The 541,396-nt window shown below is 45.4% G+C and overlaps 1 protein-coding gene across 2 annotated transcripts; it reads left to right on the forward strand.

Moving 5' to 3' along the window:
- The first annotated feature begins 227,818 nt into the window (after window positions 1-227,818).
- Window positions 227,819-485,683, forward strand: LOC138288185 (protein NEDD1-like). Of its 2 annotated transcripts, XM_069229526.1 has the most exons (16): window positions 227,819-227,946; window positions 279,395-279,535; window positions 281,500-281,594; window positions 286,670-286,786; window positions 311,012-311,152; window positions 324,065-324,294; window positions 336,008-336,209; window positions 352,422-352,632; window positions 368,419-368,550; window positions 377,928-377,975; window positions 403,583-403,642; window positions 404,457-404,656; window positions 421,439-421,595; window positions 448,977-449,133; window positions 455,651-455,717; window positions 481,368-485,683. In XM_069229526.1, the coding sequence occupies exons 2-16, from the start codon at window positions 279,403-279,405 to the stop codon at window positions 481,470-481,472; spliced, it is 2,055 nt and encodes a 684-aa protein (XP_069085627.1). In that variant the 5' UTR covers window positions 227,819-227,946; window positions 279,395-279,402; the 3' UTR covers window positions 481,473-485,683. The 2 variants fall into 2 exon arrangements, with proteins under 2 accessions (XP_069085627.1, XP_069085626.1); XM_069229525.1 differs by lacking the exon at window positions 403,583-403,642 and having other exon boundaries at window positions 227,844-227,946.
- The last annotated feature ends 55,713 nt before the right edge of the window (window positions 485,684-541,396 follow it).

Raw genomic sequence — 541,396 nt, forward strand, 5'->3', positions numbered from 1 at the left:
ATCTTCATTTCAGTGAAAACTAAGCTCGGAAAGCTCTTTCCCACCTCCCTAGGCTGTTTTTAGAAAAACCAAATCCCTCTGCTGTTACGTACTCAGCACACAACCACCGGTGCTCATGATGGAACCGTTGGGTCATAAACGCCGAAGGTGTTAATACTCTCATGTCACCCCTAAGTTAGGGCTGAAAGGCTCAGATGGAAAGGATGCATGCTATTGAAAAATTAGGACATGTGTACTTATGTTTTACATGTGCTGGTAGTGGAAAAACTCCCAAAGTAGTTTCACTTAAGCAAAGCTGCCCTTCCTACAGACTAACAATGGATTATCTTATTACACTTAATACATGATAACTTCAGTTTGGGAGCAGACAGAGACACACTTCTTTCACACATATGAATTGTAATTTAAAGCCCTCTTCAATGGTAAAGTTGAATTTTAAAGAATTATTCTGAACATGACACTTTTAGAAAGTTGGCCTAAACCACATATGCCTTTCTGCCAGTGTCCTGGGTCACATGACTTTTAATGGCTCTCCTGTGGTGTGATGTGGATTCCTTCCAGACAGGGGACAAAACAGACTTGAGTATGGGGAAAGGTGTTTCTCTCATGTGCGTGATGGCCTGAGGAGGCGCACCCAGCCCTTCTTGAGTTTCAAAGGATAGCCTGAGGGCTGTGCTCACCCCTTCCTGACTACTGAAGGTACCTGCCCTGTCACTGGCAGACGCAGCTCACACCTGGGCTACCCTGTCCTTTGTTGCCCTAGACAGGTTGGAGCCAAACCCAGGGCAAAGGGAAGAACTGACCAGAACCAGTTTAGGGACAGACAAAGGGAGGCGAGTCCTCACACAGGCTGGCATTGGGTATGAAAGTGGCAGCCTCAGAAATTCTTAGGAGAACCCTTGTGGACCTGAGAAGATTCAGAAAAAGGATTGCCCTGCTGTCTGAAGAAGGAAGTCTGCACCTGCTTGTCTTGAACCTAGGATCCCAGAAGGGACCCCCAGGGTAATTTGGCTGACCTCCTGTTTGAGCTACACAAGCTTCCAGGGACCTCTCCAGCAACTACCCAGCTAAGCTGTGCCAACTGGACCTGCCTGGACTATGCTGCTGGCCTCTGCTGGAGTGGGTTGTGACCCCCCAAGGGGTGTCTCTCTAGGTCCAGGCCCCTTTGATTGCATCAGAGTGTACCCTTCCTACTTCATGACTGCAAGAACTGGAATCCAGGTGATAATCCAGAGGTTCTGGGCTCTTTGCTTCAAAAAGAACCATCCTCAGTCTACTTGCATCTGCAAGCAGGTTTCAAAGATGCCTAAAGAGAACTTGCATTGGACTGCTGATCATGGCTACAGACTCTGGACATCACCGGCATGGTGCACTTTGCATCAGCCACAACAACCCGGTGTTTCCTGCCTTTGTGAAACTCCGACCAGCTCTTCGTGCCAACAACCATCTCCTTGCGGTCAAACCATGCCCCGCAACCAACTCTTCACACCAGCAATGACCTCTTAGCATCCTATGACAATGTGAAGTTGTGACTGAGGCTCCCCGTTTGGAACTGACTAAGTAGAAGGTAAACTCCTCATTGGGATGAACCTAGTTGCTGCATCTAAACCACGCTCCATCACACTTGTGCTAATTTTCTGACTTTGACCTGGTCCATCATGACCCAATAACCGCTACTGGTGCTTCCTGCTTCTTTGTGCCATTTTTACCTCAAACTTAAACAATTTCTAACCCTGTTGCTACTTATTAGATATTTGTTATTTTGGGGTCATTTTAATTATTAACTTTTACTCTATTATTCCAAATTGGTTTGGAATTTTTCTTGTGTTGAGTTTTCACTTTATTACTTTACACATTGCATTCCTCTCAACTAATAATCCAATTTCTTACACTTACCATAACATGTGTTTATTGCGATGAAGACAGTGGCGGTAAGCAAGTCTGGACCCCCACGTAGTCTGGCATATCATGGCCCCAGTCACCTGCAGTGGTGTTCTTTGATAAGTGTGAAGCATCACATGGGAAGGACAGCAATGGGACTGCAGAAGTCTGCGTTGGGGAAAAGATATCAAACTTTGGCTTCTTTGTATGTTATACAAACACTATAACCTATAGGAAAGAGGAGTGGACATGTCTTATGGACTATCCTTACTTAATGTTTGATCTGTCAGGGAAGTCTTTTGCTACGTTCTCAGCTCTGTGTGAATTCTGCACAAGGAGACATTTAAGAATGATAGGTGTATCCTGATGCTTTCATTTCTCTATTTTTCATCACGTTCATCACCCACTTGTTTCTATTTTTGTCTCAGGTGTTGCTACTTAGAATTGTAACTTCCTTTGGATTACCAGCAAGATGCCTTTGCTTGGATCTTTCCTACTAACTGATGTCTGGGTGAATGGGCCTTTCTGTTCACTTCTGCATTAATCTTTAAGCAAGAACTACAAGGTCACTAAGGAAGCTTTCCGCCTTTCACTTTTTTTCCTAACTGGGGCCATCTTAAGAAGATACTTGACACCTTTCATAAGAAGGATTCTGTCCCGAGTATCACTGTGGCTACAGGAGGGAGTTGTGCGTTCCTAAGGCAGCCAAGAATAAAACTTTCCAGAATCCACACCTCAACAGGCCTGGAACCTTGTCATAATATGGCAGCATATAGCACCATGACACAAATGTTCTTAAAGGGACCCTTTTTGATACCATTTCAAAGGCTAACCAGGGAACTTACCAAATTCTCATATCCATTGTGAAAAAACGTAATTGCTGTGAGACTGGTCTAGGGGCTATGGCCGGATTATGATCTTGGCGGATGGGATAATCACAAATTCCATTTTATCCTATGGAACTTGTAATATGGCGGGATATCCATCACGTTTGTGAGGGACTACCTCATCTGCCAAGATCGTAATCAGGCTGTGTGTTTTTCTCTTAAAATATAAAATAACAGAAGGGATGCAAGAAGAAAGGCAGCTTTGACATTGTTGTGATGAAAGATTTCCTAAATTTGTATGAAAGCTGGTGAGCAGAATTTTTAATCAAATGCAAAAAAATCTACAAAGAGGTTATATCTAATGCGTCTGCGGTTGGAAAGCAATTGTGGATTTAACACTCTATATTCATTTTATATTGCAAGGTTCCTCCGTGCAAGATATTCCACAAAACACAACTGCACTTTGCACTACGTCCTAGAACATTCTATGCACTAACGTGGATCATAGGCCATATCCATTACTATAGTCACTTACAAATCACTAGCAGGTTTTAGATCCCCACAGATTTTAATACACATGCCCTTTTAAATACACTAAAACAAGAAACTGAGAAAACGTGATCATGAGAAATCACAGCGGACATGCACTAAAATGACACATTTTCACCTCAAATTAATATAAATTGCTTTCCACTTGAAAGGGCAGCTCAATCAATCACCCGGTCCAACATAAATTGACAATGATGTAAAGTAGGTTGAAATTGGATATCAAATAAAACCAGGTTAATTGACGAGATAAATGTATACATTGAAATTGCCCAGGAGTCCATTTCACAGGACTGGCGAAATGTTAGGCAAGAAAACGCTATAAGCGACTATTAGGGTAAAGTCGTCAACAAAATGTAAACTTTGAATTTGCTTGAGATTAAGAAATGAGTTAGTGTGCCTAGGCCAGCTATTTCCTTTGTGGCTTCCAACGAGATATTTTGTTTAGAAGCTTGAAGGGCTTTTCAAAAATCAATTCTTTATAGCTGGCAATTACAATTATCCACAAAGGCTAGTGGAGGTGGAAAGATTGCGTTCCAGAGGCATTGCACATTCAGTGAGAGGAGACCGATACTATTGGAGTGTGCCCTCTGCTGAGACGTATGTGTACCACATGTAGCAATATATACTTGTCTCAATCAATGCAGCAAATCCAACAAACATTCGCACTCAAGATGAGAGGCCAGAAACCAGACCCCTCCGACTTTTAGTGCATCACTCCCCCTATGTTCCAAGTACATACAACAATAAACAAAACCAAATGATTCCTAGACATGATTTTAGAACTAAGATGGTACCGCAGATGGGCCTTTGTAAGCATTTGAATGGTTGACTTGTAGTGAAGAAAGATGAGGGCACTATCTTTGCATATCTTAGGATTTTAAGTTGTAGCTTTTCTTTTGTTCTCTTAATGAAACACGGCACCTTCAAACATTTATGGAGGTTGAAGCAAGTTCGACAGTATACAACAAAGGCACGTTTTAAAATATGTGGATGGGCTCGGGTGATTTTTTGAATCGTCCAGTACTAACTGAAACAACTCAATAGACAAATCAGACATCAATTCAACTTACACTTTAGAACAGTAACCATGGCATTCAGTAGCAAGGTATACCATACTGATTATATACTGTCTTCTTGTATCATTATGCAATCGATTAGTTAGTCTGTGTAGTAGCAGCTGGTCAACTTTTCCTTGCAAACATGTCACATACACAATGTAGGCTAGTGTTCCAAACTTTCAGAAAGGTAACTGTACAGTGAGTAAGAGATAGTCTACTACCATTATTTTTCTATCTACCCATAATGTATGTTCCTTTGCTTAATATCTACATATACCCAGGTGGGATAAGAGAAGAGCAATGCAAATTGTCCACCTTTTTCACACCAAGTGAATCATTTGCAGGCATGGGTCCCCTTAGGAAAGATCGTTGCTTTGTGAGTGTTATGGAAATTGAGCTTTGAAGCTGGGGAGTAAGTCTGGAAGCCATGCACTATGCATGCTTAGGTAGCTTCTCTGACTGTACCTTTTAAGCTATAGATCCATTTAAAGCATATTAACAGAGCTAGTGGCTTTGTTAATATGCACCCTCTTTAAGCGCCCTCTTTAAAATCCACGTTAGCTGGACTTTATCTGGACTTCTTGTATCTCTCCCTCCAGGGCCTTCAAAAGCTTTCAGGGACACTCTGATCACAACTGCGTCTTCGTTAGCTCCTAAATCAGCCAAATTTAATATTTTAGGCAATCTCAATCTTCATTTTGATGACGCTGGTAAGAGGGACGTGGCAGATCTGTTAAATGATCTGGCTGCCCTTGAACTCAGGCAGTTAGTTTCTGGCACTACACACTCTGGGGTCCACCTCTTAGACCCAGTATTCTCTAATCTACCCACTCCTCAAATGATGACCCCGATCTATTTGGCCTGGACTGATCACTATTTGATCCAACTGCACATCCCTTTTTCTAATCACACCAAAAAAGCACTGTAAAACTCTGGAGCTTTCTGGGAGGAAGACCTATGACCCCTCCCTGAAAGCTCAGTATAGGTCAGCTAAGGACTATCATAAGCTGATTTCAAAAGCTAAAGTCAATTATTTTTCTGAAACTATTAACAATAGTTCCAATCCTTCTAAGGAAATCTTTAAGGTGTTAAATGGCTTATTAAAACCCTCTCCTTCTGCTGACCCAATCGTTTCCTCTGACATCCATTGTGAAAAATTAGCAGAATACTTTGTTAATAAAATACATGACATCTATGCTAAATATCCCTCTAACTCGGCCAACAGTACAGCTCTAGCACCACTGAATTCTAAGCCAGCACTTAATTCCTTTCCTCTTATGGACCTAGAAAGGTTGTTGGCTATATGTCACGAGATTAAATCAGGCTCTCCAGCAGATCCACTAAAACCTGATATGTTCTATAAGTTGGTTGACTCCTTCTGCCTCTTTTGCCTGCAAGTAATAGACTCATCTCTGTCCTTCGCTGAGGTACCCAGCATGTGGAAACACGCTAAGGTCATTCCTCTGCTGAAGAAATTGTCCTTGGATCCTTTTAAGCCTGTAAATTGTCGCCCTATCTCCCTATTACCTTTTTTAGCTAATGTTACGGAGAAGCATGTAAACGATGCTTTGGTAAAAATTTTAGATGACAATCACATACTTGACATTTCCCAAAATGGTTTTAGATCAAGGCACGTACTGAAGCAGCATTACTTGCAGTCCTGAGCAGCTTCGCTGGGCCTTGTACGAAGGAAGTAGTTCAATGTTAATTCTGCTAGACCTGTGCGCCGCTTTTGATAATGTGTCTCATGAGATCCTACTGGCTGCAGGGCATTGACATCAGAGGGTCAACTTTGAGCTGGCTCGCATCCTTTTTATTGGAACGTTCCTTTCACCCAGAACTCGATACGAAGTATAAGAGTGATTTGCATAACTACAAGTTACTTTTCATTGTTTCTTTTGTGTTTTTAGTTGCGCTCATGGCGCTTTTACTTTTTATACAGTGGGAACCCATCTGCAGTATTGAAAAGCTTTATGCAAATCGCTCCAATACTGTGGATTAAGTTCCCGCTGTATAAAAATTGAAAGCGCCATGAGCGCAACTCAAAAACAAAAGAAACAATAACAGTTAACTATGCACATTGCTCCAATACTGCTGATCAAGTTCCCGCCAAAGGAACTCGATTGGCAGTGTTGGAGCGATTTGCATAACTACAAGTTACTTGTCATTGTTTCTTTTGTTTTGCAGCCGTGCTCATAGCAGCTATGGCTGATTTAAGTTTTACACAGTGCAATGTGCAGTATTGGAGTGCTTTGCATGACTACAAGTTACTTCACATTGCTTTCATTCTCGCTCATGGCGTACATGGCGCTTTCATGTTTTATACAGCGCAATGGGCATTATTGGAGCTGTTTGCACGACTACCAGCTAGTTATCATTGTTTATTTTGTTTTTCCTACATGCTCATGGCGGCCACAGCATATTCAAGTTTGACACAGCGCAATGGGCAGTATTGGAGTGCTTTGCATGACTGCCAGTGATTTCTCATTGTTTATTTTGTTTCTCATTTGTACTCCTGGTGCCCATGACACTTTCAGGTTTTACACCGTGCAATGGCCACTATTGGAACACTTTGTATGACTACCAGTTACTTGTTATTGTTTGTTTTGTTTTTCCTTTGCACTCATGGTTCCTAAGGGGCTTTCAAGTTTCACAGAGCGCAATAGGCAATATTAGAGCAATTTGCATAATTACCAGTTGCTTGTCATTGTTTGTTTTGTTTTCCCTTTGCACTCATGGTGCGTACAATTTTTACAAAGTGCAATGGGTATTTTTGGAGCATCTTGCATGACTACCAGTTACTTCACATTGTTTCTTAGTTACCTCACATCACATTTACAGAGAGGACAGTGCATCCCGTTTGCGCATAGCTTAAAAGATGTCAGCGCAAAGCTTCTTTAACTATAGTTAAGCACTTACATTTTGTTCATCATTGTATAGTGCTGTGATACCCTATCCTTCACGATTCTTGTTTCACTGTTTCTCATTAAAAGTTCACTTTTGTCACGCATGATCTTCTAGAGCTGCTTGTTCAGTGGTATTATGTGGCAGCAAAGGACCAAAGTATGAGGCAGGGTTGACCAATATATGTGGTAAAAAAGTCCACTTATCTATTTACAATGTCAATAGCTCTAACTCTCGCAATGTGAGACCTGTTGCATTGCAAATGCTTGTTTTCATTCTATGTCCCAGAGCTATTTTTGTTCTCTATTACTAAAAAAACTGATTAACAGTACTACACCAAGCAAAGCCTTAGCCCTCAATAGGTTCTTTTAGAGGTGTGGTTTGAACCTGACAACAGTGTAGCAGAGATTTGTGTCACAAAAAGGTGGCAATAAGGGATATAAATAGCTTGCTTGTTAATCTACGGACAGTACACAGACTCAGGACAGTGGTGTGTGCACGGCCCTACAGCCAGCCCCTGCTGCACACAGCCAAAGATGGTGCACAGGAGTACTTTCTCCCATGGTGTTTTGGCCACATGGCCTTAGGTCAACCTCCATTGACCATAGCAGAGAATATAAATTAATGGAATTCAAAAGCACGAAAGTTGGAAGTGATATATCAAAAAATCCAATTTTCACAGAAACAATTTAAGTGTGTGTTATGGTTTCTTTTGCTAATAAGGAATTAGAGTATATTATTTAAAAAAAATTGAAATAGCCTGAAAAACCAACAACATCTATAATACGAATACAATGTTCAGTGGAAATAGAATTTTTTTTTATAACTTGCCCCCAGTGGAGCGCCAATGACCTAATAAGTAAAATCAATGAGGGCAATTTGTGTCAATGACTACGACACTTGTGGGATCACATATCAGTTCACCACTGACATCACAGACGAAATCACAAATGAATGTACAATTGTTTCTTTCTGTTGTTACTTACTGATATATATTGGTCGGTGTGAGAAATTGGGTTACTGGTTGATGGGGGTGAAACCCTACTCAAGCAGCAACCGTAATCGTTTTAAGGGGTATGGCAAAAGCAAACCCCAAATTAACTGGTGCTCAACACTCTGGTAGTTTGGCACAGAGCAGCCAGGCTGATTTAGAGGTAATGTGCAAATTATTTATGCAGCATATCAAATAGCAATAAAAGTGACAACACAACACAAGGAAAATCCCACATCAATTTTGCAAGCTAGAGTACATGCTAATAAATAAAACAAGACCAAAATGACAAACATCCAATCAGTAGAACTGGAGCTAAGCAATATTTGACATTAGTAAAAATAGCGCCAAAAACCACAAAATGTCAACAGTGGAATCTGGCCACACCAAACTAGGACAAAGTCACAATTTATGGCAGACTACAATACACTGCAAGATGGCTGCAGGGACCCAGTTAGACTCCCTGAACAAGAGTACCATGAAAAGAGTTGCAAAGTCCTGTGCCAATGATTTGCAGGTTCTGAGGAGCTGCAGAGCTGTGAGGAGTGGTCCTGCACCATTGTCGAGGATCCCATTGACGATGGCTTGCAATGCATAGTCCGGCATTGAGGATGTGTCTGCATTGAGGTTGCTGTCGACAAGGGATTTGTGATGCGAGTGCCTGCGTTGGCGGAACTTCACACAGTGGTGGTTCTGATGCAGAGTGCAAGGTCAATTCGAAGTCCTTGCATTGGGAAAACTGTTGCAACAGAGGCAATGCATCAGTTCTTCTGGTTCCATAGATGGGCTGGCAGAGCTCCTTCATGTCCAATTCCAACGGTCTAGGACTGGGGTGGCACTATTTGGGAGAGTATGACTCACAGATGGCAGAGTTCAGGTGCTGAGGTCAAGGTTGTTGGAGCCATGCAGATTCACTCCTTCTCACCCTGGCAGAAGGGCAGCAGGTTAGCACAGCAGAGCAGCAGTCCTTCAGAGCAGCAGTTCAGCAGAGTCTCAGTCCTTTTCAGCAGCCTGGCAGTCCTTATTCCTGGCAGAGCATTGACATTCTAGAGATGTACTGCAGAGTTGGTGTTTGAGGTCCAATAATTTTACCTTGGCCTTCCTTTGAAGTGTGAGAAGCTTCTAAGGGTGTCCCTTTGAAGACCCCGGGTAGCATGTCATCTCTGTCATGGCTTCAGACTAAATTGAGGGTGTATTCAGCCCTTTGTGTGGAGGCAGGACACAGCCTATTCAAGTGTAAATAGGGCTGTGCCCAGCTCCACCCTCCCATCCTTCCAGTGGTGGCCAATCCAGGCATACCTAAGTTCTCTATTGTGTGTGGCTATCTATCAGGAATATACAAAGCCCAACTGTCAGCTTCACCCAGTCATGTGACCCAGAGACAGGATTCAGGCCCTCAATGGCTAAGGTAGGGAAATGCCAACTTTCTAAAAGTGACATTTTCAAAACTGTAATTTGAATCTGATTTTACCATGAGAGGATTTCCCATTACAATTCAAATGACACCAAATATGACCTGGTTACCTTCTCTGATTTGGAAATGATCACTTCTTAGATATAAACTTCTCCATTGTTAACCTATCGGAGAGGTAGGCTTGGCAGTAGTGAAAAATGAATTTAATAGTTTTTCACTACCAGGACATGTAAACCTAAAAGGTACATGTGCAACTTTTTAAATACATTGCACTTAGCCCTGTGGGTTGTCCAGTGCTTACTCTAGGGGTGACTTACATGTATTAAAAAGTAAGGTTTGGGCCAGGCAAAAGGTTTATTTTGCCATGTTGAAATTACAGCTTTAAACTGCACACACAGGCTGCAATGGTAGACCTACAACATGTTTACAGTGCTACGGAAGGGGTTGGCACAATTGATGCTGCAGACCCATTAGCAACACAAAACCTTTAGTGGCATTTAACTTACCAAGTAAATTAAATATGCCAATTGGGTATAAGACAATTCTACCATGTTTAACATTGTAAGAGTCCTAAAGCCACCAAAAACGAAGTTAGCAAATAGCAGGGTTGAAGGCAAAAGGTTAGAAGGAAAACAACACCAAGGATGCCAGGTATAACAGTCACACATATCACTTAATTAAAGTATGTTTAAAAAAATCTGAAATTGCCTGAAAAAAGAGCAACAGTTAAAATATAAATACACTATTCAATGGATAAAACACTGAAATGTAGTACATAACCTGCCCCCAGTGGAGTGGTCATGACCTAACACATGAAATCAATAATGGCAATTAATGTAATTGATTACAACACTTGTGAGTTCACATATCAGTTCACAACTGACATCATTGATGGCATCACAATTAAGGTGCAACTGTTTATTTCTGTTGTTACTTACTAACTTGCATTGGGGCACATATCACCATATTTGCCTATCATTTCACTATGAACTTCTCTTAACATTGATAATCATCCAAGTTAAAAGAACTAGTCTGGTAACTCCAAAATTAAGAATATGATGATTTGTTAATGTAAAAAAATGCAATGATCCTATTATATAATCAAAGATCAAGTATTAAATAGAATCAAAACTTCTCGCAAATTGTAAAACAGTACGAATTGTAAAACAAATTGAATCGGAAGAGGATTCGTGGCTACCATAAAAGAAAACAAGGTGTGATAGTTTGTTTTCTGTAACTATTAGGACTGGAAAGAAGGATCCACAAAGGGCTGCTGGGGGAAACAGAAAATAAGGATGGGTAAGGTAACTGGGTAATAGAAAGGGAGGCAAGAATGGGTAAAGGCTAGCGAGGTGTGGTACACAAGTAAAGAAAACAAGAGAGAATGTACTGGGTAGGGTACAGAAGTATGCTATAAAAGGAATGGAAGATTAATAGTATGTCAAGGATTCTCCTCACTCATGAATATTTCAAAAGAGTGGGCAAGAAAAGGAGAGGTGAGGGCAAAATATGATAGAAAGGGATATTATACAGAAAGAGAGACAAGTGGGACACAAGATAGGAGAGAAAGCAAGCCTCTGATGAGAAAAAAACAGAGGTTTTGAGGCATTTGTCCCTCAAACAAATCAACACTAAAGTAGTAATTGAAAATTGATCCATGTGATGTACCAGACAAGAAAACAGACAGCAGAATTTTTTCCAAAATGAAGACATTCAACAGGATGACTACACTAACATGATGAATGTCATTCATATTGGAGTTTGTTGGACATGGGTAATATGGCACACTTTCACCAAATTTGGATTCCATAAGAAAGTTTTCTATCAAGATCTTGGTCATGCCTTTTTAATACTAAACACTTTGCACAAACATTTACATTAATCTGCAGCATGTAAAAGTATATAGTGTGTGGTTTTCACGTTAAGCTCAACTATAGTTAATGGAGGCCTAGATTTAAAGTGGCTCATGTTAAGTTGCAATGCTCTTCTGACTGCTGTGTGTTGTATTCCTTTCTTTCATTTTAGGAGCCAAGCTGCACCAGGCCACCTAAATTAAAATGTGTAATATTCTTTTGGCTCCTGTTCTAAAGTTTATCTTTTTATGTTCCTTGGAGAGCTGAATAATGAACCCCACATCTGTACTGCCCAAAGGAACGTTTTGACCGAAGTGTATCATCCCACTACAAGATGTCCTCTGGAGGTCATGCAGCAGAGACTCAATTGTGTGGTACCTGGAAAGAAGACCAAAATAGTGCCCTCACAAAATGTTTGATCCTGAATGGTTCTCTTCCTGGGAATCGAAGGGAGTTGTCTTGTACCATAGAAGACATAATTTAAGCTATGCATTGCTGACTTACAGATCAGATGCCCTTTCCATTTTTCATGAAGGAGACATTTGCTGATGCCTTTGCTTCTGCCTGAAAGAGTTAGGGGGTCATTACGAACTTGGTGGGCGGCATCAGCCGCCCGCCAAGATCTGACTGCCATGTGGCCGCCAATGCGGTCGCACCCCCGCCACGGCCATTTGGAGATCCCCGATGGGCCGGCGGGCGGAAACCTGGTTTCTCCCCGCCAGCCCAGCGGGGATCATGGCCGCAACATAGGAGCCGGCTCCAAATGGAGCCAGCGGTGTTGTGGCCGTGCGACGGGTGCTATGCAGACAGTGAAAAGCTGCATGGGGCCCTGTTAGGGGGCCCCACGACTCCCCGTCCTGCCAGCCTTTTCCTGGCGGTGCAAACCGCCAGAAAAAGGCTGGCGGTCGTGGACCCGTAATACCCTGGGCAGCGCTGCAAGCAGCGCTGCCCAGGCGGATTATCACTGACGGGGCAAAAGTGGCGGTATACCGCCGGTCCCGGCGGTGCGACCGCGGCGCTTCCGCTGCGGTCGTAATACGCCTGGAAGCACCGCCAGGCTGTTGGCGGTGCTTCCGTCGTTTTAGCCCTGGCGGTCCCGTACCGCCAGGGTCAAAATGACCCCTTTAGACTCCTGGCCAAATACATTCTCACTGATCTGACTGAATCTTTCTTCGATTCTGCATCTAGAGGCTTTATTTGCTAACATCTTCTGCCCAACTTACCCGACTTTCCAGCTTTGATTTGACTTATGAGAACTTTAAACAGTTTGTCTTTGTATTTGCTTTTTTGAATTCATTTGAATCATAGTGACTAATGCATCCATGTATTGGTTACTTTTATGCCTAATGTGAATGCTTTGAGTTTATAACTTTACTAATCTGTTAAAAATCTTCATAATTTGCAAAACTATCACTCTCCATCATTCTTGTGGGGCCAAAATGTGCTTCATTGTAATGACAGTGTTTGATCTGTTGAGTCAAGTCTCAGTCCTTCCACTTGAATGCAGTTTATGTCTGAGTTTGCACAAGAGACATGCATGGTGAAAATCCGCTACACCAATCTCAAAGAACCCATCCTTCTGGAAAACCTCCAGAACACACTGCCCTGAATTGCCTGTCTCATTTCAACAAATTCCACATGGTCACAGAATATATTTTGAATGGAGTGCATGCTACAAAAATGTGAATAATGTATACCCCTTTTACTGATCAGGCACTTGAAACAAACTGCTATTTCATCAGTATTCTGAATAAAAATCACTACAAATTGATAACCGGTCCTTATCATATATAATGACTGTCACATTAGCTTACACAGATAGAAGAAGCACACTTCATTAAAGATCATCCACCCTCCTCATCCAGGTCCTAACAATATTGATGAGTCTCACTTCCCATCCAGAAGTTAACAAATAAAGACAGCTAAAATTTGCTTTTAGACCCCTTTTTATTACTATGATCTTATAATAGGACACCTCCCACATCCCCTCCCAACCTCCTCTGTGTTTCCTGTCTCCCAGTGGAGTAATGAAGAAAAAAGATATGTGATTTATTTATTTTTCACTATTGTGTTTGCTTATTGTTACGTATGCCGCTTTGCTAGGCAGGTAATGCAATTTAAATCACAGTTTTTCTTCATGCTCCACTCTCATATACAGGGCTAGGGTGGGAGGAGCATATTGTGCTGAGAGTGGGCTGGTGGAGGTTTCTCACTGTCGGATCTTCCATCTTGTTTCAGGTGCCATAGTTAATGATGTGCACAACAGGGAAAGCCAGCTCAATTTGTTGGGAATTAAGGATTGCACATGACAAGTAACGCTATTAAATCAGGAAGTACCACTGTTTGAACACAGTGTTGTTTTCCTGAACTATTGAGTTTCCCAAAGCAGCAGACGGGCAACACAATGTGGATCCTTCTGAGGAGGATGAGGTTCTCCAAGCTTCCAAAGGTGACCTGGCATCCCATATAAAACAGACAGTGGGGTCTGCCATGAACGAGCCTCTGGTCAAAAGGTTCAGAGCTCACTCCAATGATGAGCAAGACTTGGGGCCAAAAGGGAGCTCTTTTTAGAATCTCATCTTCTGGACTTTTGTCACATATTAGAGACATTCCTGGTTTTCAACATCCCACGGGAGAAGAGGATGAACCTTAGGTGCAATACAATGCTGCACCTGCAGATAACCAGCCATTATATGGCATCAGAAAGAATATGATTATCAAACAGTGGAAGAAATCAATAGGGCTGCAATCCCTCACTTTCTAAGCAAGAGATACTTTTTTTATAATTCTTTTTATTAGGAAAAATGTCAGTACAGCAATCAGAAAAAGGCTGAACAAAGCAAATCACCATACAGTGCCATAGACATTATTGTTCGCACACAAATTCGAACATCTGAAAGCTTCTTGTCCATCAATGATATCAACTGTGCCAGGTCATCCAACCCCTCATCCCTCCAGCTATGACCTCTTTGAACGTTGAATCAGGGTCCCACTGTGTGTTGCTGTCTAGAGGAAATACACAAAGTCCAACCCCATTGAACATAGCTTCCCCCTATAGTTCTTCCAGGTGCCTCAAAACTTCATCCATTTACAGGGGCATCCCTGCCCCTCATACACCACCTTCTCCACTAGCATGCACCAATCTAAATCATTTTTACAGCCTTCAAGATTGGGTGGTGACTCCACTCCCCAGAGCCTGATGATATTGCGCTTGGTCACCATCAGACCAGAGCCACCCACATATGATCCATGAGACCCAACTCAGATTCCCCTTAGATACTGAGGAGGCAACATTTCGGGTCAGGTGTCTCAGCAAGAGATGCTTGATTGATACATTTAACAAGCAGTTCCCTAAGATTCCTAACACAAACACAATTCTCTCTTAATTGTGTGTTTTTTGGCCTCAGAGGATGCTACTCTGAAGGATGTCGTGGACGGGAAAATCTAGGGGTTGCTTAAGAGAGAATGTTTCCTTGAGGGCTAGTCTCTATGCAGTTTACACAAAACAGGTTCTTCTGAAGGACTTTCAGGCACTATTTAACTCTTTGCAGAAAGGTTTGGATCATGTTTTGGACCATGCAAACATGAAACATCTTTGCCAGTTTCTTTTGGATGTGACATTTGATACCTTTTGGTCTGTGACTCCTGTAGGTGCATCTATCTAGGGAAGAGGGCTATTAAAGAATCATTGGAAGCTAGATGTAGGACAGAGACCAATGGTCCAGATGTGACCCTTTTCAGGCTCAAAATTACTTGGTGATTGTTAGCAACTGGATTTCTGTTTGGCAGAGTATGCATCCTGATCAAGCAGGAACCCCAATCATAGGATGAGTCACAACACACCCTAAATTAACCTTCACTCACCCACTGGTAGCTTGGCACAGAGCAGTCAGGCTTAACTCATAAAGTATTTGTGCAACACTTCAAGCAGTAAAACAGTGAAAACACCATACAAAAACCGACCACACCTGGTTAGAAAAATAAAAATTTATTTAATAAATAAAACGACCAAAATGACAAAAATCCAATAATTATAACGTGAGTTATGAATTTTTAAAGAATAAGCGGTGAAATAGTGCTTAGAAGCAAGAAGAGCCAACTGGGGATATCTGGTCATGCCACACCAGAACAAAGTCACAAGTTCCGTCCGTCCACAATGGAGCATTGGCCAGCTACAGGGACCCCGTTGGGCCCACTGAACTGAAGTATCTAAGAATCCTAGTGCAGGAGCTTTGCGTTGGTTGTGATCCAGGCCTTCAAGGAGATGCATTGATTTTCCCCATGCAGTTCAGGAGATTCATCATATTTCTCCAAGCTGTGATGGAAATGTGTCAGCGACAAGGTGTGATGGAGTCTGAGCACAGGTGCCGGCTGCGAGCTGCGTTGGCATCGAGTCGATGTGCTGATTCTGATGAGCGCAGTAGCTGTGATGGCAAGTTCAGCGTCATCATCAAGGCTGTCATCGACAGGGATGGAGGGACCTTGCGCTGAAGAAAACACCACAGTGCTGGTTCTGATTGCAATGCACCTATTCTGCACACACAGTAGTTCTGCTGGAGCTACACCTTAGATCCATTTCCAAGGGCCAAGGACTGGGGTGGCACCACTTGGTAGGTCAGGCTAACAGCTGGCAAAGTCCAGTTGCAGGGTTGTGTTGGTTGGAAGTCTTTTATGTCCCTAATACTTCAGATCAGAGAAACCAGTCAGCTGGCCCTTGGAGTCACTCTGTGTTCTGGGTTAGAAAGATGGAGATCCAAACATTCTCACCCAGGTAAGTAGGACAGAAGGCAGCAGGTCAGCACAGCCAGGCAGCAGCTCTTCAAGAGCACCAGTCCAGCAGAGTGTCTGTCCTTCTAGCAGCACCACAGTCCTTCCTGGCAGGGTATCCACAGGTCCATAAGTGTACTGAAGTGGTAAGGTCTGAGGTCCAGTTCTTACGCCCAATGGTGCCTTTGAAGTGGGGGATACGTCAAAGAAGTCTCTGAAGTGCAAAGAGGTCCTTCTTTCCTGCCCTGACTCCAGATTCACTACAGGGGGATATGCAGCCCTTTGTGTTGGCAGACAGGATACAGCCTATTCAGGTGTAAGTGTGAGGCTGAGGTCAGCGCCTCCCTAACATCCTGTTAGGGTGGCCCACCAGAGTCCATCTCGTCACACCTAAGCTCCCACTGTGTGTTGCTGTCTAGAGGAAATACACAAAATCCAGCTGTCACCCACCCCAGACAAGTGATCAGAGACAGGCAGCAGGTACCAAATGCCTAAAGTAAGAAAATGCCAACTTTCTAAAAGTGGCGTTTTCAGAATCACGGTTTAAAATCTGACTTCACCATAAGTTATGATATTAATTAGTGATTCCAGAGACACCAAACTCGGAAAATGTATCTCTTCCAGATTGTGAATTACAATTATAAAATGTAATAAGGTAATCCCAATGTTAACCTATGGAACAGATAGGCGTTGCAGTAATGAAAAACAAATTTAAGAGTTTTTCACTACCACAATAACTGTTTTTCACTACCACGGCACGTAAAACTTAAAAATACATATCCAACTTCTTAAATACACTACTCCCTGCCCTTGGGTTTGTCTAGGGCCTACCTTAGGGGTCAACTGTATGTTTTAAAAAGGAAGGCTTCGGCCTAGTGTGAGGATTTTTGGGGGGTACTATATGGTATGGCTGGCTAGCCCTAAAATGCAGTACACTCACAAACATTGTCTTGGGTCCAGTCGGGTACATTTACTCAACCTTAAGCTCAACCCTGGATAGCTGTTACTGTGAGAAGTAAAGTTCAGCAAAGGAACAATGTGTAAAGCATTTAAAAACACCAAACAACAGAATAAGAAAGTCACACAACATGAAAGAAACAAGATACTAGGTTAGAAAAATAGATTTGTTTCCTATGGCTCATTAGAGGCCTTGATCATCAAAATCCACTGGAGGGTTTCTGGGATATCGATTTTTAAAGGAATCAATAACTTTAGCCTCAACTGCAAACAATCATTAGACAACAAAAACTTTGGAAACCTTCGAAAAGTTTTTTATAGTTAGTTGAGCAACTCTGGCCCGGGTTGTGTGACCAAGTCCAGCTGGACAGAGGTCCAGAGGGCCAGAGAGGATACTTTGGAAAGTTACCTGGCAACCAGAGTGTTTTTAAAACAAGAGCCAAACTTTACAAGATGACCACCATTGACGATAATGGAGTGGTCCTGATGCTGGCCGACGCAGGCTCAAAAATGAACAAGGATGCTCCAAATGCGGTGCAGTCCCTGTAGGTAAAGTCCAGTCAACTTCTCAGTCCACACGCGAGTGAGGGCAACTCTGGCTATGGAGTTTGGGGTCCCATAAAGTCTTCTTTGCAGGGTTCAAAGGGCTGCCGATGTAGACTTTGGGCTTTTGCAACACAGCGGTGACGGGGCTGGTCTCCCTCTTGGGTGATGCATCCAGTTGCAAACAATACCCATGAGTCCAGCAGACATGGGTGCACCTTTTGGCTGTCTCCAAATTGTCCTGGGGGTGCCGGCATCCAGTAAAGGCAAGACTTCTGCGGTTGCCATCATAGAGGCGACTTGGGCTCCTGCAACTTTATTGTCCCCAGTGTTGTTATGAGGGGGGGAAGCCAACTGACCCTTGGAGTCTCTGCTTCAGTCTGGGGCCGGGAACAGCTTTTCACCGAGCTAGGCACACAGAACAGGGTCCAAACTCCACTTGCCCAAAGTGCAGCCGGTGAAGTTTCTCTGGCATCAAAGTCTCCCTTTGTGCCCTTCCAACGGGTGCAGAGCATTCTTCTTCTCATCCTCTTTCCAAATCCAGCAGGTACTGAGGGTCAACATGCAAGGGGTGCCATATTTATCACAGGAAGGTGTCCTGAGGGGACCACGGGGACACTAGCCAATGGGCTACTACTGGGTCCCCTCATACCTAGTGATGAAGTTCCTGTGATGTGTGGCATCTGGCTATCATAGGATGCTGCATTCTTGCCCCCTTCAAGATGGCATGACCCTTCCTCAGTCGCGAGGAGCAAGGAAGCCCACCTTAGAAGTGTGGCTACCTTTGGACAACATACCCACATTAGAAACGATTTTGGGATGAGTTTCCCACCTCTGGCCCTCTCTCGATACTGTCTGCAAGTTCAAAAGGCATCCTGCTCACGGCTGTTGGGCCAGGCGGCCCATCAAAGGCAGCTTCCCCATTGAAGCAAGGCTCTGGGCTAATCCTGAGTGGTCATCCTGGCAGAGGAGGTGATACCTCTCTGCTGCTGCACTGCCTTTGTCTTTGAGCCTGGCAGTTGTTCACACATCTCCACAGATGGTCAGAAAGTTGTCTGTATGTATGTGCCTTTGTGAGGCCACTGGAGAAGCAGCGCACAGAGTGGTCACTTTTCTAAAAGTGGCCAACGATTACTAGTGACATTAATTTTGACCTAAGCATCATGTCGCATCGAATGTCATGATTAATTTGATGCCTCATATGACCCAGTTTGGTAGTCCCAGTCATAAGATAGTCGGTGGGGTGGTCACCAGATAACCCTGTGTTAGCCAATGGGGCTACCAACTTTACTCACAACAAAATGGAAATTTGGAAGTGTGGCTTGAAATATATATGTGTCTCCTAAAAAAAGACAGCCCCCTGTCATAGGGGAAACTTACTGGTAGAAATGGGTTTTTTCGTGGGCAGTGGTTCACACCCTATCCAAGTATGGACCCTCACTCTAGTCAGGGTAAGCGAGTCACACAGCTAAGATAAGCCCTGCTCATGCCCTTGGTAGCTTGGCACGAGCAGTCAGGCTTATCTCAGAGGCAATGTGTAAAGTATTTGTACACACACACAATAACACAGTGAAAACACCATAAAAGTACTCCACACCAATTTAGAAAAATAGCCAATATTGACCTGAGTAAAACAAGACTAAAATGACAAAAATCCAACATACACAAGTAAAGATACAAATTTTCAAAGATTAAGGTGGTCATTTTGACCCTAGCGGTCTTCTGACCGCCAGGGTAAATGTGGCGGTCCTACCACCAATAGGCTGGCGGTGCAGACCGCCACATGAAGCCACATCTCCACTCATGCCACACAAGCGGTCTGAACCGCCGGGCTGGAGACGATCATCTCCGACCCGGCGAGCCACAGAAGACCGCCAGCAGTATTAGGAGCGGTCCTTCCGACATGGTTTCCGCAGCCGTAGCACTGCCACCAAAACCATGGCGGAAGGGCTACTGGTGATAGGGAATTCCTTCCCTGTCACTGGTTAGACAGCTCCCCCCCAACCAGCAAGCAATAGACCCCTCTCCCCCTCCAGCGACAGCGCCTCACCCCCCCCTACTGACATAGCGCCCCCGCCCACCCACTGACATAGCACCCCACCTTGCCTACTGACATAGCACCCCCCACCCCGCATCCCCGAATACATGAACACAGACAGCCACATGCACCACGCATACACCCATTCACCTACACTTACATGCACGCATTCACAAGAACATCCATACACGCATTCACAACTCCAAACATACGCACATTCACAACTTCATTCATGTACGCATTCATGCATGCATACTCACACCCATCGAAACACACATACTCACACACATACACACTGACATACAGACGCATACACACTGTCTTACAAACACGCATACAACCACGCACACACATTCATGCACACACGCAGACACCACAACACTCACATTCGCATACACACACGCATACACTCCCCCCTCCCCTGTTGGACGATCACCTTACTTGGTCCAGGGAGATGGTCTTCCGTCAGGGAACGGGATGGGGCACTTCCACCACCGGCAGTGCCCCGCAGCAGGACACCACCAGGCCCATGGCCTTAGACCGTCAAGTCATAATGAGGGCCTAAATCTTAGTAAAGCACTAAGAAACACAATTGTTCCAAGTGGGGCTATCACAGCATCTCAGTCATTCCCAAGAGTCCGATGTGACTCGCGAGGGAGTGCGGGCCAGTTACAGAGTCGCACTGACCACAAGAACAGTCCCGTCGAGGAGGTGAGGCGCCGCTGGAGCCTGAGCAATGTCGGTACCTTACTTCTATGTGGGAGGTATTGGTTCCTTACTGCAATGAAGGGGTGGTGAGGCATCGGTTCGTTATGACCCAGCGAGTTCGATGAATTCAGCAGGTCAAAATGCAAAGTGTCAACTTTGTGGTGTTGCGATCACACCACCAGGCCACAGGTGCAGTAATAGATTTGGAGTGCGGTGTCACGTATGTCGGTGACACGGCACTCGTGACTCACAGAACTCGTTATTTTCTAATGAAGGGTGGTCTCTTTTTGTTGGTGTTTTCACTGTTTTAGTTTAAAGTGTTGCACAAATACTCTTCGCATTAAGCCTGACCGCTCTGTGCCAAGCTACCAGAGGGTGAGCAGAGTTTACTTTAGGGTGTGTTGTTGCTTACTGTGACTAGGATTGTGGTTCCTGCTTGATCAGGGTATATGCCTCTGTCAACCAGAAACCCAGTTTCTAACAAACACCAAGTAAGTTTGAGCCAGAAAAGGGTCACATCTGGACCACTGGTCTTTGGCCCATATCTAACTAGCAAGGATTCTTCAACAGCCGTCTCCCCTAGATAGCTGCACCTACAGGAGTGACAGACCAAAAGGTATCAAATGTCACATTCAAAAGAAACTGGCAAAGATGTTTCATGTTTGCAAGGTCTAAAACATAATCCAAACATTTCTGCAAAGAGTTATAGAGTATCTGAAAGTCCTTCAGAATACTTCAGAATAACCTGTGTTGTGTAAACTGCAAGAGAGCCCAGGCACTGCCAGGTGAAGTCTTTGTTAATCCTGAGACTTCTTAACAGGAGGCAAGCTCAGTTCAAGCCCTTGGAGAACATTGGAAAGCAGGATGTAGAAAGCAAAGCACAGTGCTTTCACTCCCAAGACAGAAGCAACAATCATCAGGCCAGCAAAACAAAGCAACAGGCAGAGTGGCAGTCCCTCCTAGAGCATCTATCTCTTCTTCCTGGCAGAACGTCCTCAACTCAGAAGTGTTCTAACTCTGTGGTGTCAGAGGTCCAGTACTTACATCTATTCCTGTCTTTGAAGCAGGGAAACTTCAAAGAGAAGTCTTTGTAGCACACAAGAACCTGCCCTTCCAAGGGGTTGGAGACTGCTTTGTGTGAGGACAGGCACAGCCGTATTCAGGCGGAAGTGTCAGCTCCTCCTACCATTTTAGCTCAGGAAGACCCATCAGTCTGGTGATGGCCCATTAGGACATGCAGAACACACCTCAGCTCTTTTTGTGTGACTTTCAACCCAACAGTCATCCTCATCCAGAGGTGTATTCTACAGACAGGAAGAGGTACAGAGTGGTTAAGCAAGAAAATACCCATTTTCTAAAAAAGATGTATTTTTAAATTGTGAGTCCAGAGACCCCATACACCATATCTTTATCTCAAGGCAGTCCCCATGCTACTCTATGGGAGAAATAAGCCTTGCAATAATGAAAAATAAATTTAGCAGTATTTCACTATGAGTTGGTGTAAAACACACCAATGCATGCCTTATCTTTTAAATATACCACACACTGACCATGGGGCTGCCTTGAGCCTACCTTAGGGATGACTTACATATAGTAGAAGGGGAGGTTTAGACCTCGCAAGTGAGTGCACTCGCCAGGTTGAAATGGCAGTTTGAAACTGCACACACAGACACAGCAGTGGCAGGGCTACTCGTGTGGGTGGCAAAATCAGTGCTGTAGACCCACTGGTAGCATTTGATTTACAGGTTCCAGGCATACCAGGTGCACTGTACTAGGGACTAACTAGTAAATCAAATAAGCCAATCATGGAGAAACCAATTGCAAATACATTTTAGAGAGACAGCATATGCACTTTAGCACTGGTTAGCAGTGGTAAAGTGCCCAGAGTCCTAAAGCCAACAAAAGCAGTTGAGAAGAAATAGAAGGAAGAAGGCAAAAAGATTGGGCATAATGCTGCAAAAATGGCCAGGTCGAACACTTACATATAAAGTTAAGGGGCAAGGTGGCTTTGCCATTGGCTTAAATGGCAAAATCAAACTGACAGTGAGAAGACTGTCCTTCCAGTCTGCAGTGACAGTCTGGGAGCCATTTTGTGTGTCCTTACACAAAGGGTGGCACAAAAAGTGCTGCAGACCGGAGTGGTTATTCTGCCGTACATGCCCTGGGTACCCTGGCTACAATATGCTGGGGACTTATAAGTAAGCCAGTCCTTGTCAATTAGGTGTATCCAATTCGATATACACTGTGCATGGGGCCAGAACACTGGCACTGAGGTTTGATTAGCAGGCATCAGAGTTGAAAAACCAGCAGCATCTGTCCAAAAATGTGGGGGTGAACATGCAAAAAGAGGCATTTCTTTACATGCCCCCTTCCCTCCAGATGAAAGGAGATGAACAACCTTCCCTGGTGGTTCAGCCTTCCTTGGTGGTTCTCATTATCTCACTGGAAGATCCTGTCACGACTTACGTGCTGCTTAAACCTGGAGTCCGCAGAACGAGTGGTGTGGGTCTTGTTCTTGAATGTTCAGCCATTGGCCCAGGTAGGGGCGACTCTTTCTGGTAGCCACGGTGCTGCAGGCAATGGAAACGCCAAGAGCAGACCGTGTCCCTCAGAAGTAGCGCCAGAGGGAAAAAAAACCTGAAGAGGGGAAAAAACCTCCAAATTAGGTTCCTGAAACAGGGACAAAAAGAACAGGAATCAACAGAGGCAAAATACAGGAAAATATACTGGAACCGATGAGAACCAGCACAGGAAGGCAAAGAAATAGGAGTGAAGACACCATTCAACAGAAAGTGTTGCAGCGCAAGGAGAGAAAGAATCAGAGCCCTTAAATACCAACAAACAGGAAGCGGCCAACAGGAAGTACAAGGACACCATCTTAGATAGGGAAAAAACACATAGAATAGAATGGACTAGGAGCCATAGAGAGTAGGGAACAAGGAATGCTGGAAAGAGAAGGGAAATATGGGAAGGGAGAAAAAACATAAAGGAAGGCACAACCAGATAGCCAGAAAAAGCAGAAAAGAAATGAAAAGAAAAGAAAAGAACAGGTGAGTGGGGGGTCAGACCTGCCTGTGAGCGTGGTGCATGAAGGTAGAACAAGGCCCCATGCCAAATTTGGGGCCTCGGAGAATGCAGAACAGCCTAGGGGCGCAGCGCGTCTTGTGCTCGCGTGCCGAATGTTCAGATCCAGGTTTGTGTGGAAACAAGCGGTGAAAATGGTGAATCAGAAGAGGTGCGTGAACATTAGATGCATCTTCCCAAGAGCATTCACTGAGAGGACAACCCTTCCAATGAATCAGATACTGAAGGCGTTTCTGAAAGATACGAGAGTCGCAAATCTCTTGTACCTCATATTCAGGGACATCATCCACTAACACAGGAGGAGGACAAGGAAACTGATGAGAGTAAGGATCAGGTACATAGGGTTTGAGCTGGGAAACATGAAAGACCGTATGAATCCTCCAGTTACGAGGCAAGTGAAGACAGACAGTGACAGGATTAATCAGCTGAAGGATACGGAAGGGACCGTAGTAACGAGGTGTGAACTTATTCTGAGAAAGGCGTGAAGGCAGAAATTTTGACGAAAGCCAGACTTTATCCTGAAGGTGATATTCTGGAGAATCCCTACGCTTCTTGTCTGTTATTCTCTTCATGTATCTCTTGGTGTTCAACAGGTCAGATCGAATCAATCTATGGATCTGTATAAGTCGTCTGGAAAAGGAAGTAACAGCAGGCAGAGAAGAGGTAGACTGAGGAGTAGTAGGAAAAGAGGTAGGATGATAGCCATAAGAACAGAAAAAAGGAGTGACCTTGGAGGCACTATGGACAGTGTTATTGTAAGAGAATTCAGCGATAGGAAGGTAAGTGTTCCAGTTGCTCTGGGTAGAATTACAAAAGCAGCAAAGGTACTGCTCCAATCCTTGTTTGAGACGCTCAGTCTGTCCATTGGTTTGAGGATGGAAACCCGATGATAGGGCTATATTGATATTCAGAGTCCCACAAATATGTTTCCAAAACCGGGCGATGTACCAAGGTCCTCTGTCAGATACAATGCTATGTGGAAGTCCATGGAGACGTAAAATATGCTGGATAAATATCTGACTTAGTTCTTGGGACGTAGGTAACTTTTTCAGGGCAGTGAAGTGAGCCATCTTAGTAAATGAATCTATGGTATCCATGATAACCCGGTTTCCTGCTGATGGAGGGAGTGAACACATGAAATCAGTAGAAATAGTGTGCCAGGGAGCTGATGGAACAGGTAATGGTTGTAGTAATCCTGCAGGTCCGGTACGGGGAATCTTTACCTGAGCACATATGGGACAAGCCTGAACGTATCTTTCGACATCCGACTTCCAGGTAGGCCACCAGAAAGATGGCGAGGGTAGTTCTTGTGTGGCCTTGATGCCTCTATGACCAGCAACCGGCGAATCATGGCACATTTGAAGTGCCTTTTCTCTTACTCCATTAGTAGGGAGAAACAACAGGTTCTGATAATAATAATACCCTTGCCGTTTACATATAAGGGGGTTTAGTTTCTTTAATTCTTGGTCAGACAGGTTGGAATATTCCAGTTGTACCTCATCCAGGAAAGACTGAGCTACTCCGATGATTTTACTAGGCTCAAGTAGATACTGTGATGGGGCAGGAGCATAATCTGGATAACGGCGAGACAGAGCATCAGCCAGAATGTTTTGGGAACCAGGAATATAGGTGATATAAAAGTCATACTGACTGAAGAAAAAGGCCTAACGAGCCTGACGACTGTTCTGGCATAAAAAATTACGTAAACATTGTAGATTACGATGGTCTGTTCTCACCTCAAAAGGCTCCTTGGAACCCATAAGAAACTGTCTCCACTCTAGGCAGGCTGTTTTCAGAGCTAATAACTCCCTTTCTAGTACTGAGTAATGTTGTTCCGACGCAGTGAGTACATGGGACAAATAAAAAACAGGATGTTCAAGACCGTCATCTTCTTGTTGTTGGAGTAAGGCAGCTCCGATGGCTCTTTCGGAAGCATCTGTAACAACAATAAATTGTTTGTTGGTATCTGGGTGTCTCAATATTGGAGCTTGAGTGAAGGCCTACTTTAGACATTGAAAAGCTATTTCAGCCGCCCTTGTCCAAACAAAGCCTTTCTTTAAATTCTCCTTCTTTAATGTTTGCGTTATGCGGCTGGATTGTTCTGCAAAGTCTAGGATAAACTGCCGATAAAAGTTAGCCAATCCTAGAAAACATTGTGTTTCCTTAATAGAGGAAGGAGAAGGCCAATCTAGGATGGCTTGTACCTTTTCTTGGTCCATAGCTATGCCAGTGGGACTAAGGTGATAGCCCAAATATTTGACTTCGGTCTTGTCAAACTCACACTTTTTGGGTTTACAGGACAGTTGATGTTCCCGGAGTCTTTGGAGGACTTGTTTCACGTGAGAGGAATGCAGTTCAGGACGTCTAGAATAAATAAGGATATCGTCCATGTAGATGACAACCATATGGTTCAAGAGATCAGAGAATACAGAGTCCATAAATCTTTGGAAAATGGAGGGGGCATTAGTGAGACCAAAAGGCATAACTCTGTACTCATAATGACCAAATGGGGTCCTGAAAGCAGTCTTCCACTCATCACCTTCTTTAATACGCAAAAAGGTGGTAGGCTCCCTGTAAATCCAGTTTGGTAAATCGTTGAGCCCCTCTGACTGCCTCTAATATATCCTTGATGAACGGCAAAGGATAACGGTCTTTTATAGTTATCTTATTTAGGCCTCGAAAATTCAGGCAGTGACGAAGATCCTTCGTCTTCTTGGGTACAAAAAAGAGGGGAGCCCCTGCCGGAGAGGACGATGGTACAATAAGACCGCTATGTACGTTTTCTTCCAGATACTCCTTTAGAACTTTCCTTTCGGGTTCAGTGAGTGAATACATCCTCCCAAAGGGAACGATAGTTCCACGTTCCAAGGGAATAGCACAATCGTAATCTCGATGTGGGGGTAACACAGGTCTGGATAGTTTTTGGAATACATCTTGAAATTCTAGATAGTGGTCAGGGACTCCTTAGACTGTATTGATAGAACATTTCAGTAGGCATCAATCTCTTAGGTGACCAATATGTGTCTGAAGCAAAGCAGTTCTCATGACAAAACTGTGAGGACAAGGAAATAGTCCGGGTTTCACAATTTACATAAGGATTATGGGGATCATTACGACCCTGGCGGACGGCGGCGAAGCGGCGGTAAGACCGCCACCAGGCTGGCGGTCTTTTTTTTTCAATTATGACCATGGCGGTTACCGCCATGGTCATCCGCCGCTTCTCCATTTCGCCCGCCAAGGCGGAGACGACCGCTGGGCTGGAGACCAGGGTCTCCAGCCTGGCGGTCGTCACTATACCGCTGGCGGTATTTGGACCCGGTTACCCCCATGGATGTCCTGTGGTTTGAACCGCCATGAAATCCATGGCGGTAAGCAATATCAGTGCCAGGGAATTCCTTACCTGGCACTGATAGGTGTCTCCCCCACCCCGACTCCCTCCCCTACACCCCCGCCACCCTGCCACCCCCCAAAGGTGGCAAGACCCCCCTCCCCACCCCGACCCCCAACATCACTTCACTCATGCACACACGACACGCACGCAGGCACCACCAACACACATACACGCACACACACCGACATACATGCAAACATCCACACACACAGTCAGACACGCACACCCACATTCAAACATACACGCACACAACCATGCAGACATATCTACAGACATACACGCACTCATTCCCATACTCACGACACCCACGCAAGCATACAGGCACTCAGACATCCCCACTACATACACACACGCACACCCCCATGCACACACACAACATACAATACCCCCCACCCCCTCCCCTCACGGACGATCAACTTACCTGGTCTGATGATCCTGCGGGAGGGGACGGGAGCCATGGGGGCTGCTCTGCCGACACCACACCGTCAACAGAACACCGCCACGCCGAATCACAGGACATAATTCGGTGGGCGGTGTTCTGTTGACGTGGCGGTGGAGGTGGAGCAACCTCCACTTCCCCACCACCCGCCAGTATGGCTGCTGGTGGCTCTCCGTCCGAAAAAGGACGGAGAGCTTCCAACAGTCATAATATGCCAGGCGGCAAACCTCCACCACTGGCGGTCTTCCACACGGCGGTCCCTCGCCGGTCTTGAGAAAAGACCGCTGAGGTCAAAATGACCCCCTATGTCTTGTGAACCACGGAATTCCTAAAATGATAGTATGATTGGGGGATGATATGAGATCAAATGAGATATGTTCTTGGTGGTTACCAAATTGTAAACTTAGGGCCATATTTATACTTTTTGACGTAAAACTGCGCCGGCGCAGTTTTGCATCAAAAATATTACCGCCGGCTAACGCCATTTTGGTGCGCCATGCGGGCGTCAAATTTATACTTTGACGCACGGCGGCGCAAACCACAGGTGGGAGTCAGTTTTTTTTACGCACACCGCAGCGTCAAGTCGTAAAGCAAAACGATGTTAACGCGGCAGAAATGACTGTGGGTCGATTAACGACCCCGCAAACCGGATATGCGCCGTTTTTTGACGCAATAGCATCAAAAAACCCAGCGAACACTGCCATTTCACCAGAGGAGAGCCAAAATGGATCCCAGATGCCACTACAGACCCCAGGAAGATGACAACAGACCAGGAACAAGCCAGGAGGGCCCACACAAGAACCAGGACACTTATAAGAAGAAAATAAAGTGTCGCTTCAGTGCAGAGGAGCAGGAAATGCTGGTTAAAGAGGTGACGGAACACCAGCACCAACTGTTTGTCACCTCAAAGTTGCCAATCAGTAGGAGAGAGGCTATATGGCAACAAATTGTTGACAAGATTAACAGTGTGGCAGAAGTACGCAGAACAGTCATCGAGTGCACGAAACGCTGGCATGACTGCAAGCGCAGGACCAAGGAAAAGATGGCCAGGAACAGGAAGGCAGCACTGCAGACTGGAGGTGGGAGTCCAGCACACCAGGAGGCCCTGGACCACATGGAGGAGATGGTCGCAGCCGTCATCCCTGAGGAGATCGTCACAGGGATTCAAGGACAGGACAGTGCAGTCTACCAGGAGACAAAGCACATGCAGAGTAAGTCGCATGGGGAATTGAAATGCACTAATGTCAACTGCAACCGGGGGGGGAATACCTACTACACATTGCATGTAAGTCATCATATACATGGAGTGGCATGGGTAAAGGGGCACGGCATGGGGGCATGGCCTGCACAGACAGAAGCTGGGGCACACCATTACATTATACCAACAACAGTCCCATGGGGGCATGCTGTCATGCCAACGATGGAGCAAAGGGAAATGCACACCAGGAGGGAAGGCCACAACGTCAAACTGACATCCCGGCACATGTCAGCCACCATACCCCCCACATTAACTAGGGCCCTCTTAACAACCTCTAGCCATACTGACAACTGGAATGTAACTGCGACAACAGTTGCCACTACCACTTCCGCTCTGTGTGCAGCTCAAGTTGCCAATGACAGTAACCTCCCCATGGATCATACACACCTAAATTAGGGGGTTGAGGATGACGACTTCAACAATCCCCTGAAAAAAGACAACGGCCCCAGTACTGTCAAATGTCAATGCCCAAAGCTGTTGCAAACATCAGCCAATTTCAACAACAATAGAAGCTACACAGCACTAAGGACATACCCATGTTGCACATGTCAGGGTCCATCCTGTGCCTGGGTCACAATGTAACATCCCAAATGTCATACTGCTCATACAACAGCATTGAGGGGTGGCACATGTAACTGGTCTCTGAAATACACCTGCACAGTCAGAGGAGGAAATAGGACACTGCTACGACAATCAGGGCAATCCAATGTACCACACATTCCCTGACATCAGCAGTACACATTACCAATGCCAACATCCATATCATGTCATAACATTGCTGTGCATAGGATATGCTACATGTCAAATACATTTAAGTGGATGTGAAAGATCAGAGATAGGGGCAGGTCCAGATTGTTAAGTGTGCTGCCAGTGCCATCAGAACACCCACAGCCAGTGAAAGGTCTCACCATGAGAATGGATGTAGACGGAGGGTTGAGTAGGACAAGAAGGTGGCAATTCACCATTTGGCCAAAACCAACACCTAGAAGAGATGATGCCGACAAGTCTAATAACTTAATAACATAAATGTGACATGCAGGTGGGCCATAGGCCTGGGAGAATGCCCATCTGAAGGACTGGAGCAATGAACACGAAACAAGATCACAATGTGAATTCATCACAAGGCAGGCATGCCACAACACAGACACACTAATTGTACCCTGTTTCATTGCAGAGGAAGATGGATCTCCTTCGGATATGCCTGTCCAGGAATACCCTGATGACATGGATGACGAGCTGATAAACATTCCCCAGGAGACTATCCAAAAGGATCTTGAAACCCTCCAGACCCCACCTTCAGTCACAAGGAGGAGCACAGAAGAAGCAGCCATTGGAGAGGATCCACCCACCACCCCAGTTGTAAGACCTGCCAGCTCCAATACAGCTGAGGACTCAGACGACACAGGCACCAGCTTTGAGAGAACTGTAGTTGGGGTACAGCGGGAGCTGGCCAAGGAGGTGCGGGTGGGAGTGCAAACTATGACAGCCAGCCTAGAGGGGGTGCGTTTGTGCATGATGTCATCTGCAGATCAGGCAGCAGCTATGCAAGCCCTAACATCTATCTTGCTGGAACAGCAAAAACCCCAGAAGGAAATCAGCACAGCTGTAATACAGTTGACCCAACACTTACAACAGCAATCCTGTCAACGCGTGCACGAATGCAACATTGAACCCCTCAGGGCCGACCTGGCTGCCTAACATCGTGATGTGGCTGCTATTCTCAAGAACCAGCAGATCCTCCTTGCTGCAGTACTGCCCTTAAGACCTTCACAGGGAGCAGCGACCCGGATGTCTGACTCCACGTCTTCTAACACTGAGGTGTGCGTTGCCCCTTCACAACCACCACCACCAAGAAGAGTGAGAGGCAACACACACATCAGAAGAAGAAGACATGGAACAGATCACCTTAACACGGAACAGTACCCAGAAGCACTAGTCCCTGCCACATGGCCAACTATTACCAAGGTCCTGCGCTTTGTAACATGCCATTCTTGCAACAACTCTACTTAATGACTGTTCTGCTTACCACTGTATATCTTGTCAGCCTGCCCAGTGATTGTCTCTCTCCTACTCATTGGCAAATCCTGTCCCTCTGCACTGTCTGAAACATCACCCCAGCATGTCAAAAGCATTTCCATAACCCCTTGTGTAGGATCACAATGTAAGATGTCACTCTAATGGACTCACAATCATGGACAATGTACAGATAGCACTACAGCTCTTTTCAATAAATAGCACTTACACAACAAATCTGTCTCTGGGTAATGTGACATATCAACTGTGCAGTAGATAACTGAAATGTGCCTACTGTCAAATTACGTAGCTTGTCAATACAACTGTCCTGATATTATGTAGTCAGAGAAATCTGCACAGTGCCCATGATTGCATCATACTCTGCCCATCCTGAGGGACATATCTGATGAAGTGAGAAACCATACACCATCATGCTGTGTTGGACAGAATAATGCTTCCTCAAGGGATATCTAAGTAATCAAATAGTGGCCGCAAAATGTTGTCACGTTGCAATACTAACACATATAACAGTGCACACTAATCTAAGCAAACACTACAAAAACTGCATGAATGAAGGTGTCTGAGTTTACATACAAATAGGTAATCATGCTGAACTGTGTCACACATGATGTATATGAGTCATAAAGACAAGAATACTAGAGTGCCTACGAGAACTCATCTTATAAGGGTTTCCTTGATCATCACACTGCAGTCAGACCTAAAACTATTCCCCCAATACCAAGTCTGGAAGCACTGTTTGTGATGTAGAAAACACACTTATCAACTGAAACACATTATCATCCATATTAACTGTGATTGGTGGTTGCAACGAAGGGTGGAAACTTTGCAAGGTAGCTCTGGGGTAGCTGCCAATCTTACAGATCAGTTGGGATTTGTTTGTAGCATAGGACACAAATGTAATAGTACAAAATTCATGTACACTGATTCCAAGCCCAGGATCAAGTACCATTTAACACATACTGTTAAGGGTTAATCAAATATTTATTAAATGCTAATCATAGAAGAGGAAACTGAGGGAAAAATCTTAGCAACCCTAATCTACCCTGACTACTCATTACCCACAACTGTCCTTAACTAACCTAAGCTACACTTACTTATCACATGTAACGAAACGTTCTAAACATCCGCCCCCCACCCCTCTTATGAGACGGGACACATGGAGGACAACACATACTAACCTAAACACATACTATAATATCCTAAACAAATTATTATTATTTTTTTTGTATTTTTTTGTTTGTATTTTTTTTTTATTAAATACACAAGAACCCCAACATAGCCGAACACATGTAATAAGAAAACATAGAAACAATCAGGATCCCCCACCCACTAACACTAACTAAACTAACAGCCTATACTAACCTAACACTAAGCCCCCTAAGCCCACTAAGTATAAGAACAAGGAAAGAGGAGGGAGGGAATCATGTCCATATCAAAAACAGTCTAGAGGTTGGCCCTGCAGAGGGTCCTCTTGATCGACTTCACACGCCGGTTAATGTGGCGCACATCCCGGCTCAGGTGGCTTAACTTGGCAGCACACGGTCCATCTTCCGTTCCATGTTGTGGAAGGCTGCAGGGCCAACAGATGGAGCAGTCTGGGTACCGGTGGAGGAGGTCTGTGTGTGTGTGGAGCCAAAGCCAGTGGGCTGTCCTGCACCTGCAGCAATGCTGGGGCCTGGAAGTCTGGCAGATGTAGGCACAACAGTCCCAGCTGTGGGTGGGGCCACCTGGCTTGAAGTGGTGGTTGCGCTGGTGGTGGCTGTGGTGGGCAAAGTAGGGCCACGCTGTGGAAAGGCCCTCCATGCCCCGGAGGCCCGTTCAGGGCAATATCGACAGGCCATCCTCCTGAACCCCGACTCGACCAGCAGGATGTGCTGGTATCTCATGTCCCACTGATGGAATTCACGGACCTGGTCTGGAGTCATGTTTGCAGCTGTGAATACAAATGCAAATATTCTACATTAGTAACTGCATTGTGTGAAATGGCACAAGAAGTTAATCAGACAATACATCTACTGTACTTGTAACAGCTCATATCACAATACAGATCATTGAATGCCCCTGAGGAAGTACATGGCAGGCCAGCCTACAAAGGTCACATCACACATAGCACATCCATAACCTACAAGATGGGTAACAACTGGCTTTGACTTGCCATCTGTGTTCTGCCAGTTATCAGCTAACAATCATGCTGCATATTCTCCGCCAAGACCTGGGCTACAAATGTCAGTGTACGGAATGCAAAACTAAAGCCACGTGGTCTGCAAGTTGTAACAGGACTTGCCTGTATAGTACCAAGTGCCAAACCTGAGTGTGTATACTAGGTTCCAACCAGTCACTTATTCACATGTATGTGTAACTGTTAGACCTGACAGCCTTAGGGTGGTCACCCCTAACTTTATGCCTGCCTGCCTCCCTCCACTTTTTGGACACTGTTTTTGCTGACTTTTAGCCTCTGCGTACTTTATCACTGCTAACCGGTGCTAAAGTGCATATGCTCTCCCCTTTAAACATGGTAACCTTGGATCATACCTGATTGGACTATTTAATTTACTTATAAGTCCCTAGTAATGTGCACTATATGTGCCTAGGGCCTGTAGATTAAATGCTACTAGTGGGCCTGCAGCACTGGTTGTGCCACCCACTTAAGTAGCCCCTTTACCTTGTCTCAGGCCTGCCATTGCAAGGCCTGTGGGTGCAGTTTCAATGTCACCGCAACTTGGCATTTAAAAGTACTTGCCAAGCCTAAACCTCCCCTTTCTCCACATATAAGTCACTTCTAATGTGTGCCCTAGGTAACCCCTAGAGCAGGGTGCTGTGTGGGTGAAAGGCAGGACATCTACCTGTGTAGTTTACATGTCCTGGTAATGTTTTTGCACTACTGTGAGGCCTGCTCCCTTCATAGGCTAACATTGGGGCTACCCTCATACAGTATTGGAGTGGTAGCTGCTGGTCTGAAAGGAGTAGGAAGTTCATATTTAGTATGGCCCGAATGGTAATATCAAATCCTGCTGACTGGTGAAGTTGGATTTAATATTACTATTCTAGAAATGCCACTTTTAGAAAGAGAGCATTTCTTTGCACTCAAATCTTTCTGTGCCTTACAATCCACGTCTGGCTGGGCTTAGTTGACAGCTCCTTGTGCATTTACTCAGACACACCCCAAACACAGGGTACTCAGCCTCACTTGCATACATCTGCATTTTGAATGGGTCTTCCTGGGCTGGGAGGGTGGAGGGCCTGCTCTCACACAAAGGACTGCCACACCCCCTACTGGGACCCTGGCAGACAGGATTGAACTGAAAAGGGACCTGGTGCACTTCTTAGCCACTCTTTGAAGTCTCCCCCACTTCAAAGGGACATTTGGGTATAAAACAGAGCCTCTGCCCTACCTCATCAGACACTTGCTGGAGAAGAAACCTGAACCAGAAACTACATCCTGCCAAGAAGAACTGCCTGGCTGCTCAAAGGACTCACCTGTCTGCTTTCTACAAAGGACTGCTGCCTTGCTGTTGGCCTGCTGCCTTGCTGAACTCTTGTCTGGCTGTGAAAGTGCTCTCCAAGGGCTTGGATACAGCTTGCCTCCTGTTCCCTGAAGTCTCAGGACCAAAAAGACTTCTCTTTTTCACTTGGACGCTCCGTGTGCCGAAATTTTCAACGCACAGCTAGTTCCGCGGCGAGAAAAATGCCACACACCGACGCTGATCGACGCGACGCCTTCGGGATGACCGGAACTTTGACGCACAGCCTTGCAAGGACAACGCCGCCCGACCTGCAGAGTAGAAATCGACACGACGTCTGCTGTGAGAGCGAAACTTCGACGTGCAGCCCCGCAGATAGAGGCGCAGCCGGAAAACAAGCAGGAAAATCCACGCACAGACCCGGGACATCTGGTAATCCCCGCGATCCATAGAAAGAGACTGTCCGCGCTCCGGAAAACGACGCATGACTTCTCTGCGTGAAAAATAACAACGCAAGTCTGTGTGTGCTGGGGAGAAATCGACGCACACACCATTTTTCCACGTATCTCTTCTTCTGTGGCCCTCCGAGGAGATTTTCCACTCCAAACCAGGTACTTTGTGCTTGAAAGAGACTTTGTTTGCTTTTTAAAGTCTTAAGACACTTTATATCACTTTTCAGTGATATCTCTACAAATTCACATTGCAACTTTATTCGTTTTGACCTACAATTATCCTGATAAATATTATATATTTTTCTAATCACTGTGTGGTGTATTTTTGTGGTGCTATATGGTGGTATTGTATGATTTATTGCACAAATACTTTACACATTGCCTTCTAAGTTAATCCTGACTGCTCGTGCCAAGATACTAGAGGGTGGGCACAGGCTAATTTTGGATTGTGTGTGACTTACCCTGACTAGAGTGAGGGTTCTTGTTTGGACAGAGGGTAACCTGACTGCCAACCAAAAACCCAATTTCTAACATTGGTGATCAGCGGTGAGGATAGGACTTGTATTTGTGCAGTGACATACAGTAGCTAAGTATTTCACTACCTACCCACAGCTGAAGGTCAACTTGATTTTTATCTCTTTTTGCAAAATTCATTTTTTTTTCCTGACAATTTTCAAAAACGAAATCCTCACTCAACATGTCTCTGACTGGGTCTCAAATGGGAGACTTTGACCTAGTCCTGTTGGATACATATACGATCAAACAGCTAAGAGGGTTCTGCAGGGCAATGAGGGTACCCACCCAAGGGGCCTCCAAAAAGGAGGACTTTCAAGTGGCGCTGAGGGCCTGGGCAGAAGCCCATTTAGAAGAGGATGATGAGGAAGAGGAGCCAGAAAATGGCCCCTCAGAGGATTTGTTGCTATCTGCGGATGATGTTACCACTGCAATTGTGCCCCCTTCCAGACCAGGGAGCAGTGTCTCTGTGCAAAGCCTGACCGCAGAGGAAAGGAGAGAGGAAAGGGAGTTTCAATTGCAAATGGCAAAACTGAAAATTGAGGCTCTACAGGAGGAAAGAAGGGCTGAGAGACAAGCCAAGCAAGCTGAGGCTGAAAGAGCAGCCAAATAGATTTAAGCTGAAAGAGCAGCCAAACAAATTGAAGCTGAAAGAGAAGCCAAAAAAGCTGAAGCTGAAAGGGCAGCCAAACAAGCTGAAGCTGAAAGAGCAGCCAAACAGGTGGAAGCTGAGATAGCTTTGGCTGAAAATAAACTATTGTTGGCTCATGAACTGAGACTCAAGGAGCTGGAGATCAAGGCGAGACAGTCTGAATCCAGCAATAATGGTGCCAGCATACAGACAGGACCTGCTGGAGAAAAGAAGGTTCGTATACCCAAAAATGTGGTGCCCAGTTTTGTGGTGGGAGATGACATAGATAAATGGTTAGCTGCTTATGAAGTTGCACTAAGGGCTCATGAGGTTCCTGAAGGGCAATGGGGGGTAGCCATGTGGGGTTATGTGCCGCCATTGGGGAGGGACACACTTCTCATATTGGATCAACCTGATCAAAACACATACCCACTTCAGAAAGCCACTTTACTTGCCAAGTTTGGGCTGACCCCTGAGGGATACCGTCAGAGGTTCAGGGACAGCATCAAACAAGCCACACAAACATGGGTAGATTTCTTTGACTTTTCCAGTAAGGCACTGAATGGATGGGTGCCGGGCAACAAAGTAGATAATTATAAAGGGCTATATGACTTGATTCTGAGAGAGCATATACTCAATGTTACCGATACAGAGTTGCGCCAGCACTTGGTAGATAGTAAGCTGACTGATCCCAGGAAGCTTGCTGAGGAGGCGGACCTCTGGGTTAGCACCAGAGTGTCCAAAAAGGTATCTGGGGGGGACATCCACAAAGGTGGTCAGGGTTCCCAACAGAAGAAAGAGGGGGGAGATAAACTTACAGATAAGGAACTTTCAAAAGGCCCCCAAAAGAATTCCCAGGGAGGGGGTGGCAACCATTCCTTTTCCAGATTTGGGAAAAAGCCAGGGACCTATGACAAATCAGGGAGATCCAACCCCAAATGTTTAGAGTGCTACCAATATGGTCAGTATAAAGGCGACCCTCAGTGCTCCAAGAGGGCACCGTCCACTACTGGACAGACACCTGGGTTGACTAGTGTAGCGCTCAGGGGGGGGAGATGGACCCAGATAGCTTTGGGGAACAGGGAGAGATTTCCCTAGTGTCCCTGGGAGAAGGAGAAATGGTGCCCAAAGCCCACATGCCCCAAAATACTTCCAAGTACAGGCAGTGGGTCACCATCGATGGGCAGAAGGTGGAGGATCTGCGTGACACAGGAGCCAGTATGACTACTATCAAGAGTCAGCTGGTGTCAACAGAGCAGATAGTCCCTAATACATTCCACCAGGTCATAGTCGCTGACAATCGTGAGAGTCACCTACCGGTGGCTCTGGTTCCCTTTGAGTGGGGGGGGGGTCTCTGGTACTCTGAAAGTAGCTGTGAGTCCTGCCATGCCTGTAGATTGTCTTTTAGGCAATGATCTTGAGCATACTGCCTGGAAAGAAGTAGAGCTCAGATCTCACCTGGAGATGTTAGGGTTACCTGAGTGGGTCTGCATGACCACACGGTCCATGGCTGACCGAGAGGGAAGTCAAGGGCGTCTGGAGCCTGGAACAATGGCCCAGAGAACTGCCAAGAGGAGGGGCACGGGCGCGGGAAACCGGTCCCAGAAGTTCCCACAGTAGTTGACGGGGCTCCTGAGGAGGAGGCTCCTGAGCCAACTGGGGAAGACATTGCCACCCTAGGTGACCTACCTGAGCTTGCTGGCTGGCAAGTTGAGGGTGGACCCACCAGGGAGGAATTCTGCAAGGCGCAGAAAAAATGTCCCACTCTAGAGGGTCTGAGGAAGCAAGCCTCAGAACTGGCAGCAGGTAAAGCCTCTGGCGATCACCACCTATATTGGGAGAATGATCTCCTCTACAGTGAGGCCATGGGGTCAGCGCGTGCGCTGGTGGTCCCCCAGTGTTACCGAACCTTCCTACTAGGTCTGGCTCACGACATTCCCTTGGCAGGACATTTGGGGCAGGGCAAGACCTTTGACAAGCTTGTCACCCACTTTTATTGGCCCAGAATGAGGACATACTCAGATAAGTTCTGTAGATCTTGTCCTACCTGCCAAGCAGTGGTAAAGCAGGGAAAAGGGTTAAAACCCCCCTGATTCCACTTCCTGTCGTTGGCACCCCCTTTGAAAGGGTGGGAATCGACATTGTTGGTCCCTTGGACCCCAAAACTGCCCTAGGCAACAGGTTCATCCTGGTTTTAGTGAACCATGCCACCCGTTACCCAGAGGCAATCCCTCTGAGGACCGTAACTGCACAGGTGGTGGCCAGAACTCTGATGGGGATATTTACCCGTGTGGGATTCCCAAGGGAGATAGTGTCTGACAGAGGCACTAACTTCATGTCTGCATACATGAAGTCTCTGTGGGATGCGTGTGGTGTAACCTACAAGTTCACGACACCCTATCACCCCCAATCTAATGGTCTTGTGGAGAGATTCAACAAGACCTTGAAAGGCATGATTGGTGGCCTCCCTGAGGCCATGAGGCGTAAGTGGGACGTCCTCTTACCATGCCTTCTCTTTGCTTACAGAGAGGTCCCCCAGAGGGGGGTGGGGTTCAGTCCCTTTGAGCTTCTCTATGGGTACCCTGTCAGGGGACCCTTAAGCATTGTCAAGGAGGGGTTGGAGAAAGCTCCAAAGGCGCCCCCTCAGGATGTGGTCAGCTACATGTTGGCCCTCCGCAACCAGATGACCCGCTTCTGGAAAGAGGCCCAAAGTAACCTTGAGGCCAGTCAAGAGGTAATGAAATGCTGGTATGACCAGAAGGCCACCCTGGTAGAGCTTCAACCTGGAGACAAAATGTGGGTAATGGAGCCAGTAGAGCCTAGAGCTCTCCAGGACCGCTGGTCTGGCCCATTTGAAGTAAAGGAGCAGAAAGGGGAGGCCACTTACCTAGTGGACCTCCAATCCCCTAGGAAACCCCTAAGGGTGCTCCATGTCAACCGACTAAAGGCTCATTTTGAGAGGTCTAAGGTCAACATGCTTCTGGTCACAGATGAAGGAATGGAAGAGGAGAGTGAACCTCTCCCCCACCTCCCCTCGGCCCAAGAAGGTGATGGGTCAGTGAAAGGGGTCATTCTCTCTGACTCTAAACCAGAAAGGAGACTGCTATGAGCTGTTGGAGCAGTTCTCCCCCCTGTTCTCCCTTACTCCTGGACTGACCCACCTCTGTGTTCATGACATTGACACCGGTGACAGTCTCCCTGTGAAGAACAAAATTTCCAGGTTATCGGATAAGGTGAAAGCCAGCATCAAGGAGGAGGTCTCCAAGATGTTAGCTTTAAGGGTTATCGAGAAATCCAGTAGTCCCTGGCCCAGCCCAGTGGTGTTGGTCCCTAAGGCTACTACCCCAGGTGCGAAGCCAGAACTTCGGTTCTGTGTGGACTACCGGGGTCTCAACTCAGTCACACGGACTGATGCTGACCCCATCCCCCGAGCTGATGAGCTTGTTGACAGGCTGGGCGCTGCCAAGTTCCTGAGTACGTTTGATCTTACTTCTGGGTACTGGCAGATCTCCCTGACTGAGGAGGCTAAAGAGAGATCTGCATTTCCAACCCCTGATGGCCATTACCAGTTCCAGGTGATGCCATTTGGATTGAAAAATGCCCCCACTACCTTCCAACGGTTGGTTAACGGGGTCCTAGCTGGCAAGGATGCCTTCTGTGCAGCCTACCTGGATGACATAGCTGTCTACAGTTCCAGCTAGGGGGAACACCTGCTCCACCTCAAGGAGGTGCTTCAGGCCCTGCAACAGGCAGGCCTGACCATCAAGGCTAGTAAGTGTCAGATTGGGAAGGGTTCCGTGGTGTACTTGGGACACCTAGTGGGTGGTGGCAAGGTGCAGCCACTCCAGGCCAAGATTGAAACTATCAAGGCCTGGCAACCACCTAGAACTCAGACTGAGGTGAGAGCCTTTTTAGTCCTCACAGGATACTACTGCAGAGTTGTCAAGGGCTATGGTACCATTGTGTCACCCTTGACAGAACTCACTTCCAAGAAACAACCTAGGTTGGTGAATTGGTCAGAGGCTTGTCAGAAAGCCTTTGACTCCCTGAAGGAAGCCATGTACACGGCCCCCGTGCTCAAGGCCCCTGACTACTCCCAGGAATTTATCGTGCAGACAGACGCTTCAGAGCATGGCATAGGGGCGGTCCTAGCACAGCTAAATGAGGAGGGCCTAGACCAACCAGTAGTCTTTATTAGCAGAAGGCTATTACCACGGGAACAGAGGTGGAGTGCTATTGAGAGAGAAGCTTTTGCTGTGGTCTGGGCACTGAAGAAGCTAAGACCCTACCTGTTTGGGACTCACTTCCAGGTTCAGACAGACCACAGGCCCCTCAGATGGCTCATGCAGATGAGGGGTGAGAATCCAAAACTCTTGAGGTGGTCCATTTCCCTACAGGGGATGGACTTTACGGTGGAGCATCGCCCAGGGGTTGACCACGTTAATGCTGATGGTCTCTCCAGATACTTCCGCCTTAACGATGAGAGCTCCCAGGAGGTCGGGTAGCTCTCCCCACTTTCAGCTGGGGGGGACACATTTTAGACCTGACAGCCTTAGGGTGGTCACCCCTAACTTTCTGCCTGCCTCCCTCCACTTTTTGGACACTGTTTTTGCTGGCCTTTAGACTCTGCGCACTTTATCACTGCTAACCGGTGCTAAAGTGCATATGCTCTCCCCTTTAAACATGGTAACCTTGGATCATACCTGATTGGACTATTTAATTTACTTATAAGTCCCTAGTAATGTGCACTATATGTGCCTAGGGCCTGTAGATTAAATGCTACTAGTGGGCCTGCAGCACTGGTTGTGCCACCCACTTAAGTAGCCCCTTTACCTTGTCTCAGGCCTGCTATTGCAAGGCCTGTGGGTGCAGTTTCACTGTCACCTCGACTTGGCATTTAAAAGTACTTGCCAAGCCTAAACCTCCCCTTTCTCCACATATAAGTCACTTCTAATGTGTGCCCTAGGTAACCCCTAGAGCAGGGTGCTGTGTGGGTGAAAGGCAGGACATCTACCTGTGTAGTTTACATGTCCTGGTAATGTAAAACTCCTAAATTTGTTTTTGCACTACTGTGAGGCCTGCTCCCTTCATAAGCTAACATTGGGGCTGCCCTCATACAGTATTGGAGTGGTAGCTGCTGATCTGAAAGGAGCAGGAAGGTCAAATTTAGTATGGCCAGAATGGTAATATCAAATCCTGCTGACTGGTGAAGTTGGATTTAATATTACAATTCTAGAAATGCCACTTTTAGAAAGAGAGCATTTCTATGCACTTAAATCTTTCTGTGCCTTACAATCCACGTCTGGCTGGGCTTAGTTGACGGCTCCTTGAGCATTCACTCAGACACACCCCAAACACAGGGTACTCAGCCTCACTTGCATACATCTGCATTTTGATTGGGTCTTCCTGGGCTGGGAGGGTGGAGGGCCTGCTCTCACACAAAGGACTGCCACACCCCCTACTGGGACCCTGGCAGACAGGATTGAACTGAAAGGGGACCTGGTGCACTTCTTAGCCACTCTTTGAAGTCTCCCCCACTTCAAAGGCACTTTTGGGTATAAAACAGGGCCTCTGCCCTAACTCATCAGACACTTGCTGGAGAAGAAACCTGAACCAGAAACTACATCTTGCCAAGAAGAACTGCCTGGCTGCACAAAGGACTCACCTGTCTGCTTTCTACAAAGGACTGCTGCCTTGCTGTTGGCCTGCTGCCTTGCTGAACTCTTGTCTGGCTGTGAAAGTGCTCTCCAAGGGCTTGGATAGAGCTTGCCTCCTGTTCCCTGAAGTCTCAGGACCAAAGAGACTTCTCTTTTTCACTTAGACGCTCCGTGCGGCGAAATTTTCGACGCACAGCTTGTTCCGCGGTGAGAAAAACACTGCACACCAATGCTGATCGACGCGACGCCTTTGGGACAACCGGAACTTTGACGCACGGCCTCGCAAGGACAACGCCGCCTGACCTCCAGAGGAGAAATCGACGCAACGCCTGCCGTGAGAGCAAAACTTCGACGCGCAGCCCCGCAGAACGACGCGCAGCCGGAAAACAAGCAGGAAAATCCACGCACAGACCCGGGACATCTGGTAATCCCCGCGATCCACAGAAAGAGACTGTCCGCGCGCCGGAAAACAACGTATGACTTCTCCGCGTGAAAAATAACAAAACAAGTCCGTGTGTGCTGGGGAGAAATCGACGCACACACCATTTTTCCACGTATCTCTTCTTCTGTGGCCCTCTGAGGAGATTTTCCACTCCAAACCAGGTGCTTTGTGCTTGAAAGAGACTTTGTTTGCTTTTTAAAGACTTAAGACTCTTTATATCACTTTTCAGTGATATCTCTACAAATTCACATTGCAACTTTATTCGTTTTGACCTACAATTATCCTGATAAATATTATATATTTTTCTAATCACTGTGTGGTGTATTTTTGTGGTGCTATATGGTGGTATTGTATGATTTATTGCACAAATACTTTACACATTGCCTTCTAAGTTAATCCTGACTGCTCGTGCCAAGCTACCAGAGGGTGGGCACAGGCTAATTTTGGATTGTGTGTGACTTACCCTGACTAGAGTGAGGGTTCTTGCTTGGACAGAGGGTAACCTGACTGCCAACCAAAAACCCAATTTCTAACATTGGTGATCAGCGGTGAGGATAGGACTTGTATTTGTGCAGTGACATACAGTAGCTAAGTATTTCACTACCTACCCACAGCTGAAGGTCAACTTGATTTTTATCTCTTTTTGCAAAATTCATTTTTTTTTCCTGACAATTTTCAAAAACAAAATCCTCACTCAACATGTCTCTGACTGGGTCTCAAATGGGAGACTTTGACCTAGTCCTGTTGGATACATATACGGTCAAACAGCTAAGAGGGTTCTGCAGGGCAATGAGGGTACCCACCCAAGGGGCCTCCAAAAAGGAGGTCTTTCAAGTGGCGCTGAGGGCCTGGGCAGAAGCCCATTTAGAAGAGGATGATGAGGAAGAGGAGCCAGAAAATGGCCCCTTAGAGGATTTGTTGCTATCTGTGGATGATTTTTGTGGTACTATATGGTGGTATTGTATGATTTATTGCACAAATACTTTACACATTGCCTTTTAAGTTAAGCCTGACTGCTCGTGCCAAGCTACCAGAGGGTGGGCACAGGCTAATTTTGGATTGTGTGTGACTTACCCTGACTAGAGTGAGGGTTCTTGCTTGGACAGAGGGTAACCTGACTGCCAACCAAAAACCCCATTTCTAACAGTAACATACTGGTAGCATCAGTACTAGGTACCCCATTCACAAACCCATGCCTGTGTTTGAGGGTGGGGGGTGGATAAAAACTATAAATTTTCAAAAACATGTACACCGAGGAGTGTATAGAAAACTCCACACGTGTTTGGCTCTACACACACACCACAGGTAAGGTCTATCAACAATTAGGAGTCAACAAACCCTAGACCAATGATAGGGCCACACATGTCAGGAAATGCAGATCTTGGTACACAACATATACTTCCAGTAAGGCCTGACTTACATCAGGCACAGAGTTGCAAGAACACCCATGATAATGATTAGCATGAACATCTAGGCCATTGCACTCAAGTTCCACATACTTGTAGCACTACATGTGGAAGTACATGCTGCTAGGAGGTTCTACCTACAGTTTCATAAGTACCTTGGTAAATAGGGAAGCAGAAGTCTATTGGGAAGCAATTTGCTGTACCAATCTTTGAGAATGTGGGTCTGACAGGCTGACTAAATCTGAGCTGACTTCCAGTGCGACTCTTGTTGATACAAGTGTCATTCACATGTCTCACCCCAGTACTCACTGTGGTGCCTACAGGAATGGCCTACAATCCCTAGATAATACCAGAGGATACGCATTGGCCAACTCAAAACATTTGAGAAACTGAAATTCCACTCATGGAACAAGACAAATGATTGCCCAACGCATCACACCTTGCTATGCGTTCAACACACAGGAGTCCATAACCAGCAAACACAACACATAACAGACATATCAACACTTACTGGAATGGTCGGGGTCCTCAAATGTAGCCACCTCTCCTACAGTGTTGGGTGCCGGTCCACCTGTAAGGCATGGAAGGAAGAAATGTGCTCAAAATCTGTGCACAGACCAACAATTTCATTAACATATACAATGTGTAGGCTGAATAAGGAAATGGCAGCCATTCAGACATGATGATACTGCATCTGATATATCACGGCCAACTTGTACATAGCATGGGTCTCCTATGACAGTTACACACATATCTGCACACATGCATTGGCCCTAACTATCATGTGGTGGCATACATGCCCGTCATTGGTGACCTGAAAAAAATATGGAGTGTAATCATCTCATCATGTGCATCCAGGAGAGACATCCAAAGCCTGGTTACTTGAGGGCTGCATTACCAGTCAAACATGCTATGTGGCCATGACACATTTATGACACATAGGTACAATGTACAGAGGGACAGGGACTTTTGTAAGCCCTTATGGTGTTACAGTTTATTCATTTGATGTGGCCCAGCTATGGTGATTTGCACCAACCATGGAGATGTGAACCCATGTGCATACCTTTGGACTGCCATCCCTAATTGGAATGTGGCACAACTAACTCCAACAAACATTCTAAGATGTTAACTGAGGGCACCTTACACCTTTTCACGATGTTTCCAAATCCAGATCTGACATGTATCCAAAAAGATAAAGGACCATAATAATTCCTAACATTCATAGTACTTGAACGCTTTCCTTCCACACTCACCAGACTCACATGAGACATATGCCTGAGCCACTTTGCTATAATCAATTGACGTGAAGCCAGCACTCATTTTCTGCATCATGTAGTGATTCTAAAGTCAGTCTAGCTATTGCGTCAACAAAGTTAGCCAATATGTTGGTAAATCTTTACTTCTCTAGCAAAAGTGCCCTATGTAGACATGATTGGGTCCTATTTTGTTTGGTTGTCTGACACAAAGGCCGCACCAATTTACTTCACAGAAAAGTATCCTGTAAGTTTGCTGAGCACGTGTTACCTGACAGATAGCAATTGTGATCCTTCCCATAGTGCATCAATTATCCCTGTATGTTTCCCCAGCATTACACACAGTCAGCAAGTTAGCTGGCAGACATAGTACAAATCATCTGATGTCACTACAGAGCATTTAATCGTGCACATTTACATGATTAGTACTCACCAACAGGGCCACCAATCACGATTCCCAGGTCGTCCAAGAGATCCTGCTCCCTGGTGATGAGGTCAGCCCACCGGTGCTTCAGCTGGTGGTCACTCCTCTGGCTGGCATACACACGCTGCAGGTGATGCAGCACCTTTCCCCATCGGATTCTGCGCGCCTCTGTGTGATACCCCTGTATCACCCTGCCCCCTTGCCTTCAGTGGCAAGAAATGGCACACAAGCCATATGAAGCCCCCCAACTCCTCTTCACCCATCCTGCCAAGATGTGGCCTACCAGACATTGTGGAAATGTGAAAGGGAATAGGGGGTTAAAGAAATTGAAAGGGAAAAAGAGGGAAAGTAGGGGTACAAATACACAAGAAAAGTAAACTTAACCACTAAAAGAGCCCAACTATCCCCAAACTACCACTACCCATAACAGACTCTCACAAACAACAAAAACACTAGATAAATGGACAAATGTACACAAAACACAGTAGGACAGTATACACCAACAATATTTATTTCACAAATTGACAATAGAGACAGCACACAGGACAAAAAAACACAAAATCTAAGGACACCACTCTCTACACAGCCACACAGTCTAGAAGAATCATAGACTGCAAAGTGAAAGTGAAAGTACACCCACTGTACATGATCTGTAAACAGGATATCCTATTACATCACTTCCTATATAAAATGTCCACCCTTTTTCACGTTATGTGTACTTTTTTGTCCACCAATACTGTATTTGCGTCATTTTTTTGGACGCACAGGAGTGAAAATTAGCCCGCATCCAAATAATGGTACATGGCCTGTACAATTATCTGGATGCGGCCTAATGTTCACTCCTGTGAGTCAAAAAAAATGATGCAAATACAGTATTGGTGGACAAAAAATGACGCATAACGCTAGGAACGTCAAAATTTCAGTGCATGAACTGGTTTTGAGCATTTTTTCTGTTTTTATGTTATGTTACATTTGGGACACATCCGAGATAGGCTGATGGCACCCACTATGGTGTTGATGGTGTATGTTCACATGTATGACATCATACTGCAGCGGACCATGATCCGTTACTTCCTTCACAGTATTTTTACGGTTGGCTGACACACTAAATGGCCATATGTGTGGCATACATATATGTATTGCACAAATTGGGCATGTTTGGCATAAGGAGAGGATAGCAATGTGACACACGTAGGTACAATACCTAAATGCCTTTGGCTCAATGTGTGTGCTGTGGCAACTCATGTATTTGTTGAACAAGTGTGTGTGTATCACATGATGCATTATTGCACATATGCTTGTATGAATATGACACCCATGTGTCCAATCCTTAGATGCAAGTCATTGTGGAAATGAGAGAGGACATGTGTTAGTGATACATGTAGCAACATCCGTAATGTGGACTTCCAAGATTTAGGGTAACGTAGACACCACATGTGACAAAGCATGCACCAGATAGATGGCAGATGCTCGTTCATGTCAATGGTCCACATTTTCAACATCCTATGTCCTAGAGTTTTGGTGACAGCTTCCTAGGCACTAGTTGATGAATCCCACAGTGAGTCATACACATGCATTGAGGAAGTGGGTACCATGTTGTTTGCCCAGACAAACAAAGGTGTATCACAAATGTAGGATGACACCACAGTTGAGGTCATAGAAGTGAGCCAAAGCTCTCAAGTGGCTGTGGTGGACCAGCAGAGGAGGCAGCACGTGTCCACATATTTCCAGTGATCAATTGCACATAGGTGTCTTGTTGATGTGTGTGGTCCAATGATGATCCTGTATATTTTTGGGGGTGTCATTTGTCACAGTTCGGTCCAGGACTCATCATGAGTCAGTGGCAGCTATTCCTGTATCTCCTGAGTATCCTTTGTTGATCAATGTGAGTAAAGTGGATGTGGACATTAGAACCTGGGGATGGTCCCACCCTGTCACTAAAGACGTGTAATGAGACAGTCAACAGGGCAACCTTGGTGTGCTGAGTGAGATAATGTCTCAGGTGTCATGTTCCGGCAGGTGTCATTACAACATTTGTACACAGTTTAGCCTCTGCAATTCCCACTGCATCTGGGAACATCATAGCCTCTGTGCTGATTATTCTCGAAGGTATTCACCACACACGGCCCATCAATATGTTGTGAGCACTGTGATTCTGTGTGTGAACTGTCAGGGTCCTGACATGTGTGGATTTTTCATGGACATTATCAGAGGTCGCTGGTTATGCTGAAGGCCCTGTACCCAATCCCTGCATACGGCCCTGGGACACTGTCACACTTTGTCATTCATGCATAAATGAGACCCAGATAAGGGATGGGCCATGAATTTTGCTTTTCACAGAGGATTTAACTAATATGGTACAGTTAAAAGGCAGATGATGCTATACAATGTATTTGGGTATGCATTTAAGAAGCCCATGCCCAAATACCCCCTGATGAATGAGAGGTTTGCTAACGCAAGTGTGGTAAATACAGTATGTAGACATAGGGATACTTTAATGTGACGCACAGACAGATGCCAGTCAGGCTGACAGAATGCACGGTGAATCAGGATCCAGCAATTTGACAAGTTACATAATCAGTGGTCTGACTAAGACTGTTTGGAGGACGAACTAGAGAGTTGACATGTCAAACTGTGTATGTCCTGTGTTTTTGAAGGTGACAAATGAACCCAAGGGCTGTGTTACACTGCTTAATTAGTATCAATGCTGAACGGTGTATTTGACAAAATGGCAACTCCTGTGCTGTTCCAGGCATCAGCAGGGGCAGTGCTTGTTGAAATGGGTGGTGTGCATGGAGGTGATAACAGGTGTGGGCTGCATCTGTTTCTCACAAGTCCTGTAGGTGAGATTTGCATTCTAATGGCAACAGACATTTTCACACGGGAAGCAATCTACAGGTGCTAACAGGGCTTAGAAACTAGAAGCCAGTGTATTAATTGACCTGACGTCAATGCAGTCAGATGTTCTATGACAATGGCATACCATAGGAAAGGGTGTAGCACACTGGATTGCTATTGACAGGCTGTGTGTGTAGAGGAGGGAATATCAGGGTACACATCTTAGTATTCCAGGGACCTCTTCAGACAGGTGGGTTGTGACCAGGTGCATGGGTGTGTCAGGAGTTAGGGAATGGGCTGGCATGTACATGGAATGTCATGTGCGCAATGCTGCTCATATGTGTGGCACTTGTGCTGTCTATGTACAGCTTCTATGGAACTCTGGTCACAGATAGTCCTTGCAAATATTGGATGCAGTTGGACTTACTGCTGTCAAGGGTCTGGTCAGACATTCCTGTTACTGATGCAAAAGCACATCGTCTGCCTCATGTATGAGGCTTGTTTTCCCCTTATTGAGTGATGGTGTCTTAGTGTGTGCCATATGCTACGTTGGACCTTGATTTCAACATGTATGTGTGAAATAGGTGTGGTCCTCTGCTATTGGCCTTCAAAGGAGAAATGTACATGATATATGTCATTTACAGTGTGTGTGTATGTGACCATTGTATGTTACACATCACATTAGCTCTGGTATTTTCAGTGTCCTAATCAGTATATCAGCAACGCTCCATGAGGCAACACTCTTATTCTGATAGTTAAAGATGAAGGTGTGCAAAAATGATTAGCCAGACCATGATATGGTGAATATTATAGGTGTTTATTTAAATTAGTTCATAAAGTGGTGATGGTGATTGTAACCGGGCGTCTATTGCCACGGTTACGAACCACAACCCCGAGCCGATAAACCCATGCCCCCGGGGTACGGCAGAGCAAACAACTAAACAGGAAGTGACGTCAGAGGAGGAGTTCCGAGTCACAAAGACGGAAATAGGGAGAACCGTGGTACGAAAAGTGTGTGGGTCCTACAAGCTGGAGGAAGACTTGTGGACGGAGACAGGAGAGAGAGGAACGCCCGGAACCAAAGGAGGACAGCGACCCAGGGAAACTGAAGGAAGGGAGACCGCGAACGAAGACCGGCGGAGACCTGAGACGGGGAACAGCTGCGGGAGGATCCGAAGATCCCCAGAGAGATGCAGAGGAGAAACAAAGGAAGCCGCCATGTCCCAGGAGGGGCGTGGCATACTCAGGTACGATCGTACCTCACATTAAAACTCCTACCCGAATGGCTGAAGGGTGGGAGAAGCCTTGAGGGAGTGGAGGGAGGATTGGGGAAGTGGTGTTTAAGGGAAGGCGATGCAATCTAACTCACGGATGAGGTGGTGAAAATAACCATCCTCCTATACAAAAATACTACAAAGAGAGAGAGAGAGAGAAAATCTATACACAGGAAGGTGAAAACACTATAAATCTAGTCCCCACGCACAACCCTGCACCCCTACCCTCCCACAACCGTACTAACCCTATAAAACCCCTAAACCAACATCTACACTTACCTTTTTCCAGTTCTTTCTATTGTTTTGGGGAAACCGGTCCACCTCTTCTGGGATGAGCTCCTGACCCTACTCGACCATCAGACAGACGGGTGTCGGGCATCCACTGGAACGACCTGAAGGAAAGCAAATACATCACATCACAGTTATGAACTAAAAGGAAAGAAGAAAAGAAGAAGAAACGTTCTCCCAAGAAAGAGATAAGAAGGACCCTGAAATAGAATACAAATAAAGGAAATAACAACCAAGCCCTGTGCCTATAGAGTCATTTCAATACCCATCACGTATAGACCCAGAACCCATTACAGTGATTATATTTTAAAGAAATTGTTCACAATATGCTGCCGCCTGCGTATACCAGCGGCCGTGTTCTGTAGTTCCCCCTCATGTTGCAGGCCAGCATCCTCCTCTTCCTCCTCTTCAGGCATGTGTGGCTCTGGTTCCAGGAGGGGAATGTTCCTTTTGATGCAAATGTTGTGCAATATTGCACATGTTAGGATGATCTTACAGATCATCTCCGGGGAATATAGGAGGCTACCACCAGTGATGTCGAGGCACCGGAACCTTGACTTGAGGATGCCGAAGGTCCTCTCGACTATGGTGTGTGTCCTTCTATATGCGTCGTTGTAGGCACGCTCTGCTGCAGAACTCAGGTTGCCAATAGGTGTCATTATCCATGGCTGGATGCCATACTCCTGATCAGCTGCAAGAGAAAATGAATGGGATCATGTTGATGTAGCTAGCCCTATTGAAATGACCTTTCATGGCAGTAGTTGTCTTGTGTTGTCTGTGACTCTTTTGTGTTATTATGTCGCATCCTAGGCTTGTAGGATGTACCATCTGCATTGTGTTGTTTCCTTGACTAAATGAGTGTTTGGCTGCTGACCGTTTGTCAGCAGTATCTTTTGGGATTTGCAGTACAGGTGCCCTCCCTAGCATTGTGACTTGTGATACAGGTGTCCGTGTGTCTTCACTGGGGCTGAGAATCATTTTGACAGTGTTGTTAACACATTCATATCAATGTACCCAGGACATCCCATACCTTTAGACTTATGCAATGGATTAATGTAAACGTCATTGGGACACTTACAATTTGCAAGGTGACATTTAGGCAACCCACTCCACACGTTGTGATCTTTGACGTCTTAACATTAGGCTGTACAGTAATTTCAGATGTGTGAGAGGTTCAATGGTGACCTAAGAAACATTACTAGCGATGTCACGACCTCAGTGTGTTCCTGTTCACATGTTGCTGTTGTGGTGTATGTGTTGTGTGTCCTAGAGGGTTACTGTGCAGTGTGTAGATAAGTAGGTTTTTGTACTTACCAACAAGTAGTCCATTGCCATACCGTCCATCCTGGAAGTGTTCATTGATGGAGCAGTGACGGAAGATGAAGGAGTCATGGACACTCCCAGGATATTTAGCCACGATGTTGGTGATCAATTCTTGGTGATCGACTATGGCCTGCACATTGATGGAATGTGTGTGCTTCCTGTTGCGGTATAGATGTTCAGTTGCATCAGGTGGCACAAGGCGTTCATGTGTGCAGTCAATTGCACCAAGGACGTGTGGGAAGCCACTAATGAGGTAGACTCCCTGTTTTGTTTCCTGCTGCTTCTGCAGTGTGTTAGGGAAGCAGATGTGGCGGGGTGTAAGTCCAATAATGGCATCCAGTACTTTGGGCAAAAAGGCAGAGAATGATGGTTGTGATATTCCGGCAACCAGGGCACCAGTTGTTTGAAAAGAGCCACTTGCCAGCATGTGAAGTACGGCAAGCAGCTTGGTATCTGTTGGGATGGTGCGGGGTGTCAGCAAAGTGGGTGCCAACTGCGGTTCAATGTTTCGCAGCAGCTGCTGAATGGCCTGCCAGTTCAACCTCTACCTCTGGATGATGTTGTGTTCCCTGAGGCCATGAAGGGCTGTTCTGGCGTGGAATATCCTGTCCTGCCTTCTGCGCTGCCTTTGGGGTCCCTGCTGGTGTTGTAGTAGCTGCTGTTGTAGCTGCTGGGCTCTGCGTCTGCGTGCACGCTGGATAAGAATCACCCCCATGTCTCGCTTTTGCTGCTCTGCTGCTCTGCTGTTGCTTCTGTGTGTTCTGATTAAATACAGATGTGTTTGCCCCATTTAAACACGTGCCCTGACCCAGGCGTTAAATTTTGACGCAAATCGGGCTATGTGTCATTTCCGGGTCCGCCTCCCGGCCATGCATCATTTTTGCCCGAAAGCATAAATACGGCGCACGGGCGTTTAAGTAATTTTTTGGGACGGGAACGCCTACCTTGCATATCATTAACGCAAGGCGGGTTGCCGCATCCCAAAAATGACGCGCACGGTGGAATTTTGTCGTCCGCGGGCTCGGGTGTCAAAGTTTAAAACGGGGCAACGTTTGCGCTGAATGTGCGTCAAAATGTTTGACGCACATTCGGCGCAGACAGAGTATAAATATGCCCCTTAGTGTCAGGGTGGTAGTATCAACTGGACCAGAGGATATTAAGGACCCATCCACTGTGTGCACTTGTTCTGGAATTTCTTTGGGTCGTGTTGGTATTTGTTGAGTAGTGGCCCAAATCTTATCCATGTAAATGCCACCAGCACCACAATCTAGTAAAGCCATTGTTCTTTCTTGACGGCCGTCCGGTAACTGTAACATCACAGGTAACATAAACAAAGTCGTGGCATTGTCCTTGAATGAACTGATGGAAGGTATAGCGGATGATCCCGTCCCCTCCCTTCTTACAGAGGACGGGAAGTGGCGTTTCCCGATGGCCTTGGAGGACGAACGGGGCAGGTACGAAGCATGTGGCCGGCAGCACCACAATACAGGCACAATCCTTTGTTACGTCCATCTTCCTGCTCACTAACGGAAAGTGGGCCTCGAGTGGTATCCACCTGCATAGGTTCGCCTTCTGTGTCTCTGGCGGGAGGACGAGGTTCCTCAAGACGATGCATAAAGAGCCGTGAAGTTCTTGGCTGGGAAGATCCTCTACTCTTTCTCTTCTCCAAACGTCGTTCTTGGAGACGGTATTCGATGGAAAGAGCTTGATCCATCAGACCACGAAGATCTTCAACTCGGGTGAAGTGTACTAACTCGTCTTTGATTTCTTCTTTAAGTCCTCTACGGAATAAATTCACCAGAGTTTGTTCCACCCAGGTGGTCTCCGCCGCTAGCTGTCGAAAGCGAGTAATATATTGAAGGACATCTTGTGAGCCTTGTTGGGTGTCACATAAGGCTTCTTCCGCAGAGGCCTCCAATCCTGAACGACTAAACATCTGTTTAAACCGATTCACGAAGGCGGAATAGTCCGACAATACTGGGTCATTGGATGATACCATCGGGGTTGCCCAGGCCAAGGCAGGACCAGATAACGCACTGATAAGATATCCCACCTTTGTCTTGTTGTGGGAGAAATTGGTAGGTCGGAAGGCGAAATACACAGTTAATGCATTGAGGAATTCTCGCAGTTTAGTTGGTTCACCGGAGAAACGAGGGGTAGAGGTGGAGACAGCCAGAACATCGGCACTGCGGAAAACCAAAGCCTGTCGTAAAGCAGCATTCTCATTGCGTAATTGTTGCAGTTCCTGAGCCTGTTGCTGAATAGTTACCAGAAGAGATTGATCAGGATCTGCAGCAGCCGCCACTGTATCATTCATGGTGTTAGACGACATCAGGAGAATTTGGCGTTGCAATCTGTCACAACTTACGTGCTGCTTAAACCTGGAGTCCGCAGAACAAGTGGCGTTGGTCTTGTTCTTGAATGTTCGGTCTGGGCCCAGGTAGGGGCGACTCTTTCTGGTAGCATCGGTGCTGCAGGCAATGGAAACGCCAAGAGCAGTTCGTGTCCCTCAGAAGTAGCGCCAGAGGGGAAAAAACCCTGAAGAGGGGGAAAAAAAAACAAATTAGGTTCCTGAAACAGGGACAAAAAGAACAGGAATCAACAGAGGCAAAATACAGGAAAATATACTGGAACCGACAAGAACCAGCACAGGAAGGCAAAGAAATAGGAGCGAAGACACCATCCAACAGAAAGTGTTTCAGCGCAAGGAGAGAAAGAATCAATGCCTTAAATACCAACAAACAGGAAGAGACCAACAGGAAGTAAAAGGACACCATCATAGATAGGGAAAAAACACATAGAATAGAATGGACTAGGAGCCATAGAGAGTAGGGAACAAGGAATGCTGGGAAGAGAAGGGAAATATGGGAAGGGAGAAAAAACATAAAGGAAGGCACAACCAGATAGCCAGAAAAAGCAGAAAAGAAAAGAAAAGAACAGGTGAGTGGGGGGTCAGACCTGCCTGTGAGCGCAGTGCATGAAGGTAGAACTAAGCCCCATGCCCAATTTGGGGCCTCTGAGAATGCAGAGCAGCCTAGGGGTGCGGCGCGTCATGTGCCTGTGTGCAGCGGCCCAAGCCGAATGTTCGGCTCGTGCCGCGCGCAGCGGCGCGACAGATCCTTGAAAGGCCATGTGCATTGGCATGGTCAGCCCCAGGTCTGTGTTCCACTGTAAAGTCTATACCCAGTAGGGAGATGGACCACCTCAACAGTTTGGGATTCTCTCCTTTCATCTGCATAAGCCATCTGAGAGGTCAGTGGTCAGTTTGAACTTCTAAGTGAACCCCAAACAAGTAGGATCTTAGCTTCTTCAGAGACCAGCCTACAGCAACGGCTTCCCTCTCAATGGCACTCCAATGCTGTTCTCTGGCGGGGGAGTTGCCTAATATAGGCAACAGGTTGATTGTGTCCCTGGTCATTTAACTGTGACAGAACTGCCCCAATTGTATCTTCTGAAGCATCAGTGTGGACAATAAACTCTTTAGTGAAGTCAGGTGCCTTTAAGACGGGTGCCGAGCTTCCTTCAGGGTATCAAAGGCCTTTTAACAGGAGTCACGTCATATGACCTTCCTTGGCTGTTTCTTTGAGGTTAGTTCTGTTAAGTTTGCCACTATGGTACCATAGTCTTCCACAGATATCCTGTAACATCCAGTCAGGCCCAAGAAGGCTCTGACTTGGGTTTGTGTCTTTGGAGCTTCCCAGGAGAGAATTGTCTGGATTTTGGGTTAGAGGGGTTATGCCTGGCCTCCACCAACTTAGTAGCCCAGGAAAACTACAGAACCCTGCCCTATATGGCACTTGCTTGCCTTGATAATCGGCCCTGCCTGTTGAATGGCTCGATGTACTTCCTTAAGGTGAACTAGGTGATCCTCCCAGGTAGAACTGAATATAGCAATGCCATCAAGATATGCTGCACTGAAACTCTCCAGGCCTGAAAGAACTCTGTTCACCAACCTCAGGGGGTGGCAGGTGAGTTTCTCAAACCAAGGGGCATCACTCTTAAATGGAAATGGCTTTCTGAAGACACCTCTCCTTAGGTCCTGAGGTGAGGGTTATCTGCCAGTAACCTGAAGTCAGGCCTTCAGATATTTTGCAGCCCCCAACTGTTCTATGAGCTCATCAGCTATTGGTATGGAAAAAGCGTCAGTTTTAGTTACTGCATTCAGTCCTCTATAGTCCAAACAAAACCTTAGTTCGAGTTCACCCCCTTTGGGATTAGGGTTAGGCACCAGAAACCACTGGGCTGGCCGGAACGATTAGAGGGCTTAATCACCCCTAATTTTAGAAACTTCTATGTTTATGCTAGCCTTGACTTGGTCTGACAGTCTATAAATCTTACTTTTTACAGGCAAACTGTCACCTGTGTCCACATCATGGGTATACCATTTTTTCAGACCTGGAGTCAACGAAAACAATCCAGAGAATTAAGTAAGTTAAGACAATCCTGCTGTTGCTGAGCTGTCAAACTGGGAGAGAGTCCTACTCCTTCCACTGATTCATCATGGACATTGGTGGACAGAAGGTCTGGAAATAGATAATTTTCCTCTTCCTCTCAACCATCCATCACCAGAAGTATTGTCATATCTGCTTTGTCATGATGTACCTTGAGTCTGTTCAAACGAATCACCCTAAGAGGGTTTCATAGGGGTACCAAAATCCACCAAGTGTGTGACATCTCCCTTCTTTTCCAAGATACGGTAAGGTCCAAGTCCATCTGTCTTCGAGGCCTCTGGGTGCTACAGACCCAAACATTGAAATCAATGGCCCAGGTTGGTACTCACCAATGGCAGTCTTTTGGTCTAGCCAAAGCTTGACAAGTTCCCAGATGGCCTCCAAATTCTTCATTGCCTTTTTCATTTACTTCCATATCCTGGAATGAAGGCCTAGTACATAATCTAGGATGTTCTATTTTGGCTCCTTGAGAAGTCTCCTCTAACATTCTCATACCAAACTTAAATGACCCTGACAAGGTGTTCCAAGAGCAGTTTAACTGGGTTGAAACCTACTCCTTTCTGGGGGACCTCCCTGTAGGCAAACAGTAGGCATGGGAGAAGAACAGCTCATCTTCTCCTGATTTTCTCTGATAAACCCTTGATCATGCCTTTCAAGGTATTGTTAAACCTCTACACAAGACCATTGTCTTGTTGGAGATGGGGGGTGAACTTGTAAGTCATCCCACATTCATACCACATTGCCTTCAGAAGGTAGACATAAAATGATAATCCCTGTCTGAGATGACCTCCTTAGGGAACCCTATCCTTGTAAAGATACTGAGTAAGGTCCTAGCTGGGGGTGTACTAAGGGGAATGGCTTCTGGATATCTAGTGGCACAGTCCACTGGAATTAGAATAAACCTATGCTCTGAGGCAGCAGATGGGTCTAGGGGACCAACAATGTCAATCCCCACCCTCTCAAATGGGTCCTCCAGCGCAGGTAGTGGTACCGGGGAATCTCTGCCACTAGCCTGGAAGGTCACAGGGAAGTGACAGAACTCCTTTACTTTTTCTGACATCTGCAGCAAGTAGAAAGGGTTGACTAGCCTGAAGCCCTCCAATAAAGCGGCTTCCCTTGTCCGCACTCACCATATCTGTGGACCTGGCTAGGGTGGGACTCAGTCCCCCAACCCCCTTGCGTCCAGGAGGGGCAAGACTTAATCAAATGCATTGAAAAGCACCAACAGCCTCCTGTAGTGTGGGCCTCCAGTAAAGTGGCTTCCCTTGCCTAAACTCACCCCCTTGATCTCTGTGCTCATGGCTGGAGTGGGACCTTGTCCCCCAGGCTCCGTGTGCCCGGTGGAGACAGGACTGAATCAAACGCGATGCAAGAATCGGAAATGGAACTTTCCACCACACTACGAAGCACATTTGTTAATAGTGGGCCCACATTTGTATATTGAAGTTGAAAAGATCGACTGGGACCCCATCGGGGACAGGCACTTTCCCAGCAGTAAATTGGTTGATAGCCAGTACTACTTAATTTAGATCAATAGGAGTTGTTAGGGCCTCTGGGGCTGGTTCTAAAATAAACAGTTGAGAGTGATCAGGATTTAAGCACCTTTCACTTGACTGAAAGATTCCAGTGAAGTGGTTTACCCACTTGTCTTCTGGAATATAAGATTCCATCTTTGGAGTATCTGTGTCAGAGAAAAAAGGATGGTTTATTACCTCCCATAATTTGGAGCTGTCTCTCAGAAGAGCTGTGGCTAATAGATCCTCCCAGGCTTTATTTCTTACTGTGCAGTATCTTTCCTCTAACATGGCCATATAGTTTTGCCTAGCATGTCAAACATGTACCCAGGAACAGGGAACTGAATTAAGGGTCGTTTTTAGATGTTTATGGGTGGCTGTGCAAGCAGCATTGAACCACAAATGCAGAGTAGCCTCAGGAGTTTGCTTGTAATAAGTTAAACTATCAGAAATGATCTAAATAAATGCTCAAAGACTATTTTTAGGGATGGATAACTTAAGTTCTCTGATAAACTGTCCAAAATGGACTCCATGTTGTTAGCTATAATCTTTTGGGTACACTTCACTGGATCAATTTTCTCTCATTTTACACTCATTCCTTTATTTTAGGAAAAAGACTGAGGCCCTCATTATGACCCTTGCAGTCTGCGGGAATATGGAAGAAAGTACTGCCAACAGGCTGGCGGTACTTTCCACCATATTATGACATTGGCGGTTTGGCTGAAGCCAAACCACCAATATACCACACCGACCGCCACGGCGGTAACAGCCACCGGGCTGGAGATATCAATCTCCATGCCCGGCGGCCATCACTGTACCGCCTACGGGATCATAACCCCGCCTACCGCCATGGTTTCTATGGCTTCCTTACCGCCACGAAAACCAATGAGGTAGGCACTATCAGTGACAGGGAATCCCCCATCACCCGCCTCTCCAGATACCCCCACCCCTTCCTCTCCAAACCCCCCTACATTCACGCCCCCTTCACACACACACACACCTGCATACACACACCCACATGCATCCACGCATGCATACATCCATTCACACACACATCCGCACACACTTTCATACATTCACGCATTCATACATTCATAGACCACAACATACACACACTCACACCTCCATACATGCACATACATTCAACACATAACACACACCTGCATACACGCACGCACAAACATTCACACACCCCCACACACACACACCACACCCCTCACCCCACTCCCCTGTCGGAGCACCCACTTACCAGTGTTCAGGGGGTCCTCCGGCAAGAGACGGGATGGGGCGCTGCTGCGAGCAGCAGCATCCACCAGCAGAACACCGCCAGGCCGTATTATGGGTCATAATACGGCCGGCGGCGGTCTACTGGTGTGGCGCTGCTGCTGGCAGCAGCGCCACCTCACCACCATCTGCAGGCATGGCCACAGCCGGATTTCTACCATCCTTCTGGCGGAAATCCGGCTGTGGTCATAATACAGCGGACGGCTGGTAGCCGCAGCGACGGTCTTTTGGCGGCCATCGCCGAAGCGGTAGACGGTTTTTACCGCTAATATCATAATGAGGACCTGAATGCTGCTATTGTCCTTGGGGGTTACTTTTAGGTTGAATTTCAGGGCAAGGCTCACGGAGTTAAGATCACTAATATAGTTTTGGGTAATTTAAAAGTCCTGAATCAAATGGGATGCTTCTGAGGAAATTGAAATAAAATCAGTAATACTTCACTTAGAACTACCTGTAAAAGTGGGAATGCTTTGTCTGCCTTTAGATATGATCCCAGCTGGAAATAATAAATCATACCTTATTACAAAAGCATTTAAGGCATCCACTAATGGTGTATGTTTATGGGGCGGCCTTCTGGCCCTGTAGTCTAGGGAGACATTACATACATCCCGAAGGGAACAGAGGAATATTGATATTCCCTACCCATAGCAAGACCACATCCTTACACAGTTGTGAAAGGTAATTCACCCAAAAATCGGCCAAATCATCAATTATTTTACAAGCCTGTTGATTGAACGCATTATTATAAAAACATATCAGCAAAATGACATGACCTCTCAGTTCTTATGAAAGAGACCAAAAAGTGTGGTGAGGACCATTTAAGTGAAACTTCAACATGGGGTATTTGGGTAGGAACAAAAGTGGCTAGGCCTCCCCTCGTCCTCCCTGCTACATAAGGGGCAGCCAGCTGGAACAGTGCCTGATATCCATGAATATGTTTGGGCAGCCATGTTTCTTGAACATAGATGATGTCAAAGGAGGAAACAAAGTTTAACCACTGTGTGTTTGTTAGTTTTGTACGGGCACCCGCAAAGTTCCAGGTAACCATGGATAAAACTTTGCACTGTTTTTTTTGTTCTGAGGTAGAAGTAGTGGAAAAATACGCCTCTCCTGATTGGCATGACATTCCCAGTATTTCTATGTTCTTAATACAGTCGGCCTCCAGAGCACCAGCCTTTGTTTTTAGATCACTGATAGGTGACAGTCAGTCTATCATAGACAAATAACTTAATGGCTCAAAGCAATTTGTAACAGGATCATTTGATTGTTAATTAACATTTGGTCATGCTCTTGGAAGTTTTGTATTGGGGGCAAATCATGCTGTATCAGCTTCAACGGTTTATAAAAGATGTCCAGTGGTAATGTATGAATCCCCCCATGGTTACCTGACCAGTAGTTCAGATGATGTAATAAGAACTGTGCAAAGCCTTGGTCTTTAAAATTTATCACTACGTAATCTTCATTGGAAGTTTTCTTTTTCCTTGGACCACTTTTTAGAGTTCATGCAGGATTTGAATCCAAAAGTGAACTATAGCAAGTCCTATGTAATGTTGTGTGGACCTTTGAATAGAAAAACTAGCTCTTTTATAATAGGGTGGTACCTCTCTTGCCAAAATAAATGATTTTAGTTACTTAGGGATCATTTTTAGTGCTTCCTTTTCGTAGAAATCACACCTTTTAATGAAAACTTAGCATATGCGCTTCACCCGGAAACTGAAACATAAACCACATGCTGAGCTGATAACTCTTTACAAATTGAAAAGTATTGCAGACGCCACATACGGGGCAGTGTTATAGGTCTATCAAAATGTGGATGCTCTCACCCTTTGGGCATACAAAATGTTACCATACAAATCTCTGTGGAAAAATGACTTTGTTCACAGCCAATGTGGATGCTCTCCAATGTTTGGAAAATGGTTTTCAAAGTAGGTTGCTCGGTGTACCCAAAACCACTGCAAATCTTGTTTGTCATAAGGAATTAGGCCTTCAATTTATTGAGGAGCAAATAGAGATGCCCCCCCTCCTCCTATAATTTAAATGTTGGTTGAATCCAGAAGCTAACCTAGTAAAAATACACTTGTCTCATTGTCTAGCCTTAGATAGTGCAAAAAACATACATTGGCTTGCATACGTGAAGCACACCTTTTAGAAATTAGCTCTAATAGAAGTGTCCCTTAATACACAAAACATTGCTGTAAAAGCCAAAGAGATAGTAAATTGTTGTTACAAAAATAGATTACAGAAAGCTCAGAAGATGAAGTCAGTCAAATCCTATTTACAAATTTTAACCGTTACAAACATAGAACCTTGTTTGTTATGGGTTTAGCACCCAGTTTATCCAGCGTATCTTACTTCCTTTAGACTACATTTCATTCATTTTAGGGTTATGTTCCCATATCAATGTGCCTGACAGGTGGAATTACTATCCTGCCCTTGTAATCATATTTCTAAACAAAGCACAAGCCATTTTTTGCTACTTTGCGTATTATACTCAGACCCAAGATATAATTATATAATGTCGGTTCTACGCAAAGCAAATGTTAGACATTTCTTGAAAGCACTGGAGTACCTTAAAACATTATTGTCATTAGATATATGTTATGCAGTTTTACATTTTTTTAGTAAGACACTAAGGTGGTCATTATGAATTTGACGGTCTTTTGGTAAGACTGCCGCGGTGGCGGCCGCCAAAAGACCACCAGTGTTGGTGATATCCCTCCCGCTGTACTGCGTCCACAAAGTATACTGCCTAAAAACAGCCACAAATCTGACACCGGCAGGACAAAGGAGGGCAGGAAAGAGGTGGTTGCACCATCTGCACGGCCGACAACTTTCCACCCTCCAGATTACGACCAACAAATCAGCGCAGTGGTCCTTCCATAGCAGAAAGCCATTGACGGTCTGAACTGCCGCGCTCAGAACTCACTTCTGTTAGAACATAACACCACATTGGACAGTTAGAATACCCCACACCTGAGACACATACACACACCAGACACACCTACTCACTGCACTATATACACACCCCCACACACATCTACAATTCTTTTGCGAACAGAAAAAACACACTGACAGCGAGGAGCGCACAAACAGAGGACACAGCACTGTTGTACCAGATCCACCATCACACTTCACACGCATCACACACCACACCACCGCACCAGCAACATAAAACACACATTGCCACTGCACACAAACACCACATATAACCAGCGCACACAACAAAACACCCCCTCACCAACAAACCCCACACTACACCCTTGCACACAACACACACCACCACCCACAACACAACCACATCACATCAAAAGCACCCACTCTTCACAGACGATGAGTTGACGGTCATGGTTGATGAAATCACCAGGGTAGAGCCATTACTGTTTGGTGCACAGGTCCAGCAAACATCCATTGCCAGGAAAATTGAGTTATGGCAGAGAATTGTCAATAGGGTCAACTCAGCGGACAACCATCCATGCACAAAGGAGGATATCAGGAAGAGGTGGCATGACCTACAGGGGAAGGTGCATTCCAAAGCATCACAACACCAGATAGCCATTCACAAGACTGGAGGTGGGCCCCCACTACCTCCCCCAGAGTTTGCATCATGTGAGGAGAAGGTCTGTCAATCCTGCATCCTGAGGGCCTGCCTGGAATATCCGGAGCACTGAATTCTGGTAAGTAATCATCCCTCCCCTGGCACTAAGTACACCTGTCCAGCATACCCCTCACCACCCTATCACTCCCCAAGTTACCCCATCTACCACTCCACCTCACACACAAACACCTAATACCCCTCCCCTGCATGGCACACCATCACCCTCCCACAATTCCCACACTCCAACCCAAGTGCACTGATAGCACTTCTAAGAACAATCACTACAACTCCCACAAAGCACCTGTTCATCCACATCAATACCTGCTAACAGCACTGCACAATACAACTCTTCATGTATAACCATTACACCCCCCACACCAACTGAATGTTTAGAATGTGGACTAACTCACAGCAATGACAGCAATGCAATCTCCATGCCCAAACAGTTAAAGTAATGTGTCATCTCGCTCACAATCCGCTATCCACAAAAAAATGCCTGCAGTGCTGCATCTGACATTGCCATAAGTGAGAATCAAGTTAAGCCACTGTATGCATCAGACAAACAGACAACCAATCACAACTTCACCGGATAACAATCTTCCATTTCTTTCACAGGTACCCGAGCCACTGGCACCATGGAGATGATGCCAGAGACCGCCAGCCCTCCCCAGGATGAAGGCCCCATTGACGAGTATGCCTCAGGATGCCTTGACAGTGATGACTTACCTGGCACATCTGGTCAGTCCACCACTTCCAGCCTCACCCTACCCACATCCAACCCCCCCTACCTTGTGTCAGTTACAGCACAGCAAACTCCTCATCCCCAAACCTGTGTCACAAGGACTGGTCAATCAGTTGAGTGCCCCACAGTACACACCAGACCAGAGTCTAACCCACAAACACAAGACATTGAAGGTCCTGGTGATGCTGGGAGTGGGCACACCGTGCCTGTTGCACAGGCACATGGGGGCAAGGGGTGTGGGAGGGCACCTGTGGGCCAGAGGACAGGCAGCCAAGGGACCCGACTGATCAGGAGGCCATCTCCCAAGACCTGGGAGCATACCAACATTCCCAGGACAAGATGGGCCAAATTCTCACCATTATGGAGGAAACTCAAAGGCTGCAGAGGGAATACCATCCAGAGGCTATGCAGTAAGGGCAGGCACTCAATGCTTCCATGGCTACCATTGCAGGGGTGCTCAGGGTCCTCCCCAACATCCTGCGTCCCACCTCTAACCACCAGCAGGCCCCTTCCACTGGCACCCCCTTATCCGAGCCATCTACGTCAGCAGCAGCCAATGGATTGGAGGCCCTGCCAGGGGACCTATAGGCTACTGAACCCATCCCTCTGTAGCTGAGGAACCCCCTCGCAACTGTGGCCATCCGGCTGGAGCAGATGCCAAGACCAATACCACTGCCATGAAGTGAACCTCTCCTGGATATTCTCCCTTGTGTACCACTGGCACACCCTGTTGACTTTTCAATGTCATCTCTCACCTTTTCCAATGACCCCTGGACACTGGACCTGTACTACCTACAGCTAGGCAATCTATTCTGATGAAAACATCCACATGACCCCACTCATCAATTGTAGGACAATATGTGCACAATAAACACTGAAGAGCACAGCATAAGCATTTGAGTCTTTATTGTATGATGTGGAAATGTGAGCAAACTGAAATAACATGTGTCGTAACACCCATCAACCTACAGCCAGTGCAAATCACAGTAGAAGGAGGCATCCACCTCAGAAAACATAGGACACCAGAGATGTCACATTAGACTTCTCAAGGAGAGTTAGCAGTCCAGCCACACACCAGAGTAGATCCAGTTATCCAATCTGTAAAAAGGACAACACAGGGACACAAATCAGGATGTGAGCCATGGTGCCATCCTAAGCACATATGCAGTAATTTGTAGCAGTGGCCTTGTGCTTTGGCAAGGAAACAGGGCACAACACATTACACCTCAACATCAAGAAACACAAGAATGACAACCAAAAACCTGTAGCTGACCTCTGGAATGGACTCAACACAACACATCCAACTGTTAGCAAACCCAACTTGCCATTAAAGGCTAAGGCAACAGTTAGGATATTAAAGGAAAAGCTGTACAGAACCCATAGCTTGACTCACTTGTGGACAGGAGATGACATGACACATAGCACACCACAGAACTGTCCTCAGTAGCTGTCAGACAAACATATGCATATGGTACAAATTGCAGTGTTTGGACCACTGACAAAGCTCCTGACATAAACTAAGTTGTCTATCACCACCCATATACAGTAAGTCTCAAAGTGACATCCCACTGATATACCTGGCCAGGAGGCACTGTTTATTGAATCCAACATACCTGTATGTCATTGGAAGTACTGATTGAGCAGCTCCATCCTAGACTCTGCTGCACCATCATCATCTGCCTCCTCATCACTTTCCATGTGTCCATCACCACCCACTGATCTAGCGGGCATCTCCTCATCTGCCAATAATGGGATTTGACGTCTGAGGGCCAGATTGTGGAGCATACAGCAGGCAACAATGATCTGGCAAACCTTTTGGGGACTGTAGAGGAGAGCACCTCCCAAGACGCCTCGTCAGGCCTGTAACATGTCTCGGCATCTGTAGTAGGGTGCCTCACTGCTGTCAACAGCCAGGGAAGGTTAAGATATCCTGAGTCTCCTGTATGAATAAAGGCAGGACCAGTTGGAAGCCAAGGACAGGCACAGAGAAGGTAGTGTTGACAGGTGCAACTTCAGAGACACATGTCCACTCTGATACCAACCAATGAGCCAAGCCCTCTCTCTTTCTAGATGTGCCATCATGTGTGGGACATTGCTGTTCCTCAATATGTAGGTGTCATGGACAGATCCCGGAAACTTGGAAGTCACTTGGGAGATGTACTGGTCCACCAAACACACCACCTACACGTTCATGGAGTGAAGGCTTTTCCGGTTACGATAGACCTGTTTGTTGACCCTTGAGGGACCCAAAGAAATATGGGTTCCATCAATTGCACCAATCATGTGAGGGAGCTGTCCCTGCTCATAGAAGTCAGCCTTCACAGTAGGGAAATCCGCGTGTTGGGGGAACCTGATGTAACTGTCCAGTTGTTTTAGGAAAGCTGACAGTACATCCCACAACACGATGCTGGTGACACTATTCAGACTATATCGGCTGCACGATGTGTCTCTCTTCCAAGGTGGCGAGGTACACAGGTGCATTTCTCCTTATCCTCATTACATGGTATCTAGGCTGTAGAGGAGAACATGTAGCATGTGATGAGCACTCCCAACATGTTAGCAGATCAATATCTTGTGCCACACACTAAACAATGCAGACATGCCTGAATGGGTGACAGTTACTTTATTGTGTATGTAGGAGTGCCATTAATTCCATGCGTGCTGTCCATTGATGGCCCTGTACATTGTTTGTGCAATACATGTGTTATGTTCCATGTTGTGTGCACATGTGTGTCCCGCACGGACCATGCATGTAGATATGACAGTGATCTAGGGTGCAACACTGCATACAGGCAGCATGTAGGGGCAAATGCACTTCACGTGGCATCCGTGTTTAATGTCACATGTATTTGCTCATACATAATGTTAATACATGGGCCTGTGCTGGATTATGGACATTTCACTCTCATGACACACTTACATTTTATGGGAAATCCCATTACCTGTAAGTAAAATGGCAGCCACCTGTCCTGCAGCACAGGACAGTTGGAAGTGATGCAAGTCTGCCCGCTTATGCCGTCATGGCGGTCACAACCGCAGTGCAACTTCTCATTGCTTAACATTGCTATGGGGGACGGGGGACAATGAGAATCACCGCCGGTGGTGACGGTCCTGTATGCGGCGGCCATGACCACCATTTTCTGCCACCTATCTCACTTGACTCCTGACAGTCCTGCAAGCAACACCTCAACGATGTGAGCTGCTGTGTACTGTCTCTGGGAACCATCATGCCACGTCCTGCAGGTGATAGGGCCCCGGCCTTCACCAAAGAAGTGGAGAAACTGGTGGAAGGGGTCCTACCCCTGTAGGAACAGCTGTATTGGGCCCCAGAGGAGCAGGTGAGCCCCATGCCATTGTAGTGTGTGTTAGGTGTGTGAGTCATAGTGAGTGGTGTAGGCATACCGGCCATACAGTGCATGCATGCTGGGGGCATGGATATGTGGAGTGTGACCCATTTGGATGGATGTGGATGGCGATGTGGTGTGTCTGGTGTTTGTAGTCCACTGCTGTCGATGTTGTGCCACCCCTAATCACGTTCCCCTCCTGTCTGTGTGAACCATCCAGGTCAGTGCCCATCAGAACAAGGGGATTTGGCGTGCCATCGCCAAGCAAGTGCGGACCCTGAGGGTCCATAGCCGGCAGAGCACCCATTGCAGAAATTGGTTGGAGGACCCTGACCTCCCTAATGGCCCACATTTTGGCAGTAGCCTACCGTGAGGTGGGTGGGCAGTTGAGGGCAGCACACCAGCCACAAGGCAGGTGAGTACTGACTGTTATCTCGTACTTGACAGGGTTTTAGTGGGATTGGGTGGCTTGATTCTGCCATACTGTAAATGTGGACAATGGTAGACACATAACTACGATGGGTATCAGTGACCCTGCTAGGGTACCCATGTTTATGTGGGACAAGACAATTCTGTCAGTGGAGTGCACTACCAAACGTACCTTGTTTGGGGCTGTTTTGACTACCTATGCATTGTGTCTGAGTAGCTCCAACCATCGCCATCAGTGTATCAGAGCCGTAAATGCAAAACCATCTGTGTTGGTCTCCTACTGGAAAAGTGTATCTATTGGTTTGGTATAGTTGCAGCCATTAACTGTAAGTGGGTCTGTCTTCACATTTCCACCACAAGAAGGGCCACAATGGAACAGGAGTATTGGGCTGATAGCTGACTATTCAATTATATGTCACCTTCAGTGTTTAGGGATGTGTAGGGACACACCAAAGGGGCACTGCTAAATGATCGTACATGAGGGCAGATGGTACTGCAAGTGCAGCTCTTGTCCAGGAAGGTCACTGAAGTGATAATCCATGTGACTTACATATTTCCCAGCCAACACCCTGGTGTGATGCAGTGTCACTGCCTCTTCATGTCCATATTCCTACTTGTGTGCAGATCTGATGTTAAAGTTAAATGTCCATTACAGCTTTGCAGGATGAAATAGGTTTTGGCAGACTTGGAGTGCAATTGCAATGGCATCCCCTGACATGTGATGTGACTTGTGATATGTACATGTACATATGTGTTAATGTGAGGTAGGTTCTGACCGTTTCCCATCCTATCTTCTCTCCCCCCCGTCTTTCTCTCCCTTTGTGTATGTCAGCATCACCTGGCGAATGAGAAGGAGAACTGGCAATGGGGTGGAAGCGGCAGCCCATGGGATACATGAGGCTGAATCCAGCAAGGCTGAGGGACCTAGTGGGACAGAGGGGGAGGGGATTGGCAGGGGGGAGACAAGATCAGCATCATCATCCTCTGAATCCTACTCCAATAGACACTCCCTGGGGGTGGCGGATCCATCTGGGACCACCCCAGCACCATCTTTGTCCTCCACCCCCTTTACTAGCACCGCCCTCCCTGTAGCTCCCCACCCAGTTGCCTGTGCCCGCTCACCCAAGAGGGTGGGTGTCTCCTTCACCACAGGCACCTCTGCCCCTGTCCCAGTCAGCCTTGCTGCCCTCAGTGAGGAGGCTATTGACCTCCTGAGATCCATTTCTGTTGGCAGACCACCATTGTGAAAGCCATCCAGGGACTGACAGCTGAAGTGCAACAGAGCAATGCGTTCCTGGAAGGTGTCCCTTTGTCTACCGTCCCCCCTTCACCTACCTCTTCCCAAGCCCCTTCTCCATATATCCATCCAGAGCACACCTTCACACACATAGGAATCCACTCCAACAGACATGGTTGCACATGACAAACACAGGCACATCAATATCCACCACCGGCATGCACACAGACAACACACACCTGCAGACACAACAACATCCACTCCCTGCATGGACTCCCCACCACCCTATCCATCACAGCCACTACACTACTCACACCTACTGGCACTACATCAACACTCCCTGATCCAGCCACTACTCCCATCTTACCCACAGTCACCACAGTAGCTGACCCACAGACATTCACCCCAGTCACCATATCTGCACTCACCACAACCACTGACACCCTCACATGCAGCACATCCACCATATCTGCAGCCATCACCCCAACACACAGTCACCCATCCTTCATGGCCATTCCCAGCACCTCCTCCCTGCCTCCTCCCAGGACACCTAAATGCCCGCATTCACCCACCCAACAGACACCCAGCACACGCATGCATTCTATTCACGCACCTGTACTCACGACACACACAAGGACACATCTGACAACCACTCCCACTCCCTCCACTCCCAAACGCTTTTTCCCTGACCACCCTTGTGTACCTAAAAAATGTTTCCTTTTTTAGTTTACCCAGTCCCCTGCCCCTCTCCCAATCAGTGAGTCCCCGAAGCGCCTTGTGTCCCTACCAAAGTACAGTCCTTCTACCTCCGCCTCCTCCCATGCCCCCCTGGTGTATCCCATGCTTCTCCCCCTGCAAAGAAATCCCCCCACCAAATCCAGAGTTCCCCTTCCCATAGCTAAAGACCCACCGCCCAAACCCAAGCCCCCCAAACCCAAGGACCCCCCTCCCAAGCCCAAACCTCCCCTCTCCCCCACACCCTCGCCCCAGAGGTGCCTGACTGCCCCCTTGATGCCCTTACCATGTGGAGTTATATTTTGCAGTCAGGAGTCAAGTTGGGGCAAATGTACACTGCCATATGTGCCATGAGCACATACAGACATGGACTGGCCACTGGCCTTTTACTTGTACATAGTTAGTTATTTAATTTATATGCAAATTTAATACAGCAAGCCCAACCTACAGTTGGTGTCGATGATGATATGCTTGTCCTGCCTTTCCTTCTACATGTCTGTTTGCTTATTGTGGACTTTGGTTTGTGTTTGCGCGACTTGTGTGTTTTGGTTGAGCTAGCTGTGCTGCCTGGTATGCATGTGTATGTGGGTGAGGCCCTGCTATTGGTCCTGATGTTAGTGATGTGTTTTGGGTGAGTGTGTGGTTCCATGCATGTGTGTTGCTTAGTTGTGCATTTTGAGTGGTGTGATGTTTTGTGGTGCTGTTGTTTGCAATTGTGTGGTTGTTGTGTATGCATCCATGTATGTAGGTATGGCTTTGTCATCTGCGTTGTGTGCTGTGTGGGCGTGGTGTGTTATTTGGTACGTTGTGTGGGTGTTTTGCCATGTTGACTGGGTGTGAGTTGTCTATGAGTATTGTTGTGGGTATGTGTTGTCATGTGTAGGTGTGCTGTGCTACGTCGTGGCAATATGTTTATGTAGCTGTGGTTGTGTTGGAGTGTGACTCCCTGGTGTTGTGTATATGTGTGTTGGCATGTGGCGGTGATGTGTGTGCGGAGAGATGTGTGTCTGATACGTGTGTATTGTGCTTGATGTGTGTATGGCATGTGTGTGTGTTTTGTGTATGTGTATGTAACAATTTGTCAAAATGTACTCTTTGACCACTAAATTGTATAAACACTCATAGGTATCTGCATTGTTAGTGACTTCACAGATGCATCTACAAAGTCAACCGATGATTGTGTTGCACTCTTTTGTGTGCTCCTAAACTTGTGTCTATTTAGGGGTGAAAGCAAAGAGCTCAATGTGTGCATCTTTCCTGTGAGAATTAGATTCTGCCACCTCATCCTCTAGTGTGAGCAATCTATCTCTCTCTACAGTTGGAATGAGCTCCCACAGTAAGGACCCCTAGTGTTGTACACCCACCAATCCCATCATAAGAGCTCTCTCATAGGATGCCAGACATTTGCCTATGTAATCCCCTCAGTATACCTGGACACAATCCCTTTTGGCAATCTTGGATCATAGGCACCTTCAGCAGTTACCTCTGTCACTTTGTTGATGCCACCTATCTCCTGGGGTCTCAACCCCAGCCTGGCCCTTCCCTCTTCCAGGGCCAACCTTTCCTCCTCCAAGGCCAGCTTCCTCTCCTGTAGCTCCAAAGGATAAGCTGGGCCTCTATGTCCTTAGGTCGCCTCACGGATTTGAAGCTCCTCTCACTCCCAGACAGGGAGTTATTCCTTGAACGTATTGTGGGAAGCCCACTCTCCTGGTCCCCTCTGTAAATGAGTCGTTGTTATCCTCCTTATCCCCACTGTCAGGGGTCATCTCCTCCCCCAGTAGTCTTTGATTTCCTTGCCTCTTCAGAGGCTTTGGAGGCTTTCTCCAGGTCCTCCTTGTTAGCTGAAACCCTTGGCAGGATTCCCCTATCTTTGCATAAGGCCATCAGCTCATTGATTTTCAAAGTAGGCAAGGTGGCCAAGTTGATTCCTTTGCCCTCCACTGGTAGCAGCATTACAATTAAATGGGATAGCCATTTTCCCTGTCTAGACGATTGGCTCTGATATTCTTTCTCCTTTTCTAAGACCTAGCAAGATGCAGATACAGTTTGCAGCCTTCTTCACAGCTGGATCTCATAGGCAATCAAAAGAAATCCAGATTGCTGCCACGCAAGAATTGATGTTCATAAAGGTGCCTTCTTTGACATGCAAGTTGATTGAGTCTAACCCCACAGAAAATGACTTCCTCTCTTCATGTAAATCTTGCCCAATGGCCCTCACACCACCATTTTGTGGCGAAGACTTACTTAAAAGTTGAGGGGTTTGTGGCAGCAATAAATGCAGTTGGTCCCTGGGTTTACTTCCACTGAAAGCCCCTACTTGATCACCTCCTGGGTCAGTGGAATAAGGCATCTCAAAATTTCAGATGCTTGGTGGCAGTAGCTCTCAATTTTTTCTAGACCTTCAATGGTGTTAGGGTAGGAAAATGTGTTAACTTTGCTAAACTGTTGAACCACTTCATTGTTACTACCAACTGACGCAAGTCTTTGGGGTTGGAGAGCATTGCTTCAACATGAGGAGGTGAAGAGCTGTGAGAGCTACCTGCAGTGTCAGAAGAGATGCAAGCATTCCAGCTTCCGTTGAAGGGGAGGCCTTGTTATAGGAAGAGCTAGCCAAGTTTCAAGATGTTACCTCAATAATCAACGGGGGACAAAGAGCTGGAATTTTTCTTGGGCAGAGGATCACCTCATTGCATTTAGGGTGGTGTGTATTCAGGGAATACTGAATTATCAAGCGGACTCTTTGAGTCACAATCTCCAATCATCAGTAGCATTTCACATTTTTCTGCTTCAATTCAACCAGGTATGTGTCCACTTAGGAGTGCCTATGACAGACCTGATTGCATCTCTGCAGAATGTCATGCTTTCTTTAATTCTGCACAGAAATGTTTTGTCGCCAAGCTTATGCAATAGATGCTTTATCAGTCCTGTAGCCCAATTACACTCTGTATGCCTTTCCTCCAATTTCCTTCTCCCGAACGTACTGCAGAAGATTCAGGAGGAGATGCTGACAGACATTTTAGTGGCTCAGTTTTAGTCAAGACAACCCTGATTTTCTCAGATCCTGCAGATCCGTATCACTTTCCTCTGGGTCCCACTTCTCTTAAATTTTCCAGCTTGACATTGGGGAAATGTCACCAGTTAAACTAAACCTGATGGCTTGGAACTTAAGGGGGATACGCTTGTGTTGTTTAGCTGTTCAAAACAGGTAACTCTACTGATCTAGGTTCAAGAATACCATCTTCCTTGATGTCTCACAACAAGCCGTCAACGTCATTCTAGTCTTGATGTGCAGAAATTATTTAAAAAACCACGGGCCAGATGTATCAAGCTCCCGGTTCGCATTTCTTAAATAGTGAATTTTAAGAAATCGCTATTTTAGAAATGCAAAATGGGATGTATCAAAATTGAAAGTCGGTAATAGCGATTTCTTAAAATTCACAAATGCAATTTGCGATTAGCTAATACCGAATTGCAAATAAATATCGAGTTGGTATTTGAAAATAGCAAATTGCAAAAACAGCAAAACGGAACAGCCTCATGACATCACAACCAGGAAGTGAGTCAGCCCATGCTGTTTCCAGGAGCTACACCCACCGGAGCAGGCAGAGAGACACAACCCAGCACCAGGGAGCCAGCTTTGTGAGCCAGCCAGGACCAAACTGCAACACAGCCAATGATGGGAATGTGAAGGAGAAAGGAGACAGGAAGCGCAAGCTCAAATTCAGTGAGCAGGAATTGGAGGTGCTCCCTGAGGAGGTGGTCAGGAATCATGACAAACAGTTTGGGAAGAACTCACTCTGGGTACCTAAAAGTGAGAAGAGGAAACTGTGGTCAGAAATCCAGACCAAAATATGTGCAGTGGGTGTTGCGCAATGCTCCGTTGAGGAGATATGCAAGCGATGGTACGACTTGCGTTCCCGTACCAAAGAGAGGGTAGCCAGCAGGCTAAAGGAGGCAAGGAGCACCGGAGGAGGACCACCCACCCAGACACGGTGGAGTCCACACTGCTTCCAAAAGCTGTCAGTGGTATCACTGACATTGACACTTCAGGGACACCCAGCACCAGCAAAGGTAAGGCCAACAATGATGTGTATCCCCATATGTGCATGTAAAAATGCTCCTTAGAAGATAGCTATTAGTTAGATGCACTGTGATAAGTAGTCCATGCCACATCTTACATACAACGCAACTATGCCTTATGGGAGTGGTAGTCCACAACCCTAAAGTCCAAATACCACATAAATAGCAAGTTAGTGTTCAGCCACATAGAGAAACTACACACACAACCCACAGTGATACGATGTCAGTGTACAGTTATTACTATTGTGCAACCTCTTGTGATATATTCATAAATGATATGCTGCACATTGTCATTGCAGATGTACCGGGCCCTGCTGCAGCAGAATGAGGAAATGTGGGGGATGTCGAAACACAGCCTCAAACATCAGTGAGTCTTTCAGTATTGCACCAACTGAACGCAGGGCAAGGGTGTTACTTCTCCCAGAGTATAACCTGGACTCAGATGAAATGCCGGATGAAGTCCTCACACCACCCCCAGAGGCTAGATCCACAGAAAGACAGCAGTCCCTGCCCCAGCGTCAGTCAATACCCCTCAGGCGGCATCACAAACCAGGCAGACAGTGCAAAAATGAAGGAGAGGGCCCATCAATCTTTGGCGGCATTGAAGCTACCATGCTGAAAGTGTTGCACCTGCAATGCAAACACATTAGGTCAATGCACACGCAGTTGGTGTCAATCGATCATAACATGGCCACAATGCACAGGCAGTCTGAGTGTTACAATGACAATATGGGAGTACTGCACAAGCAGATGGATGCACTCAATAAAAACATTGGATCAATGCAGAAGCAATTGGAGTCTCTGAATGAGGGTCAGCAAACAGCAGCAGAAAACACAAAGGAGTTGACAACCGCCATTAGGGACCGCTGCACTGAGATTCAGCAGGAGCGTGTCAACCACTGTAGGTGCCATCACCATCACCAATTTATGGGAAGGTTGGATGGGTTCTGCAGATCGGTCAATCGGCTTGCTAGCTCAACTGCCTTGATTTCACGACGTACTGTGGGCATACAGGTGGAGATGGCACATTGCAGTCGGGATGTTGCACAGGGATTGGTGCAAATAACCAATGTCCTGGATGCAATGCAGACAGCACGCAGTGCTACAAATAGCGAACTTTGTGGTGGGGATAGTGAGGAGTTCGCTAGCCTCAGCATTCTTACAGCCCCTGTGATGGATCCTAGAAGTCGCAGTACCAGACACAGTACTGCCTTTGAACCTGCTACAAGAGGTGCCAGTGAGGCCACTGAGCACTTAAGTGGAGTGCGTGGACATAGGAAGTAATGTTGAGGGCTACAGGGGACTACCGTAATATGTAGCTACACAGTTATACTATGATGCTAATAGTGTGACACTGTTAATTGCACATGTTTGCCTATAGTGCATGGCTAAGTCCTATTGACACATCAATCAATCAGGAATTTGTAAAGCGCACTACTCACCCGTGAGGGTCTCAACGCGCTGAGGAAGGGAGGGAGGAGAAAAGGGAGAGGGAAGTGCTGCTACTGCTCGAACAGCCAGGTCTTGAGAAGTTTCCTGAAGATAAGGAGGTCTTTGGTCTAGCGCAGGTGGGTGGGAAGAGTGTTCCATGTTTAGGTGGCGAGGTGCCATAATGATCTACCGCCAGTTGTAGTTCTGCGGATGTGTGGGACGGTTGCGAGGGCGAGGTTGGTGGAGCGCTGATGCCGGGTCGGGTGTAGAAGGAGAGTAGTCTGTTGAGGTATTCTGGTCCGGTGTTGTGCAGTGCTTTGTGAGTGTGGGTGAGGAGTTTGAAGGTGATTTTCTTGTTGAATGTGAGCCAGTGCAGGTTTTTCAGTTGGTCTGTGATGTGGCAGTGGAGGGGGATGTCCAGAATGAGGCGTGCAGAGGCATTCTGGATGCAAGTCAGGGTAATAAAGTTGCTAACTAAAGAAATACATAATATTGAAGTGGTGTTGCCATTACTTACATCATAAATGGTTGTGCGTGATGTCAGCACATCTTTGCCTGCCCTCTGCTGCACTGGTCCTGTCTACTGGGTGATGTGGTGGTAAGGGATCACCATCTTCATCTGAGTCCGGCTCCATTGGTTCAACTGGTATGCTCCTTCTCTTAACAATGTTGTGCAACATTGTACATGTAGCCACAATTTTGCAGGTCGTCTCTGGGCTGTGCTGTAGTGCACCTCCACTCTTATGGATGCACCTGAAGTGGCTCTTCAGCAGTCCGAAGGTCTGCTCCACCACACTGCGGGTTGCCCTGTGTGCAGCATTGTACCTCCTCTCTGCTGGAGTTGCAGGGCTCAGGTAGTGCGTCAGTATATAGGTCCGCACTGCATAGGCACTGTCCCCTGGAATGAACAGAGAGTAAAATGAGTACTGGCGATATCTGAGGTCACAAGAACATCTATGCAACATTGTCAACTATTACTTTACCCTGTAGATATCCTTTGCCAAACTCCCCCAGCTAACAGTCTTGTGTGAATCCCACAGTGGCGAAAGATGCAGGAGTCATATGTGCTATCTGGGTATCTGGCCACGAGATCAGTTATGATGTTGGAGGCATTGCTAATCACCTGTATGTTCATGGAATGATGGTTCCTACGGTTACGATACGCATACTTGGTGGCCAATGGTGGACAGATTGGTTCAAGTGTCCCATCGATGGCACCTACGACATGTGGGAATTGTGCAATCTGATAGAAATTTATTTTCGTCTGTTGTAATTCCTGTGGGGTGTTCTGGAATCTTATGTGCTCTTGTATTTTGCTCAGCATGGCATTGAGAAATGCATTGAAGAAGCGTGAAAGAGCACTCTGTGAGACTCCTCCTGCTGCTGCTATAACCCCTTGATAGCTCCCTGAGGCTAATAGGTGCAGGGAGCATAATACCTGCACATGGGTGGGTATACTATTGGTCCTGTGTGTGGTGCGTTACAGTATGGATTGTAGATCAGCTATCAGGTCAAGTATACTGGCTGATCTTAACCTGTACTTCTCATACATTTCCTCCTCTGTCTGGTCAAATAGGGTTATGCACACTCTGAAAATGTGCTCCTGTCTCCTCCTCCCTCTCCTCAAACCTGCCAAGATCCTCATTCTCCTTGCCATCACATAGAGTGCAGCCATTGTGGAAAAGAGGCTGAGTCATTCTGGGCCCCTTTATAAATGTTGCACCTGGGTACCACCTGATTTCAATTCCTGGTAAATTGCATGTGCAAAAGGCCATTCTGCGAATTTTCGCAATTTGTGATTTTTGTATGCATCGCAATGCGACGTGGTTTTGCGCGTTGCAATCAGCGTATCGGAAATTGCGTCAGGATTTTGCAGCTCGCTATCTGAAATTCCCAAATCTTTGTCACAGTTTGCGTCACGCAAATAGTGATTCTGTCATTCATGACGCTATTTGCGTAACGCTGTTTGCAAAACGCAAACCCATGTCACAGTCACAAAAATTCGCTATTTTAGCGATTCCCTATTTTCACACTGCAAATGCCTTTCATACATCGTGGAAGGCATTTTTGCATTCGTAAACAGGCAAATTTTGCAATTCGCACAGTTTGCGAATGCAAAAAAGTTTGATACATCTAGCCACAAATTTATAGAACATTTTCGAATCCTTTTTTAAGGATGGTTTCCTTAAGGATTTAGCACCAGACACTTTAGTGCGACAGTGGGCGGCAATCAAAGACTTCAGTGGCTCACCTGGTGACCTCTCAAAATTATTCCCTTCATTATTGGTCTCTTAAGAAGTTTTAGGCTTACAAAACCAGTAATTGAACTCTGACTTGTGACCTTTTTATTGTGTTGAAGGGCTTCTATGACTCTTCATTTGATCCTTTGCAGTTGGCTATGTTTCCTTGCTCATCATCAAAAGTAGTGTACTATATAGCCAGGAATTTAGGGGAGTTAGGCTTTTTGGTTCCTGACAGGGTGGTCTTAAAACCAGACCGAAATTTTGCACCTAAGATAAATTCCAAATTCCATCTATTTCATGAAATAATTCTCACGGTTTTACAACCTTTTTCAGATTCTGATAACCCATCATTCTTAGAAGGAAGAAGGGGGTTGTTGATTTATTCAGAATCCACTACTTCCTTTAGGGTCTCAGATTCTTTTTTTGGGGGGGAGTGATCAACAAAGGCAAAAAGGTATTTACCCCTTTGCTGAGTAGATGGATTTAGCAAGCAATAATTCAAGAATACAGGAATACAGGAATACAGGTCACCAAAAATATACCCCCCCCCCCAGAAAAAACTGAAGGGCATTCTCCAAGATTGGCTTCAGCTTGATGGGCTGAAGCTGAGGGGGCTTCCTTTACAGAGATCTGTAGAGCAGCAACCTGCTCCACAAACGTTTGTTAATCATTATAGATTTGATTTGACTCATTAATCAAAGGAAAACATTGATTTTTCCTCATTGATTCAGCATGACGTAACTCTAGTATTCGTAAATAAATCTTATTTAGGTATCACTGTCAATTTCTTGTTGGCGCAAGTGGTTACGCTTGGTATTTCCTCCTAATTGTTTTGGACTGGGACAAGGAGTATGGATGACGAGTATATTGGTAATCTTCATTACCCTGAATAACATTCCCCTTCACCCCAGTGTAAATTCCCTCCCTCCTTTTCCTAGGTTTCCACCTCATAGAATATGTTTTTTACTTCTCATTCATAGGAGGCTGGGTTTGAAAGTGGGAGGTCTCATACTACATGGGTGAAGCAATAAAAAGAGGAATAAACGCTTATTTTAGCTTTATTTAATAGTTTATTTCTGTATTAGTAGGAGACTCATCAAAGTTGTTAGGACTGGAACGAGGATGACTATGATTGGGAGTAATGAAGATTAGCAGTACGTAATTTATTTCATTAACTACAAGTAACACAATTCAAGGAGCACACACAAAAGTACAATCATAACAACAAATGCACTAACTTCTCACCATCATGAACTGTGGGTGTGTGGTATCATTTGTTATGTCATCTTTGATGTCTGTATAGTCATGAGCACTTCCTTAACATCTCTTCAAACTTCAAAATTAAACTTTTTTGTGTTACTTTAAACATTTGTACGATGCTACGTGAACATGGTCAAAACATATACACAAGAAGTTCACTAATGTTGAATGTGTCCATCCACTGCACATTGATCATTCTTTCTTTAAAATTAAAAAAAAAAAATTGTTTAGCAGTAAATATGCGAGCTGGCAAGTATCCTGCTGCAAATCCAAAGCAACACAGTAGCAGTAGTAGTATAATGACAAGAAGGGAGTAGACGGAAAATTAAAATTACCCCCACTTTGACTCATATATAGCAACCAATGTGCAAGTAGAGTGATCCCAACACTTCCTATGAAGTGCCATAACAATTGAACCCCTAGGAGAATTTGAAGCAATTGTTACAAAATTACGAATATTACAGAAAGATTTTAAAGCAATCTGGCCAACTGCTACACATTTACCAGTACTGTGGTATGTCTCTTATCCATCATTTCCACCTTTCTTTCCTTTTATGCTTGCTTCCTTCTTTTCATCACCTTTTCTTTGTTTTTATGCCTATTTCATTCATTTTTTCATCTCTTTCCTTCTGTCTATTTTTCTCTCATTCCAGCTGACCTTTGTCTAGCTTTCCATCCTTCTTCATTTCCCTTTATTCTAATCATGCCCGTGTTGTTACTCCACTTCTTCTTTCCATCTATTCTTTTTGTATTTGTTCCATTAATTATGTTTTCTCTTCTTTCCTTCAGTCACCCATCCTTTCATCTCAAAGTTCTTCTTTATTGCTATATAGTTTTCTATTCTCCTTCTTTCTCTCCGTTCATTTTTTTGTTGTTCCTTTCATTTACTCTTTGCACCCTTCATTCTTTCTTTTCTGTCCGTTTCCTTTCTGTTTCTTCTTATACAGCTTTTTCCTTATTTCCCGTGTCCTTCTTTTATGCTTCTTTTTCCTTTCTTCATTCATTATTAGCCTTTTATTTTCTTGACCTTTTGCTGCCTCATTTAATCTGCCTATACCTTACTTTTTATTTGACATTATAATTGTTTTGCTTTATCTCTGTCGCCATTTCTCGAGATAAAAGCTAAGAATGGTCATAAAACAATTTAATCTGCTGGTGTCACCCCCCCCCCCCGGTGAAGCTGGTAAAGTGGGTGGTTAACTACGCCCTTGAATGGCAATGAAAACAAACGTTGCACACCTACCTATTGAAAAATGTGGCCGAAGTGAAATGATAAGTGCAAAGGTTCTCTCAGGCGTTTCGGTGAACATTTGGGAACCGTGCTCCCATGATGTGGTAACCTACCCGCTGGGTCTCTGGAAGTAGAGACATCACTACGACATCTCCTCAAGGAGACCCTAGACAGGAAGTCACCCTAGAACCTTCATCCCAGAGGCTGGGCAGAATGCCCCTCCCCGCGTGTTTGAATCAAAACGTGCACAGGGGCAAAGACGTAGCTTCCGTTGGTGCAGCATGTGCTGTTGCACCGGGGCCCAGAGTCCTGAGGGGGCCACTGAACCCTGATTATTGCTGTACTTTATACTTCAAACAACAGCCAGGGAGTTGATTTCCTTCCTCGCGCGAGGCACTATGGCACTGGCCACGCTCCTGCAGGTGGAAAGGGCGAGAGCTCTTATGAAGACGTTAATTGCTGTTTTGTCTTTTTCTCTAGAAGCTTATGAAGTCACGAGAGGTATCATCAGTGCGGATGAACAATCAGCAGCGTTATTGGAAAAGAGAGTTAATGCCAACTGTTAGCGCTATTAAATCCACACAGCTGAAAACTCATAACGTAAATTGTTCTTCAGGATTATTATGCATATTAAAAATGCCTATGCAGAGAACTTGGGCAGGTCGCGGAATGCACTACTAATTTACCAGATTTGCATGCTTTCTCGATTTATGCTGTGCTAAAATGCCCTCACTTTTCAGATACATTTCTCTCTTCCCCCGATGTGGGAGAGTGAGGTCTCAGCTAGACAACTACGGATGCCCAGATCCCAACTGTAAATAACAGAATGGATCATTTAACGGAACAATCCGATAGCAGAGAGTCTCTCTTCAAACAAACAAAAGTAGGGCGCTGGCAGAAAAGGTCAAATAGATACCTTATATAGAACACTTATCCCGAACAAAGGGCACCCTAAGAATAAAAGAAATAATTACGACATGAGAAATGAAGCGAAGGAAATAGCGAGAACAAGAAAAAACAGAAAGAAAGACAAAAAATAATGAAAAAGAGTGAAAAAACGGGAGTGGGGCGACAAGACAGAAAAGTGTGATAGGAAATATAATGGATGAATGCAGAAAATAAGAGAATGGAGGGAGGGGGGAGGGAGGGAAGGGAGAAGGAATGAAGACTGTTCTAAAGAAAAGCGAATGGAAGAGTGACAGACAAAAGAAAAGATGAACGAAAGAGTGGAAATGGACAGCGACTGAGAGAAGAAAAAAGACTGATAAAAATAAAGAGTGGGTGAGGAATAGAAAAAAAGACAGAGGGAACGCTAAATGGAAGAGATAAACAAATAATTAAATGAACAAAACAGTAAGGAAGCAAGAGAGAAAGAACGAATGAAGAAATTAAACAATATGAATTTACAGATTAAAAATATATGGATTGGGTAATTAAGTAATAACTATGGATTAATGAAAGAAATACAATGGCAAAAGGAGAAAAACTAATATTTACCCCACCTTCCACGTTTTTGGCCAAATGAGCGACTGGAGGGAAGCATTAAAAGTTCAGTTGGACTCATGGATGTTGAGAAACCATACGCTCACACAGCACTTTGCCCATTCATCGTTCGCTGAAATAGCTGAGTGCCCCACTCGCATTCCTCTCCCTACCTGCAAGAGATGAGGGTGCATCTAGTTTGGAGCGTGTCCCACCTGCAAGGGTTAATGCCCACAGGTGTTTGCAGTCAGTAAGCTATGCCCACCATGCGGCGCTCGTCTGTTGCTGCATCTGTCCCAATCGGACAGGACAGTGGAGTTTTCCACATTCGGAGTGATTTCGAGTGGAGCAAACGGAAGACTGGGGCTGGACCCCACTTACTTCAGACTTTTACTCACTTGGAAGAGGGCGATGCTCATAGTTAAAAAAGGGGCGTCATTATCTAAATGTATACAACGAAGCGGATTTAACACAAAAAACTGACTCTGGAAAAGACGTGGCGCTTCAGACCATACTCAGATTGTATTAGCGTACACGTCTCGTGTAGAAGGCGGCAACTTGATTTACTACCGGGCGCGCAGGCGGTTTAAAAACATTTCTAACAACCTGCTGGAAGTAACTATGGAGATGAGAAGAACATGGAATGAGGGCAGGCATCAGCGAAAAAAATAACAAATGTATTCACTAGAAGGGTGATACTTCAAGGGTGACATATAAATATATATATAAAACTCATAGGCGCTGGAAGTAGGCGTGCTGCACCTCAATAATAAACATGTTGAAGTTCAGAAGGTGAATGAGCAATAAACCTGCCTTTAGATTATGTGTTTATCTTGTTATACTTTCTGTGCCTCAGAGACAAAGGTCAAATATCAGGCTATGCCTTCTGACAAACTACTGCTTTTTCGGAAACTGGTGTTTACTTTTATTTCTCTGACTGCAAAGTGAGAGGAGTTTGTAAAAGTGACCTAGGTGACAATCTTGCTGGGTACAGGAAGTGAAAGAAAAGGCTGCAGGATGTCATGTTTTTTTTCTAACACATACCGAATCCTTAATTAGGGTCACATTACCTCCATCTCTGTAATTCAGCGTGAAGATACTTCTGGAGCATAGGGACTCATGTATGAAGCTATACATCTCCGTTGCGGCCCTCGCTATTGGTCGAGGTGAGGGTAATAAACTCTTCTGTCATCAACAGCCCTGTAAGGCTGCCACGCTCTGGCCCTGTAAGGCTGCCGTGCCCAGGCCGCGCAATGCACTAGGGCGTTTTTAGGCCTACCACGCCGTAGTGTTGCAAGGTCCCATATGTGTTATGTCCTATGGCCCCGCTATTGGTCAACAAGTGGGAACACAGTCCCTTCTGTCAACTTCCAGCCCTGCGAGGCTGCCAGCATGAGCTGCGCAATGCAAAGGGCATGTTCAGGCCTGCCACACCTGCCACACCCTAGTAAGGCAGAGCCAAATATGCACTATGTCCCGTGGCATGTTTTGCTGTAATTCAAAGTGGGATGGGCAAGGAAACCTCTGTTTGTTTTGGCTCAGCAGGAACCTTTTAGAACCTCCCACCAAGCAGGAGCAAACACCACGTACGCTCCCTGGGGGCAGGAGCTTCAAAAATGCCTTTCCTACAGGGAGTGGGCTTTAGATCTGTTTCCCTGCCTGCACTGAAGCGGCTAGGGAAATAGATTTAAATATTGCTCCCACCCAGAGGGAGCAGTATTAGGAGCTGACCCCTGCAAGCAGGAGCAATGCCAGCTCCCACTGTAAACAGGAAGCCAGCTAAGATCATGGGGGCCTTGGCGCTCCCTCTATGTCCCCCAACAAGACTATGGTGGTTGCCCTCGTTAGGCACTAGGGCACCCACTTTAACCAGTGCAGGCCCCAGAGGTCCCAGGGGATATGGTCCCTGTGGCAAAAATTGGTTTCAGGGGACTGCATGTCCCCCTCCCCCTTATATTAACAGTAGGTCTTGGGCAATGGGAACCCCAGGACCAAAATCGGCCCGGGGATTGGGGGCCACATGCCCCCCTTGAAAATGTCTCTGGGGCCTGGGGATGGGGACTCCAGGGCCCATTGCAGAAGGCCTAACTGAGTCCTTGGAGCTGGACAGCGCTCCATCAGAGTTGGCCTGAACTTTTGAATCTGTCCCGGTCCAGCATGACCAGATTTCCTAAATAGCGCTTCCTGGTGCTATTTTGACTTAAACATTTGAAATTCAATATCCCAGTTCTACTTATTGGATTTTTATAGTTTGGGTCTTGTTTTATGTATTAAATTCAGACCTTTTTTAACCTGGCATGGAATCTTTTTGTGCGGTGTTATCACTGTTTTACTGTTTGAAGTGTTGCACAAATACTTTACACATTGCCTCTAAGTTGAGCCTGACTGCTGTGTGCCAAACTACCAGAGAGTGAGCACAGGTTAATTTAGGGTTTGCTTGTGCCTTACCCTGACAAGGATTGTGGTTGCTTCTTGACCAAGGCCCATACCCAAGTCAACCAACAACCCAATTTCTAACATTGATGACATCTCAAATGACATCATTGATAACATCACTGATTACATCATCCAACGAAAGTAATAGTCTGTTTTACAGTTTAAGTAGTGGTGGCTATGTACCATATTACATGTCCATCTAATTTTGTACAGCCTGGGTCCAGCTAATGGGCGTAAGTATTTACAAAACACATCTGCTTTTAATGCACCATAGATGTGCAGAGGTATGTTATAAATCTTTTTATTCAAGAGTAACTCTATGTGCAGGTGTCAGTTGACTTGAATCCAATATGTTCCACACACGTTTTTTGGTTCTGCAGATAAAGTTTTCAACAGGAGTAAGATTCTGTGTATTAGATACTAACTTTTGTAAGCAGCCTTGAGTTCTTAGACAAAATCGTATCAGCATGACAATTTCTACATAATTTAGACTGTGTGCACGATGTACTAACCCATATACATGTGAATATACATGTGATTACTTTGCTTGGGAAGTTGGGCTATCTGTAAAGTTTTCCAACAGTATAAAGGGTGCAGGTATTAGGATGTTGAGTACCTTCAGATCTTGGTTATTTGTTAGCAAGGAGTGTCTTTTTACAACTGTTGCATAGAGTGCACACTGTTTTCAGTAGATACTTTTTAATACGCTGTGGTATGTTTCTTATGAAAGCTTCACTGTTTGCAAACAGTGTGTACAAAGTAACCACTCTCTATAGAGTAACCACTGTTTACAGTACCCAGTTCTCTAATGATATCAACTTCATTTCTCAATGTAGGTTTGGTGAGTTTCAGTATTTGATATAGCTAAAAGCTGTCCTTAGTAGGTCATTTGTTCTGGAACTGACATTCACTATTTTTAGGAGCTTGGCTTTCTCCAAACAGTTGTATACATATTCAATACTGTACTCAATGAGGGTCTCCTATATATGTGGTGGTTGTTAATGTGAACTATGCTAGCTGTAAAGTGTATGATATAGGGTCAATGTTGCACATAATGCAAATGTTCTAGAACTAAGAGAGTTGCATCTGTGATGGCAGTAATGATAGCTGATATTATCCTTAGCTATTTTGTACTTAGTGTCAGGCCTCTAATGCCATAATGATTTATAAGAAAGAAACGCACAAAAGATGACGGGAGGCTGCTTGCAATAGGTCTAACAACAGGCAATAGCTCAGGGTAGTACTCCAATCCATTGTTCTTTTGCTCACCATGCCACCTCATTTTGGACCCAGCCGTTTGCAAATAAGTTTTGACTCTGTTCCTCATGGGAACGATACGGCCCAAAGTGCCAAGCCAGGTCCTCCTTGAATTGGAACACAAGCAACCCAGGACTGGTTTCGCCCTGGTTATCGGTGCATCGGCTCACCACGCCCCCTCAGTTTGGACCCAGCCACATACAAATCAATTTTGACTCTGTTCCTCATCGGAACAGTTCAACCCGAACTGCCAAGCCAGATCCTCCCCGAACCAGAACACAAGCAACCAAGAACCAGTTTTTCCCTAATTATGGGCTCATCAGCAGGGTACAGCTTGGTTTCAGTGACCAACGTCTGGGCATTAACCATGACACTTAGGACAGTACATGAAACACACAAAAGGTGATGGGAGACTGCTTGCAATAAGCTTAACCACTGGCAATAGAGCAGGGCAGGACTCCAACCCATCATTATTTTGCTTACCATGACACCTCAGATTAGACCCAGCCATATGCAAATCAGTTTTGACCCTGTTCCTCATTGGAAAAGTTCAGCCCGAACTGCCATTCTGAACTGGAAGATAAGTAACCCAGGACCGGTTTCACCCTAGTTATTGGTTCGTCAGCCAGGTACAGCTTGGTTCCGTGAGCATGGGACCCACATTAGAACATACCCATCCCACTTAGGGTAGTACATGAAACACACAAAAGATGGTGGGGTGTGCTTGCAATAAGTCTAACCACTGGCAATAGCTTGGGGTAGCATACCAACCAACTTTTCTTTTGTTCACCTTGGCCCTCAGTTTTGGCTCTGTTCCTCATTGGAACAGCCTAGCCCAGTGGTTCCCAATCTGTGCGCCGCGGCTCGCTGGTGCGCCATCATAACTAGCCAGGGGCGCCGCACACAGTTTGGGAACCACTGAGCTATTTATAGCCCTTGGGCCAGTTCGTACAAAATAAAACTACTCAGTTGTAGCAGCTCTTTTTTAATTTTGTCCTTGAGCGCCCTCTGGTGGTTAAACACAACTAAAGGGATTCTACATTTCACAATATTTAAACAGTTATGTTATAACTACATAAAAATGAGACCTGCCCATTTTACTAGGGTTACCGTCAACCAATATTTTCCCCTTACTAAAAAACCCTATGCATGCTGTAATTAAACTACTGTTACATTTTTATTTTTTACAGTTATATATAGAATTACAATACCTTCATTGGCGTCATCCCAATTCTTTTCAGGGAGAAAAATGGATGTACTCCCTAGGCCAGGCTTACATCCCCCACCCGCCAACAAAAAGTAACATAATGGGGAGCCGCAGCCAGTGGCCAATAGATCAAGGTAGCCGTGGGTCGAAAATGTTTGGGAACCACTGGCCTAGCCCAATCTGGCAATCCAGGTCCTCCCTGAACAGAAACACAAACAAATGAGGACCAGTTTTGCCCTAGTTATAGGCTCATCAGCAGGGTACAGCCTGGTTTCAGTGACCAACGTTTTGGCATTAACCATGCCACTTAGGGTGGTACATGAAACATACAAAAGGTGATGGGACACTGCTTGCAATATGTCTAACCACTGGCAATAGCTCAGGGTAGTACTCCAAAATCATTATTTTGCTTACCATGACACCTCAGTTTAGCTCCAGTCAAGTGCAAATCAGTTTTGACCCTGTTCCTCATTGGAAAAGTTCAGCCCGAACTGTCAAGCCCGGTCCTCCCTGAACTGGAACACAAGCAACCGAAGACCAGTTTCACCCTAGTTATGGGCTCATCAGCTGGGTACAGTTTGGTTCCAGTGACACAGTGAGCATGGGACTCACATAAGGGCATATCCATGCCGCTTAGGGCAGTGCATGAAAGACAGGAAAGGTGATGGGAGGCTGCTTGTAATAAGTAAACTACTGGCAATGCTTGTGTTCCCTACTGTCCAGGCCAATTTCGACCATGGGGAACCCCATCCCAGGGGCCCAGGGCCTTTCACAGGTGGAGGGGTAACCATGCCTCCCCTTCCCAAGTCGATTTTAACACCAGGGCCCAGCTTTATTATCCTCCTCAGTATGATTTCTGCCCCGGGGACCCTATTCCCTGCAGCCTGCTGTAGTTTATATGGGAGGGGCACAGCTGCCTTCCCAGGCCAAATTCAGCCCCGGCGACCCCATCCCCAGGGACCTTCTGTGATTTTTGTGGGGAGAGGGCATGCCTCCCCAGCCGATTTCAGCCCTGGGGACCCCATCCCCCAGGATCTGGCATGATTTGTAAGGGGAGGGGACATGCAGCCCCTCTTCCCATGACAATTTCGGCTTGGGGAATCCTATCTCCTGGGACTTGGCAATTTATTTAGGGGGAGGGGAGCATGTAGCCCCATTCCCCAGACCAATTTCGTCCCCGGGGACCACATCTCCAGGGCCCTGCAACATTTTGTAGATGGAAGGGGGCAAACAGCACCCTTCCCAAGCCAATTTTGGCACCTGGGACCCCATCTTCTGAGGCCCAGTGAACTTTTTCAGGGGAATGCAGCCATCCCCGGGACAACTTCAACCCTGGGTACCTCATCCCCTGGTTCCCAGCACCATTAAGGGTGGGTGCCTGAGTGCCCACCAAGGGCACACACCATACTGTAATTGGGGGCCATGGGGTTTACCTCAAGGCCCCTGCTGCCCCAGTTGGCTCTCCACATCCAGTGGGAGCTGGCATAGCTCTCTCCTGGAGGGAGCAGCTAATAATGCTGCTTCCTCCAGGCAGGAGCAATGCTTAGATCTGTTTTCCTGTGTGCATCCCTACCAGCAGGGAAACAGATCTAAAGTCTGCTCCCAGCAGGTGGGAGCATTTTTTAAGCTCCCACCCGCTGGGAGTGGAATTGGTGTTTGCTCCTGCTTGGCAGGAGATTTAAAAATGCTCCAAACAAGCACGTCGCTGAGGGCAGGGAGCCCCCCCTATGCCCCGGAGGTCAACTCCTCTGGACATAGCATCTGAGCCGGCCCGGGGATAGGGTCCCGCAGCCTTTTCAGGCTCAAGGAGGGGGGCCGATCTTTGGCCCTGGGAGTGGGCTTCTTAGAGCCTTTAGAGGCTCAAGTGGGGGGGCCACACTAGCGCCTCCCCATTTTACAATATTTAAGCCTGGGGGTGCCTCCCAGAGGCTCTCTAGGCTTGAGGAGGGGGGCTGTGTGCCCTCCCCCCTTCCTTAGTCATTTCAACCCCGTGGGTGGGCGCCCTGGGGCCTCTTGAGGCACGGGGAGGGGGCCACACAGCCCCCTCCCCTTGTTCAAACATTCCAACCTCAGGGCTGGGCTCCCCAGGGCCTCAAGGCAATGAGAGGGGGGCCGTGTGGCCCCCTCCCCATGCAAGTAATGTCATCCCTAGGAATGTGTTACCTAGAACCCCTAGAGACTTGGGGCGGGAGGGCCATGTGTCTTCCCTCCCCATATAAGCAGTTTCAGCCCTGGCGGTGGCCCCCCCAGAGCTTTGGAGGCTTGGGATGTGGGCCACACAGCCTCCCTCCCATGTATGAAATCAGCCATGGGGTAGGCTCCCCAGGGCATTAAGTATTTAAATGTGGCCCAGCCACCATTGTGGTTGTTTTTTTGATCCTGCAAAAGTCTTGCTAATATGTGGCATCTTTTGCAGTTTTGTTGTTGTATTTTTGGCCTGAGGGGTCACTTTGGTTCCCCCCAAGAGGACTAGAGTGTCAGGATATGCCTTCCCCCATATAACTTTATTTATTTTTTTAACTTCAGGACAGGGGACTAATTCCTCGAGTTCTAAAACAGCTCTCAGCAAGTTTTTTCTCAGTTTGCTGGCAGACAATCAAAGCACTTGCTCCCACAGGAGGAAAATGGCCCAAGGGAAATAAAGTTCCCTGGGTCAATCACAACACTCTATTTTTAACTTGCTGCTCCTGTAAGAGTCTCTCAAGACTCTTGCAGACCCAACCGGTCAGATATACAACTATATTTGTCCCATAATTTCTCAAAAGTTACTGAACGGATTTACACTTAGGGCCAGATGTAGCAAAGGGTTTTACCCATTTTGTGTCTATGGGAAAATGTGTTTGTACATATGGTATTTAATCACAAAAAGCACACTCTGCAGACCAAGATCCTGCTTCCTGCCCAGTTTAGTGTAATTCTGTTCAGTAGTTTTTGTTGTAACCTTGTCTAAAGAAGTCTATGGAAAATACATAGTGATTTTGTGTTTTAGGTTCCCCCTTGATTCTCGGCTCGGAGCTGAAGTGGGTGAACTTTTTAAAAAAAAGTTTTATGAAAATTCTTCAAACAGGGCCAAAGTTATAGGCAAACCAAAAAACGTACATCTGCCTCTAGGTAGATATATGCATATTCAGATTTGCAAGCCCTGGATTCCTAGCTGTATCTCTGAGACAAATTGGAATCCTTACTGCATTAGAGAGGAGGGGTTGGGTGAAAGTTGTCTCTCTGCTGCCTGTCAGACGCTGAGACAGTGATTTATCGTGTCCCAGGACAGCAATAGTGATAAAACAAACATGTTTTATCGTGGCAGATGAGTGAAAAATAGAAGTGATCGAGTGCCTCTTCAAATTTCACAGCAAAAGTGTGATTTGCGAAATCACAAAAAGCTGGGGGCCTGCATTGTATTGGAATGTGATGCTCATGGATAACAGATTGGTTCAACTGCCATCCAAAGTATTTTCCTTGCATCTTGAAAGTCTATAAATTAAATGTACCAATCATAAGTGCTTGAATGCACAAGGTTATTGTTCAACCCCAATGCTTCTCAAACTTTTTAGAACCACAGCCCAATTTTTTTACAAAAAATTTTTGTGACCTACCTAACGTTAATGGACATAAGGCCGGCATTTTTTAAATGTAACTAAAGAATCGTGGGGTAGCACACTAACATTTACAGACAGCATATTTTCCATTGAAATGGCCACTAACTTTGCATAGATATCAGCCGCGGCATCTCCTTTAGGGCAGAGGGGCCACACCCCCCCACCTTTTGTTCCTCATGAAGAGTGCCTGTCAGGCTGAGCAAAGGTCAGCATGACAGACCCTCTTCATGTTCAGCTCAGGCAGCCAGGAGGGAGACATGAACGATTTGCGCAGAATCCTGGTTGCCTCAGCTGAACTTTGCTGGGCTGAAGAGGTCACAGCTCCTATGGGCGTAACCTCCTCAGCTCAGCAATGGTGCCTCGAGGCCCTCCCCCCTTAATGAAGAGGGGAAGCGTCACCATTGACTCTGACCTGGGCGCTTCAGGAATAAGCTCTGAAGCGCCCAGGGCGAGTGTCAATCAGTGATACCTCATCACAGAATGGGGAGGGGTCAGAAGTCTCACTGACCCCATCCTACTCTGTGACGAAGTTGGGACTGCTAACTTCCCTCAGAAGACAGCAGTGCCAACCCTCCTGGGACCTCCGATCTGAACGTAAGTGTGTCTTTTAAATGAATGTTTGGTGTGTGTGTGTTATGTTTGAATGTTGATGAGTGTTGTGAATGGATGTGTGTGCGTGCGTGCGTGTGTGAATGAATGAGTGTGCTGCCCGCCAAGCCCCCTCTCTCCTAAAATTACAAACCGCTACTGGCAGATATACAATTTTACTAATAAAACTATATTGCACACAAATGATAACGTGTCGGGTTTCAGTTAAGTTTTGTCATTGGTGCATTGCCAGGTGTCTTAATTTGTTTTGATCCTATTAAAATCTTTGTTTCTATAACAGTTCAGAATTAGAAAAAAATATGCTTCACTTTTGCAATCCTTACAGCTCACTGTGTACAGTTCATTTAAAGGTGGTTACATTGTGGTGTATGTTATAAAAATATGACATCCTACAGCCTTTAACTCTCCCTGTACCCCATCAAGACTATCACATAATTCACTTTACTTGTCTTTCTCTGACAGCAAAGTGTGAGGAGTTTGTAAATACCAATCCCTCTTAAAAATATAAGAAATAGTTTGGTTAAAAGATGTGGCCTGACATTTTACCTATGTCTTTAAAGCGCAGAAAACGCGACAAGATAAACACAGAATATAAAGGTAACATTTATATTGCTTGGACTTTCAGGACCCAACAAAAATCGGCTCGCGACTCACCAGTGGCTTGCACCACAGTTTGGGAAACACTTTTATACCCAACATGTCATTTTGCGTTCTGTTCTGCATTTCGCAAAGAGGACAACTCTGTTGACGAGGGCGCCTAGCAGCAAGTTCAAAAACACGGTCTGTGGCGCCACCTAAAGTCTCCATATGGAAAACAGTTACTATAAACGTATCAATGTGATTTTGTTGGAAGTTAACTGAAAGGAAAACACACTTAAATTAATTAGTTTCTATGTGTGGTTTGATCTGTATTTTCTACTGATTTTGTAATAGATAATAACATAGCACCTTTCACCTTCGCCTTGTAACAGTGAGCAGGTAGCGGCGCTCATTCTTTGTCTGTCTTTTCTTAAGCCTGTGGACTCTAGTCTTCTGACTAATTCGAGCCAATATTAGAGACCTTAAAACAACAAACCGAAAACACTTACAGTCAAGTGGACTAATATGCGTACGGGTTTTACGCCTTTGTGGGTTGTTCATCTTGGTACATTTTATAGTCGCTTCAGCTGGCATTATTCGATAACACGTGCTATTTATTTACTGTTCAGAAATATAGTGTGGGTTTGAGAAGATGAAATATGGAGCTGGATCACAATTCCAAAACAAGCATTTGCAATGCAATAGGTCACGGATTTGTTCGAGTTAGATCTATTGGCGCTGTAAACTCCAAACTGGACTTTTCTTGCCACATAAATTGAAAATAAAAATGTAAAACAGTTCACATAAGCGAGCCGATTCAAAGTACCGTGTCCGCCATGAGTGGGAAAGAAAAAGAAGTTTGCTCACAGTCAAATATATTGCCAATCGTGCAATTATCCATGTAACAGGATCAGTCTGCAAGGCGGTAACAAAACCTCCCCAAGGCAGGACAAACGTAGAGCATTTACCAATGGTTACAAAGGATTTTTCAAAGGCAAGCCCACGAACGAATGAAAGTGATGGGCATGAGGTGGGTGTAGTTAAAAGCCCACAATTCTTACAACAGGTCAAAGCGCTTGGGCGTTCAACCTAAAAAAGCCCACAATACTTACAACAGGTCAAAGTGCTTGCATGTTCGGCCTAATAAAAGCCCACAACACTTACAACAGGTCAAAGCACTTGTGTGCTTGACCTAATAAAAGCCCACAATACTTACAACAGGTCAAAGCTCGTCCTAAAAATGGTAAACAGCTGCATTCCTGCTGCTGCATGCTGTGCACTAAATTGAGAGGAAATGAATCAACATAACACTTGTGCAAACTACACACTGAAATGAGTCAAGAATGTTGTGATGGTGGCATTTATATTTACAATCCTTCCTTTAAAGCTCTGTGTTTTTGATAACCAGTTCCCAAATCATGAGTACTAACATGAAATTGACTAAATATGTACCCATAGACATGCATGTTACCTTCTGTTACTAAGCTTATATGCTTGTTTCCCAAGATTGATGAAATAGTGGGTCGGTGACACAGGGGCACAGATCAATTACTTCATGTGGTGCTTGCACAACACAAATCGTCCTTTCTGGCACCATTAGCAACACTGATCACCTTTACAATGCGGAAGTTTTTAGTGCCAGAATTGTCTCTCGCACAGTGCCGACACCGCTTTGTGCTGTGAAATGCCAATCCCCATTTAATTAATGCAAAAGAGATGTGTGGGGGATGGAAAAGAGAAATCACGGGTTTGGTGCAAGGCAAGCTGAAAATAAAAGTAGCACAGCTTGCCTTTCCACCACAATGCAAGACAGAGCACAGAGCAAAACAGCCATTCTTATTGCAGGCATTGCCAATATTCCAAGCATTGCCTTTACGTCAGAAATGGTCAACTCTATAAATCTTACCCTACACATGTTTCTATCACTCATGCAATGCAGCGCTGCAGTTTTTTTCAAACAGTATTCTGTTGCCTGAAAAAACATTTGGGCCACAATATTCTCATAGAATAGGTTACATACTGTCTCATTAACCTTCAGGTTGCACAGATTAGAAAAAGTAGAACGTTGCCCTCTTTAGCACGCTGATTCATAGGTGTGTCCACGTTTTTAATAAAAACGAATTACACCTGCCGTCAAAGTAAGAGTTTTAATTCACATCCCTTGAAGACGATCAGTCCACATTAGCCTCTCAAGTAGTCATACTTGTTGACCTAAATCACAGCTGTGGAAACTACACCAAAATGCTTTTTCTTTTGTTTAAGGCACTGCATTCCTAGCGTGGTATTGCATGTGCGTGTCTCTGACCACATAACTATACAATGTTACATTTCGAGTGTATTGCTGTGTGTGCAGGCAATGGCATTTGACTGGGCAAGTAACTCATGTTTCATTTACGAGGTCAACAAACGAGACTAAATGAGTTTATTCACAGTAGGAAGTGTGGTATTGAGTGCAAAGGAGAAACACAAAAGGAAAGCAAGCATTTTTGCCTTGCATTTCAACAAAGCTCTAATAAGGTTAGCAGAGCAAGCTAACCCTGTGTGCGATATCATGAGTGCTGGCAGGGAGGGGCCATGGAGAGAGAGACACTTGGCGATGCAATGCGAAGGCATATTGTGTTTGTTTAGTAAAATAAGCATATTTTAGGAGCCTTTTGTTTAGTAAAATAAGCCTGTTTTAGGAGCCGGTATGAGGACAACACTTGAATGAAGCCAAAACAAATGTCAGCGACAAGGGAGGAGGTGGGAGGAACGAAATGATGCTCAAAAATGCAGGCATCCTACCAGCCTAAAACACTCACAGTGAAAGGGAAGCACCAAAGAAATGCCAAAGTAGTCTGTCGCAGCAACAGATAAGGAAACCAAAGTAGAACAATTCAGAAGTAGGTCGCTGCTCTGAAACAGAAAAAAGGAGGGAGAGAAAGGCAGAACTGACCACTAGTGAGCAATAATTTTTAAAGGACACTGAAACCAACAAATGAGATCATTTATTCCCACAGTATAAGTATACTTAATATACACCAGGTCGAATGCCTACACTCGACCTAAAAAAGAAGGGGGACTACGTAGCACAAATAATTTGCTGTTGTTATGGGGTCATGTCATAGAAAGTGACGCCACGGAATCGGATGTCACAACTCTGTATCTTCTCTCAGTAAAGAAAACCAACCTATTAGCCAAAGCTGAACTGAGTTCCTGAATTCACTTCTAATGATATATGAATGTAAACAGGTGTATCCAATGTATGCATTAATACCTAGATGAAACACACAGGTGCATCTACTTGTTGCATGTGAATGGAATGCAGTGAATGTTTTACACAGTAAGCAACTCGAACTTTGTAGCAAAATCCACGCACTTCCAAACATTTATTTGCACAGTATGGCATAACGGGCAAATGTATTGATCTCATGTGCAAAAAATACATTAAAGAATGAAGCTACTGATTACCAAGCTATTCTTCTTAAGTTTTTAACCTATATTTGGAACTCCTTAAGCTAGTATCAGAGACGACAAAAGGAACTAGAAGCGTTTACTTTTGCTGTGGTTGACGCATAGACGGATCCCATTGTAATGGTTCTCTCGAGGAGCCTTAGCTGAGCAAAGACCCACCTGCCCTCTTCATCCATCCAGGTCTTAAGGGTCTTGCAAGTGAGACCCTTTCAAATAAGTATAGTTACCTCACATTTCTTGGAACAGTTATTTGAGGGGGAAGGGTCACGCTGCACACCAAGGGCCTGATTCCAACTTTGGAGGAGGTGTTAATCCGTCCCAAATGTGACGGATATACCACCAGCCGTATTACGAGTTCCATAGGATATAATGGACTCGTAATATGGCTGGTGGTATATCCGTCACTTTACCGTCACTTTTGGGACGGATTAACACATCCTCCAAAGTTGTAATCAGGCCCTAAGTGTCCGGCTACTACTGATGATCTCACCACTGACTCATGTTCAAGTTTTAGCAATTCTTCTGGGGAGATATGTTTCTTGAAGGAGTGTTAGGTCCGCATGTTTCCTATGTTGATAGCAGATTTTTTTTATTTTTATATAAAGCGATAATCCAGTCACTTTCATCAAGAGTAACATGAGTAGCTTAGTCATGTTTGGGTAGTGTCAGGTGGTAGCAAGGGATATGCAGTGGCTGGTTTTTGCAGATAAGGAACATGTGGTTCCCTATAAGGAAGAGGAAAGTTCTGAGAACGTTCTGTGTTGAGGACCAAAAGGGGAGGAGAATAGGATCCAGAACTTTGGACTTAGGTATGCCAGGGGCTCTGAGGCTACCTCTAAATTCAAAATTGTGGAAGCATCTAATTGGTGAGAATAACAAACCTTTACTGAGAGCCCACATTTCATCATCTGTTAAATGCCTGGAAGATCTGGAAGCTAGAGTAACTATTAGGGAGGGTTCAAAACTTTCAGCCCTTCCTTGGTCATAAATCTTGCTTGAATAACCCATGTTTGGATTCCTTCCTCTTTTTCCACTTCTGTCCCTCCATTTGTCCTCTTTAAAAGGTGTCTCTTTATATTGTTTACATTCTCTGTTACAAGCATTCTCCAATAGTCTCATTTTTCTCGGTATGTCTAAAAAAGTGTAGGTTCTATTCTCAGAGGTAGAGTTAGTGTCTAGAGTGGAGTTTCTGGAATCTACACTGGAAGAATCTGAAAGAGAAATACTATGTTGTGATGGTGCTTTTTGCGGTGCCTCTCTTTTGAAACCTGAGTCAAATTTTTAGTCATAAAAGTATATAATTCCTGACCTATAGTCCCTCTCATCCTGAAGCAACTTAGATTTTTTTCTTGGCCCTTTTTTTCCTCATACTTGTCAAGAACTCCTAATATTGCATAGTTTTTTTCTGGTAACATCTTCTAGTTTAAGATCTGCATAAGCTTTTTTGGTTTCTTCAATCTCTTTACTCAATGAGTCTATTTTTATTTTGGCGTGCTCAATGAGCATAAGCATAAGATCATTAGAGATAGCCATGAGTTTTTTCTAACATTTTCTGCTTGGATTGCATCTTTGTATGAAAAAACATCAATTTGGATGTATTGTTGATTTGTGCAGCATAGAACAGGACCTGGCAGGTGGAGGACTTGTAAAATGACATGCGTGGCAGGGTCACCTATACTGTTTCCACCAATTGCTGGAAAGTAAGCTGTGTCCCTCCTCAATTCACACTACATGCACTGTACTGCCAAGTGCATGATGGCTTTTGGGGCCCAATTGTGTACAAGCAGCCCCTACATGGTGCAAAGTCAGTCAGTGTGGGTAGGAGGAATCATCAGAGGTTTGATGATGGAACAGTGGGGGTTGTGAATTTGTGGATAGGAGGGATGCACAAAACCCACTGCTCATGGTCTCAGTCACCTAGCACGTAGTCTTGCGCCTTCACCACCTGGAATCCTCAAATGTGTAGTAAAAGTCTAATTCCTGTCAGTGTGCTCCCTATGATTTGAGTCTAGAATTATCTGGTTAGAGGCAGGAGAAGCCCAGGAGAAGCCCAGAGGGTGTCCCACTCATACACTGAGAGCCACCAAACTCTGTATGTGAATGTCCAGCTAGCCGGGCACCTCAGTGCAGCAGGTGATAAGCAGTCTCTGCAATGGAGCTCCTGAACCTGATGGTGGTGTGTAGGGTGGACCCCACCTTATAGGGCCACTTGCCAATAACTGCTTCCGCTGTAGCCTATAGCTAATAAGACGAATCACGCCATTTGCACCAGCGATGGAGCTTCATGGCACACCGCGGGGACACTACTATGCCACCACAGTGGAATTAACTTCCCGGACCGAAGCAGGTATCCAATTGGTGGGAGACTTATACAATGATGGTAAGCCTCTCACTTATGAATCTCTCATGGATGAAATTGGCCTCCCCTCTGGACAGTTCCTCCTTTATTCATCCCTCACTGAAACACTGAGACACTGGTGGAATGATCTGGCACATGAAACCCCCATGCATCTCACCATACAATACTTGCATGTATTAGGCAGGGGTAGACACTTGGTGAGATGGCTGGCTGGATCCCTAAGAATACACACAGCACCAGCGCTCGCCACCCTTCGCTATAACAAAAACCTATATTGCCCTTGGACAGACAAGGAGTGGACTGCCATATTGGAAGGTCCTGGTCACGTACCTCACAATGCCCGCTTTTGCTTGATTCCACTATACATCGTCCACAGGACCTATCTCACCCCTACCAAGATACACAAATATTTCCGCCAAGAGGATGCATCCTGTCCTGGTGTGGACAGCTAAATGCTGATATCATACACATGCTCTGGCAATGCCCTGGCTTGCAGAACTACTGGCAAGGAGTAGTAGGCTGATTAATACAGTGCACAGGCAGGGTCATTGCTACTACCTAGGAGGAATGTATACTGGGACTTTACAGTAGAAGCAAAAAACACAAAGTCACACCCAGATTTATAGACTTAGGTTTGCTATCGGCTAAAAGGTTAATCACACATAGATGGAAAGCAACAGAGCTTCTGCACCACATGTCCTGGGTGAAGTCACTGACCACTTGGGTACAGATGGGGAGCGTTACTCTTCACAGGGAAGACATATTAGGACTCCAAAAAAAAACAACAGCTAGTAACTGGGATGTGATTATGGCTGACCTCCTTACTGATATGCTGGACACCTCCCACGCACCTGGGGATGGTGACACGTGCATCTCTGCGCATGTAATACAACCCACAGCCATGTCCCAGACTGCGCACACGCTAGAACTTTTCACCCCCACAGACTCCTGCGTGCAACACTGCAGGATGACCTTGATGTTGTCAGCCCCACTCAACTCGCCCGTGGGCCGGGTGCCCAGCATCACAAGTGGTGGGGGGGAGATGATAATGGGAATAGCGGGCAGGTTATCCTCATTGTTCTGTTTTTTTAGTTCTTTAGTTGCAATGTTGCTGGGCAACTCCATAGTTCATGTCTGGAATTTTGCATTTTGTTTTGTACCCTAGCTGTGCACCCCTGTTTTTCCACAGTGGTGATCATGATTGCTTATAGCTCTATTGCATAGCATTCCTTAACTGACTTCGTTATTGGTTGATATTACACTCGATGATTATCCTGTATCCTTAGAAATGTGTCCTACTGAGCATATACAGAGAATTGGGGTTTGCATTTAACTGCTATCATACATAATGTTGTTATTATGCCTGTACCTGGATCAACTATAATGTGATAACAGCAATAAACAGGTTTAGAAAAAAAAAAGATAGTGCCACTCGCAGATGAGTCCAGTGCTACAGAACAGGTCCCTGAGGCTTATCATTGGGCCCTCAAGTACTCCATTCAGATCCACTCTACATGATGGGGGCCTTAAGAAATACTGTGGCTGCAGGTAGAGGAGACTGACCTCACCCCAGAAGTGTGCCACTAATCTGATTTTTTGCAACTTCTCTCTCAGGGGTCTGCGTCAGCAATGTGGGCTCCATCCCACGTGTTGTCAATTATGTTCCCAGGAAAATCAACACACCGCTTTTACGGCCAAAGAGCAGCCATGATTCAGACTCCCAGTCACTACTGGGCACCTATTCTCAACAGGTGTATGAGTGAGTTGCTGGGGTCCAGGATCTGAATGGCAGATGCAGCCACAAACATGTAGGCATCTGTCCCGATTGCTATGTTATACACACTTATTAAGAGGAAACCACTCATTCCTTATGGAATATCCCAACACAATGGCCAAAAGAGCCAATAAGGCCCCAAGAAGGTGGACGAGGTAGCTGCCACTAAAGTAAAATAGCCAGGTTTTGAGAAGCTTTTTGAAGGTGATGAAACTTTGTCAGGAACAGATGTTTCCAGGTAGCTTGTTCCAGTGATAGGGTGCAAGGCAAGAAAAGGAATGTTCAGTGCACTGCACAGTACAAATACATCGGGGAGTTGCCAATGCCACAAAAGGGAGGTAAGTTTACTTGCGGGCTGATAAAACCTGATCCTAGTATGTAAATAAATAGGTACCCCACCATACAGAGCTAAATATGTATGGCAATGGAGCTTAAATGTGAGAAGCTTTCCAATGAATAACCAAATGAAGGGATTTTAAAACTGGGCCCACAGTAGTCATGAAAGGGGAGATGGCAGACCAGTCTGGCTGCCACATTCTGAGCTACCCGCAAACCCGACAGGAGAAACTCATTAATTACAACCAATAACACATTGCCATCACAATTCTTTAGGTCCCCAATCATCAGTATCAGTTTGGGTGGTGGCTGTGCCAAAAAGACAATCTGTCTTCCCTCCATCGAGTTGAAGTCAGTTCTACTTCAACTAAACCACCACAGTACCCATGCAGTCATAGAATCTAATTCTGATCATTTTCTCTTTCAGTTCAATAGATACCACCAATTGGAATCTAAAAGCCATAGTCCCTAAAGACCTGTGACAAAGGGGTCACATAGATGTTAAAAAGAGTGGGGCTCAAGGAGGACCCCACTGGCACCTCACATGGGTTAGTAATGGCTCTGGATTTAAAGGGAGGGATAAAACAGCTTGTGATCTGTCCGCTAGGAAGTCCTTAAGCGAAGCTACAGCATGAGAGCGAAAACTGATGTCATATAACCTCCCAATCAGGATCGCATGGGAGGCCATATCAAAGGAGGCTATTTGAGAACCTCAGAATTACACTAATCTAAGCTGGTCCTGATTCCATCTGTGACTGCCAGGAGAGTGGCTTCTGTGCTGTGTGCTGCTCTGCAGCATGTTATTAACCTGCACCTATTGGGAAACTTGCTTGTTAATATTTTCTTCCGGTATTTTAGTTGGAAAGGGAAGCAGCAAGACTGGATGACAGGGCATTCTCTAGAATCGGAAGACTGTTTCCGTCTCCTCTGCACCTTAGCTGTGCCTAGCGAGGTGATAAAAAGATCCGTACAGCATAGATGCAAAAGAAAAAGAAAGGAGGCGAACAGACGAGCCGGATATGGGTCGCCCAGAGCCCCTGAATTGATAGAGGAACTAAGAACTCTGACTTCCTCGCGTGCAACTCTATCAAACCTTACTAAAGTACACGAGACTTCACAGTGGTTGTTGAAGGCATCCTACCCCCAGTGAAGATGAATCTATCTGACTATCAAAGTCGTCATACATTTTGACAATTTTCCCATGAAAACATGATGACAAAATTTCACAAAGTCCTGGTTAGGCCGTATTGATGACCTCCGCGAATCCGGCTGTGTGAATTTCTTCAGGGTTTTGAAAACTTCAGCCATTTTTAAAGAAGCTCTTGTTTGCCGCCTTTAGTTGTTTCTGATAACTGTTTTATTCATTCTCATTGCATTCATTCTTTTACTGGCTATATTTTGTTTCAGCTTCGCTGCAACCACTTTGCCTACGATTTTCCTCTATTCATAATTCTAACATACCATGGCCCATATTTATACTCTGTTTGCGCCAGATTTGCGTTTTTTTTTTTCACGCAAATCCGGCACAAACTTAAGTCCATATTCATATTTTGCGGCTAGACATGTCTAGCACCAAAATATTGTAGTTAACAAAATTTTTGTGCCTGCAGGAAACTACCTTGCATCAATGAGATACAAGGTAGGCATTCCCGGGCAAAAAATGCCTCAAAGGCACTACCGCCTCATTTAACCTCCCGTGCAAAAATCACGCACAGGAGGAAGAGAGCCTTAAATAAGGGTGCTAAGCGCAATTATTTAACGTTTGGGTCTGGGCAGGTATAAGGGGAACCTATTAGCAGATTTCCATGGTCAGAGACCATAGAAATTGCCCACAGGTGCCCTTCTCTGTCCCCAGGGACACCCCCACCCTCCCATACCCACACCAGGAGGTCACTCACGGATGGGGGACCCATCCAAAGGTAAGTCTGGGTGAGTATTTATTTTTGTGGTCCAACACCACTCAGAGGCCCTGACTTGGGGCCCCCACCACAGTGCTGGCCCTAATGGCCTTGCCCAGGGGACATTTGCATGGCCATTAGGGTGGTGGGCATGGCTCCTGTCTGTAAGACAGGAGCCATGACCATGGGGCTTGTGCACCAGAAAATGGCACTACACTGCTTAGAGGCAATTTGTTTGCCTCTAAACAGTGTAGTGCCATAATTTGGCGCACAAGCCCCGGTTCCCCCTACATCTCCCAGGCCCTGATTGCATCCTTTCAAAGGACGCTAATAGGGCCTTAGCATCAGCCAGCGACATTCCTTAAGTATGGCAACTGGCCGGCGTCTAGGAATGGCGATAGTCAGCGCTATACTTTTTGCCGCAAACCTGCGTTAACGCAGGTTTGCGGCAAAAAGTATAAATCAGCCCCCATGTATTTTCTTGTGAGCTGACTGAAATAGAAATTGTAAATATTTGATTGTAGCACTACAATATACCACTGCAAATCCTGCTCAAGAAGGTCAGAGTTCCTATTTGCTGGCATGCACCTGACTTAAAGATCTGCCAGTTTCATAGATACATATGAATCTAGTCTAAAGTCAACTTCTGCTTCCTGATTGTCCAGCCCCTTGTCACTCAGCGGATCCTGGCTTGAATTGTATCCAACACTATGCCTGGCCAACAGTGAAAGCTAAGGACTCTGTGGTCCAAGGTTCCATATATTTGATACTCTCCGGGTCTCATTATAAAGCTTTCTCAAAAGTCCACTTTAGATCTAGTTTCCTATATATTCTATCTGAAATTCCAATAGACATTATTTTTTGATATTTCTGTATGTATGCATTATGTAGTAAAAGTGGGTTGTCAAAAAATAGTACATTTTTTAATATTTTTTGTGGACATGTGAAAAAATGTAAATCCAGGATCGAGTTGGTTTATTCTAACCCATGAATCCACTAACTCATGTGTCTGCATTAGTCTATAGGTGGCAAAGCTGACTTTTGGTTCTCTCACTACACTTGTCTGTGGTGCATTTATGCTATCTAGATTGCAGTTCAAGTCGCTGAATGTTATTAGTGGACTGGGCTATTGAACTAAGTCAGTAGCTAAAATTTAATAAAGCTAGTTTCATTCAAAATTGGGATATAGACTAAGCCTAGTGTAAAATACAGTGAATCAATTAGGCATTTCACTGTTAACGATCTTCCCAACCAATCGGTCGTGTTTCTCTGAATACTGCATTGATTATATTTTGTTAGGGTTGCCACTCCATGCCCCGAGTAGAGGATAGTTGTGTTGTACATATTTGAAGCTGACACTCTAGGCTGTCTAGCCACTTCTTGTTTGTTTATGAGATACCTGTTTCCTGAATAAATACCAGCTCAGTCTTACACAATTTAAGCTAAATCCCCCCAACAACATTCTTTTTGACCTTGCATTACGCACACAAATATTTAATGACGGTATTCTGAGCCTATGCATGTTTCGTAAATGTGTACTTCCATACATTCCATGCTCTCTACAGTAAATCATAGCCATGTCTTCTTTTCCATTGTGACGTATCATACACCCACCAATACCGGTCACCCCTTCACCCCAACATGCATTACACCTAACAACCCGTGACCCTATGTCCCCCTAAATGAGGATCCCATCCATGAAGGTAAAAAAACTCTCCTAGCACCGTTTAAGCTGGAAAGTAGGGCTGTGTGCTCTTTAGCAGCCTGAAGCTGTCCCTCCAGCTCCAGGACATTAATAAGTAATCAACTTTTCATTTCAGACACCAGCCTTGTTAGACATGGCATCCTTGGCGTAGTCTCCCCTCTTTCTTTTGCCTCTGCTTCCCATGTTTTGACTGTGTGCTGACTTTGTTTTTGCTGGTTTTGGTACTCTGGGCACTTTACCACTGCTGACCAGTACTAAAGTGTAAGTGCTCCCTGTATAAAATGTATGTGTAATTGGCTTTTCCATGATTGGCATATTTGATTTACTGGTAAGTCCCTATTAAAGTGAACTAGAGGTGCCCAGGGCCTGTAAATCAAATGCTACTAGTGGGCCTGCAGCTCTGGTCGTGCCACCCACCTCAGTAGCCCTGTAAACATGGCTCAGACTTGCCACTGCAGTGTCTGTGTGTGCAGTTTTAAACTGCCAATTCAACCTGGCAAGTGTACCTACATGGCAGGCCCAAACCTACCCTTTTTATACATGTAAGGCACACCTAAGGTGGGCCCTAGGTAGCCCCATGGGCATGGTGCAGTGTATGTTAAAAATGGGACATGTACTGGTGTGTTTTACATGTCCTAACAGAGAAATACTGGCAAATTCAGTTTTCAGTGTTGCAAGGCCTATCTCTCTCATAGGTTAACATCAGGGCTGCCTTTATATATCTTTTAAGTGTAATTTCCCTTTGGGAGCAGATAGAGATCTGGAGTTTGGGGTCTCTGAACTCACAATTTAAAAATACATCTTTTGGTAAAGTTGGTTTTTAGATTGTCAGTTTGAAAATGCCACTTATAGAAAGTGGGCATTTTCTTGCTTAAACTCTTCTGTGACTCTGCCTGTTTGTATTTTCCTTGTCTGGGTCAGACTGACAGTTGAGCTGTTTTTGAATCTCGAATAGGCACTGACACAAAGGGAGCTGGGGTGTCACCTGCATATCCTGATGGGTCATCTTGGCTAAGAGTGGAGGGAGGAGTTGACCCCCTGGTGTGAGCCTGGAGCCAGGCCTGGTCAAGGCAGGATCTTGTGAACAACAGAGACTTTCCTTTGAAGTCTGCCTTCTTCAAAGGCAGAACTAGGTATAAGTAGTGGACCCAAAACCCTAGATTTTCAGATTACTTCTGGAACCAAGACAAACCTCTGTCGAGGAGAAGAGCTGGAGGAGGAGTACACCCCCTTTGCCTGTGACTGTGCTTTGCTGGGTTGGTCTGGAGTTGCTGCTTCTGCCTGAAAGAGGCCAAAGACTGGACTTTGTGGTATATTCCTATTGTGAAGGGTCTCCAAGGCTTGGACTGAGCTTGCCTCTTGTTTTGAAGTCTTAGGGCCATTAAAGGCTTCCTCTGTCAGCACCTGGACTCTCTGCTCCAACTCCTGCCCTGCCGAGTGGTGCCCTATCCAGTTTCTGGGCCCTTGAAAGGTGAAGCTGGTAGAACAAGGACTGAAATCCATGCACAGGAAGCTGTGCGGGGAAAATTTAGATGCTCTACCTGCAACGCGGCTGTAAAAACAATGAGCCACCCGCATCGCAGCTGAAATCAAAGCACACACTGCATGCAGGCTGTGAAATCAACGCATTACCTTCATTGTGGCTAGAGAAATGACGCAACACTCGCTTGCGGCTGCTGAAAATGACGAAACACTATGCAGCGTGATTTTCAATCACCGTGCGGCCGGATTTCGCACGCACCATTGCAGGGCATCATAATCAACGTGAACCTGCGCGGATCCGAGGTGCCCCATCCAGAAATCCATGCATTGCTTCCCTGCGGGAAAGAAAAACAACGCATCTCTGACTTTTTCGATGCATGCTCGCTTGTGCGGCTTTACTTTTTATGCAAACCAGGGATTTTGTGTAATAACAATGTTTCCATTGTTTTCTATGGAGTAAGATTCTATTATTTTGGAAATTCATAACTTTATTTGTGTATGTTGGATTTTTGTGGTTTGGGTCTTGTTTGATTTAGAAATATATTGCCTATTCTTCTAAACTGGTGTGATGTCCATTTTGTAGTGTTTTCACTGTACTACTGTGTGTGTTGGTACAAATACTTTACACATTGCCTTTGAGATAAGCCTGACTACTTGTGCTAAGCTACTGAGGGGGTGAGTAGGGGTTGTCTTAGTTTGTCTTAGGAGTGTAACTCCCCTACCCTGACTAGAGTGAGGGTCCCTGCTTGGACAGAGTGCAAATTGACTGCCAACCAGAGACCCCATTTCTAACAAGCCTCAATTCAAACATATCTATGAATTCTTGTGTGTTTACCTCTGAAGTGAAAATGTATCATTTGTAGTATGTTAGCACCTTTAGGTGTGCCAAATTCAGTCAAAAGGCTTGGCTATACTTATCCTGAAATAGTTTTAAGACCTGCCAAAGTCTACATCTTCTCTCCACCGTAACGTGATTGTAATCTGGTCTGACACACAGTGTGTCCATCAGCTTCTTTCCTTGACTCCGGGAGAAAATTTTCAAAAGTATCTTTTGGCTTAGTCAACAAAATCCTCAAAAAAACAAGACTGTTCTAGGTCTCTGCTTAGTTTCAGAAGTTGCATGAGGTGATTTTCAGACTCAATTTGTAACAGCATTTTACGGGGCTTTAAATGAACTAGAAGGGCCTTGAAACATCTTAGATTGCCACTGTCAAATGTGGTTGGGCTCACCAAATATTATTACTTTGCCATGATCCAACATATGAAGCTTTTGATTAGTGGTAATAATGACCAAAGTTTAGACGGCAAAGGTCTTCCGTCTATCTATGAATTGTTTAGTGAAAGATGCATACAGCTTTTTAGTCAAGTTCACAGGACAGATTTATTATTAAAAAAGTGTGATTCGAAGTAGTACAGTATGTAATTAGGATCTGGAAAACCTAGGTTAAACAGATTGGAATTTCAATGTTGGTTTGTAATTGCATTGTTATTGCAGCACAGTTATGCTGAATCTCCACCTTGAAATGCGGTTCTTTGATGAAACTGCCTGTAATGCTTACGTCCTTTATGTCATCATGTGTTGCACTGTAGCCTTGAATTTAAAATGAAAACAATAAAAATATTACAAAATAAATAAATAAACAGATTGCAATTTCAAGGTATAATTATTGTACGCCCTTAAGGCAGTAACAGTTATTCCCAGATATATTCCATGACGGATATTGCAAGTTATGGGAGGAAAGATTTAAAATGTTTGGAGAGATATGCAACAACAATACAATGTACCCCTTTTCCCACTTACAGGAGACATTTGATCTCACTAAAGAAATTGTTTCCAATACTTACAAATTAGATATTTCATTAACAAATTGTGAACAACTCAGCTTTCCATTGTGCCAAATGAACTATTGCACATGCTCTGAAACAAAATGTACCAAAGGAGTTTTGTCTGAATTGGATAAATGTGATATAGAACTGCCGGAACAGCCCTGGGATAAGAGGCTGAGCTCAATTGAGCAGAAAATAGAGTTGCATGTATCTATCAGGCAATTTCAAGAATCTCATTCAATGTTAAGATCCAGCATTACATAATGTATATTATATCCTTGCCAAATTATGTGTTGCGAGTTAAAGGGCTAACACCCACTGTCCCTGGTGTAGTGGGGCATATATGGATTTATTAAATATGTTTGCTACCTGTGCACAACACACTGGGGGGGAAATATTTGGTTTTATGGAAAAATGCTGCTTATACAGTTTACACCTACTCTACAACTTATCATGCTTGTAGGGAAGAAGCCTCTTTCTAGCTTGGTTACCCCCACTTTGGCCTGTTTGTCAGTGTGTTTGACTGTGTTCACTGGGATCTTGCTAACCAGGACCCCAGTGATTATGCTCTCTTCTTTAAACTTGGTTACTGGAACCTTTTTCATCCCACAATCGGTATACTAGTGCCCCCATGTAAGCCCCTAGTATATGGTACCTAGGTACCAAGGGCATTGGGGTTTGAGGGTATCCCTAGGGGCTGCAGCAGGTATTCTGCCACCCATAGAGAGCCAATGCAAAGGCTTCTGCAGGCCTGCCATTGCAGTCTGCCTGAACCGGGTGCATGCACCCGTTTTTACTACAGGTCACAGCACCAGGTCATTATAAGTCACCCCTATGGTAGGCCCTCTTAGCCCAGAGGGCAGGGTGCGTGCACCTGTGTGCGAGGGGACCCCTGCACTAGCAAAAGTTCCCCCACAAACTTCAGACCCATTCTCCTGGACTTTGTGAGTGCAGGGACGACATTTTACACATGTACTGGACATTGGTCACTACCTATGTCCAGCTACATAATGGTAACTCCGAGCCTAGGCATGTTTGGTATCAAACATGTTGGAATCATACCCCAAAACTCTTGCAAGTATTGGTTAAACATTTGGTGCCCTCCATTCATAAACCAGTCTACATCCTTTAAGGGACCTCCAGTCCCTGCTCTGGCATGAAACTGGACAATGAAAAGGGGAGTGACCACTCCCCTGTCCATCACCACCCCAGGGGTGGTGCCCAGAGCTCCTCCAGAAGGTCCCTGGGTTCTGCAATCTTAAATCCAATTGGCAGGGAACTTCAGTAGCATGTGAGTGGCCAGGCCAGGCAGGTGATGTCAGAGCCCCCTCCTGATAGGTGGTCACCCAGCTAAGTGACCAATCCCTCATTCAGGGCTATTTAGGGTCTCTCCTTTGGATGGTTCCTCAGATTCGGTTTGCAAGGTTCCAGCAGGATTCCTAGCATCCCTTACATCTATTTCTGACCAAAGAAACGGCATCTGGACTCTCCAGGACCAGACAATCTGCAACAAAGAAGAAGACTTTGCCTGCAATGTTGTTTCTCCAGCTTCTTTCAGCTTCTGCAACATTTCCCTGGTCTGGCATCCTCTGAGGACAGCCCTTCTTCAGTCTGCACAGGAAAAAAGAAGGAATCTCCCTTGGAGTGAAGACGTCATTGCCCTGCATCCTCAAGCACCAACAGCAATGATGACTGCCTGCGTGGATCCCCTAGCCTGCTGAGATGTGCGGATCTTGCAACATGGGTGGTGGTCCGATGTGATCCAAACGGTCTTGTCTACCAGCTGTCCAACTTTGGTGGAGGTATACCTTTGCCTTACCACACAGGGCAGTACCCCTATGCACCATGTCCTTTGCAGCTGCCAAGGCTTGTTGGCACTTCTTCTAAGGAGTCTTCAGTCTTTGTGTAGCTCCAGCCCCCAGCACTCTTTCCTGTGACACACAACTCCCTGAGTGACTCTCCTATGGCGTAGGACTCCTTTTCGTAATGCTGCATGAGCTCCTTTTGCACCTTCTGTGTCCCCGTCCCATGGGACTCCTGTGTTTCTGTGGGCTTTCTACAATGCTGAGGGTCCCACTGACTCCCTCTCCTGTGTTAAATTCTCCTGGGCCTTGCTGGTCCCCGGCACCACCACTTTCCACCAACAGCAAGTTTTGCCTGTGCCAAAGCTTGTTTGTGGAATCTGGACACACAAACCCAACTGCAATCTTCCTTCCAGCATGGGACATCACCTGCATCCAGGAACTCGACTCCAAATCCAGGGCTGCAGTGCTGACTTTCCTTCTTCACCATCGACCAACTCCTGCAATCCTCAGCTTGGTGGGTAGGGGCTCCTGTCCCCACTGGACTCTGCTGTGTCTTCTGGACTTGGTCCCCTCTTTCCACAGGTCTTCCTCTTCAGGAATCCACCATTGGTTTCTTGCAGTGTTCTCTGGGTTTTGCAATTCTCTTCTTTTATTCTAAGTGGGTGTCCTGGGAAAATTCTAGTAATTTACGGGGTGGGGGGAGGAAATCCAGGCAGCTCCTGCCGGCTCCGGACTCTTCAAATGCCCAAAGAGACTTAATCCAGCATCCACCCATATTCGCACAGGGACGGCTGCTATCTACCTGTCAGTCGGGCACATCATCCAGCTCTTCTGCTCAACCTGTGGGGAGATCCTCGATCCTGCCCAATCAACAGGCGAAGGGACCTCCTCCCCAGCCCAGCACACTATCCAGCAACCGTGGCAGACACACCTCAGTTGTGTGGTCGAACTTCTGGGGAGCCGATCCCGCCTGTGCCCCAGGGGTACGTTCTCACACGTTCCGGTGCCCCGGGGGCACTAGCCTGAGAGTGTGCTCCGTGCGTGCTGAATTGACTTGATCCACCAAGGTCGCGTCGGTGAGTTTCCAGCGAGGATCACTGGAGTGCTATCAAGGCGCTCCGAGCTAGGTTCTTTTTAGGAAAGAGCGCAGAAGGCCCTACTGACTGAGGTACGAGCGCTTCCACAGCGCTTAGGAGGGAAAATTAGATGTTCTCCAGGCGCCTCTGCTCCCAAACAGGAGCTCTGAAGCACAGCGCTATCCTCTCGCTAAAGAGCAAGAGGAGGGGGAAGGGGCGACAATACCCAGCCCCTGGGGGACACAAAGGAGCACAGGGTAGCAGGGCCCCACAACAGGCTAGCACAAGGGAATGCAGTCAGTGGCAGTTCCTCCTAGGGACCCTCAGGTCACAGGTTAGCACAGCAGCAGGAATCCATGGCGGTTCCTGGGGAGTCCTTCCAGCAGCCTTTCTGTGTCCAGTTCCAAGAGTCTCCAAATTGTGGGGAAAACTCCCCTGTACTTATACTCAGTCCTTACAGTGTTATACAATGGTGGGGAGAGGGGTTTCCAACCAGTTACAACTGGTTCTGGGAGTGCCCTCTCTCTCCTTCAGCACAGGCTCCAAACATTAGTGGGGGGTTAACAACCCCATTGTGTGAGGCCAGGGCACAGCCTTTACAAATGTAGGTGTGCCCCGCCTCTCCGTTCTCTCAGCCCAGGAAGACTATTCAGTATGCAGATGCACCTCTGTGACACCTCCACCCTCCCTGTGTACAGGCTGTCTGAAAAGTATGCACAAAGCCCCAACTGTCACTCTGCCCAGACGCGGATTGGAGTCAAGCTGCAAAACACCAGAGTCATAAGCACAGAGAAATGCGCACTTTCAAGAAGTGCCATTTCTGTAATAGTAATAAAAAAAAATACACCTACACCAGTAAGCAGCATTTATTATCACCATCACAACCATACCAAACATGCCTACGCTCCCCTTCATAAATCAGACAATACCCCTTACACATAAGGCAGGGCATTTCTAATGGTATTTGTCACTACCAGGACAGGCCACGCAACCTGGCACATGTCCTGCTTTCTACATACATGGCACCCTGCCCATAGGGCTAGCTAGGGTGTCCCTTAGGGGTGACTTACATGTAGTAAAAGGGGAGTTCTGGGCCTGACAAGTAAATTTAGATGTCAGGTCCCTGTGGCAGAAAACTGCGCACACAGGTCCTGTGCTAGCAGGCCTGAGGCAGGTTTGAAAGTCTACTTCAGTGGGTGGCACAAGCAGCGCTGCAGGCCCACTAGAAGCATTTAATTTACAGGCCCTGGGTGTAGAGATACCACTGTACAAGGGACTTACAGGTAAATTAAACATGCCAATTAGGTATAAGCCAATCATACCAACTTTAGATGGGAGAGCATCTGCACTTTAGCACTGGTCAGCAGTGATAAAGTGCTCAGAGTCCTAGAGCCAACAGCGAGAGGTCATACAAAATAGGATGAACTAGGCAAAAAGTCAGGGGGTGAACCTGCCACAAGGGCCAGGTCCAACAGACATTAAAGCCATTTGTGTTGATTTTAGGACTGTATCTGTCTCATTAAAGTGGCCTTTTGAATACTAATTGGGAGTCACTGGTAATTGGATGTGCCGTCCCGCCCAAAGATAGCTACTGTGAATCAAATCAAAATGAGAGAAACACTGTCAATATAATTTTCTTTACTTTTTTTATACTCTTGAAGTGATGGCTGTATTAAATTGAATTCAGGCATAAATGAGGTATTGTCTTCCAATCAAACTTTTCCTTATTATTCCCCACAAAAATAAGACTTTGGGGGAGAAGAAGAGCTTTTTTTTTCCAGAAGGGCACCAATAGAGTCCATGGTGACATTTCATTAAAAGGCAACAGAGATAATGTAAATGGATGTCATAACTCCTTCATCAAAGGTTGAAGATCATGAAGTTCCATAGGAAGATACACTTAAAATATATATTAAAAAAAGAAACAGACTATGGGAATATTGGTTGGGGATTTAGACCATGCAGTCTCTACTTTTAAAAGAGCCATTAATGAAGGAGTAAATAAGGTGAAAATGTACTGTACCTCAGGGGAAAAAATGTGAGATATAAAAGAAACAAGCCTTACTGGCCCTTGGTAACAATGATGCAATTGTTATTAAGCCAGCAAGTAAGGCTGGGTCAAACTGCAATTCCTTAACAACAAGGCACATTAAAAATTGATTCACTATAATCCAACAGGTGAGAGCCAAACCTTTATAGATCCCTTGGTTCACGCAATCCAAATGAAATAATTTGTAAGAGCCAATATTGATTTCATTAAGAAAATAGAAGGCATCCTCTCTAATCCAGAGGCTGGTCATTATGAGTGCGGAGGTAAAGCCTTAATCTAAACAAAATGAAAACAATGAGTTTACTAAAAGAGACCATCCAGACAAGCGTATAATATAATACCAAATACAGAGAAGATCATGACAGAGGGGGTTAAATAATCATTGATAACTTGTTTTCTCAACAGCAACACAGGTTGAAATTTTATTCCAAAACAGTGCCATATCATAGTTATCCAAATTCCATTGGAAAAAAAACCTTTGTATTCAAGCATAACAAAATTGTTCATTAATAGCAGGCAAAGGCCCATCAATAGAAACTGGGCATCCGATGCACGGTCATCAAAGCCAGGGACAGACACGCATATGAGGACATTACCAATGTGCCAACTGTTTGCTTTTACCCTTACCAATTCATGATAAAACTACACTATACATATTCAGAATTGATATTGATAGTCATAACCAGAAGGATCTGGTCACCATGAAATTGAGCCTTGGATCAAGTCCCAAAAAAGAACCAAATTATATCCTCCATTTAGTTGTGGTAGTAAATGGATGAAACCAGGGAATTGACTGAAACTCTAATTACGTAGAGTAAGATGGGTAAGCTTAAAACTCAATAGCCTACTATCTTCTCTATTTAAATGTATCTTTGGTATATTCTATTGTGATAAGATTGATAGGCTTAAAAACTCAATAACCTACTATCGTCCTTATTTAAATGTATATTTGGAACTTTCTATTGTGGTCAAAGGGTAAAAATTGAATGAATGTAAAATATCTCTTTTTTGACAGCGGTAACAAAGCGCAATTAGAATTCACTTGTTGTTCACTAAGAGACCACTCGAGCAAAGACTTTAACTCACAAGTGAAATCTGCTAAAAGCGCCCACTATTCAAAAAGTGCATAGTGCCATACAATCTAAACAGCACTACCTCAATTCTGACGACATGCACAGTGAATACTTTTGGACTGAAGTGATTTCTGCCCCAGACACTGCTCAAAGTAAAATCTCTGCTGACTGCAAATTCATCTTTTTGTTATGGGTATTTTTCAGTTGCTGCCTTTAAGACATATATCTCTCTTTTATGGGGGTGGACCATTGTGTTCTGCTGGTTTATTATGGAAGCTAATTTGTAAGATCCCTATTTGTCTGACCCCCTAGTAAGAAATCTTGAGTCCCTTCCTCTCCAATGCATGAAATTAGATTACATTGACTCATACGTGAGCAATCTCTATATGAGAGGTCTAGCTCTCATTCGTTAATTATATACTGAGAATTAAAAAGGATTCTTCTTAGCTCAGAGTTACTGTTCAGAACTTAAGCACTGTCAGCTATATGAAGCTTATCGATTAATTCTCTCATATGTTTTGAAGAAAATACAATTCAATCTGATTTTGTATTTGGGACCTTTGAGCCAAGTATCAGAAGTATAGCCCCTAGGCTTAGTAATTTATCACACTAAATACAATTTACGAGAGAGTCAGTTTCATGCAGGACCCAATAACTGTCTCCTGTGGCCTAACAAGGCACAAGAAACCTTTACCTCACATCACATATCCCATGTATAAATGTGGCCAGATGGAGATTGTCCTGTTGAATACAGACAAAAATGTACTTGCCATTAATCTTAGATACCTCACATTTGCTGCCTGGTAACCTGACAGTGTTTTGGAAGACATTTTTTAAAAGTGTTTCACTAGGCGTGCAGGTAAACAGTATGATTAAAAAGCATATAAAGACTGAGAACTGGATTGCATGCCTCAAACCGTACTGAGTTCAAAATTGTCAGAGGGGCGTAGCCAAGATGGCAGCCGCAATGGATGCTTTCTGAACAAGCTCCGTGCTGTGCCCAATCCTAATCCTGTTAAATCTGCGGCATTCCATCTGCAAATGAGCCCACTTGCAGAGGGATGATCTGCACTTCTGAGACCTCAATGCTGGAGACTACGCAGCACTGACTAAAGGCAACAATGGGAGAAGAAGCCCAGAGTGTCCCTGAACTGTGTAGGCCTTGGATCGGAGCCTGCCCTCGGCTTTGGGGAATGGCGCGTGCACTGTGACCACATCATTGTAAGGCAACGTAAAGCCTCAACCCTGTTTCACCGCATGCACCAACGGACCCACCCACCTCCAGGAAGCCCCATCGTGTGACTGCCGGCAGCAACCACAAATAAGCACCTCCCACCCAGGCAAGCACTCCCATGGGCTACTGAGACCCACGGTCGCACCTGAGAGGGCTGTGACCTTCTCCTGTCGGCACTGTGTGAGAACTATGCATTGCGGTCAGTGCGGCGCACCTGAGCCTCACATACAGCAGTCCTGAATGACTGCTTTTTATAGGCGAGGGATGAGGTGCGAGGTTGACGAGGAGCCTTGTGGCTGTGAACTTCTGCACTAGGGACCTTAAGTTTCTGTGGCCCCAAAACCCAGCTGCACAGCACCTGACTAGTACTATCTCCCGCAGTGGGGTGGACTCCCACTGGTAATCGCCATACACCCTCAGCCCATGCACGCAATGGTTTAGCACTGGCAGCAATCCATAACTGGGACCTGGGGGCCATGCAGCCTAATTTGTGGTGTTGTTCATGTCATCCACCTGAGCCCAAGAGAGCTGGGACACCATCTGGACACTGTACTGAGTGCTTGCACATCTGAGAAAGCACGCTTTCCCCATTCCATTGGGTTCCTGTGGCCACCGACTTGACGACACTAGAGGGCTGATAGACACCTTGTAACTCTATATTGCTGTGGGCTTTTGAGACCTGTTCTCCAGCACAACCCCTAGAGGTGATGGCATGCACAGTTTGGTGAACTATGTAGCACAATAAATTTTCACTCTCAGCTGGCTTGCCAGACATTGGGCTCCCTTCTTGGACTCAGGAGGACCTTAGGGACTGCATTATCGGACTCACTGTGTGCCTCCGCCAGCCTGGGCGCTGTGCCCCCGCCAGCCTGGGCGCTGTGCCCTTATGTGCTATGCTGCTTGCCTGATTTGTTTTGAGGGCCCCCAAGCGGGAACTCCTTCCTATTCCTGCCAGTGTCAGAGTACTTGAACAGCCCGCTCGTAAGGGAGTACTTACATTGTTAAGTGTGCTACCACTTCCCCCCAGGATTACTTTGATGAAAAATTGCAGTGTCAACTTTAAAAATTGAAAAGTGTCACTTACTTGTAAACTGCTTTATCTGCAAAACCCAAACAAAGTACATTTGATACATATGTCTGATACCTAATTACAACTTTACTTACCTGCAACAAAGACCTTCTGATTCTAGTAATAAAGTAACAAAATATATTTTCGCTAAATAAAAAACATTGGCCTGGAGTTAGTCATTGAGTGTGCATCTACTTTCTTGACTGTGTGTGTACAACAAATGCTTTACATTACCCTCTGATAAGCCTAACTGCTTGACCACACTACCACAAAAGAGGGCATTAATGTTATCTACTTTAGCCTCTGTTAAGCCTCTGGGGAACCACTGGACACTGTGCACACTATTCCTCATTTTGGTATAATATATACTTAGCCAGCTTCCTACATTCCAGTCTTGTACTTTACACAGAGAAACTTCCTGAAGAGCTTGTTTTTGTTGTTAGTTCACTCTCCTTAGATCTCTCATACCTAACCTTTCTTCCTGTTTGTTCTGTTGCAGGTGTTGCGGGGACTTGGGGAAACAAGGCAGCGCCGCTATGGAGGACTCCATTGTAGGAATTCAGGAGAGCCGCTGGAGGATCACAGAGGTGGAAGGTGTTCTGAAGCTGGAAGCTGGAACTCGGGATAGCTGCTCGAGGATTGCAGCAATGGCAGGTGTTCTGAAGCTGGGCTGCAGGACTCTGGGAGTCCGCACAGGAGAGACAAGTTGTCTCCAGAATGTCGGAGGCCAAGTGGTGCCTCGTGGTTTGGGTGTGGTATTCATACCGCCCCTGAAACCAACAACGGCCTCCTAACATGTGAGTGCTGAAATCCAGCAAGATTTTGCATTGTACGAGGCAGAACAGGTATTGAAGACTGGGCCCCTGGGGAGATACAAGTGTCATGGGAGCTGGCCCTGGGAGCAATATCAGTTCGTACACACATTTTTTAAATACACAGAGGCCCTCATTACAACCCTGGCGGACGGTGGTAAAGCAGAGGTAATACCGTCAACAGGCCGGCGGAAAATGGAATCACGACCATGGTGGAAACCGCCAACATAGACAGCAACTTTAACACGCCGACCTCCACGGCGGTAGAAACAAACACCGCAGTGGTAACCACCAACAGACAGGCGGAACACAAGGTTCCGTCCACTGTATTACAAGAGGCCTATCCGCCAACTTTTCCAGGGTGGAACCAACGCTATCAAAAGCACGGTGGAAACAGTACACAAAAGGGAATACACTCACCTCTCGACACCCAATGAGGAACCAGGACGCCATGGAGCCCGAGTTACACGTACTGCCCATGCTGGTCTTCCTCCTGCTCTATCAGGAGCAGGACAGATGCCGTCGACGACCACGGTGAGTACTGCACCTACAACACAGGGGAGGGGGGAGCGAAATGAAAGTGACACACACACACGCAACACGCAATACCCCCACCCCCACCCACAACACCATACACACAAATACATGCAGCAAAATGACATATGCACCCCCTGGAAGAACGCAAGGACAAAATTAAATGATTGAAACGATTGTAATCATGAAAAATCAGATAGTGAAAGTAAAAAAATCAGTATATACAAATATGTACACCAACTACACAAGTCCGGATAGTGTACAGATCATTGTCCGTGGACCAGTGGTCCCAAAATGCATGGGCGAAGCCCACACAAGATACCTGACTTGAAACGGAGAGAACACTGCAGGGGCATCAGATTGAAAATAAACAGGCACCTCAGGGGGAAGGGGAGGGGGGGCACCTCAGCCGGATAAACGCACAACGCCACTGCTCCTCGAGGGGGGTCCATGCCCTTGGCTGTATCCTGGGGAGTGCAAAGCCACAGTGTAAGGAAATGCCTCCTTGGCATGGTTGCCCCCTGACTTTTTGCCTTTGCTGATGCTATGTTTACAATTGAAAGTGTGCTGAGGCCTGCTAACCAGGCCCCAGCACCAGTGTTCTTTCCCTAACCTGTACTTTTGTATCCACAATTGGCAGACCCTGGCATCCAGATAAGTCCCTTGTAACTGGTACTTCTAGTACCAAGGGCCCTGATGCCAAGGAAGGTCTCTAAGGGCTGCAGCATGTCTTATGCCACCCTGGAGACCTCTCACTCAGCACAGACACACTGCTTACCAGCTTGTGTGTGCTAGTGAGGACAAAACGAGTAAGTCGACATGGCACTCCCCTCAGGGTGCCATGCCAGCCTCTCACTGCCTATGCAGTATAGGTAAGACACCCCTCTAGCAGGCCTTACAGCCCTAAGGCAGGGTGCACTATACCATAGGTGAGGGTACCAGTGCATGAGCATGGTACCCCTACAGTGTCTAAACAAAACCTTAGACATTGTAAGTGCAGGGTAGCCATAAGAGTATATGGTCTGGGAGTCTGTCAAACACGAACTCCACAGCACCATAATGGCTACACTGAAAACTGGGAAGTTTGGTATCAAACTTCTCAGCACAATAAATGCACACTGATGCCAGTGTACATTTTATTGTAAAATACACCACAGAGGGCACCTTAGAGGTGCCCCCTGAAACTTAACCGACTATCTGTGTAGGCTGACTAGTTTTAGCAGCCTGCCACAAACCGAGACATGTTGCTGGCCCCATGGGGAGAGTGCCTTTGTCACTCTGAGGCCAGTAACAAAGCCTGCACTGGGTGGAGATGCTAACACCTCCCCCAGGCAGGAATTGTCACACCTGGCGGTGAGCCTCAAAGGCTCACCTCCTTTGTGCCAACCCAGCAGGACACTCCAGCTAGTGGAGTTGCCCGCCCCCTCCGGCCAGGCCCCACTTTTGGCGGCAAGGCCGGAGAAAATAATCAGAAAAACAAGGAGGAGTCACTGGCCAGTCAGGACAGCCCCTAAGGTGTCCTGAGCTGAAGTGACTCTAACTTTTAGAAATCCTCCATCTTGCAGATGGAGGATTCCCCCAATAGGGTTAGGATTGTGACCCCCTCCCCTTGGGAGGAGGCACAAAGAGGGTGTACCCACCCTCAGGGCTAGTAGCCATTGGCTACTAACCCCCCAGACCTAAACACGCCCTTAAATTTAGTATTTAAGGGCTACCCTGAACCCTAGAAAATCAGATTCCTGCAACTACAAGAAGAAGGACTGCCCAGCTGAAAACCCCTGCAGCGGAAGACCAGAAGACGACAACTGCCTTGGCTCCAGAAACTCACCGGCCTGTCTCCTGCCTTCCAAAGATCCTGCTCCAGCGACGCCTTCCAAAGGAACCAGCGACCTCGACATCCTCTGAGGACTGCCCCTGCTTCGAAAAGACAAGAAACTCCCGAGGACAGCGGACCTGCTCCAAGAAAAGCTGCAACTTTGTTTCCAGCAGCTCTAAAGAACCCTGCAAGCTCCCCGCAAGAAGCGTGAGACTTGCAACACTGCACCCGGCGACCCCGACTCGGCTGGTGGCGATCCAACACCTCAGGAGGGACCCCAGGACTACTCTAAGACTGTGAGTACAAAAACCTGTCCCCCCTGAGCCCCCACAGCGCCGCCTGCAGAGGGAATCCCGAGGCTTCCCCTGACCGCGACTCTTTGAATCCTAAGTCCCGACACCTGGGAGAGACCCTGCACCCGCAGCCCCCAGGACCTGAAGGACCGGACTTTCACTGGAGGAGTGACCCCCAGGAGTCCCTCTCCCTTGACCAAGTGGAGGTTTCCCCGAGGAACCCCCCCCTTGCCTGCCTGCAGCGCTGAAGAGATCCCTAGATCTCCCATTGACTTCCATTACAAACCCGACGCTTGTTTCTACACTGCACCCGGCCGCCCCCGCGCCGCTGAGGGTGAAATTTCTGTGTGGACTTGTGTCCCCCCCGGTGCCCTACAAAACCCCTCTGGTCTGCCCTCCGAAGACGCGGGTACTTACCTGCAAGCAGACCGGAATCGGGGCACCCCCCTCTCTCCATTCTAGCCTATGTGTTTTGGGCACCACTTTGAACTCTGCACCTGACCGGCCCTGAGCTGCTGGTGTGGTGACTTTGGGGTTGCTCTGAACCCCCAACGGTGGGCTACCTTGGACCAAGAACTGAACCCTGTAAGTGTCTTACTTACCTGGTAAAACTAACAAAAACTTACCTCCCCTAGGAACTGTGAAAATTGCACTGTGTCCACTTTTAAAACAGCTATTTGCCAATAACTTGTAAAGTATACATGCAATTTTTATGATTTAAAGTTCCTAAAGTACTTACCTGCAATACCTTTCAAATGAGATATTACATGTAGAAATTGAACCTGTGGTTCTTAAAATAAACTAAGAAAAGATATTTTTCTATACAAAAACCTATTGGCTGGATTTGTCTCTGAGTGTGTGTACCTCATTTATTGTCTGTGTGTATGTACAACAAATGCTTAACACTACTCCTTGGATAAGCCTACTGCTCGACCACACTACCACAAAATAGAGCATTAGTATTATCTATTTTTACCACTATTTTACCTCTAAGGGGAACCCTTGGACTCTGTGCATGCTATTCCTTACTTTGAAATAGCACATACAGAGCCAACTTCCTACATTGGTGGATCAGCGGTGGGGTACAAGACTTTGCATTTGCTGGACTACTCAGCCAATACCTGATCACACGACAAATTCCAAAATTGTCATTAGAAATTGATTTTTGCAATTTGAAAAGTTTTCTAAATTCTTAAAAGACCTGCTAGGGCCTTGTGTTAGATCCTGTTTAGCATTTCTTTTAGAGTTTAAAAGTTTGTAAAAGTTTGAATTAGATTCTAGAACCAGTTGTAGATTCTTAAAAAGTATTCCAACTTTTAGAAGCAAAATGTCTAGCACAGATGTGACTGTGGTGGAACTCGACACCACACCTTACCTCCATCTTAAGATGAGGGAGCTAAGGTCACTCTGTAAAATAAAGAAAATAACAATGGGCCCCAAACCTACCAAAATACAGCTCCAGGAGCTTTTGGCAGAGTTTGAAAAGGCCAACCCCTCTGAGGGTGGCAACTCAGAGGAAGAGGATAGTGACTTGGAGGACAATTACCCCCTACCAGTCCTATCTAAGGAGAACAGGGTCCCTCAAACCCTGACTCCAAAAATAATAGTCAGAGATGCTGGTTCCCTCACAGGAGAGACCAACACCTCTGAAATCACTGAGGATAGCCCCAGTGAAGAGGACATCCAGTTAGCCAGGATGGCCAAAAGATTGGCTTTGGAAAGACAGATCCTAGCCATAGAGAGGGAAAGACAAGAGATGGGCCTAGGACCCATCAATGGTGGCAGCAACATAAATAGGGTCAGAGATTCTCCTGACATGTTGAAAATCCCTAAAGGGATTGTAACTAAATATGAAGATGGTGATGACATCACCAAATGGTTCACAGCTTTTGAGAGGGCTTGTGTAACCAGAAAAGTGAACAGATCTCACTGGGGTGCTCTCCTTTGGGAAATGTTCACAGGAAAGTGTAGGGATAGACTCCTCACACTCTCTGGACAAGATGCAGAATCTTATGACCTCATGAAGGGTACCCTGATTGAGGGCTTTGGATTCTCCACTGAGGAGTATAGGATTAGATTCAGGGGGGCTCAAAAATCCTCGAGCCAGACCTGGGTTGACTTTGTAGACTACTCAGTGAAAACACTAGATGGTTGGATTCAAGGCAGTGGTGTAAGTAATTATGATGGGCTGTACAATTTATTTGTGAAAGAACACCTGTTAAGTAATTGTTTCAATGATAAACTGCATCAGCATCTGGTAGACCTAGGACCAATTTCTCCCCAAGAATTGGGAAAGAAGGCGGACCATTGGGTCAAGACAAGGGTGTCCAAGACTTCAACAGGGGGTGACCAAAAGAAAGGGGTCACAAAGACTCCCCAGGGGAAGGGTGATGAGACAACCAAAACTAAAAATAGTAAAGAGTCTTCTACAGGCCCCCAAAAACCTGCACAGGAGGGTGGGCCCAGAGCCTCTTCACAAAACAATGGGTACAAGGGTAAAAACTTTGATCCCAAAAAGGCCTGGTGTCATAGCTGTAAACAGCATGGACACCAAACTGGAGACAAGGCCTGTCCCAAGAAAGGTTCCACTCCAAACTCCCATCCAGGTAACACTGGTATGGCTAGTCTCCAAGTGGGATCAACAGTGTGCCCAGAGCAAATCAGGGTCCACACTGAAGCTACTCTAGTTTCTGAGGGTGGGGTGGATTTAGCCACACTAGCTGTCTGGCCGCCTAACATGCAAAAATACAGACAGCAACTCTTAATTAATGGGACTAGAATAGAGGGCCTGAGGGATACAGGTGCCAGTGTCACCATGGTGACAGAGAAACTGGTTTCCCCTGGCCAATACCTGACTGGAAAAACTTACACAGTCACCAACGCTGACAATCAGAGAAAAGTACATCCCATGGCAATGGTTACTTTAGAATGGGGAGGGGTCAATGGCCTGAAACAGGTGGTGGTCTCCTCAAATATCCCAGTGGACTGTCTGATTGGAAATGACCTGGAGTCCTCAGCATGGGCTGAGGTAGAACTAAAAACCCATGCAGCAATGCTGGGTATCCCTGAACTGGTGTGTGTGAAAACAAGAGCACACTGCAAGGCACAGGGTGAACAAGTAGAGCTGGAGTCTGGAAGAATGGCCCAGCCTACCAAGAGGAAAGGAAAGTCAGTTGGGAAACCAACTGCAACACAGCAAAAGAAAGGGAACCTCTCTTCTCAGGAAGAAGTTCTGCCCTCTGAGGGAACTGAGCCTTTGGAGCTTGAACCTTATCAGGTTGAGCTCTTGGGCCCAGGGGGACCCTCAAGGGAGGAGCTGTGTAAGGGACAAGAAACCTGTCCCTCTCTTGAAGGCCTTAGGCAGCAAGCTGCTGAAGAGTCCAAAGGCAAGAAAAATGGAACGCATAGGGTCTATTGGGAAGATGGACTCCTGTACACTGAGGCCAGAGACCCCAAACCTGGTGCCACTAGGAGAGTGGTAGTGCCTCAGCTGTTCAGGAAGTTCATCCTAACATTGGCCCATGACATTCCCCTTGCTGGACATTTGGGACAAACCAAGACGTGGGAGAGGTTAGTCAACCACTTCTACTGGCCCAATCTGTCCAACATGGTTAAGGAGTTTTGCCTCTCCTGCCCCACCTGTCAAGCCAGTGGTAAGACAAGTGGGCATCCAAAGGCCCCCCTCATTCCACTTCCAGTGGTGGGGGTTCCCTTTGAAAGAGTGGGTGTGGACATAGTTGGTCCACTAGAACCTCCCACAGCCTCAGGAAATATGTATATCCTGGTAGTAGTGGATCATGCTACCAGGTATCCTGAAGCTATTCCCCTTAGGTCGACTACTGCCCCTGCAGTAGCCAAGGCCCTCATTGGTATCTTTACCAGAGTGGGTTTCCCTAAGGAGGTGGTGTCTGACAGAGGTACCAACTTCATGTCAGCATACCTAAAGCACATGTGGAATGAGTGTGGAGTGACTTATAAATTCACTACACCATACCATCCACAAACTAATGGCTTGGTTGAGAGATTCAACAAGACATTAAAAGGCATGATCATGGGGCTCCCAGAAAAACTCAAAAGGAGATGGGATGTCCTCTTGCCATGTCTGCTTTTCGCTTACAGAGAGGTGCCACAGAAGGGAGTAGGATTCTCACCCTTTGAACTTCTGTTTGGACATCCTGTAAGGGGACCACTTGCCCTTGTTAAAGAAGGCTGGGAGAGACCTCTCCATGAGCCTAAACAGGACATAGTGGACTATGTACTTGGCCTTCGCTCTAGAATGGCAGAGTACATGGAAAAGGCAACCAAAAACCTTGAGGCCAGCCAACAGCTCCAGAAGTTTTGGTATGACCAAAAGGCTGCACTGGTTGAGTTCCAACCAGGGCAGAAAGTCTGGGTTCTGGAGCCTGTGGCTCCCAGGGCACTCCAGGACAAATGGAGTGGCCCTTACCCAGTGCTAGAGAGGAAGAGTCAGGTCACCTACCTGGTGGACCTGGGCACAAGCAGGAGCCCCAAGAGGGTGATCCATGTGAACCGCCTTAAGCTCTTCCACGACAGGGCTGATGTGAATCTGTTAATGGTAACAGATGAGGATCAGGAGGCAGAGAGTGAACCTCTCCCTGATCTTCTGTCATCAGACCCAAAAGATGGCACAGTAGATGGAGTGATCTACTCAGACACCCTCTCTGGCCAACAGCAAGCTGATTGTAGGAGAGTCCTACAACAGTTTCCTGAACTCTTCTCCTTAACCCCTGGTCAGACACACCTGTGTACCCATGATGTGGACACAGGAGACAGCATGCCTGTCAAAAACAAAATCTTTAGACAGTCTGACCATGTTAAGGAAAGCATCAAGGTGGAAGTCCACAAGATGCTGGAATTGGGAGTTATTGAGCGCTCTGACAGTCCCTGGGCTAGCCCAGTGGTCTTAGTCCCCAAACCTCACACCAAAGATGGAAAGAAAGAGATGAGGTTTTGTGTGGACTACAGAGGGCTCAACTCTGTCACCAAGACAGATGCCCATCCAATTCCAAGAGCTGATGAGCTCATTGATAAATTAGGTGCTGCCAAATTCCTAAGTACCTTTGACTTGACAGCAGGGTACTGGCAAATAAAAATGGCACCTGGAGCAAAAGAAAAGACAGCATTCTCCACACCTGATGGGCATTATCAGTTTACTGTTATGCCCTTTGGTTTAAAGAATGCCCCTGCCACCTTCCAAAGGTTGGTGAATCAAGTCCTTGCTGGCTTGGAGTCCTTTAGCACAGCTTATCTTGATGATATTGCTGTCTTCAGCTCCACCTGGCAGGATCACCTGGTCCACCTGAAGAAGGTTTTGAAGGCTCTGCAATCTGCAGGCCTCTCTATCAAGGCATCCAAATGCCAGATAGGGCAGGGAACTGTGGTTTACTTGGGACACCTTGTAGGTGGAGGCCAAGTTCAGCCACTCCAACCCAAGATCCAGACTATTCTGGACTGGGTAGCTCCAAAAACCCAGACTCAAGTCAGGGCATTCCTTGGCTTGACTGGGTATTACAGGAGGTTTGTGAAGGGATATGGATCCATTGTGACAGCCCTCACTGAACTCACCTCCAAGAAAATGCCCAAGAAAGTGAACTGGACGGTAGAATGCCAGCAGGCCTTTGACACCCTGAAACAAGCAATGTGCTCAGCACCAGTTCTAAAAGCTCCAGATTATTCTAAGCAGTTCATTGTGCAGACTGATGCCTCTGAACATGGGATAGGGGCAGTTTTGTCCCAAACAAATGATGATGGCCTTGACCAGCCTGTTGCTTTCATTAGCAGGAGGTTACTCCCCAGGGAGCAGCGTTGGAGTGCCATTGAGAGGGAGGCCTTTGCTGTGGTTTGGTCCCTGAAGAAGCTGAGACCATACCTCTTTGGGACTCACTTCCTAGTTCAAACTGACCACAGACCTCTCAAATGGCTGATGCAAATGAAAGGTGAAAATCCTAAACTGTTGAGGTGGTCCATCTCCCTACAGGGAATGGACTTTATAGTGGAACACAGACCTGGGACTGCCCATGCCAATGCAGATGGCCTTTCCAGGTTCTTCCACTTAGAAAATGAAGACTCTCTTGGGAAAGGTTAGTCTCATCCTCTTTCGTTTGGGGGGGGGTTGTGTAAGGAAATGCCTCCTTGGCATGGTTGCCCCCTGACTTTTTGCCTTTGCTGATGCTATGTTTACAATTGAAAGTGTGCTGAGGCCTGCTAACCAGGCCCCAGCACCAGTGTTCTTTCCCTAACCTGTACTTTTGTATCCACAATTGGCAGACCCTGGCATCCAGATAAGTCCCTTGTAACTGGTACTTCTAGTACCAAGGGCCCTGATGCCAAGGAAGGTCTCTAAGGGCTGCAGCATGTCTTATGCCACCCTGGAGACCTCTCACTCAGCACAGACACACTGCTTACCAGCTTGTGTGTGCTAGTGAGGACAAAACGAGTAAGTCGACATGGCACTCCCCTCAGGGTGCCATGCCAGCCTCTCACTGCCTATGCAGTATAGGTAAGACACCCCTCTAGCAGGCCTTACAGCCCTAAGGCAGGGTGCACTATACCATAGGTGAGGGTACCAGTGCATGAGCATGGTACCCCTACAGTGTCTAAACAAAACCTTAGACATTGTAAGTGCAGGGTAGCCATAAGAGTATATGGTCTGGGAGTCTGTCAAACACGAACTCCACAGCACCATAATGGCTACACTGAAAACTGGGAAGTTTGGTATCAAACTTCTCAGCACAATAAATGCACACTGATGCCAGTGTACATTTTATTGTAAAATACACCACAGAGGGCACCTTAGAGGTGCCCCCTGAAACTTAACCGACTATCTGTGTAGGCTGACTAGTTTTAGCAGCCTGCCACAAACCGAGACATGTTGCTGGCCCCATGGGGAGAGTGCCTTTGTCACTCTGAGGCCAGTAACAAAGCCTGCACTGGGTGGAGATGCTAACACCTCCCCCAGGCAGGAATTGTCACACCTGGCGGTGAGCCTCAAAGGCTCACCTCCTTTGTGCCAACCCAGCAGGACACTCCAGCTAGTGGAGTTGCCCGCCCCCTCCGGCCAGGCCCCACTTTTGGCGGCAAGGCCGGAGAAAATAATCAGAAAAACAAGGAGGAGTCACTGGCCAGTCAGGACAGCCCCTAAGGTGTCCTGAGCTGAAGTGACTCTAACTTTTAGAAATCCTCCATCTTGCAGATGGAGGATTCCCCCAATAGGGTTAGGATTGTGACCCCCTCCCCTTGGGAGGAGGCACAAAGAGGGTGTACCCACCCTCAGGGCTAGTAGCCATTGGCTACTAACCCCCCAGACCTAAACACGCCCTTAAATTTAGTATTTAAGGGCTACCCTGAACCCTAGAAAATCAGATTCCTGCAACTACAAGAAGAAGGACTGCCCAGCTGAAAACCCCTGCAGCGGAAGACCAGAAGACGACAACTGCCTTGGCTCCAGAAACTCACCGGCCTGTCTCCTGCCTTCCAAAGATCCTGCTCCAGCGACGCCTTCCAAAGGGACCAGCGACCTCGACATCCTCTGAGGACTGCCCCTGCTTCGAAAAGACAAGAAACTCCCGAGGACAGCGGACCTGCTCCAAGAAAAGCTGCAACTTTGTTTCCAGCAGCTCTAAAGAACCCTGCAAGCTCCCCGCAAGAAGCGTGAGACTTGCAACACTGCACCCGGCGACCCCGACTCGGCTGGTGGCGATCCAACACCTCAGGAGGGACCCCAGGACTACTCTAAGACTGTGAGTACAAAAACCTGTCCCCCCTGAGCCCCCACAGCGCCGCCTGCAGAGGGAATCCCGAGGCTTCCCCTGACCGCGACTCTTTGAATCCTAAGTCCCGACACCTGGGAGAGACCCTGCACCCGCAGCCCCCAGGACCTGAAGGACCGGACTTTCACTGGAGGAGTGACCCCCAGGAGTCCCTCTCCCTTGACCAAGTGGAGGTTTCCCCGAGGAACCCCCCCCTTGCCTGCCTGCAGCGCTGAAGAGATCCCTAGATCTCCCATTGACTTCCATTACAAACCCGACGCTTGTTTCTACACTGCACCCGGCCGCCCCCGCGCCGCTGAGGGTGAAATTTCTGTGTGGACCTGTGTCCCCCCCGTTGCCCTACAAAACCCCTCTGGTCTGCCCTCCGAAGACGCGGGTACTTACCTGCAAGCAGACCGGAATCGGGGCACCCCCCTCTCTCCATTCTAGCCTATGTGTTTTGGGCACCACTTTGAACTCTGCACCTGACCGGCCCTGAGCTGCTGGTGTGGTGACTTTGGGGTTGCTCTGAACCCCCAACGGTGGGCTACCTTGGACCAAGAACTGAACCCTGTAAGTGTCTTACTTACCTGGTAAAACTAACAAAAACTTACCTCCCCTAGGAACTGTGAAAATTGCACTGTGTCCACTTTTAAAACAGCTATTTGCCAATAACTTGTAAAGTATACATGCAATTGTTATGATTTAAAGTTCCTAAAGTACTTACCTGCAATACCTTTCAAATGAGATATTACATGTAGAAATTGAACCTGTGGTTCTTAAAATAAACTAAGAAAAGATATTTTTCTATACAAAAACCTATTGGCTGGATTTGTCTCTGAGTGTGTGTACCTCATTTATTGTCTGTGTGTATGTACAACAAATGCTTAACACTACTCCTTGGATAAGCCTACTGCTCGACCACACTACCACAAAATAGAGCATTAGTATTATCTATTTTTACCACTATTTTACCTCTAAGGGGAACCCTTGGACTCTGTGCATGCTATTCCTTACTTTGAAATAGCACATACAGAGCCAACTTCCTACACACAGTCTCTCAAGTCTTTACAGTGGGTGGTTTGCCCACTGCTTTATCCTGGGGAGTGCAAAGCCAGAATCTCTCAAGTCTTTCCAGTGGGTGGTTTGCCCACTGCTTTATCTGGGGAGTGCAAGGCCAGAGTCTCTCAAGTCTTTCCAGTGGGTGGTTTGCCCACTGCTTTATCCTGGGGAGTGCAAAGCCACAGTCTCTCAAGTGAATAACAGTCTCCACTAGTTCTGGAGGGGGCCTTGTGCCCAGAGTGCTTCATCCTGCCAAGGACTGTGTTAGTGGGTGCATTTCTCCACTGGTTCTGGAGGGGACTTGGCGCCCAGAGTGCTTCATCCTGCCAAGGACTGAGGTAGTGGATGTGATTCTCCACTGGTTCTGGAGGGGGCCTTGTGCCCATAGTGCTTCATCCTGCCAAAGACTGTCTTAGTGGATGCATTTCTCCACTGGTTCTGGAGGAGGCTTGGTGCCAAGAGTGCTTCATCCTGCCAAGGACTGAGGTAGTGTATGTGATTCTCCACTGGTTCTGGAGGGGGCCTTGTGCCCAGAGGGCTTCATCCTGCCAAGGACTGTGTTAATGGATGCTTTTCTCCACTGGTTCTGGAGGGCGCTTGGTGCCCAGAGTGCTTCATCCTGCCAAGCACTGAGGTAGTGGATGTGATTCTCCACTGGTTCTGGAGGGGGCCTTGTGTACACTTTTCTCCACTGGTTCTGGAGGGGTCTTGGTGCCCAGAGAGCTTCATCCTGCCAAGGACTGAGGTAGTGGATGTCTTTCTCCACTGGTTCTGGAGGGGGCCTTGTGCCCAGAGTGCTTCATCCTGCCAAGGACTGAGGTAGTGGATGTGATTCTCCACTGGTTCTGGAGGGGGACTTGTGCCCAGAGTGCTTGATCCTGCCAAGGACTGTGTTAGTGAATGCTTTTCTCCACTTGTTCTGGAGGAGGCTTGGTGCCCAGAGTGCTTCATCCTGCCAAGGGATGAGGTAGTGGAAGTGATTCTCCACTGGTTCTGGAGGGGGCCTTGTGCCCAGAGTGCTTCATCCTGCCAAGGACTGTGTTTGTGGATGTTTTTCTCCACTGGTTCTGGAGGAGGCTTGGTGCCCAGAGTGCTTCATCCTGCCAAGGACTGAGGTAGTGGATGTGATTCTCCACTGGTTCTGGAGGGGGCCTTGTGTCCAGAGTACTTCATCCTGCCAAGGACTGTTAGTGGATGCTTTTCTCCACTGGTTCTGGAGGGGGCTTGGTGCCCAGAGTGCTTCATCCTGCCAAGGTCTGAGATAGTGGATGTGATTCTCCACTGGTTCTAGAGGGCGACTTGTGCCCAGAGTGCTTCATCCTGCCAAGGACTGTGTTAGTGGATGCTTTTCTCCACTGGTTCTGGATGAGGCTTGGTGCCCAGAGTGCTTCATCCTGCCAAGGACTGAGGTAGTGGATGTGATTCCCCACTGGTTCTGGAGGGGGCCTTGTGCCCAGAGTGCTTCATCCTGCCAAGGACTGTGTTAGTGGACGCTTTTCTCCACTGGTTCTGGAGGGGGCTTGGTGCCCAGAGTGCTTCATCCTGCCAAGGACTGAGGTAGTGGATGTCTTTCTCCACTGGTTCTGGAGGGGGCCTGGTGTCCAGAGTGCTTCATCCTGCCAAGGACTGAGGTAGTGAATGTGATTCTCCAATTGTTCTGGAGGGGGCCTTGTGCCAAGAGTGCTTGATCCTGCCAAGGACTGTGTTACTGGATGCTTTTCTCCACTGGTTCTGGAGGAGGCTTGGTGCCCAGAGTGCTTCATCCTGCCAAGCACTGAGGTAGTGGATGTGATTCTCCACTGGTTCTCGAGGGGGCCTTGTGCCCAGAGTGCTTCAACCTGCCAAGGACTGTCTTAGTGGATGCTTTTCTCCACTGGTTCTGGAGGAGGCTTGGTGCCCACAGTGCTTCATCCTGCCAAGGACTGAGGTAGTGGATGTGATTCTCCACTGGTTCTGGAGGGGGCCTTGTGCCAAGAGTGCTTGATCCTGCCAAGGACTGTGTTAGTGGTTCTTTTCTCCACTGGTTCTAGTGGAGGCTTGGTGCCCAGAGTGCTTCATCCTGCCAAGGACTGAGGTAGTGGATGTGATTCTCCACTGGTTCTGGAGGGGGCCTTGTGCCCAGAGTGCTTCATCCTGCCAAGGACTGTGTTAGTGGATGCTTTTCTCCACTGGTTCTGGAGGAGGCTTGGTGCCCAGAGTGCTTCATCCTACCAAGGACTGAGGTAGTGGATGTGATTCTCCACTGGTTCTGGAGGGGGCCTTGTGCCCAGAGTACTTCATCCTGCCAGGGACTGTTAGTGGATGCTTTTCTCCACTGGTCTGGAGGGGGCTTGGTGCCCAGAGTACTTCATCCTGCCAACGACTGAGATAGTGGATGTGATTCTCCACTGGTTCTGGAGGGGGACTTGTGCCCAGAGTGCTTCATCCTGCTAAGGACTGTGTTAGGGGATGCTTTTCTCCACTGGTTCTGGAGGAGGCTTGGTGCCCAGAGTGCTTCATCCTGCCAAGGACTGAGGTAGTGGATGTGATTCTCCACTGGTTCTGGAGGGGGACTTGTGCCAAGAGTGCTTCATCCTGCCAAGGACTTTGTTAGTGTATGCTTTTCCCCACTGGTTCTGGAGGAGGCTTGGTGCCCAGAGTGCTTCATCCTGCCAAGGACTGAGGTAGTGGATGTGATTCTCCACTGGTTCTGGAGGGGGCCTTGTGCCCAGAGTGCTTCATCCTGCCAAGGACTGTGTTAGTGGATGCTTTTCTCCACTGGTTCTGGAGGGGCCTTGGTGCCCAGAGTGCTTCATCCTGCCAAGGACTGAGGTAGTGGATGGGATTCTCCACTGGTTTTGGAGGGGGCCTTGTGCCCAGAGTGCTTCATCCTGCCAAGGACTGTGTTAGTGGATGCTTTTCTCCACTGGTTCTGGAGGGGGCTTGGGGCCCAGAGTGCTTCATCCTGGCAAGGACTGAGCTAGTGGATGTGATTCTCCACTGGTTCTGGAGAGGGCCTTGTGCCCAGAGTGCTTCAACCTGCCAAGGACTGTGTTAGTGGACGCTTTTCTCCACTGGTTCTGGAGGGGGCTTGGTGCCCAGAGTGCTTCATCCTGCCAAGGGGTGAGGTAGTGGATGTCTTTCTCCACTGGTTCTGGAGGGGGCCTTGTGCCCAGAGTGCTTCATCCTGCCAAGGACTGAGGTAGTGGATGTGATTCTCCACTGGTTCTGGAGGGGGCCTTGTGCCAAGAGTGCTTGATCCTGCCAAGGACTGTGTTAGTGGTTCTTTTCTCCACTGGTTCTAGTGGAGGCTTGGTGCCCAGAGTGCTTCATCCTGCCAAGGACTGAGGTAGTGGATGTGATTCTCCACTGGTTCTGGAGGGGGCCTTGTGCCCAGAGTGCTTCATCCTGCCAAGGACTGTGTTAGTGGATGCTTTTCTCCACTGGTTCTGGAGGAGGCTTGGTGCCCAGAGTGCTTCATCCTACCAAGGACTGAGGTAGTGGATGTGATTCTCCACTGGTTCTGGAGGGGGCCTTGTGCCCAGAGTACTTCATCCTGCCAGGGACTGTTAGTGGATGCTTTTCTCCACTGGTCTGGAGGGGGCTTGGTGCCCAGAGTACTTCATCCTGCCAACGACTGAGATAGTGGATGTGATTCTCCACTGGTTCTGGAGGGGGACTTGTGCCCAGAGTGCTTCATCCTGCTAAGGACTGTGTTAGGGGATGCTTTTCTCCACTGGTTCTGGAGGAGGCTTGGTGCCCAGAGTGCTTCATCCTGCCAAGGACTGAGGTAGTGGATGTGATTCTCCACTGGTTCTGGAGGGGGACTTGTGCCCAGAGTGCTTCATCCTGCCAAGGACTTTGTTAGTGGATGCTTTTCCCCACTGGTTCTGGAGGAGGCTTGGTGCCCAGAGTGCTTCATCCTGCCAAGGACTGAGGTAGTGGATGTGATTCTCCACTGGTTCTGGAGGGGGCCTTGTGTCCAGAGTGCTTCATCCTGCCAAGGACTGTGTTAGTGGATGCTTTTCTCCACTGGTTCTGGAGGGGCCTTGGTGCCCAGAGTGCTTCATCCTGCCAAGGACTGAGGTAGTGGATGGGATTCTCCACTGGTTTTGGAGGGGGCCTTGTGCCCAGAGTGCTTCATCCTGCCAAGGACTGTGTTAGTGGATGCTTTTCTCCACTGGTTCTGGAGGGGGCTTGGGGCCCAGAGTGCTTCATCCTGGCAAGGACTGAGCTAGTGGATGTGATTCTCCACTGGTTCTGGAGAGGGCCTTGTGCCCAGAGTGCTCCACATGCAGTGTGGCCGGTCCCATTCCCTCACCTGGGTGTGTGTGCCACGAGATTGCCTAGGAACAGGTAGCATGATACGCCATGGAGGCAGAGACATAGCCCACCCTGCTGTGGCTTCGCCTGCCACCTGCAGGTGCAAACAGTGATGAAAGTCATGCCTCATGGAAGCTGGGCAAGGTCCAGGAAGTCTCCTCCAGACTAGAACGGCTGCCCACTGGTGATGGTAGCCATGTCAGCTGAGGTGCCACTGTCCGAGCACGTCGCAGGGCTAGTGGCAGTGCTTGCAGCGGTGTCTGTGGCAGCGGTGCTGGCAGTGGTGCATGTGTCAGCACCTGTTGAGGGACACAGCAGGACATCTCCTGCAGCCTCGGACGGCTGCCCACTGGGGAAGATGCTGGGGACTGTTGCTGAGGCTGCAGATGCGCAGGTGGCAGTACAGCTGGCGGTGCAGGTGGCTGTGCAGGTGGTGGTGCTGGTGGCGGTGCAGGTGGCGGTACTGGTGGCGGTGCATGTGGCGGTGCTGGTGGCTGGGCAGGTTGCGGTGTTCGCCACTGTACAAGTTGGTGTAGTCGTTGACAGAAGGGGTGACACTAGTCCCTCAGTCAGTGCCACCGTGCCCTGTCCTGACCTGGTCTTCTGCTTTTGTCCCTTCCCCACCTTTGATGGTGCCGCAGATGTCTTGCCACTGTCCCCTGTTGTTTTGGCGGAGTCCTCAGTGGCTGGTAGGTGCGGCTTCTCCCTCTGGGATGTGGGAACCTTCTTCACCTTGGCAGGTGGCGGAATGTCCTTGGCCTCGCAAGATGGCATACTGGCAACCCTGATGGGTGGCGCGCTCAATGACCCCGCAATTGCTGGTCCCACTGTGCCTGGGGATTTGGTGGCTGAGGTGCTGGGCTGGGACCTGGAAAGCCTGGCCCTAGGGGAAGAACGGGGGAGGTGTAGGAGAGAGGTCAATGTTAGCCAGGAAAAGCTTCATAGACACACTGGGACGGGAAGATGGAGGGGGTTTGGGAGTGGAGGAAGAGGTAGTGGTTGTAGGAGGTGTACGTTTTCTTAATTTGGGTGAAGGTGCATGGGCCGGAGGCTGTTGTGAGGTGGATGGCTGTTGGGTGGGTGTGTTCCTGCATTTTTGTACTTTGGGAGGAGGGCTCATAGACACACTGGGAGAAGACATAGGGGATGTGTGCATGGTAGTGGGGGTGGTGACTGCACGTGAGCGGTGTGTGGTGATGGGCGTGCTGGAGATGGAGGTAGTGGCTGAGGATGTAGTGCATGCAGGTGTGAGTGGAGATGAGACAGGGAGGGAGGAGGAGGACGTGGAAGAGGGGGACACAGTGGAGGCAGTGAATGTTGCTGTGTCTGCATGGGGATGGTGCTTGTGTGAGTGCCTGTGGGATGTGTGGTGCTTCTGTTTGCCATGTCCACCTTGTGTGTTGATGAGTGTGCATGCTGCTCTGATGGTGTGCTTGGGATAGGCTGAGGTACAGGGGATTGGGACTGGGTGGAGGAAGTTGGAGGGGGGAGGCTGGACACAGGGACAGTGGCTGCCATCAGTGCTGAGGCCAGAGCCTGAAATGCTCTCTGTTGGGCCGCCTGCCCAGAATGAATGCCCTCCAGGTATGCATTTGTTTGTTGCAAATGCCTCTCAACACCCTGGATGGCATTCAGAATGGTAGATTGCCGAACAATGAGGGATCTCAGGAGGTCAATAGCCTCCTCACTGAGGGCAGCAGGGCTGACTGGGGCAGTGGCTGAGGTGCCCGGGGCGAAGGAGATGCCCACCCTCCTGGGTGAGCAGGCACGGGAAACAAGCTGAGGGCCTGCTGAGAGGGCGGTGCTGGTAGGGGGGGTGGCGGCTGTACCTGTTGATGCGGGGGGAACAGAGGTGCCCGCCACCGCAAGGGAGCTTCCATCAGAGGAGGAGTCGCTGTCGCTGGTGTATGCTCCTGTCCCCGTCGTGGAGCTTCCCTTGTCCTCCGTCCCACTGGTGGCTTCAGACTCTGTTGCTTCACCCACCAGGGCCAAGTGGGTTGCAGCTCCCTCCTGCTCAGGTGCCACTGCTCCTCCGCCAGATGATGCGAATGCACGCAAGAACAGGGAGACAAAACAAAAAGGGGGGGAGACAGAAGAAACACATGTTCAGTGCATGCAACACCACTACCGTTGGTGGACACAACACACAGGTAGCAGCCCTCTGCACTAAGCCGTGCACTAACAGTTCCTAGCAAATTCACATGCCCATGGGGGACGAGGCCTAAGCCCAATTGCTGCACACCTGGAAGTCACAGGAGCCTGACTAGGTGTAGATGGCTATTACCAGTAGTGGGGTTGGGGTGCCACAGAGCCTGCCTAACAAGGGACCTAGACTACCAAGCTCACCCTGGCCCAGGGGAACCCACAGCTCACTTCGATCACCCAGACACCTCGTAAAGCGTGCAGAGTCAGCTGAATTAGAGTGTACTCATCCCCTTGTGGCTGCTGTGATGCCCTCAAGCGCCCATCCAACTCCAGATAGGCGACCGCCAGGATCCGGTACATCATTGGGGTCATGGTGCGATGGGCACCCCTTCCACGTTGGGAGGCTATCCCCAGCTGGGCCTCCGCCGTCTTCTTGCCCCGGCGGTGCAGGTCCTCCCATCTTTTACGGCAGTGGGTGCTCCGTCTATGGTAGACCCCCAGGGTCCGGACATCCTTGGCGATGGCACACCAAATACCCTTCTGGTGGGCGCTGACCTAGAGGAAAAGTGAAGTAAAAATGGATGTTTCAGCCCGTAAATTTCATCTCACACATTGCCAAACACCTGCCACCCTGGCCCAGCCATACATACACACACAATCCTGACATGCTGGCCTGTCTCCCTCCCCACCCTCTTCCATCTCTGACACTACATACACTCAGGTGCCATCCACCATGCTCACAGTGTACTCACATGTTTGGCTGGAGGACCGTACAGTTGCTCCAGAAGTGAAGGCAGGGACCCTTTCCCCAGACACTGTAGCCATCGTCGCTTCCAGACACAGGTCACAGCAGCAGTTGCAGTGTAGGTCCTCTCCTGTTGAATGTCAGGTATCAAGTGAGTGAACAGTAAGAAAATAGCGGCCACGTCCCGGGTGGTGGGTACCATCACCGCAGGCGTACATCGTCATTGGCTCCTGGGACCCAGAGGTCCCAATGTTAACCAATGCTGAATTGCGCAGCGGTCTTCGACCGCCCACCTCAACGGTGTACAATGCCAGCGCAGTTACCTCATTTCCCCTTGTCCCACCTTACAGGTCAGGCAGCCGCCATTTCAGAGGGCCACATGGGATGGAAAAAAACTGCGTCACACTTATCTAGGCCTGGAATACAGTCAAATACGGGCACATTGCGATTTTCTAACGTTTTAGCAAATAACACATTGCGATACCTAAGTGTTGGATGACCCCCTGCTTGCTGTTCTCCTCCATAGGGCACGTCTGCTGGGGCAGGTGATGAGATTGCGGCATCCTCCGGTGTACAGACCCCTGGAGGACCTGTCGACAATGGAAGAGAGACACATCATTATCACATTCAGACGTGATCGTGCAACAATCCTTGTGTTGTCCAGAGTGTTATCTGCCCTGCTGAAACACATGCGCAGCTACATCGTTTTCCCTCAGGTGGAGGATTTGCCCACAGTGAAAGGTGACTTCTATGCCCTGGGACACCCCCCCAACATCATTGGTGCCATTGATGGTACACATGTGGCATTTGTCCCCGCCCCCCGCAGGAATGAACAGGTGTACTGAAACCGGAAAAACTACCATTCCATGAATTTGCAGATGGTGTGTTTGGCCGACCAGTACATCTCCCATGTGAATGCCAAGTATCCTGGCTCTGTGCATGACGCTTACATTTTGAGGAATAGCAGCATCCCTTATGTGATGGGGCAACTCCTGAGGCACCGTGTGTGGCTAATAGGTGAGGCCAAGGTCCCAACACAGTTGACATAGGTGTCTGGGTATGAGGTCCCTAAGGGTTAGTGTCTGTCTAACACTTGTCCCTCGACATTTGCAGGTGACTCTGGTTACCCCAACCTGTCATGGCTACTGACCCCAGTGAGGAATCCCAGGACAAAGGCAGAGGAACGCTACAATGAGGCAAATGGGTGAACTAGGAGGATTATAGAACGCACCTTCGGCCTCCTGAAGGCCAGATTCCGGTGCCTCCATCTTACAGGTGGCTCCCTATACTACTCACCAAAGAAGGTGTGCCAGATAATCGTGGCCTGCTGTATGCTGCACAACCTGGCTTTCCGACGCCAGGTGCCTTTTCTGCAGGAGGATGGGCCAGATGGTGGTCTGGTGGCAGCAGTGGAGCCTGTGGACAGTGAAGAAGAGGAGGCAGAAGAAGAAGATGTCGACAACTGAAACAACATCATCATGCAATACTTCCAGTGAGACACAGGTAAGAAGATGGAACTGCTTCCCACATCTCATACTATTGTTGGAGCTAGCATAAGTCTGTCATTTTCACTCAGTGTATGGACCCTGACTTGTTACTTTGCCTTTCCATTTCACAGATCTGGGTCCCACTTTGTGCCCTCTGCTATGTTTACTGCTGGCCTACAGCTGTGTTACATTGGTATGTTAACACGTACATTGACATTGCTATATTCCAGAGGTTTTGCAATTACACATTAGTGAAAGCACAGACAGACTCCAGATTGTTTTGTGATTCAAGTGTGTTTATTTCTGTGCAACTAAGTGGAGGGGGGTCCAGCCTATTTGTTTCACAGGTGCATTATCCAATGGGGCATAGTAAGTGGAGCAATGGCAGGGTGACAAATTGGGACAGAAGGGTGACATTCAGGGGGGTCTTATTTCCTGGCGGGGTCTTGGCAATGTTCTCTGTCTTGTTCCTGGATCTCAGGGACCGTTTGCGGGGTGGGTCTCGGCAATGTTCTCTGTCTTGTTCCTGGATCTCAGGGACCGTTTGCAGGGTGGGTCTCCTTCTGCAGGGGGTGGGGTGCTGGTGCCTGTTGTTCCTGTGGCAGTGCCTCCTGTCCACTAGCGCCGGCGGAGGTGGAGGGCTGTTCAATCGTCCAGGCTAGTGTCAGGGGCCCGTTGGTGTGTCACTGTGTCCCTCCTGGTGTTGACAAGGTCTACCAGCACCCCTGCAATGGTGATCAGGGTGGTGTTGATGGACTTCAAGTCCTCCCTGATCCCCAGGTAGTGTTCCTCCTGCAGCCGCTGTGTCTCCTGAAACTTGACCAGTACTGTGCCCATGGTCTCCTGGGAATGGTGGTAAGCTTCCATGATGTTGGAGAGTGCCTCGTGGAGCGTGGGTTCCCTGGGCCTGTCCTCCCCCTGTCACACAGCAGTCCTCCCAGCTTCCCTGTTATCCTGTGCCTCTGTCCCCTGAACCATGTGCCCACTGCCACTGCCCCCAGGTCCCTGATCGTCCTGTGTTAGTAGGGTTGCCTGGGTTCCCTGTAGTGGTGGACACACTGCTGATTGACGTGTCCTGGGGACAGAGGGATGGGCCTGCTGGGTGGGTGCTGTGGTGGTGTTTCCTGAGGGGGGAGGTTCAGTGGTGGTTTGTGACTGTGTCAGGGGAACCGACTTTCCCGAGGTCCCTGATGGGCCGGGCTGGTCATCTTGATCCAGGCGTGCAGAGGTGCTGTCATCACTGTGGGCCTCTTCTGTGGGGGGACTGGATATGTCTGGCACCTCCTGTCCGGTGATGTTGAGTATGGGTCCTGTTGGGGTGTAAATGCATAGTTATTGTATCTGTGTTTGCCATCTTGTGCAATGGTAGAGTTACCCTCTACTCATGTGCTTGCAGTTTTGCCGTGGCCCTTGTGTGATTGGTGATTTTGGGGCATGAGTGAGTCTCTCTACTGGACATGCTTTGGTGATGGGTGTCCATGCATTGATGTTACATGCAGGGCTTGATTTTGGGATGTGTGGGTTGTGTTAGTGGGGTATCTGTGGGTTTTTGGGGTGATGGGTGTGAGGGTGAGGGTGGGAGTATGTGATGGCATGCAGGTGGGGTGGGGGGATAAAGTAGTGAAGATTTGCCTTACCAGAGTCCAGTCCTCCTGCTACTCCTGCAAGGCCCTCAGGATGCATTATTGCCAAGACTTGCTCCTCCCATGTTGTTAGTTGTGAGGGAGGAGGGGGGTCCACCGCAAATCCTCTGTACAGCAATCTGGTGTCTGGATACCACAGAACGTACCTTTCCCCGTAGGTCGTTCCACCTCTTCCTGATGTCATCCCGTGTTCTTGGATGCTGTCCCACTGCGTTGACCCTGTCGACAATTCTCCGCCATAGCTCCATCTTCCTTGCAATGGACGTCTGCTGCACCTGTGATCCGAATAGCTGTGGCTTTACCCGGACGATTTCCTTCTTCTTGACCCTGAGCTCCTCCTCAGAGAACCTGGGATGTCTTTGAGGTGCCATGATGTGGTGTGGGTGATGTGTGAGGTGCTGTCTGTTGTGATGTGTGAGGGGATGTGTTGGTGTGTGTTGTTTGAGGTGTGTGGATGTTGTTTAAGTGATGGTGTTGTGTGTCTGTTAATGCTGGTGTTGTGTTAGGTAGTCTCTCTCTCTGGCCTTCTTTCAGAATTTTGGTTGTAAGGGTTTGTGGGTGATGTGGGTGTGTGCTTTATATTGGATTGGGTGTGTGGGTGTGGTGTGTGTATGTGTGTCAGGTGTGTGTATTTAGAATTGTCCAATGTGGTTGTGTTTTGTAAAGTGTGTGTATTTTGAACGCGGTGTACCGCCAATGGATTACCGTGGTTGAAAGACCGCTGCGTTGATTCGTGGGTCGTGATACTGTGGGCGTATTCCTGTTGGTGTGACAGTGTAGGTTTTGGGATCACCAGTTTATCACTGACCTTTGGTGTGGCGGACTTGTGTGGGTGTCTGTATTGTGGCAGATTCCGAGCTGTGAGTCGTAATACCTGTAGGGGAATTCTGCTGCCGCAACTGTATGTTTTCAGTCTTGTGCACGGCGGAAAGCGGGATTTACCACCAGGGTTGTAATGAGGGCCATAATGTCTTTAGACCAAAGTACCTATGGGCCCCGGGGGTTATCAATAGTACAACAAGGTCTGAAGGCCACATGGCTGGCGCACCCTGGGGATACCAATAATAAATAACATATACAGTTTCCATAAGCATTACATATGGCCACGCCAATGTGGGCAAAGAAGGTATGACAACATGAGCTCTTGATATATAACCCAAAAACAAATCATACAGGGAGGATTATGGGAACCAAGTGTCATGACACCAGGATTTCACGACTGAGGTCTAACAACTTTGGGGCTACTATATGAAGGTGAAACAACATCTAGGGGAGCTTCAACTTCGCTACACACCACTGTTGTCTGCTGAGCTTCAAGTAATAGATGGTGAATCCTCCCACATCTTCTTAACTCCTGAGGAAGTCTGGACTTGGCTCCAAATGAAAGACCTCGCAGTCAGACCCAAGAATGACCATTTGGAGGAGGACTGGTTGACTCCAAGATCCAAAAGCAGGAGGCGCAAAGCGGTGCCAACGTGCCCCTCCCAAGATCAGGTGGCCATGAAGCAGGCCCCAGCAGTAGAGAGGGCCTCCATGCACAGCACAAACCCTTTCACAGCCCTGCACCCTGAGCAGGCCCTGGACTCAGACACTGGTTTTTCTGGCACTTGCACTATGTGCAGCACTCCTGACCCTAAAATCACAACAAGATCAGCCTACTTCCTAACTTGATCCTCATTTCAAACTTGGGTCCGGTACCCTCTAGCGTAGTTAGTGTCTCCCAGATTCCCCGCAGTGACAGGACTTCTGTTGACTTCGATGGGTCAGATGCTGGGACCTGTGTGACAGGCCTGGAAGACAATTCAAGTTGCCACACCACGTCCCACATGTGCATTAATGAGGACTTATCTGGTTGTTTTTATTTGTTATCTTATTTTTGTTTCACAGTTAGGGACTATTGGACAGTGAAGCATGGGCCCACTGTCCAGTGGGGATGCAGCTGTTATGACTTGTTGCTGTTCAAGTACACACAGCTGTTTTTTCAGAGTTTGCTGAATGGTTTGCTATCTTCATGGGGATTTTCAGGGGATACTCACTCTGGTTCTGTATGGCTTCTTTGATAGCGAGTTGCTGACAGCATCGGTCACGGAGGGGCACCACATTGATCACCGCGTATCCCACTACCAGCTCACACAATGGGATCCACAGCTGACACACACCCCAAAATACCACATCCTAACATGGAATGTGTGCAGCATGGCTACTCCCACTATAAGACACCATACTCATACCTCAAACGATGGCACACACACATCACCATGTTTCAAAAAACTCATGTTACATCAGTGGAGCTTCAAAAGGTCCATGTGAAGTGGAAGGCTCAGGTGTATGGCACATTCATGTGAACCTTTGCCTAAGGGGTGCTGATAGAGATTGCTCTAGGTGTCCCATTTGTGTTAGATGCTCACAAGGTGGACACAGAGGGGCAGGGTCACCTTGATGGCCCCCCCCCCTCACTCTGGTAGTGATCCATACCCCCATAAGTTATCAGTCAGGATTCCTGGATACATTGACCCCAACATTCTTTCAGAATCCCCTGTACCCGGGGTTGTGGAGGGTGATTTTAACTATGTACCAGATGTTAGACTTGACTGCTTCTCTCCTCCATTAATGGCTGATGCGTGTGTTTGCGCCACACAACACTTTCACACCTGGACCCCACACCGACGCTTAGATGACATTTGGCAGCTTGAACACTTGACACACCGGGAATATTCCGTCTACTCTCCGGTACATGATGTGCACAGTAGGATTGACCTTTTCCTCTACATGGAACACCTGGGTCCCCTGATAATTCGGTCAGAGCACTTGGCGCACACTCTCTCTGACCATTGCACGCTATTGGTCACCTTGCACTGTGGTAGAAAAGACACCACCATACCCACATGGTAGTTGCAAACGGAGACTCTGTCTGACCCCCCATTTCGTGAGGAGCTAGCACAGTACATCAAACAATACTTCAAACTTAACAAAGGCTCTGCCTCATCCTGGTCCTTAGAGTGGGATGTGCACACAGTTTTCACGTGTGGCCAGTGTTTGGTGGCCCCCTGGGGGATACGACGTCGCATGTTGAGAGAACTAGTAGCCATTGAGCAAGAACTGTGGCCTCTGGAGGTAGAGGGGGCTATTCGCACCATGAGGTCCGAGCAACTCCAGCAGCTACGTAAGCAGCAGGCTGAGGCCAAAGCACTCCTGAATAAATTACTATAAACGATACATGACATAGCTGCATGCTCAGCTAGATCAGTTGGGGAAGCTACTGGCGTGGCTCGTGAAGGAGCATCAGCAGCATGGGCCCCGATCGGTGCATTCCGTCTACACAATGGCATGATAAATACTTCACAGCCAGCCATCAATGCTGCTTTTTGTGAGTACTATCAGGGCTTATACGCTGTGACGACCCCCCCCAGCACCAGAGTGCACATACTGCTTCTTCTGTAATTTACCAGTGACCAAATTGAACCCGCTGCATCGGGCTGTACTAGACGAGCCCCTGCAGCTGTAAGAAATACGGGCAGCCATTTCACAAATTGCCCGGAACAAGACTCCCGGCACTGATGGGCTGCCAATTGAGTACTACGCCACTTTTCCCACTCAAATCACTCAACACCTGATGGAAATGTTACTGTAGCCAAAATGCTGGGACACCTCCCTGCCTTGCTCTGAGAGGCCCTGCTTGTGGTCCTTTCTTAACCAGGCACAGATCCACTGGATGTTTGCTCTTATCTTCCTATCACATTATTGAACCTCAATTGCAAAATCTTGTGCAGAGTACTAGCAAACTGCCTGCTCCCTATAATTAATACTCTTGTACATGCTGACCAATCAGGATTCAGACTAGGGTGAAGCACTTTCACGAACATTCGCTGATTGCTATGTCTAATACATGGCACTCCCTCCACCACCTTTGATCAGGTGACTGTGTCATTAGACATTGATAAGGCATTTGACACCTTGAGCTGGGACTTCCTCCTTCTCACCTTTGAATACATGGGGTTCGGCCCTGGTTCCTTGGGATGGATCCAAACTCTGTATGATAGCCTGTTGGCATGGGTCAGACTGGCCAGCTGATATCTAGTGGCTTTGTTATACAGAGGCACCAGAACGGGATATCCGCTCTCCTCACATATCTTTGCCCTTGCCATTGAGCTGCTGGCCCACCAACTTCACCAGTGGGCACACAACTAGGGTATCCCAGTGGTGGGAGTACATTACATAATTTCTCTGTAAGAGGATGATGCCCTGGTTAACCTGCTTGATGCAGGAGCTGCACTCCCAGGCCTCATGAGCTTGCTGGACAACTTCAGAGACATCTCGGGGTTATGTGTGAATTTCCCTAAATCCTGTTTGTTCTCTTTCGTGTTGTGTCATGCTCTGCATTGAACTGACCTCAGAGGACTCATCTTGAGAAAAAGACATTAAGGAGGGCAACTTAGATAAGGCAATGGGCTCTATCCGTCAGTCCTTGCCTTTCTAGTGATCGCTACCCCTATCCCTTAGGGCCAAGTGGGGATCTGCAAAATGCTGGTGCTCCCCGGCTTACTTCTCTTTCTTGCTGAGCTCCCAATAGTGCTTCCCAAGAACTTTTTTCTGAGAGCTGCACAGTTTACTGCTTGAATTGATATGGAGTGAGGGGTGCTGACGAGTTGCGCTTACCACCCTCCAGCGGCCACTGACTGTTGGCAGTCTTGTTGCAGCCAACTTTGAACTATAATATGCGTGACACAGCTGCAGTGGCTGATGGTTTGGCTAAGCACACCTATATGCCCTGAAGTGGCACCTGTTCCTGCGATATAAGGCAAATTGAACATTACATGTGGCTTCCTGACCCAAATATCTGTTCTCTTCCAGAAACACAGCAGATGACTGTGGCCCGCACCTTTTGGTGCAGATTCGTACATGGTAAAGGGCCTCACCTCCTATACTCACAGGCCATAGTGATCTGGGGCGTGCTACATCTTCATGATGCTACACAACGGTATGACTCGGCTCCCTGATGGAAAGAAGGAGTCGACTAACTGGGATAACTTTACTACCAGGGCACCATCATTTCCTTTCAGGACATCATGGACACTTACGCAATAGGAGCCAGGCAGCTTTTATCGTTTCACACCATACAACGTACACTGTGACCAAGATGGAACTCTGGCAATGGGGAGCCTCCCACATCTGCTTTGTTGCATGTGCTTCTAACTCATGATGGCACACATAATGCAATTATTACCCTATACACAGTCCTCAACTCCAGCGGGACATGCAGCAGGTGCACATGTCAGGTGGAACAAGGTTTTACCACAGCCCTGACAGACATATCATGGTCCAAGGCACTCTAATTGGTGAAGGACATATCTTGCAACCCTAGATTTCATTTTACACAATTTAACTACGCAGATCACTCTAATCTTTCCCCCACCGAATCATGTGCATGTACCCGGCCCTGACTCCAGAAGGTCCTTGGTGTAAATTGATAGATGCTGGATTTTGCCAGAAGGTATGGGATTGCCAAGCATTTTACCCGGTCTGGCAAGCAGTCACCACTACGGTGGCTAATGTTGCAGAACATTCTCTTGAATCCACACCCGAATCCTGCCTACTGGAACTACACATCTGGGGAAAAGGCGGCAGACAACTCAAAAAATTTATCGACTTTACCTTTATTCTAACTAAAAGCTGATAGCGATGGCATGGACTGTGCTTGCGCTTCTCCGACCTTCACCGCTGGTGGCCATGCTAAGCTAGCGGAAGTCAACACCCTCAGGGTACTACGCATGTGGGGAGACTCACGAACAGGTGAGGAGTGTTTTTTTTTTTTTTACTTTGTGAAGAAGCTAAAATTAATGCGCGTCTGCTCTGAGCCGCACTATTATGATCAGTTATCAGACTCAAGCGGCTGCTGGTGGACCCCTTGTGATGGCATGACACAAACCTTGCAGGAAACACACCGGCCACCACACACACATAATCAGGGTCATCACAGAGACCGGGCTACTCTCCCCCAAGAAACCTACACAAGTGACCACATGAGGGCACCCTTCCTCGCACCTTCGGAGCACGCACCCCATCCCTTCAACACCTCCGCCGAGCGGCCCCCAACACCGACTGATCTTCCCCACCCAACGCACAATAGACACACCACAACATATTATTACCCTAAGCAGTCTCCATGGTTTCAAAGGTTTGGTTTACTTGTTTATGTGTTTGTCCAAACTGATTCAAGCAGTGTTGGACATCAGCGACTATACTGCCATACTCAGTTGATATCCTGCACATGACCTATTGAGATACATTGCCATGTGTTGGACCTGGCCCTTTTTGCAGGGCCATCCCCAAATGTTTTGCCTTCCTCCTCCTGTTGGCTCTGGAACTCTGGACACTTTATCACTGTTGATCAGTGCTAAAGTGCACGTGTTGTCCCTTCTAACCTTAGTATGATTGGCTTACACCTGATTGGCACATTTATTGTACCTGTAAGTCCCTTGTACAGTGGTATCCGTTATATCCAGGGCCTTCAAATTAAATGCTGCTAGTGGGCCTACAGCAGAGCTTGAGACACCCACAGAAGTAGCCTTTAAAACCTGCCTCAGGCCTGCCAGTGTGTACAGTGTACTGACACTTTGGCTTGGCATCCAAATTTACATACTAGGCTTAGAACTCCCTTGTTACTAAATGTAGGTCACCCCTAAGGTAGGTCCTAAGCAGCCATATGGGCCGGGTGCGTGTTGGTAAGCGGAAGGACATGTGCCTTATTGTGTGTGACCTGTCCTAGTAGTGACAAACAGCCTATTTGGTTTCTCACTGCTCTGAGTCCTGCCTCTCTCATAGGCTTGCATTAAAAATGCCCTTTCAAATGTCTAAGTGGGATTTTCTGATCTATGAGGGGTTGCATGGGCATGTTTGGTATGTTTGGAATGGTAGTAAAAAAATCTGCTCACTGGTGTAGGTGGATTTTTCACTACCATTGTAGAAATGCCACATCTAAAAAGTGGGCATTTCTCTGTGCCTATGGCTCTTGTGCTTTGCAGCTTGACTCCAATCCACGTCTGGGGTAGAGTGGCAGCTGGGCTTGGTGCATACTTCCCAGAAGCCATCACACAGGGAGGGTGGAGTGTAATAGGAGTACATCTGCATACTGAGTGGTCTTCCTGGGCTGGGGGAGGGAGAGGTAGAGGCGGGGCCAACTTACATTTGTATAGGCTGTGTCCTGCCCTGACACAAAGGGCTTCTTTACCTCCTACTGATGTCTGGAGCCAGTGTGCAGGAGAAGGGCCAGTCCTAGAGCTGGTTAGAGCTAGTAGAAACCTTCTCCCATCTCCTAGAAGCTGGGCAAAATGAGTGTACGGACAGGGATTGTGCCCCATGTTTTCTGGACACTGGAACACTGTATGGACACCAGATGCTGCTGCAAGGTCTTGCAAGGAATCGCCATTGGGACTGCCCTGCTGATGTGTTGATGGTGGCCTGCCAGGTCACCTGAAGGACTGCCCCTTTTGTTTACCAGGACCCCCTTTGTGCTGGCCTGCCTGCACCCTGCTTTAGTGCCCCTAGTGTTCTCCTGGGTTGGGTGGTGTGCACCCTTCCCCTCTGTCTTTGTTGTGGAAGCGCGATGGAAAAGCTCCCCACCCTTGCAACAACACGTGAAGTGCGCTGCTTTACATTGTTTTTTCCCAGCGTGTGAGGGTGCCTACTTTCTTCATTGATCATGGTGGCAGTGCGAGTGGAGTGCGCCCTGATCTTCTTTGCATGGATACGGCCCCCACTCCCCCACCCCCTTTGTGCAGAAGACCTGAAGAGGAGCCCGCCAGCAGACTCTTATGAAGCTCAAACGAAGCGTGCACAGATTGGTGCACCCGGAGCACAGGCAGGCACTTACGAATGAGGATTCACTGCTGTGACCTAGGCTGAATCGATTGAGGCAAAAGTACCAGGAGGTTTCCCCTGAGTCGGGCTGAAACCCTGAGGAGAGGGTAATGGTCCGGGAGGCCATGGATGCGCTCCCCAGCTATGCGCTGCTGGAGAAGGAGCCGCAGTGTTGATGGCCACTCCCACATGGAGTGAGCGGCTGCCTGGAGTTTTTCCCTACACAGGGGAGACCCAGAGCGGTCTCTCAGCTGACGAGGGCTGTGTGTGTGCCTCCCCCCAAACCGCACCCCCCCCCAGTGGTGGTGTATCTTCAGGAGCATTTTTGGTGGCATTAATTATCCATGGGACGGGACGGAAACATTGACGGAGGCCCCGTTCCAGCAGTTGGTAAATAATACTCCACCTTGTGTAATAGGAGCACAGGAGCGCCTTTGCTGGATAGGGTGTGCCTCAGTTACCATATTGCTTGTAAAAGAAGGGTGGAAAATATTGTTGGTGATGCTTATAAAAGTTACATTCCACCATGGGGGTACGGTAGCCCTCATTGTAGAACTGCATTGCTTTCTCTGACCTGATTTGTGATACATGTCGTGCTTACTGTGTTGGGTGAGGACATGCCCGTTCTGAGTGCCTAGTTAACATGCAGTGGGAAGGTAAGGTTGGTTTCTGACATATGTATATTGCAATGTTTCTTTTGGGAATTCATGGTGATGTTCTGGCATTCATGATAATGTTTTGTGTGACATGTGCACTACAAGAGAGGTTCTTCTAGGTATGCACTGTGATGATCCGACAACTGCTTATTCATGTAATTCTGGTCTATGATGTTTTGTGTTTATCCAATACAGTTTATTTTTAAATTACTTGTGGTGTTTTCTTTGTGGTGTATTTATTGTGTCACTGGGTTGTGTGGGTTGTGCAAACGCTTCTCACATTGCCTCTGGGATAAGCCTGACTGCTCGTGTAAAGCTACCAAGTGGGTGACAGGGGTCATCTTAAGTGTGTAGTTCCGTCGCCCAGACTAGAGTGGCAGTTCCTGCCTGGCTTAGGTACCTACCCTAGCCAACCAGGAGCCCCATGCTTATATTTACATTTGAGGATGCTATCATATCATGACCAAAAAATTAATAAAACACATTTTTTTAAAAGCGTTCAAAATGGTCAAAATACTGAACATATAAAAAAAAATTAGGTGGCATTGTGGGCAGATAAAATGTCTTCTGGGGGCTTTAAGTCCACTCCTGCGCAAGCGACTTAACTAATTAGTCCCTGGCTGAAGGGTAGCTGAAGCATTTACAACTACTGGTACTGTCTATTCTATTTTTATGGTTTCTCATGCCCGTAAGGGTCCCTAGGCCAAACGTATAGGACCAGTAAGAGACTGTTTTCTAATAGTACTGGCTATAGAAACAAGGTAAAACTCATCTTATAAGTCAGGATATATGGGTGGCCTCACACTGACAGAACAGAAGAGGGGAAGCTCTCTTGATGTGAACATTACACCTACTAGATTGCAGGTTTCTTCTTCAGAGAGCAGCTGTGCATACCTGACCAGTACTCTGTGGAGAAGAGGCAATATTAGGAGAAGTCAGACCTGGGACCAGTCAATGCTGGTAAGGTTTTCGGAAGGCATCAGCTGGGATTCTCCTCAATGTATTGGGTTCCCCTCAAGATGACAGCACACTTTTAAAGTGACATATGCTTTTTTGCTTTAAGTGTGAAAACCGCCCCTACGCATTTTTTCTTTTGGGGGACCATTGACACAACTGTTTCTCAATCTAGCCTACATATCCAGTACCTGCTGATCTAGAGATCAACAGTATTCATTTAGCTTTAGCTCTGATCACCTGTAAGCTTGCTCAACTCTATTCTACTCTAGTTGGGAAAGCCTCGAGTGCAGTATTCTTCATAAAGAGTCTGGCCAACTATCTTTGGACATGCTAAACATTCTTGATTAATGTTAGGTTGTTTGGATGTTCAGAAATTATTCACATTGTGCTTCTAAAATGATTTTTTTTTGTTTATCAACGTTATGCTTTGTCAGAAAAGAAGGGCCTGTTTCGCAAGTTTGGAGCATGTGTGGAGCTGTAGTATAATAAAGGTGCTGATCAAAGAGGTAGCAGCCATTACATTTTTGAAGGGAACTATAACAGCTTTGAAGAGAGCCAAACCATGGATCTCTATTTATATAGCCCATGCTGTTATTAACCGCTTGACTGATAAACCCACCCTACCCCCTTCCAGCCCCCAGGTCTCCCCCATTGCTAAGTCCTTTTTTGGGGTGTTTAGGGAAGTTTTCTCTTAAAATTTAATAGCTTTTTTTCCACAAAGCCGTGACAAATCTGTATAATTGTTCCCAACATCGTGGGGATTATAAAGGCACCCAGTGTTTGTAGATTACCCTGGAAAATATCCAAAATACAGTCAAACTCAGCTCTTTTGAGGGGGGATAGGGAAAAGCTGTTCTGTACTGTATGCTTTTTTTGTTTAAAAACAAAATGGCATCAACAAAAGGTTTACTGTGCTAGGGGCACCATTGTCCCAGCTTTCAGGAACAAGCAGAGTTGTTTTTTTCCTAAAAGGTAGTCAATTTTACCTAATTTTTGTGTCTTCAAACTACTTGTAGTTGGCAGTGGAAACAGGTGTAAAAGCTACAGGTAATCCCAGAAAACTATATATTTCTGACAAGTAGACACAATTCTGAATTCAGCAAGGGGTCATTTGTGTAGATCGCTCAAGATTTTGCTTGAGAAACTAATCTTTGAATGAAAAAAAATAGTGAAAATGTAGAGGAAAAAATAGCCATTGGTATCAATGTTGTCATCTGTTATTTTTTGTTATAATCTCTGACATACAAAAACAATGCTTTGTTATGTCTCATAAATCCTTCTGTTTACTGGGATATACAGTGTTTGAAGGTTCTCTAAAAACATTTGATACCCAGAGCCCACAACTCAGCGGCAGCTTACAACAATATTTGTAATTTTATTTTGTACTCACCATACAGCAATTGATATGATAAAATATAATGAATGAAAAATAGGTGTTAAGGAAATCTATGTATTTCTGAAATGAAAATAACATGCCAAGTTCAGGAACAGTGGTTATCTGTACACCTATAAAATTGGGGTTACTCTCACGATCATGTGATTCAGAGGGCTTTTTACAAAATGTCTTCTTGCTTGCATACTGGCATACATTTGGAAGCCAAAAATGCAGAGAAAGCCCATTGGTAATAACAAAGGTTTTACTGTTCTGTGTTTCCATACGTCTCCCGATAAAAACGGCACATCGTTCATATGGCTTGGCCTATTGCCCATGGCACAAAACACCCCAAAACATGACCTGGAGACACCACATTTAACTCACCAAATATCAACACTTTCTATTTAACAATGTGGGTAGCTGCAGAATTTGGGCCCTAAATCCGCCACCATCCAGGGAAAACACCAAACTCAGACATTTCTGAAAACTAGATTCTCAGGGAAGTCCAGGGTGGTGTGACTCATGTGGATCCCACAAGGTATTTTACCCAGAAAGCCTTGCAAACCTCAAACTTTGAGGCACAAAACACCAATTTACCTCACATTCTTGTGAGAAAACGTTCCAGAAGCTGCAGTGTTCCACAAAATTCCTTCCACGCTGAGCTCCCACCCTTCTCCCAATAAAAATGGTCTCATACTTGTGTGGCTGGGTGTACCGCCCATGACACAAAATGCTCAAGAACACAATATATGCCATTCACACAAAATGATCAAGAACGGGATATAGAGACAACAAAAATTCTGATTACAAAAATGACCCTGTTTGGCAATGTGGGTTATTAGGGATTTTGAGCCCTGGCTCGCCTGCTATCCCAGGAAACCTACCACACCTGGACATTTTTTAAAACAAGACATGCAGGAGGCTCTAGGGTGGTATACCTTGCATGGATCTTAGTAAGTTTTCTTACCCACAATACACTTCAAATCTCAAACCTTGGCAAAAAACAGGCATTTTCCTCACACTTCTCTGTGGAAAGATGCTGAATCTTTGGGGATCTACACATTTCTCACCACTCAAAGATCCCACACTTGTCCTGATAAAAACAGTGCTCCACTTGCGTGGGGGGGGGCCTGATGCCCGCAACAGGACAGATCACATTTTTCCAATCAAAAACAACCCTTTTTTGCTATGTTGGTAGCTGTGGATCTTGGGCCTGGGCTCAGCCAACATCCAGTGACACCTACCAATCCCAGACATTTATGAAAGCTGGACACCCACAGGAGTCCAGATTGTGGGCCCTATGTGGATCCCGTGACATTTTCTTACTTACACTGCACTGCAAAACTCAAACTTTGCAAACACAAATATTTTCCTCCTATTTCACCAAGAAAAAGTTTCAGAATCCATGTATTTCCTACCACTCAGCACTTCCACACTTATCCTGATGAAAACAATACCCTATTTTTCTGGGTGGGCCTAGCACCAGGGACAGGAAAGACCCCAAAACACAACACGGACATATCAAAATGTTCTAGTTAAAACATACATTTTTGGGTAGCTTTGGGCTCAGTGCCACACAGGGAACTCTACCAAACGCAGACATTTCTGAAAATGAGTGCAGGATGGTGTGCCATATATGGATCCCGTGAGGTTTTCTTACCCCCAGTGTTCCTCAAACCTCAAAGTTTGTCAAAAAGCAAGTTTCTCACATTTCTTTGGGCAAAAGCGTTGGAAACTGTAGGAAACAGCGATCTCCCAACCACCCAGTGCTTCCACTCATGTTGCGATGCACACTTGTTGTGAAACAATATCCCACTTGTGTGTGGGTGGGCCTAGTGATACAAATGAATTCCCCCAAAGCAACAGATCAAATGTTTGCACTCAAAATTGACCTTTTTGTTTTGCAATTTGGGTCATTGTCGATCTTGGGCCTGGGCTCGGCTGTCACCCAGATTAACCTACCAAAAAGCTAGACGCCCAGAGGAGTCCAGGGTGGTATGCATGCTCTGGGGTCGCCACTGTGTAGTTATAGTTGGGTCAGACTGTCCATCTGAAGAGCTGATTCTGTATTGCTATAACTTTGGTGCCATTTGACAAATCTTCATAAATCTTCATAAAACCTTCTAAGCAAACATTCACCCCCCCCTCAACTACTTCCTGGAAAGGTTCGGAGTGATCTGTTAATCGTGAGGAAATGGGGGGTTCCCACAATGCTTTTTCCCCCATGCAACTTTCTTAAGGAAAATTAGACAACTATACTGAAAAAAACGTTGAACAAAATTATTCCAAATTTCACAGAGAGCTTGATTTTTACCCAGAAAGCATGTTATTTTGTGATTTGGTGTAAATATGTTCAGCCATTTTAGAAAAAAATGAATGTTCAAACTTTGTAGATATCTGTTATCACAGGATTTTTTTTTTTTAAAGTACTTTTGGTCTTGGGGTGTTCCGCAGGACTGATGGACCTGATTGGCACCCGGGACATGTAGAAACATTTTGCTGCAATTACTGGATTCGGGGACTTCTGGTCTGCCTAGTGACCTAGTGTAGGAGGCTGGCCTTGCTTGTAGTGGGTACCAGAGGTACTTACACCTTGTGCCAGGTCCAGTTATCCCTTATTAGTGCAGAAGAGGTGTTTCTAGCAGCTTAGGCTGTTAGACGGTAGCTATGGCAAAGCAGCTTAGGCTGAACTAGGAGACATGTAAAGCTCCTACTATATCACTGGTGTCATATGCACAATATCATAAGAAAACACAATACACAGAAGTACTAAAAATAAAGGTACTTTATTTTTATGACAATATGCCAAAAGTATCTCAGTGAGTACCCTCAGTATGAGGATAAGATATATACACAAGATATATGTACACAAACCAAAATTATGCAGGTAATAGCAAGAAAAGTAATGCAAGCAGTGTAAAGTTACAATAGATTGCAATAGGAGCACATAGGTATAGGGTCAATACAAACCATATACTCCAAAAGTGGAATGCGAACCACGAATGGACCCCAAACCTATGTGAGCTTGTAGAGGGTCGCTGGGACTGTAAGAAAACAGTGAGGGTTAGAAAAATAGCCCACCCCAAGACCCTGAAAGGTAGGTGTAAAGTGCACCTACTACCCCCAGAGAGCACAGAAGTCGTGATAGGGGGTTTCTGCAGGAAGAACAAACACCAGCAATGCAACAACAGTGGATTTCCGGACCTGAGTACCTGTAAGACAAGGGGACCAAGTCCAATAGTCGCGACAGTGTCGAGAGTGGGCAGGAGCCCAGGAAATGCCAGCTGAGGGTGCAAGGAAGCTGCCACCTGTTGGAAGAAGCTTGGAGTTCTGCAAGAAAGAAGAGGACTAGGAACTTCCCCTTTGGAGGATGGATGTCCCACATCGCGATGAAGCTTGCAGAGGTGTTCCCACACAGAAAACCCGCAAACAAGCCTTGCTAGCTGCAACGGCCGTGGTAGAGGTTTTTGGGTGCTGCTGTGGCCCAGGAGGGACCAGGATGTCTCCACTTCAAGGAGGAGACAGAGGGGGCGGCCAGCAAGTCAGGGAGCCCTCACAGAAGCAGGCAGCACCCGCAGAAGTACCTGATCAGGCACTTGGAAGAAGAGTGAACTGGAGTCCACGCGAAGTCACAAAAGTGAGTCCCACGATGCCGGAGGACAACTAGGGAGGTTGTGCACTGCAGGTTAGAGTGTCGGAACCCAGGCTTGGCTGTGCATGAAGGAAATCCTGGAAGAGTGCACAGGAGCCGGAGCAGCTGCAAATCACGCAGTACCCAGCAATGCAGTCTAGCGTGGGGAGGCAAGGACTTACCTCCACCAAACTTGGACTGTAGAGTCACTGGACTGTGGGAGTCACTTGGACAGAGTTGCTGAGTTCCAGGGACCACGCTCGTCATGCTGAGAAGGGACCCAGAGGACCAGTGATGCAGTCTTTTGGTGCCTGCGGTTGCAGGGGGAAGAATCCGTCACCCCACGGGAGATTTCTTCAGAGTTCCTGTTGCAGAGAGGAGGCAGGCTACCCCCAGAGCATGCACCACCTGGAAACAGTCGAGAAAGCCGGCAGGATGAAGCGATACAAGGTTGCTAGTAGTCGTCTTGCTACTTTGTTGCAGTTTTGCAGGCGTCCTGAGCAGTCAGCGGTCGATCCTTTGGCAGAAGGTGAAGAGGGAGATGCAGAGGACCTCTGGTGAGCTCTTGCATTCGTTATCTGGTGAGATCCCCAAAGCAGAGACCCTTAATAGCCAGAAAAGGAGGTTTGGCTACCTAGGAAAGAGGAGTGGCTACCAGGAGAGGTAAGAGCCTATCAGAAGGAGCCTCTGACGTCACCTGCTGGCACTGGCCACTCAGAGCAGTCCAGTGTGCCACAAACACCTCTGTTTCCAAGATGGCAGAGGTCTGGGACATACTGGAGGAGCTCTGGGCACCTCCCCTGGGAGGTGCAGGTCAGGGGAGTGGTCACTCCCCTTTCCTTTGTCCAGTTTTGCTCCAGAGCAGGGCTGGGGGATCCCTGAACCGGTGTAGACTGGCTTATGCAGAGATGGGCACCATCTGTGCCCATCAAAGCATTTCCAGAGGCTGGGGGAGGCTACTCCTCCCCAACCCTCACACCTATTTCCAAAGGGAGAGGGTGTTACACCCTCTCTCAGAGGAAGTCCTTTGTTCTGCCTTCCTGGGCCAGGGCTGCCTGGACCCCAGGAGGGCAGAAACCTGTCTGAGGGTTTGGCAGCAGCAGCAGCTGCAGTGGAGACCCCGGAAAGGCAGTTTGGCAGTAACCGGGTTCTGTGCTAGAGACCCAGGGGATCATGGAATTGCCCCCCAATGCCAGAATGGCATTGGGGTGACAAATCTATGATCTTAGACATGTTACATGGCCATGTTCGGAGTTACCATTGTGACGCTGTACATAGGTAGTGACCTATGTACAGTGCACGCGTGTAATGGTGTCCCCGCACTCACAAAGTCCGGGGAATTTGCCCTGAACGATGTGGGGGCAACTTGGCTAGTGCCAGGGTGCCCACACACTAAGTAACTTTGCACCCAAACTTCAGCAGGTGAAGGTTAGACATATAGGTGACTTATAAGTTACTTAAGTGCAATGGTAAATGGCTGTGAAAAAACGTGGACGTTATTTCATGCAGGCTGCAATGGCAGGCCTGTGCAAGAATTGTCAGAGCTCCCTATGGGTGACAAAAGAAATGCTGCAGCCCATGGAGATCTCCTGGAACCCCAATACCTTGGGTACCTCAGTACCATATACTAGGGAATTATATGTGTGTACCAGTATGCCAATGTGAATTGGTAACTTTAGTCATTAGCCTGTTAGTGACAAATTTGGAAAGCAGAGAGAGCATAACCACTGAGGTTCTGGTTAGCAGAGCCTCAGTGAGACAGTTAGGCATCACACCATCACACAGAGAACACATACATATAGGTCACAAACTTATGAGCACTGGGGTCCTGGCTAGCAGGATTCCAGTGACACATAACAACCACACTTACAACATAGGGTTTTCACTATGAGCACTGAGCCCTGGCTAGCAGTATTCCAGTGAGACAGTGAAAACACCCTGACATATACTCACAAACAGGCCAAAAGTGGGGGTAACAAGGCTAGAAAGCCAGTCTCTGATTTTTGTTTTGTGTCTAGCTCTTAACCCTGTTATTTACAATTTAAATAAAAATTCTCAAAATCCCTTGTTTAATCCGCATCAGTGGTATAGGTGTAGCTTCCATTGGTGTAGAAGATACAGCATTCCTGAGGCTTTAGAGTATGGGGGACCTGATGTCTCCAATTATGTTACCTGACCTGCGTCTGAGGGGCGCATGCCCTTGCTTCTTTTAGGGCACATATCACTTTCATTGCATAATGACTCCAATGTGGACATTGATTGCAAGTTCACATTTGAAAAAAAATGTCAGAGTATTTCTTTCCCTGATTGTCCTTACTTTTGGGCTGATGAAAACCATGCAAAACATTGAGGATGGATAACACATGAATGAAGTCTTTGCTACATTTTACAGCAGGTTACTGAGAAGAGACAATGCAGGTGAGTGATTCCGTGAACTCTTGCTGGTACAATACTGCATTCTGATGAGGTAAGGAACTGACATGAAGTCACTCTGGCACTTGAGCTACCTTATCAGAATACCTGTTAGCAGAGCCGGAACCTCTGCCTGGTTCGAATGCACCAAAAGATGTTTCATGAAGGTCGTTAGAGTCACCCTGGGGCTATGTTTCGATGACTGGTATGTAATAGACCTGTTATACCTCATAAAATTGTATTTCGGCCAACGTATTTTTGTGATTGTGGTGGTTGAGGATCGTCGTGGAACATGCATGTAGTTTGCATGTGCAGTGGAGTAGAATAAGAGTACACATAGGATGAATATAATTGTACCTTTAGAGGAATGGTAACTATTGAGTTTCCAGTGAGCTCCAGCTGTCTCTTTGATATAACATAGTTAGATATATCAACATATTATGACTGAGGTTTATGTTATTATTAAACAATTTTTGCAGGGGATTATTTCATAGTTAGATATCAACGTATAAAGACGGAGGTTTATGTTATTATACACATTCTTCTGGTTTAATGACAAGCATTTGACCACCAAACCTGAATACTCAACTGATTGACCAGCCCAGCTTCGAGGGTGGAGGATATAGGGATCTATTTCATATATATAATTTGCTAAGGCTGGTTACCATCTGGTAAGGGAATAAGGAGGCCATATGTATACGTACACCTTACCTTGTAATGTTCACAGTTCCTGGACATACAAAACCCACCCACTAATTCCACATTGAAAAAGATTAAACATATGTAGTTACGGCACAGGTCCTTTCAAAGAAGTGGGGGAACTAACCAAGTTAGGTTGTATGCAAGTGACATCATGGTGCATGAAATCACAGCATGTGACATTGCACTCGGTAAAACGGGAATTAGCATTACAACCCATGACCTATCAGGAATTGACATTACAAGAAGTGACATCAGATGTTAAGACCTCAGACATATGTTTAGCAGTTCTATCATGAGTACATTTGTGCACATTACAATATTTAACAAACTAGGCTTTGCAGCAGAGTTGTGCCAAAAAAGTGATGCAACCCTGATGCCAAATCTGGGCCTCAGTGTTTACATTTATGTTTTTGAACTCTGCCAAAAAGAAAATTGGCAACAAGGAGAAAAGTCGCAGTAAATCTGTTCTGCTTAATTGGTTGCAAAGTTTGCATCTTAAAATATCTTATGGGGTTAAGGTACCTGCTGCAGAAATCTTTGTGTGCCAACTAAATCTCAAGGGATAACAATAATGGTAAGATAACTCTTGAGGTTAATGTATTTGCAGGAGAGATCTGTTTTGTCTAGTCCCAGTTTTAAATCAAGGTAGCATAGAGGGTTAATATGTCTCAAGCAAAGCACATTAATTAACACACAGATAACAGATTTTTATTTTATGTAAATGGGTAAGTGGGTTATTGTTTTTAACACAAAGATCATTTTGTTAAGTGCAGTCCATAATTTGTAATCCCTCTATTATAGCACAGTGAGCTATGAAGAACATGTAACTTCTACACCTTGTAACCCTCACTGTCTTATGTAACACATCTTGTGCACTGATTGACACACATATAGTTTACTATCAATGTATAATATGTATGCATGATGAGAAGCACTCTGACACCCTGCATTGGGATAAGTAAAGCTTTAGAATTCTAAAAGGAATAAACAAAATATTGTTATTTAAATTATTTGTGTACATATTGGTACTCACCAACACATCTGACACTCTACATTCTTATAGTGTATGCATATCTCATATTGTTATGCCATTAATTGTGTTTGACCACTGACTTTGTGTTTCACCACTGCGCATATTAGTTGTTCAATGTTCACCAGTAGCACATTACATGTTGTATTCAGTTTAGCTGCCTACTGGCTTTAACGTGGCATTAGACATTACATTCTGTATTCAGTTTAGCTGTCTATTGGCTTTATTGTGGAGTTAGACATTGCAGTTGAGACATTGCAGATGAGCTGTGTTTTTCCACATGGTAGACCAAGCGGTGTTTTTCGTATTTTGATTTCTTACCGAGCCCTAGTGTGATAAGGGAGTGTATATTTTGTGCTTTTCCTCTCTATTCAGTCTTGGGAAGGAATGGGCTTTAGGAGATCTGGCCAACTTCCAACGGCTTGTTTTTTCCCCAACTCTGATCTACAGTAGTCAGCATGTTTTGACTATTAGAGGAAAGGGACTGTTAGCAGGCTTTTTCATTATAAAGGGGTGTCCCTGGGCAGCAGCGAGGGGAATTTTCCAGTCAGGAGCGGGCGTCAGCTGCCTGACCTCCTGCATGGGTGGAAAATCTCTTTCTCGCAGTTGAACAGGAGTCATCAACTTGCAGGCATAAGAAAGATGAAGAGGAGTGATAGGCCCTACGGTGATGAATTTTGACTTTTATTCTTTGCTTTGAAGTTATGCTATAATATAATCACTTATATTTGCTGTGTACCTTGTAATTGAGAATCACTTTGATATATTTTCCTTTCATTGCTGTGACTACTTTTGAACGTGTGCCTCCAACCTACTAATCTCGTCTCTCAGGAACCTCATGGTGAAGTAATAATAAATGTCTTCTTTAAACTAAGAAGGCCATTCCAGAGACGTTTTGTCAGATCGGTCATAAGATAAGTGAAAGCAAAACACATATGCAGGGGCTGAACAAAGTAAAAAGCATGCCTTTCTTGAGTACTTGTGAAGAGGTAAGCTGTGTGCCTTTGTTTCCCTCTCCATTCTATTTTGGTGTGAGGTTCCCAATAGCACCTAGTCAGGTTCCTCCAACAAAAGGAGGCCTGATGGCCCCTTACTTTCGGCTTTTGTTATAGGCCCAACTGGAATCTGATGTGCCCTGTCCCTGCCTGCACATGCTGCTGGAACCAAAGCAGACAATGTGCAGACGTGTCCTAGTTCTGAAAATTACACCAGGACAAGTTTAGCATATTTGTGTGGGGCCCAAACTCTGGGCATGGTAAATGGTATCCAGCTTGTGAAAACAGTGGGTAGACGCTGTCTACCCGTGTGTACACGCGACTCATGCCCTGTCTCTAGTCATGTTGATCCGCTAGGTGTTGGTGAAATTGGACAACATACCTGCCAATAGATCCAATTCAGGCGTGAGACTTCTGATTATTAAGCCAAAAATGGCTTAATTTTGGCTGCCTCTTGCCAGAAATTGTCCCCCCTTCAGTAGAAGTCAATGGGAGAAATCCATTCTCCCGATTACTTTTATTTTTAAATCTTTCATTTTTCTCTTCTAAGATATTGGACTGTAAGGGACAGTACTCACAATCATTAGCTGAAGACGTAACACAGATGATTTTGAAGAATGACATGACAATATACAATTCTCTACACCATTCAGGCCCAGCCCTGCCAAGTACCATGAAACAAGGGGTTAGAATAATGTATTTTAGTGTGCTGGTCTGCATCACCACACTAAAATGCTGTAGCCATGCATTTATAGCGTCTCCTGACACTATTGGCACCACAAGGCACCGGACGCAATGTAGGAGCAGCTGCATTAGCAGCGCACGTCATGTACTCCTGTCAGAGTGCACATGGTGGTGCCACCACACTAAGCCTGCACATGAAGCCTTACTCACAAGAAACTTAGCAATAGTGAGAACTGAACACAAGTGGCACCACACATCGCACTGCCGCTGCTTAAGTCATGCTGGCTAGTGGCCACACTGGTGACCAGCTAAGACTCACTCAGCCCAGCGGCCTGTACCATGTGACATGCCATGGCTGTTACACTGATCAACTCCAGACAGTTCAGAAGTTCAACTTGACAGCTCTGTCCAGCTCAAACTGAGCATTTATATATTTGAGAGCCGCACTGGCAGTCTATGTTTTTTGCTCTACAGTGAAATGTACATGCGGGCCTGGGCTTCAAAGCAATCAAGCTGAGCCCTGCATGACCTGTCCCTGAATCTCTCAAGCAAGCCATCTGTCCACATGGCCACATGAGTCTGCTACAGCACCACATATGAATATTCTCTGGCAGCACCTTCCAGCAAAGGCACTACTACCCACTGGTGACAGGCAGGCCGCAGCTTTGTTTTTTTATTGTTGCGCCCATGTCCGGCACTAGGCAGGGGCAGTGTGGGCAGCTGCCCAGGGCCTCACACTCAGCTGAAAAACAGGGGCCCCACTTCACTGTGAAAAGGTATGCTTTCACAGTTAGCCAATCTGCTCCTCCAGGGCCCTAGCCAATCTGCTCCTCCAGGGCTCTCCCACCCCACCCAATCATATTACAAATGCAGCATGTCTTGAGCTTGCTGGTCAGGGCGTGGCGGCATTCTTGGGGATGCAGGGATGGGGGAAGGGAGAAACACTATGGGAGATGACACAACAGCTGAACCTGAAATTATGTTGGCTCAAAATGTTGCCATTCTTGTGTGCCCTTTCAGTATCTGAGGCAACGGAGCCCCCCTTTGTTTGCAGGACTAGTTGGACACAGGTAAGGAGAAGTGGGTGAGGGGAGGAGGGAGCAGCTAGATCAGCAGGCTTTTGGTAACCTTTGCATCACCCACGTTAAAGGTTTTTTTTCTGTAAATAGGAATTTTGCATTTGAAATGTATGCAGAACTGCCATGGCAGGGCAGGGTTTGGCGAAGTGCCTCCTTACTGCTTCGATGCTCAACGGAGCGGGCCCCATCCGATGGGCCTCAAAGCACTGGATCAGGTTACAAAGTCCAGGTGTGGCGTCTCCCTTCCCCGGCCTTTGAGCTGTATCTTGAACAAGACGTCTTTGAGGCCTTCAAAATGAATGCAGTATTGAAGCATGCAAAGCACAGTTTTGGAACGCACTCAACTTGCGCGACATCTGCATTGGCTGCCAAGCAGTGATTTATCCAACCCTGCGCAGGGGCAGGTATATAATTTCGGGGCACTTGCAATCAAGGGACTTTCTGTCCCTGAAATTTGTCGGCGAGTCAGAGACCTGTAACTAGCCCTCTTTTCCAATAGATTAACCCCTTCCCACGCACATCAAACGAAGATAATTACACATTCATCCCATGAAATAAATGTAAAGAAAATGAGGGGGTGGGACGACTAAGGAGAAGGAAGGCACATTCCTCCATCAAGCAAAGAGTGAAGCTGATAAGACAATCACATTGGGGGCATTTGGAAATGTTGATTTACCAAAGACCAATGATTACGTGACATGGTTTGATGTGCCCTTTACCAGCACTCGACTCTTGTGCTGCACAACAGTTGTAGTTAGTTGCATGGTGCGGCTGAATCTTGGGGCTATTGAATATGCAATATAAATGGTGGCAATGTTTTGGAGTGTGGGCACCACATAAAAAGGGTCACTGGAATTATGCAATTGTCCAGCTGCGACGATTTTCGCATAAATATAGATTTGCTGCATTTTCTACAGAATCCATCATCTGCTGCATAGTTTGCAGATTTTACTAACAAAAATTTGTTTCTAGCTCAAATGGTTCAAAAGTGACGAAAAATGTGGCGGCACATCTTGCCACACCATGTAGGACCCTTTGCATAGCTGGACTGGTCACCTTTGTGTTGATTATTGTAAAATTCCATCGACCCTGCACAAATATGCACCTTCTCGCTGTCTGCATTGCATTGCCAGTGACGCATGCTTATGCATGACGGCTACTTCATCAAGAAGGAGGTGAGAGACGTGCCGAAATTATGCCCGCAGCACTTCCTCTCAGCGGGATGGCTTCAGCAGCTAGATAAACGTAATCAAAGAGACAAACCATGCCTTCCTGGAAAGGATGTCCCGGGACTCCATAAGGATTTTGGGGGCTCGGAGCAAAATATATTTAGGGGGCCCTGTTCGGAACAGATTTAAATTTATGATCCAATATCAGCTTTTTAATGCCCTCTTTGGCCAAGTCACTGACAGTGCACATGTGAGCCGTCCGAATTCTAAATATGTTTACATGTAATATTCAGGGATAATAATGTGTGTTTTCAATATTGTAAAACAGCATCCACTCACTAATATTTCTGACCCCTTGCCATTTCTTATATGTGAGGTCTTGATTTGATCTAAAATAATTTTTGTGGATGTTGCGTGAAATAAACACAACAATTCTCTGCAAAATGTCTGTAGTAGACTCTGACACATCACCACATTAAAAATAAATTAAAGGAAAGCAGTATTTAAAACAATCTGTTTAAGAATTATTGAAGATCATTAGGTCAAGACTCTGCAAAACAGAGCTAGCTGGATCAGGGGGGGCCTGAAAGGCCGGGGCCCCTGGCCCTGGGCCAGAGCCCACTTTGACCATGCCTTAAAGCGTGTGTCTGTGTCTGTTTGCCTTGGGACATTATCTGGACATGGGTAGACCGTTGGCTCAAAACAAGGTAAGAAGATGGGATGGGGAACATTCAACATTCCAAACTACGCAGAGATTCACTTTCACATATAGTTATGTACAAGGAATGCACCATGATAGAGGATGTGCCTTTCTAGCTTTTACAACATCACTGCAAGAGCAAAGCCAACACTGTGTATAGAAGGTTTCACTTGCCAACCAAAGACTAAAGTAAACAAATACAGAAATGTCATGTTACAAATAAATGTATACAATTTTGTTTGAAGTACTATTTAGTAGCACTTCCAACCTTTGCAGCCAACAGGAAATGGTCAGCACCTTTCTCTTTCAAATGTGGCAAGCCTCCCTGCAGCGCTCCATCGGGCTGCAAGATCCAGGTAAGGGGCCCCTTCCCTGGTCCTTGTAGCCATTATGTAGTGCTGCCAAACCTAAGGCATGTGGCCCCCCTTCCCTGAGCATCGCAATTTGGGTTGCCACCTGGCTGGTTTTCTGCCAGCACTGCCGGCATTTTGATCTCTCTCTCACTGGTACAAAAATAAACAAAACTACTTGAAGCCAGTATTTTTTAGCCCTTATCCATACATAATTTAAACAGCAAATATAAAAAGAAAGCACTTTTAAATTGTTCTCAAGTCGCTATAATGATCCATGTGCATTCATCAAATATATAAAAGTCATGTCACAAATGAATGTATGCAATTTAGTCTGAAGTCCTACTTTTATAGCAAGTACCAGCCTTTTAAAACAACATCAAATGGCTGGTGTTTTTCTCTTTGAAAGGTGGCAGCCCTCCTCATAGTGCTCCATCACGCTGTAAGGTCTGGGGGCCAGATGTAGGAAGCGTTTTGCATGTCGCAAACTGCGAAAAATCACAGTTTGCGCCATGCAAAACGCACATCGCGATGCACATTCCCACGACTCGCAAAATGGGAATGTGGCTCGCAAATAGGAAGGGGTGTTCCTTTCCTATTTGCGACTCGCACCGCGATGCAGAATTGCTTTGTGACCGCGAACATGGTCGCAAAGCAATTCGCAGTTACCACCAGTGTCACACTGGTGGTAACCCATTCGCAAAAGGGAAGGGGTCCCCATGAGACCCCTTCCCCTTTGTGAATGTCGCCATTAATGTTTTTTCAGAGCAGGCAGTGGTCCAATGAACCACTGCCAGATGTAGTAAAATGCCTACTCTGAAAAACCGAAACCAAATGGTTTCGTTATTTGTTTGTATTGCAACTCGTTTTCCTTTAAGGAAAACGGACTCCAATACAAAAAAAAAGACTGGTTTATTTAAAAAGCAGTCACAGACACGGAGGTCTGCTGTCTCCAGCAGGCCACCATCCCTGTGAGTGCAGGGAATCTCAATGGGGTCGCAAAATGCGACCCACCTCATTAATATTAATGAGGTGGGTCTTTGCGACCCCATTGAGATTCGCAGACGGTGTCTGAGACACCGTTCTGCATCTGATTCGCAAAATCAGATTTTACTACATCTGGCCCCTGGTGTGTAGCCTTCTTTCCTGGGTGTGTATCCATTGTGTAGTCCTCTGAGACCCAAGGAAAGAGGCCCCTCTCCTTTGCCTCGCATCACTACAGTATACTTTGGAACTGGGAACTAGGTTCAAGTCCTGCCATTGGCTCAAACATCCTGTGATTCTTGGCAAAGCACATAAATCCCCAAATCTGAAAAAAATCGTCTGACCTTATGTAATGTAACTGGTGCCCGTGTAAAGAGTTCAAAGAACTTGGGCTCAGTTAAAACCTGAAATGCCATGTAACGATCAACTCATGCACTGGCACTGTTGCTTTCACAATCCATACCGAGTGGTGGCTGGGAAACTTAGTGGAGGATTTAATTTCTGTGTACATGTATGGTGTAGGCAGTGCAGATTAATTTCCATACCATAGGTGTGGGAGATGCTGCAGCACTCCCAAACCAACCACACTAATAACCCTGCTGCAGTTCCAAAGTGAATGGCCATATAAATTCCTTTAAAGTTTTCTTTTATCGTGTCACATTTGCTGTGTGACAAGCAAAGCTCAAATGTCAGCCTATGGTCCTCATTATGAGGCGCCAGAAGACCGCCATATTATGGGTAGTGCTGGATTTCTGATGCATTTTGGGCAGAAATGCAGCACTAGTCATGCAGGCGGGCGGAGAACCTTGGGGTTTCCACCACCGGCCTCACCCTGCCAGAAGGACTCCGCTTGCCGTATTATGAGCAATAATACAGCCTGGCGGTGTCCTGCTGGCGGGGTGCTGCCAGAGATGGAAGCGCCCGTTCCCTGCTGGATGACCTCCTCCCCGAACCAGGTAAGTTGATTGTTCAACAGGGAAAGGGGGTTGTTGTGTGTGCGTGGATGTATGTCTGCGTGTGTGTATGCATGTTGGTATGTTTGTGTGAATATGCGTGTTAGTGAATGAGTGTATATATGCATGTTGGTGAATGAGTGTATATATGCGTGTTGGTGAATGAGTGTATGTATGTGTGTTGGTGAATGCATGTATGCGCGGTGCATGTGGGTATGTGTGCGTGTGAGTGGATGTTGTCTGCATGTGTGCATGAATGTGTGTATGCATGGTTGTATGCATGTATGAATGTGTAAGTGAGTGCATGCATAAATGTAAGTGTGTATGCGTGTGTGAATGCGTGTATGGATGCATGTGAGAGAATACGTGTATGTCAGTGTTGGTTAATGTGTATGCAGGGTGTGTGTGGGTGTCTGTGTGCATGAGCATGTATGCGGGGAGGGGGCCAATCTACCTGGAAAGGGGTGGGGAAGGGGAAGGAGGTTTGGGGGGGATTGATCTTGCGAGGGTGGGTGAGACATCTGCCGGTGACAGGGAAGAGATTCCCTGTCACCGGTAGCCTTTCAGCCAGGGTTTTCGTGGCGGTGCTACCGTCGCGGAAACCCTGGTGGAAAAGCGGCTCCTGATACCGCCGGTGGCCTGATGTGGACTGCCAGGTCGGAGATGCTCATCTCTGGCCCAGCAGGTCCGACTGCCCTGGCAGTATGATCCAACCCGCCACACTCATAATGTGGTGGTCTTCACTACCAGCCTGTTGGCGGTGAAAGCGCCACCGTAGCCCTGGCAGTCAATAGACTGCCAGGGTCATAATGAGGGCCTATGTCTTCGACAAATTACTGCTAATTTTTTTTCCCCAAGGAGATTGGTGTTTACTTTTCTTTCTCTTGAGCGTAAAGTGGGAGTATTTGTAAATTTAACTATTGGACAATCTTGATGGTGAGAAAGGCAAGGCCATGGGATGATTTTTTTTCAACCACACACACACAATTTGTAGAAATAAAAATTGACTCGGGGAGTTAGAACAGGGCAGCATGGAGGTTGGTTGATGGTCACTAAGAGACCAGCAACGCCAGGTTTCCTGTCTCCGTGCATGATATGCTGCTCCAGTCCAGGTTTTTTCTGTAAATTCTGGCACTTGTAGTCATGTTTATTCAATGATAAAACAGGACCACAAATTCAATAATTCAAAGAAAATAATCTGGATTCGAGTAGCACATCACAAATGGGCCTGGGAAAGTTGTTAGCTGTGAGGACCTTGAAAATATTTATGGGTGTTAGTAGAGAGCATCTTAAAAACTGATGGCTGCACAAGGGAGTTGAGGACTGACTCCCAGAGAGTACACTGGTTTGTAGCCACAGACATTTTAACCATTTTAACTCAGTCTGGGAAAAGCTGGGTGTGTTTGCTGCACTATATGTTTTGGGGCAGGATCACTGTTGGTCTAGGACTGCTTCATGTTTCACATGTCTTGCTTACTTTACTTCCTTAGGAGTGTTAATTTGTTCTGGATTTTTTTTTTTTCATGCAACATACCAATATTTTATTGTGCATATTTTAAACCAACTTGCCTATAGGTATCTGTGTGAGTGTAGATTGTTAGTGGATGATTATAACAGGCTATGACTGACAGCTCTGGGGTTGATACTGTAGGTAGTGTGAGGTTCTCACAGAGGCTGCCAGTGGGTCATAAAGGTGTTTAGAATACCACCAATGGGGTTGTTTAGGTTGAAGCATTCTTGTAGTAAATACATTGGCTTCTTTCTTTTGCTGTAGAACTCACTTTGTATATAGGTCTAACTCCACCAGTTGAGAATGAGCAATCACACTAACAGTTGATCCGGTTAATTGCAGATTACGCTTATATTGCTGATACTGGAGTAAGTGCCTGAAGGTCAAGTATAGATCTGTGTAGATTGTCCCTACATACGTTAAGGGACCTTCCTCAAACTGTAGCCTCTTTATTTTCATTTTTTTCTTTCTTTTTTCTATTGTGCAGGCCATGACGGAAAGAACCATATTTTGGATAAAATGTACAGTATTAATAAATTGGATGATAGCAACATGTATTGTCCACAGTCTTAAAAAATTATGGAGGTACTATATGAGTCAGTATATTAAAGGTAATCTCAAGTTTGTTTAGATTGAGCTAGGTAAATAATATTTATTGGTAAGCAGAAAAGGATTGGATATCAGATAAGTGATTAACCTTTCATGCCTTGACTGGGTATTGAAATATAATCGTATCATTTTTTATGAAAGGTATTCTGTATATTTGAAAAACCTACATATACTGTATGTTCCCATTTCTAGCTATAAAATGGTATTTCATTTTACATGTATGCTGCAGGGTCAAGCTTTTTAACATAAGGAAAAATGGCTAACCATGACCGCAACACTGGACGGAAGAGGAAAAGGTAGCAGAAACAGATGGAAGAAAATAAAAGTCAGCTGGAAGCCTTACTTGAGTTAATGAGAAGAGGGATGCAGAATGAGAAGGAAAGTAACCTCAACACAGCAGTCTTCCAGTTCCAAAATCAGGAGCCAGAGAACTCTCAAGACCAGTACCAAGCATCAACTGCAAATAGTGTACTCATTGAATACGACAATAAAGAGGTGAAGAGCATCCAGGGTCAAGATCATAAACACATTACTACTACCACAGCAAGTATAGTCTCCAATATTGAGAAACGTTATCAGGAATGTGAGTAGCAACTTACAAAAGTACTAGTGTCACAGTTGACAGAACAGGAACCAGCGGACCAGCAGCAAGAAACAGCCAGTGACACTTCCACCCTCCAAGGACAAGTAGAAAGGAACCCAGAGGGGCAAATAGCAAGTTAAGGTGACAATTAATATGCCATGTGAATATTGTGATCATGGAGTAAAGAATCAGTTTGGCCAGCAACTGGACATTGTAAAAGTGGCAAAGACTGCTAGCGATAGAACTACTAGCAAAACTGCCAAAAAGTTTTTCCACCACTTTGATGATGACCCGGGGAAATGTAGGTTTCCTATTCAAGATGATAAAATACATTCCTACCTGGTAGAAAAAGGACCTACCCAGGCTGGCCGTAATGCATGTGATTACTTCCTACGTGATTCTCAAAATCTATCTTACAATCCTTCTTATTTCAAAAGGGAAATGAGTAACTGTCAGCAAGTTAACCAGCAGTGGCTAGTTTATTCGATGTACAAACATTCAGGGGGTCATTCTAACCCTGGCGGTCCAAGACCGCCAGGGCTAAAATGACTGGGGCACCGCCAACAGGCTGGCGGTGCCCCGCTGGGCATTCTGACCGCGGCGGTTCGGCCGCGGTCAGAAGTGGAAAACCGGCGGTCTCCCGCCGGTTTTCCGCTGCCCAAATGAATCCTCCATGGCGGCGCAGCAAGCTGCGCCGCCATGGAGGATTCTGACACCCCATACCGCCATCCTGTTCCTGGCGGTTCTCCCGCCAGGAACAGGATGGCGATATGGGGTGTCGCAGGGCCCCTGGGGCCAATGGCATGGGCACTGCAGGGGCCCCCGTAAGAGGGCCCCAAAAAGAATTTCAGTGTCTGCTTTGCAGACACTGAAATTCGCGACGGGTGCAACTGCACCCGTCGCACCTTCCCACTCCGCCGGCTCAATTCTGAGCCAGCGTCCTCGTGGGAAGGTAGTTTTACACTGGGCTGGCGGGCGGCCTTTTGGCGGTCGCCCGCCAGCCCAGTGTAAAACACAGAATAGCCGCAGCGGTCTTCCGACCGCGGTGCGGTATTCTGGAGGGGGGAAGTCTGGCGGGCGGCCTCCGCCGCCTGCCAGACTTAGAATCACCCCCTCAGTATTTTTGTTTCTGCTGCAAATTATTTACCATTTCTTCCACTAACACTCAGTTTGTGAGCAGCGGTTTGTCTGACTGGCACCACCTTGGACAGTGTTTATATGAACATGACAATTCTCAGGAGCACCTAAAAAATGTTAGGAAGTGGAAGACCTCTAACTTGGACTACAGAAGAAGTGCACTATTGATAAGCAAAACCTTGCTCAAATCCAGCAGGAGAAGATGCATTGGCGATATGTCTTGGAGAGGCTCCTAGCAATTACACAGTACCTAGCAGAACATAACTTAGCATTCTACTGCAATGTGGGCCAGCTGAATCAACGCCACAATAGCAACTTTTTAGGACTTGTACAACGTTTAGGCAAATTTGAGTCAGTTATGGTGGAGTATGTTTGCAGATTTACCACAAATGAGATTCATACACATTATCTTGGTAAAACACATTCAGAATGAATTGACTGAGCTGATGTCTGAGATGGTTCTCAAAGAAATCCTATGGCATGCTCGAAAAGCCAAATATTACACATTGCTCCTTGACTGTACTCCTGATTTGAGTCATACAGAACAAATGACATTTATTGTGATATTTGTCAACTCTACAAATGGATATGTGACTATTAAGGAACATTTCATCGGATTCATTCCCCTGGAACAGAAAGCTGGACAGGCTCTTACTGATGTGTTGTTGCACAAGCTGGAGGCACAGAAACTTCCCCTTGCTGATTGTCAGGGGCAAGGTTATGACAATGGTGCAAATATGAGTGGAGAGCAAGCTTGAATCTCAAAAGAGAACAGAATGGCATATTTTTTTACACTGCACCTGTCACAATTGGAACCTGGTCTGGGAGATGTTGCAGCTTCATCTACATATGCTGCCAGCTTCTTTGGTAATGTTCAACAACTTTACTCATTGTTCTCTGCATCAACAAAAAGGTGTGATTTATTAACTGAAGCTAGGGTGTCTCTTTCCCTCAAAAGCCTCTCTGCTACTCTGTGGGAATGCGTTTGAAAAGCGTCAAAGCTGTCCGCTTGAAGCACTTCTGCAAGTGTCTGAAATGAATAAAGATTTGAAAAACAGAAGTGACGCAACTTCACTAGCATCAGAGCTTGCATCATATGAATTGATGCTATGTTTGGTCATATGGTATGATATTTTAATGAAAATCAACAAAGTCAGTAAACTGATGCAGAGTGAGAACATGTAGCTTGATGTAGCTGTGAAACATGTTCAGGAACTATGTGCATTCTTGACACAGTAGCACCATGAGGGATTTACAGCTGCAACGATTTCAGCAAATGAACTTGCAGATAAATTGAAAATTCCAAAAAAATTAAAATGAGATCGAAGGATTTTCAAGAAAAAGAAAATGTTGGGATATGAGGGAGCTGACACGCCAATAACAGACCCAAAAGAGCTATTTCGCACCCAGTGTTTCAATGCTCTTCTTGATACAGCAATTATGGGCTTTGACAGACGATTTGAGCAGCTGAAAAATCAATCACCAAAAGCAATTTGGCTTTCTTTATAATATTTCCATCTTAAAAAAACATGAAAAGTGGAGAGCTACAAAAGCACTACAATGACCTACATCATCGTTTGTCAGAATTCTTGTGACAGTAGCAACTGCAGAACACAGTATCTCACGCCTCAAATTGATAGACTTACTTATGGTCAACAATGACCCAGGAATGACTTTCAGGACTAGGCTTTCTTTCAATTGAAGAGATATTGCAGCAACTCTGAACTACAGTGAAATAAATGATGCCTTTATCAGAAGAAAGGCTAGGAAGATCAATTTTAGCATGTACTGCAATACATGAGATATTGATCTGTCACAGCGAATTTCCTTATTCAGTATTGTCCTTTCAGAAATAACTCATTACGCTCTTTACTGTGTTGTTTTTCAGAGTTCAACTCCTGTTTCATGTTTTGTTCCTTCTTCAGATTGGGTTGTGAAATTTATGCTGATGTTTTGTTGGCACCTCTGGTTCCTTTGAAATTTTAGGGGCATATCCTGATGTGCTCTGAGGATCGTTACTGAATAATCATAGAAGGAGCTGGTAAGTGTTGCACTAATTTTGTTGCCTTGTATTATTTCCCTGTTTGTTATGAGTGAACTTTCTGATAATCTGTTTGTGACGGGCTGTTGCAAACAACAGACCCGCCTGTGGTTGCGGCACGGACTGACTCTGCCGCCTCCGACGTGGAAGGGGAAGGTCCGTCGACCAACCCCCTTCGACTTTCAGGATCCAGCAGAGGCAGCAACTTCCCACCCTTTCTGGGATAAAAACAAGAACTGCCACAGAGAAGAGGTTGAACGTCGGGGAGCCGGAGGAGCCGGAGGAGCCTAGGACTGCCGCGAGGACGTCGACTGGGAACGCAGCACAGGAGAGCCTCAGAACGACGCTAGCGGCGTGGGAGGCGCCCAGCGCGACTTCCAGACACGCTTCAGGAGAAGTGTGGCCTCTCCAGGTGCATGTCACTCTTGGGAAGGGCAAAAGAAAGGGGGGTTGGAAGGAAATACCCAGCCTTAACAATAGTGGGAAGTGTATTTTGGCTTTGGGACTTCGTTTTTGCACACAAAGGAAGGGGTGTGGTGGAGGGGACAGCACAACAAGGGGAAGGGTGAAGAAAGAAGAACGATATTTACACAAGAAAGACAGCAAGGGAAAAGATGGGTTGGAAAGGACACAGAAACAGAGACAGACAGAGAAAGGTTCAATAAAGACAGCCAGAAATAGTAAGAAAAACGAAGGAAGGAATCCCTAACACCCACAAGAAAAAACAGAAAGACCAAAAGAGAGAGAAAACTCAAAGAACCAAACAGGATACAAGCGGCAGGGAAAATGGAACAAGAGAGAGAGGGGAAAACTCCCACCATGTAATAAAGACCAAAGGATAAAGAAGGACACAGAAAAGATAGACAGGAGAAAGGGAAAAGGAAAGACAGGAAAGACAGGAAAGACAGAAGGGAAAAGATGAAACCAGTATTTAGGATATCCTACCTACCAGTGCTTTCTCTTGTTTTTTCTCACATGTGCCTCCTGGGAGCCCTGGAAGAAGAGAAACAAGAAAAGGAGAACCTGAACCGCAGCTGTCACAAGAATAGGACAAAAAAACGTACCAAATACGTATTTTGTGCACAACAAAAATAAACCTCACCTGAACTGTTAAACGCTTACTTCGTGTCCTCTTTGCATCACCCGGCCACACTTTTATATATATTTGTATTAGGATGTAGGCGAAACGGAACAGATTCTACCAATGACCTCCCGATGCCTACAGAACATGATACGAAAGATGGCAATTTCTTTTTTTTCCCCATTCCTACCCGTATCCTCATTTTCCCCAAGTTGGACAACCCCATAAAGCTGGAAATGTATACAACAACGGCATTGTCTTTTTGGGGGAACTGATGGATTTTCATTAGAATCCTGCCATTCTGCCACTTCTACTTCCTATGGTTCTGACACCAAATCAAAAATCTAAGTTTGAAAATCCCTTGAATCTACAGTATAGCTTCACTTTAAACACCCAGATACTAGACCTACTTGACCTTCTCTAATGAATCAATACCAGGGAACCACTCAACGAGAATAATCTAGAAAGTTGGAGATACCCTATTTAGGTTTTACTGGAATTGTATTTTTATACATGTATGTATGTTATCAATTTACTTCTCTCCTCATTGTTCGATTGCAATCTTTTCCTTTTCTCTGCTTTTTATGAGAAATGTAGATTTGCTCACCTGTTTTCCATCCCTCTTCGCCTTGTAAAGAAAATATATTCTAAATCCAAAATCTATGGTTCTTGTTTTTCTGCTGGCCCTTTTTCGCCCCGGTCAGTGATTTACATAGCTTTCAAATAAAAATAAAAAGTACATGTATCTGACCTCAACTGCTATTTCTTGTTGCATAATTTTTACCAGTGATGCAGTTCAATTTAATTTCCAAAATGTTCTGGAATTTTTTATCATGCACTAATCTGGAAATTATCAGTTATCATGGAGTAAAAATATCCATCTTTGTGAAGCCTGCACCTAGCTTTTCCCTCCAATGTGACTAATGTAATCCACTTAATAGAGTTTTAAAAATATGGACTTATTTCATTTGGATTTTTATCTTTTTGTCCATGTTACTGATATGTCTCTTCAAATATTCCAAATAAGATTAACAGTCCTGTGATGTCACTTTCTGGGATGTCACTTCTTGTGATGTCACATGCAAATCAGAGGGGCCGCACATCTTCCCTTTTGCCCGGGCCCTGGAAGATCTAGGACCGGCCCTGGCCATGCCCACCATCACACAGGACTGCAGGCAAAATTCTCTGGTGCCTGATTCCATGCTACCCTCCACAGTGATCTCTACTTTGGAGAGGTTTGGGCTGGCAGGACATTTTCTTTGCAGTGCCAGGCCAGCGCAAGTCCTGCAGATAAGCCAGAAAGGAGTGAAGAATGGAATCATAATCTGCTCACAAATCTGGCTGCAACTGACCCATGGTTCTAGAGGCTCTGGCGGTATAAAAAGCCAACCTCTGTGCACTTGTAGTGACTACTACTAGAGAGTTAGTACAGCAGGGAGAAAACCAGAGTTGAGGGCAGTGACTGGTGCTCCAATAGTGCATCCTCACCCAGTTCACAGGAGGTCCCAAGACTATCAGCCCCTGGTTGTTGAAGAAGAGCTGAGCCAAAGATAGCAGCACACAGACGCTGTCTCGGGCTTGAAAAAAGTACAGGTCAGTCCATCTCTAAGTGGGTGGGTGGAGAATTTTTCTTTTGCTCATTCCGCTACAGGATTTTTTCCTGGAAACAACACATACCGAATGCAAGGGTGACTGTCAGGCATTCGCATTTATGTTGGAGACTGGTATCTGAATCATTAAAAAATTATCCTTTAACATTCATTTTTTTTATTTTACCACCCTGCTTTGAAAGAAAGATGTTTTTGTATTACGCTGGAAAGTAAGGCCTCTTTAACAGGCACTCTTATCTCTCCCTTTGTGAGTGTCCTTGCTTGTTAGTGGTTTTGCAGCTGTCACAACCTGTTTAGATTTTACATTGCTCAAAATGAAAGGAGTCCTATCCAGTGCTTTAAATGGGCCGGTACTGTCCGGTACGGAGTACCAGCACTTTATTATTTTGAGAGGGAGAGTACCTGCACTTCTCAAGAAATACGTAAGACTTTTAATTGGAGAGTACCAGCACTTCTCAGAAATAAGCAGGTGCTCTGGTACAGAGTACCTGCACTTCTATTTTTCCATTTCAAGCACTGGTCATATCTGATATTAATCACTTTACAGTGACTTCAGTTACTCGTAAGAAAGTCACCCGAAGTGTCACAGATTTGGCAGTAGAATGTCACTCATAAATACACTGAAACCATTGAAATATCCCACATGAGCAATTTGAAACTTGGCAGCTATGAACCCAAGTCAAAAAGGAAGATCTTCCTGGAGTCATTCTGAAGTCATCCGATGACTTCAGCTGGGCTATTTCTGTAATTATCTGCTGAAGTTATCCCAAGCCAACCTGAAGTATGTGTATAGGGCGAAATATTTAAATGAGATGACTCCAGGGTCATCACAACAACTACTCCAGGATGATGCTGTGATTTCTCCCTTGGAAAACGTGTGATTATCTCTACTACAGGATGACTGCATGACAACTAGGGGATGACAGCAGATTACTTGACGATGACTCCTTGCCATCTCAGGGATGAAAGCAGATTACTTCACAATGACTCCATGACAACTAGGGGATGAGAGCAAATTACTTAATGATGACTCCATGATAACTAGGGGATGACAGTAGATTACTTCACGATGACTCCTTGACATCTCAGGGATGAAAGCAGATTACTTCACAATGACTCCAGGACAACTAGAGGATGAGAGCAAATTACTTAATGATGACTCCATGATAACTAGGGGATGACAGCAGATTACTTCACAATGACTCCATGACAACTAGGGGATGGGAGCAGATTACTTAATGATGATCCCATGACAACTAGGGGACGGGAACAGATTGCTTCATGATGACTTCATGACTACTTCAGGATGTATTTGTATTACTACAGAATAAATTAATGAGTACTTCAGGGTGTGGTTTCATTGCTTCAAGGTGACTCCGTGAGGACTTCTGGATATGTTTTTTTCTACTCCTAACAGAATCCAAGATGATTGCTTTAAGTAATTCTCAGGGATAGGTTTCTCTCCAACTGAAGTGTACTGTTATGCATAAACATACAAGGCCTCAATTAGTTCATGTCAGAAACCAACCTGACATACTGTTGTTGTAAAAGTTGTACAAGTGTATGCAGATTTCAATGGGGAATAATATGCTTTTAAGTGTGGTTTGAAATGTCAGCCCCATTTCAAGTTGCATAGATAGCAGCAGCTTTCAGTGAAGTAAAATAGTATCACTGCAATTCTAAATGAAGTCACATCACTTTAGACTAAACTGAAATAATCATGTTAAATGTATGGAATTTCACGTACTGCATAAACAACATTGTTTTTTGCACTTACAACATTTTTTTACAGGGGCCAGAGAGAACTAAATATCTTTAGCATACTTATCTCAATCTTAATAACCATCCCCTCTTTTAGTTCTTGTTGGCTGACTGTGACCAGTGATGGGTAAATGGTAATTACAGTGGGAGAACATTGAGGAGCCATGAGTGAAAGGGTGTGGATAAGCATTGTTAGTGGATATAAAATTACTTCAGAATTCTGCCAGTAGTTAATACTCTTAGTCTGAGTGGGGTAACAGATGATAGTTTTGCTGTGAGTAGCTATGGATGAGGGGCTGGCCAACTGACTTACAGGTTTCTGGGGTTAAGTGAGTTTATGGGGTGTAGTAAGATATGTGAAAAGCATTGTGTGTGTCTTTAAGTGGATAGCGTGAGTAGGGAAAAGAGAATGGTGGGGAAAGTGAGGGATTTGAGTGGTCAGATTAGAAGAATGTGAATCACTGAAGAGTGGTCAGTGGGTATTTCATCAGTGGGTGCTAGAGACTGGTGTGAATTAGTGGTGTTCAGAAGTTAAGAGAGATACTCAGTAACTGTGTGATGCGAGCATTGATGCACTGTTATGTTTACAGACTGAGCGACTGAGGAAAATGGAGGTGTAGCGAGTGGTTGTGGGTGTTTAGTGTGAATGGTGTGTTGTAGTAAATGGATGGAATGAATAAGTAGAATTGGTGGCTGTCTGTTGGTTTAGAGTGTCAGGGAGTGGTACTGTAAGTACCTCTTCGCAAGTGGTGATAAGAGTAGCCTATCAGGTGGTGCCGTGAGCGGCACTTCATTAGAATGAGTGAGTGGCAAGCATATCACAGAAGTGGCTGTAGGTGAATATGTATTGCATGTGAGTAAGGGTTAAGTACTGTGGGTGATGAGTAAGCAGTGAGAGTGCTGTGCAAGTACCTGACAGTGAGCTATGCTGTGAAGCGTTTTAAATGGCAGCATTTAAATGCTATAATTATTTATGTGATCTTTACTTAAGACTTGGTTTTAATTGCAAGTGGATGGGGTAAAGTGTGAATGATGATGTAGACAGGGTTTAAGATAAGAAGATGTGCTCAGAGATGCTTAATAAGTATGAATAGAGATTATGAATGTTTATAAATTGGATTATTTGGGGTGGGTGACTACCCACCTCAAAGAATGATTACAGCCCTTGTCAGGCTGAACCCTTAAAGTCACTAAATTAACCAAAGTGTCATCTCCTTGCAGGTATGACAGAGCCGACAAGCTTAACTATGCCCAATGTGTAAATTGTTTATGCAATCCCAAAACAGTAATAAAGCGGAAATAGAAAACAATAAAAAACACAAACTGAAATATGAAAATAGAGTAAAATTTAATAAACAAAATGAAAAAATCCAATAAGGGAACCAGAGACATACATTTTAAAAAAATGTATAAGTAGGAATAGCACAAGAAGAAGCACAATGCGCACATGATAGTCAATGTCACAGTAGATCCCGACTTAAGTGCAATTTGAGGCTGGCCACTATGAAGCATTGGTTAGAATACCAACCAGGTTCGTCCTGGACATCCTTTAATCTGAATCCACCACAGGGGTATGTCTAAAGATCCCCAGGACCTCATGGGAGGCACTTGGAGACTCACAGGGTACCAGGCAAAAGGCAACAGCAGGGTCCAGACCAGGTCCAGTTGCCACTGGTCAGCTTGGCAGTTGCAGGAAAAAGGCTCTTGTAGCTTGTTGTGTCCCTGTAGCTTGAACATGTCAGCCTTCCAATCCTTGGTGTCAATTTCTTTGTCCTGGGTACAAGAGAGAGCAGGTCCACTCCTTCATTGCTTTTCACAGGGCACGGAAAGCAGTTTTAGTCCACTTCTTATCTTCCTCAGGTCTGGGAGTGTTATGAAGAGGATGCATAGAGATGCCACATTTATACATGGCATTAATTTGTTGGTGGGAATGACTCCTGGGCATGCCGTAGCCAATGGGATAAAAGTTTCCTGGGCCAGTCCTACCCACTTTTGGCATTTTCAAGATGTTGAAAGTCATAGGTGATGTAGTTGGTAGCATGCAGGCGAATAGGGTTATCTACAGAAGTTATGCAGAGAGTGATATAAAAAATGGAGATCCTATGGAAAGCCTGGAGAGACAATGAAGAGGGCTAAAAGTCAACTGTTAGGAAGCAGATGTAAATGATTTACAAGGAATGCAGCATGGATCTACTGCACAGAAAGCAGAAGTGGTATGTGTAAAATCAATAAAGCAGATTGGAACTGTAAATGTACAGGGTGAAGTGAGGACGTGGAACTTGGGCAGTTGAGTCAAAGAGCTCTGATTGGAAGGGGAGGCACAGATGTAGAAAAATGATATAGAGGAAGGACAAATGGATGGTACAGGTGCAGGGTGGAAAGCATATATAGCTGGTGGAGTTCCAAAATGAAGGATGAAGAGCTGGTGTGGAGATAAGAGCAAAGTACAGATGTTTTGTGGTGCCTAGTGTCAAAGTAGCTGGTATCAAGTAGATAGTCGGGGGTGATTCAGCAAATATACAATATTGTGGGGGAAATGGAAAGCAGATGTGAAGAGAAGAGTTGAAACATGATAAGGGCGGATGCGGGCTGTGAAGTGAGGATGCACATGGTGGAAAGAGGATGCAGAATCTGCACACAAAGAATGCTGAGGTGTGTGAAACACTTACAGAAGGAAGGGTTTGGACTCTGGATTACAAAGTGGAGTGTGCATGTGCAGAGTGGAAAGATGATGTACAGGATGAAGAAGGAAGTATTAGGTGGACACTTGGAGAGCATGTTAGGGCTGGGGTGGAAAATGCACCTAGCAAGAGGTGATTATATTTGGAGGATGGAAAGAATAGCTGGAGGGTATGAGCGCAAGTACAGAGTAGCAAAGACAAGTGGAGGTTTGTAGCCATGGAGAGTGATATGCAGAGTGAGGAGCTCATGAAGTATGGATGTATAGTTTGGGGGGCAGATGTGAAGAATGGTTGAGTGTAGAGAGCATATCTAAAGGATGGAGGCAGCATGTCAAGGGTTCACAGAAGATGTATAGGCGGGAGAGAAAATGTACAGGGTGAAAAATGTGTGTACAACCCATGCGGAGTGTTTACAAAAGATGTACTTAGTGAAATGAAAAAGTGTACTTAGTGGAGAATAGATGCGTATGGTGGAGAGTAAACAGAGAATGGAAAGCACATATATAGTATCAGTAGCACGTGTGGAGAGCAGATGTTCAGTTGCAGAGCAGATTTGAGGGAGGAGACAAGTCATGGAGAGTAAATGTTCTGGGCAGAGGGCATATGTTGGAGGGTGAAGGGTGGATGCAGCAGGCAGATGAGTATGTGGAGAGCCAATGTAGACGAATATATTAAAAGTGACCAGAGGTGTACAAGACAACTGAAAATGAAAGCACTGAGAAAGGATGCATATTGCTAGAGAATAGAGCGTTGCAGGAAGTGGACATGGAAAGCAAATGTAGACAGTGAAAAGTGGAGTTGAGGCTTGGAGAGTGGAGAGCAGGTGTACAGTCCGGATAAAGAGAGAAGGGAAGGTGTAGCTGATGCACAATGGTTGCAATGCTTGGACGGAGGATGTGTTATGCAGGGACAAGAAAGAGTGGATGTAGAGAGGGCGGAGTCAAGATACCAGCCAGAGCAGATGCTTGAATCGGAGCTCCGCCAGAGCCCTGAAAGAATATCCTGAAACAGACCCGGGCACGACCCGAGCCTCTGTGGAATCAAGCAGGAAGCTTGTCGGAGGGACACCACACACCTGTGGAAAGCGAAGGAGACGATAAAAGCGACCCGATGGAGGATCGGCAGCCACGAGCATGTAGGCCCCGAAGTCGGGCCTCACCTGCGATGCTCTGTGTTGCCTGCGATGCACTGTGCTGCCGCTGAACGCAACAGAGCAGCGTTCCGAAGGAGCCGCGGAGGCTAAAACCAGCCCGAGTGCCAAGACAGAGGTGAGCGCCGCCTGTGTGAGTGACGGAGTGTCCCTGCGGAGGAGCAGCAACCACTGACCTGTGAATCCCATCTGGGATGCTCGGTGCTGCCGCCGAGCGCGGCGGAGGCCGGGTCCGGCCCGATCATTAAGACAAGGGTGAGTGCACGGCAAAAGCGTCGGAGGGGATCGGAGGGCAGGAAGAGGGAACCGGAGCCGTAAATACACCGGCCGATTAAGGGAGAAGAGCGGCCTGACTGCCGGCTGCGACACACCACCCAGCCTCAAGAATAGCCCTCAGAAAGCGCAAAATAAGAGACGGCACAGACAGCAGCGCTGGTGGAGTTGGAGGCGGAAGGGCTACAGGGACCCAGGTTACTTTTATGGCATTCTTGAAGCGGCGGCAGCAACACTAGATGGTCACCGAGCCCGCAGCAGTGCAGGGGGAACTCGCCCGACGACCCACACACCAGAGGAGGACCCGGGCCTGGGATTGGCACCCTCCGAAGACCCAATGCGAATGGGGTAAATGTTAGCCAAATAGAGATCGCCGCCTCAAATCAAATAAAATAACTGACTGAGACCATTCCCAGAACCTGGGCCCACGGGGCTGCTCATGATACAGGGGAGCCTTACGACGCTGCTTCCCCAGAGGTCTGAGATACTGTGTGCGACTGCTGTGCATTGGAAGGGATGTGTACATGAGCGGTGTGCTGTGGCTCCACTGGAGAAGACTGAGAAGGAATCAGGGCCATAAGGCTATGCGCCTAATCTCCCACAGCACTTTTGGATGCCTCCTGATTACTCCTTGAACTGCTTTCTTATTGGTACCGGGGTCCTCTGAAGCACTGCAATGATGGGTAAAACTAAGAACTCCAAAAGCACAGGGTCCAATTTGGATTACACCCTAAAGGAAGGAGGAGCGTTGGAAACGTTGTTGCACCTAGATGCCACGCTTAAGTCACACTCCACTCAGTTTGTTAAAGTTCTGCAGGCCATGCTTCATACAAAAACGTCACTAGAATCGAGGATTGATGCAATAGCCACGGAGGTAAATTTACTTAGCGTAGATCATCGAAACCTGACGGGCCGGGTAGAGGGAACTGAATCCTCATTGGCAGCCATCCGTCCCACTGTGCAGGACTTGCAAACTCATACGGCGCAAGTAAAACTGGAGTTGACGGCTTTGCATAAACGAGTGGAGGACGCCGAGGGGAGGTCACGCCGCAATAACATTAGACTGGTGGGATTCCCCGAACAAGTGGAATTACCCAACATGGAACTATTCATAGAACAATGGCTGATCAACACTGTACTGGGCGGAAACTCTTCTTTTCTGTTGAAAGAGCCCACAGGGTCCCAGGCAAACCTCCGCTCCTCCACGACCTATAATAGCTCGACTTTTAAACTTCCGAGACAGGGACCTGATTTTACAGCTATAATTGCCCGTGGTGACATGAGTATGCAGAAATCTCAGCCTACCCAGATTTTACTGTAGAAGTACAGTCACAACGTAAGTCCTTTCTCAAGGTGAAACAACCACTGCGAGAACTGAACTATAAATACGCACTGTTATTTCCTGTGAAACTTTGAGTGATTGATGGCGAGGCAACGCAACTTTTCCACTCGCGGGGGGACACATGGACCAGGCTACACCCGATAGGCCTAATGCATACGACCCCGGACCACCAAGAAGATTCCATTTGGCTGACTCCACGCACGAAGCAACGCAAGCGAAAACATAGCAAAGTGAGACCTTCACGAGCCCAAGAAGTCAAGGAGCGGGAGGAGGCCATAAAGGAAGCAGCTCAACTATCTACCAACTCCTTCTATGCTTTAACAGAGAACCCTTAGTTTCCCTCCGATTCAGATATGGGGACCCCGCCGCCCTCGCGGGGATCATTGGATGATGAGGGCCCGACACTGACCCCACGTGACCTATGAACTCAGGGATCTTGTGAGTACAGGAGATTGTTAGATCCAGCCAATCCCCACGACATGGAGTCATGTGACGCCTGTTGGGGCGAGCTCCCAGGGCTTGGGTCGTGGAGTCATTGAAAAGATATGGGGCACGCGGTGTGGACTCCCACCTGCAACATGGTACTTCCCGCCTCCTACGAAGGCGGTAAAGCCGCGGTCAGAAAAGGGAAACCGGCGGTTTCCCGCCGGTTTTCCCCTGGCCCAGGGAATCCGCAATGGCGGGAACGGGTGTTGTGGGGCCCCTGGGGGCCCCTGCACTGCCCATGCCACTGGCATGGGCAGTGCAGGGGCCCCCTAACAGGACCCCATAATGATTTTCAGTGTCTGCTTTGCAGACACTGAAAATCGCGACGGGTGCCACTGCACCCGTCGCACCACAGCCGGCTTCATCGTTGCTGGGTCTTTCCTGCTGGGGCGGCGGGCGGCCTTTTGGCGGGAAAGTCAGAATGACCGCCGCGGTCATTTGACCGTGGTGCGGTCTTCTGGCGGTCTCCGCCCGGCAGGCGGCGCCCGCCGCACGCCGGGGTCGGAATGACCCCCTCAGAGTGGAAGCCCTACAAGATGTGCCTTATAGAATACAATTAGGTACAGCTATTACGGAATACTTTCAACACAACGAGGGCTCGGTGGGTGACACTAGAGTGGAATAGGATGCAATGAAGGTGGTTGTACGAGGTCATTGTATGACCTCCTTTTGGGGAGAGAAAACCGCCCTTACACGCACTGTATTGAACCTGGAGCAGGACATATGTCGGCTAGAGAAAACAGCCATAACTGATCCATCAGCATGACGGCTACTGTCACTACAGCGTAAGCAATATCGTGAGGAATTAGATAGGCTTGGGAAATTAGACTACAAAGAATATTTGACCCAACAACATAGGGAAGGGGACAAACCTGGTCGCATGTTAGCTTGGCTGTTGCACTCTGAGGTGCCTCAAACGGTACTAGGTGCGATTAGAAACAAAAGGGGGGAAGTGGTTAATACTCAAGAGGCGATAAATTAGGCCTTTGTTCAATACTACAAAACTCTATACACCGCACAAACAACCGCCCCCCTCATATGACAATCACCCACTACTCTCCCCACCCTTAAACAACAGCAAAAGCAAGACTTAGAGCAGCCCATACAACTTGTTGAAGTGCAATTGGCAATAAAACAAATGGCTAGAGGGAAGAACCCAGGCTTAGATGGGTTGCCTATTGAATTTTACGCTACATATGAAACCCGCCTCGCACCTCGGCTGATGGCCCTATATGAGACATCATACCAGCGAGGGGGACTCTCCACTTCGATGAAAGAGGCCCTCATTGTGGTACTCCCTAAATTGGGCAAGGACCCTCTGGAAGTGAGCTCCTATCGCCGCCTCTCTATGCTCAATCTTGATTACAAAATCCTAAGTAAGAGTCTGGCAAAAAGGCTGCTTCCTCTGCTTTCATCCCTAATACATCCCGATCAAAATGGATTTATACCGAATAGGGCCACATACCACAATACTCGGAGACTGTGCCATATCATTGATGTGGTTTCCAAGGGTATTGACGTCCCAGTGGCGGTATCATTGGATTTTGAAAAGGCGTTTGTCACGATAGGCTGGCCTTATCTAATGTGGACGCTGAGACGCATAGGACTAGGTCCCCAATTTTTACAGTGGATACAGCTGCTTTATACCACTCCCCAGGCTAGAGTCCGGACGGGCCACTATGTATTGGACCCCTTCCCTATTCAAAGAGGGACAAGCCAGGGTTGCTCGCTGTCCCCAGTACTTTTCACCATGGAACCCCTTGCAGCGCGCCTGTGGACGAAGGACAGTGAATGGGGTGTGTGGGTTGATGGCAGTTGGCATATCACGTCACTATATGCTGATGACGTATTAATCTATCTGCGGGAACCCACTGACTCCTTAACCGGCCTATATAAGATATTAGATCAATTCAGTGAATTATCGGGCCTTCGAGTAAAATGGAGCAAATCCTGTGTGTTCCCCCTAAGAAAAACGAATGGCATGCTGAACCAAATGCCCGCACAAGGAAGACTAATATGGGCGACTGGGAGTTTTCGCTACTTGGGCATAGATGTATACCTGGCTGAATCGGATTTAGTGGAGGGCAACTATAACAAAGTGCTGTCCTCTATCCGCAGGTCATTACCCTACTGGACGCGGATACCATTTTCCCCTATGGGCAGAGCAGCGATAGCGAAAATGCTGGTACTCCCTAGATTTCTCTATTTATTCCTAGCGCTGCCAGTGTCGCCTGGATGGGTCTTCTTCAACACTATAGGCAGCCTATTGAGAGCGCTTATTTGGGGCCCAGGACGTAAATGAGTATCCCTAGATGTATTGCAATACCCAATGCTTGAAGGAGGTATGGCGATCCCCGATATGGAATGATATTATGCAGCAGCACAACTGCAGTGGGTAATGGCTTGGCTGGCAGGTGGACAATCAATAGAGGGGAATATGGTACGACCTAAGTTGACGACAACCGGAGTACTGCAATGGTTTCTGGGGCGGAATGAATCTATAACCGACACAGGGCTGTTGATGCGCACGGCGCAAACAACTTGGACCCGCTATATTCAGCGAAGACGATATCCAGTCCCCTATTCACCTAAACTCCCAATATGGGACATACCCCAGATATATGCTCTTAAGCAAGTATACGATTTTCACACATGGCAGAAAGGGGGGCTGCTGCACATGGGTGATCTCTATGTTGAAGGACACTTGCGCTCCTTGATAGACTCTAGTACAACATTCCACCTAGACCCCGGACAGTTTCTCGCACACGCGCCCCTTTGCGCTGTGGTGAAACAAATATGGCAATCTGGCCTCCTGGAGTATCTAATCTATATATCCTATTAAGGGAAACCCCAGCTGTACCACATCCCCGCAGCAAAGCACGATGAGACGGGGGACTGGGCATCAGGTTGACAGACCAACAATGGAAAATGGCATTAGCCCAGGTGCGGCATGTCTCGCGAAATGCTAGACTAAAATGTATACATTTTAACTATGTCCACCAAACATACCTATCCCCACATAGACTCCACTGCATGTTCCCAGAAGCCACCTCGAGGTGCCCCCCGATGTGGACACGATGACGCCACCTTCCTACATATGACTTGGGAATGTCCTGAGATATACGGTGCCTGGGGATGCATTATGCAACACATCTGACATTATAGATAAATCCCTCACAACAGACCCACTCCTTTGTCTACTGGGGGTGACCAAGCGTAATAAACGATCCAAATATTATATGAAGTTTGTTGATCTTGCCCTAACACTGTTTAAGCGCATGATCGCATTGGCTTGGAAGGCCACACGCCCCCCAGATGCACAAGCCTGGCTCCGGGTGGTGTTGCGTTGGACCACGGCAGAGGTACATGCATTAGAACGAGATAGGCAAGCACGAGGTGGAGAGGGAGGAGTAACACTTAGGGATACTTACCTAGCGAAACTAGAGGATAAAGTAAGCACACAAAAGACTGGCAGGGAGATGACATCAGAACACCCCCATTGATTTGTTATCACGTGACCCACCCACACAAGCTCTTCCTCATAGACACTTTTTCCCTTAACCCCGACTCATCTTCTGAATATTCACAACACCTGTCTGACCCCATAGCAAGAGCAGGGATTGCTACGAATTCTCAGTATCAGATTGCCCTACAAACGTATAACAAACTTGCTCCACCTTTGGAAATGACCGCCCACCCCTGCCTCTCCCTCTTCCCCTCCGCCCATGGTAACTAGGGGTCGGGCCGAGGTCAGAGAGCCATAAATAGACATAGACGAAGATCCTGACGTCCCCGCCTCATACATACCAAGCAGGTTCTTTCTTTCTTTTTTCTTCTTTCTTGTTAAAGTCATAGGGGGTTATTACAACTTTGGAGGAGGTGTTAATCTGTCCCAAAAGTTACGGTAAAGTGACGGATATACCACCATCCGTATTACAAGTTCCATAGGATATAATGGACTCGTAATACGGCTGGTGGTATATCCGTCACTTTACCGTCACTTCTGGGACGGATTAACACCTCCTCCAAAGTTGTAATAACCCCCATAATGTTTTTTCAAGTCTATTCCCGCACAGCCCTACGCAGGGATTACTATCTGTTAGGTGTTATTAGATATCCAACAATAAACCGCCATCGATCAGAAGCGCTAGTACATGAGGAGACTGGCTCAACTAGTGGCGATCATTGCTTTAAAGGCATTGTATAGTCACAATATGGGGATCATTACAACCCTGGCGGACGGTGTTAAAGTGGTAAGGCTGGAGGTAAAAATTTGCAATTACGACCGTGGCGGAAACCGCCAACAAACACAGCCACTTTAACACTCAGACCGCCACGGCGTTACAGACCAACAGCTTGGCGGTCACCGCCAACAGACAGGCGGGAGACAATGTACCGCCCACACTATTATGACAGGCCAATCCGCCACCTTTTCCGGGGCGGATACAATGTGGATAAAAACACGGCGGAAACAGGCATTTCTAATGAAAAACGCTCACCTCTACACACTCCACGAGGAAGGAGGACTGCATGGAGCCGGAACTTCAAATTCTTCCAGTGCTAGTCTTCCTGCTCTTCTACGAGGATCACCAACGCCGGTGGCAAAGAGCACGGTGAGTACTGCACCTATGACATAGGGGAGTGGGGAGGCAAAAAACAGGGACACACACACTAAACACCCCAAACCCCACCCCAACCCTCAACCACTATAACACACACACCAATGATTATCTATACATTACAGTAACACCCCCCAACCCTCCTGGAAGAATGCAAAGACAAAAGGAAATTAGTGTAACTATTGTAATATATCAAAAATCAGTAAGCAAAAATATCCATATATATATATATATATATATATATATATATATACACTATAAACAAAATATACACCACGATTATTAGTGCAGGTTTTGCATCATTCATAGTCCGTGGACCACTGGGCCCAAAATGCATGGGCGAGGCCCACACAAGATACCTGAACATGACGGAGAGAACACTGCTGGGGCATCAGATAGAAATACAAAAGGCACCTCAGGGGGAAGGGAAGGGGGGGCACCTCAGCCGGATGAGTGCACGACGCCAGATCCACGAGGGGCCTCCATGCCCATTGATCAATCCTGGGGAGTGCAAAGCCACAGTCTCTCAAGTCTCTACAGTGGGTGGGTTGCCCACTGCTTTATCCTGGGGAGTGCAAAGCCACAGTCTCTCAAGTCTCTACAGTGGGTGGGTTGCCCACTGTACCATCCTGGGGAGTGCAAAGCCACAGTCTCTCAAGTCTCTACAGTGGGTGGTTTGCCCACTGTACCATCCTGGCGAGTGCAAAGCCACAGTCTCTCAAGTCTGTACAGTGGGTGGGTTGACCACTGTACCATCCTGGGGAGTGCAAAGCCACAGTCTCTCAAGTCTCTACAGTGGGTGGGTTGCCCACTGCACCATCCTGGGGAGTGCAAAGCCACAGTCTCTCAAGTCTCTACAGTGGGTGGGTTGCCCACTGCTTTATCCTGGGGAGTGCAAAGCCACAGTCTCTCAAGTCTCTACAGTGGTTGGTTTGCCCACTGTACCATCCTGGGGAGTGCTAAGCCACAGTCTCTCAAGTGGATGCATGTCTCCACTGGTTCTGGAGGGGGACTGGTGCCCAGAGTGCTTCATCCTGTGCTGGACAGATGGAGTGGATGCAAGTCTCCACTGGTTCTGGAGGGGGACTGGTGCCCAGAGTGCTTCATCCTGTGCAGGACAGACGGAGTGGATGCAAGTCTCCACTGGTTCTGGAGGGGGACTGGTGCCCAGAGTGCTTCATCCTGTGCAGGACAGAAGGAGTGGATGCAAGTCTCCACTGGTTCTGGAGGGGGACTGGTGCCCAGAGTGCAGCACTCACCCCATGACGGTCCCAGTTGCGTCACTGCCCCTGCCGCTAATGGGCTAGCGGTGTTTTCCATGGCTGTCTTTGCCCTGTTCAGCAGTGCTTGCCCTGTTCAGCGGTGCTTTCCCTGTTCAGCGGTCTTTGCCCTGTTCAGCGGTGCTTGCCATGGCGGTCTTTGCCCTGTTCAGCGGTCCTTGCCCTGTTCTGCGGTGCTTGCCCTGTTCAGCGGTGCTTGCCATGGCGGTCTTGGCCCTGTTCAGCGGTGTTTGCCATGGCGGTGTTTGCCCTGTTCAGCGGTCCTTGCCCTATTCAGTGGTCCTTGCCCTGTTCAGCGGTGCTTGCCATGGCGGTCTTTGCCCTGTTCAGCGGTGCTTACCCTGTTTAGCGGTGCTTGCCATGGCGGTCTTTGCCCTGTTCAGCGGTCCTTGCCCTGTTCAGCGGTGCTTGCCATGGCGGTCTTTGCACTGTTCAGCGGTCCTTGCCCCGTTCAGAAGTGCTTGCCATGGCGGTCCGTCATTGCCCAGCTGGCCTGTGGCTGGCGGTCCTTCATGGGTCAGCTGGGCTGTGGCTTGCGGGGCCCTCCTGGGCAGTGACGATGGGGCTGGCGGTGGCCTACTCCTGGGCAGTGACGATGGGGATGGCGGTGGCCTCCTCCTGGGCAGTGACGATGGGGCTGGCGGTGGCCTCCTCCTGGGCAGTGACGATGGGGCTGGCGGTGGCCTCCTGGCCGGCGGGGGTGATGGCGGTCTTCTCCGCCGTGCTCCTCCCAGACTTTGCAGGTTTCCTCTGACCCTTCCCCACCTTGGGAGGAGTCACAGCTGAGTCCACACTCCCACCGGGACCCATGTGAGCGGCTTGGCTGGCTGGAGTCTTCCCCCTCTCCCACCGGGCACTGTCCATCTTCTGGTGCTTCACGGGGGGGACTGGCTGTGCTGTGGCTCTGTGCCTCACTGGCTGCCCTGGTGGCTGGTGCACTCCACATACCTGTAACAACAGGCACCACTGGTCCCGGAGATTTTTTGGCTGAGGTGCTAGTACAGGACCTATGAGTTGGAGGGGGGGTGTTGGGAAATAGGTTAAGGGGGGACAGGAAACGTTTTTGGGACACACTGGGACGGGTAGCTGGAGGGGGTTTGGGAGTGGAGGAAGAGGTTGTGGTTGTAGGAGGTGTAAGTTTTGTGGATTTGGGTGCAGGTGCATGCGCTGGAGGCTGTCGTGAGGTGGATGGCTGTTGGGTGGGTGTGTGCCTGCGTTTGTGTATCTTTGGAGGGGGCATCACAGACACACTAGGAGAGGACACAGGGGACGTGTAAATGGTAGTGGGGGTGGTGAGTGCACGTGAGCGGGGTGTGGTGGTGGGTGTGCTGGTGCGGGACGTAGTGGCTGTAGTGGTAGTGCATGCAGGTGTGTGTGTAGACGAGACTGGGAGGGAGGAGGGAGACCACGAGGAGGGGGCACAGTGGAGGCAGTGAATGTTGGTGTGTCTGTATGTGTGTGATGCTTGCGTGAGTGCCTGTGGGATTTGTGGTGCTTATGTTTGCCTGAGCTTCCCTTGTGTGGTGAGGTGTGTGCAGGCTGGTCTGATGGTGTGCTTGGGATAGGCAGAGGTACAGGGGATTGGGTCTGGGTGGAGGAAGTTGGAAGGGGGAGGCTAGACACAGGGACAATGGCTGCCATCAGTGCTGAGGCCAGACTTTGAAGGGTTTGATGAAGGGCAGCCTGACCAGAATGAATGCCCACCAGGAATGCATTTGTGTGTTGCAACTCCCTTTCTACACCCTGGATGGCATTCAAAATGGTAGACTGCCCAACAGTGAGGGACCTGAGGAGCTTAATGGCCTCCTCACTGAGGGCAGCAGAGGTGACAGGGGCAGGGGCTGAGGTGCCTGGGGCGAAGGTGATGCCCACCCTCCTGGGTGAGCGGGCACGGTTCGAAGGCTGTGGGGCTGCTGGGAGGGCGATGCTGGTATGGGGGGTGGAGGCTGCACCTGTAGTAGTGGGGGGCACAGATGTTGCCACCACCACAAGGGAGCTCCCATCAGAGGACGAGTCTGTGTCGCTGGTTGCAGATCCTGTGACCGCCGTGGTGCTCCCCTCGCCCTCCGTCCGACTGGTGTATTCTGAGTCTGTAGTGTGGGCCTCCGTGCCCATGTGGGATGCAGCTCCCTCGTGCTCTGGTGCCACTCTACCTCCGCCTGATGATACTAATGCACACAAGAACAGGGAGACCGCAAAAAAAGGGGGGGGGGGAACAGTAGAAAGACAGGTTGAGTGTATGGCTTACCGCTACCGTTGGCGGACAATACAGACACAGCAGCCCCCTGCACTATGTCGTGCTGTTGGCCTCTACAGTGCAATTCCTGGGAAATGGCCTACAAGGCTATGGACGACATCTGCACACATAGATGACCCTGGGGCACGAATAGCAGTACTTGGCACTCTACAGAGGTGGGGTGGGGGGCCACAGGGCCATTCCTTATGAATGGGCCTAGCCTACGGAACTCGCCCTGGCCTAGGGGAACCCACAGCCCTCCTCCCCCACCCAGACACCTTCACTGTGCGCAAGTCAGCTGAATTAGAGTGTACTCACCCCTTTGTGTCTGCTATGTTGCCCTCAAACGTCCATCCAACTCAGGGCAGGCCACCGCCAGGATCCGGAACATCAGGGGGGTCATGGCTCGACAGGCACCCCTCCCACGTTGGGAGGCCATCCCCAGCTGAGCCTCCGCCATCTTCTTGCTCCAGCGGCGAATGTCCTCCCATCTCTTCCGGCAGTGGGTGCTCCGTCTGTGGTGGACCCCCAGGGTCCGGACGTCCTTGCCGATGGCACGCCAAATATCCTTCTTCTGGTGGGTGCTGACCTACATGAAATGTACAGAGGAAGGAGAGAAGTCATTAACAACTGCACCGTCAAAGTGAGTGGCCCCCATCCCTACCCTTGCCATGTGGCACATGCATTCACCGTCTTTCATGCACTCAGAACTCTGCCCCCTTCCTTCTTACAACCAGTCCTCTACACACAGGCATAGCCCATACAACATACTCCCTGTGTACTTACCTATTGGTCTGGAGGATCGTAGAGTAGCGTGTACTGGGGGAGGACCCCCTCGACGAGGTTCTCCAACTCCTCTGCAGTGAAGACAGGGGCCCTTTCCCCAGACGCACGAGCCATTGTCTCTTCCAGACCGAGGTCACAGCAGCACTTGCAGTGTAGGTCCTCTCCTGTCGAAGATCAGGTATCGAGTGATTAAACAGTTAGAAAATGGCAGCCACGTCCGCAGCGGTGCGTACCATCACCGCCGGCGTACATCATCATTGGCTCCTGGGACCCATAGGGTCCAATGTTAACCAATGCAGCATTGCGCTGCGGTCTTCACCTGCCTACCGCGACGGTGTACAACACCAGCGCAGTTGCCTCACATCCCATTGTCCCGCTTTAGAGGTCAGGCAGCCGCCATTTCAGGGGCCCACATGGCCTAATTACCAATTGCGTCACATACCTAGGCCTAGTCTCAACACACATACAGGCCACATTTTGTGTATTATTGATGTTCTGTGTAGACTGTGGGTACATAGCTCTGAGTTGTTTGACTCTGTGGTCGCTGTTGCCCTTCATAGGCACCATCCGCTGGGACATGTGAGGAGATGGCGGAATCCTCCGGTGTACCGACCGCTGGTGGACCTGTTGACAATGGAGGAAAGACATTTGATCATCACCTACAGGTTTCACAGTGCCACAATCCAGGAACTGTGTACCCAGTTGGAGCCAGACCTAATGTCAGCAATCCGCCATCCCACAGGAATCCCCCCTCAAGTGCAGGTGCCGTCAGTGCTCCATTTCCTTGCAAGTGGGTCTTTTCAAACAACAGTGGCCATAGCATCAGGGATGTCCCAGCCTATGTTTTTCAACGTGTTGTCCAGGGTGTTGTCTGCCCTTCTGAAACACATGCGGAGCTACATCGTTTTCCCTCAGGTGGAGGATTTGCTTACAGTGAAAGGTGACTTTTATGCCCTGGGACATATCCCCAACATCATATGTGCCATTGATGGGACCCATGTGGCTTTGGTCCCCCCCACAGGAGTGAACAGGTGTACAGAAACCGGAAGCGTTATCATTCCATGAATGTACAGATGGTATGTTTGGCAGACCAGTACATCTCCCATGTGAATGCCATGTTCCCTGACTCAGTGCATGATGCCTACATCCTGCGGAATAGCAGCATCCCTTATGTGATGGGTCTACTACAGAGGCACCGGGTGCGGTAAGTAGGGGACTCTGGTTACCCCAACCTGTCATGGCTACTGACCCCAGTGAGGAATCCCAGGACCAGGGCAGAGTAACGCTACAATGAGGCCCATGGGCGAACTAGGAGGGTGATCGAACGCACCTTCGGCCTCCTGAAGGCGAGGTTCAGGTGCCTCCATATGACAGGTGGATCCCCATTCTACTCACCAAAGAAGGTGTGTCAGATCATCGTGGCCTGCTGTATGCTTCATAATTTGGCATTGCGACGACAGGTGCCTTTTCTGCAGGAGGATGGTCCAGATGGCGGTGTTGTGGCAGCTGTGGAGCCTGTGGACAGTGATGAGGAGGAAGCAGAGGAAGAAGACATTGACAACAGGGACTCAGTCATCCAGCAATATTTCCAGTGAAACACAGGTGAGAATACATTCCTGCCTACTACATGTACTTTTACCTTCTACCTCTATCCTGTCTGTCGATTTCACCCAGTGTATGGTCACTGAGTTGTCACTTTCCCTTACTGTTTCACAGGTGTAGGTCCCAACGTGTGTCATCTGCTTAGATTCCTCATGGACTAGAGCTGTGTGACATAGGTATGTTGACATTACTAATTCCTGGAAATTTTGTCACTGTAATTGCAAACACTATTTCAAAATCACAGACAGACTCCAGATCTTGGTGCTTTAGGTGTGTTTATTTAAAAGCAAAAAATTGGAGGGGAAGTTAAATGGTGAGGGGTGATGGCGGAGGAGTGTCCATGGCAGAGTCCAGTCTATTTGTCTCATAGGTGCATTGCCCATATCGGCATAGGAAGTGGAGCTGGGGCAGTTTAAGTATGGACAGGTTGCCAAAGTGGGACAGTGGGTTGACAATCAGGGTGGTCTCATTTCTTGGCGGGGGTCTTGGCATCGTGCTCTGTCTTGTTCCTGGATCTCAGGGACCGCTTGCGGGGTGGTTCTCCATCTGCAGGAGGTGGGGTGCTGGTGTGGTGATCCTGTGGCGGTGCCTCCTGTCCACTAGCGCCGGCGGAGGTGGTGGGCAGTTATTCGTCCATGCTAGTGTCAGGGGCCCCTTGGAGTGCCACAGTGTCCCTCCTGGTGTGTAGTATTTCCTTCAGCACCCCTACGATGGTGCCCAGGGCGGAGCTGATGGTTCTGAGTTCCTCCCTGAACCCCAGATACTGTTCCTCCTGCATGCGCTGGGTCTCCTGAAACTTGGCCAGGACCGTTGCCATCGTTTCCTGGGAGTGGTGGTATGCTCCCATGATGGAGGAGAGGGCCTCGTGGAGAGTGGGTTCCCTTGGCCTGTCCGCCCCCTGTCGCACAGCAGCCCTCCCAGTTCCCCTGTGTTCCTGGGCCTCCGTCCCCTGGACCGTGTGCCCACTGCCACTACCCCCAGGTCCCTGTTGTTGTTGGGGTGGTGGGTTATCTTGGGTTCCCTGTAGTGGTGGACACACTGCTTATTGACGTGTCCTGGGTACGGAGGTATGGGCCCGCTGGGTGGGTGCTGTGCTGGTGTTACCAGAGGGTGGAAGGTCTGTGGTGGCCTGTGCCTGTGTGAGGGGAACCAACTGTCCCGAGGCCCACGATGGTCCGGGCTGGTCATTTGGATCCAGTTGGACAGAGCTGCTGTCATCACTGTGGGCCTCTTCTGTGGGTGGGGTGGAGATGTCTGGACCCTCCTGTCTGGTGACGTTGGGTAGTGGTCCTGCAGTGGTGTAAAAGCTTAATTATTGCATCTGTGTGTGTCATGGTGGGCAATGGGTGGGTGACTGGTGTACCCCAGTGCTTGCATTCCTATGTGGGGACTTGTGTGATGATGGTTTAAGGGGTTTTATGGGTATGTGCAGTGGGCATGCTTTAGTGATGGGTGTCCATGCGTTGGGGTTGCATGCAGGGCTTGGTATTGGGATGGGTGGTTTGTGATGGTGGGGTATATGTGAGTTGGTGGAGGGCTGAGGGTGAGGGTACGGGTAGGAGTGTGTGATGGCATGCAGGAAGGGTGGGGGATATATTAGTAAAGCTTTGACTTACCAGAGTCCATTCCTCCACCGACTCCTGCGAGGCCCTCAGGATGCAGAATCGCCAAGACCTGCTCCTCCCATGTTGTTAGTTGTGGGGGAGGAGGTGGTGGTCCGCCGCCAGTCCGCAGAACCGCCAGGTGGTGTCTTGAGACCACGGAACGCACCTTCCCCCGTAGGTCGTTCCACCTCTTCCTGATGTCCTCCCGATTTCTTGGGTGTTGATCCACTGCGTTTACCCTGTCGACTATTCTTCTCCATTGCTCCAACTTCCTTGCAATTGAGGTGTGCTGCACCTGTGCTCTAAATAGCTGTGGCTCTACCCGGACGATTTCCTCCACCATGACCCTGAGCTCCTCCTCCGAGAACCTGGGGTGTCTTTGCCGTGCCATGGGGTGGTGTAGGTGATGTGTGGGGTGGTGTGTGTGGTGATAAGTGTGGTGATATGTAGTGTTGTGTGGTGTTTTATGCGTGGAAGTTGTGTGGGTGATGGTGTTGAGTGCCTGTGGCTGCTAGTTTGTGGATGGTGGTGTCTCTCTCTGGCCTTCTCTCTGTAATAGTGGTCGTAGGGGTTTGTGGGTGATGTGGGTGTGTGTTTTATATTGTATTGGATGTGTGGGAGTGGTGTGTGTATGTGTATCAGGTGTGTGTATTTCGAATTGTCCAATGTAGTTGTGTTTTGTATGTGTGTGTGTATTTTGAGCACGGCGGTGTGTACCGCCAATGGAATACCGCGGTTGAAAGACCGCCGCGTGGATTCGTGGGTCGTGATAGCGTGGACGTATTTCTGTTGGCGTGACGGTGGAGGTTTTGTTTTCGCCAGTTTATCACTGACCTCTGGTGTGGCGGACTTGTGTGGGTGTCTGAATTTTGTCGGATTTAGAGATGTGGGTCATAATAGCTATAGCGGAATCCCGCAGCCGCGGCGGTATGTTGGCGGTCTTCTGCACGGCGGTAAGCGGCTTTTACCGCCAATGTTGTAATGAGGGCCTATATGTCCACTTACCCAATGACGGTTACACATGGGGATACCATTGCTACGATTCTTGTGATATTGCTGTTTTTGTCACAAATTGATGTATGTAACCAAGAAAACCAACCTGATGTATGTTGATATCCTGGATATGCGCTTGAATAACCTGCATTATATGAAAACAAAAGAAAAAGATAAAAATAAAAAAAGAAAGAGTAGATGTAGATTAAGACAAGTGAAGGAGAAACTTAGTGTGGGTGCAGAGGGTTCTGAATGGATTTATATAGAGGAGTAAAGATGTGGAAGGTCAATGCAAAGGGAGGACAAAGGAATTCTACAGTGGATATTGCAAATAGACTGCGGCATAGCCAAAGTGCCATGGGTCCTAAAGTAGAAACAGAAAATGGGCATCCTAGCCCGTTAAGGTAGTGAAAAACATCCATAATTAGGGTGCATTGGACCCTTGATATCCCTCCCTGGAATGCAGTGACACTGTGTCTGCTGCACTACTGATAGCTACTCCCCTGCACAAGGATAGGCACATGGAGGATGAGAGAATCTGGAGAATGGAGAGTACACATAGGGACCACAAATGGAGGGGGGAGAGGAGATGTACAGGGTGGAGAGCTTGGGTGGGCAGTGCATGTAGATGGTGGAGAGGAGACACGGAAAAGACGATGAACAGGGCAGAGAATACATGTACAGTGTGGTGAGGGGTTTGAGTGCAGCTATGGAAAAAGGATGCAGAGCACAGATGTTGGATGTGGCATGTAACATTTACAACAAGGTGTTTATCAGGATGGACATGACAATGCAATTCTTTACAAGGAAGGTAAGTACAACAAGGAACCTTTTTAGGCATATTACAACTCAGGTAACTATTTTTATTTGTGACATAATTTTTATGTAACTTAAAAACAAGCATTATCAACTCCAATAGGTCTTGCCTACACAAGGTATTGGCTTTTTATATGTTTTATTCATGCAATACAACAGCGTGGCTGAAAGTTAAGAACATGGGATATGACATGGCCAGGACTGGTAGAGTGAAAAAATTAGAGCCTACAAAAATGAGCAGTGCAATGACAATTCATGTGTCAATGCTGCAGGGGAGGGATGAACACACAAAGATGAAGGAAGCATTCAGCAGCTGAACAACAAGAAGTGAGCAAATGACAGTGAAGCCAACTAAAGGTAAGGGCCAATATCTAAGCCCACTGATAGAAAACAAAAGGTCTCAAAGAGACCACCCCAAAAGGGAGCGCTTAAGGGTTAAGGGATGGGGTAATAAAGGATCAGAGGAAGGTAAAGGAGGCAAAGAGTTTTTTAAGGTTGAGGGGAGACAGGTTAAGGTCGGATAGAGCTAAAGAAATATAAGGGGATACAATGGTTCATGGATTTGTTGGGGTAAAGGGAGTAAGGGATTTTAGGGTTGAGTAGTGGGTAGAGGTAAAGAGAGGTAAGAGGTTTTTAGGGTTCAGGGGTGGGCAAAGGTAAAGAAATGTAAGGGTGTGTCAGGGTTCATGGGTGGGTAGAGGGGGTAAGGGATTTTTAGGTTTTAGGGGCCAGGAGAGGTAAAGGGATGTAAGGGATTTTTAGGGCTCAGAGGTGGGTACTAGTAGAGGTAAAGGAAGGTAAGGGATGTTTTGGGTTCAGGGGTAGGCAGAGATAAAACAAGGTAAGAGGTTTTCATGGCTCAGGGACAAATAGAGGTAAAAGGCTAAAAAGAATGCAAAGGGTGGGCAGACTTAATGGGGAGTAAGGAGATTTTAGAGTTCAGGGGAGATTAGAGGTTAGGAGTTTTTATGGTTAAAGGGTGGATAGAGGAACAGAAAATAAGGGTTTCTCAAGGTTCAAGGTTGAGTATAGGTTACGCGGTTTGTCGTTGGGTGGAGGTAAAGTAAGTAAGGGTTTTTTTTTAGGATTCAATTGCTGGTAGAGGTAAAGCAATGGCCTTCAAAGATTTTAATGCCAGACCCTCAACGCTGCCGCCACGTGCCCTAGATACCTCCCCCGTGGAAAAACATTAATGGGGCCCCTTTCTGAATTTTTCACAATTATTCTATTAAATTGGGTTAAGATCTGTTACTGTTTTAAAAATGCAATCAAATACATGATGCCAAACATACTATTCTGGTCAGACACATCCAACATCTGTGTTCTGCATCCTTTTTCCATAGCTGCACTCAAAATCCTCACCACACTGTACATGTATTCTCTGCCCTGTTCATCGTCTTTTCCGTGTCTCCTCTCCACCATCTACATGCACTGTCCACCCAAGCTCTCCACCCTGTACATCTCCTCTCCCCCCTCCATTTGTGATCCCTACGTGTACTCTCCATTCTCCAGATTCTCTCATCCTCCATGTGACTATCCTTGTGCAGGGGAGTAGCTATCAGTAGTGCAGCAGACACAGTGTCACTGCATTCCAGGGAGGGATATCAAGGGTCCAATGCACCCTAATTATGGATGTTTTTCACTACCTTAACGGGCTAGGATGCCCATTTTCTGTTTCTACTTTAGGACCCATGGCACTTTGGCTATGCCGCAGTCTATTTGCAATATCCACTGTAGAATTCCTTTGTCCTCCCTTTGCATTCACCTTCCACATCTTTACTCCACTATATAAATCCATTCAGAACCCTCTGTACCCACACTAAGGGGGTCATTACGACCCTGGCGGTCATGGACCGCCAGGGCCGGGGACCGCGGATGCACCGCCAACAGGCTGGCGGTGCATCCAGGCCTATTCTGACCGCGGCGGTAAAGCCGCGGTCAGAAAAGGGAAACTGGCGGTTTCCCGCCGGTTTTCCCCTGGCCTGAGGAATCCTCCTTGGCGGCGCTGCAGGCAGCGCCGCCATGGGGATTCCGACCCCCTTACCGCCAGCCTGGTTCTGGCGGTTTTGACCGCCAGAACCTGGTTGGCGGTAACGGGTGTCGTGGGGCCCCCTAACAGGGCCCCACCAAGATTTTCAGTGTCTGCATAGCAGACACTGAAAATCGCGACGGGTGCAACTGCACCCGTCGCACCCTTTCCACTCCGCCGGCTCCATTCGGAGCCGGCATCCTCATGGAAGGGGGTTTCCCGCTGGGCTGGCGGGCGGCCTTCTGGCGGTCGCCCAGCGGGAAACTCAGAATTACCGCGGCGGTCTTTTGACCGTGCAGCGGTATTCTGACGCCGGTACTTTGGCGGGCGGCGGCAAAGTCAGAATGAGGCCCTAAGTTTCTCCTTCACTTTCCTTAATCTACATCTACTCTTTCTTTTTTTTTTTTTTATCTTTTTCTTTTGTTTTCATACAATGCAGGTTATTCAAGCGCATGTCCAGGATACACACATACATAAATCAGGTTTTCTTGGTTACATACATCAATTTGTGACAAAAACAGCAATTTCACAAGAATCGTAGCAATGGTATCCCCATGTGTAACCGTCATTGAGTAAGTGGACATATAGGCCCTCATTCCAACATTGGCGGTAAAAGCTGCTTACCGCCACGCAGAAGACCGGCAACACACCGCCGCGGCTCCGGAATTCCGCCACGGTCATTATGACCCACAGCCGGAATCCGCCAAAATCCAGACACCCACACAAGTCTGCCACACCAAAGGTCAGTGATAAACTGGCGATAATAAAACCTCCACCGTCACACCAACAGGAATACGCCCACACTATCACGACCCACGAATCCACGCAGCGGTCTTTCTACCGCATTATTCTGTTGGCGGTACACACCGCCGTGCTCAAAATACACACACATTTACAAAACACATCCACATTGGACAATTCCAAATACACACACCTGATACACATACACACACCACTCCCACACATCCAATACAATATAAAACACACACCCACATCACCCACAAACCCTTACGACCAGAATTGCAACTGAAGGCCAGAGAGACACACCACCATCTACAAACTAGCATCCACAGGCACTCAACACCATCACGCACACAACATCCAAGCGCCTCACACAACACACCTCTAAATATCACCCCACACATCACAACACACCCCACCCCACACATCACCCACACCACCCCATGGCACCGCAAAGACACCCCAGGTTCTCTGAGGAGGAGCTCGGGGTCATGGTGGAGGAAATCATCCGGGTAGAGCCACAGCTATTCGGATCACAGGTGCAGCACACCACCATAGCTAGGAAGATGGAGCTATGGCAAAGAATCGTGGACAGGGTCAATGCAGTGGGACAGCACCCAAGAACTAGGGATGACATCAGGAAGAGGTGGAATGACCTACGGGGGAAGTTGCGTTTCGTGGTCTCAAGACACCACACCGCAGTTCAGAGGACTGGCGGCAGACCTCCACCCCCACCCCCTCCCCCACAACTAACAACATGGGAGGAGCAGGTCTTGGCTATACTGCATCCTGAGGGCCTTGCAGGAGTAGCTGGAGGAATGGACTCTGGTAAGTCACTCTTCACTACTTTCACCCCCCCTACCTGCATGCCATCACATACCCCCAACCTCACCCTCACCCCCATCACTCCAACTCCTCACAGATGTCCCAATATCACAAACCACACATCCCAAACACAAGACCTGCATGCAACAACAAAGCATGGACACCCATCACCAAAGCATGGCCACTGCACATACCCATACACCCCCCTAACCATCATCACACAAGGTCCTACACAGGAATGTAAGCACTGGGGTACACGGTCACCCACCCATTGCACACCATGGCACACACAGATGCAATAATCATGCCTTTACACCCCTGCAGGACCCCTACCCAAAGTCACCGGACAGGAGGGTCCAGATATGTCCACTCCACCCACAGAAGAGGCCCACAGTGATGACAGCAGCTCTGTCCAACTAGATCAAGATGACCAGCCCGGCTCATCTGGGATCTCGGGACAGCCGGTTCCCCTCACACTGGCACAGGCCACTACAGAGCTTCCCCCCTCCAGAAATACCGGCACAGCACCCACCCAGCGGGCCCATACCTCTGTCCCCAGGACACGTCAATCAGCAGTGTGTCCACCACTACAGGGAACCCAGGCTAACCCACCACCCCAAAAACACCAGGGACCTGGGGGCAGTGGTAGTGGGCACACGGTTCAAGGGACAGAGGCACAGGAACACAGGGGAACTGGGAGGGCTGCTGTGCGGCAGGGGGAGGACAGGCCCAGGGAACCCACTCTCCACGAGGCCCTCTCCAACATCATGAGAGCCTACCACAATTCCCAGGAGACGATGGCAACGGTACTGGTCAAGTTTCAGGAGACCCAGCGGCTGCAGGAGGAACAGTATTTGGGGTTCAGGGAGGAACTCAAATCCATCAATTCCACCCTGGGCACCATTGTAGGGGTGCTGAAGGAACTCGTGAACACCAGGAGGGACACTGTGACACAACAAGGGGCCCCTGACACTAGCCTGGACGATGAACTGCCCACCACCTCCGCCGGTGCTTGTGGACAGGAGGCACCGCCATAGGACCACCACACCAGCATCCCACCCCCTGCTGATGGAGAAGCACCCCGCAAGCGGTCCCTGAGATCCAGGACAAAGACAGAGAACAATGCCAAGACCCCCGCCAAGAAATGAGACAACCCTGAATGTCATCCTTCTGTCCCACTTTGTCACCCTGCCCATCCTTAAACTGCCCCAGCTCCACTTCCTATGCCCCTTTGGACAATGCACCTGTGAGACTGATAGACTGGACTCTGCCACGGACATTCCTCCACCATCACCCCTGACCATTTTACAACACCCTCCAATATTGAGCACTTAAATAAACACCCTTAAATCACAACACAATCAGGAGTCTGTCTGTGATTTTAAAATTGTGTATTAGCAATTACAGTGGCAAAATGCTATATCAAATGTCATGTCAAAATACCTATGTCACACAGCTCTAGTCCATGCGGAAACAAAGCAGATGTCACACAGTGGGACCCACATCTGTGAAATCGTAAGGGAAAGTGACAACTCAGTGACCATACACTGGGTGAAAATGACAGACAGATGAGAGGTAGTAGAATTAAATTAGATGTAGCAGGCAGTGTTGTCTTCTTACCTGTGTCTCACTGGAAGTATTGCAGGATCACTGTGTTCATATTGTCTATGTCCTCTTCTTCTGCTTCCTCGTCTTCACTGTCCCCAGGCTCCACAGCTGCCACAACACCTCCATCTGGACCATCCTCCTGCAGAAAAGGCACCTGTCGTCGCAAAGCCAAGTTGTGAAGCATACAGCAGGCCACGATGATCTGGCATACCTTCTTTGGTGAGAAGAATAGGGAACCACCTGTCATATGGAGGCACCGGAACCTGGCATTCAGGAGGCCGAAGGTCCGCACTATAATCCTCCTAGTCCGCCCATGGGCCTCATTGTAGCATTCCTCTGCCCTTGTCCTGGGATTCCTCACTGGGGTCAGTAGCCATGACAGATTGGGGTAACCAGAGTCACTGCAAATGTTGAGGGACAACTGTTAGACACACACTAACTCATAGGGACATCCCCAGACCCAGACAACTATTCACACTGTAATTGGGTCCATGTCCTCACCTAATAGCCACACACGCTGCCTCTGGAGTTGCCCCATCACATAAGAGATGCTGCTACTCCTCAGAATGTAAGCGTCATGCACTGAGCCAGGGAATTTGGTATTCACATGGGAGATGTACTGGTCGGCCAAACACACCATCTGCAAATTCATGGAATGGTAGCTTTTCCGGTTTCTGTACACCTGTTCACTCCTGCGGGGGGGACCAACGCCACATATGTCCCATCAATGGCACCTATGATGTTGGGGATATGTCCCAGGGCATAGAAATCACCTTTCACTGTAGGCGAATCCTCCACCTGAGGGAAAACGATGTAGCTCCGCATGTGTTTCAGCAGGGCAGACAACACTCTGGACAACACATTGGAAGACATAGGCTTGGACATCCCTGATGCTATGGCCACTGTAGTTTGAAATGACCCATTTGCTAGGAAATGGAGTACAGATAGCACCTGCACTTGAGGGGGGATTCCTGTGGGATGGCAGATAGCTGACATCAGGTCTGGCTCCAACTGGTTCCTGGATTGTGGCACGATCAAGTCTGTAGGTGATGACCACATGTCGCTCCTCCATTGTCGACAGGTCCACCAGCAGTCTGTACACCGGAGGATGCCGCCATCTTCTCACATGCCCCAGCGGATGTTGCCTATGGAGGAGAACAGCGAGCAGAGAGTCAACCAACTCTGAGGTACGTAAACACAGCTTACTCTGAAAATATTAGCAAATCGACATATGCATGTATGAGTGTTCAGGCAGGGCCTAGATATGTGTGATGCAGTCCAAAATAATGCCATGTGGGCCCATGAAATGGCGGCTGCCTGACCTGTAAAGTGGGACAAGGGGATATGAGGTAACTGCGCTGGCGTTGTACACCATCGCGGTAGGCAGTCGAAGACCGTGGCGCAATCCTGCATTGGTTAACATTGGACCCTATGGGTCCCAGGAGTCAATGACGATGTACGCCGGCAGTGACGGTACGCACCGACGCGGACGTGACCGCCATTTTCTCTCTGTTCCATCACTTGATACCTGATCTTCGACAGGAGAGGACCTACACTGCAAGTGCTGCTGTGACCTCAGTCTGGAAGATACAATGGCTCGTGTGTCTGGGGAAAGGGCGCCTGCCTTCAGCATGGAGGAGTTGTAGAAACTCGTGGATGGGGTCCTCCCCCCAGTACATGCTACTCTACGGTCCTCCAGACAAACAGGTAAGTACACTGGGAGCATGCTGTATGGGCAATGCCTGTGTGGAGTGGTGTGGATGAAAGATAGGGCGGGGTGAGAATGAGGCGTGCATGAAACGACGGTGAGTGCATGTGCGTCATGGCAAGGGTAGGGAGGCAGGCCAATGACTGTGATGGTGCGGACAGTAATAACTTCTATTTTTCCCCTGTACTATTCATGTAGGTCAGCGCCCACCAGAAGAAGAACATTTGGCGTGCCATCGCAAAGGAAGTCCGGACCCAGACGGAGCACCCACTGCCGGAAAAGATGGGAGGACATTCGCCGCTGGAGCAAGAAGACGGCGGAGGCCCAGCTGAGGATGGCCTCCCAACATTGGAGGGGTGCCCGTCGCACCATGACCCCCCTGATGTTCAGGATCCTGTCGGTGGCATACCCAGAGTTGGATGGGCGCTTGAGGGCATCACAGCAGCCACAAGGGATTGAGTACACTCTCATTCTGCTGATTCAGCGCGCATTGTAGGTGTCTGGGTGGGGGAGGTGGGCTGAGGGTTCCCCTAGGCCAGGGCGAGTTTAGTAGGCAAGGACCCTTCTTAAGGCAGGCCCTGTGGCACCCCACCCCACCTGTGTACAGTGCCAACTACACCTAGTCAGGCTCCTGTGACATCCATGTGTGCAGCAATCGGGCATAGCCTTGTAACCCATGTCCCTGGGATTGAATAGGGAACTCCAAGTGCGCGGCGTAGTGCAGGGGGCCTCTGTGTCTGTAGTGTCCACCAACGATAGCGGTATTGAATGCACTCAACATGTCTTTCTTCTGTCTCCCCCCCCCCCTTTTTGTGGTCTCCCTGTTCTTCTGTGCATTAGCATCATCAGGCAGAGGAGCAGTGGCACCGGAGCAGGAAGGAGCTGCATCCCACATGGCCCTGGAGGGCAACACTATGGAGTCTGAATTCACCAGTAGGACGGAGGGCGAAGGGAGCTCCACGGCGGGGACAGGAGCTGACACCAGCGATACGGACTCCTCCTCTGATGGGAGCTTCCTTGTGGTGGCAGGCACATCTGTGCCTCCCACATCTACAGGTATAGCCGCCACCCCCCTACCAGCACCGCCCTCCCAGAAGCCCCTCAGCATGTGTCCCGTGCCCGCTAACCAAGGAGGGTGGGCATCTCCTTTGCCCCAGGCACTTCAGCCCCTCCCCCTGTCACCCCTGCTGCCCTCAGTGAGGAGGCCATTGACCTCCTCAGGTCCCTCACTGTTGGGCAGTCTACCATTTTGAATGCCATCCAGGGTGTAGAGAGGCAGTTGCAACAAACCAATGCATACCTGGAGGGCATTCACTCTGGTCAGGCAGCCCATCAGTGAGCTTTTCAGACTCTGGCCTCAGCACTGATGGCAGCCATTGTCCCTGTCTCTAGCCTCCCCCTCCAACTTCCTCCACCCAGACCCAAACCCCTGTACCTCAGCCTATCCCAAGCACACCATCAGACCAGCATGCACACACCTCAACACACAAGGGAAGCTCTGGCAAACATAAGCACCACACATCCCACAGGCACTCACGCAAGCATCAGACACATGCAGACATACCAACATCCACTACCTCCACTGTGTCCCCCTCCTCCTCGTCTTCCTCCTCCCTCCCTGTCTCGTCTCCACTCACACCTGCATGCACTACATCCTCAGCCACTACGTCCATCACCAGCACACCCACCACCACACCCCGCTCACGTGCAGTCACCACCCCCACTACCATTCACACATCCCATTTGTCCTCTCAAAGTGTGTCTGTGAGGCCACGACCCAAGGTACACAAACGCAGCCACACACCCACCCAACAGCCATCCACCTCACGACAGCCTCCAGCCCATGCACCTTCATCCAAAGTCACCAAACGTACACCTCCTACAACCACTACCTCTTCCTCCACTCCCAAACCCCCTCCAGCTACCCATCCCAGTGTTCCTAAGAAACTTTTCCTGTCCAATCTTGACCTCTTTCCCTCACCTCCCCCACCCCTTTAATCTCCTAGGGCCCGACTCTCCAGGTCCCAACCCAGCACCTCAGCCACAACATCGGCGGGACCAGTGGTGCCAGTAGTAACCAGCTTCTGGAGTGCACCAGGCAGCAGGGCAGCCAGTGTGGCAAGGAGCCAGAGAACAGACATTCCCCCACCTGTAAAGCATAAAAAGTTGCCCAGTGCCCGGCGGGAGGGGGAACAAATCAGCCACCAAAGCCGCTCCCAGGGGTACAGTTGGAAGTGTGGAGCCAGCTGCGCCACCATCCAAGGTGGGGAAGGGGCACAGTAAAACCGGCAAGTCTGGGAAGATCTGCACGGCGGACAAGACTGCCATCAGCCACGCTACCCAGGACACTGACGCCACCAGCCCCGCTGCCCAGGACTCCGCCGCCAGCACAACCGCTGCCCAGGACACCGCCGCCAGCAGAACCGCTGCCCAGGACACCGCCGCCAGCAGAACCGCTGCCCAGGACACGGACGCCAGCAGCACCTCTGCCCAGGACACTGCCGCCAGCAGAACCGGTGCCCAGGACACTGCCTCCAGCAGCACCGCTGCCCAGGACACCGCTGCCAGCAGCACCGCAGGCCAGTGAGCACCATTGATTCCGACGCTACTGAGGCCACCACGGGCAGGATGAAGCACTCTGGGCACAGAGCCCCCCCAGAACCAGTGGAGATTGACATGTACTACCTCAGTCCTTGGCAGGATGAAGCACTCTGGGCACAAAGCCCCCTCCAGAACCAGTGAAGTATCACATCCACTACCTCAGTCCTTGGCAGGATGAAGCACTCTGGGCACAAAGCCCCCTCCAGAACAAGTGGAGAAAGACATCCACTATCTCAGTCCTTGGCAGGATGAAGCACTCTGGGCACAAAACCCCCTCCAGAACCAGTGGAGAAAGACATCCACTACCTCAGTCCTTGGCAGGATGAAGCACTCTCGGTACAAAGCCCCCTCCAGAAACCAGTGGAGAAAGGCATCCACTACCTCAGTCCTTGGCAGGATGAAGCACTCTGGGCACAAATCCCCCTCGAGAAACCAGTGGAGAATGTTATCCACTTGAGAGACTGTGGCATTGCGCTCCCGAGGAGGCAGCAGATGTATCGAAGGGAATGTTGGAGAGATGTGTAAAGGTAGTTTGAAACACATTAATACAGAAAGCAGAGAAGTGGATCTACAAAGAGAAAATGCACGAGGAACAAAAGGTGGAGAAAACAAACAGAAACCTGATGGAGAGGGATATGGTGGGAAACCACAGAACAGAATGTATTGATAGGAGAAAAAGAAGTTATGCTAAAATGATTAGGAGTAAGAGGGGTTCCCATCCATTCCTATTTCAAAAAACAAAACTGGTCAAGCTCTCGCTTAAGGAGAGGATCCCTGCCTCACTCACCTTGTTCATTTCCCTGCTATCTATACACCTTTCCCTCCTGCCACAACGCTGCACTTGGTTTAACACCCTGCACCTTCCTTCGGCTTTATTTCAAAAGAGGTAAATAGAACTCCTGATGCGATACCATCGGTTTTAGCTCCATGTACATTTTGTGCATGTACTTAGAAAAGAAAGTACATAGCTTAGGGTCCAATGTAGGCGTAGCCGCCACCTTGTCCCCAAGCGCAGGCCTGGGGCATTCCGCCCGCAAACGGGCCCGAACCTCCTGCTCCAAAGGATGGTGGATAGCCTTAGCCACAGAGACCGCTACTTTGGGATTGGGGACCGATTCGGAGGACCGAGGATGGTAGATGTCCTCTGGGTCGAACATATCCGAGTCCCAACTTTCTTCCTCAACACTAGAGGTGTTCGCAGAAGGGCGCCAAGGTCTGCCCATAATGCGACCCTTTTCCGATGAGCCCTCGTCATCGGAGTCACCCCCCCGAATGGGGTGATCCCACGAAGGGATCCAGTGCCAGGGCAACAGTGCTCCCATGATCTCCGGGCAAAACGTCCTCCCGGCAGGGTACAGGGTCCAGCGTTGCGCGCACTCTTGCAGAAGGCTTCCCTTAACCGGACGAAACCTTCCAGGTGCCCCGCGTCACGCTTCCTGGAGGAAGAAGGATTCCTAGAGCTACTAGCCCGAGGGTCCATATCCCCCAAAACACCAGACGAGTTGGACACCTTATCCATAAGCTTGTCAACTCTATCTTGCAGGGGTGTCAAGGCTTTCGCCACCACCTGCAAAACCAACTTGTCCATGCCCTCAGGAAGATGGCTCTGAGGAGGCCAGACTTCCTCCGTCCCCAAAGATGGGGCGTAGGCATGATCCAGGAAAGAGTCCATGGAAGGGGTAGATGAAGACATCTCACCAGGAAAAATATAAAAAAAAAAAAACACTAAAATACCACAGGAGAAGGACCCAGGGCCAGACCAGATCAAATACGTCACTTATCCCACCAAGGGGCGTCAATGAAAAGGGGTGAGAGCACCAATGAACAAACCCCCAACCTAATTCAACTGGGCAGCCCCCTTGCCGTGCTCACAATGCTGGAAAAGTCAGAAATATATGAATATATGTAAACCCTAAAAGGGTTCCCCCAAGGGAAATTTGAATTGCAGGAAAAGCCTGCTCTAACTGCCACGCGGTGTAGGCAAGGGTTGGGAGCCGTAAGAAAAATCAGGAAACCCCGAGGGGGGGCTCCTGACAGGCTCAGAACGATTAGAGAACGCAGGGCGCGAAGCGCTGAATTCTCCGATCATCAAGAGCGATACGCGCCCCCAGTGGTGACAGGGCGTCACCGCGCCACACGCTATGGCAAAACGCCTACCGCGCGGAGAATAAATATGACTGGAATGCAAGGAACATTCCTCACGCAAGCTAAGCAAATAGAAAATGTCATGGCCAACAGCACAATAACACAAGGCAATCCCCGATCCCCCAAAAGCACGAGAAGGAGCGAGGACTTAACTGACGGGCAGCAGTGAAGAAAGAGGAAGGACTGTGCCCGTCAGTTATATATATACTCCTCGTTATGGACATTGGATTGGCTATGCATTGTAATGGTTACTTGGGCATCATGGGGCTTGAAGTTTATTTGGTTCTGATCTTGTTTGAACTTTGAACCTGCTGTTGTAAATAAAGTGAAGGAAGGACTGCATAATCCTCGCCTCCGTGTCCTTAATAGAATTGAAAGTTTCCTTCAAGATAGCTAGGAAATTTTTCATTCTGGGCAAATCACTTAATCTCCCCCAAGTGCCTACCGAAAATGAATGTCAGTGCATAAAGTGACTGGTGCTCATGTAGATAGCTCCTATACCTTCGGTACAGTTTGCACTATATAAAAATTAAAACTTCATCAAATGGTTTCACAAGAACTCCCATCACACCCATTTTTTGGCTGTGATTTGACTGAGTACCCAGGATAGGAGGGGCTACCTGTTGATTCTCAGAAATTAGGAAATTTGCATACTGCACTCAGTGCTCAATTTGTAAATAATATAGTGCTGGTGCCCAAAGCTCTCCTCTGAAACAAGCGGCCATTGCAATTAAAGGTGCGAGCACAGAATACTGAGCCAGCGGAATCCTGAAGCCATCCAGGGCTTCTTTAATCCATTCACTGCCACTCCCTGCTCCTTCAGCTCACTCTTGCTGCTTTCTCCTTTCTTCCTTTGTGATGCTTTTTCGTTTTTCTCTTCCTGCGTCTTTCCATATGAGTCTTTATGCTTGAGGTAGAAAAATAAGTGCCGGCCTTCAAAAATAAATGCCGGTGCTCCGGACCGGAATCAACAAGCACAAATTAAGCACTGACTGCACTGTACAGCGAGGCAGTATTTCTAAGTGACCCAAATTCCAAATACGGTTTGTCTACTTGTCCGCAAGTGGTCTTGGACAAATTGCTTTTTTTTAACAGTAGAAATTCCATATTAGTTAGTTATAAATGGTTTCCACTGCGTCATATTTTGACTTTTTTTATATCTACTTAAGAGATATAAGGTAGCAATATAGAGGCAAACACTATAGCATCAATATGTGATGTTTAAAAATCAGGAGGCTGCTTGGACATATTGGCTGAGGAAAAATACAAAGTCCTTGGTGTCAGTACCTTATTTTATTGGACCATCGTAAGCAGCAAGTTGAGACATTCTAGTCACTGTGCGTTCACCCGCTAAAGGTTTTCATGCCACCACCATCTGTGTTCATCGCTTTATGAACAATACACGCATACAGACACCTTTAATGGACATTGGTGTATGGTTCTATAAAAGTGAGAAAACATTGGACAACCCTCTCGGTGACGGCACCACTGCCCTACCGGGCAAATTGAAGCGATTCCGATCTCAGAGGGGAGTTATTCATATTCACTCGCTTACCAACCAATCATTCATTTACACACCTTATTACCATCTCATCACCCCAGCCGTCCACTTACTGATCAGACTCTCCACCCATCAGTGCATCTACCCTCCACCCATCCAACTACATTTCCGTTCTTCCTTACTTCTGCACACACATTCATCCCTCTCTGCAGGGCTTCATGTGCAGCTTGCCTATCGTTTTGGCTCTTAGCTTGAAAACTACTATGTCCTCATTGTCGAATATTATAATACAGTTTCCTGGTGGAGCTGTCGGTATAGTTGCAAAAATACAGAGCTCATCCTAACACTAATGCCAGAGCTACCGTTTTTATAACTAGGGAAGCAGGTTCGAGACTCGTTGTCAGCTACACACCCTGTGATTCTTTGCAAATCACTTTAACTCCTTGACCCTAAAAACATGAATGTGCCCTTGTATAATATAACTGGCGTTAGAAATACTTCCAGGTCAAGTTAGTGCTGCCTGTATAAAGCAGCAAAAAATACATTAAGAGAGATGTAATTATATGTTAAAAGACTATGGTGGTCATTACAACCCTGGCAGTCGGTGTTAAAGCGGCGGTAAGACCGCCAACAGGCCGGCGGAAATTTTTTGTAATCACGACCGTGGCGGAAACCGCCAACAAAGACAGCCACTTTAACACTCCGACCGCCACGGCGGTACAAACAAACAGCTTGGCGGTCACCGCCAACAGACAGACGGAAGACAATGTACCGCCCACAGTATCACATCCTACCAATCCGCCACCTTTTCCAGGGCAGATTCACTGCGGACAAAAACATGGCGGAAACAGGACTTCGAAGGGAAAACGCTCACCTCTACACACCCCACGAGGAATCCGGACGCCATGGAACCCGAATTCCACATCCTGCCAGCCCATATCTTCTTGTTCCTCTACCAGGAGCACGAACGCCGGCGGCGAAGACCACGGTGAGTACTGCACCTACGACACAGGGGAGGGGGGAGGGAAAAAACAGGGACACACACACGCAACACCCCCACCCTCACCCTCACCCACGACAACACACACACTAATACAGCATAATATATAATAGTTACACCCCCAACCCCCCCAGGAAGAATGCAAGGACAAAAGGAAATGAGTGGAACCATTGTAATATATTAAAATCCAGTACGCAAAAATATATATATGTACACTATAAACAAAATATACACCAAGAATAGTAGTCCAGGTAGTGCTCCATTGAAGTCCGTGGAACACTGGGCCCACACGGTATGGGCGAGGCCCACACTCAATCCCCGAAATGACGGAGAAAACACTGCAGGGGCATCAGATAGCAATAAAACAGGCACCTCAGGGAGAAGGGAAAGGGGGGGCACCTCAGCCGGTTGAGTGCACAATGCCAAATCCACAAGGGGGCCACATGCCCACTGTTCCATCCTGGGGAGTGCAAATCCACAGTCTCTCAAGTCTCTAAAGTGGGTGGTTTGCCCACTGTTCCATCCTGGGGAGTGCAAAGCCACAGTCTCAAGTGGATAACAGTCTCCACTGGTTCTGGAGGGGGTATTGTGCCCAGAGTGCGCCATCCTGCCAAGGACAGAGGTAGTGGATGTGATACTCCACTGGTTCTGGAGGAGGCTTTGTGCCCAGAGTGCTTCATCCTGCCAAGGACAGAGGTAGTGGATGTTTGTCTCCACTGGTTCTGGAGGGGGCATTGTGCCCAGAGTGCTTCATCCTGCTCATGACGGACTCAGTAACGGTGCTTGTTGCGGCGGAGCCCTGTTCAGCGGTTCTTGTGGCGGAGGGGTCCTTTGCAGTGACTCAGCTGCTGGCGGTCATGTCTGACCCATGAAATGGCGGCTGCCTGACCTGTAAAGTGGGACAAGGGGATATGAGGTAACTGCGCTGGCGTTGTACACCATCGCGGTAGGCAGTCAAAGACCATGGCGCAATCCTGCATTGGTTAACATTGGACCCTATGGGTCCCAGGAGTCAATGACAATGTACGCCGACGGTGACGGTACGCACCGCCGCGGACGTGACCGCCATTTTCTCTCTGTTCCATCACTTGATACCTGATCTTCGACAGGAGAGGACCTACACTGCAAGTGCTGCTGTGACCTCAGTCTGGAAGATACAATGGCTCGTGTTTCTGGGGAAAGGGCCCCTGCCTTCAGCACGGAGGAGTTGTAGAAACTCGTGGATGGGGTCCTCCCCCAGTACACGGTACTCTACGGTCCTCCAGACAAACAGGTAAGTACACTGGGAGCATGCTGTATGGGCAATACCTGTGTGGAGAGGTGTGGATGAAAGATAGGGCGGGGTGAGAATGAGGCGTGCATGAAACAACGGTGAGTGCATGTGCGTCATGGCAAGGATAGGGATGCAGGCCAATGACTGTGACGGTGCGGACAGTAATAACTTCTATTTTTACCCTGTAGTATTCATGTAGGTCAGCGCCCACCAGAAGAAGAACATTTGGCGTGCCATCGCAAAGGAAGTCCGGACCCGGGGGGTCTACCACAGACGGTGCACTCACTGCTGGAAAAGATGGGAGGACATTTGCAGCTGGAGCAAGAAGACGGCAGAGGCCCAGCTGAGGATGGCCTCCCAACATTGGAGGGGTGCCCGTCGCACCATGACCCCCCTGATGTTCAGGATCCTGGCGGTGGCATACCCAGAGTTGGATGGGCGCTTGAGGGCATCACAGCAGCCACAAGGGATTGAGTACGCTCTCATTCTGCTGATTCAGCGCGCATTGTAGGTGTCTGGGTGGGGAGGTGGGCTGAGGGTTCCCCTAGGCCAGGGTGAGTTTAGTAGGCAAGGACCCTTCTTAAGGCAGGCCCTGTGGAACCCCACCCCACCTGTGAACAGTGCCAACTACACCTAGTCAGGCTCCTGTGACATCCATGTGTGCAGCAATCGGGCATAGCCTTGTAACCCATGTCCCTGGGATTGAATAGGGAACTTCAAGTGCGCGGCGTAGTGCAGGGGGCTTCTGTGTCTGTAGTGTCCACCAACGATAGCGGTATTGAATGCACTCAACATGTCTTTCTTCTGTCTTCCCCCCCCTTTTTGTGGTCTCCCTGTTCTTCTGTGCATTAGCATCATCAGGCAGAGGAGCAGTGGCACCGGAGCAGGAAGGAGCTGCATCCCACATGGCCCTGGAGGGCAACACTACGGAGTCTGAATTCACCACTAGGACGGAGGGCGAGGGGAGCTCCACGGCGGGGACAGGAGCTGACACCAGCGATACGGACTCCCCCTCTGATGGGAGCTTCCTTGTGGTGGCGGGCACATCTGTGCCTCCCACATCTACAGGTACAGCCACCACCCCCCTACCAGCACCGCCTTCCCAGCAGCCCCTCAGCATGTGTCCCGTGCCCGCTCACCCAGGAGGGTGGGCATCTCCTTTGCCCCAGGCACCTCAGCCCCTCCCCCTGTCACCCCTGCTGCCCTCAGTGAGGAGGCCATTGACCTCCTCAGGTCCCTCACTGTTGGGCAGTCTACCATTTTGAATGCCATCCAGGGTGTAGAGAGGCAGTTGCAACAAACCAATGCATACCTGGAGGGCATTCACTCTGGTCAGGCAGCCCATCAGTGAGCTTTTCAGACTCTGGCCTCAGCACTGATGGCAGCCATTGTCCCTGTCTCTAGCCTCCCCCTCCAACTTCCTCCACCCAGACCCAAACCCCTGTACCTCAGCCTATCCCAAGCACACCATCAGACCAGCATGCACACACCTCAACACACAAGGGAAGCTCTGGCAAACATAAGCATCACACATCCCACAGGCACTCACGCAAGCATCAGACACATGCAGACATACCAACATACACTGCCTCCACTGTGTCCCCCTCCTCCTCGTCTTCCTCCTCCCTCCCTGTCTCGTCTCCACTCACACCTGCATGCACTACATCCTCAGCTACTACGTCCATCACCAGCACACCCACCACCACACCCCGCTCACGTGCAGTCACCACCCCCACTACCATTCACACATCCCGTGTCCTCTCAAAGTGTGTCTGTGAGGCCACCACCCAAGGTACACAAACGCAGCCACATACCCACCCAACAGCCATCCACCTCACGACAGCCTCCAGCCCATGCACCTTCACCCAAAGTCACCAAACGTACACCTCCTACAACCACTACCTCTTCCTCCACTCCCAAACCCCCTCCAGCTACCCATCCCAGTGTTCCTAAGATACTTTTCCTGTCCAATCTTGACCTCTTTCCCTCACCTCCCCCACCCTTTTAGTCTCCTAGGGCCCGACTCTCCAGGTCCCAACCCAGCACCTCAGCCACAACATCGGCAGGACCAGTGGTGCCAGTAGTAACCAGCTTCTGGAGTGCACCAGGCAGCAGGGCAGCCAGTGTGGCAAGGAGCCAGAGAACAGACATTCCCCCACCTGTAAAGCATATAATGTTGGCCAGTGCCCGGCAGGAGGGGGAACAAATCAGCCACCAAAGCCGCTCCCAGGGGTACAGTTGGGAGTGTGGAGACAGCTGCGCCACCATCCAAGGTGGGGAAGGGACACAGTAAAACCGGCAAGTCTGGGAAGATCTGCACGGCGGACAAGACTGCCACCAGCCACGCTGCCCAGGACACCGCCGCCACCAGCTCCGCTGCCCAGGACACCGCCGCCAGCAGAACCGCTGCCCAGGACACCGCTGCCAGCAGAACCGCTGCCCAGGACACCGCCGCCAGCAGAACCGCTGCCCAGGACACGGCCGCCAGCAGCACCGCTGCCCAGGACACCGCCGCCAGCAGAACCGCTGCCCAGGACACCGCTGCCAGCAGCACCGCAGGCCAGTGAGCGCCATTGATTCCGACGCTACTGAGGCCACCACGGGCAGGATGAAGCACTCTGGGCACAGAGCCCCCCCCCAGAACCAGTGGAGATTGACATGTACTACCTCAGTCCTTGGCAGGATGAAGCACTCTGGGCACAAAGCCCCCTCAAGAACCAGTGGAGTATCACATCCACTACCTCAGTCCTTGGCAGGATGAAGCACTCTGGGCACAAAGCCCCCTCCAGAGCAAGTGGAGAAAGACATCCACTATCTCAGTCCTTGGCAGGATGAAGCACTCTGGGCACAAAGCCCCCTCCAGAACCAGTGAGGAAAGACATCCACTACCTCAGTCCTTGGCAGGATGAAGCACTCTGGGTACAAAGCCCCCTCCAGAAACCAGTGAAGAAAGGCATCCACTACCTCAGTCCTTGGCAGGATGAAGCACTCTGGGCACAAAGCCCCCTCCAGAACCAGTGGAGAAAGACATCCACTACCTCAGTCCTTGGCAGGATGAAGCACTCTGGGCACAAATCCCCCTCGAGAAACCAGTGGAGAATGTTATCCACTTGAGAGACTGTGGCTTTGCGCTCCCGAGGATGCAGCAGTGGGCAACCCACGCACTGTAGAGACTTGAGAGACTGTGGCTTTGCACTCCCCAGGATTGAACAGTGGGCAAACCACCCAATGTATAGACTTGAGAGACTGTGGCTTTGCACTCCCCAGGATTGAACAGCGGGCAAACCACCCACTGTAGAGACTTGAGAGACTGTGGCTTTGCACTCCCCAGGATTGAACAGTGGGCAACCCACCCACTGTAGAGACCTGAGAGACTGTGGCTTTGCTCTCCCCTTGGATTGAACAGTGGGCAAACCACCCACTGTAGAGACCTGGGAGACTGTGGCTTTGCACTCCCCAGGATTGAACAGTGGGCATTGAGCCCCCTCATGGATCTGGCATTGTGCACTCATCTGGCTGAGGTGTCCCCCCTTCCCTTCCCCCTGAGGTGCCTGTTGTATTTCTATCTGATGCCCCAGCAGTGTTCTCTCTGTCTTGTTCGGGTATTGAGTGTGGGCCTCGCCCATGCCTTTTGGGCCCAGTGGTCCACGGACTATGATAGTGGAATACCTTGGACTTGTATTCTTGGTGTATATATTTGTTTATAGTGTGAATATCTTTATATATATATGTATATATTTTTGATTACTGTCTTTGGATATATTACAATCATTCAACTCATTTCCTTTTGTCCTTGCATTTTTCCAGGAGGGGTTGGGGGGTGTAACTGTAATGTATCATGATGAATTAGTGTGTGTGTTGTCGTGGGTGAGGGTGGGAGTGGGAGTGTTGCGTGTTGGGTGTGTGTGTCACTGTTTTTTCCCTCCCCCCTCCCCTGTGTCGTAGGTGCAGTACTCACCGTGGTCTTCGCCGCCGGCGTTCATGCTCCTGGTAGAGGAGCAGGAAGATAAAGGCTGGGAGAATCTGACGTTCCGGTTCCATGGCGTCCTGGTTCCTCGTGGGGTGTGTAGAGGTGAGCGTTTCCCCTTCCAAGTCCTGTTTCCGCTGTGTTTTTGTTTGCGGTGAATCCGCCCCAGAAAAGGTGACGGATTGGCCTGCTGTAATTCTGTGGGCGGTACATTGTCCTCCGCATGTCTATTGGCAGTTACCACCGAATTGTTTGTTTGTACCGCCTTGGCGGTCGGAGTGTTAAAGTGGCTGTCTATGTTGGCGGTTTCCGCCACGGTCGTAATTCCATTTTTTTTTCTGCCGGCCTATTGCCGGTTTTACCGCCGCTTTAACACCGACCGCCAGGGTTGTAATGACCACCAATGTGTTGTAAAGGCCAATGAGTTGTATTACATGTGTCATACAGGTACGCCTTATAAACACATGTGCTGTAAAGTCTGATATCTAGTGTTTGTGGACCACTGAATGCCTATGTACATGGTGAAGAATGGATGTAGTCGGGCAGCAGATGTAAGGAAGTGGTGTTGAGAACAGCTATAGAGTAGGTGTGGATCATATAGAGTGTGGAGAGTTGGCATACAGAGTAGAGAGCATGTGGCGAATGGATAGCGTATTTGAAGCCGGTTGGCCACACACGGAGGGGGAGGGTGCATATGAAGCGTTGGAAGAAATACACAGGGTGGACAGCAGAGGTGGAGGGAAAATGCTGAGAATGGAAAGTGCCCATGCAGGGGTGAGAGAAAATGTATTAAGAAAGAGAGGAAAGGGTGAAGAATATAAATAGAGGATAAAGAGGACAAGGAGAATGCAGATCACATGTCTGAGGTAGTGACAGACTGGGAGAAGATATAGAAAGAGAATGTGGATTTTGGCGAGCAGGACATGTCGAGTAAACAAGGATTGGGTGGAGGGGTTTCATATGGAGCAGATAGAGTATACAGGTTATAAATATACAGTGGCAAATGGCTGTGGAGGGTTGAGAGTGCATGTGGAGAGTGGATTGTCTCCATGGAGGTTGGAGACCAGCATACACGGAGGAAAAGCGTGTGTATATCAATATATCCTTGTGTAACGTAAGTGGTGCTCATGAAAAGTGCTCCAATTCCTTGGGGTTGAGTTCTTGCTATACAAAAACTGAAAAAATTAAAAAAAAGACAGCAGATGTATCGAAGGGAATGTTGGAGAGATGTGTAAAGGTAGTTTGAAACACATTAATACAGAAAGCAGAGAAGTGGATCTACAAAGAGAAAATGCACGAGGAACAAAAGGTGGAGAAAACAAACAGAAACCTGATGGAGAGGGATATGGTGGGAAACCACAGAACAGAATGTATTGATAGGAGAAAAATAAGTTATGCTGAAATGATTAGGAGTAAGAGGGGTTCCCATCCATTCCTATTTCAAAAAACGAAACTGGTCAAGCTCTCGCTTAAGGAGAGGATCCCTGCCTCACTCACCTTGTTCATTTCCATGCTATCTATACACCTTTCCCTCCTGCCACAACGCTGCACTTGGTTTAACACCCTGCACCTTCCTTCGGCTTTATTTCAAAAGAGGTAAATAGAACTCCTGATGCGATACCATCGGTTTTAGCTCCATGTACTTTTTGTGCATGTACTTAGAAAAGAAAGTACATAGCTTAGGGTCCAATGTAGGCGTAGCCGCCACCTTGTCCCCAAGCGCAGGCCTGGGGCATTCCACCCGCAAACGGGCCCGAACCTCCTGCTCCAAAGGATGGCGGATAGCCTTAGCCACAGAGGCCGCTACTTTGGGATTGGGGACTGATTCGGAGGACCGAGGATGGTAGATGTCCTCTGGGTCGAACATATCCGAGTCCTAACTTTCTTCCTCAACACTAGAGGTGTTCGCAGAAGGGCGCCAAGGTCTGCCCATAATGCGACCCTTTTCCCATGAGCCCTCGTCATCGGAGTCACCCCCCCACCGAATGGGGTGATCCCACGAAGGGATCCAGTGCCAGGGCAGCAGTGCTGCCATGCTCTCTGGGCAAAACGTCCTCCCGGCAGGGTACAGGGTCCAGCGTTCGCGCACTCTTGCAGAAGGCTTCCCTTAACCGGGCGAAACCTTCCAGGTGCCCCGCGTCACGCTTCCTGGAGGAAGAAAGATTCCTAGAGCTACTAGCCCGACGGTCCATATCCCCCAAAACACCAGACGAGTTGGACACCTTATCCATAAGCTTGTCAACTCTATCTTGCAGGGGTGTCAAGGCTTTCGCCACCACCTGTGAAACCAACTTGTCCATGCCCTCAGGAAGATGGCTCTGAGGAGGCCAGACTTCCTCCGTCCCCAAAGATGGGGCGTAGGCATGATCCAGGAAAGAGTCCATGGAAGGGGTAGATGAAGACATCTCACCAGGAAAAATATAAAAAAAAAAAAAAACACTAAAATACCACAGGAGAAGGACCCAGGGCCAGACCAGATCAAATACGTCACTTATCCCACCAAGGGGCGTCAATGAAAAGGGGTGAGAGCACCAATGAACAAACCCCCAACCTAATTCAACTGGGCAGCCCCCTTGCCGTGCTCACAATGCTGGAAAAGTCAGAAATATATGAATATATGTAAACCCTAAAAGGGTTCCCCCAAGGGAAATTTGAATTGCAGGAAAAGCCTGCTCTAACTGCCACGCGGTGTAGGCAAGGGTTTGGAGCCGTAAGAAAAATCAGGAAACCCCGAGGGGGGGCTCCTGAAAGGCTCAGAACGATTAGAGAACGCAAGGCGCGAAGCGCTGAATTCTCCGATCATCAAGAGCGATACGCGCCCCCAGTGGTGACAGGGCGTCACCGCGCCACACGCTCTGGCAAAACGCCTACCGCGCGGAGAACAAATATGACTGGAATGCAAGGAACGTTCCTCACGCAAGCTAAGCAAATAGAAAATGTCATGGCCAACAGCACAATAACACAAGGCATTCCCCGATCCCCCAAAAGCACGAGAAGGAGCGAGGACTTAACTGACGGGCAGCAGTGAAGAAAGAGGAAGGACTGTGCCCGTCAGTTATATATATACTCCTCGTTATGGACATTGGATTGGCTATGCATTGTAATGGTTACTTGGGCATCATGGGGCTTGAAGTTTATTTTGTTCTGATCTTGTTTGAACTTTGAACCTGCTGTAGTAAATAACGTGAAGGAAGGACTGCATAATCCTCGCCTCCGTGTCCTTAATAGAATTGAAAGTTTCCTTCAAGATAGCTAGGAAATTTTTCATTCTGGGCAGATCACTTAATCTCCCCCAAGTGCCTACCGAAAATGAATGTCAGTGCATAAAGTGACTGGTGCTCATGTAGATAGCTCCCATACCTTCGGTAGAGTTTGCACTATATAAAAATTAAAACTTCATCAAATGGTTTCACAAGAACTCCCATCACACCCGTTTTTTGGCTGTGATTTGACTGAGTACCCAGGATAGGAGGGGCTACCTGTTGATTCTCAGAAATTAGGAAATTTGCATACTGCACTAAGTGCTCAATTTGTAAATAATATAGTGCTGGTGCCCAAAGCTCTCCTCTGAAACAAGCGGCCATTGCAATTAAAGGTGCGAGCACAGAATACTGAGCCAGCGGAATCCTGAAGCCATCCAGGGCTTCTTTAATCCATTCACTGCCACTCCCTGCTCCTTCAGCTCACTCTTGCTGCTTTCTCCTTTCTTCCTTTGTGATGCTTTTTCGTTTTTCTCTTCCTGCGTCTTTCCATATGAGTCTTTATGCTTGAGGTAGAAAAATAAGTGCCGGCCTTCAAAAATAAATGCCGGTGCTCCGGACCGGAATCAACAAGCACAAATTAAGCACTGACTGCACTGTACAGCGAGGCAGTATTTCTAAGTGACCCAAATTCCAAATACGGTTTGTCTACTTGTCCGCAAGTGGTCTTGGACAAATTGCTTTTTTTTAACAGTAGAAATTCCATATTAGTTAGTTATAAATGGTTTCCACTGCTTAATATTGTGACTTTTTTTATATCTACTTAAGAGATATAAGGTAGCAATATAGAGGCAAACACTATAGCATCAATATGTGATGTTTAAAAATCAGGAGGCTGCTTGGACATATTGGCTGAGGAAAAATACAAAGTCCTTGGTGACAGTACCTTATTTTATTGGACCATGGTAAGCAGCAAGTTGAGACATTCTAGTCACTGTGCGTTCACCCGCTAAAGGTTTTCATGCCACCACCATCTGTGTTCATCGCTTTATGAACAATACACGCATACAGACACCTTTAATGGACATTGGTGTATGGTTCTATAAAAGTGAGAAAACAACGGACAACCCTCTGGGTGACGGCACCACTGCCCTACCAGGCAAATTGAAGCGATTCCGATCTCAGAGGGGAGTTATTCATATTCACTCGCTTACCACCCAATCATTCATTTACACACCTTATTACCATTTCATCACCCCAGCCGTCCACTTACTGATCAGACTCTCCACCCATCAGTGCATCTACCCTCCACCCATCCAACTACATTTCCGTTCTTCCTTACTTCTGCACACACATTCATCCCTCTCTGCAGGGCTTCATGTGCAGCTTGCCTATCGTTTTGGCTCTTAGCTTGAAAACTACTATGTCCTCATTGTCGAATATTATAATACAGTTTCCTGGTGGAGCTGTCGGTATAGTTGCAAAAATACAGAGCTCATCCTAACACTAATGCCAGAGCTACCGTTTTTATAACTAGGGAAGCAGGTTCGAGACTCGTTGTCAGCTACACACCCTGTGATTCTTTGCAAATCACTTTAACTCCTTGACCCTAAAAAACATGAATGTGCCCTTGTATAATATAACTGGCGTTAGAAATACAACCAGGTCAAGTTAGTGCTGCCTGTATAAAGCAGCAAAAAATACATTAAGAGAGATGTAATTATATGTTAAAAGACTATGGTGGTCATTACAACCCTGGTGGTCGGTGTTAAAGCGGCGGTAAGACCGCCAACAGGCCGGCGGGAATTTTTTGTAATCACGACTGTGGCGGAAACCGCCAACAAAGACAGCCACTTTAACACTCCGACCGCCACGGCGGTACAAACAAACAGCTTGGCGGTCACCGCCAACAGACAGGCGGAAGACAATGTACCGCCCACAGTATCACAACCTACCAATCCGCCACCTTTTCCAGGGCAGATTCACCACGGACAAAAACATGGCGGAAACAGGACTTCGAAGGGAAAACGCTCACCTCTACACACCCCACGAGGAATCCGGACGCCATGGAACTCGAACTCCACATCCTGCCAGCCCTTATCTTCTTGTTCCTCTACCAGGAGCACGAACGCCGGCGGCGAAGACCACGGTGAGTACTGCACCTACGACACAGGGGAGGGGGAGGGAAAAAACAGGGACACACACACGCAACACCCCCACCCCCACCCTCACCCACGACAACACACACACTAATACAGCATGATATATAATAGTTACACCCCCAACCCACCAGGAAGAATGCAAGGACAAAAGGAAATGAGTGGAACGATTGTAATATATTAAAATCCAGTACGCAAAAATATATATATATACACTATAAACAAAATATACACCAAGATAGTAGTCCAGGTAGTGCTCCATTGAAGTCCGTGGAACACTGGGCCCACACGGTATGGGCGAGGCCCACACTCAATCCCCAAAATGACGGAGAAAACACTGCAGGGGCATCAGATAGCAATAAAACAGGCACCTCAGGGAGAAGGGAAAGGGGGGGCACCTTAGCCGGTTGAGTGCACAACGCCAAATCCACGAGGGGGCCACATGCCCACTGTTCCATCCTGGGGAGTGCAAAGCCACAGTCTCTCAAGTCTCTACAGTGGGTGGTTTGCCCACTGTTCCATCCTGGGGAGTGCAAAGCCACAGTCTCTCAAGTCTCTACAGTGAGTGGTTTGCCCACTGTTCCATCCTGGGGAGTGCAAAGCCACAGTCTCTCAAGTCTCTACAGTAGGTGGTTTGCCCACTGTTCCATCCTGGGGAGTGCAAAGCCACAGTCGCTCAAGTGGATAACAGTCTCCACTGGTTCTGGAGGAGGCATTGTGCCCAAAGTGCTTCATCCTGCCAAGGACAGAGGTAGTGGATGTGATACTCCACTGGTTCTGGAGGAGGCTTTGTGCCCAGAGTGCTTCATCCTGCCAAGGACAGAGGTAGTGGATGTTTGTCTCCACTGGTTCTGGAGGGGGCATTGTGCCCAGAGTGCTTCATCCTGCTCATGACGGACTCAGTAGCGTCAGTGCCCTTGGCGCTCATGTGCCAGCGGTGCTTGTTGCGGCGGTGTCATTGGCAGCGGTGCTTGTTGCGGCGGTGCCCTGTTCAGCGGTGCGCCGTGCCCTGTTCAGCGGTGCTTGTTGCGGCGGAGCCCTGTTCAGCGGTGCTTGTGGCGGAGGGGTCCTTTGCAGTGACTCAGCTGCTGGCGGTCATGTCTGACCCAGCGGGGCTGGTGCTGGCGGTCCTGTATGGCCCAGCGGGGCTGGTGCTGGCGGTCCTTCATGGCCCAGCGGGGCTGGTGCTGGCGGTCCTGTCCTGGGCAGCAGGGCTGGTGCTGGCGGTCCTGTCTGGCCCAGCGGGGCTGGTGATGGCGGTCCTTCATGGCCCAGCAGGGCTGGTGCTGGCGGTCCTGTCCTGGGCAGCAGGGCTGGTGCTGGCGGTCCTGTCCTGGGCAGCAGGGCTGGTGCTGGCGGTCCTGTCCTGGGGAGCAGGGCTGGAGCTGGCGGTGGCCTCCTGGGTAGCAGGGCTGGTGCTGGCGGTGGCCTCCTGGGCAGCGGGGATGATGGCGGTGGCCTCCTGGGCAGCTGGGCGGGTGGTGGTGGCCTCCTGGGCAGCGGGGAAGATGGCGGTCTTCTCCGCCATGCTGCTCCTTCCAGACTTGCTGACTTTCTTGTGGGCCTTCCCCACCTTGGAAGGTGTCGCAGCTAACGCCACACTGCCACCGGTACCCCTGGGAGCGGCTTGGTGGCTGGAGTCTTCCCCCTCTCCCGCCAGGCACTGGCCAACTTTTGATGCTTGACAGGTGGGGGACTGTCCGTGCTGTGGCTCCGTGCCACACTGGCTGCCCTGGTGGCCGGTGCACTCCAGATTCCGGTGACTACAGGAACCACTGGTCCCGGAGATGTTGTGGCTGAGGTGCTAGGTTGGGACCTGGAGAGTCGGGCCCTAGGAGACGGACGGGGTGGGGGAGGTGATGGAAAGAGGTCAAGGTTGGCCAGGAAAGGTTTCTTGGGAACACTGGGCGGGTAGCAAGAGGGGGTTTGGGAGTGGAAGAAGAGGTTGTGGTTGTAGGAGGTGTTCGTTTGGTGACTTTGGGTGAAGGTGCATGCGCTGGAGGCTGTCATGAGGTAGATGGCTGTTGGGGGTGTGTGTGCCTGCGTTTGTGTATCTTGGGAGGAGGCGTCACAGACACACTGGGAGAGGACACAGGGGACGTGTGAATGGTAGTGGGGGTGGTGACTGCACGTGAGTGGGGTGTAGTGGTGTGTGTGCTGGTGATGGAAGTAGTGGCTGTAGATGTAGTGCATGCAGGTGTGAGTGGAGACGAGACTGGAAAGGAGGACGGAGACGAGGAGGAGGGAGACACAGTGGAGGCAGTGGATGTTGGTGTGTTTGCATTTGTGTGTGATGCTTGCGTGAGTGCCTGTGGGATGTGTGGTGCTTATGTTTGCCTGAGCTTCCCTTGTGTGTTGAGGTGTGTGCATGGTGGTCTGAAGGTGTTCTTGGGATAGGCTGAGGTAGAGGGGATTGGGTCTAGGTGGAGGAAGTTGGAGGGGGAAGGCTATACACAGGGACAATGGCTGCCATCAGTGCTGAGGCCAGAGTCTGAAAAGCTCACTGAAGGGCCGCCTGACCAGAATGAATGCCCTCCAGGAATGCATTTGTTTGTTGCAACTGCCTTTCTACACCCTGGATGGCATTCAGAATGATAGACTGCCCAACAGTGAGGGACCTGAGGAGGTCAATGGCATCCTCACTGAGGGCAGCAGGGGTGACTGGGGCACGGCCTGAGGTGCCTGGGGCGAAGGTGATGCCCACCCTCCTGGGTGAGCGGTCACGGGGCAAAGGCTGAGGGGCTGCTGGGAGGGCGGTGCTGGTAGGGGGGTGGCGGCTGTACCTGTAGATGCGGGGGGCACAGATGTTGCCGTCACCACAAGGGAGCTCCCATCAGTGGATGAGTCCGTGTCACTGGTGTCAGCTCCTGTCCACGCTGTGGAGCTCCCCTCGCCCTCTGTCCCACTGGTGAACTCTGAGTCCGTAGTCTCGCCCTCCAGGGCCATGTGGGATGCAGCTCCCTCCACTTCGGTGCCACTGCTCCTCCGCCTGATCATGCTAATGCACACAAAAACAGGGAGACCACAAAAAGGGGGTGGGGACGACAGAAGAAAGACATGTTGAGTGCATGCATTACCGCTAATGTTGGCGGACACGACAGACACAGAAGCCCCCTGCACTACGCCGCACACTTGGGCTCCACTGTTCAATCCTTGGGACATGGCCTACAAGGCTATGGCCGACCTCTGCACACATGGATGACACAGGAGCCTGACTAGGTGAACTTGGCACTGTACACAGGTGGGGTGGGGTGCCACAGGGTCTGCCAGAACAAGGGGACCTAACTAGCAATCAATCAATCAATCAATAATTTATAAAGCGCGCTATGTACCCGTTAGGGTTTCGAGGCGCTGGGGGTGGGGGGGGTGCTGCTATCGTTCGAAGAGCCATGTCTTGAGGAGTCTCCTGAAGGTGAGGAGGTCCTGGGTCTGGCACAGTGAGGTCGGGAGTGAGTTCCAGGTTTTGGCGGCGAGGTAGGAGAAGGATCTGCCGCCAGAGGTCTTGCGCTGGATTCGGGGGACGATGGCGAGGGCAAGGTTGGCAGAGCGTAGTTGTCGTGAGGGAATGTAGAAGTTGAGTTTGGTGTTCAGGTAGGCGGGTCCGGTGTCGTGTAGAGCCTTGTGTGCGTGGGTGAGGAGTTTAAAGGTGATCCTCTTGTCCACGGGGAGCCAGTGGAGGTCCTTCAGGTGAGGGGAGATGTGACATCGGCGGGGTATGTCGAGGATCAGGCGGGCGGATGCGTTCTGGATGCGTTGGAGTCGTTTGATGTCTTTTGTTGGGATGCCTGTGTAGAGTGCGTTGCCGTAGTCGAGTCTGCTACTGACGAGGGCTTGGGTTACTGTCTTTCTGGTTCCTGTTGGAATCCACTTGAAGATTCTGCGGAGTAATCGGAGGGTGTTGAAACAGGAGGATGAGACTGCGTTGACCTGTTTGGACATGGTGAGGGTGGAGTCGAGGATGAAGCCAAGATTTTGTGCGTGGCTGGCTGGGGTGGGTGGGGGGCCCAGGGCGGTCGGCCACCACGAGTCGTTCCAGGCCGAGGGGGTGCGCCCGAGGATGAGGACTTCCGTCTTGTCAGAGTTGAGTTTCAGGCGGCTGTTGTTCATCCACTCTGCGATGGATTTCAGTCCCTCGTGGAGGTTGGCTTTGGCGGTGAGAGGATCTTTAGCACACTTGCCCTGGCCTAGGGAAACCCACAGCCCACCTCCCCCACCCAGGCACCTCCACTGCGCGCAAAATCAGCAGAATGAAAGTGTACTCACCCCCTTGTGGCTGCTGTGATGCCCTCAAGCGCCCATCCAACTCCGGGTACGCCACCGCCAGGATTCTGAAAATCAGGGGGGTCATGGTGCGACGGTCACCTCTCCCATGTTGGGAGGCCATCCCCAGCTGGGCCTCTGCCGTCTTCTTGCTCCAGCGGCGAATGTCCTCCCATCTCTTACGGCAGTGGGTGCTCCGTCTGTGGTGGACCCCCAGGGTCTGGACTTCCTTGGCGATGGCATGCCAAATATCCTTTTTCTGGTGGGTGCTGACCTACATGAAATGTACAGGGGGAAAATAAAAGTTATTACCAACTGCACCGTCACAGCCATTGGCCCCCATCCCTACCCTTGCCATGTGGCACATGCACTCACCGTCGTTTCATGCACGCCTCAATCTCTCCCCTCCCATCTTTCATCCACCTCACTCCACACAGGCATAGCCCATACAGCATGCTTCCAGTGTACTTACCTGTTTGTCTGGAGGACCTTAGAGTAGCGTGTACTGGGGGAGGACCCAATCCACAAGTTTCTCCAACTCCTATGATGTGAAGGCAGGGGCCCTTTCCCCAGACGCACAAGCCAGTGTCTCTTTCAGACTGAGGTCACAGCAGCACTTGCAGTGTAGGTCCTCCCCTGTCGAAGAGCAGGTATCGAGTGATTGAACAGATAGAAAATGGAGGTCACGTCCGTGGCTGTGCGTACCGTCACCGCCGGCGTACATTGTCATTGGCTCCTGGGACCCATAGGGTCCAATGTTAACCAATGCAGATGGTGTGTTTGGCAGAACAGTACATCTCCCATGTGAATGCCAAATTCCCTGGCTCAGTGCATGACGCTTACATCCTGCGGAATAGCAGCATCCCTTATGTGATGGGGCTACTCCAGAGGCACCGTGTGTGGCTGTTAGGTGAGCACCTGGAAGCAAGTCAATGGGAATGGTTGTCTGGGTCTGGGGATATCCCTACAGGTTAGTGTGTGTCTAACAGTTGTCCCCCACCATTTGCAGGTGACTCTGGTTACCCCAACCTGTCATGGCTACTGACCCCAGTGAGGAATCCCAGGATAAGGGCAGAGGAACGCTACAATGAGGCCCATGGGCGAACTCGGTGGATAATAGAGCGGACCTTCGGCCTCCTGAAGGCCAGGTTCAGGTGCCTCCATATGACAGGTGGATCCCTATTCTACTCACCAAAGAAGGTGTGCCAGATCATCGTGGCCTGCTGTATGCTTCACAACTTAGCTTTGCAACGACAGGTGCCTTTTTTGCAGGAGGATGGTCCAGATGGCGGTGTTGTTACAGCTGTGGAGCCTGTGGACAGTGAAGACGAGGAAGCAGAAGAAGAGGACATCGACAACAGGACCTCTGTGATCCTGCAATACTTCCAGTGAGACACAGGTAGGAATACAAACCTGCCTCCTACATGTACTTTAACACTACTACCTCTCTACTGTCTGTCGTTTTCACCCAGTGTATGGTCACTGAGTGGTCACTTTCCCTTACGATTTCACAGATGTGGGTCCCACTGTGTGACATCTGCTGTGTTTCGTCATGGACTAGAGCTGTGTGACATAGGTATGTTGACATTACATTTGAAAGAGTATTTTGACACTGTAATTGCTAATACACTATTTCGAAATCACAGACTGACCCCAGATTGTTTTGTGCTTCAAGGTTGTTTATTTAAGTGCTCAATATTGGAGGGGGTTGTAAAATGGTGAGGGGTGATGGTGGAGGAATGTCCATGGCAGAGTCCAGTCTATTAGTCTCACGGGTGCATTGCCCAAATGAGCATAGGAAGTGGCGCTGGGGCAGTTTGAGGATGGACAGGGTGACAAAGTGGGACAGAAGGATGACATTCAGGGCGGTCTCATTTCTTAGCGGGGTTCTTGGCATCGTTCTCTGTCTTTGTCCTGGATCTCAGGGAACGTTTGCGGGGTGGTTCTCCCTCTGCAGGGGGTGGGGTGCTGGTGTGGTGGTCCTGTGGCCGGGTGTCCTGTCTACTAGCGCCGGCAGGGGTGGTGGGCAGTTCATCGTCCAGGCTAGTGTCAGGGGCCCCTTGTTGTGCCACAGTGTCCCTCCTGGTGTTGAGTACTTCCTTCAGCACCCCTACGATGGTGCCCAGGGTGGAATTGATGGATCTGAGTTCCTCCCTGAAGCCCTGCAGGCGCTGGGTCTCCTGAAACTTGGCCAGTACTGTTGCCATCGTCTCCTGGGAGTGGTGGTAGGCTCCCAGGATGTTGGAGAGGTCCTCGTGGAGAGTGGGTTCCCTTGGCCTGTCCTCGGCCTGTCGCACAGCAGCCCTCCCAGTTCCCGTTTCCCTGGGCCTCTGTCCCCTGAATGGTGTGCCCACTACCACTGCCCCCAGTTTCCTGTTGTTGTTGGGGTGGTGGGTTATCCTGGGTTTTATGTAGTGGTGGACACACTGCTGATTGACGTGTCCTGGGGACAGAGGTATGGGCCCGCTGGGTGGGTGCTGTGCTGGAGTTTCCAGAGGGGGAAGCTCTGTGGTGGCCTGTGACTGTGTGAGGGGAACCGACTATCCCGAGGTCCCCGATGGGCCGGGCTGGTCATCTGGATCCAGTTGGACAGAGCTGCTGTCATCACTGTGGGCCTATTCTGTTGGTGGTGTGGACATGTGTTGATCCTCCTGTCCGGTGACGTTGGGTAGGAGTCCTGCAGGGGTATAAAAGGATGTTTATTACATCTGTGTGTGGCATGGTGTGCAATGGGTGGGTGACCGTGTACCCCAGTGCTTGCATTCTTGTGTAGGACCTTGTGTGATAATTTTTTAAGGGTGTGTGTGGGTATGTGCAGTGGCCATGCATTGGTGATGGGTGTCCATGCTTTGTAGTTGCATACAGGGTTTGGTGTTGGGATGGGTGGGTTGTGATAGTGGGACATTTGTGAGGAGTTGGAGTGATGGGGTGGGGGTAAGGGTGGGGGTATGTGATAGCCTGCAGGTAGGGTGGGGGATGTAACAGTTAAGATTTGACTTACCAGAGTCCATTCCTCCAGCTACTCCTGCGAGGCCCTCAGGATGCAGAATCACCAAGACCTGCTCATCCCATGTTGTTAGTTGTGGGGGAGGAGGTGAGGGTCCGCCGCCAGTCCGCTGAACCGCAAGGTGGTGTCTTGAGACAACGGAACGCACCTTCCCCCGTAGGTCGTTCCACCTCTTCCTGATGTTATCCCTGTTTCTTGGGTGCTGTCCCACTGTGTTGACCCTGTCCACTATTCTTCGCCATAGCTCCATCTTCCTAGCTATGGAGGTGTGCTGCACCTGTGCCCCGAAAAGCTGTGGCTCTACCTGGACGATTTCCTCCACCATGACCCTGAACTCCTCCTCAGAGAACCTGGGGTGTCTTTGCCGTGCCATGGGGTGGTGTGGGTGATGTGTGGAGTGGTGTCTGAAGTGATAAGTGGGGTGATATGTAGTGGTTTGTTGTGTGAGGTGCGTGGAAGTTCTGTGGGTGATGGTATTGTGTGCCTGTGAATGCTTGGTAGTTGTTTGTGGTGTCTCTCTCTGGCCTTCTCTCTGTGATTCTGGTCGTAGGGGTTTGTGGGTGATGTGGGTGTGTGTTTTATATTGTATTGGGTGTGTGTATTTCGATTTGTCCAATATGGTTGTGTTTTGTAAAAGTATGTGTATTTTGAGAGTGGCGGTGTGTACCGCAAATGGAATACCGCGGTTGAAAGACCGCTGCGTGGATTCGTGGGTCATGATAGTGTGGGCGTATTTCTGTTGGCGTGACAGTGGAGGCTTTGTTTTCGCCAGTTTATCACTGACCTTTGGTGTGGCGGACTTGTGTGGGTGTCTGAATTTTGGCGGATTCCGAGCTGTGGGTCATAATAGCTGTGGCGGATTTCTGCAGTGGTGTGTTGGCGGTCTTCTGCGCGGCGGTAAGCGGCTTTTACCGCCAATGTCGTAATGAGGGCCTATGTGATATAACTCCATATGTTTTTATTAAATTTATTTTTATATGTGCCATCACTAAATTTTAGAGCGGGGATTTGCTGTCCAAGTCAACCCGTTTAGTACCAGGAAGTTTGTGCTGCAGTCACGGCTTCCCCAATTGTCCAAACAGTGTGCTTCTGGGCAAAGCACGATATATCTTTCTATCGTAACAGTGATTGGAGCCCCAAACAAAACCAAGAAGGAAAGGGAGGGACCTTTCCAAACATTTAGGGAGACTTGTTTGGAGGTGGGGTCGGCATGTAGGAGAGTTGGAGAAGAACGAGCAATGGTGTTTACTAATTGCTGCCTGTCTTAAGAAAAGTCACAAGTCCAAGCAACAAGGCTGATGCTTAAGGTATAGCTGGCCATTTAGAAAATGCACAAACAGTTAGGAGCACACCTGCCTAACATCCCAGCAAATAATCTGCCCCATTGCATCATGATAAATGTAGTTTCCTCAAAAAACGAACTCAATTACTTTTAAATATTTCACCTCTAAATAGGTGCAGCCTTTGCTGTGCATCTCTGGACACATGTGTTTCTGGGTTAATCCCTTCTTCAGCAGAGAACAAGTTTGCGGGGTGCTGGAAATGCTGCCATTAATCATCCGGTTTCAATACCTCTTCACTGGCATGCTCCAGAGCTCGTCAGCCCAGTGGCTCAAGGGAGCCTTTTTAAAGTCACAAACAGTTAGGAGCACACCTGCCTAACATCCCAGCAAATAATCTGCCCCATTGCATCATGATAAATGTAGTTTCCTCAAAAAACGAACTCAGTTACTTTTAAATATTTCACCTCTAAATAGGTGCAGCCTTTGCTGTGCATCTCTGGACACATGTGTTTCTGGGTTAATCCCTTCTTCAGCAGAGAACAAGTTTGTGGGGTGCTGGAAATGCTGCCATTAATCATCCGGTTTCAATACCTCTTCACTGGCATGCTCCAGAGCTCGTCAGCCCAGTGGCTCAAGGGAGCCTTTTTAAAGTCACAAACAGTTAGGAGCACACCTGCCTAACATCCCAGCAAATAATCTGCCCCATTGCATCATGATAAATGTAGTTTCCTCAAAAAACGAACTCAGTTACTTTTAAATATTTCACCTCTAAATAGGTGCAGCCTTTGCTGTGCATCTCTGGACACATGTGTTTCTGGGTTAATCCCTTCTTCAGCAGAGAACAAGTTTGCGGGGTGCTGGAAATGCTGCCATTAATCATCCGGTTTCAATACCTCTTCACTGGCATGCTCCAGAGCTCGTCAGCCCAGTGGCTCAAGGGAGCCTTTTTAAAGTCACAAACAGTTAGGAGCACACCTGCCTAACATCCCAGCAAATAATCTGCCCCATTGCATCATGATAAATGTAGTTTCCTCAAAAAACGAACTCAGTTACTTTTAAATATTTCACCTCTAAATAGGTGCAGCCTTTGCTGTGCATCTCTGGACACATGTGTTTCTGGGTTAATCCCTTCTTCAGCAGAGAACAAGTTTGCGGGGTGCTGGAAATGCTGCCATTAATCATCCGGTTTCAATACCTCTTCACTGGCATGCTCCAGAGCTCGTCAGCCCAGTGGCTCAAGGGAGCCTTTTTAAAGTCCCAAACAGTTAGGAGCACACCTGCCTAACATCCCAGCAAATAATCTGCCCCATTGCATCATGATAAATGTAGTTTCCTCAAAAAACGAACTCAGTTACTTTTAAATATTTCACCTCTAATTTAGAAAATGCACCTTCACCGCCTTCGGGCAGCATCCTTTCACACCTCCCATTGAACGCTTATTAGCTGCACAGCAGTGACAAAACCTTAAAACAAAGCACATTGACCACCTGGTCCCCACCAATTGTTTCTGTCTCTTTAATGTCACAATGTTTTAAATAAAAAAACAGCTGCCTTCCCAACTTCAATGCACAGTCTACATGCACTGAAATGGGCATTTCCAAGAGAAAAGAGTGTTGAGTCCTTTTTGTGATTAGAAGGCACCTAATGTGAAACAGCGCAGCAGTGGCCTGGCCTAGAATAAAAGCAGAGACAGGCGAGCTAACAAATTGATGTGACAGCAAAGACAGTGGTGTGGCATGGCTCTCAGAGTCCATTAACAAGCAGAGCCATGCATGTGCCATTGTAGAAATGATCCAAAAGTCTTGCCACTCTTTTATTCCCTGGCAAAACAGACCTAAATATACTCTGCTTCTCTGGGAGTCAAGCGTTAGTGATACAGATGCCTCTGTGTCAGACAGCAGACAACCTGAGTAGGTTGGAAATCACTGCATCCAACCCTGTCACTGGCCTTTTTAATGAGACTGAGTGATACTAGCATCTCATTACCTCTCTTTAGGTTGTGCATTGATGAACTGAACAATTGTATTAGGACTACAACACTAGATGGAGTTTACACAGCAATTTCTGTACTAGTGTACATGTATCATTTTAGTAAAAGAAAGACACCTGCAGATTATCAACTGTTTTCTGCAGCAGGTCCAACTATGTTACTCCTATATAAATATGTAGTCCACAGATTAAAAACAGATATCTGTATCACATAATGAACTCATGGACATATTGTAACTAGACAGAGATGCACCTGTAACGTACAAATCGATCTCTGCAGTAGGTAATGTTTCTGTGGTTGGAACCAAAGAATGAAGGATACATAGAAGTGGATGCAGCAGACAATAAGCACACTGAGCTGCCTTGCTTGGAGGAATTTGTAGTTTATATGTTACACAAGGACCCCTGAAGAAACTTAATTTCCTTCTCCCCAGAATGCTATTTCATAGGATTGGACATGTGACCTGCAAGTTTACAGAGATTTTAACAGTACTTTTTTCTTTTTGCATACAATACAAAACAACTCCAATAGTAAATTACTTTGTGAGCATTTCTTAAAACATCAGCACACGTTCTACTGTAAGATAAGCTTAACCTAAACGGTTGATATGCCTATAAAGTCATCAACATTTTTTTCTTTACTTGTTTGAAAAAGGTTTGAATGAATACAAAATGTTAGCTCTCTTGAAGTAATCAACAAATAATTTTCAAATCATCTTCAGGTCATCAAGAACATTCTCCTCTTCTGTCGTAATCAGATACTCATCCTCAAATCATCAGGAACAATCCCATTTTGTGAAGTCATCAAATACTCATTTTCAAGTACTCTTCAAATCATCAGTCTCCGGTTTCTAAGCTTTGCTGATGACTTCAAGAGCTTGATGATGTCTGATGATGAGGAAATTACTTTTAAGGTAGTTCATTGATCATCGGATGACTCTGGGATGGCTTCTAAAGTAATCCTCTTTGACCTGGGAAGGACTGCAGCACAAAAGATCTTCTTTCGAATTGAGTAAAGAAGTGGTAGTGTCTGTAGGAGATGCATGGTGCGATTTCCCAGATGTAGATGAACATGTTATGCCATGCTTTGTTAACTAAACGTATGATGTGTTGAGTACTTCCATCATTCTAAGCTATCAGCCTTAGCTACCTAAATGACGAGGCACGGTGTATGGCAAGACGGACTGTATAACAGTTAGACTATAAAGATTTAGAGTAGTCTTTTCACACTCATGTCACCAATGCATTGCTAACCAAATCCTCTCAAGACCCACAAGTAACGGTCTATTCTCTGTCTTTGGGCTGAAGGCTTGCTCAAAACTTAGCGAATTCTACAAAAATAGCTATACGTCAATACCACAAAATATGCATTAGCTTAACAAAAGCAAACGTACGTTAAGCATAGGGAATCTTTGATGAAACCTCATCAAAACAAGTTCAATATTGTATGCTCCCAGTCATCTCTACTCCTCGCGATACCCCTTTAAAATGGCCGCATAACTTGAACTGAAATAGAGCTTCGAGCCAGCGATGCACCGTCCTCTTTCTCTTTCGTTCGCACAGACCATTCAACGGCACGCTTACCTAATCAGTTCTTCGACGCAGGAAAGCTCGAAGATTGATTAGTAAGGCCTTATACTTCAAAGTTTGCACTTCAGTTTATTAGAAACAGACAGAAAGGGGAAAGCATCGGAATACGCCACTGTCATAATTGTTCCGCCTACTGGACGGGAACGCACAGGGCGAAGAGCCTGCGCTGTGTCGGTAAGTAATGTCCCGTGCAAGGGATTTTGCAAAGAAGGATCTCCACAGTTTTCCGCCCCACCCCACATTTGTTCACCCCACAATCTAACTTTTCCTCAAGCAATCCCCTGCTCCTTCCTTAGGAGTCCTGCACCCTCGCACCATGGTAACTAATGGACACTTGAAAGATCAGTTTCCTGTGCACCAGCTCACTTTTCGTGCAGCGGTGGGAGAGACAATTGCAAAGTTTTATGTTTTTTGAGCGAACTCCTGTCAGTGAATGCAAGTGCTCGCGTTTCAATGGCACACCTTTGTGAGTTTGTACAAAAGTGCATGATGATTATAAGTACCGCCAAGTCAGGCAGTCCTTGCGTTTTTACCGTTAGTACATAGCATTTTGGGACTTGTGGTGTCATTATATATATATATATATATTCGCACGCAATGAGCCCAGAGTATGCGAAGTGGTGTTTAATACAATTTTGGATTAGGCATTACGTTTAAGCTATTTAGATGCTGGTTAACACTTGTAGTTTGTGTATCCGAGAAAGTGCTTGTTTGTTTGCCTTCTTGCTCCGTGTTTTACGTTTTTATTAGTGAGCCTCCATGTATGTGTACGTACGATAAAATGTGAAAAAGTCAGACCTGAAGGCTTTGTTTTTGGTTGCTAATCAGTGCAGGTAGCGTTCTGGATAAATTGCCTGTTTTTTAAGCAACAAAAAATATTAATTATAGTTCATTTTGTCCTGTGAATCTGCTACAAAGGTATTCCGTTTCTGTCAGCTCTTCCATATCAGTGACAGGAGGCCCCATTAAGGATCATGACGTCGCGCAACATGTCTTACTCTCTGCACGACTTATAGACTGGGAGTGGTGTAATTACTACAAAGATTTTGATGCTCTCTGCTGAACATGTCTCTGTAATTGGAGCATTAAAATGGCAGCTTCAACTCAGCAGGTAGAACATATTTGTTCCTACAAAAATTGCAAGAAAGTCTTACACCTTAAAGGTTTTATTTTCAAAATTAAGTCATACAGAAATTAATAAGATTAGTCAAGATCAGTGTTCAAACCTCAGTTAAAGTACAGAAATCAAATAAAGAACTTGGGGCCTGATTTAGATATTGGCGGATGAGTTATTCTGTCACAACAGTGATGGATAGCACGTCTGCAGAAATCTAAATCCCATAGAATATAATAGGATTAAAATTTCGGCGGATGGGATATTAGTCACCCTTGTGACGGAGAAACTGGCCCGCCAATATCTAAATCAGGCTCTTAGTAAAGTTCAGTTTAGCCAGTGTTCGAGTTTTCATCTGTGCAAAGCATTAAATTGCATTGTCAACCATATGTCCCATTTGGAAACGTGACTGTTGTATTTATCTTTGAAACCACGCGCAGCACACTTTAATACCAGTGTCAGTGCATGGTATTAAAGATAAACACAACACATCTTCCCTTTCATATTCAATAATAATATACGTTCACTGATACGCACACTATCCAGCCTGACTATTCTACGCTGGAATGGTGATACGCACACCTGAGGTGATTTGGTTATGTGTGTTCACATCAGTGATACCCACACCAGTAAGTACTTACTGTGTTAATTTTACAGCAGTGACAGGCACATTGGGTTATTACTGTGACTGAAAAAAAAGCTATAGGAGTATTTTTAACTGATTTGTCAATTGGTCAAAATATAAGTAAAGGAAATATTTAGCTAGGAATAGGAGTATAGGTACAGTAATTGTTGCCTTTCAGCTTACGCAAGAGAGGGTGCACAAATTGAAGTAATGTTATTTTTTTTTAAAACCTGGTGTTGCCAAATACACCTTTTAAGTGCATATATAGAACAAATTGTAACTGTGTTAGAGTTAAGGATTAATTGTTGAGTGGTGTGCTCCTCATACGTTTTCATTGACACCACCACAACCATTCTTGACCTCCTCAGGTGAACCATTCATTAAGTGGCATGAGTGGAAAGACTATTTTCTTAATTCTGCTGACACCATTGAGGATGAAAAACTATCACAGATGAAGATAAAGAAAATACTCTTTCCCTCATAAGGTAACCAAGGTCTCATTGTATCCAATGCCATGGGAAAAAACCTTGGAGTCCAGTTGACTAATGTATTTTAACATGCGTTAGAGGGTTTGGATAAATATTATTCAACTTCTGTATGTTTTGCAATGGATAGGCATATTTCTTCAAGAGTAAACAGAACAAATTAGTCTATTGAAGATTATGTCTCAGCCCTAAAGAGACTTTCCCTTACATGTAGATTTGAGTCTTTACATGACAAGCTCATTCGCAACCAGATCATCATGTATGTGAGTAATGAGCGTATACCAGAGAGGCTATGGATTTATGGGAAGGCATCATTAGGAGACGTGGTTGCAGTAGTCAAAACAATTTAAATAAGTGTGCAAAAGCAGCTGGTACAGCTTCAAAGTAAGAGTGCCAGGAAGTATTGTGTAAAGGCAAACCAAGTTAAAAAGATAAAGCCAAAGTTCAGGATGACACAAAAAAAAATTGTGGGTAAAAATAAGGAGCAGTGACACTATAGATGTTGAAGTAAAGACCACTTGGCATATAGCAAAAAATTTCCAGCGAGGGACCAAAAATGTAAAGTGTTTGGTATCCAGGGCCATTTTTCCAAAGTATGTAGGAAAGGGAAGGCAGGAAAAACAGTAGCCAGAGTAAAGGAAGGATCAGTGTCAATCCACAAAGACAATGATTGTGTGCTTGGCATCAAATACATGTTGAGGGTAATGATGTTAATGTACTTCCTAAACATTCTAGGTCAAAGCGAGTGTGTGACATGAACAATGGTGGAGTGGAGATTTCGACCATGGTGGACTCTGGTTCTCCTTACACTATTGTGGACAAGTGCTCATGGAAGGAGAAATTTGCAGAAGTTTAAAGTAACACGCTATAGGAACCAGATGTATCCCCTGAAAGTTTTACCGGAGACCCTATACCCATAATTGGGTTTAGAAAGTTGTCATTTGATTTCAAAGGGAAGAAAAACAATGTTCAAGCTTTATGTGGCGGAAGAGGGACCTTCAGTTCTTGGATGGTTGGACCAGAGGACTTTAAACATTATTTTGGATCCCAACATTGAAGGACAGGTGTTAGTCATAGGTGATGATGAAATAAAGGGTTAAGTTATATAGAGGAATACCAGGATGTGTTCACAGGGAAGTTTGGCACACTTAAGGGGTTTACACACACAATTTTGTACAAAAGGTCAGGGAAATTCTGTGGAATTTGAGGGAAGAAGTTAACAATGAGATTGATAAACTGCTCCTTGCAGGGGTCATTGAACCAGTAGGTGCCTCTGAGTGGATCGCTCCATTGGCAGTAGCTAGGCGTACCGATGGAAAGATCCGCTTATGTGTGGATCTTGGGTATCTCAATAGTAACATTGTGGTTGAGAGATTTCCGTTACCTAATATTAAGGAGTTGTTGACAGTGACTAAGGGCATGGAATGGTTTTCGTTGATGGATTTGTTGTCCGCTTACCATCAGGTAAAACAACATGAGAAAAGTAAGCTGTTAACCACATTGATGACTCCCTCCCCCTCAAGGATGCTGCCAATTTGTACACATGCCGTTTGGACTTAATTCTGCAGCATTAGGTTTTCAGAAACTGATGCATAAAGTGTTGAAGAACAAAATGGGTATTGTATTCTTACAGGATGATATTTTATTTATAGGAGAAAGTAAGGACCAGTATGACTGCAGATTGTGTGAAATGTTAGAAATAATTCTGAAGAATAGGCTTACAGCTGAACTTAATAAATGCAAGTTTGAGAGGAAAGCATTAGACTACTTAAAACATGATAATTCGTCAGAAGGAATCAAACCGAAAAAGAGGCTTTTTAGTGCAGTGATGGAGGCTCCAAAACCGAGAAATGAAGATGAACTCCGGTCTGGAATTTTATACCAAGTTTGTGAAAAACATTTTAGACACGACGTATAATTTACGCCAGCTTCTTCAAAACAAGGTCAGATTTACCCAGTCTAATAATTTACAGTGTGATTTCCTGCAATTCAAGGATAGCATTTGTATGGCCGGAAGTTTTTAAGTTTTGATCCAAAGTTGGATTGCATCTTAATTACTCATGCTAGCAACTAGGGGATAGGAGCAGTACTGTCTCGCAAGGGTTCCAAAGGGAGTGAACCCACTGTGAGGTTTGCATCAAGGGCCTTATCGCCAGCAGAGGAATGATATTTGGTGATTAAAAAAAAAAAAAAAGAAGCCGCGCTGGGCATTGTGTGGGTCTGGAACGTTTCAGGAATGCTGGGTGGAGGTATGAAGTAGAAGCAAGGTGTGGCCATAAACCTCTACTTTAAAGTGTTGTCCTCGGAAAGTTTATTTAATGCCACACCTAGAATTGCAAGAATGTCAGTGGGTTTATTAGACTATAGATACAGCTTGAATTATCTTCCAGGAGTTAAGAACAAAGTAGCAGACTGCCTTAGTCGATTACCTTTACCATTGGAGCAGAGATTTACTGATGACAAGGATGATGTGTGTGTGTGTGTGTGTGTGGCATAGAGGAGGTATGAAAGGATGGCTGCAGTGTCTAATGAGGAATGGTGCATGGCGAGAGAACAGTATGCCACCTTGAAGAAGGTGAAGCAGTTAATTGTTGAAGGCTGGCCTGAGAACACATTGTTGGATGATAGTTGTAAACATGTTTGGGAGGTTCGTAGTGAACTCCCCGTTATGAAGGATAATATCATGAAAGGAGTAAGGATAATTCCACAAAAGAGATGAGGGACTCCTCCATAAAAGTGTGTCATGAGGGCCATTTAGAGATTGTCAAGAGGAGGGTTAATGAAAATTATTGGTGGCCTGTTATTGATGCTGAAAATGAGGATGGTTGGAAATTTTGATTTGTGCATGGATGTGCATAAATCACAGATGCAGTTGAAACCCCAATTGTCACCTGTTCCTTGTCCTAAAGTGGCTTGTGATTAGACATTTGGGGACTGTTAGAAATTGGCTCTCTAGTTGGCAGCGGTATGCACTCTCTCAAAGTAGGGACCACAATCCTAGACAGGGTAAGTTAAAAAAAAAAATATAGAAAAATATCAATACACTGTTCCAATAAAAAGAAAGGAAAACACAAAAGGGAGTCCTAAATTATAGGAGCAAATAACCTCGCACATCCAAAAGGATGTCATGCTTCATCATCGGTACAGCTCCTCGTCAGACCGGTGCTGCAATGTCTGACGGGCTCCACCCTGAATGGGGGGGCTCTTTGCCGGAGATCTTTTACAATGATGGTGCCATGACCCCAGAGTTGAGTGGGGGGAGGAAAATATGTAGGAGATCAAAGAGAGAAAAATGGATAAAATTGGTTCTCGCAACCTCCAATGGGTAAATAATTTATTGAACCAGTTGGAAGGAAGGGACCAAGATTAAAAGAAAAACGTGTAGTCAAGCGAGTGAAGTAGAAATAATGATCAGTCACTCTATTGGAAACTATGAGTAGAAGGGAGGTTTGGACAATTTTCGAACCAACCCTTTTCGTGGGTCAACATGTTTCGCATCCTAGTGGCCCATATGGGTCCGTCGATGCTTCGTCAGGACCAAGATTGACTAACTATATCTCCTAGTCAAGAGGGGTTAATGTGTCTTCTTAATCGGAGTACCAGTATTACAGGTAGCTACAAAAATAAGAAACAGGTATCAAATTACTTACATAGTCAGGTACATATGTTTCCTAACTAGAGCCCACCCGCATTAGGGAAATATGCTCCATAGGACTACGTGAACCAAAGGTCGAGCACAGTTGCAAGTGATGCCGGGACCGGTGTGGAAACCTACCCGGGTCCGCGCGTCCTGAATTCATTCATTCATTAGGATGCGAAACATGTTGACCCACGAAAAGGGTTGGTTCGAAAATTGTCCAAACCTCCCTTCTACTCATAGTTTCCAATAGAGTGACTGATCATTATTTCTACTTCACTCGCTTGACTACACGTTTTTCTTTTAATCTTGGTCCCTTCCTTCCAACTGGTTCAATAAATTATTTACCCATTGGAGGTTGCGAGAACCAATTTTATCAATTTTTCTCTCTTTGATCTCCTACATATTTTCCTCCCCCCACTCAACTCTGGGGTCATGGCACCATCATTGTAAAAGATCTCCGGCAAAGAGCCCCCCCCATTCGGGGTGGAGCCCGTCAGACATTGCAGCGCCGGTCTGACGAGGAGCTGTACCGATGATGAAGCATGACATCCTTTTGGATGTGTGAGGTTATTTGCTCCTATAATTTAGGACTCCCTTTTGTGTTTTCCTTTCTTTTTATTGGAACAGTGTATTGATATTTTTCTATAGCTTCATTTGGGGATATACACTGGACCATAATACCCCACTATCCCTCTTTTTTTTTAACAGGGTAAGTTAAAATACACAAACTTAATTAACCCGTGCTCAGCTTCTTGTAGCTTGGCGAAGAGCAGGCAGGATTAACTTAGGTGGCAGTGTGTAATGTATTTGTGCAACACACGCACAATAATCACAGGAGGTTCACTACAAAAAGACTTCACACGGATGTAGAAACATAAATCCTGTTCATTTGGATAAAATAACATCAGAACAATAGAGATCCAATTTATCAGTTTCTAAATATTCACTTTGCAGGATTAAGTAAAGCAGGGTTGATAACCGATGATAGGATAGAACAGGTGATTCCTGGGACTTCTCGGCACAAGAGCACATTGAATCAACATATTGCGCTAATGTCTGGGTTGTGCTTCTCTCGGGGAGCGGCTGAGTGATTCCTGGGGGTGATCACTATTAAAGCAGATGGGAACTGTGAGGTGGCAGAGTTCAGCAAGGCCACCCAGGGTACTTGAAGAAAGCAGGCAGTGAAGGTTGGCAGAGCCTCTCTGGGCGTTTGAAGAAAGTGAGCAGCAATGTCCAGCAAGGCTGCCCAGTATGTCTGAAGGAAGCATGCAGCAGAAGTTAGCAGAGCCACTCCGAATGGTTGAAGAAAGCAAGCAGCAAAGTCTGGCAAAGCCGCTGGGGCTGATTGACAAAAGCAGGCTGCGAAGACTGGCAGAGCCGCTCTGGGTGATTGAAGAAAGCAAGCAACAAAGTCTAGCAAATCGGCTCGTGGTGATCGCTGAAAGCGGGTGGCGAAGGTTAGCAGGGCCACTCATGGCGATTGAAGAAAGCAATCAGCAAGGTCCATCAAAGCCGCTCAGTGTGATTGATGAAAGCGGGTAGCGAGGGTTAACAGAGGTTCTCTGAGTGATTGAAGCTAGCGTGCAGGAACGTCCAGCAAAGCCGTTCAGGGTGTTTGGAGAAAGCGAGTGGCAAAGTAAAGCAAAAGCTGCTCGGGGTCACTGGATTTGCTGCATGAATCTTGAGCTGCAGGGCAAAGATCAGCAGACTTCAGGGTGGCAAGGCAGGGCAGCAGTTCCTGGGAGCAGTCAATCCTGGCAGAGTGGCAATCCTGGGACACAGTAGACTTTACTCCAGCATTTCCTTGGGTCGAGAAATGTACTGATTTGAATGGGTCAAGAACCCAGTACTTATACAAGAAAGTGCCTTTGATGTGGAGGATGACTGACTAGAAAGAGTTTTTGTGAAGTGCACAGGTTCCCCTTTGACGTCAGCCTTGGCTTCAGACTATCAGTGGGAGGTAATCAGCCCCTTTGTGTGGACTGTAATCACTACCATTTGAGGTGCAAGTGTGAGCCCTTCCCATACTCCCCAGGAAGACCCATCAGTATGCAGATGAAGTTGAGTATCCTTTGTTGTGGGTGTCTGGAGGGAATGCACAAGTGTAGCTGCCACCCAGCCAGGACAAACGTGTATTGGATATAGGCTGTGGGCACAGTGAGTGCAGAGAAAAGATCAGTTGCTAAAAGTGGCATTTCTGAAATAGTAATGATAAATCAGACTTTACCAGCAAAAAGGATTTATTGCCACCATTCCAATGGTACTAAACATGATGCAGCTACTCCTCTCGGATCAGGAATTAAAGCTTAAATGTATTAATGCTGGCCTATAACAGGGGCAGGCCTCGCAGTAATGAAAAACAACTTTAGGAGTTTTTCATTACTAGGACATGCTTACATAGTACCCTGTCCTATGGGCTACCTAGGGCCTAGCTTATGGGTGTCTTATATGTGAGAAAAGGGAAGTTCTGGGCTTCGCAAGAGGTTTTAGCTGCCAAGTTGGGTTGGCAGTGAGACTGCATACACAGGCTTTGCAGTGGCAAGCCTGAGCCATGTTTACAGAGCTACCTAAGTAGGTGGCACTAGCAGTGCTGCAGGCCCGCTAGTAGCATTTAATTTACAGGCCTTGGCTATTTGATATACCACCTTCCAAGGGACCTACTTGTAAATTAAATATGCCAATTGTGGATACATCATTGTTAACATGTTTAGGGGAGAAGTGCATACACTTTAGCACTGATTAGCAGTGGTAAAGTGCTCAGAGTCCTAAGGCCACACATTAGACTACTTAGGACATGAAGTTACTTCAGAAGGAATCAAACCAAAAAAAGAGTCTTCTTAGTGCAGTGATTGAGGCTCCAACACCGACTTATAAAGATGAACTACAGTCTTTTCTTGGGTTGGTGGAATTCTATGCCAAGCTTGTGAAGAACCTTTTAGAGAAGACATATATTTTATGCCAGCTCCTTAAAAAAAAAAAGTTAAATTTATGTAGTCTTATAATTTACAATGATATTTCCTACAAATCAACAATAGCATTTGTATGACTGAACATTTTCAAGGTTTTGATCCAAAGTTGGATTGCATCTTAACTACTGCAGGCAACAAGGGGATAGGAGGAGTACTGTCTCAAAAGGGTTTCAGAGGAAGTGAACACACTGTGGGGTTTGCATCAAGGGCCTTTTTGCCAGCTGAAGAACGATATTCAGTAATAAAAAAAGAAGCACTGGCTATTGTGTGGGGTCTAGAACATTTAAAAAAATGTTGTGTGGGGATGCAAAGTAGAAGTAAGGTACTACTTAAGGTGATGTCCTTGGTCGGTTTATTTAATGCCACGCCTATAACTGCAGGAATGTTGGTATGCTTATTGGATTGTAGATACAACTTGAAGTATCTTCCAGGATTAAGAACAAAGAAGCAGACTGCCTTAGGATATTCCCTTTTCTGTTGGAGGAGAGAGTTACTGATGACAAGAATGATGTGTGTGTGGTATGGGTGGGGGACGAAAGGATGGCTGCAATATCTGATGAGGAATGGTGCAAGGCGAGAGAACAGGATGTCACCTTGAAGAAGGTGAAGCGGTTTATTTTTGAACTGTGGCCTGAGAAGAAATTGTTCGATGATAGTTGGAAAAATGTTTGGAAGGTTCGTAGTGAACTCAGTTATGAAGGAGAATGTCATGAGAGTGATGAGAGGATTTCACCAAAGGAGACGAGGGACTCCATATTAAAACTGTGTCTTGTGGGGCATTTAGGGATAGTCAAGAGAAGGATTAAAGATAATTATTGGTGGCCTGGTTTAGATGCTGAAATTGAGAGGATGGTCAGAAATTGTGATATGTGCATGGACGTGGATAATTCACAGGTGCAGTTAACTAACACCCCATGTGATTCCTGTTCCTTTTCCTTAAATGGCTTGAGAGGTATTGAGAGTAGACCTTATGGGACCAATTGAGGGTGATGGTGGAGAACCTCTTTATGACTTGGTAGCTATGGATTATTTTTCCAAGTGGCCAGAGGTAGCATTTGTCAACAGTAGTACTAGAGAAAATGTGGTTAAGTTTCTAGATGAACATTTTCATCCGGTGTTCAATTCAGGAGTGAAATGATGGGATTCCTGTGTCGGAATGGGATTGAACACAAATTCACATTGGTTTATCATCCTAGTGGGAGTGGTGAAGCTGAGAGATTCAATCAAGCGGTAAAGGGAACTTTGCAGCTGGCGAAGAGCAAAGGTTTGAACTGGATGGCCTGCATTAAATGAACTATGTGGATGTATAGGACTACAACCTCAGTCACAGGGTATAGCCCGTTCACCTTTATGAGAGGGAGAGTACATTTCATGAAGGACAATCAGGGGTGATTGGCTCAGTCTCACTTACAACAATGGTCTCCAGAAGTTGTAAGGCCGAGCATCACAAAGGCACAGTGTAACTATAAAGTTTATACTGATAGCAAAAGAAGCAGTAATGAAGTTGTGGCAAAGGAGAGCGATGTGGTATGTGTTAAGTTGCCATGAAAAGTGGAAAAAAAGGTGAAAGTAGGTTTACTGATCTATTAAAGGCTGAGGAAGTATACAGAAATCCTGCAAGGCTGAGTGATGGACATGTGGAATTTTACTAGAATGTTAAAGTATTATGGTAGCATTAACTTGGAAGGTGTAAGAAGAGGAGATGCAGGTGGTCATAGCTGGATTGACAAGTGTGGGGAGGTTTGAATATGCAAATCTTAGGTTGTGTTCTAAGTTGGTGTTTTGCTTTACTTTCGACTCAGCCAAGATAGACACACTGAAAGGAGTCGAAAAGATTCTGTGGAATGCACTTCTTAATCTGAAGAAGACTTTTATTATAGCTTTTTGCAAGGTTTGTGAAGGAAGGTCTGATTAGTAAAAAGTGTACTTCCAAAATGTGCAACAGTGAGACTATGTATAAAAAGTCTTCAATCTATAAACAGCAAATATATACACGCAAGGATACAAACACTTATATATTGATATTTAGATATATATTCATATGCAATGCAAAGCAAATAATTAATAAAAATTAATCACCATGGTAGGGCCTGCTAGACGCGTCATCTTTCTCATGCCAGTAAGAAGACGACCCGTGTTCAGCTGCGAGAAAGAGATCCTCACCCTCATGGGAAAATGTCAGGCATTTGACGTCCAATCCTGACCGAGGTCTCGGAATTCATCGCTACTGAGCAAAGTCATCTTATTATATCTTGAACAATCATGAGAGATCTTTCTAGAAAGCCCTCCCTCTCAGCGGGGAATTATTAAAAAATGCTGGCTTGTTTAGGTAACCCTTGACAGGAATGTGTCGGAAGCAGGCCATCGTTCTGAGACACGCCTTTCAAGGTCAAACTGTTCTCTTCCTATGATAAACACTAGCTTGTTACGGCCTTATCGTACTAACTAAGCACCTCCTACATATCGTGTACCAGCCCTGGCTCTTCGATGAGAAGAAAAACACGTAGAAGTAGAAAAACACATTGCATAACATGTTTGCACAGAAAAATACTTTAGCGTGGAGGCAAAGCTAAGCTGAATGCAAAATGGAGTCTGTAACCAGTGACCACTAAAGCGACAATAGGCAGCTAAGCTAGGTGCAAAGCAGTGTGACACGACATCAGTGGTCAATACTCAAATAACATTACATTCCACCCTTTGACCAATGTGTTGTGTAGACTACAGGTTTAAAATCAACTTTTTTCGATCTAAACATTGCAAGCAAATTAGGAATACATTGTAGACAGCAGCATAATGATATAATAAGAACTAAGGCTATAAAAATTCCAACAAAACGTTTGCATAATTGTCTAAAATTAGGTAACCATTGAAGTAACCAGTCCCACAATCCCTGATCTGTATCCTGCTTTACCCCTTTTACTAATGTATGTAGTGTATCAATGTGGGCTTGGATTGATTTAGAGTGGTCAGAAAGATTGAAACAACACATGCCTTCAAATTCACTGCAACCATGATTGTGTTTTAGCAAAAGATAGTCAATAGCAGCTCTGTTTTGTAATGCAGCTTTCCTAGTACCACGCACATCTATTAAAAATTCAGATAAAGCAATAGAAGTATGATGAATATTTTTAACTATTAAACACGCTAATTTATTGATCAACCTGGTGTTGTATACAGTTAAACCAGGCACGCCTACTATGGAAATAATTAATCTTAGATACTCTGATTGGGATAATAGTTGGATATCTGAGTCACACTGTGTATCTAATTGCATAACATCTCTGGGATAGCGAGTATGTATTGAGTTAGGTGGAAACATCATGAGTCCCAGGCGTTGTCGTAGTTTGGACTCTTGCTCTAGGCAAGACTGCTGGTTTAAGGATGACAGTACTTTTGTTTGTAGGTGACTATGCCTATCCTACAAGTCGCAACTGTCGTCCCAACCTTACCGGCTCACTAGCAGCACCTCACCAAAAACACAATAGTAAAAGGTGATATGTGGCAGCCTTTACGCATGGACTCGAGAGTAAGACATCTCAGGGAGTGTCGTGGTTAAACGGAAATTATCCCTTTCTCACGGATACATTATGTCTCATTCAAACACAGGCAATAACAAAGATGCAATAAAGTTTCAATAGTTTTTATTTAACATAACTGCAATTTGCGATATGTTGCATGGGCTGCAATGATTAGGATAATGAACAGTGCAAGAAACAGAATTGTGAAGACGAGAGTCATTATTTCAAAGACCCCCATCATCTTGCAATAGCATGTAAAGACATAAGAGGTGTAATATGCCCTAATACCCTAATATGATAGGCCTAACCTCCTACCTAAAGGAGTGCCATGTCCATGAGAGGAGCCCCCAACCCTCGTTACCTTGGAATGAGGTCTCTATCTCAGACTCCGCAGGGACATGAAGACTGGGTCAGCGTCAAGACGACGTGCAGCATCAATATCCGCGATGGTAGAGATGCCCTCTGGTCGGAATCCCTCTGATTATCTGTCTAAAGTGCGATGTATTTATACAGATCTACCAGGACCCCAGACGTAGGTGTGTTCCCAAACAATAGATAACAGACATGCTTGGGACTGCAATTATTATAAACAATTCCCTTGAAAGTATAGAGAGGGAAAATCCCTAAGTGTGAACACCTACTGTTTGTTTGTCTTTGTCGCTTGATCTTGACGCCTTAGCGTGGTGGCACTGATAATGCAAAGCATAACAAGTGGCCTAACTATAAACAAGGCAGCCATCTTAGATAAATCAAATTATTTTAAATGGGCTAAGACAGAGCAAGCTAAGTAGGTTAAAAGTCACTAGGTGAAGGGCGGCACTAGTCTGCAAGCCAAAGGCTAAGCTAACTCCTGTTATCCCATTAAAACAAACTAGGATTCACTACAGCGTGTAAAAGTACACGGCCCGCCCGTTATGTCAGCTGGAATGTAAGTGAAAGTTACGTTTCCACACGAAAACAGACAGCCAACTGGCAACTTGACATGTTTAATGTGACTGGCGGCAGTCACTAGATGACGACAAACCATATGATTCAACATATTTTTGCAATGTATGTCCATTTGGTAAATGCACAAAACTCTGTGTTCCCACAGTAAATTTCTTTTCTAAGCGCAATTGAATGCATTTTCCGATGTCACGAGAATTACAAGACATGTAGTAACACACGTCACCGGGAGTAATGTTGTAGGTGATTATATGAGTGAGATTATCCCACTTTTCATTGGTTGTTTCCTGACAGACCCTGCAATACTCATAGGGACTGAAGTGGGTTTCAACATCATGTTCTTGCTCGTCTTTGTCACAATTAGTAGCATTGAACATTTCTAACAAGATGTTTGTTGGTGTTGGTATGGCGATCAAACATGTTGACAAAACATCCACAGTGCTTTGCATGGCGCCCATGCATAATTTGCATCTGTTGAGCACGGTCTGGGCCAAATGAATCCCCATGTTGTCATTCAGATGCAGTAAAGGTGTTGCACGATGTGGTCGATCAATCAAGTTGAGATTGGGGGTGTTGGGTCCCCCCCGACCCCACAAGCACACATCCAAAAGGAGAAGGAGACCACACGGAACACTCGTGGCACAAACAAGCTGTAGTATGACCTGTAAAAGAAACAAGTATGATCATTCTCACAAATAACATTTTTCCTGTCCTGGTTTCATGATCAACAGAACATTGATGGGGCCCTTTGCTATAATTTCTGCAGGTTCTGGAGGGCCATTTGGGGATTCAATCCACTCTTAAGCACCAGAGTTTTTATCAGTGGAGCCGATTCCCCTCTCCCCACGTACAGTAAGAAGGGCTTCGGGTGTGGCTCTCTAAGGGGCTAACGCTCCGGGTTTTATTTCCCAGTATGTGATGATATTGGTGGCCACATGTGGTTGTATTTGCATAGCTGGAGTTAACATTCGCATCAAAGGTGTTTCGGCATTTGTTAATGGTAAATTGTGCTGAGAACAATAATCTTGTACCAATTTGCCTTTGAAGTGTGACCCATTATCACTCTGGATCTGGAGTGGTACTCCATAGTATAACATTAACAAGTCCATAGTTCTGATAGTATTGTGCTGAGTAGCACGTTTGCAAGGGACAGCAATCAAGTATCCAGAATAAGTGTCCACTACGGTGCAGGCGTATTGACACCCGCGACTAATTGGTAGTGGTCCAATGTAATCAATTTGCCATATCTGTCCTGGTAACTTTCCTCTCCCCAACTGACCTTTAACTGTTTGCGGGACAGACCTCTGTTGAGTTTGCTGACAAATAGGACATAGCAAAATTACAGTTTTTATCAAGTCTAGGGGAATTTGCATCCCTCTAATCTCTGCCCACCAGTAAGTGGCTTTTTCTCCCAGGTGTCCACATTTTTGGTGCGCCCATTTAGCCATCCCTACCAAGTCAGAATCTGGTATTGCCACTTCTGTCTCTGAAAGTGTGGCTTTATCGTCTGCAAGGGAATTGAACCATCGTTCTAATGAGTCAGTGGAACAATGAGCATCCACATGATAAACAGTGACTTTACTTTGTTCTAACATCTCCCAAATTTCCAGCCACAACTCTTTGCCCCACACCTCCTTTGAGTGAATGAACCAGTTATGTGCATGCCATGTGGGAAGCCAGGTGGCTAACCCATTGGCAGTAAACCAAGAATCAGTGTAAATGTGGCAAGTCCCAGGCAACTCTTGCTTTAAAGCCTGATACACAGCATACAATTCTGCATATTGGCTACTTTTTCCTTCTCCTGTGGTGGTCAGCAACTTTTTGGTAACTGGATTGTATGACACTGCTTTCCAATGCCTTTTGGTACCCACATATTTGGATGAACCATCCGTGAACCACACATTTTTCTTATCCTCCGGGGACAAGGAATCAAATGGCACACCCCATCTTACTGGTGACTCTTTTACCCGTGGTACCTCCTGCACCCTCTCCTCTTCCTGTAAAGAGGCTTGTGACACCTGTTCATGTAGGGCTGCAGTGCCTGCCGGTCCTACTCGAGCCCTGTCTTGTATGTACCATTTCCAGCATACGATGCTAGCCTCTTGTGCATGTCCTATATGTTGAGATTTAGGTGAACTCATCACCCACTGCAAAATTGGGATCTCGGGTCTCAGAATCACATTATGACCCAGCGTTATTTGCTCAGTATCCACTAGAGCCCAATAACAGGCAAAAAGCTGTTTTTCAAAAGGAGTATAGCGCTCCCCAGAGTCGGGTAGCTTTCTGGTCCAAAACCCCAGGGGCACCCTCATCCTTCCCTTTTTTTGCCACATACTCCAATTTGCATATTGTCCTTGAACAGTTACATGTAACTCAATGTCTCCATCCTGCACTGGCCAGAAGTCTAAGGCCTGTTGAATTGCTTCCTTTGCTAAATCAAAATCACACTGCTGCTCTTCACCCCATTCAAACTCATGTTTCTCTCTTCTCACTTTGTACAGAGGGGCCAAAATCTGACTCAAATGAGGAATGTGCTGTCTCTAAAAACCAAACAATCCAAAGAATTTCTGTGTCTCCTGCTTAGTGCGGGGTGTGGCAAACTCAAGAATCTTTTGCCTTGCTTGTGGTAACGCCTCTCTGTGTCTCTGATTCCACTGAATGCCTAGAAACTTCACATTTTGAGATGGTCCTTGTGTCTTATCTGCGTTAATCATCCACCCTTTACTCTGCAAGAGTTCCACTACTCTCTCCAACTGAATCTGCACCTGTTCTTCTGTCTCTCCCTGAATCATCACATCTTCAATGTAATGGGTCAGTTGCACACCCGAAATGACAGACACTTCATCCAGGTGCTCTGCCACCAGCCGGTGACAGATAGTAGGGCTATGTAAATATCCTTGGGGTAAAGATTGCATCTTAAATTGTCTACCGGCATGGGAGAACTAAAATTGCTCTTGACATTCTGAAACCAATGATATTGAAAAGAACGCATTGGCGATATAGATTGTAGCCTACCATGTCCCTGCATGTTTCTGTATCTGTTCAATCAAAGTGATGGTGTCTGGGACGGCGGCTGTCAAAGGAGGTGTATATTTATTCAGCTTGCGGTAATCAACTGTCATTCTGTACCGCCCGTCAGGTTTGCGCACAGGCCATAGAGGATTGTTCCATTCAGTGGTAGTTGGAGCTATGACACCAGCCTCAAGCATTTATTTTATGGTTTCACTTATTTCATCATGTCCTCCAGGGATGCGGTACTGTTTCAAATGAATTACCTTAGTTGCTAAGGGCACCTTCACTGGGGGAATTTTTAAACAACCCACTTTCATGGCAGCCCCTGAAATATATCTTTTTATTCCAAACTGATAGCAACCATCATCCAAATGCAGGGTCATTTTTTTTCAAAATGTCAATTCCAAGAATGTATTCTAAAAGAGGCACAATCAGCACAGTATATTCTCTGTTTGCTGTTCACCCTGTTTTCATTTTTACTGCGGTTTGTACACTGGGGGTCTGCCTTCCACCCCAAGCCTGTGATGGTGTAATGCTTACATGACATGACATGTTAATGTCCGTGTCAACCAAGGCTCAAACGTTTTGCACATTTTTGTTCTTCTAGTGTATTTCTAAATCAACATGTGGTCTGTTATCTCGACGAGCCCAATGTTGTACCGGAGCTTGGCCAGTTTCCTAGTCGGATTTAAACCTGTCAACTTTTGCCCAAGTGAGATCTGGATATATGCTTTCATATTTGCGAGCAGGCTCGCCCCATCTCTGCTGTCAGGAAGTTAACCAGTCACTGTCCAGGTTCTTTTCATTCTCTCGTGAGGAAATATTTTTCCCCCTTTTCTTTTCCTTCCCTTGATATCTGTGACTGACTGTGTTTCATGCTTGTTATCTTGCTTGCTTATCTTTCTACAGCCTTCTTTTCAATCTAAGCCCCATTTACGGTACATTTCCCACAAGCTTTTAGTATCTATCCTATTAATCTGTTCTTTTTTGACACCATCTTTAAGTAGTGCCGTAAACATGTCTTTTCTGGACACTCGGTTGTTATCTGTGCGACCCTCAGACCTTGAAGATCTCTCAGGTTTATCCCAGATTCTTAACTCACCTAAGTCTCTGACGGCTTCTAGCACCTCTTTCAAAGCCTGCCCTATCTGGTTGATTAATAAAGTCATAATTACTTGCTTATAGGCAGGTGGAGCAAGGCGAAAATATTTTATTTCTTATTGCCACAGTAAGCTGTCCATCTAACAATTGGTGCGCAGTGCCCAGGAAAATATCAGGTTTCATTGCCCCTTCCTTTATTCCCTACATTGCATCACGTAATGTATACCATGGTTTTTCATTAGGAGGCCACTCTGAATCAGTGAGGTATTTTGAATTAGGTCCCTCAACCACTAGTTGTAACAAATGAGTCTGGTGGTTTCCTTGAAAACCCCTGAACTGTTCCTGTATTACTGGATCACAACTTAAAGTACAGAACTTGCGAGAGTCCCCAAAATCTAACATAACACCAGTAGCACCAGTTGCAAACGGGGACTCCCCTTTTCTCTGTTTAAAACGATCCATTATGTCATTTAATTCTTGCTGAGTGTAATCTTCTAAAGAATGTAATGCAACTCCTGCTGGATCTTGTGGTGAGTGTTGCAGTTTTCATCTAAAAATAGGTTGCGCACGCACCACATTCTGGTCATGTAGATTCCCCTGTCCCCCACCTTTTTTCACTCTCCTCTCCACTAGTTTGACGACTCACTGCCTGTCCAAATACCATCCGTCCAAGACGAATCTGGGCACCAATCCAAACTAGCATTAGCAATGACTAAATTAACTTTCTTCTGCTTTATCCTTCCTCTACGTTTACGGTATCTGTGTTGTGCTATTTTGATCGCAGCTCATTCTGCAATTGATACGTATCTGCCTTATCTTGTAATAATTTATTTTGGCAAGACAACATAGTGAAACTATTCTTTGAATCCATGAGTTGCTTTTCCAGCTGCTCATTTACTTTTTCTAGCTGCTTATATTTATCATGCATTTTTCTGTAGGCAGACAAAAATATCCACCCTTGTCTGCCAAGAACTGAAAGATCATTCCCTTCAATCGGTACTTTCCTTAAGCAGGTCAAAACATCAACTGGTTCTGCTTCATTCAAAAATTCATCCCAGCTTTCTGACAAACCAGCTGAATGTGAAAATCCACTAGCTAACTCATCATACGGTGCACGGCACCATCCAGGAATTTGAGAAACATTTTTTTCACACACGTTTTTAGAAGCAAATGCTTTAGTTTTCTGGCAAGCATATTTTCACTTTTAAATGTACACTTTTGACCTACAAACCCTTCCCTTGCCGACTCACGCCAAAGTGTTCTGCTTTACTTTCGACTGAGCCAAGATATACACACTGAAAGGAGTCGAAAAGATTCTCTAGAATGCACTTCTTAATTTGAAGGAGACATTTATTATAGCTTTTTGCAAGGTTTGTGAATGAAGGTCTGATTAGTAAAAAGTGTTTTTCCAAAATGTGCAACAACAACGTGACACTATGTATAAAAAGTCTTCAATCTATAAACAGCAAATATATATATACAAGGATACAAACACTTATATATTGATATGTAGATATATATTCAAATGTAAAGCAAATAATTAATAAAAAATCATCACTGTAGTAGAGCCTGCTAGAGGGGTCATCTTTCTCATGCCAGCAAGAAGACGACCCCTGTTCAACTGCGAGAAAGAGATCCTCACCCTTGCGGGAAAATATCAGGCATTTGATGTCCAATCCTGACCGAGGTCTCAGAATTCATCGCTGCTGAGCAGAGTCATCTTTTTATATCATGAACAAATATAAGCAAACTTTCTAGAAAGCCCTCCCTCCCAGAGGTGAATTATTAAAAAAATGCTGGTTTGTTTAGGTAAACCTTGACAGGAATGTGTCAGAAGCTGGCCATCGTTCCGAGACACGCCTTTCAAGGTCAAACTGTTCTCTTGCCTATGATAAACACTAGCTTGTTACGGCCTTATCGTACAAACTGCTCACCTCCTACATATCGTGTATCAGCCCTGGCTCTTCGGTGAGAAGAAAAACACGTAGATGTAGAAAAACACATTGCATAACATGTTTGCACAGAAAAATACTTTAACGTGGAGGCAAACCTAAGCTGAACGCAAAATAGAGTCTAGACTGAATACAAAATGGAGTCTGTAACCAGTGACCACTAAAGCGACAATAGGCAGCTAAGCTAGGTGCAAAGCAGTGTGACACGACATCAGTGGTCAATACTCAAATAACATTACAGTTGCTGTTGGATTTTGTAAGGGGCAGACGTGTTGGTCTCTCTCTCCTCACAATTCTTAATGAGTAAGTCAACCCACAATATTTCTTCTGTGCCGTGATTACCCAACAAAGATGCAAACATTGATGTTCCACTTGAGGTTCCTGGGTTCCACACACCAGATGGTCCTACATCAGTGTTATATGAATGAGTGAATACTTCTTTATTTTTGGTTGAATAAAACCTTTGCAGTTTACACTTTTAAACAGTACATTGGTAATGCCTGATATGTACAGAATCTAAAAGAAAAGATGAAGCTACCAAAGTACATTGCAAGATAATCAAAAAGAAGCATCTAGATTATCTTAGTTAATATACACTTTGTTAGGCATAATCATTTTTTTAGGGTTATCCATTAGTAGAAACTTGAGTAATCCTGAACAATTCAATAACTAAATCAAATTGTTTTAAGACTTTTTTTATAATTAATTGAGGATAGGGGTTATTCAAACAATTGTCTGAATGGATTTTATATAATGTGGGTGAGGCTGATATGCATCTGCCCTAGAAGAGCTCTGGTAAAAGGCCTGTCCCTTCACTACAGAATATTACCATCACAGTCATTGTGTCATAACCCAGGCAGGGAATTCAGTAGCTAGTTGTGAAAACGGGGATTTAGGGCACATTGTGGGCCACTTTGACTTCAGTGCCTCGCTCTGGTGTCTCATAGTTTGTTAATGGTAGACCTGTCAGTGGGATTGTGCGATTGTCAAGCTTACTGAAGAAACAGGCATAGGCAAAGCCTATTGTCTCTGCCAGTGATATTTTGTCATGTTGCATAGCATCTGTGATGCAGTGCAGCAGGCTAAACTAAAAAAACAATAACAAAAGCTTATGATGCAGGCACTTTAAAAAAAACATGTTTTAGTTACTGCTCTGTGTTGGATTGTTTGCCTAAAAGAAAACACGTAAAAGTTTTAAAATATTATTATTATTTTTTTAAAGCGGGTTGATAGGGGCAGCAGAAGCAACAAGTGGATTGGTGAATGGTGCAAAGCAACATCGGGGCGGGCCAGGCGAATGGTAAAGTAACAGGGAAGGACCGGTGAATGGCAAAGCAGTACAGTGAAAGGTTGGGTGAATGGCAAAACAACATGGGGGAGGCTAAGGGGAATGGCCAAACAACACAGTATTGTGAAAAGGGAATAGCAAAGCTATAGGGGGGAGGGTTGGGGAAAAGATTGAAGCAGCAAGGGAGGGTATGTGAAAACATGGGGGGAGAACTGGAGGTGACTTGTTAAGAAACAGCGCGATGCTCAGTTCATGTTCCAGGCATTTTTATTAAACTTCAAGTTTGTCAGAAATAGCCACCACAACAGAGCCTTTTCCTGCTCCTCCTGCTGACTTCTTCCTACTCCCCTTGTTGCCTGGTTGCAGACATTCTCTGTGATGTAGCCAAGAATCCATTAGGTACATCACAGTTGAAGTCACACCACAAAACTCCCCCCCCCCCCCCCAAACGAATACTTAACAAAAATGTATAATAAGGACACTAAATATACAACAATAGGCTAAAAACATTACTCACATACTTTGTGTAAAATATAAAAGTACAGCACAATGTGGAAAACCATGATTACACATAGTGTTTGAGATACTCTGGCCTCCTTCGAGTGCGAACTTCCCTGGGAGACAAAACAGAATTATTATGCTGTAAGGTTACTCCACTGTCTCCCAGCTCATCAGCACACAGTTTGGCTTCCACCAATTTAGTATTCCAATCAGACCTAGCCAGTCTAGACATGCTCCAAACGTCTCCATTCTCTAGGATCTCTACATTCTTCTTAAGTTCCTTAATGCGAAATGGTCCTATAAATTTAGACTCCTCTTTGCATGACCACCTAGGTTTCTTTACAAACACCAACTCTCATACTTTCCAGTTCCTGACCACTGCACCATATTTGTTATCAAATTGTTCTTTATACCTCCACTGATGTACACGGACTCTGCAGTCCACTGCACTCTCACCATTACCATAGCATCCTAACCACTTAAGGAACAACTTAGACCCTGCCACTCGTCCTGTCAAACACTGAAATGGAGATTCCTTTGTCGAAAAGATTGGAGCAGTGCAGTAGGCCCCCAGCTTATCCCTCAAAATATTTCTGAACTCTCCTCTATTTGTCATGGCTAACTGAGCACAATCTCTTATAAGGCCATTTATTTTTTCAACAAGACCATTGGCTTGTGGAACATAAAGTGCTGTATGCTGATGTTCAATTGACAAATCCATCAAAAATGTTTTCATTTAATCAGAAACAAATTGCACCCCATTATCTGTAACAATAACTTTGGAAATGCCCTCCAAAACGAACACATCCTTCAAGAACTCTATCACAGTCTTAGTAGTAATTGATCCAACACAACGAGCATACACCCACTTAGACTTCTAGTCCACCAGAACCAATACATATCTCTCATTCAGGCTTAGCAAATTGAAAGGCCCCACTATATCCATTCCAAGTTTGGACCACGGTTCCTCAGGCACTTCGTGGGAGATAAAGGTGCTACTCTCACCACTTTGGTTTTATCACTGTTGGCACACAACCAACAATCTCTCACTACATTTTCTGTTTCCTTGTCAAGCCCAGGTCACCAATATTTTTCTCGTAATCTGGCTTTAGTACGATTTCTGCCTAAATGTCCTTCATGTGCAAAAATTCATTATTTTATCTCTCAACCCTTCTGGTGGAACCACATGGTCACATGTAAGTACTTGATCATCCAAAATGCTTAATTCATCTCTCACTCCCCAAAACGTTTGTACTTCCATATTCAAATCCTTCCAATCAGGCCATCCATTCACTATCATGCAGTTTATATCTGCTAAAACCGCATCCCTCTCACTCTCTCGACACCACTGCTCCTGAGATAAAGCTGACTCTATCACCCACAACACCGAAGCACTCTGCTCCATTGAGACATCTCCTTCAACAGGTAATCTAGACAAACAGTCTGCAGTGGCATTCCTCTGTCCGGGTAAGTATTCAGTCTTGAAGTTAAACTCCAGCACACTCTCCAACCATCTTTTAATTCTGGGAATGGCCTTGTCTGACCCCTTCCATGTGAAAATTTGCACTAATGGCTTCTGATCTGACCTTAGTGTAAAAGGTAGGCCCCACAAAAAGAACTTAAAATGATGAATGGGCTACCCACAAGCAAGTGCCTCTCGTTAAATGACGAAATACTTCTCTTCCGCTCCTTTCAGAGAACGAAAGGCAAACACAATCACCTTCTCTTCCCCATTGCCTACCTGGCTCAAAACTGCACCTAACCCTTTGAGACTTGCATCAGTGGTGAGAATGGTTCTTTTAGTCACATCAAAATGGTTCAAATTTGGCATATTGCCATTGACGTTCTTGACACATACAAATGCCTTCTCGCACTCATCAGACCATACAAACTTGCTCCCTTTCTTGAGCAACATCCTTAGTGGCATAACTATACTAGCAAAACCTTGAACAAATTTTGAATAGTATTCTGCTAGACCTAAAAGGGATCGAACGCCATCCTTGTCAGCAGGAGCAGGCGTCTTGACAATTGATTCAGTTAGACTCATCTTGGGTTTAATGCCCTCCCCAGACATTGGTTGTCCTAGATATGTCACTGTGTTAACTCTGAATTGACACTTTTCTCTTTTTACAGTAAGGCCATTATCTTTTAGTCTCTCTAAAACTTCTTTTAACGTTACATTATGAGTCAATTCATTTTCACCATAAATGAGAATATCATCTTGAAAAAACAACACATTTCGAACCCCCTTCCAGAACCTTCTTTATTAATCTCTGGAAACAGTCTGCTGCTGATGCTAACCCAAACGGCAACTTTTTGAACCTGAATGCTCCCCGTGGTGTCACAAATGAAGTGAGATGTTTGGAGTACTTGTGCAACCTCACTTGGTGGTAGGCTGCTGACAATTCCATCACACTGAAAATGTTAGCTCCCTTAAGCATGGAAAATGTCTCAGCTATGTTGGGTAGAGGCCGTCGATCCACCCATATACGTTGGTTCAAATCTCTCAGGTCAACACACATCCTGATCTTACTGCCATTATCCTTTGGTACCAAAACCACTGGGGCCAACCATTCTGAAGATTCAATTTCCTCAATGACATCCATCGCTTTGACTTTGTCTAATTCCTGTTCCAATAAACTCAACATGAGGTTTGGTACCTTCCTCACTTTATGAACAGGCGTAGCATTATTCTTGAGGATTATCCTGTGTTCGAAATTCTTGAGCACTCCAAGTCAATCCGTAAACACATCAGGGAACTCTCTGATTACATCCTCTCCATCACCTACATGTTCTACTAACATGACTTGATCAGTGGCATTCGGATTTAATATGATACCCAAAACATTTTGGTGACGCCAACCCACCTGGTTCTGTTAGCCACATAGACTTTCCCTACTGTCTTTCGGCCCTTAAAATGGATCCTCCTAATCGTGTATCCAATGAGGTCAATCTTGGTTCCTCCATAGCCTCCTGGATTAATGTCAGGTTTTTTAAATTGTATTTCCAATTTCCCAAAGATGTGCTCCCAATGTTTATCTCCCACCAATGTATATGGTGAACCTGAATCTGCAAGAACTGTGACTTCCTTGCTGTCAATTGTAACCTGGCATTCTGGCATTTTTATACAATCCACATTATTTCCCTGGATTTCATTGGCATCATCCTGCGATATGCATAAAACACCGTGTTGATGCACATCTTGTATAACTGATCTTGAGGCTCCTGCAAACTTTAATAATGTGTCCCTTTTTTCCACACCCTTTACATGTTAAGTTCTGAGCAAAACAAGCAGGACTATTCGAAAAATGAGGTGGATTACCACATCTGAGGCACTTGGTTTTGTAATTGTCTTGCGAGTCTTTAGTTGCCTTGCCTTTCATTCTGTCCTTACACTGTGTGTTCCTGACTCTTAGCATCTCCACTTGACTGGTAATATCATACTCATCCTCTACTACACTGGTCGTGTTCACTTCAGCTACATTAGCACTAAGGGGTTTCTCATGCATCTCTGGAACCCGACCAGTGGTGTGTTCCATCCCTTCAACGATATCGACTGCTTCCATCAAAGTTTGGTTCTTCACTAGTAGCTTCTCTTGTACTCGTGGATTGTTAGTGCAATGCACCAATTGATCTCTTATCAATGAGTCAGTGAGTTCTCCAAAGTCACATGTGCGTGCCAAGCTTTTTAAAGATGCTATGTAGTTTCCCACTTTCTCTGTCTTCCCTTGCATTCTTGAGAAGAACGTATGTCGTTCCATTACTACACTTATTTCTGGGCCAAAATGTTTTTCCAACATCATCATCATAAACATTTAAAAAATATCACAAGGTTCACCTTCATCTGTTCCTGCAGTAATTTCATAAAGGCTTTCATAAATATTACGACTTTCAATTCCTAAATTGTGTAGAAGGACTCCTTGTTTCCTTGCTAGAGATAATTTCTCTCCACCTATTGCTATAATACAAGAGTCTAGCATTTTCCTCCATCTCTTCCATGGTAAGATTGGTTCCCCTGCATCAGACAGGAACTGTGGAGGTGGTAACATGCTTCCTGCTGCCATTGCTACTATTCAAACAAAATTACTAATATTTAAACATTTAAAATTAATGGTGGCATTAAATTATTTTATCCTGTTGTGGTGGATGTGAAAAGTTCTTCTTCTTTTTTTATTCTAATTGTTTTGTACCCACTGGTACATGTAATTCTCTGATGTCCCTTTATATTCCTTTGGTTTGGCAGTCTTTTTACTGTTTCCTTTGCTGTTTGTTTTGTAATTCCTTGTTGTCCCTTTTTTTATTCTAATGGTTTTGACAGTTTATTTACTGTTTTAATGCTTTGTCAAAAATAATTTAACTCACCGATTGGAGAGCGGAATGCGATTAAAGCTTCACAAAGCTGGGTCCTTTGTCCTGATGTAGTTGGTTTCCCCTCGTCGCCAACTTGTTAAGAAGCAGCGCGATGCTCAGTTCATGTTCCAGGCATTTTTATTAAACCTCAATTTGTCAGAAATAACCACCACAACAGAGCCTGCTCCTGCTCCTCCTGGTGCCTTCTTCCAACTCCTCTTGTTGCCTGGTTGCAGACTTTCTCTGTGATGTACCCAAGAATCCATTAGGTACATCACAATTAAAGTCACACCCCAACATGACTCAAGCAACACAGGGTGACGGGAGTGAAAGCAACAACAGACACAGGGTGGTAGTGGGGAAGCAATGGGGGGAAGAACAAGAGTGAAGAGGCAGGGACAGATGTACACAAGGGAGACTGCTAAAACTTGCACTCTAATAGAGTGCTTAAACTAAAGAAAAAGGTAGTGCATGAAAAGTAAGTAGTGGAGGCATCAATGCCAGCTTATCAAAGATATTGTAAAGAGGCAAAATATCTTAGCATTTGACAGCCTCCAAGCTCCTCAGTTCTTGGTTAGCTACAATAGGCTGTGCAATAAACAGCAAATGCTTAGTCTAGTAGGGTTGACCTAAAATGATAGTCTTAACAAGAAGACAAGGGCTTGGATGAGGATAGGAGCACAAATATACAGAGCAATTGCTGCCACCTTCCCTGAACCTTGCCCTTAAAAGTTAATGTTTGCAACTTATTGTTACGTTTACCCACCTGGGCTGCTAAAGCTAGCTCTCGTTACATATGGAAATAACTTGTACAACAATATAAATGTTATGTTGTACCCCTAACGTCTTTGACCTCATCCATCACCTGTCAAAATTTCACCCAATTAATGTACAATGCCTGACACTATGCAGTTTTTCTATACGAATGGCTCATGCTGATCTGCAAAAAAGTACATTCCATAATCAAATAGTGCTATTTGTGCTGTCATAGAATGATACTCATGCATCTAGTGTGAATGTGGGCTGCATGCTTCAATACGTCTCACAAATGTATGTGCATTCACTGGAGCGCCACACTGATATCTGCACGAAATATGCAGCATTGAAAAACTGATGAATTCTGATGTGCTTAAAACATAACCTACATCATAGTTGTAGAGATTTATTTACCAGCTGCATGCCTAAGCAATGGTGGAATTTGAGATTTGTGCTACCTTTATTATGCTTGTAGTGGTCAGCCAAGTGTACTGCGATTTAATAGCAAAACAAAAGTGAACGTTATGGACTCAAATATGGGCTTCAGTACACTTAATTTGGTCTGTTGAAAGTTCGTAAAGCATACATTGAAAAGTGCATGGTACCGTCTTCATACTTCGAAGCCCTAATCCTTCTAACCACCATCTAAGTACCCGTCTTTCATGGTTTTGTACATGCTGTTGAGACCAATCTTTCTAAAAAGGGTTTCATTCTGACCTCCCAAACTCACATGTACGAAAATTCAGAATCATTGTTAAAAAAATAACGTATGTGCGATGTCACATTCTCAGTATGTTTCTTGCTGAAGTCAAGCCACTTTTGTACAGTATACAATTGTGAGCTAAACTTCTTACTAGCCACAGAACTATTTATCTGATAGAGAGTTCTAGCTGCTGATTCTTTCTCTTTGAATATTCCCAAGCGTCAGACTAAATGCAGAAGATTTTTGAGCAGTACTTTTGCTTGCCGGTTGGTGGTGTGTTTCAGCTCAGCATTGTACGTGGCGGAAGTATTATGCACGATACCAATATATCTGCTACGTTTGTGCGCTGACATCAGTTCTATCCCTTCTGTGCCAGATAGCGCTGCTCCGGATTTGAGCTACCTGTCAATAATTTTTTGACACGTCTTTTTCAACTTTTTCTCAACCTTTTTTTCTGAACTTTCATGCCCTGGTGTGAAGATGTTACCCAAGAAACCAGCTTCTGTCATCTATGTGGGACCTGTCACAGGCAAATGTCGGTGACAGACGCCCACTTGGTGTGTTTGTGGTGTCAGGACACGATGCCAAGGTGTGTGAAGACTGCCATGCCATGCATCCGACGGTACTGAAGGAGCTACCCCTTGACCTCTTTGCCACTTGATGTTGGTCAACTCCGCGACTCTCGAAGCCCTGTTCACATGGGATGTTCTGGGATTGTGGAACCCCTCCTGACTTTCTGCATCACATTGAAAGCCACCGGGGAAATCGTGTGAGCTCCACAAGAAGTCGAAGCAGCCCAAACACTATTTGACATCCCTGCATCTGTGAAAGTCATTCGAAGAGGGAGCTTCAGTACTTCAGGCCCCACAAGTCAGCAACGCCCGAACCTGGGTCCACTCCATGCTTCCCCGAATTTTTTACCAGAGCGACCCCACCTAGCTAAAGGAATTTTATTAGGTAATGTGCCTTATTTGAGGGCAGCTGACCCCTCTGGGTCCTACGAGTGCTGAAGACCCCCCCCCCCCACTGCAACCACGCCAGCAGGTTCGCCCTCAGCTCCATTCGACCCCTAAGGACCTCACACTGGATCTGGAGCAGAGCAGCCAATGAGATCAAGACCTTCCTTGGTGCCTGCTCCGGTGCTCATGCCCCTAGGAGGCGCCATCCCCATCACCATACCGACTCCAACACGGAGGTGGATGGGCATCGTGCGACGCTGCATCCAGCACCAACCGAGGACAAACTCCCCAGGGTGGAGTTAGTGCCTTATTTCATGGATGGGCCTGGAGAAGGACAGGTTTAGGAGGGGTCTGTGGACCCTTATGGAGAAGACTCAGTTAAGAAGGACAACTGGTATGAGGAACTGGGGATGCCAGTGGGTTGGACACCACACCTGACATTGGCGGGGGTTCCCCTCCTACTGTGACTACAAAGGAGGGAGACTCTTTTGCTGTGGTGGTACACAGGGCCTGCTGAGGTTCTAGACTTCAGCCTGCCCTTACTGGCAGGTGCTTCAGCTGGGAGTTACCCCCTCAGAATCCTTAATTCCCATCTAATTAAGCCCTTAAGGACGTCCTACTTGGACCCTGTTCCAAGCCCCCCACCTGTGCTTCTGTGAGTCAGAATGATCGACCGCCGCCATCTTCCTGCTCCTGGGGGTGAGTTGGGGGCAGTTTCCTTACCCCTCTGACCGCCCCAGAGAACTTGATGATTCAAGGCTCCTCATCCTGCATTCAGCCTGGTGTGTTCCCTACCACTACACTGGATAGGGAGTCCAGTAGGCTGGACACCTTTGATTAGCAAATGTTCTCGTCCGTTAGTCCGGTACTGCAGTTGGAGAACACTGCATACCTATTGGGCCATTATTTCCATACACAAAGGAATTTGGTTGCACAAGTGCTGCCATGGTCCTAGAGGAGGCCCGGGTCATACACCAGTTGCCGGCGAGTGAGATGCCGCAAAGTTCTCCATCAGATGTGTACTTGACACGACCGACTCACTGGGTAGAACGATATCATCATCGGTGGCTTTGCGATGCCACACTTGGCTGCGAAAATCTGGTTTTTCAGAGGCTGTCCAGGCTTCCCTCATGGACATGCCCTTTGGCTTTCACCTATTAGAAGACAAGTCTGATTGAGCGCTGGAGGGCTTTAGGGACAAGAGAGCTACAGATAGGTCCTTCGGCTAGTCTATGGCCCCTCATGAACCCCATTCCTCCTTCTGTCCCTTTCATGGCTACAGAACTGTGTCCATACCTTCCCAGCCATCACAGCCAACAGCCGTCCCAGCCTTTTCATGGCCTAGGGCACTTGTGTCACGCCACAGATCGCAGCACGATCCGCAGCTCACTCACTGCCCCCCTGGTGTCCTGCTTCCTACATCGGGACTCCCTAAACGCTTACCTGCAGCTTGGGGAATCCTGCAAAGGGCCGCAGAGGGTCCTTCTTGGCCCTGCTTACCTGCTGGGTTGGAGGCAATCCTCTCTTTGGGGGGCCATATTCTTGCTCTCTGTAGTTTCTTCTTTCCAGAATTCCTGAGCAAGGATTTTTACTTACAGACATACCTTAAGCAATCTGTCATGGAGCTCCTACCATATATTCCTGCCAGCATTTCCCAATCCATCACAGTGGCTTCACTTCTGCTATGTCACTTCTGTTTTTGTATATATTAGGAGCAGAACTGTCTTTCAGCTTTGCATTGCAACACTCCTCACTCCCGCTGGTGTCTCCTCACAGTGTATGATCGCTCCTGCTATCGTCCCCTTGCTCCTGCTGGTTATTCTTGCTCCTGTTACTTCCCTTCTGAACCTTTCTAATCCTCTGGTTCTGGCATTTCCAATAGCCTTATCTGCACCTTCTGAGTCTTGCTGCAGTCCTGCCCTTCTACCATCGGTACCAGTACTCATCAGCCCCCTGGGTGTCTCTGATCGCCATCAGAGATTTTTCCCTTCTGTGTTTTTTCCTCTTGAGGGCTCCTGCTGGAGGACAGTATCTGCTAAGACGTTCCGTTGTCGATGGCATTGTGGCTGCCAGAAGGGGTTGCCCCTGCCTTTGGCAGACAAGGACAGTCAATACCTGGGCTTGTGGATTTTCCCATCGCTTCAGGGCTGCTAATAGATGCCCCTTCACTGAGTACTTGACAACTTGGGCCAGGCGGCCAATGATCCAGTCACTCCACCATTGCCCAGGCAGCTTCTTTCACCAAACCTTTTTATTCTGCTCTCATACCATCACGGACACCCAGTGGGAGGCAGGATAGATACGACATCACACCTCCACTGGCGGCCAGTAACATCAGACCCTGTTATACTACATATAGTCCGGAGGGGCTACTCTCAAACCTTTGTGACACCCAATTGCCCCATCCCACGCACTTAAAATCGGCTGATGGAGGACCACCTCTCCTTGTTCTGTCAAGAGGTGCAGGCTATCTTGGCTAAGGGAGCCGGCATCAGAAGTAGGTTGTGGTTGCTATTCCAGCTACTTTCTGGTGCCAAAGAAGGATGGAGGACTTCGCCCTATCCTATATCCATGCCTTCTCAACATCTTCTTGAAGAAGTAGAAATTCAAAATGCTCATGCGCTCCTAAGTTTTGTCTGCCCTCGATCTTGGAGACTGGGTGGTAGCGTTGGACCTACAGGATGCAAATTTCCACATTTCTGTCTTGCCAGCCCACAAATGTTATCTGCCAGCAACCCTCCAAACTCATCCACTGACTCAAATGTTCCCTCATTTTGTGGGTACATCACCTCAAAAATGTGTAGTCTTAAATCGACTTGTCCGCTGTCAGCCCAGATCAGATGGAAATAGCTGAATAGTTTGACAACATCCTGCAAGCCATCGGAGGCACTTGAATGCAAAATGTTGGAAATCAAAATAATACGTAGTTTTTGACTTCTACTTTCTACTGGCAGACTATAGGAAGCTTGCAGGTAGGTTTATGGCAAATGAAGGGCAATTTTCTGAATTACTACCTGATGCCCAATATCTAAATACATACATCAGTGACTGAATGTCCAAAGTACTTGAAATATCATGCCGTAAGCACAAGGATACGTTATGAAAAACACCATCTCAGTGTGGAACTGCTCCTTGAAGAGTGATTTTCTTAAAGTTATCAGGAACCTTTCTAGTTCTTTCCTGTGGGATGTGCCCAGAGAGTGTAGGCATTGTTGCTGGCCCTGGGGATACTTTCTAGAGCAGCTGAACTACAGAGAATGGGACATCAGCAAAAAGTCTGACTAAACAGTCCTTTACTTATAAATATCCACATCATCATCTTCCTGTATATTATAACCAGAGTTTAACTACCGTGCAGCTTCTCATATGAATTTGAACTACGTGCTGCTCTTCCTTGTCAAACTAAAAATCCTAGGTGGAGACAAGGTGAATGTTATCACAGATCGAAATGAGTTGTGGCACTGGTTGGGACAATGGGCAGTGTAAGAAATTTGGTTATTAGAGTGGGTGTAAAGATCAGGTTGAGCATTGCAAATGCTCATTGCTCTAGCGCAAAGTGCCGGTTTGTCTCTGGAGCTTCGCACTGGTGCTCATTGCAAACTTTCACTGTCGGTGGAAAGCAGAAGGCCCTGCTTGAGCTTTACATTGATGGTGGTTGCATACGGTAGATTCTCGGTGCGAAGAGGTCACGTCACTGTAATGTTCAATGAACATTAGGGTTGCCACCTGTCTTGAGGAGTTGGCACTGATGCCTGCCAATGTTCAAGGACCTGTGGGGCACCTCTTAAGGATCCGTAGGCGTTCAAGCAAAGGCAGGCAGCAAGGCTTAGGCAGGCCCAGGCTTATCCAGTTGGTGCTGGGCAGTTGCAAAGAGGCTATTGGAAGCTTTTTATGTCCCTGTAGCTCACATAGAGGTCAGCCTCCTAACCCTTGGAGTCACTCTAGGTAGCCTGTGATCAAGGCAAGCGGGTCCAATCATCCTTATTCATGCAGCAAGGCAGAATGTCCAGCAGTAGGGAATTTCTGTTGAATCTTCCATACATCCAGGAGTGTTCTGATGGGAGGTTCCGAAGATCCCATTTTTATACCTGGTGGCAGCCTTTGTGTGAGGGAATTATCTGACCTACCCCAAATACGTTCTGTCCCTTCCCCTGGCTCTAAACTCCAGGGTGACAAAGGCAAGGGCAGGCCTGTTGTCAGGTTCCTTTGGGTGTGCTGAAGTCAGGGCATTTTAAAATGTAATCAGGATGGGGTACAACTCCCCCAGCCAATCTGTTAGGAAGAATCTCTCTCCTCCCACCTAGACTTGCCTTGTTTTATTGCCTAAAAGCAATGTACAGCCTGCAGCAGCAGAGCTATTCACACTCATGTGCTCCAGAACACTGGCAGAAAGGCACAGTTTGGGCAAGAAAATGCCAAGTTTCTAAAAGTGGTATTTTCAGATTTGTACCTTAAATTCTGACTTAACCATAAAAGAGGGTTTTAAATTGCTATTCATTTGATTGGAAATAGCATGACTCTATCTCGTCCCAAATTGAGCCTAGCACTTATTAAACGTAATAGGTTACCCCAGTGATAGTCTGTGAAGAGATGGTCCTTAAAATAGTGGAAAACAAATTTAGGAGTTTGTCACTGTTGTGAGATGTAAAACGTAAACACACAAGTCCTACCTTTTAAGTACCATGTACCTTGCCCTAGGAATTGTTAGGGCTTACCTTAAGGGTAACTTAAGTGTTAAAGAGGAAGGTTTTGGCTGGGCAACATATATACTTTGCTAGATCAAAATGGCAGTTTAAAACTGCACTACAAACTGCAGTGGCAGATTTGGACACAATTTACAGTGCTACTTACTTTAGTGGGTGGCACAATGACTGCCGCAGACTCGCTAGTACCATTGAATTTACAACCCCTGGGTACATTTCATACCCTATACCAGGTATGTTCAAGTAGATTAAATAAATATACCAGTTAGGTGGACGCCAATTTTAACGTGTTTTAGGGAAAGAGTGTACAATCATTTTACTGGTCGCGACAGGGGGAAAAACTCTGAAGACTGCATCTCAGCCCTGCGCACCCTGCCTCTATGGTTTTTCTCAAATGCCTCTTCACAGACAGGCCTTTTTATACAATTTGACACAATACTTTATTACACATAGTAAATAATAGCTTGCAAGTTATAGATTTAAAATGGAAAAACTCTTGAAAACATGTGACCCCCATAACCCCAAATTCCTGAGCTCATGCGTTGCACGTTCTTTATTATACATTCAACATTTCTTTATGGCAGGGTGTTCTTTGACCCATGAATGTGTGCATGCTTTATGGTAAATGTGATTTAGGTGAAGTTTACGCTGGAAGCATTATGTGTCTCAGACCTCGTGAGCTCAGAATTTGGTCTCCTTCCTGGACCAGTTGTGCACCTGTGTGCGCTGGGCTAATTCAGTTATGTACTCATTGTATTATCTGACTACAATCTGTTTGTAGGCACCAGGAGTGTGCTGGGGGACTCATGTGCATATGTTGTAAATGCTTAGGGTCAGTTAGACATGAGTTAGTCTTTAACCCCTTCGCTGCCAGGCCTTTTCCCCCTCCTGTGCCAGGCCTTTTTTGCCTATTTGGGGCAGTTCGCGCTTAGGCCCTCATAACTTTTTGTCCACAAAAGCTAACCAAGCCAAATTTGCGTCCTTTTTTTCCAACATCCTAGGGATTCTAGAGGTACCCAGACTTTGTGGGTTCCCTTGAAGGAGGCCAAGAAATTGGCCAAAGTACAGTGAAAATTTCGTTTTTAAAAAAAAAGAAAATGGAAAAAGTGGCTGCAGAATAAGGCTTGTGGATTTCCCCCTGAAAATGGCATCAACAAAGGGTTTGCAGTGCTAAACTCAGCAGCTTCCTAGCTTTCAGGAACAGGCAGACTTGAATCAGAAAACCCAATTTTTCAACACAATTTTGGCATTTTACTGGGGCATACCCCATTTTTGCAATTTTTTGTGTGCTTTCAGCCTCCTTCCAGTCAGTGACAGGAATGGGCATGAAACCAATGCTGGATCCCAGAAACCTAACCATTTCTGTAAAGTAGACAAAATTCTGAATTCAGCAAGGGGTCATTTGTGTAGATCCTACAAGGGTTTCCTACAGAAAATAACAGCTGAAAAAGAAAAATATTGAAATTGAGATGAAAAAACCATCAATTTTTCTCTACGTTTTACTCTGTAACTTTTCCCTGCAATGTCAGATTATGGAAAGCAATATACCGTTACGTCTGCTGGACTCCTCTGGTTGCGGGGATATATAGGGCTTGTAGGTTCATCCAGAACCCGAGGAACCCAGAGCCAATAAATGAGCTGCACCCTGCAGTGCGTTTTCATTCTATACCGGGTATACAGCAATTCATTTGCTGAAATATAAAGAGTAAAAAATTGCTATCCAGGAAACCTTTGCATTTCCAAAAAGGGCACAAGATAAGGTGCTGAGGAGCAGTGGTTATTTGCACATCTCTGAATTCCGGGGTGACCATACTAGCATGTGAATTATAGGGAATTTCTCAAATAGATGTCTTTTTTACACACTCTCCTATATTTGGAAGGAAAAAATTTAGAGAAAGGCAAGGGGCAATAGCACTTGTTTTGCTAATCTATGTTCCCCCAAGTCTCCCGATAAAAATGATACCTCACTTGTGTGGGTAGGCCTAGCGCCCGCGACAGGAAACGCCCCAAAACGCAACGTGGACACATCCCATTTTTTTTAAAGTAAACAGAGGTGTTTTTTGCGAAGTGCCTACCTGCAGATTTTGGCCTCTAGCTCAGCCGGCACCTAGGGAAACCTACCAAACCTGTGCATTTCTGAAAACTAGAGACCTAGGGGAATCCAAGGAGGGGTGACTTGCGGGGCTCGGACCAGGTTCTGTTACCCAGAATCCTTTGCAAACCACAAAATTTGGCTAAAAAAACACATGTTCCTCACATTTCTGTGGCAGAAAGTTCTGGAATCTGAGAGGAGCCACAAATTTCCTTCCACCCAGCGTTCCCCCAAGTCTCCCGATAAAAATGATACCTCACTTGCGTGGGTAGGCCTAGCGCCCGCGACAGGAAACACCCCAAAGCGCAACGTGGACACATCCAAAATTTTGGAAGAAAACAGGTGTTTTTTGCGAAGTGCCTACCTGTAGATTTTGGCCTCTAGCTCAGCCGGCACCTAGGGAAACCTACCAAACCTGTGCATTTCTGAAAACTAGAGACCTAGGGGAATCCAAGATGGGGTGACTTGCGGGGCTCGGACCAGGTTCTGTTACCCAGAATCCTTTGCAAACCTCAAAATTTGGCTAAAAAAACACATGTTCCTCACATTTCTGTGGCAGAAAGTTCTGGAATCTGAGAGGAGCCACAAATTTCCTTCCACCCAGCGTTCCCCCAAGTCTCCCGATTAAAAATGATACCTCACTTGCGTGGGTAGGCCTAGCGCCGGCGACAGGAAACACCCCAAAGCGCAACGTGGACACGTCCAAAATTTTGGAAGAAAACAGAGGTGTTTTTTGCGAAGTGCCTACCTGTAGATTTTGGCCTCTAGTTCAGCCGGCACCTAGGGAAACCTACCAAACCTGTGCATTTCTGAAAACTAGAGACCTAGGGGAATCCAAGATGGGGTGACTTGCGGGGCTCGGACCAGGTTCTGTTACCCAGAATCCTTTGCAAACCTCAAAATTTGGCTAAAAAAACACATGTTCCTCACATTTCTGTGGCAGAAAGTTCTGGAATCTGAGAGGAGCCACAAATTTCCTTCCACCCAGCGTTCCCCCAAGTCTCCCGATAAAAATGATACCTCACTTGCGTGGGTAGGCCTAGCGCCCGCGACAGGAAACACCCCAAAGCGCCACGTGGACACATCCAAAATTTTGGAAGAAAACAGGTGTTTTTTGCGAAGTGCCTACCGGTAGATTTTGGCCTCTAGCTCATCCGGCACCTAGGGAAACCTACCAAACCTGTGCATTTCTGAAAACTAGAGACCTAGGGGAATCCAAGGAGGGGTGACTTGCGGGGCTCGGACCAGGTTCTGTTACCCAGAATCCTTTGCAAACCTCAAAATGTGGCTAAAAAAACACATGTTCCTCACATTTCTGTGGCAGAAAGTTCTGGAATCTGAGAGGAGCCACAAATTTCCTTCCACCCAGCGTTCCCCCAAGTCTCCCGATAAAAATGATACCTCACTTGCGTGGGTAGGCCTAGCGCCCGCGACAGGAAACGCCCCAAAACGCAACGTGGACACATCCCATTTTTTGAAAGAAAACAGTGCCTACCTGTGGATTTTGGCCTGTAGCTCAACCGGCACCTAGGGAAACCTACCAAACCTGTGCATTTCTGAAAACTAGAGACCTGGGGGAATCCAAGGAGGGGTGACTTGCGGGGCTCGGACCAGGTTCTGTTACCCAGAATCCTTTGCAAACCTCAAAATGTGGCTAAAAAAACACATGTTCCTCACATTTCTGTGGTAGAAAGTTCTGGAATCTGAGAGGAGCCACAAATTTCCTTCCACCCAGCGTTTCCCCAAGTCTCCCGATAAAAATGATACCTCACTTGTGTGGGTGGGCCAGGTGCCTGCAACAGAATAAGGCCCAAAACCTGAATGGATAGAAGGGATAGCACAGCAGGTTTAGAAGGGCATATTCTTTTATACATCTTTAGACGGACTCTGCTTTGGGGACCCACATAAGTGAGGTGTCATTTTACTTGGGAGACTGAGGGGAAAACTGGGGAGTAGGAATTTTGTGCTGGAGCGGTGATCCTACTAAGAAAAATCAGGAAAATATGCTTTTTTATGCAAATTTTGAGGTTTAAAGAGGAGTCTGGGTAAGAAAATGTTGGGGGAGCCACACAAGCCACACCTCCCTGGACTCCTTGGGGTGCCTAGTTTTAAAAAGTTTCTGGGTTTTGTAGGTTTCCCTACATGAAGGCCGCACCCAGGACCAAAAACATAGGTGGCCCTCCCCCCCAAACACAGGTATTTTTGGAATATATCACTTTGATGTGTGCACATACGTCCGTGATGTGCCAAACACTAAAATTGTGAAAAGAAACACACTTAGGTTATGTGAAGAAGACCCCTCACCCAACAACCAAGTTGGTGGCATGCTTCATCATCGGGGTCCCACCCGAGGCACCTAGCGTGACACAGGTGTGCTGCGACGCCTGATTACAGCGGAGCAGGTTTTGTCATTTTTTACAACACATACTGGTTGGATTTGGCACAAGGGTGAGTGATGGTTCAGTGGATCAAATTTTATTAACAAGAGATTTCACAAAAATGAAATGCACTGCTAATAACTGAAAGGCAAAAAAGTGAACCAATGACTCACAGCTCGTGAGCTGTAAAGCCGCGACAAGGCACCGACCGCTTTACAGTCCATTCACACACCTTTCATACATGACACGCACAAGACCATTCACACCGCCAGGCACGGGCCCAGCACATTACAACACTCACATCGACAGACCGCGCCACTCAAGGGCCCATCACTTACATACGCCCACATGCCTGATACAAGAATCACACCAGCTGATGGGAGTGTGGACTGCCGTTTGGCTGGCACCGCCAGCCAAGCGCCACCCCACGCACACCGCCAGCCAAGCGCCACCCCAAGCACACCGCCAGCCAAGCGCCACCCCAAGCACACCGCCAGCCAAGCGCCACCCCAAGCACACCGCCAGCCAAGCGCCACCCCACGCACACTGCCAGCCAAGCGCCACCCCAAGCACACCACCATCACTTTTTTTGTTTATAAACAACAAAGAAACCACTAATTATAAAATAAGCACAAAACTACAAACACAAAAGCGCTAACTAAATACATGACAGAGATGCCAACCGTGAAACATATGAAAATATAAAACAGACCGCTTACGCTCAAGGTATTTCCCAGATTTTTTTTGGGGTATGGTAACTTCTGTAACAGCCGGGAACACACAGCCCAGGCTTTGAAGGGCATTCGGGGCAGTACATCCGGCTCTCCCTCCGGATTAATCTCCGGGCACATACTCTACATTTCTTTGTGGCATGTCTTTTTTGGGAGTGGGAGGAATGTGATCTGGAAAGTGCCGATCTTTCAATCTAGCCACATCCTCCACCACTTCTACTCTAGGAACTCTTGCCGGTTCCACCACAATAAGGCTTTCTATCACCGACTCCTGAAATTTAACAAATGTCATCCTTGACTCGGGTGAACAATCCTTGTATACAATAAAGGCATTAAAAGTTGCCAAATGAAATAAATGTAGAGCCAACTTTTTATACCACACATAAGACTTACGAAGAGCAGTGTAAGGTTCTAACCTCTGATCTACTCTATCAACACCACCCATGTGCCTATTGTAGTCCAAAATGCACGCAGGTTTGTGCACTTCCGCAACCTGACCCCAAACAGCCACAGGGGAAGTACACTCATCATGGATGGTCGATAGCATGTACACATATCTCCTGTCTGAAAATTTCAGAGCTAGCAGCTCATTATTCCGCAAGGCACTGCACTGTCCCCTCTCAAGTTTTTTATAGACAAGCTCCCTTGGATAGCCTTTCCGGTTAGAACGGATTGTGCCACAAGCAACAGTGTCCAGCCTAAACAACTCCTTGAACAACTGCACTCCAGTGTAGAAATTATCTACGTACAAATGGTGACCTTTGTTAAACAGCCGTCTAGCAAGTTCCCACACAATTTTTTCGCTAACTCCAAAAGTGGCCGGACAACCAGGAGGGTCAATACTGGAATCCCTACCAGTGTAGACCCGGAAATTATACACATATCCTGTACTGCTTTCTGACAGCAGATACAATTTAATCCCATACCGTGCCCTCTTACTAGGAATGTACTGCTTAAAAACTAAACGCCCCTTGAAAAGGACCAAAGACTCGTCCACACTTATCTCTTTGCCTGGAACATAGACCTCTGAAAACCGATCCACAAAATGATCAAGGACAGGCCTAATCTTAAAAAGGCGGTCACAATCAGGGTGATCTCGTGGCAAGGCTAAAGCATAGTCTACAAAATGCAGCATACGAAGAAGAAGCAAATACCGATTACGTGTCATAGTTGCAGGAAATATAGCAGTTGCCATCAAGGGACTAGTAGACCAATAAGAAGCCAGTGACGGCTTCCTGATCAACCCCATCAAAAAAGACAAACCTAAAAACCTTTTCATCTCTTCCAGATATGTGGGAACCCAATGAGTAGCTCTAGACTGAGGCTTAAGTCTGGCAGCGTTGTCCCGCAAATATTGCTCTGCATACACATTTGTCTGCTCCACAATCTCTTCCAAAAATACATCGTCCATAAACAAGTGAAAGAAATGGACAGGCAGAAAGTTTCCCGTATTAACTCTACACCCTGGGAGACCAGTAAATGCAGGTAACTGTGGCTGCTCCATGTTTGGGGCAATCCAGGTGTCCGGTCTTCCAATGGGAAACCCTGCAGCCCCAGGCCGCTGCACTCTTGGCACATCAATGTCCTCCTCTAACACAGGCCCTTCATCTGCACTGAGAGTAGCTTCCTCATCAGAAGAATACTCTCGGACAGAAAACTCACTTCCAGAATCTCCTGCTTCCTCCTCTGCCTCAGATGCAGAGTCAGTGTCGTAATCATGGTCTGAAGACGACTCAAAGAGCATGCGAACAACCTGCTGAGCGGTCACTTTGCGGCTAGCCATGATCCTAACAACAAATGGATTGCCAACAACAACTAGCACTAAAATAAGTAATAAACAAAGTGTAGCTTTATCACAAAGAGTTATGTACTACAAAAAACTATACCACTCAGGTGCCTGAAATAGCTACTCACCAAGCAACTACTCTGCACAGACAGCAATCACCAATGATATCCCACTAAAAAGAAAAAAGAAAAATGCAATTTAGACATATGACAACACAAACATCACTGTGCTCAAATCTAAGGACAATGTCAAACACACAATACTGCATTTAGTACACCACCTACAAACATGTCAACAATACTCCTTTGGAGTAAATTGCTTTCACTTACCTAAAACATGCAACTATGCAAACCACAGGACAACTACTGCCAAAACCGCAAAGATCCACAGCAAAGGAAGCAAAAGCGTTGAACTAGAAGAAAAAGAAGAAATAAATTGTTATAATCACAAATACAAATACTTTGCCAGTTGACAAACACCCCACCACCAAGAACTTAGAAGTTGTCCCTGGTACCTAAGTGGATCCTGCCCCCCTCGGGGGTAGATGGGCGTAAACAAATTGGCCAATCTGACCCCAAGGGGGGCAGAAATGGGCAACACCTCTGTGCCCCCTTTCAGGGGGCGACCCTTCCCAAAGGGGGCACCCCCAGCACAACACAAAACAAAAAAATCCCTGCCGTATTGGTGGTCTCTGCCCTCCTTGGGGGCAGATGGGCCTACAAAATTACGGGCAGAGATGGCCAATACAAATTGTCCCCACCTTAGGGGGGCGACCGTTGCCCAAGGGGTGCCCCCAAACACACACCACACACACAACACAATCCCTGGCACCTAGTGTGCTTCCACACACCCCCCCCCCCGGGCTAGATCGTCCAAAAAATGGCTGGTCTGCCATCGGGGGGGGGGGCCGAAACAGAAAAAAAAAAAAGCTCCCCAGGGGAGCGACCCTTGCCCAAGGAGTTGCCCCCAAAATAAACAATAAAAACAGAATCCCTGGTGTCTAGTGGTTTTCGCCCCCCCCCTGGGCAGATCAGCCCAAAAATCGTCGGAACTGCCCCCGGGGGGGGGGGGGGGGGACGCAAAATACAAAAAAAAATTGCCCCCGGGGGGGGCAACCCTTGCCCAAGGGGTCGCCCCCAAAATACACATAAATAAAAATATCCCTGGTGTCTAGTGGTTTTCGCCCCCCCCTGGGGGCAGATCCGCCGAAAAATCAGCGGATCTGCCCCCAGGGGGGGGCGAAATACAAAAAAAAATGGCCCGGGGGGGGGCGACCCTTGCCCAAGGGGTCGCCCCCAAAATACACATAAATAACAATATCCGTGGTGTCTAGTGGTTTTCGCCCCCCCCCCCTGGGGGCAGATCCGCCGAAAAAGCGGCAGATCTGCCCCCAGGGGGGGGCGAAATACAAATAAAAATTGCCCCCGGGGGGAGGCGACCCTTGCCCAAGGGGTCGCCCCCAAAACACACATAAACAAACATATCCCTGGTGTCTAGTGGTTTTTGCCCCCCCTGGGGGCAGATCCGCCGAAAAATCGGCGGATCTGCCCCCAGGGGGGGGGCGAAATACAAATAAAAATTTCCCCCGGGGGGGGTCGACCCTTGCCCAAGGGGTCGCCCCCAAATTTACCAAAAAAGAAAATCCCTGGTGGCTAGTGGAGATTCCTGCTCCACGATCGCGGGCCCTGCCTGCGATCGTGGAGCATGAATCTTGTGAAAACAGACACAGGGGTAAAGGAAAAACCCTTTCCTTTCCCACCGTGTCTGTTTTCACCATCCCCCGCTCCCCAAAAACGGAGAGGACTCACTTTGCAGGTCCTCCTCCGAAGACGCGCTGGAAGCAAATGGCTTCCAGCGCGCCCGGCAACACTAGATGACGTCAGCGCGCTGTGCGCGCGCTGACGTCATCGGATTGCCGTGGGGGGGGGGTGGGGGTGGAAGGGGAAGGTCAAGCCCCTTCAATCACCGCCTGGGGGGGGGAGGGGGTGCACGGGGGGGCACGCTAGCGCTCACCCAAGTTCCCCTGTGCCTAGGACGAGATGATCTCGTCCAAGGCACAGGGGAACTGTAGCCTTGGACAAGATCATCTCGTCCAAGGCACAGAAGAGGTTAACTGAAAACCCTTCCATGTCTCGTATTCCATTACATCATAAAATAAACCTTTCACCTTGCTTGTGTCGGTGTGGGGGTTAGGCCTAAACTGGTTTCTAACTACGAATGACTGTGTGGTTTCTACTTGGGCTTTATACTAAATGATATTTTCACGTTTCATTTTTGCTACAGTGTTTTTTTTTTTTTTTTTTTTTTTTTTTACATTTCCTACAACAACCAAATATCTAAAAATGTAATCTGCATACAGAAACCTACCTTTCTGCCTAATTTGGTGCAATTCCATCCAATGGTTTGGGCTGTAGTCATGTTCAAAACTCTTATGGGAATTAACACTCTGGAATGCAAGTCTTTTGATCCCCCTCCTACCCCATTCCCCTTTTTCTCGGCCCCCGCTTAACAGATCACTCTGAAACTTTCTATGGGCAATAAGAATCACCATCACAGTTTTTGGGGAACATTTTGTGAAGATTTTTCAAACGGTGCCAAAGACATAGGCAAGTAAAAAAAAAAAAAATGCTTTTTCTATGGAACGTGGTCCTAACTATATTTATCTACTGGTGACTGTCAGTAGGTATTATCATAATAACTGTATATCCTCTTTAATTAAACACTGGCCTATTGTGTCTTGCTGGCATTAACAGTCCAGTCCTAAAGAGAACAACTGGACAGTCCAATTTCATGTCCGATTAGTAGGTGGTGTTTTCTGCCATGCCACTATTGCAGAATTGCAAGATACATTACTCTGCATTATCAATAGATTACAGAGATCCAGTCCCACTGGCCTTTGAAGCTTTAGCTTACAATATCTTTACATTTTGAAAGTGCAGTACCGCCTGTGCTTGCTAAAAGAGGTTTTGCACATCTAATCATTGCTGCATTGCACGGATGGTAGTATCCTGGGAAGCTTGTTTGTGGCATTGCAGAGCACATTTGTGAATCTGTACTGGTGCACTGCAGATCCCTCCCTCCAGGGCAGTCAGCCCATCTGCAGTTCAAGCCTGTGCTGTTTTTAGGTCGAGGATAGCAGCGTGCAAGCACTGCTTTTCCAAGGTGTTGGTATGTATCTGGGCTTTTAACCACACCCACCACTCTTACACGTTCATGGGCTTACCTTTCAAAAATCCTTTCTTTTCATGGGTAAATGCTTTATGTTTGTCCCTCCTTGGGGCGGTTTGGTTACCACGTTGGCCATCTACCCTGGTACATGGATAATTGCACTTTTGCTGATAACTTTGACTGCGAGCGAACTTCTTTTTCTTTTAGTCTCTCCTTGGCGCTCACGCTCATGGAGGCGTGATGCTCTGAATCAACTGTTTTACTTTTTATTTTCTGTTTGTGTAGCAGGAAAAGTCAGGTTGGGAATTTACAACGCTTATAACTCTAACTCAAGCAAACACGAGACCCATTGTATTGGGAATTCTTGTTTATTATTCGAGATGGCATGTCTGAAAAAAATCAACAATTGCTGTTAAAGACATCCCCTGCTTTCTCTGACCTCCTGACATTCGCTCAGAAGTTCCACTGATGCTTCTTTTCAGAGGTCGATGAGCTCTCAGTATATTCAGGCATTGTTCCTCAAGAAATAGAAAAATATTAAAAGTCCATAACTGTTTGATTTTCAGAGCCATGTGGACACTCGCCTGAAAAGCTTAACATACACTCATGACCCAAACCTTCAGCCTAACAAAAGCTTAGTTTATCATGTACCAGTTTCCACTGCAATTAATTATCAACTTTTATTTCTGGCACTTACTGCATGAACTATAAACACAGTACCCCAAGCTGTTACCAGATGGTGTTTTTGCAACCGACCACATTTGCTGCAGTGAGGGGTGCACAAGAACAGACCACTACTAAGTGGTGTTCGATAGTAGTAGTAATTAAAAAGTTGTAATTCAAAGGGTCTTAATAGCAAGAAGTGTTGCTGACAGCATTTCGGAATTTCAAGAGTGCAGTACCGTGTGTTTTTGCAGCCTGAACTAATTACTTTGTCACAGTGCCAGTAGTACCAGGGGATGCTAACTAGATGGCATAGTGCAGCCTGGCACCGTGTCTAGGTTACTATACAGCACCATAATGATATATTGGTTGGGCCAGTCGTGCAAGTATTGCTGAAGCTTGGTTGTTTACATTATTTCTTGAGCATATTTTGAATCCCAGATTTATGCACTTAACTCCAAAGAAGGAACAGAGCCCTTTCATTGGTGCGTTGTAACTATTTATTATGTAACGCTCATTCTAGGACTGGCAGCGACAGTCCATGTGTGCTTCCCCTGAAAAAAGTGCTTAGATTGCACATTTGGCTTGTAATAAAGATTACACTCAGTACATCAGATCTGAGTTGGTTGTCATTGGAAACCAATGATCACGGCTATATGGTTGATTTTGTTTTTTATGCAGTGATACGATATAGGCAGTGTGCGTGACATATTTATTGTGAAAACATCATCGCTCCATTTAAGTGTTAGCTGTTGTTACTTTACACGAAAGCTTACAGAGAAGAGCTTCGTTCCATAGACTTTCAAAAATTACTTCAGTTAGGTAGGTTTGGTGTTGGTTACCCCCGTTGCAAACTGTGGCTGTTTATAAAATTGCTCTGTCAGAATCTTTTTAGGGCGTATTAGGCGAAATAGTGTTTTGCTTAGCCAGCTGTAATTTTCATTACCTTTGTTATTTTAAGACTGATTGCTGGTCGCCTTGTGGGAAAGCTTACTTTCAAAACAGTATGCCTGAGTTGGTTATGGTGACAAACTATAAGCCTGATTCGTTCACTGGGAGAAAATCTTGTTTGATTCCATAGGTCTGATCTGCTTATTATGAAAATGCGGTACTTTGTTACACGTAAGTTTTGTTTGTGGTGATTTTTGCTAGGGTCTATTCAGAGGGGTTGCACTTTTTTTTGACAACCATATTTTTCTACATACTTGTAATTTCATAACTGTATGCATGATGATTTGCAGTGTATTTGCACTGTGATGTTTATGGTGTCAAGCCAATAGTAAAGGCTGGAGGCTGACGCCTTTGAAAATGTTATGCCAGATTTACTAGGTTTGATGTGTTTATTATGAGACGTTACGCCAAAGTCAGTAGGCCTGACTTGCATATTTTGAAAAGCAAGTGCAAAAGGCAATAGGCATTTACAGGTGGACTGTTTTTACTCTTGATTAACACCTACTAATAGGTATTTGTAACCTGGAATCTCACAGATCACTGTAGTATGAAAGGCTTCAGGCTTTGGTTACCAACTCTGACAAACCTGGGTACAAAAGATTTACACTGTGGAAATTCTTACTAAATGGAAAACAGTAGGCCCAAGTTGGTGATTCCAGATGCCATAGGGCTGGTCTATTATGAAACGTTATGACAAAGGCAGTAGGCCTGGCTTACTTATTGTGTAAACATTTTTACAGTGGAGTGTTATCACGCTGCAGTGGGCTGTAGACAGCTACTTTGTTAAAGAAATGTAACAGATTACCATAGTAGGCAAAGCATTTTGTATTTGTCACCCACTCAGACAAACCCTGCGATTAGAATATTTTAACTATGATGATTTGTAGTAAGGCCCTATTGAAATGGGTTTTATATTTTGTAACTGTAATTTTGTATACTTTTGTAATATGATGGTTTTGTGCTTTATGGTTACCTTGTGGGAAATCTTAAGCTCAAATCAGTAGACCGGATCTGACTATCATGACAAGCCAATGATAACAAGTAAAGGTCTGATTGGTCCACTAGGAACTGGTATTGCAGGTGCCACAGGTTTCCTCTGTTTTGGTCTGCTGTATTTGTTATCTAAAACATGCTAAAGCCAATAGTCCTTTAAGGGCAAATAATTTTTTGATGTTAAATCCTGCTTTCAGGATTTTTGTTACATGAAATCTCACAAATTCTTTGTAGGGATGGGTTTTGGTGTTGGTTACCACCTTTGACAAACCCTAGAGGTTAAAGATTTGCACTGTTTCTTGTCAGTAACTCTTCACAACGCTTGTCATGCTTAGCTGTCTGCCAGGGTCTAGTTTTTATTTAATATATATATCTTTTGGTTCAACCTTCTTCTACCACTGGTCTGACTGTCATTTACACTTTCCTTCCTTCTGTGACCGCATAGTGCATCGTGTACATTCGTCACATCACTCATTTACTCTCTTGCCCTATGGATGACAGCATTTTCTGATCACATGAGCACATCAACCTGAAAATGTACGTGCTTCAGTGTCAGGCTGGTTGACCAGTCTTTTAGTTTTCAGTTGTCTCCTTTTATAGTTCCCCTTTCACTTCTGTTCTACTCCTCTTTTCATTTACATTTGTCTTTAGAGGATATTAAAGCTCCCCAGGGAGAGCTTGCTAGCTGCTCATTTCATCTACAGTGCGCCACAACCTGCATAGGCACTTCCTCTAAACCAGTGATCTCCAAACTTTTTAATGCCATGCCCCCCCAGTTGAAAAATAAAAATCATTGGGCCCCCCTTCAGAATTTTTTCTCAATTATTTTCTAAAGATGGCAATGTTTAAATATGTCTAGGTGTATTGAAACCTTGCAGTTAAGCACTGTTACCTTTTTTAAAATGCAATAACATGTCTCTGCTTAAAACAAAACACTGTTATTTGTATAATGACTCTTTTGACCAGAGGTTGGCACTAACCCCCGCCCCCCCCCGATCACTTGAGCCCCCCTTACTGTTGCCCGCCCTCCAGTTTGAAGACCCCTGCTCTAAACCAATCTACCATTACGGAATTCTGTTGTCAATAGTGTATTGTTGTTTTACCTTTCTAAGTTAGCCACCATGTTTGTTCTAAACTTGGACAGCAGTAGTCTATGTACAATACCACTACCAGACAGACACCAACTGCAAAATTATTAGTTGGAGGGGTTGGGCAGCTAAGTACTAACCTCTAAAATTTCCTGTAGTGCTTCTCGGGGTGAACCCTCAAAGTCACTAAATGAACCTGAGCTCAACCCCTGGTAGCTATGGCACAGAGCAGACAGGCTTAACATGGAAGAAATGTGTAAAGTATTTATTCAGTATGGAATGAAAGTCAAAAATCCTCAGTGTGGCAAGGTGGCAGACTGTGGCTGAAAACGGTTTCACATTGCCGGGTGACCTGCTGGATGAGGTCTCTGTGAAGCCATTGACTTTTGGCAGAAAAGTGCTGACCAGTAAAAATTTGAATTGTGTGCCCAGCGAAGGTCCTTCGCCAGCTAGATACTTTGCCTTGCTTTGCCTTGTAAAGATTCCTACCTTCAGACTTAGTCACTTTTTTGAGCTTGGACTCTTCCAGAGGGGCAGGGCTGAAGTCTGCAGCTAAAGAGGGCTCCACAAGGCTGGTATACGTTTTCCTCAAGTATATTTACAGCTTCCCAGAGAGAACCTGCTAACAACTCTTTTCATCTACAGTGCACCGCAACCTGAGTAGTCCCTTCCTCTAAACCAATCTACCATTACGGAATTCTCCTGTCGTTTTACCGTTTCAAGTTGGAATGCATGTTTGTTCTAAACTGAAGAGGGCTCCACAAGGCTGTATACATTCTTCGCAAGGTCCTGATGAATAGGATTCGCTAAACCTGAAAAGAATGTTGCGGGAGCAACCTGAAACTTTGGCACAACGACAATGTATCTTTGTCAGATTGGCTTGGCAAGTTGATCCCAGTCTCCCTCCGAGCAAGAAGATGGCAAAAGGTTTCTAAGTCCCAGGTTTCAGGATTATGTTAGAAGGAACTAGGTCCTCTGAGACAACACTTGGGGTCACAACTTACCCAACAGCAGGGTCTAGGGAGGGTCTAGTTGGAACTGGTTAGCTGGAAATGCAGGGAAAAGACCTCTGGAAGCTTGTTGTGTCCCTGCAGGCCAAACAAGAAATTCGCTTTATGAACCCTAGAGTCAACTTCTGTTCTGGGAGAGCAGGTCCAATATTCAGGGCTCTTTCCTTGACGCAGACAGCAGGTCCAGTCCTTTTCTGTTCTTCCACAGGTCCAGAAAGTGTTCTGGATCGAGTACTTGCGATGTCGCATTTATGGAGAGTGGCCGCACCAGCATGTAGATGGAGAAAACGTCTGGTCGCTCCCTAGCAATGGGATAAAAGGTCTTCGGTGTAACCCTGCCCACTTTTTCAGCACATCTGTGTTCCCTACTGCAAACAACCCCAGAGTGCCCTTCTCTGCCTATATGAAAGGCCAGGTGCACCTCAGGGAAGTGGCTGGGGAAATAAGCAACCCCTCCCCTGTGGTCACTCTAATCCAGTTCTGGGCAGTTCCTCTCCCACCATGCCTGGTGACTAACAGGGTAGAGGAACCAAAGAATGGAGCAGGTGTTAACTACATCTGCCTGTGACGGGGATGGCCTCTCTGAAGTTAATTAAGTTCTTGTGCGTAACCCATTTGATCAGCCTTCCAGTCTCTTCTCTGGGAGCAACTTCACACCTCATCAAAGGGGTTAATCGGCTTCCAGGTGACAGCTGGAAACTCATGCAAATAGGCCTCCTGAGGCTTGCAGGTAATAGGCAACTTTCTAAAAGTTCCTGTTCGAAATTCTTTATTACAAATCCAACATTACCAATAAATTGTGTTTGGAATAAATATTCTAAAAAGTCAGGGAATGAACTTCTAGCTGTTTCCTAAATGGCGATACCATTATTTAATTTGAATACAGTATTCCGATTCTTTCCTATGGAGCAGCCAATCCTTCTACAGTGAAAACAGTTTTGAGTGCCTTTTCAATGTAAGGAAATGTTTAATGTTAAAGATTTACATGCCTTACCATTACATACCATGCCCCCTGCCTTTGGACTGTAAGGCCTAATTAGGAGTGACTTATAAATAGGGCTCCCGGTTTTATGATATTTTTTTTTTTCATTTTCATATGTATCTATAAATATTTATTTTTTCACAACATTATAAGTATTTATCCATATTTATTTTGTGTTCTGTGAGTGAAGTTGTAAAATTGTATATTTTCATATTTATATAACTAATAAATGTATGGGCATACTTTGACACCTGTTGTGTTTTAGCAAAATAAGAAGCCAGCTCTAACAGCATAATACACCCACATTCGCATTATACTACAAGTGGATGTTGACAATGTTGTTATGTAAGAAAATCACTTCTTGTTTTTAACTCCCCATGCCATTTATCTACCCAACGATTGGCTTGGAACTGATGAAGACAGTATGGAAAGTCACTCAAAAGAAGTCATTTCCTGTATTTTTCCATTGGCAAAAAATAAATGCAGACAGGAAACTTTGCTTTCTGTCTGTATTTATCTGTAAAAATCAGTAAACATGAAAATCAGAGTATTGCACATAAATATTTTAAATGAAGAATTAGGCCTGTCCGAAAGGGGTTATTTTGGCAGGTCAAAATTGTAGTTAAGATGTGCACAGCCAAGCTACACAGGACAGGCCTACAATCATGTTTGCATTGTCACAGCAGTGGATGGGACAGTGAGTGCTGTGGTCCACTGGTGGCATTTAAATTACAGGCCCTGGGTACACTTATAGGTAAGCTGGATATGCCGATTAGGGGGATGGCAATTTCATTATGTAGATGGGGAGCACAGGCACTTTACCACTGGTTAGCAGGGGTAAAGGATAAATAATTCTGCAGCCAGCAAAAACAGTCAAGGCAAACAGTGCAAAAGATGGTAACTACCAACACATTAACAAACATATTGTATATATATGGGCTTGCAGTTGCCTTATTGTTCCACACTGCTGTGTGTTGAGCAGCCATTTGTCTTCTAATTTTCGTCTAGCAATATTAGCAATGTTTAGTCATTTCTTAGTTTTTTAAAATTCTGTTATTGTCTTGCAAAACCTCTGATGTTTTTACTTGTTAAGCACAGTGGATAAGAAATATTCATTTTCTATTGGAACGGAAGCGCATTGCTTATAGACTGGTCTTACTTTAGTTTTCAGCCCTTCCTCTAGCCACAGCCTGTGATCATTTGTACTGCATTTTATTTATTATTTTTCTGTGTCTAGGTTTTTTGGAACTAGTTTTCATTCGGAAGGTCATTCTGTTTTGCAGGTATGCAACTTTGCTGGCTTACAACGATGCCTAACTCTCCCATTAGTTGTCCATGCACTCAGTTACTCAGTAAATCATTAATCGAAGCACTCACTTTTCTATGTAACCATTAACGTGTTCTCACATGCAACCAGACACAAACATCTCCATTTGTTGGTGTGACACGTTCATGTAGCAAATAGCCAAATCTGTTGGCTTTGCTAGTTTTTCTGTGCACATGTGAATCTGACCGCACTATGTAGTGTTTTTTTTATAGAAAATTCCTCAAATCTTTCCTAGAGGAGAGCTACCAAACTTCTTCTAAATACAGAAGAAATGTTGATGTCCGTATGTTCGACTGCAATTTTTACAGGCAGAGAACAGTTCCTCTTTTCAGTACCTCCTGCATCCCTCAGCCAGACGTACCTTAAATAGGCTCTACTTAACTGACCATGGCCCTATTTAGCACTGTGGATCAACAGCCAGTCCTTGAGCCAAATAGTGGTAACAGAAGTTCGAGGCCAAGCTTGAATCAGTTCCGCTGCTTTGGTGGCAGGTGGCAATTCACCATTATTGGCAGGGAACTCTACCAAACTAGTTAGTTATTAGTTGATGAGGCTTGAACCAATGCTAAGAAATGTCCCAGGGAGCTCATTTCCACATTATTTAGCCGGGACATGCTTTGTAGCGAAAACATTATATCTGGATAAACCTGCCTCAGCAGTGTTTTCCACCTACTCATCTCCACTCCTGCTCCTCCAGATACAAACCATCGGATTTAAAATGACATCTTCTTCCCTGTGCCAATAGTAGGTCCAGTCCTCCTGCGCTTGCTTGGCCTTGAGGAATTCCCTTTCTGAATGGTAAAGGTACCACAGAAGCATACTTAAATACAGTTTGTACTTGACAGACCCTAGGTAGTTCCCTCCTATATCACAGGTATTGCGTAGGCAGTCCACTGAGGTAGCAGGTGAAAGGCAGAGCTCAAGAGATATGCATGGCACATGGAATTGTATATGCTGTTTGAAATGCAGTTTAGGTGAGATCAGGCAGAATTGATCTTGTGCTCCAAAAGTGTTTTAAAGGAAATATACAATGTCCTTTTATCTCTACAAAGTCGTTTCCACGCATATTACATACAAGGTGCACATTTGCAGTCAGTTGTGCTTTCCTATCAGAGTTTAGATATATACAGTAGGATTATGTCCTACAGCAAGTGCTGATATAGAAAGTATGAGATTAAAATTTAGGAACAGGGTATTTTAGTAGTACTTTGATAAAAGTTATACTTCACTCACGCTCTACGTGCCTTTTTATTCAGAATGGAGTTGCAGTGAAGTGGACTGATGGCTACTTTGTCAGAGAGACATTTAGTACAGTGTTGAAATAAACAACACCTATCTGTTCAAACGGAGCACAGGCAGCGCATGCTCTTCAGCAGATCACAGACTCTACACAAGTCTGCATACCAAACGCAGAAGCAAAATTGAGTTATTAGGGTTCAGTCTTAAGTGGAATGATTTTTTAAAAACATTGAGCTTGGCGATTGTGTTGTAATTTCTGATAGTTGTACTCCTCCCATTTTATCACTTAAATTTGAGCTATTTGTAATGACTGTAAAAGTGTGTTTTTTTTGTATAATATTGCTACCACTGATTTCTGAAATGTCAAAGTGCTGAAAGTTGCAAACCCTGCTATTAGACTGCCCAGTGTACTCCTTACAGGAAGTTCCGATGTCTGCCCCACTACTTTTGATTCTGCGACCTTCATCTTCAGCAGGAATGTCTGTGTAGGGTAATTGATAATCTGACAAATTACTTTGTTTTTTGTAACTAGCAAATAATAGATTTCTTTTTTTTTTTTAAAGAAAAAACAATCTTCTTTATTTCCATTGTAGGTCCAGCCATGCAGGACATCAGATTTGCAACTGCTGGTGAGGACATTAAAATATGGGACTACTCTTCGATGACAGTGGTGGACCAGTTTAATCCCCATACTTCGCCTCCTGGAATTTCCTCTCTTTGTTGGAGCACTAATAGTATCCTTTTATAAGCAAATTTAGCGGTTTGTATTGCAGTACATAATGTTCGAGCTGGTAGAGATTTGATCTTGTGTAAAGTTTTTCAGTTTTTTTTCTGCCACCATTTTCTTTCTGGTAGTTTACAAATAGAACTGGTTTATTAATAAAGTCTTGCTTATACTGAACATTATTTATGTAATGCCTAAATTTACAGATAATGCACTAGCTATAGAGCAATTTACAAATATTTAGAAGATTGCCTTCCCCTTTCTGTTTTAAAATGCCGCCACGAAGGCCGTTCTTCATGACCACAGGAATGTGAAAGTCCAGAAAAAGGGCAGATTGTTGTAGATGGAAATATTGAGCATAGCTACTAAAACCCAACTTGGAGTGTTCATATACTCTGGTAATTTTAAGCGATTATAAGGCAAAAGATGAGTGCCTTATTCATATTTTCCAGTACTATACATTTCATAATTGGCCTCAATTTTATGATTCAAAATGGAAAATGCATCATAAACAGAGGATATTAAAATACACCTGGTGTCCAAGGCAATAGATACTCACCCCCTTTTAATCTAATTTAGAGTAACAAAAATGAAAAATATGAGAACATGTAAAGCGAAATAACAGAAAAGCCAGCGCTGCTTTATGTGTAGGTGGGTTTCTCAAGGCCCAGCCTTATTCTGATCTCTCCATGGCGAGTTGTATTGACTATGGAGAGGGGGAAAAAAGGTAAAAAGAATCCCTTAAACTAATGCTCTGTGGCATGGCTAGTCCTGCAGAGGGCATGTGATACATACAGAACCCAGCCTTTCTGGCCGGTTAGTAAAAAGATGAACTATCTAATGTCTTGCGGAACAGCTGAGGAGGAATATTTTATACTCGCACCACCTTCTCCTTAAGCAGGTCGGTTTATTTTCTTCTCTTGTTTTCTTCAGCACTTCTGCCACAGAAAATGCGCCAGGAAAGGAGATGAGAGGGATAATGAATTTGAGTATTTCTGCTGTAGGAGTGGGGACACCCCAGAATATTTTCAGTTTAATCTTGCTTTCTCTAGCCTCCGTGCAATGAGAATGGGAATGAACGCGTTGCTGCCTGCTGAACGGTGCACAACGACTTCTATATTCCAACAGCTGCTCTATACATTTTAAGAGGGGAGTTGCAAGCAGACTATGGCTCAAACCTAAAGTCCGAATCCCTGGCACTGCAGGATGCAGAGATGGGAGTGCAGTTTCAGATCCGTTGAAGACTGGAACCCAGAGGCCAATATGTGCCTGTGATTATGTCCTAGGGCCCATATGTATTTACATTACTGGCCCTCATCATCTGCCAGCATGCTTCTGCTGCTTCAGAGCACACTGCTGCTGAGCCACAACTGTCAGCAATAAGTCATGCTAATAGCCGTGCACCAGTTTCCGCAGCTCTTGGCGATGCTCACCAGAGCCTTGTCTCCCCTCAAAAAATATGGTGAGCCCTTCATTCTGCTGAAGCAATTTGTAAATATAACCAGTGCATGTTCTGTAATTGCACAAAGGGTGTCAATTGCAGATCCCTCTCTGTCACCTTTCACAAGAGCCTACAAACGTGACGTGTGAGTCTTAGAAAATATGTAACAAAGTCACATGCTTGAAGAGGAAACACTGCAATTTTGAGAAAATAGCCAGTGACTCGTAGCTTGTATACTATCACTGTGAAGCTGAATATGTGCTGAGCTCACCATTGTCTTTCTATGAGAGGGATCTTAATGGATTCTACTGCTTTTGCAGAAAACAGAAAAGGAAAGCCTATTCACATTCTGTGGGGATGAACCACATACTGTGAGAAGTAACAACAGAGGTGTATCTGTTTTCTTTTCAATATAATTGGTATATTGTTAATATTTTCCTTCTACCAGCACGCCATTTTTGACCCAATTTATTGTTAAAACAATTACTTTAGTGACGTTTGTGGCTGTATGACTTCTTTAACTAAGCCTTCAGATCATTTTCTGGCTAGTGCCTCTGCCTCTGGTGATAAAATAGTAGTTTCAAGCTGCAAGTCCAAATCTGTTCAGCTTTTTACTCTTGCAGAAGGAGTAAGTACAAATGTGTTTTCAGTCTGTTGTTGTGTATTTGTATCATGTTCTTTTTTCAGTTGTGCTTTGTGTTAAAGACATATTAAGGAACAGAAATGTTCTAATATTTTAGCAGTTAGTTCCTGCTAAACAAAGGCCCTCATTTCTACCTCAGTGTTTTGTTTCAAAGACCGCCGAGGTACCGCCGTGCTGAAGACCGCTAGTGCAGGCGGTTTTCCGCACAGCGTATTATGACTGCTGGCAGCCCTCTGTCCTTTTTCGGACGAAGAGCCGCCAGCAGCCATACTGGCGGTCGCGGGGAAGTGGAGGCTGCTCCACCGCCCGTCATCAGAACACCGCCCACCGAATCACGTTCCATGATTCGGTGTGGCGGTGTTCTGGTGACGGGGAGCTGGCGGCGGAGCAGCCGCCATGGATCCAGTCCCCTCCCGGAGGATCAACAAGACAAAGTAAGTTGGTCGTCCATTAGCGGAGGGGGGTGTTGTGTGCGTGCATGGGGGTGTGCGTGTCAGTATGTAGAGGAGGTGTGTGAGTGCGTATATGCATGCGGGGGTGTGTTGTGTGTATGGGAAATGTGTGCGGGTTGGTCTGTGTGCATGTCTGTTTGTATGTGTTGTTTTAGGGTATGTGCGCGTGTAGGGGTGTGTGCGCATGTTGGGGTGGGGAGGGTGTGTGTATCTTTGCATGTTGGGGGTAGGAGTGGGGAGGGGGGTCCTGCCACCTTTGGGGGATGGGAGGGAGAAATCGGGGAGGGGGGTTGGAGAGACCCCTATTAGTGCCAGGGAAGGAATTCCCTGGCACTGATAGTGCCTACCGCCATGGATTTTGTGGCAGTTCCAAACCACCCGAAATCCATGGCGGTATGCAGGCTCCTGATACCGCTGGCGGTCTGGTGACGGCCGCTGGGCTGCAGACCGAAGTCTCCAGCCCAGCAGTCGTCACCGCCCTGGGGGTCGGAGTGGAGAAGTGGCGGATGACCATGGGAGTAACCGCCATGGTCATAATTACATTTTTTCTGCCGGCCTGTTGGCGGTTTCACCGCCACTTCTCCCCCGTCCGCCAGGGTCATAATGGGGGCCAGTGTGTCCTGTAAGATGGTACACACACATGCCCCGCCAAAATCAGGCACAGGAAAACAAAAATGTGAAGGGTAGAATGCTTGAAGCCATCCAGTGATAATTACTCGGGCCACTTTACAATCGATACTTAATTCCCCAACATTGCATTTTAGACTGCGACCAGTCGTCTGTAAATCAGACCTTGTTCTGCTCCAATAAGAACTGTCTAGCTCAAACTTCCGGGCCAGGCCACCTTCAGATGGGGAAAAGCAAGCATCCCCAGGCTAGTTTTTGCCTAAGTGCTTAATTGGGTGCACTTGAGTGCAATGGCACGGTGAGCATGTGAGCCCCATCACCAGTAACGCCTTACAAGAATGCTACAGCAAATTAAACACAAAATACATCAACACAGTGCAGTCACACAACTGAATAAAATATAAAACTCTGCATGTATGTAGCAGAATATGTAATACACAACACTAATCGGCATCCAAAAAGTGACTACACCAGCTTATTCTTCACCCTCTCCCACCGTCCCCATGTAGAGCGCAACAATGTTCATCCGTCTCATTGTGCAGTTTGTAGCAGATGCAAAACAGCCCACAGAAGGCAGACTACATAGTCACTTGAAAATGTCATCATTCTCTGAGGTGAAGAGAATACTGAAATCAGATGTCCGTATTTTCATTAGTGAATATTGGAAGGCACCTGCAACTCTTAAATTTCTTATCAGGCGAGCAGAAGTCGCCATACAAAGGGGCTGATAGTGCAGATATACAATGTCCATTGCTAAGGAGCCCACTCACGACATCAGTACTTAAATACCTCTCCTCGCACATCCGTGTATCCGTCTGACACTATGAAGGATGCAAATTGTAGTCTGTTTCTGCGACATGTAGGTAGTTATACATTGCCAAATGCAATTTGCGCTGAACTTTCAGAAGACTTCGTCTTGTTCACAGCACTGCTCAGACAAAACACTTTCTCCTTTCACTAGACCTTCTTTTGTGTCTTCCTGTTAATGCATTCCATAGTCTGAATGTTTTTTTTTGTATCTACAGTGCGAACATCTGACGGCCCTATCCCATAAACTGTTAGACCTCGAACCCCTTTTCAATAGGAACACAATCAATCCAGATACTCCTCTTCTCAAAACGAGGTTTGTTGCGACTGTTTCACAGCCACCTCGTTGCGATGAGGGATTTGCTGCATCAGCTGAAGCTTTATTTTCGCTTTTGGGCCCAGCATCGCTGTCTTCTGCACCGTTTGTAGTTCATCAGTTACAGATCTTTTTCAGCTAACCTCTTGTCAGCAGACCTCTCTTTTTCTGTTCTCTGCATCCTTGTAAATTAATCTAACCTCTGCTAGGAAATGCAGGGTGTCATGCACAAATTAGTGTGAGGTACTTTTAGGCAGATGGGTAAAATACTTTTGATTTATTTTCTTAGGTTACAGGAATTACAGCACAAGCTGGTACACCTAAATGAACCACCAGAAACTGGGATCCATTCAGTCAAAGAAACCTCTGTCAACCTCCAACACAGCAGGGCACACAGCACATTCTTCCTCGAAGCAGCTTACCGGCCCATGGCATTCAGCATCACTACTCATAAAGACAATTAAATATAACCGAACAGTTTGTGAAGCCCTGATTATTTTAAAGCGTATATTTTGTAATTCTATTTTAATTTGCTTAATTTCTTGGTAATTTGTTTATGGATTGGTCTCACAAAATGGAATTCTCTTGTAGAAGTGGCAGAGCAATAATATGAGTATTTGTGATGAGATGTCCATGAACAACAGGCTTTTTAGAAGCCACGGCTAAGTTATGATCTCTTGCTCTCTCAGTATACGAGATTCGAGAAGGCCCCTTTGTGTGCCTATCATCCGCCAGCGCTGGGCTTTTTTTGGGTGTTTTTCTTGTCTTTCTTTGGGTTTTTCCCCCAAAAGATGTTTAATGAAAGCTACCCTTTTATATTGGACATGGAAATGTGTTTAAAGCCATACATGGCAAAGGTTCTGTGCTGCTACAACAGACTGAAAAGCTACACCCCGGGGAGGCGGCTCCACTCGAGCACTGTGAACCCGGTGTGCATAAACAAATTTCATAAGAGCAAGCAAGGAGGTCGCGCTTTTCCAGTCAAAGCCGCCCCGATTTGGAATAAACTGCCTCTCCACCTCAGAGCAGCAACTGAGTGGTTGCATTTTAAATCCGCTTTAAAGACCTGGCTTTTTCCTAAATAATGAGGTAATACAACAACTGTCCTCTGTCCAGGTGCATATACAGGGAGTGCAGAATTATTAGGCAAGTTGTATTTTTGAGGATTAATTTTATTATTGAACAACAACCATGTTCTCAATGAACCCAAAAAACTCATTAATATCAAAGCTGAATATTTTTGGAAGTAGTTTTTAGTTTGTTTTTAGTTTTAGCTATGTTAGGGGGATAGCTGTGTGTGCAGGTGACTATTACTGTGCATAATTATTAGGCAACTTAACAAAAAAATATATATACCCATTTCAATTATTTATTATTACCAGTGAAACCAATATAACATCTCAACATTCACAAATATACATTTCTGACATTCAAAAACAAAACAAAAACAAATCAGTGACCAATATAGCCACCTTTCTTTGCAAGGACACTCAAAAGCCTGCCATCCATGGATTCTGTCAGTGTTTTGATCTGTTCACCATCAACATTGCGTGCAGCAGCAACCACAGCCTCCCAGACACTGTTCAGAGAGGTGTACTGTTTTCCCTCCTTGTAAATCTCACATTTGATGATGGACCACAGGTTCTCAATGGGGTTCAGATCAGGTGAACAAGGAGGCCATGTCATTAGATTTCCTTCTTTTATACCCTTTCTTGCCAGCCACGCTGTGGAGTACTTGGACGCGTGTGATGGAGCATTGTCCTGCATGAAAATCATGTTTTTCTTGAAGGATGCAGAATTCTTCCTGTACCACTGCTTGAAGAAGGTGTCTTCCAGGAACTGGCAGTAGGACTGGGAGTTGAGCTTGACTCCATCCTCAACCCGAAAAGGCCCCACAAGCTCATCTTTGATGATACCAGCCCAAACCAGTACTCCACCTCCACCTTGCTGGCGTCTGAGTCGGACTGGAGCTCTCTGCCCTTTACCAATCCAGCCACGGGCCCATCCATCTGGCCCATCAAGACTCACTCTCATTTCATCAGTCCATAAAACCTTAGAAAAATCAGTCTTGAGATATTTCTTGGCCCAGTCTTGACGTTTCAGCTTGTGTGTCTTGTTCAGTGGTGGTCGTCTTTCAGCCTTTCTTACCTTGGCCATGTCTCTGTGTATTGCACACCTTGTGCTTTTGGGCACTCCAGTGATGTTGCAGCTCTGAAATATGGCCAAACTGGTGGCAAGTGGCATCGTGGCAGCTGCACGCTTGACTTTTCTCAGTTCATGGGCAGTTATTTTGCGCCTTGGTTTTTCCACACGCTTCTTGCGACCCTGTTGACTATTTTGAATGAAACGCTTGATTGTTCGATGATCACGCTTCAGAAGCTTTGCAATTTTAAGAGTGCTGCATCCCTCTGCAAGATATCTCACTATTTTTGACTTTTCTGAGCCTGTCAAGTCCTTCTTTTGACCCATTTTGCCAAAGGAAAGGAAGTTGCCTAATAATTATGCACACCTGATATAGGGTGTTGATGTCATTAGACCACACCCCTTCTCATTACAGAGATGCACATCACCTAATATGCTTAATTGGTAGTAGGCTTTCGAGCCTATACAGCTTGGAGTAAGACAACATGCATAAAGAGGATGATGTGGTCAAAATACTCATTTGCCTAATAATTCTGCACTCCCTGTATTGTTTTCTCCTTGTCCGCAGTTTGTATTTATATAGCTTCTAGGTCCAGGTACCCTTTGTGGCAATAGCTGCTCTTTACAAATGTATTAAATAAAATAAATAAAACTCTTACCTCATCACTGGGAACACATTACAGTGCTATTTTGAATGAATATTTTTTTTATTGCAGGAAAAACAGACCTGCTTACATTTGCATTCCAATTTTCAATACCTTGTGAGTGGAGGTCTTGATAATACTGTCAATATCTGGGAGTTAAAATCTAGAAGACTTCATCGCTCCCTTAAGGTAAGGACCAAACTTGGAGCTTCTTTAAAAAAATACTTGTGATGGAACGCTATGGATGTGCATTGCAAAGTACGGTGTGGGTACTGCTCACTTTGTTTTAATGTTCTTGTTTAATTAATAAATCAATAAATTGAAGTCAACACAATTGTCTTCCTCCCATCTTTTCCCTTTCCCACTCTAGATGGGCCAAATGTAATAAAATGCATAATGGAATAATTTCTATAGTCTCATACATTTACATATCAATACCATGGCTATGTGATAAATCGTCATTCTTCTGTTTGGAATGACACTTAAAGCACAAAGTTCCTAAGAGGCATCAAACTCTGAAGATTCCCATGGATCCAAGGTTTTTAATCGCCAAAAAAAGAAAATTCACCATGTAGGAAATGAACGGTGACCCAATGGAAACCTAGCGATGCAATCATTGTCAACCTTTCAGCTCCATACAGTAGTCAAGATTTTTATTCCACAGTTTCAATGAAGGAGACAATTGTTTCCCCCCTTTTGTGATGTATGATATCAAGCTAGTTCTACATTTACAAACTGCTTATTGCATCTCTTAACTTCAGCCTCTCCTATACCACCCAGTATTATCAGCATAGGAGGAATTTGTAACGGAGTTCCCAGTACTTCATGCAGTACTCCCTCATTAGTTTCCACTAAAAGGTTTGTATCATAGACATAGCGACAATGTATCATAAAACTTTCCTTTTTATCCACATTCCTACACACATAATAATGAATGGAAGTAGCCAAAGGTTTTGACTAGTCATATATTAATTTCTATTCAAGATATTCGGTTGGTTTAGTCTAAAAGGAGCCCTAATGACAACTTCCCTGGGTTACATAGAGCCTCTTGCCAACCACTTTCGTATTCCACCACATCGTTCTCCCACTTGACTTTGAACTTTTGCGGAGGTATGTGAGCATGGTGGGACTGGCCGTATCGGGCATCTGGGATTTCCCTGTGAGGCTGGAAGGATAGAGGGCTGGTTTCGTTACTGGGGGGGGGGGGGGTGGGGGGGGTGGGGGGGGGTTTGTAGCAGTGCAGCGGTTTTAAAAGCACTGCAGAGTTCCTTGTATATCCAACAGTGTTCAGGCAACAATAAAAGTGCTGAGGTAACTCGGGTGATTAATGTACCTGCTGGAGAGAGATCAGAATTTTGTCTGATGGCAGTTTTAACTCCTCTGAGGTAGCACAGACAGTTAATATGCCTGCTGCAAAGAATGTGTGCTTTGAAGATCACACAACAGTATTTTATGTGCATAGCTCAGCGGGATACTGCTTTTGTCATAGAGTTCCTTTTGTTACTGTGCAGTTGTAATTTTATTTATATAGCACTTACTACCCCTGACGAGGCGTCGAATCACTTTCCAGAGAGTAGTATGCTACTCCGGAACCCAAGAGGAATTAGTGGTGGATTAGTAAAGGGAAAATTTGAGTACAGTATTATTAGTATTATTATGAGTTAATTTAAGCAGAGGATATGTGAGTTTGTTAGTTGGATTGATAGAGTAATGGAGGGATAGAGGAGGGAAGAATCCAGAAGTGTTAATTGGGTGTTTATAGTAATAGGATGAGGCTTGGGTGTTCTTTGGGCAAGTGTTGTATAATGTGTTGCATCTCGTCCCAGTGTGCCCTGTCGTAGCGAGCAAGTAGGGCTTGTGAGTTTGCGATCCGCCATTGATTGGCCGCCTGTGCTGCCACTCGTTTCCCCACTGCGTCAAACTTCCTACTCTCTTTGTTAGGTGGTGGAGCGTCTCCTGACGATTGAGAGTTTGCCCTCTTTCTTGCTGCTCCTACAACCACCGAGTCTGGTGTAAGTTGCTGTGTTATAAACACAGGATCTGTTGGGGGAGGCCTGTATTTTTTTCTCCGCCCTAGGCGTGATAGCTCTTCCTTTAACTGGCTCCTGGAATACCTGTTTTGCATGTTTGAGCATGCCCGGGAGCATTGGCAGACTCTGGTAGGAAGTGTGGGTGGATGCCAAGGTGCTGAACAGGAAATCATCCTCTATTGGCTCAGAGTGCATTGCTACATTGTGGAACGTAGCTGCCATTGATAGTACCTGCGTATATGCAGTACTGTCCTCTGGAGGTGACGGCTTTGTTGGGTAACAATCCGGACTGTTGTCTGATACTGGTGCATCATACAAGTCCCATGCATCAGGATCATCCTGCGTCATCCCTGTATGCGTAGGTGACTGCATAGGAGGTGTTCCCACCGGAGACAACTGTGGTGAGTGTAGTGTGGAAGGTTGTGGAGAAAAACTTGGTGGTGGTGATTTTTCTCGGGCCACCTTTGCCTTTGGCTGCATTTCTGACTCTTGAAATGCCAGTTTTCTTTTTGTTTTAATTGGAGGAAGAGTTTGTATTTTTCCAGTCTTTCTGGATATGCAACCTCCTTTGGGTATGGTCTGGCTCAACCATACTTATTTCCTGCTCAAATCTGTGTTTTTCATGCATTTGGCTGGAAAGTCCTTGCTCTTCTGTGTAAGAGCTTCTTTTTGGCTCCGAAGCCGATTTTTTCGGTACCGATTTTTCCGATAAAGTCTTTCTCGGTTCTGATGTTATTTTTCTCACCTTGGGTGAGTCGAACTCTCTGTGTCGAGATCGTTAGGTGCCGGAATCTCGACCGGAGTCGGAAGTCCTCGGCAAATCTCTGGCCTTTTTCAGTGCCGATGTTTGGTCACCTTCTTTTCGATGGGTTAAGCCATGGCCTGCTGGCGGTGGCATCCCCTTGACCTTAACGATCTTTGTGTGAGTTTTGGACGGGGCAGTTTTACTCACTGGTTTCTGCATCGTTGTGGTTCGCTCACTTTCGGAATCGTCAGAGTCTGTCCCCTGGATGGAAATTCTTTCCTCCTCCTCGGTGTCAAGTTGTTCTCTCGGTGTCGACGCCATTTGTAGTCTTCTCGCTCGTCGATCACGAAGGGTCTTTTTTAATCGAAACGCTCAACAGGCCTCACAAGTATCCTCCCTGTGTTCTGGTGATAAACACAGATTACAGACCAGGTGTTGGTCTGTATAAGGATACTTCGAGTGGCACTTCGGACAGAAGTGGAAGGGGGTCCGATCCATTAGTCTTCGTCGATGGATGCGTTCGGGCCGACCAGGCCCCGCTGAAGAGCGGAAGCCCCGAAGGGCCGCCGGAGCGCTTCTGCGATCGGTGCCGATACGATAACACTACCCTGGTACAGAGCAAGAACAATACCGTCAAATTTTCGATATTTAGCTAACTTTCCCAATTCGAAATACGGAGCAAAGAGGAACACTTCCGAACCCGATGGTGGAAAGAAAATAATCTAAGATTGAGTCGACGCCCATGCGCAATGGAGCCGAAAGGGAGGAGTCCCTCCGTCTCGTGACTCGAAAAGACTTCTTAGAAGAAAAACAACTTGTAACACTCCGAGCCCAACACTAGATGGCAGGATAATGCACAGCATGTGGATCTGCAGCATCTCATGCCACGAACAGATGTACACTGGGTAAGTGACATTTTCCATATATACACATACACACACGCGCGCACACACACACATACATACATATATATATATATTTAACCGTGAGTAAATATAAGTTTGTTAAACGGGCTTAAAGAGTATGCGTGTAATTTATTATTATGAAATAGTAACAATACATATTTCCTAAAGAACTATACATATCTAGAATATACACCTAATCAGATTATAAATATTTATCATCACAGGCATATGCAATCCATTGCTGTTTGAATATGGTGGTTATGAAGGAAAGAGCCCCCTCTTGCATAGTCTTATGAAGGTGAAATAGTTATCTGTGGATATGTGTAAAAAGAGTTTGTTTGGGTAGAAATAAATTGTTATTAGTAAAGTCAACCCTAACCACTGCTAAGTTCTGAATCCCGAGTTTATGCTTCCCCAAACTAAACGCTCTTAAAAAAAAAAAAAAAAATGCCTAGCAGCATGGATGGTGTGAATCCTACACCTTGTAGTCCTCTTTGTCTTTTATATAACATTTTCTATACACTGATTTCCACACGTATGATTCATTGTCTCTGTATGTGTGTGTGATGTAAAGTGCTCCGTTGCCCTATGCTGGTAAGAGAAGTGCAATAAGACAAATTACCTATATGTGAGAAAGGGGCTATGGAGAGATGAGAGGCACTGTTAGAGGCTGATGGTGAGGAAGTCATTGAAGATAATCAATAAAGGTTGCCCTATCCTGGTGCTCTGTAAGGGCATCATTTACTATGCTTTAAAAATGAATACAATTGACTATATAATGAAAATGTTTTGTAGAATGCACTGTTTTTGCCGTTTTTTTCCCCAAATTTTCTTGGGGAAGGGAGAAACCCAGTCACCCCCCCCCCCCCCCCCCCCCCCCCCCCCCCCCCCACAAAGACCCTATGTAGTGGTCAGGCTCCCTCGCTATGTACCCTGTGGGGGCTGGTCTGACATTTGGCAGGACTGCTTTGGGTACCCTTGTTGGGTCACTGTTGTAAAGATGGCAGACACAACTTTCACAGCTACTATCTTCACATCAATCAATCTATTCTTCAATGGAGTGCGATGAGAAAGGGTCAATCGTGGTTTAATATGCTCATTTGCAACGCAGCACAGTTGGTAATATTGAAAAAATGGTGTCTTTTGCATTTCAAACTCTTCACTAATGAGAGCCAATCTTAGCTGTAATTTTACCCTTCCTTTTGCCCAAACAGCTGCTTCTGATGATCCAAGTTTGCACCAAACCAGTGTTTTCCTGCTTCAGATCCCACCTATTTCTGCAACTATGGAAAAGTCCTTGTCACCATTTAAAAGGGAACCCAGAACTTATGGGTAGTCCCTAACTCTTTTGAATACATTTGATGCAGTCTTTCTGAGGCCTTTTGGTGCCCATCTAGTAGTTTGTAGTGTGGTTAGTTTTACGTATTCATTGCGCTTTAGCTTCAGGCTTTAGGCCTTTGTGCATTTTGCCCTGAATATATTTTATTCATTTGCTGACAGCTTAGAGCCTCTGTGCACTTTGCTCTACATGCTTTTTATTAGGCTTCGTACTGTTATTTTTCAAATAGCCAGTTCTACGGTGTTGTTTTTTATTCATATCACACTGTTTTGCCTACTTCAGCACTGGAGTTCTCCATAACATATTTACTCTGTGCTTCAGTCAAGGATACAGTCTGGTACATTGCCGATAGACGTGGTAAGAGTTTAGACTTGGCATTTCTGCGTAGGGACATTTTGTGATCACGATGACATGTTAGTTATAAAATCACTTCCTTGTCCCAATACACGCAAGAGGGAGATTCCGACCAGGGAACCACAACTTGACGCTGACTGCCTCGTTGCAGATGCTGAACCATGATCACAGGTCTTTGCTCAGGTATGAGGGCTGATATCTCCACAGTGATTCTAATAGGCAAGCTAGAAGCTTAACATGCTGTGCTCTAGATAGAACAAGCAGAGGGAGAGTAGAAACTGTTTGACAATATGATAGCTTTGTTTTTATGTTTTACTCTCCTGGTAACTATTACAATCCTACTGTGTTGTATCGTTCTGGTTATTGCGGCTCAAGCCTTAATATTTAAAATACAGTTGTTTTATTAAAACATTATATAAAACTTATACCGTCTTTGTCATTTGTATATGAGATCATATTGGAAATAAGAGAGTTGGTTTGGATCTGAGTAACCACGACTTCCCTGAGAAGTTCCAAAGATGTCATGCGCTCGGCTGCCAAATCATTCCTTCCACATGGGAGAAATGAGGCACTGCTAGTTAGCCGGAGCAAAAACCGGATTTAGGGTGACAGAGTTCTTTACACGTGGGTCAGACTCAGTCCCCCACACCGTTATCGATCCTGCTACCTAGAAATCCAGTAGTCTCATTTAGAATAATGAGAGCCCACGCGACATGGCGCCGACAACGTTTGGTCTGGCTCTAATGATTAGGTCCGACTGACTCTCTTGGTCTCGTATATATTTTGACTCCTCGGTTCCGTATACGGAGACGTCCGTGGGGCTGAGGGTTTCCGCCGCCACGGCATAGGTGTCCTATTGCTTAGTGGTTGGTTGTTCAAGCTTGAACTTTGAAAGGAAAAAAACCCCGATATTGGTGTGCCTTCTCTGACCTGCAGCCGTTTTTTATAAAATGGCGAATCCTAATGTAGTGAATATAGCCATTAATATGCGTCACCCGCTCACGGGACATCTATTGACACATGGACTGACAGTCCAGGGGAGTCCAGTCACTTTTGTGGTGGACGCCCATGCAGCCTATAGAACGGAACTTTTTTATTCTTGGGTCGCTTTTCCAGCAGTGGATGGGGGAACAAATACTTTTCACGAATACACAGTTGCGAATGTCCCTGGACAATACAGGGCTTACGCTTATTTAGAAATACCTCTATCTTATCAAGAACACCATAATTGGCTTGATGGCGCCCTCCCACACACAATAGCACAAGTTAGGTTAGGTCCACTGAGTAATGATGGTCCTACCTGGCCTTTATTGGCTACATATACACCACATCCTGCGGTTGCTCAATTGGCAGTGGTTGACGTTCGTCGGTTATATACAGAATTAACGGCTACATATAGACGATTAGTTCAGTTTGTGATGCAGACATTAAATACGAATGCAGCGCGTGCTGCTCCAGCGCACCCACAAGCTGTGGTTCCGGGTCTTAATCCGGCCACTGTACACTCAGTTATGGGTAAAGTACCGGCTAAACGAGAGGAGACTCCGTTTTGGCTGGCGCAAAAAATTAATACGCTGGAAGCAGTATTTCCCCATACAGGACCTCAGGATAAACATAACATTTTGACGATGTGTTTGCCGTACGGGATGGTTCCTCCGGTGGACCTTTGTAATACCTGGGGCACGGTGTTTGCCGCGCTCTACACTACGGCACACGGTACACCGACATTAGCTAATTTACCGGATGTACTTAAACAGATTCAGGATGAATATGGGGCTGCCCCTGCCTTGGATTTGGGTATGCAGTTGCTGGGCAATTTTGCCACAGTTTCTTCTATTATTTTGAGTAATCTCAAAGGAGAGGCAGTAGCACTAGCAGTGCGTATTCGTCTTCGGGATGTACTGCTGCTTAATCAGGAGCGGGAGCTTCCGAGAATAATAGCGGAAAAATATTCTAGTATTGGTCGTGATAGCCTGGGGGCTAGACCACAAAAACCCCAGTTACAGGGTAAAAATAATAAAGAAAATGCTAAACAGCAACAACCTGAGGGTTCGAAAAAGCGCTGGGAAAAGAAACCGCAAACACCGAAGAAAGATGGTGGGCAGTCTCCGCAACCGGAGACCCCACAGAATAAGTATAATCTCAGGAATAGGGATACTTTGAAGACGCCTGATAGATATCAATATACTGATACACGCCAATCTTGTTCCTTTCAGGACTCCTCGGAAAAGAGAAGTGAGAGAGGTGGGAGGTCAGAGCGGAGGACGGAGTACGTGAAACCGAGACAGGATTCACAACGCTCAGCGGAGGTTTCTATTAAACAAGAAGAGAAACCGCTGCAACAGAAACAGAAATTTAAAAAGAAGAAAGTGGCAGCTGTCTCAGTTAGACATGCCGCTCAAGAAGAGAGTTCTCTTGACGAACAAGACATGGGCGTTAGCACTGTTAGACAGCGCGGCAGAGGTCACAATAGTTCGCCGGAGTCTTCAAGAGCATCTGGAGGTGAAAGCAACTGATGACTTCATACAAGTCGAGACGGCGGATATGCGTGTCTCTGATAGAGTATATGAAGTGACTCTGCGATTGGAAGGGGACATTGACCGAATTATAAACGCCATTTTTTGGGACCATGTGGTAAAATCATATGATGTTCTGTTGGCCGAACAAGATTGGCCACCTGACTTTGTTCGCGACTGTCCAGTTGGGGAGGAGGTTATTACACCTTCCTTCTCACCTCTTGTTCCGAGAGAACTCGCGGAGTCCTATAGTAAATCATGGGCTCTGGCACAGGCTCCCGCTTTATATAGAAATAACGTGGGGTGGGACAGGCAATCACCTTATCATGTAATTCCAATAAAGGGCGAACCTCAGCCACAACCGCAATATCCTATCAAATTTGAAGCTAGGGCATCGGTTAGAAAAATTCTTACACAATTGGAGTATCAGGGTGTAATTGAGCCCTGTGTCTCGCCGATGAATAATCCCTTGTTTCCGGTTGCTAAACCGGACCATTCATATAGGATAGTGGTGGATTACCGACATTTGAATAGTCATACACGCACATATGCAATACAGAATTCACATAGCGCAGCGCTTATGAATAATATAGTGCGTAAAAAATACAAAACAACATTGGATATCTCAAATGGATTTTTCTGCCAGAATATAGCGCCCGAGAGTCGGGACTATACCTGTTTCAGTGCATTTGGCTCTCAGAAAAAAATTTGTCGTTTGCCTCAGGGGTATATTCGCCCAGGACTGTTTTCGGCTCTTGTAACTGAAATGCTGCATGAGTTCGACCCTGAAGCATTATCATATGTTGATGACATATATCTGACAGATGATGAGATTCTGCAACATCTAAGGCGTGTATCGCGCATTGTTGTGGGGTTTGCTGATATTGGCTATAAGTTTAATTTTAAGAAATCAAAGGTTGCCTTCCTCAGTGTCATTTTCCTGGGATATGAGTTGTCGAGTGAGGGCAAGAGCCTGGCACCACATTTTTTGGAGAAATGTGCTTTATTACAGCCTCCTAATACGGTTCGGAAGCTCCAGTCATTGTTGGGGTTTCAGAAGTTTGGCAGAACTTACATTCCTGATTATGCAACGCGTATAAAACCCTTATACGAGTTGATTCGCCCAAATGTTTCGAGTAAATTTTGGTCGATTGAACATACACACATACTGCGAGAATTACAGAGTGATCTTTTAGCAGTTAAACACTTACACACTCGGGACAATAAGACACATTTAGTGATCAGGGTGATACCTGGGGCTGTTGGGTTTACTTATGTCACCTTTAATGAAGGGGAGACTGTCCCGATTGCATACAAGTCTCACTTGTATTCTGCTGCAGAGCAACGTTTTGCACAAACTGAGAAAATTCTCACTGCAGTACAGATGGCTGTTATTAAAGAAAGACCGCTGGCCCAGGGTCAACGCATAGTTGTCGTTTCCCCGGTTCCGGCCTTAGAGGCTGTTACAAAAGCGAGTGTTCCTAATTCGAAAGCTTTACACCCGCGATGGATACAATGGGCTACGTCTTTGACAGCCACTGATGTAGATTATGTATTTGACCCTAAACTGCAGACTCAAGAATTTCTTCAATACGAAATAGAATACCCTGTTCCTGCTGGTACATTGCCTATTGACCAATATGAAGTGGTCATGTATACTGATGGCTCTGCGCAACCAGCGGTTGGGACTAAACAACAGTATTCTGCTGCATGTGCGGTGGTGAGCGGCACTATGGAGGGGGAGGTGTTCTGCCCCTGACATACTTATACTAAAACCTTGGGAGATTGCACGGCACAGCTGGCTGAGCTCAAAGCTCTATTGTTAGCATTGGAGCACGCGGATCCAGCACTTTTAACCTTGCTGGTCTGTGACTCCTACTACTGTGTGCAGTCTTTCAACGAATATTTACACTATTGGAAGATGGATGGGTTCAGAGATTCTAAAGGCAACACCATTAAGCATAAAATGTTGTGGGGTAAGGTTGCGGATCTGAAGGAAACGCTTCCTAAAGTCCATGTTGTGCATACACTTGGACACCAGCGCGTTGGAATACACGTTGCTGGGAATACTTTGGCTGATGAAGCCGCGAAATCGGCAGTGGCTGTCGCCACTGTGGCCGCAGTGACTCGTTCGAGTTCCAAACCAGACACAGAAATTTCGGCTGCCATAAAAGCTACTGCTGATGGCACGCCCTTTCCTAAAGGATTTCCTTCAAAATATAGTTACTGCTTGAATGGTGCGCTAAATGCTACTGTTACAATTCCAGGCATTGGTGTACGTGAAATTCCCAATAAAATTGAGAGCCCTCGATTGATTTCTGCAGCACATGAGGGGGTGGCTTCTGCACATGCTGGGGTGGCTGCCACAATTTCACTTTTACAGGCTCGTTACTGGTGGCCTGGTCTCTATAAAGAGACGAAGCAGTATGTCCTTTGTTGTGACGTTTGTCAACAAATTAAAGCATCGTCGGCTAGACGCCCGCAGCAGACGCCCCTTCTGATTTCAAACAAACCATTACAGTGTGTGTACTTGGATCATTGTGGTCCGCTGACACCAGATAGTGCATACAAGTATATATTGGTTGCTGTAGATTCGTGCTCCAGATTTGTATGGGTATGGCCACAACGCTCGGCTGACGCTCAAACTGTTATTAAAGATTTGCGCATCTTTGTCGATATATTTGCAGTTGCGGCTTTTCATTCGGACCAGGGCCCTGCTTTTGCCTCTAAGGCATTCAGGGACACCATGGCTTCGTTGGGGGTCCAACTCCAATTCTCGTCTCCATTTCATCCCGAGGGAAATTCTGTCGTGGAGCGTTTAAATCGTGATTTAAAGCAGTCCTTAACGGCCAGAGTTATAGGTACGGGTCGTGGTTGGCTAGCCCACCTATATGGAGTACAGAGAGCACTTAATAACTTGCCTAGAAGGTCACTGGGGGGGTCGTACTTCATATGAGTGCCTGTTTGGAACACGAATGTATGTTCCTGATCTAGATGGTCCTGGTGTGGAGGCAGCAGATACGCCCTTTGACATAAATGATTGTGTCACTGTTTTGCAGGATTTACAACAATTCCGTGAAGATAACTCTTCTGCCAGTGCTGCCTCCTCAGGAATTAAGGATGAGCCAGTAACACCTACTGGTTGGATACCCAGGATTGGGGATCTAGTGCGTGAAAAGGTCGCAGTTAAAAAAGAATTTGGTCCTTCTTATCGAGAACCTGTCCCTGTGTTAGGGGTAAGCGGCACGAGAACTGTGATTTTACCGCTGCTGCGAGGGGCCAAAGGAAATCGCTTTGTTTCCATTGATAATGTCAAGTTACAACATGTGGCCGATTCTGCACAGCAGACCAAGAGGGACACCCAGTAGTTCCGGAATCCCTCTCACTACTGGGGACGAGGTCCCGCTGCAGGTGATTTTCACCGACACTGTTTCTTCTCCGAGCTTGGGGAGGGTGGATGATGATCTTGCGATTGTTTCACCGACGGCGATTAATATGGAATCTTGTGATCAAATTGCTGTACGTTCTACTGACGTTTCTGAACATGTGGTTTATAGCGTGCCACGGCGAGAGCCTCCATCTGCTTCTTCGTTCACAGTTGCACCTTTTGCTAGAACTGCTTCTGGCTGCTTCAAAGACGCTGATAATGATGGGTCCGGCTCCTCGTCTTCGATGTCTTCTGTCCACGGTCCACGACGACTGCTGGGATGGCTTAAACAAACATATTTTGTTTTTCCTTGGAAATATTTTTGGCTGTTTTTGGCCGTGATGACTATTTTATTATGGTTGGGATTTGTGGTTATTTTTTTTCTGATAATACATGGTCATTTTCTTCCTGATCGATCTGACATTGAGCACGTGGAGACTGTGTTAAAACCACATTTTTCGTCTCATATGGTTCGAAGAGACTTGTCCACAGTGAATATTTCTGCTATACCAGTTCCGGATGGAATTGTGTGGGATAAAGTAATGTTTGATATATATGGTCCCACTGAATTGATTCAAATACCGTATGTCCTCAAATTATCAATGAATGCTATTGTTATAACTGGCATTGTTTCTGATGATTGGGATGTGAAGACAGTAGATTCTATGCTATCGGATTTGCAATATTATACTGTCTATGACGATGAAGATGCTTACCAGTTTAGAGATAATCATGGTGACATGTTTTGTTACAACTATTATGGACACCACTTTATTCATAAAGCTAGTAGCCCTAAGCCCATGTTTAATTATGTGCAATGGGAACATTGCTCGACTCCTCCACAAGGGAGTTCAAAAACGTATTCAAAACTGTTGACTTGAAAAGTGTTTGGGGTACGAAAAATTGGCAAATGCAAGGCCAGGGACACGTTATTTAGAGCATGTATTATCCCTGTGCAGATGATTTTCCTCAATGACACAGTACAACAGACTAGCTGTTTGGGCTTAGCGACGATTAGGGAGTTGACTTTGCCTAGTATACCTGTCCCTTCTAAATTAAAAAATTGGCAGCACTATGTAAATGCTACTTTCAGTGACTTTACACATTGGGTCCAGAATGGTACACTTAACACTTCATCGTTACATCCAGGCGGGTGGTTATTATGGCCTGTAGACACTAATATGTGTCATCAACGTTTTGTCACCTCTTCAGGGGGGTTCAGGACTAGTAGGGCAGACCCTCGTTACGTTTCACCAGAACATGCTGATGTTATAACTACATACAGTGTGGGGAAGCTTTGTCAGCAATGGTTGAAGTCATCCACGCTGGATGCAGTTAAGTCACATCTCACGTTACTGTCTAATAATACTGATTTACAAGATTTTTTGTCAGGTCCCAAAGTACCCCGGAAGAAAAGGTTCTTATACAAGGTTTATAATGAGATTTGGAAGCTTTCACAACAAGAGGCTGCAGCCCGGTTGAGGCAGATTGATCAAGAAAATCTGATGCAGACTTTGTCTGTTGTTGATAATGGCATGCATACCCTTTCTGAACGTGTTTACACGATTGACAGCATTGTTTCCTCTGCCATTGACATTATTAAATCGGACATGTCTTCTTTATATCATGGGCAGAGTCAGACGCGGTCCATCATGCAGCTGGGTTGGACTCTTCAGACCTTGAAGGCGGGTCGCGTTCCATGGCAGCACGTTCGTGCCAGAGAGATCTTTATCTCTTTTAATTTGACTCGTCAACAACAACTGATGGCTAAAAAGGAAGCGACATATGTTATGTTAAATATTGAGAAATTAGAGAAACTGCCTTTCACGGTAGCTGAGATTCCGTCAGCTGAATGGTTGATCCATGGGGTTATTAATTTGCCTATCTCTACTTTACAATTTACTTCGTGTTTGAAGCACATTCCGGTGGGTAGATATGAACTATTGGGAGACAGTTACATACACGAGGTGTGGGACCTTCCCTTTCAGTACAGATGTGTTAATGGTTTGAAGGAGGTTTTTCTTAGCGGCAGCGAATGCGAAGCTTCTGTCAGCCATTCAATGGTTTGTAAACAGCTGTCCTTGCACGGGGCGTGTAACGCTTCGATTGCTAACTTAGCTTGTTATCTGAAGGGAGTTCCAGTCCCGGTTATTAAAAACACTTTCCAGGTGCTTTCTAACGGCAGTTACATTGTTCTTAACAGCGAACGCTGCTGTGACATGCGTGCCGGAATAGTTTACATCGTCGTTGTCAACAAGGCCGTTACGTGCTGCGGGAATGTGTTGTTTCCCCCCACTCAATTTAGGGAGGTAGCAGACATCTGGCCTCATATTGCTACTTCCAAGGTTGATTTCGACAAGTTGAGTCGGCTAAAAGCTTTATTGTTTCAAAAGCATGTGGCCCTTACATCTGCTAGCGAGACCTACGCACTTCAGGTGGCAAGGTCATCGGCGGAGATACAGTCCCTTTTGAATACTAACTTTCCGACTCACTTCGGTGAACTTGTGGGACGTATATTTAATGCATCCAGCACCGCTGGTATTGCACATTTTTTCAAAGTCGTTGGTGTTGGTTTTGCTCATACCTTCTCTTCCATATTCGGTTTGATACCTTCGGCTATACATTCTATTTTCGGAAGCATTTTTGGGGGTTTCCCGATTACTTTGGCTTTATTGGCTGGAGTCTTGCTGTTGTTGCTATTTTTTCGCAATGGCTGTCCCGTCACGACGAGATCATGTATTGCTGCTCCCATCAGCGCAGCTGTGTCGTGAACGCATGATGCAGCATTTTGGAGCAACTGTCCTGGGACATTTGGAGTGCGACTGGTCTCTGTCATTCAGACCGGTTTTGGATTGTGTGCAACCCGTGTTTCGATGCCTTTGGTGCTTGTTTGAACATGCACTGGCTCTCTGTCTCTCATTGCAGCGCCCTCCAATGGTCGATACTGATCTGTTGATGTTCCCGATTAGGGCTCATTCCCAGACTTGTGCACTACGGATGCGCTTGCTTCGTGAGGCAGTTTATGAGATTCCCTTCCTGGAGGAAGATGGTTTTGTCTCTTTCATAGGCCCTGCACGGGGTGCCGCCCTGAATGGTTTTGGGGCTTTGGATCACACCTGCTCCATGGTACTTTGTGGCGTGGATCTTCCGATATTGACATATATCGAAGTGGAGGAACTCCTGCGTTCTATTGCTTCTATCTGACGATTGGATTTTTACGAAATTGACACTATATTGAATTTGGTTTTATGTTCACATGTTACCTAAATTTATGACTTTGTTGTCTTCTCACCTTGTCGAAATACTTGTTTTAGGTATTGTTTATATTTAGGGCATCCTTTTATATTATTGGAACCACTTGCTACCGACAAGGGGAGGGTGTAGTGTGGTTAGTTTTACATATTCATTGCGCTTTAGCTTCAGGCTTTAGGCCTTTGTGCATTTTGCCCTGAATATATTTTATTCATTTGCTGACAGCTTAGAGCCTCTGTGCACTTTGCTCTACATGCTTTTTATTAGGCTTCGTACTGTTATTTTTTAAATAGCCAGTTCTACGGTGTTGTTTTTTATTCATATCACACTGTTTTGCCTACTTCAGCACTGGAGTTCTCCATAACATATTTACTCTGTGCTTCAGTCAAGGATACAGTCTGGTACATTGCCGATAGACGTGGTAAGAGTTTAGACTTGGCATTTCTGCGTAGGGACATTTTGTGATCACGATTACATGTTAGTTATAAAATCACTTCCTTGTCCCAATACACGCAAGAGGGAGATTCCGACCAGGGAACCACAACTTGATGCTGACTGCCTCGTTGCAGATGCTGAACCAAGATCACAGGTCTTTGCTCGGGTATGAGGGCTGATATCTCCACAGTGATTCTAATAGGCAAGCTAGAAGCTTAACATGCTGTGCTCTAGATAGAACAAGCAGAGGGAGAGTAGAAACTGTTTGACAATATGATAGCTTTGTTTTTATGTTTTACTCTCCTGGTAACTATTACAATCCTACTGTGTTGTATCGTTCTGGTTATTGCGGCTCACGCCTTAATATCTAAAATACAGTCGTTTTATTAAAACATTATATAAAACTTATACTGTGTTTGTCATTTGTATATGAGATCATATTGGAAATAAGAGAGTTGGTTTGGATCTGAGTAACCACGACTTCCCTGAGAAGATCCAAAGATGTCATGCGCTCGGCTGCCAAATCATTCCTTCCACATGGGAGAAATGAGGCACTGCTAGTTAGCCGGAGCAAAAACCGGATTTAGGGTAGACAGAGTTCTTTACACGTGGGTCAGACTCAGTCCCCCACACCGTTATCGATCCTGCTACCTAGAAATCCAGTAGTCTAATTTAGAATAATGAGAGCCCACGCGACAAGTTGTTGTTAGTGTTGAACACAATAACAATGGTCTGAGTTTTCTTCCACTACGTAATGTAGAAGTAAGGCTTAGTTGACATTCTTTAGCTTTGTTTCACAGAGTACGTTTCAGCTTTCTGTTAAAATGATTTAGTTGTATATTTGCCTTCTTCGTAATGTCTGATTAGAATCTCAGTGTCTAACCTAAAGCTATTGTATTACTGAGTTTGAGATTTTGTTTGTTCTGTTTAAAGGATGTTATTCTTCTTATCGGGAAACAATCACACAAAGCACTAAGACATACATGTTTCGTAGTTGACAAGTGTTGTGTGTTACAGTGTCTGTCTACATAGTCCTGAATGTAATTATATCTATTATATATTATATCACTAACACTAACAACTACCGAAATCACATGCATTTCTGCATTTGTGGGAAACTAGTGAAACTTTAGCACACTGTGATCACATACCTGTTTTCCTTGGCTTTATTCCTGTGTGACAAAGGGGTAGTTATCACCCATATGTTGTAGAATAGGCATCGCTTCATTGGAAAGCCCAGTCCATGGAGGGAGTTGTTTGGGCAGAAGTGATACTCGTTGCTACATTAACGCAGCTTGCTGCTGCTCCTCCCTGTTCTCCTGCCCCTTCATCCTGTTCTCCATCTGTCCCTCTTCATTGCATGCAGTAAGTGATAAAACAGCAATGGCCTATGCCAGATGCAGGAAGAAGGTGGAGCAAAGTCTGGACCGGGCAAACCAAGGGGCACATAGCTTCCAGAGCTCAACTGGGCCTCACAGTAGCCACCCCACAGTAAGCAACATGGAGGCATTTAATGTGTTCAACAGCTAGCTGTGTATCCGAAGAGCCCTACTTGCAGTTACAGAGATTCAACACTACACAGGGCTTGCTGGTGGATGCTTGTAAAGTGTTAAGGGGAGGACATGCTCTCTGAAGTATGAATGAGAGGCTCATTCCTAGTGCCTGACTCTTCTGATATATACCCCCTTGCAGAGGCAGAATCCCATGTAGAGTTCTGAGATGCATTAGTGTGAGGCTGTGTTTGTGATGTACCACCTGATCTGATGTAGCTTCTGCCTGCAGAACTATGCTTCAGGTCTTTTTTCCAGTGAAATGCTGATGGACACGGATGGATACCTCAATGTGATCTCTAGTTACTGGGATAATCATACTTGTGGAAGGGCTTCACATTCAGTGATTTCTTTATATCAAGCCATGCTGTGCAAGAATTCATTGAATCAGCTACGTTTACACTGTGTTTTGCAGTGTGCAGAGTTCCCTTAACTGTGAGTGGTCAAGGGCTTAAGTTACAATTCCTCCTCAACGCATTTTTGTTTCGTCTCTAGATCTACTTTCCCCTGTTAAATATCATAACATTGTTGTTCGAGTAAATGTCTGGGCTCAGACCACTCTGTTATGAATTGTTTCTTCTTCTAAAGACCAATCCATGTCCTCCAGCCGATTCCTATAAAGGCAAAATCACAACTCACAAGCACTCCAAATGTTGTTTGGTGTTGTCACTTTCACTCAGATATAACAGTTGAATTACGTTTTCAAGAATTAAATATTAAGTCATATTTGCCTGTTAAAAAACTAATGAGCTATTTGTGTGCCGCTTTAAAATCTATTTTTTTAGAAATGGGGTCTCTAGTTGGCAGTTGGTTTGCACCTTGTGCCTGTTTGACTGTACCTTGGAATATATGAATATCAATCCGAATAAAAGACCCACTGGAACACCAAGTGATTGATTGATTGATTGATTTATTAACTACATTACAACTTACAAGCTTTTACTAATGGTTTTCACTTCTGTACATTGTTGAGTGCTGTGGTCATTTCTTGTTCATATTTGCACCCTGTCCAAGCAGGGATCCTTATTCTAGTCAGGATAAGGGAGGTAGCCGCTCAGAAAACCCCTGCTCACCCCCTTGGCAGCGTGGCATGAACAGTCAGGCTTATCTCAGAAGCAATGTGTAAGAGAGATAGGCCTTGCACAGTGAAAACCGAATTTGGCAGTATTTCACTGTTAGGACATGTAAAACACACTAGTATATATCCTACCTTAACCATACACTGCACCCTGCCCCTGGGGATACCTAGGGCCTACCTTAAGGGTGCCTGACATGAAATAAAAGGGAAGGTTTAGGCATGGCAAGTGGGTACACTTGCCAAGTCGAATTGACAGTTTAAAACTAGACATACAGACACTGCAGTGGCATGTCTGAGCCATGTTTACAGGGCTACTAATGTGGGTGGCACAACCAGTGCTGCAGGCCCACTAGTGGCATTTGATTTACAGGCCCTGGGCACCTCTAGTGCACTTTGCTAGGGACTTACCAGTAAATCAAATATGCCAATCAAGGATAAACCAATCCACAGTACAATTTACACAGAGAGCATAGGCACTTTAGCACTGTTTAGCAGTGGTAAAGTGCCTAGAGTCCTAAAGCCAACAAAAACTGGTCAGAAAAATTAGGAGGAAGAAGGTAAAAAAGTTTGGGGATGACCCTGCAAAAAGGGCCAGGTGCATCAATATTGTTCATTTTGTTTTACCTGTGTCAAATAGCAAAGAACGCAGAGTACTTTAGAGACTAACATTTTAATTGTTCCGATTTAATAGACATTCTTTAAAGACTGTGACTACAATATTTGTCAGTAATAATTTTAGCTATGCATCTTAATGAACTCCTTACTTCTCTTCTCAGTAGTAAACACCAGGAACACTTGTGTGTGCATTAAAACCCTTCCTATGCTTTTAACTCTTGTACAGCTCTGAATATTTGCACTGGCACTCAGGTCACATAGTATTAATGAAATGCTTAACCCATCCTTTGTAATATATCAGTTGCTTATTTTTACTTCTTTACCAGTTATTGTTGTATTGAGGTCTTGTGGTTTTCAGTCTCCAATTATTAGACTCCAATGTGACCTCTAAAATAAGTGAAATATGCTTAACAAAGTGTACAGAGCTTGTATGGCAAATGTGAGTTCCTATACAGGATCAACAGGTTTGTAGTTGCATTGCAATTGATTTTGGAATCTGTCACTTAGAGATTTCCGCTGTTTAAGGGTTGATGTTGGGAGTTATGCCTTGACCTGAGGGATATCCCAAAGGTTACAGTATTTGTATGGAAGATGTTCAAAGCTTGAAGCTTTTCAGTCACCCTAGTAGGTAGACCCTGATAATTTTTGCATGAGAGGAGGAGAAACTCAGTGTTTTGAAGGTTCATTTGAAACTTTATCTGTGACACTCAGAAACCAACTAGATAAGCATGAGGCAGAATTGCCAGTACTTTCTTTTCCATCTTTTTGGTGCAGCTAATGTCCTCTGCATACAGGTGGAAAAAAATATAAAGCTTGGATAAGATTTCTGTTGGCTAGATTTTAAACCGTTTTAGGATGTTTCCTTCAAAGTAACGCCTGTTACTCAGTGTGTTGACAGGGTAAATAATAGGATGGTTGGTTGAAGGTCTCAAAGGCTGCAGAACATTTTAGCGGTGTTAACATGAAAGCTTCTCCTTCATCAGATATGCGGAATACCTCATTCATGGTTTATTGTCCATGGCACGAGTGGAATTATCTTTGCAACTTATGTTTGATACAAATTCTTCTATCTTAGTAGCAACACATTTTACTTTGCTTTGACAAGGAAAGGTAGCCCAGTAATTGGTAGTTCTCAAGAAGATCTGGTTTGGCATTGTGTTGTTTAATTAAGGACTGAATGCCATTCAAGTCTCTGGAAAATATCTTGTTTAATGGAAAGTGGTAATAATGTCAGATCATGCTGGTAAGAGGACATTAAAGTAACCCTTTGTAAGTACCAGGGGGATAGAATCAGAAGAACTGCAGTGTTTGACATTTTTGATGCAATTTTTAAGGTTGTTCTAAGAGATGAAACTAAATGAAGACCAACTTAACCCCTAAGGTGCCCAGGACGAGCTGGTCTCGTCCTCGGCTACGGTTGCCGGGTGCCGAGGGGGAGACCAGCTCGTCCTGCTATGTTCCCCCGGGGGAGCGCTAGAGCTCCCACAGATCACCAAACACCCCCTCCCCTGGGCAGAGATGGAAGGGGAATCGCTTCCCCTTCCAACCCCGCCCCCACCTGGCCCCCGTGGCGTCTGGTGACGTCAGCGCGCTAACGCACGCTGACCTCATCAGAGGCCTTCCCCTCTGCTCTGGAAGCTCAGCAAAAGCATTTCTCCTCCGATCATGTGGAGAGGGCAGAGAGGCAGGAAAGGAGAGGAAAGGTCTTTCCTCTCCTTTCATGTCTCTCTGAGCATTTCTGCTGCCTGATCACGATGCGATTGTGCAGCAGAAATGCCACTAGACACCAGGGATTTTTTATTTTTTTGTGTTTATGAAATAAGAGGAGCAGCTCCTTGGGCAAGGGCCATTCCTCAGGGGGGCAATTTATTTCTAGGCTATTTCTGCCCCCCTCCCCCCGGGGGGCAGATCGGCCTATTATAATTAGGCCGACCTGTCCCCAGGGGGGGCAAAAACCCCTAGACACCAGGGATTCTTTTTTTCGTTTGTTTTTGTTTTTATTTGTATGTGGGGAGCGACCCCTTAGGCAAGGGTCGCTCCCCTGGGGGCAAAATTAATCTTAGGCCGTTTCTGCCCCCCTAGGAGGCAGATCGGCCTATTTTTATCAGGCCAATCTGCCTCCAAGGGGGGCAGAAACCACTAGACACCAGGGATTGTTTTTGTTTTGTCAGTTTCACATGAGGGGAGCGACCCCTTAGGCAAGGGTCGCTCCGCTGGGGGCAAATTTGTTTTAGGTCATTTCTGCCCCTCTTGGGGCAGAAAGCCCACCAGAGACCAGGGGAGATTTACTTTTTTTTATTTTTTATAAGAGGGTGAGGGTATGGCCATACCCTCACCCCAAATAAATGGGGCCAAAGTTTTTCTGCCCACCAGTGGGCAGATGGGGCAATTACACCTGATCCACACCCCGGGGGGCAGAAGGTCCACTAAATGCCAGTGAATTAAATAAAAACAAAAAATAGTGTGGTGGTGGTGGCTACCAACCAGTATGGGCATGGTTATGCCCCCACCCCAACTAAAGGGGTGACAGTCTTTCAGCTCCCCCCGCATACTAAAACATCTTATCCCACGGCAAGCAAGTGGACATTTGATTATTTGGGGTTTTGGTTTTACATTTGGACCATGAGAGCTTGGCTAACTCTCAAAATCGTCCTACTTGGAATGGTGAGGGCTGCACTTTTTGGACTTTGGGATGCTGCCATGTAGAAAAATCCACAAGACCTAGACACATCTGAAAACTAAACATTTGGGTGATTCCAAGGTGGTGTCCTTCACATGCAGCCCACACCATTTTCTTATCCACAATGCCCTGCAAACCTCCAACTTAGCTTGTAATCACACATTTTTTCCCCATTTTTGTGATGGAACCTTCCGGAATCTGCAGGAATCCACAAAATTCCTACCACCTAGCATTGTCTCATCTATACCGCTGCACTTTTGGACCCACTTTGGTTCCCCCTCAATTTCGACATGTTTTTGTCTCTTCCCTGTTACAAGCACTTGGCCCACCTACACAATTGAGGTATCATTTTTACCAGGAGATTGAGGGGAGTGTTGGGTGGTAGGAAATTTTTCCTGGTGCGGTGATCCCACACAGAAATGTGGGAACATTTTTATTTTTATTTATTTTTTAGCTAAATTTGCGGTTTGCTGAGGGTTTTGCGTAAGAAAACATTGGGAGATACACGCAGGTCACACCTCCCCCGACTCCCTCAGGTGTCTGGTTTTCAGAAATGTCTGGGTTTGGTTGGTTTCCCTAGATGGTTGCTGAGCCCAGGACCAAAAATTTAGGTGCCCGCCCCCCGCAAAAACAGGTAGCTCTGTATTTGATCATTTTGATGTGTCCAGATAGTGTTTTTAGGCATTTCCTGTTGCGAGCACAAGGCCTACCCACACAAGTGAGGTATAATTTTTTTATTGGGAGACTTGGGGGAACGCTGGGTGGAAGGAATTTTGTGGCTCCTCTCAGATTCCGGAACTTTCTGTCACCGAAATGTGAGGAAAAAGTGTTTTTGTAGCTAAACTTTGAGGTTTTCAAAGGATTCTGGGTAACAGAACCTGGTGAGAGCCCCGCAAGTCACCCCATCTTGGATTCCCCCAGGTCTCTATTTTTAAAAAATGCGCAGGTATTGTAGGTTTCCCTAGGTGCTGACTGAGCTAGAGACCAAAATCCACAGGTAGGCACTTTGCAAAAAACACCTCTGTTTTCTTTGGGAAAATGTGATGTGTCCACGTTGTGTTTTGGGGCATTTCCTGTCGCAGGTGCTAGGCCTACCCACACAAGTGAGGTACAATTTTTATCGGGAGACTTGGGAGAACATAGAATAGCAAAACAAGTCTTATTGCCTCATGTCTTTCTCTAAAAATTTTTCCTTCCAAATATAAGACAGTGTGTAAAAAAGACGTCTATTTGAGAAATGCCCTGTAATTCACATGCTATTATGGGCACCCCGGAATTCAGAGATGTGCAAATAACCACTGCTTCTCAACACCTTATTTTGTGCCCATTTTGGAAATACAAAGGTTTTCTTGATACTTATTTTTTACTCTTTATATTTCAGCAAATGAATTGCTGTATACCCGGTATAGAATGAAAACCCACTGCAAGGTGCAGCTCATTTATTGGCTCTGGGTACCTAGGGCTCTTGATGAACCTATAAGCCTTATACATCCCCGCAACCAGAAGAGTCCAGCAGAATTAACAGTATATTGCTTTAAAAAAATCTGACATTGCAGGACATTTACAGAGTAGAACATAGAAACAAATGGCTGTTTTTTTCACCTCAATTTCAATATTTTTTTATTTCAGTTGTTATTTTCTGTAGGAAACCCTTGTAGGATCTACACATATTACCCATTGCTGAATTCAGAATTTTGTCTACTGTTCAGAAATGTTTAGGTTTCTGAGATCCAGCATTGGTTTCAAACCCATTTCTGTCACTGACTGGAAGGACGCTGAAAGCACAAAAAATCATAAAAATGTCCCAGTCAAATGCCAAAATTGTGTTGAAAAATTGGGTTTTCCGATTCAAGTCTGCCTGTTCCTGAAAGCTGGGGAGCTGGTGATTTTAGCACCGCAAACCCTTTGTTGATGCCATTTTCAGGGAAAAAACCGTAAGCGTTCTTCTGCAGCCCTTATTTCACTTTTTTTTTTTTTTTTTAAACAAAAAAAATGAAAGTTTCATTGTATTTTGGCTAATTTCTTGGTCTCCTTCAGGGGAACCCACAAAGTCTGGGTACCTCTAGAATCCTTAGGCTGTTGGAGAAAAAGGACGCAAATTTGGCGTGGGTAGCTTATGTAAACAAAAAGTTATGAAGGCCTAAGCGTGCCCTGCCCCAAATAGCCAAAAAAAGGCCTGGCACCTGAGGGGGGAAAAGGCCTGGCAGCGAAGGGGTTAATGACCATACTATCTTTATAGATTATATTTTACCAGGTTTTGAATGGAGGAGAGGGAGCAGATGTTTTACTGGTCATGTATGGTTTTGATCAGCTCCCTATGTCTCTTCCCGGCGTTTTAAAGTTTTGATATGAAGACCAAGGGCTTGGCCTGCATAAAAAGATTTTGTAAGCATTTCTATAAAATTGTAATTTTCCAGGTTAGAGTGAGATATTGAGTTCTCCCATTTAATTGTAGTCGTATTTTCTGGCATTTTTTTCTTTCTAATAATGTAAACACATTTTGCGCTCATTATGATGCTGGTCATGAGGCAGGTTTTGGAGTTGTAGGGGGTGAGGTGGAGGGGAAAAGGTGCCTTCAGAAGGATATGAGCTGTGTCTAGTTGTTGAGTACATTATCTACTTCATGGCAACCCAATTAATCTCCATGTGTAAACATATATTTCTAAGTGAATGATCCTACTACTAAATGATTTAACCCAACATTTCAAACTGCCATATCTATCCTTGATCTAGTGATCTAAAAAAACTGGAGTATAGTCAAAGTGACAAAGCCCTCTGGATCTGATCAGATCGCACCCTCATCATTTTTGACATCCCTCCATCCTAAAATAGAACTGAAGGTACTAAAAACTGATAGTGGTTTATAGATGCTTCTATATCTCTATCTCTATGATTTGTGGTTCATAATTTGGAAAAGCATTGACTGCACCCCTTAACCTGCTAAGCTGTATGATGTTGAACTAAGATGCCAAAATCAAGCATAGGGGCATCAATGTGACAGCATTTTGGTTCACCAGTTAAGAAATGTGCCTCTTTGCAGTAATTGTCTTCCCTCCAAAATTGCCATGTGTCATATCTCACTGTACTCAGCACAAAAGGGGCAACTTTTCGACCAATAAGTGTTGGAAACAGTCAAAATCATCTCCTCCTAGACCATGGCACTTTCTTCCAAGGTGCTGTGGGACTAGACTTAACCATTTTGTCTGAATTGTGGACCTTAGGTTCAGTGGAGGATGGGGGGGAGCTCATTGAAGCAGGACCTGATTATGAAGTTCACTAAATCATGTTATCTGATATGCAGCTGATCTGAGACACTTCATTTGATAAATGTCACTTAACATCAAGGGAATAGAGTGTTCAGGGCAGAGTTCTCATGTCGATTTGGTAGCCTTCGTAGCTTGCAACTCTGCTCTCAGACTCCAGTGTTTCTAAAGCCATCAGGAGTCCTGTTTTTCGATTTTAGCTAAATATGTATTTGTTTTCCCCAGGATCACAAGGACGAGGTAACCTGTGTAAGATTTAATGGAAATGATGGGTACATCGCTTCTGGCTCTACAAGTGGTGAAATTATTCTTCACAGTGTCACCACCAATTTGTCAAGTGCTCCTTTTGGTCATGGCAGCACACAGGTAATATTTATTGAATGTCTTCAAGATACGTATCCAGACATTGTCTGAGTGTGGTTTGAATTAGATCTGGGGCAGTCTGGCATTTCTTAGAGTAGTCACCTTTAACTTATGCTTTCCAGCAACGTCTCTAGGTGCTGCTGAAGGCTTCAACACTAAACACTAAATGTAAAAAGGTACATGGAATCAATTTTATATGTTTTTTTCATCCTAGTTAGAAGCCACAGTAAATTTCAGATTGCTTTATAAAGCAACATAATGTATTTGCTGTTTGACAATATTTCATTCAAATTGCTGAATGTGATAGTTTGCTTAATTTCTCTGGTGCCAAACATAGAACAAATTTTTGGGCAAACAAAATACTTTTATCTTTGCTCGGTTCAGATTTGTTAAGGCCATTATTCTTGCTTTCTTAATATATTTAGATTTTAAATTTTTGTTACAATCCAAAAGTTATTTATCTTTGTCACTCTTTTGCAAGGTCATGAAACTTATGCTTCAGAATATACAAAACAATAAGCGAGAAGTTGAAACTAGTAAATGAAAGATCATGAGAACAAAGTGAAGTTAAATGTTGGCCTACTTCGCTGGTGGGTTTATTTACAGTGTGTTTGAGAGGAGGGGCTAGAGAGTAGATAGTTAATAAAGAACACATTTTTCCCTGGGTATTTTTCCCCATGTCTCAACGGTTTGCTTTGCTTTTTGGTTTCTTGTTTTTTTCCACATAAATCATATGAAGTGTGAGCTTTTTACCTCTCACCCTCTACTGTAGGCTTCTCATTATTGAGGTTACTAGTCAGTGTGCAGTCTGGAGGTGGTAGCAGTTGTGGAGGTTTTTGGTCTAACTACTTTGAGAAACAGTTTCTGGTTCTGCCATCAGGTAGTCTGACAACTCGCAGGATGGGATTAAGAAAAAAAGTCTACAGTCCAACAAAGTCGCCATAAAAGTTCCTTCATTACTTCTGTTTTTTCAGGCTCTCCTTGCTGAGCAATTTGTTCTTCCCGCCAATAAGATCTAACCATAGGGAAACACTCCATAGCCCCAGTAGGTAATGCATCTGCTCTTTGCTCCCAAATTCAGAAATTCTTCTGTGTTTCTGCCAAGGGCTAACTCTACCGGGGCAGTCCTGAAAATGCTCAGTGAGTCTTCAACATGCTGCATGTATAAATGTACGCATTAGAGCTTAATACTGTACTTCAGGAAACTAGGTTGCTTCCATGGCATAAGGAAGATGACAAAAGTTACCATGAAATTTTTGGGAGCCACTGGGGTTACCGCAACCTACATAAGACTAAATTAGAATCTCCAGAGCAACTTAATGTCCATGACACCATCTACCCTTTGCCATTGTGTCCTGGGGGTGATGAGCCCCAAACATCGTACATCCCCTATCTCTTAGCACCCAAATGAAGATGAAAGCTCATTTGTTTGAATAGCTTTTTACTGATCAGAACCGCGACTAAGTATTCTACATTGTGAAGATGGAAAAGAAGGAAACTGTCTGCTTAGCAACATGGTAATCCTGACTCGAGAAACTAGTTTTATACTCTACTCCATCCCTCCTGACCGCAGTTACTTGCATCTCCTTGGAGGCCTACACCATATCAGATCCACAATGTTGAGTTGCTTTAGGAGAACTTTAAAATCTGTCTTGCTCGACGGAGTTGTAACCACTGGGCACTATCACTCCATTTGATTCCAAGGCCTGGAAAATGCGACTGCATAGACCTCATGAAGCATGTTCATCCTTCACCTTTGCTCCTGGTTGCTACCCACTGCACGGGCCTATGGATGAGTACCATATAGATTGAGAACATTGCACAGTTATGCTGCTAATGGCAGCACCACCATCTAATTGCTCTACAGGGCCCAGATATTGAGGCTGACATATACACAAGTTTGTGCGAGGCATATAATCCAGAAGATGATTCCTCTTCAAGGTGTGTTCATTGGACACATCCTAGATGGCCTCATTATCTGAATCTTGTTAAAGGAGTGCTCCTTTTCTCCCAAGAGATTAGGAATATGAGTGCTGTCATTTGCATCGTATGTCGGAGTTTGGGTGATGTTTGAAATCTAAAAAAAATCTCTGTTTTGTTGATGAGCAAAATTTATAAAAAAAAACACAGGGCCCTTTATGATGGTTCTGTTTTATCCCAGTTATCTGTTCAGTCATTCATATTCGGATGTGCTGACTCAATGCAAGAACAGTTTCTTCTGTCTCTTCTTAGTCATGCAGGAAGGGAAACCTTGAACAACAAAAATAGATCCTGCAATTTGTGACAAGTAAAATCAGTTAATGATTGATTTAAATGCAGCCAGAAAATATGGTTTGGTTTATTCAACTTTGTTCAGGTTTCTCTTCATTACAAAAGAAGTTCAATGCCCCATTGGCAAGGGTGAAAGGACTGGGCGAGTGCAACCAGTGGGGAAAAGTATATTGATAGTTTAAGATCGTATACCAGCCTAGACATTTCCCTCATCTCAAAGCAGTACCTAGCAGAATTTTATTGACATCCTTTTAAAAGCAAATAGTTAGTGGAACCTTGACCAGCAAAGCTTGGACCGTGGGTGATATGCATGATAGGCTTTGCAGTGTTCAGAGAAAGAAATTGCCTCTAAAATGTCCTTCTCTTCCAAGGCATCTACAAATCAAGACTCAGACTTTGAGTTAGCTTCCTTCCAGCAATCATGGAACATGTAGACACAATGGTGGGCAAGTGCATTCTGGAAGTGCCCCATTTTACCTTGATGCCATTGAATCTTTGTCTCTTAACCATACCCCACTGTTCAAAGAGTCATTGAAGATGGTAGTTCTGGACCACACTCTTTTGGTCATCGGAAAGAAATGATTTTTGTGTGATCAACCTTGGAGATTGTGCTCTCAGTCTGAGTTATTTCACTGAGTTGTTACAGGGAGAGAGCAATGCCAGCACAAAGCCTCTTGTTTTATTTTTCCTCAATGCCCTCAGTGCCTTTTGCTCTGTAGCCATTAATCGACATGTGAACGTCCTCCCTATCTAATTGAAGATCCTCCTTTCTATTGGAACCTACTCTGGGAAGAGCCTTTGGGCAGTCTGTTTCAATATAATCAAGATCATGGAAGTATAATCATGAAGCTGGCGGGGTGGGTAGATGTACAAAAGTTGTCTGTCGCACAGACATTAGTCAGCATTAGGACTGTGACCAAGGAAAGCCAGAAAAGAGTGTCTTTGGCAGGACAGTATCTGACAAGTTGTCAAAATGAAGCTCCATTTGGACCTCATAAAATACAAGGCAATTACATTTTTTAAAGCAGGCAAAGTACAGAATCTGAACATAGTACTCTTAGTTTTATTCAGACTGTTTGTAGAAGCACTGACCTCACGTTTGCACCTACAAAGCATTGTGTCCCTGTCATCATGATATCATCATCATCCAATCAGTGTAACATGTTCTTGTTTTATACTTGGTTTGTTCAAAAGCAGCTGATGAAGTCTCTTTAATCATTTATTGTTGTTATACTTATGATGAAGAAAAATGTTGTTTCGTCAGAAGTTGACAGTGTTACCCAGTAAACAGATTTTATCTGCAAAGAAAGGTTAAAAACCTAGGGAAATATATTACCTTTTCAGTACTGAAAAATATACTAGCGCAGATATGTTTTGGGGAAATCTCCAGCCCTCATACTTGTTCAGGTACCTAGGTGGGGCTTAGGGCAGAAGCAATGTCTTTATTTATTTACATTTTTAGTACTAGTGGAGTTCAAATTCATGGAAAGCGGGAGGGTGCTGGAGCAGAGGACGTAAGCAAAGTTATGTCAAGAGATTCTAATTTAACGTACATGTTTAAAGTGGACTATAGGGTATCTACTGTATGGAATAAGCGATATGGACCTGTATAGTGCCTCTCTAACTGCAAAGAACGGGATCCCTTTAAAACAGAGGGAGGAATTGACTTCATCTAGAGATATTGTAGCAGACCTCTGGCATATTTCAGGGCTAAGGGTTAACCGTCCAAACTCACACTTCCTCCTGTTTGTACACAAATCTTCACACAGATTAGTCAGGCTTGGTGCCCGCAGCATACATTGAGCCACCACCACATTCGGTTATTTAAGTATCATCATCTACCACACCCATTCTGACTTGTTGGACAGCAACCTGGGCAGAGCTGCAAGATCATTGTGTTCCTAGGTGGCTTTCTGGACTTTTTACCATTATCTGCCCCAAGCCTTATAGCATTCTCCATGAAACTAATGGTTCCTAGGTTACCTTATTACTTTGTAAACCTTCCCCTTGTGAGTCCAAAGAAGTATTTTGGACTGTTAGACTTGCTGATGACAACCTTCTTATAGGAAACAGGGAGGCGCAGAATAAAATTGGCTATGCTGAGTCTGCCGCTGGATAAAAGTGGATGGGGAGCTCCCGACTTTGAGTATTACCTGGCTGTCCAGTTCCAGTAGCTATCCAGGTAGATGGTGGGAACTCACTTGCAAGAAACTGGATACTCAATTGCCCAGGACCAAGCCCCAGCACTAAACGCACTACTATTCCCTGGGAGAGGAGGGATCAGTCAATCATAGTATTTGTAGAGCGCGCTACTCACCCGTGAGGGTCTCAAGGCGCTTTTGAGGGGGGGGGACGACTGCTACTGCTCGAACAGCCAGGTCTTGAGGAGTCTTCTGAAGGTCAGTAGGTCCTTGGTCTGCCGTAGGTGGATGGGGAGGGTGTTCTAGATCTTGGCCACGAGGTAGGAGAAGGATCTGCCTCCGGATGTTGTTCTGTGGATGCGTGGGACGGTGGCAAGGGCGTGATCGGTGGAGTGGAGCTGACGGTTCAGGGTGTAGAATGTGAGGCGATTGTTGAGGTATGCTGGTCCTGCATTGTGGAGTGCTTTATGTGCGTGGGTTAGGAGTTTGAATGTAATCCTTTTTGTTGACGGGAAGCCAGTGTAGGTTTCTTAGGTGGGCTGTGATGTGGCTGTGGCGGGGGATGTTGAGGATGAGGCGTGCGGAGTCGTTCTGTATCCGTTGCAGTCTTTTCTGGAGAGCTGCCGTGGTTCCCACCTACAGGGTGCTGCTGTAGTCCAGTCTGCTGCTGACGAGGACCTGGATAACCGTCCTTCTGGTTTCGGTGGGGATCCACCTGTAGATTTTGCAGAGCATGCGAAGGGTGTTGAAGCAGGAGGACGAGACGGGGTTGACTTGCTGGGTCATGGAGAGCGAGAAGTCAAGGATGAAACCCAGGTTGCAGGCTTGGTTGGTGGGCGTTGGTGCGGCTCCCAGTGAGGGCGCCCACCAGGAGGCATCCCAAGCAGAGGGGGTGGGGCCGAAGCTGAGGACCTCCGTCTTGTCTGAGTTAAGTTTTAGTCGACTGTTCTTCATCCAGTTGGCTATGGCCTTCATTCCCTCATGGAAGTTGATTTTAGCCGTGGAGGGTCCTTGGTGAGGGAGAGGATCAGCTAGGTGTCGTTGGCGTAAGAGATGATATTGAGGTGAGATCGGACGATTTTGGGGAGCAGTGCCATGTAGATGTTGAAAAGTGTCGGGCTGAGGGAGGAGCCCTGTGGTACGCCGCAGATGGTCTTGGTGGCTTCAGATAGGAATGGTGAGAGGCGGACTCTCTATGTTCTGTCGGTGAGGAAGGAGGCGATCCAGTCTAGGGCCCTGTTGCGGAACCCTGCGTCGTGGAGGCGTGTGCGCAGGGTATGGTGGCAGACGGTGTCAAAGGTGGTGGAGAGGTCCAGGAGGATGAGGGCTGCTGTTTTGCCTTTGTCCAGGAGGGTCCGGATGTTATCGGTTGCAGCGATGAGGGCGGTCTTGGTGCTGTGATTGCTGCATAAGCCGGATTGAGATGGGTCCAGAGTGTTGTTTTCCTCCAGGTGGTGGGACAGTTGCCTGTTGACAATCTTCTTGAGTACCTTGGCCGGGTACGGGAGCAGGGAGATTGGGCGGTAGTTTTTGAGGTCCTTGGGGTCCTCCTGGGGTTTCTTGAGTAAGGCGTTGATCTCGGCGTGCTTCCAGTTTTCCGGGAAGGTGGCGGCCTCAAAGGAGCAATTGATGATCAAACAGAGTTGGAGGGCGATGGGATCAATCCTTCTCTTTGTGGCTAATGCTATAACATTGGCACCACACTGCTGTTTGCCCCTGCACTACTCCTACGCGGACTCCTCATGGAGTCAAAACCTCTTTCGGCCCAGGAGTCGGGGACGTGTGAAGGGGCTGATCGCCACACCCTCAGGGACTCATACCAGGCGAGGGTGCTTATGGCCTTCTACACGTTACATGACTAGTTTAATCTCCCACAAGACCATTAAGTACAATATGGGAGGATTTAAGGATCCCTTAAGAGGCATTGGGGTATAACCCCTGATGTGCCCCTTACTAATGCTTTGCTGTTGGCACTACATACTATGGGGCATGGTCGCAGATTAGTAACTTGGTTGTGTAGGGCGATACAAGAGCACACCAGTGTCTTCCTACAGCCCTTGAAGGAGCCATGTGAGGCACTATCGAGAAGGGCTTTAAATGATAAAGAATGGCAGAGGCCCTTAGAGTATTGTTTGAAGGTCTTCAGAAATGTGTAACTGCACTTTATTCAATTAAATGTTCTACACAGGGCATACCTAATACCACAGGATATTTATCACCTATTCCCAGGGGTGTGTACTGCCTACATTCACTGTTATCACTCCCTCTGAGAATTCAGACACGCCCTGTGGAAGTAGTGCCCATCACTGTAACTATTGGGATGCGGTCCGGAACACTATAGCAACTGTGATGGGCAAACCAAGGATGACATCGGACGAGGCCTTCCTGATAGGTTTTCGGATCTCATGTTCCTGCTGTCCAAACAGTCCATTACAATGAAGTAGAGATCTGCGCACACACTGTTAAGTGTGATCTGGCTTACAGATGCCTTGGCCTGGGCTGAAGCATAAGGGAGGTCCCTCCACAGGTAGGAGGACAGAGTTCTGAGATGCTATTAAATTTCAGATCAGTGGGATGCTTTGATGCAGGACCTAAAGCACTATAGAGAGGATGGTGGCAGTCTCCCATAGACCCCCAAGATCGGGGGAATGCAGGTACACATAATATGGCTGGGCCAGTGACAGATTGCCCCAGCCGAAGTCCCTAAAGTTCCCTGGTGGGGGCTGCTCCTTCTCAGGCGACCCATAACAATTCTGTTGTATTAAGCTCATGTGGGAATGGAATGTAGGGTTGGAATGTAGAAGGTTGGTGTTGGAATGCAGGGCTTTGAAAACTGTACAGTTGCCTCTCTGTGTCCACCCTGCTGGTATGCAGTACTGAAGAGTAAAGAATTGTAGTGAAATTACAACTTATGCAGAGTACCCTCTTTCTTCATTTGGGGACAAGTGGAGAACTGTGCGCATCCGCACTGCAACAGAGTGGTGTGTATGTATTCTCACCACGTCTACTTTCAGTGAATGATTCCCGACGCCTAGGCTTACAGAGGAGCGGTATCGGTAAAGCACCGAAGAGCAGCATTGGAAGGTGGGCAAAGGTATTATTTTTTTTTTTCTCTTTTCTTAACTTGGACAAATCTGAGGAACTGTTGGGTTTGGAGACTGCGGGTACGAAACGCTACTCAAGGGTGGCACTGATGATGCGGACAACATACTGTCGGTGAGTGACACAGCGCGTTCAGTCTACGTTGATAACGCATGACGTGTTGTTGTCATGACAACCAGTACACCTAGTATTTCCGTAGCAAGTACACGCTGGCACAAACAGCAGAAAGGAAACAATTCGGCTCACGAACGTGCATTTCGGAGATGCGCACACCAGAACTTTTAAAGCGGATTACCTAAGAATTAATAAAAAGGTGATTCGCACACCAATAAAATTTAATTGTATGGTCAATTCGCAGCCTGCAACGCATATATTCTTTGCATTTAGTAAAATCACAATGCTGCAATCAGTAATGCCTCCAGTCCTGTTTTTAGCATCGCCAGGTTTACCTCCCGTCAAGTGGGAACAATGGAAGGAAGGATTTGAAGCATATTTAGACGCAATTGAGGGTGAAGTATTCAGTCAAAAGAAGAAATGTGCATTGTTAAAACATTTGTTGGGAATGGAGGGTAAAAAAGTGTTAAAACATTTGCCACGAGTACTTGTTGCAGGTGAGAGAGATGAAATTGATGAATATGAGTCAGCTGTGAAAGCATTAGATGCACGTTTCAAGAAGAAAAAGAATGTTGTAATGGAATTACATAAATTTTACAGGAGACAACAAATGCCAGATGAGTCAATAGAAAACTTTGTAAGTGACTTAAGAATGTTGGCTTCAACGTGTTATTTTAAAACATTTGAAGATGAAGTAATTCATGACCAAGTGGTGGAAAAATCTAATAATAATAAGATTCAGGAAAAATTATTGACAATAGATAATCTCACGTTATCAAAAGCGGTAGAAATTGCCAGCAGTATTGAATCGACAACTAAATCTATCGAGCAGATGAGTATGAAAGTTGAAGTACAGAGTTTGCAATTGCAATATAATAGCAAGCAAATAGATAGGAAGATAGCAACATCCAGTGAGATTAGAAGGAAACCAATTAAATGTTATCGCTGTGGTAGCAAAAGACATTTAGAAAACTCTCAGTGGTGTCCAGTGCTAGATAAATGGTGCAATAAATGCAAGAAAAAAAGTCATTTTATTAGAGTATGTAAAGGCAATTGGGTTAAAGATGCAAAAAATGTCAAATCAGTTAATGTAGTAGAAGGCGGTACAAGCAGGAGTCTAAGTGACTCAGTTGAAGACTGTTGTATTTGCAGTAGAGGAAAATGAGGAGATGGTATCTACAAAGAAAAAAGAAAATGTTACAATGGTGACGGAAATCCCTTTTAAGAAACCCTTCTGTTCCATCGAGATCAATTGGATCAAATATGATATGATGGCAGACACTGGCTCTTTGTCTACATTAATCAATGTGGGTGAATGGAGCAAGATACAGAATGGGGAATTAAGGAACTCAAGGTGAAGCCAATAGCATATGGTGGCAAGTCCATTGAAGTCGTAGGTGAATTTGATGCAAACTTGAATTTTAAAGGCAACCAGACCGTATCGATGGTGTCCGTGGCACGCAGTGGAGGCAATTTATTAGGTGAGTTGGATCACCGGAAATTGGAAATCGTTTTAGATCGGAACAGCCCTGAACAAGTGATACTAAGTAAGGATATAGTATGCTCTGTGTCATTAAACAATTGTGCTTGGACAGGGAAATTTCCAGAGGTGTTTAACAATGCTTTGGGTAAAATAAAATGATTCAGCCATAGCATACAATTGAAATCAGGAGTAGAACCTGTTGTTCACAAACTTAGACATGTACTAATTGCGATGAGAGAAGAATTAACAAAGGAATTACAAGGGTTGTGTGATCAAAACATCATAGAACCAATAGAAGGTTCTGAGTGGTTATCTCCGGTGGTATTGGCTGTGAAATCCAACAGAATGTTAAGTATGTGTATTGATCTGAGAGACCTCAATGAAAGGATATGGGTTGGCAGGCATCCTTTACCTAACATTACAGAAATGTTGTCCAATTTAAAAGGAGAAAAAGTGTTTACAACCCTTGACTTGTCATCAGCTTATCATCAAATAGTGTTACATACAGATTTGTGCCATTTAGCATCCTTTGTCACACCAAATGGGGCATACAGATTTAAACGTATGCCATTTGTTTGGCGTCAGCCTCATCTGTGTTCCAAAGGGTGATGGAAGTGATGTTTAAAGGCATTGAAAGAGTAAGATGCTGCCGAGATGATATTCTAGTGTGGGGAGTAAATCATGAAGAACATGATGAAAAAGGCGTCACATTGGAAGCAAGTAAATATCATTTCGGAATGAAAAGTGTGGAATATTTGGGACACAAGTTATCGCATAGGAGAGTAGAACCAAAAGAAAGTCTAATAAAAGCCATAAAAGAATTTCCTGCACCCCAAAATAAGGATCAGTTGAGGTCATTTTTTGGGATGTTGGAATTTTATGCACGTTTTATTCCTAAGTGTGCTGAACATACGAAAGAAATGTGAATGTTGTTAAAGAATAATGTCAAGTTTGAGTGGACAAAGGAGAGAGATAATGAATTCAATATGATAAAACATGAAGTTGCGGAAGCCATTCCTTTGAAACAATTTCATACGAGGGATCAGAGCATTGTGGTGACTGATGCAAGTCAATTTGGTTTAGGAGCTGTATTGATGCAATCCAGGAATGGCAAAGATGAAGTGGTGGCATTTGCTTCTCGGCCTTTGAGAGGAGCTAAATCCACATATTTGGTCATAGAACGGGAAGCTTTGGCGTGTTAATGGGGAGTGAATTATTTCAGGAAATATTTATGGGGCACAGAGTTTATTTTGCGAATGGATCACAAGCCATTGGTCAGTTTGTCAACTAAGGGGGCTTCTAAAGCGACTCAAAGAATTGCCAAATGTCATTATAGGTTGCAAGAATTTCAATTCAGGTTAGAATACATTCCTGGATGTAGAAACATATTTGCAGACTGTTTGTCACGTCTTCCGATGAAGGCAGATACAGAAGAAGTAGATGATGGTTTCTCTGTTGTAGCTTGTAATATGATAGATGAAAAGGAGTGTCTGCAAGAAGGAGAATGGAAAGAAGCTGTGAAACAAGATAAGGTATTGCAAGAATTGATTTGGTGGTTAAGTTGTGGATGGCCAAAGACTTAGGTGGATGATGAGATGAAGGTATATAAGGACATTTTTCAGGAATTAAGTCCTGTTGGAGGTGTTTTGAGACAAACAAATTTGCTAGTAGTGCCACAAGCGAGCGTGGTCAAGTATCGAGTTTAGCTCATGAAGGCCATGTGGGATTGAGTGCTATGAAAAGAAGGATTAGAGAGACTTTTTGGTGGCCGGGCATGGACAGAGACACAGAACATTGGGTCAGAGAGTGTGTGTCTTGTGCGTTGAGTGACAAGTCCCAAGTAATGGTGCCCAGTCCGGTAGAAGCAGTATCTGTACCAGATAAACCTTGGCATAAATTAGACATGAACATTTTTGGACCAATGAATATGCTGAATAATAGTCATAGGTTTGTTATTGTATTTTGGATTCTGGCCAGAGGTAAAGTTGGTTAAGACTGCAGACTCTAAGGCAGTAATGATATTTTTGCGTGATTTATTCATGAGGGAAGGTGTTCCATCTGAAATAGTCACGGACAATGGGGTGCAATTCAGTCTACGGAGTTTAAAGACTTTATGGGTAAATGGGGTGTGAAGCATGTAACTACTTCTCTATATCATCCTAGGAGCAATGGATTGGTGGAGAGGTGCAACTGTGTGATAAAGGATAATGTGCAATTATCATTGGCGAATGGGTTGAAATGGAAAAAGGAATTGGGAGAATTGATTTGGGCTTTACGAACTACTCTTAATCTTGTTACAGGAATGTCATCTTTTGCTTTACTCAAGGGAAGGGAGGCGGCAAAAAAATTAGTTCATCCTTGGATGAATGACTTAGAGGTATCAAAGGATAAGAAAATGAATGTGATGAAAAAACAAGAGAATGCACAGAGTAGATATGTAACAGCAAAGGAAGGAAAATCCATGAAAGTTGTAGAAGGTGATTGGGTTCGTGTCAGATTACCAGGAATAATTGTTAATGGAAATTCCAAATTTTCTAGTCCCAAGAAAGTGGTATGTGTAAAGAGGTGTATGGTCAAATTGGATGATGGTAAGTGGTGGAACAAAGAAACAGTAGCCATACAAAATAAAGTGGGAGCAACCCCAGAAAGGGACAAAACAAATTAATCGGAACCTAGTAAAGACTTGTGTTGTAGGAGATCTTCAAGAGAAAGAAGGAGACCAGGATGGTTACAAGAATATGCAGTGTAAGCATTAAAGAATCTTGAAAGGAGACATTGTATAAAGTGTTCTTTATATTAGTACACAAGGTTTTATTATTGCTCAAGGTCTATAGAAATAGTGAGAAATTTAAATTCAAATGTTAGTTTTGTTTCATTATTGAAAAGGGGAAGATGTGTTGTATTAAGCTCGTGCAGGAATGGAATGTAGGGCTGGAATGTAGAAGGTTGGGGTTGGAATACGGGGCTTTGAAAACTGTACAGTTGCTGCTCTGTGTCCACCCTGTTGGTATGCGATACTGAAGAGTAAAGAATTGTAGTGAAAATACAACTTACGCAGATTACCTTCTTTCTTCAAATCCATATTAGACCATGAGCTTCAAAAGCAGTGGATCTCGAGACACAGCAGTCCTATAGAGGCTGACACGCAAGAACAGGTCCTTACCCGTGCTCGCACTTGTAAGCGGCAGCCTCTCGGTTGAAGGGCAGGGTGGCAGATAATCCCATCACAGTCTCACATTACACATTACTCCAGGTGGTTCAGGAAGGGACGGGGTAGTCATAGTTATTCATCAGATATTAGTAGCTAAGTGGGGAAAAATACATATCACTTGTGGATGCTCTGGCAGGGCGGGGTTTCAGCCTTTGCGAGATAAGAAAGTGTATTGGCATTATCCAGGTTGCCATTAAAGCCATATATTTACATGCTTAATGTTGTCATTCAGTCTCCGACAGAGTAATGTAAACCTTAAAGCTTATTTGAAAAAATCTAGAGCTGTTGTAGGAGAGGCCATGGTGTGTTTGTGCAAGTAAGAGAGACAGCAGTTAAACAGATGGTGGCTCTGGGATATGCAGCACTGGTGGACAATGGAAGGGATGTCACTGGTTCTGGTAGTACATTGCTCAGGCTTTGTATAGCTTTGGATTTATTACAGGAATGATTAAATATATAATGGTATCTGTATGCTTTTGTGATTTCCCCTTTGCTGAGAACCTGCATAGGTGAGTAGCATATCAAACTAAGTGATGCTTGTTTTTTACATTGAACAGTTTTCTTCCAGCTTACTAAATGTTATTTCTTTTCAGCCCATTCGACATTTAAAATACTCTGTCATAAAGAAATCTTTGCTTGGTAGCGTATCGGACAGTGGAAATGTAACCTTGTGGGATGTAAACAGTCAAAATTCCTGTCACATCTTCGACAGTGCACACAAAGCCCCAGCCACCGAAATCTGCTTTTCTCCTGTGAATGACCTACTATTTGCAACCACTGGTTTAGATAAGAGAATCATTTTCTATGACACTGCAAGTAAAAAGTAAGTATTACTCTGTTGTATAAGTGCTGTATGTGTATGCGTTTATTGTCCAGCCTGATTATATGTTATATGCAACACTGAGATTAATTGCTGTGGACGCCCTGTTGCATATGGCAGTGTGTTATTAGTTTCACAGAATCTCATGATGAATCTCTCTATCATTACCACCTAGTTTTGAAAGCTGAGCTGTGAGAGACTGCTTTGAAAAGCCAATGCAGAGATGCTGTTCGGTTTTATTTTTATACTGGAAAGATGGACCCTGTTAGTATGTGTTTCTCATTGTGTCTTGTTCCTCCCGCTGTCCAATTCCTCGTTTTCTACTAATAGTCAAAACGTTGCTTTTCATGCATTACCATTTAGTTTTTATGGTGGAAAGCATTTTTTACTGTTAAGATCTTTTTTCTTAAGCGTGGTGCTGCAGTTCCTACTCTGTTAATCATCAAATGAGCATGGCATAAGAACCCGTTCCATTGGGTCTGTTGTCTGCCAGCTGAGTTCCGAGATAAGACCATTGCCAGTAAGTTGTAGTTTGCCCACCCCAATCTTGGGGTTTTGGGAGGGCGGGGTGGAGTACAAACAGACAAGATTGGCAAGGGGTTGCTTCATATATGAAAATGAAAGCTCTCCCTTGGGACCTTATGCAGTCTTTGACATGGTAGAGATTAACATCCTAGAATGTTGCTCGAAGGAAGCAGGCTTTGAAGACGGTGCTTCTCTGGTTTCTCTCATTCCTAGAAGCGATCACACAATCTGTATCACTTGGGAACTTTATATCTGCCAGCATGGTGTCACAGGGGTTCCCAGTGGCTAATGCATTCCCACCTGTATGTCTGCCCCCTTTCCCGCCTTAGCCAGTCTTTTGGATACTCTGCACTTTCATATGCATATGATACAGATGTGTCTCTTAACTTTCAACAAAATGTTCATAACTGCATGTGGGCTCCTTAGCTGTGGATGCCTCCTAAATTTTGAAATTTAAATGCCAGTAAAACTGTAATACTGATTACCAGAAACAAGAGCATCAGGGCAGCTCTTCATGACTGGTAAGTGTGGATACTGCTCAGCTCCTCTCTTCCTAAGGACAAATTCCTCAGCATTCTCCTGGACCAAAAGGTTGCAGTAAATGGTGCTCCAGTTTTCTTGTACTGTAGCCATGATGATGTGCTCTTCAGTTTTCTTTGTAATGAACTTCATACTTCTTCTGTCACCACGTTTCCTCTAAACCAGACTCTTGTAATCGCTTATATCTGGCCTCCCCAGCTTTTATTTTGTTGAAACTCCAGAGTCCAGAACGCTGCAGTGCATCTCATGTGCTAAATGTTTAACTTAGATCACATCTCTAAGGGATTTTACACTGTCTTGCCGCTGAGTAAAGAATTCAGTTCACATACAAGTATTTAATGCATAAAGCCTCTTACCATACGGGGTGCTTCTGCATAGCCTTACTCTTCTTCCTTTTGTTCCATCAATAGCTCGCTACTCTGGGACCCAGCTCTTCCTACAGGTTCCTTAACGAGATGTGTCCAAAAGGGAGGTCTCTTCCCCACGTTTTTAAGTAAAAAAATGTGACTCCCATTACCACCCAAAGTGAGGCACAATAAATCATTCTTTCTATGTATGAAGACCTGGAAAACCTCTTTAATTTACTAGATGTTCTTTCCAGCCCAGCTACTTGCATATGTTCTTGTTATTTTCTTTTAACAGCACTGGCACATGTTGCACGTTAGAAGAAATCATGTTATCTCTCAAAGTTCCTCTGTCATAAGGAAAACTTGAGGTGCTCTGGAGGTCTACATGCTACAGAGAACAATTAATTGTCCTTTTTTTTACTTCCTCAACATGAAGGGGTCAATAACTTCCTTCAGGATGATCAATTAATTCATTGATCTGGGAGGGCACTTTATTTTGTTATGTTAAACTAAACTAAGAACAGTTCTTCAAATATTACAACCACAAGACCCTGAATCGTTGAGATTTATTGGAAAAAAGCATCAAATCTGTGGTTGACACATTGCAGCATCAGTGGTGCATAATTTGTTAGTATGTGGAGGAAGCTATGCAGTCAGTACTTTGTGTTTTGTTTCTGCAGCAAACACCCAGGTAGCACTCTTAACACGGTGCCCTTATTTGAAGCAGGAATCCATGGGACCATGGTAGTGCAAGTAGTATAAATGTAGTCTGTCAGAAAATCACAAGATAAAATCCATTGTCAACACCTGACGTGGTCCAGCTGATGTTTCCTGGAGCTGAATAAGTCTGGGTTGTAATTAGGGTCATATTGTATATTCTGTGACTAAGTCTGTATTATCTGCTATCACATGTGGAAGAACCAACATTGTAAAAGGTGTAACGTTTTGGCAGTTCAGCAGGTTGAGAATCGTGTTGTGGAACCAAATGTCAATTTGGATCCATCCACTGACCGGATGGAGTCACATTGTACTTTTACAGCAAAGATAACAAGTGCGGCTGTGCTAAGTATTGGTCCAAGTAGTTGCATGGAGCTCTGAAGTTGATGAGCTTATCAATAGTAACAAAATCTGAGGCACGCACTAAACAAACAGGTTGCAAACAGTGGGTGGGCAGAAGGAGGTCTAAAATGGATACCAAGTAGACAGTCACATTAGTGCAGTCTCCTTACTTTGGGACTTGGCACTGTCTGCCTTGGAAAAAGTCCAGGTCTGCACAAGGTGGCCCTCCACTCTATAGTGCACGCAGTCTTTGATCCACCAGAGGGCTCTGAATTCCGGCTATCTCTAGGAGTTCTGGGTAAATGGAGGATACAGATGCAAAGGGGTAGGACGAGGTTGTAGTGGTCTTGTTCTTTGGTCTAGCTTGTCTTTGGTCATATCAATCATGCTGCTCAAATTTCATTTGCATGGTTAGGTTTATGAGGCCAGGCATAGTAGCAAGACCGGGTACCACTTGGTCAATGATATATTGCCCAGCAATGAAACACCCTCTCTCTGGATTCCACTGACCAATCCACCTTGATCTTCTGCTGCTGAATCTTAGCAATATACAATAATGAGATCACGGTTGCCTTATCTCGCATGCATCAGTACAACCTCATTTGGTGCTGGTCGTAGTTGAATTCAGACAAAGACTTACATTTCCCCAGGAATCAGATGAAATACAATTGCACTAGCTTGGCTATCATAAAGATGACTTTGAAATACTCATCATTACACTACATACATTTATTCTTTTAACGTAGTAGACACTGTGCTTGGAACATTTCTCAGAAAAACCATCTAACCTTTCTGGCAAGGGTATTTGAGAGCCATCGGTATGCAGAATGGAAACTGCATATGCATCAGGTGACAGTGGTGATGCAATACTGATGCTCAGTAGACACTGGGCCATGGGTCGTGTTGAGGCTGGTGAAATGTCCATTTGTTGCTGATGACATTGTTTATCCAGTGTCATGACATTTTCTTTTCACCTAGCCTCTACACCTGCTGGTATCCTGCCCCATCTATAAAATATGCACATCCATCGGTTTGGGACTGCAATGAGGCCTTTTCACTTTATTTGCTTACTCACTACAGGTTTAAGATCTGAGATACAACTGGGAACCAGAGAGTGAAAACACATGATGTCTCTAGTTGGCAGTGGTTTGCACCCTGTCCAGGTAGGGACCCACACTCTAGTCAGGGTAAAGGAGCTACACAGCTAATATAACCCCTGCTCACCACCTGGTAACTTGGCCCAAGCAGTCACTTTTATCTCAGGGGCAATCTATAAAGTATTTGTACACAAACCGTAACACAGTGAAAACATTGCAAAAGGACACCACACGAGTTTAGATAAATAGCCAATAATTATCTGAATAAAACAAGACCAAAACGACAAAAATCCAACATACACAAGTAAGGATACAAATTTTCAAAGATTAAATCTTAGTAAAGCTTTTAGAAACAGAATAGCTCCAACTGGGGCTATCACGGCATCTTGACGGTGTTGTTCGCAACAGTCCAACTCCACTTGCGAGGATGTGCAGGCCAGTCATGGAGTCGCGCGGACCCCAGGTACAGTACTTTGGAAAACGAAGCAAAGAAAACCACACGTTGCATGGAGTTTAGTAGGTGAGGCGTTGCCGGAGCAGTGCGTTATGTTGGTTCCTTACTGCTACCAGGGAGGTGAGGCGTTGGTTCCTTATGGTTGCAGCGAGGTGATGCAGCGTAGGTGGTGAGGTGTCGGTTCCCTACGAACTGGCGAGAATGATGAATCAAGCAGCTCAAGATGCGAGGCGTCGACTTTGCGGTGTTGTGATCATACAATAGGCCCACAGGTGCTGCAGTGGAGTAGGAATCTGGTGTCACAGGCATTGGTGACACAGCACTTGGTACTCACGCTGTGGCTGGACTTCGTAGGTGCTGCTGTGGAATTGGTCGCGTTTGTTGCACTCAGTGGGGACCACAGCTCCGGTGCAGGCAGCATTGCTGAGTCAGACAGTGGCGCCAGTTCTGAAGTCGCTCTGGAGTCCATGTTCTTGGTTTCTTCTTGGTTGCACCAAAACACACTCCCAAGGGCCCAGGAACTCAGCAAGAGAACCTAGTTGCTGACAGATGAAGAAGTCCTTGGTGTCCCTGAGACTTCTTAACAGGAGGCAAGCTCAGTCCAAGCCCTTGGAGAAACTTTGGAAGCAGGATGTAGGAAGCCAAGTGCAGCCCTTTCACTCCCAGGACAGAAGCAGCAGGCCAGCACAGCAAAGCACCAGGCAGAGTGATGGTCCCTTGTATAGCATCTAGCTCTTCTTCCTGACAGAATGTCCTCCATCCAGAAGGATTCTAAAGTTGTGGTCTCAGAGGTCCAGTAATTATATTCATTTCTCCCTTTGAAGTATGCAAACTTCAAAAAGAAAGTCTATGTAGTGCACAAGACCCTGCCTTTCCTGGCCTGGCCTCAGACACACTCCAGGGGGTTGGAGAATGCTTTGTCTAAAGTCAGGCACAGCCCTATTTAGGTGCAAGTGTCAGCTACTCCCCCCACTCCAGCCCAGGAAGACCCATCAGGATATGCAGGGCACACCTCAGCTCCCTTTGTGTGACTATCTTGAGTGAATTCACAAACAGCCCAACTGTCATCCTGACGCAGACATGTAATCCACAGGCAGGTAGAGGCACAGAATGGTTAAGCAAGAAAATGCCCACTTTTTAAATGAAACATGCTATTCTCAAGCTTACAATTTAAAAAACAACTTCACCAAAAGATGTAATGGTCAGTTCAGAGACCCCAAACTCCGTAACTCTATCTGCTCCCAATGGGAAATTAGACCTAAAAGATATTTCAAGTGAATCCCCATGTTACCCTATAGGAGAGATAGGCCTTGCAATAGTGAAAACTGAAATTAGCAGTATTTCACTACCAGTACATGTCCTACCTTCTAAATATACTGCACCCTGCCCCTGATGCTGCCTTGTTTCTAACTTAGTGATGCCTTACAGGTAATGAAAGGGAAGGTTGGGCCTGGCAAGTAAAAGTGTGTTTGTTTGTTTGTGTTTGTTTATGTTTATAAAATGTAGCTTATCACCCGTGAGGGTATCCAGGCACTGCCCATGCACTTGCCAGGTCAGAATTGCAGTGTAAACTGGACACACAGACACGGCAGTGGCAGGACTGAGCCTTGTTTACAGGGCTACTCATGTGGGTGGCACAGTCAGCGCTGCAGGGCCACTAGTAGCATTTGATTTACAGGCCATGGGCACACCTGGTGCACTGTACTAGGGACTTACTAGTAAATCAAATATGCCAGTCATGGAGAAGCCAATCACCAATACAATTTACACTGGGAGCATATGCAAGTTAGCACTGGTTAAAAGTGGTAAAATGCCCAGAGTCCTAAAGCCAACAAAAACAGGTCAGAAAAAATTGGAGGAAGAAGGCAAAAGTGTGTAAGAATAACCCTGCAGAAAGGGCCAGGTCTGACAACAAGGCATATCCCCAGATACACAAGCTTCTTAAGTTACCATCGTGAAACTGCAGTTGGGCAGTATCCATTGAGAGAAAAGGATATATTGAGTAGGAGTAGAAACATGACATAAATGCACAATTGCTGGTAGAGCAGCATAAGAGGACAGAGTATGTGGAAGGCTGAATGTACAACAGATTAAAGACTGTTCATATGCTGATCAGATTCTCTACTTTTTGACTAGCATAGGCCGCCTTACAAATTGACCAGCCGTTCTCTGCTTGCTTGTGAGTACAACGTGAGATAGAGAGGGTCCATTTGGATTTACTGAAACTCGAATAGCAGACCACAATAAGATTTTTGTTGGGGGAAAAAACCTAACTCGGAAGCAACAGAGAACCCAGTTGAATGAGGTTGATTTGGCACCAAAATAAGCGAAAGGCTTCCATCACCCAAGTGGGCTTTCAAGAAAACACACTACTAAAAACTTGTACTGGTCCATGTTTGCAGCCACCTTTTTTCATAGCTGGATGGCTGTTTCCTGGCAGCAACGTACACAAAAATGTCTCAAGATCAAATACCGGTCTCTTAAGCAGTTTGAAAAGCATTTCCACAACAAACTATCAAACCTTAATTGATAAGCAGGTATTTGATGTCTACTTTCAACATCACTTCTAAATTGCGCTGTCAATGGTCCTTGTATGAGTGTGAGGGTCTGGGCGAGCTCAAAATTGTAGTCTACCCAATTTGCTTTTTCGCGCTGCCTACAAACAGGTTGTCACTGAATGAACTGCCTCTGGGTGCAGCTACCGTTCCAACCAAGAGTGTTTTGAAGCGATGTGTTATGTGTATTGTCAGTTTGTAAAAGATTGTAGTTCTTATGGACACATATAACTAACAAAGTTATGAATAGTTGTTGCAAGCGATTTAACAAATTGGGTTTGTGAGTTTGCTTTGTTTCCTTCTTTCTCTCCAACCATTGTTCTTCCATCCCTTTAGCTTGCCTTTCTTTGATCCACACTTTGTGCACCCAAATTAACGATACCTAATGTACTGATGTGTCTGTTCAAACAAATGAACCTAGATCTGACTGTATTTATTTTTAAGCCTTCTAAAATGTTAGAAGAATTGTCCACTGGAATCAGTGTTTATACACATTCTAAGCACTTTTCGCTAAGCTTATTTTAGTATATTTATATTTATCCAGGTAAAATATGTACTGCAAAAAAATGAAAACGGGGTGCAATATCTGTACATCTTGTAATGCTAAATTAACTGATACATTCCTTCACTGTCTGAAGTGGAATTTGTAGATATTAACTGTAAGAAATTGGGTTATTAGTTCGCCGTGGAGTGGAACCCCCACTCAAGTAATAAACACAATACTTGTCAGGGTTAAACACAAAAGTGACAAAATTAACCTGTGCTTAACCCTCTGGTATCTTGTAACAAAGGCAGCCAGGCTTAACTTCATAGGCAATGTCTAAAGTATTTACGAAGCACTCAAACAGTAATGAAGTGAATAAATTCTAAACTGACTTAAAAAAAATAGAGTACACTATAATAATTTAGATGAGACCAAAACAATTAATATGTAATCAGTAGAACCAGAAATAAGATTTTTTTAAAGTTTTAAATGAAAATAGCACCAAAAAGCACAAAGTGTCACTTGCAGTTATCTGGTCAAACTGGACTGAGAAAAGTCACATGTTCAGACTGACCGCGATGAAGCGTGGATCGGATACCGTGAGCATGTCCGTCCCGCTTAAGTTATCTTCTCAAATCTATGCGAGGAGCTGCTATTTGCATTGGCGGCAGCGGTGAGGAGGTGTGGGTGTGAGAAGCAAGTTGAGCATCGCAAATTGTTGCTGCTGTAGTGCAACAAACCAGTTGTCGCTGAAGCATTCATATTGGCGGTCTGCATGGACTTTTGCTGTAATTGTGAAGTTCAGGTCAAGCTATAGCTTGGCATTGGCGGTCACCACAGACAATTACTGTTGGTACAAAGAGCCCAAAACATCTGCATCTTTACCTTCATGAATAACCCTCATGGCAGCCAAGTGTCCAGGCCTGGGGGGGACACCTCTTGGGGATCCGGACTCATTCCAGCAGAGGCCAACAGCAAGACTCGGGCAGGTCTATTTAATGCTGGTGAACTGTGCAATTGTATGGCAGGCCTCTGGAAGCTTATTCTGTCCCTGTAGCTCAAGCAGGCGGGCACACAACTAACCATTGAAGTGACATCTGGGTAGTGTGGGTTGAAGGAGGCAGGCTCAGTCTTTCTTCTTCAGAGAGCAGGGCAGTCCTAAATCTTCCACAGATTCAGGAGTGTTCTGATGGTGCTACTTTTATACCTGATGCCAGCCTTTGTGTGGGAAAATCCTTGGAATTCACCTCAAACTGGTTTTGGTCAGTTATTCCTCTTCCCCTGGTCCTTGCTTCAAACTGTCTAGGATGACAAAGGCAAGGTCAAGCCTCATGTCTGGTTTCTTTGTGTGTGCCGCAGCCAGGGTCCTTTGACTTCTATTCAGCTCCTCCTTAGCCATACTCTGTGGAAGACACTCCTCTCGCACCTAGGCCTTTTTTGTCTCAATGTCTTGAAACCATACACAGCCCAAAACAGGAGATCCATTGGTAGTCATACAACCCTGGACAGTGGTAGAAAGGCACAGTTGGGTTAGGCAGGAAAATGGCAACTTTCTAACTGTGGCATTTTTAGAATAGTAACTTAAAATCCGAACTCACTATTAAAGAGGATTTTAAATCACAATTCATTTGGCTGTAAACAGCATTTCTCTCTCTGGTCCCAAATTGAAATGATCACTAATTAAGTGTAATATGGTAACCTAGTGTTAATCTGAGAGAGAGATGCTCTTACAGCGGTGAAAAATTACTTTAGGAGTTTTTTCCTGACTGGGCCTTTTAAACGTACACATGTCCTACTGTTTAACTGCCATGCATCATGTTGTGTGAGCCTACCCTTTAAGTGACTTACAAATATTAAGATGGAAAGTTTAGGCCTGACTAAAGGTTTATTTTGCCAGGCCAAAATAGCACCTTAAACCTGCTCTACATGCTGCAATGGCAGGCCTGAAACATGTTTTACAGTGCTACTTAAGTGGGTGACAAAATTAGTTCTGCAGGCCCACTAGTAGCATGTAATTTACACGTCCTGTGAACATGCAGCACCATATTTTAGGGACTTGTATGTACATTTAAATGTACCAATCAGGTGTAGGACAATTTGACCATGTTTAAAGCAGAGTGCTCAGTCACTTTGCCACTGGTTAGGAGTGCAGAGAGTCTTATTGCCAACAAAATGAGTTAAGCAAAAATCGGGGAGTGAAGGCAGAAAGTCCGAAGGAATACCACACCAAGGATGTCAGGTCTAACATTTATGATGAGGGCCTTAGTTGGCATTTATCTCCTGGCACTAAAAGATAAACTGTCAGAAGCTCATTTTGATTTTTTTATATTGGTGTTTGGAAGAGTTTGAATTTGAGCTAACTTTCACTCAACTATTGTCAAATTACATACCACAGAAAACGAAAACAAAAATTTGTTTTACTGCGAGGCCAATGTAGGTAAGCAGTTGGTAAGAGCATCTCTTTTCTTGTTTTTTTTGGTCTTTTTGACTAACAAATCTACAAAGTAATAACATCAATGCTATGAGAGTTTCAGGGTGTAATATTTAAGTCTGCATAGATATATATATTTTTTTTATTGTGAGGGCTTCCCAGAATGTTAACTAATTTTAAAGAGCCCAGTAGGTTCTATGGCTTCCTTGGATCCTAACAATTTCTGCAGGATTCTAACCAACATTTAAAGCACTATCTCTATAAGTGGCTAGGCAAAAGGTAAAATTTGATTAGCCCTTACTGGTCACAGCATGGTTACACGCAAAATGTTTCCAGGGTCCAAAAATGATGGTCCGTGGTATGACTGAAGGCTGCATTAATGCTAACAGGGTAAGTGTTAAGGTGTTGTGAGGTGAGTGGAGGGGTTGTGAAGCATGTGCATGATGTGGACAATGATTAGTGGAGTTATTTGGTGGGTCTAATTATATCAGTCCTATGCCTTTGTCCCTTTAATTGCTGCTACATAATAGAGGTGGGTGCCAAACTTGAGCCAGAGTTTCTTTTGGATCATCAACCCTAAAATTGGCTTTTGTCTTCCACTGATGCTCTAACCTCAAGAGCAAAGAATACAAGGCAGAACATCAACTTTCGTTTGTGAGGGGGAAGAGATACCCAGGCACATTTCCGACTTACCCAGTTGTTTGATCCTAGGCAATAGTTTTATTTCCTCCCTTTTCTTCATTATAACATATGTGAGCACCTTGAAAGGCATGAGTTCAGGATGTACACTGTACAAAACATTTCCTTTTATATAATATTGTTCAAACTATAACAGAAATGTAGGACACCCAGAGAGTGCACATGACAAATGACATGACTCTTGTTTCACTGAGGGCTTTGTGTAAGTCCAGGGTGGGGATTAGAGGGGGAGTTTATGTTTGAAAACAATCAATTTTAATAAATGGCTCTCAATGCAGTGATGTCATCTGATGTACGAAGGTGAAATGCTTCTGTATCATATCTTTACATGTTTGTTGCAGGGTGTCTTTAAATATGAACTAAAGAGAAGTGCTGCAGGACACATTCTTTGCTTTCTTTCCTTTCCTTTTCTTTAGTTAACTGCAAGTAAACACTTGCTTGTTCAACGCATTTTTGAATGTTAGTGCTCTGTCTGGTAAACAGCAGCCCAGTTCTGCTGTTCACCTGGAGGTCGCAGGTAAAGATCGAGAGGTCCTCGGGCAGCCTATGATCTGTACTTTTGAGTATCCCTGGGTCAGGCTAACTAAAAACTGCAACATCTTTTTATTGGCATAATATATGTAAATTATTTAGTAAGTTGTGTTATGATATGAACAAATTGGAAAAAATGTTATTGGATTGTGAAATAAAATTCTGTCTAAAATAACGTAATGTTTCACGTACATTTTTCAGGCCCTCCCAGTTAGATCACTGAAGATACTTTTCCTTTTGATCTGTTGAGAAATTTAAATTTTCCCCCTGGCACAAATGCCAAGGATATTTTAAATGCTAAATCATTCAGACAGCATGTTTCAAATGGAGGCTAGCAGCTATAGCAACTCCCATTGGATAGTTACATTACAGTCCTTGGAGGTCCGGGCCAGTGAACTGACACACATGCAGTTTTTGTATTTATATGAAATGTCTCAAAGGAGAAGTCTCAAATTTGCAATCATTGTAGCCATATTTAGAGATCCACTGATATTTATCTCATCATCTACACATTTGAGAGAGGCAATTGGTCTTTATAAAATACCACTTTCTCTTACCCTAACAAAGTCTCATATTTGCAGGAGGGAGACAGCTTGGTCTTCGCCTCCTCGCCTTCTGCTGCTTTCTTGCACCATGCTATGCTAAGTTACTTCTCTAAATTTCTCTTCTCTCTGATTAATCACCCATTCAAACGTATGCTCAGCCATGGGACGTGTAGTGTTAGTGCCCTTTACCTATATAGTCAGAAAATATTGTTTTGCACAATCTGTATTCCTGTATATAGTTATTAGTGATGATTGGTATATGTGGAATATTATGACTTAATTTATCTGCGACTTACTAACACATAGGAGCCCTTTATCAATTTGTGCTTCACATTACATTTTTAACTTAACCACTCTAGTTTACATTGTTTCTTTAGATGACTATATTCTTTTCATAGGAATATATGTATTTATTATGCCCTAAATGTATTTTATTTTCTGGTGTGAAGAGTGGTGAAAGCTGCAGTTGCTGAGTCGCCACTGACTGCTGTAGAATTTTTGCCGGATGGACTCAGTGTGACAGTTGGATCTTCACGAGGAAAGATTTACCAGTATGATTTGAGAATGTTGACATCGCCTGTAAAATCTGTTGCTGCCCACAAGACGTCTGTACAGAGCATACAGTTTCAGCACAACAACATATATATGAAGGTGAGAGCCTGACTTTGTATTTAATTAGGAGTTTACAAAACACCTTATCTCTTAGAACTGTGTTTCTTATTCTGTGGTCTTGGGCCCCTAAGTTTCCACAAAGCCTATTCAGGTGGTCTTTGTTTGCTTAGAAAAATAAACAGTATTTGTTTAAACAAACTTTTATTGATTTTGAAGTTTAAACACTGCCTGGAAGGCCAACATCCTTAAAAGGCATAAACATAAGCAAATACCTGCACACTCAGCCCCACCCCCTACCCACACTCTAGCAATAGAATACACACCAATTCTAGAAACCAGAATACACGTTCCCTTCCAGTCCCATCTCATCTCATACACATCTGAATTTCATCATTTACTATTTACTGCTCTAACTCAATTTCCCTGTAATCCGCCCATATCTGCCATATCTTTGAATGCTTTGGTGGACAGCCTCGAGCCTTGCACACCGTCCTTTGTTTCCACACTGCCAAAGACGGGGGAGCCGTGGTCTTCCACTCTACGTCTATATCTCGTTTTGCCTGAGTCAGACCCAGAAAAAATAGTGACAGCTTGTATCTGTTACGGCCCAGTGTGTCAGTGATATGGAGGAGAGTAAGTTTCGGGTCCATCAAAACTGACTAGGTCAAGACCTTGCCCATGGACCTATGTACTGCAGAGCAATCCCATACCAAGTGTAAGAATTCACCATCCTCTGCTGTACATTGAAGACATGCCCGGAAGGCATTCATCCCCATCTGCCGTAGTTGGTGGCATGTGAAATAAACACTATGGAGGTATTTAAGGTGGACCAACCCAAGTCTGGCCACAGTGGCCGCCGCCCTAGGTTGTCCCAAGGCCTCAATCAAGCTTTTGTTCTCTAGATCCCCCACATTGGCCTCCCACTCCCCCCAAAGAGCAGAGAATGTGTCCTGGCAATTGGAGGTAAGTGTCTGGTATATCTTTGCAATCTTATGGCCTTTCAGGTCTCCCATAAGGTTACCCTCTAGTGGATTAAATTCAGGGAGGCCAGACAGGGCCACTGTGTACAGGGTCAGTGCATGACTGTGCTAAAGGTGACAACGGAACTGACCACGGTGGAGCCGGTACGCCGCCTGTAGAGTCTGAAAGAACTTGAAGACCGTCCCTCTCAAGACATCACCTAGGATAGTAATCCATATCAGTTCCCATTTCTGAAATCCTTTCAGCGCAGCCACCTGTGGCAATATGCTGCCCCGCCACGGCTGCATCCATTCTTTGTTTCCCTACCACCCCATCTGTTGAAGAAAATATCTCCCTTGATTAAGTTCCACTCAAGTCACCGGAGGAAGACCACTGCAGCCACTTCCATCGTATAGATACAAGATGAGAGGGGCGTCTCCCAGTGCCCACTTCCCTGACTCTATTGCGGGGTCGCCCTGGAGGTCATACCACCAATCATTGATCAGAAAATGCAGCGCACAATAATATGATTCAAATTCTGCCGCAAAAATACCCCTGCAGTGAGTGGATTAAACAAATTTACTAACGACGATGTGGGGGCTCTGCCCTCCCAAGGCAAGGCACTGAGAATAGAATTCAGTTTACAAAACCATTGCTGTGGAATATCGTACGGGAAATTCCGCAGCTGGTACAGAAACCAGCACAGGCTCCAGGTTATGCATCCACGCCAATGCTGCGTCGGGGTTTACAAAGATGCCCAGTTATTTAAACCCTCCCAAGGCAATTCACAATCATGTTACCCAACCGAAGTCCTAAGGGTAGTTACCTGCTGAGAACACTGTAGATTTATACATGTTAATGTAAAGGCCTGAGGTTTATTCCAAAGATTTGCATTATTTGCAGAATACAGGGCCCGAGTGGTTGGGAAGCAGAGAGCCCCTCCCCCCACTCAAAACCATGCACCTGAGCGTCCATCCTCACCCACACCTCCAAAGGCTCCATGGCAAGAGTAAACAGCAGGAGGGAAGGGGGCATCCATGCTCGTCCCCTGCTGAATTAGGAACAAATCCGATCTGGCACCAGCCACCTGTACCCTTGCTTTCAAGTCGTTGTATAGCAGTCTGAAGTAGGATGAAATCTCGGTTCGAAATTCAGGTGACGAAGGATCACAAACAAATACTAACATTTCATGGAGTAAAGTGCTTTGTCAGTGTCTGCAAGAAGGACCGCCGCAGGTACCTCCAGTCTGTCAGCCAACACTAGCGCATTCTATAAACATCTGATATTGTGCTGGGTAGCACAGTGATGCATAGATCTGGCGTGGTCAGTGTTACAAATTGGGTTTCTAGTTGTCAAAGGTATGCACGTTGTCCGAGTAGGGACCACAGTCCTGGTCAAGGAAAGTCAGATACACACTTTAAAATAACCTGTGCTCAACCTCTAGTAGCTTGTTGCAGAGAAGGCAGGCATAACCTAAGAGGCAATGTGTGAAGTTCTTGTGTGACACAATATATATATATATATATATATCTCCCTCTCCCTCTCCCTCTCCCTCTCCCTCTCCCTCTCCCTCTCCCTCTCCCTCTCCCTCTCCCTCTCTCTCTCTCTCCCTCTCTCTCCCTGTACTATTGCTGTCTAGTCGGTGTATAGCAGTCTGAAGTAGGGTGAATTCTAGGTCCGAAATTCAGGCAATCTAATGATCACAAACAAATACTACCATTCCACGGAGTCGAGTGCTTTGTCAATTTCTGCAAGAAGGACTGCGTCAGGTACCACCAATCAGTCAGCCAGCACCAGCTTGTTCTATTGACGTCTAATATTGTGCTGGATAGCATGGTAAGGCATAAATCCAGCCTGGTCAGTATTAGAAATTGGGTCTCTGCTTGGCAGAGGTATGCACCCTGTCCAAGTAGGGACCACAATCCTGGTCAAGGTAAGTCAGATACACACTTTAAAATAACCTGCGCTTTACCTCTGGTAGCTTGGTGCAGAGAAGGCAGGCTTAACTTGAGGCAATGTTTAAAGTATTTGTGCAACACACACACAATGAAAACACAACAAAAATACTCCACAGAGGTTTAGAAAAATAGTAAAACAAGACCAAGATGATACAATGTTCATGTATACATTTTACCATATAAGCATACCAGGATAACCCTTGTTATCCGGCACCAACCAAGCCTAAAACAATAAACTTTGGTTGAGTGATTCAGGAGATATGCGATCTAAAAGTTATTACTTCTCAGGGCATAAATGCAAAAACAGTGCTTGAATTCACAGGGCTTCTTTTAGAAGCTGTAAGGTAATGGTTTCTGTGCAGGACGGCACAACAAATGCTGCCTAATAATTCTTCCTGTAGCCACTCATGATGTTGCGGGGAAGCGGTGAAGACCACATGGCCCCGTTACACATGGTACCTTTGAGGATGACGAATGCAGCCACTGTTCAGCACCAGGAGATTTCGAGAAGTGGTAAGCCCAGCTGTGCTCCTACGTTCAAGGCGGCATCAGGGCACATATGCTGCTGCTGCTGTAGGTTGGAGTGCTCGCCCTCATACAGTGAGGGGCGCTGATCGGGGAGCACTCATAAAGGGGGAGGAAAGCTGGTCCTCGGTCGCTCAGGTCAAGGGTAACACTCAGCTGATCACACTCAGTGGGGAAAGAACGCATCTACTAGGGAACTCGGGGCAAAGGCTTCAATTACACCAAGCACTGTAAATTGTTGAAGTTGATGGAGAAGGAAGCGCTGCTCCTCGGGCCCTTGGGCAGAGAAGCGTTTTGCTTGAATTCAAAGTGCTGATGATCCGAGAGAGCGCTGCTCCTCAGTCCTTTGAGGTGAAATATTGAAGCTTAGAACGCAGCGGCAGCACTCTCGGCTAACAGAGTCCTGCAACAGCTACATTGGGAGGAAGTCTTTAATACCCCAGGGATTTCCCACAAAACTAGAGAGAAGCCAGCAAGCACTTGGACAAACTCTGGGTTTAGTCCTTGGCAGGACAGAGATCAGCAGGGCAGCGCAGCAAAGCACAACAGCAGTTCTTGGAAACAGTCAATCCTGGCAGAGTGGCAATCCTTACAGCACAGCAGTCTTTACTTCAGCAGAGTTCCTTTTAGGTCCAGAAATGAACTGTTTTTTGAGGGGGCAAAGACCCAGTACTTATAACAAAAATGACCTTGATGTGGGGGATGACTTCAGAGGCTTTCTCAGAAGTGCACAGGTCCCCCTTTAATTCCAGCTCTGGCTCCTGAATATCAGTTGTGCCCTTTGTGTAGGGCCCAGGCGTTACCCTTTGAAGTGTAAATGTGAGCCCTTCCCATCCTACCTGTCTAGGAAGACCTATCAGTATGCAAATGCAGTTGAGTGTCCTGTGTTGTGGGTGTCTGGAGGGAATGCTCAAATGTAGCTCTCACCAAGACTAGACATGTATTGGAAACAGGCTGTGTCAGGTAGACAGAACAGAGAAATGTCCACTTTCTAAAAGTGGCATTTCTAAAAATAATAACAAATCCGACTTCACCAGTAAAGAGGATTTATCATTGCCATTCCAATTATATGAGATATGATGCAGCTACTCCTTTCTGATCAGGAATTACAGCTTAACAGTATTTTAAGGAATTTTCAATGCTAGCCTACGAAAGGAGCAGGCTTCATAGTAGTGAAAAGACCGTTTGTCACTACCAGGACATTTAAAACTTACAAGTACATGTCCTGCCTTTTACTTACATAGCACCGTGCCTTATGGGCTGTATAGGGCCTACATTAGAGGTGACTTATAGGTAATAAAAGGGGCAAGTAGTATTAAGTACCAAGTCGAAGTGGCAGTAAACTGCACACACAAATTCTGCAGTGGCAGGCCTGAGACACGTTTGAAAGGCTGCTTCTCTGGGTGGCACAATCGGTGCTGCAGGCCCACTAGTAGCATTTCATTTACAGGCCCCTGGGTATATTGTATACCACTTTACAAGGTATTTAAAAGTAAACTAAATATGCCAAACAGTTGTAAACCAGTGTTACCGTGTTTAGAGGAGGGAAAACATGCTTACCACTGGTCCTAAAAGACAGCAAAAAGGTGGTCAGAAAAAGAGGAGGAGGAAGGCAGAACGTTTGGGGTAACCCTGCAAAAAGGGCCAGGTCCAACAGTCAGGATGCTCCAGATCGGGGATTAATGGCACCAGCCTATTTGTCAGCGCATTGGGGCTAAATGAGGAGTGTTGATTTACCAGCCAGCCTGGCTTGGGGACTACCACAATGTCCACGTGTTGCCATTCTGGTACCATCCACTGCGGAATAGATCATCCCTGGAGTTTAGGCATGTAGGCTTTGAAGTATTCACAGAGTAACCGGTTAGGCCCCAGGGCCTTTCCGGGTCTCATCAATGCTAGAGCCGACAAAAGTTCCTCCTGGTGACCGCACCCTCCAGTAAGTCATGGTTCACAGATGGTTCTAAGTGGAAGTGCATTCACAAATTCTTCTATCTGTTCCCATGACAGGACCTCCCTTCAAGTGTACATGCCTTTCAAGTGGGCCGCAAAACTGCAAGCCACCTCTCTGGGATTGGTGAGCAAGGTGCCAGTTGGGTCTCGAATAAAAGGAATGGAGTGTGAGCACTTTGGCACAATCCTTCTAACATTTTGCTTGGCTTTTCCTCCCCCTACTGGTGTATGCAGCTTTGGGACGGCTGTCAGGACTGCTTGGCCTCTCCCAGCAGGGTCTGCTGGTATTGTTACTGTAGGAGACCTAACTTTCTCTGCGCTATCTGCCTGTTATTCCAATGACTCTCTGCATCCAAGTCCACAATCCGTGATTCAAGATCCACCAAGTTCTGCTTCAAATGTTCCCACTTTCTCTGTAGAGTAGCCAATATCCGACCAACCCCTCCTCACTACCCCACTCCGGGTCCCTCTCCGCAGTGTGGGCTTCAAGGACTCCTACAGTGTCGCTTCGGATGTTACTGAGCAAATGTTATGTGCAAAATATTCTGCTATGGAGCTCTCTATTTGAAGTCTATAGTCCAGGATTTGCAAGTTTAAAGGCAAATCGGGAAGTCCACACAGTCGAATGGCTAACTGGTAGTGATCAGGAAGCCCCCGTCCCAAGAGAGAGGCATCAGAAACTCTATGCATTTATGAATGTGGGATAAGAAAATAATCTAGGCAGGAAAAGGAGCTGTGTGCTGGGGAGAAAAAGGTGTATCCCTCCCTGGATGGTTGATGAGCCCTCCAAACATCCACTAGATCTAACGCAGTAGCAAAGAAGGGCAGCTAGGCTTTCCCATACCTTTTGGGAGGGTCCATGTGGATGCCATCAGTCCACTAAGTGGTCCATGATGCTATTCAAGTCACCCTCCAACACTATGAGTGCCTCAGGGAGTTCACCCCACAGCCCTGTTATCAAGGCACCAAATGAATGGCTAAGGGGAGGAGAGCCGTAGATACGGTAAAATGTGAGTGGTTTCCCATATAATGTTCCTGTTACGACTGTGTACCTACCCCGTTGGTCTACCCACGTCTTAACATGCTGAAATAGAATGTTAATTTTTATCAGAATACTTGTACCTCTTGAACCCCTCGTGAACCCAGAGTGGAAAACCTGTGTGTAGCCAAACCTGACCAGAGAAAAAGGACCTTGTTGCCCAGGAGGTGGGTCTCCTGAAGTAGCAGACTATCTGCCCCCACCCTCCCAGTATGTTTCAGAACTGCCCCCCATTTAATCTCATCGAGCAAGCCATTCACATGGTACCGACACCACCTGAAGCTGGTCCATGGAGTCACCTGTCTTAGGGCTACTCATGATGAACTCCCAGCAGGTAAGGTGAGCAATAGGAGAGGTGCATGGCACATTTGCACAACAAAAACAATAATGTAACAATCCCCCCTCCGCATAATAATCGAGAACAGAAAGTTTGTCGCAGGGCAGACCATCACCAGGCTCCAACAGGGAACCCCTCTAGGACCGTCCCTGTGGATCTTCATAACCAATAAGGTCTGTCAACTGGGAAAACTAAATATACCACCCTTGTTATCTTGCGGTCTTGAATGCCCTGGACCACATTGAAATTTGTTGTAAACACCTCAAGGATCGACTTCCCTCACCACCGTCATGTAGAAGGTGATGTAGCTAGTCGGGGCCCCTACACCAATCTGCAAAGAGCTCCTCCATGAAGAGCAAGACAAGGTGCGTCTCCTCGCCAGGTTTGATGTGGATTGGCTTCGTTCGTCTCCCTGGGGAACAGTCTGAGTCCATGTGCCGGGGAGTGTGTGGCTTCAAATGGATTCTCTCATTGGTCCATTTAAAGAACTCATCCGGTGTCTCAAAGAAGAGCTTTTGTGAACGGTAGATGACCTTTAATTTAGCTGGATATAGTACCATGTATTGAATATTGAGGTCACTGAGTCATTATTTAGCTGCCAGGAAGAATGTTCATTGCTGCTGCACCATCTTGGTATAATCTGGGAAGATCAGGATGGTTTGGGACTTGTATGTGATCTTGTTTTGAGGCCGGTCATGTTTGAGGATAGCGTCTCTGTCCATATAGTTTAAAAGCTTTGCAATAACCTGTTGGGGCTGAGCCCCGAGCAGAAGACCGTACCAAAGCTCTGTGGGCCTGCTCGATTACGAAGCAGGAGGACAGGGCCTCCGAGGAAATCAGGGAACAAAGCCATTTGTCCAGGAAGTGCTCTGCCAAGGCTCCCTAGTATACACCTCAGGTAAGCACACAAACCTTAGGTTATTGAACCGAGCCCTGCTTTTTGCTGCAATACGTCTCACCACAACTGACCCGTCTGACCCCCACCGTGGCCTCACTGTGAGGCAGCATGAGCAGTCACGTCGCAGGGCCCTCCTCAAATGCGGCAATATGGGGTCCTTTAAAAGGCGCAAGGGAAGGGAAGGGAAGGGAAGGGTAGAAAGGCCCAGGATTGGAATAGGGGAGCACACTGATGCAGGCTGCACTAAGTACTTGCCTGGCCGCCTCTGCTATGTTCACCCCCAGCTAGTTTCCCCCACTACAACAATATACAGGCCTGTCGGAGACTCCAGGGTACAGACACAGCAGTGACTAGTGATGCCACCACATCACTAGTCACCAGCATTGGGTTCTCCGGCTCCCCGCACCATTTGCCTTCACCACAGTGTACCCTGGGTTCCTCCACCACATCACCACTATTTGCTGTTCTCTCCGTGGAGGATTCAGTGAGGCTGGTGCCGGGATTGATTTTCACCACTCAGCATGCTATTTTAGGCTTCAGGGCATCATCCACCCCCAGCTGCATCGCAACGCAAATAGTGTAGTTTACCCCAGTGTAGAAGTCCAGGGTGCTTCCTTAGAACGTGGAGGGGGTGGGCTCCCTCAGCGCCGATGCAGGGGAAAACCAGGTCGCAGTGTATGTCGCAGCCTTTACTGCGTGGCCACACCTACCAGCCATTGCGGCCTGCTCCTCTCATCTAAGGGCTTCCCAACCCCAGATCACGTTCCTATCTCCTAAGCAGTCCAGCAGGTCCCCAGAGGTCGAACCCACAACAACCCGTTGATGGCCAGCATTAAGTCAGATCGGTTGCGACCGGACGGAGCTGTTTCAAGCCGCGGTGTTCAAGCCACACCCCAGAAAATTAAACAATATTAATACATTATTCAAGTGGAAATAAATTTAGAAGCAAAATGTAAAATTTAAAAATGTAAAGCTTTCTGTAAATGTGTGGTAATTTGAAGTTGAAGGCTAAAATTGAAGTTAGTATCCTCAGATTGATTTGTGGGAGAAGTGTACGTGCATCAAACACAGTATAACACAGACGATGAGTGGCCTCAGCTGAATTTAGAAAAGCTTCAACCTTCCTATGAAAATTACAATTTTAAATGTTGTTTAATACTTGTTTGTAAATTAAATTAAATTAAATAATTCAGCATTTGTGTATTTGTTTGATAAATGCTTGTTTCTGTATTTTTTGTATATTGTTTTGCAGTTAAAATATTCGAAAATGCCCCACTCTGGCGAACACAAAGGAGTCTTAGCTGTGTGTGCTGGGGACTGTGAGAAGACTTTTTTGCCCGACTGCAGCAACTGTGCGAGTGGGTGCACCGCAGTGTTGCTGTGGGAGAGGTTTGGTGCAAAACTCCATGCTGCTGCTGGTGGTGCCGTGCAGAGGACTGGGAAGTGTGACTGGGGCTACAGCTGCGGTCTGTGCTCAGTGTGTCCCTAATGCATAATCCAGGGCCCGCAAGAGCTGATGTTGCCTGGAGTGGAGACTTTGAGTTTGGGGCTGTGGAGATCAGCTGTCAGGGACCTGGCTAAACATCATCGGTGGGCGTGGGCCTGCAGTGGTGTATTGTCCTCACTAGTGGGGCTGGAGTGGTTGTAAACTGCCTGGGTGGACCTCTGTAAAGAGCAGCTCGTTCTGGAGGCTTGGTGCGCTAACTTGATGCACGTACCGGCCCGCCGAGAGGTGGTGGCCCACATCAGGGGTGATAGACACTGTAGCTGCTGGTGCTGGCCACGGGAGTGGGCCTGGGGACCATGTGAGTTGAGCCCCGATGTATGCTGTGCAGACTGCCACGTTGAGTGGATAGTGCAGGTGGTGACAGAGAGGTGGCAGTGCCCAGTCGGGGCACAGGTACTCAGTGGTCGTGCTCTCCGAATATGCCTGTAGCCCACTGTAACCGATGCCAAGGCCTCACTGACAGAGGCACCGGGCTGGTCAGTCACTGTGAACTTGCCATCAAAGAGACATTTGCAGCTAATCTGCCTGCTGACAGTGGTACTGTATTACTGGGCGGTGCCACATCGTTGCTGGGCAGTCTGGGGTACCTCATTGCAGTCCACATTAGAGTACCTTTCCGCACTGGGCAAAACAGATAAGTTGCAACCCAAGCTGCAATTTGATCTGTGGAAAGACCCCAACAGTCAGGACGTCGAGGCAGATATAGCTGAGGGAGGCTTGGACAAAGCTTCACAGGAGGCGAACAGCGATTTGCAACAAATCCTTTCGGCAATACAGCAAAAGTGAGAGGATTACCATGTATACCCAGTTGGCGTGTCTCAATTCTAAGCGCTATCTTACAGTTAAATCTTAAAACATTCATAACTCAAGTTCTGTGTATTGGATTTTTGTTGTTTTGGTCCTGTTCTATTTATCAAAATTAGTTAATTTTTGTAATTTGGTAGGGGATCCTTTTTGTGTGTTTGTTTCACTATTTAGGTCGAGCGTGCAAGCGCTTTGACCTGTTGTAAGTATTGTGGACTTTTAACCATGCCCACTGCACGCCCATCAGTTTCACTCTGTTTGTTTGGCATGCCTTTCAGAAATCCTTTGTTATCATTGGTAAATGCTTTACGTTTGTCCCTCCTTGGGGTGGTTTTATTACCGCCTTGCAGACTGCCCCTGTTACAGGAAGAATTGCTCGATTGCTGATACGTTTGGCTGTGAGCAAACTTCTTTTTCCTTTTGTGTCTCTCCTTCACGCTCATTCCACTTTAAATCGGCTCGCTTATGTCAACTGTTTTACTTTTCATTTCAATTTATGTAGCAAGAAAAGTCCTGTTAAGAATTTACAACGCTAGTAGCTCTAACTCGAGCAAATGCGAGATTACTTTACACATTGCCTCCGGGTTAAGCCTCACTGCTCTGTACCAAGCTAGAAGGGGGTTAAGCACAGGTTAATTTGAGGTTTGCTTGTCTTCTTACCCTGACTAGAATTGTGGCCCCAGTAAGCCAGCAACACAATTTATATAATTGGTGATCAGCAGTGGGATGAGATTTGTTTGTGAAGTGCCTTACAGTGATTTGGAGTACACTACCTTTCTGTACTTAAACTAATTCGAGCAAATTCTCTGATTGGCCTTTTAGATTTTTTTTCCAAATGTATCCTCCTCTCTCTACTTGGCTGTTGTGTCTGTGACCTCACCTGCAAAGATGGACGATGAGCTGGCCAACATGGAGAGCTACACCATTGCCCAGCTGAAGGAGTTTTGTCAGGAGAGGGAGGCTGTCTGCTAACAGGAACACTAAAAAGGCAGAGCTCCAAAAGGCTTTGAGGGCATGAGCAGAGGTCCAAAAGAACCCAACAGATGATGAGGAGAAAGGATCAGAGCAGGACCAACAGAAGAACCTGGGAATGCGGTCTGTTGAGGGGGGCAGAATTGACTCCCAGAATTGAAAGTTCCCTTTTTTTCAGGGAGCAGTGCCTTTAAAGGGACCTTCCCCAGATGAGTTGGAGGAGATGAGGATAAGAAAAGAAGCTCAAGCTGTAGCTGGCCAAACTAAAGATGGAAAAAGAAGCCAAGCAAGCTGAGGCTGACAGGGCCTTAGCTGAGAAGAGGTTGCTGTTGGAGCTTGAAAAACACATTGAGAGTTGGACCTAAAAGCAAAGCAAACCCACAGCACCCAACAGTGATAGTGGCAGCGTGCAGTGTCTGCTGGTGTGGCAAGGGTCTACATAACTCAGGAGCTGGTGCCTAACCATGTGATGGGAAATGATAGACAAGTGATTTGCTGCATATCAATTGCTCTCAGGGTACATAAGTTCCAAGAGGGGTACTGGAGAGCTAGCCTTTGAAAACACATGCCCACGGTGGGGAGGGACAAAGTTACCACTAGAGGCAGTGGGCCAGGCCAGGTACACCTCCATTAAGGCAAACCTTGTTGCTAAGATTGGGCTGACCCCTGAGAAGTATCAGCTATTTTTCTAAATATGTACTTACTTAAATATGAAACACTAGCAAAATATTTGCAGAATATTTAGTTTTTTAACCATGCCTTTGATCCAGCCCTCTCACATACTGACCACACTCTCATTGCATGACGATCACAGTTCCCATACTTTTTTAAAAACACTTTAACCGCTGCTTTGTGGGACCCCAGGGATGCTTTGTTTACTGATCTGTGTTGTCCTCAACAAAAGCAATCGGATGCTACAGTGACAAAAAGGAATAACACATGGCGAGGATTATGTGAAAACAAAAAGAAGAAAACATGGAATTTTTCTTTGAGATCAGTACCCCTGGGATAACAAACCTAGACTAAACATACAAACAAGGTTATTTTGGTACTTCAGTGGTCTATGATTAGTGCCACAAGGTGACTGAGTGGAGAACATATCTGCAAAGATGCCCTAGGCATTTTGGAAGCTCGGGCACTCACACAAACAATCCCAATCTGGTGAAAAAGTTAACCTTTCTGCTTCTCCTGCTTAGGCTTCAATATCGCAGCTCTGTGAACCTTCAACTATATTAGAATTAATAAAAAGAAATGTTGCCCCATGCGCTTGGCAGTAAAGTGCATTACTTCATGTGGGATTGACCACTTTGTGCACAGAATTAATTGCTGTCAATCACAGTGTGGGAAGCCACTGGTTTAAGTGGACTGGACCGATGCTCTGTGCTGTATATTGTGGTAGGTAGAAGCAAATTGTGAATGATACTTAGCCAGATCAATGGTTGAAGAGTGCTGACTAAAAGCCCCTCTGTGTATTGTGTATGTATGTATTTTTAAAGCTATTTTTGGAAAACCAAAAGATATTGCCTAACAGCAGAACTAAAAAAAAAAAAAAAAAAGAAAGTATGCACATTTGGCCTTGATAACGTTTGTGGGAGGAAACGTTATGAAGGTTTAAGTGCAAAGTGCTCAGAACATCAAAAATGTTTTGGAACTGGGGCAGTAAAAGCAACAAGTGTCTAATGTTTGCAGATTTGCAAGGAGTGGAGGAATTGGCCACAATCAAAACTCGGATAACGTCTCTGAAACAATGTGATTGTGACCGGCAGCAGCCACCGACAAGTGTTTTGTCCTTAGTTTTCACATATCAGTTAAGAAAACATCAACCTTTTGTATTATCTATGGGATTATATATTTAGTGAGCTGAGGTAAACCTATGAGTTCATGAGTCTTGACCTCACAGTATTATTAACTGGCGCTGTATTATACTCCATCTTGTGACACAGTCGTAGTATTTTAAATGGCGAGCACCCTCTAAATTACACCTATTTGCATGTTCTTTCTCCTTAGGAGCACTTTCTTACTTCTTATTAAGGGCTTGGTGTACCCACATTGGCTATTAATGTTGTCACTTGTCTACTTTTACCTATTATATTTTTATATAATGTTTCCCGGTTTTAGCAACATTGGTTCATGATGTTATCGATACGTGCTGCAAGCCACAATCCTTCACTTCTTTATTCTTGGCCACGGTCAAGAACTACTGATCTAGATCTTGCCCGGATTTATTACATTAACTCTGCACATTGCCTCCTTGAAAAAGTCCTTAGGATGAAACACATTGACTGAGGTTGACGGTCACAATTAATTTGGTTTATGAACACTGGCCAGAAATTTTTATTTTAATTACGGTCTTTGTCTTGTCTACCATACAAATTTGTAAACATATGGACTTCAAAGCGAGTATCATTAGTGTGCAAATAATCCCTAGTCTTTTCAATTTGTGGAATTCCCTCATTTCCCTCTAGTTTGCACACAGCTACTACAGGTGTGTTGTGCATGTGTCAATCTGATTTAAGTTACCCCATACTGGAGTGCGTCCAATTGAACCTCCATTTCCATTATCTTCCTCCCATTCTCAAATAATGTAAAGTTTTCTCAAGAAGAAATGTAAAGCACTCAAGGGTGAATTGTTATTTGGGGCTTCTGCCAACAGATTCTATAACATTGCCAGTCGTCTGGTATAAGGTTCTTCCCTGCCCAAGTCATCTGCCACTGTTGGTGTGGCGTACTTAAGTTTTAAAACAAAAAGAAATTGCCCTGCTGCCAAAAGCTTCACATTGTAGAAAATGGAGAGCAAAATTCTGTGGGTATTAGGAGGAGCCTTTAGCAGTTTTTTTCCCGAAAAAGGGAACAGGTAACTCTTTGAAGAAGGGCAAAGATAGATTATAATGGTACTTGCCTGTCCAAGGTGCGGCAGGTCAAAAGAACTCGGGGGCTGTTGATTAAATCCACACTTAGAAAAGTAATTTAAAATGATGACTTGTGCATGGGCCTTATAGTACTCATAACCCTAGTGAATATTACATTTAGCACACAATCCATAGCTAACATTGGGACAAATATGGTCAGGCATTCTCCGTTATCATGCCGAAAAGAACATCTTACAAAGTCAAATCCATGAGACGCATTTAACAAGAACTGAAAAGCTAAAAGATGTCTCTCTTCTTGTTCACATGCACTTTCTATCTATTGTTTACGACGTACCGGTTTCATCTCTGATTTCTAGTAAGAGACCAGCATGATCATTTGAATATACGTTGCGAAATAAGCACCAAGAGAACTTACTGGTTGTCAAGCTTTAATACAAGCTCCTATACGGAGGTAAGGCATGAAATGGATGACCGGCTTAGCATATCTCTGTTCAGAAAGTCAATTTCCAGATGTCTTTATTAAATAATCAGGCACTTCCAATTGTTTGTAAGTTTTTTAGTGATTGTAATAATTGGAGCAGTAGTGAGCAAAAGTGTGGTTCAGGTCTGGACTATATGCTCTGACAAAGAAAATTTATATTTTCACAGTTCAAATAAACATTTGTAAGAACAGTCCAGTACCTCTTTCAGGCTTGATTGCCTTCTATATATTTCTAGTCTCATATTTGCACATGCTTTCAGGAATGCCTGGATGATCACCTGCATCGAACCTTAAATAGGTTACAAAATGATGCTGGTTTTCTTCGAAATAGCTGCATCCTTGAACTAGTGGATAATACTGTAAAGTTTAATGAGTTTCTCATTTCAGTTCCCTTCTCCATACCTGGCCTTAAAGATCTCTCCATTCTTGTGGAAATGCATGACTTATGCAGAGACCCTGTTGGTGAGCGGTTACTGAGTGGGCTTTTGTTAATTATATATTTATTCAAGTCATGAAACTGAAAAGATTTGGTCATTCAGAATTGTGGTCTTCAAAAAAATACTTCTTGGCAACAGCTGAACATCGTCTAGAATGAGAAAACAGGCCAGTTCTGCATTTGAGATCTGGTCAGCTTTATGTGAATGCTGCATCTAGAACTACGAGTTGCATGGGTTTAGCACAAAGAGATCCATTTGTCTCTATGAGAAAAAGACATGTATGTAGATATTCCGAGCCCGAGGTTTGGGTCAATGGAATTTTGGTAATTGATAGTTTAGATTTATTTGTTTTTTAGTAAGTTTATTCTTCCGAGATAGATATGGTATCCACATTTTCTTCCCCTGCCAGAGCATCACATCATGTTGCCTGACAAACCACACGTTTTTATGAAATAGAAGATGCTTCTTTATGAGTGCTTCTATATGACACATCTTCATCACATGCAATTTCTGAATTATTTCTTAACTGAAGTATTTGTTATTTAAACAAACACTGTTTTTCTTTTTCAAGATATTGGTGAAATTATGATCTTCATTAAAGCATTGTCATTGTTCTTAATTTGCATTAATATAGCACACATTCTGCCATTATTATTGCATTGAAGCACATTTTAGTATTCTTTGGTATGACAAAATGTGTTTCCTGTGAAACAAAGTCTGCTTAGCAGACAGTGAAAAGCGCGACGGTCCTGCTTCACCTGACACACACCCCAACATTGCTGCCTGCTCTATTATGAGCAGGCATCAATGCTGTGGACTGTTTCCTGCTGGGAAAGCGGGCTGAAACTCTGTTTCTGCCCGCTGACCCAGCGGGATACTATTAATAGCCCTCGCAGTCAGATCACTGCACTGGCAGTGTTTTGACCGCATGGGTTTGGCAGACGGTCATTTCCGTCCACTGAAGTCATACTGAGGGCCTTAATGTTGGGCTTCTTGGAGAAGTCTGTAGTGAATTTGCCCAGAAACCAAATGTTGCTTAGAATCTGATGTATGGTATTGCTCCCCTTTTTCATTCTTTTTTTTAAATAACTTTGTCTATGCTTGTGTGTGCTATAGAATTATAGGTTATTTGTAACTGATGTTCTGCATTAGTATTTTAGGATCTGGAGCGACCTACCTAACCTTGATAGTTCTACAGTTTTGTATCAAAAATATACTAAGGTGCTGCACAGCTCTGAATTATTTAAAAGACTCCTCTGTCGAAGACTCGAGGTTGAAATGACCTGTTTATGGGCTGGTATCAAGTTGGCTTCACTGATGTCACATTCCAGGGTTTAACTGTTATCTGTGAGGTACTACTGCTAGGTTGGCCCATTTTATCATATACGTTTGATCTAATATTGAGGCATATAGAATAAATATCTAGTAGTTTTTATTTGGAAAGAGTCTATTTTCAATCTACTAGGTAAATCTGATCAATTAACTTTTTTTCTTTTCTATTTTAATATTTCAGTCTAATAGCAAAGGTCAGTCAAGTAGACCTGCATCTATTCTTTCTTCAGCTGTGAATAAGAGAAATTCTCATAAAGGAAACGTAACCTCTGTAGGAACCCAGAATTCCAATATGGTGAAGGATTTGAATTCAATTGCAGCAACGGGAGTATTAGTTCCATGCTTACCAGAAGCTGAAATTAAAGGAAATGATTTTAACCAGGACAAGACAGGTAACTAAAATATCATTTTAGTGGATTTTTGTTATGTGAAAGTTTTTGCTTGATCTGCGATGGTGTGCTGTGCTTATAATTGTGATGCAATAAAGCTCATGAACCTGTAAAGCTTAAAGCATTCACTAAATTTTGATTCCTGCTACATTGAAAACAGAAACTTGTTTTACTAAATGTAGATAAGTATCCCATTCAGCAGATTTGTGGTGTCATGGGATGATGCTAAACCATGTATGCTGCAGCACATCACACCAACTCCATCACGCTCTTTTTCAGTTTGAGGCACATCCACCACACACCTTTACTTCCCATGTGTTATTTTTTATACTCTGTCTTAGACAACTGACCTGCAGGCTGTATACATCAATGACGGGCTAGTCACCCATGTTCTAGTGTGCAATTTAAATTGTATTTGTTTAGCTTGGTGTTCATCTGAGCGTCTTGGTGCTAAAGATGAAACACTAAAACCCAAAGGAGATCTGTAATAATAGAGGGTCACTGACTAAAGGTACAGAGCTATATCTTTAAAAGATTTTAATGGAAAAAGATCTCCACTATTGAAATGGGAATGTTTTTCACACTTGGCCAGTCATGGCAGTAGCTCATGTATACCAAAGAGCGGGATGGTATTAAAGCAAAATGTTCCATACCTGGGAAGGGCAGAGTTGGATACCTGGGTCCTTATGAAGCGGCAAGGACGGGGTCTGTGTTTCACACCGACTCACATGTCCAGATAAACATACAGATAACCAAATCGGTTAAAATGGAAAACTCACTTTTTTTTTTTAAGTAAACGTTAGAAATGCATAGAGGAGACATTTGCATTGCCCACGTGTTTTTGCAATGCTCTGCAGACTACATTATAAATACGGACGTTTGAGGAAAAGTAGATCTAAAAACATTCCTAAAAGCCATTGATAACAGCAGATGTAATATCTTCCTCAATTCCTACACTTAAGACAAATAAAATCCACAACACTTGGGGCTTCACAATAGTTAAAAGAAAACGCATGCTGTGGTCAGAGAAAATGCCGTGAGGAAGCAACAAGCATGGCAGCAAAATGGGGGGATAAATCATAGGAGGGGCAATGATGATAGGAAGTGGAGTGGTAAAGCGAAAGGGAGGAAGATGTGAGCCCCACTCCCCAGCTATGCATCCCTTCCACAAGCAAATAGAGGTGCAGCGGACCGAAGAGGTGTGGTTAGTTTTACGTATTCATTGCGCTTTAGCTTCAGGCTTTAGGCCTTTGTGCACTTTGCCCTGAATATATTTTATTCATTTGCTCACAGCTTAGAGCCTCTGTGCACTTTGCTCTACTTGCTTTTTATTAGGCTTCGTACTGTTATTTTTCAAATAGCCAGTTCTACGGTGTTGTTTTTTATTCATATCACACTGTTTTGCCTACTTCAGCACTGGAGTTCTCCATAACATATTTACTCTGTGCTTCAGTCAAGGATACAGTCTGGTACATTGCCGATAGACGTGGTAAGAGTTTAGACTTGGCATTCCTGCGTAGGGACATTTTGTGATCACAATGACATGTTAGTTATAAAATCACTTCCTTGTCCCAATACACGCAAGAGGGAGATTCCGACCAGGGAACCACAACTTGACGCTGACTGCCTCGTTGCAGATGCTGAACCAAGATCACAGGTCTTTGCTCAGGTATGAGGGCTGATATCTCCACAGTGATTCTAATAGGCAAGCTAGAAGCTTAACATGCTGTGCTCTAGATAGAACAAGCAGAGGGAGAGTAGAAACTGTTTGACAATATGATAGCATTGTTTTTATGTTTTACTCTCCTGGTAACTATTACAATCCTACTGTGTTGTATCGTTCTGGTTATTGCGGCTCACGCCTTAATATCTAAAATACAGTCGTTTTATTAAAACATTATATAAAACTTATACTGTCTTTGTCATTTGTATATGAGATCATATTGGAAATAAGAGAGTTGGTTTGGATCTGAGTAACCACGACTTCCCTGAGAAGTTCCAAAGATGTCATGCGCTCGGCTGCCAAATCATTCCTTCCACATGGGAGAAATGAGGCACTGCTAGTTAGCCGGAGCAAAAACCGGATTTAGGGTGACAGAGTTCTTTACACGTGGGTCAGACTCAGTCCCCCACACCGTTATCGATCCTGCTACCTAGAAATCCAGTAGTCTCATTTAGAATAATGAGAGCCCACGCGACATGGCGCCGCCAACGTTTGGTCTGGCTCTAATGATTAGGTCCGACTGACTCTCTTGGTCTCATATATATTTTGACTCCTCGGTTCCGTATACGGAGACGTCCGTGGGGCTGAGGGTTTCCGCCGCCACGGCATAGGTGCTTCCTATTGCTTAGTGGTTGGTTGTTCAAGCTTGAACTTTGAAAGGAAAAACCCCGATATTGGTGTGCCTTCTCTGACCTGAAGCCGTTTTTTATAAAATGGCGAATCCTAATGTAGTGAACATAGCAATTAATATGCGACATCCGCTCACGGGACATCTGTTGACACATGGACTGACAGTCCAGGGGGGTCCAGTCACTTTTGTGGTGGACGCCCATGCAGCCTATAGAACGGAACTTTTTTAATCTTGGGTCGCATTTCCAGCAGTGGATGGGGGAACAAATACTTTTCACGAATACACAGTTGCGAATGTCCCTGGACAATACAGGGCTTACGCTTATTTAGAAATACCTCTATCTTATCAAGAACACCATAATTGGCTTGATGGCGCCCTCCCACACTCAATAGCACAAGTTAGGTTAGGTCCACTGAGTAATGATGGTCCTACCTGGCCTTTATTGGCTACATATACACCACATCCTGCGGTTGCTCAATTGGCAGTGGTTGAAGTTCGTCGTTTATATACAGAATTAACGGCTACATATAGACGATTAGTTCAGTTTGTGATGCAGACATTAAATACGAATGCAGCGCGTGCTGCTCCAGCGCACCCACAGGCTGTGGTTCCGGGTATTAATCCGGCCACTGTACACTCAGTTATGGGTAAGGTACCGGCTAAACGAGAAGAGACTCCGTTTTGGCTGGCGCAAAAAATTAATATGCTGGAAGCAGTATTTCCCCATACGGGACCCCAGGATAAACATAGAATTTTGACGATGTGTTTGCCGTACGGGATGGTTCCTCCGGTGGACCTTTGTAATACCTGGGGCACGGTGTTTGCCGCGCTCTACACTACGGTACACCGACATTAGCTAATTTACCTGACGTACTTAAACAGATTCAGGATGAATATGGGGCTGCCCCTGCCTTGGATTTGGGCATGCAGTTGCTGGGCAATTTTGCCACAGTTTTTTCTATTATTTTGAGTAATCTCAAAGGAGAGGCAGTAGCACTAGCAGTGCGTATGCGTCTTCGGGATGTACCGCTGCTTAATCAGGAGCGGGAGCTTCCGAGAATAATAGCGGAAACATATTCTAGTATTGGTCGTGATAGCCTAGGGGCTAGACCACAAAAACCCCAGTTGCAGGGTAAAAATAATAAAGAAAATGCTAAACAGCAACAACCTGAGGGTTCGAAAAAGCGCTGGGAAAAGAAACCGCAAACACCGAAGAAAGATGGTGGGCAGTCTCCGCAACCGGAGACCCCACAGAATAAATATAATCTCAGGAATAGGGATACTTTGAAGACGCCTGATAGATATCAATATACTGATACACGCCAATCTCGTTCCTTTCAGGACTCCTCGGAAAAGAGAAGTGAGAGAGGTGGGCGGTCAGAGCGGAGGACGGAGTACGTGAAACCGAGACAGGATTCACAACGCTCAGCGGAGGTTTCTATTAAACAAGAAGAGAAACCGCTGCAACAGAAACAGCAATTTAAAAAGAAGAAAGTGGCAGCTGTCTCAGTTAGACATGCCGCTCAAGAAGAGAGTTCTCTTGACGAACAAGACATGGGCGTTAGCACTGTTAGACAGTGCGGCAGAGGTCACAATAGTTCGCCGGAGTCTTCTAGAGCATCTGGAGGTGAAAGCAACTGATGACTTCATACAAGTCGAGACGGCGGATATGCGCGTCTCTGATCCTGATAGAGTATATGAAGTGACTCTGCGATTGGAAGGGGACATTGACCGTGTTATAAACGCCATTTTTTGGGACCATGTGGTAAAATCATATGATGTTCTGTTGGCCAAACAAGATTGGCCACCTGACTTTGTTCGCGACTGTCCAGTTGGGGAGGAGGTTATTACACCTTCCTTCTCACCACTTGTTCCGAGAGAACTCGCGGAGTCCTATAGTAAATCATGGGCTCTAGCACAGGCTCCCGCCTTGTATAGAAATAACGTGGGGTGGGACAGACAATCACCTTATCATGTAATTCCGATAAAGGGCGAACCTCAGCCACAACCGCAATATCCTATCAAATTTGAAGCTAGGGCATCGGTTAGAAAAATTCTTACACAATTGGAGTATCAGGGTGTAATTGAGCCCTGTGTCTCGCCGATGAATAATCCCTTGTTTCCGGTTGCTAAACCGGACCATTCATATAGGATAGTGGTGGATTACCGACATTTGAATAGTCATACACGCACATATGCAATACAGAATTCACATAGCGCAGCGCTTATGAATAATATAGTGCGTAAAAAATACAAAACAACATTGGATATCTCGAATGGATTTTTCTGCCAGAATATAGCCCCCGAGAGTCGGGACTATACCTGTTTCAGTGTGTTTGGCTCTCAGAAATTTTTTTGTTGTTTGCCTCAGGGGTATAAGAATAGCCCAGGACTGTTTTCGGCTCGTGTAACTGAAATGCTGCATGAGTTCGACCCTGAAGCATTATCATATGTTGATGACATATATCTGACGGATGATGAGATTCTGCAACATCTAAGGTGCGTATCGTGCATTGTTGTGGGGTTTGCTGATATTGGCTATAAGTTTAATTTTAAGAAATCAAAGATTGCCTTCCTCCGCGTCATTTTCCTGGGATATGAGTTGTCGAGTGAGGGCAAGAGCCTAGCGCCACATTTTTTGGAGAAATGTGCTTTATTGCAGCCTCCTAATACGGTTCGGAAGCTCCAGTCATTGTTGGGGTTTCTGAATTTTGGCAGAACTTACATTCCTGATTATGCAACGCGTATAAAACCCTTATACGAGTTGATTCGCCCGAATTTTTCGAGTAAATTTTGGACGATTGAACATACACATATACTGCGAGAATTGCAGAGTGATCTCTTAGCAGTTAAACACTTACACACACGGGACAATAAGACACATTTAGTGATCAGGGTGATACTGGGGCTGTTGGGTTTACTTATGTCACCTTTAATGAAGGGGAGACTGTCCCGATTGCATACAAGTCTCACTTGTATTCTGCTGCAGAGCAACGTTTTGCACAAACTGAGAAAATTCTCACTGCAGTACAGATGGCTGTTATTAAAGAAAGACCGCTGGCCCAGGGTCAACGCATAGTTGTCGTTTCCCCGGTTCCGGCCTTAGAGGCTGTTACAAAAGCGAGTGTTCCTAATTCGAAAGCTTTACACCCGCGATGGATACAATGGGCTACGTCTTTGACAGCCACTGATGTAGATTATGTATTTGACCCTAAACTGCAGACTCAAGAATTTCTTCAATACGAAATAGAATACCCTGTTCCTGCTGGTACATTGCCTATTGACCAATATGAAGTGGTCATGTATACTGATGGCTCTGCACAACCAGCGGTTGGGACTAAACAACAGTATTCTGCTGCATGTGCGGTGGTGAGCGGCACTATGGAGGGGGAAGTGTTCTGCCCCGACATACTTATACTAAAACCTTGGGAGATTGCACGGCACAGCTGGCTGAGCTCAAAGCTCTATTGTTAGCGTTGGAGCACGCGGATCCGGCACTTTTAACCTTGCTGGTCTGTGACTCCTACTACTGTGTGCAGTTTTTCAACGAATATTTACACTATTGGAAGATGAATGGGTTCAGAGATTCTAAAGGCAACACCATTAAGCATAAAATGTTGTGGGGTAAGGTTGCGGATCTGAAGGAAACGCTTCCTAAAGTCCATGTTGTGCATACACTTGGACACCAGCGCGTTGGAATACACGTTGCTGGTAATACTTTGGCTGATGAAGCCGCGAAATCGGCAGTGGCTGTCGCCACTGTGGCCGCAGTGACTCGTTCGAGTTCCAAACCAGACACAGACATTTCAGCTGCCATAAAAGCTACGGCTGATGGCACGCCCTTTCCTAAAGGATTTCCTTCAAAATATAGTTACTGCTTGAATGGTGCGCTAAATGCTACTGTTACAATTCCAGGCATTGGTGTATGTGAAATTCCCAATAAAATTGAGAGACCTCGATTGATTTCTGCGGCACATGAGGGGGTAGCTTCTGTACATGCTGGGGTGGCTGCCACAATTTCACTTTTACAGGCTCGTTACTGGTGGCCTGGTCTCTATAAAGAGACGAAGCAGTATGTCCTTTGTTGTGACGTTTGTCAACAAATTAAAGCATCGTCGGCTAGACGCCCGCAGCAGACGCCCCTTCTGATTTCAAACAAACCATTACAGTGTGTGTACTTGGATCACTGTGGTCCGCTGACACCAGATAGTGCATACAAATATATATTGGTTGCTGTAGATTCGTGCTCCAGATTTGTATGGGTATGGCCACAACGCTCGGCTGACGCTCGAACTGTTATTAAAGATTTGCGCATCTTTGTCGATATATTTGCAGTTGCGGCTTTTCATTCGGACCAGGGCCCTGCTTTTGCCTCTAAGGCATTCAGGGACACCATGGCTTCGTTGGGGGTCCAACTCCAATTCTCGTCTCCATTTCATCCCGAGGGAAATTCTGTCGTGGAGCGTTTAAATCATGATTTAAAGCAGTCCTTAACGGCCAGAGTTATAGGTACGGGTCGTGGTTGGCTAGCCCACCTATATGGAGTACAGAGAGCACTTAATAACTTGCCTAGAAGGTCACTGGAGGATCGTACTTCATATGAGTGCCTGTTTGGAACACGAATGTATGTTCCTGATCTAGATGGTCCTGGTGTGGAGGCGGCAGATACGCGCTTTGACATAAATGATCGTGTCACTGTTTTGCAGGATTTACAACAATTCCGTGAAGTTAACTCTTCTGCCAGTGCTGCCTCCTCAGGAGTTAAGGATGAGCCAGTAACACTTACTGGTTGGATACCCAGGATTGGGGATCTAGTGCGTGAAAAGGTCGCAGTTAAAAAAGAATTTGGTCCTTCTTATCGAGAACCTGTCCCTGTGTTGGGGGTGAGCGGCACGAGAACTGTGATTTTACCGCCGCTGCGAGGGGCCAAAGGAAATCGCTTTGTTTCAATTGATAATGTCAAGTTACAACATGTGGCCGATTCTGCACAGCAGACCAAGAGGGACACCCAATAGTTCCGGAATCCCTCTCACTACTGGGGAAGAAGTCCCGCTGCAGGTGATTTTCACCGACACTGTTTCCTCTCCGAGCTTGGGGAGGGTGGATGATGATCTTGCGATTGTTCCACCGACGGCGATTAATATGGAATCTTGTGATCAAATTGCTGTACGTTCTACTGACGTTTCTGAACATGTGGTTTATAGCGTGCCACGGCGAGAGCCTCCATCTGCTTCTTCGTTCACAGTTGCACCTTTTGCTAGAACTGCTTCTGGCTGCTTCAACGACACTGATAATGATGGGTCCGGCTCCTCGTCCTCGATGTCTTCTGCCCACGGTCCACGACGGCTGCTGGGATGGCTTAAACGAACATATTTTGTTTTTCCTTGGAACTATTTTTGGCTGTTTTTGGCCGTAATGACTATTTTATTATGGTTGGGATTTGTGGTTACTTTTTTTCTGATAATACATGGTCATTTTCTTCCTGATCGATCTGACATTGAGCACGTAGAGACTGTGTTAAAACCGCATTTTTCGTCTCATATGGTTCGAAGAGACTTGTCCACAGTGAATATTTCTGCTATACCAGTTCCGGATGGAATTGTGTGGGATAAAGTAATGTTTGATATATATGGTCCCACTGAATTGATTCAAATACCGTATGTCCTCAAATTATCAATGAATGATATTGTTATATCTGGCATTGTTTCTGATGATTGGGATGTGAAGACAGTAGATTCTATGCTAACGGATTTGCAATATTATACTGTCTATGACGATGAAGATGCTTACCAGTTTAGAGATGATCATGGTGACATGTTTTGTTACAACTATTATGGACACCACTTTATTCATAAAGCTAGTAGCCCTAAGCCCATGTTTAATTATGTGCAATGGGAACATTGCTCGACTCCTCCACAAGGGAGTTCAAAAACGTATTATGAAAAATTTGCATATTTTGCTGGGCATGATCCACGTAATGCTAGGTCCTACTATTTTAAAGTTACACCGTATTCTAATAAGCAAATGTTATTGACCAATACTAAATTACTGTATTCCAATTTGTTTGTATCTAAACTGTCGGTCGAGGGATATGAATACTGGGTCAAAACTGTTGACCTGAAAAGTGTTTGGGGTACGAAAAATTGGCAAATGCAAGGCAGGGACACGTTATTTAGAGCATGTATTATCCCTGGGCAGATGATTTTCTTCAATGACACAGTACAACAGACTAGCTGTTTGGGCTTAGCGACGATTAGGGAGTTAACTTTGCCTAGTATACCTGTCCCTCCTAAATTAAAAAATTGGCAGCACTAGGTGAATGCTACTTTCAGTGACTTTACACATTGGGTCCAGAATGGTACGCTCAACACTTCATCGTTACATCCAGGCGGGTGGTTATTATGGCCTGTAGACACTAATATGTGTCATCAACGTTTTGTCACCTCTTCAGGGGCGTTCAGGACTAGTAGGGCAGACCCTCGTTACGTTTCACCAGAACATGCTGATGTTATAACTACATACAGTGTGGGGAAGCTTTGTCAGCAATGGTTGAAGTCATCCACGCTGGATGCAGTTAAGTCACATCTCACGTTACTGTCTAATAATACTGATTTACAAGATTTATTGTCAGGTCCCAGAGTACCACTGAAGAAAAGGTTCTTATACGAGGTTTATAAGGAGATTTGGAAGCTTTCACAACAAGAGGCTGCAGCCCGGTTGAGGCAGATTGATCAAGAAAATCTGATGCAGACTTTGTCTGTTGTTGATAATGGCATGCATACCCTTTCTGAACGTGTTTACACGATTGACAGCATTGTTTCCTCTGCCATTGACATTATTGAATCGGACATGTCTTCTTTATATCATGGGCAGAGTCAGACGCGGTCCATCATGCAGCTGGGTTGGACTCTTCAGACCTTGAAGGCGGGTCGCGTTCCATGGCAGCACGTTCGTGCCAGAGAGATCTTTATCTCTTTTAATTTGACTCGTCAACAACAACTGATGGCTAAAAAGGAAGCGACATATGTTATGTTAAATATTGAGAAATTAGAGAAACTGCCTTTCACGGTAGCTGAGATTCCGTCAGCTGAATGGTTGATCCATGGGGTTATTAATTTGCCTATCTCTACTTTGCAATTTACTTCCTGTTTGAAGCACATTCCGGTGGGTAGATATGAACTATTGGGAGACAGTTACATACACGAGGTGTGGGACCTTCCCTTTCAGTACAGAAGTGTTAATGGTTTGAAGGAGGTTTTTCTTAGCGGCAGCGAATGCGAAGCTTCTGTCAGCCATTCAATGGTTTGTAAACAGCTGTCCTTGCACGGGGCGTGTAACGCTTCGATTGGTAACTTAGCTTGTTATCTGAAGGGAGTTCCAGTCCCGGTTATTAAAAACACTTTCCAGGTGCTTTCTAACGGCAGTTACATTGTTCTTAACAGCGAACGCTGCTGTGGCATGCGTGCCGGAATAGTTTACATCGTCGTTGTCAACAAGGCCGTTACGTGCTGCGGGAATCTGTTGTTTCCCCCCACTCAAATTAGGGAGGTAGCGGACATCTGGCCTCATATTGCTACTTCCAAGGTTGATTTTGACAAGTTGAGTCAGCTAAAAGCTTTATTGTTTCAAAAGCATGTGGCCCTTACATCTGCTAGCGAGACCTACGCACTTCAGGTGGCAAGGTCATCGGCGGAGATACAGTCCCTTTTGAATACTAACTTTCCGAATCACTTCGGTGAACTTGTGGGACGTATATTTAATGCATCCAGCACTGCTGGTATTGCACATTTTTTCAAAGTCGTTGGTGTTGGTTTTGCTCATACCTTCTCTTCCATATTCGGTTTGATACCTTCGGCTATACATTCTATTTTCGGAAGCATTTTTGGGGGTTTCCCGATTACTTTGGCTTTATTGGATGGAGTCTTGCTGTTGTTGCTATTTTTTCGCAATGGCTGTCCCGTCACGACGAGATCCTGTATTGCTGCTCCCGTCAGCGCAGCTGTGTCGTGAACGCATGATGCAGCATTTTGGAGCAACACTCCTGGGACATTTGGAGTGCGACTGGTCTCTGTCATTCAGACTGGTTTTGGATTGTGTGCAACCCGTGTTTCGGTGCCTTTGGTGCTCGTTTGAACATGCACTGGCTCCATGTCTCTATGTCTCTCATTGCAGCGCCCTCCATTGGTCGATACTGATCTGTTGATGTTCCCGATTAGGGCTCATTCCCAGACTTGTGCACTACGGATGCGCTTGCTTCGTGAGGCAGTTTATGAGATTCCCTTCCTGGAGGAAGATGGTATTGTCTCTTTCATAGGCCCTGCACGGGGTGCCGCCCTGAATGGTTTTCGGGCTTTGGATCACACCTGCTCCATGGTACTTTGTGGCGTGGATCTTCCGATATTGACATATCTCGAAGTGGAGGAACTCCTGCGTTCTATTGCTTCTATCTGACGATTGGATTTTTACGAAATTGACACTATATTGAATTTTTTTTTATGATCACATGTTACCTAAATTTATGACTTTGTTGTCTTCTCACCTTGTCGAAATACTTGTTTTAGGTATTGTTTATATTTAGGGCATCTTTTTATATTATTGGACCCTCTTGCTACCGACAAGGGGAGGGTGTAGTGTGGTTAGTTTTACGTATTCATTGCGCTTTAGCTTCAGGCTTTAGGCCTTTGTGCACTTTGCCCTGAATATATTTTATTCATTTGCTGACAGCTTAGAGCCTCTGTGCACTTTGCTCTACATGCTTTTTATTAGGCTTCGTACTGTTATTTTTCAAATAGCCAGTTCTACGGTGTTGTTTTTTATTCATATCACACTGTTTTGCCTACTTCAGCACTGGAGTTCTCCATAACATATTTACTCTGTGCTTCAGTCAAGGATACAGTCTGGTACATTGCCGATAGACGTGGTAAGAGTTTAGACTTGGCATTCCTGCGTAGGGACATTTTGTGATCACGATGACATGTTAGTTATAAAATCACTTCCTTGTCCCAATACACGCAAGAGGGAGATTCCGACCAGGGAACCACAACTTGACGCTGACTGCCTCGTTGAAGATGCTGAACCAAGATCACAGGTCTTTGCTCAGGTATGAGGGCTGATATCTCCACAGTGATTCTAATAGGCAAGCTAGAAGCTTAACATGCTGTGCTCTAGATAGAACAAGCAGAGGGAGAGTAGAAACTGTTTGACAATATGATAGCATTGTTTTTATGTTTTACTCTCCTGGTAACTATTACAATCCTACTGTGTTGTATCGTTCTGGTTATTGCGGCTCACGCCTTAATATCTAAAATACAGTCGTTTTATTAAAACATTATATAAAACTTATACTGTCTTTGTCATTTGTATATGAGATCACATTGGAAATAAGAGAGTTGGTTTGGATCTGAGTAACCACGACTTCCCTGAGAAGTTCCAAAGATGTCATGCGCTCGGCTGCCAAATCATTCCTTCCATATGGGAGAAATGAGGCACTGCTAGTTAGCCGGAGCAAAACCCGGATTTAGGGTGACAGAGTTCTTTACACGTGGGTCAGACTCAGTCCCCCACACCGTTATCGATCCTGCTACCTAGAAATCCAGTAGTCTCATTTAGAATAATGAGAGCCCACGCGACACAGGTACACTCCTAGTAAGGCCCGCAGCAATTACCCCTGTCATTTATACAGGCAGATGAGTGACCTGGCCATCTAATATAGCAGCTAACGCATGCCCCATTTGGGGCAAGGAAAATGGCAGGCAAGCACAATCAACAGTAGACTACATCCATAAGAAAGAGTGATCATAAGATGGCAGGGACTAGGAAGCAAGGAGGGTCATACTCAAAGGGAGAAAGAAATGTACACCAGACCCTTTCATATGCCTCCAGCTGATAGCTGAGCTTATTAGTAGTATATTCGTGATGTGCTACCCTATGTCATTCTGTAAGCCTCTTCTGTACTGTTGGATTGTAGATTGTGTCCAGTGGCAGGGGTACATACTTTAACTACTGCAAGGGAGGGGGGCTAGCCATCGGTGGGTGTGTAAATCTATAAAAAGGGATGTCAGTCTGGTCATGGGGGATTTCCAGGTGGGTGGAGGGAATCCGCATCAATTGCTAATCATTTCTTATTTTTGGATCTTGCCTACAGAAAGCTTCTTGCTTCCTGTAGATAAGTGTCATATGGACCATACCAAAAAACCTTCACTGTGCTTAGAACCAGCCTGTTGCTTAGCTTTATAGTCACTCTCATTTGCTTGCTTGCTTCTTCAATGGCTTACCTTCCACCTCTTGTGTTTTTGTCTTCTGTAACATACCCTTTTTACCATCATTATCATTGTTTAACGTGTATCTATCCACTGCTAACCTTTAGGGAGCTATTTGTTCTTTTTCTTTATGCAGTCAATAAGTGTGCATGCATTTCCAGCAGTATCCCTTGAGTGCTGTTTACCATCTACAATACCACCCACTCATGCTTCATGTACCCCTCTCGTTCACTTGCTTTATCACGTGTATGGTTTTCCTGTTAGATTCCTGTTCACCACCTCATGTGTGCTGTATTGTTCGCCTTTTTTTTATTTATTTTTAAGCCCACCATATCTGTTGCTCCTCTCTTCCATTCCCTGTTGCTTACCCCACCTGTGTTTTCTCGTTTCTTCCGCAATATAATATTTATTTTATATTGTTTTGGAGAGCCCCACAACTCCCATTTGCTGCCAAGCCACTCGCTTTCAGAAATACAAGTGAAAATATTTTTTTTCTTTAGTGTTCCGAGTGGTGACCATCATCTTAGATCAGTAAATTAAAAAAAATAGTATGACACCAGTGTCGTTCAGTAGGCACATGTATGTGAAGTTATGGATCCACACTCATACGTCATCATGCATGTTCCCGTCTGAATGATGCGGCCGCATGACACATACACACTTGTGTTGTGTTATCTTTATTTATTTTTTCCTGATGCTATTCCTGCATTACCAAACGGTATTTTGCTTTTTGGTGATGCTGTACAGCATTGGCCAAGCCAATAGATTATACAAAAGTGAGAACTGTTGGATTTGCCAGTCCTTGTTTAAGTGGAAGTGAGAGTGCTTGCTCGTCAGATTATAGCCCTACCATCAACTGGTTTCATCATATGCTCAGCACTTCAGATTATTTTTGAAAATTCGGAAACTTAAACACCGCAATTAATGCCTATGATGGTTTAGGGAGGATTTCATAAATTGTTTATGTGTGCATTCCCTGTAACTTGTACAGTACTTGAGTGGGTTAATCCTGTGTTGTGAACTCGTGCAAGTTAAGCTATATGTTAAGATAAAGGTCCTCAAACTGTGCGGCGCTCCCCCATCTGTGTCCGCGGCTGCAGCTCTGGGGGAAAGCTAATGCCTCTGCAAGTACTTGTAATTTAAGTTGGCCTAGCAGCGCAGTCATGTTTATTTGACTTATTACCAGGCTATCTTCATTTACATTCAGCCTTTGAAGCACAAAAAAGTATGAGAACTGTGACCATAGTTGCACATTGGACATATAAGATGATATTTTAAAATATTATTACACATAGCATAAGCTGCAAACCTACGTAGTATTTGAGATAAAAACAAGTGCATTTGAAATATATATTTTAGCAATAAGTAATCAGGCTGTACCTAGCGCAAACCTATTTGTAATTGGCCCCTTTATTCCAAACTCGAATGTGAACCCCTTTACATTAGTTCTTAAAACATTTTAAAAATCTTTGTCACCATGAAGTTTCAAATTACTTACAGTTAAAGGCTGGTGAACAGGCCAGTTTCTTCTTTAGCTCTCTGTACCACCCTCTACCCCTACCCTTCGTCTTCAGGCAGAGGCACCTCAAGGTCATCCTTAAGCATTCATGGGTAGCTGTTTATGTAAATGGTGAGTCCAGGGGGTGTCAGGGAGGAGACCAACAGGATTGTATTCAGATGCAGAACCCTAATTCTCTGGACTCCTGGGTCCTCAGACTAATGGCCCAGGAGAAAAAGGAAAGGTGCTAGATTCATTGATAGTACTAAAGATATGGACCAGATGACTGGGGAACTGTGTGTGGCTCATTTGTTTTGTTTACAAATGGACTGAGGGAACTTTACCAGGGAGATGCCCCCAAGGAGGGGGCTGATAAATGGGGGGCTATGATTTGTAAAGGGCTATCACTACCATTAGTGCAGCAGCTACTGAGGCCAAAGGGGTTAGTGACCACTGCACCACAATTATGGCTCTCTTACTACAAAAAAATGGAGTGGGGGCCAGGAGCACCAGGGCCAAGTGGAATGGGAAGCCAACTAAACCCCATTTATGACTGTTTTACTATTCTTCCTTGTTTGCATTCGGAACCAGGGCACACTTGGTATCCCAGTGTTACCTGGGCCTTGTAGCAATGGTTCAAGGGAGGGGAAGATTGAAGCAAACAAGTCGCCTTAGTTTGGCCTCAGAGAGGTTGTAAGGAGGGGGATGTGGCATGATGGGTGCCTTGCTTTTAACAATGGACAGAAGAGACAGGCAACTTTTTAATGCAGTAGCATCGTTAGTGAAGTAGTTGCAACTGCAGTGGGGGGCCCATGGATCTGAGAGGACCACTTCATCCCAATTATGACGCTCTCGCTTTAAAGGGGCATTGGGGCGTATTTTCCTTTCAAACATTAGGACCTAGGTCACACTTGCAGGAAAAAAGGGGGACTACATGTGAGAGCTCATGTATTTTGGTGTAATTTATGAGTTTTGTTCAATACATTTACTGCTACATTTAGTGCAGATTATGAGCTAAAGAAAAATTACCACTGAAATGATCTCATGAAGTCTGGCATTGGCTCAGCTTTGTCCCTCCCGCTGCAACAATCATCCACCTGCCAGTCCTTGCCATAAAGTTTTGGAGGGTAGCCCGACTTTAAAACATTTTGCTTAGGGGACTCAGAGCGAAGAAATGTAAAGCCTGTGTGTTAAGGTTTTGTTGTGTACTTGACCATCTCGTCATTTCGAAATCAATCAAATTAGTTTCATTAGGTTTTATTACAGTGACCACTGTTCACAGTGATTCACAGCTGCAAGTTGTGACAATAGGCACTGAGCAAGTACTATGTTTATTGGAGATTATTAATGTACTGTGTGAGTTGTTTTCACGTGCATTCATTCTCAAAAGATAGTGTATCCCCAGGGCTGTTCGCTAGGTGTGATTACTGGTGTTTCTTCGATCCACCTAACAGTTGAGAAAAGCCATTTGTCTATCACAGTGCTGGAAATTTCCATGTGCCCCTTATCGTCAGTACTGACATTTGAAATCCAGTTTTGGTTGTTTTAAAAAACGTCAAATGGTTTTACTGTCACTGTGCTATATGCATTGAATGTTTTTTTGGATGTTATCATAACAGCTTCTACTTTGCACGGGATATTGTTTTCAAAAGTACTTAATCTGTTGATTTTATTGTAGGTGTGCGTCGCAGCACTAGCCTTGATGTTATTCCTTCAAAAGAAACGGATTACTCAAAATCTGTGGAGTTAAAAATCAGTGATGCATATGGGAGGAGTAGTTTAGGTGATATGTTCTCTCCAATCAGAGATGGTAAGTTGACACATTTTGTTACTCTTTCCAGAACAGTTGTTTTTTGTGAGTACAGTTGCAAGTTTTGTTTGCGTCTTCATGTCGAAAAATTGAGCAGAATGCTGTTTAACATGAAACATCTCTAAACAAAATGTTTGATGCATCTTTATTGCGTTCTGTGTGATGACTGCAGTAGACCTGTGGTATAACTCTGAAGAGATCTGGTGCATCCTTGGGTGGGGGGATTCGTGGCTTACTGCCACCAAAGATGGGCATATGACTGTGGATCTCTTAGCCCTGACCCTCCATATGTGTATCCATGACGTATCCTTTCCTGGGATTAATAAACCTGCCATTTATGGATTGTCCTTCATGGAAGGTATTGAACTAACCAATACAATGTGACATTGCAATAGATTAATCTGTTGTCACTGACTGCATCACCTTTTTCTGCCTTGTTCCACAAGGCCTGACGTATGGGGAAATCAGGCACAAAACAGACAAAACTGATCAGAAAAGACCTGCAACATTGTGGTCTAGATCTTCCTTGGCTGTGGCAGAACAGTCTGCCAGTTGTGCTGCAAACAACATGGATGTGGATATTCGTTTAATTCTGATAGACATGAAATTAAATCCTAAAGCAAACAATGCAATAATCCACCACCCCCCACCACCACGAGGATGGGCCTGAAGAAGCAATGACTTGATGTACTTGTAGACTGCCCATTTGAGGCCAAAGACAGGCCTTACTGAATACAATAACACTCGTGGAGCATGAATTTGCTAACATCATAGCCAAAAGAATAAGTTACTTACCTTCGGTAACGCTTTTTCTGGTGGATACATTAACTACCTGTGGATTCCTCACTAAAAGTATTCTCCCCTCGCGCCAGCTTTGACGGAAATTTTCTTCTAGCTCTGCACGTCGACGATGATGTCACAATTGCCCGACTCCACGCGACGCCGTATGACGTCATCCAGGCAATAAGAAGCCCTCGTCGACGTGCAGACGTCAGTTATCACCATTATTTACGTGCCTTAGAGGCGAACAGGTGAACATTAACCTTGAAGAGAACATAATCACATCAAATGAAGTGAAAACGCAACATTTATTACAATAAAATAAAAAGAAACTAACAGCAATAACTGTTCCATATGAAACCAAATATGTCAGTCAAATTCAATCATGTGTACTTGAATTATCAAAACCAGAGAAAGAAACACATATATACTTGCTATAACTATATACATGAACCAAGCATATACATGTGTGTGTGTATATATATATATATAAGACAACGGTGCTCACCCACGGATTTCGTGGCAGGACCAGTCAGGCAACGGGGAGGCAGGTGGGACCGTGAGGAATCCACAGGTAGTTAATGTATCCACCAGAAAAAGCGTTACCGAAGGTAAGTAACTTATTCTTCTGATGGATACACCTACCTGTGGATTCCTTACTAAAAGAATAGAGTCCCAAAGCAGTACTACCTCCGGAGTTGGGTGCCTGAATGGTCAAACCAAGAAATCCTGCAGCACTGAGCGTGCAAAATGGCCATCCCTCCTAACCTCAGAATCCAAACAATAATGTTTGACAAAAGTATGGAGGGATGTCCAAGTTGCCGCCTTACAGATGTCGACCACAGGAACACCCCTAGCTAAGGCCGAAGAAGTAGCCTTAGCTCTGGTGGAATGAGCACGAAGCCCCACAGGTGGCTCTTTCTTCGCTAAGGAATAACAAAGCTTGATACAGAGAATGACCCACCTGGATAGCGTTCTCTTGTGGACTGCTCTGCCTTTCCTCTTCCCCATGGATCCAACGAAGAGCTGATTGTCTTGCCTGAACTCCCTCGTCCTGTCGACAGAGAAGCTCAATGCTCTTCGTGGATCCAGTCGGTGGAGCCTCTCTTCCTCCTTGGATGGATGAGGCAGAGGGTAAAAGCAAGAGAGAGTAATAGACTGCCCCAAGTGAAAGGGTGTAACAACCTTCGGGAGGAAAGCCGCCTTGGTCCTTAACACCACTTTGTCTCTAAAGAAGGAAAGGTATGGAGACTCTACACTAAGAGCCTGAAGATCACTCACTCTTCTGGCCGATGTTATGGCTACCAGAAATACAGTCTTAAAGACCAGCAAACGCAAAGCACAAGAATGCATTGGTTCAAATGGCGATCCCATTAGAAATGTTAATACCAAGTTAAGATCCCACTGTGGCATAACAAATGGTGTGGGCGGAAACCTATTAGTGAGACCCTTAACGAACCTCAAAACAAGAGGAGATTTAAACAAGGAAGGTTGATCTGGGAGGCACAGAAAAGCCGACAGTGCTGATAAACAGCCCTTAACTGTGGCAACTGCACAACCCTTCTGTGCCAAGGAAAGAGCAAATAATAATATATCAGACAAGTGAGCCCTTAAGGGATCAATTCGGTTCTCTCCACACCAACGTACAAATCTAGCCCACCTTGCATAGATCGATTTGGTGGGGTGTCGCCTGGCCGATAAACATCCACCACTTCCAGCGGGAGAGAAAAAGCACTCAGATTGCCCCATTCAATCTCCAACATGAAGCTGCAGACTCTGGAGGTGGGGGTGGAGAATCTGCCCCTGCGACTGTGAGAGGAGGTCCATCATGTAAGGGAGACGGAGCGGAGGGCACAGAGAGAGTTGGAGGAGGTCTGTGTACCACACCCTTCTTGGCCAATCTGGGGCTATCAAGATGACCTGGGCCTGGTCTTGGCGGATCTTCCTCAGAACTCGAGGAATCAGGGGTATGGGAGGAAACGCGTAAAGCAACTGACCCTTACAGGACATCTGAAACGCGTCCCCCAAAGCTCCTTGCACCGGATACTGGAGGCTGCAAAATAACGGGCACTGCGCGTTCTCCTGAGTAGCAAACAGATCTGTCTGCGGACACCCCTTCATCTGCAAGATGTAAAGAACCAGATCCGGATGAAGACGCCACTCGTGGTCGACCGAGCTGCGTCGACTGAGAACATCCGCACGTACATTCAGAACCCCGCCCAAATGATTTGCTACCAAGCAAATCTTGTGGTCCTGAAGCCAGGACCAGAGTCGAAGAGCTTCTCTGCAAAAAAGGTACGACCCCACTCCTCCCTGCTTGTTTATATACCACATCGCGATAGTGTTGTCTGTCAGGACCTGGACTGACTGATCGCGAATGGAAGGGAGAAAGGGCTTGAGAGCCAGACGTACTGCCCGCAATTCCAACAGATTGATGTGAAACCTCTGTTCCACTGGAGACCAAAGGCCTTTGACCTCCAGGTCCCCCAGATGAGCTCCCCACCCTAGAGTGGAAGCATCCGTTACAACTGTGGCCACTGGCGGAGGCAGCAAGAACGGCCTTCCTTGCGACAGGTTGCCGACCGCAGCCCACCACTAAAGATCCACTGCAGTGTCTCTGGAGATCGTGATCGAATCCTCGAGATCCCCTTTGTGCTGAAACCACTGCCTGCGGATGCACCACTGAAGAGCCCTCATGTGCCAGAGTGCATGAGTGACCAGCAGTATGCAAGAAGCAAACAGACCGAGCAGACGAAGGACCTTGAGGACTGGAACTACCGCTCCATTTCGAAACATTGGAATCTATGCCAAAATGTGCTGAACCCGCTGGGGCGGAGGAAAGGCCCGATTCAATGTTGTGTCCAGTACTGCCCCTATGAACAGGAGGCGTTGCGAGGGCTCCAGGTGAGATTTGGGCACATTGATCGAGAAACCCAAGTCGAACAACTGAGTTGACGACTGCAGGTGACACCGCACGAGCCCTGGAGTCTTGGCTTTGATCAACCAATCGTCCAGATAGGGAAACACCGCTATCCCTCTTCTTCTGAGCTTTGCGGCAACCACCGCCATCACCTTTGTGAAGACTCGAGGTGCTGAAGTAAGACCAAACGGGAGGACTGCAAACTGATAATGCTGCGACCCCACCACAAACCGGAGATACTTCCTGTGCGATTTGAGGATCGGAATATGGAAGTACGCATCCTGCAAATCGACAGACACCATCCAATCTCCTTCGTTCAATGCCAAACGAACCTGTGAAAGGGTCAGCATTTTGAACTTTTCCTGCTTGAGGAACCAATTCAAAATCCTCAGGTCTAGAATTGGTCTCAACCGACCATCTTTTTTGGGGATCAGGAAGTATCTTGAATAACATCCCTGACCCCTCTCCTGCTCCGGGACCAACTCCACTGCGCCTTTTGACAATAGGGATAACACCTCCCGTTGCAGTAACAGAAGATGGTCTTCCGAACAGAAGCATGTGCGGGGAGGGAAGGGAGAAGGGAACTCCTGAAAGGGAATAGTGTACCCCTTCTTCACAATGTCGATGACCCAGGAGTCTGATGTTATAAACTCCCACATGGGAAGAAATTGGGTAAGTCTCCCCCCCTACCGGAGACACGTGAACAGGGAGTGGTGGAGGACTAAGGCTGCTTTCCCTGCTGCACCCCTCCTGAGGAAGAGGAAGAGGCAGAGTGCTGCTGGGTGGCTCCTCTTGTACGTACTCTGCCCCTGCCTCTGGAGGATCTGTAAGGCAGGGAACCTGCAGATTGTTGTGGCGCCTGGAACCTGCCACGAAAGGAGGAGCCACGTCAAAAACCTCTAAACTTCCTATATGATCTAAAGGTAGAGGAAGTGGTTGCCTGAAGTCCCAACGACCTCGCTGTGGCTCTGCTCTCTTTGAAACGTTCAAGGGCAGAATCTGCTTTTGTCCCAAAGAGTTTTTCCCCGTCAAAAGGCAGGTCCAGAAGAGTAGCTTGCACATCCGAGAAGAAGCCTGAAGAACGCAGCCAAGCCTGACGCCTCAACACTATGGATGTACCCATAGCCCTTGCCACAGAGTCTGAGGTGTCCAACCCAGACTGAATCACCTGGGTTGCCGCCGCCTGAGCGTCCGTTAACAGATGCAACACCTCTTGTGGCAAGTTAGGATGACCTTTCGCCTCCTCCATAAGGGCATGAATGTAACGCCCCAAAATGCAAGTTGCATTGGTCGACTTCAAGGCCATACTGTACAAAGAAAAGGCCTTCTTTGCTGTGTGGTCCATTTTCTTAGACTCCCTGTCCACAGGGGTCCCGGGGAACGAACCAGGGGCTGACCGGGAGGAGCACGATGCCTGAACAACCAAACTCTCCGGAGTTGGATGTTTGGAAAGGAAGTCCGGGTCACCTGGAGCCACACGATAGCGCCTCGCTACCGCCCTGTTGACAGCTGTATAAGTCACTGGCTTCTTCCAAATATCTTTGATGGGGTCCAAGAGAGCCTCATTGAAGGGCAAGAGAGGCTCCGCCACTACTGAAGCCGGATACAGCACTTCAGTCATAAGGTTTCTTTTCACCTCAGCAACCGGAAGAGGAAGACCTAAAAAGTCTGCAGCCTTCCTTATTACCGCATGAAAAGATGCAGCCTCTTCTGTATACTCCCCTGGTGAAGCCAAATCCCTTTCAAGGGAAGTGTCAATGCCACTTGCTGTGTCCAAGCCTTGGAAATCACCTGAAGGCTCTAAGATTTCGCCTTCTTCCAGATGCTGTCTGCTATATTCCTCTTCCTCCAGGAGGCGTAATGCTAATCTCCTGGATCGGAGCCTGGATTCGAGTCCCGGCGTCGATAAGGCGTCCGCCGATGCCGAAGATCTTCACCGGCGCCGATCCTCGGATCCATCCGACGCTGGACCCTCCGGCGCCACAGGCAACTTAACTGTGGACTGAATCCGTGGAGAATCCACCGGCGCCGGAGTAGCAGATATTGTAGGCGTCACAGGTCTCCTGGGCGATGCCAAGGGCATCGGCGCCAAAGTGGCTCCAGAAGGCAGAAATGGCATGAAGGGTGTCGGCTTGTAAGGAGCCGGAGCACCCAAGTTAAAAGCCAAAGGGCCTGACGGACCCACATGCCCTCCACCAGGCGCCATGGTGGAAAAGATATTAAACATTGCATTTAAAAATGCAGCAGGATCCGTATCCGGCGCCGGGAAAGCCGGATAAGCTTGCGGAGTCGGCGCCGGCATAGAAGCCGATGATGGACCAGGCATCTCCTGCTCCGGAGAAGCCGCCGGTTCCTGAAGAGGCTCGACTTCAAACACCGACAAGGGTGAAGTCGGAAAAGGAATAATTTCGCCTCTCTCTCCTTAAGTGCCTTAGGGTTCATGCGTTGGCACGAACCGCAAGACTCAACCTCATAGTCGGAACTAAGGCACCATAAACAATTTTCATGGGGGTCAGTGGCCGACATCCGACCCCCACACTGGTTACAAGGTTTAAAGCCAGATTTTCTTGGCTGCGACAAAGTAACTACAGAAGCGCAACTGTAGCTCCCTGTTAGTCTCGAAGAAAAACCGTTATTCGAAGGCACGGAAAAAAGGGAACTGACGTCTGCACGTCGACGAGGGCTTCTTATTGCCTGGATGACGTCATACGGCGTCGAGTGGAGTCGGGCAATTGTGACATCATTGTCGACGTGCAGAGCTAGAAGAAAATTTACGTTGAAGCTGGCGCGAGGGGAGAATTCTTTTAGTGAGGAATCCACAGGTAGGTGTATCCATCAGAAATGAGGTCTTAGTCACGATCCCGGCATAATAACATCAGAATTTGCTGAATAGCTGAAACAACAAATCTGGGTAAGCCTGAGGCCTCTGTCAAAACCCTGATTACCCTGTTTGATTGAACTGCTATTTCTGACTTCCTGGCTTGTTGACAGAGGACATATAACTCTGGGCACTACGCCCTGACCTTGGCCATCTCCCCGCCCCATGATGGCCAGATTGCTCAGTCATCAGGATTGGCGCTCCTTGCCCAAGGAAAAAGGCTGTTCCAATTCCAAGGATACCCAGTCTCGATTTTTCTAGGGGTGGGCTTAACTTGTGGAGTTTCACTCTGCAGAAGTTCATGGAGTTACATAAAAACTCAGTAAGATTCTGCAAGGTTCCCCAACAGGTGGAAAATATGCACGTCACACTGATCAGGCTGCAATTGAGTACCAATAGTGTGCACAGCACTGAAAAATCAGCATGAATGGCACCATCCTGTGCGCAAGACTGCATATCTATTTGAGTTGATTTTGCTGCCTCTCTAGAAATTCTACTCAAGTGGCAACAAATCTACTCGAAGCAGCCCTCTGACCACGACCGTCTGCACGAGAAAATTGCACTTGCAAACACCAGATTTTGCTCGCACTTGCCAGCTTGCATTTCTGGATCATGGCTGGAAAAAAATGTGCCACGCGATGATTGGCGGAATCACCCTGGAACTCCACATTACAAGAGTAACACAGAGTTGCCATATTTTGCCAGCTCTGCAGGACGGAGTGAAACATTCCACCCACCCCTAGATTTTTTTCCTGGCTTCACAGTTATATTAATGGTTTTTATAAAGCAGAACAGCTCACTCCCATAGGAGTATACTGGCACTAATGCTAGAACAGAAGAGGGTGCCGTTTGACTAAAACCTTAAAATAGCCATATTGTTAGCAATTTCTTGAAAATTATACAATTCTGACAGGATAAAATTTGGCTGCAGCGCAGTGTAATGCAGACATTGCAGCTTGATTCCAAGAACATAAGATTCTGACTCAGCAGAGCAAACTCAGTCCTGTACCTGGCTTGTGCTCGATCTCGGTTGGCCTAAACTTGTGACTTGGTCCAGCGCGACCAGGAACCATAATTGGAGAGATTTGCCTCTAGATGTTATTTCCTCCTAAATGTTTTTGGTTCTATTGATTGGATTTAGATCATTTTGGTGTAATTTTATTTATTAAATTTTATTCGATTTTAAAGTAGTATGTGATTTTTCTTGTGTGGTGTTTTCTCTTGATTACTCTTGTAGTGAATCCTAGTTTGTTTTAATGGGATACAGGAGGTATCTTAGCCTTTGGCTTGCAGACTCGTGCCCCCGTCACCCAGTGACTATTATCCTACTTAGCTTGCTCTGTTTTAGCGCATTTATTTAATTAAATCTTTGAAGATGGCTGCTTTGTTTTTAGTTATGCCCATGTTTTAGTTTGCGTTATCAGTGCCACTGCAATAAGGTGTCAATATCAAGCGACAAAGATAAACAAACTGTAGGTGTTCACTTTAGGTACTTTCCCTCTTCACGCTTTCGAGGGAATTGTTTATATTAATTACCGTCCCAAGCATGCCTTGTTATCTATTGTCTGGAAACAACCCTATGTCATGGGTCCAAGTAGATCTGTTTAAATATTCCTCACTTAAACAGGTAAAGGGATTCCAACCAGATGCCATCGCTGGTATCGATGCTGCACGTCGGCTTGACGCTGACCGAGTCTTCGTGTCCTTAGAGTCTGAGCTAGAGACCTCATTCCAAGGTAACGAGGATTGGGGACTTTTCTCATGGACATGGCATTGGCAGGTTAGGTTTAACATACCTAGCTCTCCTTTAGGTTAGAGGTTAGGCCTATCATGCTAGGGACATGTATTGGGACATATTTCACACTTCATGTCTTTTCATGTTACTGCAAGATGGTGGGGGTCTTTGTATTAATGACTCTTGTCTTTACCATTGTGTTTCTTGGACTGTTCTTTATCCTAATCATTGCAGTCCATGCAACGTGTAGCAGAATACAGTTTTGCTAAATAAAACCTATTGAAACCTTACTGCATCTTCTTCATTGCCTGTGTTTGAATGAGACATGGTGTTAATGTGAGAAAGAGGTAATCTCCTTTTAACTACAACACTCCCTGAGATGTCACACTCTTGAGTCCATGTGTAAAGGCTGCCACAAATCACCTTTTACTATTTGGGTTTCTGGTGAGGTGCTGCTTGTGAGCCGGGAGGGTTGGGACAACGGTTGCGACTTGTTGTAGGACTGGCATAGCCGCCTACAAACATAAGTACCGTCATCCTTAAACCAGCAGTCTTGCCTGGGGCAAGAGTCCAGCTACAACACTCTGAATGCTGCAGAAATACTTTACATATTGCCTCCAAGTTAAACCTGACTGTTTTTCTGCCAAGCTAACAGAGGGTTAAGCACAGGTTAATTTAGTGACTGTTTGTCATTCACCCTGACGATGTTTGTGGTTGGTTCTTCCGAAAGGTTTCACCTACCTCAGCTAACAACATAATTTCTCACAAGTAGTACCTAATCTTTTGCAAGGTTTTTATAAAGTGCTAAAGAGATTCAAATATTCACTTCACATGGTCACTTAAATATTTCTCAGAGGAACCACATGTCATGGGTCATTGTAAAACTTGGATAATTTAAAAAGATAATAGTTATATATCATTTGACAAGAATATTTTGGGCTTTGTATTGTCATTTTAAAAATCAGTCGTATGCATAGCTTGGAATTTAACGTTTAATCCATCTTTATTTACATCACATCTTTTAAAGCTTGTCCTAGCTAATTACCCCTGTTTTCTTGTTGTAGATCCTGCGACTTATAGAGCAAATGAAGACTTCACAGTAAAAGGAGATGGTATGCAATTTTTAGGACAATCGTTCCTCATTTGTGCTTTTGCAAAATGAATGCTAAAATAATTTTGAGATGATAGAAAAGTATTATTTCCTAAACTTAAGTTTTGAGTCCTATTTCAATACTAAAACTATTTTAAAATAATATAACAGTTTTAGTTCCTAAACTTAAGTAGTGAGTTTTTAATCTAGTTTAAATTATGTTTCCAAGATCTGAATTGTCACCTCTAAAATTTGCAGATTATAACCTTTAATAATGATTTGATAAAAGTTGTGCAGTGGGACTTGTGCGTAGAATCCAGTTTCATTGGATTACTGTATTAATTTGTAGAAAATCATGTATAAAACCTAAGGCTATCTCATTGTCTCAGTGTTTGGTTGTGTGATCTTTTCCCACATCGTTCTTTCTACATGTGCTCTTCACACTAGTAACTCTTTTGTTTGATTATATCACTATTTTCATGAACTATGTAGCCATAAATTAGTTAATGTGGCTTAATCCTCCATTTCCATATTTCTGTGAGGTACTGAATCTTACTCTTTGGATGGGGAGGTGGTACCTTTGTTAATCAGAACTAATGAGCATGTGAGGGACCATCTGACATGGAATTCCCATACACCTTAATGATTCTAACATGCTTTGATATAACAGTTGACTAATACCAGGGCTCCAGAATGAAACACGCAAGCTTCATTTCTTCTGTTTTCTTTTTCCCATCTTCGGGTTTTCTTTCAGTGAACGTCTTGTGTTTGCCCACCATCGCCCAGATTACTTGCTGGCAATCATCTTCCTGACAAACAAGAGTGATAATTACCAGTAAGAATTCAAGGCAATCCAGCATCCTTACAAAAACATATCAAAATATTTAAGTTTTAGGCGCCACCCATGAACTTACTTCAGTTAAAATGCATTCTTCATTACTTGTTTGTTGTCTGGGAACGGAACCTATAGGGATTCGCAAAACCTACTTAGGAGGTACGCTACTGCTTACAAAAATAATATTAACAGATTAATAAAGTATAACAAAAGAAGCAAAATGTAAAGTTGAGCATTTGAAAAAGTTAGAAAGGAAATTCGAAATTGGAAGCTAAAAATTAAGTTAGTGTCCTCAGATTGATTTGTGGCAGCAGTGTAAGTGCATCAAACAAAATATAATATGGAAGATTACATTTAGTAGAGTCCAAACTTTCCCATTAACATTTAAGTGTTTATTATTTAATATTTGTTAGTGAATGTTGCATCATTTGTGTGATTGCTTGATGAGAGCTTTTTCTATATTTTTAGTGTATTGTTTAGTGGTTCTAAAACATTAACTTTGTTGCGATGTCTTTAGGGCAGTCTTTTTGTCAAGCATGAAGTTGTGGAGCTACATTACTCACGTGAACAGTGTTTTGATTTTCAGTGATGATTGCTATGTACGTGGTGTCCTTTGACTTTATGTGTGTGCAGTTATACAAGCTATCAGTTTGGACTGTGTTTACAGTAATCTTTGTTTGTTTGTTCGTTGCACTGTTTCTCTTAATTTCTGCTGACAAATTTGAATAGTGTGGGGTTCCAAATGTTTCCGTATTTCTACTTGCATTAGGGCGATTTTACAGCCATTGGTTATTATAATGCTTTCTTCCTAGGGTCTTGAGTTACAGAACCATTAGGGGGTCTGGGTTACTTAATTTGTTTTTCATAATTCCTTGATCCGAGCTCCTCGCTTTTGGCGAATATTGGATTTTTTTTCCTGGATTCAACATATTAAATTAACTTGACTTCTGAACCTTTTCTGTTACTGCTTTGATAATGGTTTTATGTTGGTGCTATTCAGCAATTTGGGGAATTCAAGAGGGAAATTCTCAGTTAAAGTTGGAGTTTTCAACACATGAAGGTCCTCATGATTTGGAATGGGGTGTGACTCAACCAGATATTTAGTTAGGGCTTCATTTGTGGTTTGAATACGTTTTTTTTTTTTTTTTTTTTTTTTTTTTTTTTTTTTTGCTGACTTGCAGTTTTGTGGGGGAGAGATTTGAATCTCTCAAAAACAATCTTTGAGTTTAGATTGAAATATATCATTTTTTGGAATATTGCGATCAGAAATTATTTGTGTGGTTGTGTTTTTATTTCAATTAAAGTATTTAACACTGTTGGAAGTGAGCTTAACTTACCACTTATGGAACAGTATAAACAGGTGTTTGAATTTGCTTCACTCTCAGACATAGCCAATAGTATAAGGTTATTCATATTTTCAATGTTTCTGTCAAAAAAAGGTGTGTTTAAAAGTTCTGCTTGTATACGGAGTTTCAGTGATAATGTAGGGCTTTTGCTGTAGCGTGTTGTATGCGCAGCAGAGTGGACCAGCAGTAGGGGGATCCACTAAGATTTCCAGGTCTGGTTTTTAGGGTCGAGTCTGCGTCGCATGCGCTTGCGTATCGCTTGCGAGACGTTTTAGGAATTAGAAAAGGTCTCGGAGCCCCGTCTGTGTCACGTCAGTATATTTCATTGGTTTGTGTGCTTGCCTGTTAAAATCTGCTTGCTTTCATTAGTGGAAGGCACACATACGTCATGTCTTTTCCGGTGGTTAGCCCTCCTCAAGCGCAGCGACCAAGCACATGCAAGGCTCGCTGTTTCCTGTCTGGTTTGTGGACTACTTTTTCTCTATTTTTGCAGCGCGATCTCGCTTGTCCTACCTGTCATCACGCATTCGTATGAAGGGTATGCACGTCTTTTCAGTTAAATTCACTTATAGCAGCGTGCTCCCATACGGTTTAGGAGTGTCGCCCTCTCTGCCATCTCGCATCGCCCTCGAAAAATGATTATCGTTCATTTTCTTCATAAAACCACCAATTAAATATCAGCTTCAATCTCATTCACAACCCAATAAGTTAAAGGTTCTTCCAGTGTGTAACAGTGGGTTTCACCTGAGCCCACGAGTCTCCTAATGGCTCATTTAGCCCTCTAGCCATATAGCTTGTGAAGTTTATACGATAGATTTAACAACGTTTGCTATTCTTGTACATTAGAAGAATATTAGACAGTGAGCTGATTTTATAAAGTGCTATATGTCAGTTACATTTAAGAATATTTGGTAAACAAGTATATGCATTTACTGTTGATGATTATTTTAAATCTAAGTAACCCACATGTCCTATAAAGCATCTGCTTGAGTGGCTGTTTCGCTTTGTTTGAACATCAACCCTAAAAGGTTACAGCTGGGGATCAGGAAATCTTCTCCCAACTATAACTTTCAGAAATGGGTTAGTTCCTAGATACGTGATGCATGCCTCTCCAAAGAAGTCCATATATTGATAGTATTATCTTCTGACACTATCTACATGTATTGCTGTTTCATGCAGTGCTTATTACAGGCTATATGATCAGTTATGTGGCCACTTGGGCATGATTCGCTTGTAAAAGGTATCAACTCTGGTAACATGCGGTTATAGTACATGTACTGAACATTATAAGAATGTATCTTTAGTTTGAGGCATGGAGCCAAAATGTAGGCTTCTTAGTGATCGATACCCCCTGATTAATAGATTGTAAATATTGTGACAAGATAGCATTAATAAAGGTATATTACGTACACAGAAGAACACACTTCTGTGTGTACATTAGCATGAAGATCTGAGGGAGTGGTTTAGTGTTAGCCCTATCTAGGCGGTATTAGGTTTTCTGTAGCAACAGTGTTGGGGTGTGCTCTTGTCAACTTTATATTGTTAGAAGTAATGCAGTTTAAGGGTCCCAATCTGCTTACACCCCTTTCATCATTTTCGTTTTGTAATGAAACAAGGCGAGTTGGAGATATCTGAACGAAGATTCTAAAAAAAATCACACACAAAACAGGAGAAGATCCTACAAAGCCTATTCCCTTTTTGTGCCTCTCGCCTTCATTCGCTCTCCTAGCAAAGTGCTATGTAATCAATAAAAGCATTGCACCGTAATAAGTAGCTTTAGTGGTTTAAGCCTGCAGTTGTACACCCTTTACCTCTATAGACAGTTACATTTCCCTGTAGCCAATGGACCTTTGGAAGTTACATTTGCTCGATTCTATTCTTATGTTGTACGGTTCTAGTTTGTAGATGATAGTCAAGTCCCAAATTGTTTCTTTCACCCGTTATAATTGTATAGAAATACTGTTCACATCTATTTTCCCCCACAGATGCGGTAGTGCAGAGGAAAATACATTCTGGTATGATGCAATAGGGCAGTGGTAAGGGTTTAATGTTTGGAATATAGGATTAAGGCTGCTATGATGAGGGGTAGTGGCAATAGCCATTGTGTATTTATATTGGAGACAGCATTTCCTTTGAGAAGGCATTTTTTGATTTCCCTACAACTTGGATGGTTTTGTAAAGATGTTTCCCAAGAGAAAAAAGTTAAGAAGCATTAATTTCCCAATTAAGCTCCCAACAGAAATTTTGCTGAAGCCTATAACAAAAAACGCTGGATGGATTTTACACCAAAATATATCATGAAAGAAAAACGATCAAAAAGCATGCTTTTTAGGGTCGAGACTGCGTCGCTTGCGCATCACAGGAGTTAGAAAAGGGCTCGGAGCCCCGGCCACGTCACGTCAGTGTCTTTCATTGGTTCGTGGACTTGCCTGTTAAAATGGTCTTGCTTTCATTAGTGGAAGGCACGCATACGTCATGCCTTTTCCGGTGGTTAGCCCTCCTCGAGCACAGCGACCAAGTACTGAAAACATGTGTGGCTTGCTGTTTCCCGTCAGGTTTGTGGTCTACTTTTTCTCTATTTTTGCAGCACGATCTCGCTTGGCCGAAGTCGAGCGCTTTGCATAATATCGACCCGGTTACATAGTTAATTGCACTTTTGCAGGTTACGTACATAATTGCACTTTTGCCGATAGGTTTCATTACAAGTGAACCGTAGCAGCGCGATCGTGCTGTGTTTTTTTCTTTCAACGTGGCAATAAAAATCCGGTTGGGAGTTTACAACTGGTTATAGCTGTAACTCGGACAAATGCGAGACCCTTGTGCATTGCAAATGCTTGTTTAAACATGTAAGCCTCAGTGACAGTCCATTACAACATCTGATTTGTTAAATCTGCAGTGAATGGAGTTGTCAGTGTTTGTGGTAAAGATGTTTGTGGTAAAGGTGTTTGTGGTAAAGGTGTCACCCGTTTTTGTTTCAAGTTCTTGTGTAATTTCACCAACTATTCACTGGAGTAGATTGACGTAATGCTATGTGCCCTTTTACGAGTTTTTTGTTCTTGAAACCGCAGCGATGAGATCTTTATGATTTACTCATTTATGCTTTAAATGGGGTCGATGCTTTGTTTCCACTTGCTCTAACTACTCAGCTGCTGGAGGCTATATAGTTTTTGGCTCATTGGTCCCCAATATACCTTCTTTTACAGAGGGAGTTAAGAATTCTTGGGGCTTATCCTTTAAGTCCTGTGAGCATACTCTCCCAATGATGATGATGATGGTGGTAGTGTTGAAGCCAGAATCTGCTGTATTTTAAAAAAAATTAACAAGCATTGGCAAAGCCAATATATCTAGCATGCGAGAGCTACTGGCTTTGGCAGTGTTTTTAGTCATGCTGTACTGTAGCACGGATTACTTGCTGTGTGGCTAAAACTAATTTAAAAAAGCACTATTATGCAACCAGGCCCAATGCCCTTTTTTGAAGTGTGTTACCACTGGATGCTTCATAGTCTTTTTTTTTTATTCATTATTTCTAGCCATGATGCAAAGTAACCACACTGGGATACAGCATGGGTATAAACCATTGCAAAGTTGGCAATGCTGAGGTGTACAGAAGAAAAAAAAGGCAATACCAGAGGCAATAGTTACAAAGGCGAGAACCATTGGCTTTACCTATGCTTGTTAAGTCTCAGCTCAAGACCCCAGATTCTGAGTAAATTGGTTAATCTCCCTATGCATGAAAGAGAAAAACTGACATCTGGCAAAAAATCCTATCACTTAAAGAAAGCAATTGTGCCATGTCTTAGTGAAAATTAACTTGGAAGAAGGAAACATCTGTTGTCATAATTAAAGCAGATAACATTTGATGTCACAATAAACATCCATTTGAATGGAAAGAAGGGTTTCTTTGAAGGGTGTTTGGCATAATGAAAGTGGTTACAAATGGTAAGAGATTTACAAGAACGACAAGGAAGATTTTAAAAATAAAAGCAGTACACAGTGCTTTCTGCCTCCCAGACGCAGCCAGCGATCATGATATCAGCTGTGAATCTGAGAGGGGCACTCTAACATTTTTTGGGGTCTGCACCCTTCTAGTTACAACATTTGCATGTTGTCCACACATGTGCCGCCAGGGTAGAGTGGCTGATATTGGTGAGGAAGGTGTCCCTGGGGCAGTGTTTGCCTAAAGGACTATTAACGGTTGCCTTTGCGGTCAGGAAGAGACAACGCAGGAAGTATTAGGCACCTCTGAGTGCTAATTACTGGGAAAACAAAATACCAGTAAAAAGTGGGGTTGCACCCACTATAAGCTGTTCTTGGCAGAGAATGGAGATAACCACCTCTTAAAATGACTTGGAACACAAAGGCAATGCCCAAAGGAACTACCTTGTCAAAATGCAGTTGTGGCTAAGAAGAAACGGAGTCACTGTTGGATTCGGGATGTACGTAAAGCTGCTTAGTTTTAGTAAGCAGCATCTTAAATAACAAATAATCAACAAAATTTGGCAAAGCAAATATGCAGGAATGTAGGACAATGCATGCACGTCTAATCACATAATTTTTTTTTAATTCACCCATCCCAGGCAGATCAATAGATTTTTTTAAAGTATTTTTTTTACCCAAGTTTTAACTGTGAAGGTCGGGGTGAGCTAGATGAAGCAACGTGGCAGACTGGGAGAAGTAATCACAGAAGAGAGACAAACATGGAGAGCGGCAGGGCGCAGAGAAACGCACAGGGCAGAAACAGCAATATTGGCATGGGTGGGGAAGGGGTTGAATGGGATGACAAAACACAAGGCGAAACAGTCGTTTAACATTAACGTGTAGCTCACGGGTGCAGAGAAGCACACAGTGCTAGAGAGCGGTGATGAGCAAAGCACACAATGAAGACCAAGCTTCTGCAACTGTTAGTGAATAGAAGCATGCTTCCACTCATTAACAGTCTCAGAAACAAAAGAAAAAAGTAGCACCCACAAACAGAGGCTGAAGTGCACAAGTAATTAGGCCATGCTCTGTGGGCGGGTTCTACACTGGGAAAGGAGAGCAGTCTAGCACGACCTGGCTGCCTTAAAGGAAGCATTTCAAACTGACATTCAACACAACAAATCAAAAGCAGCGGGTGGGCTGTAAGTCTGCTGACTATACACAAAATGTATTGAAGAGACCGCGCATGTGCTGTCTAGGCAGGACCTTAAAATGGTTAATACTAAATACATTTTCCACCCTGTAGACTGCTATTGGCTGTAGGCCTTGTGCTGCGAGGTGCACTTTTGTATAATTTGGTTGCACCCTGAAGTTTTCTCCTCTTCAAAAATGGGGCTGTGATGGCTCTTAGCCCACCAGATCCAATTTTGTATTTCAGATATAAAGTTGCAGCCACATATTTCTGTAGAACAAAAATTGTAAATTGTGAACTTAAAAAATCCCTCTTAAAATAACTTCGTTTTTGGCATGACTGGATCCTCATGGGAGCGCACTAGCAGCATGATCCGCAATCACTAGCGAGTTTCCTTCAATTTTCTATAACCTCCTAGCTGAAAGGTTGATTGAGGCATAAGGGTCAACCGTTAGGACTGAGCTTTTAACTGTGCTCAGTTGCATTATATGCTTCACCCTTAAGAATTATCTTTATGCTTGCAGCTTTGGTGATGATGTTAAAAGAAAATTAGCATTTAACAGTCGACTGCTCAAAGTGGACAGCCTAGCTCATTTCAAAGGGGGTGCATGAAGTGGTGTGATATATGCAGTAGCGTTTAGCAAAATTACATTGTATTAAGTAGGCACACAAACCGGTTTTATTTAGAAGAAGCTTCTTCATTACCTTTCCTTGTTGTTCCTTGATAATTATTATTATGAGATGACTCCAGATCACAAAGCAGTCCCTGCTGCTTGGGAGTCTAACACTCCAGAATCAACCCCTGGTGCTAGGCTGCAAGCCACTCTGGGATCACATGCAGCCCTTGACCCCGCCCCACAGAAAATCATCCTATCAGCGCAGCCCGATTCCAAATCTAGAACCAAGCCCCAAACTCCCCAACTGTGGGGGCGAAGAGTAGTGTTGCTGATTTGGCTAATTCCTGCACAAATGGGCAACATGTTTCCCATTTTTTGCGGAGAAATCCCCACCTGGCAGGTGACAGATTTTTGGGCTGGGTTGTGCCATGTGTGCATGTTTTTTGGAGATGAAGCGGTGCCTCATGAATGGTTGTTGTATGCTGCACTCAAGGGGGTACACTGTCTTTTGAGCATAGCCAGTAGCTTCTTCGCTCACTGTGTCTTAGGCAGGCTTAAGTCCCCCTCTTCCATCTCATGCTCTGAGGAAGTAGCCTTGCAATCATGACAGAAGTAATTACAAGGCGTGATGAAACGTGGTGCGCCTAAATGCAACAACTTGTCATTGTTGACACCATCACTCAGTTGTGTTTGGTTGCAGGGTCGTTGTTCAAATTTCGCTCCGAATGATGGCCCTGTTTCAAGAAAATCACCTTGCTGCCCAGTGTGTGCCCTTTCCTCCAGGAAGGGGGTGAATGGTGCTTGGGATGAAACTCAAGCCTGGCTGCGACCAGGCCTGAAAGCCAGAGTCTCCTCTCCTTCTGCTCGTACATGCCACACATCGCCTTTGAGGCCCGCTTGAAATGAAAGATTACTTATAATAGTAAAATAAATCTATTTGTTTGTGCACCCAATGCAGAGATCTGCGCTTTGTCTGATCAAAGATTTGAATCATTATGAAGTAGCATAGAGGGTTAATGTACCTGCTGCAAAGTACATGTAGGAAGTTGGCTCTGTATGCACTATTTCAAAGTAAGGAATAGTATGCACAGAGTCCAAGTGTTCCCCTTAGAGGTAAGATAGTAGCAAAAAGAGATAATACCAATGCTCTATTTTGTGGTAGTGTGGTCGAGCAGTAGGCTTATCAAAGGAGTAGTGTTAAGCATTTGTTGTACATACACACAGGCAATAAATGAGGAACACACATTCAGAGACAATTCCAGGCCAATAGGTTTTTGTATAGAAAAATATATTTTCTTAGTTTATTTTAAGAACCACAGGTTCAAATTCTACATGTAATACTTTGCATGAAAGGTATTGCAGGTAAGTACTTTAGGAACTTTGAATAATCACAATAGCATATATACTTTTCAAATAAAACACATATAGCTATTTTAAAACTAGACAGTGCAATTTTCACAGTTCCTAGGGGAGGTAAGTAATTGTTAGTTCTTGCAGGTAAGTAAACCACCTACGGGGTTCAAGTTTGGGTCCAAGGTATCCCACCTTTGGGGGTTCAGAGCAACCCCAAAGTCACCACGCCAGCAGCTCAGGGCCGGTCAGGTGCAGAGTTCAAAGTGGTGCCCAAAGCACATAGGCTTCAATGGAGAAGGGGGTGCCCCGGTTCCAGTCTGCCAGCAGGTAAGTACCCGCTTCTTCGGAGGGCAGACCAGGGGGGTTTTGTAGGGCACCGGGGGGGGACACAAGTCAGCACAAGAAGTACACCCTCAGCAGCGCGGGGGCGGCCGGGTGCAGTGTGCAAACACGCGTCGTGTTTTCAATAGGTTTCAATGAGAGACCAAGGGGTCTCTTCAGCGGTGCAGGCAGGCAAGGGGGGGGGCTCCTCGGGGTAGCCACCACCTGGGCAAGGGAGAGGGCCTCCTGGGGGTCACTCCTGCACTGGAGGTCCGATCCTTCAGGTCCTGGGGGCTGCGGGGGCAGGGTCTTTTCCAGGCGTCGGGATTTCAGAGTCAGGCAGTCGCGGTCAGGGGGAGCCTCGGGATTCCCTCTGCAGGCGTCACTGTGGGGGATCAGGGGGGACAACAGTCTTGGAGTCGCGGGGGGGTCCTCCCTGTAGCGTTGTTTCTTCACCAGTCGAGTCGGGGTCGCCGGGTGCAGTGTTGCAAGTCTCACGCTTCTTGCGGGGATTGCAGGGGTCTTTAAATCTGCTCCTCTGGAAACAAAGTTGCAGTCTTTGTTGAACAGGGCCGCTATTCTCGGGAGTTTCTTGGTCTTTTGGAAGCAGGGCAGTCCTCTGAGGATTCAGAGGTCGCTGGTCCTGGGGAAAGCGTCGCTGGAGCAGGTTTCTTCTGAAGGAGGGAGACAGGCCGGTAGGGCTGGGGCCAAAGCAGTTGGTGTAGTCTTCTTCTCTGCAGGGGTTTTTCAGCTCAGCAGTCCTCTTCTTCGTAAGTTGCAGGAATCTAAATTCTTAGGTTCAGGGTAGCTCTTAAATACTAAATTTAAGGGCGTGTTTAGGTCTGGGGGTTAGTAGCCAATGGCTACTAGCCCTGAGGGCGGGTACACCCTCTTTGTGCCTCCTCCCAAGGGGAGGGGGTCACATTCCTATCCATATTGGGGGAATCCTCCATCTGCAAGATGGTGGATTTCTAAAAGTTAGAGTCACTTCAGCTCAGGACACCTTAGGGGCTGTCCTGACTGGCCAGTGACTCCTCCTTGTTATTCTCATTATTTCCTCCGGGCTTGCCGCCAAAAGTTGGGCGGTGGCCGGAGGGGGCGGGCAACTCCACTAGCTGGAGTGCCCTGCGGTGCTGGAACAAAGGGGGTGGGTGAGCCTTTGAGGCTCACCGCCAGGTGTTACAGCTCCTGCCTGGGGGAGGTGATAGCATCTCCACCCAGTGCAGGCTTTGTTACTGGCCACAGAGTGACAAAGGCACTCTCCCCATGTGGCCAGCAACATGTCTCGAGTGTGGCAGGCTGCTAAAACCAGTCAGCCTACACGGGTAGTTGGTTAAGGTTTCAGGGGGCACCTCTAAGGTGCCCTCTGGGGTGTATTTTACAATAAAATGTACACTGGCATCAGTGTGCATTTATTGTGCTGAGAAGTTTGATACCAAACTTCCCAGTTTTCAGTGTAGCCATTATGGTGCTGTGGAGTCCGTGTTTGACAGACTCCCAGACCATATACTCTTATGGCTACCCTGCACTTACAATGTCTAAGGTTTGGCTTAGACACTGTAGGGGCACAGTGCTCATGCACTGGTGCCCTCACCTATGGTATAGTGCACCCTGCCTTAGGGCTGTAAGGCCTGCTAGAGGGGTGACTTATCTATACTGCATAGGCAGTGTGAGGTTGGCATGGCACCCTGAGGGGAGTGCCATGTCGACTTACTCGTTTTGTCCTCACTAGCACACACAAGCTGGCAAGCAGTGTGTCTGTGCTGAGTGAGGGGTCCCCAGGGTGGCATAAGATATGCTGCAGCCCTTAGAGACCTTCCCTGGCATCAGGGCCCTTGGTACCAGGGGTACCAGTTACAAGGGACTTACCTGGATGCCAGGGTGTGCCAATTGTGGAAACAAAAGTACAGGTTAGGGAAAGAACACTGGTGCTGGGGCCTGGTTAGCAGGCCTCAGCACACTTTCAATTCAAAACATAGCATCAGCAAAGGCAAAATGTCAGGGGGTAACCATGCCAAGGAGGCATTTCCTTACAGTACACTTCTTTTGTTACTTCAAGTTTTTAGGTTACACTTCTACTATAGTGCAGTGAAGTGTGAACCGGCATCCAAGCACTGCATGCACACTGCAAGCCATATAGAAGCATATGTATTTGTTCCCAGTCACTTGTTATTGTAGGGTTGCTGCAAAAGGTTCATTTGGATATTAATAACGTATTTTTTGTATAAACAGCCCAAACTATTGCATTTTGTATTAAATCTGGACTTTGTGTTTCACCAGACCAAGAACTATTAGAAGTAGCGCCTACCAGTATAGCTGAAATGTGTCTCCTACACCTTGGAACCATCATTCCTATATGTAACATTCCTTGTACATTTGTGTCACTGTGTAATATATGTGATATAAAACTCTTTGACACTGTACTCTTACCCTGGGATGATTAGCGCTGCATAAACAATTAAATAAAAAAATACTATTTAAAATATTAGTGAAATCATTCATAAAGAGAGATACATCTGACATTCATATAGCACATTCATATCTCACATTGGTTCAACAAAGTCAAAAATCTTCCTCCACATCATAGTTTCTCTTCAGCACTTGTGAAGGGATAACCAGCTAAGTGCCTTTTCTCTCTATTGCATTGGCATACATGTTTTAATCTCCAGATAGCTGCACGCCAGGATGAGGCACCAACAAAAGGAGGGCTGATGGTCTTTTAAGTAGGTCCTTTGAGTTAGTCCCAGCTGGAAGTTAAAATAACATCCCCCCCATCTTACCCTACAAGGTGCTGCTCTGAGAGGAAAGCAGACAAGTTGTGGGTGTTGCTGAATGAGCCCTAGTTTTGCTAAATTACACTGGATAAATGTAGCATATTCCATGACACTGGATTGGATCCAGGTCAATAAGTCTTGCTGGATCTGGCTGATTCCATCAGATCCTGCACTGATGAAAGAGGATACATAAAAAGGAAAGAGTGAAAAGCTGGCACTGAAGAGGAAAATGATGAAGTGAGAAATGTGTTTTGATGATTTCAGAACAATTGGAGGAGCCCTGGCCTCATCATGCCCAGATGGGCATACAAAACAGGCTGTAACTGAGATTCTGACTGCAAGGGAGCAGATAACCTGTGACCATCATTTGTATGCTCTGCTGAGAGGGCAAGGATTTGATGTGCATTTACTATAAACACTTTAATGTTAATAACCCACTGGCAAGCACTATGAGAAACTCACTAGTGATATCAGAACTCACAATTGTGCCCAGATATAAACAACCACCTACACCCTGAACCCACCCAGAGTCCTGAAGGGCACTCAGATCACATTACAACATAAAAGAGTCTTATGTTGCAAGAATATAAAACTATAGAAAAACATTTGGAAAAATCAAATACTCTTAGGTAATGAAGGATGAACTCTAAACGAAGATGAAATGTAAACAAGGATTGTTTTGCTGACGTTGATTACCTTAGTGTAATGGTTGAAACTGATAACACGTTTTTGCCTTCAAATTTGACGGCATGGATATGGGGCTGCTTAGGGACCCATTCTAAAGTTTATTTTAGGACCTGCTACACTTGAAGGAGTAGGTCGGTGATATGTTTAAAGAAGTTGCATAGCTTAATGAGATTGCATGGGGCAGTGGTACTATGAGAGACTGTAAGGAAATGCCTCCTTGGCATGGTTACCCCCTGACTTTTTGCCTTTGCTGATGCTATGTTTTGAATTGAAAGTGTGCTGAGGCCTGCTAACCAGGCCCCAGCACCAGTGTTCTTTCCCTAACCTGTACTTTGTTTTACACAATTGGCACACCCTGGCATCCAGGTAAGTCCCTTGTAACTGGTACCCCTGGTACCAAGCGCCCTGATGCCAGGGAAGGTCTCTAAGGGCTGCAGCATATATTATGCCACCCTGGGGACCCCTCACTTAGCACAGACACACTGCTTGCCAGCTTGTGTGTGCTGGTGAGGACAAAACGAGTAAGTTGACATGGCACTCCCCTCAGGGTGCCATGCCAACCTCACACTGCCTATGCAGTATAGATAAGTCGCCCCTCTAGCAGGCCTTACACCCCTAAGGCAGGGTGCACTATACCATGGGTGAGGGCACCAGTGCATGAGCACTGTGCCCCTACAGTGTCTAAGCCAAACCTTAGACATTGTAAGTGCAGGGTAGCCATAAGAGTATATGGTCTGGGAGTCTGTCAAACACGAACTCCACAGCACCATAATGGCTACACTGAAAACTGGGAAGTTTGGTATCAAACTTCTCAGCACAATAAATGCACACTGATGCCAGTGTACATTTTATTGCAAAATACACCCCAGAGGGCACCTTAGAGGTGCCCCCTGAAACCTTAACCAACTACCCGTGTAGGCTGACTGGTTTTAGCAGCCTGCCACACTCGAGACATGTTGCTGCCCACATGGGGAGAGTGCCTTTGTCACTCTGTGGCTAGTAACAAAGCCTGCACTGGGTGGAGATGCTTATCACCTCCCCCTTGCAGGAGCTGTAACACCTGGTGGTGAGCCTCAAAGGCTCACCCCCTTTGTTCCAGCACCACAGGGCATTCCAGCTAGTGGAGTTGCCCGCCCCCTCCGGCCACGGCCCCACTTTTGGCGGCAAGGCCGGAGGAGATAATGAGAAAAACAAGGAGGAGTCACTGGCCAGTCAGGACAGCCCCTAAGGTGTCCTGAGCTGAGGTGACTCTGACTTTTAGAAATCCTCCATCTTGCAGATGGAGGATTCCCTCAATAGGGATAGGAATGTCACCCCCTCCCCTTGGGAGGAGGCACAAAGAGGGTGTACCCACCCTCCGGGCTAGTAGCCATTGGCTATTAACCCCCCAGACCCAAACACGCCCTTAAATTTAATATTTAAGGGCTACCCTGAACCTAAGAATTTAGATTCCTGCAACTTACGAAGAAGAGGACTGCTGAGCTGAAAAACCCTGCAGAGAAGACGGAGACACCAACTGCTTTGGCCCCAGCTCTACCGGCCTGTCTCCCCCCTTCGGAAGAAAACTGCTCCAGCGACGCTTTCCCCAGGACCAGCGACCTCTGAATCCTCAGAGGACTGCCCTGCTCTAGAAGGACCAAGAAACTCCCGAGAACAGCGGCCCTGTTCACCAAAGACTGCAACTTTGTTTCCAAAGAAGCAACTTCAAGACAACAGCGTTTCCCGCCAGAAGCGTGAGACTTGCAACTCTGCACCCGACGCCCCCGGCTCGACTTGTGGAGAAACAACACTTCAGGGAGGACTCCCCGGCGACTCCGAGACTGTGAGTAACCAAAGTTGTCCCCCCTGAGCCCCCACAGCGACGCCTGCAGAGGGAATCCCGAGGCTCCCCCTGACCGCGACTGCCTGATTCCCAGATCCCGACGCCTGGCAAAGACCCTGCACCCGCAGCCCCCAGGACCTGAAAGATCGGAACTCCAGTGCAGGAGTGACCCCCAGGAGGCCCTCTCCCTTGCCCAGGTGGTGGCTACCCCGAGGAGCCCCCCCCCCCCCCCTTGCCTGCCTGCATCGCTGAAGAGACCCCTTGGTCTCCCATTGATTTCAACGACAAACCCGACGTGTGTTGGCACACTGCACCCGGCCGCCCCCGTGCTGCTGAGGGTGTACTTTCTTTGCTAACTTGTGTCCCCCCCGGGTGCCCTACAAAATCCCCCTGGTCTGCCCTCCGAAGATGCGGGTACTTACCTGCTGGCAGACTGGAACCGGGGCACCCCCTTCTCCATTGAAGCCTATGCGTTTTGGGCACCACTTTGAACTTTGCACCTGACCGGCCCTGAGCTGCTGGTGTGGTAACTTTGGGGTTGCTCTGAACACCCAACGGTGGGCTACCTTGGACCCAAACTTGAACCCCGTAGGTGGTTTACTTACCTGCAAGAACTAACAATTACTTACCTCCGCTAGGAACTGTGAAAATTGCACTGTCTAGTTTTAAAATATCTATATGCGTTTTATTTGAAAAGTATATATGCTATTGTGATTATTCAAAGTTCCTAAAGTACTTACCTGCAATACCTTTCATACAAAGTATTACATGTAGAATTTGAACCTGTGGTTCTTAAAATAAACTAAGAAAATATATTTTTCTATACAAAAACCTATTGGCCTGGAATTGTCTCTGAATGTGTGGTCCTCATTTATTGCCTGTGTGTATGTACAACAAATGCTTAACACTACTCCTTTGATAAGCCTACTGCTCGACCACACTACCACAAAATAGAGCATTGGTATTATCTCTTTTTGCCACTATTTTACCTCTAAGGGGAACCCTTGGACTCTGTGCATACTATTCCTTACTTTCAAATAGTGCATACAGAGCCAACTTCCTACAGAGACAGACCGTGATAACGATGAAGGTGAATGGGATTTGATGGTACAAGCAGAGAGATAAGTAATCGGACAAACCCATGTGCTTCTTGCCAAAACTAAGAACTTTAGGCTAGTCTTTACTGAAACACAAAGACGTAGGTCCTGTGTGACTGTTAGTGTCCCAGTAGTTGGCGATTCTGACGGACTTTGATGAGTCCCTTGTCCTTCAATTCAAAGTAAGTAACTATCTCCTTTCTGCCTTTGTACATTTTAACTTGAGGGAGAGGGATTCCTGTTGCAGCATGCAAAACAAGTTCCGTTGGACTTGCATTAACCTCAGGGTGGTTTCTTTATATGTGTATCATTGTGTGGTGTTATACCTGCGAAATCTATTAAATGTACTGTTTTAGGAACCACATTACATAAAGAGTTTCAACGTTCCCCCCCACTTGGACTTTAAGATGGGTTATAGTCTGCTCAGGGTCAGGTTTGGATTGGTGGTGACCGAAGTGTCAGTTAAAAGGTCAAAGTGCAGACCAATCATAACAAGCATTTGCAATGCAATAGGTCTTGCATTTTCTCGTGTTAGAGCTGTTAGCGTTGTAAATTGCTAACTGGACTTTTATTGCCACATAAATTGAAAATTAAAAGTAAAACAGTTTACATAAGCAAGCCGATTCAAAGCGCCATGAGTGTGAAGGAGAGACACAAAAAGAAAAAGAAGTTCGCTTGCACACGTATCTGCAAATGTGCAATTATCCATGTAAAAGGGTCAATGGCCAAGGCGCAAACAAAACTGACCTAAGGAAGGACAAAAGTAAAGCATTTAAAAGTGATAACAAAGGATTTTTGAAAAACAAGTCCATTAACGAGTGATAGTGGTGGGCATGGTTAAAAGCCCACAGAGAACACAACAGGCCAGAGCGCTTTCACGCTCAACCTACAAATCTGTAGTTATTAATAACATTTATACTAGATTGCAGAGTGCATAAATTTCCCATTTAACCTCCTCCTTCTTTACGCATACTGAATAGATTTTAGCATTATACTTTAATGTTTCCTGAAAGATGTTTTTACATAAGTTGATGTTTGCAACTTTGCGCTGATTTTTGGGCTGGTAATGTTCTGCACTGGGCTGAATTTGGGCTTGAATGTACTTGCAAAGCATTGAGCTTGGGAACAGGTCCCACAATCTGGCAACACTGGCAGAGGGACTCACCAGAAAACGTTGCTTTTGGTTCATTCCCCCACACTTAGGAAGGGAAAGAGGGGACTATTCCGGAAGCACTGCTTGAATGACAATGCAACGGGGCCAGAGGCACGTCCCCTACAGCTTGGTATCACGTGGCTCGGCATGAGTGCCCCAGCTGCTTCCGCATACACCGCTGAAGCTGCAATGCCGCCAGGACTTGTGCCTCCTCCCAGCATGCTAGTCCTTGCACCGGCTCAACTCTGCTTGGCTCGACTCTCTCTGTGGCTCAGCTCACTCTGCCCGCTCAGCAGCGTGTGATGTCAACACCAAGACGCTCACACCCTTGCAGCATCTGTGTTGTAGAATACAGTTCTGGTAATAAGCAGTCTTTGAAATGCAAGCAGGCAATATATCTAAACATTAAGCTAATAATTTGTTCTTATCTAATGAAGTGGTCAAATGAAATAGTAATCGCTTAATTCCTTTATTTTATTTAGACCCATGTCCAACGCGTTAGACATGATATTATCATCATGATGGAAAAAGGAGATTTTAGGTTTCAACCATCAACGTTCAAATTAAAGCTGAAATCTATAATCTCCTAGGAGTATGCTATAAGTAATAAGGAAGTCTGTCTCCCCTTTTTGATGTTCAGTTCTATGAAACAAATGCCAAAGCTAACTTGTGGGCACTCAGCCTTCCCTACAAAAATTATCAGCATAGACGCACAAACCCACATTTTTGTTGTTTTCATTCACTTTACATGTGCCTCTGTTGGCTTCAAAATATCTTGTTAATATGTAGTTCTAGCTAATTAGGCAGATTTATATATTAAGATTATACTTATTAACAGCCTACCTGTACGTCAGCTGGACTAATAACACTTCCGTAAAGTCTAAAATTTAGTGGAAATAGAAAAAAGTTTTACTGTTCCAATACAGCCTTCCCCAGTTTCTTCTTGAGTCACTAAAATAACTAAATTTGAGGTCGTAATGGAACACTGCGGTTTCTATAGCCTCTTCTTAAAAAGCACAAAACATTCAAGTAGTCAGCTCATTCAAGAAGTCCGGATTGTGTTAGGTGTTCTTTGCTGTTTTCTGGTAAATGTAGACCGACTATTCCCCGTAACATTTGTGTTTGCCAAAAAGCTACTGTGTGCACGAAGAAACTGGATACGGCCTTTATCCAGTATGTACATGGCAACAAGCTTTTGGGTAGAGAGATTGCAAGGTTAATAGGTTGTTTTGTTAAATGTATTAATTAATTCTATGGAAAAATGCGTTTCCATCAAATTGTGATTACTTTATAATGGTGTTGGTATACTCTTTAACTAGTTTTATTTTTTGTAGCTTGGGCTATGCCACGGTGAGAATTTTTTTTTTATGCTTAATTAATTTTATTGAATATTTTGTTTAATCGATAAAAATAGATAGTCCTTACTCTCTTCATGCTCACTTCATTCACAACAACCTTTCCTTCCACTGCCAAAGTGCCTGCGTAGCACAGATACGTTCCTGGACAGCAGGTGTTGAGAAAATGAAGGTGGTTTATGATGGTGATGCATTTGGGAAGGTGAATCGGGGTATATCAAAATAATGTTCTGTAATCTCCAGCATGACATCGTTTTCAAATTTACACACTAGAATAAATCTCCGCAGTCCGATTTTACAGGACCGCAAAACACTTCACCAATCCTCTTTTACATCCTTGAGTGGAACTCAGCCTCTTTCAGAGCCGTGGGTTTGCATTTATTTAATGGCATGTGTGTGTTACAGCAACTAAACTCAGGGTTATGTGAAATCATCTTGTTTTTTCAAATAAAAACTCTGATCTTATTTGTCCTTCTAAATAATTTTGCCACTTTAATGTAACATAGTTCCTTCTTTAGACATCACATTTTGTTTCCTTTGTTTTTGCTTTTTCTACCAATATTTATTTTCCTGCTGCATTTTCCTGAGATTCGACTGTCTTCATCTATTGATTTCCTGGGACCCTTGATTTTTTTTCCACTTTAGATTTTAGACCCTTTCCTCCTTTGCTTAGAAACATACTTAAATGTTGATACATGTCTGAAAAAGAAAGCACCCCTTAGTTCTTCCTTCAAGGACTGAAAGGTTTTGAAAATCATCTTTCAAGTATACATCCCTTTTATGTGTGAGGTGAACATGAACAGGCACAGCATTGCAAAATGAAGCACTTATTTCCATCGCTGGGCATAGGCTTGATGTTTACTATCTATCCAATGATTAGAATTTCATTGCAAAGCAAGGGGGTTATGAGGACAGTCCCTCCAGCCTCACTTTAATACATCACAGTCTTTATTGGGTGGTGGCTTTTGGGACAGCACAATATTTTGTGGGTAGGTGATATTCAGTGGGTGGACTTGGGAAGGGTCTGTAGCCACACCTCACAGGCCTGTCAGAGGTTCTAACTGAAATTCACACTGACGTTGCAAGAGGTGCTTTGGCCGCCCTTCAGTATCTAAAGGCAGAGAGAGAGGAAAGGATAGTGATTAGGACCTTAGGAAGTAAATTAAAACTTGTATTGTTGATTGCTTCAAATCGTAAAAATAAAAAGCAAAAAAAAAAAAACACATCACGTCCCAGTTAATAATTTACGTAAGCAGGCTTATTGGATTTAAATTCAACATAAAGTCAACAAATTGCACAGAACATCCTTCCATTCTTAGATTATTTCCAGTAAAACTAATTCTGATGGATACTTCTAACTGCAGATTTTTTAACTATTGAATCCTCCAAGTACCACACTGGATTTGAATTTTTTTCATAAAACTGTTGCAGTGCGCAGATGAGTGGAGCCACTGGCATATGTGGCTTTTCTCTCCCGCCTCTGAAATGGATGATGTGGAGCCACCACTGCACACTGATGTTGATTCCATTTTCTTTTGTGCTTTTTGACACAGATCTGGAACTCTGCTCCCAACTTTACCAGTGTGAAAGGGATATCATCCACCTGAAGACAGCATATTTCAAAACATGCTGCACATGCATGATGCATATGCTATGGATCTGCAGAATGTTTGCCTTTGGTTCCTGAGTCCAAACATGATTCGATGTCATATGATAAATGCTCAGTGGCCTTAGGGAGCTCAAAGTGAAGTCCTGGTTGATGTCCAAGGATTTCTTTTGGTTTTGGGCATGGTCATTTAATACTTCCAATACGAAATCGAAAGTGAAGTTGCAAGGTACTCACAAGTAGTCCAAGCAGCATTCCACTCCTTCCTGCCGCTCCATTCCAGGGCGAGGTTGTGCAGTTGGTGTTCCAAAGACCTGAATTTGTTGGTGACTTCAGACCTATTTTGAGGTTAGTCCCATTATTCTGAAGTTAATTCCTGGGGCCATCATTGACTCTGTGGTAGCTCAAGATTTGTTTCAAATGGTTCTGGATCCCTCTGGTGCACTTTTGTGCCACATGATCAATCAAGGCTTTCCGTCAGACTTCTGCTGGCAGATTCTCCCCTAACACTGACTGACCCTGCTCACTGTTTGTCAGCTCTATGATGCGGGTATGCCTGGCATCAACATCTTTGTGCGCAGACATGCTGTTTCAGTGCCGGCCTCCACTCCAGAGGTGCAGTTTCCATAGTCCGCCCTGAATCCAAAGTTCAATCCTGAGCGGAGTTCAACTATATCTTGGTCTGTGTTGCGCTATGAGATTGCTAAGGTGCAACCTGTGACCTGAAACTGCTCCCATCAGCTCCCTTACCACATTGCTGCTATTATCTTAGGCTAGTGGCAATTTTGAGATCATACTCCAGGGATTCAAACAGAGTTTGACTTTTCCTAGGGCCCCTTTACTGAAGAGTGTCTCTTTCACAGTAGTTGTTCGCTGTTCATTGAGATTTTGGAATAACACTGTACTGTGGAGAGTAAGTCAGATATAATTACTAAAATCTTCTACCAGGCCCTTCCACCTCAGAAGCTTTTGCTGCCTTTCAGTGAGGCTCCAAAAGAGGCACTTGTGCCAAACCTTGCTCATTGCTTCTGATAAACCATCCAGTTGGCTGACATAAGTTTTGATGGATGCTTCTATTTGCAGATTCTCACCTTGTGAATATTCCCCAGGTGTCAGACTGGTTCTAGAAACTTTAAAGTAGTGCCCTTGCGTGCTGGCAGTTGGCGTTGTATGAGTCTTTACCGATGTCCACTATGGAAGTGACAGGCGGAGCTGTGTATAGGTGCCACCCATGCACAGGGATATGCTTTCCTTTCTTTCCGTGCCTTCAATCACAGATCCAGAGCTTCGCCTTGGTGTTAAACAATATTATTTTGAGAAACTCTACTAGTGTGCAAGGGAAAATGTCACCTTTTAAACAGCAAAGTTTATACTGTTTTGGGACTGTCGCAGACCCTTCCGAAGTCTGTTTGTGAAGCCACGGGTCCGATCATGACTCTCCTGCCTGCGGCTCTGCCCAGATGAACCCGAAGGCCATACGGTACTGGGATTCCAAACTCTACATCGCCAAATATAAGAACACTCCAAGGCAAAGAAAAAGTGCCAGAAGTTGAACTGGGAAATGGCCGCTTCCCACCACTCTGAAACGCCACAGAATGCATTAGGGCATCAACATGATTCCTGCCCCCACTTCCCATTCTCTATCAAAGCTGATTCAGAGCGTGTTCCTGACGCACCCAAAATTTGCAGGTCCATTAGCATTTAATAAGTAGACTCCTTCAAGGAGGCCATGCCGTGTATTTTTGGAATTCAGCTGGCTCCCTCTGGAGCACCTTCCGGACTGAAGGTTCCGCAGGGGCCTCCGGTCAGGCTCTCGTCAACAGGTGAGACCTCAGCGCTGTCTGTGCCTTTTAGACCAGCATTGGGTTCTTCACCTGCTCTGATGTAGGCTTTGACGCCACCCCCTGCATTGGTTCCTCTTGCATTGATGTTGATGGTGGATGAGGATCTACAGCCCATAGTGCTATTTGATTCCGAACTCAATCCACCACGACCACAAGTGAACTTGTGCCGATGCCGACTGATGCATAGCCACTTGGCGACCTTGGCAACCACTCAGACTCTGATACCTTGCCCTTTTCACACGGTAGGGTCCAGACCTTATACAATCTTTTAATTATGGACTCAATTATAACTATGATGAAGGGGGTGACTACATTCAGGATGCCTGTGCGATGGACACTTCTTTCCCCAGGTAGTGGCCTTGTAATCCCTATCCGTAACACGGCCCGCCTCTCCCCAGGGTCCTGCCATGCAGCAAAGTGCCTCTTTCACTGTCATTATGAGAAGAGCAGCTGAAGTGAAAGTTCTAGACTTAAAACTTCTTACCATGGATGTTAAAATTAATATATTGATGGATTTATTGCAGCCTGCTCAGGCCTCCAAAGGGATACTGTTGCCATTTCGTGAGGCCCTTAAAGAAACTCGTTTAAGCAGTTCACCAAAACCATGTTCAGGTCTGCTTGTTTAACAGGCAAGTTACTCATTGCCATTGCCCTGCACCTGGCGACCCTGCCTTTCTTACTCAACACTGATCACCAGAGAGTATGGTGGTACAGGTGTCCACTAGCAAAATTCATCTAAATATATTCCAGATTAGTGCGCGTGATGGGGAATCAAAGAGAATTAAAATGTTTTGAAAAAGGATTTTCTCATCAATAAGCCTGTCCTTGAGATCTGCAGATGCCAGATATCTCGTAGGCTACTATTCTCATGCCCTTTGGAACTGTGTGGCACAAGTTTTATCAGCTGTTACTGACAGCCTTTGAGCGTCTCTTAAATACTCTATTTTTCACAGGTGTGATGCTGCGAAGTTTGTCATCTCCTCGAGACTGGACATAACTGACGGTTTGGGATTCACAATGGGTAACAGTGTTGCTCTTTGATGCCACACCTGGGTAAGGTCTACAGGCTTCTCCCTGAATGTCGAGGGAACCTTAATGGATATGTCTTTTGACTGTTTTCACCTTTTCGGTGACAAAGTGTGCTCAGCCTTGGAATGATTCAAGCAGGGTGGAGCCACAACTAATTGCTTGGGCCCATCTGCTACCACAAGACATTTGCATCAGCACTTATGCGCCCTCCTTGGCTATGGTAGAGGTTTTTCATTTCGACAGCACCAGACTTTCTCCAGCCCAGCCCAAGACTTTCAATCCTTTCATGGCAGAGGCTGCTGTTCTCCGAGACTGAGCACAGCAGGGACAACATGCAGCTCAGCCCCCTGCCTCTCTGGCAGCTTGAGTCGCAAATCTGATTTAGTATGTCGTTACAAGCACACGGACACCCTGTGAGGCAGGATCTGACATCTCCTACAGGGGTGGCTGGCCTTCGCTTCAGACAAGTGGGTCTTCCAAAATGTCCAGCAAGGCTATGCCTTTCCATTCTTTTTTACCCCACTGTACTTTTCACTGCATTATCTATCTTGCAGCAGGAAATGCAGGCCCTTTTGGCAAAAGGGACCATAGAGTGTCCCGGACTATGATGTAGCACCTACGTGTTACTCCTGCTAATTGCTAGTGCTGAATAAGGATGAAGGTCTTCATCCTATTTTAGTTCTTAGCCCTTTCAGCACCTTCCTACAGAAAGACTAATTTAGGATGGTCACGCTGGCACAGATTTGGTCTGTCCTGGAGACTGGATGATAGCGTTAGACCTGTAAGATGTTTATTTTAATATTACTGTCCTGCTGGCCCTCAGGCACTACCTGCAGTTCGTGATGGGCCGGGAGCATTTTCAGTTTGCAGTGCTCCTGTTTGGCCTAGGCATCAGGTGGTCGCAGCACATCTTTGGGAATCGTAAATACCAGTTTTACCCACCTCCACAACTTCTGATGGTGGCCTCACCACAGGCAGTGATCAGACACCTCCAGTTTCAAGGCCTGTGTCTCCAGGTGTGATTGTGATTCACTTGTTTCATGTGCACAAGTCGTGGAACAAGAGAACTGAACAGTTCAGTGTTTCCTCATATTATGTTTACTCAGTAGTCTGTGCAATGGGGTTTTCTAACAATCATGTGACTTGAACTTTCCTAATTGTTGTCATTGGGCTGAGAATACTGTGTTATTTGTTCATACCAGTCTTATTTTAGGAGCCCAGTTAAGTTGGTGTTGTGAACCTTCTTTGCTTGCAGTTAAATGCTGTCTGTATGCATGCTCAAATCATGGTAGGTAAGTGCCTCCACTAATACTATTATCTGCAGCGTGCCCGTTCAAGATGAAATTAAGGCATGTGGAAGCTTTTCCTTAAGATATGATTAAAGATTTGTTTGTTTTTTGTTACAATTATAAGGAGATATCATGATATCACTATGGAATTTAGACACTTTGGTGTCCCACTGGTCCCATTGGTGCAGTGAGTTAGAACATTCTGTTCACATATCTACTTAGCAAAACATACCTCTGTAAAAATGTTTTGGTAAGGAACAGAGATAAAAGTGAGGTCAGCTAAATGGGTGAGTGCAGGGAGGTCAATTTAAAACGACTTGGTACATAAGATGGCTGTACATGCAGCAGCAGGATCCAAAGGATACTTTACCCTCTGCTTTGCATGCACAATGTCTTCACTGTATTTTGGGGAACAAAAATAAACGTCAAAAATGTACTTTCAACGGGATTTAGAGCAGCCCTCATTTGCATGTGATAGTAACATTCTGCTGTGTAGCCAGTGCTTGCTTTAATCGATCAGCCAAAATTGCTGCATTTAAGTATTAAAAAGACCTCATTGGTTTTAATGTAGAGTGACAACATATTATTTGTGTCTAACCAAAGATTTAGCAACTGAATGTGTGGTTCCTTAACAAGGAAGCTTTTGTCCTTGACTTTGTTTGCTCTCTCGAATGCCAGTCATGGTTTTTGTGTTAGCCTTGTGTAACTCGTATCAATTTAGAGTTCGCTACCTTTACTTCCGAGGCTCTAGTTTGCTAGTGTGCTGTCAGCTTCTTAATGGTGTTATTTTTGCCTATCCACTAAAAGGAGACTTTGTGCTCCACTTTTAGGCACATTAGAACTACAATTTGCAGATTGCTCTTCATATTTAAACACATTATTAAGAATAATTCTCCACTACTGATACAAGCCAAATAAAATATTTCATAGGCTCAGAACAGTTTTCACACACAGACTGGTTCTACCTGCAGACGTAGCTCATTTTATGGCAAGAACGAAGGTTAGCATAACTGCATATACTCCAAGAGCAGTATAGAACTAAGAATATAGAATTAGTCGACTAAATAATGCATGGAATGTTAAAACACAAGAATAGGTATAAAACACCAATCCAAATTATCGTTTTTCATTCTTGCTTCCCAAGACGCTAAGTATCATCCTTTCAACGGATTGCCTTTCGCTTGTTCAGTTGAAACTGCAAAGGGTTTGGGGGTGCATCCTTTCCTAATTCCTGGCCCCATACATACTAATGTTAAACATTTCGTTTCGAGATTTCTTTTCCAAGTTGTCTTCTCTTGCTGCGCTTTATCTGCATACCCTTTACGTTGTCTCTGGCTTCAGTTGATTCAGACAAAGTTATCAGTGTCTTAAGAATGCTTTGTATCTCCTAGGTAGGCAACAAAGGGCAAACTACATCTATGAGGATGAGGTCCCGCTTACAATTTCTTCAAGTAAAATCCAGTTATCTGTTCATCAAGAGCTCCTTTGTCAGCTGGTAGAGCCATAATTACATGACTCTTGGATAATGTATACAGGGCCGGGGCCTGAAAAGCCAGCTCTGAAGTGCTCTGCAAGTTTGTACTTTTAGAATATGATACTTCTGCAGACATTACAGATAGGGCTAACAACTCTGAAACACTGTCCTTCATTTAAGTATTATGCCTGTTAGTGTTTTCTGTATGCTTTTTACTTGTTTTTAAGTTTGGAGTGTAATAGTTGCTCTACTGGACAAGCATAAATAGCAGTTCCCCAGATTCTCCCATGATTAGTCATGCTCTTCTAGTTTTCTGAGTTGAATTGTTGGCATGGTGTTTAAAAATGATTGGAGCTCATGCACATTATTCTGGAAGTATAACACCTGGTGGAGATCAGAGTTGCTGAAGGGGTCAGAACTCTGAATACTACACAAGGCTATTAACATGTGTTCTCCAGGATACTCCTTGAACTTTTACGTGTGACACTTAGAATTATATCATCACTAAAGTGCTCAGGTTAATGTCTTAACCTAATGGTATCCAAGTGTAGAAGCAAAAATGTACATTCTATATGGGCAGTTTTGTAAAACTACCATTGTTTCTTTTACAAGGTCCTCTTCTCAGAAATGACTCTTTTGTTAAAGCTTTCATTGTATTTTTATCAGCGTGCGACCAAACCAACAAGTGTGTACAATGGTGAATTATTCTAGTTGATAATAATAGAGATAGGTGTGCTTATTTTTGGATCGTCAGGCTCCCGGTCACTGTATTTTCTTTTTTTTTTTTTCAGGTTTAGATCATCTTTCTCATGTTAATACTTTGCCTTCTATAAGGAGGAATCCTGTCGGTGCTAGCTCACAGGGACCCTATTCTTCTCCATTGCATATATTTAGCGGGACTCCAATTAAAGAAGAAGATGAAAATCAGGATTCAAATTCCAAGACAAAATTGCACCATGTAAAGCCAGAGACCATTGACCAATCAATACAGGTAGAGTACCTCACTCTAATATTTAATTGGTGGAGTGGTATCTGTGCATAGTTGTTTGAGAAACGCAACCTTAGCCTATTTCTTTCTTTATTGGAGCCTCAAAGAGGCCATTCAGTGCAGGAAAAAGCAGTTCTCTTCGCATAATTCTGCATCTTTAAAAATCAAAAACAATAGGTGTTCTGAGACAGTGGTTCTTAACCTGTGGTCCGGGGACACCTGGGGGTCTGGGAAGCCCACTTAGAAAATTAAATAATATTAACAGATTAATAAAATGTATATAAATAAAGAAGGAAAATGTAAAACTGAACATGTAAAAATGTTCTGTAAATGTAAAGGGAATTTGAAATTTGGAGTCTAAAAATTGAATTAGTCTCCTCAAATTGATTCATTGTGCAGTGCAAGTGCATGAACCAGAATTTAGTATGGACAGCTAGTTGCCTCAGTTGACGTTTGAAAAGCTTCAACCTTCCCATTATTATTTTTTTGATAAATATTTATTCATTAATAAAATGTATTATAATTTTTTTGTATTTGTTTTATGAATACTTGTTCCTGTATTTTTTTCTGTATTGTATCTGATAGAGACCTTTAGCTGCAGATTCCTTACCTATGAATCCTCCCCAGGAGTTAGACTGGATCTAGAAGATTTTTCATCAGCAGTACCCCTACGCACCCGTAGGCAGTGTCAGCATTGAGCACCGGTACCTATATAGGCGACACCAAGGCGTGCCAACATGAGTTATTTTCGTTCTGCGCCAGACAGCACTGATCCTGAGATAAGAGCTACCCTTCTGTTATTTTTTGACTGGACTTCTTAAAAACTTTTTGTCAAATATTTTTGAGATTTACCTTTTGGTGTTTCAAAGGATGCCATCACAGAAGATGTGTTTTAAGCACTGCAGAGCTTATCACCAGCCGATGTCAGTGACTGATCAACACCTTATATGATTCAATGACTGATCCACACCTCGTATGCTTGAGGTGTTTGGAGCACGACCACAACCCGAAGTAGTGCTCCAAGTGCAGGTCCATGAAGCCGAAGGCTTTGAGGGAGCGTTAGACTAAAGTTGATGGCAGCTCGGCATGCGACTCTGCACAGGCTGAGTTCCCGGGTCAAGAGGAAGGTCCAGGAACCGTTTTCAGAGACCAAAGTCGTTGTCGTCCCACTCCAAGTCATAGGGGTGATCGGGTAAGTTGAAGCACAAGAAGAAAAGTAAGATGAAAAAGCGGTCTTCATCTTCTCTGAGGGAGTGTTGCCATTCTAGGCCTTGTTCTTCAGAGCCTGCTCCTGGACCACCTCTGCGACTTTCCGGGAGCTGGATTTGACCCCCCCCTGTCCAATTAAAATAATGTCATTGAGGCCATGCCCCTCATTTTCGGGCAGTCTGACTCTGTGTGTGCTCCTTTGGCCCCCACGGGGGCAGAGGAAGCTCAATTAAGGTTCCTCATCTGTGGCTTCAGTGTCAGTGGGCAACCAGGGATCCAGTCCTGGATCCGGACCGGTCGCACCACCTTGACCTTCTCTGACGCCAGTCCCAATCCCGGTGCTCACTGGTGGTGCTATCCTTACTGTTGACTCCGACACAGAGCTGGATGGGCGTCGCCTGACTCTGACCCAGGCAGAAGCTTTGCCTCCTAGACCGGATCCTGAGCCCTATTCTTTTAGACTGGAGCTTGGGGAAGACTGGGAGGTTTCACTGGACCCTTTAGAATACCAGTCCTACAAGGAAGAAATGGACTGGCTTGAGGATTTGGGTGAAGCAACTGGACTGGACGCATCTCCAGATACTGGGATGCTTGCTCCCTCTACTGTGGCTAAGGAGAATGGAGCCTATTATGCAGTGGTAGTGAGAAGGGCAGCTAAGGTCTTGGACCTTCAGCTACCATCAGTGGCAGTAACAACTAATCCCTTGACAGATGTGTTGCAACCGGGAGCTTAAACACAGATTCCCTGCTCCTGTTCAATGATGCCCTCATGGATATCCTTTTAGGTACGTTATCCAAACCCAGAACAGGGGCTCCTGTGAATAGGACGATTGTCCGCTGCCATCACCCCTCACCTGGGAACCCACATTTCCTCATGCAACACCCCACCCCTGAGAGCTTGTTGGTCCAGGCCTCAGCTTTCCACTGTGCATTCCCGATCGCTCCCCCCGGATGGGAAATCCAAGAAGCTGGACTCAATTGGGAAGATTATGTTTTCGTCCGTCAGCCTGCCGTTGCAGTCCGTGAACACCGCATGCCTTTTGGGCCATTATTCCCACACTCTGTTGGACACTTTTGTGCAAGTGCTGCCAAAGGTCCTGGAGGAGGCCCGGGTTGTACTTTCTCAGATTTTTGCCGACAGGAGAGACTCCGCAAAGTTCACAATTCGTTGCAGACTAGACATAACCTACTCGCTAGACAAAACTGTTTCAATGACAGTGGCCCTGAGGCACCACGCCTGAGTGAGGATGTCTAGCTTTTCGGGGGATGTTCAAGTTTCCCTTATGGACATGCCCTTCGATGGCACCTGTCTTTTTGGAGTTAAGGCAGATTTGGTGTTAAAGCACTTCGCAAATTCTCAGGCTATAGCCAGGTCCTTGGGCCTTGCAAGCAGCCCACTGCCCCCTGGTCTGCCTACTGCATCTATGGAAGAGGCTTCCAACCACACCCGTTCCTGCCCAGCTACCATGCCGCCTGTGCTGCCCAGCCTCTGCGTGGACAAGCATGTGGTACCCACTGACTTTGTGAGTCAGGTGGCCAGGCCAGCAGTCTGGTCAGTCTGCCACTCTCCTCTCTGCAACAGCCTTTAGACATTCCTAGTCTGCCTCTTTACCACCATGGGTGCCCAGTTAGCGTCAAGATTTGCCATCATCTGCACCACTGGCAGTCCATTACTTCAGACAGGTGGGTTTTTCAGATCGTCCGAAGGGACTACTCCCTCCCCTTCGAGACTACATCTATCTCAATACCACCATCTCACGACCCAGTGACTGAGGATCACCTGTCCCTTCTCCACGGAGAAGTCGCAGCTCTCTTGGCAAAGGGAGCCATAGAGACTATTCCGGTGGCAGAAGGAGGCTGTGGTTGCTACTCCCGCTTCTTTCTGGTTCACAAAAAGGACAAGAGCCTTCGCCCTATATTAAATCTCTGAACCTTCAACCTGTCCCTCAAGAATGAGAAATTCAAAATGGTCACATTGGCTCAGGTCCTGTCTACCCTAGATCCAGGAGATTGGATGATAGCATTAGACTTGCAGGACGCTTATTTCCACATTCCCGTCATGCCTGCCTATGAATGTTACCTACGGTTTACAATAAGCCACAAGCACTTTCAGTTTACCGTGCTTCCCTTTGTCCTTACCAGCGCCCCTCCGGTGTTCACCAAGTTGATGGTGGTTGCAGCTCATCTGCAGAGATCAAGGGTTCCAGTCTTACCCTGTCTCGACGGCTGGCTGTTCGGGCAGGCTCACCCCAGGCTATCATCTCCCACCTCCAGACTACGGCAGACCTCCTTCATTTGTTGGGGTTCACTCGCTCCCTTTCATCGGAGCTGTTCTGGACACAGTGCAGTTTCGGGCTTATCCTCCCGAAAAGCGAGTCCAAGATATTCAGGCTATGATTCCGATCTTTCAGCCTCTGTCTTGGGTTTTTGGTGAGACTGATTCTGAGGCTGCTGGACCTCATGGCCTCCTGCATCCTGCTAGTGACACATGGCAGATGGCATATGCATTGGGACTTGAATTTCCAGTGGGCGCAGATTCAGGGGAATCTCTCAGACATGGTCCAGATCTCAAAGGGGACTGCGTAAGACTTGCAGTCGTAGCTTTCCAATACGCATTGGGTCCACGGCAGATCCCTCTCCCTTTCCCAGCCAGATCTATCCATAATGACAGATGAGTTGCTTCTGGTTTGGGGCGGCCACATGGGAGAGGTGAAGATCAGAGGTCTCTGATCTCCGGTGGAGTCGGAGCTCCATATCAATCTTCTGGAGCTCCGGGCGATCAGGCTTGTGTTGAAAGCATTTCTTCCCTCTCTCACAGGGAAAGTAGTGCAGGTGTTCATTGACAATACTACTGCCATGTGGTACCGCAGCAAACAGGTCGGAGTAGGGACCTGGACCCTCTGTCAGGCGGCACTATGCCTCTGGAAATGGCAAGAACATCAAGGCATTACCCTGGTGGTTCAACATCTGGCGGGTTTTCTCAGCACCAGAGCGGACAAACTCAGCCATCAATGCACAGCCGATTACGAATGGCATCGCCACCCGGAGATTGCGCAAGGTCTCTTTCAGCAGTGTGGAGAGACTTGGTTAGATCTGTTCGCCTCCGCAGAGAACGCGCAATGTCAGCTGTTTTGCACATTGGAGTTTCCAAGGTGGCACTCGCTCGGAGACGCTTTTCGTCTCGAGTGGAACTCTGGCCTCCTTTCCGTCTTTCCGCCTATACAACTTCTGCCCAGAGTTCTCAAGAAGATCAGGAGCGACCGGGCCCAAGTCACCTTGGTGGCTCAGAACTGGGCACAGAAAGCATGGTATCCAGGGCTTTTGAGCATGGCCACCGATCCTCCACTCAGACTGCCTCTTCGGGCTGATCTTCTGTCGCAGCAACAGAGAACGGTTCTCTACCCGAACCTGTCCAATCTCTGCCTTGAGTTGACGACTTTCGATCTTCCACCCAAAGACTGTGATGTTATCTTGGCAGCCAGGTGTCCTCCACCAAAACAGTATATGCCTGTTGTTGGCATAAATTTGTTGATCCTCTCTTTGCCCCTCTTTCTGAGGTTCTTTTGTTCATTCTTTCTTTGGCCCAGCAGGGCTCTGCCTGGGGCATCCTTTAGGGGTATTTATCTGCCATTTCTTAGGCTACCTGATCAGCCTTCACTCTTTATATCTCCTATTGTGAATGGATTCCTTAACGGTCTCACCCATTTATTTCCTCCCACTACATTTATCATGCCTCAGTGGGACCTCAATCTTGTCCTTACTTACTTAATGTGTACAGTTACCATTTACGGCTCCTCACTTTTAAGAATGTCTTTCTTGTTGCCATCACTTCTGCTCGCAGAGTGAGTGAGCTTCAAGCCTTTTCCTCCAAGCCTCCATTCTTGTCTGTGCTCCCTGACCAAGTGGTGTTGCCCACTAAAGCTTCCTTCCTTTCCAAGGTTGTTACGCCTTTTCATGTAGGCCAGGCCAGTCCATCACATTGCCTACTTTGTATGCACCCCAACATCCTTCCCATGAGGAAGAGAGCACCGCCTGGACCCAAAAAGAGCGATGGCGTTCTATCTCAATCGTACTAAAGATTTCCGAGTGGACAATCAACTCTGTCGGGTATGTGGGTACGAAGAAAGTGAAGGCGGTGCAAAAAAGGACCCTCTCTCAGTGGGTACTTATTTGCATCAAGATGTGCCACTCTTTGGCCAAGAAGCAACCCCATGAGGGCTTGCATGCTCATTCCACCAGAACGACTGCTGCTTTCACTGCATTAGCACGCGGAGTTCCTGTCCTGTATATCTGCCAGGCAGCTACGTGGGTATCCCTGCACACGTTTGCTAACCACTACTGCCTGGACAGTCAGGTCCGTCGGGACGGCTACTTTGGTCGTTAGGTCCTGCAGGACTTTCTAGTATGATCTTGGTTCACAGCCCACCTCCAAGGATAGCATTGCTTGTTTATCTATTCTAAGATAATGAATATGCAATTAGAAGTCTCTATCAGCTGTACAAGTTACTTACCTTTGGTAACAAAATATCTGGAAGAGACATATTCCAGTTGCAGATTCCTTACCGACCCACCCATCCTCACCACTTGTGAACTGATTTCTAGGGACAAGGATTCCCCCCTTGAGGTCCTTAACTCTAGCACACCAATCTCAGTGGTCTTAGCGGCTCTGTGCTTTAGCGTGGAAAGTTGTTAAAAGACTACAATGCCCGCGGAGTCGACCAACGCCACCTGCTGATGCGCTAGGGTATTGCTCGAAGAAAAAAATCTCCTTATCCAGTTTGACGCCTATGGGGAAAATTCTAATGCAAAGAATCTGCAACCAGAATATGTCTCTACTGAAGGTAAGTAACTTGTACTTTGCTGTGCTACTTTAGTGGGTGGCATAATGAGTCCTGCAGGCCCACTAGCAGCATTTCATTTACATTCCCTAGGCACATGTAGTACCATTTATTAGGGGCATACAGGTAATAGGTTCATGTAGTACCATTTACTGTAGGCTTACAAGTAAATTAAATGGGTCAGTTTTACTATGCTGTAGGGAGGGAGGACAAGCACATTAGCACTGATTAGCAGTGGTAATGTACACAAAGTTCTAAAGCCAATAAAACGAGATATGGAAGCAGGTGGGGTGAAGGCAAAAAGTTTGGGGGACTACTACACAAGGGTTAAAGGCTCAACTTCAGGCTTAAACTAAAGGAATCTGTAACTCGGTTTCTAATCTAGAAAACTAAGAATGCTGCTATGGAAATTCAAAAACCAAGTATCATCTTCTTTTCAATAGATGAGAAATTCTAAAATTCAGTTTGATAACTCCATCACAAAAAATACTCAATGTTCACATTCTCAATTCACGACTATGCATGGAGGTTCTACCAACAGAAATAGATTGTCTCGCAGGTAAATGTCTTTATTCTGGTTCAATCCCTTCCTAACAAATTAACTGAACTCTTCTCACTGATTACAAATTTGTGATTATTCATGACTCAACCCATTTTTACTGGGACATTAGCTGCCAACTTACTAGTCACTTATTTATTTGAAATTCCTACAACTTGGACTTCTTTTCCCGATAGGGGTAGTTTAGGAACCTCCAATGGTCTAACTGCCGAGCTGGTGGCGCCTGTATCAATTGAAATGGTACTGGATGGCCATTCACTACTCCTTCCATAAAAGGGCCATTCTGATTTACTTCTAGGACTGCACCAAACATGAATTACCCCCTCAGGCACCCGCACTATGCCAACTTGGCCCTATGCAAACTTCTGCGAATTGTGAAAAATCATCATTAATCATTGGTGGGTTTTGCTGAAATGTGTAACTGATGCATTTACTGCACACAACCTGGTGGGACTGGAACAGTTGACACTTCCTCTCCATTCATATTCTGCTGCATTTGGGGAATCATTTGCAACTCATTTTGAAACCTGTTTGGACTTAAAACTGCAATCTTGTTTCCAGTGACCTGTTTTCCCACAGATATGGCAGAAGCTATTTCTCATTTGTGAGTTCTTAACATCCTGATTAGGCATGTTGTTAACAAAACCTCTACCTCTATTACAAAGACCCCAGTTCCTACCTCCAGACAGTACTTGAAAATATGTAGTTTGGCCTGTGTTTTAGGAAATGGGTGTCTCTCCTCTACTTGGATCTGTCGATCCGGGTCTGGGTGAATGGAACCCTGTCACATAAATTCCCTATAAAGCGTGGCACAGGACAGGGAATCCCCCTGTATCCCTTTCTCTTTCCCCCGGCGTTAGATCCCATGGCGAGACTTATCCAAACAGATGTGGCAGATTTACATTGGGGGAAGGATCAAAGGACTGCATCTCTTTGTATGCCGACAATATGGTCCTTTTCGTGCAAAGACCCAGTGAGGTGCTCCCTTCCCCCATGGAAACACTTGTGATTTATGGAGATGTCTCAGGGCTCAAGGTCAATAGCGAGAAAATTGTCCTGGTGTCCTTGTGGGGAGCGATGCTGGGAGAGGGAGTCACCTCCCAGTTAAGAGTAGATGGTGATAGCTTCCAATACCTGGGTATGACAGTGGCCCTTACCGAACTGGGCTATTGAGAACTCAGTATTGCCCCACTGCTGGCCAGAACACCGCAGGATATGGGGGGGGGAGTGGTTGAAATTGCTCCTTTTGATCTCAAGCAGGGGCTCTCTCATCAAGATGGTGGACCTTCCCCATTATTTACACATACTACAACACTATCCCTATCCACCACAACCCACCCTTTTTTTTTACAGACTCACAGGCCTGCATCTCCAGCTTCCTCTGGACAGGCAGTGCTCCTAGATACTCCTTTGTGAAAAGCAGATCTTTCCCATTGAAGGGATTGGGTTGGGCGGATGTTAAATTATATTATGGGGCATCGCAGTTCTGTGCAGATAGAGACAGGATTAGAACTGCTACACCCTTATGGGCTACTCTTGTTAATCTCTAGAAGAACACCCTCTCACTTGCTACGGCCCATCAGCCAAATTCCTATTCAATGTTGGTACTTGGCCTTTCGACACACAAAATGGTTTGACACCCTCACCGGGCGGCAACCCCTTTCACCCCCAAGGCATGGGACATGTATGTTTGAATCCACCAGATTGGCTAGCTTCGGCACCTGGGACCTTTATTGGTATCTCCACACTAGGGGACGTCTGGGACAGGGGAACATATGAAACCCTTCCAGGAACCCTGCAGCAAAGTTCAGCCTACACCCATCCCAATTATACAAATACCTCTAGTTGTGCCGTTGATATATAATTATATATATATATATACATATATATATTTCTTCAACAGATGGACAGATAGCCATCTGACGGCTGCACCGATCCCATCAAGTATCTCCCAAATCTCGAAATCGATTGAATCCAATGCGCTCGTATTTAGTTCATGAATTTATTTTGTTATACAGGTAACACAGAGTCCTGAGTGTGATGTCTGTCGACGCGTTTCGGCAAAACGCCTTCTACTGGACAGTTTGGCTGCTCAGCCAACATCATTTACATACAAATTTTAAGTCCTTCATTTATTTCCATAACACTTTAGTGTATTGAAAAAGCGGCGGCCATTTTGAAGCGTGCAATGATCATTATTTAAATACAACACTTAATAAGAGAAAGAACCTACATTAATGCTAATACTTTCAGGAAAAATTAGAATTAAAAAGTCATAAATATCAAATATAATAGAGAAAAGGCAATAGCTTCCAATAATTCATAATGTTCGGTCATATAAAGACATTACTCAAATGACAGGAAAAGTAACAATATAAATATAAATATAAACGAAGGAACTATAGTATCATATTTTTTAAAATATTTCGATTGTCAATCGTTATATATAAATATAATTATTACTAACTAATTAATATCCTGTATTAAAATTCTATTTGATTATATTATAGTGCTTGAGTATATATCCAATGCCTATATGATCAAATCTGATTCATCTCTATCCTTATCTGTATAGCAGGTAATTCTATAAACACATGTAGATAGGTTGTATTCAAGTAAGGCCTCAGCATAAAGTGCAAAGTGCTAAAAATCTATATATATATATATATTGTGCAACTAGACCCTCTCATGGAATTCAGCCCTCTTGGCTGTAAACTGGTTCCTGACAAACTGGGCAAGGGTGGTGTCTCGCATCTTTGTAAGACCCGGTAGCCAAAACACCGGATCCCTTACTTGCCCTCTGGGCTAGTTGGGAAAATGTGGGGCCCCTAGACAGTGACGAATGGACAGACGCAAAGATGGTCTCACTCGGACTAGCTATTTCCATGTGCATGCGCCTGATCCAATTCAAAATTTTTCACTGAATCTATTTTTTCCATGAGAGGCTCTGATGCATGGGGTGCACCCCAGGGATGGAGTGTCTCTGCTGCCACCCCTCCCCGGGCTCTTTCATGAGGGGAGTGCCCTGTGGTGAGAGGGTACTGGCTGGGGATTAGCAGCAGGATTGGGCAGGTTGTCGGGCACAGGCTTTAAACTAGATTCCAATATTGTGCATATATATCCGTCATGAAGGGGCTGACAAAAAGAGGGAGTCAAAAAAAGCATGCTTCTCATGTTAATTCCCATAACAGTTTTAGACACAACTACAGCCCGAACTGCTGAACGGAATTACACCAAATTTCGCAGAAAGGTAGCTCATCGTTTACAAAGCTCGCTTTTTGTTATTTGGTTCAAAACATTTTATGGACTCCAAATTTGTATATCTAGGGCCGCGAATATTCACACATTCTCCTGATCTCGTGCAGAGATGTGATTGCTAGCCAACTCTTCAACCAGGAAGTGTTGGCACCCATTCTGGGACTCTGTTTCAGCCGAACACACACAAAAAAAGAAAAGGGGGCAGGGTACGAATACCCTGCCACCCTAGTCTTGGTCCTGGGTACCCTTGTACCCCTGCCAGGGTAAAAAAAAGCATTTTTTTAAATCATTTACCGCAAAACTTGGGAATAAAAAAAAGTGTGGTCTCCTGCGCTTGTTTTGAATGTAGAACAACGTTATGCGCTTGTTTTGAATGTAGAACAACGTTATTATCCACTCTTAAATATCTAGAAACAAGGAGAATTTGCTAATGTGTTACAATAAGCATGGTGCACGTTGCTCCATGTATGCATCCCACTTTATTCCATTTAACTTCCTGTTGTTTCCACCCTGCTGTACACACTACACTTATGTACAAATTTAACAGTCTTCATTGTAGGTAATGCGTAAACAGTGTTTTTTTTTTCTTTCTTTTAGGGAGGCTGGGGTAGACCCACAACGAGCTAATAAATGAATGAAATGTTTGTGAGAGGTGTTTTTCCATTTCTAGTGGGAGTGGGTTATTTGAGACAGTGTAAACTGTCAAAGGGAGACCTAACTTCCATGGGATGAGAGTACCGACTGCTGCCACTTGGGGGTGGTGTGGAGGGGAATGATATTATCAAGGCAGATGCTTTCCACGGAGGAACTACCTGTGTCTTTATATGCGTGGGTTGGAGGCAGTGGCAGCGAGTCTGTGACAGGCCCTAGGGCGGTGGCTGGAGTTGCCAGAGCTTTGTCAGCATATAGGAGGCGAACAACGAGTATCTGTTCTAAGTGATTAACCTGTGAATGTATTTGGGAGGCAACTCCGCTGAAATTGTCTTCAGTGGCGTAACAAAAGGATGTGGAAATGTTGGAGAGAGATAGGGGAGGTGGTAAAAGACAGCGGAGAGGGACATGAAAACGGAATGTGATTCCTGATGGAAAGAGTTGGCAGGTATAACCGACCTGAGAGAGGTGTGAAAATGAGGTGTATTTAGGCAAATAAAAGAAAGTGTAACAGCAAGGGCATATAACAGTTGAAAGAAAGAGAAACAGGCTGCAAGGCTGTTATTAGCTGTGAAGCCTCCACGAGAACTCTGAACACACTGACAGTAGTTCTTCACACGCATGTGCATGTCTTACCAAGCACAAGCAGGAGCCCAGGCACTATGTAAAGTGAATGCTAGTTGCCAGGTTATTCTTGGCAAAGCTGGATTTGCTTCCTTTGGCGTTCCCAGTCCATGTCTGTACACAAAGTGCTGGGGGCTTGGCACAATCCTTATCGATTCACTGGTGCACACAGTTTGTGCATCTCTGTGCTCGTAGGTGGTGCTGCCACTAGCTGGGCATAGGAGGATCCTTTGGCCAATGAGCTGAAATGCTGCAAGGGGATCTTGTTGGTCCTCCGGCTCGCTTTCCTCCCCCGTAGCTGAGTGAGTCAGCCTCAGCCCCCTCCCCAGCTCACAGGGTTGTGAGCTGTTCGAACAGTGCCTACTTTGAAGCGACCCAGGAGTACTCGGTATGGTGGCGCTTATTTGGCAACCAAGATCCTGCATCTGGGGACTTATCCTGCCCTGGACTGGACTCGGCTTGTCCCTGGAAGAGACCTAGGTGGTGGATTCTTATGACATGGAGCCCCTTAGATGCCTGCAGGTTTCATGGTGGCAAGTGGTGTGTTTCACCTCTCTGTGGGGCTTGGGCTCCTGGCAGATTTGCTTCTCTGTGGTGGAGGAGGCAGAGCCAGGGACAGTGGTAGGCGATGTGGGCTGAGAGCAGGGGCTGGATGTAGCTGCTACCTCTCAGCACGGGCTGCTTCTGAGCATGGAGATCAACAGGCAGTACTTTATGCTGGACCTTGGCAGGGTTGATATGCTTGTGAATGAGAAGGTGGAGAGGGAAACAGAATAAAAAAAAAATTAAAAAAATGAAATTCATTTAAAATCCCAAAGGTTACAGGGGCATTATAGTTAGGCTCACATTTCAAATGTCCAAAACCATGGAAATTCAGCCGTTATACTGGTTAACTAGAGTAACTAGACCTCGTGCCCTAAGGTAAGTACAACTCGTGCCCTTGCCATGGACTGCTAAATACCCCACGTTACATCAGTTATAACATCTTTTATGATGTCACTGATAATAGCACCACACATTTTCAATTAAATTATTGAGCAGAAAACTGTGCATGGCGGGGCGTGAGTTATAATTACCTTAGAAAGTGAGTTATAGTTAATTAAATTAACCATAACTATAACTGCTGAATTTCTATGGCTTTGTGCAAGTAAATTCAGAACCTAACTATAACTTCCCTGTAACCTTTGGTTTTTTAAGTGTGTGTGTGTGTGTGTATATATTTATATATATATATATATATATATATATATATGTATCCTACTGGCGGTAGATAGTTATAATTAGGACCAGGTTTCCATTGAAAAAGTGTTTTTTGACTTTTCTGTTCTTTGCCGAATAGTCACAACATTTTCCAAAACAAGTGTGCCAAAGGGAAGTTTCACGATCAGTCAAGTAACTGTAGAGAATTTTTTTTTGGGGGGGGGGGGGGAGGGGGGGGTGGGGGAGGGTTCAAAAAAAAAAAAAAAAAAAGTCAATTTACCATGTAAATTCCCATAGGAGCTTGGAACACGACTACAGCCAGGACCACTGGGCGGAATTACACCAAATTTTGCAGAAAGGTAGCTTTCAGTACGCAGATTACCCTTTTTGTTATATGGTGTACATCCGTTAAGTAGTTTGGAAGATGTTAAAGGAATTCCAAATTTGTATATCTTGAGGTGCGAAGGCTTCGCAAATCCTCCTGAACTCATGCTTCAACCAGGAAGTGTTGACAGCCATCTTGGGACTCGGTTTCAGCCGAGTCCCAGAAAAAAACTATAAAAGAAAAGGGGCCAGGATAGGGACACCCTGACCCCTTACCTCTGGTGCCGAGATCTCAGAGGGACACCGCTGGGGCAAAAAAGCACTCCAAAAAAAAAAGAGTGAAAAAAAGCAAGGTCCCCCAATCTTGTTCCACTAAAGCCCCTATGTGGGCCAGGTCCCGGGGGCATTTAAAAAACATAAAGTTGGGTGGCACGCAGGACCTCGCTCCCGGGTTTATTTATGTCCCAGGGACCAGCACCTTCCCAGGGCATAAATCAAATAGAATGTGGTGGCTCACAGCTCCCCATGTGTCGGGGACCACCACCTCCCCCCCCAAGATAATTGTTTCAAAATATTAGGGGGGGGGGGAGGGAGTTGCTGCCACCTCCAGGGCTGAAATAAAATAAGATAGGGGATCCGTTGCGGACCCACATCCCTGAGGACCACCACCTTCATAGGGCTAACTTAAATGTTGGTGGGGGCCTCCCTTGTGGAGCCAATAGTGGCCGTGGGAACTGCCAACCTCCAGGGCCGGCTCCTGCTGTGTCCCTGGGTGCCCACCCCCAAGACATAGCTGTTTGTGCTAACTTAACTCCCGCCAAGTCAGACCAAACACTCTGCTTCCAGTGGGCAAGGGCTGTCAAAGTGATCTCACCTGCTGGAAACAGGTTTCCCTGCTTGCAGTGATTCGGGCAGGGACACAAAGAAACAATCGCTTTTGCAGACAGGGAGCTGCGTGTTTATCAGCTTCCTGTGTGCAAAGCAATGGCGGCTCCCGCAGAAGGCTAGCAGCCGGCTGGGACTGCGGGGGCCCTTGAGGCTTCCCTCGTGGTCCCATTGCAGACTGGGCACCCTGTAGGGCACCCAGAAGAGATGGCGGGGCCCTGAGGGATGGGGTCCTGGGGGCCGAGATTGGCCCAGGGAAGGGGACTGCGCAGCCCCCCTCCTCCGTTTAATAGCCCTGGGGGATGGGTTCCCTGAGGCCAAAATTGGCTGGGGGAGGGAGGGCCACACAGCCCCGTTCCCTACATAACATGGTTTCCCCTTTAAATTGCTAAGAGTATGCAAGTGTGCAAATCACCTCGAAGCTGCGCCCACTTGGCCTAGCACTGTGTACCTTAGTAGTATGCATATGTCTTGCCCAGGATGATGGACAGCTTTACAAAGACCCCCCCCCCCCAGTGTGTTTTATATATATATATAAGGTTACAGTTAGTTTTAGCCACATAGAACCATAAAAAAATCAGCGATTAAAGGTATACTTATAGCTATACTTATTTTGAGAAATTATAAGTTGTGGCCTAAACACACATAATGGCACTAGGTATAGTTTCTTCAGATAAGTATATCTGTAATTGCTGAATTTGTGTTTTTTCTGTGAGTAAAATGTGAACCTAACTATAACGTCTCTGTCACCTTTGTTTTTTTTCAGTTAAATTCTATGTTGATTTTTACATAGAGTAGTGTATAATTCCCGTACATCAATACAACCACTGCTGCGACAGGCTTTGGCGGGGGTTGGCTGCAGTGCCTGGCCTGCTGCTAGGCCCTGTGGCCAATCCCCACACCCACGGGGGACCATGCACCCAACCCGATGATGTGCACAGGCTTTGGCCGCGTGCAGCGGGGGTGTGAGTGGGTGCATTTTTTTTTTTTCTTTTTCATTATGCCTTGGATCCAGAAATCCTTCATGATGTTACACTGGGGGCCAGGCTGAGCCCAAAGGTGGATCCACTGATAGAACCAAAAAAAATGTAGGCCATTTTTTTTCTTCATGAAGCATCCCCCGGAGACCCCTCCATAAGTCTCATGGGGCCAGGATACCTCTATCCTGACCCCTTCTGTAATTTTTCACTTTCTCCTCACCCCCACATCAGGCCGACTGAGAAACAAAATGTCAGTTGCAACTTTTCTCTCAGGTTGCAGCCAGCCAATCAGGGCTTTCTTTTTCACCCAGATCTGCAACTATATTTTTCTTCCCTTAAAAACTCCGAAAATACTGAAGATTTCCCCAATCACAAAACGCACAATCAGCTAACCAAAATCTAGCTTTCTGCCAAATTTGGTGTAATTCTGTTCGGGCTGTAGCCATTGCTAAAAACTTGCAGAATCCCCATGTTCGATGGCATGTGTAGCTGCAGATACACATGCTGTGCACTGTTCCTGCCATCTAGTGTTGGGCTCGGAGTGTTACAAGTTGTTTTGAAGAAGTCTTTTTGAGGCACACAACCGAGTGACTCCTCCCTTTCGGCTCCATTGTGCATGGGCATTGAGACTTCTTCGAAGAAAAACAACTTGTAACACTCTGAGCCCAACACTAGATGGCAGGAACAGTCCATATATTGCATGGGGAAGAAGCGTTTTAGTACACCCAATTTTTCTTGGCCCCTGATTGACGAATCACCCTGAAACTTTCCACACAACGTATCTAGAAACCCTTTAGGAGGATATACCACTGGGATATGACCTCCTCCAGGGGGTGATCAGTTATACCACAGACTCCAGCCAGTTAATATCAATGGCTGTATGTGCCCCATATATAGTTAGGATCTCTATCACCCTAGGGAGGGAGCTGTCCAGATCCGTCAAATATATGAGGATGTTGTCTGCATGTAAGGATATTACATCCTTCCACGTGGGGGTCCGGTAGATTCCTCTTATCAGTTCATCATTCCTCACCCATTCTGCTAGTGGTTGAAGGGCAAACACAAATAGTAGTAGGGAGAGTGGGCAGTCCTGTCTCATTCCCCACCTCTGTAACGCCTGGTTAGCAAGTGCCATTGACCTTCACATGGGCGGTCTGAGCTATATAGGGCAGCCGCAACGAAGCCACAAACTTCTGCCTGAACCCCATTTTACACAGAATGGCCTCAGGTACAGCCATTCCAGGGAGTCAAATGCCTTCTCTGATTCAAGTGCCAGTAGGATAGCAGGTTCCTGGTTCATATTGTGCCTCAAACAGAAACTTAATAGTCCTCTCAGGTTGTGTCTTGTGGCCCTCTGGAGCATGAACCCAGATTAGTCTGGATGTACCAGTTTGTGGATGACTGTGCTCAGGCGATTTGTCAGTATCTTAACTTGCTGTTGAGCAGGGAAATCGTCCTGTAAAACACCCAGGCGTCCTTTGATCTCCCACTCCTTTGATCTCCCACTCCTTTGAATGACCTCTATTGTCACGGTCAGGAGATCATCTGGCTGCTTCCCTGCCCGTCTGGCGTCTTTGAATATCACCAGGGTAGGCTTTGTGATTTCCCCCCCAGACATTTAAGAAATTCGGATGGGAACCTGTTCGGCCCCAGGGTCTTCTTACTCCTCACTTGCATAATTGTTTCCCTCAACTCCCTTTCCTCAATCTCTCGCTACAGTTGCGCCCTGTTTTCCCCATCAAGGCATGGGGTAGTGAGGTCCCTGATAAACCCTTTCAGGTCTTCTGGAGTTATTTGCGGTTTGGAGCTGTACAGGTCGCTAAGGTGTCTCCCAGACTCCTGCTCTATCTTCTACGCTGAGTGTACCACCTCCTCCATGTCTTGACTAATGTTATGCACCCATCTTTCGCCCTTTTCCCTGCATGCCAGCCAGGCCAGCATCTTCCCTGTTTTATTGTCTATTTCGTAAAAAAAAAAAATCTGGCCCCTGTAGTAGTATTAATCTGCTTCATCCTTTGCCATTTGCCTATCTATTCCGCCTCCAGTTTCTCTAGTGCAGTTTCTGAATCTTCATTTTCTTTGTGTTTAGCCCTCTTTTTACCCTGAACATCAGAGATCAGTTGACTCCACACAGATGCTTATACGCTTCCCATATTACTGGTGAGACTTGATTCTTAGCTGTGGCCAAACCTATACATAGGCAACGTGCATTATGACTGATGGCGTGTTTAATTAATGCTGTTGTTTCATTTGCTAGGTTAAGAAATTGAGCTCCTCAAATACAGAGGTGGGAAATGTAAAAACTCCACCATCATCATCTGTAAACATGCCCTGGGAATCAAGCGAAAAGACAGCAAAGCAAGTTCAGACACAGTTAATCTATGACATTCCATCAAATGGCATCTCATTACAAAGTAAGTGACGTCAAATAGACTATACTGCTTTTGCTATAGCATCACAATAAATGTAGTTAGGTGTTGTTAGGATGTAATGCGACATATTCCGATTTGTGAGACATTTTCTTTGCAGGGGTGTAAATAAATGCCATTGTTGACACAAGTAAACCGCTTTGGTTAAAAACTATTGCTCATGAGGCTTTCTCTGTGTATAGATCAGGTCAAAGTGATCTGACTCACAGTACTAACCCATCGATGTTGCTGTGGCAGTGCTTGGTCTACTTTAAATCATTTCCGCTCTTAAAACATAAGCCAAGGATTTGTTTTTAGGTGTTGGAAATCAATGAATATGAATGACTGCATAGCGATTCTCCTAGCCTTCCAACGTTTTCACACAGTTTCATAATACCCAGTTAAAACCATGACTCAGATGCCTGAGAGGCCAGCTGTTTCACTTCAAAGTTCTGCCTTTTAGAAATAAGCATCTAAACGCCACTTTTATGTTGTAAGCACAAAAATCCTTTTTTGGCTGTGCATCAGTCTTCGCAGTTTGTTCTGTAAGCCAATACATGCTGTTCTAAGGATTCGAGAGGTGATGGGACTGGAATTTACCCTGCATGGCATATGGGTGTGTCCCTGTGCCCTAAATGCTTGACTGTGTGCATATCTGGTATTCTTTCATTTTATTCCATGGTGTCACACTAATCAAGCCACTGTGCAGTGGCTAGGCCTATCCTTGATCTAGGACCTTTGACCTAGAGAGTGGGCAAAACATACCTTCGGAATGAACAGAGACTGTTGTTTGTGTCTTGGGTGTAACACTTAAGGCAATGGTGGCATCACATTTGTTTCATGGCATGTGGCCTACTGAACCCTCTTGTGGAAGTCCTGCTGTTATATGAAAACCAAGAGCATTGCATTGACATCTTGTGTGTATTTCAAGTACTTGTTCAATATGCGTGCAGCATATGTGTATGGCAGTAGTGATTTGTGTGTGCATACGTCTGAGTAATGAAACCAGTAGGATTTATTTTGGATTCCCTTATTTTACCTTTGGACATGATGGAGGATGAGGACACTTTATCTAGATAATTGCAGTGGTGTATTACCTGTGTTACTATGGCTGGATGGTGGAGAGCCACACACTGAAGTTAGGAGGATGAAGGCAGAGCTTGCTTTAGAAATTCCATGAAGGTCATTTTAGCAGGGAACTGCTGATTAGTTTCTCATGAGCACTGCCATTTTGTAAATGTTATGGGTGAATGGTGAGACTGCAGTTTCTGTTGTTCACGGTGAGGAAGTTACTAGGCTAAGGCTGTCGCTTTCACTCTCTTTTATTACTCTTTCTGAGAGACTGATGACAGCCAGTTACAGAAATCTCACAATTCATGTCCATGTTGTGTGTTCGGCAATTTGTAGATAGTCACACTGCTACTTGTCATGAGAGGCAACCAAAGGTTGTGTTAGGAGTATAGTCTGAGAAGGAAACTTAAGAGAACTCACCCAGGCCATTTCTGAAGTTTGAGACAGTGCATTCACTTCCCAAAGAGTGACCAAAGAAGGGAGCCCTCTGCAGTGTTTGAAACTGTCTGCCTGACAGCCAGTCTGCGACATACGCATTGTTGATTTACATGGGCTTACTTTTAATATTACATTGATTCTGCTGTTGCCAGTGTAATGTTCTAGAATCTTCGTGGTGGGAAATCTTGCTGGAGGATTAGCTGTGTGCAGCTGTTCTGTACTGTGCTGCTAAAAATAAAAGACCTTTAAAAGAAAATACAATTCGGATTTAACAATGGCGATGACTGGTGAAGACATATTGGCTACTTTTGGTGCAGCACAGATGTGGTGCTGTCTTCACTATACCCAAGATCGTTTTCTACTCTACAGCTACTACATGCTTTTACTTCAAGACTGCGTATTATTTCAAGGCTCAACTCCTGAAAAACTCCAATTTTGTTTTAATGGCTTTTCTATGTAATTTTACCGATTTTTACATTTTGGAGGTTTTAACAACTCACCCTGCATGTAAATCGAAGCGGTTTGTGGGATCTGCATCTTTCAAATGTTCTATGCATCTCTTGGATACAATGAGGCTCAAGGAGCTCTCACACAATTGAGCATTGGTAAGTTACAGCTTAGTTCCTCATCACTGCATAGTAGAAATTCAGCTTTCCTTCTTGTAACACGCGCTTTGTAGCCGCCACAGGCACTCACTTTCTTGACGCGCCAGGGTCACGTTTGGTAGGACTCTGTTTCTTGCACATCCTTGCATCTTCTTGTTTAGTCTGCCCCGGAAGTGACTGCATTTCCGGTTTGGAAGCATTTGAAATTTCGGGCTGTGTGGGCAAAGTACACCCAAGAAGCCACTATGATCATTTTAGATCTGTAAGTAATGGTGGTATGCATATGTGGCGGTAAGCAGCCCTTTTTTCTGCATAGTTTGTGTATTTGCTGTGTTAAACTATCCCTTTGTACTACCCGGCATTCCTTTGGATTCATGACTGTTCATAATTACTAAGTGACTCCTGGGATCATATTTTCTTCAGTGGAATATTAGGATAACAATAGTATAGGATAAACAATATAAACAGCATAAATAAAACATGTTTATTTCTTCACCTGTCAAGATGCAGTTCGTCCCACCATAAAAAAGTCCCCTGAATAAAGGGGAAGAAGAAAAAGAACATACTTTTGCATTGTCTAGGCTCAGAAGGGCAAGTAGTTTTTAGGACACTACCACAAGTTGATGGCGCTGGTGATTGAAATATGTACAAGAATGCGATGCTATGAATGGAAAATCACTTCTAACCCACTGGTGTTGCCCTCAACAGATTTAAGTTTTATACCAGCCAAAAAGAAGAAAATGAAACATTTGGTGAGTTTCTCACCGGGTTAAGAGCTTTATCTACAAATTGCAATTTCAGACTCATCACCAATTAAATGATTAGAGACCAAATTATTTACACATCTTAGCAAGAAGGTTCAACAACAGTTGTGGACAATAGGTGATCCGAATTTGTAGGCTGTCATCAACACTACTAAAGCATTAGAACAGTCTGAGAGGTGGAGGAGGTCTTTGTGTAAGGATAGTAAGACGTCTGAAGGGGTGTGTAGCGTGACACCAAGTAACTCACGTGGAACTTGGAATTATAAAAAAAAGATAAATCTATTCATTATTAGCCACATTGCTACCTCTTCTCAATGCCCTGCCGTGGCGAAAGAATGCACTAAATGTGGTTGCACAGGGCACTTTGGGTGCATGTGAAGAGATTTCAGAAAAGTTAATACTGTTAACCATGCCAAAGGGAAAGTTTGATGTGTGAGCGAAGATGTTAAACATTTGAGGGGGGTTATGGAAGAGAAAAAGGCAGTGTTGTCTATCAAGGTTTTTGTAATATAAGTGCGGGCGCGTGAAGGGAGCTCGAGCGTTACTCGAGTTCCGAACGCGCTCGCAAACGAAAAAGAGACGGTTGAAGAAAAGACAAAGCTGTGGGGACCGCACCGCTTGTGTAGGTCGAATAAACTACACTTTGTGAAGAAAGCTTCCGTGTTAATGTGGGTTATTTACCCCATTCTTTTGGCGACGAGGATGTGGGGGCGCGTGAAGGGAGCTCGAGCGTTACTCGAGTTCCGAACGCGCTCGCACTTATATTACAGTTTTTGGTTCAGCTATGGAGAGGCAGGGTGTTATGGGGCCTCCCAAGTGTGTGGTGTGTATATTGAATGTGGGACTTGTACTGTTGGCTGATTCTGGTTCGCCATGGGCCATCATCGCTAAGGAGTATTGGGTACAACAATTTGGAGATATGAAACGGTTTAATGCCCTTAAAAAATCTGACAGTATTGCTGAAAGTTTCGATGGATCTAGAATTGAGATTGAAGGTTATAAGGATGTGGAGATGGAGTTTAAAGGCAGGAGGGCTCAGTTTAAACTGTACATTGCGGAAAAGGGGGATAAATGTACTGGGTTGGCGAGACCATTGGAAGTTGGGAACCATCCTTAGTCCTAGAAGTAGAGAACCTGTGTTGATCGTGTCCGACTGTACATCTTGGTATGATGTTATCCCTCAGTTTCCCAGAGTGTTTGCTGAGGGCCATGGGAATATTGTTTGGGTTCAGCCATAAGATCAGGGAGAAAGAATGGTGCTGTTTTTCAGAAGCAGAAAGTACGTGGAGTGCCGTTAAACGTGAAGGAGGAGTTAAAAAAAACATGTTGGAGGGACTGATTCATGATGGCATTATTGAGCTGGTGGAGTTATCAGAGCGGGTTTCTCCCATTGTTTTGGCTCAAAAGTCAGGTAAAAGTCTCCGGTTATGTGTAGATTTTAGGGCTTTGAACGCCAATTCGGTAGAGGACTGCCACCACCACTCCCAAACATCAATGAAATGGTATGTATGCTGGAGGAAACCAAGGTCATCTCTACATTGGGTCTCCGTTTAGCAAACCACCAAATTGAATTAACTGAGGAGTCAAGGAAATTTACTGCATTTGTAACACCTCAAGATCTGTTCCAGGTCAAAAGGATGCCCTTTGGTTTAGCCTGATCGGCATCCGTATCTCATAGGGTTATGTTCCAAATCTTCAAGAATGTGGACAAATTTGTAAAATGCATCCTTGATGACATTCTTATTTTCTCAAAGAATGAGGAGGAACATATGGAGCATGTGGTGGGAGTGTGCAAGAGATTGGATTAGCATGGTTTGAAACTTAAAACTGAGAAGTGCAAGTTTTTTCATAACTCACTGGAATACCTGGGGAACACGCTGTCTGGTGGGGGTATGGTTCCTAAAAAATAATTGGTAGATGCTATTGTTAAGGCACCTGATCCTGACAATAAGGAGGCACTGTTATCATTTACAGGACTGTGTGGATATTACAGCAAGTTCATACAAGGATTTGCCACAAAAATGGAACCTCTCAGTGAACTGACAAGGAATACAGCTGAGTTTATTTGGTCAGAAAAACAACAAACAGCATTCTACCAAATCAAAGAAGAGATTGCAGTGCATCTACACTTAAGTCATTCCGTTTCAACAAATTGTGCATTATAACTGTGGATGCTAGTTTGTATGGGATTGAGGGAGTGTTGAGTCAGAAGTCTGGGAAAGATGTGTGGTGTGTGGCAGTTTCATCCAGGACATTAACTGAGACAGAGAGAAGACATGCTGTGATTGGAAAGGAGCTTTTGGCCTCCATTTGGTCTATTGAACATTTCCACAACTATGTGTGGGGATGTAGATGTCTGCTTAGAATGGGTCAGAAATCGCTGGTAGGGATTTTGTCATCGGGTGGTTGGTGGGATTCTACTTCATGCATAGCCAGGCTCACTTCCAGGTTGCAGTAATATAACTTCAGTGTGGAGTACGTGTCTGGAAAAAATAATGCTACTGCTGACTGCTTATTGAGTTTGCCATGTCCTGATAATAGAATGAAGTTGAAGTGGTGGCAATTGTTAGGGATTTTGTGGGTAAAGATTTTGAGGGTATTTCAGAGGAAGATTGGAAAAGAGACACAAATGATGAGGCAGTGTGGTAACTTGTGAGCAAATACGTAGTGGAAGGGTGGCCTTAGGAGAGATGTGTGTGTCTCTCGACGTAAAACCTTATTTAAAAGTCTATAATGAGCTGGGAATGGAAAGAGATTTGCTATTCAAGGGAGCTAAGTGTGTTCCAGCAGCTGCTGCGCAGAAAGATTTTAAAACTGGTTCATGAGGGGCACCATGGAACGTCCTCCATGAAATGTCTCATTAGAGGCAATTTCTTGTGACCCTGGTTTGGACAGACAAAATGATAAAACCATTGCGTGAGGGACTGCGCTGATTGTATAAACAGTGATAAAATGCTGAGGGCGTTTCCTGCTCCTCTCAAGCCAGCGTCATGCCATAATTTCCCTTGAGAGAAAGTGGCATTTAATACCTTAGGTCTCTATATCAGTTTACCTTGTGAAACAAAATCTGCTTTAGTCATAATTGATTATCATTCAAAGTGGCCTGAGGACTAGTTTGTTGCTCATACTATTTCTCAAGTAGTAATTGAGTTCTTTAAGGAGGTTGTTGCTGGAGAAGGGTGTCCCAAAGTATTGGTGACTGGCAACAGGGTGCAACTTACAGCACACAAGAAGAAGGATTTTCTTAAAACACGTGGTATCAGAAATGTCATCACAGTTCTGTATGAGCCAGAGGAGAATGGTTAAGTTGAGCGCTTCAGTCGCATTCTTAAAGATAGTGTTGAAGTGGTACGCAAGTCTGGATGTATGTGGAAGGAAGTTCTGAGGGAACGGCTTTGGATGTATCGCATCACACCCCATTCAGTGACAAAAGTGAGCCCAATCCGGTTGTTGAAAGGAAGAGATCTGGTATCTAAGTTCTGTCCGAGGTGGATAAAAAAAGAGATGTACCAGAGCTAACAGTATGGTTATAGATAAAGTGGCTGAAAGAGAGTGAAGAGAAAATTGAAAACAAGATATGACAACAAATGGAAAGTGATAACACCTGATTTTGTGGTGGGTGATTTGATGTGCAACCGCAAACTAGGTTCATGGTGAAAGGTGGCTCAAAGATTGATTGTGCCCTCAAGGTGGTGAGAGTCCATAAGAATAGGGTGGTCACCCAGGATGGTAGGGTGTGGAATGGGAGAAAGGTGGTCAAGTGCAGGTCTCAGAGTGTTCAGGAATAGTCTGAGTGAATTCTCATTGTACTCCACTGAAATGCATTGTTCTTGTGTGTTGGAATCCGTGACATCCAGAGTAAAGGAGAGTGACAGACTCAGACGCTTGACAACAAAGTATAATGATTAATAAGTTGTTCATTTAGTTTTACATGTGCATTGTTGCTTTACATGTGCTTACTTTTAATATCACATTGATTCTGCTGTTGCAAGTGTAATGTTCTAGAATCCTCGTGGTGGGGCATCTTGCTGGAGGATTGGCTGTGTGCAGCTCCTCTATACTGCGCTGCTACAAATAAGACTTTTAAAAGAAAATACAGTTTTGATTTAACACCGTCTCTCAGAAGTGAGGGGATATCATCTGAAGTCTGCAGAGCCTAGTGTGTTTGCTGAGAGAAGGAAGGACTCTGCCTGGTCCTACAGGAGAAGACTGCCATGGATGAGAAGCCCAACGTTTTCTTGCCCTGACAGACTCCCAGAGAAGAGGGGACTGCCTGAGAGATCAATGCTAGGAGCAACTTGTGTTGCAAAAGCTCTCCCAATCTCTTTGCAGTTCCCTGCTAGAACGGTGAAAATCTATATACATACATGCATTGGCCTAAGTCGGGGCTTCATCCATCATGCTGTCTGTACTGGCCCGGGTCACCTGGAACTGCCTGAGTGTGTGCATACCAGCCATAAGTGGGCTACAATTTCCTTGATGAGTGCATAAGCCCAGTTTAGATTGCAACTGTCGTGGCAGGTGTCAACATCAGCCCAGAAGCAGGCTATGACTACCAGAAGTACCCGCACAATGATGCCATTTAGGGTAGCAGCTCTGACAGAAGACACGAATTGCACTGACTTACTTTACAGCCACCCCTGAAACTACATGCAGTCACTGTGAGCTTCCATATCCCGTGGGACTGAGTCTCTGAGCTTGCACTGAAGGAAGCAGAGAGGACTAAAGACTAATCTACCTACCTACTGTTGGACACATCCAGCTAGGGTGATTCAGGTGGGAGAGAGCACAGAGAGGAGGAAGGTGGTGTAACCCCCATTCAAGAGTCATAATCTGGTAAACCACCCTGTATGCTGGATTGAATTGGGTAGTATTGAATAATGCTCTATAATTTAAAAGGTACTTTTTTCAAAAAGGCAAGTAGTGGGCTGAGCTTTGAAGTCATTGTTTCTCTGTTGATTTTTGGAACTCATGCTCCCGCACTACCTGCCTAAGAAGCCTGTGATCGTGGTAAAAAAAAGTAAGCGAAGTTCAAGTGCACAAAGGTTTGTATAGGACCAATTTGCAGAGCCTTAGTTGGACGGACCCTCACCATTTTCTGGGTGAGTTAATTCTCTCAGTAATGATACAATGCTGTGTGTAGGAGGGGTGAGCTTTCATTTATTTCCAATGTATGATTTTTGAGGAAGACACTGAGGGCTGTATTTTTGTTTTTGTTTTTGATGTCCCATTATCTGATATACGGGCCCCAAAGCGGAACGGTGCATGTCTTTGCTTTATAATTTGTGAGGTGGCTCAGTGGGTTTAGAGCTTGCTGGTGTCATGCTCGCTGCTGACCTGGGAGCCAGCAGCCTTCTGGCATTGGCTCTGCAAATTTGAAACTTGTTCTGGAAAGCGCAGTGCAACCCATATACGTTGGTGGATGTGTGGCATAACTCAACAGAACGCAATATGCAAGATACACTTTTCATTTTTCTTTTCCCCCACAGGCGAGTTTCAATATACTTTGATTAGCTTTGAAATTACAGTTGTTACTGTAAACGTACGGTTCCTTCCTTGAGATGGAAAATTGCACATAACAAATTCAAAATATAAACTGAAAAGGAAAGGTCTGGCCCTCATGGTAAAACGATTGTACGGGTGCTGAGCGAAACAGAAATAAAAAAAAAAAGGAATTCAGGCAGAGGAATTGAATGGAGGAAAGGTGGTCAAAAGTTTGTGAGATAGTTTAAGGAACTGAAATGCCTTACTGATAATAATGAGGGTAGCAACATCTTCGAAGGCGGTGCACGCAGGCCTCATACGGGCTTGGTGGGGGTCCTGGGGAGATGTTGTGCATAAGATCTCAGTAATCCTGACCATGTGGTGATCGGACACCTAGGTTAATGAACTTCCAAAAAGGAAATTCCATTTTGATTGCAGTTGCATGTTTGATACTAGACAGTTGTGTTTTTTGGATATGATTGGTTGTATGGCTTGGCACACACTAAAAACAGACCTAATTCTCACCTGGTCATGGATGCCCACTAGGTGCTCAGGTCGAGAAGTCCATGACTGTCCAACTCTTCTTCTGCTGATGAGTAGGAACCTCACTGAGCAAGAACAATACCCTGACACTCAACCTGCCGAGGTTGGACTGTGAAGAGAGGAGGACGCAGTGCAGTACCCGTAACCTGTGACTGTTGTGGCTTTTGGCTGGGGGCAGCTGATGCACACTTTTGGAGTTCTCTGTTGCAAACAGGCCCACCGCACGGTCGAGGTGAGAAGCTTCAGCCTAGTGGAACTCTGGGTGAGGAACTATAGCTTCAAATTCTTTCAGACCCAGCCTAACAGTTTAGAGGGAGTTGTTTAGCCCTACTGTCACTCTTTCCCATTTCCTCTTTCAGCTTTTTGACTGCGGCCACAGTTAGGACTGCAACAGAGCTAGGATCAGTAGAAGAATGTGGGGTGCCTGAGAACAGTATGAGGCATCATGAATGGGTGCGACAGAAGCACCAGCCAAGTATAGGCAATAGATCCCTTCACTCCCTGCAACCTGTAATATTTCTACACCACTGAATTTGAATCTTGCTTACATATGTAGTAAAGCTTAATGGAAGGCATTCATTTTTCTTTCTCTCTCATATGGAGTAATTAATGGTAATGTCCTGAATACCTCCAAACAGTGTAGTAATATATTTAACCAGTTGAACTTTCCTTTATTTGGTACTGGGCACATATAATTCAATATTCAATTGATACGGCATTTATCTGATTAACAGCAACGCCCAGAAGTACCCCCGGCCCTAGCCACTCTCATTTACAGTGAGGCTCATGCATTGAAAGTCTGACCCACCCTTGGCCATTCTCAGTGGCTCTTTGGCATTTAAAGTATTCATACTGTTGTAATAGTGGGCATTGTTCCTGTTAAAACTTTACTTTTTGTTGTCACCAGTTCACATCTCCCTCTATGCTGGCTCTGGATCTCGTAGATGTATCTTTGCTGTAGGGACCAAGTTTCACTAGAAGGTGAGCAGCAGGATGATTTTGTTTTGGTCCATTTGTCACACAAATGGTGTAGAAAATTGCACCTATATACACCCATTTATAAAACTTCTCCAATGTCTCTGAGAGGTCGAGCTTTCTTGCTTTGCTCACTTGGGCGCATGCATTTGTGAGTTGTCTTATGCTCCACTACTTGCAAATTCCACCAGCTGCCACTGTCAGTGGGTGCCAGTACTATACAAGGAGGCATTGATTTGGTGTTTAATGCCCGTTTTTCCACTGACTTTGATACATTTTTAACTATTTGTTACTTGATGATGTAAGTCACAACACAATCCAAATTATCCTGTGTCCACCCTCTGGTAGTTTGGCATTGAGTAGTCAGACTTAACTCAGAAGGCAATGTGTAAAGTATCTGTGCAATAAATCATACAGTAACACAGTAAAAACACCAGAGAAATACACTACACAGATTTAGAAAAATAGATATTTAGCTCAATAAAATAATGTAAAAATGACAAAGATCCAATAAGCACAAGTTGAAATATCACTTTTAAAATGTTTAAGAGGCTTGAGCCTTAGAAATCAATAGTTGTTTTTTTGTAACACACAGTGCCTGTGATGCGTCAAAAATAACGACGGACTGAGACTGCTGAGGAGGAGATGTGTGGAAAAATAAGGTGTTGCGTTGGATTTTCCCGACGCTGCACACATGATGCGTGGTTTCTTTCCACGCGGCAAGGGTTTGCGTCGTTCTTCTAGCTCGCAGTCTTGGTTCCTCACTGGGATGCGGGGGTATTTTGGTGCCCAGGGACAATGTGTTTAAAATCCTTGATGCACTGGCAAAAGGAGCAGGCACTGTGTTGAATAATCTGTCGCAAGGCAGGCGCTGCATCGAGTTTCCAGTCTGGAAACCGGTACTGCGTTGTTCCAGTCAGTGGTGCAGGGATTTCCCACCCGCGATGCAGGCTTTACGTCAGTTTCTTCATGCACCTATATACACCCATTTATAAAACTTCTCCAATGTCTCTGAGAGAGGTCGAGCTTTCTTGCTTTGCTCACTAAGCGCATGCATTTGTGAATTGTCTTATGCTCCACTACTTGCAAATTCCACCAGCTGCCACTGTCAGTGGGTGCCAGTACTGTACAAGGAGGCATTGATTTGGTGTTCAATGCCCGTTTTTCCACTGACTTTGATCAATTTGTAACTATTCGTTAGTTGATGAAAAGCAATGTAAACAATTGGGATTCTGTCAAATAAATGCATGGGGGAAGACACTGAGCCAATTTGACAAGTACACAAATGTTTATATGATCTCTGCCAGGGCTGCTTAACCTGTGGTCTGCGGAACCTTGGGGGTCCGTGAAGCCTACGAGGAGGAGGGTTGGGGCCAGGGAGGGAGGTCCCACAACTGCTTAGCAAATTAAATATAATCAGATTATTAAAATGTATATAAAGAACCAAAATACAGTTGAAAATTTTGCAGCGATTTTTGACACAAGGAGTTTCTTTAAGAGGTGAAGTCTTCGTTGGCCCTGAGACTTCAGAAACAGGAGGCAAGCTCAATCAAAGCCCTTGGAGAGCACTTCAGGTTGAAAGCAGAGTCATTACAGCAGAGTCAGAGGCCGTCTAGGCAGCAGGACAACAAGTAAGGACAGCAGTCCTTCTTCAGCAAAGCAGTCCAAATGAGCCCCGTGGGCAGCCAGGCAGTTCCTCTGACTAGGTGCAGGTGCAGGTCCAGAAGTGACTTATTTGGTGGGGTCAGAGACTTTGTTTTTATACCCCAAAATGCATTTGAAGTGGGGGAAACCTCAAAGAGTTTGAAGTGCACCAGTTCCCCTTTCAGCCCAGTCCTGTCTGCCAGGATCCTTGTGGGGGGTTTTCAGTTCTTTGTGTGAGGGCAGGTCACTGGCCTTTACAATGTAAGTGTGAGCCCCTCCAGGCTTCCTGACCAGGAAGACCCATTCAGCATGCAGATGAATGCACATGAGACTGAGTGTCCCGCGTTTATGGTTGCCTTAGTGGAATGCACAAGGGGAGCTGTCACATAAGTACATTATTTTGCCTTTTAGCTACATAGCATCCTGTCCTGTGGGTTATCCAGGGCCTACCTTAAATGCTACTTTTGTAGAAAAAGGGAGTTTAAGGCTTGGCAAGTAGTTTTAAATGCCAAGTCGAAGTGGAAATGAAACTACACACACAGGCCTTGCAATGGGAGGCCTGAGAAGTGGTTAAGGGGCTACGTATGTGGGTGACAGAATCAGTGCTGCAGGCCCACTAGTAGCATTTATTTTACAGGCCCTGGGCTCTTGTAGTGCACTTTATTAGGGACTTATATGTAAATTAAATATGCCAATTGGGTCGGAACCAATGTTGTCATCTTTAGGGGAGAGAGCATATGCACTTTAGCAATGTACAGCAGTGGTAAAGTGTACAGAGTTCTAAAACCAGCACAAACAGGATCAGAAAAATGGAGAGTGGCAGGCAAAAAGTTGAGGGATGACCGCCCTAAGGCTGTCAGGTCTAACGGAGGATAAAAATGTAATTAGTAGCCTGAGATTGATTAATGGTAGCACTGCAAGGCAATAAACAGATTATAGTATGATAGTGAGTGATGTCAATTGAATTTAGAAAAGCTCCAACCTTCTTATCAAAATTAACATTTTGATTTATTTTTTAATTCATTTTTGTGAATTAAATAAAATGTTTCATCCTTTGTATTTTTGGTTGATGAATGCTCGTTTCTGTATTTTTCGGGTATTGTTTTGTGGTTCAATCATTGAAAATGTTTAGACCGGGATCCCTGGCTTCTAGAAATGATTAAGGTGGGGGTCCACATTAGTCAAAACTTTAAGAACTACTGATCCTAGGCCAAGTCATTTTTACAAAGCACACAATTTCAGGTCACTGCTTCTAAGATAATGTCAGTGCTTCTGCAAAGTTGAGGGCATGAGGCCATTTTTATGAACATGCAGTGGAACTGCATTTCATTAGTATTTTCTGTACTCCTTGTGATACTAACAATAAAGCTAATTAAGCACGAAACGATATTTTGGAACTGAAACTTTCTCCAGATTCTAGGATGAATTTGCTTTGGAGTCCAACTAAAATTGTAAATGAATTCACTTACTAATGAATTGCATTTGGTAGCAAAGACCTATATTGTGGCTAACTAGACGCTGGGAAACCCACATGACAAAGTAAAGTTGTTAGAAATGGTGTGTAATACTTTTAAGTTAGGAAAATCTAACTTGCCCTTTGAAGGATCCATCGGTTTTCTAAAGAAATAATGTCATTGTTTATGCAGTGCATGTGAGAAGGCTGCAAAAACCTGACTTCATATAACCGAGTTGTTTCTGATTCCAAAAATGGAGGCTCTTCGGAAGGTCTGCCAACGATCAGTTGTGGGGACCTCATGTCATCAGTTTTCAAAACAATACAATAAGAACTTGAGAGAAAGCAGGATTTAGTTCAGCTTTGTCATGGAGTTATTTTATCACTTTACATGGCCACACTTATTTTATCTCTGGGACTGTGCCCTTTCACCTAGACGCATTTCATTGTATTCCTTTTATTATTTTAGCAAACGCTTCACTTTAGCCGTGCTGTTTTATTATTATTTTTATCAGTTGCCCTTCTACTGAAAATGTATTGGTTCCTTTGCACAACATTTCATCTTGTATTCAGCCCAACACTGTATGAAGCTGTTTCTGGTCCAAAGAGAACAATGTCTACCCTACACCGTAAAAATGTTTTATCACGTCAGGCCAGTTCTCAGAACAACAACACATTTTATTATAAAACAACAGACTACTTCTAGCTATGTTATAGGGGAACATTCCAGCCAGCCAGCCATCCATCCATCCTATGCTGTACCATGCCATCGCATCGCTGCTAACCTCAGCCACATCTTGCCAAACACCTGGGATCATACCCTAATACTGTTGACAGTATTGGTTGTGTGATTCCATGCACCCTGGGGGTCCTTAGAGGACCCCAGCATTGTTCCTACCAGTCTTCTGGAGTTTTCCACACAGCCTGCGCTGTTGCCACCCCTCAGACAGGTTTCTGTCCTCCTGCTGCTTGTCCAACTCAGGCAGAGAAAGGCAGAGCAAAGGATTTCCTGTGGGAGAGGGAGGTAACACCCTCTCACTTGGAAATAGGTGTTGCACGGCTTGGGAGGGGTAGCCTCCCCAAGCCACCGGTTTTCTTTGAATGGCACATTTGGTGCCCTCCTTGCATTAAACCGGTTTGTTCCAGTTCAGGGACCTCCCTGGTCGCTGCTCTGGCGCGAATGTGGACAAAGGAAAGGGGAGTGACTACTCCCCTGTCCATTCACCATCCCAGGGGTGGCAGAATCGAGTGGCCACCTGAAGGAGCTCTGGACCCCACCACCTCAGGGGTGGTGCCCAGAGCTCTTTCAGGTGGTCACTCGATTCTGTTATCTTTAATCCAAGATGGGTAGAGGCCCCTGAGAGCATCTGAGTGGCCAGGTCAGGCAGGTGATGTCACAGCCCCCTCCTGATAGATGGTCACCTTGCAGGTGACCAAACCCCCTTTTAGGGCTATTTAGGGTCTCCCTCATCGGTGGGTCCTCCGATTTGACGTGGAGATTCCACCAGGACTCCTCTGCATCCTTTACTTAAACTTCTGGCCACTGAAACCGTAACTGGCCTCATCAATAACCAACAATCTGCAACTCCCATGAAGACTCCGCTTTGCAACCTTGTTTCTCTGGCTCCTTCCAGCAGCTGCAACATTTCCCCGGCTGTGCATCCTCCTGAGGTCGATGAGACTGAGTCTGCACCAAGAAGTAAGAAGAAATCTCCCTTGGAGTCAAGACGTCTCTCCTGTGCATCTGCAGGCACCAACTGCAATGACGACTGGTTGCATGGATCTGCGTGGATCCTGCATCACAGTTGGTGGTCTTGAGCAGCCCCCTTGATCCTCTCTGAAAGCTGTTCAACTTGGGAGACGGTAAGTCCTTGCCTCTCCTTGCAGGACAGTACCCCTGTGCCCCATGACTTTAGCAGCTACCAAGAGGCTTGTTTGCTCCTACTCCAAGGGATCTTAAGGCTCCATGTAGCCCCAGGACTCCCTCCTGCAAAGCACAGTCTCCTCTCTGCTGCTCCAGCGACATGGGATTTCACTCCAGGTGTACTGACTGGGCCTCACCGCGACTTGCTGTGCCTGCTGCGAGTGGGTTGCCTGTGGTGGCTGTGACTCCTTCTGGTGACTCTCCCGACTGCTGAGGGTCACTGTGGACTCCCCTCCTTGGGTTAGTCCCCTGGGCCTTGCTGGTCATCTTCTTGCCTAGGCCCACCCACTGGCAAGTTTACATTTCTTATATTAGTGTAGAATACAGTGGTTTATTTTATCTCATTCCATCTGTAAACAGGTCAGATGATAAAAACTAAAGATAATAGCTTTAAAGAGATTTTTGTTGTGTTTGTTGAAGTATGCAGTTACACCTTTCTTCATCGCCGCCATGCTCTTGGTTGGCGGGAAAGCTTTTCATCATGTTGGTTAAAGGTTGATGTAGGAAAATGGCTCCCTGTTGCAGTTATCCCCCACGTTTTGCCTGATATTGATGCTGACTTGACTGAGAAGTGGGCTGGGATCCTGCTAACCAGGCCCCAGCACCAGTGTTCTTTCACAAAAAATGTACCATTGTTTCCACAATTGGCACACCCCTGGCACACAGATAAGTCCCTTGTAAAAGGTACCACCGGTACCAAGGGCCCTGTGACCAGGGAAGGTCACTAAGGGCTGCAGCATGTGTTGTGCTCCCTAAGTGACCCCTCACCTAACGCATGCACACTGACATTGCAGATTGTGTGTGTTGGTGGTGAGACAAAGGCAAGGTCGACATGGCATCCCCCTCAGGATGCCATGCAGACAAAATACTGCCTGTGGAATAGGTAAGTCACCCCTCTAGCAGGCCTTAAAGCAGTGGTGCACTATACCACAGGTGAGGGCATAGCTGAATGAGTAATATGACCCTACAGTGTCTAAGTCCATTCTTAGACATTGTAAGTACAGTGTGACCATATTAAATAAATGGTCTGGGAGTTTGTCAAAACGAACTCCACAGTTCCATAATGGCTACACTGAATACTGGGAAGTTTGGTATAAAATTTCTCAGAATAATAAACCCACACTGATGCCAGTGGTGGATTTATTTAAAAAAATGCACACAGAGGGCAGGACTGACTGGTCTGTGCCAGCCTCTCAATGAGGCAAGTTTCTGACCCCATGGGGTGAGAGCCTTTGTGCTGTCTAAGGCCAGAAACAAAGCCTGCACGGGGTGGAGGTGCTTAACACCTTCCCCCCTGCAGGAACTGTAACTCCTAGAAGTGAGCCTCAAAGGCTCAGGCTTTGTGTTACAATGCCCCAGGGCACTCCAGCTAGTGGAGATGCCCACCTCCCAGGACACAGCCCCCACTTTTGGTTACAAGTCCAGAGGAGATAATGAGAAAAACAAGAACGAGCCACCCACCAGTCAGGTCATCCCCTGCAAACGTAACTTTGGCTTATTTTCGGTGGAGTACTCTTTGCACCGGGGGGGCTATGCTAGTCCTACTTTTTTTCTGTACTCAACATCAGGCAATATCTCCTATCCCTAGTGTAGTGCACATGCAGCACCCACCTAATGAGTCACTGACACAGTAGAGGTCTACAACTAAATAATCATACCTGCCTCCTCGTACAGCTTAACCTGTCAACATATTTCAACATTGGTGACCATTAAGCTCTTTCTGAATCACTCACATCTTGAGTTGTTGTCAATATTATTGCTCTCCAGTGTTTACTTACAGAAGAGTCCAGCTGTGGAAGAAAGTTCCTCTTTTTGCATGGCCACACCCATTTTTTTGTAGACTGATGCTGCTGTGTTTTTGATTCTGTGCACTGCTAAGCACCAGTGCATGTTCGCTTCACCTAAAACTTGGCTTACTTCTAATTGGCATAATCTGATAGTCATCTAGTTGCAGATTCCTTACCTTAGAATTTCTTCAGGTGTCAGTCTAGAGCCAGAAAGGTTTCTCAAGCAGTACCCCTGCGTGCAATTGGGTGGCATTGATTTGGCTCCCTGTCCATCGTTGGTATCGTCTGTGCCAGATATGGCACTGTGGATCCTATATAAGCACCACCCCCGCGCGCTGATGTCAGTTCTTTACTTTCTGTGCCAGCCAGCGCTGATCTGAAGAAAGAGCAACACCTCAGTCACTTTTTAAGTGGTCTTTTTTTTTTTTTTTTTACTTTTGTCGAAGCTGGTGTGTCAAGCAATGTCTTTGTGTAAGACCAATTACAAGCTCTGCAGATCCTGCCATCGGGGTATGTGTGTGACGGATCCACGCCTCGTGTGCCTTTGGTGTCTGGAGAGCGACCAAGACCCAAAGTTGTGCTCTGAGTGCCGGGCCATGAATCTGAAGGCTTTGATGGAGTGGTCTCCAAAGCTGATTTTAGCCTGGCGTTTCGGCGCATCGGGTTCTCTCATTCACAGTTCGGTCTCATATATAAATTACAATAAGAAGCAGTATGAGTTTTAATGACTTGTTTGATAAAACAACTGCATTTTAGATAGCAAAGCGTGAGCTGCAATAACCAGGACGACACAACATGAGAATATTAAAATGGTGATGAGGAGAGTGAAGCATAAGAATAATGCTATATATTGCCACTAGGATTTATGGACTATTTCCTATCTAAGTCATAATCTGAGCACAGCATATTAAACTCTAATTCTGCCTTTCAGGTTCCCCCGGGAGGACACCAACCCGCATACCTGAGCAAAGGCCTGTAGTCTGCGTTAGCATCTGCAGCGAAGCAATCAGCATACAGTGGTGGTTCCCTGGCTGAAATCTCCCTCTTAACGTGTAATGGGACTAAGAAGTGTTTTTATAATAACACAGCTGATGTTCTAAGAAAATGTCCCTACGTAAGGATGTGTATTTTCTACGAATGTTGGAAACTAAACTTCTACCACGTTCACCGGCAATGTACCAAACTGTAGCCTTGACTGAAGCACAAAGTGATCAAGAATGTCTTGTTTGAGAACACAGTGCTGGGCTAAGCAAAAACAGATAGATAGATGAAAATAAAACAAGACCGTAAAACTGGTTATTGTAAAAATAACAATGCGAAGCCGAATAAAATATATCTAGGTCAAAGTGCACAGCGGCCTAGTGTGTTAAACTAACATGCATGGAGCTATAACTAAAATGGCTACAAAACACCTCTGTGGAGTCTGTGTCTGGGCCGACTCTGCCCGTCCCTGAGTTTTTGGGTGCTGGAGTGACCCCTGCCCAACCTAAGGAGTTTTATGTGACCATGGGCTTTGTTTTTAGACATTCTGACTCTATCATGCCTTTGGGCCCCGCATAGTCAGAAGGGACTCTTTCGGGTTCTTTGCCTGTGGCTTGAGCCTCTGCTCTGGGGAGCACCCATGGATCCATTTCTGGTTCCGGACCGACGCCGGTCGTACCACCTAATCCTTTCCCGGTGTCGGTCCCAAAGTGGACGCTCCTGGCACCGCCTGTGCCTCTGGGTGGCACTGCCCCCATCCTCACTGCCAACTCAGACACGGAGCCGGATGGGCGTTGTACGATACTGGTGCTGTCAGTGGCCTTGCCCCCTATATCGGGTCCTGAGCCTTATTCCTATGGGCTAGGTCAAGTTGAGAAATGGGAGGAGTTGCTAGACCCTTTGGAATACTAGCTCCATGATCCCATGGACTGGTGTACGGACCTGGGTAAAGCTCTCTCCCCCTACCATGGCTACAGAGGAGTAAACTTCATAATTCAGTGATGGTGCAGAGAGCAGCTGAGGTCCTTGGCCTTGAGCTGCCTTTGGTGGCAGACAGGACTAACCTCCTGACCGAGGTGCTTCAGCCTGTGGCTTCATCCTCTGAACACCTGCTTCCCTTTAATGAAGCCCTTACGGATGTCCTACTGGGTACGTGGTCCAAACCCAGCACAGGGGCTCCTGTAAACAGGACAAATGCCCACCACCATCGCCCTGCACTGGGTGACCCAGGTTTCCTGACACAACACTCCATCCCTGAGAGCTTACTTATTCAAACCTCCACCTCCCAGATGCGTTCCCTTCCGGACCCCCGGATAGGGAATGCAGAGGCTGAGCACACTTGGGAAGTAGATGTTTTCTGCCAGCCTGGAATTGCGGTCCATGAATACTGCATGCCTTTTCGGACATTATTCCCACACGCTGTTGGATAGGGTTACGTAAGTGCTGCCACAGATCCCAGAGAAGGCCCTGGTTTTACTTTCCCAAGCAGCTGCTATGGGAGAGATACAGCTAAGTTCACAATCCAGTGTTGACTGGACACGACCAACTCACTGGGCAGAGCAGTTGCTTCGACAGTGGCCTTAAGGCGCCACGTCTGGTTGAGGAAGTCTGGCTTTTCGGGGGCTGTCCAAGCTAACGTTATGGACATGCCCTTTGATATCACCAGTCTCTTCGGACAATTCTTGTGCTACAGCCAGGTCCTTGGGCATCGCAGTAGGCCCTAGTCCCTCTCAGTTTTCTTTTTGCCGCTTTCATGGCTATAGAAGGGGGGGGGGGGGCGCCCAGTCACACTCATTCCCCTCCAGCCACCATGCTGCGCATGCTGCCCAGTCTCTCCATGGCCGGCGACGTGGGATCCACCATCCTCATGGATCAAGGAGCCAGCAGACTGGCCAGCAGGACCACCAACAAGCAATTGCAAATAGCTGATGCATGGAACATTGCAGGTTTTGGGGGACAAGCCATGTCCTGGTGACTCGACCATTGGAGGGGTGTCAGGACAGGCCTTCAGCAGGAAAGTAAGCCAGCCAGAGTCAAAGGAGCCCCTATGAGCGACTGTAAGGAAATGCCTCCTTGGCATGTTTACCCCCTGACTTTTTGCCTTTGCTGATGCCAAGTTATGATTTGAAAGTGTGCTGAGGCCTGCTAACCAGGCCCCAGCACCAGTGTTCTTTCCCTAAAACTGTACCTTTGTTTCCACAATTGGCACACCCTGGCATCCAGGTAAGTCCCTTGTAACTGGTACCCTTGGTACCAAGGGCCCTGATGCCAGGGAAGGTCTCTAAGGGCAGCAGCATGTCTTATGCCACCCTGGGGACCCCTCACTCAGCACAGACACACTGCTTGCCAGCTTGTGTGTGCTGGTGGGGAGAAAATGACTAAGTCGACATGGCCTCAGGGTGCCATGCCAACCTCACACTGCCTATGGCATAGATAAGTCACCCCTCTAGCAGGCCTTACAGCCCTAAGGCAGGGTGCACTATACCATAGGTGACGGCATAGGTGCATGAGCACTATGCCCCTACAGTGTCTAAGCAAAACCTTAGACACTGTAAGTGCAGGGTAGCCATAAGAGTATATGGTCTGGGAGTCTGTCATACACGAACTCCACAGCACCATAATGGCTACACTGAAAACTGGGAAGTTTGGTATCAAACTTCTCAACACAATAAATGCACACTGATGCCAGTGTACATTTTATTGTGAAATACACCCCAGAGGGCATCTTAGAGATGCCCCCTGAAAACATACCCGACTTCCAGTGTGGGCTGACTAGTTTTACCAGCCTGCCACACACCAGACATGCTGCTGGCCACATGGGGAGAGTGCCTTTGTCACTCTGTGGCTAGTAACAAAGCCTGGACTGGGTGGAGTTGCTTCTCACCTCCCTCTGCAGGAACTGTAACACCTGGCGGTGAGCCTCAAAGGCTCACCCCCTTTGTTACAGCGCCCCAGGGCACTCCAGCTAGTGGAGATGGCCGCCCCCTCCGGCCACGGCCCGACTTTTGGCGGAAGGCCGGAGGAGATAATGAGAAAAACAAGGAGGAGTCACTGGCCAGTAAGGACAGCCCCTAAGGTGTCCTGAGCTGAGGTGACTCTGACTTTTAGAAGTCCTCCATCTTGCAGATGGAGGATTCCCCCAATAGGATTATGGATGTGCCCCCCTCCCCTCAGGGAGGAGGCACAAAGAGGGTGTAGCCACCCTCAGGGCTAGTAGCCATTGGCTACCAACCACCCAGACCTAAACACACCCCTAACTTGAGTATTTAGGGGCTCCCAGAACCTAGCAAGATAGATTCCTGCAACCTGAAGACTAAGAAGGACTGCTGACCTGAAAGCCCTGCAGAGAAGACGGAGACACCAAGTGCTTTGGCCCCAGCCCTACCGGCCTGTCTCCCCACTTCAAGAAAAACTGCACCAGCGACGCGTCCCCCAGGGTCCAGCGACCTCTGAAGCCTCAGAGGACTACCCTGCATCTAAAAGGACCAAGGGCTCCCGAGGACAGCGTCTCTGCTCCAAAGAAGAAACAACTTTGCAACAAAGAAACAAACTTTAAAGGCCTCACGTTTCCCGCCGGAAGCGTGAGACTTTCCACTCTGCACCCGACGCCCCCGGCTCGACCTGTGGAGAGCCAACACTACAGGGAGGACTCCCCAGCGACTGCGACCCTGTGAGTAGCCAGAGTTTGACCCCCCTGAGCCTCCCCAGCGTCGCCTGCAGAGGGAATCCAGAGGCTCCCCCTGACCGCAACTGCCTGCTTCTAAGAACCCGACACCTGGTAAAGCCACTGCACCCACAGCCCCCAGGACCTGAAGGATCTGACCTCCAGTGCAGAAGCGACCCCCAGGTGGCCCTCTCCCTTGCCCAGGTGGTGGCTACCCCGAGGAGCCCCCCCCTTGCCTGCCTGCTTCGCTGAAGAGACCCCTGGGTCTCCCATTCTCCCACACTACCCTCTGATAAGCCTACTGCTCGACCACACTACCACAAAATAGAGCATTAGAATTATCTCTTTTTGCCACAATCTTACCTCTAAGGGGAACCCTTGGACTCTGCATGCTATTTCTTACTTTGAAATAGTACATACAGAGCCAGCTTCCTACAGTGACCCACTGACAGCAGGCACAAGGAGTCACAGAGAGGCCTCAGCAGCAAAACAAAACAGGAGTCCCACGTCACAGGAGCTGCTGAGTGGAAGCTGATCTTGGAGTTGCAGAGTTCGGGAGGCATGGGCTTCTTGGTGCTTGAAGATCTCTTGGAGAAAGAGCCAACAAGCCTTGGGAAGAGCAGCAGTCATGTTGCACAGGAGTTCCGTTCCAGTAGCTGCAGCAAGGGTCCACCGTCTCCCAAGTCGGTTAGAAGACAATTTGGACCTGGAGAGGACCACATAACCACCACCTGTGAGTAGAGCATTTACGTTGTACATGGGACCAGCAGGCATGGGACCAGCAGGATCCACCAGCTGTACATCCTCTTGAGGTGCCTGCGGAGCAGGGGAGTGACTTCTTCACTCCAACGGAGATTCATTCTTGCTTCTTAGATTCAGGCAGAGTCCTTGTGACCCTGGAGGATGTACAGCTACGGCTGTTGCAGAAATCTTGCAGGAGCTGGAGAAACAATGTTGCAGTGGGAGGCCTCCCAACTGGATACAGTCTTGTTTCAGTTCCAAAAGCAAACCAGCAGTGGTTCTGGAGGCCAGGGGCAGAACATGTCTTGCAGAGAGTTCCTTGAAGAGTCTTGTTTGACAAATCCCCAAAATGGGTTGGTCACTCTCTGTAGTGACCCACCTAACAGAGGGGGTCTAGGGCGTCATCTACCTGGCCTAACCGGTCTGATGCTCCCAGGAGCCTCTGCCCACCTTGTTTCCAAAATGGCAGAATCAACCGGCCACCTGGCAGAGCTCTGTGCACATTCCTTGTGTAGTTTCATGCCAGAGCGGGAGCCCGGGGTTCCCGAACTGGTGCAAGCCAGATTATGCAAGGAGGGCACCAAATATGCTCTTCAAAGCAGTCTGGTGGCACTCAGAGGCCATCCCACCCCCAGCCCATAGACACCTATTTCAAAGGGTGAGGTGGTCACACCTCTCCCTTGCAGGAAATCCTTTGTTCTGCCTTCCCCTGCTTATGCCCATCAGCAGGAGGGCAGAACAGTGTCTGGGGTTGGCAGAAGCGTGGGCTGGCAGCCAGACCCCATAAGGGTGCACAGGCAGAACTGGAGGGGATCCTCTAATGAGCCCCCAGAGTACATGGACCGTGCAGCTAAAGCTGAAATCTGTGTATTTGCATGATTCCAACATGTTTGTTACCAAACATGCATCGGTCCAGAGAAGCTATTATGTATTTGAAGCACTCGTGTTGACCAGTGTCCATTAAATACCTTAGGATGGCTTCCCCGCACTTACAAAGCCCAGGGAATGGAGTCTTGGGTTTGGGTATGCCCCTCACACTTGGGGACATTTACCCTGCCCTTGGGCTAAAGGGCCTACCAAAGGGATATCTTACAGTATCCAATGGCAGTGACCATGATATAAGGGAAGCCTTTCACCATTTTATGCAGGCTGCAATGGCAGGCCTGCAGACATGGTTTGCATGGGCTCCCATGGGTGGCATATTACATGCTGCAGCCCATGTGAGACCCCTGGTGTACCAATACCCTGGGTACCTAAATACCATATACTAGGGCTTACATGGGTGCACAAGTATGCCAGTTGTGGGGTGTAAATGTTTACCAGCAACCAAATTTAGAGGGGAGAGCACAGACACTGGGGTCCAAATTAGCAGGATCCCATTGCACTACAGTCTAAACACACTGATGCCATTCAAAATGTGGGGGTAACTATGTCAGAAAGATGCTACTTTCCTACGAGGGGTTTCAGTCTTCTCCTATCTCAAAAACTGGCTATTGAAGACATCCTTGCCCCAGGCTCTCGTCTCCAACCACCAGACTCCGACAGACCTCCTGCATTCGCTGGGGTTCACTATAAACGTGCCGAAGTCACACCTGACTCCATCTCAGATGCTCTCTTTCATCTGAGCTGTTCTTGACACTGCAGTTTCAGGCTTCTCCTCCCGAGCTGCGAGTCCAGGATATTTAGGCTATGATACTGATGTTTCAGCCAATAGCCAGGATTTTGGTGAGAATGACTGAGGCTGCTGGACCTCATGGTCTCCTGTATATCCTGCTAGTAACACTTGCCAGATGGCATATGCAGGCTCTGCAGTGGGACCTGAAGTTCCAATGGGTGCAACATCACGGGACTCTCTCTGGCATGGTGCAGATCTTGGAGGGACCTGCATGAGACTTGCAGGGGTGGCTAACAATCCACAGTTGGGCCAGAGGCAGATCTGTCTCCCTTCCTCCAACCAGATCTGACAGTAGTGACAGATGCAACAGGGGTGGCCACCTGGTAGAGTTGGAGATCAGAGGCTTTCTGGTCTCTGGTGGAGTCTGTATTCCTCATCAACCTGTCGGAGCTCTGTGTGATCAGACTTGCTTTGAAAGCATTTCTTCCCTCAGGGGGAAGGTAATGCAGGTGTTTACAGAAAACATCATGGCCATGTGATACTGCAACATGCAGGGTTTGGTTGTGGACCCTTTGTCAAAAGATTTTGCGCCTCTAGGTGTGGGTGGAACAACAGGGTATTTCCCTGGTGGTTCAACATCTAGTGGGCTCTCTGAACTCCAGAGCGCACAAACTCAGCCAACAATGCTTAGTCGATCACGCATGGCGTGTCCATCCGAAAGTGGTGTAGTGTCTCTTTCAGCAGTAGGGAGAGCCTTGGTTAGATCTGTTCACCTCCACAGATAATGTGCAATGTTAGCAGTATTGCGCATTGGATTTTCCAAGACAGCAATCGCTTGGCGACGCTTTTCATGTCAAGTGGAACTCAGGCCCCCTGTACGCCTTTCCACTCACACCACTTCTGCTCAGAGTCCTCAAGAATAACCGGGCCCAAGTAATCCTTGTGGCTCTGGATTGGGTATGAAGAGTCTGGTATTCAGAGCTATTGAGCATGGCCATCAGTCCTCCGATCAGACTGCCCCTTCGGGAGGCGCTTCTGTCGCAGCAACAGGCGAGGGTTGTCCACTTCAGCCTGTCCAGTCTCCGCCTTCTTGTGTGGAAGTTGAGCTGCAGCAGTTGACAGCTCTTAACCTTTTGCCCATAGTGTGTAATGTAATTTTGGTAGCAAGGCGTCCCTCTACCAAAACAGTATATTCCTGTCGAAGAAATTTGGGCATGGTGCACAAACACGTCTGTTGACCCCCTTTTTGCCCTTATCTCTGAGGTTTTGTTGTTTATCCTTTTTCTGGCCTAGCAGGGCTCTGCTATGGGCACTCTCAAAGGTTATCTGTCTGCCATTTCTGTTTTTTTGCAGTTGCCTGACCATCCTTCGATGTTTAAGTGTCCAATTTTAAATAGGTTCCTTAAAGGCCTCACTCATATGTTTCCTCCAGCTCCATTCATTATGCCCCAAGGAGATTTGAATTTAGTTTTAACATTTCTGATGTGCGCACCTTTCAATCCTCTCTACAATTGTCCAGTCTGGCTACTCACTTTGAAAGCAGCCTTCCTTGTGACCATTGCATCTGTCGCAGGGTGAGTGAGCTGCAATTGTCATCTAAGCTGCCATGCATTTCCATCTATCCTGACAAAGAGGTGCTCCGCACTATGGCCTCCTTTCTACCTAACATGAATACGCCCTTCCATGTAAGCCAATCCTTTACCTTGCCTACATTATAGGCGGCCCCACATTTTATTAAGGAAGAGGAGGGACTCCATCACCTGGACCCAAAAAGAGTGTTGGCGTCCTATCTTGATCGTACCAAAGAGTTCCAGTCCTCAACATCTGTCAAGTGGCAAAGTGGGCTTCTCTGCACATGTTTACCAAACAGTACTGCCTGGAAAGTCAGGTCCATAGGGATAGGCATTTTGTCTGTTAGGTCCCACATGACTTTCTAGTATGGTCTTACCTCGTAGACCCACTTCCAGGGATGGTATTGCTTGGGTATCTATTCTAAGCTAAGGAATCTGCAACTAGATGTCTCTATCAGATGGACAAGTTACTGTTGCCTTCGGGAATGCCTTATCTGGTATAGACAGTATCTGGTTGCAGATATCTTACCTACCCACCCATCCTTCCCGCTATGCAAACTGATTTCCAGGGACAGGGACTCCATTTCAGGGCCCTAGTTTTGATGCATCAGTGTTCTTCATGGCTCTGTGCATCTGGAGTGGAAAGTTGTGAAAAGAAACTAACGCCAGAGCGCTGGTGTGTTGCCTAAATAGGACCCACAAAGTCATATCTGGCATGGAAGACAACAGATGCAGAGCTAATCAACTCCACCAAATGACGCGCAGGGGCACTCCTTGAGAAAAGTCTCAGAATTCAGACTGATGCCTGGTACAATTCTAAGGTAAGGAATCTGCAACTAGATATTGTCTTGACCAAATAAGGTATGCTGAATGCAAGTAACTTGTCCCTTAACTCTCCTGTAAGATCATAGTATATAGTATCCCAAAATACACGCATGCCATGGAAAGTTAAATATCACATACGAAATACGACTCAACTCGGCCATTCACTAGTGCAACAAGACAAACATGACTCCAAGTCTACCACTGCAGAAGACCAGTAAGAAGACCGGTTGCTTTGTGCACAGAAAGTTAATTTACTTTGAAGCGGTCTCCCCAGTCACAATCAGATATTAGATGACACCTGATCAGACCTACTTATTTTGTCTTCCTTGTCAGACAGGCAAGACACCCGCTGGAGGGGGGGGGGGGGGGATGGCGGCTAGCTGACCCTCAGAAGTGGTTTGGGGGGTGGGTACATACACACTGTACAATGGAAGAAGGGTTTCTCCATCTTGAATTTACTGAGGGAGGGCCACTGTGGAATTGTTTGTAGCAGGGTACATGTGAACCACTGCAAAAGTGCTTCAGGTTACTTTTAGGAACCTTTACCCTGTTGTTTAGGGATGGGCGAGAAGTGTAGTTGAGCAGTTTTCTGTTTGGTTGGGTTCTAAGGGTCTAGGGAGGTACTTAGAAGAACGGCCTACTTTTCCGTTTGTATTTCATTTGCTCATGCTTGGGTTCGTTCACTGAATCTTTTTCAAATTGATCATTATGTCCACACTGTTACCCTCCCCTCCCCCCTAAAAGCATTGACGGAGAGGAAAAATCAAGCTGTGTCACTTCAACAGCCTCTAGATAGTGGCTATGTTTTTAGAGTAAGAGTTTCAATTTTTGTATACATTGATTATGGGTAGGAATTTAGAAGCACAATCCAATTGAGTGCTCTTTGTTCTTATGTTAATGATCGCATTGCTAACTAAGACATACAAATGATGGAATTGACAATCAAAAGACACACTAGTAGTTGTACTAAACATGAACTTAGCATTTTTAACACAAAACAAGCATTTCTTTCCCTTTTTTAATGTGACATTTTTATTGGAATTATATGTTTTATCACATGCTGCGTTAATAAAGTGTATGAAAAATTGTTCGTGTTTTGTTTATGTAATGTTTCTCTGCTGTTAGCAGTGTCCATTCCGGATTCATGTCAAACTCCTCACAGTGAAAAGCTCTGTGAATTGATTGGGTCATGTATTTTTACATTGGTGTTCGATTTTAGTATCCTATTCTTCTGGCTGTGCTTTTCTGGTACTGTTTTTCCCCTTCATGAAGAGACTAATTATCATCTGTTTCATGTCACAGGTTCAAAGATAACCCCGTCGGTCACTGCTGGAGTTGCCAGTTCATTATCAGAAAAAATAGTGGGTGCCATTGAAGGCGACAGAACAAGTGCACCATTAACAGCAATCCAGATCAATTTCATAAAAAATATGATTCAAGAGACGGTGGAGGATGTCCGGTAATGGAGCATATAAAATAGTTTTACTAATTTTCAGCTAACAAAAACTGTCATTTTAAAGCCCCCATACTTAAAAAAAATACTTTGAAATGGAATATGCAAACTTGTGAAATCATTTATACTTTCATCTCTGTCATTGGTAGGCGATAAACACGTAATTATAACAATTGCAATGCTGTTTTTTTAAAATTCTCATTATTACTGAAATATTTAGACCTAGCAACTACCCCCAGGTATTGTTACACAAACCTTGTGATATTGAAAGAGATGGTATCCAGAGGAAAAACAAATGTAATGTCAGTAATTTAAGAAAAAGTATACTTCTGTTTTGTTCCTAAAAGCAATGACTTTCATGCAATCATCGCAGTGCATGGAGAATAATTTTGTAGATGAAGGCTTAGCTTTATTGCATCACCAACAAGTGTACTTATCTTTTAGACGTAGTATATGAAGTTTCTGTCAAGTTCAGTATAACTCTTAAAGTAATCTCCTATTGTATGTGGTCTGGATCACGTTTTGAAGACCTCCCTTTATTGGGCCAAGCAAGGATATTATACTTTGATTAAGCCTTGAGACTCATACTGTTTTGACAGGGTGTATTAAAGCTGATGAGAGTAGCTTCTAAATGGCAGTGATTTCAAGTTCATTTTAGCAAGGTTATAGATTTCTTATAGCTTCTTAATATACACAGTTTTACCTTTTATCCATAAGAACTGAAGCCCACTCGCATTAATAATTTGGTGCAGTTCTGGATATGGTGATGTTCAAGGCATTCATTCTACTGCAGCGGGTCCAGCATATGTGCCATATGATCTTGATGTTTTGATGGAGTAGCCTTACCGCCAAGGAAAGAATCAGGCACTAATCTTGAATAACTTTCCCAGACCTCTTTACTGACCCCATTTAACCTTTATTTTCCTAGTTGTTGCTTAACTTCTATAGTTCTTGTTGATCTAGTAGGTGTGGATGCTCTCGGTTTTCTGTTTTAAAGCTGTTGTAGTGGTTGTCTTACAACAATTCTTTTGTAGCCCAGATAACAGAATTTGTTGTCTTGTTACACTTCAAATAACAGTGGCTGGGGTAACTGTGTAGGGCCTAGGAGCACACACTCTGCCCCTTCTTGGCAAACCCTGACTTCATCACAATGACATCTCATGTAAAAGGTCCTCTCACTTTGTTTTAGCCTACCAGACGTTTCTTTTCAATTTGCATCCTCAGATTTTTGCCCTACTGACCTACTTTTGGTGGAATTTTGCCTTTCTTCCCTACAAATGCATCAGTCACACAGCTTCTTAAAGGTGACTTAATTGACTGAGTGTCATGAACCCTCTCTTTGTTGATTGAACTTTACTATCCAAAAGGCTGTTGCACATAATGCTTCCAAATACCTTTAATCTCTGAAAAAGTATTCAAAAATGCAGTTGGAGGCAGGAGTGTACTATGTTTTTAACTGTTACCAGTGCTGGTTAGAAACTCAGTTCCCACATTTATGAATGTGTTTTAGTTTAGGGTGTCATGCCTTGTTACCCAAGAGAAACTAGCCTACCGCAGAAGTATATGTTTGATGTCAAGGCCTTTCTCACATCTCCGTGTCATACTGGTTTACCCAGTGAAGGAAAGACTGGTGAGACCAGAACAAAATGATTCTCCAAATTTAGCCCACAGCCAAATCCCTCACTGGCTTTGAAGCCTTTTGGCCTGATGGTAGCTGATTCTTTCCGAGGTTGGTGGGTGCAAACTCTGAATAGAAGGGTCATGAAAATGTTGCAGTTGTGCCACAAGTCTGTCAGGCTCTGGCTAAGTCCGTCAAAGGATCGCCAACTTCAATTCCCAGGAAGCAAAAAAAGTGCAACTGAGTACAGAATCAAGCAGTGTTTCAAAAGAGCCATTCCTGCATCTTTGTCTGTTAATCCTCAGTCCTAGCTTGTCCAAGATGAGGACTACTGATGAGCATAAATCTCATCCAGTCTCATCAAGTTCTGTGACCTGAACTTGTCAAAAGGACTTTCAAACCTCACAGCTCTAACTAAGTCATTAGTGGTTCCATGCATAAGGTGTGACCTAGAAATGGGTTTAGCATACATGTCACTAAGGTAGCCCATTTGGCGTTCGATATCCAGTGGTTAACAAGTATAACCTGATTGTGCTCTGCACTTTATATGATGACACTCTTAGATAGATCCGCCGTACTGTGACACTGTTTTCATGCATTTGACAACTGATTGGTGTGAATCCATAGGCTGGGTATTAGAAACATCAGTAATGGAGTTGTTTGGACAGTTAAAGAAACATGTTTGATTAGAGGAAAGTGCGAGACTCTTCTCCAATTTCACCAGTAGTTAGATTGCCACTGGATTGGTTAGGGTTCTACTAGATAAGTTTGTAGTGAAAGCGGTGTGGAGGAATCTAAAAAGTTAAGGCTCTGGAGATTTAATTGAAAGCATATTTTCTCTGAAACCTTTGGGGCAGGAGGAAGCCTTCTTTAGTGTCTTTTGGTTTTCAGGTTCCAGAAACATTCTAATTTTTAAGCGGTGGGATTCTCTTTGTAAGTGTAACATAGCAGTGATTGGGTGAGACCCTAAGACTATCACTGTGAAACTCCTACACTTTTCAAAATAGATTTTGGAGCACCTTCTATGTTTTATTATAGAAGGAATCTCAGAAAACACCCTTTTATTGAGTGTTTCACTATCATGATAGGGAGTCTACACTGTGAGAGCTCAGTAAGTCTCCTTATTTCCCCCCCAAATTTTGAAATAAGCCAAGAACCTACATCTGTAAACTATAGGTAATCTGGGGGTAACCTGATAAAAATAGGATGTTTGTCCAATGTACTTTTGTTAATAAAAAAAACCAAAAACGTAGAGTACACCAAAACATAAATAGACATACAAAACTGTATGTACTTAGTTTTTCAGTGGAGTGGGAGTTAAGCATTTTAGCAAGATAGGACCCTTACAGTAAACGTGGCCCGGTTTTAAAACCTTAATACATTTCAAGATTGCTTATGTAAACATGCTGCTAACAAGTGTTAAAGAAAGCACCTATGAAGTCTGCAAGGCACTGGGTACTCGGTCTGTGATGGAAAGTTACTACTTACTCACCTTGATCCCCTGGGTGGCAGAGTATGTGCAGTGTAGGTATAGCTTATAAATGAGGTCGGAGGTTGACTCTTATTTAAGTACAACACATTTGCACATACAGACGATGCCCAGCCAGCATTACACGTTTTTGTGAAAGAAACACCACTTTTATCATTTAGTGGGTAGGACTAATACTCTATTTGTGGTAGTGTGGGTGAGCAGTAAGGCTTATCAGAGGGTAGTGCTAAGCATTTGTAGTAACCAGAGGCAATAAATGAGACACACACTAGAATAAATCCGGGGCCAATTTAGAAAAAAATATTATTTTTATATATGTTTCAAACCCAAGTACTTTGTAATCAGATAAGTAGACTTTCAAGCATAAATACTGTACAGTTTCGAGAATAGGCAGTGCAATTTTCGGAGTTCTCTCAATGTTATCCTATGGAAAAGCAGTGTTTAGTAAACACAGGGTTAACGACTTATGAAGCTAATATCAGGGAGTTAAGGTAAGTACACCAACAAGTCACACTGGGGGGCAGTGAGGCGGCCAGATGCAGTAACGCGTGTGGTGTCCAATGGTTTTCTATGGGAGTTTGACCCTGTGACAAACAGGCTGCAGGCTGTAGCTGGGAAGTAGAATTTGGATGCTCGGGGACGTAGGTGCACCTTTGGTCCTCTTCTCCTGTGCCCTCGGGCGACTGATGCAGGGGTGTCTTTAGGGATCGGGTTTTCACATCCAGGAGCACTCGCGGTCAGGTGGTACTGTGTGTTGAGACTGCAGGTGTTGTGGGGAAGTCTGACAGGGGTGGACCCAGGTTGGACTCGAGCTCTTAGGAGCCAGGGGGACGTCGTTCGCACCAGTGATCCACCTCAGCTGGGCTCAGGGGTCACCGGTAAAGTGGGTGCTGTGGCTGTCGGATTTTCGCTCTCTACAAGCCTGTGGGAGAGAGGGTCTGCGTGCAGTCTAAGATGGATGGCACCACACCAGACTCTGTTTCTGGGCAGCTGGGGTCCTGCATGCAGCGTCAGTTGGCTTCACCTTGGGTCGTGGAATTCAGGTGCAGTGGTCAATTCTGGTGTTAGGTTTCCGGGGTCCAGCAGCTGCAGAGTCTTTTCTTTGGAGTTTCATGTTGCAGGGCAAGTCCGCTGCCCATGGGAGACTTGAGTCTCTAATGAAGGCTAGACGAGTTGACTTCTTGTGCAGGATCCTTTGAGGTCAGCAGGCAGGCCGGAGGAGGGACTGGTTCCAGGTTAGTTGCTGCTTCTTTTCCTCGTCTGCAACTCTTCTTTGTCTGGGTCTTCTTAGGTTGTCAAAATCTGAGTTCTAGGGTTCACGGGTGCAACCTCAGTACTCAATTTGGGGGCATTAGAAGGAGTACCAGGTGGTAGTCAATGGGCTGACCACCTTTAGGGTGACTACACCCTTCTTATGACCACTTCCGCTGGGGAGCAGGCATAAGGCATGAGCACCTCTAAGGTGCTGTTTGTGTGCATGTTTTAATAAATCCATCACTGGGGTCAGTGAGGGTTTATTATCCTGAGATGTTTGGTATCAAACATCCCAGGATTCAGAGAAGCAGTTATGTAGCTGGGGGACTGGCAATGACCAGTGTCCAGCACAAGCATTTAAAATGGCTTCACTGTGCACTTACTATGTCTCAGAATCGACAGAGACATAGCAGGGGCATATCTGCTCATGCATATATGCCCTCACATGTAACTTGATGCACCCTGCTTTAGGGCTGACTTGCACGTGGCACATGCAGTGATAGGGGACCTGGCACACAGTGGTGTGTGGCAGGTTGTGTTTTCAATATAGCCTGCACCAGCACACGCAGTCTGCACTGGCAGCACTTGTGTGAGTTTGGTGAGGGGTCCCTGAGGGTGGCACAATTGGTGTTGCAGCCCTCAGAGACTTTCCTTAGTACCTCAGGCCTTAGGGACCAGGGGTACCATTTACTAGGGTCTTAACAGTGCTAGCTGAAGAGATTGCCAAATGTGCAAAACAACTGTGCAGTTGTGGGGGAAGGCTTCCTCGGCTTCTAAACAGAATGCACTCTGGGGTCCACTATCTAAATAAAGCCATCTAGGTACATTCACCAGTAGCTGCTGAGTCTGTTTCCCCCCCCCCCCACTCAGGACCTGGACACAAAGAAGGATGGATAGAACTAAAAAGTGGGTGATTAAGTCATTTTTCTCTGTGGACGCAGCCGTACTCTTGTTTTGCACTCACCATTTTACACAAACTGGTTTTCATGATCACCCAAAGATAGTCGTTGTAACAGGTGTATTGCATTTTTTTTTTAATCCTTTGTTGTGTGCGTTGAAGCTGCAGACATTATAAAACCAATACCTATAGTATTCAGTAACATCTGTCTTCATTAGTTAAGAAAAATCCAAATAACCCGCTTGCCACAAGTCAGTTGGCTTAATTTAAAAGGGGAGGGTGGCAGCCTTCACCAATGGGTACAGCTGCAGTATCCCAAAAAGGCTAAGACTACTGCCATGACATAGGAAATGGATGAAGGAAGGGGCTTGGGGTAACCTCTTGCAACTTTAGTGTTGCAAAACCAGTTGTGGTCATCTCTCTCAGGGTACACAGAGGGTGGTGTCCTTAAGGACTGCCTGATCTGCAGTTTGACGAGTCCTTCGAGATTAGAGGGGTTTAGTGGCGCATAACCTGTACCTAAAAAAGGATTAGTCCAGGGGAATGTCTACCACATCCATTCATCAACCTTTTGAAAGTTGCAGAGATCAAAACTAAATCTCGCTGTGCTTTCAAGACCTTAGTGTCATCAATGTATATGTGAAGTCTTCATCCAGAAGATGCCAAATAGATATTGAAAAAGGGGGAAAACAGCAGATCCTTGTGGGTCCAAACATGTTAACCTGCTTAGAGATTATTTAAATGTAGGCATTGTCACCCATTGGCACTATCCAGACTGCCAGCTGAGATAAATGTAAACACAGAGGGAACACTGCTGTAAAACTGTATGTGATACTTGAGGTAGGATAAGGAATACACATGCAAATTGGAGGTAGTGGAAAAGGGGTGAATGCTGCAATTAAGTAGTCTTTCAGACTGTTGCACTTATTTCAGGAGACATGTTATTTTGCGATTACCGTAGGCCATTTATTTCACATGTGACACTTTTGTTGGAATGAATATCTAGCTTTGCATTATTAATAATTATTAATAAGGTCCCTTGTAATGCTTCTGAGTTGCCCCAATTATTTAAAGTTTATTTGAACTTCAATAAAATATAAAAAAATCTTAAGGCGTCATGTTGTAAAGAATAACGAAAAATGGATGATCCGCAGGAGTATTGGAGTGTAAAAACTTGTGTTTGGCATTAAATATTTTCATTGTGGTAAATTTATATATACATATATATTTATACATAGTGAACTCAGTCCTATTTTTGTTGCAGGGAAGCATGCCATCGAGACATTGTAAATCTTCAAGTGGAGATGATAAAACAATTCCACATGCAGTTGGTATGTATAAATAATAAATACTATCATCTGCCCTTAAAAACATAAATGGGTACATTGTTTGCTATCTAATGCCTGGGTGCTTAAACCAAAGTTTATATATTTTTCTATCTTCTTATGAAACTGATTATTTATTCCCCAACTCCGGTAATTGTGGATAGTTTAAAACAGCATTGTATCTATTATTGTATCAAACCACACATGAGAGATGCCGCACACATTTATTCATTTTGCCAGGCTCAATTAAAGAGTTTACTGAAATAACCTGTAACAATGTATAACTTTTAGACTCTCTTAATAAATTTTCATTGCTGACCAATATTATCACAATCTCCTTACGAATTTGTATGAGGTCTTCGTTATGTTTCCTTAAATGTTCTTGTCCTGAAGATGGTCTCTCAGGCTGTGTACATTTGAGACCGAAACGTCGACTCCAAGTCCCACTCTAGCCAAGTACAATTTCTGGGTCTACATCATCATATGTGGAGGACTGATAACACTTTCAGTGGACTTTTCATACATGAATCTTTGTTTATTATAAACCTTATCTAATTGTTTTTGCAACATTGATGATGATGTGTAACTCCAGTATTTGATCCTCTATTTAATACAATTCAGCTGTTCCTGAATTCTTCTTAGTATGCGCCTTCTTTCTTTTTTATGTAGTTGAGGACATTATTTTGTCATGAATTACAAATTTGATTGTCATGTTTGAATCTATAGTGTCACCTTTTCGACAAATGATTGAAGTTGAATATATGTAAATACTCCCTTTACAATTTAATACCTTGTTAGCCCATTCCCATTCAGAATAGTCTATACCAATGCTACAAGGGTTTACTAGGTTGCTCTCTTCTTTTGTGTATGATTTGAACTATGCACCTATTTAAACCAGTTGCAACTATGACAGTAAACACCAGAGCATGGCCTATCCGCTCAAGAAGGCAGCCCAGCTTTGAGCGAGCTCCGTCTCAGCACCACTAACATCTGACATGATCCAAACTTTCACCGGGCACTAAAGATTGTGGACACAAGGACAAAAAGCTTAGGAGAATCGCTTGACGAGCTGCATACACCCAGTCATCGCCCCATGAGCCAGGCAGGTGAGCACCACAACACAGAAGTTGTACCCTTGGCTTAGTGTACGAGTGCAACCTGCCATTGTAGGCGATTCTGAAGACTCCCCTCGAACCGCTTTGCTCTGATGCTGAAGTAGCAGCATTTCCATGAGACCCCTTGAGCCGATGTCACCTGGGGAACCGTGGATCGGCTGCTGGGGGTGGCAGGGCTTAACCAGCAGGCCTAGGCATTACAGACTCTGACATCATATCTGTTGGTTAAGTGGAAGGCAGCTATGTTGCAGGAGTCCCCAAAAGGACGCTTGGACGTGCTGCTGTCGATCCCTTCCAGGCACTGTGTGTTTTGGGATCTGGGAGTAGAACTGGAGAGCAATCGGCATGCACCAAGGTAAGTAAAATCCTAAGCTATGCCAAACGGACAGCAGAGATGAGCGATAGAGCTTTCTAGAAGACACAAGCCTCTTGGCATCGCTGGGGAGCAGGCTGCAGCGGCAAAGGGGCATTGGTGGCTTCGGAACTACTTGATGACACTGGGCTGTACATCTTGAAAGTGAGATACTTTAATAACTCTCACTTCTTCCTTTGACACAAAATGGAAGGGCAGCACCTTTAGTTTGCTGCACTGCCACCACTGGCTACCCTAGTCATCCTCTAAAGCAAGCAATAAGTGGGCCAAATCACATGAGACCTCCGGGTTCAGCACACAAATAAGAAGCACAATCACACCAACCCCAACTAACTTACACTGACAGCCTGGCACTCTTGCCCATGGAGACACAAATGAATCAGTGGGTGGCTACATAGACTTCTAAGCAACAACGAAAATGATCAAATTTGACTTCACAGCAAGGACACACAGGAATTGCCTACGAAAGAGTGCAATTAAAGAGACAATCTAGATATAATCTCGGAGGTGGTCAGTTCCAGTAGAGTGCAATTGATCTGGGCCTACTGGTTGAGGATTAAAGAAAACTCAGGAAAGGGTCAATCAGGCAGAGAGTTTTACTGTGGTTGTTCCAGCCACAAACAAATTATGTCTAGCAGCACGTGCAGGTTATCATGAACTGCATTTGTTTCCTGGAGGGTAGGGCAAAGGATGCCAAGAAGCATGCTAGATGTAGGAACATCCACATGGTCAAGGTACGAGTTGCAGAAGGTGTCGAAACGTGACATGGTGAACTTTATTGAAAATTGGACAAGCACAACAGTGGTGCTCCAAGGACTGCCTTTGTTTTCCATTAAAAGGGGGCATCTGGTCTGTGCTCTCCCACCTCCAGGCAGGTAGGAAGGCTGGGCTCTTCACAATGATGACAAAGCTTTGATCTCATTTTCTCCAACTACCCCCCTGCAGTGCAACACCACAGATCTTTCTTTTCAGGAGTGAAATGCAGATTCGAATACTGGCGTCTCAAAAACTCCCTGGTCCTCCCAGCCAAGCTCAAAATCATGACTGACCACAAGGCTTCCTTCTTCACTGACCCAGAGGCTGCTTAGTCCTGGGAGGAAGTGTGACTGTTCATCCCTGTGGGTGCCTTGTGATGGAAAGATGTGGGCGGTGTGGATCCTTGTACAGACTGAGGCAGCAGACTGGAAGGCAGAATTGCAGTGTGGATCGACTCTAAATCATGAGCAGGCTGAGACAGTGTACTCCTCAGGGCTGAAGGCAGCTGTGTCACTCCGAGTAGATTCAACACATTTGGCTTCAAACTTTTCTGAAAGCGATGGGTAAGGGTGGGCCTTGCTTTCTTCCAGTGACGACAATGACAAACAACCCCGCAATCAGCAGACAATTTGATGCACAAGACAAGGGGAGTTATCTCGCTAATTGCTTGATAGTGTACTTCTTGCTCCCTTTCCCTTTCTCTTGATCTTCATCACAGATTTTACTCCACAGCTGATAGACATTTGTTGAGGGACATTGACTGTTGAGACAGTGACCACACTGAGGCAGATGGATGTGATATGGTCACACCAGCATTGTTGGCTGTGCTTTCTAGTTCAGAGGCCACAGGCCTCAGACCATGGTCCTGTAATGTTCTCTTTGTTCATGCGCTGTTGGCCCTTGACATAAAAAGACCTCTATTGAGGCAGGAAGTTCTTCACTATACTGAACACACATCCAGAGACACACTTTTTTCTTTTCGTTTAAATTATTAGCCTGTGTTTTTGACCTCATGTATGTTTGAGCAAGAGGCAGTGCAAAGTCCAGCGCTGGGGACTGCTTTACTGTTGGGCTAGTTGTTATTTCACATTTTTCCACTCATAGGTAATATCTCCATAGTACTTCACGCTAACTGGGCGTTTACACATGTGCTCTTTTTAACAGATGCATTGGGGACAAAGACAGCATCCCAAAGATGGTGCATGTCAGGTAGCTTGGCGCTTCCTGCGTTGTACCCCCTTCTGTTAATGGCCCTAAATAGTATGTGTACCTTTTACATGTGGAATATCAGAAGGCAAAGACAGGTAGCTAAAATACATGAGGTGCAAACTTGAGGAGAAGCCGTTCACATTGCGGTTTTTCAGGAGATGCATCTCATCTCGAGGGCTGAAGGTCATAGCCTCCACCGCCTTGGAAAGACCACTTGTTTTACAATAGACACTAAACTTACACCTGGAGTGTCCTGATATGGGTATGGCCTGGGAGCCCCTTCTCATTAAAAGCACAGTAGATTGACACAGAACTGAGGTATGTGTTTGTGACAGACTTGTTAAATGGCAGGAAATTGCATATCCTGGGTCTTTACTCCGCCAACTCTGGCCAAGCCTCACAAAGCCCATGATCCCCGCTGTTATTTCTAATCCCCCCACAAGCTATTCCTGATAACGTGGGGGCACTTTAATGGTGTGCTCATCACCACGAAAGATAGATCCCACAAACCTGTGCCTGGAAAGCCTGCACAGAACGTGGCAGATGAATTAGCTGTATGGGCGCGTGAATGGTGCTTGACCAAGCTATGATTAATGGTCAACCCCATGGACAGGCAATACTCCCATTACAGTCCACCACACATGCCGCGCACACACACATAAATATGATTTTTGTATCACTTCAAAGTACACATACATACAACAGAATACCTAGAGCTGACAACATCTGACCATACTCCATTGCTGTTATCTCTGCAATGATGTCCTATCCAGGCCAGGATCTCCAAATGGCACTTGAAGAAGAAATTCAACACTACTTCAATGCCAATGCTGTGTCTACTGCTGGCTCTTTAATCAAATGGGAAGCATTCAAGGTCTGTATTGGAGGTATCTGCATCAAAACATCCACAGCAGTGCATGCAATAGTCTGAGACCAACTTTCTAGGCTCAAAGAGGACTTGCGCCTGCTTGAGCAGGAAGCATTAGAATCCGAGTCCATAAAGCAAGATCTGGTGTTCAAAAACAACAGCATTTTCACCTTAGCAATAGACTAGTGAAACATAACTGTAGGGAATATGTTAAGCAAAGGCATATGAAAGAGGAAAAATCTCGTTGCTTACTCTTCTAGATTGATTCAATCAGACACGCTCAATGGTCATAGCAGCCATTCGTCACGCAGGTGGACACCATTGACATTGACTATCAGACATAAACTCCAGTGCTCACTGCATTCTATGAACAGTTGTACAAGTGGTAAAGCATAGTTTTAACTGACTGCATAGACCATTTCTCGTAACCCACCAGGCTACAGAGGTGATATTCACAGGCTAAAGCACTTCAGGTGGAAGGATCGATCTAGAAGAGCGAAATCTGTGCTGCGATTAAGCAGGTCGCGATGGGGACGACCCCCGGCAATGACATTCTCCCCCTTTTTTTATATATTTTTTTAAACATAGCCAGCTTTTTTCACAAAGCGTTTTGTTGGAGGTGTGTGACTCTTCCAGCGATAAAGACATGCTCCCACTGACGTTATGTGAGGCAATTATCCCTCTTCTGCCCAAAACTAGGTATACCTCTTTGACTGCGGCTCATATCGTCTGCTTGGTGTGTTAAACGTGAGACTGCAAAGTCTTAAAGAAAATTATTGTTAACAGGATCCAGGGTATGCTTACACACTTGATTCATCTGAATCAAAGCAGTTCTCCAGCATTGGATCTGTCATAGTGTTACATACTAGAATAATTCCCTGTCGTCAGACTGGGAACCCCAAGTTCTTTTTCAACATCAGTAATTACTGAACCTATAACATACCAGAGTAAACCAACAGACGTCTTTTGCAACCCATCATCATCTTTTTATAATCTAAACGTCTGCCAATTATAATGCTCTGCTTCCTGCTGATCTCCCACTGAATCTTCCATCCGCCAGATTTTCTACCGCACATTCAGAGTACAGGAACCCTATGTGACAGCTCTTCACAGAAAGCAATTTGATTATGGCAGAGGCTATATTGAAGAAATCTCTTTTTAGGACATGTGTCATGTGGTAAAAAGATATACGCAGAAGATCCACATGAGAAGTGGATTTACTGCCTACACCCTGATCATAAGCGAAATGGCGGTGAAATATGTCAAACTTTCACAGCAAAAACATTAAAAGACAGAAAGAGGCATGTTACACTCTTTGATAAACAGATAAAGAGAAGGCAACAGATAAAACTGACAAATGACCCTCTGAGTCGTCACTAAGAGACAGACGTGGGTCATAAGGCAAAACATCACAGCGTTCCTCACAATAAAAATGTTGCCGAAATACCAAAAAAGGAATTTAAAAATTTTATTGTATTGAGTATTTATAATTGTATTGTATTGAGTATTTATAAAGCGCATTCCGGCCCAAGGGCATCGAAGCGCTAACTGGGTAAGGCGGGGTAACTTGACCAGAGAACTCCCAAACTTATTGAGGAAACAGCCAGGTCTTGACCAATTTCCTAAATATTAAATAGTTATGTTCTTGCCTTATAATCAATGGTAGAGAGTTCCAAATTTTAGCAGCTGCAATAGTAAATGCTCTGTCTCCCCACTTTACTTTCTTAGTGCGGGATGTTTGAATTTGATAGGCACAGGCCGAGCGCAACAGCCGATTCGGCCTGTGCCATTGCAGCTTGGTGGTTAGTGTCGTAGGCCCAATCCCATGGACAGCCTTGTGAGTGATGCAGAGAGCCTTAAAAGAGAGCCGATGGATTACCGGAAGCCAGTGTAGATCTTTAAGGCACCTCTTAACAGAGGCCCCACGAGGCAATTTTAATAACAGCCTGGCAGCAGTATTCTGCATCAGCTCTAGTTTGTGCAAAGATTCTTTGTCCAGATTGAGTAAAAGCGCATTTCCATAATCCAATCTGGAAATGACTAAAGCCAAAATGACAGTGGTTCTACAGGTCTGTGGAATAAAAGGAAATATTTTTTTTAATTTCTTCATAGTCCACAGACAGGACTTGACTGTCAGATTGACCTGAGGTTTAAATGACAGTTGCTCATCAAATACTACTCCTAAATTTCTTGAGGTAGACCGTGGAACAGGAAGCGTCCCACACTCTTCAGGCCACCAGCTAGAAGACCAATGTACCCTTTCAATTCCAAAGCACAAAATCTCAGTTTTTTCACAGTTGAGTTTCAACCAGTTGGACTTCATCCAGTGATTGACTGCTGTCATACAGGCGTTGAAGCGGATAGCCACTTCTTCAAGATCTTTATCAATAGGGATAATGATTTGAGTATCGTCTGCATATGAAGTGGGAATAAAGCCAAAAGAGCGAACCAGCTCTGCCAGCGGTGCCACGTACACGTTAAATAGCGTCGGGCTTAAAGAGGAGCCCTGAGGGACCCCACACGGCAAAAGGTAGGCAAAGGATCTAAAATCGCCACTGCTAACTGTGGCCCACCTGTCAGATAGAAAAGATTCGATCAATTTAAGAGCCTGGTCTCTAATGCCTGCCTCATATAAGCGGTCTAGCAGGATATGGGGAGCAATGGTGTCAAAAGCTGCTGACAAATCCAATAACACCAGAAAGACCCCCTGCCCCTTATCCACCAGTCTACGTATGGTGTCCGATGATGCAATGAGAGCTGATTCAGTGCTGTGGGATTTCCGAAAACCATGTTGCGAGCTGCCCAAGCCTTTAGAGGCAGACAGGAAATCAACCAATTCTTTATTAAGATGTTTTTCTAAGATTTTGGCCGCATAGGGGAGAAGGGCTATTGGGCGTAAGTTCGTCAAGTCATCGGGTTTACCAGCTGCCTTCTTTTTTAGCGGAATAATAGTAGTTTCTTTCCAAACCCTGGGGTAAAAGCCCGATGCTAGCACTTCCTGAAAAATAGGGGCCAGCATAGAAACCACTAGCTCTGGTACTAATTGGAGGATAGCCGGGGGGCAGGGGTCCATAGGGGAGCCAGATTTACCTTCCAAGAGCAGTTTACACAGAGCCTCATGAGAGGGCATCTTACATTTTGAAAGTAAGAGTGGCTTGTCTGGCGTCCCGTTAATTGTCACCTCAGGGTGCCGATGAACAGTCAGCCGGGGGGACGGGCTAGCTAGTTTCTTATCCAACCTAAAGCTGGAGTAAATGTCAAGAACCTTGCATTCAAAAAATTTGGCTACTTTATTACAGAAGTCTTGAGAGTTTTCTACTTTGGGAGAGCCTAAAGGAGTGGTGAGAGCGTTAACAGTTCTAAATAGTTCTCTAGAAGAGTTGGCTGCTTCGCTGATTTTACATGTAAAATAGTCCGATTTGGCTACCTGACAGGCTTCTTTATAAGTGTTAAGTGCGAGCTTGAGATCCACCCTCTCGGCTTCGCAGAGGCTGAGTTTCCAACAGCGCTCCTTCTGCCGGTATTTCCTCTGAAGGATTTTGAGGGCTTGAGAGAACCAAGGTTGATTAGGTTTCTTCCTAATACGAGAAGCAGAGATTCTTGCCGGTGCTAGCGTGTCCATTGCTTGTTGAATGCCCAGATTAAATCTAGCAAGCGGTGACAGCATGGACACCTTTGGATCATTCCAATTATGTAGAAGTGTAGCTTTCAGTGGTTCTACTGCAATTTTTCTCCAGGGTCTTATCAGTTTTTTCTGGGGAATGGATATTATGGGCTGCTGCTTGGCCAGAAATTTAAACGTCAGGAGGGCATGATCTGTCCACTCTAATGGGGTGGTTGAAAGATAAAATGCTTCCTCGGGACGGGTGAAAATCCCATCTAGGGTATGACCAGCTCTATGAGTGGCCATCCCGTCCTTTAAGACCCAGTCCAGAACCACCATAAGGTTGAGGAATTCCGCAACCAGCACATTACGCGTATTATCAAAATGGATGTTAAAATCTCCTAAGATTATGGCTTTAGGGGCCATGATTAGAGGTTCCAATACTGAGGGCCATATTGAGAGAAACTTAGAAACTGGGCCGGGGGGGTGGTAAATTAGCAGGCCTTCCCAGACTAGAGATTTATCACGGAGTAGTTTAAAGGCCATAGCTTCACAGACCTCTGGAAAGTGACTAGCACTATTCCAGATACAGGTGAGCTCAGACCTGCAAATAATGGCCAAGCCTCCTCCTCTGCCTGTATTCCTGTCCACCCTGCAAAAGGAGAAGCCGGTAGGAGTTGCTTCAATAAAATCGGGGTCCGAGTCAGGCCTCGCCCAAGTTTCTGTTAGGAAGAGACAGTCTATATTGAGAGTAAGAATGAGCTAATTAATTTCAAATTTGTGTTTGGGGAGGGATCTAACATTTATAAGAGCGAAAGGGCCCCCCGCTCTACCATCCCTTACAATTCCACCCAAAGCAGGTTCAAAATTGTTCTCCCCTGCACCCCAAGCTCCCTGGGTTTTCTGCTTTCCTATCAAAGATGGTATAGGCACCATCCAATTACACTGCGCACACCTCCAGGCGCAAGTAGTGTCAGGGCTAAGAGTGTGGTTGCACCGGGGGCTTGCCAGCTTCTTGAGTTCTTCTATGGTGTAACTAATTTTTCCAGGACAAGATAAGAGATTCCTGGCCCGTTCTGGCACGGACGGGCGCAGACGGGCTTGCCTTTGGCGCGCCTTCGGCGCGCCCACTGCGCGGCCGTGTTTGAGCCGACATTTATCCCCCCTTGATGGGACCAAACCGCGATTAGGCCCCGAAACCGGAAGTGGGCTCTAACCGGCCCAACTTCCTGCCCCAAAAGTGATCGGAGTCTCAGAGCACCATTAATTAAAGAAAAACCCTTTCTCTATCAAGTATTATTCAGGTAAGGAGGGGCGTTGATTATCCCAACCCTTCAAGTTGAAGTACATTAAATAAATTCCGACGTTCAAAAAACTTTTCTAAACTTTTTATCAAAACAAGCCAGCAGTAATTTCCATTTCTGTAATAAAAGATAAATTAATAAGTGCAAATTCAAATTCAGACAGAGCAATAAAAGCGCAAGATAACAGGAACTTTTCGGCTAAAAATGGATAAGAACGGCAGCAATTACGAAAAACGCGCTCACCACAGTCTGCGCGGCCGTGTTTGAGCCGACATTTATCCCCCCTTGATGGGACCAAACCACTAGACCGCAAACCGCGGTTAGGCCCCGAAACCGGAAGTGGGCTCTAACCGGCCCAACTTCCTGCCCCAAAAGTGATCGGAGTCTCAGAGCACCATTAATTAAAGAAAAACCCTTTCTCTATCAAGTATTATTCAGGTAAGGAGGGGCGTTGATTATCCCAACCCTTCAAGTTGAAGTACATTAAATAAATTCCGACGTTCAAAAAACTTTTCTAAACTTTTTATAAAAACAAGCAAGCAGTAATTTCCATTTCTGTAATAAAAGATAAATTAATAAGTGCAAATTCAAATTCAGACAGAGCAATAAAAGCGCAAGATAACAGGAACTTTTCGGCTAAAAATGGATAAGAACGGCAGCAATTACGAAAAACGCGCTCACCACAGTCTGACAAAATGACCACAAGGCCATAAAGTTTAGCTCTGCTAAATCAGCAAAAAATAAAGGGAAATATCGCGGTGAATGATGAGAGAAGGCTCTGCAGCAGTGACTGAAATAATGTGTTTGCTGGAGAAGGAGAGGCAGCCTTTTAATGAGGCGGCTGCAGCTTCATTGTTATCTTTCCCAAAGAAAGAGACCGTCGGCGAAGGAGAGGCATGCTACATCGTTGCCTTCGTCACAAGAGACAATGTTGTCACCCATGCCACCAAGACCACCACTCAAATTATTACAGGATAGTTTCCCATCACCACAACAAGACAGGCCTCAGGGAGCTGTAGTACCTGATTTGGATGATATAGAAGCATTTTTAGTGATGACAGAAACAGGAGGAAGAGGCAGTTCAGCAATGTGATACGCACATACAGTACATTGATGAAGAATACAGCAGTTATCAACCGAGAATAATGAAACACCTCCAAACCAATTTTGCAGCAGATTAAATATCATCCGAAGCAGCACCATTCTATAAATGAGAGTCGGGGGAGAAAGTACCAGATGATGATGATGATGATAATCGAGAGTCAGTTGGTTTCATCCTTCAATAGCATAGACAATGATGGAGATAAAGATGAAGATATGCAAAGCCGCCCAGGGACGCCAGAGAATGATTCCGGATGGAATTAATTCAACACACTTAATGCCAGTCCAGAACCCATGAAACGTATTTTACCCCAAGATGACATAAGTTTCATTCCCTAATAGGAAGGCCTCGAAACCTGTTAGTCTGCCAGTTTCTGTTGCAGAATTTTTTTTTTTTTTTTTTTTTTTTACATTTTATTTTAGAGAGAAAACTCACAAAGGCACAAGGTCTGAACCCATCTTGCAGCACTTGTGCGAAGAATGTTTATTAATGATGCAGAATCCGGAAACAGCTTCAGTAAATATTTCAAAAATTTGAAAGGAAGTATAAAGCCACGAAAGACGCATCGGGATGCATTTTAAATCAAGTTCTAACTGAGTCATATCAGCAGCAGCACAGCGCAGGTCGAGAAATCCATCATCACCATGCACAGCCCTATAGACATAGAAGGTAGGAAATGGGATTCCATGGGAAAAAGAGTCAATGTGCTTGCAGCGGATGCAATTAAAATTGCATATTCTAAAGCAATCATAGCCCGTTATGACGGACAGTTATCGAGTGACATGGCCGCCGCTCCTGGATAAGTTGCCTGAAGAAGATAAGGAGAAGGCAAAAGCTAAACTAAGGGATGGGGAACTAGCATCAGCGTCATTGATAAATGTGGCTATGTGTGAGTCAACATGCATTCAGGCAAGTCTGAAATGCAACAGTATTGGAAGGGTATGGTTGGCTGATAAGTATAACATTCAGACCAGAGGTTCAGCACGGGTCATGAGTATGCCTTTTGATGGTAATAATGTACTTGTCGGTAAAGTGGATGAGGCACATCAAGCGCTCTCTTGTCATGCTGCAAGGAAGGCAGCCATGTAGAGTTTACAAAAAACAGTGTTTTAGACAGAAACAGCAGGGATCCTTTTTTCAGACATTGGTAGTAGTGGTTTACAGTCGCACCTCTACAGAAACATTTGTCAGTGGGCACAGTATAATTTATAAATTTGGAGTGGTGCTTCGTAGGTATCAAAGCACTCTACTATCAGTGTTGCAAAATCACACTGAATCAAGGGATTCTTTGTGTACATCAAACAGCAAGTAAAATACCACAGCACTTTGTAGGTAGAGTGAAGTGTTCAAAGCAAAGGCTCCAATTTTGTAAATTCTACACTGCTATGTTAATATGTTATTCTAGCATGTGAATCTATGACAGATCCATTGCTGGAAAAGAAAATAAGTTACTTACCTGTAACTCCAGTTCTCCAGCAGTGGTGTCTTTCATAGATTCACATGCTCTTGTCCCCTTGAATGAAGCTTTCAGATATCAGGAGAAAAAAGTTGGAACTGCGGTCCTGAAAATCTGACAGTTTGAAGGTTTAGTGGGAGATCAGCTGGAGGCAGAGCATTATAACTGGGTGAAGTTTGGGTCATAAAAAGATGATGATGGTTTGCAAAAGATGCATGTTGGTTTACTATGGCATGTTATAGGTTGAGTATGTACAGCTGTTGAAAAAGAACCTGACGTTCCCAGTCTGAGAACGGGGAGCGATTCTAGCATGTGAATCTATGAAAGACACCAATTTTCATTTGTCGGTGAAGGAGTACCTCCCCCGGTACCCATAGGCTGTTTTATGTCCTAAATGGGCTACCAAGAGACCAGACTCTCACAGCTATTCTGTGTATCGAAATGGAAAAGCATTCAATAGCTTGTTTCAATATTTTTATTTATGGTCTTCTTGCACATGGCATTACAGAAGGTCCTCGTATCTTGGATTCAAGTCATATATTATGGTCCCATGAGCCGGCTTAAATTTGGGAGGGAAATCTCTGACCCCTAGTTGGTTCAGAGGGGTACCAGACAGGATTGCCCCTTTTCCTCACTTTATTTTGCTCTTGCAGTGGAACCGCTCGCTAGTCCATTGCACCTAATGTGTTTGAGACCGTGACCTGGAGTTGATGGAATAGAAACAGTCAATCTGATTATACGCTGATGATGGCTTGCTATATATGTGATGTGTCCACATGTTTGAGGCCGCTACTAAAGTCTCTGGAAGTCATCAATCAAGCCAAAGAGTATCAGAGAGCAAATGTATCCCTCGTCACACCTACTTCTTCCTGTGCTGTGGCTGTTGTCATAGCGACTCCCATGATAGTAACAAGACTGCTGGATTTGGATGGCAGCACCACCAAGCGCAGGGAACTGATTAGGATCCTGCGCTGTGTGACATCTGTCAGCCTAACCCTTCTGGCCACCCAGCAGCACCTCACCAGTACCTAAAACTAAAGGTGATTTGTGGAAGCCCTTCTCATGGCATCTGGATTTCTCAGGGAAACCACGGTGAAACAGATCTTACCCCTTTCTCTAGTCACATATGTCTCACACATACAAAGACAATCAGAAGTGGGACTAGGTTCAATACGTTTTATTGAATCAACTGCATTGTATGTAAAAAGGCATGTATTACAATTGTAAGGATACTAGAAACATAATAAAAGCAAGGCAGTGACAAGGAAAGTGAAACAAAGGAAAAGTCCCACCATACTTTCACCACAATGGTTCTAGAATCCCTACCTGCATTACTAATATTTTACATAAGAGCATGGCAGTGTAAGCCCTAATCTGCCCATCAGACCTCTTTGAAGGAAATCGTCCCCCATACCTGGTAAAGAAGAGGTCTGTTGGTCTACTAAGAGTCCTCCCACATGGAGGTAGAGAAGGCGACAGGTCTCAGCAGAAACTGCAAGGGCGACGTGCAGCATGTGATGGCAACTGGCTGGAATTCCCCTCTGTTGTGTAGGGGGCAGTGAGGTGTTTTATAATTAAACATCTGGTGTTCAGAGAAAACTGCCCTGACGTGACAACACATATATTACTGTGTATGAGAGCTGGGGACATGAGGAACACTTTGTGCCGGCAATAACTTGTGAACTTATCACGTTCAGCCTTGAGTGAAGCACAGAGTGAAAATGTCGTGCAGAGAAATGAATACAGAATTCGGCTTGAAAGGACAACTGATAAAATAATTAAAAAATATTGTGCTTGTGTAATAACTAAAGTAACCTCATGACACCCTCCCCATTGTGGGTTCAAAGTGTAGAGGTCCCTAAAAAAGCCTAAAGCAGAAACTGCCATATCTACATCTATAAACTTAAAATCGAGCCTATAGTGTATCCAATGAAACGTCTATGTTGACAAGCAAACATACCAAGATGTGGGCCAAATTAAAACTGGTCAATTTAGAATTTAAAAACATATCAGTTAATAAAAGGCCAATGTCAGCAGTTCAAAAATAATCATGGTCCTTTAGAAAATTGCCAATTTCATCAATTGTAATAGAATCTAGGAAAGACCCCTCTTCAGCAGATATTAATGAAACCAATTAATTGACAAAGAAGGTGATAGGGCACTCAAGTTCCATTTCCTCAGCTCCAGCCGAGGCAGCAGCATCCCATGCATTGCTAGGTGTTGTAGCACCAAGAGCCGCTTGGTCCTCAAAGGTCGACTCACAGGAATCTTCCCACAACCTGAGTGTGCAAGAATATCAACAGATCATCGTTCATTGAAGATATGCGCTGCTTAGCAAGAGACACTTCCGGTACGTACTCAAAAGGGCACCACAAGCAATCAAGGATGAGCTGCACACAGTTCAAAACCAGTCTGAATGACGCAAACAGGTTGCACTCTAGCTCTTCCAGGAATCGTCCTTTAAAGTACTGCGTCATGCGGTCATGACACAGTTGGGCTGGTGGAAGTGCCACCAGTCCTCCTTGTTGGGATGAGACAGCCATTGAAAAGAAATAATAGCAACAGCAGAATGCCACTAATTAATGCCAAAGTAATAGGGAATCCCCTGAAAACACTCAAGATAATAGAGTGTATGCCTGAAGGTATAATTCCGAATATAGAGGAAAAGGTGCTGACAAAACTACAACCAACAGCCTTAAAGAAATGTTCAATTTCAGAGGTGTTGGAGGCATTAAATATTTGCGGAATTAACTCAACAAAATGTCTTGGAAAGTTAGTATTTAAGAGGGACTGTATCTTTGCAGATGACCTTGCCACTTGGAGAGCATATGTTTTGCGGGAAGATGTAAGCACCACGTCTTTTTTTTTTTTTTAATCAAAACAGCTTTTCGTCTGCTTACTTTGTCAAAACTTACATTTAAAGTAGCAATATGATGCCATATTTTTGCTACTTTCATCTGTTTTGTAGGAGGTGAAAGCACATTACCACAACAGGTAACAGTTTAGGAGACCAAAATGACGCAGGTAATTCCGGCTTGCATTCCACAACAGTTCTCTTTGTTCAGAACCACATATCTCCCATTCGAGAGCACCCGGAGCGCTGAACAAATCAGTGCCAGGAACTTCCTTCAGATAACAGGCTAAATTTGCTACTGAAGCATTAAATGCTCCGTTTACAAATCATCGAATGGCTCACAGAAGTCTCACACTTAACTTCAGCTAAGAAGGACCTCTTTGGTGCCATTGAAACATTTGTACAAGAAGGGCTGCTTCCACACCTCATGAATGTAACCATCTCCTAGCCTTTCATATCTGCAGAAAGGAATGTGCTTCAAGCACCAACTGAATTGAAGTGTGGAAATAGACAGATTAATAACCCCGTGAATTAACCAGACAGCAGATGGTATTTCAGCAACAGTAAAAGGAATCTTTTTGAAGCTAAGCATAATATAAGTCACTTCTTTCTTAGCCGGCAACCAGGTCTTTTGAGTTGCCAAGGGATGTGACCACCTTTCAGGACTTGTGTCCATGTTGTAAAGTTGACATGCCCTTTTGTAATATGTCGATCTCAGAAGAAACAATGTTGTGGAGGATGTATATGCGGTTGGACAAGGTCTTCATTCTGTTATCTACAACGGGTAATACTTTCTGTAAGTTTTCCTGATCTATTTGCCTTAACCGGGCTGCAGCTTCTATTTGGGATGGCTTAAAAATTTCATTATAAGTTGCATATAAGAAGTGCTTTTTTTTGGTTTTCTGGGGCCCAACAGGAAATCTTGTAAATCTGTATCTCCTGATAGGAGACTGAGGGGTTTCTTTACGACTGCTAATGTGGAATATTTCAGCCACTGGTGGCATCATTTTCCTGCGCTATATTTGATGACGATATCAGAGTGTTGTGATGATATGTAACAAGGGTCAGGTCAGTTTGCTGTAAAACCCCCTGTTGAGGTTACAAAACGTGCATGACAACCATTTGTGTCCATTGGCCACAATATCCACACGTCAGGACCTGAAAGTGTTGTGTTAAATGTTCCTTTCTGGACACACCCATTGAGCTGTTCTTCAGTAACATTTATTCTTTTTTGCCAATTATTGAATTTATCTGGTAAGGGAATACAGGGCACATTAATTTCCTTAACTTTTGCCAAGCCTAGACAATAGTTTGCTATATAGTTTCCTTTAAAAAAAAAAAAAAAATGCAAAGGAATAAGGCATGCTCTAAACAAAGCTTCCCTTCCCTGTATTTGCAAGTCTTTAGTTCCCCAAATACTCTTTAAGTCTTTAGACTTCAACTAATAATCATAACCTTCTGTCGCCAACTGGGAAACGAACATTTTACAGCTTTGTAGGAGGTAATTTAAAATAAGTCTCAGCATTTTTTTTACATTGTGCCCAGAAAAATACGCACATTTTTCAATATATGTTTTAGAACTCCCCGGTGGCGGGGTCAGGCAGTGTTCTTATTGTGTATAATTGTAAACAGTTCTCTGGGTGCTATCTTTATGAATGGAATGTTGTCTATAACGATTGTAACAGAATATATTGCCATCATTAGCATTTGTTCGATAAACATCTTCAGTTTCAAATACAGTGTAATATTCAAGCTCAGAAAGCATAGAATCAACTGTTTTTACATCCCAATCATCAGAAACTACTACTGGTGTTATATCATTCATTGAAACTTTAAACACATATGGTATTTGAAGAATCTCAGTCGTCCAAAGACATCAAAGGATACTTTATCCCAAACAATCCCATCTGTAAATCAGTATAGCTGAAATGTTTACTACTAGTCTCTCCGGACCTTATGCAAAGACAAATGTGGTTCTAGGACCTCATCCACCAGTTCAACAGAAGAGTGTTCAGGAAGATAATGACCATGTATCATTAAAAAGAAAATGATGAAAAAACCAATCCAGAGAAGAATGGCAAGCACAGTTAACAGACCCACAGATAGTTCCATGGACGAATCAGATAGTTAGTTTTATGGTAAGTGAACAGCTTACGTGCTCTTGATACAGGTACTGCAGAAGACATAGAGGACATATTTTGTTGGCAAAATATCCAGAAGCAGTTTGTGAAAATACTGGAGCCAGTGTCAAAAAAGAAGAACTGATAGATGTCCATCCATTTGTGTTGAATTTGAATAATACTGTTCAGAAGTTTGGATGTTTTGTGTTGCAAAATAAGTTACAGGTACTAATGACAGATCATTTTCCACCCTCCGCAGGCTCGTGGAAGTGTCAGCATTGTTGGCTAAAACTTGTAGAGGTACATCCTGGTTGGTAGTGAGAGGGGTTTGGGAACTACTCCGGAGTCCACTAGGTCTGCTGTGTAGGATCTGCCACATGGTGTAACTTGACATTGTTAATAGAAACAAAGCGGTTTCCTTTAGAACTAGACAGCGGTGGTAAGAGTACAGTTCTGGTACTGTGTATTCCCAAAACTGAAACCGGCGCTCAATATAAAGGGCCGATTTCTTTCTTCACAGCAATTGTTTCTCCCACCAGATCCCCAAGTTTTGGAGTCCAGGTGGTCGGTGTTATTGGTGCATCCCTTATTCTGGCACATGCAGATGAGTTTTCGTCACGGACCTGCTGTAATTCCTGCAAGGCAGTGACATGTTTGTTTATGTCAGAAGGTGTGTCTGTCGCCATCACGCCAGAGCCACCAAGATCTGGGAAATGCATAGGTATGCCTAACAGAACCTCGAATGGAGTGCTTTCTGGACTCAGTATAGGTGGTTAATCCAGCTATGACATACTCTTGCTGTTAAGAACTGCTTTAAACCTTGGTTCTTTCGCTCCACTATACTGTTACCCTCGGGATGATTGGGAAATGAGTAATGCAATTGGACCCCCAACATCGCCATGGTGTCCCTGACTGCTCTTGAGGCAAAAGCAGAGCCCTGGTCTGAATGACAAGCCGCAACTGCATATGTCCTGATAAAGACATGTAAATCTTTAATTACAATTTGAGTGTCAGCTAATTGTTGTGGCCATACCCATAGGAATCTGGAGCAAGAATCAACAGCGACAAATATATATTTGTATGAACCATCAGGTGTCAAGGGACCACAGTGGTCCATGTACACACATTGTAGTGGTTTGTTGGAAGTTGGGAGGGGTGCCTGAAGTGTGGCGCTTGATGGTGGATTCTTTTGTTGACAGATGTCACAACAAAAGACATACTGTTTGGTCTGTATATATAGACCCGGCCACCAGTAACGTTTTTGCAATGAGGAAATAGTAGCTGCCACTCCTGCACGGGCAGAAGCAACTCACTCATGCACTGCTTTTATCTATTCTGGTCTTTTATCCTTGTTGGGGATCACACGATGACCCACCCCGGTATTGTTACAAAGGCAATGTTCTGTGCACTTACATGGTAGGGATATTAGGCTAGATACGCCTTTGTCAAGAGCTTGCTGTCTATTGAAGCTTTCACAGCAGCCAGTGTTTCACCATCCACCCTCATCCTGGAACAAATTCTATTATTGTTAGTGCAGCACGTAAACGTGCCAGAAGTCAATCAACAGGAGATGCACCTCCCCCTGACAAAGAAAGTAAAAAAACTAGATGCTGCAGGAAAATGGGTGGCTGCACAAGCAGCCAATCATTGGCATATTACTAATTTCCAAGCACTTCTAGCACAGTGCGATAGGGCCCACTGGGACGAGACAGAAGACCTTCTCCAGTATCTCCCAGAAGAACATTGTAAAAGGGGACAAGACATAGTTTCTAAGGGATAAAAAGTTTACAATAATGCTATTAGGTGTGCCACCGATGCAGCCCACAAAGCTGCATGTGGCATTAATTCCAGCATTATTATCAGGAGGCATGCTTGGCTCAGATGTTCAGGTTTCAAGCCTTAAATACAACAGGCAGGTCTTAATATTCCTTTTGTCAAAGAGCATTTGTTTGAGCAGGAGGTCGACGCCACTACAGAAAAACTGAAAAAATTCAGAAACAGCAAAGGCCATGAGGCCTTACTCACTACACCACAAAGGGGTAATTCTCATCGCACATATTTCAGGGGAGGCTTTAAATCCTCAACTAATACGCATTCCAACTCACAAACTAAGCAAGGCACCCATTTCTATCACAGAGGTTCCGTTAGAGGTTCCTACAGAGATGCAAACAAAGGCAGAGGAAAGGCATCTACCTCTAGAGGATTCGCCCCAAATACACATCAGTGACTACTTACTCATTCCACCGGCTTAAACCTCTCCAGTAGGGAGAGGACAGTAGGGATTTATGCATTTCTATCACCAATGGCACAATATCACCACAGATCAGTTAGTTCTGTCAATTATCCAACATGGTTACTGTCTACAACTCATGTCCACCCCACCAAATATTCTCCCCCACACTCACAAACTTTCACATGCACATCTTACTGTCTTGAAAGAAGAGGTACAAACCCTTCTTCCCAAAGTGGCTATAGAGCTTGTTCTCCTATCACAGCAAGGCTTAGGAGTATATTCCCTATACTTCCTTATACCAAAGAAAGATTGGTCATTAAGACCAATTCTAGATCTCCAACCACTCAATCTATACATTCTCTCAGAGCATTTCCATATGGTCACTCTCCAAGAGATCATTCCCCTAGTACAGCAAGGTGACTTCATGACGGCTTTAGATCTGAAGGACACATATTTCCACATTCCTATTCATCTAGCACATCGCAGATACCTCAGATTTGTCATTGAGGGAGAACACTATCAATTCAAGGTTTTATCTTTCGGGGTAACAACTGCTCCCAGAGAATTCACAAAATGTCTAGCAGTAGTCGCTACATATTCATGTCTCCCTATACTTGGACGACTGGCTCATCAAGGCAAATACCACCCAACAATGTCAGACTCATGCTAAATACACAGTAAATCTTCTACACACTCTTGGATTTACAATCGACTTTATCAAATCCCATCTCTAACCCTCACAGCCTTATCTGGGAGCAATTCTCTATACTCACTCAAGGTTGGCATATGCAAACCAGGCTCGCATTCAAGCCTTTCAAACACTTCTGTCTCAATTACAGGAGAACCACACTCACACAGTGAGAGTAGTGATGCAGCTATTAGGAATGATGGCTTCATGCATTGCCATCGTACCTCATGCCATACTACACGTGCGTCCCTTACAGCAGTCTCTATCTCGTCAGTGGTCTCAGTCACAGGGACATCTCCAGGATCTAGTGTTGGACGGCCAGGCTCACCTCTCTGCAGTGGTTGAATCCCATCAACCTCTCCAAGGGACGGCCCTTTCAAGACTGTGCCTCAGATCACTCTCACTGAAGATGCATCACAGATAGGTTGGGGGACTATATAATACAAGACTGATGAGATCCCATTCAACACTTATCTCATCAACTTTTTGGAGTTACTAGCGGTCTTTCTAGCGCCCAATGCATTTCTGTCACAACTCTCCCACAAAGTGGTTCTAGTCCGTACAGGCATGTATTATCTGCAGAAATGGGGTGAAGGAGAGTGCCAACCTCATCTCAACTGTCCCTTCTTGCTCAGACAGTTTGGAAATTGGTAATTATCAATCAAACTCACTTAACGGCAGAATATCCCCCGGGAATGGACAATCAGTTTGCAGACCTCCTAAGCAGGATGCAGCAACAAGTCCCCGAATGGAAACTTCACCCACAAGTACTTCACAATACTTTCACCTGTGGGGAACACCAGAAGTAGATCGCTTTGCCGCCGCAGAAAATTCAAAATGTCAAAACCTCACATCCAGACACCCCCGCCCTTAGTCCAAGGGCAATGCTTTGTGGAATATTTGGTTAGGGATATTTGCTTACGCCTCTCCCAGTCATTCCATTCCTAGTTTGCAAACTGAGACAAACATCACTCACCATGATCCTTGTAACCCCCACAAGGGCACATCAGCCTCGGTACACAACACTGTTGGATCTGTATGTGGTTCCCCACCAGAAACTTCCCAAAAGACCAGACCTTCTGACTCAAAGGCGAGGTCAAATCAGACATCCAGACCCCCAAACAATCTTGTGATATGGCTCCTGAAGTCACAGAGTTTCGATCGACATTCTTAGAGAGGCATGTTAACCTACAACTAGACATTGTTATTCTGCAAAATGGGAACATTTTGTATGCTGCTGTCAACCTAAACACATCAGTACAAGAAATTGTTTGTTACCCGCTACATTTACAAAAGGCAAATTTTGCATACTCATCTATTAGATTTCATTTAGCAGCTACAGCTGCTTACCTCCTTCTTTGTTCAGAACTCCTGTAATCAAAGCATTTATGGGAGGACTTAAAAGGGTTATTCCACCCAGGGTTCCTCTAGCTCAAGTATGGAACCTTAATGTTGTCCTTACTAGACTCATGGGTCCACCGTTTGAACTGATGCACTCCTGTTCTTTCCAATTTCTTTCATAGAAAGTTGTCTTTTTAGTGGCTATCATTTCCCTCAGACGTGTAAGTGAAATACAATCTTTCACTTTAGAATAACCTTTTTGCCAAGTACATAAAGACAGTGTAGTCCTTAGGACAAACTGTAAATTTCTACCAAAAGTAGTTTCACCATTTCATATTAACCAATCAGTTGAGTTACCTATCTTCTTTCCATAGCCAGACTCTGCACACGCTAGATGTTAAAATAACTCTTCAGTATTATATTGGTAGGACTAAAACTTTTAGAAACTTTTAGAAAATCCAAACAACTTTTTGTAGCATTTTGAATGCCTCACAAAGGCAATCCAATCTCAAAAATTGTGATAGCTAGATAGTCAAGTGTATTCAAACGTGTTACCTTAAAGCTAAAAGACAATTGCCTTAAGCTCCTAGAGCACATTCCACCAGGAATAAATGTGCTTCTATGGCTTTTTTTTTGTGGAAACATTCCAATAGCAGATATTTGTAATGCTCCACCACACACTTTCACTAAGCATTATCGTATAGATGTTTTAGCTTGTCAACAAGCATATGTCGGCCAGGCAGTGATCAGGACACTTTTTCAGACTGCTCCAATTCCTACAGGCTAGCCACCGCTGACTCGGAGAAGACTTCTTTACAGTGTATGCAAAGCATGTGTATCTGCAGCCACACATGCCAACAAACAGAAAATGTTACCCAGTAGGCTCCCTACCACCTCCCCAGAAGCATGTGCTCATTGTAGTAGAAGTATTTGACAAATATTGTACATATGTATATACAATGCATGTACATCCTTTTTTATACACTATCTGTATCTATATGTATACTCCTTACCTCACCCGCCTGCTGGTAAACAATCTAACAAAGGACTCGATGCCCATGTGCAGTATCACATAGAGGAGTCATCACTTGATCTTGTGACTCAAAAAGATTCTTCGAACAAAACAAACTTCCAACGCTCCGGGCCCAACATTAGATGGCGGATTTATGCAAAGCATGCGAGTCTACAGCACTACATGCCACGAACAGATGTCTATTGACTAAGTAACATAATAATGCCTGTCGTGACCATATGTGGCTAGCGCTGAAGCAGCCCTTGCTGAGGTAGTATTTAATGTTTGCATCTCAAATTGTATTGTCTATATACTTGAACTAAATCATTACACAGGCGGCCCACTTCCGCTACCACCATGGTGTTAGCTTTAGGCTGTGGTGTATATGTGGCCAGCTGTGGCCATGTAGGATCTTCATTACTCAGAGGGACCTAGTCTAACATTTTGTGTAACGTGTGGTAGGGTGCCATCAAGGCGGTTTTGGTGTTCTTGGTAAGAAAGAAGTATGTAAGTATGCATATACTCTGTGCGGGTGCGTTAGCAGGATTGTGATGATAAACAGGTGTGCGTGTTTCCAACCACTGCTGGAAGAGTGACTCAAAACATTTCAGTTCTATATGCTGGATTTGCCTCAACTACTAATGTAACTGCTCCCCGTGAGGCCATTATTTATTAAAAGATTTGTGAGAGGGGGCCTTAAGTTTGCTGCAATTACAACCCATTGGAGTTACGCCATATTTCACTGTTAGTTGTATAGTGTAGAGATAGGGACACCAACTGGGTATTTAATCCTTTTAAAGGTTCAAGCTTGAACAACCTACAGTGGTAATTAGGTGCTACCTATCTTAGCTGAGAAGGATATCCTTAATACCACGGGCATCTCCATATATGGTAATTAGTGTGTCTTTAGCATGTAAGCAGACAGATACTTGGAAGGTCCATAATTCAGTGCCTAACCAACGTTGGAGGTGCCATGTTGCAGAAACTCCCATTATAGTAGCAAGACTGCTGGATTTGGGCGGCAGCGCCACCGAGCGTGGGAGACTGAGTCTGCTCTTGCGCCATGTGACAGCTGTCCGCCTAACCCTTCCGGCCAGCTAGCAGCACCTCACCAGTACCCAAGAGTAAAAGTGATTTGTGGCAGCCCTCCGCATGACATTACATTTCTCAGGGAAACTATGGTGGAACAGATAATACCCCTTTCTCTCAGTCACATATGTCTTGTGCATACAAAAGCAGGCAGAACTAGGCCCAGTAAGTTTTATTGAATGAGCTGCATTCTATGTTAGAAGGTATTTATTGCGATCATAAGAATGATAAAACATAATGAAAGCAATGCATTGACAAGGAAATTGTCCCTACCTGCAGTACTAATGTTCTACACAAGAGCATGGCAGTTTAGGCCCTAATCTGCCCATCAATCTGCCCCCCCCCCACCCCCCCCCCCTCCCCGGGAAGAAACTTGTCCCTCATACCTGTGTTTGTAGGTAAAGAAGAGGTCTGTTGATGTACTGAGAGTCCTTCCACATGGAGTCAGAAAAGGTGGCAGGTAAGGACGACTTGCAGCATGTGATGGCAACTGGCTGGAATTCCCTTCTATCGCGTAGGGGGCAGTGAGGTGTTTTATAATAAAACATCTGGTGTTCTGAGAAAACTGCCCTGATGTGACACATCTGAGAGTTGGGGACATGATGAGTGCTTTGTGCTGGCAATAACACATAAACTTATCACGTTCAGCCTTGAGTGATTCACAGAGTGGAAATGTTGTGCAGAGAAATGAATAACAGAATTCTGCCTGAAAGGGCAACTGATAAAATAATAAAAATGTCTCCACTAAAATCAAGCCTTTGCTAAAATAAGAAGAAGTGCCATGTATCGGAGTGAAAGGGCACAAGCTGCAGGCTTAAGCTAAAATAACGTGCCCATGTAATAACTAAAGTAACCTCACAACACTGTCTCGAGAGAATGCACAATGTTTAGCTGTCATCCAGGCCAGACATGGATTGGAAACAGGCTGCAAAGCACAGAGTTTTAAGCACAGAGAAATGCTCACTTTCTAAAAGTGGCATTTTTAAAATAGTAATGTAAAATCTAACTACACTAATAAGTAGGATTTATAACTACCATTCCAAACATACCAAATGTGACAAAGCTACACCTTTCTGATCAGGAAATACACTTAAAAGTGTATAAGGAAATTCCCAATGCTAACCTATCAGAGGAGCTGACCTCACTGTAGTAAAAGGTGAAATAGACTGTTACTGCTAGGACATGCAAAACATAAAAGTGCATGTCCTACCTTGTACTTACAAAGCAGCCTGCCCATAGGGCTACCTAGGGTCTACCTTAGGGGTGGCCTATGTGTAATAAAAGGGGAGCTTAAGGCTTGGCAAGTAGCTTTAAATGCCAAGTCGAGGTAGAAGTAATAAACTGCACGCTCATGCCCTGCAATGGCAGGCCTGAGGCAGGTTTGGAAGGCTACTTCTGTGAACTGCACAATCAGGACTGCAGACCCACTAGTAGCATTTAATTTACAGGCCCTTGGTATATGGTATACTACTTTAAAAAGGGACTTACAATTAAATCATATTTGCCAAGCAGGCGTAAACCATTCATATCTTGTTTTAGGGGAGCGAGCATATGCACTTTAGCACTGGCTAGTAGTGGTAAAGTTTTAAGAGTCCTAAAGCCAACCCAAAGGTAAAAAAATATGAGGAGGAGGGTAAAACGTTTGGGGATAATCCTGCAGAAAGAGCCATTTCTAACACCTCTCTACACACCACTTCACACTATGCCACTCTGCACAGCACTCTAGTATAATCTAAACCATTTCAGTCCACGCCACTCTACTCCACACCACAACACTACACCACTCCACTCTATTCCAGTCTACTCTATCGCACTCCACTCACCACTCTACTCTGCGCCACTCCACTCCATTCCACTCTGTTGCACTCTAGGCCACTCCACTCTTCAAGAATCAACTCTACCCAAGGCTACTCTACTCTATAGTGCAATCTCCGCCACAACAGTCTACTCTACGTCACTCTGCTTTATGCCACTCCATTCCAATCTACTCCTCTCTATGCCACTTCACACAGTGCCACTCTACTATGCCTCTTCACTCCCCTGAACGCCACTCTACGCCCCTCCCCTCCACTCTACACTGCTCTATGCTACCGTATACTGTGTGCTACGCTACTAACTCTTATCCATGCTGAACAGTATCCATCCTGCTGTACAACATGGTTAAAAGATGTTGGCAAAGTCACTAGTTCTTACATAGGCAGGACCTGCTGGTTTTGCTAATGCTTGCTTTCTGTTACTCAAATGATAATAAGTCCCTCATAGAGGAAAAACCCTGATTGGCAGTCGACCTTTTAAAACACCGATTTGATTTTGGAGGTTTTTTGATATTCCGTTCTTGCTATGACTTTTTGGAAGAAATACATATGTATTTGTTTGAGAGATTAGTTACTCTCTCTTGATTTCAGATCTTTTTAGTGCTGAATAAAGGTATACGTAAAATAAATAATGCTTCTGCGGTTTGGATGAATGTTGTTAAAACCAAATAATACATGTTCTCTTAAATGGGATATTAACAGTTTTGTTTTCTTTCAGAACGAAATGCATACTTTGCTTGAAAAGTATTCGGTGAATGAAGGCCTGATCTCAGAAATTGAAAAGCTCAGAGAGGAAAACAAACGATTACGAACGAACTTTTGAAAGCTGTTCATAGAGATATTTTTTGTGTGCCTTATTCATTGCTTGGAACTTTGGACTGGTCAAACATGTTAACAGCACATTTGGTTTCTACACCCGTCTTTTAATCGTCAGATGCTATTACCATTGGACTTTTACTTTCTTCGTTTGTACATTTTGTCTGCGTTTACACCATGTTTTTGCGGTGTAAATTAAAACTGACAATTAGTGTCATACATGACGTTTTTAATGCTGTATATAATGAGCCATTTTTAATGCTGTGCATTGTGTTTTATAAATACTGGTGTTTTTTTAACTTGGTGATTACTGTTTGTACATGTATAAACGTTAGTAGAAGCCTACAACAAGAATTACACAACCATCTAACCAAAAAATAATTAACCAAATATGCCTGTAGTTGTCTTCCGTTCATGATACTTTGAAAGTATGTTAATAGTCTATGCAGAAGGGTGTCTTATTCAATACTGACAAAGTAGTGAGACCTTCCATTGTCATACTTGATTTATCTTAGATGTCTCTCTTATTGCAGTAGGAGCCGTTTCTTTCACATCTTTATAGTGTTTTACTCAAGTATTACTGGTAAGTGTAATCCATTCCTCTATTTTGTAGATGTCCACAGAGGCCTCTCAGCTCCCTGTAAAATCACTACCAATAGTTCTCCCATCTCAGCTAGCCTGTCTTATTGTGACTACATCTGTTAGCAGTTCGCTGCCTCAACAATGTGGCATTCTTCATCAACGTGTTTGTTCTTTCTTTAATGATTTTAACATGATTTATGCATTTGAGTAATCTCAATAGATATCAACTGTATTACAATTAGTTTCTGTTATAGATCTCATCAAGAATGGGGGGTGTCTGATAGAACGCCCATCCCCAAGGTATCATTGCATCTGTCATTCTTTAATAATAACCTCTTAAAGGCCCGCGAATGCCCACCTTTTCTTCATTCTCACCAACTGTTATCTCCAATATTTTAATATGCAATCGATTGTGGAGCATTGAAAGTGCCATCTTAGTTTAAACAAACTGTTTCCAAATAGGACTAATGTTGTTTAAGGAGTTACAAAATAGGCTGTCCCAGTCTATTCTCCATCCACTTATTAGGGTAGCAGGTAGGTAAACCAGACACAAGACTCTTAAAACGGCGCCTTGGCATGAAGTAAAATAGATGAATAAGTCCCTTTTGTAGACCAGATAATTGGCTTGTGGTCACCAAGCTTGTCACATTCAAAGGCACTTGGGCCCTGTGATTTATGCAGTCTCTTGAAGTGGGTCAAATAAACGTGGGTAACTGAGTGTTTTAAATAGTCATTGCCACCAGCTGATCTTTGCAGACTTCTTCAGCACATCATACTTTTTACCTTACCGACATGGTGAAAAAGACTTGACATGGTATATAGGATTTTTGTGAGGTAAACGTTTTACAGTATTAACTGTGGCTAGTTTGGGCTGTGATGTCAATAGGCACGCCAGCCACCAAGAGGCAGTCCTTGAAAGCTACCACCACACTCTTGGAGAAAGCACATTTTTAAACATTACACACATAACCACAGTACATAATGTCTGGGTTAAGTAAGGAAATGTAGGTGCATATTTTGTGCTAATATGTTCTATCAGAATTATAGTTTATAAAATATGGATTTCAGTGAAAGGTAATTTCAACTCTGAAGACATAAGCAACAATGTCACTATGGCGTCCAACAGACATCAAGAGGCAAAATGGCTGTTCTCATAGGTAAAGGTGGTATAAAGCCTGCCCATTTCACAGAACAATGAGATTTTGGCCCAGTTATAATTTGAAAGATCAAACTATGTATAATCCCACATATTTAATGAGTTATTATATTTGGGGGAACAGGATAAATGCACCTTCTAATCATTTAGTTTGGAAGTTTGGCTCTACATTCTGCTTTATACTTTCTGTAGTTATCTAAATGTAGTTCATGTAGAAAAAGGGGGAATTCAGACTAGGAGGTTGTCAGTGTCATTATTTTTGTTTCTATGATACTTGTTAACCATTATATTTGTGCACTAGACTTTATGGCTATGAAGGTGGTTTCCTTTATTTCGTTCACTTTAAGCATGTTTTTCGCAGCGTTTGTGTTTAGGCACAACTGGAGCACATTACAGATTAAGGTTGCTTTCCTATTTCTTGTTTTTGTCTTCCGGCACTGTTGGTTTGTGAGGTATACGGTTTTTCCTCGTGAAATTTTTGTGTACTTCCCTGGGTACTTTTTGCTGTTTATATTTCTTGTTGCATACAGTTGACACACTTAGGTTTCTACAAGGTTCCTATTTAATGTATTGGCCCAATTATTTAGATGTTCATCGAACAGTACTGGGAACTGTGTCCCTAGAATTTGCCTTGGGTGTCTGTATGACATTAACTCTCAGATTGTCTCTCAATTACTACTTTGGCTTTCCAATTTGCAACATGGAGTCTATACTTTTCTTGCTTCTCTTGAGTATCCTCGAGTATTCCTCCTGTTTCCCCTTGTCAGATGAGCTTGCGATTTTGTAACTTTTTACTCCTTTCAGGATGGCCTTTGATCTCTCTGGAGGGACGATGCCTCCTATTTATCAAGATGGCTGCCCTTCTATCATACTAGTAACAATTCGCACTCTGTCAGTGCAGTGGTGGCTTCTTACAACCACCACTCAGTTTACCGATATGTTTCTTTTTGAGGTAGCTTGACTATTCTTTAATCCCTGCTTCTGTTTTTCATTCATTTATTGTGTCAAGAAGGGGTATATAATAGGTTGTGGGCTGGCGTGTTGCTGTTATTTGCACCAACCTGGCTGCATATGGGGAGAAGACTTTGCAAATATGAAACAATTTACCCCAATCTACCCCATATTACCTCATTTACGTGAGTCATGTAGCTGTAGGCTCGTGCCCTTCTCTATGGTGGCCTTTTAATTTGTGCTTCCCCAGATAGCATATTACCGAAGCATTGTAAGTGGTTTTGCGACATTCAGGGCCTTAAGTGGGGATCCGATATTTTCATATACAGCATTTGGGCACGACGTAGAACACCACACAGCCATAACAGTGCTGCACTCTGCCTGGGCATCGGGTGTAGACTAGTCTCAATTTAGGGTTGGAGAGTGTCCGTCTGTGCGGTGCTACTGCCAGGCATGAAACTCTTGACACAATTTCAGTCTCGTTTTTAGCTCAGGCCAGTTGTATTGGTTAGGTCTCTCGCATTGCCCGTGCACTATTTACACTGGGCAATGGAGATTTTCCAGCCTTTTCATATGGTCCTACTCCTGCGCTTTCATATGCACATTATTAGCATTGTTTTTTCTTTTCAAAACTGAATTATACTACCTTTGCTATTCAATATTCTCGGGTAATTATAGTAATAGGTTTTAAGGGCTAGGGGCCTCATATTATGCAGCTACTCTGACAGCCACACCCCCCTTGAATGAATGAAAAAGGAGTTTGGGCTTAGGGACCCGGTCCATTAAAGGCGGATACAACCTATACATTTTAGACGCTTGTGACCTATAAGCATCATCCAGCGTTTTATTTTTACTTATAATTACCGAGCGAAACCCGTGTTAAGCAGCTTCAAATGCAACATTGTAGTTATTTTTGATAACAAAACTAGCAGAGTGGGTGATGTAACAAACCATCAACTGTATACTAAGTGCCTTTTTTATTTGAAAAGGTAAGAACCGTGATGTTTAATGGTTTAGTATCAACAATGTTATTGAAAGATACACCTGCTTCTATTTTTGTGAGTATTTGATAACAAGGCAGTTTTAATACCAGAATATTTTTGTTGAGTGTAAAACCTAATTTTATAAATTTAACTACAATTTTCACGTGTACAGCAATGTATTTATTTACTTAAAGTCGAGTTTCATAAGTATTTTGTAAAGACTATTAACATGTCCATTTAGCGTTTTAACATAAATTAGGTATTAGCAGAGCTACATGCTTAAAAATCAGAATTTACTTTCGTAAAGTAATTGATTTTCCCCCGATAAGTAATGCATGTTACGGTTTCAATATTCAGATTTTTTTTCTTCAGGTATTGAATTCAATTTGGCCTTTTCTTTAATTTATTGATATATATGTATTGTTCAAATTGTATTTAATTTTTCATTTGTAATGTATTCTAAAATGTGAAATTCTGGTTAAAAATGTTGATGTTTCCAGCTTTGATATCATAGGACATGCAGCTCAATAAAAATACTTGAAACTCGTTGTATAAGTCATGGTTTTCGTCTCATAGTTCCAAGAGGTTTTCTGCAGTTGTGTACATTTTTTGTGGTATCCAATCTTTAGTTCAGGTGTTTCAGCCTAATATGGTCTGTAAGGGCTTTAAATGTGCTTTGCCATAAAAGGGTACCACTCTTGTTTGGTAGGTCAAGTATGTATGTAAGCTGCAGCAGTATGCCCCTATAAAAATGAAACAGTAGCCAAGCCAATTGTTTATTTTTGGCATACAAGATTTTTAGGGGGAAGGGGAGCACATTTGTGTTGTGTATTAAGAGGACCATTTAATGTCTGTGTGACGTGGGAGACAGGTGGTAAGGTGTGGCACGGCTTAAGAAAACCTGATTAGTTCTGTGACAAGCTTTAAGTAGCAAATAGCTAAATCTAAAATTATGCCTTGGTTTTGTTTGGCAAGTTACATTAAAGACATTATTGCATACAAAGAGAACAAAAATCTGCGACTGGATTACAAGAAACCCTTGTTTGATGGTGAGAGAATATGTAATTGGGACACTATCCAGTTTTTTTGTTGCAGTTTTAAATTACACAATTACAATTTCAGCGCATGGAAATGAAAGAAATTTCAAATTTTCTTGATCAAGAGTGGAAGACAGGATGGGCCCCCATGTCTCCAGGTTCAAAATGAACTAGTCCACATCTCCTCTTACAGATTTACATACTTTTTTAAAAAGATGATAACTCCTGGTGACGATTTGAATTTTTAGATTTTGATCAACTCCCAATAATTCTGTCATCTGTAAACTCGAATCTCAGAAAGGAATAACCAGTCAGAATGCTAGATTGTAACTTTGGCAAACCCACACTCAATCATCTCCATGTTAATATGTATTCCACAATAGAAATCTTTCCCATCTTAGCTCTTATCCGGTAGAAAACATACTTCCATCATACACTCTGTGACAGGCAACTCTGTATAAGGACCACTGTAATTATTATGCCTCAGAATACACCGACAGCATGAATGTTTTTGGAAAATATGTTCAACAGTATTTTCGTATTTCCACACCATAGTATATGGTAACCAGTATTCATGTAGCTCTGATATGTTCCTCTGATTAATTGTAAGTATGGAAGAGGGCAGTGCAACAATTTGTTACTATTTCTTTTGGCATACGTTCTCTCTTTGTATACTTTCCACTGTGTTCTTCTGTGCGGCAAACAAGCCTTATTTCGGTAGAGTGCCACATATTGTGCATAGGTGGAGTACTTCACAATGAATTTCTGAAACAGTGTTGCCAAATAGTACAAATTACAGTACGATTTTTACCAAGAGATAAAAGTTTCTGAAAGAGCTCCGATTAATATTTAAGCTGCGTCTGATCTTTGTGGTTTACGATCACATCTACATTATTTTTTCTCTACCCCATCTCCTTTAAAACTCATACTTGCGGGATACTACTGCCTGCAGGTTCCTCCCGTATTGAACCATCCTAGGTGTCAGACTATCCAGAAAAAGCTTCCATAGCTCTTAAGCGTCATGAGGGAGGTGAAGTCCTATTTAAAAGTTCCAGCGTGGCCTGTTTGAAAACCACAACTTTCTACAGATCTAAGAAGGCCTGGAGAATTCATTGGATCTTTTCCAGGATCAGAGCGGGCTTAGAGGAAGAAGATGTAACTGCAGTCAGATCCTGTGTTTGTGGACCAAAGCTCGCTAAGAAGAACATCTCAAACTGAAGAATCATGTTTATGGTCTTTTTATCATCAGTCTTGTCCTTGTGCTCTGCCTTGTACATCTGATAGAGACTTCTAGCTGCAGATTCCTTACTTTGAATTTCCCCAGGTGTCTGACTGGATGCGTAAATTTTTGCATGAGTAGTACCACCTGCACACTGTGGGGTGGCTTTGTTCAGTTCTGTGCAGCGGCGCCGGAAGTGGCATCGGGGTCAACTATATAGGCGCCACCCAGGCGCACACACGTCAGTTCTTTTCTTTCCATGTCGGGTAACACTGATCTGAAGAACTAACTCTCTCTCTTTCTGACAAGTTTTTTTTTTTTTTTTTACTTTTTGTTGACCTTTTTTGGAAGTGTGCTGAGGATGTCTTCAAGGAAGACAGGTTTGAAGCTGTGTGGTGCATGTCACCGTGCCATGTCGGTTATGGACCCCAACCTGGTCTGTTTATGGCGTTTCAAGCACGACCACGACTTGAAGTTGTGCTTAGACTACCAGGCTATGACACCAGATGCTCTGACTGAGTGATCCCTAAAGCTGCTTGTGGCCCGCAAACGTCAGCAAGCGTGACTCCTAGGAGGTCTCAGTACTGATTGAGTACTCATTGGACCACTCCAGGAGCCCCAAGTCCCCTTCATCGCACTCAAGGTCCTTGGGACACTCTGGGAAAAGGCACAAGAAGAAGTCCAAAAGGACTTTAACTTCACCTTGTACGTCGGCCGACGTGACGAGCGAGGAATATCCGCATTCCAGGCACAGGTCTGCAGAACCGTAGTCTGGTCCGATTTTACCCCTCCCCACGAACTGGGAGCCAGAGCGACCCCTGGTCAATTGAAATAATTTTACAAGGCCATGCGCCTGCGGGGTCAATGGAAGTCCCATCAGGTTATGCGCAACAGCTCTGACCTGAACTCCAATGGGGTCTCACGGATCCGGTCTCAGATCTGGATCGCCACCGGTTGAGCCAATGCTCGTGGCGACAGGCCCATTCTCATCCCCGATGACTCCAGATCCGGTGCAGGCAGGGCCAATTGGTCCTAGGTTGTTGCCTGAGCATTTTGTGAAATGGGGGGAAAGAGTGAGGGGGGAATATCAGAGACCTCAACGTCATTCAACTGGTATGAGTAGCTAGGAGATGCCAGTGGTCTAGACACCTCTCCAGATACTGGCTTGCTCTCTCCACCCACCGTGGCTATGGAGGAGGGAGCATCTTACACAATGGTGGTGGAGAGGACAGCAAAGTTTCTTGACCTCAAACTTCTCTCTGTGGCGGCAAGACTAAGCTATTGATCGAACTGCTCCAGCCTGGGGCTTCCTCATCTGACTCTCTATTGCTCTCTAATGAAGCACTGACCGATGTCCCTCTGGGAATTTGATCCAAGCCCAGCTCTTGTGAACAGGACAATTTGCCACCGCCTTCTGCCTGCCCCAGGTAATCCTAGTTTCCTCATCCAAAACCCCACCCCTGAGAGCTTGGTAGTCCACTTCCTATGGCGCGTTCCCTGCCATTCCCCTAGACAGGGAATCCAAGAGAGGATGGATAGCTCAGACAAGAAAATGTTTTTTTCACCAACCTAGCATTGCAGAAAGTGAATACTGCATGCCTATTGGGTCTCCATTTCAATACCTTGTGGGAATCAGTTGCACAAGTGCTGCCACAGGTCCCAGAGGAGGCTGAGGCCATCCTCTCCCATGCAGTGAAGGACAGGAGAAATGCAACAAAGTTTACTTTTAGGTTTGGCTTGGGCATGACTAACTCGCTGGGGAGAGAGGTTTCATCGAAGGTGGCCTGGCTGAGAACATCAGGCTTTTTGGGGAATGTCCAGTCCAACCTCATGGACGTGCCCTTCTACGGGACTAATCTCTTCGGAGAAAAGGCAGATTAAGAGGTGAAGCGATTTAAGGACTCGTGGGCTACGGCCAAGTCCTTGGGCCTCTCAGTGAAACCTCACCCCCAGTCTGCCTTTCACTACTTCCGTGGCTACAGAAGGGGCGTGCCACCGCACCTTCCCTATGCCATCCACCATCCTACGCAGGCTCCCCAGGACGGTGGCTGGCACCTCGTCCATGTGAGAGGATGTGGACGCAGTGCATTCAGACCCCATGGGTCTGGTAGCCAGAAGTCGACCGCCACCAACCCCCTGGCAGCTGCACCCTCTAAGCCCTCCTAGTCTGGTTCTACAACATCATGGGTACCCAGCTGGAGGGAGAATTCAACATCATCTCTTCCACTGGCAGTCCATAACAATGGACCAATGAGTTTTGCAGATGATTCAGAGGTGCTACACCCTCCCTTTCAAATCATTCCCTCCTCCTATACCACCAATGCAAGAACAGCTGGTGGAGGATCATCTGACCTTGACCCGAGAGGAAGTTACAGCTCTCCTGGTCAAGGGGGCTATAGAAAAGGGCTCCAATATCAGAAGTAGGCAATGTTTGTTATTCCTGCTAAGTTTTGATACCCAAAAAGAACAAAGGTCTTTGCCCAATTCTAAATCTGTGAACCGTACATCTCTTCCTCAAAAAGGAGAAACTTGAGATGCTCACTTTGGTTCAGGTCTTGTCTGCCCTACAGCAAGGAGAGTGGCTGGTAGCCTTGGACTTGCAGGATGCATATTTTCACATCCCCATCTTGCCAGCCCACAGGCGTTACCTGCGATTCGAGGTAGGCCATGACCACTTTCAGTTCACTGTGCTTTCCTTTTGGCCTTACCAGTCTCCCTCTGGTGTTCACCAAGGTGAATGCGGTGGTCCCAGCTCATCTGCGCAGGTCAGGGGTTTCAGGTTTCCCCTACCTCGATTTCTGGCTGTTGAAGGTGGGTTGGCCCCAGGTTGTCGTCTCCTACCTTCAGAATACTGCAATCCTCCTGCATTCGCTGGGGTTCACTATAAACATGCTGAAGTCGCACCTGATTCCCTCAGACACTCCCTTTCATTGGTGGTGTTCTGGACACAGTGCAGTTTCTGGCTTATCCTCCCGAGCAGCAAGTCCAGAATATTCAGGTTATGATACCGATGTTTCGGCCTCTAGTCTGGATTTCAGTGAGAATGACTCTGAGGCTGCTGGGTCTCCTGCTGGTGAATCACACCAGATGGGATAGGCAGGCTCTGCAGTGAGACCTGAAGTTCCAGTGGGTCCAGCATCAGGGGAATCTCTCTGACATGGTCCATATCTCAGAAGGAACTGCAAAGGACCTGCAGTGGTCGCTTAGGAACTGCGATTGGGTCAAAGGCATACTCCTCTCCCATCCTCAACCAGACCTGACAGTAGTGAGAGATGCAACACTCCAGGGATGGGTCTGCCATTTGGGAGAGATGGAGAGCAGAGGACTCTCGTCTCCGGCGGAATCCGGACTTCACATCAACTTGCTGGAGCTCTGTGCCGTCCAGCTAGCATTGGAAGCATTTTTTCCTTCAGTCTAGGGAAAGGTAGTACAGGTGTTGACGAACAACACAACTGCCATGTGATACTGCAACAAGCAGGGCAGGGTGGGGTCGTGGACACTTTGTCAAGAGACCCTGCTTCTCTAGACATGGCTGGAACAGCATTGTATAACCCCGGTGGTTCAGCACTTGTCATGTTCTCTGAACGCCAGGGCGAACAAACTCAGCCATCGATGCCTAGCAGAACACGAATGGCGTCTCCATTCAAAAGTGGTGCAAGAGCTCTTTCAGCAGTGGGAAGAGCCTTGGTTAGATCTGTTCACCTCCGAAGAGGACATGCAATGTCAGCAGTTTTGCACTTTGGAGTTTCCAAGGTGGCTATCGCTCTGAGATGCTTTTTTTTCAAGCCTCTTGTATGCCTTTCCACCCATACCACTTCTGCCCTGAGTACTGAGAAAGATCAAGAACGACTTGCCCCAAGTCTTCCTTGTGGCTTCGGACTGGGCACAAAGTGTCTGGTATGCTGAGCTTTTGAAAATGAGCATAGATCCTCCATTAAGGCTGCACCTTTGGGAGGATCTTCCGTTGCAGCAGCAGGAGAGGGACCTGCACCTGAACCTGTCAACCCTCTGCCTCCTTGTGTGGAAATTGAATAGTGACAGTTGATAGCTTTTGACCTTCCTCCTGAAGTCTGTAAAGTTATCTTGGCGGCCAGGCTGCCCTCCACCTAAATGGCATTCGCCTGTTGGCACAAATTTATAAAATATTGTGCAGAAAGTCTATTGACCCTCTTTCTGATATTCCTTTCTTTGTTCTTACCCTTACCCAGCAGAGCTCTTCTCTGGGCACTCTTAAGGGTTATCTCTCTGACCTGTCCACCTTCCTGCAGCTGCCTGACCTAACCTCTTTATTCAAGTCCCCTGTTGTAAATAATTTTCTGAAAGGGCATATTTCCTCCTCCTCCCTTCATCATGCCCCATTGGGACCTGAACTTAGTTCTTGCGTATCTCGTGTGCGCTCCTTTTGAGCTACTACACAATTGTCCCCTCCAGCTGCTTACCATCAAAGCGGCCTTTTTAGTAGTGATAACATCAGGGTGAGTGGGCTGTGGGCTTTATCATCCCTATCTTACAGTGTTCCCTAACAAGGTCGTGCTTTGCACCTTGGCCTCTTTCCTTCTGAAAGTTGTGACCCCATTTCATCCTGGGTGGTCTGTCACCCTGCCCCCCTTTTACACTTCTTCACATCCCTCTAAAGAAGGGTATCAACTCCACCATCTGGACCCAAAAAGAACGTTGTTCTACCTTGACCACACAAAAAGGTTTTGGTTGGATGACTAACTCTTTGGGGAAGCGCGTCAGAGGAGGAGGTGGCAAGCGGCACCACGTACTTGGGGCAGGAGCCCTTTAAATTTGCTTCGTGCTCCCGCAACCGCGGGACGTGCCCGGGCCTAGGGCGGGCCCGTCTATCGCCCGTTAGAGGCTGGGCTGGGCCACCCCTCTTTCTTCTCCAGTGAAAGGGTGACTATTGTATATTTATTATATATTGGGGATCATTTTGGAGCCTTCTTAGTGGGTCTTGTGTTTTTTTTTTTATATTTTCAATTTATTAGTCTGTTTTGTTTGTTATTTCGTTATTGAAACATTTTGTTAAAATGGGCAGGAAAAGAGGTCCGTTAACTGGCCCCATGGGAGGGGGTCGTGGCAGCAGTAGACAGGGAAGTGGTACCACCACATTGGACTCCTTCCTTGCAAGAGCTGTCGGGGTCGTAACAAAGGAGATTGATCTGGCAGAAAGGAGGTTATCAATGGAACTGTAGGACTGGCATCTGGCCCCAATAGCTAGTGGTCCTCGTGAGGTTGTGAATGTGGAGGTGACTTTTCCGGCGGGAGACCAAGGTACTGCTATGGTTGCTGTTGAACCTGCTCAAATTGAACTAATAGAGACTATAGAGGGTTCTGGTGGCCAAGGCCCTTCCAGAAGAAGCAAAAGACTTTTATTATCTCCCCCCCCGGCCTGCCCCCTGGATAAATGTAGCCCCCCCCCGAGGAAAAAAAAGGCCTTAAAGAAATCGATTCCCAAATCGAAAACATCCCCCTTGGAATTCCCTAAGTGTACGAGTAATGACCCTGCACCTTGCCAGCAGCTGGGTTGTGATGTTACTATTTTTTTGTAAACATTTTGTGAAATGATTCTGGAGATTTTTATCCCCCGTTGTGGCGAAACGATCGGCCATAGCAAAGGCAGTTTCTCTGATATCTGTGCAAGGAAGTCAGGGGAGGCATTGTGTAGGTGGATGTGTGGCCCCGCCCAGACGATCTCATCCTTGTGAGGAGTTGCTCCTGCCAGAGGACGCTGCAGGGCCATTGGGGCCTCTGGGAAAATCATCTCAGCTATTGGTAAATTCTGGGGGACAGGGCGCTCATGCTGAGATTGCACCGACTTCTATATTAAGGGCGGATAGGACTGTCAATAGGCCCAGCTGTAGTAGGCAGCCTGATCCTGAATTTGTCGTAACGGGGGGCTGACCAACAGCTGGTTGGGAATAATAATCTGAATCTCCAGACGGCCAGGCCTGAATTGACCTGTTTGGATCTCCCCCCAGCTTGTGCCCCTTATGTGGTGGTATTAACAAATGTACCTGCTCTTGCCCCTGGGGTAACTGAGTCCACGGCTCAACTCATAAACAAGGCTGGATATTGGTTGAGTAAGAATTGTGATTTCTCACGTAAGGATTTCAACGATATTCTGTTTGCCAGAAGAATTGGATGGGTTGGGCCCAAAAATAAGGTGGGGGATGATGATTGTATTATTATAAATGACTCAGGGCTGGGTATCTGACAAAGACTCCTTTCTACCTACCGCCCTGCTGTATTTAGACCTGGTACAATTGGTATGGTCCCTTTGGGTTATTTTTATGACCACATGCGATTGAGTGCCGGGGTGCTTTCGGGTTCTGGTAGGTTTCCCCCCCCTGGGTCAGAATAGTCACCATGCAACCAGCAGAAGAACTGTCACTAACAGTAATCTATCCTTGGAAGGGGTAGATTGACAATGTGCCAAGACCCTGGTTATACGGGAAGAGGTGCTCCCACAGTGTAAACTTATCTCATGGAATATTGCGGGCTATGATGCTAAGTTATCCGATAAGGCGTGGATTAGGTGTGTGACTAATTTTGATGTGATCATGCTTCAGGAAACCTGGTCAGAGGGGTTGTCTGTGTGGGATGGGTATAACAGATTTACAATTCCAGCTGTGAAGTCTCTTGGTGGCCGCTCAAAAGGTGGCTTGGTTACCCTAATTCGCCTCTCTAAGATAGTGGGTGCATTTCAAATCAACTGCAATCACCAAGGTATATTGCTGGTATGGGTAATTTTCTCTAATAATTTCAATATTTTACTGGTTAACTTTTATAATGCTGTATGGGATATGGGATGCCAAATTGGGGCCCTGTTTTCCGTTCTTCGGGTTTTGAAATACAGAATGGAGGAGATGGGGTTAGAATTCTGTGCTATTGTCTCTGGAGACTTCAATGCTAAGCTGGGGAGGCTCAGTACTGTGGTTAATCCCTTTATTTTTGACTGTGAGGAGTATTCAGTGGATGGTCTGCAGGACTCCAGAGGCAGGGCTCTAATCAAGGAACTCAGGAAGTTGGGCCTTCTGAATATGTGTGATATAGAAGCCACAGGCACTCATCAACTACCAACTTATGTGGGAAGAGGATATGAATCCACTATTGACTATATCTTTATGTCTCCACCTATGAAAAACCTGGTGACTGGGGGGGAAGGTGATGGGGGAGATTTTCAGTGATCACAATCCCCTTATAGTATCCTTTAAACTCCCTGGGGCCCTACGTAATTTAGGGCGAGGTAGGCCGGTAGTAGTGGAGATAAAGGACCAGGGTAGGCGGCTTGGGTAGAAGCAAGTGGATTCCCTAAAAATTGTAGAAAGGGTGGTGGGGGAAAATTTACATCTATTTATGGACACACTCTTGACGGAGGCCCCTAATCCTAAAACTGTTATGAATGCAATAACAATAGTAAATGCAGCAGTGAGAGACTGCCTTTTTTCAGTAAGCAGCCAACCTAGTAAACGTAATTGTGGTTGGTACGATAAGATCTGCTATGATGCAAGGGCAAACCTGAAGATGGCCACTAAGAAACATCCTAGAGATTGGGTCGTCGTAAAAGAAGCTAGAATGAAATATAAGAGGGCCCTGAGGGATAGCAAGATTAAACATAAAGATAAAGCCTGGGAAGAGTTGGAACGTGCCATAGCTTTGAAGGATCCTGGCCTGTTCTGGAGAGTGGTAAATAGAGGTTCCTTTGGAACAGATACATCTGAGGGCCTTGGCTGTAACATCGCCCTGGAAGCATGGGTAACTAACTTTTGTAGTATCTTTGAGGGTTCTCCCCTAAGAAATAACCGGGAGAATGAGTATGAGATGGCTCCCAACCTAGCAATTAGGTTTTCGCTCCAGTAGGGTATGGATGCGATACAGAGTAGTGCGAGCAATAAAGCTCCGGGCCCGGACTCGATCCCTATGGACTTGTATAAAGCGAACCCCCAGTTATGGGCACCTGTTCTCTTAAATGTCCTTAATGCAGCAGTTACTGTGGGTATCCCTGCCTCTTGGAGACTGGCATGTATTGTCCCAGTGTTTAAAAGGGGCGACCGAAATGATTCTAAGTCCTACCGCCCTATTTGTCTACTGGACTCCTCAGTGAAAATTCTGGGACGGATTATTTTAAGGCACCTGGAGTCCTGGGTGACAGAGAATGATATCTTAAGCCGGGACCAGTATGGTTTTAGGGAAGGCCTTGGCACGCAAGATCAATGTCTCAACCTATTGATGCTGATCGGCAAATACACACAGGCTAGGAAAGGTACGCTCTATCTTGCTTTTATGGATCTTAGCTGTGCTTTTGATAAGGTGAACCGGTCTATATTATGGGAAAGATTAAATCAGCTAGGGCTGGATCCTAATATTGTAGAGTTGCTCCGATATTTACATTCTGGGACGGTTGCTAATGTGAGGGTGGGGTCGAATGGGGAATGCTCAGAGGCCTTTAAGCTTTCAAGGGGTGTGCGCCAGGGGTGTGTTCTGGCTCCTACTTTGTTCCTTCTATATACAAATGGATTATCTGATTTTCTGATGAAACATTGTAGGGATGTTCCAAAGGTGAATGGTACTGATATCCCTGTACTAATGTACGCGGATGATGCAGTCCTCATGGCCCGTACTATGAATGGTCTCTGGGAATCAGAGCTTATGCCTCCTTTATGTCAGTCTTGGGTTTAGAGGTCAATTTTAAGAAATCTCATTTTATGGTGTGTGGAAGACCCCTGAGCAGGGTAGGGGAGCTAAGGGTGGAGGATCAAATTGTTAGTAGGGTCCATGAGTTTCCATACCTAGGGATTATTTTTGATGAGAAAGGATCTTGGAAACCTTGTATTGCCAGAAGGGGTGCTCTTTTTCATGCAGTAGTTGGCGCAACTTTTGACTTTGCTGTAAGGGTAGGTAGTAAACCCATCAAGCCCTTGCTTGAAATTTATAGGCGGAAATGCCTCCCCGTCCTGCTGTATGGTGCTGCAATTTGGGGGTATAAGGACTCCCGAGCCCTTACGGTGGAAGAAAATCGGTTCTGTAGAAGGCTATTGGGAGTTGGACAAAATATCCCTGGTTTCAGCCTTCATTTGGAGCTGGAGCTTGAGTTTGTCCAGGACACTATTCAGTTGGCTCCCCTTCTGCTATGGATTTCAATTTAGACTAACGAACATGCCACTCTGAATAGGGATATCTTAAAGGATTGTCTGGCTTGTGACAATGTAAAGAATATTCCCTGGTTGATGCACATAAGGAAGATGGCTCATGATTTGGGGCGGCCTGATTTGGTTGATTATCCTAAAGGCCTGACCAGTTGTGATGATAAATGGGTAAAGGAGAATTTTTTTAAAATCCAGAAGAACAGGAGGGAGGGGGAGGCCTTAGGGAAAAAAACGATCAGGGATTTTATTATGCTAAAGATGTGGGTAGGTCCTGAGCGTTATCTCTTAGAGATAAAGGATGTGAGGGAAAGGTCTCTCATAACCCGTTTCCGTTTGGGGATCATTAGAAGTAATTTGTGTTTCCCGTTAGGTCAGTATGGGGACAAATGTATTAGACCCTGCCCCTGTGATGGGGTGTCCCAACAGACCTTGCCCCATTTTACTTTGTTTTGTGTTTTTTATGCACCATTTAGAACTCTTTTTTTATTACCTCTCCTAAGGCCCAAGGGTTTTGTGCAATATCGTCCGGCTTTTATGTGGCTGCAGATGGCCTCAGATGTATTGGTGTGGAAGGGGCTGGGATCATTCCTGAAAGGGAGCTATTACTTGGCGTAACAATGTAGAGTTTTTAGAATGAATCCTCCTATTTTATTGTTTCTATGTATGTGGTTATATGTGTTTTTTTTCCTGATGGGTGTTCTTATTATTTATGGTTTTATTGCTAATTTTAACAAATGTATTGAAGATTATTTATTGTAATGGATGAATTTTTTTCATACCGAATAAAGTTATTATTATTAACTCTTTGTGGGGTGTGTTGGAATGAAAATAGTCAGGCAGTACAGAAGCAAACCGTTTTGTGCTGGGGTGTTCTCTGTATCAGGATCTGCTATGCCTTGGCTAAAAAGCAGCCTCCTGGGGCTTAGGAGTCCATTCCACCAGAGGAAAAGCTGTGACCGCTGCATTAGCTCATGGAGTCCCATTCCTGGACATCAGCCAAGCAGCAACATGGTCGTCCCTGCAAACGTTTGCCAAACATTACTGCCTGGACAGTCAGGTCCCCAGAGACGGGCATTTTGCACATTTGGTCCTGCAGGACAATTTAGTCTAGATACATTTGTCCGCAGCCCACCGCTAGGATTGTATGGCTTAGGTATCTGTTCATCAAAGGTAAGGGATCTGCATCTAGAAGTCAGATGAACAACTTACTTCTCGATACCTAGCTGCAGATTCATTACACCCACTCATGTCTCCCCTCAGCATATAGCTTTCTCGGGCCGGGTTTGTCCCCTTTTCAGGGCCCTAGTTGGGTCACACACTTGTCAGTTCACTTCACAGCTCTGCGCTCTGGCATGGAAAGTTGTGAAAAGGTGCTGATGTCCGTGCGCCTGGGTGGCGCCTATAAAGGTGACTTTGATGTCACTTCTGTTGCCACAGAGCGGCACCAAACGAAGCTACCTGAGATCGCACAGGGGTACTGCTCACGCAAAAGTTTCTGGATCCAGTCTTGTGCCTGGGGAAAGTCAAACATAAGAAATCTGCAGATAGATATTGTCTCTACCAGATAATGCGTTACCGAAGGGAAGTAACTATTCATCATGGCCATCTGATTGACTTTGGCTGCAAAAGGAGCATTCCTCACATGACTTGTTTATGTCCCAGGCCCCAAGACAGTAATGCAGGTTCATGACTGTCATTTGCATACGACAGAAGGGAGATTCCTTTCATCTTCATAGAGATCACAATAAAAAAAAAAAAAAAAAAAATTGCCTCAAATATCCCTGCCCTAGCAGTGTCAGCTTCTGTTAAGCAGAACTGTGTTGACCATCCTGAACAGTTTTCAGCTATATAGGCTGTTGAAGAAAGACTAAAGCTCCCACTTCTCTCAGTGGATCAAATATTTGCTGTAACTTCTGTTGCTGATTAACTTACACAACAGGCCTCTAAAAAACCTACATGTTCACTCGCAATGACAAGTCATATTTTATCAGATCATACTATTTTTAGGACCTACTCACCACTTCTGGGGAGTAGACAAAGGACAGGTGTTCTGTTCAGTAAGAAAGTGAAGGAGCATTAAAGACACCCTTAAATCTTGTTGTATTGTCACATTTGCTCTGTGTTCCCAAACAGAGGTCAAAAGTCAGTCTGTCTTACAATTGATTTTCCTTCTGACTGCAGAGTTCCAGGATTTTGTAAGGTGAAGTCTGACATGCTGCAGAAAGAGGTTTTTCAATGTTGTGTGTTAGGAAAAACCTGACAACCTACAGTATTTCATTTCACACTAAGTTAATTGTACAAACATTTCAAAATATATTTCAGTAGCTGTGAAAGCCCATTTTTTCTACTTCTGTTTTATGAAAAAATATTTTAAAAGGATGAAAACAAATCACAACACTTTAGCGATGTGCAAAGGATAAATATGTTTTCTTAAAACCCAATTTTTACAGATTATTTTTAATACTCTATATATCAGAAAAGCTGCAAGTTAGTGGGAAGGATTTTTTGCCATTGCTTGGAAATTTGGTGTCTGTAAATTGCAGTGTACTACCACATCATGCTTTAGTAATATATTTATCAAACGTGAGTGTTAAACATAAACTGAGAAACACTCCTCCCCTGGTGGCAATGCTATTAGTAAACTAAGAGGCAAGTCATGAATCATGTGTCCCTTACATGTGGGCTAGAAACGTATTATACATAGAGCAAACATGTAGTCTATTTATTCTAACAAAATAGGTTTTTTGTACAACAAATGCTGAGCTCAGATATTTGAAGATGCACTTGTGAGAATAAAGAAAAAGGTGACTGTAAACTAAAATATTTGCCTATGATCACACAATTTGAGAGCCGTTAACGGGATCAAGTAAATTACAGTTCGGTCGAGTAGAGTATTCAGCTTACTTGACTCCAGGTCTGGTAACAATTTTATAATTTTTCGATGCCTGCAAAAGTCTGACTGCATGTAGAGAGCAACTGAGTCAACCCTAATTGGTGATGAAGGACGAGCCTTCAGCTACATCACCTGTCTCAATAGAAAACTGCCTCTGTATATCTGAATGGGTCGAGGATTTGCTCTGTTAATTTTGTAGTTATCACAAGAAAGTGGAAGCTGATGGGCATGTTTAATCTGACAGTCCGAATCCCAATCTGAAAGGTCAGGAAAAGCAGAAACGATTGTATAATGAACTATTGAGGATCATCCCTTTCTTTTCCCTTGGGGACCCTAAAGACTCTAAGGTCATTGTGACGCTGCCAATTCTCCAAATACTCAATCTTGGATTGCCCCTGTTTGAACCTACCGTCATGCTCTCTGAAAGTTTGTGAAGTAGCCCTTCCTACTTCTTCAGTACCAGCCAATCTCTGCAGAAGCTCAATCATCTGAGAAGTCAATGCGGACACCTTCCCTGTGCTTCAGAGTGGTTGTCCGAATGACAGGCACAAGCAGGAGTGGGCACTAGGACAACACACACACTGCCCACCTACTAGGAGGAGGGGACTGGCCACCAGACACCACTTCCAGTCAGGGGGAAGAAACCACTTCTGTACAGAGCATCTGGCGACGAAGGGCGTCCCTGCATGCACGGGGGTCCCAGGGCACAAGAATAAAGAAGAAGCCTCCTCACCACCATACTGCTCTCTTTGTGGTCTCCTTTGGGGGGCTGGGATCGGGAGGACACGACCACTGGTGAACAGAGGACTGCGGTGGCTCACCCTGCTTAGACCGGGACATGTCCCTGAGTCTGCATTGGCACCTACGCCGATCTGCTTTCCCAGAGCCCCTGCTACACCGGCACGCTGCTCATCGCATACATCTGCAGCGAAAAGATTAACAAGCTTGCGGTAAGCACCGCCTAGCCCTGTGGCTCTACTTAACAGTGGACTCTCAAGTCTTCCGCGCTGATCTCCAGCTAATGCGAGATCTCGTGAGCGTGTGATGTAATCGGTGGCCATCTTGAAATCAGGCACCAAGATTCAATGGGCTGTAGGGAATCCCCTGTTGCCATGTTGAAGTCAGGCAACCAAATGCTACACAGGAAGGCTGCCAGTAACTAGACCGTGTGCTGCTGGCAACTGAAAACAGTGAAGAAAAAACACTATTACATTGAGGCCAGATTCAACACACCATTGACTAAATTTACAATTCAATATACAAGTTTCCCAACAACTACATTGTGACAATTACATCATACTATGTGCCTGCGACCAGCTACCACAACCATGACGGAGTAGAGTAACAAGGGCTGATTCCAAACGCGATCTTCAGGCGCCCTCTGCCACTTGACCTCCCTGACTCTCAAACAAAAGGTGCTCGCTGGGAAAAGTGGATCAGGCCGTTTGAATTTTACTTGTGGGTCACTGTAAAAAAAAAAAAAAAAGATAAACAGACAAGGAACCTATTCCTAGACTCATTGGGCATTATGTTAAAGTCTTGCTCGTAACGTTCCCACCTCAGTCAATCATCACATACAAAAGCCTAATAATGTGCCTAACCGACAGCTTGGACCCGCAACAGAACATTGACTTTGAGTGCTAGAGGTTCAACACAGCTTGCCAACGCAGATGAATCCCTCGATGACTTTGCAACCCGGTTGTCACCTACTGCAAATTTGACGAGGCAGCAAAAAGGCTGTGTATCATTGAAGGATGTCACTCAACTGGGTTCCGTATGAAAATACTGAAGGAAATGTACACGCTAGACAAAATACTGACCATGGTGTGGTCAGAAGCCAGGGCCAGATCACATGCCATCCAAATGGAAACCGGGAGAGTGCAGACGATAGAGCAGGCTCAGTGCATGGCCAGGAGCAGCAGCACACATGATAAGACATCACTGCCACCGAAGGAAAAACACGGACAGACATGTTACCGCTGCAGCCTAGAATACCCACACGTTGGTGCCTGTCTGCCGTGGGACACAAATGTCAGAAATGCAACTGTGACAACCACTTTGCAACTGTCTGCAGAGGTGGACACATCATGGCAGAGAGAGGACGACCTTCCCAACCACGTGTGGCCATGAGTCGACAACCTGGTCCTCAACTAAATGACATGATCAGCTGCCTCACTGGAGTCTGCGTGTTCTCCAAGTTAGATTTATTCAAGGTGTACCATCAACTGGAACTGGACCCGCAGTCCCGCTACATCACCACATTCTCCACTCACCTAGGACTATTTCGCTACAAGCAATTAAACTTCGGGGTGCCATCAGCAGCAGAAATATTTCAGGAGATGGTGCGACGAGTGATTAGACCTGTAAAAAACTGTCTAAACTACAGCAATGGCATCCTGGTATTTGGCTGCACAAATGAAAACCACGGCTCTGCACTGCAGGAAGTATGCAATCAAATAGAAATGGCTGGCCTGACACCGAACAAGGACAAATGCAAACTGGTAAAAAGAGAACTTGTTTTCTTTAGACACATCTTCCGGAAGGGGAAGGGTGCCAGACCTCAACAAGGTAGAAATTCTACAAAACACGACATCCAGTGGACGTAGCAGAAGTGAGATCGTTTCTGTGTCTAGCGAGTTATTGCGCTCGATACATCAAAACTTTGCTACTGTGAGCGCCCCACTTTGCGAACTGACCAAATAAGAACAACCATTCGTCTGGACATTGGAATGCAACAAAGCGTTCAAGAACATCTGACATGCAGTCACAGCTGTAGACCACCTACCCTATATGGCCTTGTCCTTGTGCAAGGAGCTCACAGTAGACGCCAACCTGCTAGGGTTAGGAGCCATTCTCCCACAACATAAGCCCGAAAGAGACTCACCGCGATCCATTGTTGCATATGCAAGCAGGAATTTGTTGGATGTAGAAAGGGCATACTCTCAGCCAGGGGAAAAAATGCTAGTGGTAGTATGAGCATGCGAACATTACCACATCTTTACGGGAAAAGGTTCACTATCTTAACAGATCACCAGGCGTTGGTCACGATATACGGCAACCCCAATGCAAAAATATCACAGCGCATAGAAAGGTGGGTATTATGTCTGATGGATTACGACTTCAAAATAGTGCACACACCAGGAAAAGAACACAACCCTGCTGACTAGATGTTGTGACATCCCCTGCTTCGGGCCGCAGAGACAGCATCCATAGCCAAGGAATGCCTCAAATTTGTGCTGAGACAGAATGCACCTGCCATAATCACGATGGAGAAACTGGTGCAGGAGACAACGTCAGATTTCAGCTTACAAGCGGTAAAAACACTAATGCAACAAAAGAGGTGGAGACATGTGACCACTAACAGTCCAGTGGGCAAATGGGTCAGAAAAGAGTAAAAAAAACTAGCATTTAAACAGGTGCAGAAGGGGCTGTCGGAAACAAAGCAAGGCGAGAAAAATGACGCATCGGCGTCCCAACCGGAGAAAACGACGCACAGCTACTTGCGAGTAAGGAATCTACGCATCGCTGACTTTTCCAACGCGCACTCGTCCTTGCAGCTTTATTTTTGACACAAACCAGGTACTTTGTGTAAAATAAATGTTTCTATTGTTTTCTATGGAGTAAGACTGTTATTCTTTTGAAAATTCATATCTTGACTCGTGTATGTTGGAGTTTTGTTGTTTTGGTCTTATTTGATTTAGAAAAATATTACCTATTTTTCTAAACTGATGTGGTGTCCATTTTGTAGTGTTTTCACTGTATTTCTGTGTGTGTTGGTTCAAATACTTTATACATTGCTTCTGGGTTAAGTCTTTCTGCTCGTGCCAAGCTACCAAGAGGGTGAGTGGGGGTTAACCAGGTGTGTTTCCCCTTTGCCGTGACCAAGGTGAGGGTCCTTGCTTTGACAGTGGGTTACCTGACTGCCAACCAAAGACCCCATTTCTAACAGCTTTCATGTGAAATAGGAGAATATTTCCCTTCTATTACACAGGATTGTTACTAGTATTGATACATTCTGAATATGGGGAGTCAGCTTTTGACACATAATCCAGCATTGTTCCTTGGTACTTCAGTAGTAAGATCACTCTACTACATATCAGAATCTTAGTAAAATGTATTTTGTATTGTCCATGTTAGACATTTTGTCCCATTATTAATTAATGGCACAGATATATTCGTACTGTACTGTTTATTTTTTGTTTCTAAAGTAGCATATTTCTATTATTCTTTCCATGATTTGTATTGGATTGTATAAGGGAATACATAATCTCATAATAAAGACAATACAAAACCTCGTATGAGTACTTTGTTGCAGTGTTACAGACTTGAATATTACAGTCCGAATAATATATGTGCCATCTATAGAAGTGTATGTGATGAAACAGGGTAGGCGAGAAGAAGAGAGGGAGTGAAGAGAAGAAAAATAGATGAGCTAAACCAACGACACCACTAGTGTGGGTGTTTTGAATATGCGTCTGAGATTGTCAGTTTATGTGATAGTAGAGTTATTTCCAAAGTTGATAATAAGGGATATGTGTAGAGTGAGTGATGAGAAGACATTCTAGATCGGTGCATATAAGCTGGATGTAGAGTATATCTGTGAAAGATTAGATCTTTTAATATATAGGTTTAATTTGTTCTATAGTTTGTGTGAGGATTGGGGGTGGAAATTCGTGTTATAACCTATGTTGTTTGTGCTTCTAGCGCAGCAGACTTAAGCCCAACATGCACGGTAGGATAAATTATTGTAGGATTTCCATTTGCTTAGAATGTTCTTAATGCCTCAAGTTTGCAGTAGGTCTAAGAGACACAAATCATGAGTATTCAGATCTGGGGTGCGCCACAGACCTAAGGTAATGGTATAATGATTAAGGGAAATACTAGTATAAAATGTTTTATTGCAGGGTTTTCCATTTCGGTCCAGAGTGGTTTGAGCATGTATTTAAGGGTGCCTAGCAAATCCCATCAATTCCAACATTGGTTGGAATTTATGAGGCCAGTTTTGCAAAGTTTAACAGGGGTTCTGTGTGCTCTATGGAGTGTCCAAAGTTTACATTGTGTTACGGTTGGAGAGAACTTATTCACTGAGGAAAGTTTCCAAATCTTATCAGATAGGGATTGTATAGAGTTATTTGGGGAAGTGTTCAATCATTTGTTCTGGATTGATAGGGTTAACTTTTTGTTAGAATTATTAGAATTTGGGGCCAGATGTAGCAAGCGTTTTTGCATTCGCAGTGGTGTAAATGGCCGTTTGCGAATGCAAAAATGCCTTTCATTATGTATGAAAGGCATTCACTGTGCAATTTTAAGGAATTGCTAAAATAGCGATTCCTTAAATAAGAAATCGCAAATAAGAAATCCTTATTTAGGATTTCTTAAGCACATGTATCAAGCTTTTCCTTAATGCAAATTGGGCATTAAGGAATCGCAATTTACCACCAAATACAACTTGGTGGTAACCATGTGCAAAGTTTAAAAATGCATTAAAAATGTAATTTTAAAATTGACATGTAACGCACACATGCCCCTTTGGCATGTGTGCACCTTACATGTCCTTCAACATTTTTTGGGGGTGCAGCAGAGGGGGCCTTAGGCCCCCAGCACCCTGGGGTTTTGCATTTCCTAAATTGCGAATTCCAGTTAGGAATTCGCAATTTGGGAAATGCAAAAATTTTGCAAATAAGGGCCTACAGGCCCATAGGTGCGAATGGGCTCAGAATCGCTATTTGCGATTCGGTAATTGCATTTGCGATTTTTAAGAAATCGCTATTACCGAATCGCAAATATGATACATACCATTTTGCAACTCTGAAATAGCGATTTCTTAAAAATCGCTATTAGAGAATCGTAAAGTGTATTCTTGATACATCTGGCCACTAGTATTTTATATATATTCTTGCAGCAGCACGTAGTTGCGTGGACAGCTTTTAAAAAATTTGGGGTCCCAAACTTAAAGACTTATTTGGGTATATATGCTTCAGCATAGATTTATACAATTGACCAATATAGGAATTATCTGGGTCTCCAGCCAAGAGCCGAAAATTCTTACAATGGAAAGCACAACTGTAGGCTTGAAAATCCAGAAGAGCCAGCCTCACTTGCTTCAATTTCCTCCTTAACTTTTTCCAAGCGGTGCTGGTTTCCCTGGATGCCTGTGTAAATCTGCTGACCCTCCCTTGCGATTCCTGCAAAAGCTTTCTGGGGAAGGAAAGTGGTTTAGTATTAAACAAGAATATCACTTTAGGAAGAATCAGCATTTGAATGATGTTTACCTTTCCATAGATACAGAGGGGCAGATTTCCCCATCTTCTAAGCAGAGCATTTATATCATGGCATACCTTAGTTACGTTTACAGTTAGTATTTCCTAAAGCCTTTGAATTACCATGATACCTTCTCTTTAGCCCATGTCACAATCTCTGGTTTCCCTTTATTGATTAGATACTCCGAGAGCCTCCCAAAATCTTCGGGCATCCACCTTAACCTTAGGGACTGTGCTCTGGGTTTTATGTGTACAGAACTATTTCATCAGCATACAATGCTATTTTGGTTGATATCCCTGCAACTTCAAAGGAAAGAATGGTATTGTCCTGTCGAACCATCAGTGCTTGAGTTAGGATGAAGGTACTTTTAACTGCCTGGAGGGTGTGGGTGTTCTTTGGTAAAATTCCTAGGATACATTGCTATCCAGACCCGGCACCAATTTGGACTCTCCTAGAAGTTGGAATTTTCAGAGGCCCATTAGGGGTTTCTGGAGGGACCATGGGCCGTTGTCTTTGTACTTGCTGCCATCTTTATTCTGGAATACTGGCCAATTAACAGTCAAGATGCACAGCTAGATTTTGAGACTGGCTGCATGTAGTTCATCAAGCACTGTGGACTCTGCAGAGGTTAAAGGCACCAGCCTACACTGTGGAATTTGGAAAAGCTTCGCCAGTTGGAGGCCGTATATCTGGCAAGTTGCTTAGGTCATTCACTGGGTCTGTAAACTGGTAGCAACTATTCTGGCATATATGGGGTTGCCAAAATCGCAAGTTATGTGCCCATTTTTGGGACTTTGCCATACTGTATAAGCATGAACATCAATTCACCAAAAAGCCAGGGTCATCGGAATTGACATCACATGTCCATTTACCTGTGATGTGCTCAGGATTAATAAAATAACAGAAAAAGTTGCTTAATGAGGCACAAACCTGTTGTAGACATTAAGGGCCGTATTTATACTCCGTTTGCGCCGAATTTGCGTCGTTTTTTTCGACGCAAATTCGACGCTAAACTAACGCCAACTAACGCCATATTTATACTATGGCGTTAGAGGCGAATAGCGCCAAAGTTCCCGGAATGTGCGTCATTTTTTAGCGTGAACCCCTTCCTTGCGTTAATGATATGCAAGGGAGGCGTTCCCGTCTAAAAAATGACTCCCAGGCCTTTACGTGGTATTTATACTCCCGGGCAAAAGAGACGCCCGGGAGTGGGCGTGGCTAAAAACGGCGCATTTGCGCCGCTTTTTAACGCCTGGGTCAGGCATGGCGTTAAGGGACAAGTGGGCTCAAAATGAGCCCAGAGTGCCCTCCCCTGCCCCCAGGGACCCCCCCTGCCACCCTTGCCCACCCCAGGAGGACACCCAAGGCTGGAGGGACCCACCCCAGGGACATTCAGGTAAGTATTTTTTTTATTTTTTTTTAATATTTTTTTTTGGCATAGGGGGGCCTGATTTGTGCCCCCCTACATGCCACTATGCCCAATGACCATGCCCAGGGGACAAAAGTCCCCTGGGCATGGCCATTGGGCAAGGGGGCATGACTCCTATCTTTACAATGATAGGAGTCATGTTGATGGGGGATGGGCGTCGTTAAAAAATGGCGCAAGTCGGGTTAAGACGATTTTTTCGACGTAACCTGACTTGCCCCATTTTAAGACGCCCATGCGCCATTTTCCCCCTACGCCTGCGCTGCCTGGTGTACGTGGTTTTTCTCGCGCACACCAGGCAGCGCCGGTCTGCTTGCGCCGGCTAACGCCATTCAATAAATACGGCGCCCACATGGCGCTTCAGAATGGCGTTAGCCGGCGCAAAACTTTTTGACGCTAAACTGCGTTAGCGCAGTTTAGCGTCAAAAAGTATAAATATGGGCCTAAGGCCCATATTTATACTTTTTGTTGCGCCACAATTGCGTCATTTTTTGACGCAAAAGTGGCTCAAACTTACAAAATACAATTGTATTTTGTAAGTTTGCGCAGTTTTTGCGTAAAAAAATGACACAAATCCGGCGCTAAAAAAGTATAAATACGGGCCTAAATATATACAGTGCTGCTAACATATTAGGAATGTAGCCAGCACACATCCATGGCCAGCCATCAGTTGCTGGAGGCCTGTGCAACACCCCCCTAATAAGAGCCACCAAAGTACAATTACTGCCCACATGGAAAAGGCACAACTACGATTGGAAGGTTCACTCAGGCACCGGCATCAGGAACCGCATCAACTGTTGCAGCAGTGCAGGCTTCAGTCATGCTCATGGAATAGATACAAGAAAGGTAGCAGCAGTGCAAACTTCCCTCGTCACATACAGCTGACACAAAACAGGCAGCACTAGTGCAAACATTCATGCCTGAGCTAGGCTTAGCCTACTGAGGACAGTCTTTACTTCCATGCCCAAGACAAAATGCTCTTTCCTGAAGGTTCCAGCTGACAATACTTTGGATGAGAAGCAATACAAGCATTGTTTGGTGCTGTCTTTAGTATGTTGCTCAAGATTACTAGAGCCACCTGTTTTCGAATGCAAAAGGTACTGGATTAATGTGCCAACCTATCAGTCTCTAAACATCAGAATAGGCCATTTAGGCACACACTTCAGTGCCAATCTCTCAGTATCCAATCCAGGCACGCATTTATATTCCAAACAGTGCGACATCTTACAAACGCCAGTCAATCCTTGAAAAAATGATGTTTGAAGACTGATGAAAGTGAAGCTCAAGATGACTGTCTTGGCATCTTGCAGATTAGTAACTATCCAAACTAATACATTTACCTGCTTAGCACACACTGCACACAGACTTGTCTTTACATGCTACAGTTTAAGGCAAGCAATAAAATTGTCGTAGTAGATGAAAGCAATGTGCCCAAGATCACACAGTATGGTATGCCAGAATTTAAACCATTCTCTTTATTTCAAGCCTACAACTTTGCCATCAAATGTATCTGCGCTTCTTGCACAAATATGCTAATGAATAGAACTGCCAAAAAATTCCATTAATGAATATTGTTTTTCCCACTTTCCTCTCTCCCCAAGGAATCCTATTTACTTAAAATAATAAGCATTCTTATGTATAATGCTGCAGACCATTTATTGTTGTATCAGTCAATTCACATTGTATAATGAGAGCCCTTCTGACTGGCAACACAGACTAATCTCTATGCCTTTGGGAAGGTTAAAAGTTGTGTATTAGAATAGGTGGGACATCCACGTTTAGGGACTGGTGGCTAGTGGAGTGTTTTTCTTGTCAAAAGTGGTGCTGTTCAGTCTTTAGTGTACACACCTGTGCCATGTCAGGTGTAATCCAATGACCTAGAGATCCTGTGACGAGGACTTTGCTGGCTAATGAGCTTTGCTGGAACCCTTCCTTCTGGCTCAATAAGTCCTGTGTAGTGGGCAACACAGAGCCACAATCTTCCTCAGGTGGAGTCAGCAATTCCTCCCTGCCATGGATGCTTGGTACATACTCATATGTCGCCCTTGATGCACTGCTGACAGTCCTAAGGCACAGCTGTCCTCATGTTGTCTGTGGACATTGTAGACACACAGGCAGTCTTTAAAGAAGGTGAGAATAGGTGTTGTATCCTGCGTTGAGGCTTTTCTAGCATTATTTAAGCCACGTACTGCTACCAATTGTTAAATCAGACCAAGAGCTAGTAAGGTAGTGAGTATTAAGAAGAAGATTGAAGAAAATGGACAGAGAGAGAAACAAAGGGATAGAGGGCTATGAGAATAAACAAGGCCAGTGAGACCTGCTCAGCCTGCATTAGGTGGCTGGTTGTACAATGATGACGCAAGCAGCACTCGTGTTGTTAATGCTGTCATAAACACATCAGGGGCATAAATAAGCCAGGGCCACCATCAGCACCACCATCATAGGGACACCCACAGTAATGAAATGAAAACTGAAGATTTCTTAGGCTAACTTGTGCTGCATGGCAGTTGGAAGGGCAGCAAAACGAATCTGCCAATAGCCCTTTGCAGTTCATGGGGTATTCCTGGCTGTTGGAAGTTCTGCCTCTTAGTGTGTGGCTTCTAGCTGCAAAGAAACAAAAGTGTGTGGTGTCAGAGTGGCAGAAGAAGCCTGCTTGAAGTCAAAAGAGGCTGCCTAGATATATACTTCTATTGTAGAGGACCTATTTTTCTCCCCTTTAAAGAACACTTAGGTGAATCCACATAATGTCCATCTTCACAATTTCTCACACCTGTAGAAATAAAGTGTCAGTCAAAGCGTCAGTGTTAAGGGTAGCCTGGAATTGTCTATGGGCCGTCATGAAATGGTTCAAAATTGGATCTGGGTCTATTACAGCGATCCCATCCATATATCAGAATCCCTTGGTTCAACTTCAAATAATGGGAGAGGCCTCTGACCCTATTAGGATCTCAAGAGAGACCAGCCAGGGCTGCCCCTGCTCTCCCTTATTATTTGCTCTCTACATTGACCCACTGATTAGGAGATTGGAGGCTAATCCTTTGATTAAACCCATTTAATTTAATGGTTTGAATACTAAAATTCTGCCATATACCAATGATGTAGCAATTGTTCCGCCTGATCTAACGACGGCAATGCAGGAGGTAACAAAAGAGGCAGTAGACTTCAGGATAGTGTTTGGATAGTGCCTTAATCCCAGTAAAACTCTGATAGCTTCTAATAAGTATGTTCAAATTACTCATGCTCATACTGTAAAAGAGGCAGTCTATCTTGGAATCAGCATTAGAGGAGACTTAGATCATCTAGTTGAGATTAAACTCTTGCTGGTACTTTCTATGGCCAAGGGAGATTTGTAGAGGATGGACAATCTACCTCTTTCTATCATTGGGTGTTGTAATGTTATTAAGATGCTGTTCTTACCCAGGTTGCTCTATTTATTTAAGGCTATCCCTGAATTTGAAATTTGGAAATCATGGCTTAAATTGATGGACAATGTGGCCAGTAGTCTTATCTGGTCATACACAGCAGCCAGATTATGTTTTTGACTCTTTCTATGGAAAGACACGGTTAAGCTGTCTCCAATTTTAGATTTGATCAATGTGCCGCTGCTTTACAATATATGAGGTCTCTCATTGGTGGTTTTGAAGGACAATATGTCGCTGGAGATACTATTCCCCCATCTATGAGCTACTTATTGTGGAAGATGCTAGAAATGGCTTTTTGACCATTTATGAGCTAAGCTACTTTAAAAAGGTTAAATTCAAGACCCTTGGTGCAGCTTTCAAGCTTTGGCAAGTAATAAGGAAGAAAATAGAGTTGGGGAAAATTAACTCTTACACCCCAGTATGGGGAAATCATGCCCTTCCCGTTCTGGCTCTGGACCCCTGTTGTCGTGGTTGGAATGCCAGGGGTCCTTGGAAGCTTGGAGATTTTTTAATGGGGATATTCTATTTACATTTGCAGAATTGCAGCAGGAGTTTGGGTTGGACAAGCGGGATTTCTATAGAAATCTCCAGATCTGTGATTTTCTATTAAAGTCGCGAAAAGGATCCAGCAGGCTGGCTAGCTAAATTACCTTTGATGGATATTGCGGGGAAGAAGTGTTTGAATAATGGTATGCCGGATGACTTGGATAAGCATGATGATAGATGGCAGAAGAAACTAGATACCATGGACTGCTCTTTGTTTGCATCACTGGAACTCAGCCATACTTTACTGCTTTCGGCAGGTCCGCCGCCGCATTATAAGACACTTTTTGATTTTTATTATACCCTGGCTAAGATTGCCAAGTGGGGAGGGAATGCTGCCCTCACTGTCAAAGTCCAGATGCAGACCTGCTGCACATGTTTAGTACTTGTCCGGCCCTAGATTCACTGAAGCAAGAGATAACTGGATTTATGGAAACCGGCCTGTTTGTTTGGACATTACTATGACCTTTCAATTAATGTTACTGGGGCTGCCCAACAATGTGGTCTCTGAATCAGGGCAGTTTTTCGTGTTAATAGCTATGGCAGTGACTTGTCTTTTTTGTATAGCTTCAGCGTGGCTGGACTCATGCCCTCCAACCTTTCATCAATTGCTTGTTGGCAATATACAATCGAGAGTAGCCTATATGTTCGGAGAGGCAGGAAGGCCAGGAAGAGGGGAGAACTGAACTAGGCTCCTGTTGGAAATGGCCATTTCTGCAAGATTTCCCCTGTCTTTTTGGCTTCTGACCTTCTGTTAGGATCCTGGGCTGAACTTTGTTTTTGCTGGCTTTAGGACTCTGGGCACTAAAGTGCGTGTGCTCTCTGTTAGTTGATTTACTAGTACGTCTGTAGTAAAGTGCACTACAGGTGCCCATGGCCTCTAAAATCAAATGTTACTAGAGGGCTTGCAGCACTGATTGTGGCACCTAGATGAGTAGCCCTGCAAACACTGCTTAGACCTGCCACTGCAGTGTCTGTATGTGCAGTTTAAACTGCCAGTTTGACCTGGCAAGTGCACCCACTTGCCAGACTCAAACTTTCCCTTTTACTACATGTAATCTACCCCCTAGGGTGGGCCCAAGGCAGCCCCATGGGCAGGGTACAGTGTATTTAAAAGGTAGGACATGTACTAGTGTGTTTTACATATCCTGATAGTGAAATACTGCCAAATTTGTTTTTCACTATTGCAAGGTCTATCTCCACAATAGGTTAACATGGGGATTGCCTTGTAATATCTTTTAAGTGCAGTTTCCCATTGACAGCAAATAGAAATATGGAGTTTGGGGGTCTCTGAATTTATAGTTTAAAAGTACATATTTTTGTGAAGTTGGTTTTTAGACGGTATATTTGAAAATGCCACATTTAGAAAGTGGGTATTTTCTTGCTTAACCATTTTGTGCCTCTACCTGGCTGTGGAATACACATATGGGTCAGACTGACAGTTGGGCTGTTTGTGAATTCGCTCTAGACAGTCCTACAAAGGGAGCTGAGGTGTGTCCTATATAGCCTGATGGGTCTTCCTGGGCTAGTGTGGAGGGAGCAACTGACACTTGCATCTGAATAAGGGCTGTGCCTGTTCTTTCACAATACAGTCCCCAACCCCTTGGATTGTGTCTGGGGCCAGGACAGGGAGAGGCTGGGTCTTGTGCACTACAAAGACTTTCCTTTGAAGTTTGCCTACTTCAAAGGCAGAAATGAGTATAAGTATTGGACTGCTGACCCCACAACTTCAAAAACCTTCTGAACTGAGGACATTCTGCCAGGGAGAAGGGCTGGATACTTGTGGAGGACCTGCCACTCAGCATGCTGCTTTGCTGTGGTGGCCTGCTGCTGCTACTCCTGCCTTGGAAATTAAAGGACTGGACTCTGCTTTACACATCCTGCTTTCCAAGGTTTTCTAAGGGCTTGAACTGAGCTTGCTTCCAGTTGTGAAGTCTCAGGGACATCAACGACCTCATCTGCCAGTGCCTGTGCTCTACTGCTGAGCGTCCTGACTTGCCAAGTGGAGCCAAATCCAGTCCCTGGGCCCTTGGAAGTGGAAGCTTGTGACTAAAGAAAAATCGATCCACTGCAGGCGTTGTGGCAGAAAAGTCAACGCAGTGCATGCACCACTGCTGAAAAAATTTACGCAGCGCCAGTTAAATTGACGTATCACCTGCTTCAGTGCAGCTCCATCGTTGCCATGTGTCTGGCATTTTCCACGCATCGCCCCTGAGCATCAAATCTTCAACATCAGCGCAAGAAACCGAGGCTGCGTGGCCAGAAATCAATGCATCATTGTCCTGTGGCGAAAGAATCAACGCATCGCCTACTCAACGGGGAAAGAATCGATGCACAGCCTCACTTGCGAGTAAGGTATTGACACATCACTTACTTTTCTGATGCATGACCTCTCTTGCGGCTTTATTATTGATACACACCAGGTACTTTGTGCTAAAGCAATGCATCCATTGATTCCTATGGACTAAGACTCTTAACTTTTAAACTTGAACTCTTTTCTGGAGTATGTTGGATTTTTGTTGTTTTGGACTTATTTTACTCAGATAAATATTGGCTATGTTTCTAAACTTGTGTGGAGTACTTTGGTGGAGTTTTCACTGTGTTACTGTGTATGTGTACCAATTACTTTACACATTGCCTTGGAGATAAACCTGACTGCTCATGCCAAACTATTAAAGGGGTAAGCAGGGATTATCTTAGGTGTCTGACTCTCGTACTCTGACTATAGTGAGGGTCCCTCTTTGGACAGGGTGTAAACTGACTGCCTACTAGAGACCCCATTTTTAACAGCTCCCATACAAAACTGGGTTGGTTCATGCATGTCAGCCCTCGGGGAATGATAATTGCTGCTTTTTCCCCTTTGACAGGATTCTTTCCATATTTTTTGTCAACCTGATTGTGGAGTAAGGGTATCATAATATTTGACTTATGTAGTAAGAGGTAAGGGAAGAGTCTTTGATCAGGCTACCCTGTTTGATGGCCTTCTAGGACTTCTCTCTGCAGTAACCCTATGTGGCTAACAGTTTGCTTCTAATTGTTACTGCGCTAATTGCTTGTGAATCATGTCTTTTGCTTCTTGTTTTTTAAATAGTTTTTTTTTATGAATTCTGGGAGAATTCCTGATGCACTCTATTTATCTTTGTATCCTTCTCTTGTGGAATTATTGGAAAAAACATTTATAAAAATAATTTTTTTTTAAAAAGTGTAAAATGTAAGCTGCTGTTACATCACACATAGGCACAATTAAAATGTCACTCATAATCCTATTGAAAAGGTGACAGCTGAGTTGTGCTGTCGGGTCAAATAAATACACACTGGTGTAAAGAAGCTGTGCCAGGTGTCGGAGATCTTGGATTTTACTAACACTTTTTATGAATTTTCTCCCATCACCACGCATATTGAAGATTGCCACACTGTCCTAGCTGAGTAAACAAAACTTATTGTGTTACATGTATTCATATCTCCTCACATTGTGGTAGGGCAAAGATTCATTCCTGACAGGGCAGTGACACATCATAACTGATAGGACCCAAACCTGACCTTGTGTGTTAGTTATGACAGGGTTCAGTGCATTTAGTCAAAGCCTGAACTCTACTTGGACAGCAACTGTGTAGTTTCCAAACCTGAAACCCATATGAAAGAAAAAACTATAAGTCCCAGAAAGTAACATGCTGCCTCAAATTGCACAAAAGGGTTGGGATTGGCAGGGTGCTAGTTTCTGAAATGTATCTAATTGCTAAGGTATATCTGACTGGTTTTACTTGCAACAAGTCGGCACTGATGTTGAGACACAAGACTATTAAATGAAACATTTAAGCACATAGACATGTCGCACATTATCAATCTCATAACACAGCAGGTATGCTAAATGAGAAAATAAAGCACCTACTGTGACTGGCTGCAAAGCGTTTGGCAGCACTTCATACAGGCCCAAAGGGCCTGATGTCCAGCAGCACAGGAAGACAGGCACACATTACTTCCACCAGTGGTTCCCGAACATGGGTCTGTGACACATTCCCAGGTGGTTCACAGGCTTGGGCTGGGAGGAAGGTACTTCTCCAGCTGGGGCTTCTGACATACACATGTGTGACTGTTTTTATATTTATTACTTCCTTTGTTCATCAGTTTTAAAAGCACTGCAAAGCTCGTTGTACAGCAAAATAAAAGTGTCAACATAACTTGTGATTAATGTACCTGCTGGAGAGGAATGAGAGTTTTCGGCAGTGGCAGTTTTGACTCAAAGGTAGAACAGGTGGTTAATATGCCTACTGCAAAGGACGTGTATCATGCAAAGAACAGTATTTTATGTGGATGCACAGTGGGTTACTGCTTTTGTCACCAAGATTCTTTTGTTGCTGTGTAGTTCATAATCGTAATCTAGCACAGTGCGCTATGAACTGCCATTAAAGAGCTGCATGCAAACTGCATGGCACAAATTAGAAAGTTGTTTTTAGCTAGTCTTTCATTTTCCTTATGCTGCTAAAAAAGGTGTGCTTGTGTAGAAATACATTCTTATTATTAAAGTTAATGACAACAACTATTGTGTTCTGAATCCTGAGTTTGTGTTTCTCCAGACCAAGCACTCTTAGAAAATGCCTACCAGTATGGATGACATGTGAATCCTATACCTTGTAGCCCCTGTAAAGTGCTCTGACACCCTACAGTGGTATGTGAGGTGTTATAAAACAAATGAATTACATGTGTCTAGGGAGAGATTAGAGGCCCTTATGGTTTACTTCTTCCTCACCACATATTTATGTGAAAAAGCTTTCTCAGATCTTACCTACCTAAAACATAACAACAGAAATTTCCCTGGAAAGTTAGAATCTGATCTGAGGATTCACCTTTCCGAAATAAAACTAAAAATTGAAATTTTAGTTCCCGAGATGCTGCACCAACCTTCCCAATAAAATGTTTCAATTTTTGCATATTTTTTCAATATAAAAAAAATGGTATCTTTAGTAATTTGAGTATTTGTTTGGTGTGTACTATTTATTGCGCAGTACTGTTTTAATGTTTGAAATTTAAAATGCACAAATTGCTTGTGGGTCCCCGGCTTCCAATAATGATGCAGTGGGGGTCCTCAGGAGTCAAAAGGTTGGGAACCACTGACTTACAGCAGTCCTGGTAACTCCCTCTCAGTGCTGTCGTCCTTCTCCTGCAGGGGAACAATGTTATTCCCGAATGGAGTTGTGGGCCTGGGAGGCCTTGACGGATGTGTTGCTAAGCAACACTTCGGCAAATCCTTAGCTGATGGGACAAACTGAAACAGTTGCAAATCTCAACTGTTGCTTGGCCCTAGTAAGAGCAGCCTAGAAATCCGAGAGTTTTGTTTATTTGTAGACAAAAATATGCTTCCTCTGCTTCTCGTACTGCCCTTTGCACCCTGAGCAGTGGTAGGGGTAAAGCTAGGAGTCCCAACTGCAACCCCTAAATAACATCTATGTGTAATAGCAGGTGCTATAGAGCTTCATTTGGCATTTGATATGAGTTGTCAGTTGCCTACTCTGCAGCACAGTTCACTTATTTAAAGTAACAGTATTTTCTGATAATTTTCTTACAAATTCTGAACCTTTTTTTCCGTCACTTTAAAGGTATTGATATGGAAAAAACAGGTGGAAGTGCGCCAGCGGTTTCTTGTCGGGCAAATAGATTGATGATTCATAAAGGACATTTAACGTTCAGCACTACAGGTATTGAATTGGGAGCATGGTAAGCACAGGAGAGAGAGGTATAAGGATGAATATTAGTCTTTCATGAAGTACAAGTAAACAAAGGGGTGTAAACAAAGGGAAGAAAATGTGAAAGAATATACACTTTTAGAAAAATAAGACATGAAAATAACATGGATCATAGAAAGGATTTTGCTTTATTGAGATGGGTGCTTATGTGCCACAAACCTTTCTCAAAGGCAGAATGGCTGACTGCACAGAAAACGATTAGAGTTGCAGGCAAGTACTTTTGATTTGAAGAGCTCTCAGGTTTCAAATCAGAGGTGTTCCACTTTATTACACATGGATGTTTACAGTCTGCAGTGTTTTACATCAATTGACTGCAGCTCAAACTAACTGTCAGAGCTGTCAAAGAAATTATGGCATTCAAAGCATAATATTTTCTGAGGCCATAAAGTCAAGTAATGGATTGGAAATTCTGTAATATGACTATCCAACAGCTGACTCCTGTGTATTTAACAGGATTGGCCAGAACTTGCAGAATTTCAGTTCGTGGAATTTTGTAGAATGATCTAAAAACTCTGTGGGATTCTGGTGAATTCTGCCAATTGGCAGAAGAAATGCAGCTCTTGCTGTTTGCACTGCAATTTAGCACCTATATCGCGAGAAGTGCTGAAGAAAAAGCACAAATGCAACATGTCTTGTGCAAGGGTGTGCAGCTCTTTGAGTTGGTTTTGCTGCAGCTCGATTTGAAAATCTACTTGAGCGTCAGCCCTCTGACTGCAACTGCCCTTGAAAGAAAATCATGCTAGGGGATGCCACATCTCACTTGTGCTTGCCAGCTCATTTTCTAGAGCCTCACAGGAAATAATTCTACCATGCAGCAATTGGCAGATATGAGAAATTTGTTTGTTGGTTGATTGTGGTGTGAGTCGTGGTCAAGCAGCAACCACAATCTTTTCAGAGTGAGCCACAAGCCAACCTAAATTACCCTGTCCTCAACTCTCTGGCAGCTTAGTGCACAACAGTCAATGTTAACTTAGAGGCAAAGAGTAAATTATTTATGCAACACTTCAACAAGTAATAAAGTGTAAAAGACCACAGAATAAGGATCCCACACCAAGTTAGAAAAATAGAGTAGAATTGAATAAATAAAACAAAATCAAAACAACAATTCAATCAGTAGAACTAGAGTTAAGAACTTTAAAGATTTTAGCAAAAATAGCACCATAAACCACAAAGGGCCAACTCAGGATATCTGGTTGCGCTTGACCGGGTCAAAGTCACACTTTCAGGTCGACCGGGATGGAGCACAGGTTAGGTACAGTCACTAGGTTAGGCCTACTAAACTTTGACCTTCTCAAGTCTGTGCCAAGAGTCCTGTTCATAGTGGAGGAGGCCACCAGGAGCAGGAAAAGCGTTGCAGGAGGCTGGCAGGGTAGCGTGAAGTGCAGGCAAGTCATTACAGGTGAGCGTTGCTGGAGATTCATGTTGGTGGTCCCAGTAGCGGCCGATGCTGCAGCTCAAAGAGTTGGATTGATGGAGCTTTGCATTGAATTTTAGTGTGAGCGGCGAGGTCTTGGTGCGAACAAGTCCATTTGCAGTTGTGAATAGCCGAAAAGCTTGATTTCAGCTCAGCCAGCCACAGCAAGGGTCCCGGACTTGAGGGACATCACTTGGATGTATGGAACTGACTGCAGCTGGGTCCAGGTGCTGGTGCAGGGTATTGGGGAGCCATTTATGTCCCTGACGGTCAGATCAGAAGGCCAGAAGACTAGCCCTTGGAGTCACTCAAGGGGCCTAGGTTCGAGGTTGAAGTTGCAGGTTCAGTTTTCCTTCCCCAGGCAATAGGTCAGCAGAGGAGGGCAGCAGTTCCTTCAGAGCAGCAGTCCAGCAGAGTGTCAGTCCTTTCAGCAAACAGCAGTCCTTCTTCCTGGCAGACTATCTACAGGTCCAGAAGTGTACAGAAGAGCTTGTGCTGAAGTCCAGTAATTATAATCTGTTATGTCTAAATTCCCCATTGTATGTGCCTGTCTAGGAGGAATACACAAAGCCCAAATGTCAACTACACCCAATCATGTGACCCAGAGACAGGCTGTAGGCACTAAGGCCCATATTTATACTTTTTTACACAAACCAGCGCCGGCTTGCGTCAAAAATGTTACCGCCGGCTAACGCCATTCCTATGCACCATGCGGGCACCTTATTTAACGAATGACGTTAGCCAGCGCTGCGGACTGGTCAGAGTAAAACAAAATTACTCAAACCTGGCAGCGCCGGCATAGGGGAAAATGGGGGTTGTGCGTCAAAAAATGGTGCAAGTCAGGTTTGAGCCAAAAATCATGCCTCAAACCGGACTTGCGCCATTTTTTGACGCACAACACCCATTGAAATGACTCCTGTCTTAGCAAGGGGACCTCTGTCCCCTGGGCATGGTCATTGGGCACAGTGGCATGTAGGGGGACCCAAATTAGGCCCCCCATGCAACTTAAAAAAAAAACTTACCTCAACTTACGTGTACTTACCTGGGATGGGTCCCCCCATCCATGGGTGTCCTCCAGTGGTGGGCGAGGGTGGCAGGGGGTGTCCCTGGGGGCAGGGAAGGGCAACTCTGGGCTCTGGTCACAGACCATGGAAGTGAGCCCACAGGTCCCTTAACGCCTGCCCTGACCCAGGCGTTAAAAAAACAGCACACATCAGGCTGGGCGCCGTTTTTTAAGGCCCGCCCTCTCCTGTGGGTCAAAATGACGCAGGAATATAAATAAGGTGCACAGGCCTACCTTGCATGTCATTAACACAAGGCAGTTTCCCGCATCCAAAAAATTACTCACACGGAGGAATTTTGATGTCTGCGGGCTCGGGCGTCAAAGTTTAAATATGGTGCACGGTTTGCGCCGAATGTGTGTCAAAATTTGTGACGCACATTCAGCGCAAACTGAGTATAAATATGCCCCTAAATGGCCAAGGCAAGAAAACACCTACTTTCTAAAAGTGGCATTTTCAAAACTGTAAATTAAAATCAGACTTCTCCATAAATTAGGATTTTTCTTTACAATTCCAGTAACATCAAACATGAGCTGATTACCTCTTCCTATTGGAAATTAGACTTAATAAGGTAACTCCAATGTTATCCTACGGAAAGGTGTGCCTTGCAGACATAAATTGCAATTTTGAGGGTTTTTCATTACAAGGGCATATCCAACTTTTTAAATACATTGCACCCTGCCCTCGGGGCTGTCCAGGGCCTACCCTTTTTATATTTTTTTTTGTTAGAAACTGCGTTGACAGAGGTATGCACCCTGTCCAAGCAGAAACCACTGTCCTAGTCAGGGTAATTCACAATCACACCCTAAATTAACCTGTGCTCACTTCCTGGTAGCTTGGCACAGAGCAATCAGGCTTAACTTAAGGGGAAAACTGTTAAGTACTTGTGCAACACTTCATACAGTAAGACAGTTAAAACACCATACAAAAAGATACCACACATGATTAGAAAAATAGAGCTGGATTTTAAGTAAAACAACAAAAATCCAATAAGTAGAACCAGAGTTATGAATTTTTACAGAATAAACTGAAATGTAGTGCTTAAAAGCATAAAGCGCCAACTGGGTCTATCTGTTCCCCTAGACTGGATCACATCTGAAAGTTCACACTGACGATGATGGAGTGTGGGTTGGATATAGGGACCAGCCTTGGCTCACTGAAAATGTACCTTGTTTGCGTCAATGTCAAGGAAGATGCGAGGAACAGGAGAGGCGATGTGTCATTGTCAATCCTTGGAATATAGGTGATATGTCAGCTCTGGGCTGTGCAAAGTCCGAGATGCATCAGAAAGAGAGGCAATGTGACACGAAGTCAGTGATGCGTTGCACTCAATCCTCACAGTGGCTGCAATGCATCAGCGTCTTTGGAGATGCAATAGTTCAGAGCAGAGCAACAATGCTTATATGGTGCTTCTGGTTGAAGCACCTTATACCCACTTCCAAGGACCTGGGACTGTATTGGCACCACTTGGCAGGGCAAGACTCACAGATGGCAGAGTCCAGGTGCTGTAGCAGGAAAGTTGGAAGCTCAGAAAACAGGAAAACAGTCAGCTGGCCCTTAAAGGCATTCTGGGCATTGGGTTCAAGTTATATGGGCCCAGTACTTCTCACCTAGGCAAGGAGGGCAGCAGGCAGATCAGTCACACCTAAGCTGCATTTTTGTGTGGCTGTCAAGAGGGAATTCACAAGACCCAACTGTCACCCCACCCCCAGACGTGTGTTGGAGACGGGCTGCAGGCACACAGGGAAAATACCAATGTTCTAAAAGTGGCATTTTCAAATGTTTTACAATAAATCCAACTTTACCATTAAAGAGGCGTTATTATTACAATTCCTTTGGTACTAAACATGACATATCTACCTTCTGTCAATCAAGAATTGCAGCTCATTAAATGTAATAAGGAATCCCTAACGTTATCCTATGAGAGGGGTAGGCCTACTAGGACATGTAAAACAAAGTACATGTCTGACTTTTAAGTACACCACACCCTGCCCTATGGGCTACCTAGGACCTACCTTAGGGGTAACATATGTAAGAACAGGGGAGTTTAAGACTTGGTCAGGGGTTTTAAATGCCAAGTCGACCTGGCAATTTAAACTGCACACACAGTGAGACATATTTAAAGGGCTAATTAAGTGGGTGGCACAATCAGTGCATTTAATGTGTCTTCCACTCATCCTCACTCAAACAATAGGTAAACAGTATCTTCCAACCCTTGCTCATCCTGAACCACAGGATACTATTAATTTGGAAATAGGTCTCTTCCAACCCTCACTATAATAACAAAATCATATCTTTCAACACCCCAGTAGGCAAAGGGTAGTTTCCAACCCTCGCTCATCCCGAACCACAGGACACTACATACATTTGGAAATAGGTTTCTTTCAAACCTCACCATAATAAAAAACAAAATGCAGCATGCAGCAAATCCAGAATAGCAATGAAAATATACTCGGGTAGCGAATTCAGACAAAACACTAAACCTAAACATCCAGTATAGCATCACCAAGATCATGCATAACTTTCCACATAGCACTGAAAATAATACTTTAGCATAACATTTTCAGAATAGAATCACAACACTTGGCAGCATATATAAGAACAAAACATTTGAAATTATTTCTCTGGTAGGTAACCCATCCTTCACCCCAGTGAGCGACTTCTCACCTGAAAACATTGCAATTTGTCTGAAGCTAGAGAATTAGAGTAGTATTCTGTCCCTCACTTTCAGTGAAGTCAAAATATACACCTTACTTGAATGCTGAGTACCCAGAATGGTGCTAAAATCCAATGCACTAATGTGCCCTCACACCAGCCTGAGCAACACTATAGCATTCAAGGGTCATGCAGCCAATCACACGCTTCACAATAAGCACGTCTAATTACTAGGCTGCTGTGAAGAGTCAATAGTATTCCTCATCTTTGCACAATAGCTGCACCCGACGCAGTGTGTCATTAGAGTTGACTTGTTTGACAATAGACATTTGTGCATTTCCCGTGACACACTGCGTTGTGTAGTCCATGTTCTAGTCTTCCTGACACTGCATCAAAGTTTCTGTCCATGGCAGAGCGTGACACAACAAAGATACTGTGTGGAATGAGTCTGAGATGCTGCTTCAACGGCTAGTTGCAGATAATTTTAAATGGTAACACCGGGCCTTGTGAAGCATGCATTTTAATTCTCATGGTTTAGGGGAAGCCTTCATTTTGTGCTCAAAATGCAGAGGGCGGTGACAGTCGGAACGTTTACCTTCCTAAAAACAGCTTTCCAACTGGTGCCCCATTAACAATGCTCTGATATTGGCACACCCGTTAATAAAGACATGTGCTCCAGATAACAGCTTTTCCTGAACAAGAATTAAATGTACTCACAGTCTTAGCACTAATATCATGCTGGTCGAGGCAAGTTGCTAGTTCACTCACCACAATGTTGTATAGTGTTGTCTAGGCCAATTCCAACCTTGTTGGTGGCAAAATCATGGCAAATCAGCATGCATTCAAGGTTAAACAGATCCAAAATGCCCTTGTCACTCGAGTTGATCGCAGGCTGTCTGGTTGTAAAGACACAGGTGGGACTTTCAGGACATTTAACTTTTCTTCAGGCTTCACTCTCTCTGCCCCACCAGGAACAGCATCCTTGCTGCTTAATCCACTCTCTCCAACTGACCTTCTTCCTAATCAGGCACTCATCAACATTCTATCACATCACACTCACACTGGCTGAGCAGCAGGGAACTGGTAACTAAGGAAAGGAAGCGTAGCAAGAATTCAAGTCACAACAATAAGTTTTTAAAGGAATGGCAACGGGGAGAAATGGAAGATCTGGTGGGCAGCAGCAGTGGGAAGTGGATGGGGATGATTGAATGAAAGCAAAATTAAAACCACGTGGGGGGAGAAATGAATAAGGAGGGGAAAGCTGTATACAAAGGTGACGGCAACATGGAGCAGGAGGGAGTGGATTTAGTAGTTGGGAAAAGCAGCACACAAAAGAGAGCAACATGGAGCACAGCATTATTATTTGGCTGGGGACATGCATAAGAGGGAGATATGCAAAAAACATGCACTCTTAACTGCTTAGAAAATGAAAAATGTAGCTCCCTAAAAGTGAGCAATGGAAGTATGCACGTCAGCTGATGAAAAGGATGATAAAGAGGCTGACAAGAAGAGGAAAGCAAACCATTGAATACAAAGCAAATAAATGAGCACAACAATAAAGTCAACGGATGGTGATAAGCAATGGGTGGGCACTGAGACCACTGTGCAGTGGTCTAAAGCAGTTTTTTCCCAAACTTTGAGCAGTAAATAAAGATACATTTAAATGCTTTGTTCATCTTGTCATATTTACCGGTGCTTCAGTGAGCAAGGTCAAATGCCAGGCTATATCTTTTCACAAGTTGCTGCTTATGTTTTTATAACATGGAGGTTGGGGTTTACAAACTCCTCTCACTTTGCAGTCAGAGAAAGAAAAGTAAGAGTGTGAAAAAAGGCCTTAGGATGTTGTTTTTGTGCACCACACAACCAAATGTAATTATCTGTAAATGAACTGTATACATTCAGCGCATAGGAAACCAGAAATGATGCACATTTTTTTTCTAATTCTAAAGTGTGATTTTAATAGGATCAAAACTAATTGAGACATTTTACTTGGTGATAGACAGATGCTAAATATTCACAGAAACTTGAATTCTACACATTATCATTTGTGTGTAATATCGTTTTATCAGTAAAACCATGTCTGTGCAAATTTAGGGGCCATTTCAATGGGATATGTGCTGACTGTAAATGGCACTGTACTATCACAGGATGCTTTAGTTACGTTGAAAAATCACCCCTCCTCATGTCCATTAAAGGTAGGTGGGTCATGAGAGTTTGTCATTATAAAAATTGGGTGGTGGTTCCAAAATGTTTGGGAAGCACTGCTCTATAGTCTTTCGCCTACAGAAACCTTGAGTGTTAAAACTACAAACTAAGCCATTATGGACAAAAACAAATTAGTAGATGATGTGAAGCCATAGAAATTCACATATTTCGGCACCACAGGGAAGTTCGCCTTCTGTTGACCAGTATTGAGGCAGATAGTGTTTGGATGTACTGTACTCCGCTCACTGTAGCCCCTTCTAGTTGCCTGCTCTCAGCTCTGGATCTAGGCCCTGGATGGCATTGTAATGCTCATCAGCAGGTAGTGGTGTGATATGTGCACTACATAGAAGGGGTCATTGAGCTTTCAATGCAGTTATCTAAGTACAGGCACAGCGGGGATCAGCCTTAGAGTGGCTACTTGGTGCACTCTGAGATACAGTGCACCAAGTAGCCATTGAGGGCTTAGTTTCAGATTATTTCAGTTTACCCTGTGGTGCTGTAGGAAAATGCCACTGTTGGCATGGTTACCCCCTGATGTTTTGCCTTTTGTTGATACCAGCTTTGATTGAAAGTGTGCTGGGACCCTGCTAACAAGGCACCGGCACTAGTGTTCTTTCCCTAAAACTGTTCCTTTGTCTCCACAATTGGCACAGCCCTGGCACACAGTTAAGTCTCTTATAAAAACGTACCCCTGGTACCAAGGGCTCTGTGGCCAGGAAAGGTCTCTAAGAGCTGCAGCATGTATTATGCCACCTTGTGGACCCCTCACTCAGCACATGCAGACTGCCTGACAGCTTGTGTGTGCTGGTGGGGACAAAATGACTAAGTCGACATGGCACCCCCCTCAGAGTGCCATGCCCACACCCCACTGCCTGTGGCATAAGTAAGTCACCCCTCTAGCAGGCCTTCCAGCCCTAAGGCAGGGTGCACTATACCACAGGTGAGGGCATAGCTGCATGAACACTATGCCCCTACAGTGTCCAAGTCAATTCTTGGACATTGTAAGTGCAGGGTAGCCATACAGAATATATGGTCTGGGAGTTTGTCAAAAACGAACTTCACAGTTCCATAATGGGTACACTGAATACTGAGAAGGTTGGTATCAAACTTCTCAGCACAAAAACCCCACACTGATGCCAGTGTGGGATTCATTGAAAAATGCACACAGAGGGCATCTTAGAGATGGCCCCTGCATACCAGCCCAGCTCCTAGGGCTAGGCTGACTGGTCTCTGCCAGTCTGACACTCCCAGACAAGTTTCTGACCACATGGGGTGAGTTCCTTTGTGCACTCTGTGACCAGGAACAAAGCTTGTCCTGTGTGGAGGTGCTTCACATCTCCCCCTGCAGGAACTGTAACACCTGGCGGTGAACCTCAAAGGCTCAAGCCTGGTGTTACAGCGCTCCAGGGCACTCCAGGTATTGGAGATGCCCACTCCACGGACACAGCCCCCACTTTTGGCGGCAAGTCCAGGGAAATAATGAGAAAAACAAGGAGGAATCACCCTCTCAGCCAGGTCCACCCCTAAGGTGACCAGAGCTGAGGTGACCCCCTCCTTGGAAAATCCTCCATCTTGTTTTGGAGGATTTAGCCTAATAGAAATAGGGATGTGCCCCCCTCCCCAAAGGGAAGAAGCACAAGGAGGGTGTAGCCACCCTCAGTGACAGTAGCCATTGGCTACTGCCCTGCAGCCCTAACTCATCCCTAAATTTAGTATTTAGGGGTGACCCTGAAACCAGGAAATCAATTTCTTGATGACCTACAAAGAAGAAGGACTGCCTAGCTGAAAAGCCCCGCAGAGAAGAAAGAAGACGACAACTGCTTTGGCCCCAGCCCTACAGGCCTGTCTCCAACTTAAGAGAACCTGCACCAGCCACACATCCTGCGGGTCCAGCGACCTCTGCCGACTCAGAGGACTGCCCTGCAACTACAAAGGTTCAAGAACTCCTGTGGACAGCGCACCTGTCCAACCAAAGAAAGAAGAAACCATCTTTAAAGGGACTCTCACCTCACTCCAGAAGCATGAGTCCCCACCACTCTGCACCCGACGCCCCTTGCCCAGAGAAACCAACGACACAGAGAGGATCCTCAGGCGACTCTGATGACGTGTCCACCCTGGGCTAACCTCTCTGCACCCCCACGACGACGCCTGCAGAGGGAATCCAGAGAACCCCCCTGATGCCTGGAGAAGCACTGCACCCACAGCCCCAGGTGAGAAACCAACCACCGGTGCAACAGTGACCAGCAGGCAGCCCTCACCCTTGCCCAGTGGGTGGCAGGCCCGAGAAGCCCCTGTGTCCTGCCTGCAACATCTGAGTGACCCCCAGGTCCCTCCATTGAAACCTATTGCAAACCAGATGCCCTGTTTGCCCACTGCACAAGACCGCCCCTGTGCCACTGAGGGTGTGTTTGGGTACCTACTTGGAACCCCCCCCCAGTGCTCTACTAAAGCCCCCTGGTCTGCTCCGGCCAGCAGATCGGAACCGGAGCACTCCCTGTCTCCATAGGCGCCCATGTTATTTGGGCTCCTCTTTGACCTCTACACCTGACCGGCCCGGTGTTGCTGGTGTTGGGTGTTTGGAGTTGACTTGAACCCCCAACGGTGGGCTACCTATGCCCCAGAGACTGAACTTGTAAGTGCTTTACTTACCACATTAACCTAACTATACTTGCCTCCCCCAGGAACTGTTGAATTTTGCACTGTGTCCACTTTTAAAATAGCTTATTGCCATTTGATGAAAAACTGTGTATATTACTGTTTTGGTTCAAAGTTCAAACTATACCTATGCAAAGTACTTTACATTTAATGTACTTACCTGCAATTTGAATGTTGTGGTTCTAAAAAGATTAAGAAAATAATATTTTTCTATATAAAAACCCATTGGCCTGGAGTTAAGTCATTGAGTATGTGTTCTCATTTATTGCTTGAGTGTGTACAACAAATGCTCAACACTACCCTCTGATAAACCTAACTGCTTGACCACACTACCATAAATAGAGCATTAGTATTATCTATTGTTGCTTCTGTCAAGCCTTTTGGGGAACCCCTGGACTCTGTGCACACTATATCTCAGTTTGATATAGTATATACAGAGCCAGCTTCCTACAGGTGTGCCCCAGGGGTCCTCAATGAACCCTATTCTTTTCAATCTGTGTGTCACCTTTGGGCAGCCTGGTTAAATCCTTCAGTTTTTCAGTGATTTCTCATGCGGATAACACACAAATAGTGGTACCCATTTCCAGTAGTTCAGAAGAGACTACAGCTAAAGCCAGGGTGTGTATGTCACACATCAGAATCTGGATGACTCAGAATTGTTTAAAGCTCAATTCCAGCAAAACAGAGGTCCTTTTGCTGGAACACAACAATTCTCTATGGAATCAAATCTGGTGGCCTGAGGACCTGGGCCCCAGTCCCTCTACCAGTATGAAAAGTGAAAAACTTGGGGATGATCTTCGATAACAATTTGACATTTGAAAATCAGGTCAGTATGTTAGCTTCTTCTGTCTTTTTAGCCCTAAGAATAATCGGGAAAATTCATGTGTTTATTCCTGCTGAAATTCAAAAGACTGTAATTACTGCATTTAGTCTTGGCTAAATTAGATTATGGTAATGCCTCATATGAAGGTCCTGCTAAAGCTGCAAATGTTACAGAATGCCTCTGCTTTAGAAAAATGTTCTTTAACATCAATCGGTGTCACAGGTCATAAAAGGCTTATATTGACTTACTGCGGAAAAAAGAATCACACGTAAAGCTCTTTGTATTACTTTTAAGGCACTAAATAATCTTGATCCAAAACACCTTCAAGATAATCTTACCTGATATGTTCCTACCCGCAATTTGGGATCTGCAACCTTGAAGTGTTTAGTTGTGCCAAGATTTAAGCGAGCCTCCTGGGGTTTTTAACCCATTAGTGTTATTTCAGACCTCCACATCCACCTTCTGTTGACAGGGTTAGCACCAAGACTCCTACGGGCATTCGTGCCCTTTATAAATATGAAACAGAGTGCACTATGTGTACCACCAGTCCAATTTATGCATAAAGCTACAAAAAAGGTTAGCTCCCATCATTGCCATTGTCACTTGCAAACTAGGTGGTCTAAATGCTAAAATTGGTGCAGTGCATAGTGCTGCCACTGACGAGCAGAGCCCACATGGGTGACAGAGGGAAGGGTTGTGCCAGATCAGACGCGGACCTAATTCCAGTGATGGGAACGGACCAGTATTTAAAAAAAACTTACATATACCACATGAGAAGGACAAAGAGCTGCAGTCCTCTGACATTTCCATTTGAAAGAGCAAGGGAGGATAAGGGAGAGATTACCATGGCAGGCAGTGCAGGTTCTAGGGTTTCTTGAGCCCGGGCCAGAAATAAGAGAGGCCCCTCTAAGATATGACATCACACGACTGGACATCAATTAAATTTTAATGTTCTGTTATCTTGAAGCAGCTTTGCAAAAAAGCTGCCTACTTAGTGTAGATATCACTAAAATGGCTAAACATATAAACAATAATTCTATATATTTTTAAAGCTGTGTTATGTGGAAATACATTACAGTAGACAAACTCACTGAAAAGGCCTAGGTCTCTGCAAAACTGCTATGATTTCTACAGTGTTCACTAACTGTTTCCAGATTAGATCATGATTAAGATTTCAAGTCAAATTGCCCCAGAACTGTACAGAGGGCTTCAAGTGACTCCCCAGCCTTTCCTTTACACTAGTGAAGTTCAAGATAAGCCACGTAGGGCCTCATTTATGAGGTTTTGGTACAGCCCTGTGTCAGAAGAAAAGGGCAGGAATGAATCATATCTACCTATGGTGCAATGGTGTCTGCGTTGCAGGGATGATTGTTTTGGGCAAAATGGGACACCTTACAATAGAATGCAGCACACATAGAAAAAGGAAAAACAAAGAGAAACAAAGGTATTTCTCCTCACTGTGGAGGTGGAGGCTTTTGATGCATTACCAGGTTTTCAAAATCTCATAAATCTGGAAATGTGTCAACTGCCATGGGTGTTACATGGGAACACCCACTGTAATGCCTATGGCATGCCTTCCTATCGCAGGGTGGCTTTACGTGGCCTTGTAGATATGGCCCTGCAGTCTACGCCCCCTACAGCATCAAGACAAAGTGACATTCCGGTGGTGCACATGGGCTTTTCAGCAGACATGAGGAATCAACACAAACAGATACATGCTAGATCGGGTGAGTGACCTGCATGCCTCCCTATCGCAGTGTGTGGCAATGCAGTGACCTACGCTGCATTACCTCATTCCATATCTACAGCGCCAAGAAAAGCTACTCAGGTTGGCCTTATGTGCCCTCGTAGATATGGCCCTGCAGTGTGCGCCCCCAGATGGTCACTAAAAGTGACATTCCAGCAGTGCACAGGGGCTTCTGAATAAACCTTTTCATTTTCAGCACGCATGAGGGATCAACACAAACAGGTACATGCTAGATCGAGTGAATGACCTGCAAGAGCTGCAGCATACAACAGAAAGCACAGATTCCAAAATATAAGAAGATGAGACAGCACAAATATAATACACAGGGGGTGTGGCTAAGATATTGGCCAGCAGAAGCACCAAAGGCTGAGCAACACCTGCACACTGACTGCCTAAACACAGCAATTTGTCTCAAACCCCATTTTTAAGAGATACAAAGGCCCGTATTTATACTTTTTGACGCTAAACTGCGCTAACGCAGTTTACCGTCAAAAAGTTTTGCGACGGCTAACGCCATTCTGAAGCGCCATGCGGGCGCCGTATTTATTGAATGGCGTTAGCCGGCGCAAGCAGACCGGCGCTGCCTGCTGTGCGTGGAAAAAAACCACGTACACCAGGCAGCGCCGGCGTTGGGAAAAATGGCGCTAGGGCGTCTTAAAAATGGTGCAAGTCAGGTTGACACAAAAAATCGCCTCCACCCGATTTGCGCCATTTTTAACGACGCCCAGACGCCATTTACATGACTCCTGTCTTAGTAAAGACAGGAGTCATGCCCCCTTGCCCAATGGCCATGCCCAGGGGACTTATGTCCCCTGGGCATGGTTATTGGGCATTGAGGCATGTAGGGGGGCACAAATCAGGCCCCCCTATGCCAAAAAAAAATATATAAAAAAAAATATATATATAAAAAAAAAAAAATTCTACTTACCTGAACTTACCTGAATGTCCCTGGGGTGGGTCCCTCCATCCTTGGGTGTCCTCCTGGGGTGGGCAAGGGTGGCAGGGGGGGTCCCTGGGGGCATGGGAGGTCAGCTGTGGGCCCATTTTGAGCCCACAGGTCCCTTAACGCCTGCCCTGACCCAGGTGCTAAAATCCGGCGCAAATGCGGGGTTTTTTGCCCCGCCCACTCCCGGGCGTCATTTTTGCCCGGGAGTATAAATACGACGCATCTGCGGCGCAGTCATTTTTTTTAGACGGGAACGCCTACCTTGCATCTCATTAACGCAAGGAAGGCGTTCACGCAAAAAAATGACGCTCTTTCCTCATACTTTGGCGCTAGACGCGTCTAACGCCAAAGTATAAATATGGCGTTAGTTTAGCGCCGAATTTGCGTCGAAAAAAACGACGCTAATTCGGCGCAAACGGAGTATAAATATGCCCCAAAGAGCTAAACCTACAAGGATATAAAGAGGAGATGGTTAACATGGAAAATTGGTTTGTGGCCAGGGTAAAAAAGACTGCAAAGCTATACTGGGAGGCAGTCACTAAACAGATACCATTAAAGCAACAAAACAAAAAGGGTTACTATAGGAGAATCTGTGGAGTTTACAGCTATGTGAAAAGGAAATGTACCAACTTGGCATAGGTAGGATTGGAGAGGAGGTGCTTGACTTGCAAAATAATGCTAAAGACATACAATAGACTTACAGTTTAAAAAAGTTAAGTCACATTTCCTTAATATTTGAGGAGACACTTGAAAAATGCAAAGGGACCAAAGCCATGGCACTCAACTCATATTTAGCTTAAGAAGTACTAACCAAATTGTGCCTGCCCTCAGGACAATCCATTGGATCTTGGTTAAAGAGATAGTTGAATGCAAGTCCATTTACATCATTCAGAAGTCACTCCAGCACTCCCCAGGTACCTAACTAAACGTTTGTTGACTTCCAACCTCCAATGCAAGATCTGCCTCCCTTACTGGCTACCTACTACCGCAGTTTCAGTGTTTGGCAGATTGCTCCATGTGCATTGATGTACTCTATGGAATGCCCCCTCACTTCTCAGCTGAACTCCTCCCCTGCAACCTCGATCTCCTGTACACTCTTCTTTCTTCCCCTCACCTCCTACAGGAGGCCAATTCTAACTAGGATGCTGAAAAGCAGCTGTTCCCTCAGGCCTCACTGTCACTCCCTAAAGTTTGGGATTACTTGTGTGAGAAAGTGCACATCATAATGTGCTTGCCCAGGCCAGCACATTGTCATTCTGCAAATGAATCACAGTCAGATTTACTCTGCGCACTCCAAACCTAAGGGTTTAGGAGCCTTTTGGGTTGTGTACCAGCAGCCAAGCCAGCCCAAGGAAGCAGCCCAGTTTATCCACAGAAAAAAGTCAAATCACCAAGTGGCCCTGCTTCAGGCCTACCATTCAACTGTGTATACTCCGCATTTTCTGCTTAAATCTAGCCCCTTCCTTGGGCTTTACAGCATTTAAGTCTTGCAGAGTGGACTACTGTACATTATCACTTTGCAGGACAGTTTGCACAATCAGAGAATCTGTAATATATTTGTAGGGTACTGGGGGGCTATTAGTCACAGAAACATATTTTTTTTGTGTTTCATTCCATAACCACCTGATCTAAATCAGTCCCTTTTAATAGGCATAGCTAGGCTGGCTCGATTAGGTCCTATTCAGATAAAATTAATATGACATACTGGCCCAGATTTACCTAAAAGGCACAGAATGCAGCACAGCAGCCAAATGCTGCACTGTGTTGTGTGACAGGGAGGGCGCAGGAGAGAGCCATATCGTCAGAGATAAGGCACTCTCCTCCCCTCTCCTGGTGCCGACACTGATTCAAGCTGTTGTGGGCCACACACACACACCTTTGTGCCATAATGAAATAGTGTGTGCATGAGTCTAGCATAGGTTTTGAACTGAAAGGGTACCCTTCCAGTGCAAAATCCTATGCTTAGACATGCTTTAAACCTTTTCCTATTTTGTATGTGTGCTGCACAGTGCAGCACGCAAGCAAAGACGGAAAAGAAAGGAGAACTGAAAACATTTCGGGGTACATTTAAGAGCCCCTGGCGCCATCTAGCAACATACAGTTTTTTTTACTCTGTTTCATTACATGGCCAAAACCTTGCGCCACATTTACAAAGTGGCTCAATGCATGCATTACTCCACTTTGTAACCCTTTGTGCTACATTATGCCTGCTCCAGGGGGGCCCTGCATTAGGGGGCCCGAACAAATGGCAGAAGGAAATTAACAGATTTTCTTGCATCTTTTTTTTGCCACTTTTAACACATGCTCAGAGCAGGTGTAAAGAGGGCACACCATTGTTTACAATGGGCCCATATGTAATCTGGAGGAGTAGCGCCAAAATGCTGGCGCTACTCCTGCAGAGTACATCAATAGCGTCATAAAAAATGACGCTATTGCCCCCCTACCCGCATGGTGGCAGTAGGGGGGGCGCTGAAGGGCGCAAGAAAAGTGGCGCTGCACTGTGTGCAGCGCCACTTTTCTTCAATATGCCCCTTCATCTGTTCATGCCTCCTTTCAAATGGCGCTAACTTTTTGTGCTAAACTCTGTCTACTATTGTTTGTAAATAGGGTTTTGAATACAAAGGCATGGGTAGTTGCATGGGAAAGCCCAAGTAACGCCCCTTTGTCACTAACTAACACAAAGCAGTGCTTCATGCTGCTTTTCATTACTTTTAGGGGTCTTTCCAGTGCAAAGCAACTTTAGCACTAGAAAGTAAATTAATAAGAAAAACATTTTGTGCTGTTTAGCGTCACTTTTGTAACGCTAGCCCAGCGCAAAGTGTTCAAGTTCCATTACCTTCATCACCTCCAGGAGTAAGCTATTACTGATCGCTATTTCCACCTTTGAAGAGACAAGTTTCTAAAAGAAATAACTTATCCAAAAGAAATGAAACAGTCAACTCTGAAACAACAACAGTATACTCCACAGATGCTGCCAATTGAACCCCAAGTGCTCCAACCCAAAGTAAGGTCTCACAATATGCTTCTGCTTTTTTCTTTTTAAAGACAAATATTATGGGATGTTTGAGAAAAAGGTAGCAAAGAGATGTCAGAAGATAGATGCAGAGAAGTTTTTAGCCTGCTAAAGGTTTTTTTTTAACAGAGAAATAAAAACAGCTTTTTTATATTTTACATTGGTAGGAACGTATGATGAGGCAAGCAAGATATTGCGAAGGAAGTTCAGGACAGAAGCTATGATGTCTAGATCTCGGATCAAGACATGAACAGGAAAGGTTCCCACTGGGAGGTCAAGAGGAGGAATAAGTACACAGGGAGCAGACTGAAATTCATCAGGCACATTGAGGATGATTCAAGATCACAACCCTTTGTGAAGGGTGAGACAGGCATCTCAACACGAAGACTTTCAAAAACATTTTTGCATGAAGAATATGAGCTAGGGAATTGCAAACCTTAGCAGAAGGGTCAATGGACTTAACAGACACAATAGGTCAATAGCATTTTTACCTCTTACTTTTCTCCTGATCTGCCCACTTAAATCCACCTCCTCCCTCCATACTCTACTTTTCACCTCCACTCTTGCCCAGCCTATAACCTACTCTTGCTGACTCAGACCCTCTTATATCCACTTCATCCCTGCATTATCTCCTGTTCAATTCTCACCTCTCCCCAAGCATCTTACCCTCTGTCTTTGATTCTGCCACTCTTGCATCCATATTCCCCCATTCAATGCTTTGCTCCTTTCCTCTCATCTTTTCACCCAGCCTCTCACTTTCTCTTGCCACATCATTTTTTTTGCTGGTCCTGCCCATTTACACCAGTCTCTCCCTTTGCCCCAGCCTCTTCTTGCTGGTTCTGCTCCTGTAACATCCACATCTTCCCTGCATGCATGCCTCTCTATCACTCTTGTCTCTCTAGCCTCTTACCTTATTTCAGCTATTATCTTTTTTACATCAATCTATTAGCTTCCACCCTTCCACTCTCTGAATGTGTTTTACATTTTTGCACAAATTCTGCTCCTCCTAACAATGCTCTATTTTGAAAGATACTATAGGTGAGCAAGCCACTGAAAACTTGAGCAAGAGGCCTGGCTCTGCTAAGCTCAAGGTCCTTTTGGAACTTCAAGCCCAAAATTAGCCAATCTTTCAGGAGGTGACAGACCTAATGGGTACAGCTTCACACCAGGAATCAAGAGGAGCCAGGCTTCAATCCCTGCCTCGGCTCAGCATCCTGTGAATCATTGCAAGTTCCTGTGCTGGAGAAAAAATACTATGTGTCTGTTGTGAAGCACTCTTATGTCCATGGCCAAACTCCATGCTGTGTAAAACTGACAAAAATACAATGTGGACCCTGCCTAACACCCAGGCTCTAGTCTCATCCTCCAAGAATTAAAGGTGAAGCTTTAAGTTATTGTGCTTGTTGTGGGCGGCATATTCTGGTTGGCTGAGGCAGGACCCTATCCAGGCAAAAGCTGCCACTCCCATCAAGAATCAGTGATTACACTTACTGTATAACCTGTTCTTACCATTGGGTAGCTTGGCACAGAGCAGTCAGGCTTATCACAGAGGGAATGTGTAAAGCAAAGACACAGCACTTACCCACAACAACCATGCTGCGTGTCACAAAGGAGCCTTTACACACAGTGTATGTATAAAAAGATTGCATTCAACATAGTACTGGTCGTATGTCCCAATTTGCAATGGAAGTGACTATATGAGGCTCAACTGTGTTAAACACTACTACGGTATGTACACTTGAGTAAAACAGTACATTCCCTTCCCGCACCCACATACGGTGCCAAACGTTGTCAGCACAAGACCCCACCCTAGAATTCCCCACAATCAGTGTAATACATAAATTCAGGATGCACCTCAGTTCCCAATGTTAGCAGCAAAATGTACATACAAGGGTCACAAAACTTTTGCGTAGCACTTCAATCGAAGCCACACTTGTAAAATGTAATGCCAGCTGTAAGAACTCCCTAACAGAATAAACGTGACCAGCAGCACCATGGTACTGCCTTGGCATTCACCCGCACTCACTCCCACATCCACTCTGCCGCACCATGTGGTGTTACGGGTGTCAGCTGTTGAGTGCACACTCTCACTCATATGCACTCACTCCTGGCACCGTAATGCAGTGCCCTGATACCCAGATAGTGGAGGCCACTGTGTTTGCAAGCACCCTTGGTCCCAAACCGCCCCTCACCCACCAACCTGCTTCAGCTATCCCACCCATCCAGGAACCAAAGATTGCATCACCTTTTTCCTAGTTACTGGGCTGCTCACAGCTAAGTCACAAGTCTCAGGGTTTGGGGGTTCAAGGTAGGTGAAAGGAAAGACAACAGCCAGTAAGCAATTAAGGAGCAGACTGTCAGGTTCCCCACAGAAGGTTCACTCAGAGGTCTGCAAAACACAGGTGGTGGGTCACATGGGCCACCATTAAACACCAAGCTAAACAGCTCAATATTACCAAATAGTTAACAATTCCAGCACCTCTGGAATGGAGAGGCACCGTCGGGTGGGCTTGTTGACGTGAGCCGGCCTAAACACTTCCAGTTGCACAGGAAAAGTTACTAGGCCCACATCCCCTGTTCCAGGAGATGCCCCGTCTAGGGTAAGAAGACTCGAGTGACCCCAGATGGTTGTGAATCCAAGTGGAAAGTGCTCAGTGCTGTAACTCCACAAAAAGGAGGCACCAAGTCATGGGTCCTTTGATCTGACCCACCCTGACTTGATTATTCACAAGATGGTACCTCCTCAGACAGAGGAACCAGTCTGATACTTGATGATTAGAACTGCACCAGATCCTCCTGGACTCTCCCACAAAAGGATGTAAATCCTGCACCCTTGTGGTAGGAACAACGTCTAGCACACAATGACTTGAGTCGCACTAGACCATTCGGTCACAATCAGAACTTGGTTTCTGTACCTCTCAAATGAGGTACACTGTCTAGTACACCATGACTTGTAGTCCCACCAGACTCCCCGGTGACATACTTCAGCTCAAGTTCAGTCGTGCCATACGAGGTCAAGTACAGCACAACTCAAGTTGTACATTCACCTCCGAGGGTTGCAACCAATGAACCGGGGACTGCAGACAATGAGCATGCAGCCGAGGCTCACACAAGTGAAATGTAACACACTCAACAATAGCGGGCCCCAAAAAGTCCTGCACTGGGTGATAATGTTCACACCAACAAGACGTTTCAGTGTGCAGTGGTCCCCACAATGAAGTGCCACTCACCTGAAGTGCTGTCAGTCCTTGGCAAGCTCTGCACCAGGCAATTTTGGTCTCCACACAATACTTAGGCCACTCTAACACTGCTGCAGCCAGGTGAAGTCCAGCATACGATGTAGACGCAGCAGAGGGCACCGCTTTCCAGATATTACCAGTCATCGATTTGAGTCCCTCTTGGGAGGCCTTTGATGTCCTTGCGACCTCCTCAGAGAACAGGGGGCAAGCCCATCTGCTTTTTGAGAGTTACCCTTCGGGATGCTACACAGCAGCAAGCAATCAGTCCAAAGCTAGTCTTTAAGCAGAAAGGGGAGTGCAGATCCCTTCTACAGACACTTATCGTTCTGAACACAGCAGATTTCTCTGTTAGTGTACCCAAGTGGTCCAGCAGCACTAGTCCCGCGTCACTGTAAAGGTTAATCTGCCTTCCAGACGCTGAGTATCCCTAGTTATACTAGATGGTTTCTTTGAACTTGGGGGTGGTTCGAAGGGTTCTCCTTTGAACCACAGATGTCTCCTTAATTTTCTTCCCTGTTTGCCCTGAGGCTCTGGAATGTAGATCTTTATCTTTAGTGGGGCCATGCCCTGGCTTTGAGAGGCTAAGTGTTACAAACCTCTCCCCCCAATTTATCTATCCAGGCCCAAGTGGCAGGGATCTGTCTTTCTGGATGCCGGAGTTTTATAGCGGTCACCAGGGGAATGCACAAATGGGCTCTACCCCTGGGACCTGTAAAATGAAGCCTAATTTACAAGGCAACAGAACCATTTCAGCACCTAGAAATGCCCACTTCCTATAAGTGGCATTTCTAGGGCATCGATGACCAAACCACCTTTACCATCCAAAGGGGTTCGTCATTCTGAATTCAACAATATCAAACATCATGAGCTGCTCCCCTGCAGTCCACTATTGCAGCCAGAATTAATAAGACTCATTCTCTCATACTACCTTATGGGTAGAGCAGCACTCCTAGGTAGTGCAAAAATGCATGGGTGTTCGGCACTATCTGGGCAATTATGCCCTGGTGCACACCCATGCCCACCAGGGCATGTGGGACACTTTTGGTAAAGCCACCACAAAGGTGTAAGTGCGCCAATACTGGCCTGTTCTATCAGGCTCAGCTCCTATCTTAAATTAACCTTGCACAAATGTGCACACCCTGGCAAGTAATGCCAGCTCTAGTGCCTATTTAGGAAAACCATCAGATTGCAAATTGCACACCAAGGTGAGTGTCACTAGTCACCACTCAAACATGGCAACATTTGTGTGCAAGTAGGCACAAACTGGTAAGTTGTGCCAGTCTCTTGTAAGCATATGTTGCCTTGGTGCGAGTAGGCACCTTGAGACCAGCTATGCCAAACTCCCCATAGATATGACCTTCCACATGCACACAGGCATGGAGAGGCCCACTGGGCTTGGCTCACTATATGAGCCAGGGCGCCTATTGTCAAGCTGTGCCAAGCGCAACATACATGAAATTCCCCATCCTGTAACTGTACACCCACTGGCCTCATATGCCAGGCTGAGTACCTCTGAAGGCCCCATTGCCTCTGCGCACACCCTGGGCCCTGCCATAGCAGTACCCACAGATGTTGGTCAGCACCACTTCTCCTCCAGGGGAGGACAAGAACACTCACTTCCCTCCTGCCCACACAAGGGGACAGTGACCATGGCCCACGGCCACTAGTAGAGGACTGGCCCACCATTTTGGATGCATTTAGGTAAGGGACACCCACATGGGGATTCTCCCCCACCCAGACAGGCTACACCTTTGTATCCCCGCCCTGCCCTCGCCTGCCAACAGCCCCACTGTTGGGGTCCTCCACGGAAGGCATAAGGTAGCTCAGAGGTGGCCCCTCAGGGACTGCCACCCTGAGTGCAAGTACAAACACTCCTGCAGGCCTAGGACATGGTTAACAGAGTTTTCGAGGGGGTGGCACACCCAGTGCACGTCCCCCTAGTAGCGAGGGCTGTATCTGCCCCAGGTTTGTAATATATTTGTTTCAAAGGGCCCTTGTGAGTACAGCATCTCAACTATGTCCCTACCTGCCCCTTTCTGCCATAGGTAGGACAGGCACACCCTCTTTTTCAGTGCCAGACAGTGGGGAAGTGCCCAGAGTCCTAGGTTCATGCACAGGGAGTCATCAAATATTGGGAGTAAAAAGCAAAAAGTTAGAGGACAATTCCCTCAGCAGAGCCATGTCCAACAGTGCTATTAGGAGATACCTGTGTACTGGCTGAACTGCACAGTGAGAAACTGTGAAATCTAGGGTCAATCCTGGCTTTCCCTTCATGCCCAAATTGTGTGGTCCAAGGCAAATGCTTTATTTCACAAACCTCTATTGTATTCATGATCACACATCAGAGCACATTTAAATCCATCCAGTCAAGATGTGTGCTATAGAACAACTCTTGTGTTTGATACAATAGACCTATAATTTGTCTTCCATGTTTAATAAAAATGTAGCCTGCATATAGGTTACACATGAACCCTGACATGCCTCCTAGTCAAGGCCATGGGAATTATTTGATTTTGCGGTTGCTGCATTTTCTAAATACATTTGGCTTTGCCACATTACCACATAAATCATATGCTGCATAATCTGCAGCTTTTACAAAAACAATTTTGTTTCTAGCTCAATTAGATCAAATGCTACTATAAAAGCAGCGACACTTGTTGCTGCACAGTACAAAGTACTTCACAAAGGTAAACTGCCCATCTTTCTTTTGCTTATTGCGCTATTTGGATGACTGATAATACAATTATGTAATGCTATCACAACATGTGCCATATTATGCCAGATAACTTGCCTTTTCTTGATGCATAAACTAGTAAACTCTGCAACTTAATGTGGCCCTTTCTTGCCACATAATTGCATTGTTCCTGCTGGGAGTTAACTAACACTTGGGCTACTGGAATTATGCAATTGTGTGGTTTTTTCTCATATGTATGTATTTGCCGCATCTGCCATATAATCCATCACCTTCTGCTTAACCTGCAGATTTTAACAAAAAATAGTTTCTAGTTCAAACCAATCAATCAAAGGTTACTAAAAACATGGTTACCACAGCAGAAGGCCCTTTGCAAAGTTTTACTGGTCATCTTTTGGTTATTTTTTCTGTATTTAGTTGGTAAAGAGGTACTAATTAAGTGAAACATTTGCTAAGACATTACCATGTGTAAAAATGGCAAAATAATGAAGTCATAGCATAAAAAAATGTGCTGCATTATACAGCATAATTTACCTATTTATGCTGCATAATTTAGTCACCACTTACCAATACCATCAGGACAGGGGCAGCAATGTTTCACAGCTCATGTTTCAAAACTTTCACTTTTACTAAGAACATCTGAATGCAGTGATATAATGTAAGATACTATGGTAAAGCACTTCTGTGTGTTAAATACATGTTTTTTTAAATGGTGATTTATCCTTAATTTGAACTTCTCCCTTTCCTTCATCCCGTGAATAATGACCATTGGTGATGAGACATGATACTTAATTTTGTTGTGAGCCCTGCAAGACATACTGCTTTTCTTTCACACAGGGGCAGGGCTCACTTTACACCTAAAGGCACTTCAAGTACCCATCTAATCACTGTTCTAATGCAGACCAGCTATTAGGTGTCTGATGCCCTTTCAGCCCATTGCTGTGCCAGGCCTGTGGGAGGGGTCCCCTCCTTTGGGTCTCGCAGTGCTGCATCACTTGCTCTCTGGGCCTCCTTACACTGAAGTATTTTGAAGGGCCTCTTGACTGTGAGTAGGAGAAGGTCCCTGGGCAGCTACCCTCACTGCCCATGCCTAGTGCTGGCCCTGAGGGGAGAGGAAGACAGACACTGACAAAGGAGGAGGGGAGGTGGAGGGAGGGGAAGGAGCAATAGGAAGCAATGAAAAAGTGAGGGCTATTACAGTATAGGTGTGAATAAAGAGAGGCATGTGAAGGAGGAATTAGCAGGACATGCACTACTATGGAGTGCTAACAGTCCAATGCTACAGAAACATGCAAAAAGAAAAATAGTTTCAGCAGTGGAAGGCTACAACTCAACCAGTAAAAACTTGGTGGGTGAGACAAAGGCAATAATATGCAGGAAAGCCATTGAATCCAGAGAAAGGAATTGAAATAGATAAAGCAATACAATCATGAGCAAGAGGCAGAGGCAAAGCCCACTCTAAATAAAAGTATTGTTTAAAGTGCTGTTTGTGGCAAGACTGAAGCAGCATAATTTTGACTCCCTCCTTAAAATGTCACAAATACACAGTATATATATATATATATATATATATATAGATATATATATATAGATATAGATATATGTGTGTGTGTGTGTGCGTGCATTTATCATTACATAATTTGTGTCCTAATGTCATTAATTTAAAGTGTTGCACTTGAACCCAGTACATAAGTGCATTCACTGTAGAACTAGAAATTCATATAGTCAGTGTGCCTTAACCTTATTAAATGAAATGCAGTCTTTATGGATTGGATAAGATCATCCTCACATTATTGAGATCGATTTACTTCAGATACTAGAGGGATTTATGTAAACATGTGCAATAATGTTTTCACATTTGAATATTATAATGTAGTCCTTAGTTACATTTATATTCATATACTCAGAGTTGCATTGCATTTACCTAAAACTGCAACACTCATTTTTTTAATTTATGTAATGGCACTCATTTATTTGTAGTTATATGTGCACAAATGACATATTAAATATGCACCACTGAATTATACATTTAAGCTTGACATGGTAGGCCTGGATTTCTTTAGTCATTACATTGTTTTCCATTTCTGCTTGCATGTATTTTTCTAAGCAGTTATA

Source organism: Pleurodeles waltl, chromosome 4_1, assembly GCF_031143425.1.
Source record: "Pleurodeles waltl isolate 20211129_DDA chromosome 4_1, aPleWal1.hap1.20221129, whole genome shotgun sequence".
Lineage (NCBI taxonomy): Eukaryota > Metazoa > Chordata > Amphibia > Caudata > Salamandridae > Pleurodeles > Pleurodeles waltl.

Coding starts and splice junctions, on each gene's coding strand:
- LOC138288185 (XM_069229526.1), top strand. CDS start 279,403: ATGCAGGACATCAGATTTGCAACTGCTGGTGAGGACATTAAAATATGG. Junction 311,153..324,064: donor TTGGTCATGGCAGCACACAG/GTAATATTTATT, acceptor ATTTCTTTTCAG/CCCATTCGACATTTAAAATA. Junction 377,976..403,582: donor CTTCACAGTAAAAGGAGATG/GTATGCAATTTT, acceptor TGTATCTCCTAG/GTAGGCAACAAAGGGCAAAC.